The sequence below is a fragment of the Tursiops truncatus genome, chromosome 19, assembly GCF_011762595.2.
Source record: "Tursiops truncatus isolate mTurTru1 chromosome 19, mTurTru1.mat.Y, whole genome shotgun sequence".
NCBI lineage: Eukaryota > Metazoa > Chordata > Mammalia > Artiodactyla > Delphinidae > Tursiops > Tursiops truncatus.
Window position 1 is genome coordinate 352,941 of NC_047052.1, and position 459,698 is coordinate 812,638.

Consider the following 459,698-nt stretch of genomic DNA (forward strand, 5'->3'; position numbering starts at 1 on the left):
GCTGCTGGGGCCTGGGAAGGGCTAGAGGCCGCGTGGCTCGCAGTCAGAAACAGGCTGTGTGACGCTCGCTGACATTCTTAGTCTTGCCTTTGCCACGGTCTGGCAGGATGTGTGATGGGCAGGGACTCCCCGTTTGTTGCCCCCGAGGCCCCATCCTCACTAGGTTTGGTTTGTCTCACTCTCTGGTGTGTCCTCAGCTTCCAGGACAAGCCAGGACCACAGAGTGTGCGGCAAAGCAAAGGCGGGCACAGGGGTGGGGGCAGACTCCAGTGGGCTCCCTCCTCCAGGCTGGCCTCCGGGCTCCTCCCCTCCTGCGCCTGTGGCCACTGGATGAGCTCCTGTGAGGGACACCGGGTCTCCTGTTGGCTGGTGGGCTTCTGTATTTGAGCATGAGACATCCCAGGAACATTTAGACAGTGCCCGAGGGCCCTGCCCGGGGCTGCCAGGCCACCCTCCCTGTGGGCCTCACAGGCAATCCCGAGGCTGGGAGCGCCTTCCGCAAGGGGGGTAGGTCTGGGGGCCCCGCCAGCTGTTCCTTCAGCAGATCCCCGTCCCTGCAGAGGCCCCCGTCCTGGGGTGCCGCCCGTTTACACCCCCTGTCCAGCATGGCAATAGGGAAGCCGTGGCCCGGCCGCCCCGCCCCAGGGCAGGGTAGTCACTGGGCTGAACCAGGGCAGGGCAGGGCAGGCGAGGGCCTCCCGCTGGGGCCGGCGCCTCCCTCCCTGAACTGTAGGATGGGGAGAATGGTGCCCGGCACAGGGACCCTCTAGATTTGAAGGAGACGCTCGTGTGAAAATGCTCAGGGTCTCTTAAGCGCTGTGTGAGGGCCGCCCTGTCCTGTCTGTGAAACAGGCCGGGAGCCCCAAGCTCAGCCTGAGGCTGGTGGACGCTCGGGGGTGAGGCCAGGGGCTCGGGTCCCCCTAGGGCCTCCCGTGGTCCTCAGACCCACACCCCGTGACATGGGCCCCAGGTGGCCCTGGCAGCTGTCCCCACCCCCGCCCCTCCACTGCTGCCCTCTGGTGGCCGGTCGGGCCACGTGGTGTTGCCCGGAGGTCATGCCTGTGGAGCAGCCCCCTGCATACTCTGAGGGTCCGGAGGGCAGCACAGGTGTGGCCCCCCTTTCCCAGCCCTGGAAACTGAGGTGCGGGCGGCACGCACCCAGGCCATATGGCTCGGAGCTGCAGGTTCCTGGACGGCAGTGGGTAGGGCAGACAGCAGGGCAGCCGGGCAAAATTGCAGAACAGGAAGGCTTCCTGGAGGAGGAGACAAGCTAGCTGAATCTCGAAGGGCAGGTGGCCAGGGAGGAAGGCTCTAGGCAGAGGACAGCAGAGATGTGGGAGAGAGAAAGCTGCAGAGGCCGGCAGGGGCCTCAAGGGCCTCAGTGGGTCTGGACCAAACCCTAAGGACAGCAGAGGGCCTACTGACTCAAGCCCGCTTTGTCAGGCGTAGGGGGGATGTGCATAAACATTCAGTGCATAGCAGACAGCACGCGAGCTGCATCGCAACAAAGCGGTCACAACCGTAGCACAGGGGGCAGCTGACACCTCCACCCCTAGGCGAACGGACCCACAGATTACGGCGCGCCCACGCGTGCAGCGTGACACAGAATGAACGGGAACCGTGGACACACATCAACATGGCTGAATGCCATGAAGAAGGACACTCAGCCTTGGTCCCTGGGTGCCGGGTCCTGGGATGGGTGACCCGGGCGGTGGGATGGTCGGGAGGGGCTGTGGGTTGGTGAGGGCGCAAGGGAAGTTTCTGGGGGAGACGTGTCATGTCTCGTCTACGTAATGGTCGCGTCATGTGTGAACAAGTGAAAACTCAGAGAACTGGACTTCTGTCCCTGGAGCTTTGAGGGTCACGGGCTGATTTTCTCTAGGAAAATGTGAAGGACAGCGTTCAGGAGGTAGCAGCCAGGTCAGGATGCACTTTGCAGTCTGGCGGACAAGGAAGACAAAGCCTAGAGCCCTGCGCCTGCCCTGGGCACCGGGAGGCCAAGGGGCCAGCTGCGGGCCACGTCAGCCAGGGGGAGAAAGGGCCCACACGAGGCAGAGCGGCTCTGGACTTGGGCCCCGCCCCAGGGCTGCTTGCAGGTCCAGTCAGAGCCCAAGTCCTCCCCTGCTACCCGCCCCCCGCAGCCCCTCGCAAGGCTGGCCTCCCCCCACCCCACAAACCCAGTCACCCGCCCCCTCCCTCCCCACCAGCCAGGCCCCCAGGGATGCCCGTGCCAGCCTGATTACACCTGCATTTTCCCAAACACAGTCACATTCACAGGCCTGGAGGTCACACCTCTGCAGGTGGGTCTAATTAGTGCCCCATTTCACAGATGGGCTCATGGGTGCCAAATGCCCTGCCGAGGTCACCCAGCTGGCAGGGGAGCTTCAGACCAGGCGGTGCAGAGACCAGTTCAGGGACCCCCCTCGCGGGGACGTGTGCCTCATCCAGGAGGGGCACGAGGGGGCTGTGTGCCCTGAGGTCACCCTGGGACACTGCCCTGCCCTCCACGCAGGAGGGCGTCACACGGAAATGCCAGGCCCAGGAGACCCCTGACACGTCCTTCTCATGGGAGGAAGATGTGACAGGAAAAGGGCAAAGCAGCATGACAGAAGGGAGGGGTGGCAGCCACCGATGGGGGACAGAACTTGCTGAGACCCCGGGAAGCCTTGGAGGCCGGCCTGCACTGGCACCGCCATCGCAGAGCTGGGCTGTCCGAGGCGCCGCATGGACCAGCCCGGGCTCGGTGTCAGGGATCTGGGGGTGGGGGCCGGCAATCGGGGGGCTTCTCTCCAGGAGCCAAGAGCTAGGCTGCCGCCCACACCTCCCGAGGGAAGCCCTGCAGCCAGGCCAGAGAGCCGGGCAACCCTGTCCCCCTGCTTGCTCTGGGGACTTTCTGTTTCTTTTCCTTTTGTCCCGGAAAGTTGCCATCAGATTCCACCTTTTATCTCAGATAATTCTTCCCGAGCACTTCGGCTCCCCAGGACACCTGAGGACGGGGGTGCTGGACGCGCCTGTGGCCACTCTGTCTGTGAAGATGAGGGTGGGCGGGGGAGGGCGGCACTGTCCCCGCTGGGGGCCCGGAGGGGACAAACCCCCACCCGCTGCTCGCAGGGCCCAGCTGGTGGGACTGTCCAGGCCCAGGAGTGACTTATCCGAGCCACACTGCGAGCTAGTGATCCAGGCGGGGCCAGGGGCTGGCTCTCTGGGGTCACTACAGGAGGGTCGGTTCAGGAAAAATAAGGCTGGAATGGAATTCGGCCTCCAGGCCCTTTAAATGGAAACAGCTGGACTGAATCCGAGTCAGCGGGGCACCAACCGACTGTGGAGGCCAGATTTCAATCAGTGATAACTATTGCGAAAGGGCAAGGATACCACGTTGCAGTTACTGCATTTGTGCCGAGCAAGGGGGCTGGGGGGTGAGCCGGGCTCAGCCACTGGGGGTGCAGGAATCTACAAAAGCGGGAAGGGGCCCCCAGGCACTGGCCTTGGGAGCGGGCAAGGGGCAGGGTGTTTGGGGTGCAAGAATGAGGTACTGCTCCCCAGCCGGACCTCTCCACATCAAAGCAATTCTTGTCTGCTTTGCTCTCCAGACAGTAGAGCATAGCAAACGCCACCGCTCAACAGGGATCTTGACCTCTGACTCCACAGACCCGAGGTTCCCTCAAACTCCTTGGTGAGCGTCTGCTACTGTGGCCTGACCCCCCTTCGCTGGCGAGCACCCCAAAGTCACGGGCAGTATTTGGTCACAACTGTATCTCTAAACCGGGCACACAGTATACATCCCAGAAGCATCAGTGGACAGACTGCCAACAGTTTTGGTCACCACTTCATCAGGTGGAAGAGTAGCTGTGGGAAAATTTGTGCTATTCTTTATCCACCAAACGTCCAACAGTGAGGGAAGGGGTTGGGGGATGGACCCAGCGTTTTCTTTTCTTTTCTTTTTTTATAAATTTATTTATTTGTTTTATTTCTGGCTGCATTGGGTCTTCGTTGCTACGCGCGGGCTTTCTCTAGTTGCGGCGAGCAGGGGCTACGCTTCGTTGCGGTGCGCGGGCTTCTCATTGTGGTGGCTTCTCTTGTTGAGGAGCATGGGCTCTGGGCGCGCGGTCTTCAGTAGTTGTGGCACGTGGGCTCAGTAGTTGTGGCTCGCAGGCTCTAGAGCACAGGTTCAGTAGTTGTGGCGCACAGGCTTAGTTGCCCCGCAGCATGTGGGATCTTCCCGGACCAGGGCTTGAACCCGTGTCCCCTGTGTTGGCAGGCGGATTCTCAACCACTGCGCCACCAGGGAACCCCAGACCCATCGCTTGCCTCTTTAACGAGCGCCGTGCTGCGTGAGAGAGCTGGGTGGGTGCTGGCTGGGCAGCGGCAGCTCACGACTCACTGCCCTGCTTAGAACACGCGAGAAGGGTCAGCCCATGGAGACAGCAGCCCATCAATCCCGTGGGATTTTAGTAAATTGTATTCAGACAAGGATAGAACCATCCGAAAAACAGGTCAGGTTGGACTCCCCGCCTCATATTCTACAAATCAGAAAGCACTGGAAGGGAGCAGATAGACGGCATTAGAGAAAAATACAGACGCACGGCCAGCACACCCCAGGGGAGCATCAAAGACCAGTGACAAACTAGGAAAACACATTTCTAATAATGCTTACAGCACAAAAGGCCTTAATAAGTCATTTTTTAAAAAGAAGCAATCCAACAGAAAAACGGGCGAAGGGCATGAACGAAGAGATGACCAAACAGACAAAAAAAAAAGCTGAATGAGAAAAAGGCAGCTTAAACCATGGCAAGATTCTTGTACCAATCTGACTGGCAAACTCCAAACGTCAGCTAAAATCAAACTGCATTTGCCCTGTGAACGAGGAGCCCCACTTTGGGAAACTGACCCCACGGACACACGGCACACACACACACAAGATAGTGTCTCTGCCACACGGTTCATTGCCCCATGTCCACCTGGACCAGAATGATTTAAAAACTGAGGTATTCTCTGCAGCTGTTGACACTGTAGACTGATGAGCAGAAGTCAGCAGGACGTCCGGAGGGAGGGGTGGACGCACCTGTAATCAGTTACTGCAGATGATGGTACCTGGCTGGATGCCCAAAGTGGCAGGAAGGCCACCAGTAGGACGTCCAGACACACCTCGCCAGGACTCGGATTTCTTTGTACCACGTGAGGGTGTTACTGTGCTCACTGCTTACAACAAATATGTCTTTTAATTAGCTGACAGCCATGGTTTTAGTTGGTAAAGACGTGTCTGTCCTCTCCTGTTCTGGAGACCAACAGGGCAGCTGGCTCTGTGCCCATCCCCCCCACACAGCACTTCGTGACGGGAAAGCGAAGCCACGGTTCCCTTCTCAATCATCCTCAAGAAGGGGCTGCAGGCTCTTTTGGTCCTGGTGGGGTCGGGGTTGGCCCTTTCCCACCTCCCCTGCAGAGCAGAGTCCACACCCAGGGGGCCGGAGGTGGGCTGTTGGGTGACCCGCCTCTGTCATCTGACCCCAAATACAGCTCAGTCCCAGGCCCCTGGCTGCAAGCCCAGAATTTTCCAGTTTGGTGCCTTTCTGGGCAAACCTGAGTGGGTAAGCCGTCCTCCAAGGCTGGCAGACAGGCAGAGCCAGGAGAGTTGCCTGGTGGGTGGGGTCTCGGACAGTTTGGGGGTGCCCGGGGCTTCCATCTTCCCCCTGGAGCTACAGAGGGTGTGCGGGCCTCCCAGGGACCCCAGACCCAGGGAGCGCCCTTCATGCTCCCAGACTTCTGTCTTTATGGTGGGCTACTCATGCTGGGGGTCGTGAGACAGGACGAAAAAGACTCATCTTAGCCCCTTCAGCGGGATCTCAGGCCCCACCACTCCCCTGCTGAGCCGTGTACAGAAACTCTTGTTATAAATGTTCCTTAAAGACTTCTGACGGGCACAATTATATTGTCCTGTGTTTCGAGCGTGGTCAACGTTGAGCATAAACATTAAAGCCCCTGCTTCTCCTCCTTGGCCGGCCTGGGAAGTGTAGGCTCTTGCCCTCTGAGGGCACCTCGTGGCTGTAACGGGACTGGTCCTGGCCCCGGAACCACCCCCTCACCAGCCTGTCTCAGGGCCTTGAGCAGACGCCCTGCCCTGCGAGCTCCTCTGCCTGGTCCAGAGTTCACTTCCACCCTTCCCTTAGGGCTCCCCAGACCTCACCCTGGGCTGGGAGCTGCCCCTGAGCCACACTCACCCTCCGCAGGTGGAGAAGCTCACGCACACGCACACACACGTGCGCTAATACACGTGCTCGCAAACAAACGCAGGCGGGTTGGGCCGGGTGGTCAGGCCCCGCGGCCTCGAGGGCGACCTGGCTGCTGGAGGAGACCGAGGGGGTGGTACAGGCTGGCTGGAGGGCTCTGCCCGGTCAGTGGGGCCTCTGGGCAAAACGTCCCAGAGCTGCTACCCCCATGCCCACTGCCGCCACCGCTTCGGGGTAACCACCGGAGTTCAGTGCCAGCGTGGGTCCTACCGGCGGCCACGGGAGGGAGACTCCAGGAGGACTCTGCTGGGAGGGGCCCACGGCTCAGAGCACCAGCGCCCCCTCCTCCGCAGGGCTTCCCCTTTTAATTTTGGCTTTTGCGTTTGGCTCTTTTGTTTCGAACGGGCAATACATTCACAGGATTCCAAAAAATCAAGATGATTTTAAACGGTACCTGCAGGCGTCTTCTATTGCCGCCGAAAAACCACCACAAACGCTGAGGCTGCCAGAACCTGGTTCTGTGGGTCAGAGTCCGGGGGGGACTGGCCGGCTCTCCCGCCCGCCCTGGGTCTCACAGGCCAAACCAAGGCGGCCCAGACCCGGAGGCCCTGGGGAAGAGCAGCGAGTTCGGTCCCGCTCCGCGGCTGGGCGGGAGTCGACTCCCGATTTCCAGCTGGAGGAAGTGCTCGGTTAACGATGTGCGATTCCATCCGGCCCACCTGGGGCTCCTGCGCCAGGTTCTGCGAATCAGGGGTGGCAGCTCTGGGGGCCGTTCTGTCCCCACGGACACCCCGGGAAGTCGCGCCCCCGTCCCTGGTGCCACAGCGCCCTCACTCCCCGCCTGGCACGTGCACTTCATCCGTACACGCGCTTCGCGTGTGCTCTCTTCCTGTGTTTCTTCAGCCAGGCGCACGTGCGTGTGTGTGCGCGTGCGGGTGCGCCCTCACGCACCCTGCTGTCAGGACGGTGGGTGCTGGGTGTTTGCAGCATACGGAGTGGCTTGGAGCCCCAAGTCGGGCTCCGTCTCACCGGCGCCCGAGGGCGGCTCACAGCGTTTTCTACGTGTGCCCTTACCTGCCTGGTCAGCTCCCAGCGCTACTCTGTGGGTCACACGTGACTGCCGGGACCCTCCAGGAGGCTGCCCCCGAGCGGCGACATCCACGGAGCGTTTTCCCATACCTCCTGCGCGTTTGCCAGGCACGCTGAACTTGGACGTCTCCCCCTTCACACGGGGCACCGCCGCCCTGCCCCCACGCACCTGAAGACAGAGGGTCCCCAGGCAGCGTCCACATTTCCTTGGCCTCGATCGAGGCCCCTCAGGGGGTGGGGTGAGGTTTCCGGGTAGCCCGCGAGGTGCGGGCAGGACTCAGGAGTCCGCCAGGAGGGCGGAAGCCGCCGCCAGCCGGCCCGGAGCTGCCCTTGGCCTGTCTCCCAGTCGGCAGCCAGCCCCACGGGCGAAGAAGGCCCCAGGCGGAGCAGCGATAGGACCCCGGGGCCTGCCCAGCATGCACGGCCCCAGTCCTCACCCCCACCCCCCCACCCCGCCGCTGCTGGACCCTCCTGACATCGCCTGCTCACTACCCACCTCCAGAAGGGCCCTGGCCCTGCTCTGAAGGAGTCCAAGGCTGGGGAAGGGGCCGGCCTCCGAGCGGCCCAATCAGAGCTGAGTCTGGGGGTTCTGGGGTCTCACTTCATCCACAAGTCCCAGAAGACAGGGGCTTGGGGGGCGAACATGCAGAAACCTGACCTCAGAGGCAGGGTCCATGCCGGAGCCCCTGCTTTGGCTGCCAGTGCATTGGGTGGGGGGGTAAAGGCCTGAGTCACTTGTCCTGGGAAAGGGATGGTTCCAGTTCCCAAAACTGATGTCAGCTGTGAGATTTGGTGGCTTTCATGTGGTTCCCTGTGCCTTTTACCATTTAATAAAATCCAGTTTATTAATGATATAAACTTTCAATCCCAGTTTCTTACACATTCAGTCTACGAAGTTTAATATTCTATTTATTCATCACTTTTAAAGTCTTTGATTCACGTTTGATTCCATTTATAAACCTAGTCAAGCTCCTATAAACATGTTTAATTGTATTAATACATTCACTCCATTTGACTTTCTTTTTAGCTCCTACAGTTGTCTCACAGAACAAACAGAAACTTGTACATCTAGCAAATTACACTTGTGAAGCTGGAGCCCCCAAAGTTCTCTGAGCTGGTCCAATATTGTATGTACCCAGTAAGATTTCAACTTTAAATCACACGTTGAAATCAATTTCTCAATCACATGTTTTAAATTGGTTTTACAAGGCTGACCTCTCAGATGTCCACAATCCCTCATCCCAAGCTCTTGGAAACAACTGTGTTTAGGAATTGGGAGTTTACCCATTTCCACAGCTACTGAAATGCCCAGTGGGGAATGAGCAGCAGCTACCACCAGACAACACACATGACTGTTTCTGCCTTGAGATGCTGGAATACTCACTCTGAGACAAAAATTATTATAAATTTTCCCTATATGAAAAAGAAAAAAAATCCCATTTGTAATAGCATCAAAAACAATAAAAACACCCAGGAATAAATTTAATCAAGAAGGTGAAAGACCTGTACACTGAAAACTATGAGGCACTGATGAAAGAAATTGAAGACACAAATAAATGGAAAGGTATCCCATGTTCATAAATCATAAGAATTCATATTGTTAAAATGTCTATACTACCCAAAGCCATCTACAGATTCAATGCAATCCCCATCAAAATTCCAATGGCATTTTTCACAGAAATATATATATAAAAAAATCCTAAAACTTGTATGGAACTACAAAAGACCTTGAATAGCCAAAACAATCCTAAGAAAGGAGATCAAAGCTGGAGGCATCACACGGCCTGATTTCAAACTATATTACAAAGCTACAGTAATCAAAACAGTATGGTATTGGCCTAAAAACAGATACATAGACCAACGAACAGAATACAGAGCCCAGAAATAAACCCCTGCATATCTGGTCAACTAACATTTGACAAGGGAGCCAAGAATACTCAATGGAGAAAAGATGGTCTCTTCAATAAATGGTGTTGGGAAAACTGGACAGCTACATGCAAAACAGTGAAACTGGACTGCTATCTTACACCACTCACAAAAGTTAACTCAAAATGAATTAAAGCCTTAAATGTAAGACCTGAAGCCACAAAACCCTGAAAAGAAAACAGAGAAAAAGCTCCTTGACATTGGTCTCAGCAACGATTTTTTGGATATGAAACCAAAAGCACAAACAACAAAAGCAAAAAGAAATGAGTGGGACTGCATACAACTATAAAGCTTCTGCACAACAAAAGAAACCATTAACAAAATGAAAATGAAACCTACAGAAGGGAGAAAATATTTGCAAACCATTCATCTGATAAGGAGTTAATATCCAAAATATATAAGGAACTCATACAACTCAATAGCAAAAAAAGAGCAAATAACCCAATTAAAAAGTGGGCAGAGGACCTGACTAGACATTTTCCCAAAGAAGACATACAGATGGTAACCAGGGACATGAAAAGGTGCTCAACGTCACTAATCATCAGGGAAATGCACATCAAAACCACAGTGAGATATTCCCTCACACCCGTCAGAATAGCTGTTATCAAAAAGACAAGAAAAAACAAGTGGTGGTGAGGATGTGGAGAAAAAGGAACCCTCCTGCACTGTTGTTGGGAATGTAAATTGGTGCAGCCACTATGGAAACAGTATGGAGTTTCCTCAAGAAATTAAAAATAGGACTACCATATGATCCAGCAATTCCACTCCTGGGTGGAATTTCATTTCCTTTTCCAAAGGAAATGAAAAAAAGCAGCACTATTCACAATAGCCAAGACATGGAAGCAACCTAAGTGTCCATCAGTGCATGATGGATAAAGAGGATTGTCTCTCCCTCCTCGCCCACCCCCACCCTCTCTCTCTCTCTCTCTCTCTCTCTCACACACACACACACACACACACACACACACACACGGAGGAATAGCATTCAGCATAGAAAAGAAGGAAATCCTGCCATTTCTGGAACAAGGATGAACCTAGAGGGCATTATGCTCAGCGAAATAAGCCACACAGAAAAGGACTCTGTTCTCACTGTATGATCTCAGTTACACGTGGAATCTAAAAGCCAAACTCATAAAAACAGGCAGTAGAGGGTGGTGGCCAGGGACTGTGGGGGAGGGGAAACGGGGAGGTGTTGGTCAAATGGCAGAAATTTCCAGTCGTGAGTAAGCTCTGGGATCTGATGTACAGCATGGTGACTGCGGCTCACAATACTGTGTGTATAGCTGCAAGCTGCTCAGAGTCATCTTACGTCTCATCACCACACACAAAGAACAGGTGATTACGGGAGGTGATGCTGGTGGTCTAGCCTTGTTGTGGGAATTGTCCCAAAATGTGTAAGTGTATCAAATCATCACATCGCACGCCTTAAACTCACACATATTACCTGCCAGTTGCGTCTCAGTAAAGCTGGGGAAGAAGCTGCCGATTTGCTGTCAGCGCGGAACGGGGTCCCGTGAGCGCCTGGTTTGGGGTGCCCCCTAGTGGAAGCCAGCGTCCTGACACCTCGCGCTCTGTGCAGCGTTGAGGGCAGGGGTGGACGGAGCTCCTGAGGGACCCCAGGCCCTGGACTCCAGGAGGTGGCCGCCCCCCAGGGCCGGCAGGGCTGGGAGGGAGAGTCGGTCATAACTGGTCCCCATCACAGCTCCGCATGCCTGGTATGAGAAAACAGTGTATCAAAACAAAGTGTGGTTATGGGGTCCTTCTGTTTAAACAATAAACTATTTTAGAAAATTTGAAAAATAAGACAAAATGCAGATGTCCCTCGACGCCTCTGACGCACCAAAGCCCAGGCGGCCCCTGGGTCCCCAGCCTCCCCACTTCCTGGGAGCTGCTGCACAAAACCACAAGCAACAGGAGTTCACTCTTTCCCGGTCCTGGAGCCGGAAGTCCAAAACCAAAGTGTCAGGGCACGCTCCCTGTGCAGCCTGCCATGGCCGGGGCGGGGGGGGGGGGGGACAGCACCTGTCCCATCATTGGCACTTTCCTCCTCTTATGGCGACACCAATCCCTGGACTCGGGCCATCCTATCACCTCATTTGACCTTGATCACACCTGCAAAGATCTATTTCCCAAGAAGGCCCCATCCGCGGGACCGGGGTTAGGACTTGATCGTGTCCCCTAAGGACGGGGGAGACGGTTGCTGGCCTTCCCCCCGAGGAGCCCAGGGGCCCCCAGGACCACGTGAGCTTTCTCCTCCATCTGCTCTCCCTCCTGCCTCTGTGGGGACTGAACACATTACTCCAGCACAAGTTCGAAACTCAGTGCTGTCTAAAGGCCAAGATGGACGACCCAGCCTCCACCTCCCCTGGACGTTAGACTGACCCCCTCCCTGACCCTCAACCTGCTTCTTCCTGGCCTGCCCTTGGCCACCCAGCCAGGGCCTTCAGTGCTGGCCTGCACCTGGGCCTGACAGTAAGAGGGGGGGCCTGCTCTGAGGACCCCACCCTCTCCACTGTCACCCATGGGAAGCTCACCCCTCATGGAACCAAGGCCCAACCTCTTTTCTGCAGGACAGGACACTGTGGTGATGTCACCTTCAAGATCTGGGGCCACCAGTACAGCTGCGTCAGCCTGGAGGCGTGTAAGAGGGAAGAGCCTTTACTCTATTATGAGTTAATCACTCTGAGGGATATTGCCAGACTTCCCTGGTGGCACAGTGGATAAGAATCCGCCTACCAATGCAGGCGACACGGGTTCGAGCCCTGGTCTGGGAAGATCCCACATGCCGCGGAGCAGCTAAGCCCATGTGCCACAACTACTGAGCCTGCGCTCTAGAGCCCGTGAGCCACGACTACTGAGCCCACGTGCCACAACTACTGAAGCCCGCGTGCCTAGAGCCTGTGGTCCATGACAAGAGAAGCCACCAGGGTGAGAACCCCATGCACTGCAACGAAGAGTAGAGTAGCCCCTGCTCGCCGCAACTAGTGAAAGCCCGTGCAGAGCAACGAAGACCCAATGCAGCCAAAAACTATACATATAAATAAATAAATAAATTTATTTTAAAAAATAAAAGAGGGACATTGCCTATAGCTTAAATTATACACGATGGCCCATCCCAGGGAACCCTGCCTCCCAGGTAATGAGCGTTAAGGTAAAATACCTTTGTTTAGCTCCCAGGAAACCTCCTGACCAGCCCACCTGTGAGGAAAGAAATTCACATCCCTCCCGAGCCTGGCCTGCCAGGGTGGGATGGGAGCTGGGATCCTCGCTGGGACCACCTGAGCCTGCATCTGGCCAGCTGCCCCCTCTCGGGGTCCCAGGCTTCTAGGAGCCTCCACGGAGCATCAGACACGAGGGCCCCTGGAAGTTAAATCCCCGGAGAGAGGCTGCCTAGGGCGCCACAGCGCGGTGTCTCCTCTGATTTTCCTGGGTGAGAATCCAGATATAGGTTCCTGTCCAGCTCTGCTGGTCCAGCTGAAGGGTCAGAATGACCAGAATGGCCATGTCCGGGGATAGGGCCTGGGAGGGGGCTGGCCAGCACCCAGGGCCGGGCCGTGGCTGGCAGGGAGGGACTTCTGTTCCTTAAGACGTAACTTGCAATTCCCTGGCTTGGTTCGACCTGGCATTGGGCTCTGTCCAATGTCCGAAGCCAAATTCCTGGGTCTCACCTCAGCCACATGGCAAGGGAGGGAGGGAGGCCGGGTCTGGCCATCCTGCCCCCTGGGACACGGAGCCTGGGGCACTGTTCCGGAGCCCCTCCCAGGACTGGAAAAAGTTATCACATCTCATGTTCTCAGGGACATCCTGGTCAACGCTGAGTGACAAGTGTCCATGCTGGGCAGGGCACAGAGCTCCAAAGACACGCTCACGGCCACCAGCCCACACCCTGGACTGAATGACTCCCAGCTCGGCGACCAGACAGAGACAGGGCCCACAGAGCGAGGCTGACACACACACACACACAGACACACAGACACACAGACACACAGCTGAGGCCTATTGGCTGTGGGCTTCGGGTCCTGAGAACCAGGCTGGGTGGCCCAACTCAGGACCCTGCTCCAGTGCACCCCAGGCCCAATGACTTCACATCTCTGAGCTCAGTCCCCTTCTGCGAGATGCCAGCCACCGCGGTCTGGCCCGGGGCTGCTGCTAGGGTCTGAGCCACGCTCGGCAGGCGGCCAAGACCAAGCCCTCACGGCCGGGGCTCAGCAGCTGCTGCAGATCTGCGAGGGTCCAGGGTGCCCTTGCCCTGGGGCAGACGCCAAAGCAGGGGAAGCTTTCGCCCAGAGCCCCCTGGGCCCAAGGCCGCATGCCTGGCATCTGACAGCCCTGCCGTCCACGTCAGTTACGGCACTCACAGCTGCCTGCTGCCGCTTCCCCTCCACAGCAGAGGAGAGAGCAGCCTGGCTGCCAAGCGGCCCCTGTCCCGCTGCCTCAGCCCACAGCTGCCTCTGAGGACACTGGAGGGGAGGGGCCCAGGGCGAGGCAGACGACCAGCAGGCTGGGGCACCTCCACAATCAGGGTCGCACAGAATGAGGAAGAGGCACCCCGCTCCCCCAGGAGACCGATATTTATTGACCAACAGGTGTTTTGTGCCAGGCCCTGTGCACACCCTCCCATGCCGTCCTTACGAGAGGGTGCAGAGTTATACCAAAACGCGGTGGCTTAGAACAGGGGCAAACAAGGAGGAACTCACCCCGTTTCTGTGGGCCGGCCGGCTCCCTCCTGAAAGTGCAGGAAGGTGTCGTGGGAGCTGGGGAGCCCCTACCCAGGCAGCAAGGGACCAGGGCAGTCCTGTGATGTGTTCATGTCAGAGCCTTGGAGACACACAGGACCAAGGCCGCTTGGACTCCAGGAGAAGCGGCAGCCACCCCACCTCTCGAGGGGAGGGGCGGCCAAGAACTCTAGGGCCGTGATTTAAAGCTGCCGCGTCCCCAGGTGACAGCAGGGGCTCACGTGCAGGCTGAGGAGACTGTCCAATGAGCACTGGGCCAGGCGTTCGCCTGACTCTGGACCAGTGCTTAAGTCAGTGACCATTGCAGGCTTTTGCAAATCCCAAACCCACCCTCCGAGAATGGGGGCTGCTCCGAGCAGTGTGCTGCAGGCGACTTCGAAAGACAATGAGGCCCACGTGCCTCCGTGGGGGCCCCAGGCCACGGCGCACCTTCTGGGTCCGCCTGCTGAGAACCCCACGTGCAGTGCTGAAGAGCTGGGGGCTGGCCGGCCGCCGGGGTTTCAGCCCAGCCCTTCCTGGGCTTCCCTCCCTGGGATCCCATCTGGATTCCAGAGCCCTTGATGGAGAACCTTGTACTGAAAGGTACAAGGACTTGTACCTCCAGGAATTGCAAGAGGCTGGCGGGTCCTGCTTCTGCCACTGGCCAGCTGTATGACCCTGGGCAAGTCACTTAACTGTTCTGAGCCCTGCTTTTCTTGTGAACTGGGTGTATTTGCCATCCTTCTGGGCCAGAATCTTCGGGTGGCAAGGGACAGAAGCCCCACCCCCAGCCCCAGCTGGCCTGCGCAGAAAGGGAAGAGCAGATCCACGTGCCCCCAGCATCATTTCTCTGTCCACCTCCTCTATGCCGGCTTCCTCCTCAGGCAGGCCTTGTCCATGTGGCGGCAGTGGTCACCAGCTGCTCCTGGGTCCCATCCCATCAGCTTAGCAACCTGCAGGAAAGTCTCAGGACCCAGTCTCATTGGCCAGCCAGGTGGCGCGCCCACCCAGAGCCAATCACAGTGGCCAGGGAACAGCACGCTCGCTGATTGGCCAGGCCTGGGTCGTGTCCACCCTGGGATTTGGACAGTGGTCCAGGCCCATGAAATACATGGACTGAGAGACGGCCCCCAAAGGAAGGAGGTGGGAACGGATGCCGGGGTGCCCGCCTGAACCGCCCCTGGGGCAGTAATCACTTTATTATTCTACTGCCTGTGGGCAGAGCTGGCCACCTTCTCAGGCTGGGCACCGGCTGGTACAATCACCACATCTGTGCAGCTGAGCCAGCTGATACCTTCCTGCCCCCACCTCCCTCGGCGGCCCCCCTACACCTGCACGTGCCCGGCCGAACCACCCACTGGCCGGGCCCCACGACTGCCCCCGTCGTCCTCGCGTCCACACCTGTTCTGGCCCCAGGAGGGCATCCTCTGAGGGCTGCCCCCCACCCCCCTTGACGCCCGACTGCTCTCTGCTTCTTGTTGGCCAGAGGTGAGAGGCTGGGGCCTCACACCTCGGCCCCCTCCCTGCTCCACGTGCTCTGGGAGGGGCTACAACCCACCAAGGCGACAGCTCCCGGGGCCATCACGGCTGCCCCCGTGCTGTGCATGGACCCCTCCCATTCCTCTTGGCTTCTGCCTCCCCAGGGAGCTCAGCTGACCAGCCTCTGCTGGCTTCGCCCCTGAGCCGGGCCCAGGAACTGTCCACGGCTTTCTGCCGCTGAAATGGCAACCCACTCCCACAGGACTCAGCGGCTGGGCTGCTGCTGGCTCACCCTTGCTGCTCAGGACCACGTCACCGCCGCTCTGCAGCCCTGCTGCCTCCCAGATGTGGATGGAAGGGCTGCTGCTTGGGTGTCCTCGCATCCCCGAAAAGACCAGTATCGGCCCTTCTGGAATTCAGCAGTAGCCAGGTTACCATGGCGATGCCCACTATCCCCGCTGAACGGGAGATGAATCAGGAGCTAAAAATAGGCCCCCAGAGTGGATGGACGGAAGGGTGGGTAGGCCTGGATTCAGGGTCGGAACAGTTTGTTTCTCCCCGACAAGATAATTTAGGGGAAATCTCAATTGGAAATCCACCCCCAGAGGGCTGGGAGGCGCTGGCAGGTGGTGACCCTCCCCTGACAGAGCCCATAGCACGCAGCCCCCAGTGGGTCCTCGTAGAGCCCAGTGTAGGCAGCCGCTCCCCACCCGAGCCTGGCCAAGAGGAGGCTGCTCGGGGCGGGGCGGCTATCGCACCGTCTGGCCCTTCCCACGGTCAAGCAATGGTCCCCCGCACCCTTTCATTCCTGGGAGGGCCCTTGGTTCAGTCCAGGAAGGAGCTGGTGAGCCTGACGAGAAGCTCCCGGCTCCAGTGTGGGAGCTGCAGGGCACACGTGCACCGCTCCATCCCTCCAGGGGTTGCAGGCCTCTGCTGGGGGGACAGTAAAGGCACAGAGCCGCTGCAAGGACAAGATGACACTTCATTCTGCCTCAGCCTCCTGCCCCCACCCCCAGAGACCCCACAGACACAGAGAGACATGGGGATGCAGCTGGGACAAAGAGGGATCTGGCTATAGGGATGGGTGTCCGGGGGGGTCTGGGTTTTCTCAGAGACAGGACGCTGCCTGCTGCCCCCTCCCCCATGAAGATCAGATGCAAAAGCAGGAATCCCCCAGACCCCCCCACCCACCCACCCGGCTCAGGCAGGGTCAGGCGTGCCCAGGGGGACCTGTCCCTCCTTCAGCCCTGGGGCCCGGAGGGAGGCTGGCCCACCGGGCAGCAGGGTCACAGGAGCCAATGGTGGGTGTGGGCTGGGGGAAGGAAGGCCCCTGGGCAGTCGGGGTGGAGGGTGCTAGAAACAGATGGTGGACACAGTCCTGGCCGGCCCCCTACCGTGTGTCCTCACGGAGTGGAGCCCGGGCTGGTCTCGCCGAGGTCTCTCAGAGGCATTCCTCGTGTCTGTAATACTCAACCAGCTGCCTGGGCACCTCGGCAAGCACACTCTTGGCCAGCGCCACGGGGGACGCCTGGGGGTGGGGACAGCGTGCCTCCAGCCGGCTGCCCAGCCCCCAGCCCCTCCCCTAGAGCCGCCATTCACACCGTGACCTCCACCCCCTACGGCTTGTGCACCAGCTCCTGGGACCACGACCAGGAATTCACCCAGTGGGCGGCCGGGTGAGCTTGCGCTAACGATGAGAACGCACTCGCTGGGCAGTCCGTCTGCGCTGGCACTGCGGGTGGCACAGGGGGGCCCCTCTGGATCGGTGTGACCCTGCTCTGGGTACAGGGCAAAGTGGCTGAGGCAGGAGGGAGGCCCAGGTCCCCAGTGAAGCTGTGAGTGTGTGTCCACGGGACAGGCAGTTCTTTCCACGTCACAAAGGGAGCGGGGAGCTGCCTGAGAGGAGCCCTGCCCTCCGGGGCACCCATGTGACACTTCTCTCTTGCAAAAGTTTCTAGGGGCCGAAAGCTGCTCAGAACGGCGAGGGGCCTGGGGCCCCAGTGCGCTGCCCGAGGGGCCCGCCCGACCACCCGCCCAGCACTCACGCTCTTGAGCTCCCAGAAGGGCACAAACTTCAAGATGTGAGAGGGCAGGCTCGCCCCGTGGGGAGCACAGGACACCGCTGTCGCCATCGAGGACCTGCATGTCGGTGAAGTCGGTGTTGCCCACCCCCACGATGATAGACACGGGCAGGTGGGAGGCGCGCATGATGGCCTCGCGTGTGTCCGCCATGTTGGTCGCCACGCCGTTTGTCAGGATCAGCAGCATGTAGTATTGCTGGGGCCACAGGGACCCTTCAGGGCAGCTGCGTCTCCCCCTACTCAAACTCCAAGTCCACCAACCAGATGGCCTGGGGGTGACCATGGTTTCCAAGCTTTTCTAAAAGCGTATTTGCTGAAGCGTAACCCACACACGCACGCGCGCGCGCACACACACACACACACACACACACACACACACACACACGTAATCACAATGAACTGTGAACACATGCTCTCTTTGACCCTGAAGCAGATACTGGAACGGCCACACCTTATAGATGGGGAGACCGCAGCTGGGGGAGCCGGGGTTGACCCAGGTCTGAGGCCAGAGGAGGAGAGGTCTGTGGGCCTTGGGTAGGAAGGGGCTCCCACACCCTGAAGAGTCACTGAGATTCAAGGAACAGAGTTTGGAAAGGACACAGTCTGGTCCAGCCTGGCCCGGTGCCCAGTGCATCTGCAGAAGACAGACTGGGACTTGTTTCAAATAAACGTCCATTTCCAGTGTGAAGAAAACAAAACCACTCAGAAATCGTTACTAAAAATCTGGATGAGAGAAAACATACAAAAGAAGAAAGAATCACCCTGGAGGTGCAGCCCCTGGAAGGCCGGCCGGGCTGTCCACCAGTTGGCCCAGTCCCTGGCCCAGTGGGCACCCAGCACCGTGATGTCTCCAGAGAAAAGGAGCCAACCGACAGCGCAACAGGGGCACCTTCTCCCAGAGGGCTCCTCTCTGAGCCTGCAGACCAGGGGGATGGGCAGTCTCCTGTCCATGGCTGGAGCACCCCTGCAGTGCCCAGCCCAGCCCTCAGCCCCACATGCCCTCCTCCTGCCCCCCAGAGTAGGGCCAGTTCTCCATTAACATCTCACAGCCCTGCGTTTGCCAGTAGTGCAAACTCCACACCCTCACCGCCTGGAACAGAAGCTTCACCTGAGCCCGGGGACCACTGCAGTCAGGGTCCCCGGAAGCGTCAGCAAGGAAGGACAGGGCTTCTCCGTGGGACAGAAAGACGGGTGGGGGCAAACTTCAGGTGGAGGCGCAGGGAAGTGGGTCCCGCGACACGTGCCCAGCATCCACCCGCATCCACCTTGCTCGGCTAAGATGAGGGGTCCGAGCCCCAGCAAGGACAGAGGCAGGCCTGAGTGCCCCCAGAGCCTGGCAGCTCCCCCCAGGGGAATGAGAGGGGATATGGAGGCCACCACAAGGGCAAGGTCAGCAGACTCCAGCCAGGGGCCCGGATCACTCTCTGCAGAACTGAGGCAGGAGCACCCCTTCCACCCACTGCGGGGGGAGGGGCTGCAGGCTGGGCCGAGGCGCACCTTCAGGTCTGCCAGGATGACCACCCCAGAGTTCTTGGGACTGCGCTTCTCCTGCATGTACTTGAGGTTTACACAGTCCCACTGGGCCTGGGGGACAGGGACAAGCAGAGACCCCCACCCCAGAGTGCCAGCACCCAACACCCACCCCAAGGGGCAGGGGAGGACTGAAAGCCCTGCCCCACCGGTATTTGTCACTTCAACTTTAACACAGGCTGGTGGTCCCTACTCCAGCCACCTGGTGGGTGTGGGTGTCCTGCTCTGTCACCATCTTTAGCCTCTCTAAAACCATCACAACAATTTCTGGGGCAACCCAGCGCAGGGCCAGCGCCCCAGCGCATTCTGGGGGACAGGCGGGCCCTTCCTGCTCTCACCTGGTCCTCCCAGAAGGCATTCTGCATCTCCACTAAGGTGGTAGAGAATTCTGCGATGAAGTCGTGCTTCCCGCGGGAGTCATAACCCCAGACGAGGCCCTGGGGACCCCGGGACCCCTCAGCCCGCCTGCCCCTCTGAGGCCCCCAGCCTGGGTGTCTCCATGCCCCTGCAGCAAGGCCGCCCCCTTCCCACCATCCTCCCCCACGTACCTCAACTCCAGGAAGGTGTGGTCTGGGGGGACTCGCCCCACCCCAGCCCCGCCCCCAGCCGCCCCATCCCCTCCCCAGCACCCACCCTCCGCCAGCCGGCCCCGCCCCGCCCACCTTCAGAGGCGGAGCCTCCTCACAGCTGCACAGGCTGCTCAGGCTGCTCAGAGACACCTTGAAAGGCTGCCAGGTGGGGCTCAGGTCGTTCTTCACCACCTGCGGACCGGGAGGGGCGGCACAGGCGGCCCTGCCTCAGGCTCTGGGCAGGACCCTGCGAGCCCAGAGCTGCATCTCCGAAGCTCGTTCCTTCCAGAGCCACCTTCCTAACCCCCCACATTCCTGGACCACCTGAACTTCTTTTTCCTTAAATAGCCTTTTTTGTACTCAAATTAATTTATCTCAAAAAGAAACGCCTTCCGGGGTTTCCCTGGTGGCGCAGTGGTCGAGAGTCTGCCTGCCGATGCAGGGGACGCGGGTTCGTGCCCCGGTCCGGGAAGATCCCACATGCCGCGGAGCGGCTGGGCCCGTGAGCCATGGCTGCTGAGCCTGCACGTCCGGAGCCTGTGCTCCGCAACGGGACAGGCCGCAACAGTGAGAGGCCCGCGTACCGCAAAAAAAAAAAAAAAAAAAAAAAAAAAAGAAATGCCTTTCCACTGGTGTAACTGAAATCTTGTTTTACGGGCAGGTAGCGATAACAAATCCGGATTCTTGATTCCAGGACGGAAGCTCCATGCCCACCTGGCCGCTCTCTGTTCAAAGGGGTACGGCGGTTTTGGAGGTCAAGATGCTACAGCCGTGGGGGGCCAGGGAGGTGCAGGGAGGGCCGGGGTGACTCCTTCCCCTGTCCTTTCACGCTCTCCCTGGGTGCTGGCCAGGGACCCCTCACCTCCGTCCTGTACACCAGCTGCTTGCTCTGATCATCGTTGATCCGGTGCAGCTCCAGGAGGGGGTCCGGCTTGCTGAAGAGGCCCTGCAGGAGGAGCAGAGGGTGTGCTTGGCAAGCGGTGGGGTCCAGGCTCTGCCACCTCCTGGCTGTGAGGGCAACGGCCTCCCCTCTGGAGCGTCCCTGGCTCCCCAGCGCCCAGCGCCCAACGCCCAGTTCCCATCCTGCCCCCCACCTGTGCCACCCCCGCTTCAGTCTCCGTCCAGGGGAGGCAGCAGGCAATGCCAGGTCAGACCCCTGCTCTGTGCCCCTACCCCACGTGAGAAGCCAGCAGGACCAGAACCGAGTTCAGATCCAGTTCCTCCACTGTCTGGACGGGGACCTCCCTGAGTGCCCGTCACAGGGAGCTGAGGATGAGCTGACGGCAGCGACACATACAGGACCCTGACAGCAGCACAACCGCCTGGACGGGCAGCCCCACCCACGGCTCTGAGTGCGTCCCACTCCTCAGCCACCTGTCTCCCTGTGGACACAGTGTAGCTCTGTCTACACCTCCTGACAGGAGGGAAAGCTGGGCCCCAGGGGGGTGCCCCTCACCTTGTCATCCAGCTTCATGGCACGGAGGGAGAACTCCGCATGGCCTTTATTCCCAGAGATGTCTCTGGCTATCACCTGGGCGAAGGGAGAGCGCCAAGGCTCCCGGCTGGGCAGGAGGGGTCTGACCCCACCCTTCCCTGCCCAGCTGCAGCCCAGCCTCGGGAGGTGTCCAGAGGCCCCGGCCTCGGCGAGGAATGGGTGGGGGTCTGCAGGGGGCAGGGCTGGTGGAAGGCGGGGCCTCACCGTGCTGGGGGACTTGCCGGCGTTCCTGCTGACCTTCAGCAACAGTGCTGGGGTCACCTTCTTCTGGGCCACGATCTGGAAGTCAAAGGCTCAGGGAGGGGTACGCACCTGCTCCCCTGAGGACCCTAACCCCGTCCTGGGTCTCCCTGTCTCCTCCCCAACGCCCCCACTCACCCTCGGTGGCCAGCTTCCCCAAACCTACCCCCCAGGGCACCACGCCCTCGGGGCCTGGCAGCGGCCAGCCCGTGACCCTCTCTCGCTCCACCAGGCCCTCAGCTCGGCACACCTCACGGCCTCCTAGGCCCTCCCACCGCCCACGCATCAGGTGAGGAAAGGGAGGCTCGGGAGGAGAGAGTCACGCTGATGAGCGTGTGTGTGCAACCTGCAGCAGAAGCCGCGCCCTGGGAACCCATCACCCTCTACGGACCAGGCCGAGGACAGCGCAGCCCCTACCACAGCCCAAGGCCAGCGAGCGAGCGGCCATGGGGCTTCCCAGCCCCATCCAGCACCCCCAGGCTGCTCCCCCCCTGGGGTCTCAGCCCCCTGCCCAACCCTCCCCCTCCTCTCAACAATCTCCCCGGGGGCTGCATTCCTCATTGGCCTATAAGCCCCTGACTGGGCTAAGAGTTGACCCGGGAATGCCGTCTGCAGCCAGCAACACCGGCTCACCAGGGGCAGCTCTCAGACTGGTCTGCAAACAAGATAGAGGACGACCACCCTCATGGCTGCTGGACGACCAGGTACTTTGTATGTGTGGGGACTGCCCCCTTCCACTGGCCAGCGAGTCCTCAGCTGTGGCCGTGGTGGGTGAGGGCAGTGCTGACCCCCTTCGCCCTGCCCCACACAGGATCCTGTCTAACAAGCTAAGACAGAGAGACAGAGGACACCCCCCCCCCCCCAACAGGAGGTGCCTGGCTAACAGCTCAGAGCACACAGGAACATTCTGTGCAGAAGAGAAACCCATCCCAGGTGGGGGAAGTGGAGGCCAAAAAGGGCCACGTGCCAGGCCCCCCAGATTCTCCCATTTGCAGACTCACTTCTGGGCTCTCCTGTTCTGAGTAACGGGATAGTTGCTTTAGCTGGTTTGACAAGTGACCATGCTTCCTGAGAGCCCCGCAGTTCCCACGGAGGTGGCCTTGTCACGGTCCCAGTTTCCCATATGAGGAAGCAGAGGTCAGGGACTCGCTCAAGGGCGCACCACTGGAATCTGAAGACAAGGTCCTAGCCTTTGGCCACTGATGGTAGCGCCCCTGACGGCCCCACAGATCTGGCAGTCCTGGGGGGGCCCTTCCCTAAAGTTTACGTGTATGTCCAGATGTGTGTCCATACATGTATCTGTGTATCCATGGATCTGCACCCACATGTGCATGCATGCCGATACACGTGTGTCCGTGCATGTGTGTCCCTGTGTGTTGTCCTCTTCCACGCTCATGAGAGCAGGTAAGAGGCCAACACTGGGTAGAAGCCTTCCCTGTTGCTTTCACGTGGGGCTCTGCCCTGCCTAAATCTTGATCCTCTTAACTGATGGAAGGCTCTACCCTGCCGGCTCCAACCCAGGCAGTGATGGGGATGTCACACACAGGCTTCACGCTGGGTGAAAGGAGTCGGACACAAATGAGAACACACTGTGTGATTCATGGACGTGAAATTCGAGAACAGGCAAAACTACTGGGGGAGGGGATTGAGAGGAACAGGGGACCTGCTGGATGACAAAAATGTCCTGTGTGACCTGGGTGATGGTCAGGTGTATACAACTGTCTAAGCCCATCGATCCCAACCCTCGAGGTCTACACATCTTACTGTACGTAAATTACACCTCAATAAAAAACAGGCACCCCAGAGCACTCACGAGAATCTAACGTGACCCATCGAGTGTTCGGCTCAGAACCTGCGCTAAGCTGTCCGGCTGGTGGCTGGTGGCAAGAGCTCCCGTTACACTGACCACGGTAGAGCTAATTGGGAACGACCTCACCAGAGCATGCAGTGTCCCTCGGGTGGCAGCTGGACCTCAGACCGGTCACTGCCATGGGGAGAGATGAGGGAAGGGCTCCCTTATGTCATGGAAGTGAAAAAAAGCAAACTGCAGAACAGTATATGCCGTTTGTGTTTTTATAAGTGTATCTACAGAGAAAAAACTATGTTCCTTTGCTCAGTGAAGAATAAATCTCTCCAGAAGGATGTAACGAACCTGGGGACGGGGCACGAGGGAGATATGTGGTCCAGGGTGTACCTGCTATACTTTCTGAATTTAGACCCATATGAACGTATTACCCAGTTCAAAATTACATTTTTTTAAGTGAAAAATGTTTTACGAGAAGGAGCTATGGAGTCAGAGCAGCTGCTACACGGTCTGTGTGTAATCACGCTGTCCCCAGGCCACCACTGCCATCGCACCGGCCCTCAGGACCAGCTGAGGTCTCCATGCTGCCCTCCTCCCTCTCCCTCCCAAGGGGACGGGTGCCCACCTGCCCCGAGGTGCACTCCATGCCCCCCAGAAGTCGTCATCCTGGCAGCTGAGGCTGCTGGGCCCGTGGGTGTCGTGGACCTCAAAGCACAGCTTCTGCACCTCCTCAAAGTAGTCCAGTGTGAAGACCTTGGAGAAGGCCGGATGCAGGCCGCTCCGGACCACCTCGGTTCTGTCCACCTGCAAGCAGCCCTGGGTGAGCAGACCCCCGGGGTGGGGGTGGGATCTGTCCAGCTGAGCACTCCCCGAGGCCCTGTTCCCCGGCTCTATACCTCAGGGTCCCCCTTCTCCCACCCATCTGCCCTCGGGTGGTCTTGAAGGACTTGCTTCCAGGACCTGCTGCGGGAAGACAACCCCTCCCCCTCGCCCCGCCCGCCACCTGCTGCTGCGATGCCCCAGGGGGGCATTGCCCAGACCCCTGGGCACCTCCCTCCCTGAGACAAAGGCAGTGCTCTGGCCCCCAGAGGGCCTGCTCCATCCCCACACCACGGATGGGCAGGCAGGCTTAGAGGCGAGGGCGTGTCCAAGGGCCTTTGTGAGGTCACTCACTCAGCAGGGGGATTCCACCTGGACCCCAGTCTCCACCCAGAAACCAGTACTCTCACCTCCCTTGACCCTCCAGGCCCCAGGTGTCTCTGCAGCTTTGCTGCACCAACCCCTCCCCTCCCAAGTTGGCAGGGCCACCCGAGCCCCTGTGAAGTCATAGTCAGGACACCTGCCCAGGGCCAGATGGAACAAGAGACACTGTCCAAGTCTGGCTGTCCCCCTCCTGGGTTCCCCTGACCAGGAGCCACTCTGCACAGGGCTGGCCCTGGGCACCCAATACTGCTGCTCCCAGGATGGTGGCCTGCTTCCCTGGGGGAGTGAAATCTTTCATAACCCAACCTCAGCCCCTGATCCTTCACTTCTGTTCCACTCAGGCAGAAACAAGCTGCTGGGTCCAGCCCACACTTCACGGACCGCACAGACAAGGACACAAAGGTGGGACCTCGGGCCAGGGCAGGAGGGGGAGACCACGAGGACAGCTGCCCAAAGTCCCCAAAGGGGTGATGGCAGTGCAGCCAGGGAGCCAGGCGGCAGCAGTGTCCACCGGGTGGGCGGTCCAGCTGAGGGAGGCCTGGTTTTACTCGTGCCTGGCTCATCTGGGGGCTCTGAGGATACCCTTGGCAGGAGCCGCCTGGATGGTGCGCCCAGCCACTGCACGCTCAGTCCCTTTCAACAGTGACCCAGCTTTACCTCCTCTGCCGGAGGCACCATCCTTCCTCGGGAAATTTTCAAAAGGGCAGGAACTTACCACGCAGCACCGTTTCATCAGTTCGTCCCCCAGCACTGTGCAACTGGGGCTTACAAAGGAGGGGAGCCCAGCTGAGGCACCACAGTTGGAGGGTGGGGACCAAGGCCTAACACACACCTTCCCACTGCCCCTCAGGTCCTCAGGCTCCCCAGATGTAACCCCCGAGAAAGCTCTGAGCCGTTCCCAGGAGGGTGGGCCCAGAGGTGAATCTGGAAGGCCAGCCCTCTCTTCCTGGGCTGCAGGCCTTCACCAGGCCCTGGACCATGGTCCTCCTGTTGAGCAGTCCTCACCGCTACCCAAGGCTGACACGCACCCAACATGCTGCAGTGAGAGCCAGAGATCTTTCAGAAAGAAATCTCCACAAAGGTAAGATAGTTTCTTTTGGTTACTGCCATGTCCCTGCAACCTGGGACTGTGCCTGGCCCACAGCAGATGCTCAATAAATACTTGAACAAGTGCCCGTTCTCTCTTCATCGATTTGTTCTGAGACAATTCCCCGCACATCGCTTTCTACCTTCCCTGGCCCACCCACACCTGCTCCATCATCAGCTTCCACCGTCCAGGTCCTCAGGATGGTCATGCCAGGCAGGCCCTGGGCCAGAAGTGGGTCAGCTCATTCAGTTTCCTCTGGTCTGGTTCTAAGCAACTGAGAACTGAGTCTAGGTGAGGGAACAAAAAAGAACAAGGACACTGGGAAATTCCTGGAATTGGGCATGAACTGCCCTGGACAGAGGCTGCCGTTAGGAAAGGGAGGTCGTTGCCTCTCCTTTCCTCTGGACCTTTTGTGACGCAAAGACTGTGTTTTCCTCCTGTAACGCCCAGAAGACATACAAGGAGAAAAAAGGCAAGTGCAACCACCTACGCGAGACATCAAGGAAAGAGGACTGTTCGCCCTTTGCGCAGCTGCCCCTTAGTCTACTCTTTGGCTTGACCTAAGTTGAGTAAAGTGGGAAAAAAAACCGAAATAACCTAAAATGACTACAGTTTCCCTGTAAACTACAACAGTTTGAATCAACTGGGAGTTAGAATTTCAATTTTTTAGAAAAATATCACAATTATCTACATTTTAACAAAGCAACTACAGGATACAAAATCAAATTAAAATTCCCTCTGGAGGGGTGACGCTCCCATGGGTTAAAATGCAGTGATGCATACCTTCCCTCGCAAATAAAAAATACCGTGTAACTTGAACATTAAACAAAAATGATTTGCAACTACCCAGACCTACACTAGTCTCCTACAAATGCCCCAGCACTCCCTGGTGGCCACTGCAGGCACTGCGGGTGACACCAGCACACGTACTTTGGTATCTGTCCAGGAGATGCACCTACAACCCACAAACAGTTCTGCCCAGATGGACACTGGCACAGTAGACCCCGGCCCCGCACACCCAGCCAGAGGCCTCTCTGCCCCCCCAGCCTGTGAGCACCTCAGCCGGGGCTCCAGCAGACGGGCAGCTACCCTGCCCTCGGGTAGCTTAACTCCTTGCCAGGTCTCTGAGCACAAAGCAAATGAACCAGTGTCTCCAGGCTGTCCAGAGGCAGCCCCCCATGTGCCCTCTCTCACAGATGGTCCATCAGGCTCCAACCCCCAGGCCTCCACACCAGCTGACCTTTCTATGGCTCATGACTGCCAATACACAAAGTGAGCATGGACGTCAAATCAGTACCTCATAAACTGTTAGCTTTAGAGATGAGAACAGTGGTTTAATAGTCCTCCGAATTGCCTGAGGTAGTTGGTACCGAACGCACAGCACCTGCAAGGGTGGAGGGTTCCGACAAGGAAACTCACTGAGCACCTGCCTCCCAGGCCCCGAACCTGCTCCCCTCACAGCAGGCCTGCTGCGACGAGGGACGAGGACGTGCTCCAGGTTCCCCTCAAGGAGGAGGCTCTCCAGGCCCCAGTTCCTTACACAACGAAGGTCACATGGACACTGCAGGTTTATCACAAGTTACCAACAGCACTTTATTTTTTCTTTTCAACATCCTGTTCTGCAGCTTCCTTGGCCCTTTTTGCCCGGATGCCAAAAAGCCGGGCGTTGGCACGGGCCATGCGGAGACTGGCGAACGCCTTGAAGTTCTTCTCTTCCTCTGTGATGACTCTGGCTTTCTCCTTCTTGTAGACCTGGAAGGGAGCACAGGCCCAGGAGCAGCTGTCAGCAAACTGAGAGGCCTTGGAGGGGCATCTGCCCACCCAAGAAAGGCTACAGGGGAGGCCACCAAAAGATTGTAACAATCCCCCGTGGATTTAAAACAACCCCAAGTCATGTGAAGGGTGGGCGGGGCACTGTGCTTGGACAGGACCTGGAGAAGGGGAGGCTCAGGCCCACGCCCCACTCGCAGGAGCCTCAAGGGCCTGGTCAATTGCCACTCAGGTTACAGGATCACCAAACACCCAGGGTTGCCTACAGCCTGGCCTTTCCAAATAGGAGAGAAAAAGAGCCCAACAGAGGGAGTGGTGACAAGTAAGGGTCCACAAAGCTTCCCTCAAGGAGTCCATCTGTTAAGATGCAGGAGGCTCTCTCCAGGGTGGAAGGAAGGTCCTTTCCACAAACTTGTAAATCTCAACATGGGCCCCAGATGCCAGGCTGACTCCCTCCGACCCAACCCCCGCCCTGTCATTCAGTTGCTCCCTCCAAACATGCCCACTTACGTTCCGTATGGGCATGACTGGTCCGGTCAGCTGGGTGGCCAATTTGAGCTCTTCAGCCTGTGTGCAGTGAGAAGGGAGTTAGGTGGGTTCAGCTCATCTGCCCAAGCCTGTAACCCCTGGCTGGGTGTCTGCCAACGGATCCCTGTCCGTCTAGCCGATGGCAGGCACAGGCAGATGAAAAAGCGCCAACCACGTGTGCAACAGAGACACAGGTAGAACAACTCTCAGAAACCCATACCGATGGACTGTTAATTTGACACAAAGGTCAGTAACAGGAAAAACACTTTCCCAATTCTACAACAGCTGGCTCCGAGTCCCACAGCTCTTGCCCACGGTGAATCTCGGCAGTCCTAGTAATTAGCTTGTGGACTCTCAGAGGCTTTCTTCTAGTTATCTACCAATTCTCTACTACCCTGCATGAAGACCCAGCTTTGGATGATAAAAAGCTACAAATACGTGCTCTTCTCAAGGCAGCTAAACCAACAGTGAGACCTCCACGCCCTCACCCGGCTGGGCACAGAGGGACCCCGGTACTCACAGAGCTGTCTCCCTTCTTGGGGGCCGAGGGCTTCCTGGGGAAGAGAATGAGCTTGGAGCGGTACTCCTTGAGCCGCTGCACGTTAGCCTGCAGGGACTCCGTGCACTTGTTCCGCCGCCTCGGGTCCACCGAGATCCCAATGGTCCGGGCCACCTTTTTGTGGATGCCGGCCACCTGCCCCGAGACAGACACAGATGAAGACCCGAGGGCTCCCCGGTCCCCACCCCCTGCCGGGAAAGCCCAGCCGTCAGATGGAAAAGGGTTCAAGCACACTTTCATCACAGCGGTGCAGCGATTCCGGAGAATGTCATCACTTGGCTGTGGGCCACGAGGGACAACCCGTGGGACTCAGGACGCGGGCTGGCGACACTCACCCTCAGCTCCTCCAGGCTGAAGCCCCTGCCGGCGCGCACCTTGGTGTGGTACCTGACCGTGGGGCATCTCACCACCGGCCGGAGCGGGCCGGACGCGGGGCGCGGGGCAATGCGGCGCGCCTTGGCCTGCCGGGCCTTGCGTCTGCGCAGACAGAAGCCGAGCGGCGGTCACCGGCCGCCCCTCCCGCAGCGGGCCGGGAGCGCGAGTCCCGGCCGCCCTCCGCGCGCGGGGAGAGAAGGGGGCGCGCTCGCCTCGGGGCGGCTCACCTGCGTATCTTGCGCGCCGGCTGGTTGAACCATGTCGCCACGCGCCGCTGCCAGTCCTTGTGGAAGTGGGGCTTCAGGATCATGCCATTCCGGCTGGGCGCCATGGCTGAGGCCGACTGGCCTGGGGAGCAGGGAGGACGCGGAGCGAATTAGGGCCCGGGCACGGTGGCCCGCCGGCGCGCGCACAGAGCCCGGGCCACGGCCCGACGCCGACGGCGGCGGACGGACCCCAGGGACGATAGATGGGGCCGGATGGTGTCGGATAGCAATGATAGCGCCACGCTCGGGTATACTTACCTCCTCCGCGGGTTCACGGACGCGGAAAAGAAAGGGGACCGCAGAGCACCCTGGGATGGTACTGGGCCCGGCCAATCAGAAGCGACGGAGCGTTCTGACCAATCAGAGCCAGGGCCTCCGAGTGACGTACAGGCCCCACCCCCACCCCGGCGGCCCTAGCTGCACGGACAGACATGGCGCCGCGTTTCCCGTGTTACGGGAGTCCCGCGCCCCCGCCCCCGGCAACGCCCGCGCCCCCGGCCCGCGGACGGTCTGGGTCTCGCAAAGCCTGGGCCGGCTGGCCGGCCTGCTTGTGCATCACGGTAGGCCTCGCCCTCCGCGTCCTGGTCTGCGGCCCCGGCCACCACGTGGAGCCTGCTTGCCCTCCCTGTGGGCGGAGCACACACTTAGGAGCGGGCCTTCCAGAGCGCCCTGCGCGTGTCGTACGGAGGTCTGCGGTCGGGCCGTTGGTGGCGAGTACCCGGCAGTGAGTGTGGAACTAAGAACCGCGTGGCGGGTCGCGGCTGTCCCGCGCTCCGCTGTGCACACTGCCACCCACGCAGCTGAGCGTCGTGAAAACACCAAGTAGCCAGGCCACCTGGGCTGTGGCGCCTCCAGTTCCCGGGACAGCCTGGGACGACGCCAACACATCCTGCCATCTTAAGCCTTGACACCCAGCAACCCCTTTACGTTCCCAGCCTCGCCCCAGTCACCAGGCTTCCTCCCCTGAAACCTAATCAACGTTTTATGAATTTCATGACAAAATAAGAAATTTGGAGGCCTGTGTCCTACACTGAGTAAACAGGTAGCTGATACTAATGCTGATAGCTTTCTGCCCTACTGAGACACCCCCGGGTATTAGAAAAATCAGGGACTCATTGAGGAATTACAGGGTTATGGTTGGGGAGACCAGAACATGTGAAAGGGCAGAGGAGGACTTTTAACACGTAAGTGCCAAGGCTGTGTGGAAGGTTGGAGCCCTGCCACCTAATAGGTACCCGCTCAGCTCTGACGCAAGGGCTGTATCAGTCCTGCTTGGCCGACAGTTGCTAGCAAATGCAAGAAAGCACTTTTCGGTAAACTCGGAAGTGGTGTTTATCTGTGAAGTTAGGGTCATAAACTTTTATTTTGGAATACTTTTAGATACACAGCAAAGTTGCAAAAGTAGTAGAGAGTTCCATTATATTATCTACCCAGGTCCTTTTAATATTAACATCCTACGTAGCAATGGTAAGGTTGGCAAAGCTAAGAAATTAGCATTGAGACTTCCCTGGTGGCTCAGTGGCTAAGAATCTGCCTCCCAATGCAGGGGACACGGGTTCGAGCCCTGGCCCGGGAGGATCCCACATGCCACGGAGCACCTAAGCCCGTGCACCACAACTACTAAAGCCCATGCACCTATAGCCCGTGCTCCGCAACAAGAGAAGCCACCGCAATGAGAAGCCCCCGCACTGCAATGAAGATGGCCCCTGCTTGCCACAACTAGAGGAAAACCCACGCACAGCAATGAAGACCCAATGCAGCCAAAAATTAAAATTAAAAAAAAAAAATCTGTGCATCCTTTCACAGACACAGACGGCTAAACTGGAAGGTCAGTGACCCACAGTTAAGTGGCTGTGGAATTAGCTAGTATAAAATCTTTGTACTAGTTTTGAGATTTTGGGCAAGTTATTGGTGTGAAATGGGAGGAGCTGCTGTTAGGACACAGAACACAGCGCAGTGCCCGGTGCATGGTAAGTCAAGGTCACACAGCTCTGCTTCCAGGTGACAGGGAAGGGAAGGCAGTGCAGGCGAGAAGGGAGCGGGGGAGAGCGAGGGGTCATCATCTGCCTTGCAAGTCACTTTGTCCATTGGAACTGAACCCACGCTCACCCCACCTGGCAGCCTAACTGCAGCAGAGAGGCCCTGGAGGAGATGTCTGTTGAATACACGGTTGCCTTGGCCTGGGACGTATTTCTTCGGACACAGACGTTAGCCCACACCTCCCATGTCTATCTCAGACGCCTTTCAGTAATCCCGCTATGGACCAGGATACCTTGCTATTTTCTAATCTCAAACACATTCAGCGGTATCCCGCTATGGACCAGGATACCTTGCTATTTTCTAATCTCAAACACATTCCTGTCCCCATCCCCCCTTTCAGACCCACAGACTCACACAGCTCAGTCTGCTCATAGGGTGCTGCCCGGGGTACCGGGGGAGGGTTTGAAGTCTGGAGTTAGTGGTAAGAAGCTGAAGCTGCAGTTCGAGGACCTCGGTCTGCTGCATACAACCCGGCAACCCGGCCACACAGTTTTTCGACACCTGAATGGTCCATACTTACATCCTTGAGGAATATGCAGAATTAGCAAGGCCCAAAGTTCCCATGTGATGTTCTGCTGAGAGCTGTTTCCCAGCTGGGAAGATGAAAGAAGTGAACTGTTATGTAGGCATCCTTCTTGACACACAGACTTGTTGGCTCAGGGTTTTAAAAGTCTTCAGCTAGGGACTTCTATGGTGGTGCAGTGGTTAAGAATCCGCCTGCCAATGCAGGGGACACGGGTTCGAGCCCTGGTCTGGGAAGATCCCCTGTGCGCCACAACTACTGAGCCTGTGCTCTACAGCCCACGAGCCACAACTACTGAGCCCGCATGCCTAGAGCCCATGCTCCGCAACAAGAGAAGCCACTGCAATGAGAAGCCTGTGCACCGCAATGAAGAGTAGCCCCTGCTCACCACAACTAGAGAAAGCCCACGCGCAGCAACGAGGACCCAACGACAAAGAGCCAACGGAGCCAAAAATAAATTAAAAATAAAAAAGTCTTCAGCTAGAGGGACAGCCCCTGCCTCCTTGCCACAGAACTCCACGGCACAACTCTGCAGAGGGGCTTTTGTCCCGGGCTTGGGCCTGCAAGGGCCACTGAAAGGACTGGCTAATGCCGCTGGACTTAGCACTCACTGGGGTCAGGGTTCCTGGAGGAGCGCCCTGGAGGGGTGGGGTATGCACAGCCTCCCAGAATTTCCTTTTAATTGTGCCCCAATTGCTTGCCCCACACCTACACCTGACTGGCCCCCTCCAAAGATAGTCAACGCTAGCTCCTGGAGCCCTCTGACACACAGTCTTTATTTATTTATTTATTTGACAGCACCAGGTCTTAGCTGTGGCACATGGCATCTTTAGTTGTGGCATGTGTATTCTTAGTTGCAGCATGTGGGATCTAGTTCCCTGACTGGGGATTGAACCTAGGCCCCCTGCATTGGGAGCACCGAGTCTTAGCCATTGGACCACCAGGAAAGTCCCTGACACACAGTCTTGATTTTTAAAATTAATCTTAGGGAATTCCCTGGCGGTCCAGTGGTTAGGACTGTGTGCTTTCACTGCCGAAGGCCCAGGTTCAATCCCTGGTGGGGGAACTAAGATCCCACAAGCCGCTGGGCACAGCCAAAAAAAATTAGTTGATAAAAATAATTAATCTCACAGCGGCAACGTGTTTTTATTGTGTTTTGACACACACAAAAGTCAGGTTCCTAGAGCACTTTGCAAAAATTAGCATGCTGTCATAAATATGGGCTGCTGGTTGAATTAGGAAAAGCAGGAGCCGAACAACTCAGCAAGGACAGGATAATTTTACGGTGTTTCATCACAGAACTCAACCACCCGGCCTCTCAACTTACCAAAGTCGCAGCCAGCACGTAAACCTGATAGAGGCTGAGAGAGTCCTGTAATATGAGGGACACCTAATGTAAGTGAGCACCTGGAAGTACGTTATTATAATCACAAGTATCTTATCTGAAAGTTGCTAAGAGTGGATCTTTTTAAATTAATTATCTATTTATCTTTGGCTGTGTTGGGTCCTCGCTGCTGCGCACGGGCCCTCTCCAACTGAGGTGAGCAGTGGCCCCTCCTCGCCACGGTACAAGGCCCTTTCATTGCAGTGGCCTCTCCTGCTGCAGAGCACGGGCTGCAGGCGCACAGGCCTCAGTAATTGCAGCACTTGGGCTCAGCAGTTGTGGCTCGTGGGCTCCGGAGCGCTGGCCCAGCAGTTGTGGCACATGGGCCCAGCTGCTCCGTGGCATGTGGGATCTTCCCGGACCAGGGACCGAATCCGTGTCCCCTGCTTTGGCAGGTGGACCCTCAACCACTGCACCACCAGGGAAGTCCCAAGAGAGTGGATCTTTAAAGTTCTCATCACAAAAAAAAAGCTTCCGTAACTATGTGTGGTGACCAGTGTTAACTGACTAACCGTGGTGATCACGGCACAATACAAACAAATAGGAATCACTGTGTTGTACGCCTGAAACAAATACGAAGTACCTCAACAAAAAAATAAAAACCCATGTTTATATGAGCATAAACGAGAGTGGAAAACAACTTGTATGATGATGTAAGAACTCTAAGTTACTTCATCTAACAGTCTTCACTGGTCTTCTGGGGCTCTGATTGTATTAAATGTACATTTACCGTCAGGCCACGATGTACCCGCTCTGCTGGGCAGGGGCAGGTTGCCCAGCGCAGTCTGGCTGCTCCAGGGGACCACGAGCTGCTATTGGGAGAATCCCCTTCACCTCCGGGAGCCCTGTAAGGGAGGCGTGAGAGGCAGCAGAGGTGCACAGGCCCTGTGCCCAGTGCGCCCTGCGGGTGCCATGCCTGAGGACTGGGAGGTCACGTCACCTAGGACAACTCCCTTCTGTCCATTAGAGCACCGTCCCCGCAGCCCTCCCTGCTGGGCGGCCGTGAGCCCACTCGCTGGCCAGCCCTGGGAAGCCAGGCTGCACCTTCCTCCACTATAGCAAGGCAGCCCGCTTCACGCCACTTCCATCCTATTCCTGGCTAAGCGTCACCAGACGTGGGCCATTTTAATGGTAAACCATGAGGGGCTGAGCACAGCCACATCCGTGTGAGATTACAGAGGATGCCCCATGGCGAAGACGCCAGCCTCACCCTCTGAACCCTCGGCCGATCTTTGGGAAGGAACCTGGGGAACTGGGGCAGATGGTGAAGCATCTCTTGGGCCGCTCGCCCCCATGAGCTTCCTCGGGGCGCCGATGCACAGGGGAGGTGGAAGCAACGAGGAGCAGGTGGGAGCCCCCAAGTGGGTCACACCGCCGGGGACTCGGGGGCCGACTGCAACCCGTCCATCTGTCCCACACCCTCCCTCCCAGAGTCCTACAAGAGGGAGGGGTCCCAACTGGTCACCTCGCAGCTGACATCACACCATGTGAATATAGTATCCGTGACCCAGGACGGCCCTCGGGGCAGAGCTGACCACGCAGGAAACAGAGGCCTCCATCCACAGCATTTATTAGTGGTCACAGTTCCCAGGTGTCCCCCCAGGGCCCCTTGTGTGCACCCGTCCACGCGGCAGCAGGTGACGGTGCTTCACTCCTCCAGGCCCAGTGCCTGTCCCTGTGACCCACTGATGAGCGAGCCCAGGACAGGGCCCCGTGGAGGACAAGCAATGAGGGGCTTGGAGGCCCTGTCACGGCGGAGCCCTGAGCATCCTGACCAAGTCTCAGGAGCCGGGAGGAGCCCGGCCCAGGCCCCGCACCACGAGGCTGTTCAGGGCCCCCACAAGATGGGGCGCTCCGTGCGCACCGGTGACCCTCCCACAGGCGAGAACGACCCACAAACACGAATGAAACCGTGCGTCTCTGCAGAGACATTTACTTATCCCGGGCAGGGAAGTCAACAAATAGATCTCAGGGGCCTTGAGCTGAGACCTGCGAGGGCTGAGAGGAGGGACCGTCTCGGGCGGCCAGCAAGGTGGTCCAGCTATCGGGGCCAGGACTGCTCCTCCCCCTGCAGGAGCTGCTGCCGGCCGCCTCCGCCTCCCCCGCCTCCCGCTTCTCCCTCTGGGCGTCGCTCCACCTCTGCGGCGCAATCCTCTTCTTGGGCCCATGGGGGGGCGGGCCGATGAGGGCCTCGATGTCCTCGTAGTTGATCACTTCCTTTTCCAGCAGGGCGTTCGACAGCTGCAAGAACAAGAGGCCAGTGTGAGCAGCTGACGAGCGCCCGGACAAGAGCCCTTTGAGAGCAGGGCACGGTGGAGGGAGGGCCCAGCCCCCGGACCCGCCAGCCGGGCGGGCGGCTGAGAGCGCAGAACCGCTCCCTGACTCCGCCTTGGAGAAAAGGCCAGCTGCCAGCCTCATTAAGCTTTCTGCTTCCCTTCCCAACCTGTTTATTTGGGGCAACTTCAACTTCTTTCACAAACACGCGTGAGCGTCAGCATGAGGGCAGTGGAGCTGGCGGGCAGGACCGCCTCGATGGGACCAGGGGAGGGGCCCACGAAGAGCCGCCACACCCGCTGCTGAGGGGTTCCCATCGCCCCCACGCCGGCCGCTCCGACAGCTGGCCCTGGGCAACACGGGCTTGAAGTGTGCGGGTCCGCTCCTACGCGGATTTCTTCAGTGAACATGACTGCAGGACTATGAGACCCACGACCCGCAGATGCAGAATCGCGGGCAGGGAGGGCCGGCTGTGAAGGTGGCGCTCGGGGGCCAGCTCTATGGTGCTCAGCCCAGGCACGCCCGGACGGCGCAAGCAGGTCCCAGCGCACACGGGAGCCCCACACGGCAGCGGGCCGGTCCTGGTGGGTTCCGCACGGCTCCCGGCGGGCAGGCGCTGCTGCTCTCGGGGCCCCACAACACGACGCCCACAACATCACGCTGAAGAAACAGTGTCCTTCACAGGACGGCCCGTCCACAGAGAGCTGCACCCCCTCCGGGTCCACGGAAGCTTCACCTCTGTGGTCGCCTCCAAACCCAACAGCTCAGGCTGGCGATGAGGACACCAGACAGAGCCCAACTGGGGGACGTTCCACACACACCAGCCCAGCCCTCCTGCACTGCCATCAGCAACAGGAGGGAGCCGTGCCAGCCAGGAGGGCCTGACGGACGTGACGACCAACCGGAAGGCGGGGTAAGCGCTGGGCGAGGCGGCTGAAGCGTGGACTGCGGTTAACGCCGCCGTGTCCGCGTCGGCTGGTCACTGTGTTGTGGGGAACGCGCCCCACTGATGGGAGATGTTAACACAAGGGGATCAGCTGGGGGCAGAGGGCTCTGTGCTGTATCTGGCGCTTCCATGGGCACCTAAAACTATGCTAAGCTTTACAATTTAGTTTAAAAGTTCCAGGAGAAGGGTAAGAGCTGGCAAAGGACTACACAGCGTCGACCAGACCCCACTACTGGCTGAAACTGGGTAACGGCCCAGGAGGGTTGGCGATGTCCCTCCGTCTCCTCTGAAGGAACTGGCCTGAGAGGTTCAATGATACAAAGCTAAACGAGGTACAAAAGGTGCTACGTTCAGTTGAGGTGGGTGGGCCTCGCTGGTTATGTCGTTTTCTGGAGTGCTGTGCACGGGAGGGGTGAGCGGCTGCGTCAGCAGGGCAGTGACGGCAGGCCCAGCTCCTGGCGGGACAGGCAGGCACAGGGCCCCGGGGAGTGGTGGGGGCTCACCGCCTGCAGCTTGTCCAGGTTGTCCCGAAGCACCTTCTCAGTGTGCCTGTAGGCCGCGGCCACCAGCAGCCTCGCTTCCTGCAAAGGGAAGAGAAGGGTCTGTGATGGGCCAGGGCGGCTGGCCACCACACGCGGGGTCCCCTGCGGCCCGGCCCTGGCGCTAAGGTACACAGAAGAAACACAGGTTCAGGAACACGGCCTTTCGTGTCTTACAACGAACAGGAGAGCAAGGCTGTCAAGGGCCTCCTGCCCGCACCCCAGCCCCGGGAATGCCCCGTTCAAGGGGCCTGCCCAGCAGACAGCCCGCCAGCTCCTGGAGCCCCGAACCCACGTCTGTCCTCCACGCCCACGGCTGCCTACGTGCCAGCGACACTGCGGTCATCTCCTGTGGGCAGCTGCAGGGCTCACAGGTGCTGGCTCCATCACTGGAGACATATACTTATTTGACGTCCCTCACAGTCCTGTGTTGTCTACGGTCCCACTGGGCGCCAGCAGGCCCTTGCACAACTTCTCTGGGCACACAGCCAGCACACACGAGGCCTGTCTCCCACCCGCATGCAGCTCAGGACCAGGGAGGACTCACATGGTCCATCATCTGCTGGAGGCCCTGGCTGAAGGGACGCCGTCCGATGCCTGGGATGCCGTCCTGGGCCTCAGGGAAGGAGATAGGCCCGATGCTGGGCGCCATCCCGAACTGCTTCACCATGGAGTAGGCGATGCGCGTGACCTTCCTCAGGTCGTCCTGTGCCGCTGGAGTGAGGGGTCAGAAAAGGGGGTTCTTTCCTGGAGGTGTAGGTCGAGGCACCCGGGGCCCTGCCGACCCCTGAGAGCAGAGCAGGGTACCCGGGGACAACTGTATCCTGTCACTGGTCCTTAAAAGTTAAAAAAATGCTCTTTTATTTAAAAAACAACTCCTCAGGGGCTTCCGCAAAAAAAGCAAAAACAACAAAAACAACTCCTCGGGGTGCATCTCTGGATTCATGGCGCCGGCAGTGACCTGGCAACATCCAGGTCCGTGGGGTCCCGAGTCTCCCAGAACCTCCTCCACCTCCTGACGGCCCAGCGAGACCACCTAGCTCCGCTTACAGTCTGCACGTGGGGAAAAGCTTTTTCTTTTTTTTCCGTTGTGTGGGCCTCTCACTGTTGTGGCCTCTCCCGTTGCAGAGCACAGGCTCCGGACGCGCAGGCCCAGCGGCCATGGCTCACGGGCCCAGCCGCTCCGCGGCATGTGGGATCTTCCCGGACCGGGGCACGAACCCGTGTCCCCTGCATCGGCAGGCGGACTCTCAACCACTGCGTCACCAGGGAAGCCCGGGAAAAGCTTTTGTAACAACTAAATCATCTAGAAAGTTTTGCTTAGTTCCAAACCTCCTTTGACCACAGCTCATCTTTTAGAAACACTTAATGGAATTCAAAACTGCATTTGCACCTGCTACTCAGACCCCTCCATCGGATTCACCACCCCTCACGCAGAATGGCTGCAGGGTGCGGAAGTCGTGTGGGCGCCAGCCCCTCACCGGAAGTGACCCTGTTGAAGGAGATGGACTCGGACGCACGGCCGCCGAGGGCCATGCACATCCGCTCAAACAGCTGCTCCCTGGTGAAGAGGTGCTGGTCTCTTGGGAGAATCTGAGTGAAGCCCAGGGCTGCGTTGGTCCGCGGCGTGATGGACACCTGCAGAACAGAGGTGGCCCCAGTTAGTGGGCAGGATGTAGGCCTCAGAGATTGGGGGGTGCAGTAAGACACTCTTCAATCAGAGGGTTCAAAGCAGGGAGCAAATGTGACTGTCCCCATGTTTATAACAGCATCACGGAGAAGGGCTCCCACACTGTTGGGGCGTGAAGCAGCTGCACCCAACCACGCGTCCGCGAGGGAAGGAAAGGTGACGAGGACGGGACAGCCCGCCAAGGGCCCTGCGCTGCCCATGCTCCCACCCACAGCCCGCGCCTGGTGAGCCCATGGGGCAGGGTTCTGGCAGCAGGAGGCCACCCTGAGGCTCCGAGGAGGACACGTCCCCACCTCGCCTGGCGGAGTGCCGAGCATGGGCAAGGGGCTTTCTCGGCACGACTAGTCTGCCTGACTCTCTGTCGTCGAATGGAAAACCCTAAGAACGGGCAATTTTAAATTAGGGTATTTACTTCACCATGGACTTTCCCATGTTAATTTTTTGAGATACTGCATGAAAACATTTATCTTGATCCCTGGGTCTTCTCGGCGGGCAGCTCCTGCACACACAGGCCTTCGCCACAGCACTCTGCCCAGGACACAGCGGGGACCGGCCTGAGCAGCAGGACACCGGCCGACGAAGCCTGACTGGCAACGTGCCGCTGCAGCCGTCACCCCCGGGGAAACACCACACGCGGGCTGCAGCTGCCGCACAGCCCCGTCTTCGGGGGTCACGGAACAAGGAGCAAGGCAGCTCCTCCTCAGCTGGGGGGACCAAGCCCCCGGCTCAGGCCCCTGTGGAGGGCACAGTTACAACCCTCCACACGGGGCACCCACGCCCCAAACACGGGCCCCGTCCGCAGGGGCCACTCAGGGACCCCTGGTCACGAAAGCACACAGCTGAGGGGGCGTTACGACGGTACGCCTGCCAAATACACGATGTGTGCTCACCTCACTGCTTTCTAAACTCAGGAGTCACGAAATCAGCACGTCCCGGAGCTGACGGCAACCCTGGCAATCCTCAGCTCCATGGGCGACCGCGGCCACCCCGCCCCGTGCCTGGGCCGCCGACCCTGCACCCCCTCCACGCACAAGCGTGTGGGCCTTCCACAGCAGGCTCGGCCAGGCCCAGGCGCCGCACCCACCTTTCCCACGGCCTCCGTGTGCTCCAGCAGCCAGCCCACCAGGGCGTGGCCTGACTCGTGCAGCGCAACCACCTTCTGCTCTTCCTTGGAAAGCACCTGGCTCTTCTTGGCGGCCCCTGAAAGAACACCCAGGAAGGTGAGCTCAGGCGCGCGGCCACCCCGGATACGCGGCCAGGCGCGTGCTCGTGGCACCAAAGCGAGGCCTCGCTCGCCCCACTTGTGTATATGCTGCCAACAGCAGCCCCTCAGGCAAGGCCCTCACAGGGCTGCGGGGCCGACGGCACGAGCTCGGGTCTCCTGCCGGCCCCCAGACCTGGCAGGGCAGCCGCAGCCCCCGCTCTCCGGTCCTGCCCGAGTAACTGACCCCTTACCTCGCAACCTTACAGGCATCCCCCTCAAGTCACTGCTGAGGTCCTGTCCGCTGTCCCCAACCGTCCACACAGCCGCATGTTTCCACCTCTGCACCCTGAACAAGCTCTAGGCTCAGGGTACTTGGTAAATCACGCGACCGGGACTACCCCCAGCACCCGCTGTGAGGGGACACGTCCTGAGACGCACTGGCTGTGGCAGTCGGATCGCCCCACCCAGAGCCGGGCCCAGGAGCAGCCGCTGCAGCTCGGGAGTACCCCGCTCGAGGCACCACACACCCAGGCAGGACTCTGGACGGGTTTTCTCTAGTCTTTCCCGTTCGGATACTCTCGCTGTAAGCGCGTCACTTTCCACGTAAAAGAAATGGCTTACACAAAACGTAATTTACAGCGAGAAACTGTGACGCTGGCTTGTGCCCAGGCTGCAGAGGCACCTGTCCTAGGTCTGAACTCAAACTGCGGGTGGCGGGCCCACCTGTGGGAGGGGCCTGCTCCTTGGTGCCACCCTCAATGACTTGCTCTAAACCCTGCGGGAGGACGAGGCGCACTGATGGCCTCTGGTGTTGCCCCCGGGCTGTGGGAGCTCGTCCTGCTCTCCTCACAGAAGGCCAAGGACCCCTCGTACGGCAGCAGGTGAGCACAGCTGCAGGCGCCGGCCCCGCCCAACACAGAGCACGGGGCCTCCTGCAGAGCAGGCCTCCTCCTCGCCCGGGGCGCAGCTGCCAACCCCTGGCGATGTGGGCAGGGGCCTGTCCGGCGCTCAGGCCCCGCACGTTGGCCGATGGGCTGAGGACACTCACATTTGAGCTTGTGACACCCTATGATATTTCTGTTTGCACAGTATCTTAAACTAACGAGAGTAAGTCACACTGTTAAGGCCTGACGTAAAAACAGGAACTCTTGACCTGTCTTCCCTCTTGGGCAATAATTCTGTCGCGCGGCGTCTAGGTCTGCCCCCCACCCGTGGGCGGGTCCATGTACCGGCAAAGACACGTTCCACCGCGTAGTCCAGGTTGGACGTGTGCACGGCCGTGTGCCCCTCCCGCGCAGCGTGCAGTGCGGCCTCGTTACAGATGTTGGCGATGTCAGCGCCTGTGGGCACGGGGGTGGCACTCAAGCAGACGCAGAGAGATGGGGGTCGGGAGGAGGGGGCTGCCCCATTCCCCTCGAGCGGCCGCAGGGCTGAGGTCAGCCGCCTCTCTGGACCCCTGCTGGTTCCTTCCACCTAGTGTTCCACACAGACGTCGAGGGATGAGAAAGGCTCTCTGACACCCATGAGGTTCTAGTTCAGGACGTTAAACAAAGTCCAAAGGGAAGAAATTTATACCACGATAAAAGGGGTTTCTACTTATAGTACCCTGCAAAACGAGAGCCATACAGAAAAGAAACCTGATTTGTGACACACGGAGACCGTGGGGGAGGGCAGGGGGGCCGGGAGGAGACGTGGCCTTGCAGGTCAGCCCCCAGTGGGGAGGAGCGGAACAAAGGCAGGACCACCAGGACTGCTGGGGGTGGGGGGGCGTGCACAGGCGACAGAACCTCGGGGAGGAGAGTCCTCTTACCTCTGCCTGCTGCGTGTACACCGCACTCCCACCCCGGCTGTGCTGGCCCCCTCCGCCCTCTCCAGCCCCAGACAGAGACCCGTGCCCCTACCGCTGAAGCCCGGCGTCAGCTCCGCCAGCCGCTGGGAGTAAAAGCTGCTGGCCCGCGTCAGCTTCAGGCTCCTCAGGTGCTGCTCAAAGATCTCCCTCCTTTCCTGCGGGACACGGGACAGGGGACACGGGTCAAAGGACACGGGTGCAGGCTCCCGCCAGCTGACACTCGGGAGCCACCGGCCGAGAGGTCAGCTTTTGCTCCGAGAAACCAACTCAGGGCTGCAGGCAGCGTTTCAAAACCGGAAGGAAAAAAGGAGACAAGAGAAGATAAAGCACGTCACACATCACAGGTAGCAAAGGTTATTTTGTACCCTGTGTGACACGTCAGGAAGACGGGAATCCAGGCCTTCGGAAGCAGTGGCAGGCCACAACCTACGACAGGACAAGGCTGGGTGTTCCCGGGCCCGGCCCTGACCCCCACGTCGGTCTTTGCAGGAACGTTAACCCACCAGCCACCTGCCACGCTCACCTTCCAAACCCTCCCCTGCTCCTGCTGTGTCCTCAGCCACGCTAGGCTCCTGCTCCCTGGGCGGCCACCACAAAGGCCCAACCCCCTGGAGGTGGACGTCCGAGCAGAGGCCTGAGGAAGTGTGGTCAGAGGGGCCGAGAGGTCCCTGGGGCTCACACCCTCCACCCCGTCAGGGCAGCCGTGCAGCTCGTGCTCCAAAGCCATGCAGCACACGGCTCTGAGGCTCTGCGAAGACTGTGCCGCAGGACTCGGCCCAGACGTTTCAGGATAAAGAGGAAAACAACAAGGATCAAAACCAGGAGAAGAGGGGCTTCCCCAGTGGCGCAGCGGTTAGGAATCTGCCTACCAGTGCAGGGGACACGGGTTCCAGCCCTGATCCAGAAAGATCCCACACGCCGCGGAGCAGCTAAGCCCGTGCGCCACGACTACTGAGCCTGCACTCTAGAGCCCGCGAGCCGCAACTACTGAGGCCATGTGCCACAACTACTGAAGCCCGCGCGTCACAACTACTGAAGCCCATGCACCTAGAGCCCGTGCTCCTCAACAAGAGAAGCCACTGCAATGAGAAGCCTGCGCACTGCACGAAGAGTAGCCCCTGCTCGCCGCAACTAGAGAAAGCCCGCGCGCAGCAACGAGGAACCAACACGGCCAAAAAATATAAATAAATAAATAAAATTTAAAACAAAAAAACCCAGAAGAGCAGGGAGCCGAGGCCCGGAAAGGCCAGCCAGGCCGCACTGACCTGCAGTGTGGGAAGGTCGATGAACACGTGTCGGTCCAGTCGGCCTGGCCTCAGCAGAGCGTTGTCCAAAATGTCAGCTCGGTTGGTGGCCGCAAGGACGATGACATGGTCGGTGGTGCCCATTCCTGAAGGAACAGACAGCAGCTGTTAGGGTGGGGCCCCCAGCCCGGAAGCTTCCCCACAGGCCCCCTTGAGGGACATGGGGCGGGAGAGGCGGGGCACCTGAACGCAGAGCTGTGGACCCACCCGGGCCCGTCCCTCCTGAGCGCTTCCACCAAAACCACAAGAGCAGGACCCACCACTTCCTCCCCAGGCCGCGGCCCAGAGGCAGAATCGCAGGTCAGAACTCGGGTCTGCCCTCCAAGGCCATCCTCCACATCCAGACAGCAGCCCTGCAGGAAGAGCGTTCCCGGGGCGCAAGGGGCACCTCCCCACACCACTGCCAGGGACATCGGGGACATGTCTCCTCCGACACTGGGACTGAGGGCCCCAGGTCTCTCATGAGAATTTAAAAGCAAGTCCAGAAACCATCACTAACGGCCCACACCTATGTGTGAACCTGGGCTGGACGCTAATTTGAATAAAGCAATTGCAAAAACGCCCCACGAAGCAGCCGGGGGGATCTGACCCCGACTGGATGTTAGATGCTAGTAAGAACAAGTGTCACAATGATAGGGAGTTATTTCTCCTAGTGAAGGTGCAGAACTCTGGGTCTGCTTTAACCCACGGGGGAAGAGGCAGGGGTGTTGGCAGACAGAACTGGCCGTAGTTACGACAGGCACCGAGGCTGGGCTGGGGCACGGCACTCAAAGCAGGCTCTCCCCAGCTTCGGAAAAGTTCCATGACACAAAGTTTAAAAAATAAAGATGCCAGGATCCATCTTTTGCTAACTTAACCTGTAATAAACTGACATTGACAAATACAATTTCAAATCACCTGTACAAAGTCTTTCAACGGAAGTGAAATCAGAGTCCTTCACTCTACTGCACGATCCCAGGACAGCGGCCAGGGGCCCAGGTAGCCCCGACCCAGGGAGGGCACCCACCTCGCCCAGGGGTTGACACCACCAGGACAGCCCAAACCACACCCAGCCCCAAGGAAATCACTCCAGAACTTCAAAGAAATGTCTCCCAGAGACCAGGCTCCCAGCCTGGGCTCTGCATTTTGGGATGTGGTGAGCCCAGACACCTCATGGAGCCTGGGCCCACTCACGTCTCGAGAGTGGACAGTGCAGAAAAGCGTCTGCTTCCCAACACAAAGGCAGCATCTTAAAATAACTCAGACTTTTGAAATAAACTCGGACAAAAGCAAGCACCACCCAGCATACGTGATGCACCAGCCCCTCTGCCCCGATTGCCTATGCTCAATTTTAGGAAAAGCGAAACTCTGAAATGGAAATGAGACGCCTGCTGGAGGGAGGGGCCCTGGGCAGAGCTGGCCGGGTCCACTTCCCGGGACACCTGGGGATGGAGGAGCCCCTCCGCCTCGAGTCCCAGAGCGCTACCTGGGACACCTGCCGGGGCTCCCCACTCAGATTCCCCAAACGCCTGCCTGCCATAGGCCGGGGCTGTGAACACAGAATCCTGAGATTATACAACAGTGAAATGTTGAAAAACAGTAGGAATGACGGGTGCAGAAGGAAGCAGCAGCCGGGCCAGGGTGAGCGTGAGCCCGGAGCTCCAGGCGGGGACTCCCGCAGGACGGCCATGGCCTCTGCGTCAGCAAGCAGGGACTGGCATAGCTCTGGGCACACCGCAAGTGGCAGAAACTGTACAGATGTCCCCGTGGCTGCGTGTCAGGTTTGCTCACACGTGGAGCTGAAGCTGCCGCAACCCCGTCTGATGGGCACGCATCTCTCTGCGCGGTGCCCGGCCTCCACCCCGGACGGAGGCAGATCCCACCGCCACAAAGATCTCCCTGCACAGCCTCGTCCCCTCCTCGCCACTCGCGTGTTCTCCTTCCCAGAACTGTCATTTACACGGTCTCATATAAATTGAAGCAGACGGCCTGTAACCTTTTGAGGCTGGCCTTTTCACTCAGCATAAACCCCGAGACCCAGCCAGGCAGTCGGGCATAACAACAGCGAGCGTCTCTTCACTGCTGCCTGGTACCCCCATGAGAACACATCAGGGCGTAGGCACGCACCCACCGCAGAACACACGGCCTCTTTCCAGGTTTCAGCTGTTACAAGCGAGTGAACACTGGTGCACGCGTGTTTTGCGGACACCGGGTCAACGTGCCGTGTGTGTCCAGCGTGTTCAGAGCCGGCCGAGCTGTCTCCCGGGAGGCTGCACGTTCTCCCTCTCCCGCCGCAGGGGGTCAGGTTCGCTTCCCCTGCTGCTTCACAGATGCGTCATCACAGCTGCTTCACTCAAATCAGAGTCCAGGTTCACGCACAGACCTGGGATCCAGTCTCTTCACATCCTCCCCACGTCTGCTCTTGCCACTATCTTGAATGAAGTGAGAGGAATGACTCTACCTTCAGGAATGAGTGCTCAGCTAAGTAACAGGGACGTGTGCGTGAGGAGGACAGAGTCGTGGACCAGCAGCCGGGGGCCGAGAACATGCTCTCCAGAGGCGCCCGGCTGGGCTCACGCAACGCTGAAGGCTCAGCGCAGGAAGGACAGCACTTCAACAAGAGGTGCTGGAGCGGCTGGACGTCCACACACAAAGTGAGCTGTGACCAAGCCTCACACCTCACACAGAAATTCACTTAACACGGGTCACAGACTAACACGGAAAAGGCCGTGTGAGCGCTGCCTGCAGTTTCCTCTTTTTCCTTAATTAATTTTCGCTTTCTTAATGAAGTAGAGCTTATTTATAGTGCTTCAGCTGTAGCACCGAATCACAGCGCAGTGATTCAACTATTCTTTCGTATATACGTATACATATTCTTTTTCAGATTCTTTCCCATCAGAAGTTGTTACAAGATGCTGACTACAGCTCCCTGTGCTGTACAGGAGGTCCTTGGGGGTTAGGTACCCGGGCCTTTCTACAGACTCCAGGCGGAATCGAGGCCACGGGGGTGTGGACGGAGACGCCCATGGTGGGGGGCGAGGAGCGAAGGCCTCCTTGCGCCCACTGGGCTGTGAGAGGGAGCGCAGGCGCCCCGCCCCTGCCGGCTTCCCACTGCGGCACCAGGTCCACTGCACGCTCTGCACTTGCTGCACGCGCTGCACTTGGATGAGCAGACACTGCTCCTCCCTGAGGGGTGACAACGGCTCCTCAATGCTCAGCTGTGTCTGTGCACAAAGGCCCGCGGGCGGCGGTCCAGCCCTGCCAGGGCCTCTGAGGGGTGCTCCACGGCCTGGGGGGCGGGTCCTGGGGGGCCCACGGCTGCAGCAAAGCCGGTGGAAGCTGTTCCTCTCCTGGCGGCACAGAGGGGCCCGTCAGAGAAGGCGCCAGCTGGGAACGCTTCCTGGGGGTGCACATCACCCGGAAGGGTGGTCTCTGGCTTCAAGCGCAAAAAGCAGCAGGAGCAGAGAGAGGGGGGTACTGCTCCCGGGGCCCAGGTGCTCGGCCACAGCGGGCCACGAGGGAGCCCCACCGTCACGCACACACGGTCACAACTATGGGTGAGGTCGCGCATCAGCCTTACTCGACACGTCAGGAAACCCCGGCTCGGAGGACGGGAGGGGAGGAGGGGCGCGCACCCCGCCGCGTCCCCCCATGGCCCACAAGCCCCCCGGGGCCAGCACTCGGGCGGGCAGCCGCAGGACAATATGAGTCTGGCATGGCCGCCAGGGCCGTGGAGCTTGACGGTGGCTTCCAGACACGCTCTGCCGTGTCCCGCGGCATCACCAAGGTTCCCCACGGCTGAGATGCAGCACTTCCGACAGCACGCTCATCAAACCCTGCCACGGGGTTTCTGGAGACTCGGAGTCCAACTTGCAGACGACCAGACGGGGCGCTCAGGGTCCAGCTGCTCACAGCCCAGCACATGGGGAGGGGCTGCTCAGAGCGGGGAGCAGCGGGGGTGGGTGAGGGGCCCCAGGAGGGCCCATCTCCAGGGAGCGACCCCCAGAGCTTCATCTCAGCTGCACAGACACCGAGTTCCCAGGCATGTCCTCCCCAGGAAGCTTGCTCCTCAGACCCTGACCACGGGGCAGAGTCCCTGAGCCATCCTGACGGACACCCGGACGAGAGGGAGACGCAAGTCGCCAGGGGCAGCTCCAGACGCAAACCATCCTCAGGACCTAACGAGGCAGCCCTTTCCTCTGCCGTGAGAAACCACACTTTGATTTCTCACACATCTGAAAAGATGACGAAATGCCTCCCCTGCATCAGCGCCCGACCTGCCCAGCGCTGCAGGCCCGCGTCCCAGCACCAGAGTCGGGGCACGGGGGCACCGCCGTGCACAGTGATGCCACCAAGGCTGTTGAGCGGCTCCTGCCACACACGCGGGGCTCAACCTCACTCGGAGGACACAGCAGCCTCACAGGGGGCGTCCCTTCCAGGGCCTGGCCTGGAAGAAGTGCCACAGTCACGAGGACAAGGACATAAAGACAGGCCCAGGCTGGAGACCAAGGAGACAGGACAAGTAAGCAACGCGAGGCTGGGCTGGACCCTGGGCCAGAAAGGGCATATCTGCAGGCCAGAGGCAGCTGCTGGACACCTGTGTCAGGCCTCATCCACGTCGGCCTCTGGGCTGCGTGGGGTAAGGGAATAGTCATAGGAACTCTGACTGCTTTTCCATTGTTTTTGTAAGTCTGAAACTCTTTGAAAATGAGAGGCTAAATAAAAAAGTTTCACCCTTAGCCACACACAATCAGATTCCACTGCCCACACGCTGGCCACCAGATCCACCATCCCAAACGCTGAGAATACTTTAAAGAGGAACATAAATACACGAATAGGGACTTCCTGGTGGTCCAGTGGGTAAGACTGCGCTCCCAATGCAGGGGGCCTGGGTTCGATCCCTGGTCAGAGAACTAGATCCCTCACGCACGCCACAACTAAGAGCCCACATGCCGCACCGAAGACTGGCGCAGCCAAAATAAAAGATAAATATTTTTTAAAAAATACAAATAAATGGTTCTCTTAGACCAAAACTACTTTGAGAAAAAAGTGTTTTCCTTACCTACAATACCTAAAACAGCACTGGAATTATGATGAAAGAAAAATTAAAACTGGGTCCTACGCGGCTGGGACTTGAAAAGAGATCTGTGTGCCCATGTTCACAGCAGCATCATTCACAACAGCCAACAGAGTCCATCGAGAGACGAGCGGATAAGCCAACCGTGGTCCATCCGCACCTGGGAACATTACTCAACCTTAAAAAGGAAGGGAATTCTGAGACTTCCTGGCGGTCCACTGGTTAAGGCACTGTGCTTCCAATGCAGGGGGTGTGGGTTCGATCCCTGGTCAGGGAACTAAGACCCTGTGAACCCTGAGGACATGATGCTGAGTGAAATAAGCCAGTCACAACAGGACAAACCCTGTACGTTCCCACTAAAATCAGACACCGATGGGAGGATGGTGGGGCCAGCGGCTGGGGGAGGGGAGAATGCCGAGTCGGTACTTAATGGGGACAATTTGTGTTTGGGAAGATGAGAAAGGTCTGGAGACGGATGGTGGTGATGGTCATACAACAATGGGAATGTACTTACTGCCACTGAACACTGCATTTAAAAATGGTTAAAACGGTAAAATTTATGTTTCATATATTTTACCACAATGAAAACAAACACAATATCTACACACACACACACACACACACACACACACACACACACACACACACACACACACACACACTCTCACACACACTCCAAAGAGGATCTTACAGGAGTAGCTCAAAAAAACCAATTCCGTTAAAAAGAAAAAGAAATTGTGTGGAAGCCAGTCCACAGGTCATCTCAAGGGCAGCAGACACAGCACCCCCGGCCGTGCATCTGAGGCACCGGCCACACCCACGCCGGGCACAGAGACTCTCACAGCAGCAAGACTCCCTGGGCTCCTCTGAGACTGACCACCACCGTCGTGACCCAGCCCGACACGGCATCCCCACCTTTCTTCCTTTTTCTTTCTGAACTGCTGCCCTGACTTTGGGAAAGTGAAAGCTGTGTTTCTGGTGATCACCTGCCGTAGGAAGAGTTCCCAGTGCTGACAAACCCTCAGGGCGCACGAGCAGCCCTGCGACCCGGCCCGAGCAGCGCTCACCGTCCATCTCCACCAGCAGCTGGTTGAGCGTCTGCTCCTCCTCCGTGTTGGAGAAGCCGGACACGGTGGTGGAGCGCCTCTTGCCCACGGCGTCGATCTCGTCGATGTACACGATGCAGGGGGCCCGGGCACGGGCTTCCTTGAAGAGGCTCCGCACACGGGCCGCGCCGAGGCCTGAGGACACAGGGGATGGGGAAGCGGGCAGGTCAGGGGCATGGACCCTGCTCTCGGGGAAGCCCCAGCAGGCAGACCCTGCTGCACGTGTGCCGGCCCACTCCCTCCTGGACCCCCCAGACCACGGCTCCCCAGAACGTCAGCGCCCCGTTCCCTCCATGCCCACGACCCCCTAAGGCAACCAGCCACTGCAGAAGGAGCGCGCCCTGGACACGTGGTCAGGGGGCCCACCTCCAATGACCTCTACGAACTCCGGGCCAGCCATCGCGAGGAAGGGCACCTGGGCCTCCGTGGCCACCGCCTTGGCCAGCAGCGTCTTCCCACAGCCGGGGGGGCCGAGCAGCAGTGCGCCCTTCGGGACCTTGGCTCCGAGCTGAAGGAAGCGCTCTGGGCTCTAGAAAAGCAGCAGGGGACACGCACTGACCCCCGGCGCTCCAGAGAACCTTCAGGACATGACTGTCGGGGGCCTCGGGTGATGTCCACGTGGCTCTGGGAAAGCAGAGTGCTCTGCGGTGACAGGTGACAGGCAGCGCAGGGCACCGTGGTCACGGAAGCCAGCACTTAGGTGCCGGCCAAGCAGGGGGCTCACTGTGTAGCGCGGCACCGGCCAGGCAGTCCGCCCCGCCCCCTGCGCCGCAGCCGCCACCCACTCACCTTCAGATAATCCACAAACTCCTTAACCTCCAGCTTGGCCTCATGCATTCCCGCCACATCTTTGAAGCTGACTCCTTTCCCCGTCTTGCCATCCACAATCGTGAAGCGAGCCATTTTAAGCTGATTCTGGGCAGAAAGACAAAGGGCGGAGCCCTGTGCAGCCCAGTAGGACATGGCGGAGGAGCCCTGGGCACCAGCTCACCTGCACGTCCTGCCCCACCGTCCCCACTCACTCAGACGGCAGCTAAGGGCACGGTCCAGACACACGAGGGCGCTGACAGCTAGAAAGCCCCCGGCGTCCAGCAATCTGCCTTAAAGGAAAACACTCCCCGCGTCAACTAGGTGACTCAACGTCTCTGCATGAGCCATCTTACTTCTCCGTGTGACCTTCCCCACTACCGTGTGACTTCTTTTTCTGATTATAAAAGTTATGTAACGACACGCAGTTCCGGGGAGTGGTGGTAAAAAAGTTGCTTGGTCAATTGCTGGAGCGCAATCTGGCTGGACAGACAAGCTCTTGGCGAGGAGCTCAACCTCGGCCACGATCTCCTTCAGGACAGGCTCAAAAGATGCAGCTGCGTGGGATTCGCCCCAGCACTATCTAAATACAACGATAAACAGCCCACAGTGTGCAAGAACTACCAAACTGGCTGAGCCAGGTCCGGCGCACCCCACGAGACACCATGCTGCCGCTGACAGTGTGCGTGCACGGCCTGAGCTACCGAGGGCCCCAGTCCAGGGGGAAACTGGGGCGCTCTGTCCCCCCGGCCGGTTCCCAGGAGGGGCTCCTCCGCGGCCCTCTGCTGATGCAGCTGACAGGCCAGGTACGACTTGAGGGGGAGGGAAAGTGCACGTTACAGTGAATGCCATGACAACAGAAGAATACTTCTGAAGTCCATAAAGATCGCCCTTTTCCAGACAACCTTTAAAGCTGTCTCGGCTAGCAGGGGAAACCCCCCAGAGAGCCAGGTCCAGCTGAGAGTGCAGAACGCAGGACACAGTGCAGCGGAAACCCCTGGGCTCGGCCACCCACGTGCCGGGAGCGAGGCCTCAGCTGGAGCCAGTGCGACGCCCCCCAGGTCAGCCAAGCGGAAGGAAAGAGGAGCTGCCGGACGACGTCCAGGCGGACGTCCACTGTGCACTCATCCTGCAGGTGACGGGAAAGGGTCAGCACAAACAGACGAACCCCAGGACCACAAGCTCGGGGAGACGGTAAGCACAACTTACAAAAGCACTGAATCCGCCTTCCCGTCCTGTCATTCCAGCCAGACGGAAAACATACCACAGGATGGCCAGGCCCACGGCAGTCATCCCCAGGGCGTAGAGGGCGCTAGCATGAGAGAGAAAGTGGGGCACAGCCTCAGGCCCGGCCGCCGGGCAGCCGACACACACGCCTCACACAGGCTGGGGCCCGCAGACGCTCCCAAGATGAGAAGGGCTCCCTCACTCTGAGATCAACCTGTGGAACCAGCACTGAAAACGGGTTTCCTTGTCCCATTCTCACCAACCACTCCTCCTGCGTCAAGTGCTCCCGAAGTCTCAGATCCGGAGCACAGCAGCGCTGGGCACGCAGAACCTGACCGTGGCATGAAGCCAGAGTGCCCCCCGCCATCCAGAGCCCCGGGTAACTCATGCCTGCCGAGAGCAGCTCTTCACCTTCCACGTATTTTGTTTTCAAAAGTAGGCCATCAATTTTGGTCACTAAGGCAAAATCGGTGGAACAGTGAAGAGAGAAAACCGTAGGGCATCACCCCCCAGATGAAGAGGGGGCCCCATCCAGGTGTGCCCCCCCATTCCCTACAACAAGCAGAGGTGCAGCCTAGGGGCCCTGCACCCTCAGGAGCCAGAGGCTGTGGGACAGACACACAGCACTTCACAGTCGCCGCTGGTCACCACGAGGGGACGCAGACCTCTGCACACAGTAGCGTCCAGATACATGGCCTGCGACCCGCTGATGAATGTGCTCCCACCAAGGAGTCTGCAGGCCCTGCCACCCACAGGCCCTGCATGGTCTCTATGTCTCTCTTCAGCACGGAACCAAGAAGTTCCACTGGACACCCTGCTTCTCCCTTTCCTGCCTCATCTTCCTGTTTGCAGGCAACAGCAAACCCAACCTGGGCTGAATTCGGAAACACCACACACAGCGGAAGTGGTGCCTAAAAGTGACTCCAAGCTGTCCCACCTCACGCCACCCCTCACGCGCTCGCCTCCCACGAGGGGCTCCAGCTCACTGCAGGCACAGCCAGTGTGAGATTTTTATTGGGGTTTCTCACATTACAAAGTCAAGCCTGGTTTAGTTTAGAGGCATACAGAAATGACCAACCTACTTTCCAAAGAATCCCGTCCGCTTATAGGAAACCGGAATCCTGTCCTTGCCTTCGATATTCAGCTCATCCTCAGCTGCTCGAAGCTTCTCCTCAAATTTGTCGATATTTGCCACCTGCATTCGGTACATCAAGGCCAGCCGCTGGGGGCAGAAAGCAGAGGGACCGCGAGAATGATGTACAGGTCAGACCGCTGACCCTGAGGACAGAGAACAGTGCCCCAGCCACAGTGTGTGGACAACTGCAGGACTTCAGAAGCAGAGGCCTGCCACTCAGAGACCCTCTCCACGTCTAGGGAGTTTTCGTTCTCTCAAACACAATTACAGTGACACGTTCACGAAAAAACATTTTAAGCAAACGAAGGGCAGCACGTGCATCTTAAACTCAGCACCTGGGTCGCACTCCGCTGTGAGGGCACAGCAGAGCCTCGGCAAGGAACCCGCAGTGCTGGACCAAACCCACAGTCGCCCTGAGAAGGGTCCCTGTTTAACCATCGGCTGGATCTGACAGTCAACCGAGTGCGCTCCTCCGTCCTCAGGCAGACGAGAGACTAAGGAATAGGGAGCAGGCGGCGTCTCCCGGAAGCTGGTGGGACAGTCTCATCACCTCCACCCCAGTCCCACGTCAGTCATGGTTGTGGCAGCTGGGCCCATGCTTTCCAGAGTTAAACTGTTCCAGGCTCAGATTCTAAGCACACTCTCGGAATCTAAATGGAGCAACCAGATTTCCCCCGCTCTGAAGTCTCTTGAAAGTCTTGCGGGTCAGGCTCCACTTTGTGGGCTGAGAAGGCCAGATGGAGGGCACACAGGGGACCCACCAGTCACAACCAAGCTTTGCACTGGAACGCCTCTTGGCCTTAGTGGCTGGATTAACCTAACGCACCCCAAACCCTTGGTCTGAACTTCATCGATCCTTGATCACTCAAACACCTGCCCTGGCCAATTTGGATGCAAGGGAAAAACGTAGAAAGGACCCTCTTTCTATTTCAACATCCAAAGGCAAAAGGCGTGACCCCAGAAGCCCCTTCAACCCCGCGCCTTGTGAAGCCTTCTCTGAGCCCCTGGGCCCCTATCAGCCGCTGCAGCAGCAGCCACCAGGCCCCTCACCCTGGGGCCGGCAGCGGCTACCATTGCCCCTGGCCTGTCAAGCGCACTGGAATTTCACTTCTACCATCTGCCCAGCTGTGCAGACGGAGAGGCTCGCAGGGCTGGGCTGCGCCCATGGGCGCGCTTGCTCGGGCAGGATGAGCCCCCTCACCCCAGCACCCGCCCAGCCCAGAAGCACAGCGGCGCCTGGGGCGCCCGCAGGGCACGCTCTGGGGCACCGTGTGAGTGAGCCATCAGGGAGCAGGCGCTCCGCCCACAGGAGCAAACCTGGGCTCCCGCGAGCAGAGCGAGTGCAACCAGAAAGCCCTGTCTCCTGGCGTGGAGAAAGGTGCCTGCTTTTCCCACTGCCTAAACTGTTAACAGAAGACGGGAAGGATGCTAAAGTCAGAATCCTTGATTGGATCCTGGATTAAAAGCATGAGCACAAAAGGCTCTCAGGCCAGTATAGAGGCACCTGGGAAGCACAAACAGGATAAGTGTGTTAGAAAATATTCTGGGGGACTTCTCTGGTGGTGCAGTGGATAAGACTCCACACTCCCAATGCAGGGGGCCCGGGTTCGATCCCTGGTCGGGGAACTAGATACCACATGCATGCTGTAAATAAGAGTTCACATGCCACAACTAAGGAGCCCGCCTGCCACAACTAAGACCTGGTACAACCAGATAAATAAATAAATAAAATACTAAAGAAAAAAGAAAATATTCTGGTATGGATGTCACCTTTCCAGGGCCTCAGGCTGGCATCGTGTTCCTGGGGGTAAATGAGAGGGGTCGGAGATGGGAAGGCAGGCGGGACAGTGACTCCTCCTCACAGCAGCTCTCCTTGCGCCCACCCACCTGCTTTGCTGGGCGTGTCTCCCCCTCCCTGACGCCCAACCCTCTACCTGGCACAAGCCTGCAGCCTCCCCTCCCCCTCGCAGGGCCCCTCTCCTCCGCCCCCTTTCTTTCCTGCTCCTGCCCAGGGCCGGCCCTTGCCCACCGGTCTCTCAGCCACCTACTCCGGCCCCAAGGGCTTTCCACCAGCACAGCCCCAGCCCCTCCCTCCCCCGCCTGCTGGGCTCCAGCCAGCCACACGCCGGCCAGAGCCTGGACGCCCGCTGCCCCCTCTCCCTCAGCCCAGAGCCCCTGGCGCCCTCCCACCTCCTCTTTGCACAGACCCCGCTGGGACCACACTGCCTCGCCCCCTTCTGAAAGCCTCCAGGCCTCCTCCTTAAATCAAGACACTCACAGCTTGCTCTAAGCAACCCCGCCAGGCCCGGTACTCACAGGCCGCCCGAATACCACGGCGCCGGGGTGCAGGTACACCTCCACCACGTCGCTCTCGGGCACCACCTGCACCCGCTGCACCTCGCCCTTGGCCAGCATCTCGTGCACGAAGTCGCTCCAGGAGATGCTGCCGCCGCTGGAGCCAAGCGCGTTGAGCAGGCTCATGACCACGGCGATGACAAAGAGCGTGCGCAGCCGCTCGCGGTACATCTGGTCCTCGCGCTCCCGGCGCCGCCGCGCCTCTGTGGGGTGGGGGGAGCGGGTGTAAGACCAGGGTGGAGCCCCCGCCCCTGCCCCGCCCCCCACGTCAGGGGGCTCGACGTCCCCGCGCCCGTGTAGCCGATGCTTCAACACAGTGACTCCTTACACGCCGTTCAAGGTCACCAACATCCCATTCCTGGGGTCCCACCTGCTGGGATAACATGAAACCATTTTTAAAGTCAAAAGCCTCCCAGGACCAGCGCAGCTCCACAGTGGCGCCACATCTCACTGACAGCACATCTGCCCCACTACGACCCTCGCTGGCCTTCCAGGCTCGACCAGATACCGACCCAGACCCTCGCTGGCCTTCCAGGCTCGACCAGATACCGACCCAGCCCCGGTGCTTGTGGCTCACGCCCAGGTCCCTGTTAACAACAACCTCTCCACCACCACCTGCCCTCCCCCCACACAACCACCTGGGACTGACACTCAAGCGAGCTGCACAGCATTCATCACAGAACACTGGACAAACAGCACACTTCGAAGTGTAAAACAGTCTGGAGACCCGCTCTTTATCAGAACCATGAGATAAATTCCCCGGATTCACACCTGACATAGGAGCTCCTGGGGGCGGCACCTCCCTCCAGAGCACAGCACAGATGGGAAAGAGTCCCAGCAAAGGCAAGGCCACAGTGCTCCTCCCACCAATCACACGGGGGCAGGGGCTGCGTCTTACTGACACGGTGCTGTCCCAGCACTTCACATGGTCTCGCTAGCCCACCGCCCCCAGGAGCCCACCTCCCCAGTCCTTGCACCCACCGGACACCTCATCCACACCCCAGGAGGCCCTGGAACAACCCGGCCTCGCTCACCTGTGCAGGGTGGGCCCATCCTTCCTAACACTCCACGCAGCTTTTGCAAGACCTGCAGTTAACAACGCCTTTTGAGAAATGCGTGTACAATTCTTCACCAGCTCTGCCCAAGACAGACCTGTCTCAGCAACCAAAGCTTCCACCGTTCACTCACCCTCCCCAGAGGCCATGCCGGCACACACAGCAGAGCTGGCCATGGTCACCTCTCCAAGGACAGACTGTGGAGGGACTCAGGGCCCCCTGCCCTCTGCACAGCCTGGAGGTGCAGCCACCCACACATACCACCTGCTTCTCCAACGGGCGGCCTGGAAGAATTCGAAAGCATTTTAAATCGGTTTAGAAACCTGAAGCCTGAGGGACTTCCCTGGTGGTCCAATGGCTAAGACTCCGCGCTCCCAACGCAGGGGACCCAGATTCCATCCTGGTCAGGGAACTAGATCCCACATGCTGCAACTGAAGATCCCGCGTGTCGCAACTGAGACCCGAAGGAGCCAAATAAATATTTAAAAAATAAAAAATAAATAAAAGGAAAAAGCTGACGAAGGTCCATTTTAGGTATCACCCCATCTTACGATAGCTTACAACAGTGTATCCGGTATTTCAAGCTCATAAAGGTGACCACTTGTGATTGTGGACAGCAGATTCATGTTCTCAGGTGAGAAGCCGTCTCTCTCCAATATTTAACCTTCAGCCTTGCTAACAACCCAGTGGGGGGCAACCAACCCTGGCAGCCGCACTGCCCCACAGCCCTGCCGCGCCAGCCTGAACTGGTTGAACTAGTTCTGTTTCTGAAACTTTAACATAAGGAAACCAAATGTAACAAAACATGTATCCGTAGTACTGACCAGGTATGAGATCATGAGGGCCGCTCCAAGAAAGACAACGGGAAAGCAGTAAGGGAAGATACGAAAGTGAGACGTAGGATCGGCTAAGCAGATGGAAGCTTCCTGAGCTCTAGGAGATGAAACAAGATCTGACCCTGAGACTCTACAGAGAAAAGGCATGTGAACACCCTGGGCAGAAAGGACATTCCCTCCACTCCGAAGGCCCCGTCTCCTGCCCACCAAGTCCATCATCCCCACAGACTCGGGGACACGAGGCTGCCGACTGGTGCCTCTGCCTGTGCCCTGTCTGCGGGGGGTGAACCCGCCTTCGTGAGCACAGCTCCTCCCGCCGGCTGCTCCTCGTATATCCAGCTCACGGAGAGCTGAGGGTCACCCCAAAATCTCTACTGCCTGGGGCACCCAGGAAAGGCTGCTGCCTCCTAAGCCGTTAGACTGTCTACCCGCTGGGCAGCAGCCTGCGGGACCGCTGGAAAACTATGGTCCCATGAGTCCTTCTTGGGGGTCGGAGGATGTCAGCTGCTGCGGTGAGTCACCTGAACCAGCCACCTGAAGACAAATGAACGAGTGACGACGCTGCTGAACGTGCAGGAGACCACGGCAGGAGCCCTCCAGGTGTTCACCCCAGCCGTGAGCACTGTGCCGTGAACACTGGGAGGATGCGGCGATACCCCGGCTCTCGTTAATACCACCACGGGGCTGGTCCTGACCCTCAGCCCGGAGAGAAACCTGAAGATGGAGACGAGGTGCACCTCACAGAGGATAAAGGGGCACCATCCACAAAACGTGTTCTGGAAATGCCAGCCATCGCTGTTTGTTAACCTTTCACGATGAGGTAACTGTAGGCGCCACGTACTCGTGAGAAGTAACAGAGGCCCCTCTTCCGTGTCTACTGGGCTCAGGGCCTTCCAACAGTCAATCTGACAAAACCGGGAACAACATCACAACCCAAACGTGGACAACACTGACACAGCCACCCCTTGCGACCCGCGCTCCTGTGTGGCTCCAGTTCTGTGCAATTTCACCACAAGTCAACGTCTGCGTATCCATCACCAGTCAAGCCACGACAACTCCATCACTCCAACCGCTAATCTGTGCTCCAGCTCTGTAATCTTGGGTTTGGAGAAGCGAACGTATATAATCTCTCAGGACTGGCCTTTCTCATTCAAGGCTCTCAGAGGGCAGGTCTGAGCGGGACGCTGGGCTGCGCTGCCTGCATGCAGTCCACAGAGCTGAGAGCTCACGGGCCAGTCAATTCCCTCACAGTCCAGAAGACGCCCTCATGGAAAAAAACCTTTGGTTTAGCAAGCAATTATCGTCTAATGCAAATATAACGGACATGAACTTTATCCCGCTTTCTCGAGGCAAGCTACAGTTCACCCCAAAATGAACAAATACACAACCAGCACGTGAAGGAGGCGGGGAGGCGCAGACCCGGCCCAGGGCCGCCACCTCATCAGGTGTGCGCCAGGCGTGCAGGTGTGTGGCACGGGCGGAGGGAAGGAGCCGGCGCGATCCTTTCTCCAGACTGACTCTGCCTCTGGTCCCCGGCGCTACAGTGCCCGATGGTAACTTGCGATGGGATTCAGCGGGGGGAGCACGTGTCCGCAGCCACGGCAGGTTAGAAGCTGCAGAAAGAAAGTGGCCATGGCCACTCCTCCCAGAATCAGTATCCGCAGGACCATGCACCAGCTTGAGCAATGGGACACGGGCCAGGCAGACGCAGAAGCTGCTCCAGCCCACCTACCTTCTCCTTCTAAGAAAAGGCTTTACCCGTTTCAAGTTAAGGAACGGTCCTCTCTGTTTTCTCCTAATTCTTTTCCAATTCTGTTTTTTAAATTTAATGATTCAATCCACTCAGAATTTATGTTGGTATATGAAATGAGAGTCTAATTTAATCTCCTTCCAAACAACTAAGCAACGGTTCCAAACCATTTCTCATACAATCCACCCTTTCTGCCACCGTGTGAAATGCCACTTTAGTTACTTGCTAATTCTTAGACAAACTAGACTCTGCTTCTGGATTTCCTACTTTTTTCCATTAAACTACATGTTACTGGACCCAGCATTGACTTGTTGGGAGGAAACAACGTTCACATCTGCCAGTATCCACCTCCTCAGGGTTTCTTTTCCGTATTTTCTCAGGAAGCAAAAGCCCTCACCTTCCTCCTCCAGCTCAGAATGTCTCTGAAATGAATGACACACTTGAAGACACATCACATATCTCAGAACATGAAGACACATGTGTTCAAACAATCAGCTTTAAAGGAAAACTATGATCTCGGTGATAAACTACAAGTTATTATTACTAAAGTGCTACTTGCCAAACGCCGAGCAGAGGGCACCTGACTGGGACCTCCTTCAACAGTCAGGTGCCTACAAACCTCAGGGAAAGCTGGGACTGCCAGCACTACACCCCAGGAAGGTAGAAGAAGGAAAATCTACAAAGTAAATTCACATGGAAACGTGTGGAGTAAGAGACCTGGAACTGCTGACAAAACCAATGAAACTGTAGGAAAAATATAAAAACATAGTATCAAAAAAAATTGTAGGAGGGAATTCCCTGGCCCTCCCAGTGCAGGGGCCACTGGTTCGATTCCTGGTCTGGGAACTAAGATCTCACATGCCGCACGGTGCGGCCGGGGGGAAAAAAAAAGTAGGCAAAATAAAGAAAAATATCTATGGTCAAAGGTCACGCAGTGAAATGCTTAAAAATGCATGGGGGGGGACTTCCCTGGTGGCACAATGGTTAAGAATCCGCCTGCCATCGCAGGGTACATGGGTTCGATCCGTGGTCCGGGAAGATCCCACATGTCGTGGAGCAACTAAGCCCGTGTGCCACAACTACTTAGCCTGTGCTCTAGAGCCCGCGAGCCACAACTACTGAGCCCATGAGCCACAACTACTGAAGCCTGCACGCCTAGAGCTCGTGCTCCACAACTAGAGAAGCCACCGCAATGAGAAGCCCACGCGCTGCCATGAAGAGTAGCCCCTGCTCGGCTTCCCTGGTGGCGCAGTGGTTGGGAGTCCGCCTGCCGATGCAGGGGACACGGGGTCGTGCCCCGGTCCGGGAAGATCCTACATGCTGCGGAGCGGCTGGGCCTGTGAGCCATGGCTGCTGGGCCTGCGCGTCCGGAGCCTGTGCTCTGCAACAGGAGAGGCCACAACAGTGAGAGGCCCGCGTACCGCAAAAAAAAAAAAACGAGTAGCCCCTGCTCGCCGCAACTAGTGAAAAGCCCATGCACAGCAATAAAGACCCAATGCAGCCAAAAATAAACAAATAAATAAAATAAAAAAGAAAAATACCCATGGTCAAAGGTCATGCAGTGAAATGCTTAGGAATGCATGGGGGTGGGGTGGGGAACTTTCCTGGTGGTCCAGTGGTTACGACTTTGCATTCCCAATGCAGGGGACTCAGGTTCGATCCCTGGTCAGGGAGCTAAATCCCGCATGCCGCAACTAAAAGATCCCACATGCCGCAACTAAGACCCAGCACAGCCAAAGAAACAAATAAATTAAAAGAAAAAAAAAAAAGAATGCATGGGGGTACTTCCCTGGTGGCGCAGTGGTTAAGAATCCGCCTGCCAATGCAGGGAACATGGGTTCGATCTCTGGTCTGGCAAGATCCCAGATGCCACGGAGCAACTAAGCCCACGTGCCACAACTACTGAGCCTGCACTCTAGAGCCCGCGAGCCACAGCTGCTGAGCCCACATGACACAACTCCTGAAACCCGTGGGCCTAGAGCCCGTGCTCCGCAGCAGGAGAGGCCACCTCAATGAGAAGCCCGCTCGCCGCAACTAGAGAAAGCCTGCGCGCGGCAATGAAGACCCAACACAGCCAAAAATAAATAAATAAATTTATAAAAAGAAAAAAACAAGAAGAGCCAAGTCCCCTGGGGGCTTTCCCCCGGGGTGATGATGAAGGAGGCCTGCAGCACACACACTGCCTGAGCCTGCAGCCAGGAGGTCGACAGCCAGAAACGTCTAATCTGAACCCAGTCAAGGGCACTATGGGAGTCGAGACCAATGGAAAGTTACAGCTCCTCTCAAGGTAAATGAAGGGGCCGCCAGCGAAGGATGGACATGAGCATCAGGAAAACGCAGCCCCTCCTAGAAAGTCGAGCACAAGGGGCTTCACCCCATAACCAGGGGGCTCTGGGGCCGAACCTCCAGACCCCCAGCTCCTTAAGACGTTTCTGGACCAGACTAGGGAGGAAGGTCCTCCCCACGGTTACCAAAACCTGGTCGGGAAGCCGTCTTGTTCCAACTAAGCTGCCAGGGTGGCTGCGCCCTTCTGGAAAGATGAGGCCTGGGGAACGGGACCAGTCTGTGTGCAGCTCTGGTGACAGGCCCAGGGTCCGATAAAGAAAGCGTTTCTCAGGCTGCCGTCCCCCCTGAGGCGTCTGGGGCTCACAGGAGCCTGGTTCTGAGCATGGCTGGCCTTTGGGTAAAGTACCTGCTCCAGGGCCCCCGGGCCTCGGGTCCCGCACCACAACCCTCTGCAGCCACGTCAAAATCAGCACCACTTCCCCACGCATGTGTCCCTCCCTGGACCAGGCAAAGAGCAGGCATCCAGAGTCCTCGTATGTAGAAAGGGCCAGTGACAGGGTCACTCTGAAGAGAGAGTGCACAAATCACTGAGCACAGTGCTGGGCACGCTCCAACCATTCCTAAGGCCTAGCGAGTTCCATGTGTATCAGCTGCCTGCAGCCAGCTGTCATCTTAGAGGTCAATTCAGTCCAAAGTTCCCTTTTCATTTCCCTCCCCTTCACACAATCATCGAGTCCTAATTCCAGAGTCCAGAGGAGACTTGCAAGTGAGTTCGCTGTGCCCCGGGGCTTGGGGCCCCACTCCTTCCCCAAGGTCATGCCCCGTACCATCCTGTCCTCTGGGGCTGCTCCTCAGGCCTGGAGGCAGTGCCAACACCAGTCAAGTGTGCACGAGAGCAGGGCTTCGGCCGGGGAGTCCTGGAGCCTTCCTCCCCCAGAGCTCTGAGTCCAGGGCGGATCCGAGGTCCACCCTCTCCACACAGAGCACAGCAGCCCCACCCGCCTTCAGGTACCCTGAACAAGGGACACAGGTGCTGATGATGCCGTCCCTAAAAGGATGGGCAGGAAGAATCCAGCAACCGCATTAGGGACGGGGGGCAGGTGTGATCCTAGGATGGGCTTCCTATTCCTTAGACTAGAGCACACATGTGCAGGCAGCGCTTAAGATCTCATGGATATACCTTCGTCATCTTCAGGGCTCCTCCCCTTGGCTTTATCGCTGCCTTTAGTCTTCTGCTTCCACCCTGAGGTGTTAAAGTAGTGCGTGCCTCCTACGAGGAAGAGGGAAAGTGTTTACCGACAAGCAGGCTTGCAACCACAGGGGAACCCTCAGGAGAAGGGGTATTCCCAGACAACCAAAACAAAACAGAAGCTATCTGAAAGCTACGTGCACAGGATCTAGAAGCTGGGGTAATCATTCTTACTCTAATAGCTACTCATTGTAAACAATGAACTACTTCAACTGAAGTAAGTGTTTCTGTAATTTAAATTAGCCAACGTGAGGGAACAAAAATGAGGAACACAGGGCTTCCCTGGTGGCGCAGTGGTTGGGAGTCCGCCTGCCGATGCAGGGGACGCGGGTTCGTGCCCCGGTCCGGGAAGATCCCACGTGCCGCGGAGCGGCTGGGCCCGTGAGCCACAACAATGTCCCCTGCGTTGGCAGGCAGATTCTCAACCACAGCGCCACCAGGGAAGCCCTTGACATGCAGTCACTTTAAATGAATTTAAATAAATGAACAGCGGGAAGCGGCTTCCGCACCATGCAGCAGCAGCGGCCCCGGGCCACCACCTTCACCCAGACGCGCGCCGGACCGCTCCTCACACCAAAGGCTCTGACTTGTCCAAGGTCTGAACCAACCACTGCTTAAAACGGGGGAAAGCGTCTCACAACGTGACTGGCTGCACCCTTCTTCACACACATTAAGAGAATCACAAATAAAACTGCCTCGATGTCCACCTGACACGGGGGTGTCTGGAGGTGGCGGCTGCGCCACTGGGGGCACGTGTAGGCTGCCACGACCGGGGGTGGGTGCGTATGTAGCAGTGGGAGATTTCACCTTTTCCCTGTTCCAACTGAATAAAGGGGGGAGTAAAAGTACAGGTGTCAACCCTTATGGTCCTTTGACCTAAGATCAAAAGAGACAGCCGGATGTCACAAGATCTCAATAAACGGTGCGACTCCAGTGTAAAAAGCACATTATCTGTAGGCTGTGTTTGCTTGCCTTCTGTACGCAAGACATACACAGCCAGTTTGCAGCTCCTTACTAAACGTTCCTGGAGTTGGCTACAGCACATGGAAAACCTTTGTCAAGCAGCCCAATTATTACCAGAATTAAAGAGAAAAAAGAGAGAGACAACTCAAAAGAAGCAAAAATGGCTTGTTCAGACCTCAGGCAAATTTCCTCCTCATAAACTTCATCTCAGAGCATCTGAGGGCTCACAGCGAGTAGCAGCCGAAGGTCCTCTTCGCGATTTCGTTTTTCTGATGACGTCAAACAAGCAACATTCTCTGCATTTACTCACAAATGCCATAGGCTCTGCCTGTCACCTCTGTCTTCAAAAGATACACACCTAGGAGTTTCCAGAGTCCGACTGGATTCTGGACGAGATGCTGTTTCACCAACAATCTGCTGATCCCTTCAAATGTAGGGGTTAGCAGTCGCAACTGGAAACTCTGCAAAGAGCGATAGAGAGAATCAGTCCCACCAACACCACAGCACCCCAGGCAAGGCAGACTAATTCCCTGCTGCACAGTCTTTCCTAAAAGCTCTGATATTTATTCACTTGTAATATTAACACCGTCCTGAAATGTGAAGCAATAGTCTGAGCATTACTGCAAAGTTTTAACATAACATCAAAAGAAAAAACAAACAACATCAAAACCTTAAAAGCAGTGCTTGCTTCGGCAGCACGTACACTAAAGTTGGAACAATACAGAGAAGATTAGCATGGCCCCTGCGCGAGGATGACACGCAAATTCGTGGAGTGTTCCATATTTTTTGGACTTGAGGACACGGGGAGGGGGAAGGGTTAGGTGGGACGAAGTGAGAGAGTGGCATGGACATATATACACTACCAAATGTAAAATAGATAGTGGGAAGCAGCCGCATAGCACAGGGAGATCAGCTCCGTGCTTTGTGGCCACCTAGAGGGGTGGGAGGGAGACGCAAGAGGGAGGGGATATGGCGATATATGTATACATATAGCTGATTCACTTTGTTATACAGCAGCAGCTAACACAACAATGTGAAGCATTATACTCCGATAAAGATGTTAAAAAATAGTTCAAAAAAACTAACTAAAATAAAATGGGGATGTTGATTAAAAAACAAAACAAAACAAAAAGCTTAAAAGCAAGCGAGCAAGTCAAAGAAATGCTGAACTCAAGGTGCGGAACACTGGCTGCCATTCTGTGAGCCGAGGCTCACAACTGTCCTGCAGGACCCAAGGAGCAAAGGCCACAGTGGCTGCCTAAACCCTTTGCTCCCCACAACTGCAGACGACTATTCCTTGTAGAACGTTCCCAGGTAGTCCACCAGTTTCCCGCCTGGATGTGTTTTATGTTATGGTCAACGGTGCATCTTAATTTCTTCTATCTCTGTGGCGGCAATTTCTTCATTTCTGTTTTATTTACTTATTTATTTTTAATTTTTTTTCCCTTAGTTCATCCTTGGTCTGCTGTTATTACGGAGAAAAGTAACTCCTTACTAAAGGAGTACGTTACATGTAATTTCCTGTTAGCAGCAGGTTAAAAATTCCTCGTCCATACAATTACTGTCCCATTTAATTAATACCACTATTCTTGGCTCAGTGATAACCAGGAGGCATATAAGGGAGGACCATAGAGTGTGGACTGGGCCCAGTAACTGAGAAACGTCAGCGTGTTAGATCGAGTGGGGGGAAAAAAGTCATTCTTCAAAGTCAGCTCTAAACACTGCTTGTTTAAACCAGATGACTTTGTTTAATTACTATTATAGCCACTGGTGAGGTTATCTGTTTAGACTTCACAAGTATGTGTGAATTGCCTACTTCAATCCTTATTTATTTTCATAGAATAATCAAAGAATCTGATTAAAAACAATAAATTATGATTTTCCTTCTCAATAGAACTAAACAGCAAAAACAAAAACAAGTGTAATGCAGCTATAGTTGTCCTCAGACTCAGGAAAGGTGGCCAGGAATCTAGAATAGGATTATGATATGAAATTGGTTCTCAAGTTATGGTAAAATACAATAACATTAATACATTATAACCTAAAATGTGAGAGTCGAGGTCCTAAGAGAGGGCTAAAAAGAATCGGCGAAAAAGGCTGATTTTTCAGCTTAGAACTTAGGGTCTTTGTTTTCAGAGTGAAATGTTAACATTAACAGTGCCTGGAACACACCCTTCACACAGAGGGTCTATGAATTTGAATCCATAACATGTCAAGCTACACGACAAAAGTAAAACACAGTTGCAAGGTACTTTGCTCACACGAAAAACTTTCTGACAGCCCACTTCGAGCATCTGGAAGGTGCTGGAATTCATCTGGGTGGGATCTGATCTATATGAGCTAATAGTTCTCTGCCAGAAATTGATGAAACTCTTACTCGATTGAATTTCAAAACGCCAGGAAGACGGGCAGAAAATACCAACACACGAAACAAGGACTAGAAAAGTCCAAGCAGGAACTGTGCGGCCTCGCCCCCCGCCCCTCCGTCGGGCTGCCCGCCCGCCTCGGCCCCCGCTCCTCCCCCGGGCTGCCGGCCGGAGCGGCCTCTCGGACGACGAAGACCCGGCGGCGGGAGGGCATCTTCCCCACACATTACCTGCAGGACTCGGCCTCCAGGCCCGACGACACCCATGAGAGGCCTGTGGACAACATACGGCCACCTCCACCCGGTCTTGGCGGAGCTGCCTGGACTCCAGCCAGAGTAGGGGCCCCGCAGCCGCCCCGGCCCTGGCCCGGGACCCAGGCGGAGGGCCCGCAGCAGCAGACACGCAGCCGCCATGTTGACTCAGAAGCGGCGCCTGCGCGGTTGGGGCCTCTTCGGGGCGCCTGCGCGGTCGGGCGGGGCGGGGTGGTGGTGGAGGGTTTCCTCGGAGCGCCTGCGCTGTCCGGGCCTCGTTGCGGCACCTGCGCGGTCAAGCTTGCCAAGCCTCAGTCCCCTGCTCGCGGATTCCGGCGCCGCACGCGGCGTCAGCGGCACCCGTAATCCGACTGGAGTTCTCTAGCGGTTTGAGGTGCCACCTTGTGCGGAGCGCCTCGAGTAGAGCTGAAGCCAAGGAGGGCATCGCAACGCCGCGCCGAGCCGCCGCTCCCGTAGGGACTTGGCGCAGCGGGTCCCGGGACTTCAGAGCGAGCGAGGGAGCCCGAGGGGCGCGGAGCGTGCGCAGATGGCAGGGCCGCCCGCGGCCCTGACCCCGACTTCGACCCTCAGACCCGGATCCTGACCCCGACTCCGACCCTCAAATCTGGACCCTAACCCCTACTCCGACCCTTGGACCCCGGCGCGGTCTCGGCGCGAAGAGGGTGCTGCCGAGGGGAGGAGGGCTTCGCTGGTCCGGGCTCTGGCCGCAGAGCCTGCCCGGGTGGTGCCCGGAGGGTCCTGCGGACGGAGCGGACGAGGAAGGGGCTTAGGGTAAGAGCAAGGACTCCAGGAGAGGGTATCTGAGCCCCCCGGCGCAGGCGGCTGGCAATCTTGGCCTACAGATGCTTAATTTTGGAGAGGTAACCATCTCGTCCACTGTTATTTTCTCCTGGAGGCAGGCTGACTCCCTCTGGAAGTCGTGCCCAGCTCTGGAGACCAGGATCACAGCCCGGGGGACTTAGTCCGCTCTATCCCTGGGAGGTGGGGTGGGGGTGGGGGGCTGTGGTTTTATCCCTGGGATTCCGGACCCCAGGGTCCCCGCCTCTTTCCCAGACCCCCGGAGGTCTGGTGCTTGAACCCTTAGCCTTGAGACTGCTGATTGTGTTATGGTGACTTAAGTTTGTTTGTGTGTTTTTCCGTAATCCCCAAATTCCTAAGGTCATTAGACGGTAACCAGTCTTACTGAGGGCCAGCTAGTGCCTGACTGTGTATCAAACATTCTTTTAATCTTCACAAGTGTGCAAAGTAAATGCTTTTACATCTATTTTACAGATAAGGAAACAGACTCAGAACACTTTAAAGTAACCTTTCCAAGGTCACAGCTAAGAATTAATGGCACAGAGTTTCAGAGATGGTCTGACTGGTTTCAGGGCCTGTGCTCTTCGTCCTATGGCTGTAAAGGTCATATGTGTGCCCCCCCCCCGCCGTCGGTCCTGAAGCTGCAAAGGTTTAGGGACTTTTTTTTAATGCAGCGTCCTGATTATAGGTCCCCACTCTGGCAGCCAGGTTCTCGAGTGTGGTTGATTGTGGAGAGGGGGCTGCCCCTGTCCTGCACAGCTGGACTGCCTGCCTTCTCACTTTCTCTCTCAACAATCCATCCATCCTCCCCGGTGTCCTCCTTCACTGTTTCACTGTTTTTCTTTCACTGGTTAAACTGTCCCACCCACATTCTCCCGTCCACTCTCCCCAGACCAGTCCCGTACCCGTGACCAGGCTTCCCAGTAGTTTCTGGCCCCCTTACACCCTATCAGAGCTTGTGCAACGCCGCCCTAACAGGAAGTGGCTGAGCCCCACCCTCACCCGGTTCCCTTCTCACCCAGCACAGAGAATTTGTGACTCACAGCCTCTAACAAATTTGAACGTGTTTCGGGAGAGTGTAAGATGCAGTCCTGTTAACACTGTTTGAAGTAAAAAGTCGTATTGGAATCTAAGCTCTTTGCAGGAGGTTCCTTTGGAAGCAGTGCAGGGTGATAGCAGGAGCTGGGCTTTGGGAAAGTAGTGCGGGCTTCTGTCCTTCTGAGCCTGTGGCCTTGAGCAAGTGATTACCTTCTCCAAGCCTCAGTTTTCTCATCAGTAAAATGGGGATAAAGTTATCTGCAGAGTGAGGCTGATACTGGGTGTCCCACGGGGTTGTTGTAAAGATAAAATGCAATGAAAATACAAGAAAGCGGCTCATCAGCTGGGAAGCCGTCCACATCCAGGATGTCGTGGGAAGTGAGGTTCTGGGAAACATGAATTCACTCATCCAAACACATTTACTGAAAACTGTGCTTTGAGAGCTGGCTGCAACCCAGGCCTCAGGTGAGAGGTGGACCTTGACTCTGAACCCCGCCCTGCTCAGTCCCACCACTGCAGTGGCCTCGGGCGATGGGGGTTCAGTTAGAGAATTCAGATGCCCAGTGGCCTCAACCCTGGCAGAGAAGGACCTGGGTGGGGGGAGACCGGCTCCTCCCGGGCCCCACTCCTGAGGCACCGCCTTCACTTTCCTGAGCCACTCCTGTCCGTCACCTGCTCTCTGTTCTTTCTGTACCTTGTGACTTGTGTTTACTCAGTTCTGCTTCCTCAGCTCTCGGAACCCTGTGCACATCAGGACCTTTGGGCTTGGCTTCCCTTAACTGTGTCAGAGGCCATCGTGGTGAACTGACTGTGGCCCAGGCTTGTCTAGGCCTCTGTATCACCTCCCTGTCACCAGGCGGGAAGGGCAGGGGAGCAAGGCGCCTCGTCCTGCTGCCGTCCCTGTGACCCTTGCTGGGCTCCTGTGCCGCCAGCTGTCAGCCGAGGGGCTTCAGGCAAGCTGCTCTGAGGACATCTGTCCGTCCCCTTGTCTGTAAAATAGGAATAACACTTTAGCAGTCTGGGACAGAGGTTGATCTTTTGGGCCATCTTTGGTTTTAAGATATAAGCTCTGTTATTAATATCAGAGCAAATACTTTTTTGCTTCTTCACAAATTAGGCAGCTTGGCTGCAACTAAAGTGCTAAACTTTTTTTTTAAATCACAGTTCCAATAAGGAGCTACTGTATAGCACAGGGAACTATATTCAGTAACTCGTAATAGCCTATAATGGAAAAGAATCTAAAAAAAGAATAGATAGGGACTTCCCTGGTGGTCTAGTGGTTTAGAATCCACCTTCCAATGCAGGGGATGGGGGTTCAATCCCTGGTTGGGGAACTAGATCCCACATGCCTCGGGGCAACTAAGCCCGCGGGCTCTGGAGCCTGAGTGCCACCACGAACACTAAGACCCGACGCAGCCAAATAAATAAATATGAAAACAATAAAAATAGAAAAGAATGTATATATATATACATATATATTTCTATATACATGCGTATGTATAACTGAATCACTTTGCTGTGCACCTGAAACTAACACAACATTGTAAATCAACTATATTTCAATAAAAATTTTTAAAAAAGCACAGTGACTCCACACTCGGGCCTGGTCTTTGGAACCCTTTGGCTGTTGCATAAGGTAATGACTAACTGTACCCATAATGGTGAGCTGCTGGGCTGAGGCTGTCTTGCAGCTTTGAATGACCTGGCCTATACCTAGATCTTTGCAAAATGTTAGGTTGTCATCTATAAAATACACTCCCCTGTGGAATGTTTGAATAAAGTCATCTGCATTTTGGTAAATTTTGTTTCTGGACGGCACATCTTTCTTAGGAAACGACTTCTTCTCGTATGGCTCACTAATTGGGTTTTACTCACACGTACAACAAGATTTCATAATATCAGATTTGTTCTTGAAAGGAGAAAAGTCCATTATTATTAGCAAAAAACCTGTCCAGGAACTCGCACATGACTAAGTAGCTATGTATTCCTCAATAGTTCTCCAGACGTGGGCGTGGGATTCTGGACAGACATTTAGGAAGGGCCTGGAAAGGGCAGGTCTGTGCTAACACCCAGAGTTCTGGACAGCACATGCCAAATTCATTAATTTAACCACTTGCTCTGTTGATTACATCAGTTATCCATTGCTGTGTAACAAATTACCCTAAACTCAGCAAGTTAGAACAACCAGTGTTTATTGCCACATGGTTCCTGAGTGCTTGGCCTCTCACCAGGCTGCAGCGCAGGTGACGCCTGGGGTTGTGGTCACCTGAAACTTGCCAAGTGTCCAAGGTAACGCCCTTGCCTGGCTCCTGGCCCGTGGCAGCAGCTCCTCACCGTGTGACTCCATGGGCTTCTCACGTAATGAGGTGCCACGTGGCAGGGACAACCCAAGGGTATGAATCCCAGGGGGCAGGGGTCATCGAGGGCCAGCTTGGAGGCCGCTGCCCGCAGTGATGGTTGGAGAAGATGTCTGCTGTTCATACCTCTCAGTAAAGCCCATCCGCTGGGTTCCTCACTACCCATCGTGTGGCCCTAGCCCTTTGCAGCGTCACGCTAGTCACCACATTGGGTAGTTCAGGGAGAGGACAGTCATCCCCCAAGTCCTTCCTTAGGACTCATAGGTTTTTTTTTCGCCGAGCCACATGGCTTGCGGGATCTTAGTTCCCCAACCGGGGATTGAACCTGGGCCCCGGCAGTGAGAGTGCCACATCGTAACCGCTGGACCGTGAGGGAGTTCCTAGGACTCGTGTTTGCAAACGGGGAGAGCACTTTGCCTTTGGGGTCACGGAGTAGAGGCGTGAGTTGACAGTGCTGCCAGCACCCTCCGAGCTGTGGTTGGAGTGGGCGTGGCCACAGCAAAGGGGGAGACTGCAAGGGAGCCTCCAGATCCATTCGCAGTGAGTGGGCACCCCCGTCGTTCCCTTGTCAGGGGCCAACCCCTTTCCTACAGTGTGAGTTTGCAGTGGCTTTTCTGTCTGTTCACATTGGGGTTTGCCTGTCCAGGTCCTTTAGCCACTTGGGAGCCACAACCAGACACCCAATGTTCACCTCCACGCCCTGGCACCTGTTCAGAAGCCTTGTCTGGGTCCCGCTGGCAGGAAAGAGGGATCGTGTCTGGATGTCCACGTTATAGCCAGTATCTGAAAGTCACAGGCTTGATATGTCTCTGGTCCCTCGGGTTACCTGTTAGGGGGATGACAGGATAAGGAAAGAAGGAAGGCCTTACTGTTCTGTGTTTTGTCTCCTGGGAGCTCCCCATTGGAGGTGCCCTGCAGCCAACAGGATGCTCTGGGATCCTGTAGCCACTAGTCAGATTGTGTGCCCACAACACACAGCTAGCAGCTGTCACGGAGAGGCTCCGTTTCACCCACCGGACAGAGCATGCCGTCTCCCGGAAGGAGGACGGTCCTAGGCCTTTGTGCTTTTCCATATTAAGACACAGAGTGGCCACCGGCTGGCTGCTTCTGGACCCCAGAGGTCTGTGGCTGTTAACGGTTTATCAGCACATCAGTGGTGGGCCTGCCTCTGCAGATGTTCCACAAACCGCATTGAAGTTGGACAGTCACAGCAAAACGGGGAAAAGACAGTGACGAGCGAGTGCTTGCAGAGGTCCTGGCCTTTCCTGCCAGCCCACTGAGGAAAACCCACCTTCCTCCGAACTCCTGTCCCGTTCCCTCAAACTCAGAGGTGGCTGGCCCATTCTCGATATTCTGTAGGGCAGAACAGAAAGACAAAGGGCAAAAATAGCTCAAAAGAAAGGATGAAAGAGGCAGAGGATGGGGAAAACACACCAGTGCTGTTACTGGTCCAAAGCAAAGCTGATGGGGAGATGGGGTAGGAGGCTGGAGTTTCTGGGGGCGAGTTTTGGGGAGATTGGTGACAGGCCTCCAAAGAAGTTGCAGAGAAGGAAGGAACTGGAGAGAAAGGGAGATTTTTGTGGTATAAACTGAAGTTGCCTTTGACAGATGTTGCATGGCTGTGTCCTGGGTGCTGAGGACACAGCCGTGAACAAAGTGATGGCTGGTCTCAGTGGCCTCCCGTTCCAGTGACAAACCCTGAGGCGGGGTGATCAGGCTCCACAGAGAAGGGAACCTCTGAAAAATTGTGTTGAAATATGCATAACATAAATTCTGCTCTCGTGGAAGGGGAAGGGAAGGCGGAAGCTGGGAATGCGCAGGCGGGAGATGCTCTGTGGCCAGGTTGGGTGGAGGGAGGTGGAGGGAGGCAGGGCTGGGCTCAGGCCAGGGTCGGAATGCCCAGTGGTCAGGACCCTTCCTCTGTGCTGGAGGGGCTGGAGGGCTTTGAGCCCAGGACCAATTGCTCTGTTTTATAAGCATGATTTGGACTGCTTCGTGGACAGCAGACTCTAGACAGATGGGAGGTGGGGAAGGGGAGGGCAGGAAGACCCTGCGTGGGCGGACGGGAGGTGCGGTGACAGGGGCTGGTCTCCAGGAGGCCCTGGAAACCTGGGGAGCTTCCAGTTTCCCCCAGTGGCTGGCCGCTTGGCTTGCCTCGCAGTCCCAGGGAGGCCAGGCTGGCCGAGCACAGCGTCAGCACACAGGACAGACTCAGCGCAGATGCGGTGCAAGGCGAGGGCTGAGCGCTCAGACAGGCCTCCTTCCAGGACAAGCTGCTGCGGCAGTGGCCACGAGGCTCAGGGGTGCAGGCACGGCTGCCTTTTCTCTGTGATTGACGGGGTTGATTTGACAGAGGAAGAGGTGGCCGCTTCTACATAGAATTTCAACCATGGCTCACATATTCCCCCCTCTCCCGTGGATCGTTGAAAAGATAGACCAGCACAGGCGGCTGGGCACCAGGATCTCCCAGCAGCTTCCCCCAAGGGGTCCTGTGTTTCTGGAATTCCTCCTGGGGCCCCTCCAGCCAGCCCTGGTTGGAGAGGGCACAAGAGTCGGTCAGGTCAAGTTGGAGATTATTCGGAGACAGGAGGATACTTGGCTTCACAGATGGCTCCGGTCACAGCGTGCAATTTGGGTTTTGCCGTCGCCACCCCTGCTGCTTTATGTTTTATTTCGTTTGACAGTTTGTTACTTGGGCCCTAAGGCAATCCTATATGAGGTTACAGTTTAATAAACAGAATAAACAAAACAAATCCCGTAGACTGTGTTTACAATCCGTCTCTACTGGCAGAAGGGAAGAACCGAAGCACCCTGAGGATGGACGGGGAGAAAGCTGGCCTGGCTGGAACTCGCGGTTGCCACAGGGGTCACAGCCCCGAACACAGGAGCCCAGGGGCAGCTAGAGCACTTCTACGTGCACGTCGGTCCTTTTAGAGCCCCTTTAAAGTTGTGACGTAAATCTGGGTTTCAGTGACAAACTGTATTAATTCCTGTAACACCGAATGCCCACGCTGTCCCCAGATTACCATATCGTGGGAGTTAGGTGCACGAGCACAGCACCCGCCCAGGACCCCGAGAAGCAGGCAGGGGCTGGTTCTTAGGCTGAGGTCAGTGCAGGAGCTGGGCGGCTGGCGTCCAGGCCCTGCAGCCCGGGCCTGGGCAGGGCACGTCCTCCACAGCAAACCCATCGGCAGGTGCCTGAGTGACGTGCGGGACAGCTGCAGGGCCATGTGCGAGCCCACGAGCCCCTGAGGCTGGGCTGAGCTCCATCTGTATGCGCTGCTTCACCTTTTCCCATCTCCCCGTGATCTCCAGGGCCGAGCCTCCTCTCTCCCTCCTTGCTGTGTTCCCGCCCGCCCATGTGGTGGCACACAGCTCCGTCTTCTGGACCGCGGCACTCTGGGAACAGCAGTCCCCACAGCCCAGCCGCGGCCCCCAGGCTGCCGAGCGTCCGTGCACCCTGCTCGCTCCCGTGGGCATTCAAGAACTGGAGCTCGATGCAGGGCAACTCTAGAAATCAAATACGGGAAGGACGATCCCAGCACTAATGTGAGCATTTCCTTAGGTTTGTGGTCACGGTTAACAGGTGTCGGCTGCGTTGTGCAAACCGTGCTGGGTGGGTTATTCTTCGTGAGAATCCGGCCAGGTAGGTTCTCTCATCCCCCATTGCAGGTGGGGAAACCGAGGCCCTGAGTGAACGCGCTGCCCTGGGTCACAGTTAATAGGGGTAGAGCTGGGGTCTGAACCCAAGCAGTCTGGTGCCAGAGTGTGTGCTCTTAACGACTACTGTCGTGGGAGAGGGATCCGTGGGATCTTGTCTACAAAAGATGGAGCACACGCCCGCTCCGGAGTCCGTAGTCATGGTCATCTTGCTGTTCATGTATTAAATACACATTATGCATTATTTTATTTAATTAATTAATTAATTTATTTTTGGCTGCGTTGGGTCTTCGTTGCTGCGCGCGGGCTTTCTCTAGTTGTGGCAAGCGGGGGCTACTCTTCGTTGAGGTGCGTGGGCTTCTCACTGCGGTGGCTTCTCTCGTGGAGCAGAGGCTCTAGGCACGCGGACTTCAGCAGTTGTGGCTCGCGGGCTCTAGAGCACAGGCTCAGTAGTTGTGGCGCACGGGCTTAGTTGCTCCCTGGCATGTGGGATCATCCCGGACCAGGGCTCGAACGCATGTCCCCTGCATTGGCAGGCGGATTCTTAACCACTGTGCCACCAGGGAAGTCCCTATGCATTATTTTAAAATGTTTTGATATTCTTTGGGACTTGACCTTGGCATGACTGGTGCTTGGTCAGTGCAGGCCTGGCGCGTTCACAGCTGCACCACCCTCTCCTCCAGCCAAGCCTCTAAATATGTAGATTCTGCTACGTAAGAGCCCAAGACTTTTTGATTATGTGGGTTGTATCTATTGATGTTTACCATGTTCATATCAAAACCGAGAAATGTTTAAGACACAGGAAGGCATGTTCCTCAGCTGTCAGAGGGACGTCGTTGTCTCACGTCACGTGTGTGCACTCAGGAGCAGAGGGAAACAGACACCTCCTAGTATTGTCAGGAAGAGAGTTTTACCTTGCTGACACCCACAAAGAGTCTTGGGGACCTCCCCCGAACCTCTCGTTGCAAGCTGTGGTCTAAGGCAAACATGGCATTTCTTTATTTTTTTTTGGCGGTACGCAGGCCTCTCACTGCTGTGGCGTCTCCCGTTGCGGAGCACAGGCTCCGGACGCGCAGACTCAGTGGCCATGGCTCAGGGGCCCAGCCGCTCCGCGGCATGTGGGATCTTCCCGGACCGGGGCACGAACCCGTGTCCCCTGCATCGGCAGGCGGACTCTCAACCACTGCACCACCAGGGAAGCCCAAACATGGCAATTCTTATGTAACTAGAATTTTTTTTTTACCAAAGATATCTATGAGTGTCATACTTTTTTTTTTTTTTTTTTTTTTTAGCCACACCGTGTGGCTTGCAGAGTCTTAGTTTCCTGATCAAGGATTGAACCCGGGCCTTGGGCAGTGAGAGCGCGGAGTCCTAACCACTGGACCACCTGGGAATTCCCCATGAGCATCATACATTTAACAAGGGAACTTAGATTCAAGATTATTCTTTGGATGGACCTAGAGATTATCATATTAAGTGAAGGAAGTCAAACAGAGAAAGACGAACATCATGTGATATCACTTGTATGTGAAGTCTAAAAAATGATACAAATAAACTTATTTACAAAATGAAAACAAGACTCCTAGACATAGAAGACAAACTTACTGTTACCAAAGGGGCTGGGGGGGGGGAGGGAGAGATAAATTAGGAGTTTGGGATTAACACATACACACTACTGTATATAAAATATCTTGTAATAACCTTTAATGGAAGAGAATCTGAAAAAGAATATGTATATGTATATATATGTATACCGAATTACTCTGCTGTACACTTGAAACTAACACAACATTGTAAATTAACCATACTTCAATTAAAAAAAAAAGAAGACCATTAAAAAAAAAAGATTATTCCTTTTGGGCCCTTCTCCAGCTAAGACAACTTCAAGTACCAAGGGACAATTTGGGGAGCTTGTTTTTAATATAAAGTCTTTACTGAATTCAGCATTACTAAAAGTTTCTGAATTTACCATCCTGGAAAATAAGCACTGTAGTTAGTTGCAGAACTGGTACCAGCCAGCGGGCTGCTGTCCTATCCACCATCACCAGCAGAGCTCAGCTGCATCTCCAAGGGCTGCTTTCCAGGGATGGCGAGGAACACGGCCTCCCTGAAGGGACATCCGTGGCTCTTTCACAAATCCAAGGAGAGGGGCTGCAGGCGGTGTCATGTCACTTACTTGAACGTGTCTGCCTAGCAAAGCTTCTGGCATATTCTACTCCAGTTACGTTATCACCAAACGGTGCTTCAAGTCCTGACTGACTGTGAAAGTGTTAAGAGATCTTCGTGTTTTGTTGTGGCTGTGACACTGTCCAGCACACAGCAGGCACCTAGTTGTTTGCTGAATGAGTTCACGTTCACCTCCCAGCTGAGCAAGGCCCCAGCCTTCTGCAGGCTGAAATTCATCACATAAAACATTGTGCAAGTGTGGGACAGCCTTACTAGGAACAAAGTCTTAGGAAGACATTTTTACTCTCAAGCTTCCTACTTGGATTTGTGATGAATTCACGAAAGAAAAGAATACATCATGACATTTCGACTCTAACATGACATCAAAACAGGTAGGACTGCAGGAAAAGTACTGGGCACAGAGTTTTACAAATTGGCGGGTGGTTCCGGTGGTCCCAAGGTCGGGGACCCCAGGAATACCTGAGTGCTGCTTTTTGCCACAGTTCCTCTTCCTCCTGAGGTTTTGGGGAAAACACACCACAGAGCTATGGCAACTGGAAATCAAAACGCATAATAATTTACTGTGAAATGAGCTTGGGCTCCAAATTCTAGTGCTGAGAATGCTGGCAAGCTGGGGTCGAGCACAGGGCTGAGGCTGGGCCAGCTGGGCCCAAACCCAGATGTCAGTTCTTATCACATGGCCGCAGGGAAGAGAAAGAAGGGAGGTGCCAGACTGTGGGCCTGCTCTGGCCACTCGGCAAGGGAGAGAGGAGCCCAGCAGGTGCAGCAGCCCTGTGGCTCTCCCAGGCCACGGCACAGGGGTGTGGGTGGGCAGGGGAGCGTGGAGAGGTGATCTGTGCCATCGCCCAGGGGGGGACCAGGTAGGACGCATCATTTCTCATGCGGAAGGGCATCCAGCATCACCGGGCCTTTCTGGAGCCATGAATGGCTTGTGTCTGGTCAACAATTAGCTCCTTTTGGTTCCAGGGACACGGACATGCTGGAGCGTGAGTGCCTTTGGCAGGAACCTGGTTTTGTTCATGGCTAAATCCACAGCTCCCAGGTCAGTGCCTAGCAAACAGTAGGCCCTGTACGAGTGTTTGCAGGATGAATCCAGGTGCTCTGTGTGGGGTGCGGATGGGCCGTGATGAATCCAGTCGAGGAGCGGTATCAGAGGAGATGTCCAAGCGCAGGCACTGTCGGGGCCAGGCCTTCCTCACTGGGCTGGGGGACGCTCTGGGGACGGAGGATGGCCCCTGGACTACGTGGGTGCACGCTCTGGATTTCGCTCCAGAGCTTCCGAGTCAGAACCTCGGGGTATGCGCAGGTAACTGCACTAAGGAAAGCAGGCTTCCCAGGCAAGGGCTGGAGAACTACCCTTTAGGGATCAAAATCAGGAATTTGTAGATCTAATGTTTTGCTTGGCCACACGATGTTTGGCAAATTAAGTCCTTTTGTTGAAATGTCCAATAAAAATTTAATTTCCAATAAAAAACTGGAAGATGTGGCAATGCTGGCTCTGGCAGCCCCCTTCCGTCCCCCTGGCCCAGCAGGCGGTTGGCCCCTGACCCCTGTCCCACCACCCTGCCATCGTCCGCCTTCACTAGGTCCCTGTTATTCTTCCTATGTCTCTTTTCTCTGGAACTGCTGTGACAGCTCCCCTGTTGGCCTCCTGTCCTGTTCACACTGTTTCAGCAGGGCTGCTGCTGAGCCGTTCACTGCAGGGGCTGCTTGCAGGCTAAGACACACCCCTGTGCCCGGACGCCTTGCAGGTCCTGGTCACCTCTGCTGCTATCCCCCTAGAGCCCCACAAGGAGGCCCAAGCATCTCAGACTTAACTGTACAAAACTAAGCTCTCCCCCGCCACGTCTTTCCTGCCAATGTCGATTCCATCCCAGACATTTCTCTTTCTCTTACAGCCCACAAAATCTTGCCTACTCTATCTTCAAAACACATGCCAGATCACACTGTCTCACCAGTCCAGACGTCACTGCCACCTCTTGCCAGCTCCTCTGGGCTCCCATCATCTCCAGAGAGACTCTTTCTTTCTCTTTCTTTGGCTGAGCCAGGTCTTAGCTGTGGCCCGCAGGATCTTCGTTGCAGCACGTGGGAGTCTTAGTTGCGGCATGTGGGATAGAGTTCCCTGACCAGAGATGGAACCCGGACATCTGCATTGGGAGCGCGGAGCCTTACCCACTGGACCACAGGGAAGTCTGGCAACCCTTTCAACAGTAGGTCCCTTCACCTCCCTGGGACCTGCTGTGGCTTACTTTTCATTCAGAGTGAAATCCTAACTCTGAACTGGGACCCTCACCAGCCACTTCCCTCTTCTCATTTGCTCCAACTTTGCTCTGTGCTTGTCGGGGCTCCTTCCTGCCCCCTCCTGGGGTGCTCTTCCTCAATTCACTTGCCTTCTCCCTCACTCTGTGACTCAGCTCAAAGGTCATCTTATCTGAGTCCTTCCCCAGCCCCCATTACTCCACATTTAATACAGGCCTTAGAATGGTGCCAGGCACACAGTAGGCACTTAAAAGCCCTCAATGTGTTCTGAACCAATGAGTGCTATCCCTCCAGACACCACGAGAGGAGAGGTGCTGTCCCTCTCTCCACCTTCAGGACATGGGTTAGTCTGCCCCTTTGCCCAGGGCTGTCCAACAGAAACAGAATGCAGCCAGGGTATGATTTAAAATTTCCCAGTGGCCACAATTAAAAAGAAAAAAGAAACAGGTAAAATTAATTTCAACACTATATTTTATTTAATGCAACTGTCTCAGATACTATCATTTCCACATGTTGTAAATACAAAAAATTTACTTTTTTTTTTGCGGTACGCGGGCCTCTCACCGCTGTGGCCTCTCCCGTTGCGGAGCACAGGCTCCAGATGCGCAGGCCCAGCAGCCATGGCCCACGGGCCCAGCCGCTCCCCGACATGTGGGATCTTCCCGGACTGGGGCATGAACCCATGTCCCCTGCATCGGCAGGCGGACTCTCAACCACTGTGCCACCAGGGAAGCCCTTCTTTTTCTTTTTTTAAAATTTATTTATTTTATTTACTTTTGGCTGCGTTGGGTCTTCGTTGCTGTATGTGGGCTTTCTCTAGTTGCGGCGAGCGGGGGCTACTCTTCATTGCAGTACGCGGGCTTCTCATTGCAGTGGCTCCTCTTGTTGTGATGCGTGGGCTCTAGAGAGCAGGCTCAGTAGTTGTGGCGCATGGGCTTAGTTGCTCCGCAGCATGTGGGATCTTCCCGGACCAGGGGTTGAACCCGTGTTCCCTGCACTGGCAGACGGATTCTTAACCACTGCGCCACCAGGGAAGTCCCCAAAATTTACTTTTTTACATTTTACATTCTTTTCTTCTTAGTACTAAGTCTTCCAAATCCAGTATTTTATATTCACAGCCCATGTCAACCTGGACTTGTCACATGTGACTGGGGCGGCCTCACTGGATGTTCTGCACCACATCTTACTTGGTAGTTCTTCTTTAACCTTCTGTCAGCACTTTGAGTGTCACTACTTAAGTAGGGAAACCTGCAAGCCACTCCCCAGACAAGACCTGATTTTCACTCAGTATTTTTAACTCCCTACACTGCTCTTTCAAAGCACTTATCATAGCCTGTAATTAGATACCTGTATGGCTATTTGATGAACTACCTTCTGTTCCTGGTCGTTCTCAGTGCCTGATTTAGTGCCTGGCCCATAGCAGACACTCAGTAAACATTTGTGCATTAATGTATTCAGTGGCTTAATTCTTTCCTTTTCTCTACTGTATATTTTTACCACATAGGTTCTGCTTCTGTGGAACTTCGCTTTGCTTTTGCCTTAGTATGTTTTCAGATTATTTCAAAGCAAATTGCCTCCGTATTCGTATTTCCTACTTTCAATTCTCTATTTGGTTGAGGTCAGTGTTTTTCTTTTTGTTTTTTAGGCCGCGCCGCGCGGCTTGCGGATCTTAGTTTCCTGTAAGGAAGCAGGTCTGAGAGCTGACTAGGTTGGCGGACGGTTGGTCCAGCACCCCTTGGACAGCGGCAGGTGCAGCCAACGCAGGACGGACTCGTTGTGAGCGGACAGAGGACCGATGGCCCCAGCCCCGGGCCCTCTCTTCGCGGGCGCGCCTCCGGACCAGCTGGCGCCGCGGCTGCACCGCAACACCGCGCTTTCAGGCGCCTTCCGCCCAGACCCGCTCCCGACCATTCCCTTCGCCGCTTCCGGCACTTGGGAAGGCCAATCGTCACGTCCGAGAACAAAAGACCCGCCTCCTCCGCCAGGCATGTAGCCAATCCGGCTGCTCGCTACCCCAGCGACCCGTGCGCCAGGACGCAAGACCTTGCCCAATCCGTCCGCGGACGTGCTTCTGGTCCCGCCCCTGCCTGTGGTAGAAGCTGTCAATCTCGGCGTCCCCCGTGGCCCCGCGCGCACTTCCTTCCCGACGCCGTGACGTGCGCAGCCCTGTGCCCGACGGCGGCGGGCCAATGGCGGTGGTGGATACGGCGGGCCAATGGGAGGTAACGTCTCATGCGGCCCGCGCCGCCGCAGCCGCCGCCGGGTCCCGGAGCCAGAGGCCGCCCGAGCCGGAGCGCGATGGAGCGAGGGCCCCAGGCGGGGAGGCGCGGCCGAGCGCGCGGCCCGACGCCCCCTCAGTGAGCGCCCGACCGCCGCGGCGCAGCCCGAGGGCGGGCTCGCGTCTGCCCGCCTCGCCGCCGCGCCGGCGCTTGGAGCCCGCGCCGCCTTCCCGCTCGGGCCGCGGGCCGGGGACGGCCCGGGGCTGCATGGCCTCGCCCGCGCGCCGCCGCTGAGCCCCGGGCCGGAGACGGAGCCGGAGCCGGTGAGAGCCGCGGTCGCGCCGGGGTTGGGGCGGGCGCGGGGCGTGGGGCGGCCTTGCGGCCTGCAGGCCTTCCGCGCCGGGCGGAGCAGCGCAGCGGGCTTCGGCGGGCCTGGGGGCCGGGGGCCGGGGCAGCCGTGACGGGCCTCCAGGGCCTCCGGGCGGGCTTGTGGGGGGGGATCCGGGTGGGCCTGAGGGCCTGGGGGGTAACCGGGAGGAACGACGGCGAGTTTCGGACGGGCTTGGGGGCCGGGGGCAGACGAGGGTTTCAGGCTGGACTGGGGGGCAGACAGGGGCTGAGGGTGGGCTCTGGGTGGGCCTGGGAGGCCCAGAGGGCCGACGGGGGACTCCGGGTGGGCCTCGGGCCCTGGGGGCCCTACCGGGGTCCTGGGACAGCCTTGAGGGGCAGAGGGAGGGCTCTGGACGGGCGGGGGCCGACGGGGGTCTTCGAGGGGCCTGAGGAGCCGACGGGGGCTCTGGGCAGGCCTGGGGGGCCGACACGGGGCTGAGGGTGAGTTCTGGGTGAGCCTGGGGAGCCGGAGGGGCCGACGGGGCGCTCCGGGTGGGCGTGGGGACCTTGGGGTCCCGGGGCAGCAGTGAGGGGCAGACGGGGGGCTGCTGGGGGCTCCGGGCGGGCCTGGGGGGCCCGGGAAGCCTTGAGAGGCCGGCCGTGGGCTGTGCAGGGCCCCGGGCACCTGGGGAGCGGGGCGCCGACCTCTGACCCGCGGGAGGGGCGCCTTCGCGGTGTAGGCTGTAGTTGTTATTCCCAGCGTCCTATTATTATCGCTGTTTTGAAATGGGAGCAGGCGGCTTAGGGCTTTAAGCCGGAGGGGGAGGGCGAGCCGGGGCCCTGGAGGGAGAGGGGGCGTTGGGGCCGCAGGAGGCGCGTGGGCCCGCGGAGGGGCAGGAATGCGGGGCAGCGGTGCGGGGGTGTTTCGGGGGGAGGGTAGGCGGGACTGGGGGGCGGGTGGGAGGGAAGCGGCGGCGGCGGCTGCAACAGCAGCCCTTGGCCTCAAGGAACAATGTGAGACGTTGCCTGAAATGTTAATTTCCGTTCCTCATTTCATCATCCCCTGGCAGGGCGGTAGCTGTGAGAGCGCGCGCGCGCGCGCGTGTGTGTGCGTGTGTGTGTGTGTGTGTGTGGTGTGTGTGTGTGTGTGTGTGTGTGTGTGTGTGTGTGTAGGGTTGGCCCTGCCACATGGATTCAGTCCCCTTTCAAAGAGGGATCGTGTTGTTGAATCTTGTGTCTCTGCCGTTTTGGGGGGAGTCTTAATTTTTCTTGAGGGCTGCTCTTTTCCTGGTGTCCCATCAAGGTTTTCTGCTTCTGTTGTGTTGTGAAAGCTAGTCTCGTATCCCAACTTCCGAAGAGTTTTGGAAGAGGCTTTGGGAGATTAAGCTGTCCTAAGAGGGCCCCGTGCTTCCAAAACCATTTTCTTTCTAACAGTTAAGATGCAGCAGGCTTAGGTTTCATGGTTTCTGTAGGTTATGAGAAGTTTTATGTTCGTTTGCAAGAACAGGATTTCTCAGCAGAGAAGTCAAATTTCAGGCTTTCTTATATGGTGAGAGAGTATTCTGAAGTGATTTTGCACAATGTCCTTAACATTCCTTTTCCACTGAGCAGTGAGAGTGCACGCAGTTGTTGAATTGGGGGGTGATGAAATGCTCTCAGCCAAAAGATGTAAGATGATACTGCTTGTAGAAGAAGTGCCATTGAAACAGTTACTATTTTTGGTTTGTGCAAACCCAGTCAATGGCATAACTTGGATAGTTCTAAATCAGAGACCCTGAGACTGTGTTTGATGCCTTTAGGACCTTGATTGCGCTTACTCAGTGTTGCTGTCCTGGAAGACCTGGAGTTCTGTTTGTGTTTTTTAGGACGATTGCACAAGTACTCTGGTATTACTTTGAAACTGTAGTTAGAAAGGAAAAAGGGAACACATCTTGCTCAACTTAGATTGTGACCCTTCATCCCCCGCCCTCCATTCAGCTGTTGTCCTCCCTCTGCGGTGTCACGCTCAGGAGCGGGCTCGCCTTTGATAGGCTAGCTCTCTGAACGGAGGAAACAAAGACCAAGTTGCTGTGACATTTTCCTCTGTTCTTTGTGTGTGCCTCTTGAGTTAGTTAAAAAGCTACCCACAGATAGTGCCAAATTTGACCCAGCTTTGAAACTTTGAAAAGATCTTTTTCTTCTAAATGTTTTTTTTTATCGTGGGAAAATATACATAACAAAATTTACCAGAAGTTTGTTTTTAAAGGTGTCACATAGTCTTGAATTCCTCCTTTGCAGTTGTACCTTTGTGCTGCCACTGTTGGATGTTTTCCTTTGGGCGTGCTGTGGGCCAGCCATGATAATCACACTGCACAGCAGGCCTTTCATCTCTCCAAACCAGATGGGCTGCTTGTGACTAGTGGCTGTCATCTTAGCTCTAATTACAGTGTTGATACAGTGACAAGTAGAACTTTCTACAAATAGAGTTAAAGAAGCTGTGCTATTTGTACTGGAGAATATTTTTCAAGAGGCGTTGCGTTGCGTGCCTTGAGTTTTTAAGTACATTTGACACAGTAAGGTTACGTTTCATCCAATATGAGAGGAGAGTTACTTTGCATAGGATGGCAATGAGCCCATCATCAACTAAATAACATAATTAGAGAGCGTCAGTAAATGCTGGTTCAGAGCATGGTCTGCATTTGTTGCCAAAATAAGTGTTTTGATCTGTCCATTAGTCCATGTAAGTCCCTTCATCTCTCATATGTAAGTATAATGGATGAGCTTCCTTGAAGAGCAAGATACTTGCTAGTTAATAGGTGCGAATGACGCTGCACTGCTTGCCTGGCTGTGTGCTGGGTCAGTTCACTATTGCTGTTCAGTCAGTGCTCTGTGGGGACTGAGTTTGGCCTGTTTGATAAACTTTGTACAAAAAATCGAATGAACGCAAATAAAAGTTACTGTCTTGAAATGTTTTCATGTGTGTTCTGTTAATTTGAATTTCAAATGGAATTTCTGTGCAATTCAACTTTTTCAGTTTTATCTTAAACTCTGTGAAAGATGGCGTCAATCCCCAGCACCTGGAACGCAGGCAGTTAGAGATAATTGGTATAGAAAGCCTTTTTAAAAAGGCTTAGGAAATGATCCACTTCAACAACTCTCTGTTAATTCTTTTTTGTTGTTGTTGTTAATTCTTATAGAGATGTTTCTGTTTCTAAGCGGTTCTTTTTTTTGTTGTTTGATGCATCTTATTCTTGATATCTTTTAAGCCAGAGTCAGACTCAGCTGTGTACGTAAGTTTATGTTTTTGTTAGTATTCCTCTGTGCTTTTCTTAACTCCCGCTCCTTTCTCCCCATGTTAAAAATTTTCTTTAAATTCACCTTTCAACCAAATAGTGTTTTATATATATGCTAGAACTACAAGTATTATTATTATTATTGTTTTTGCGGTACGTGGGCCTCTCACTGCTGTGGCCTCTCCCGTTGCGGAGCACAGGCTCCGGATGCGCAGGCTCAGCGACCATGGCTCATGGGCCCAGCCGCTTCGCGGCATGTGGAATCTTCCCTGACCGGGGCACAAACCCGTGTCCCCTGCATCGGCAGGCAGACTCTCAACCACTGCTCCGCCAGGGAAGCTCTACAAGTAGTATTTTTATGAAAGTGTCCCAAAGGATTATTAACTGGCCTAACCCTGATTGTGTGACCCCCTGCCCCCACCCATGTCCTTCACTCAAGTCCTCTCAACTCTTCATGCTCCGGTTCCATTGGCCTTTCATTTCTTAGGTGACCCTCTGCCTGGACCAGGGTCTTGCTGAATGTCCATCATTGTCTCCCTTGCAAATCCTCACCGCCCCCCCCCCCCCGCCATCAACACAGTTGATCAAATGTGTGATCACAGGGCTCAAAGCTGAATGAAGAGAGGCATGGTCTCTTTGTCACCCAGGGCCCAGCCTAGGCATGACCCTGGGCTTAGAATTGGCTCAGGAAGTATTTGTTGAATTGTTTAAAGGCAGTGTATGGAAGTGTTTGAGAAATTTTGAAAGGACATACTTAGTATCATGAACATTTACTTGATTGACTAGGAATTACACTATGTACGTTTTAGCCATTTTCCTATTTGTTGTTATTACAGGTTTACTTGCGAAAGGTGTGGGGCATGGCTTTTAAAATTGGCACAGAATGAGAGATAAAGGAAATAAAGTAACTGTTGTCTTTGTGGAAGAAACAGAATGCTTTCTGTGAAAGCAGCTTTAGTAGGACTGCGGTGCGGGGGCCACAGTCAGAGGCTCGCCAAGTGTGGTTTGCTGCTGCTGCTCATGGTGATGAGTACTTCGGGCACCTTCTGGCCGCGTGTCATGTGAGCAGTGTGGAGTCCTGTGAAAGGTTTAGAATTTTTTGATTTATGTTTTTTATTTCCTAAACGGTTGTAATAAAGAAGGCCAAAGCAATATAAATTCTCCAGAATGGAGGCGGGCCCCTTAACATTATTTATTTATTTTTGGCTGCATTGGGTCTTCGTTGCTGTGCGTGGGCTTTACGTTGGGGAGAGCGGGGGCTACTCTTCGTTGCGGTGTGCGGGCTTCTCTTTATGGTTGTTTCTCTTGTTGTGGAGAACGGGCTCTAGGCACACAAGCTTCCGTAGTTGTGGTGCATGGGCTCAGTAGTTGTGGCTCGCGGGCTCTAGAGCACAGGCTCAGTAGTTGTGGCACACGGGCTTAGTTGCTCCCCGGCATGTGGGATCTTCCCGAACCAGGGCTCAAACCCGGGTCCCCTGTGTTGGCAGGCGGATTCTTAACCAGTGCGCCACCAGGGAAGTCCCTAGTTTTGGCATTTTAATGAAGAAAAAAAAATCTCTTTGGAGGGAATACACCAAAATGGAGTTGTGTTTTATTTTTTTCCCCCTTATGTTTCTGTTTTCTAAAATTTTAAAAATGAAACTTATGTATTTGGGAAAAGGTTGTTATTGAAAAGCCTAATCGTGGGCATAATTTGGGTGATAAAGACTTGAGTTCTTGGTTTAGATAATAGTAGATTTGTGTGGTTTTTTAACATTTTAGGTGGTAAGGGGTGAGGGGAATTGGTGGTTGTCGAAAACGTTTAAAGACATCATTCTAGAACTTGAGAAATCCTGCAGTTCACACTCTGGTCCTTTGAATAAAGAGTTAAGTGGGTTTTCAATGTGAAAATAGAAGAAGTCTGGCCTATTAATATAGCTCAGATTTTTCCAAGGCTGAAAGGACTGAAAATCCTTCTGTGATGCCCCCTCCGCAGCCAGGATGGAGGTAGGTGGCCGTTGGGAGCGGTGCTGAGTTAGAGCGTCCTTGCTGCTGGCTGAGGGCGAGACCCACGTGTCCAGTCTTGCCTTTGGCATCTGTGCAGTGAATTATTTATTATCCTGAAAATCTGTGGGTGCTCTTTTTCCACTTGCAAAGAAACCAATGTGCACCTCTTCACAAAATAAGAATGTTGGTCTTTGCTCAACTTAAAACTTTTTTTTTTTTGCAGTACGCGGGCCTCTCACTGTTGTGACCTCTCCCGTTGCGGAGCACAGGCTCTGGACGCACAGGCTCAGCGGCCATGGCTCACGGGCCCAGCCGCTCCGCGGCATGTGGGATCTTCCCAGACCGGGGCACGAACCCGTGTCCCCTGCATCGGCAGGCGGACTCTCAACCACTGCACCACCAGGGAAGCCCTCAACTTAAAACATTTTTGATCACTTAGGTCAAAGAAAAGTATTTTGTCAAGGTTAAATAAAATTCATAAAATCCCCCCTTTTTCAGTTACTTGTTTAAAAAAAAACGTGACCTTTAAGAATGGCTGGGGTTGAAATTTAACTTGTAAATGCTTAATAACTTTGTGATATCAGAGATTACTTTTCATCTAAAATGTAGCAAATAGACTTCTTTTCTCAGCTCATTAGTAGTTAAGTGTCCCTTCCTCTCCCCCTTCCAGTGGCAGTCTTCAGACCCAGAATGCGAATGTCCTGGAATAAAGAACATTTCTAAATAGTGAGAACATTTTGGGAAGGTGCTTTGTTCATAAGGTTTGGGCTAAAGTTATGAATAGTGGGTTTTTTTTCTTTTAACTGCATTCATATCCAGTAAAATAAAAAAGACTTTCATTTAATTCTCGGTGATAATGTAGACTTGAGAATATTATGGCTGTACTGTGTAAACTTATCTAAAATAGAGAGCATGAGAAAAGCAGAGAAGAACCTTATTACTCTTAAGAAATTAAGCCTTGCTGGTATGTACCATGTTTCTAAATGCGGTTGTACATCCTGTAAAACAGGAAGTAAGAATAAAAAACAGCAAAACCCCAAAGCAGCACTCTTGAAGGAATTAACTTTAAAAAAAGTTACTAAAACACTGGACTAATTAAAGGATGTGCAGAACACTGTAAGAAATCTTGGCCTTTTTGGATGCTTACAGAGGAGAAAAGCCAGTCTTTTTTTAAAAAAATAACTTTATTTATTTTTGGCTGCGTTGGGTCTTCGTTGCTGCGCGCGGGCTTTCTCTAGTTGCAGCGAGCGGGGGCTACTCTTCATTGAGGTGCACGGGCTTCTCATTGCGATGGCTTCTCCTTGCGGAGCACGGGCTCTAGGCGCGTGGGCTTCAGTAGTTGTGGCTCGTGGGCTCTAGAGCGCAGGCTCAGTACTCAGTAGTTGTGGCGCACGGGCTTAGTTGCTTCGCAGCATGTGGGATCTTTCCAGACCAGGGCTCAAACCCATGTCCCCTGCATTGGCAGGCAGATTCTTTACTGTGCCACCAGGGAAGTCCCGAAAAGCCAGTCTTTAGGGGTCTGAAACTGTAGCCCTCGGGTGATTCTGATTTCAAAGAATTTATAGACTTTGTGAATTCTTTCTTTGCTGAGGTGTATGATTTGTTCCGTTTAGCTTTAGCTTACCTACATAGGTATTTCCATTACTTTGAGAAGAGTCCATCTGGAATTTGAAGTGTTTTAGTCTAGAGGTTAATATATTAAATATGCTAAAGCTCAGAATGTTTTCTTATGGGAAAAAATTCCCCCAAATACTTGGGAAAGGTGATCTTTGAATTGTGTCTCTTATCTTTTAGTATGAAGTTTAGGAAAGGGGTCTGTGCTTTCACTCACAGCTGAAGTAATTTTCGGCAGATATAACCTTAATGAGATTTACATGTGAACTTTGTTTTTCTTTGGTGAAGTGATTAGATCTGATTCTGCTGAACCTGGGTTCTCATCAGATGACTAACTTTTTAAAGAAGACAGTTTAAGCAATAACTCTAATCTTTAAAAAAAAAGATAATTAAAGACTAAGGGCACAATGAAGTTTTAGAACACTGGGGAGGGAATCTCTTAGAATTTAACCCACAGCATCTCGTTTTCCTCGCCTTGACAGTTTTCTTCTAGGCTCCAAATATGTTGTCTAGAGGGAGATGGGAAACAGGGGAGATGGAGGATTTGAAGAGGTACCACAGGAGGGTGTGAAGGTTGGAAGGAAGGCATGCTCCCACAATCTGGAGAAACCCTTGTGGTTTTTATATTTCAGTGCTGTTACTATTTTCTATGGCTGCTGTAACAAATGACCAGAAATTTAAAGGCTTACAACAATACAGATTTTTTCTTATTTACAGTCCTGCAGTTTAGAAGCCTGGCATGGATCGTGCTGGGCTGAAGGCAAGGTGTCAGCAGGGCTGGTTCCTTCTGAAGGCTCCATGGAGACTTCATTTCCTTGCATCTTCCATCTTTTGGAGGCTCTTCACATGGCCCCTTCCTCCATGTTTGAAGCCAGCAACCTTGTGTCTCTCTGACCTTCCAAGGTGGATTTGTTTTGTTTTGTTTTTTTTAAAACACAGGACGTTTATTTAAACTGTTACTTTTCATAATTCATTGAGACTTATCACAGGTCAATATCTTCATTCTGTTACCTTATTGGGTACATTCATTAGTGTTATATAAACCTCCATATAAAATGAAAGAACTAAAAGTACAGCTAAGAACGTAGCTCTTCTGACTGTCTTCGGCCTCCATCTTCCACTGTTAAACACACTTGTGATTACGTGGGGTTCACCTGGATGATGCAGACTCGTCCCCCGTCTGCTGATGAGTAGCCTGAGATATCTAGAGGCTGCAGGGATGAGGTCGTGGAGCCCTTGGGGACGTTATTCTGCCAGCCACCCCGGGAGTGCATGGCGCTGTCGTAACACGTGAGGTTGGGCCGGGTCCGTGTGCAGCGGGCTCTGGTGCTTGGCCTTGGTTCCCCAGAACTGCCTTGGCTCTCGGAGAGACTCAGTGCCGTCCGTCAGCCAGCAGAACTTGGCATTGATAGGGGATTAGTGGATATGCTGGAAACACATGTCCTGGACAAGGTTTTGTTTTATTTTTTATTTTATTCTTTTAAATTTTTATTTAATTTTTTTTGGCTGCACCACATGGCATGAGGGATCTTAGTTCCCTGACCAAGGATTGAATCCGCACCCCCTGAAGTGGAACTGTGGAGTCTTTACCTTTGAACTGCTGGGGAGGTCCCAAGGTCTTGTTTTAAATAAATTTTTATTTTGGAATAATTTTAGATATACAGCAAAGTTGCAAAAGTAGTACAGAGAGTTCCGTTATATTCTTTACCCAGGTCCTCTAAGGTTAACATCTTACATAGCAGTGGTAATTTTGGCAAAACTAAGAAATTAGCATTGGGACTTCCCAGGTGGCGCAGTGGTTAAGAATCCGCCTGTCAATGCAGGGGACACAGGTTTGAGCCCTGGTCCAGGAGGATCCCACATGCCGTGGAGCAACTAAGCCCTGCGCTACAACTAGTGAGCCTGAGCTCTAGAGCCCTCGAGCCACAACTACTGAGACTGCGAGCTGCAACTACTGAAGCCCATGCACCTAGAGCCCATGCTCTGCAACAAGAGAAGCCACCGCAGTGAGAAAGCCCGCACGCAGCAACAATGACCCAGCAACGATGACCCAACATGGCTGAAAATAAAAAAAAAAATTAGCATTGATGCGTTATACTGTTAATTGAATCCCAGATTCGTTTAGATTTCATTCCCACTAATGTCCTTTCACTGCTCCAGGATCACACGTGGCATTTAGTTGCCTGTCTCTTTGGTTTCCTATCTGTAACAGGTTTTCGGTCTTTTCCTTGTTTTTCATGACCTTGGCATTTGTGAAGAGCACAGTCTTTGTTTTTTCTGTCTTTGTAACCATTCACCCATTTGGCACAGTTGTAAAGCAACTGTGTATAGGCAGTTGTGTAGCTGACTTCTGGTTTCTTTGACTGTTTTCCTGAATGTGGCCTGCTGTATACGGGGAGAACAGTTTGGTGTCTTTTTGTAACTGGAATGCATAACATGCTCTAGGGAGGGGCTTCTAAGACTACACAGCTTTCCCCACGTTCCACTGATTTAGTCAGATGTTTGTTGGTTGCTCACTGTGTGCAGGACTGTGTGGGGGAAGCACAGAGATGAAAGCAAGGTGTGGGGCAGGAGCTGCACGCAGGGGCGAGGGCATTTCTGGCTCCGGGTCTGGGGGTTGATGCAGGAAGTGCTCTGGAAGCATGGTGGGCGTCGGTGGGTGTGCAGAGAGCAGGGTCAGGCCGGCAGACTGCCGGAAGGCTCTGGACAAGGGCCACGAGGGCGGGTTGTAACGTGAGAATGTCAGCTTGGCTTGTTTGAACACGGAGCCCATGAAAGAAGGTGGTAGCAGATGAAGCCAGGGAAACGGAGTACAGCCCGAGTGTGTGGGACCTAGGATGAGGGCCCTGGCCATGGCCTGCTGAGGGACGGCAGAGGCCGTGCGTGGGCTCTGCTGGTGCCAGCGGAAGGCCAGTGCCTGGTGATGCGTGAATCTGGGCTGCCAGGAGAGGGGTGGCGTTTAGGGCTTGGGTGGAGGGAGTGAGTGCCAGCCAGGGTGGCCACTGCTCATGAGGGCCCCCTGCCTTGTCTTCTAGCCTGTTCTTTCAGCCCCGCCATCCTCTGCTTTTGGATGATGTCTGGTTTAGAAAGGTCTCAGTGGAAACTGTTACAGGAAGTGGGAACACCATTTTCTAGGGAAATGTACGGTGAGTGGTAGAAATGGATGATGGGATTGAGATTTTGTTGTCGGAATGATGCCTGAGTTTAAATGACTGGCAGAGGTGCTGTCCCAGGGAAGTGGCTGAGGAGCGAAGTGTGTCTGCTGGAGCCTGGCCTGAGGCGAGGCTGGGAGGGCCTCCCATCGAGGCCGCCCTCAGAGCACCTGGGGATCTTGAGAGTGGGCTGCCTGGACAAGATGCGAAGACTATTCATTTGGTTGCACCGGGTCTTAGTTGTGGCAGGCGGGTTCCTCAGTTGTGGCTCCAGGGCTTCTTAGTTGCGGCAGGTGGGCTCCTCAGCTCTGGCATGCGGACTCTTAGTTGCGGCCTGCATGTGGGATCTAGTTCCCTGACCAGGGATTGAACCCGGGCCCCCTGCATTGGGAGCGTGGAGTCCTATCCACTGTGCCACCTGGGAAGTCCCTGCTGACAAGTGTTGATGTAAATACTTGAGGGTCAGCTGAGAGGGATGGCCAGTTATATAAAAGGTCCCCTGCCTTGTGGAGCTGTGACAGACCCAGCCCCAGTCTCTGGTGCTTGCCCCCGGCAGGGAGGAGTGGGCACCTCCCCAGGAGCCTGTGATTGGCTCCTACACGTCTTATTCCCAGACAGTTAAACTGCAGGCCAAGGAGAGTAGCTCTGAGTCTGGGTAGGAGGGGCTAGAGAACTTGAAGCTGGAGAAGCAGCCTGCGATGAAGGCGGGTGGGTGGAGAGGAGAAAGGCCACGATATCTCAGGCTTCTTTTGCACGCCGTCTGTTTTGTATTTCCCATAGTTCTATGCACATGTTGTGCACGTATGATCAGATACCTAGTCAGTATTTGCCTGAAAGACGGATCTTAAAAGTTAGGCTTGGGCTTCTCTGGTGGCACAGTGGTTGAGAGTCCGCCTGCCGATGCAGGGGACACGGGTTCGTGCCTCGGTCCGGGAGGATCCCACATGCCGCGGAGCGGCTGGGCCCGTGAGCCATGGGTGCTGGGCCTCTGCGTCTGGAGCCTGTGCTCCGCAACGGGAGAGGCCACAACAGTGAGAGGCCCGCATACCGCAAAAGAAAAAAAAAAAAAGTTAGGCTCTGGGCTGAGGAAGGAGTGGCACCTGGCAGGAGATACACAGCCCTGTGTGCCTGGAGCTCGTCGTCCAGTGAAGCTGCGCCGGTGTCTGCTCGCGTGAGAGTCGGTGCGGTTTGCTTCAGGCCGTCAGAATGGAGCCTCTGACCTGCTCTGTCACTGCATGCTTGTCATGTGCTGTGTCACGAGGACTTTGTCCTTTGGTCGGCAGCAGTTACGCTCAGGGCGTCTGGCCCTGGACGCCTTCAGCGGGGGATGGCTTTACTGGGCCAGCAGTACAGTCAGGGCCCCGAATTGCATGCAGTCTAATTGCAGATGGAGAGATAAACGGAGAGCAGAAGTGGATGTTTTGGGCCGCTTGGCTGTGTGGTGCTTGGCTTTGAACGTTCACTCTCACTTAAACGCTCGTAGCTCTGCCAAGTCCCTTTGTTACCATCCCTCCATAACATTAAAGCGTTTCACCATTTTACTGGCTGACAACCGCCCTGCACCTGAGGGAGAGAACAAGTTGCTATAGTTGTTTCTGTGACCCTGACTGCAGTGTTTGATGGCTGCACCATTACCACGGGGGTGGGGGATCCAGGATGGGGCAGGGACTCAAGTGGCTGTGCTAGTCTCTGGCCTTTTCTCACCCTCCCCGAGGCTGGCCTGGTACTGTTTCTTTGTCCAGGGATGCTTTTTTTTTTTTTTAAAAGTATTTATTTATTTATGGCTGTGTTGGGTCTTCGTTTCTGTGCGAGGGCTTTCTCTAGTTGTGGCAAGCGGGGGCCACTCTTCATCGCTGTGCGCGGGCCTCTCACTATCACGGTCTCCCTTGTTGCGGAGCACAGGCTCTAGACACGCATGCTCAGTAATTGTGGCTCACGGGCCCAGCTGCTCCGCGGCACGTGGGATCTTCCCAGACCAGGGCTCGAACCCGTGTCCCCTGCATTGGCAGGCAGATTCTCAACCACTGCACCACCAGGGAAGCCCCAGGGATGCTTTTGAGAGCTAAGAGGGTTCTGTAAAAATAACTTAAGATTAACGGGCGAAGGCTACTTCGTTTCCAGGTGTTTGCAAGTGGGCTGTTGGTTTAAGAAGAGAAACAGTCTGTGCTCCCCTCATTCTCAGACTCTGCTCTTTCTGAGTTGCTTGCAGGTTGCAGTCCTGAGAGCAGTAAATAACAGCTGCAGGGGTGCCAGGTATCTACTACTGGGGGACCAAGCTTCGCTGCATCCCTCTTAGGGGAGGCTGGAAGTGGGTTGTGGGCCTCTAAAAGGAGGCGGAGAGATTTGTAGCAAACAGACTAATGTTGATGAGTTTATTTCCTGCGTGGCCTGGTGTCTGCGTGTTTAACTCCAACCCACACCTCTGTTTACAAGGCAGCCGCTTGAGAGTTGGAACGGGGACCTGTGTCCTCATCAAAATCTAGGGTACTTTCTAAACTTCCCACACAAATAATATCTTTCGTTAGTGGCTACATTTCCTAAGCTGTAGCTTTACGGCTGAAAATATAACTAACTTGTCACCTAATAAGATTTAGAGGTGATAGTCACATAGATGAGACTCGGCGCACATGCTTTTTTTCCCTTGAAATAAATTCACAATTGGACTTGGAAGCCTAGCATGTCATTCAGAGAAGTAAGCCCTCATTGTAAATTGTTGATATTGTCTGCTGAATAGATTCTCCTGGTATTGTCACTGCATCAAGGGGAGAAAAGGTTCTCCTGGCCCCCCTCACAGGGGAGAGCACGCCAGTTTCCTCGTCCAGAGGCCCCTGTGCGCTGGGGGCCCAGGTAGGTAGAACGTGGTGTGGGTGAGGCGGTGCTGGTAGGTTTCATGCCCATGGGCCTCTCTTGCAAATGTTACAAACTGATTACATAACGACAACTACTCTTTGGGATGTAAAATGTAAAAGTCACGTTCATTCTAGATGATAGTGAATTTATATTAATAATTCGATTAACAAAAGAAAACCATTACCAAAGTGAACGGAAAACCTCTGGAGTTGGGAGACAATACTTGTAAACCATGTATCTGATAAGGAGTTAATATCCAAAATACAAAAAAGAGCTCATACAACTCAATAGCAAAAAGCCAAGTAACCCAAATAAAAAAATGGGAAGGGACCTGAGTGGACATTTTCCCAAAGAATATAATGAATGACGAACAGATAACATGAAAAGGTGCTCGTCATCACTAATCGTCAGGGAAATGCCAATCACAACCACAGTGAGATCATCTCACACCTGTCAGAGTGGCTGTTATCAAAACGACAGCAAATAAGAAGTATTGGTGAGGATGTGGAGAAAAAGCAACCCTCGTACAATGTTGGTGGGAATGTAAATTGGTGCAGCCACTATGGAAACAATATGGAGGTTCCTCAAAAAATTAAAAATAGAACTACCATATGGGGACTTGCCTGGTGGTCCACTGGGTTAGAATCTGCACTCCCAATTCGGGTGGCCCGGGTTCGATCCCTGGTTGGGGAACTGGATCCCATATGCATGCCGCAACTAAGAAGTCTGTGTGCTGCAAGTAAAAGATCCTGCGTGCTGCAACTAAGACCTAAATCAATCAATCAGTCAGTCAGTCACATAACTGCCGTATGATCCAGCAGTTTCACTCCTGGGTACTTATCCTAAGGAAATGAAAACTCTAGTTTGAAAAGATCTGTAACCTCCATGTTCATTGAAGCATTATTTACAACAGCCAAGGTATAGAAACAACTTAAATGTCTGTTGATAGATGAATGGGTAAGGGAAATGTGGTACATATATACAATGGAATATTATTCAACCCATAAAAAGGAGGAAGTCTTGCTGTTTGCAACCACATGGATGAACCTTGAGGGTATTATATACGGGAAGTAAGTCAGAGAAAGACAAACATTGTATGATCTTACTTATATGTGGCATCTAAAACAAAACAAAACACTAAAGTCATAGAAAAAGAGATGAGACCAGAGGCAGAGAGTGAGGAGAGGAGAATTAGAGGAAGGTGGTCAAAAGGCACAGACTTGCAGCTACAAGACAAATAGGCCCTGGGGGTGGGGTGCACCACTTGGTAGCTATAGCTGCCACTGCTGAACAGTGTGCAGAAGAGTTGTTAGGAGACTAAATCCTCAGGGTCCTTCTGAAAAGGAGAAAGGTGGTTTTCCTTTTCTCTCCTTTTGTTTTTATTGTGTCTCTGAGAAGAGGGATGTCAGCCGAACCTGTGGCGATCATTTCACAACGTATGTTAATCCACCCATCTGGCTATACACCTTAAATTTATACAGTGATGGAAGTCAATTATTTTTCAGTAAAACGGGAAGAGAATACAGAAGTTCACTACAAGATGTAGTCTGGGAGTGCCGTTGAAACCTCCTGCACAGGGTGAGGCCCTTCAGCGCTCTGCTGCCCCCCACTGTCCCTGTGGTGCCCCACGACCACTCTGCCCCTGCCCAGTCCTTGTTGCTGGCATGTTAGTATATCTGTACATGCATTCACTTAAAAAAGTAAAAGGTAAACACAAATAGTTCATAAACTGAGTTTATACAAAAGCAAATATCAAGTGCTGATTAATGTAGGGAAGTAGGCTGCTTTAAATAGCCTTCAGGTTCATTAAAGTCACTTCTGAGTAGTGAGATATTTTTGTATCAGGTTATATTTGTTTCTGGCAGGAGCAAACCTGCCTTCTAGTGACCCTACACTTTTCCGAGGTTGGTTATCTGACACCAAAACCCTTAAGGACTGATCCTCCAGGGACTGAGTGTTGGGTGGGGGACACACGGGGAGCAGGGGACGCGGTATCCATGCAGTTACCAGTGGTGGGATGTTTATCTGCTTGGAGTCACTGAATGCGAGGGCTCAAGTGTGTCACTGTGGGATGTCTCAGTTCAGGCACGTTGAGCTTTCCAGGCTACCTCATCCTGGAAAACTTCAGAATAACCAAGGTTTCGTTCTGTTGAGGTGTGGTCCTTTGAGGTTAGAGTTACAGTTACAATAAGGGGTTTTCACTAAGCATCCAGGATTGTCGATAACAAAGGTAGGAAGCAGCTGCTGCTTGTTGGCAGACTTCCCCAGGAGTGGGTGCGCGTGAGCGCCGCTCTCCACCAGCCGCGGAAGGGGAGTGGGCCAGGGTGCAGCTCCCCGAGGTGTGACTGTCCTGTCAGCAAGGATGCTGCTCGTGGGGGCAGGACACCCAGGTTGCTTCCAGGGGGCAGCCAGGTTGTGAGTTCCCATGTGGGATGCAGGCAGCAGGTTGGTTAAGGGTGTAGGGTCTGTCTTTTCTACTGAGATTTGGGATAGGATGTCTTATTTTTAGACAGATTTGAAGGATTTCAAAAGAAAAACCAACTCTAGAACTTTGGTTTTACTTATCTTCCAGTTTTTGTCTATCCCTCTCTTTCATTTTTGCAGTCAGAGTGTGCGTTAGGGTGATTGTTCATAGGTGCCCGCCGGTTTGTCAGACTTGGCCGTAAAAATAAGGCCCTCAAGTCATGGGGACCTGCCGGCCCTGAGGGCCCCGCATGTGCTGCTCCCCAGAGTCCACATCCAGGCTGGCCAAGCAGGCCACCGCTGCTGCTGTGCTGTGTCCTTGGTGTCTTAATAAAGACTGAAGTTAGGTTAGGAACTCTTCCTGAAAGAGGAAGATGCAGAACCAGTTTATCAAGCACTCCCCGTAATGAGCCATTTCCGCCCCCTTTCCTTGGATTCTTTTGAAGCCATGATAAATTTGAAATAGAAGAATACATACCAAGAAACGAATATGAGGTCTAATTTTTTTTTTAAATTAATTTTTGGCTGCATTGGGTCTTCGCTGTACGAGGGCTTCTCATTGCGGTGGCTTCTCTTGTTGCAGAGCACGGGCTCCAGGTGCGCGGCCTTCAGTAGTTGTGGCACACGGGCCCAGTTACTCCGCGGCATGTGGGATCTTCCTAGACCAGGTTTCGAACCCGTGTCCCCTACGTTGGCAGGTGGATTCCTAACTATTGTGCCACCAGGGAAGTCCCGAGGTCTAATTTTTAACATTTAAAATATATCAGCCATATTTAATATTTCCAAAACTATTTTACTGTGACCTGTTTTCCCATGGAGCCCAATTAATCACATTCAAAGATGTACAGTCACCAGTGTTCTGAAAACTTGGTGAAGGAAAAAGAAAAGAAATGAAAGTTGGAGAGAGAAAGGAGTTCTGGCTCTGCCCACAGTTCCGCTACATCCAGGGAGGTCAGGGTACAGTGACTGTAGGCAGTCATTCCTGGTCCTCCGTATCAAGGATGTTTTCATGTTTCCTACTCGTGGGTGAGCACTTTGTATCTGGCGTGCGGATTCAGTGAAGAAGTATCTTCAGCTGCAGTGGAAAGAAGCTTGTTAGGAAAGGGGCGGCCCTCGTCTTGGGTACTGTAGCACTGAACCGTGTTTTCTGGGAGTGGCTTCGGAAGCTCTTGCATACTGTGTTGAGTTTGCCTTTTATGTGTTCATATCTAGCTGCAGTCCTCTCTAGGCACTCTTTGGTGTAGAGTTGGGGGTGTTACCTTGATCTATATGTTCTTAAACTTTTCTCATCCTTCTTTTATTGTGATAAAATGTAAATAACATAAAATTGACCATTTTAACCACGTTTAAGTGTCCAATTCAGTGGCGTTAAGTACATGCACACTGTTCTCATGACCATTACTACTGTCCGTCTCAGACCCTTGCGCCTTCCCTCACGGAAGCGGTCTGTCCACAGAGACCCCTGGACGTGGACTCTGCACACTTACCCGCTTGTGCCTGGCCTCCTGCGCGTAGCGGGATGTTTTCATGGTTCGTCCATATCGTAGCATTATGTCCTTCCTTGTTAAGGCTGAACTGTATGTATATCACAAGTTTTGTTTATCCATTTCTCCGTTGATGCATGGTTAGGTTTCCATGTTTTGGCTGTTGTAATGCTGCTGTGAACATGGGTGTGCGAATATCTGTTCAAGTTCCTGCTTTCAGTTCTTTTGGGCGCACACCCACAAGTGGGATTGGTGGATCATATGGTGATTCTATGTTTAACTTCGTGAGGAACTGCCGGAGTGTTTTCCACAGCAGCTGTACCAGTAACACTTTTTTTTTTTTTTAAAAGGAACACTCGTTTTTGACTTTTTGCTATAAAGTGCAGAAAAGAGGACAGAATGGTAAAATGAACATCCTGTGTATCAGATTTAATAGGTAACATTTTGCCATGTTTGCTTTATTATTATTTTGTTGACGTATTTTACCCTTTTTAAAAAAATCTTTTTGGGCGCGCCGTGGCATGTGGGATCTTAGTTCCCTGACCAGGAATTGAACCTGTGCCCCATGCGTTAGAAGCGCAGAGCCTTTTTTTTAAAAAAATACATATGTATTTATTTATTTGGCTGTGTCGGGTCTTAGTTGCGGTACGTGGGATCTTCGTCGTGGCATGCGAGATCTTTTGTTGCAGCATGCAGGCTCTTCTCTGTGGCGCACGGGCTTCTCTAGTTGCGGCGAGCTTCTCTAATTGCGACATGCGGGCTTCTCTCTAGTTGTGGTGTGTGGGTTTTCTCTCTGTAGTTGTGGCTCGTGGGCTCCAGGGCACGTGGGCTCTGTAGTTCGCGGCATGAGGGCTTTCTGGTTGAGGCACACGGGCTTAGTTGCCCCGTGGCATGTGGGATCCCCAACCAGGGATCGAACCCGGGTGCCCTGCACTGGGAGCATGGATTCTTACCCACTGGACCACCAGGGAAGTCCCTAATACCTAGCGTAAAGAGTATTTTTAGTTGATTTTGTAAGTACCTCTTATTAGTCCTGCAAACTTGAGCACAAAAAACGAAGGTTTTAGTTGTTCTCCAGTTTTTTAACATGACAATTTTCAGAACTATAGAGAGGCAGGAAGAGCACCGTGATCACCCACGTGCTACCATCTGGGTTCAGCGCTTGCTAAGTTTGCCCTGTTTGCTTCGTCTGGGGGTGTGCGCGCTACCCGACAATTTGGAAGCAAGATGTAGCCTCCTGACATGTCCCCCTCAGGAGCGCCTTCAAGAAATGACAGTCTCCTGTGAGCAGCAGCATTGTGCGCCGTGGGGCAGGCTGCGGGGCCGCGCTCAGGACCTGACAGACTCCATGCTGTGTTTGCCCCTTTCCTTTGGGTCTTTAGCGTCAGCCTCCCCCTTTGTTTCTTCTTCCTGAATTGAGACCAGTCACCCGTAGATGGAAGGGCATTCTTTTTTGTTTGTTTGTTTTGCGGGCCTCTCCCGTTGCGGAGCACAGGCTCCGGACGCGCAGGCTCAGCGGCCATGGCTCACAGGCCCAGCCGCTCTGCGGCATGTGGGATCTTCCCGGACCGGGGCACCAACCCCTGTCCCCTGCATCGGCAGGCAGACTCTCAACCACTGTGCCGCCAGGGAAGCCCCTGGAAGGGCATTCTTGAGTTGTCTGGCTTTGTCCGGGTTCTGGGGTCTTAACTGGTTCCTCCTCTGTCCTGTGTTTCCTGTTAACTGGAAGTTAGGTTGAAAGGCTGGATTAGAGTTGGATTAAACCTTTTTACCTTCGTGGGTAAAATTTTTGGTTCAAAGTATTCATGTACTGACAAAGGGTCACCCCATCGATGACTTCTTGGTTGTAGAAGGACTCATGTGTCGGTATAGTAGGAAGACCTGCTGGTCCCACCTTAGCCAGGTGATCTAACTCAGCATCACTAATGCCAACTCACGGCTTTGTCTGTGAGCTGTTCTAACTGATGTTTATCCTGCATCTGTGTTAGTGACCACAGGCACTGAGGAAACCTTGCTTGGATCCTGGTTTGGAGGGAGCGGGCAAAAGGGCTTTAAAAAAAAATGTTTTGAGCTATGTGTCAGATCTCAATTTAAAAAAGTGTTTTGGGGGCTTCCCTGGTGGCGCAGTGGTTGAGAGTCCGCCTGCCGATGCAGGGGACACGGGTTCGTGCCCTGGTCCGGGAAGATCCCACATGCTGCAGAGCGGCTGGGCCCGTGAGCCATGGCCGCTGAGCCTGCGCTCCGCAACGGGAGAGGCCTGCGTACCGCAAAAAAAAAAAAAAGAAGTGTTTTGGGGACACTTGGACATATAAATATGAACCAGATGTCAGGTGGTAATGGGAATTGCTAATCTGCTTAGGTGTGAGAATGATTTCGTGGTTTGTAGATTACTCTTTGCCCCCATGATTTGTAGGCGGGGGAGTCTGGCAGGGGACTGTGCAGTGTGTGTGGGGGCCTTGCTGGCCTCTCGTGTTGGAAAAACCCTTTGTAGGTGATGCTTGTCCACGTCATGTTGCATCCACATCCTGCGACATCCTTTGTGCTGACCTGCTGCCCCCTCTGTGGTGGAGGAGGCCAGGGAAGACACTTAGGGGGCAGACTTGCACCTGTTTGACTGGCTTTGTGTGGTGCAGGTTGCCAGCCTGTGCACCCATGTGCGTGTGTGTTGTGTCTGCCCAAAGAGGCTCTGGGGACTTCCCTGGTGGCGCAGTGGTTAAGAATCCGCCCACCAATGCAGGGGACATGGCTTTGATCCCTGGTCTGGGAAGATCCCACATGCCGCGGAGCAACGGAGCCCGTGCGCCACAACTACTGAGCCTGCGCTCTAGAGCCTGCGAGCCACAACTACTGAGCCCACGTGCCACAACTACTGAAGCCCACGTGCCTAGAGCCCCGTGCTCCACAACAAGAGAAGCCACCGTAATGAGAAGCCCATGCACCGCAACAAAGAGTAGCCCCTGCTCGCCGCAACTAGAGAAAGCCCGCACGCAGCAACGAAGACCCAGCGCAGCCATAAATGAATGAATGAATGAATGAATGACTCTGAAGTGCATACCCACATTTGGTCTCCACCCAGCTCTGCTAATGCCCTGAGAGACTCCGGTTCACTGGGACTTGAGGCCCGCTCTGCTGTGAGCACAGTGAGTGAGGAGCTGGGGACACTTCCAGGGTGTGTGTCAGGTGTGTCATTAGAGGGAACATGTAAGTAACTCCAGCAGTTGGACAGATAGAGGTGGCTAGGGTTTTCAGATCGAATAGGAGAAAACAAAAATTTCTCTGCTTCGGACTGTTAAGATCCATGGTGATGGAGTAGATTGATCCTGCTGTGATGACTTAAAACTGTACATTCTTTTATCCTCCCACAGTTTGTTTTGCTTTTGTCTTTATGCTTGGTTTTCCACTGAAAACAGTGGTTTTGTCTGTAGGCTGGCATGGGAAGCCTTGGCTCCTGGCCCCCAGTGCCGAGCTCCAGGCCACTTCCTTCCCATCCCTTGGGTGTCCTTACAGGGGTGGCTCTGCGTATACAAGCGTATGAGTCTGTGCAGAGTGGTTTACATGAGTGGCAGATATATGTTCTGTACTTTGCTTTTTTCCACTTATTCTTTGAGTTTGTTCTGTGTTAATACTTGTGGAGCTGCTTCAAGTTTTTCCATCATCATAACACATATGTGCCACAACTTAGCTAACCTGCCTGTTCCTGACGGACATTTTCTTGTTTCCAGCATATCACTGTGACAGAATGACATCCTTGTGCATCCATCTGGTGTAAGTGTCATCTGTTGGTTCCGTCCCTAGGATTCCATGGTCAGGGTTATGGGCATTTGATGTTTTGGTTGCCCTCTGCTGAGCCTGTGCTGGCTCACGCTCACCAGTGAGGTCTGAGTGCTTTTGATTTGTTTTAAAGCAGCACAGTTCTGACCTTTTGAGAGGAGCGTCGGGGTGGCCAGCCTTTCTGAATAGGTGGAAAGCTTTCATACATTGAGGGGCTGCTGTTTGGTGGGTGTTGGTATCTTACAGAGATTTCTCTTTCTGTCTAGAAAAGGCTGAAAAAGTTACTGGTTAGACAGTTAATCTTATTAAAAGTCGTCATGGTTTTAGTTTGTAGTTACTCCTGGCAGCATCTGCACATGTGTCAGATCGTGAAAGTCCTTTTGGACCACAAAGAGCATGTAACCATGGTGAGTGGTGTGCGGTTTATCCCCTCCCAGATTTGGTCACCTTTAAACCAGCATGTCGGTCAGGAGGAAGGGGAAGGCATCTCGCAGGTACCTTGTTCTCTTTGGGTCAGGGAGTTTGCAGAGGCACAGGTGGGTCTGGGGGAGGAACACCAGTCAAGGAGGGATGGTGAGCCTTGTGTTTGGTAAGGGGGTTGTGGGTGGCCCTGGCCTCTTCTCTGGCCTGTGTGAGGACTGGCAGTGGTCACGGTGCTGTTGGCAGGCGAGATGCTAGAACCTCTTTCCGGAAGGATTGATCACCCCCAGTCAGGTGGGGATTGGGGAGAAGAGTCTTTCTGGGCAGCCCAGTCCCCCGTCAGCCGCCACGGTGGGGAGGGCTGCTTGGAGGCAGGCGTGGCCCAGCAGGGCCTGGACCCCTTTCCTGGTGTGCCTGGGTGTTGTTTTGTATTTCTTCCTCATGTTAATATGTAAATAATCATTTTATCGTTACAAAACAAATCACTTTCTGTTCTGTGAACAACCTAAGAACAGAGGATACTATGAAATACTAGCGTTCTGATCTCTTTCCAGGGCGGCGTGACTGTCCCCACTGTGCTGAGTTCCTCAGATTGTGACACGTTAGCAGTAGCTTTAGGGATGGCGAAGACAGGGGCTTTTGAATTTGATTCCAGTTTTTGAAAATGGGTTGATGCGCCTCAATTGGATTTGGAACTTGGTGGTTTTGATGTGAGAAGGCCTTGGCTAAGGGGGTTTTGTTCTCAGAATTTACTTGTTTCTATCTTTTCATCTTTGTGTTGCTCAGCTGTTTTTATGTTCCTGATCTTTCTTCAGACTTCTGAGGGTATTTCTTGCTTGGTGTAGATATTAGAGCAAAGATCAGAACTTTGATTTGATTGTATTTTTGTACTTGTTGACTTGCTCTTGTGCTATCTTCTGCCACTTTTTCCTGATTTAAAGATGGAAGACCCAGCGTGCTTTAGTTAATTTATTTATTTATTTGCGGTGCGCGGGCTTCTCACTGCTGCGGCCCCTCCCGTTGCGGAGCACAGGCTCCAGACGCGCAGGCTCAGCGGCCATGGCTCTCAGGCCCAGCCGCTCCGCGGCATGTGGGATCTTCCCGGACCGGGGCACGAACCCGCGTCCCCCGCATCGGCAGGCGGACTCCCAACCACTGCGCCACCAGGGAAGCCCCCAGCGTGCTTTATTGATGGTAATATTTAGGGCTCATAAAATAGCTTTCAAATTTCTGGTGTGAATAATATAAAGTAATTTTAGAATTTAAGGAAAAGTTGTACGGATGGTGAATAAATAATTAGCATTAATGTTATTGATGTTGCCTACCTAGTTTGTCAAAATGCTTTTCCTGACTGCAGTATTTTATTGTAATGGAGAATAATTTCCATGCAAAACCGGTTGACTTAGAGGTCCTCTCTGGTTGCTTTGGAAACAGTCCAGCTTGGTAGTGAGTACTAGTCGAGTGCCGAGTTGCCAGGCCTTCATTACGGGCTCTCCGCAGCCATGGCGCAGCTCCGTGGGGAGGGCCCTGGATTGTCTGCTGTTCTCGTTTGGTCATGAGAGCATCAGGTTCTGGAGGTTAGAACGGCGTGACTTTCTTTCCCTCCAGCTTAAGTGCCAGAGGCTTTTGTTATTCAGCTGAGTGGTCATGGATTTCCTCCCTACCTGAATTGATCTGTGCGACCCCACCTGCTGCCCAAGACCCCTCCAGCCTCTCGGCCTGGCCTGGAAGATTGACTCCCAGGGAGCATTCAGTGATTTCTTGAACAAGAAGTGTTCACATCTGTCCTGAATTGTGCAGGTTCCCCTGCTGAGCCCTCACTGAGGCCCTTGTGCCACTGCAGCAGCGGGCAGGAGGTGAGGGCAGGGATGGCCTCCCGCACTGCTGGGGTGGCAGTGGGGGAGACCGCCTGACAGCGCCAGCGCGGCTACACTGGAGACGTAAGCTGGGTTCACTGGGGTTTCTGTGGACTACGGGTGTGTATATTTCGGCCCGTCACGCGTCACTCTGTGGTTGGAGGTGGTGGCCCGCTTCCCCCTGGAGAGCAGTGTTCTGTTCTGTTACACACAGCTTGAAGTGTGGTCGCCATTGGAAGCTGTGAGGTCAGTTGTAAAGACCTTGGTCTCCCTTTGAATGACAGCCTGTCGAGAATACTTTTGGTTCTGACGTTCTGGTCTTGAACTTAGCGTCCGAGAAGCCCGCACGCTTCTGGCAGCACCTGCCTGGTCATTTGCGTGTGTGAGGAGGTGGCAGCTGCAGATACTGGCTTGCTTGCTGCACGGCGTCTGGGGTCCTCTGCTTGGGCCTCACCTGGTCCCGGGCCGGGCAGCGTGGGGAGCGGTCCCCTCCCTGTGTCTGAGAAGTCCCTGCTTCTGTGCCGCCTCTCCCTGTAGGCTCCTGGCCCTGGAGCCCCCCTCCCGAGCCCGTAGCTCGAGCCTCAGGCCAGCCGCCTTGCCCCAGGAGGAGTCCACACCAGTCCCGGCCATGTGCTGGGCTGTCTGCCCCTGGTGGCCCCTGGGATGGGGGCCTTCGAGAGCCCATCCCAGGGGCATCCTGGGATCTGACTGTGGCCTTGGTGCCTGTTCTCACTGCCCTCTTGGGCCTGCTGACACACGTGGGATTGGGCGGCTCGAGTGTGCACCTCGCAGGGCCGGTGGAGACGGGTGGGTGATGGGGTGTGTCAGGGAACCCCGGGCAGGGCTCTGGACTGAACCCTCCTCTGTTCTCCTGGCTGCGGTTGGTCCTTTTCCGGAGTCAGTGGAGGGTGATTGCCCGGCCGTGGCTCTCAGACCTCCCGCTCCTCCAGCTGGGGTCGGCGCAGGGCGTTCTCTGAAGCCTCTCTCTGTTCTCCCTCGTAAACACCTTCCTTCCCGTCTGTCCACCTAGGTCTGTCCCCATCGTCCCTCTGTTACTGTTGGTCCTTTTTTCCCTTTTGTCACCAGTCACTGGCACTTCCACACAATTTGCACAGTGATTTTCTAAAATGAAGATCTGACTCTGTTACTCCCTTCCTTAAGGAAACTGCCCTCTTCCAGGTCTTAAAAGGGCTGCTTCCTGCCCGGGAGTCCCTTCTCCCCAGTTTCCCTGGTGCCTGACGCTGCCCGCTCACCCTCAGGCCTCTCACGGCTGCCCCTTTGTTGGGTGTGCCCTTGGCCCCTGTTGGCTAGATTCTCATCCTCCGTCTCCAGGGGGATGTCTCTGGTCATAGTTTATTGTCCTATGTTGTAATTGTCCTCTACTTAGCTGTCTTCCCACCCGATGAAGCTGTCTTGGCGAGCGCGGTGGGTTCCTGCTGGAGCAGGTGCCTGCAGCTCCTGGCCATGCCAGCTGCAGCTCCTGGCCATGCCAGCTGCTGTGCCTGTCGACTCTGGCTCTCTGGACCCGCCGTGCCTCTCACTCGCTTCGTGTGTCAGTTAGGCTCCTTGTTTCATTGCTGGGTTTGTTGTGTGAGTCCAAAATGATTTCTTCTTTTAGATATTGTCCGCATCTTCTAAATATTGCACCCAACTTAGAGATGTTGGTACCCTCTTCCCACCTCTGTGCAAAAATAAGAACGTGTTTTGTGCTCAGACTTGGCACGTGGAGAAGGGAGCTCATGGCCTTCGGGCTTCCTGCTGAGCTGTCGCTTCTGTGCCCTGGGTGTGTTCACGTGGCAGCTTCAGCCTCAGAAAGAAGGTGGGAAACCTGCCGTTGGATCTGGAGCAGGTGCCTTTTTCCATCTCTGTCCCCATCCCCGTGCTCACTCCTGCTTGGGCAGGTGGCACAGCTGGAGGAGGCCTCAGCCTGGGTCCTCCGGCCTCTTGTTTTACAGAGATTTGTCTCTCTTTCTGTGAGTGATGACGTACGCCTGGTAAGTGGGAAACAGTGCTAATTATTTTCAGTTTACCACTCAGCCATGTTTTGGCAGAGAGTTTAAAAAATCAAGATAGGGCTTCTTTGGTGGCGCAGTGGTTAGGAATCTGCCTGCCAATGCAGGGGACGTGGATTCAAGCCCTGGTCTGGGAAGATCCCACATGCTGCGGAGCAGCTAAGCCCGTGCGCCATAACTACTGAGCCTGTGCTCTAGAGCCCACGAGCCACAGCTGCTGAAGCCCATACGCCTAGAACCCGTGCTCTACAACAAGAGAAGCCACCGTAGTGAGAAGCCCCGCACATTGCAACGAAGAGTAGACCCCGCTCCCCGCAACTAGAGAAAGCTCGTGCGCAGCAACGAAAACTCAGTGCAGCAAAAAATAAATAAAAAAATTAATTAAGAAAAATTATTATAAAAATCAAGATAAAGTGAGATGTCCTAGCGCTTGGCAGGGACCTGTGTACACCGCCAGCTGCCCCATGCGTGGTGGACAGGGACCGGCAGTTAGGGTGCCAAGTCCTTAAAATACACGGTGAGAGGAGTGTTTCCTTTTTCCCTCTTCTGTGTGGTGCTGCATGGGAGTTGAGTGTGTGGCTTGGATGGTGAGTTGTACCTTTAACACCTCCCCGGTGGCTTCATCGTGACTGCACGCTTTGCTCAGAGCAGCCTCTGGCAGAGTCCCTTCCCGCAGGGCTCCTTCAGGCCTCTGGGGCAGTTCGCTGCCTTCTTGCTGTCTTGTGAGCTTTCCCTGACTTGCTGTAATCACCTGTCTCAGATTTGTGTTTCTGAGGGTATGAAATATGGATACTCAGGGACTCAGGTTACCAGTCCTTTCAGTTTTGTGTTCAGCTGCTCGAAGGCTATGACGTGGACATTGTTAGCATTTCCATCGAGTCTCTGGTTTGGAGTTTAGTAGTGCTTTTAAGTTTAGGATGTAGAGGAGAGACGATTGGTCCTCAGAGGCTGCTGTTCTGCCTTTGCTTTTCCAGCTCGTAGACTAACCAGTTTCCCTCACCTACGTTTAGTCTGGACACACAAAGCCCATGGCTGCCTGGCCACAGCCTGGCCACTCGGTGCCCTCGCCTAAGACTGCCGTGCGCCAGCTGTGGCTGGAATCACGGCGCGTGTTTGCCCTGTGCCGCGTGCCGTGGCATCTTGGCCTTCTTGTGAAGGAGTTAGAGGCAGGGTCAGAGCCACGACTGAGAGCAAGTCACTGCATCTCTCTTGTTGTTGTTATGAGAATTGAGATTACATCTGCCTCTCAGGGCTTTTTTATTTTTCTTTCTCTGATTCAGTGAGCTGATGACTGTTAAAGCAACCAGCACAGTGACTAGCACATAAGCCCTAAACAATAATTTTACTTATTTTCCCCCCATTTTGCTTGGCCAAGGGTGACATTTGATGCCTGGTAACTGCTGTTTTTTTTTTCTCCAGCTTTAGTTTGGTGTTACTGACGTACAATAAACTGTACTTATTAAAGTGTACAATTTGATAAATTTTGGCACACTCAAGATAACGGATGTATCTACCACCCTCCCGAAGTTTAGGACCCCTTCATAATCCCCCCTGCCGCAGCCCTCCCTTGCTCCTGATTTTCTGTAGCGTACTTTGCATATTCTAGAATTTTATATAAATGTAATCTTTTTTCTTCACTGACTCGGTATCTTTGTAGAGAATCGGTTGTCTGTGTGTGGGTGGGTCTGTTTTTGGACTCTGTTCTGTCACATTGATCTCTTCGTCTGTCCCCGCACCACAGCACCCGTCACGACGGTTCCTGTAGGTGTACAGTGAGGCCTGCCGTCCTGGGGTGTCAGTACTGCAGACTCGTTTTTCTTTTTTCAGACTTGTTTTGGTTATTTTCTGTCTTATGTCACATTGCACAGAGAAGCCTGCTGTTTTTTTTTTTTTCTTTTTCTTTTAAAATTCATTTTATTTACTTATTTTTGGCTGCATTGGGTCTTCATAGCTGTGCGCGGGCTTCCTCTAGTTGCATCGCGAGGGCTTCTCGTTGCGGTGGCTTCTCTTGTTGGGGAGCTTGGGCTCTAGGTGTGCGGCCTTCAGTAGTTGTGGCACGAGGGCTCAGTAGTTGTGGCACGTGGGCTTAGCTGCTCCGTGGCATGTGGGATTTTCTTGGACCAGGGCTCGAACCCATGTCCCCTGCATTGGCAGGCGCATTCATAACCACTGCGCCACCAGGGAAGCCTGCCTGCTGGGGTTTTGGTTGGGGTCGCATTGGCTCTCGGGTGAGCAGACCAGAGTCTCCCGGCCTTGGACACTGGATCTCTCTCTGCTGGCTTTGTCCTGCAGTCTCCCTCAGCAGGGCTTCACTTGTCAGGGTTAGAATACTGTACATCTTTTGTCCGATTTTCCCCTAAAGTAGTTCGTATTTTGATGCTGTTGTAAATGTTTTTTTTTGTTTGTTTCTTTTTTGCTGTGGGGGCTGTCTTGTGTGTTGTAGGACTTTTTTTTTATATGTATATAAATTTATTTATTTATTTTTGGCTGCGTTGGGTCTTCGTTGCTGCGCAAGGCTTTCTCTAGTTGCGGCGAGCGGGGGCTACTCTTCATTGCCGTACGCGGGCTTCTCATTGCGGTGGCTTCTCTTGTTGTGGAGCATGGGCTCTAGGAGCGTGGGCTTCAGCAGTTGTGGCTCGTGGGCTCAGTAGTTGAGGCTCGCGGGCTCTAGAGCGCGGGCTCAGTAGTTGTGGTGCACAGGCTTCGTTGCTCCGCGGCATGTGGGATCTTCCTGGACCAGGGCTCGAACCCGTGTCCCCTGCATTGGCAGGTGGATTCTCGACCACTGCGCCACCAGGGAAGTCCATAAATGTTGTTTTTAAAAAATTTTTCTTTTTTTTTTTTTTTTTTAATTCGCTGCTCCACACGGTTTGTAGGATCTTAGTTCCCTGACCAAAGATCGAACCTGGGCCCTCGGCAGTGAAAGCGTGGAGTCCTTACCACTAGACCACCAGGGAATTCCCAAAATTTCTATATTTTGTAATAGTAGAGATGTCAAAATTTTTTTATTAACCTTGTATCCTACAGCCATGCTAAACCTCACTTGCTAGTTCTGATGTCTCTTTGCTAGGTTTGGTTGGCTTGTCTGTGTACATAGATGATGATGCTGTCAACATGTGAAGTCAGCTTTACTCCTTCCTCTCTACTCTGATACCTTTTCTTTCTTTTCTCTTGGTCTGACTACCCTGAACAGACCCTCCAGTGCAGTGATGAAAAGAAGGGGGAGAGTAGCTTCCCGTCTGAGGCTTGTTTCTTTTTTTCTTTTTTTTTTTTTTTTTTGCGGTACGCGGCCTCTCACTGTTGTGGCCTCTCCCGTTGCGGAGCACAGGCTCCGGACGCGCAGGCTCAGCGGCCATGGCTCACGGGCCCAGCCGCTCCGTGGCATGTGGGATCTTCCCGGACCGGGGCACGAACCCGTGTCCCCTGCATCGGCAGGTGGACTCTCAACCACTGCGCCACCAGGGAATCCCTGAGGCTTGTTTCTGACTGGGGAAGCCGTCAGTTTTCACCGTTAACGGGGTTTTCATAGGTTGAGGAAGTTCCCTTTTATTCCAGATTTGCTGAGTTTTTATCGGGAATGAATGGTGGATTTTAGCAAAAACTTTCTGCACCAGTCGAGCTGGTCCTACGGTTTTGCTGCTTTAGTTTGTAAATTCTGTGGATTACACGGATTGTTTCTCGAGCGTGAAACCAGTCTTGTATTCTAGGGTTAAAGCCTTGGTTCCGTGTGCTGCTAGGCCATCTTGGTGGCTGGCTGACAGGTGACTGGGCTGCGCCTCTCATCACCCTGCCCAGGACAGTGGACTAGAGGGCAGGCACGGCGTGACCCCTGAGGCCCAGAGCTGCACGATGTCACTTGTGCCCCGTCCTGCTGGGCCCAGCTCATCGTGAGGCCAGCCCAGGTTTATGGGGTGTGAAATAGCTGTGGCCACGCAGCCTCTTGACGGGAGGAGCTGGGAGTCACCCTGCAGGTGTGGATGGCGAGGCAGGGAAGGTGCACTGTGCACAGTCCGCTGTGGGGCACAGTCGTTTGGACGGCCCACACCCAGATCCTCTCATTTTTGCTGTAGTTTTCCTAACAGCTGTCTAGTTCTCTGCTTTGGTTTTCCTTTTCAGGTTAACACTAATGGTTCCTTCTTGCCAGGTTTCGTGACTACAGAGTCAGGGGTGTTAAAGAACATGAGTTAGCGGGACTTCCCCGGCGGTCCAGCGGTTAGGACTCGGCGCTCTCACTGCCAGAGACCGGGTTCAGTCCCTGGTTGGGGAACTAAGATCCCACAGGCTGTGCGGCATGGCCAAAAGAACATGGGTAGTAAGTAACTCAGTTGTTGGGTGTGACTCTTATAAACATACAGTATTATCCTGCATTGTGTATCCATGTGTGGATATGTGTATATCTGCACATGTGTGTGTGTGCAGGTGGGCTGGTGGGGACAGGCGCTGTTCATGGCCCTGTGCAAGGCTCACTGTTACTTCTAATCTGATAGCTGCTTTGATGCTGAATTTATCGAGGTCAGAATGTTCATAGAGGGCCTTGGTCTGGCTGTCCAAAGCTTAGGGAGCAGTTAAGCTTTGTTTTTTTCCCTTTGATGTCAGTGTGATTTTCTTCCAAAATTTACTTAGCCTTTAGCCAACACATAATGCTAGCGTTTGTCAGGTGCTTTGTTGTTTGTGTGCCGGGCATCATCCAGGTACTCTGTATCCCGCGATGATCTTGTGTGGTTGGCAGGATGATTTCTGCTTGACTGACGACCAAACCGAGGCTTAGTGAAGAGGTTAAGGAGTAAGGCTTTCAGGTTTTAGATAAATCAGAGAATCATTTCTTCTTCAGACAATTGAACTGTCAGCAAAGTTGGGCTCGTTACAGAAAGAGCATGAGGGTGTCCTTTGTGTAGCGACATGATGTGGCTGCCCCACGGCCAGCGGGAGGCTCTGCCGGCATCTTGCCAGGCTCAGGTACAGGCTCATTCTCCTGGTCCCTGCTGTCGTTGGCATCCTGACATTTCTGAGAGTGTGGCTGGTGACTGGAGCTGTCACCAGGAGCCACGTGGTTGTTGCTGGATCTGGGCATCCTGGAGGAGCGTGGAGCGGGAGCGCGGCTGCCCGCCCGCCTGCTGGGGCGGCTGTTCTCCGGGCCAGCACGAGGCTGTGTGGCCCCAAGTGGCTGAGCACCGGTACCCTGAACGTCAGAGCTTTCCAGACCCCTGTTCTGTGTCATGTGGCATCTGACACCAGTCTGATTCATGATCCTCTGTAGGTAACCTTTTAGGATTTTATGGTAACTTGTAGGGTTTTCTGCCTTTTTGTGGGAGTCTGAAATTTCACTTATTTGTTAGGGTTTGGATTGGACTTTTTCATCTTGTCAGTATTTAGTAGCTCTTTGAATATGCAAACTTGTCTTAATTTATTTATCTCTCCAAGGTTTTCTATAAGGGGCCTGATAGTAACTTGCAGACTTTGGGGCTGCATGGTCTCCACTGCACCTGCTCAGCTCTGCCATGAAGGAACCACAGACCATATGTAACAAAGGAGCCTGGCTGTGTTCCAGTAAGACTTTATTTATTGACACGGAAATTTGAATTTCATGTCATTTTCTGTTGCCACAAAATATTCTCTTCTATTTCAATCAGATACAAATATAAAACCATTCTAAGATTGTGGACTGTGTCAAAAGCAGCAGTGGGACAGATTTGGCCTTCTGGCGCCAGTGTGCAGAGAGCCCTGTCACACCAGATGAATTTGGAAGTGCATAAATTCACTGAGTTTTGTCCTTGCAGCTTTCTTTTAACTGCAGCAGTGTCTTGACTTTGGTCTTTCTATATAGTTTGATCTGTGGTTTCCCTAGATGTGGGTTATTTGTCCGTCTGATCTGGTCAGCTACTGATACATCATTGTTTTTCAGTGCTGTTTTAGATTTATTTTTTCTAAGATGTTTGTCACTTTTAAGAAATTTTAGGCTAAGGGGATACATTCCACCATCGTGATCTACTGGTATTGATCTTTTTGTAAACACAATTGCGCTCTGAACAGGAAGCACTTTCCCCAAGTGTGTTTTGACTTGTACAGAAGAAATGAATTTTTTCCTTAAGTAGAAAGCTGGGGGAATATTAAACTTAACAGTCATCATGCATGTATGCCAGCCTAAGGAATTAATTTTGAATTAAATGTGAACTGAACACTTTGCTGTGGAGTAACACATTGGGATGAAGTATTTATGGTGATTGAGTTGGTACTAACGAGGCTGCTTGTGAAGTGAAGCTGTGATGAGTGGAGTATCCCACTGATGACAGAGATGCTGAGGGGCCTTTGCACATCCTGGGTGGCGCCTCACGACTGGACGGCGGTGGGGGAGGGGCTGGGACTTGGTCCCTCTGGCATCCAGGAGCTGCACTGCTGGTCAGTGACCATGGCGTAGAGGAGACCCTAGTGTTCACAGCTTTATAGTGTAGTAGAAATGACCATGGTAATTAGTTAGAGGAGGCATTTGTCCTTATTTTCCTAGATTAGGGGAAAAAGTTTGGAGAATTTAGGCAACTAAAATAGGATGGTACTGTTCATGGTTCTGTGAATTTTTCTTTATTTAGTAAAACTGCATTAAAGTTGGATTATTGCCAACTTGAGTTTTCTTTTTATTGTGGTACAGTACACGTAACATAACCCATTTTAGCCATTTTTAAAAAAAATTTATTTTTGGCTGCATTGGGTCTCCGCTGCTGCACTTGGCCTTTCCCTAGTTGTGGCCAGCGGGGGCCACTCCTCGTTGCGGTACTTGGGCCTCTCATTGAGGTGGCCTCTCCTGTTGTGGCTCTCGGGCTCTAGGCTTGCAGGCCTCAGTAGTTGTGGTGCACGGGCTTAGTTGCTCTGCGGCTTGTGGGCTCCTCCCGGACCAGGGCTTGAACCCGTGTCCCCTGCATTGGCAGGTGGATTCCTAACCACTGCGCCACCAGGGAAGCCCCATTTTAGCCATTTGTAAGTGTACAGTCTTGTGTCCTCATATTGTTATGCAGCTCTCGTCACCACCCTCCATTTCCAGAACTTTTTCATCTTCCCTGACTGAAGCTCTGTCCCCAGGACACTGTCAACTTGCCCCCCGCCCCGGCCCCCACGCTGCTTTGCGTCTGTGAACGTGACTCCTCCAGGGACCTTGTGTGAGTGGGGTCACATGGCATTGTCCTTCTGTGTCTGGCTCGCCTCACCAAGTGTACTGTCGTTAAGGCTCGTCCAGGCTGTAGCATACCGTTCCCTTGCGCGGATGGACCGCGTGGAGTGTGTGTGTCGTCCATCTGTGGGCCGTCGGTGTTGTGAGCAGTGCTTCTACTGCTCTTGTGTGCTGTACTTCATTCTTCCCCTCTAGGTCTCTGTGTTATTGCTGTGACACATCTTCTACATGTTATAGAATACATGCTACATTATTTTTACTTTAATGGTTAATTTTCTTCTAAGTAGATTTAAATAATAAGTTGAAAAAACTTTAAAACCTAGACTTGAAGAGTTTTTTAGACAACCTAAATCATATGGCATAGTTTGCAGATTTGTAAGTTTAAGGAGTAAAACTGCTTAGAAACTGGGTGGTTTCTGTTTTTTGGTGTTCTTCATTCCTCTGTGTGGTATTCTCACAGTGGACTCAGGCATGAGCTCTTCCAGCTTCTGTCTGCCTCACCGTGTGTTTCTCCTGCCATTGTTTTGAGAGGTGTTTTGCAGGCTGACCCTGTGTTCCGAGTGCTTTAGTCCTGTCACTTCACTGATTGTGACTTGTACTGTTTACAGCCAGAAATCTGCTGTCCCCCTGGTACTCAGACCTCTGTGTGGAATGTGGCTGTTTCCTCTGAAGCTGTTGAGAGTTCAAGTCACTTGGTTTCTGATGCAGCGTAGAGCAAGTTTTATTCATGTTTCTTGTGCTTGGGGTTTGTTGAGCTTTATGGGTCTGTGGGTTTATAGTGTCCATCAATTCTTGGCCGTTATTTGTTCAGATAACTTTCTTTCCCTCCCTCTCTTTTGGAGACTCCATTTTCCTTCCTATGGGATTGCCTAAAATGTCACCCAGCACGGTGTGCCCCGTGCCCCCTCTCTCGTTCGGGGCGCTTGCTGTTGCTGTGTCTCTCAGCTCACTGCTTTCCTTCTGTGATGTCTACTGTGACACACATTCTCGTCTCAGGAAAGTTTACCTCATACATTGTAGTTTTATTTTGTCAAGAAGTTGGATTCGTTTTAGATCTTCATCTGTCTGATCAGCACATGGGTCTTCAGCATCCGGGTCCGTGTCCATCCGGCGTGGCTGTCCTCTGTTGTTGCCCACACTCTCCTGCTCCTCTGCGTGGTCATTTTTGATTGTGTGCCAGGCATTGTTAATGGTACCTTGTCGTTGCTGGATATTTTCGTGTTACTGTAAACATCCTTGGGCTTTGTTCTTGGGGGTAGTTAAGCTCCTTTGAAGCAGTTACTTCTTTCAGTTCTTTACTTGCAGCTTTGCTAGGTGGGACCAGAGCAGCGTTCAGTCCAGGGCTGGTTTTTCTGCTCCTTGGAGCTCTGTCCCTGTACAGGTCCCCCATGTGCCCACCCGGACCCAGCTCCGTCCTCTTCAGGCTCTCCTGCCCCTGCCGCGCCCTCTCCCTCTCCCCACTTCTCATCTCTTGGGGGGTCACTCCTCACCACCTGGTGTCCAGAGTCTGGAAACTGTACTTTTGTCCAGGGCTGAGGGGATGGTGAATGTGTTCCTTTTATGCCATCTTGGTCAGAGTGGAAGCTGGCATAGAAATTTTCCAGAATTTTAATATTTTTTGCTTAAAAGCTTAGATTTTATCATTGACAACAGATACTGACAACAGTTGTTTACTTGAAAAACTAGAGTTTGTCAGTTGTTTGTTGGAGTCAGATTGGGCTCCCCACAAGTAGTTGCAGCTCAGACAGCAGCACGAGGGCCTGGTTCAGGGAACCCTTGTCCTGTGTCTTCAGTAGGTGTGCTTCATGCCCTCTTTAGTTCTGTCACAGTATTAAGACAGTGTGTAGCTCAGTGTCGAAGTTTAACAAAGTGAAGGTTTACTGATTGATCCAGAAGAGGAAGTGTTGTTACTGTAAAGTGACACTGCTCGTAGAGTTGCGACTGCAGAGCAGCAGTGCTGCACCCGCCTTGCAGGTGTCGGCTCCGGGAAGACGACTAGTCCTTTCTGCTCTGACCTAGTTCTGATCTCAGAGCTCCTGCCTGCTGCACATGGGTGAGACCGTGTCTAGAGGCAGTAATGGTGGAACTGGACCATGGAGGGCTGGTGGTACAGCCGAGGGACTGGATGGATTTGAGATATTTTTAAGATGGAGAAGATACACTGTAGGTTTATTTCCCTTTGTGGGAATTTTAATCAAGTTTTGCTACCTTAGGTAAGACAAGTCTGGATTTTGTGGAAAGAAGTGTTGTTGAATGCAGCGGCTTCTGTGTGGCGGCAGCTTTGGAGATGAGTGGGAGACGTCTGAACCCAGCAGGGCGATGGTGTGTCTTCTAGGGGAATTGTGACATCAATGAAAGCCCTGCCGCAGACCTGAATTACACAACATGAGTGCTAAATTCATGCAGGAGCGGGGGATATACTTTGAAGAACGAGGTTGACTGGAATTTATTTTGAATAAACTTTAAAAAATACATCATTTCAGGACTTCCCTGGTGGTCCAGTGGTTAAGAATTTGCGCTTCCAATGCAGGGGGCCCGGGTTTGATCCCTGGTCAGGGAACTAAGATCCCACATGCTGCAACCAAGCCCACGCGCCGCCACTAGAGAAGCCTGCGCGCTACAACGAAGATCCAGCAGAGCCCCAAAACCCCAAAACAGCAACTTTTCAGAAAACTCTTTTCTGTTAGCATCACTGTCTTCCCTTGGTTGCCTTGCAGCAGTGGTGTCCCTCTCAGGACAGACAGCAGCTGTGCTGGTGGGCTGTCTTCCAGGGAGGAGAGTCTCCAAGGCTCTGGCGGGGGGCATTCTGTGGGAGCAGCCGTTCTTAGGTGGGGCCTCTGGCCCTTCACTTGATCCGACGTTAACCAGAGTGTGTCATTTCTCATGTCCATCCGGCACGTGTTTGTGTTGCTCAGGGTAATCACTAGTGTGCCTGTGATGGTTTTAGTGACATTTCCATGGGTATAGTCTCGACAGTAACAGTGCTGGTTCTAAAATCTATATAGGTGTGTTTTTTTTTTAAATAAATAAATTTATTTATCTTTGGTTGCGTTGGGTCTTCATTGCTGTACGCGGGCTTTCTCTGGTTGCTGTGAGCGGGGGCTACTCTTCATTGCGGTGTGCGGGCTTCTCATTGTGGTGGCTTCTCTTGTTGCGGAGCATGGGCTCTAGGCATGTGGGCTTCATTAGTTGTGGCACGCAGGCTCAGTAGTTGTGGCGCACGGGCTTAGTTGCTCTGTGGCATGTGGGATCGTCCGGAACCAGGGCTCGAACCCGTGTCCACTGCGTTGGCAGGCGGATTCTTAACCACTGTGCCACCAGGGAAGCCCGGCTAGGTGCATTTTGACAGTTGTATTACCCCATGTGGCCAACAGTCAAAATTGATGTAGAACATGTCTGTCACCCCCAAAAGTTCCTTGTCACACTTAATGCCCCAGGCCCCGCTCAAGCCACCACCTATTCTGCTTTTGGCATAGATTAGTTTTGCCCGTTTTCGGGTTTCCCATAAACAGTCACTCTTCATGCTCCCCTCCCCCAGCCCCTCACAACCACTCACGTCCTTTGGTTCTCTGTGGATTTGCCTGTTCTAGACATTCCATGTCAAGGGAATCTTACAAGGTTGGTCTTTTGCATCTGGGTGTTTTCAGGGCTCATCCTTGTTGTAGCAGGTAGTGGAACTCCATTCTTTTATATGTTTGGAAAGTATTTCATTGTACTGATATGCACATTTTGTTTACATTTATCTGTGGATGGACATGTGGGCTCTTTCCACCTTCTGGCTATAATGAATAGTGCTGATGTGAGCAAATGTGTATAAGGTTTTGTTTGAACACCTCGTAGGTGTGTGACTGGGAGTGGAATTGTCGGGTGATGTGACAGTTCTGTGATTGATTTTTTTAACTTAATTTTTATTTATTTATTTATTGGCTGTGCCGAGTGGCATATGGGATCTTAGCTCCCCGACCAGGGATTGAACCCGCAACCCCTGCAGTGGAAGCGTGGAGTCTTAACCACTGGACCACCAGGGAAGTCCCTAGTGATTTAAAAAAATTTTTTTTTAATTTTTTATAGATCTGTTATTAACTTTTTGAGGAATCACCAAACTCTTTTGCACAACAGGTGCACCGTTTTACATTCCTACCATACAGGTCAGAAGCACAACCACAGTCCTTTGGGGATCGGGTGTGCGGTGCCCTGTCTGGCGTCAGCCGCCTGCACGAAGAGTGCGGTGAGTGGGTCCGTCCCACCACTGTCAGTGCTCTGCCACAGAAATCAGGAGCTTTCTCGGTATGTGTCCCCGTGGATGGAAGCTTTTGATTGGATCCCATGGTTACATAGTTGTGAAGAAGTTGATTCTGATGGTTTTTGCCACCTTGTCCACTGCTTTCTTTTGAGGGAGGGACTTGTTGGGTTCCCTGTTCTGCCTTTGTGGTGACATCTTCACCTGGCCTGTGTTCTGAGATGCGTCTGTGTTGGTACTTTGTGACTTTTTCTTGTTGAGGAGACACACATAGCTGTGTGGCTCACGTGGAGCCGATTTGAGGACCCTGTGATCCTGGTCATTGCTGAGGAGTCTTGCCTGGAGCGTTTTTCTGTAGAGGCTGGTTTAAGCAGGTTGGGTTTGGTGTGTGAAGAGTGCTCATGGAAGGATCGGGCTCTGGTCTGGGTGAAGTGCGGCTCTCAGGTGCTGCCGGTGCCGGGCCAGGTGCAGGCCCACTCCCCACACAGTGCCGCCTGCTCCATCTGCCCCCGGTGGCACTGCGCTACATCCTGACCTCTGGCCCCTGGGCGTGGGTGGCTGAGAGCAGCTCTCCACGTGTCCGCGTGGCAGCCTGCGTCCAGGCCTTTGTGAAGCGGCGTACCTTGTGCATTTAGTGAGCACATCATTTCTATTCGTTATCGAAGGAACAGTTATAAAACATGCGCTCCTTGCCGGGGGCTGTTCTGCGTGCTTCGCAAGACCAACTCATTTACTCCTGGTAACTCCTGAGGCACAGGCAGACCTACTCATCTCTCTGTTGTTGAGGTGAGTAAACTGAGGCACAGAGAGGCTGGACCACATGCCTGGGGTTACACAGGTCATGAGTAGCAAGGCCGGCATTGGGCCCTGGGCAGCCTGGCTCCAGAGCCCCACCTCTGGCCACGTTCTGTAATAAGCCACCCCACTCCCCGCACTGTTTTGGACGGGTAGATAGCGTATGTTGTGTTGGCAGCTGTATCTCCAGCAGGTAGTAGAGCGCCGAGTGAACGTCTTCTCACAACATTGTGGTCTCGTGCTTTCCCACTTACACTCTTGCTGGCGGAAGGACGACTTGTGCTCTTACAGAAGTAACATAACATCTCTTTTGGCTCCTGGGTTGGCTATGCTTGTGGACGTAGCCATGCTGCTGCCCTGAGCTGCTGGGGACACTGGCTCAGGGGGTCCTCAGCAGCCGGTTCCTGCTCAGGGGAAGGCAGCTTGGCTTGTAGAAGGGTCTTTTTGTAGAGGGAGAGAACTTGTTGGGCTGATTAGGACTTTAACTCAGCTATAAGTTCTTTTTAGAAATGTTAGCAGGGATGTAGGTGCTGTTTGAGGGATTCCTGCCTCAGTTTGTTTGTTTATTTGAACTGTAGTTGATTTACAATAGTGTGTGAGTTTCAGGTGTGCAGCAAAGTGTTGCAGATATGTATATATATATCAGATTCTTTTCCATTATAGGGTGTTACAAGATACTGAATATAGTGCCCTGTGCTATGCAGTAGGTTCTTGTTGATTATCTATTTTATATATAGTAGTGTGTATCTGTTAATACCAAACTCCTAATTTATCCCTCCCCCCTTCTCTTTTGGTAATAATAAATTTGCTGTCTATGAGTCTGTTTTTGTTTTGTAAACAAGTTCAGTTGTATTAATTAATTAATTAATCAATTAATTTTGGCCATGCTGCACAGCATGCTGGATCTTAGTTCCCTGACCCGGGATGAAACCCATGCCCCCTGCAGTGGAAGCTCGGAGTCTTTAACCACTGGTCTGCCAGGGAAGTCCCTGTATTAATTTTTAGATTGCACATATAAGTGATATCATATGGTATTTGTCTTTCTCTGACTTAGTATGATAATCTCTAGGTCCATCCATGTTGCTGCAAACGGCATTATTTCATTCTTTTTTATGGCTGAGTAATATTCCATCGTGTGTATAAATACCACATCTTCTTTATCCGTTCATCTGTTGATGGACCCTTAGGTTGCTTCCATGTCTTGGGTATTGTAAATAGTGCTGCTATGGACATTGGGGTACATGTATCTTTTCAAATTAGAATTTTCATTTTTTCCAGATATATGCCCAGGAGTGGGATTGCTGGATCACATGGTAACTCTGTTTTTAGTTTTTTAAGGAACCTCCATACTGTTCTCCACAGTGGCTACACCAATTTACATTCCCACCAACAGTGTAGAAGGGTTCCCTTTTCTCCACACCCTCTCCAGCATTTGCTGTTTTTAGACTTTTTGATAATGGCCATTTTGACCTTTGTGAGGTGATACCTCATTGTAGTTTTTCTACATTTCTCTCATAATTAGCATTGTTGATCATCTTTTCATGTGCCTCTTGGCCATCTGTATGTCTTCTTTGGAGAAATGTCTATTTAGGTCTTCTGCCCTTTTTTTTTTGCAGTACGCAGGCCTCTCACTGTTGTGGCCTCTCCCGTTGTGGAGCACAGGCTCCGGACGCGCAGGCTCAGCGGACATGGCTCACGGGCCCAGCCGCTCCGCGGCATGTGGGATCTTCCCAGACCGGGGCACGAACCCGTGTCCCCTGCATCGGCAGGCGGACTCTCAACCACTGCGCCACCAGGGAAGCCCTTCTGCACATTTTTTGATTTTTTGGTTTGTTTGTTATTGAGTTGTATGAGCTGCTTGAATCTTTTGGAAATTAAGCCCTTGTCGGTCGCATCGTTTGCAAATATTTTCTTCCATTCTGTAGGTTGTCTTTTCGTTTTATTTACAGTTTCCTTTGCTGTGCAAAAGCTTGTAAGTTTGATTAGGTCAAGTTAGTTTATTTTTGCTTTTATTTCTTTTGCCTTGGGACACTGATCTAAGAAAACATTGGGACAGATTTTAAAAAAAAATTTTATTTGTTTATTTGGCTGCGCCGGGTCTTAGTTGCCGCACTTGGGATCTTGAGTCGTGGCATGCGAACTCTTAGTTGTGGCATGCATGTGGGATCTAGTTCCCTGACCAGGGATTGAACCCCGGCCCCCTGTATTGGCAGCACGGAGCCTTAGGCACTGGACCACCAGGGAAGTCCCAATATTGGTACCATTTGTGTCAGAGAATGTTTGACCTGTGTTATTTTCCAGGAGTTTTATGGTGTCATGTCTTATGCTTTAAGTCTTTAAGCCATTTGAGTTTATTTTTGTGCATGGTGTGAGGGAGTGTTCTAACTTCATTGATTTACATGTGGTTGTCCACCTTTCCCAGCACCGCTTGCTGAAGAGACTCTCTTTTCTCCATTGTATTTTCTTGCCTCCTTTGTCATAGGTTAATTGACCGTAGAGGTGTGGGCCTGCTTCAGTTTTAAGTTAGAATTTTTTTGATATAAAAGTGGAGTATTGGGGGACTTCCCTGGTGGTCCAGTGGTTAAGACTTTGCCTTCCAATGCAGAGGGCGTGGGTTCAGTCCCTGGTGGGGGAGCTAAGATCACACATGCCTTGCGGACAAAAAAACCAAAACATAAAACAGAAGCAATATTGTAACAAATTCAATAAAGACTTAAAAAAAAAATGGCGTTTTGGGACTTCCCTGACTGTCCAGTGATTAAGACTCCGCATTTCCACCGCAAGGGGCGTGGGTTCAATCCCTGGTTGATGAACTAAGATCCCATATCCCACATGCCAAGCAACGTGACCAAAAAGAAAAAAAAAAAAAGTGTAGTATTTACCTTTAATGATAATCATCTTATTTCCTGGATTTGAAACATCGATGTCAGCAAAGTAAAACAAAATTTGATGACAAAGGATGATTTTTTAACTACTAACATAGTAGAGGATATTTAAAATGTGCTGAAGATGTGTTTCTCCTGACGAAGTATTCTTGACTTGTGACAGCTAAACGGCTGTGTTTACCTCTGTGGTTACTAAGAGCGAGGCGTTATTTGGTTAAGCCAGGTCCAGAACGTGGACACCCTAGCCCTCGAGCACTCGGGTGGGTGGAGGGTGGAGAACTGGGGGTTCACGGCGGCACTGGACACTGGGGTGGACCATGCGCAGGCTGCCTGGCCGGGATGAGGGCGCACGTGTGCTCCTGTCCCTCCAGCCACAGTGAGCTGCGTGCTGTCACAGGGTTAAGTTTTAGGACACATGTTTGGGAGGAACCTGTAGAGAATTACTGTGAATTGCACCCTGAGCTTCAGTCTTAGATGACAAAAAGCACGGTTATACAGATAACTAACTTAAAATTTTTCTTTAATTTATTGAGTTGTAATTTTCATAGCATAAATTGACTCACATTAAGTGTATAATTTAGTGATTTTTCCTGAGTTTACTGAGTAAGATCCCTCTTACCTATTTCCAGTTAGTTCCTGTTTCTGCCCCCACCCCAGGCAGTTGCTAGCCTACTTCCCATCTCCATAGATTTGTCTTTACAGATAATTAACTTTGAAAATGAAAACCCTTAAACACCCTTAAAAGCAGCAGTAGCACCCTCCTCAGTTGTCTGTATGAAGACACACTTTATCTTTGGTTGAGTAAAACCTTGGGATCTGACATAGAGGACCAGATGCTCAGTATTTTGGACTCTGTGGGCCACAGGTGTCTGTCAAAGGTACCCAGCTTTGCCGTTGAACCACGAGGATAGCCGTGGGTAACGGGGGAGGGAAAGAGTGTGGCCGTGTTCCAGGAAAACCCTTTACAGAGCCAGGCCCTGGCTCCCCCTGATCGTGGTCACACGTCCGAGATGGAATGGGCCAGCAGGACTTCCCGCAGAAGCTGAGCTTGGACCTTTCTCCAGTCATGTGACATGCTGGTGGCTGATGGAGAGCGTACTTGGTTTCTGGGGGATATATGAAATTGTGTAACATGTGAGGCTATCTGGGAAGATAAAGCAAGCATTTAGATGGTCCTGATGATTCAGAGAAATGAGGAATTTAGGAGTGCATGTATAGTAGTAAGTTTTAGAAAGAGAATTTGTAAATGATAATCAAGAGAAAGGATTTGGGTTTTGTGGGATCATAAGCAAGCATTCATCAGCAGTAAATGTGAAAATGACTGGGTTTGGAACTTAAAACCTGTTAATTTTATTATTAATTAATTAATTAATTTGGCTGCGCCATGTGGCATATGGGGTCTTAATTTCCTGACCAGGGATCGAACCCCGCGCTCCGTGCAGTGGAAGCGCAGAATCTTAATCACTGGACCGCCGGGGACGTCCCCCAAACTTGTTAATTTTGAATATTGCTTAGTCACATTTAATTGGGAGAACAAGCCCTTCTGTGCTGTCAAGTGTGGGTTTGGGCCTGCAGCCCCTCTTCCCGGGGGAGTGTGGTTGCTGTGGGAGTTGCCCCACCAGCCGGGTGTGCTCTTGGTCTGTCTCAGAGTCTTCAGTTTATATTTACTTTTTTATAAAGTGGAAAAATTCCCTTCTCCAATTTGTGAAAGTGCTGTGTTCTGAGCAACAGTGAGGCGTATATCGCACATACCGGATCTGCACACGTGGTCCCACCACAGAGGGCGCAGAGGGGGGTTGGTTGTGTCTTCCTGTGGAGGCTGCAGTGCCCATCCCGGGCCTGTGAGAATAGGTGTGTGTATATGTTAAAATGTAAGTTTAAAAATGTGAACGAAAGTCACAGGCCTTTGTATGCTAAGACACCCTGTTTTCTCTTTTTTCCAATCTTACTATATTGTGCACATCTCTTCACCACATATTGAATTGCTAGACATTCAGTTGGGATCTGAGGAAAGAATGCAGAAGTTTCCCAGGATAGCATTAAAAACAGGATGATTTTTTTAAAGTCAGGGAGGGCAGCGTGCCCCTCCTCACCTCACAGGTGTCTCCCGTTGCAGGTTGCTGGGGCAGCGACCCCGCTTGCAGGGAGCTGGGTCCTTGAGGAGGTCTCCCCAACTCTGTGATCCTCCCACCCCTGCCTGGTGGCTCCCGGGACACACAGGCCATGGGACATGACTTAGGCTTTAATGCACACGCTTACGCTTTCCCAGGTGCTGGGGCTCTTTGCAGCCGCTTCCTGCAGGAGTGCTTTGCTGAGCTGTGTTTATAGAGAGGTTTTTGATGAAGGTGGAAGTGAAGTGAGAGTGTAGACCTCCGAGTTCGTCACCCCCCCCCCATCATTTCAGGGTGTTAGGTTTCTGGCCTTTGTTTTTCTTAATGTGGCGTTTGGAGGACGTTGGGAGTATCACTAACAGCGAGGACGCTGTGTAAGTCGGCTTCCACTTTGTGACTAGAGACCTGGGTGGTTTCCTGACTGACTTTGATTTGTTTCTGCTCTTTAATGCATAATGCAGCATCGGGTGGGACTTAGGGCAGTTGGCTGTGTGCTGTAGAATTGAGACTTGCTTTGGGATTTTCTGGGTCTTCTTTGGGGGCAGAATTTAATTATATTCGGATGCAATTCAAATATTTTAACTTTTCCCTTCTGATAAGTTCTTGTGTCTAAGGAACTGCGCGAAGAAGATGAAGTGATCTTCATCCGTTTTTATCTATACCTGAATTTCTATACAAACACATAAGTAGTCACCTTGGGCACCTGCAGTGATTCCACTTCTCACCAAAGTAGAGCTTTCTGTGATGTGTGCACCACTCGTAGGTCCTCTGGCATCGACCAGCGCCCTCTCGTAGAATTGGTGCTGACTGTCCCTGGAAGACAGCACAAGTGAGGAAGGTTTGTGATTCTGTCAGCACAATAAGATGGGATTATCTTACTGTTAATCAGTGAATTAGAGGTAAGTTGTGTAGAACCCATAATGCAAGGAAACAGGAAAGTGATGCATGGAACTGAAAAATGGCTTTGACAGATACTGAGAGGCCTGATCCCGGCCCCACAGTGTTTGTAATAAGTTTAAGTTTGATATGTAACAGTGTAACTTTTGGGTGAATTTTTTAAGTATTGGAATTTCAGATGTTTAAAAATAATTTACTTCATGTCCTTCAGGTAAAAATTTTCGTGATAGCTCAGTGACTGAGATGTGTGGGGCTGGGTCACGGTGAGGGATCTGCCGTGATTGTGTGATGCAAGATTTGGGCGTGGAGCGGGAGAGGAAAGGGATCAAGTTAGAATCGCCCGCTGTTTTATCAGCCGTCTGCTTTCCCTGTAACAAGGAGGGAATAAATGCACGAGTGTGGACCAAGCCTGCAGTCAGGTGCTTCCCACCCCCATGGCAGGGGTCACCCTGTGGGTCAGCAGGTGGAGGGAGCCAGGAGGGCTCCTCACGCAGCCTGGTCAGCCCGTCCCTGGGACTGAACCCGCCACCTGCTCCGTCTGCTTCACTTCATGCCTGACCTTGTGCAGGAGATGTGCTGTGCCTTAAAAGATGCTCACTTCCTTTCCAACATGTAACACGTGTGTGGGTGTACATGCAACACATGTGAGTGTTTATGTAACACCTGTGGGTGTATATATGACATACATGTGTGGGGTTTATATGCAATGTGAGTGTATACGCAACGTGTGGATGTACGTGTAACACATCTGTGCAAGTAAATGATGTAACGTGTTGGCACACGTAATGTGTGCAGGTGTATATGGAACACGTGTATGTAACACGTGTAGCACATGTGTGGGTGTATATGGAACACACGTGGGGTATGTAACATGTGAGTGTATATGTACCGTGTGTGCAGTACAGTTTTATTATTTATTTACTTATTTTTAAAAGAATCAGTTTCATTCATTTATTTATTTATCATCATGAGTCAGTTTTATTTATTTATTTTTGGTTGCACTGGGTCTTCGTTACTGTGTGTGGGCTTTCTCTAGTTGCGTTGAGCAGGGGCTACCCTTCACTGTGGTGTGCAGGCCTGTCGCTGCAGTGGCTTCTCGTTGCGGAGCATGGGCTCTAGCCATGTGGGCTTCAGTAGTTGTGACATGCGGGCTCAGTAGTTGTGGCTCGCGGGCTCTAGAGCGCAGGCTCAGTAGTTGTGGCTCACGGGCTTAGTTGCTCCATGGCATGTGGGATCTTCCCGGACCAGGGCTCGAACCCGTGTCTCCTGCATTGGCAGGTGGATTCTTAGCCACTGCACCACCAGGGAAGTCCCATATCTAGTATTTTCTAGATATTATTATATATATTTTTAATTTCAATTTTTGGTTTGAGAGGACTGTGTATGTTAGTTTTGTGGTTGAGAAGGTCTTAAGGAGACTGTCTTGGTTTGTGTTTTCTGTGCAGTGTATGCACGTATTTGCTACCTAAGTCCAAAGGTAACCCGGCGTGAGTCCCTGGGCACCTGTAGGGTGGATGTTCTGTCGGTGGGCCCGCCTGGACTCGCGCAGTGGGGCATCAGGCCCATGTGGCTGTGCCATGCTTCAGCGTGGGGACCTCTGAGAGGGGAGGCCCAGTTTTCCACCTGCAGGAGTTGGCTGCCTGTCTGTGGAGACGCACTTGATACCAGACAGCTGGAAGGTTTGGGAAGGATGAGGAGAGACGTGCACAGGGCTGTGGGGACCCCTGGGCCGGGTGGGTGAGTCTTGGAGGCCCACATGCCTTTGCCACCTGGGCACTGTGTGTGGTGGTGATGGGGGCCTGGGGCTCAGCAGCCCTGCACTCCTTCCTGCAGCTCTGGAGCGTGCTGAGGCCGTGCCGGGGCGTGGAGGTTCTGGGGCCTGGGGCCAAGGGGCTCACCTGAAGGGAACGGGAGGGCTCTCAGGGCTGCTGCCAAGTAGGGGGCGCGGCTGTGAAGGTGAGGTGCACGGCACAGTGTAGAGTTCCATCTCTGTACAGAGTGGTGCTCGTTTCCCATTCATCATGGCACGCTTATGAAAGGAAAGTTACTTTCGTTAAAATAAGAAATTTATTCTATTTAAAGAAAATACTAGATATGGGATTTCCCTGGTGACACAGTGGTTAAGAATCCGCCTGCCAGTGCAGGGGGTCATGGGTTCGAGCCCTGGTCCGGGAGGATCCCACATGCTGCGGAGCAACTAAGCCCATGCGCCACAACTACTGAGCCTGCCCTCTGGAGCCCACAAGCCACAACTACTGAGCCCACGAGCCACAACTACTGAAGCCCTAGAGCCTGTGCTCCACAACGAGAGAAGCCCGCGCACCACAATGAAGAGTAGCCCCGCTCGCTGCAACTAGGGAAAGCCCGTGCACAGCAACAAAGACCCAATGCAGCAAAAAACCCCACAAAAAACCACAACTAGATAAATGGTGGCATGGGTAATGAATGCATGATTATGGCAAAAACTTAGGGATACGGTACCTAGATGAGTGAGTTTGCAAACATTGACTGCGTAGGGCAGAGGATAGCACAGCTGAGTGGGTCTTGCCAGTTTTTAAAAATTTAAGGTAATAGACTAGAAAACATCAGAGTGTCACACATGCTGTATGGAAATAATGTCTCTATTTTTGTTTTGCTTGGGCGTGGTATATCCTGGGTCAGGGTGTCAGTTGTGTTTCTCACCATTGATTGTGTGTGGAAAAGTATGAGAGCTCCTGGTCTGAGTGACCTTGAAGGGACTTTCCACCTCTTGAGATTCTGCTTTGCTTAGCTTCTCATCAAGTATGTATTCAAAGCCCACTAGGTGCTCAGGTGCTGCCCTTAAGGAGCTCTTTGCCTGTTATCAGAAAACAGTTTTTATAAATCCATCACTGCTGTCTTTTCATGTTGATTCCAAGATGTGTGATTTTTTTACAACTCTGGAAGGGGATGTCCTGGACATCAGCAGCGGTCCTAACTAGTTGTAATTCCCTGCACTTGGCTGGACCTCGTCATTGCTGTTTAAACAGCTTAAATTTAGTTGTTATGTATATTTTGGTAGTAAAAGTCTTGGTACAGTTGATGTTGGAATGTCTTCTGAAAGATGACACGAATATTGGGCCTGGAGGCGGGAAGTTCCTGCGCGTGCAGAAAGGCGCCGGTTCCTGCCAGCAAGGCACCGGGCAGCGCTGGCCTGATGGCGGCAGTCCTCTGTGTCTTACAAAGCAGCGATCGAGCGCTTTATGGAGCCCGTTAACCAGTGTTTGCTGAACTTTGTAACTGAAGAGTGCCCGTGACACCCCAGGACCACCACCATGGACAGGAGGAGACAGCCGCTTCCCTCGGGGCGGGTGAGGGGAGCAGAGGCTCGACGGGACTGTCCTGAGGGCACAGTTGCGCGTGTTTGGCAGCCACATCCTCCCTGGAATCTTCAGACAGAGGCATGTGGTGTGTGACGTTAGAAACGTCCTAGAAATGAGCATAAGGCAGAGTAGTGGCCCAAGGCAGGGGCGATCACCTCAGCTTAGGGGCTGTCCACATGTGTCCTGAGGAAAGGGGCTCCTGACCTGGGCTCTGTGGGATGAGTAAGGAGGTGACCGGTGGACAGAATGGCCGAGGGGCCTAAGCATGCAGAGGGACCAGGGTTGGTCAGCGTGGAAAAGAGGACAGTGTGGTGAGCGCTAAGGGGGGCGGGGGAGGCGTACAAGGCAAAGCAGCGGGCTCTGAGGACTGTGGGGAGGATGGAGTTAGTTACAGAGGCCCTGGTGCCACGCGTTAGGGTGGTGTATGTGTAGCACGAGGTACAGAAGGCGAAGCTTGGCAGAGGAGGCTGCTGGGGAGGCTTGGCCTCAGGCAGGAAGGGTCCCTGTCCTTCCTGGAAGAGCACAGGGCGAGCCATCATGGAAGCGGGGGGCCTGCATGCCGCTTGCTTAGGAAGAAGGAGAGGAGGCGGCGCCTGGGCTGAGTAGGGCGACGCCCCTGGGACTTCCTGGGGTGTGACAGGGGCCCTGGGGCCAGCAGGAGTCCTGCTGTGTGGGTGCCCGCACGGTGTGGACGCTGCAGTCTGCACTTGTGTGACGTTCCTGCAGCCCTTTGCCAGGCCCTGTTGTTGACATTCGTGCCAGTTCAGTGACAGGCAGAGGAGACCTCGGGGTGTTTGCTGGTAAGGGTCCCCCGGGGTAAAGGGCATGGGTGATGCTGGGTGGGAGGGCGGGAGCGTGGACTGGAGGTGGGCGGGTCACCGGAGTTGAGCACGGAGCATGCGGTGGCCAGCTGGACGTGCCTTTCCTGTGGGGACAGCTCAGGCCAGGCTGGGGCCAGGCCCAGTCGGGTGCTGTCGTCGGTGGCAGCTGGCCTGTGGGCCGGGCCTCACGTTGTGTTCTTCCCAAACTCTGCTCCCCGGAGGCCTTAACCAGGATGAGGGCCAGGAGGAGGGGCCACTGGCGGCGCACACGTGCGCACACAGGCGCAGAGCATGGGTGTGGGCAAAGGCCGCGTGCAGGGCCCGGTGTGGGGGGCTCTGCCTGGGCAGAGCTTCGGGGGTGCCCTCAGTGTACCTCCAGGTTCCTGCTAGAGGATTTCATGAGCTCATTTGAAGCCCTTAGTGACCTGGTTGCTGGATTGACTTTGTCTTAAAAGTTCCTTTTAGGCGCGAGTGCCAAGGAAAACCTCACCTCTTTTTCCTTATTCTCACCACTCGTGATTCTGGCCCAAGCTTTAGGGGACTGTTCAGAGCTCATGTGTTAGACCTTTTCTACATCTCAGCTGTTGTTGTACCTGGAAACCTCAGGTCTGGCTTCTGGTGCCCCCTCCAGGGTCAGTGCAGCCTGGGGGGCCTCTGCCTGCTTCCCCTTGGCTCTCCGTCCTGGCTGTGCATTCTTTAAGATCATGTCTGACTAGGAGCTGAGCACGCGCTTCTTACATCCTCCACAAATGCGGTTAGGAGGCCCTTTGAAAATTACTGTAAAGCTGTAAGGGCATCATTGTTCCTCAGGACAGAGGTTTTAGGTAGACTCTTCTCAAAAACAAAACGTCATATTCTCTTTGCTGTTCACTTGTTGCAGAACATATGCTAGGTTAGGCTAGTCCTTCCTTTTTAAAAATATTTTAAAAAATCTTTCTTTTTTTAAAAAAATGGGGACTTCCCTGGTGGCGCAGTGGTTGGGAATCTGCCTGCCAATGCAGGGGACACGGGTTCGAGCCCTGGTCTGGGAAGATCCCACATGCCACAGAGCACCTAAGCCCGTGTGCCACAACTACTGAGCCTGTGCTCTAGAGCCCACGGGCCACAACTACTGAGCCTGTGAGCCACAACTACTGAGCCCGTGTGCCACAACTACTGAAGCCCATGCGCCTAGAGCCTCTGCTCCGCAACAAGAGAAGCTACCGCAATGAGAAGCCCGCGTACCGCAACTAGAGTAGCCCCTGCTCGCTGCAACCAGAGAAAGCCCACGTGCAGCAACGAAGACTCGACACAGCCAGAATACATACATACATACATACATACATACATACATACATACGTACATACATACACACACACACCTGTTTACTGATTTTAGTCAAGAGGCTGTCAGGATATCAGCCTAAGAGTGGGGATGGGATGTGAGGCGACATGTCGTCACTGTGCCTATGATGACTTCTCTTTTGTTTCTGGCAGTTGGAGGAGGTGGGGGTGATCACTGGGGGCTCGGGCAGTGGTCTTAGGGAGGCTTGGGGGGTTAGGGCTGCCTGTGCGTGGTAGGCCATGGCTCCAGGGGCAGCATCTTGGGCTTCACAGAGCTGGCCGGTTCTTCCCTGGGCTTGCGGAGTCAGCGTGGGACTTGCGTGGCGGCCCTGGAGCCGTCTTATGCTGGGGCCTCCCTCCGTGACTCCCATTGTTGTTCCCCGTGTTGTGTCCTGGCGTTGGCCCCACATCCTGTCCACCCGGGTCCCTGCCTGTCCCCGTGTTTGACCGAAGAGGCTGTGTTGTCGCTGCTTGGGGTGTGGGGAGATGCGTCCCCAGCTGGCAGGTGCGGGGGGCAGCGGCCTGGCCGTGTGGGCGCAGGCGCGTATGGGGTGTGTGCTCCCTGTGCATGTGGGCCTGCGAGGCTGGCGCTCCGGGCGTGGGGTTGTGCGGCTGGAGCGCTCGAGCCAAAGCAGGCGCTGGGTGTCCGGTGGAATCGTGGTGCTCCTTGCCCTGTCCAAGCAGCCGGGTTTCCTTTGGCGAGCAAGCCACACAGATAGGGTCTCAGCTTACCAGGGAGGAGTCAGTTGTTTGCATTCTCCTTCGCTGGGCCCAGCCCACTGTGCAGAGATACTGGTTCGAGAAGCTAGAGCCTGGGCGCCCCGTGCCGCGTCCCGGCCTCGGCGCTCGGCCGGTGCCGTGCGGGTGCCTGCGTGGTCCGGGGCCTGTCTTCCCATGGACGCCCTGAGGACCCCCTCGGCCAGCCCGATGCATGCCTTGCAGGGACAAGTCTAGCCGGGGTCTCCGGTCGGTGCTCCGTGGTTGATTTCTGTTTGTTAGAGTTCGGGAAAGAGGGCTTGCGTGCTGGTGAGTCCCCTGGCGGCCCACACCAACCGGCCTCCTCTTTTACCGCGTTTGGGAGAAGAGGCAGTGGACAGAGGGTGGTTGCTTGGCTCCTTTGGTGCTCTCGGTCTGGTCGGATTTCAGGTGCAGTCCAGAGACGGACGGGGTTCTGGGCCGAGGTCCAGGCTTTCGTAGTGGGTAAAGCTGCTGATGCTGGCAGCTGGCCCCCCTGCACCCCGCCTCCCAGAAGTAGGCTGTCTGAAGAAAGCATGTTTTCACGCTCAGCTGCCCTTTCCAGCAGAAAGCCTTTTATGCACAACAAATGTCGGGCAGGCAGCCACTTGCAGTTTTCCGTCTGTTCAGAGTTACATTTCAGGGGGAGTTATAACTAGAGTATCTCTAGGCATGAAAACCTTTTTTACTGATATTCTTGTGCTCACTGCTTTTTGACGTGGAGGCTTGCAGTACAGTGTGTTGTTTATTTTGTTTGTAATTTAAAAAGTTGCACAGTCCTATTGCTCTTTTTCGAGTCTTGTTACTATTTGATGCAGGAGTATAAAGCTTATTAAACTACTTTCCTTGGTAAAATAAGCGAGTTATTACTGATTTCAGATTTAAACTTTCCATCAACTTTTGACCCAGCCTTGGTGCCCTTGAATGTCCCCGTAAGGCCGTGTACCTGACCCTGAGACTGGATCACCTGTCCAGCCCGGCAGGTGCTGTGTCCTTGCTTACTCCCTGCACAGCAGTTACACGTTAGCACAGTTTTGTTTCATACTGTCCTCCAGGGACAGACCTCTGTTCTCAAAGTGCGTTCACTCTGCACCCATGTGGTTCAAGGTCCATCCCTCACCAGCTTCTGAACTTGTCTAGGTAATAGGTCATTGTTTTGTGCCCCCATTTAATTCGTCCCATTTGTATATCTTTACATGTAAAAAAAGGGTGTTTCTCACTCATCCCTACAGTGTCCTTAATTCATTTCTCTTGGTTGCAAAACTTGTTGAAAGGTCTTAACAGGTCTCGTTGGCCCTGGGTGGGGAGGGTGTTGCTTACAGAGTTTCCCTGCGCAGTGGGCAGGTAGGGAGGGTGTGTGGCTGCGTCCTCACACACGTGCGGGGTGGTGCTGGGGAAGGGTGTATGCCTTGGGGACCCACCTGCTCCTTGTGTGTCATCCCCCCACTGACTGGAGGGCACCTGATGCCCTGGCGTGCCAGGTACCTGTTTGTTTTTGCTGACTAAGAACAAGCCTAGTATCAAATGCTTCACATTTGACACATTTCCTGGCTAGAGTAAAATTCCTATTTATCTTTCTAGTGAAAGAGGGAGAGAGACTGGCTCTTGTGGTGAAGTGCTGCTAACAGTGGCCAAGAGCCAGCGGGGAGGAGTGGTGGTGACAGCTTGGAGGCTGCTGGGAGCCCAGGCCTTCGTGCTGCTAGGGGTGGGGTGGCGCGGGCACACGCCAGCACCGCAGAGCGGTCTCCTGTGAGAATCTGGAATCCACCAGCAATCCTGGTAGATGGGGTGGGGGGAGGGGCTGAAGCAGCCCCAGTGTGCCCTTTTTAAGATGCAGGCTTCTCTCCGCGAGCTGCTTACAAACGTCTTTTGGAAGCAAGTCTTAGGGTGTGTAAAACCGCTGCTGAATGACACGCTCCAGCTCAGTAAAAATGGATTTGTTTTGGCCAAAAACCTAGAGGAATTGAGAGAGAGAGATGAAGACAGGCTTGCAGGATCTTAGTTCCCCGACCAGGGATTGAACCCTGGCCATGGCAGTGAAAGCGCTGAGTCCTAACCACTGGACCACGAGGGAATTCCCTAGAATTTTCTATATTCAGCATCAGTTTTGAGCAAAACTCTAGGGAAAGGAAAAGGAAGAGTCCTAGAAGTCTTGGTCTCTTGTTAACAGGCAGCTTTCTGAGATAGTTTACAAAGTGTTGTCTAGATAAGATCTATCATGTCCAAAAACATAGTTTTAAAGAGTTAGAGGAGAATGTAGACTGTTGAGATTCAGCCCCGGTGAGAAGGACGGAGGCAGGGCTGGGCACCTTCCCCCGGCACCACTGTCTGTAGGTGTCACTTGGGCCCTGCGTCTGCCCAGCCACCTCCCTCCCTGCTCTGTCCTTTACGGTCCCTGCACCCCTTGTCCTGTGCTGTGCCCTCGTGGTGTCCACCAAGGACATTCAGGCCTATCTAACCCTTCACAGATCGGTGAATTAATGCTTTATCACCTTAAAAAAAATGTATTTCTAGGCTCTTAGTCACAACTCATCTTGATTTTGCTTCCAGTGCAAGGATTTGTAACTGACAGACTTTCAATTTGGAGTTATTTAAACTAGAATAAATTGTTTTGAAATCTTCCAACAAATGCACTGTCAGACTGAGATCTCGGCTGATTTTAGGAAAGCATGTTGCAGGGAGGATGTGGGAAAGGCAGCTTTCCGTGAGTGGCTGTAACTGGCCAGCGCCAAGGGCTCACTATGGCAACGCTGGGTTACATAGATTGCTGCGTGCGGCTTCTGTTTAATTATGCAGGGTAGGTTTAATTTTTTAGAATCAGATTTGCACATCTTTGAAATAATTCTTCGTTTGAAGATTGATTTTTTTTATGACTTTGCATTTGTTATTGGGTGGCAGAATGTATTCTGACATTGGATTTGCAAGATATTAAAAAAAAATCTGTAATAGACTCTGTTTTGAGAATTTCTTTAGTCTCTTCAGAATGAAAACTCATTTAAATATTTTAGGACTTGCCTCCCAGGGAGTTTTAGCACATGCACAGTGCTCTGGCGAGACTACAGGAAGTGCTGGCGGGACTCGCAGCCCCCAGAATGGGCAGCCCTCTCCAGGGCTTTGCCCCTGTGGCTATTTGGGTCCGACTTTTATGGGCCCTTAGTTTGGCTTGCTGTTGTCTGGTGGTTGTCTTTTCTCAGTTCTCTGTTCCCATTTGCCCCTCCCCTGGGACCATTGACATTTATTATTGATTGATTGATTGATTGATTGCGGTATGCGGGCCTCTCACTGTTGTGGCCTCTCCCGTTGCGGAGCACAGGCTCCGGACGCGCAGGCTCAGCGGCCATGGCTCACGGGCCCAGCCGCTCTGCGGCATGTGGGATCTTCCCGGACCGGGGCACGAACCCGTGTCCCCTGCATCGGCAGGCGGACTCTCAACCACTGCGCCACCAGGGAAGCCCCTAATATTAATTGTTATTATTATTTTTTTAACATCTTTATTGGAGTATTAGTTTCTGCTTTATAACAAAGTGAATCAGCTATACATATACATATGTTCCCACATTTTATATTAACGTATTTGTTAGCTGCCCGTTGTTCAACAGGGGCACGCTGGATTCTTTGGGGGAGGCCTGTGGTGTGAATCATTCCATTGTCCCCTTGAGGACCAGAGAGTAGAAGGAGGCTGGGAGAATGACGTAGGAGAAAGAACGCAGGGCTGGAAGCGAGGGTACTTTTACGTTGCGGACCTTGGTCCTGGTTTGCAGTGAATCCCTCTGCGGCTCTTTTTCTGAGAGTAAAGTCACAGATCACAGAGTTGAAATGGTGGACTTGACGCAGCTCCCAAACCAAGGACAAGCAGAGGGCGTGGGCCATGGTGCCGTGTCAGAAAGCCGTGTGCGGTGCCGCACAGCCTGCCTCCTTAGGCTGGCTGTGGGTCCAGACCCAGCTGACCTCTGCCGTGGTTACTGCTCAGCTTGCCTGGGGTCCGTGTGTATCAACGTGGCGTGGACGTTGCACAGGGCTGGCTTTGCCTTTGGTGCTGCGTGTGGCCGATGTGGGTGCCGAGTAGGACAGGTACTCCTTCGTGGACGGTGTGGTCATTTTCACAGTCCTGCGTACTGACGCTCTCTCCTGTAGGTTTCAACTTCATGTTGCTCTGCATTTCAGATGAGTTTTCTCATCTCCACCCCCACCCCACCCCGCTTTTTAAAATTTTATTACTAACAGTTTAATAACCATGTCAACCCAAACTTGGGCCAGCAGCGAAACCCCGCCCTCCCACCGTGGCACTGCGTAGCTTATGGGATCTTAGTTCCCCCAGCAGGGATTGAACCTGGGCCCCTGGCAGTGAGAGTGCCAAGTCCTAACCACTGGACCTCCAGGAAATTCCCCTCACTTATATCTGTAAATCACTGTTTTACATGGAGACCATCATCACTTGTTTTTCCCTTTGGTGCAGTTTTTAGCACTAAAAGGGCATATGTATTTGATTCTGTCTTCTTAGAAATAAATCCATTCACTTAGTGTTATGTATTCAGAGGTCATGTATAACTGTGCTCCTGACTCATTCATAGAGGTGCTTACACCTAAATACTGCCCATTTTTTCAAAAATCTTTTCTGTTTACCAAAAACAATGGGACTTACTTGAACCTTCAGTGCTGAGTAGGAAAGATCAGAGTTTTGTTGTTGTTGTGCCTATACGTGCATTTTGAACAACACCTGTCATGCATTAAGGTGATGTTCTGTCGTGATATTTACCCCTGAGATAAACAGAAAAATGTACTTAGATCTGTTGCCTAAGATATTGGCAACAATACTGAATCCTTTTATTTAGAAGGATCTGTGCCACATCCTCTAGGACAGTGTCTTCAAACTGTGGATCGTGAACCATCACTCCTATTTAAGAAATGTTTTCCTGTGCCAAGGACATAGAGGTAGCTTCCTGCACCTTCTGAAAACTTTGAACTTCTGCTCTTTACACCGAAGCCTTTAATCTGTCCCGGACTGAGGTCTGCGTACGAGCCGGCTGCTCGCAGTCCTCCCTGCGGAAGCCAGCTGGCCCAGCCTTGTCCTCGACTGGGCTGTTCTTTGCTCGCTGACCTGCATTGCTTACTGTCACGAGTCAGGTCTCCCCATGTGTGCCCACGTGGTGTTGGAGCTTTTGTGTGTCCCATTGGTCAGCTTGTCTATCCTGGTGACACTGTCCCCTGTCTTCATCATAAGTTTTGATTGTTGCTGGTGTCTAGAAATGCAGTTGGCTTGTGTATATTCATTTTATATGTTGTATCCAGGAACTTCTCTTTCTACAGATGAGAAAACTTAAGAATGACAGAGGCTGTTAGAATGTACCCAAGGTCACTGCCAAAACAGTGGCAGGGTCAGAATTTTAACGACAGCCATCACACTCCACTGTCCCTGGTCTGAGCTTGGCCCACGTTGATCTTCAGGAAATTAAGCTGGCTGCAGCATGAAGGGGCATCGGAAGGCGACTTGTAGGAAGGGTACAAACTGGCGCCCGCAGAGGTGTCAGGGGCAGTAGAGGCAGCAGAGCCATGGAAGTGAAGCCCACAGGCCGGGAGGCCTGGGTACGAGCTCTGTGTCCGCAGAGCCAGTGGAGGTGTGTAGCCGGACTGGGAGGGACTGGGACCTCCCAGGAGGGGCTGCTTGCTCAGAGGTGCCAGTGGGGACTTGGTTGGGGGGGTGCGGGGACTGGTGGAGGAGAGAGCAGTTGCTGGGAGGAGGCCCTGGGGGAAGCGCTTCACTTCCGGGCCTGGTGCCTGCTGCTGGGGAGGAAGGTAGGCACCAAGGCAAACAGTGCTCCGGTTTCGGTGTATAATGGAAGACTTCGGGCGGACTTTCTCTTGGATTCTCGCTCACAGGATCCATAAGTGTCATTTTTGGTTTTTTTTAGTTAATTTATTTTATTTATTTTTGGCTGTGTTGGGTTTTCGTTGCTGTGCGCAGGCTTCCTCTTGTTGCGGTGAGCGGGGGCTACTCTTCACTGAAGTGCGCGGACATCTCATTGTGGTGGCTTCTCCTGTTGCGGTGCATGGGCTCTAGGCACACGGGCTTCAGTAGTTGTGGCTCGTGGGCTCCAGAGCACAGGCTCAGTAGTTGTGGCGCACGGGCTTAGCTGCTCCGTGGCATGTGGGATCTTCCCGGACCAGGGCTTGAACCCGTGTCTCCTGCATTGGCAGGTGGATTCTTAACCACTGTGCCACCAGGGAAGCCCTTGTAGGTTTATTCTTGCTCGATGATCATCCTGAGGTCTGAGTAATACTTCTTGTTAGGAAACAGTGTGTGTTTTCTACTGGAGTTTCTCTTGTCGATGAGGGTCATCTACCAGGAAAGAAACTTGGATTTTTATGTTTTAACGGAAGAAAATTTGACTCCACTTTTCAGAATGGAGACTCTTTGCTTGAGGGGTTTCCTGGGAGACTGGGGTGGTGGGCGAGGGCCAGCGTCTCCCTGCTTGGTAGCAGGCCCTGCTGGCTGGTGAGCATATCACTGTAACAGTTCAGCACTGTCACTGGAACAGAGCTGTTCTTCTGGAAATTAGAGGTGGTTTAGAGATGAAGAACATCGCCAGCACACTGAATTAAACGTAGAAAATGAAGTAAGGAAGACGCCTCACTCCTTGACTTGACAAGTGGAAAGCACGTTTGTGCAGGGATGGTGACCAGGGGCTGGCGGGAGGGTGTTGGGCTCCCGGGGGCGGGTCAGCCTGCTCACGCACACACCCGCTGATTAGACCGCACCCGTACCCTGCAGGCCTGTGCAGAGGCGTTTCAGGGTGCTCTTGCTGTGCTTGTGTGTCTGTGCAGTCATCAGGGTGGGGACACCCTCTCGTGCCCGGGATCACAGCGTAGATCACTCATCACACATTGAATCACTGGAAACCCAAAGTTGATCTCGATTCAAGTCCTAACTTCACAGGAGTGGTTTGGCCATAAGGAGTCTTATTTAGCCCGTCCACATTCTACCCTTTAATAAGGAAGGATTGGATCTTGCCCCTCAAAGCAGATTTTGGGCCCAGGAGATGTCTGTCGTGGCATGTATAGTGTTAGGCTGTTGGATACGCCTTTGTTTGGCCAAGCAGCATGGTCGGTGGACCAGCAACTAGCAGCCCTGTGTCCTTGTGTTGACAAACGGGGCTGTGGGTTACCTCTGAGCTCGGGGCAGCCTGGGCTCTGTGGGTGTGTGGATTCTCACAGCCCTGCTACTCCTGCTTCAATGACTTCTGTGGAACCTTCTCATTTCTGTGGTCTTCCTTCTTAAACTAGTCCTCTCCAACTTACTTTAGAGGGTGAGGGTGGTAAGAATTCTCAAGGCTAAGAAACACCGCTTTCTGGTGGCCGTCTCCACAGTTTTGTAATTGGGGGTTTGGATGGGCAAATGAGACTAGATCAGTGATTATTTATTAGGTTTGCTTGGAAAGCATTAAAAACAAAACAGTACAGTTTGGCAACGCTTACCCCAGACACACAAAATCTGAAGCATCTTTCGGGGGTGGGAATGTGTAGGAGACAAGTCACGGGTGATTTAAGTCTTTGAAATACAAGGGCGTATCTTCCGAGCAGCCCTGTTCTTTCTTCTGGGCCATGTGTTTACACTTGGAGTGTGGAAGAGGTCAGGTGGTGGTAGGATCTTAAATTCCTGGTGGGTGAGATGCAGTATAAGTGGTGGGAGCGGAGACTCCTGCCTTTAGAGGCCAGTGTCCTGTTTGTGTCATTCGCCCCAGGTGCTATGGTTAAAGAAGAGAACAGGTATATATTAAGTAGCTGTTTTCTTACCCAGTCCTTGCAGGCCGAGCCGGAGGTGGTGTCCCCTTGCCTCACACCACCCCTCACTGCTCCCTGAGGGACAGCTGTCAATCTGAGCGTTTAATCTTGCTTGAATTGGGGCTAGTGAACAAAACTTGTTTTGCATTAGAGAATAATCTAGTTTGGAAGGCTCATGGCAGTAGTGAGGTGGAGGAGGGATGTAGTGTGTGGGGTGGCATACAGGGAGGGCTGTGCAGTGCGGTCAGGGATTGGTGAGTGTGCGAAGGAGAACGTGGACGCTTCATCCTGGAAGCGCACTGATGTGGAGGAGAGGCAGCACTGAGCCAGCGACCTCGAGCGGCTGCTCGGGAGCCCACCAGGCATGGCCGCTCGGCTGGGGCTCGCAGGGACACACGCTGGCCGGGGAGGGCTTCTTATTGTCCGTATTTTTACCTCTGATTAATTTTGTCCGTAAACCACATGGATTTGAGGTGAATTTTTATCTGTGTCAAAGGGTGACTGTGAGCTGGGTGGATTGAGAGGGCACAGATGCTTGGAGGTGCGGGGCCGAGCACTTGACCGTGCCTCTGGGAAGCGGCCTCCTTTCCACACCTGCTTGCCCACTGATCAGCTGTGCTCTTCCGGTGCCCCTGAGGCCCGCGGTCTCCTCCACACGGGGCCTCCCGTTGCGTGCCTGCCGGTGACCAGGGTGCAGCGTGGGGCCTGCAGCATGATCGTGACATGACGTAAAGACAGAAAGCCGGCCTGGACAGTAGCGACAGGTTAAGGAAGAAAGTGAGGGCCTGAGTATGCTGTTGGAGGGTGGAGAGGAACCTGCCCAGATGGGCAGCGGGGGAGAGGCAGCCTCCTGTGAGTGACACGGGATGTTTCCAAGAAACTTGGAGAGATTTGGAGTTGCCAGGGTGGCAGCTGGGGACAGCATCCTTTAGCACCTGGGTCCCTGGGGCTGTCCACCAGGGTGGTGGCACTGATGGGCTGTGAGGTCATCTTTAGTGGGTGCACCTGCAGCAAGAGCTGACCCCCACCAGCTCCGGGAGCGCGGCAGGAAACGCTGGGGTGCCTGCCGTGCAGGACGGAGCTTCTGCCCCATGAGGCCTTTTCCTCAGCTGTGTGTGTGCATGTACGTGTGTGCTCTGCCATGATGGTCTGAAGTTTGAACACGAATCTGTTCCTCGTGAGCTCAGTGACTCCCGTGGGCAGAGTGAGGTGTGCATAGGGATGAATCTAATGTGCCACGTTCACTTCTCAGCAGTGCGGTGGGAAGTGGAGAGAATCAGGTTGTTGTGATGACACAGGTGGAGAAATACTGCACCTGAGTCAGGAGTTGGGCCAGTGCGGAGGGAGGGGGAGAGAGTGATGACTTGGAGCTGGAATGGACTGGGTTTCGATTGTGAGGGGGGCATGCCAGGTTGCTGGCTTGGAGGATCGATCGTCTAGAAAGTGGTACCCTGAACCAGGGCAGGAAATATAGTCATAATTCCCTTGGGGCTCCATCTGTGCACTTGTGTGTGCTGTGGATGTGTCTGTGGTGTGGCTGGACTTTGTGAGTTCCGTGGGGAGCTCTGAGCTGGAGAATGGGGATTGAGATCTACCCATATGGTTGTTAGAGCCTCAGAGGCAGGTTGGATGGCCCCGGGAGAGCCGGGAAGACCCACACCGCAGGAGCGGGTGGATCCAGCAGAGAGGCTGGGTGGGGTGGATCCAGCAGAGAGGCTGGGTGGGTAGCTGCCTGACGGGATGGGTGCTGCCCAGAGGCCAAGGCAGGACAGCATCAGTTATGATCCTGGCTTGGAGGGAGGAGGAGCTCAGCGTGCCCTGGGTTTCTGAGCTGGGAACTCTCTTGTGAATACCAGCCTTGTGTCTGTATTTTGGGTCAGAAGGGCTTGGTCACTTTTAGACTTCAGCTGCGTCCCAGAAGCTGTGAGTGCACAGTGGGGTTGGGGGTGGTAGTGTGAGTGACCTTCGTGGATACAGGCTCTGCAGCCTGACTTTGATCCTGACTTTGAGGCAAATGATTCAACATCTCAGAATCTGGTTTCTCAACAGAAAAAAGGAGCCGATCCTGTTACTGTCAGGGTTGTCATGAGGGTTAAATGAGCCAGTGTAGGGAGAGCAGGTGCAGGGCAGGGGTGGGCAGCTGTGGGGTGGCAGGGCTACCCTTCTGTGCAGGACGCGTGCCAGAGTGTGTGCGGACGGCACAGAGACATGCTAGGCGCGTGGCCAGCTGGCCCCTCCGCCCACTGTTGCTGCTCGAGAGCTCTGTGACCACTGCGGGTTCCTGGGAGGACAGGGTTGGGTGTCAGTCCGCCGTCGGGAAAGCTCTCCTGAGAGGCTGGGCTGGGGCTGGGTTCCTGCCTACGCCTCCCTGCCCAGCGGCTGCAGGTCCCCTGCTTGTGATGCCCGCGAACATGGGAAGGTGTGGTGGGCACCGGCTCCCGTCCTGATCTCCAGAGAGACGCTGGAGAGCTTCCAGACAGTGTGCACTGCCTTCTGTCTGTCTGAAGAGAGCTGTTCATTTGGGTGCTGTCCCTTTCTTTCCTGTCTGGGCAGCTGGTGCATTGGTGGAACTGGCAGAGGGTGGGCCTTCCAGCAGGACTGGGGTGGGGCCTGCAATGTGGGACACCTGGTACTAAGTCATCCATTCAGCAGTTCCTAGACTTGGTCCTTGTTCTGTGCTGGGCCGCCTGCCCCCGCTGCATCTTGGTTCTACAGTGTTAGGGCTGCTCACCCCTGCCAGCTCCATACCGCCCCCCTAATCAGATTCGTTGCATTTTAGATGTTAACCTGTGCAGATTATTGGTGTGAGCTCACATTCTCCATGAAAAGAGTAGCACACATTTAGGGAAAATGATGTATTTTTAAAGGAAACAATTTTACATTGGATATCGAAGAACCTTAAAGTTTTCAAATGAAAGGTGTGTTAGGGATTATCAAACCTAATCCCCTTGTTTTATGGATTAATAATCTCAGGGTTGTTTCCTGGTATTTTTTTTTTTTGAATTTTATTTTGTTTTGTTTTGTTTTATTTTATTTATTTTATTTATTTTGCGGTATGCGGGCCTCTCACTGCTGTGGCCTCTCCCGTTGCGGAGCACAGGTTCCGGACGCTCAGGCTCAGTGGCTGTGGCTCATGGGCCCAGCCGCTCTGCGGCACGTGGGATCCTCCTGGACCGGGGCACGAACCCATGTCCCCTGCATAGGCAGGCGGACTCTCAACCACTGCGCCACCGGGAAAGCCCTCGAATTTTATTTAATTTATTTTTTATACAGCTGGTTCTTATTAGTCATCAGTTTTATACACTTAAGTGTATACATGTCAGTCCCAATCGCCCAATTCAGCACACCACCATCCCCACCCCCCCGCGGCTTCCCCCCTTGGTGTCCATACGTTTGTTCTCTACATCTGTGTCTCAACTTCTGCCCTGCAAACCGGTTCATTTGTACCATTTTTCTAGGTTCCACATACATGCGTTAATATACGATATTTGTTTTTCTCTTTCTGACTTACTTCACTCTGTATGACAGCCTCTAGATCCATCTGCGTCTCAACAAATGACCCAATTTCGATCCTTTTTATGGCTGAGTAATATTCCATTGTACATATGTACCACATCTTCTTTATCCATTCGTCTGCCGACAGGCATTTAGGTTGCTTCCATGACCTGGCTATTGTAAATAGTGCTGCGGTGAACATTGGAGTGCATATGTCTTTTTGAATTATGGTTTTCTCTGGGTATATGCCCAGTAGTGGGATTGCTGGATCATATGGTAGTTCTATTTTTAGTTTTTTAAGGAACCTCCATAATGTTCTCCCTAGTGGCTGTATCAATTTACATTCCTACCAACAGTGCAAGAGGGTTCCCTTTTCTCCACACCCTCTCCAGCATTTGTTGTTTGTAGATTTTTTGATGATGCCCATTCTAACTGGTGTGAGGTGATATCTCATTGTAGTTTTGACTTGCATTTCTCTAATAATTAGTGATGTTGAGCAGCTTTTCATGTGCTTCTTGGCCATCTGTATGTCATCTTTGGAGAAATGTCTGTTTAGGTCTTCTGCCCATTTTTGGATTGGGTTGTTTGTTTTTTTAGTATTGAGCTGCATGAGCTGTTTATATATTTTGGAGATTAATCCTTTGTCCGTTGATTCGTTTGCAAATATTTTCTCCCATTCTGAGGGTTGTCTTTTCGTCTTGTTTATGGTTTCCTTTGCTTTGTAACAGCTTTTAATTAGGTCCCATTTGTTTATTTTTGTTTTTATTTCCATTACTCTAGGAGGTGGATCAAAAAAGATCTTTCTGTGATTTATGTCATAGAGTGTTCTTACTATGTTTTCCTTACTATGTTTATAGTGTCCATCTTACATTTAGGTCTCTAATCCATTTTGAGTTTATTTTTGTGTATGGTGTTAGGGAGTGTTCTAATTTCATTCTTATACATGGAGCTGTCCAGTTTTCCCAGCACCACTTATTGAAGAGACTGTCTTTTCTCCACTGTATATCCTTGCCTTCTTTGTCATAGATTAGTTGACCATAGGTGCTTGGGTTTATCTCTGGGCTTTCTATCTTGTTCCATTGATCTATGTTTCTATTTTTGTGCCAGTACCATATTGTCTTGATTACTGTAGCTTTGTAGTATAGTCTGAAGTCAGGGAGTCTGATTCCTCCAGCTCCGTTTTTTTCCCTCAAGACTGCTTTGGCTATTTGGGGTCTTTTGTGTCTCCATACAAATTTTAAGATTTTTTGTTCTACTTCTGTAAAAAATGCCATTGGTAATTTGATAGGGATTGCATTGAATCTGTAGATTGCTTTGGGTAGTATAGTCATTTTCACAATATTGATTCTTCCAATCCAAGAACATGGTATATCTCTCCATCTGCTGGTATCATCTTTAATTTCTTTCATCAGGGTCTTATAGTTTTCTGCATACAGGTCTTTTGTCTCCCTAGGTAGCTTTATTCCTAGGTATTTTATTATTTTTGTTGCAATGGTAAATGGGAGTGTTGCCTTAATTTCTCTTTCAGATTTTTATCATTAGTGTATAGGAATGCCAGAGATTTCTGTGCATTAATTTTGTATCCTGCTACTTCACCAAACTCATTGATTAGCTCTAGTAGTTTTCTGGTGGCATTTTTAGGATTCTCTGTGTATAGTATCATGTCATCTGCAAACAGTGACAGTTTTACTTCTCTTTTCCGATTTGTATTCCTCTTATTTCTTTTTCTTCTCTGATTGTCATGGCTGGGACTTCCAAAACTATGTTGAATAATAGTGGTGAGAGTGGACATCCTTGTCTCGTTCCTGATCTTAGTGGAAATGCTTTCAGTTTTTCACCATTGAGCATGATGTTTGCTGTGGGTTTGTCATATATGGCCTTTATTATGTTGAGGTAGGTTCCCTCTATGCCCACTTTCTGGAGAGTTTGTATCATAAATGGGTGTTGAATTTTGTCAAAAGCTTTTTCTGCATCTATTGAGAGGATCATATGGTTTTTCTTCTTCAGTTTGTTAATATGGTGTATCACATTGACTGATTTGCGTATATTGAAGAATCCTTGCATCCCTGGGATAAATCCCACTTGATCATGGTGTATGATCCTTTTAATGTGTTGTTGGATCCTGTTTGCTAGTATTTTGTTGACGATTTTTGCATCTATATTCATCAATGATACTGGTCTGTAATTTTCTTTTTTTGTAGTATCTTTGTCTGGTTTTGGTATCAGGGTGATGGTGGCCTCATAGAATGAGTTTGGGAGTGTTCCTTCCTCTGCAATTTTTTGGAAGAGTTTGAGAAGGATGGGTGTTGGCTCTTCTGTAAATGTTTGATAGAATTCACCTGTGAAGCCATCTGGTCCTGGACTTTTGTTTGTTGGAAGATTTTTAATCACAGTTTCAATTTCACTACTTGTGATTGGTCTGTTCATATTTTCTATTTCTTCCTGGTTCAGTCTTGGAAGGTTATACCTTTCTAAGAATTTGTCAATTTTTGTTTTTTTAAATCACCCTTTTAGGGAGAAAAACTGGCAACTCAGGAGTACTAGACGTTTCAGCTGTGTCTTCCTTGCCTGCTCTCAAAAATCCTTTCACAGAACTTTTGTACATCTGTAAGCTGCAAGCGTCTGAGATATTTAAAGGAAAGAAAGCATTGATGACACTTGGGTGTGGCTGTGAGGACCTGGGCCAGCTTTGGGAGAGGCCGTGTGGGCTCCTCCTTGGCGAGGGCTGCCCTTGTAACTGTCTTGTCTCCCAGCCCAGACACAGGGCTTTCCCACTTGTTCAGGTCGTCTGTAATTTCTTTCACGAGTATTTTGTGGGTTTTCATTCAGTGTACAAGTGTTGCATCGCTTTGGTTAAATCCATTCCTACATATTTTATTTTTTTTTTGATGCTGTTGTAAATGCTGTTGTTTTCTTAATTTCTCTTTCAGAGTGCTCCCTGCTGGCATGTTAGAAGTGCCTCTGATTTTGCACATTGATCTTGTGTCCTGCAGCTTTGCTCTGCTGCACTCTATTGTTAGCTCTCATGGTTTCTTGTAGATTCTCTAGGGTTTTATATTCTTTTTTTTAAACAAATATTTATTTATTTATTTTTTGGCTGCGTCGGGTCTTAGCTGCTACACGCAGGATCTTTCTTTGAGGTGCGTGGGCTTCTCTGGTTGTGGTGCGCAGGCTTAGTTGCCCCACGGCATGTGGGATCTTAGTTTTCTAACCAGGGATGGAACCGGCATCCCCTGCATTTCAAGACGGATTCTTAACCACTGGACCACCAGGGAAGTCTCTGTGTTCCTTTTTAAGGTCAGTTTTCTAGCTGGACAACCTGGTTGAGTTCAGGCTTTAGTTGTGTCCTGTTGTGGTAGGTTGTGATTTCTGTCTGCGTTCCTGAGTGGTCGGTGGACCGCTTCTGTTAAGCACTGTCATGTGGATGCTTGCGGTGAGACTCGTGGGGCACGGGGATGGCGACTTCATGGAGCTGGACTGATGCTGCGCTCCCGTTAACAGAAGACAGGGTGGTGCCCAGTGTCCTGTGGTCTGTCCTCCTTGGACTGTTCCTTTTGGAGAAGTAAAGCAGATGGGAGTGGTGAGAGCCTGAGATCGATCAGTCGTGATTGTTGACACGAGTGAAGTGGGGAAGCCACAGCCCTGATTCCTGTGACCTTGCGTGTATCCATTGCTGGGGTCCCAGTGCACCCCGACCACGGTGGGTGACAGCATCCTGTTGTCTCTGGAGAGCATGATGCTGACTGGGAAGTCTGAGTTTGCTGAGAGCTAGAGACATCGGTCATCTGTTTCCTGACTTAGACCCTCAGGAAAGGAGTCTTCGTCTTGTGCGTCTGGATTTCAAGTGCGTCTGTGATGTCCGAAGGACTGCTCTCCATGTGGATTGTTGTGTGGACGGTGCGTAGGGAGCGAGGAGCCTGTGAACTTGAGTGTGGACTTGCTGACCCAGAGGCAGGCTGGTGAAGGTTCGGTGGTGTCCATGTCACTCCTGCCGCGAATGGACAGCTTGTTTTGTCAGGCGCAGCACTGTCCCCTGCTCCAGTCGTTAGGGGCCTGCTTTCCCAGTCTGCTCCCACTTCCCCTAGTTTGATTCTGTGCTCTTATCCCAGCTTTCAGGAGTTGCCCAGGCCCTGGTTTACAGTTTCCCTGGGGTTTCTCTTCATAGCTGTGTGGCTTGATATCTGAGAAACCCCTTTCTATCCTCCCCTAGGTTTGGCGGCTCAGTGGGCACTGGTCCCTGGACAGCAGCTCAGGCTCTCCCGCCTCCCCGTGTGCCCGTGTCTGTTCATTCTGCGCTTTCTTCTGTTCAGGGGCAAAAAGCGAATTGTCTGGAAACATTAATTTTCTGTTTCCTGCTTGCTTTGTCCTCTGGTGAAAAGAAGCATCTGAGTTGAAGAGAGAAGTTGTACATGGGGCGTTCGTTTTCCCTCCAGCTCCTTCCCCACCTGCCTCAGCTATGCCCCGCGCCCCCCCCCCCGCCCCCCTTGTTCCCTTGAGCCTTCTCTCCAATCTAGCCAAGGAAGCAGTGACAGATAGCACCCATCCTAAAACAACACCAAAAATCAGCCCTCCCTCCCGCCCCCCGGCAGAGTGAGGCTTTCTTTGAGCTCTGGGCTCTGGGCACTGTGGCGGGCCGGGGTGGGGAGGCTTTGTAACTCTGCAGATAGAGCTCAGTCTGTCCTGTCCTTCTGTGACTGAGGCCCGGCTGCCTCTGCGTTCTTCAAACAGTGCCCTCAGTCCTCTTGGTTACATTTTAAGGTTTATTTCTGTTTTGTTTTTAATTAACGTTTTTTTGTTTTTGGCTGTGTTGGGTCTTCATTGCTGTGCGCGGGCTTTCTCTAGTTGCGGCGAGCGGGGGCTGCTCTTCGTTGCGGTGTGCGGGCTTCTCATTGCGGTGGCTTCTCTTGTTGCAGAGCACGGGCTCTAGGCGCCAGGGCTTCAGTAGTTGTGGCACGCGGGCTTCAGTAGTTGTGGCTCGCGGGCTCTGGAGCGCAGGCTCAGCGGCCATGGCTCACGGGCTTAGTTGCTCCATGGCATGTGGGATCTTCCCGGACCAGGGCTCGAACCCGTGTCCCCTGCATTGGTAGGTGGATTCGTAACCACTGCACCACTAGGGAAGTCCTTAAGGGGGTTTTTAAAGCTTCAGTGAGAACAGCAGGGACACGTGTTCTCCGTTTCCAGTTTCAGGGAGGTGGTGGTTGAGTGTGGGCTCTGGAGTCAGCCTGGGTCTGAGACCTGGCCCCCCATTCGGGGTGACCTTGGTGAGGCTGTGCACCTTCACAGGGCCTCAGAGATGAGGTTAGGCCAAACAATATGAAATTGTTAATATGAGACTTTTTTAAAATCGAGATCATTGTAGATTCACATGCAATTGTAAGAAATAATACAGAGAGACCCCTTGGCTACTTTGCCTAGTTTCTTGCGATGGGAACATTTTGTCAAATTGTAGTATAATATCACAACCAGAGTACTGACATGGATACAGCCGATGAATCTTAATCTTATTCAGGTGGGCCTTCCTTGTACCGTGTGTGCGCACAGTTCTGTGCATCTCCATCACATCTAGGTCCCTGTATCCACTGTCCCCACCAGAGACTCTCCTGTTTGCTTTTTCATAATCACACCCACTTCCCTTCTGCTTCATTGCCTCACCCTTGTCCTTAACCCTGACAACCACCAATCTGTCCTCGATTTCTAAAATTTTGTCTCTGAGAACGTCATGGGAATGGAATCATGAATGTAACCTTTTGGGGTTGGCTCAGTACAAGCCCCTTGAGATCCATCAGAGTTGTTGCCACACTGGTAACAACTTTCTTTCCTTTGTGTTTCTGAGTGTTGTTCCCCGCAGACCACAGTTTGTTTACCATTCACCTGTTGCAGGACATCTGTGCTAATTCCAGTCTTGGGGAATTATGAATAAAACTGCTATGAACATTCTGTGGAGGCTACTGGACCATTTCTGACGTACCAAAATGGCGGTCTCTGACAACGCAGTCCAGTACCCAGAGGCGCCCTGCGCTCTGCTGGGTGTGTGGATGTGTGGACCTAGCTGGTCTGTGCACAGACCTCAAGACACATCCTGCCTCCTCCGTGCCATTGTCTGAACTACGGAAGAAGTTCCTGCTCTGGAAGGCTGAGCTCTGTGCTGGCCGCCCGCACCCAGCCCCGTGCCCCTTGACCTGGAGCGTTACCACAGGAGCCCGCGGCTGCTGTCTCTGGGGAGCAGGGAAGGGAAGGCAGACATGCACTCAGCCCCATCGCCCTGTGGGTATGACCACCCTCCAGCACCTTGGTGTCCTGGCGCTGGTTCTGTCCACGGTGTGTGTGGAGCATCTGCCCACACGGGGCTCCACTGTCACTCGCATCCACACTCCAGCTTCTGCCAGGGAGCGTTGTGGTCCCTGGGAGCTTGGGCTTGGAGAACTGGTCTGTGTCTTCAGACCTCCGGCTGAGGCCAGTGCAGCAAGACCAGGCTTTGGCTACTTGGGGCTCCTGGGATCTGGGGCCTCTGGAAAGGCCGCACAGGAGGGCGGTCAAGGAGGCCAGGGCGGTGCTCGGTGCTTTAAAACCCAGAGTGTGGGCCAGCCGAGGGGACCGTGCTTTCCGTGGGACTGATTACAACTGTCTAGTGCTCATCTCATGCTGAACGGAAACTGCGATTAGCAGTCACAGGCCTTTGAAAAATTAATTAATTAATTAATTGGGCGGCATTGGGTCTTTTTAAAAATAAATTTATTTATTTAATTAATTTATTTTTGGCTGCGTTGGGTCTTCATTGCTGCACCGGGGCTAATCTTCATTGCGGTGTGTGGGCTTCTCATTGCAGTGGCTTCTCTTGTTGCGGAGCACGGGCTCTAGGCGCACGGGCTTCAGTAGTTGTGGCACGTGGGCTCAGTAGTTGTGGCTCGCGGGCTCTGGAGCGCAGGCTCAGTAGTTGTGGCGCACGGGCTTAGCTGTGGTTGACACTGGCTTCATGTTGCCAGGGTCTGCGTCTGCACTCTGTCCCCACTGGTCTCTACTTCTGGGCTGGGAACGTGCTCTTTGAATGCTGTCGTTCTGACAGTAAAGTGTAGTCTGCTGTGTTTCCTTGTGAATATGTGGCTTGATTATAGTTGTGTGTTGGTTCTGATGTGAACGTGTGTGCAACACGAAGCGTTTTTCATATTTTTAGGGTATTTCTTCAATGTGCATTCCCCAGAAATGGGATTACTCTGTCACAAGGTATAAATATTTTAGAGGCTCTTAATTTGTGTTGTCTTCTAGGAGTAATTGAGTCAATTACTAAGTATTTTCTCTTAAAATGAAAAGACCTTTAGACTAGAATTTAGAAGCCCTGGATTTTGTTTCCAACTGGCTTTTAATTCCCTGCATGACCTCAGACAACTTGAAAATATATTATTTTTTAACGTCACTTAACTTGGGCCCAGTAGAGCACTGGTTCTCTACCCATGTGATTTTGCCCTTCAGGGGACTTGGGACAGTGTCTGGAGATGTTCTAGCTGTCACAGCTTGGGGAGGTGCTCCCGGCATGCATGGGTAGAGGCCGGGATACTCAGCACCCTGCGGTGCCCAGGACAGCACAGGATGATGTGGCTCCAGGTGGTAAGTTGTGCTGGGTTTGAGAAACTCAAGTTTCCTTCAAAACTGAATAGTAGTTGTATAATTTGTTGCATTCCGAGTGTAGACATTCATCATAAACTCTGCGTTGTTCCGTCACTGCCTTTATAGGAAAATTGAAAAGCTTAGTGAGTTGTTGCTTTTCAGTAAAACCAAGGTGTGGTGATTGGAAGCTGCTTTTCTAGTCCTTGAGGTTAATAATGTCAGCTTCAAAAAGTCCTGTACCAGCAACATAAGGACAGAAAAATCTAAAACCATCTTTGCAAAACACACATACACATCTGTAAGCACAGGTCAGGAAACCACTTAGATCTTTTGGAAACCGAGTGCAGACCTTGGAAATCTGCTCTCCATAAGCACTGTGTCCTGGCAGCTGTGCTTGTCTCCTGTGTGCCTGTGCGTGTCCGGTCCTGATGCTGCACGGCTGGTGCGTTCGGAGGTGGGAGCGAGCTTGATGGGATTGTGGAACAATAGGTGTGAATGGAATAATGCTGGTTGTTTTGTTCTTGGGATCTCAGTTCTCTTCAGGACCCTGCAGCGTCACTGTGTTCACATGGCCAGGCCGCAGGCTTGCTTGATTGGTTGATTGATTTCGGACATGGAGGTCTTTGGAGACGCTTTGCAATAAAAGCTCTTCTTTTTATAATGATTTTGGAAGATTGTATATTGTGCCATTTGCTTTTCTTTTGATACTGTACTTTGGGCTTACTTTCAAAGAGTTGAAATTGCTACATTTTGATGTAAAAATATTTGATGGATGAAAAGATGTTTTTAGTTGTCTCTGTACCTTTAAACTCCTAGTTTTGAATGATGGAAATAAATTATTTCAATTAATGACAAAATGGAAGGGCGCCCAGTTACACAGTCCCAGGAGCGGGCATGGTCCTCTCATCTTCCTCTCCGGTCCTTGTCAGGGCAGCAGAGGGGGCGAGGTCGCTGCTGGACCCGGGGAAGACTCACGGTGTAAACGTGAGAACCAGCTCTCCAGGCCCTGGGCCCTGGCCTGCCTAGCTTGAGCAGTACTGCTTAGACATCGGGTGTGCTTCCTGGTTGCTATCCACCCCACCCCGACTTCCAAGAGGAACTGTTATTTTGAAATTTATAGTTTATGATTATTTGCTTTTCATTGATTTTTTTTTTTTTTAAGATTTAGTTTTATTTATTTTTGGCTGCATTATGTCTTCGTTGCTGTGCGCGGGCTTCCTCTGGTTGCAGCGAGCGGGGACTGCTCTTCGTTGTGGTGCACAGGCTTCTCATTGCGGTGGCTTCTCACTGCAGAGCATGGGCTTTAGCTCGCGGGCTTCAGTCGTTGTGGCTCGCGGGCTCAGTAGTTGTGGCTCGCGGGCTCTAGAGCACAGGCTCAGTAGCTGTGACACATGGGCTTAGTTGCTCTGCGGCATGTGGGATCTTCCCGGACCAGGGCTCGAACCCGTGTCCCCTGCGTTGGCAGGCGGATTCTGAACCACTGCGCCACCAGGGAAGTCCCTTTTCATTGATTTTTACTGTATACATAGTAAATCGAATATATTAAGTTTCATGTACTTTTGAAAGACACATACATTCAATATATTCCTCTGAGACCTTTTCTCACTCACTGTTACGGTTTTTGAGATTTGCTGATGTTGATACGTGTAGCTGCAGCTTACTCATGAGTAACGGGGTTGTTTGCCCATGGCGGGCCTGCCCACGAGGCCCCTCTGTGCTGCCACCCCCAGACGATATCTCTTAGTCATGTTGACGAAGTGTGCCAGCCCTTGTGGGGCCGCCCCAAACCTCTGGTTTCTCCTGCCGTGGACGCTGGAGGCATGTCTCCGACCTGGGATCCCGGGAAGCTTATGTGGTCTGAGTTATGGTCCTTTGCCTTTGAGGATGGATCCCTAGGTGGATAGAGAGAGGAGTGGAGAGGATACAGGGTGGCCGGGACCAAGCCCATCTGGGCGCCGCAGGAGCACAGCTTGAGGCTGGGAGAGGGCCTCCAGGCGGAGCGAGGCGGACGGGCCAGCCGTCGGGGCTTTGTGAGCCAAAAGGAGAGTTCACATTTTACTCTGAGTGTGACGGGGGTCCGTAGAAGACGCAAATGCATAACTTCGACAAAGGTTTACTGTCAAACTCCAAGTAAGGTGAAAGTCTGTGGACGGCCCTTCCAGGGCCCCAGTCCTCAAGCCCCTTCTCTGGGGAGAATGACCGGCCCATCGGAGTGTTCTTTCCTTAACTGGGCCTTTCTGGGCACTGCCGTCCAGGAACCATGATCAAGAACAGAGACTTCCACCTGGGTAGCGTCCTCCCACAAACCACCAGGTGTGAGTGCCTCTCCTGGTGTCCTCTCCCTTTATAGCCCAAACCAGCCAGCCAGACATCCTAAAAACCTCTTGCTTGTCTGGAGTTCCGTGAAGTAAAGGAAGGTTGTAGTGTGGTCCAAATGGAGAGAGACTGACATTATAAAATGAACTGAGTAGAAATTATTATTTACATGAGCTAACTTTACTCTCTTCTTTCAGAATACCCTCAGTGCTGCTCTGGGACACGCCTCTGTTGGATTTAATTTACAGTCATCAACCTCGGCTTTTAGCGATGGACTCGGTAAATATTTTATTGTATTGCCTCTCTCATCAGTTTGTGTTATTTTCATTGGTTTGTAAAAAGAAGTATCAAAATATTTCTTAAGTCTTCACATTGGTTTTCTTGAGCTTGATAGAGCTTTGGCTAAGTGTTCTGGGTTTTGTCCTGGATTTCACTTAACTGAGGGTGCTTCAGGGCGGTGGTGAGCTGCGTGGTGTCCCAGCGAGAGGCGTTCTGTGGACAAATTAAGACAGGTTGGCAGCCTGGTCTGTGAAAGAAGTTGGTTTCTTGTCAACTTCTGTTGTCTTACTGGCTCTGTCCCCAAGTGGTCTGGAGCCTGTAGGACCTGCTTGCGGTGCCTGTTTTGTGCTCTGGGCGTGTTGCACACACACCATCTGAGAACTGCCCCTCCTCCTCTGGGGAGGCAGGCTGCCTGGCTGTGCTCTGCTCTGTGTCCCGTGTGTGGGCCAGCTGGTAGCCACACGTGGTTTTCTTGAAGTCCGAGGCCAGCGTGTGTGGGTGTGGAGTGGGCTCCTGGCTCGTTTGCCCTGAGCCTTGCGTCCCACTGGGAATTCCTAGCACGGCTGTGCCCGGAGGGGCAGCTGCCCTCCTGCAGCCTGGGGCCCGACTGGCACTCGTTGCTCTAGGACAGAGCCCTCCTCCCCTGGGACACGTTGGAAAGAAAACTCTTGGCTCCTTTGCATGTTTCCTACCGTGGCCAGGTATTAGTGTTTTAAAGCGAACAGTGCCAAAGTGTATTTTCTATTTTGTGTTGTTTCTAGCAGACAGGAAAGAAACCTTTCCTGCTACTTAATCTCACAGACCCCGTCCTCTATCTCAGCCGTCATTGTATCCGGCCACTTTGAAATGCACCTGGCTGGACTCTTTGACTTGAGGAAGTGTTTCCTTGGAAATGGGGGTGAGGTATGATGGAAAGATCTTAGTCTGCAGGGTGGTCTGGGATTAGAAAGAAGCCAGCCTGGCCAGTGGGGTGTGGTGGTGAGGGGCCGTGGTGGGCCCTGTAGCATGCTGGGAGCGCTCCCACGGCCGTCTTCCAGGATGAGCCCATGCATTCAGCTTGGCTGTCACGGGCTGTGGGGCAGCCATTGAGAGACTCAGCCCAGCAGGGGGTGAGCTGGGCGTGGAGGGGCAGCCAGGCCCACCCACACTGCAGGCTTGAGCCTGGCCTTTGTTTGGAAATGATAACATTGGCCTTAATTTATAACGAGGAAAAAAAATGCTGCTTAAATTAGGTTATTAACAAGCATTTGGTGATTGCTGCTTAAAAGGAAAGAAGTTATCAGCAGCTCTGCTGAGAGATCTGGGGCTGGCCCAGTTGTTCTGGTGGATTGTGAGCAGTAGGTGTGTTAACGTTGGCAAAGTTTCCTGACACGTGAAGGGCTGGCTGTTTGACGGTAAGTCCCATGGCAGTAATCCACGGTCTCTAATGCCGTTTATCACTTTTGTGAACCATAAATATTCAGTTAATATTGACTGTAATTGTCTTTAAAAAATCCACAGTGTATGGAAGGAATAGAGATAAAGGTGCTACTTTGACTGATCACCAGGGGGGCCCCTCCCGGGTCCGGGGCCTGCGTGTGTGGGCACAGGTGCCGGGGTCTACGATCCATGACCTTTCCTGGCATCAGAAGGCACAAATATAAAAACAGAATAATTTTGCAGGCTCTCTAATAATTGTTCATTGTTATTTATATCATTCATTATTTTATTTTATTTTTTTTGCGGTACGCGGGCCTCTCACTGTTGTGGCCTCTCCCGTTGCGGAGCACAGGCTCCGGACGCGCAGGCTCAGCGGCCATGGCTCACGGGCCCAGCCGCTCTGCGGCATGTGGGATCTTCCCGGACTGGGGCATGAACCCGTGTCCCCTGCATAGGCAGGCGGGCTCTCAACCACTGCGCCACCAGGGAAGCCCCATTCATTATTTTTAATTTTCATTTTGACCACGTAAGGTAGAAGATGAAGCATTTAGATCACATCTGAGATCACTGTTTCTGACAGAGGTGGGCTTGTTAAATATCCTTCAGTGCACACTGCTGTGCTCTCGGCCCTGCCCTAAGGTGATCCAGGTGTGGTTGTGGCTCCAGGGTCCGGGAGGGGGCGGGCCGATGCCAGCTCTGGACGTGGGCCCAGGTCCTGCTGGGCCTCGGCTCCCCTGCCCTGTGAGGCGGTGATGGCCATACTCATCCGAAAGATTTCCCGAGAGCTTAAGTGACCCTGTTTATGGAGGTAAAGCTCAATGAAAATAGAAGCTTTAAAATAGTTAGATTTATTCTTTGCTTTCCTTTCTCGAGCATAAAACACTAGTTTCACCTGATGGCTGGTGTAATTCTCGCTGTGTTAACATCTTTCTTGGTAAAGCGCAAGGGTCGGGGCAGAGGTGAGCCTTAAATGGCTCTCGATGGCACGCGTTCCGCCAGGGTTCGGTGCGGGTGTGGCTGCTTCCGCCGACGGTTGTCAGCAGCAGGGACCCCAGGGCAGCGCAGGGTGGTACCGTCGCTTCCTATGGACAGGAGTTCTGAGTGATGTTTCCAAAAACAGAGTGGCTTCTGGAAGTGGCTGTTAGAGTAATAAAGGCAGTGTGTCTGTTTGAATGGAGGCTTGGATCTAATGGTTTATGTTTCTAATTGAACACCTCCATAAAAAATAGAAAAGTGATCACTTTCTAAAATTGAAGTACAGTTGATGTGTAGTATATAAAACTTACGTAGTACGTTACAGTATAGCGATGCGCAGATTTAACTGTTACATTACAGTCACTGCAGAGTGATCACTTTTGACTTGCTGGGGTGTGCAGAGCAGTGACACGCCCTGTCTGTGACATCCTGGCGCCCGGAGCACGCTGTGCTCACTGTGGAGCTGTGAGCGCGAGAACTGCAGGTCTTGTTAGCGGCAGAACCAAGTCCCCCTCCACCTGCTGTCCGGATGCGGGCTGGGGGCGTGGGGGAGGGCGTCCTGTGCCTGGGGCCCCTCGTGATGGGGAATGTGTTGCCGTTTGGTGATGCAGCTCTTCTGGGTAGGTCTCTCTGTGCCCCTCACGTGGCAGGAGTGGCGATTTGCTGACCCTGCCACCACCCAGCTAGTGGTGGCCACTAGTGACTGTGGCACTTCACAGTCACAGCACACGTGGCTGGGGGGGCTACCATCTTGTGCCTTGGCTGCAGGGCGGAAGGCTGGGTTGGATTTGCAGATGGTAAGAAGCTTGTAGATACTAATGCTAATGATACGTTTGCCTTTTTAACAAGGATATTTGTCAGGATTTAAAAATAGGTAACAAAGCACACTTTTGCTTCTTTCTCTAAGAAATATGTCTAGCTAATTACACCAATAAAACTTATGTATTCCGGATTTTTGAGTATAGTAAATTTTTATTGTAATTTTAGAGTTCTGGGGAATATTCATTGTCTAGGCTTCCTTAAAATACATACAAAGTATGGAATATTAGATGTCATTTAAATTAGATTTCATTAAATGCATGCTTTTTGTTCATATAAAAATTGGCAGTTGTGTTCACACACCTCCCCAGAAGGCTCTCGCTCTCCCCACCACAGCCCTTGTTGGTCAGTAGGACTTGGGTCCTTTTATTCCAGGACATGGGAGTTGCCTGGAGAGTGCACATGCCCAAGAACAGGGTTTGGAAAATAGGCAGGGCAGAGCAGAAGGGACGGTCTGAGCCCAGGCTGTGCCCCAGCTCCTTTCCCTCTGGACGTTTCTAGCTGAACTGGCCTCTGGGCTCTGGTGCCTCAGCTGTGCTGGGCAGGAAGGCATGTGGAGATTCTGCTTGCGACTGGAAGGGTTTGTCAAGGCTGTTCGTAGCACCTCATTTGTTGCCTATAATATTGCCATTGTTTTCCCTCCATCGTTAGCTACAGGGATTCTCATGAGCCAGTGTTCATTTTATTTTTTTAACTTATTTTTTATGTTTTTATTTTTCTGCTTGTACCGCGAAGGCTTGCAGAATCTCAGTTCCTGGACCAGGGCTTGAACCTGGGCCACGGCAGTGAAAGTGCCGAATCCTAACCACTAGACCACCAGGGAACCCCCCATTTTATTTTTTTAAATATTTGTTTATTCATTTTTGGCTGCGTTGGGTCTTCATTGCTGCACAAGGGCTTTTCTGTAGTTGCGGCGAGCGGGGACTACTCTTCGTTGCAGTGCGTGGGCTTCTCATTGCGGTGGCTTCTCTTGTTGCAGAGCACAGGCTCTAGGCACACGGGCTTCAGTAGTTGTGGCTCACGGGCTCTAGAGCGCAGGCTCAGTAGGTGTGGCGCATGGGCTTAGTTGCTCCGCGGCATGTGGGATCTTCCCGGACCAGGGCTCGAACCCATGTCCCCTCTATTGGCAGGCGGATTCTTAACGACTGTGCCACCAGGGAAGCCCATCCCCATTTTACTTTTAATACCTTCAAATTTTAAAAGCTGGCTAAAGGGATTTCCTCCAAGTTTTATATTTGAGGGTGAAGAGATTTGCCTGTATCTGGCTCAGAGTAGAGCTCCACAGGTTGTTAAAACTGAGCTGAACTTGACTGCTGGACCAACCTGAAATCCCACCTTCCCTCCTGCTGCTCCTTGCTGGGCCTCACGGGACGAGGGCTCTGTGCAGTTACGGATGTTTGCTGCGGGGGGGGTTCCTGTGCAGCCCACTTGGATCTTGGTGGGGGGAAGAAGAAGGCAGGGGAAAGGCGATGCAGGGCTGTGGGCCGGTGGGCTGTTCTGTGGGGTCGACCAGGACAGAATTGGGGAGGCGCCTTCGTGGCTTGGCCTTGTGCACTCTAGGTTAGGTACCTTTTTTTTAAATTAATTTGTATTGGAGTATAGTTGATTTACAATGTTGTGTTAGTTTCTGCTGTACAGCAGAGTGAATCAGTTATACATATACATATCCATTCTTTTTTAGATTCTATTTCCGTATAGGTCATTACAGAGTACTGAGTAGAGCTCCTGGTGCTACACGGTAGGTCCTTATTAGTTATCTCTTTTATATATAGTACTGTGTGTATATCATAGAATATGTACCTTGATCATTATTTGTGTTGCCCGTTGGGAATAGGGATTTGGGTATTCTTAGTGCCAAAAAAAGAAGGGTGATAGTGAGGTTTCCGGTGAGGTTTGCAGTGTACTGTGTTCTGAGAGTGAGGATGCGGTGTTTGGTCCGGCAGGGTCGTCTGCACCATCTCGTGGTTGCCACTGAGGCTCTTCCAAGCTGTGTGGGGAACCCTGCAGATGGAGCTGAGGGCTGGCCAGGGTAGTGAGTTTGAAAGGGGAGCAGAGCAGCAGTCTGGTCCCTGCCCAGGGCGGGGCAGAGTCTGCTCCCATGGCCCTGGATGTGTACACAGCCGTGGCCCGGGGCAGCGTGGGCCCCAGGGCTTGCCGGCAGGAAGGCAGGGAAGGCAGTGCACACGCACCTCCCATCTCAGCCCTGTGCCCACTCCCTGCTTCTGTCCACGCAGAGGCCCTGGGGCGGGAGCCCGGAGCACAGGGGAGGAAGGGAGGGAACAAGAATGGGGTCTTGGGGAATCGCATGACACTTACCGTTTCTGACTTTGTGGACCTTTTGTGGATGGGTAGTTTGCTTATTGGAAGAAAGAAGCCCCGGGGCCCTCATCCACCTCAGAGGGCATTGTCACACGTGAAGACCAGGGCCTCCAGGGCCGCTGTCTGGATCCTGGGTGTTTGTGGGGGTGGGGCCCTGAAGGGGGTGGGGCCCGGAACTGCGTGGGCAGCGCATCTGCATCTGGCTTGTGGCCCCACCTTCTGATCCTAGCACACCCTTCACACGTCTTCTTTTTCTCCATCTCCTGGTTGTGGTCGACCTCTGTTGAAAATTTGTTCTTGTGGTTTTTTAAAAAATTAATTTATTTGGCTGCGTTGGGTCTTCGTTGCTGCGCATGGGCTTTCTCTAGTTGCGGCGAGCAGGGGCTACTCTTCGTTGCGGTTCGCGGGCTTCTCATTGTGGTGGCTTCTCTTGTTGCGGCAGAGCACGGGCTCTAGAGCGCACGAGCTCAGTAGTTGTGACTCGCGGGCTGTAGAGCGCAGGCTCAGCGGCCATGGCTCACGGGCTTAGTTGTTCTGCGGCATGTGGGATCTTCCTGGAGCAGGGCTCGAACCCGTGTCCCCTGCTTTTGCCAGGTGGATTCTTAACCGCTGCACCACCAGGGAAGTCCCTGTGCTTGTTAATTTTTTGAACAAGGATTTTTTTTAGATTTTGAATTTTCCTGTTCTTTTGAAAAGTTTACCATCTAGCTCACCCGCCCCCGCCCCCGTGCCCTGCACCCCCGTGTATTTTCATCTTGGGCAGAGTGGTGACTTATGGAGGAGCCGCACGGGCTGCAGAAGTCGGATGGTGAGGCCCCGCCCCCGTGTTTGGGGGAGGGGGTCTCTGGCAGAGTGTGTGTGAGTTGGGTGCTGGAGCCTGTGGAGCTGGGCTTTATTGCAGCCCAGTCTCACACTAGCATCCCAGATACAGTCTTTGGGCTTGAGGCCCATGGAGATAGATGGGTCGGGGGTAGGACAAAGGTTTGCAGCCAAACCTGGGGTGGTACAGCTGGGAATGCTCAACCCTCTTTTGAGCATTTTTTATGGGAAAAGCTATAATCAGGTGTGTAAGCTCATCTAACCTCCTTAAGCTAACACCTCACTTTTCTTTAAAAATCCCTTTTCTTTGTGTTTGAGCCTCTTCTTTTTACCCTGCCTCACAGGACGTCTCTCAGGCATTCTTCATCTAGTGACGGCTGCTCTTCTAGGTCTCTGTGCAGAGGGTCTCTGGGGGGCCCCTGTCTTCACGTGTGACAACGCCCTCTGAGGTGGATGAGGGCCCCGGGGCTTCTTTCTTCCAATAAGCAAACTACCCATTCACAAAAGGTCCACAAAATCAGAAACGGTAAGTGTCATGCGATTCCCCAAGACCCCATTCTTGTTCCCTTCCTTCCTCCCCTGTGCTCCGGGCTCCCGCTCCAGGGCCTCTGCGTGGACAGAAGCAGGGAGTGGGCACGGGGCTGAGACGGGAGGTGCGTGTGCACTGCCTTCCCTGCCTTCCTGCCGGCAAGCCCTGGGGCCCACGCTGCCCTGGGCCACGAGGAAGGGATCCCACTCGGGAACTGGCTGCTGGGTTGCATCTTCCAGGAACGCTGAAGGTCTGTGAGAGGCACGAGAGGCACGGGCTCTCCACATGCTTTCACATTTTACATTCTTTTTCTTCCCCTACGAAACGCAAGAAAGTAAGTGGCATTTCCCACATTTTTATTAAAAGATTCTAGGCGTCGAAGATGTTGAATAGTAGGGTTTTCCAGGTTCCATAGCTGATCAGCGGCAGACTGAGTACGTCCTGGGGTCCTTCTTACACTAAGGCAGGAGATCCCTGTGCTGGCGTCTGACTTGAGGAACGGGGCAGGAAGTGAATGAAGTAGCGTGCTGGTGTATCACCTCCGGGCGATGGCACTCCCCGGGCCCCACTTTACACTCGTACCATGATGGTGCTGCAGGGAGTATGGGGGTGTGTGGGGGGTGGGTGAGTGAGTGTGGGTTTATGGTGGACTGTGTGCGGCGGGGTGTATGTGTGGCACTGGCGTGTGTGGGGGGGGGGGGGCGCCTCTGGCCATCACCCAGTGCTTGGCTCCGGGGCAGAGGTCATGTGCTTGAACTGTGCCGGGTGCAGGGCGAGGCCTGGGCACAGTACAGACAGGACTGGGTCCACTGCTCTGGGTCGACAGCAGAGCCTGTTTTCTAGATTCCTCGCACCTGCCATCCTTGTCCTTTTCTTGTCCAAGGAAGAAGTTGCTGTTCTGTTCACTCTCGACCCTTTCACACTTTTTCCTGAGACTTAAGTGAACTGTGGTCTGTGTCCCGAGGGTAGTGGCCTCAGAGGGGTCGTGGGGCCTGCATCCCCCGGAGAAGGTGGCCAGTAGAGGCTTGCCAGCTGGTGACCACTCGGGGCTGCTTGGCCACCAGTGTGTGAGGCCCGGCGCCTTGGCAGTGGGGCAGTGCCAGGGAACCCTGCTGGGGTGGCCGGGAAAGGGCAGCCACAACTCCCAGGCCGCTGTTGGTGCCCTCGTTTGTGACCTGATAAGTCGTCAGCTCGGCGGAAGATGGAGTTGTGTAGTATGCACAAAGGATATGGGCTTGGTACTCTCGTGCTGCCCGGTGGCCCAGACGCTGGCGAGGTGGACACTGCCGCCCTTGGGGTTGGGGCAGGAGTGGGGCTGTGGCTGGCGGGCGGGCTTGCTGGTCTCCCGGGGAGCTCCGAGAGACGTGGAGGCCTGTCTTCAAGGAAGGCTCTGTCCTTCTTCTCCATCCAGGCAGACTCTCCGCCTGGGGACTCCGCGCCTGCTCTCCTTGTCTGTTCTGTCCCCCAGGCCCCCCGCGCCGGAGCGCATCTGTCTCCGTCTCTGCAGCTGTCCTCTTACCGTGGCTCATGTGGCACCTTAGCCCCTCGGCTTCTTCTGGGCACTGCGAACCTTCACTTCTCCAGGACCACCTGCAAGTGCCTACGGCCTGGGCCTTCTGGACTGGGGCCCCTCCCCGCAAGGAGTACCAGTGTGACGTGTGTGTCGCCTGGGGACAGTGCTGCTTGGTGCTTAGAGTGGGCATGAACGTGTGTGCCTGGAGCCCATCACGCGGGAGCTGCAGTCCAGAGCACCTGGTCTTGAAGGGTGTCCTGCTCACAGCGCTCACCCGTCCTGTGCTTTAGAGTCAGGAAACGGGAAGCGAAGTGCATGACTGGGGTCAGGACCTTGGTGATTGTCTGGCTGAAGTTTTGCTGGAGATCCGTTGAGGTTCACTGTGGTGCATCGTGTGCGTCGAGCAGTCCTGGGAGATCATGTGAGGAATTTGAGCCCTGGGTGCGGGCTCTGTGTGGGTCCTGAGGACTCTCTGGAATTCCAGTAGTGCATTTCCTGATAAGGAACTCAGGGCAGCCTGGCCTTGGACGTAATCAAGTCTGTACTCGGGAAGCTGCTTGGAAAGTCACTGTGTGAGGACAGGCTCCTGCCAAGGGCTGTTTTGCAAGTGTGTGCTACAAAATATTTTCTCTTCCCCTTATTACTTAAGTAGGGCACCTGTCATAAGCTAGTGAAAGTTATTTGAGAGCACAGATTCTGGCGGGAAGAACTTCTCTGAAACTCATTTAGAAATAGCCATAGAGAAGTATTAAATGAGAGCGTTTTTCCCAGCAGCCTCACCAGGCCTACCTGTGGGTGGTCGTGCCCGAGAGCCTGTGACAGTGGCCTCGGGCTGTGGTCTTAACTGTGACCCTGGGCTGGTGTGTGGAGAGGAGAGACCGTGAGATGTTTCTTTTTGGAAGTTCGATTTCGGTTTTATTTAAAACAACAAACTGTGTTTATGGTGTGTGGTTTCCACTCGGTGGCTCACGACTTCGGTTCCCCCTCCCAGTGGGCCCGTGGGCAGGCGTTGGCGGTGCGAGCACAGGGCGGCTGTTGGTGGGCTGCGCTTTGAGGAGTGCATCTGCACAGGGCTGCACAGAGTCTTGGGTCCTAGGACAGCCCCGCGAGGTTGGGAGAGGGGCGCTGGCTTGGCTTTCGTTCTCTGGAAGCGCTCCCCAGGGAAGGGTGTGGTGACCACCCCGGACTGAGGCTCAGCGGCTCAGGGCTGCTGCCATTCGCTTCCCTGTCACCCAGACCCTTCGAGCTGAGGCTGCGGTTTCTGCAGGACACTAGGAGGACAGCGTAGTGTTTTATGACTATTAACGTTTACATGGAAGGCTGCGGGGAGGGACCACACCCGTGGGCACGGGGTCAGCCTGGCAGAGCGCATGCTCGGTCCCGGAGGCCATGCGCCGTTAGATATGGCAGGATGGACAGCTCTGAGACCGGCCAGGTGGGGGGCTGAGCTGACCCGGCAGACATTTTTCCTGTCTGCGGTCTGATGCGGAAGGGGTGAGGGCTCCGCCTCTCAGCGTGGGGCTGCCTCGAGGTGCTTGACCTGGGAGGATGACGGCGCTTGAGCATGTGCCGCGCAGGGATCCGCGTGGCCTGAGGGGCAGGTCCCCCCCTTCAGGTGCCCGTTCACGGCCGTTGGGGGTCTTCTCGGCCGGTGCCCAGTCACAGAGGCTCAGCTGAGAGTTGCTGGGGGTTTAGTGGGGAGCGAGCAGGACCCTCAGTGGGCCTCCCCCTTCCCTGACGCCGCTCCCATCCCTCTCCAGGGGCGCCGTTTGGGCCGCCCTTGGCCTCATCTCAGCTCTCGAGGCTCCTTTCTCACGTGCTGGGGCCTGGGGCCTTTGGAGTTTGCTCAGGCTGTTCCCAGTTGTTACGCGTTTAAAACAACAAATAAGTTTTTGGCTACTGTTGGGAGGTTGGGGGTGAGTGGAGTCCGGGGCAGAAGGAGGACTTGGGGTTCGCGGGAGCAGAACTGCTCCCAGTAATGAGCTCTGTCTTTTCACCAAACAGCTGACACACTCCCCTGCACACACCTGCCTGTCAGTTGACAGCAGCCTCGCTCTCGGGCTGTGTTGCACTCTGAGGTTGCAGGGAAACTACTGTCAACAAGAGAACCCCTACCTTTTCTACAAAGAGCGGATTAAAGTAAAGTGTAGGTCACCGAACATAACTGTACACGATATTGCTTTCTTTTGTTGAAAGGGTAGTTTCTTAGTGCAGTGAAGTGTAGAAATCTTTTCTTTATTCTAAGAGTTACGCTATTCGGTGTCTTAGAGAAAAGTTAGGGCTCCCATGATTCAAGTAGTTCGTGCACATTATCCAAAACTCAGTGTATCAGTTTGCTGGGGCGGCCGTAACAAACCCACAGAGCGGGGGCCTCAGACCACAGAGACAGACTCCTCCACAGCCCCGGAGGCCAGAAGTCCGAGACCGAGGTGCCGGCCGGGCTCGTCCCTGCCGGGGCCGAGGGAGAATCTGCCCCAGGCCTCTCCCAGCTGCCGCATCTGCTGGCGCCTCTGATGTTCTGTGGCTCGCGGAAGCGTCACCCCCTTCTCTGCTTCCATCTTCACGTGTGCGTGTCTGTGTCCGTGTCCAAATTTCCCCTTTTTATAAGGGCACCAGTCGTACTGGGTGAGGACCCACCCTGATGATCCCGACAACATCCGCAAAGACCCTGTTTCCAGATAAGGCCGCATTCTGAGGTACTTGGGGGTTACGATCCCAAAATAACGTTTTCTGGGGGGGACACAATTTAGATAATAACACTTACCAGTAAATAAAGTTAAATATAAAGAATAAAATAAAAATCATGTGTAATCCTATCCCTCAAAGATAAACATACAAATTAAAAATTGTGAATATGTTACATTTCACAAAACAGGGATCAGATTGTATATAAACTTTCGTGTTCTGCACTTTAAAACCTAGCATTAACTTCCGATGACGTGAAACTTCAAACTGTGACTTTTAGTGACTACATAGTCTAGAGAGCAGTGTATATAATGTGCCTGATGAAGTTATGATTTTCACGTTTTCTGGAAAAGGGGCCTTGTCCCCTTGCACACTGTCCGCCCTCACACAGCAGGGGGTCCTGCTGAGCGGAGCCTGGGGACTGGGTGGGGAGCAGGTGAGGTGGGAGGGGCCTCAGGAGGTGCGAGACTGGGCTGGAGGTTGGCGGCCCAGCCTGATGTGGCCGCCTTTGTTTCATGAACCAGGCGCTCTGTTCCTGGGAGCCTCCCGGCCCAGCATGGTGAGCTTGTGGCAGTTCAGTCACCTTTTTTATTAAGCAGACTTTATTTTTTAGATCAGGTTTAGGCTCACAGCAGAATCAAGCAGCAGGGTACAGAGATTTCCCATATACACTCCACCCCCACCCACCCAACCCGGCGGAGTGGTTGATCTATTGAAAGCAGTGAAGCTGCACAGACACGGTGTCACCCAGAGTCCACGGTCTGCATTCTGCTTCCCTCTCGGTGCTGTCGGTCCTGTGGGTTTGGACGAGTGTGTGATGATGCGTCTCTGCCATCACAGCCTCACACAGACTCGTCTCACTGCCCTGAAACCCTCTCCCTCCACCTGGTCACCCTTCCATCTCTTCACTGTCTCCACAGTTGTGCCTTTTCCAGAGTGTCCTGTGGTTGGGCTCGTGCCGCCTGTTCAGATGGGCTCCTTTCACGCAGGGATGTGCATTTAAGGCGCCTCCGTGTCTTGTCGTGGCTTCATAGCTCATTTCTCTTTTTTTTTAGCGCTGAATAATAGTCCATCGTCTGGATGTCCCACAGTTTATTTATCCATTCACCTACTGAAGGGCATCTTGGATCACTTTTAATTGTCTCTCTGGTCTTCTCTGATGGGAAGTAGACAGTAAACAAAGCCAGCTGCTGACCTCTGACCTCTCTGTGAATTGCCTGGAAGAGGGGGTGTTGCCGCCCGGATGCTTGTGCCGTGTTGTCCCCCAGTTCCGAGAGCCCTGGACTGTGCAGGACGTTGCTCCAGAACGATGCAGCCTTCTGTTCAGGGAGCACCTGAAACACTTCGCGTGGAAACCATCCCCACAGCGGTGACACTGCGGAGTTGGTGATGGGCGGCAGGGAGAAGGATGGCCTCGGGCTGTGGTCTCCTGGGGTCCGAGGGTGCGCACCCCAGTCCAGAGGCGGTGCAAGGCCCTCGCTGGGCTCCTTGGGAAGTCTGTGTGCCCATCCAGCCAATGCGCCTTTGCCCACACCACTTAATTTTCCTTTCAGAGACAAGACCAGTAATTCTTAACCTGGGCTTAGAACACATAGAGTGTCATGGGGTCTGTAGCTATTTCAGAATGCCGCCAAATTCTCCACACGCAACCCACACCCTGCATTTTTGAGAGTGAGCTCTGCCCCTGGACTCAGCAGTAGGATTGACGCTCAGGGCCCTGAGCCACGTTCTGAAGCAGAGCCCCGCCCGGAGGTTCTGGTAGCCAGCTTGGGGGCTGCTTGGGCCTGGACCCGGTCTGTTCACCCCTGTGCTGCGGCCTCACCGCTAGTCCTTCATTTCCCCATCTGTAAATGGCATGATTTTGGATCCTTTTCATCTTGACATTCAGAGGATAGTACTGGGTCAGGGTCTACAAAAGATTGCTGTAAAATCTGGAATAGTGCATCTTACTCTTGCCGAGCAAAAAGGACCAAGTCCCAGTCATGCCCCAGCCCGGGGCGCATGGGCCCCGCGTGTCGGTGTCCGCGTCCCGCAGCCGGCGGGCACTCTCTGCTGGCCTCCACGAGTCTCCGGTGGAGCTGAATGGACAGACAGGCCCACCAGGCGGGCCAGGCCCTCCACCCTGCTCCAGTCTCCTCTGTGCTCCTGAGGTGGGACCACACGGCCCTGGGCGTCGGCTGCCACCAGGGAGACAGACAGAAAGCCAGTGCCTCTTTGAGAGAAACGCTCAGACTTTTATATGTTCATCTTTTCTCTCTTCTCATGTAGTTGACGGTGATCATGCTGGGATCCAGGGAGTGGGGCACACGGATTAAAGGGCCTTGTGGGTGAGGTCTTGGCGGGGTCTGTGATAGAGCAGGGGCCTGGAGTAGCTGTCTCTCCTGCACGCCCATGTTCCTGGGCCCTGTCATGTCAGGAACTCCTCATGTTGTAAACACGGGGGGGCTCAGAAAACTTGTCTGTATAGGGGCATCTGTCAATAAAATGCTTATTTACTAATTTCATTTAAAAGTAGGAGGAATAAACCCATTGCATGTTACTCTAAATCACTGTACTTTCCAAAATGAAAAACTGTCATGTGTTGCTTTGGTTAAAGTATACCGCCCCCCCTCCCAAAAAAAATGTAGTTGGAATAGGGAAGAATATTTGAAATAGCTTTTTTTTTTTTGGGCCTCACCGCGCAGCTTGCGGGACCTTAGTTCCCTGACCAGGGGTTGAACCCAGGTACCGGCAGTGAAAGCGCCGAGTCCTAACCACTGGATGGCCAGGGAAGTCCCTTCAATAGCTTTTTGATAAAATTTTGGAGGTTTTATTTGATATGACACTGAAACCCAACAAATGGTCATGTGGTGATGGTCACTGGCAGTGTGCGTCCTCCATTGGGTCACACGTGTTTCTTCTCAGCTGTATTCGACCCACTGGTCTTTCTTGCACTGTAACTGGACCTTTTACCTGTGTTGGATTTTGCAGCATTGTGCATTGGCAGTTGGTCAACTGTGGTTTGCTCAGTTATTTCCGTCTTCCAGATGCTGATGTATTTTATTTTGCTACTTTTGTTTCTGTTACCACCAGTCTCATCAGAAGAGCCTTTAAGCCATCAAAAGCTATCTGCTCATGGCGTTTTCCAAAATTCTAATATTTGACCAAATGCTTGAATTTTAGCGTTGGCAATAAAATAGGTCAGGTGCTGGGACTTCCCTGGCGGTCCAGTGGTTAGGACTCTGAGCTTCCGGTGCTGAGGGCCTGGGTTCGATCCCTCGTTGGGGAACTAAGGTTCCGCATGCTGCACGTCGTGGCCAAAGATCAATAAATTAGGTCAGGTGTTTTCCTTGAAGTGGCAGTCTCATTTTGTTCATTTGCTAGAAACACTCTGCCACATCCCCTCGTTTGTAGAGCTTGTATATCAGTCACTCTTCCATATAAAAATGCCTTTGCTGGGGACAGCTGTTGTTCGGTACACAGCAGAAATGCTTCGTGTACGTTTCACATTTTGTTACGTAGAATATGAAAAAGACAAGTACGGAAAGGCTTGGTATTTAATGAAATTAATAATTCATTAATTAGTGGTTCATCATGAAGGTTCTTAAGCAAATTGGGCCATCACCTTTGCATCATGAGTGCAAATACCACCCCAGCTAAAAAGGCAGTGTTGCTATGAAAAAAGTTTCAAAAGGGCTGCAGGAATTCCTAAGGGTCCTTGGACCACATTTTGTAAACAGCTGTACTAACAAGCACTTCAGCATGTATGAGAAATCGTAGTTGAACAAATCAAGTCAGCCTACATGCTTATCGGTCTCTCAAAATTCCACAGCCTTAGGAGAATCCGATGGTGTCCATGACCTCTCCCTAGTGCGTAAGCTCACGAGTTCGTGTGCATTTTCAGAGGGCTCCTGATTTGGTGGACCCTGGGTAGTAAGCACCCCTCCTGTAGTTCTCACAGAAATGTGAACATTGCCCCCCCCCCCCCCCCCCCCCCCACTTAAAGTAGGTCTGTCTGTGCATGTCTTCTGGCGCATGCTCACAGACTCAGCACACATCCTCAGCTGTGTGTCGGTGCCCTAAGCTGCTTCCCCTTCCTCTGATTTCCTCTTCCGGAGCAGACCAGCAGCAGAAGGCAGTGCTGTGCGGCCAGGCTTCCTGTGTGCCAGCTGCTCTTGGGGGTGTGGACTCTGCTCCCAGGACAGGTTGCTGGGCGAGGTCCAGCCCACTCCTCTGGCAGCACACAGCCCTTCCCTGGGCCTCATCTAGTTTCCTTGCGTAATTCTTCCTGCTGAGACGCTGCCTCCAAACTGATGGTGCATCTCGTAGTTTTAGACCCTGATTCTCTTGGATCATTTGAGCCATGTAGCTTCCTCTGGGGTCACTTTGGTTTTGTCTTCTGTAGTTCAGCCTGGTCACTTGATCTAAAAATCTGTCTTTGTTTTTCCAAATTTTGCAGACCTTTTAAGATGATCTGGATTGCAATGACTCGAAATATATCGATTGGTACACATTTGCTGGTTTGGAGAACTTTTTAAAGTTATGGAGTTCTGTATACTCAACTTTTATTAGTCTTCTAAAAATTGCTGTCTCTGAATTGACTGTGAAGGGACCTTGAGACTGACGTTCTAATAATGCTGGGGCCGATCTGCTTTAATTGGAAGTGAGGACGCTGGGCCTTTTCCCAATAACTCAGTAACCTCCTGGATGTAACTCTGCAGGCCGTTTACTATGAAACTCTGATGTACAACCCGGTAAGCATCTTTAATGAAGTTCTTTATCATAAAACATGACTTCCGTATGTGAAAGTGATCTTTTTCAGGTTTTATTGAGATGAGGAGGGGAAAATACTCTTAATTGTCTGTCCGAGAGATTTTTGTATCGGGAGGCGTCTCCTGATTATTGAGAGGAGTACAGCAAGCTTGGTGGAGTCGAGGCCCTTTGTGTCCAGGGACGCGGAGGCCGGTTGGACTGTAGTCTGAGAGCGCGCCTGCGCTGGGGACAGCCGGGCTGGGAGCACCTCACTGCGCGCGGGCCCTGCCCGGCGCTTTCTGCTCTGGACTGGCTCCTGCTCTGTGGGCTGTGGCTTTGCTGGATCTGTGTGACCACAGCTGTGTGTCAGGACCCACTGCCACTTTTGACACATTGTGGTTGGAGCTTCCCTTATTTTTGGCCCTCAGAATTAAATCGGTCTGTGCCATAACTTTCTTGGTGATTCTTTTTTGGCATAAACTTCAAACTTATGCAAATCAGAATGGTACTTCTCACTGTCTGACGTATTTCCTTTTATTTAGTAAATATTTAGCGTTTGTATGTGCAAGATGCCATGTTAACACTCAGCTGGATTTCCAGCATGAAGAGTAATGGCCTAGCTGGACTGCTTACTGCCCATCAGCACTGGGCCAGCTGCTCCCGCTTTTAATCCGGAAAGGCCCCCTGTGGTGGGCGTTCTCGCTTTGCCTGCAGAAGGAAGGTGGAGTCTCGTGTGTGCGTGGGGCTCTAGCGGCTCCGGCGGGTGCTCTTCCATGAGGCTGTGTCGTCACCAGTGAGCACGAGTGAATCTCAAGGCATTTGAGGCTCGCAGAAAGATGTCAGACGCACAGAGAGACCCCCTAGAGGCACGTGTGGGAAGGGGGAGACTGTTTCTCTTGTGGCTCGAGCTTGCCCAAAGCTCCGCTGAGGAGGTAGCTTTGGGTGGGCTTTGAGTAATAAGTATAATTAGAACAAATGGCCGTGGTGTTTAAAACAGGGCTTTCGGGTGAAGGAATCAGAGTGAGTCTGGAGCTGCGAGTCCAGTGTGTCTCAAGGTTGGGGTGCAGGTGAGGTTGGGCTACCAGACCAAGGGGTGTCTTGGAAGGGGGGCGGGGAGGAAGCCCAGCGAGCGGGCGTGGACCCATCCCTGTGGCTGCTCTGGGGCTTGGGAAGTGGGGAACCAGATCCTCAACTCGGTAACTGGAGGGATGGCAGCGTCGCTGCAGAGACAGGGGACGCAGAGAGAAGGGGCTGATGGGAGGAGCTATGTTTGGGCACGAGGGACTCAAGGTGCTGGGAGGAGAGTGACTGGGATACCCAGCAGGCAGCTGAGGCCGGGGGTCCCCCTGGGTGCGGGTGTGTGCGCACCGGGAGAAGGGCGGGCAGGAAGAAGGAAGCTACACGGAGCAGAGCAGCAGAAGCCCCCGAGCGCAGCGCAGTAGTCTTCAGCGGGCAGGCTTGCTCTGTATAAGACAGGAAATGGAGAGAACATCTATAGAAGTGACTTCTCCACTGGAAGCCGTAGGTCCTTTGAATGGATGACGTGTGGTTGTCTAGGTCACGTTCCTGTTTTGGGAAATAAGGTGCCTTATGTTCTAATCTGTACATTATTATGTATTTAAACCTCATAGTAAGCATAGCTCACATGGACTGCGTGTTACTTTTTTTACTAGCAATTTTTGGGATTTTAAATGGTCTGAAGGACCAATAACAATGAGGTGCTTTAGACTGAAGCCTTCACAGAAGAATCCAACAAGTGTGGTTTAATTTCTAGATATTTGTGGTGAGGCTTAAGCAGTTTGGAACCCCCATGTACTGGTTGCTGTTCGCTTCAACTTGAAATGGGTTTGTACTCTTTATCAAGCACCTCCCTGCCTCCTGTAAAGCTCCTGTAAAGCTGACCTCCTTCAGTTTGGGGGGGTGTGAAGGGTGAGACGAAGTGAGCCAGAAAACAGCAAAACTAGTGAACGCGAGCACTCGCAGGCAGGTAGGACCAGAGGCCTGAGAGCGCTGCCCCGAAACCTGGAGCCTGCAGGTTTATCGGGCTCTCCCCTGGGCCGCCGTGCCAGGTGGAGCGGGTGGCCGCAGAGCAGAGCGCACTCGGCCTCCAGTCCCCACGGCTCTGCCGGGGCTGCTTTAGACCTTAGGGGACGTCCCTTTTCTAATTCAGTTGGCACATTTATGTGTCACCAAGAACAGATGTTAGTTTTTTTTACAGAGCCGTGTAGATTAAGGTACACTTTCACTCTCCTCTCCGTGATGCCGGCTCGAGCAGAGTGGGCACCGGAAGGGCTGGACAGGGCTGTGCAGCGGGGTGGGCATCCGGAATCGGGTGCCTCTGCCTGACTGGGGCTTGGGCACCACTGCCTCTCGGGTCTTCACAGTTGATGTGGCAGCATTTTGTGGATTTCTTGGCTTTAAACTTTGTGAGCTGGGGACAAGGGAAGGACTCCGTGGACAGGAAGGTGCCCAGGTCAACTGGGTGAGGGTGATGGGGAGGGTCACCGGTGGGGATTCGACACAGGCTCACTCAAAGAGGTTTCCTTTCTTCTGCAGTGGAATTGCTTAGAATCTGTTTCCGGTGTTCCTCGTCTCTGACATGATATTCAGAAGAAAGCAGCCCCGGGCAGTTTACTGCTCCAGGAGTTTGATGGTTCAGAGGCGCAGGCTCTGGGCTCCTTGGCAGCCCTGCACACGGGGCTGTCGACGGGCCTGTTTGCATCGTCGGGTCGGCGCTGCCAGTCTGTCCTCCCGGAACTGGCCCTGGTGCGTTGTATTAACTCGCACTCCGACTGTTCAGCCTCACTCCTTGCCCAACGCCCCCTCTGTCCCAGGGCCCTGCCCAGCACACCCCATCGCATTCAGTGGTCCTGTCACCTCAGTCTCTTCTGTTCTTCTGTGACCTGGGCAGTTTCGAGGACCACCAGTGAGGTGTTTCTTAGAGAATGTCCTCCATGTGGGTTTCTCTGACGTTTTCTCCTTAGACGGGATTGTGGTTTGGGAGGCATATGGCCGCAGAGGAGAAGTGCCTGCTCATGATGTCCAGTCGGGGTGCTGGCTGGCCCCGCGGCCGCGTGGCTGAGGAACGCCTGCAGTCCCGTCGGAGTGGAAGCGTCTCCAGGCTTCCATTTTACGAAGCGTTCATTGCATCATGTGAGAACGTCTGAAGCGTTTGTTTTGCTCGATGTCATCCATGCTGTCAAGATTATTATTTTCTTAAATGAACGTTTTATCACTTGGGAAACGATCTGCTTTCTCCACTCACCAGAGGTAAGAGGTAAACTGTTTCAGGTCATGACTTGCAGTTTTATCACTATTATTTGTGTCCTGAAGTTCTTTCAGATATACTGTTCCCTGGCAGGTACCTTTTGGGATAACAGTGTCAGCAGCTCTGAGCCCCCCTCCCCGAATTGCAGCCCTCCTTCTGCGGGGGCCATCTAGACTAGACCGTGGTCTCAGAAAGCCTCGCCCTGCCCGGGAGCTGTGCTGTGCTGTCACAGCCCAGAAGAGAGGCCGGGCTGCGAGCGTCCAGAGTGGCTGTGTGTGGCTGTGACCTCCTGGCCAGGCCTTCCTGGGGTGGAGGGTGGAGTGGCTGCCTTGCACGCTGCGTCTGGGGAACTGGCTGTGCGGCTGTGACGAGGCGGACAGGCTCCATGGACCGTCCTGCTCGTCACACTGTTAACAGTGCGACGCCCTGCTTTGCTGTACAGCAGACATTAACACAACGTTGTGAATCAACTATAAAAGTTTTAAAAAATGTGACTTTCTAGGGCTTCCCTGGTGGTGCAGTGGTTAAGAATCCGCCTGCCAATGCAGGGGACATGGGTTCGAGCCCTGGTCCGGAAAGATCCCACATGCCGCGGAGCAGCTAAGCCTGTGCGCCACAACTACTGAGCCTGTGCTCTGGAGCCCACGTGCCACAACTACTGAAGCCTGCTCTCCTAGAGCCCGTGCTCCACAAGAGAAGCCACCACAATGAGAAGCCTGCACACCGCAACAAAGACCCAACGCAGCCAAAACTAAATAAATAAATTTATTAAAAAAAAATAAAGTCCCACATTATGTTTTCCAATCAGTAAGGGCTTTACTTCAATAATTATAATCCGAGAAATAGGAGAGACCCCGGCAGCCTCTTTGCTTCTTTTGCTGACAAATACGACTGTGTTCCTTAAGTTTTTAAAGTCGATTGAGAGCTTAGAGTGACTTCTCTCCTTAAATAAGATGGGTTAAGTATTTTTTATAATTTTTTTATTATCTAATTTATACATGTGAGTGTCTCTATGTCAATCCCAGTTTCCCAAGGATTAGTTATTAAAATTTACCGTCCATGGTTTGTCGATGCAGGTTTGGGGCCCAGGCGGTAGCTCGGGGGATACGACAGCTGCCTATTAAGTGGACCGGTGTCCCCATGCGTGATGGCCTGGAGGAGGGCTTCCTGTGACACGGACGGACAGCGCCGCCGCCACAGGGGGTGGTCTTCTTTCCAGGCTGTGGTTGGTAGGCTGTACCTAAAGTGAATGTAATTGCTGAGGAGTGAAGACCCGGTCCTTTGGTTTTGTTTTCTTGTCGGGACTGGTCGCTCTGCCTCCTTTCTCACCACAGAGGGCGGCCCTCAGCCAGCCCAGGACACGCGGGCCCTTCCGAGCTTCCCCGCTGTGGGTGGGGACTTCTCCATCTCCGGGCCGGCGGGGAGGGCTCTGCTGGGCTCCGAAGGCCGAGACCTTGCGAGACCTTGCAGTGCGAGTGCCACCTGCGTTGCCGTAGCGGCCGTGGTCACTGGGAAAGTTCTTGGTCCTTGTGTCTGTAATGGTGCCGTCTACTCAGGCCTTCTGAGTCTCGGCCATGGAGAATTGGAATTTCTTAGAAGCTTCTCTTGGAACCTGTTTTCATAAAAGCTACAGCAGAAGAATGATAGAAAGGTTTTGTTTATAAGGTTTTAGCTTCAGGGCTGCCTACAAAGCATTTAGTTGGAGTTTTCTCAGTTCAGTGGTCCGATTAAAAAATAATGAAGAGAGAGCATAAGACATCTGTTTTGTTTGTTGCTTAATCGCTGGGAGTTAACTGCATTTCTGCAGGCAGAATTGGGGGTGGCTCTGGGTGCTGTCGCCTTCCCTTACTTGGTTCATCTCTTGCTGGAAACCAGCCCGACTTCCTGGGAAGGCGGGTCCTCACCATGGGGAGGGCTCTGGCCACGCTAATTCCCACGTCACACGCTTCCCTGGTGCTGGAGGACGTGAACACGGGACTGTGCTCGTTTTGTGAAGACTGATGAGCAGACAAGTCCCGAGTTTCCTTTTTAGGGCCTGGAAGCTCTCTTCTCTCTTACAGACTCTGCCGTGAAAAGCTGCCTCTTGCTGTGCACTCATGTGTATGTGCTCACCTGTGTGCTCACACACAGGCACTCACATATATGCCAACAAACTCCTCACTGACCCTCCCTGATTCTGCCACCACGGGGCTGTCGTTAGGATTGAATTCTGTTGATATTAAGTGTGGGTTACCGTAAAATGTTGTAAGATCAAAAGGCCACCTGATTGAGGTAAAAGGAAGGAAAAAAATCATTCCCTGTCCCTTTCTAATTTTAAAAATTTTTATGTTTTATTTCCCCCCCAGTGTGATTGAGACATAATTGACGCGCGCGCACGCGTGTGTGTATAGATAGACGTTGTGTTCTGGATCTCAGCTCGATTTCGATACAGAGCTGAGCCTCACTGGCTCAGAACAGCTTCAGAGCAGGTGGCCTCCTGCACGTGAGGGGAAGATGTTGCAGGCAGGATTCGCCTGCTTCCTGAGGTGTGCTTGGCCTTCTGTCCTGCGTGAACCGGCAGCCCTGCAGCCTGCAAGCCTGTGCCTGGTGACTCCCTGACCCTTACAGGCAGGCTTTGTGTTTGGCTCAGGGCTAGATTTGCAAACGGGTCCAGCCGTGGGCCTGGTCCCTCTGTAAGCCCCCTGTCCCAGGGTCTGAGGGTGTGGGACAGGCCTCAGCTTAGAGAATACTCTCTTTCCGGAGGGGGGAGTTCAGGACTCAGGACAGAGGAGGGTGTTTTAGATTCTTTACGGTGGAGCACCTCCCTCCACGGGAGCGGAGCTCCTGCAGGGCGCTGGCGGGTATGACCACAGCCCCCTTTCCCCGTGGCCGCCGAGCGCGGAGGACGGAGGAGGGTGGAGGCAGCTCTCCAGGGTCAGTGCGGTCCACGCACGTGCCCACTTCGTGTCAGGTCCTTGACTCTCGTCCATGGGGCTGTGCACCCGCTGCCTCTGGCCCGTGCTGCTTCTCATGCACCTTGTTCCATGGCGACTCTGTCACTGCAGACACACAGTAATCAGCAGGTGTCCACGGAGCGGGACGCGAAGGTTTGGAATCCGGCAGAAAGCAGCTCTCAGGGCCGATGCAGTGCCGTCTTGTCCCCGCTGTTCCAGCAGAGGTGGCGACGTCCGTGGTCCCTCAGGAAGCAGTAAGGGGAGGACTCACTGCTGGCACCTTTCTGTTCTGTTGAACCTTTCGTCCACAGACTAATCCTTTCCTCTGTGGCTCCTCCCCACTCCCATTCCCGGAGACCTTGGTCCTCAGCCTGTCTCGGACCTTAGCACCATGGTGTCTTTTTTGCCTTAGGTCATAGGTATGCATTTCCAGGGGGCAGAGGCTGCTGGCCCGTCTCATTTAGCAGCTGCCCACAGAGAAGAGAATCAGAACGGGTCGGGGGTGGTGGTCCCAGGAGGGAGGGCTGGGCTTGTGCAGCCCGCGTGCCCCCTTCCCTGGGAGGAAGTGTTCCCTGAGGTGGTCATTCTGGATTGACTGTTGCGCCCTCTGCTCTGCAAGGCAGGAGGTGAGCGCCGTCTGTGACTTGCCGCTTTTCTGCTCCTAAACAGAGCAGTAGGGGAAGATGGGCTCTGATTACAGGTCCTGCAGTTTTATAAGTTATTGTGGGACCATGCACAGCAGGTTTGGGGAATCAATCGTGGGTTTCTGTGTTAAGTTAGGGAAAGTTTGCTCATGGGTAACACTTGTAATCTTAAACGGAGGCGGGGGAGTATTGATTCAGTGTTTGGCTGGAGACCCGATGGTAGGGGCTTGTCTTTAGTTTTCTTTTGTCTTTAGTTACTTTTAAACTTTCTTTTAGGGTATCAGTATTATCTAAACTTTCGCAAGAAAAACATGCTGCTCACATTATGGTTGTTTAAAAAAAGACAGACCCTGCCTCACCCCTCGTCCTGTCCCCAACCCCTAAGCCCGGAACCTGGACTGTGGTGCAGGGGGAAGGGGTCCAGAGTCATGCCTGGGTTAGTGTGTCCATCGAATGTATTTTAGTAACTTTTATTAACTGTTTTAAAATAACTGACAGTGGTATGAAAGTTGAAAATCTGGACAAGAAACAGTTATTTGACAGGGCATAGTTGAATAAATACATGGCCTTGTGTGTGTGTGTGTGTTTTAATAAATTTATTTTTATTTTTTTAATTTTTGGCTGCGTTGGGTCTTTGTTGCTGCGTGCGGGCTTTCTCTAGTTGTGGCGAGCGGGGGCTACTCTTCGTTGTGGAGCGCGGACTTCTCCTTGCAGTGGCTTCTCTTGTTGGGAACACGGGCTCTAGGCGCATGGGGTTCAGTAGTTGTGGCTCGCGGGCTCTAGAGCGCAGGCTCAGTAGTTGTGGCGCACGGGCTTAGTTGCTCCGTGGCATGTGGGATCTTCCCGGACCAGGGCTCGAACCCGTGTCCCCTGCATTGGCAGGTGGATTCTTAACCACTGTGGTACCAGGGAAGCCCTGGACTTGTGTTTTAAAGACTGTACTTTTTATTTCTTTGTTAGGCTGTAAGGCAGGGACAAACTGTTGATTTCTAGCCTTTGAGAGCCCTGGTGTGCAGAGGCGGAAGTAACAGATTGCTTTCAGCTTTGCCTGGGCCTCCCCTGCACTGGGCACTGTCTGAAGCTTTTGGGCTAGCTTGCTGGGTTCCAGGGGCCGGAGGAGGTGGGTCAGAGCAGGGGGCCTCTGCCTACCGCTGCCTTCCTGGTCCTCCACAGTACTGCTGCACGGCACTTGGACTTGAAAGGTCTCGAGTTGTCTGGGGGAAGAGAACAGACACGGTGTGAGCACTGCTGGGAGGCCACGGCCCAGAGAGCTTGCGTGGCTGCATTGTGGTCACCAAGTGAAGGACCCAGGCCGGCCAACAGTATGCCCTGAGCCCAGTCTTCTCCCCCCGCCCTGTCACATCCATTTGTGGGGCTGAAAAATGTTCACTAAACTCTGGATGATAAAGTGAGTAAATATGGGGTGTGTGTGTACGTACATACATGTATACTGACAGATATCCTCCAGGCTGAATTTGACTAGCTGAAGGCCATTCGTTTCTTGCCATGAGAGTTCTGAAGGTCTGGTTCTGTGGACCGTGTGTCCTGACGAGCCTGTGGGCAGGGTTCCGTCTGGTTGGGACAGGGGCCGAGGTTGTCCGGAGGGCCCCTCGGACTCTCGTGTGCAACCAGACCGTGGGGGCCGTGCTTCGGGCCCTTCGCTATGTGCAGTTTCAAACCCGAGTCCTGCTGGCCACATTGGAGCGAGTCCCTGGTTTGGGCGCTCGGCAGTCGAGGGCAGCGGATCTGGGTTCAGGTGCGGTTTCCCCTTTGCGCGAAAGGCTTCTTCTGGACACATCCTGAGGCTGCTTCACATGGAACCAGCTGCCAATGCAGGGGAGCTGTGGAGATTAGACGGACAGGACCGAGGGCAGAGGGGCTGTGGGCGGGCGTCCGCCATCTCTTGGAAGCCGGGGCTCTGTGCTGACTGTCCCCCATGGGCCTCGGCGCAGGATTAAGTCCATCTTTTTCTTAGAGTTGGCAGCGGGTCACCCCATGGAGTCCTCTCACCTGGTTTATAGGCAGAACGCTTGTCACATGTGGCTTCTTGTTGATGGCTTAGGGTTTGGGGTCGTGCAGCGTGGGAGACGCTGCCCCTTCGGGCCGCACGCCCAGGCGTGTTGGCAGTTTCTCGGTGGCTTTCCTCCTGCAGTCCCTGCTGTTTAGGTTGATGGCTTGCCCTCTGTTCGGGGCTGGGCCCTGGGAGCCGTCAGTGCCGGGCTTGGCGTGTCTGTGCCGAGCTCTCCTCTGGAGCCCGCGCAGGGGAGCTGCGGGCATTTGTCACTAGGGGGACGTTTGGGGCCAGAACCTCACAGCCTCTCTCCTCCTTTAGACACCAGGCCTCGTGCTGGTCACTTGGCATGGAGACTGGTGGGCGTGTTTCCCGGGTTCTGTGCTCCTCCCTGGAAAGCACGCTGGGCGGCACCTGCAGCGTCAGTTCAGTGCCCTGTTCACGGCTGCGGTCATCTTCTCTAGATTGCCTGCTAGTGAGCCCGTGTGCACCGGGTCGTTGCCTTTCAGCAAAGACGGCTTTGGCTTCCAGCACCCACGCTGACTCTCCACCACCCAGAGCGCCTCCCTCCGGGGCCCCCGAGGACGCAGGTGTGGCCATGAGGGCCCTGGAATAGCCCGTGGCCCGGCCCTGGAGGTCGTGGCACTCGAGCAACCTGGGAGCAGAGGAGCTAAAACCGCATTGGCATTCTGCACCTGGGGTGCCAGAAATAACATCTCTTCAGAGTGAATTTCTTGGTAGAAAGGAGGAGTTTTTTATACACCCATTTATATTTGGACTTGAATTGAGTAGTTTCGAGATGCAGTGTTTGGTGAATAAAGATGAAAGTGTATGTTTTTGAGCCATGAGGAAACTGTGAAATGGCAAGCGTCTGTAGCAGGTTTCTTTCTAAATTTTTTGTTTTTCTGTATTTACAAAAAGTTTTGATGAATACTTCTTGGGCAGTTACTGAAAACAGTTACAATGTGAGTGGAACAAACAAATGACACCTCGTTTGCCCTCCACCTTGGTTCCCGCTTCCTGAAGCGTGAGTGCGCACACCGCACATACACCCGGGCCAGCAGCGATGCAGCGGCCTGCCCTGCTCAGAGGCCGAGCGTCTGGAGTGCTTGGTCAGCGCGTCCAGGCTGTGCCTGTCCGGTCTGGCGGCCTCCTAACCCCACGTTCAGTGTTCAGGTCATATTGGGAGCCCCGCTCACTGTTGACATTTGATCTGTTTTTTTTTTTTTTTCCACTTCACTTAGAAACTGCTAGTCCCCCTATGTGCCCCGCCGACTGCAGACACTCCTTGAACTGCCTCATGGCTAGTGTGGGGCAGGTGTGGGAGCTGCCCCACCTTCCTGTACCCAGTCGGAAAGCCTTTCCAGACATGTCCTGCCTTTGCACGTTTTGGGGCCAGCTGTTTTAAGGACACTGGTGGGCACGGATGAGCCCCCGCGTTGAGTCTGTCTCTGTGTGTTGGTCATTGTCAAGGAGCACCAGGGTTCTCAGTGATGCTGTTCAGTGAGCGCCGCCACCCCACCCGGGTCTGGGCTTGGCTGTTGGCTGTGGCTACACGGGCGCCTCGACACTCCTGGGTGCCGTCCACGCCCTTCACGATGATCTGGTTCTGAACAGACTTTAAACTTTACACAATCCTTCCCCACCCACTACCCCTCCCAAAAAAACATGTGCCAAAGGAAAAAAACCAAAACAGCGCCTAAGAATGCCTCCTCCGTCCTCCTGTGTCTCCCGACTGCACCTCCTCTCCCGTGCTCTGCTTTCCCACGTTGTGCTTGTCGCACAAGTGATTCCTAACCACAGCGGGGTGGCCACAGATCAGAGGCTGTGGCATGCGTGGTCCCTGCCCTGTGCGTGACGGGGAGCCCCGGGGGTGCTGTGCACACGGAGGCTCAGCGGGGCGTAGTCCTCATAAAAGTGATTCAGCGGTGGGTTGGTTGAGCCTCTCTGAGCTTCTAGCCACTTCTGAGCTCCGACTGTTTCTGCATATTTTTAGGCTTATAGCTCAGGCTTATGAATAAATTTAGATGCATTTTGCTTGGCCTGTTAATATTCAGGATCTTTGTGTACACCAGTGTCTTAAAGAAAGCCTGAGAAAATATGCTAGTTAACCAGGCTTTATAATCCTGTTACTGTTATTTTCAACGTGCTTTATCTGTGGCCTAATAACACATAAACTTAGTTTGATATCTTCTTAAGCTCTACATTTTTGTGATTTTCTATGGAGGTCATTATGGTGGTCAAGCTTAAGTGTCGTGATTTGAAATTGGTATCAAGAATTGGGGCTAAATCACTGTGATCAAGATGGTAGGCTTACTTTTCCAGTAAAATCATTATACACATGCATGTATACATGTTAATCATGTGGTTGTAAACGTGAAAGGATAGGTGTTTGCCCGTGCCTTATCCGGACGAAGCTCCTGAAGGGCTCTTCTCATCTAAGCCGAATGACCTGAGTGATGGTTTTCTTGGTTAGGGTGCTGCCTGGATGGCATGGTCTGGAAGCATACGGAGAAGTTAGCTCATTACACACGGTGGTGTCTGATTCTCTCACGGAACTGCGTTGAGGAAGGCAGCCCTGAGCAGGCCCGGCAGGCTCTTCCGTCTGGGCCAGTTGGCTTTGCTGGCCGAAGAGCCTCTGTTGGTGCAGAACAAAAGTGGCCACGGCGATGTGTGTGCTAGTGAGCACTGTCACTTGGAGCCGTGCTCACAGATGGGTACGGCGGCCAGGGTTGCGGGCCCTGCTCTCGAGGGGCCTTACTTGGTGAAGAGAATGTCTAGGATCAGAAGCACAAGATCTGGAGGATTTCTGTTAAAATCCTCTTACGTTTGCAAAATCTGATATTAGTGTTTTACAGAGTTTTTATGTTTAAAGGATGTCACGGGGAGGAGAGAAGGTGAAGGCAGTTACCAGTAAAATAATTATTTACAAGTTTTGTCTTTCTTGCACCCCCTGCCCCCATCATTCACTTGTAAGCAAATGAGTCTCTCGCTGCAGCTTTGTAGAAGTGTAGGTAGAAAAACGACCATGTATCAGTCTAAGTTTGTTGCAAAGCCCAAAGAAGTAAGAGGGTCCAAGAGGACCGGCACCCAGGACTTGTGTTGTGTAGCCTTCAGTCATCAAGTGTGTTCTTTTCTTGAGTACTTGCTGAGTGTTAAGTGCCGTGTTAAGTACTTTTTGAGGCCCCGGATTCTCATGCTTCAACAGATTAGTTCATGAAATGAGACATAAAATACCAGCACTACAGGTATCTAAATAAGTACACTAATAGTAAACACGGTTAATAGAAGAAGTTCAGAGGAAAGGGATTTCCAGAGAGCTCCTGAGGGCTTGGGGAGGGAACGGAAGGGGTGAGAGAGCACGTTGGGGAACTTCGGACCCTGAAGCCCTAGCCACCAGAGGCGCGCATCTTGCCCGGCAGAGAGCCGACTCCACCCCCGTGGGTGAGGCCGGGAGAGCGCAGGCTGGAAGTAGGCAGGGGTTTGGGGGATGGCTCGCACAGCCCTCCTTTTTAGATGGGAACGCGTAGAGCCCTGCCGGGAAGCAGGAGTGGTCACCTTTGGTGTGCCCCCTGGGTCTGGATGGACAGGTGTGAGGGCCTTGGTGGCAGCAGAGCTCACCCTGAGCCCCCTTAGTTTCAAGACCCTGAACTTGGGTGCCCCATGTCCTGGTTCAGCCTTTCTGGCACGGGATGGAGAAAAGGTGTCTGTGGCTGAAAGGTGGGAGGTTGGTCGGGGAGCACTGCGCCCTCGGGGACGTGTCCTAGGTCAGCAGGTGCTTGCTTGCCGCGAAGGCGTCTGTCCAGGGCGGGGAAGAGGCCCTGACGCTCTCCTCCAGAGGCTGATGGGCCTGCATGGGCAGTCAGGCCGCTTGGGCCGGGACTCAGGCCTCCTGCCCAGCTGGTACCACCTCCCGAGACTTGAGCCCCACCTCTGTTTCTGTGAAACGCATGGAATCAACAGACTTCATCACAAGTAACTGTACTGACCGTGTCGATCTGGTCACTGTAAGAGGTGTGCAGACAGCTGGACACGTGTGTGCTCCGAGCTGCCTGTGGCTCTTGGGTGAACGTGAGAGTTACTCAGTGTTTTGATTTTTGCTAAGTGAAGCACCTCATGGGAACACAAATGTCAGGTGCTGGTATGGTCTCGCACCAGTTTCTTTCTTTCCGGAGTGGCTGGTTTCTGGCAAGGCCATGTCTCCTGTCGGTGGCCGCGGTGTTGCCCCGTGACCAGGAGGGCAGTTCAGCATCCCTCCCCCCCGCCCCCAGTTACGCGCCTGGACTTGGCAACTGAGGTTCCCGTATCTGCAGATTACCCTCCTCCTGCTCTCCAGGAAGCCCCTGGGGGGAGCATGGCCGTGGTCGTGGTGCCCATGGCAGGTACAGGTGCCACTTGTCCACGCATGTGTTATAGGGACCAGAACACACTCCTGCGGCCGCTGCTGTCAGTGCCACTGCGGCGCGCAGGGCTGGCCCGTGAGGGTTCCGGCGGCCCAGACCCAGGGTTGACGTGATGTGGGTGTTGTCGTTTACCTCACAGCCACATGACTTATTTTGGTGTGATTTTGGAAGTACGGTTTTTCTGTTCAGGCTAACCATTAGCTTGCTTTAGGATCGTGGGAAAGTAACTGAACTGTTTTGGGTTAGACCGAATGACCTTTGAAGGCCTTCTCCACCCACACTGTGTGACAGTGCCTTGTCCCCTGCCCGTGATCTGGTGGCGGGGCAGGAGAGCCCTTTAGGGTTGTGATGTTGAGGGAGGGCATGGCTGGGACCTCAGAGTTCATTTCCTGTAGTGAGAACATCGACTGGTTTCTCTGGTCCTCCAGAGGCGTGCACACGTGTGTGTGCATGCGTGTGCACGTGCGTGGAGGAGCGTGCATGCGGCCATTCTGTGAATGACTCTGAAGGTGACTGGGTCGTTCAGGAAAAGTCTAGGGATGGACAGACAGCTCTCGCCGCCTGAGGGTGGACGGCGCATTGTCAGGAGCCCCGGCATGTGCGGTCTCACGGCACACGTAAAGGTAACATTTTTATTTCACCTTCCGTTTCCCAACACTCCCAGAACCTGAGACAGTCATACACAGTCTGTGTACAGTTTCAGCAATTACCAGCATTTGGTTCTCTTTCTTCCCCTGCTTGTGTACGTCTTTGTTTTCCTTCTTTTTAAAAAATTTTTAAATTTTAGTATTTTAAAGTAAATCTGTGATGTCATATCACTTTACCTGCACATACTTCAGTAGTAAGTCTCATAATTAAAGACTTAAAACCTTTCCCTTGGATCTTCTAGCGATGGCTGGTGAGAGTGGCTGGTGTCGGTGATTCCGTCCTTGCAGACTGCTGGCGCTGTGCTGCGGGCCCACAGACGGCGTGCAGGGCTTTTTCCTTAGACTTCGAGTGTTATGGTCTGTCTTGCAATGCATGTAGTTGCTTTTTCCTCATAAGGGTGTGAACTCTAGTGGTAATTTTTCTCAGAACTGAATTTAAAATCTTTTATTTACGTGAGAGTCAGGTGCCATCATTGGTGGTCTTCGTGTTCCTTCAGTTTGCGGCAGGAGTCGGTGGGAGGGGCCCTGGGCTCCGTGCAGACCCTCACTCCTGCCTTTGCGTTCGTGAGTCCATCATCCCTCTGGTTTCACCTTTAGAGCTTTAATAGGATTTTTGAAAAAGTGGTTTTCGGTGACCCACCTTTGGCGTTGCGTATGGCCCGGTTTGTAGGGCGTGGGAATGCCGATGAGACCCCACAGCGGCTGTTGAGGGGCTCCAGGGTGATGGCTGGACCACCTGGAGACTCGGCATCGCTCCCTGGGCTGGGGGCAGGAGCTGCTGTCCCACGAGCACCCTTAGGCCAGGGAGCGGATCGGACTGCCGGATGTGGCAACAGGCCCTTCGGGAAACGTCTCCACGTGGGCCCCCACGGCTGTACGCATGTCCTCAGAGCTGCTGTGGGGATGCACGCTGGCCACCCTGGGATGCAGGTCCTTTCATTTGAGTGTGCTGAGCCCTGAGAAGAAAGCCTGTGATGGAGCACACGGATTCTTTTTTTTTTTTAATCGTTTTATTCTGCTTTTCTTTCTTTCTTTTTTAATTGTTGGGTCTTCGTTGCTGTGCGTGGGCTTTCTCTAGTTGCGGCTAGTGGGGCCTGCTCTTAGTTGCAGTGCGTGGACTACTCATTGCGGTGGCTTCTCGTTGCGGAGCATGGGCTCTAGGCATGTGGGCTCAGTAGTTGTGGCACGTGGGCTCAGTAGTTGTGGCTCACAGGCTCTAGAGCGCAGGCTCAGTAGGTGTGGCGCACGGGCTTAGTTGCTCCGTGGCATGTGGGATCTTCCTGGACCAGGGCTTGAACCCATGTCCCTATTGGCAGGCAGGTTGGCAGGCAGGTTCTTAACCATGTCCCTGTTGGCAGGCAGGTTCTTAACCACTGTGCCACCAGGGAAGCCCAAGCACACGGATTCTTGCAAAGCGAGAGAAACTGGTTTTACTGATTATAGCACTTTGACCACCGGTCCCTTCTCACCACACCTGATTGAAACGGCCCCTCCCTTTCCCTGCTCTTCCTGATGCTTGAATCTAAACAAGGTTTGCTTTCTGCTCACGAGAGCCTCTCAGAGCTCCAGACCCCACCTGGGACCTATCGGTGGGGCTGGGGGTTGTGCGCTCGTGGTGCCTGGGTGTTGAGATGGGCTGGCTCCTTGTGGCTTGTGTGTGTGTGTGTGTGTGTGTGTGTGTGTGTGTGTGTGTGTGTGTTGATTTTCTTGAGATCTTTGTAGAGTCACATGCAGGTGTAGGAAATAACACAGAGAGCCTTGTACAGTTGGCCTGGTTTCTCTCACGGTAACATTTTGCAAAACTGGACAGCATCACAGCCAGGGTAGCATACCGGCTTCGGTCAAATCCCCTGATTACACTCAGACTGCCTTGTTTACCTAGATGTGTGTGTGTCCTGGGCTCCCTGCATGCAGCACCGCAGCCGGGACACGAGAACAGCGGCCGCACCATGAGGGCCTCCTGATGTTGTTCGTCACCTGTAACCGCTGGCGCGCTTCCCGTCTCTGTGCGTTTGCCCATAAACGTCCTCTGTGTCTGGGAGCCTCCACGAGCATCGTGTTTGTCGTTCACCCGCATCTCGTGTAGCGGCCGCCGTTCCTTTTTGTGGCCGACTCATAGTTCACCGTGTGGCAGTACCCACATCTTGGTGATCCATTCGTGAGTCGACAGACCCCTGAATCGTCTCCTCCCCTTGGCGACTGTGAACCGTGCAGCTGCAGACGCGAGCACTTAGGTTTGTGTGTGCGTGTGTTTGTCTCAGGCTACGCCAGGAGTGGACATGTTGCTCTTCTCTTTGCTGTGACTGGAGCCTTTGGCGGTGAGAGAGTCACATTCTCTTTGGGGAAGCCCGTGGAGGTTGGGGTGCCTGCTCACGTTGCCGAGTCCGGCGTGGGCTGCCAGGGCCGAGGGGGCTGAGGGAGGCCTTCAGGGGATCTCCCGCCAGTGCTCGCGTCCTCCTGGAAGACGCTAGGGCGCTCTGCTGCCATCCTGCTCTGAAGCATTGTACAGTACATCCGTTGCTCTGAATTCTCCTGTTGAGCAAGAAATTAATTTGAGAGCAAGAGAAAGTGCTGAAGAGAGACGCCTGGACAAGATGTGTGCTGAAAGGGATGTTGGAAGCTGGTTTGAGGGCCTGTTGGCGACACCGCTGAACGTAGGCCTTGTGAACAGAGCTGGGAGCCAGGGAAGGGCAGCCCCTTGGTAGACAGAGACATTTGCTGCAGGTGCAGCATCTTCCAGAGAGATCTCTCCATGTGGGGCTCACTTTTGGGCCCCAGGGGGGTGCCCAGTAGCAGATGAGGAACATCTAACACACGGCAAGTCTGTCTGCTTCCATATGAATGAAACAGGGAATTTACAAGTGCTCTCTAGCTTTGGACTGCTGTTTTAATGTTACTTCCCTCAAAGAGAACTGGTTTTAGTCCAAAATAAGGAGTGAGTAGTAGCATACAATGTGTGTCTAGGAGGTGTTTTCTAAGCTCTGGACTGGGGTCTGAGGGAGGTGGCATGGGGGCGTGGCATGTGCGTGGCCACCGGACATCATCAGGACGTTGGTGGGCGGGGAGGCACGACTGAAGGCAGCGTGCAGGGACCGTGGGTTGCCTCAGGCAGCCACGCTTCTGGGGGGTATGTTTTGAAAGCCGGAGCCCGCTCTGGTTTCCTTGGGTTGCCGTGCAGGGCGGTCTCAGGTTTGGCCCCCAAGGAAGCTCGCTCTGCAGAGCAGGGACCCTGGACTCACCCTCGGCCCGTGAGTCTGGGGAGCCCGCACACTCTGGGACCCCAGGGTCATGTTGGATGTTGGGCCGGGCTGAGTGCTCTCAGTGTCCCTGCGCACGGTGCCGGGAGTGAGGTGCCCCTGGTCATCGGGAGGCCCACGGTGGCAGTGGGCTCTGTTGGGTCTCCTGGTGGAGGGCCCCGGTGGGGTCGGGGGGGCGAGGGATTTGGGCTGCACGCTAGTTGGCCACAGACCAGCGTTTGTATTTGTGGCCTGAGTTTGTACAGCCAGATTGATAAGGGTGGTTTCCACGTTTGTAACGAGTTCTTCACAACAGCGCAGCTTGCAGAGGCCAAAGGCCCTCCATCTGGCCCTCCCCAGGGTCAGCCTCCTGGGACCAGGCTTGGCATGTGGGGTGCCCGGAGCTGGGGGGCCAGCTCCGGGGGCTTGCTCTGTTAAACTGACGTCGTGGGTTCTGTCCCGTTAAGTGCCCCTGGCCTACCTGTGAGCACGTGGCCCAGCTGGGAAGGGGCTGGGTTGGGGGCTGCAAGTAGCAGCCGATTTGTCATGAAGACAGGGTTGTGCTGTGTTGGGCTCCCCTGAGCACAGTCCCCTGTGTCCGCGGACGCAGAGCGGGAGGAGTTGGGGGCAAGCACAATGCGCACGAGCTTGGGGTGTTTGGGAAGGCAAGTTCCAGAAGGTCTGGTAGCCACCGTGCATTGCAGGGTCTCTTGGCCGGCAGACACCCCGCCCTCCCGAAAGGTCACCCCACCTGGGTGGTCTTTCCGCTGGTCCTGCCACAGGTCACTGCAGCGACAGAAAGCTGGTGGGTTGCCCGGAGTGTCGCCCGAGACCTCTGGGGCCCAGGCGCTGGGGAAGAGGCTCCCTTCCCTCCGTGATGGGCAGGGGTGGGAACCTGGTGGCCCGTTACCCAGACTATGCTGGGGTGTGTGACGGAAGTAAGTGTAGGCTGTTTGGTGTGTAGAAGTATTGAGCCAGGCTTGGCACAGAGATTGCATGTGAATTTAATAGAATGCAAAGAAATTTTGGGTTGATTTCCCTAAATTCTGGACATAGAATTGTAGACAACGTAAGCGTGGTTTTCCTTTCTTTCTTTCTCTTTCTTTCTTTTTTTTTTTTTAAAGAGATTTCAAAACTTAATAAGACTGTCTTAACCCTTGCCTGGCATTTAAGCATATTAACAAATTTGTACGCATTGTCAAATTACAAGGTAAATTTAGAGATTTTTTCATTCACTGTACAATGCTTCAGATTGTAGAGTGAGTGAAAAACGTTGGAATGAAAATCTACCTTTTTTTTTTTAAGCTTTTGAAAAGTTATTTATTTTTGGCTGCGTTGGGTCTTTGTTGCTGCAGGCGGGCTTTCTCTAGTTGCGGCAAGTGGGGGGCTACTGTTCGTTGTGGTGTTGCGGGCTTCTCATTGCGCTGGCTTCTCTTGTTGCAGAGCATGGGCTCTAGAGTGCAGCCTCAGTAGTTGTGGCATGTGGGCTCAGTAGTTGTGGCTCACGGGCTCTAGAGTGCAGGCTTAGTAGCTGTGGCACGCAGGCTCAGTAGTTGTGGCTTGCGGGTTCTAGAGCGCAGGCTCAGTAGTTGTGGTGCACGGGCTTAGTTGCTCCGCGGCATGTGGGATCTTCCTGGACCAGGGCTCGAACCCGTGTCCCCTGCATTGGCAGGTGGATTCTTAACCACTGCGCCCCCATGGAAATCCCGACAATCTACCTATTTCTGACCAGAATTCTTTAGCCTGGAAATATTGTATGTCTTAAAGAAATATCGATAGATATATTTTCCCAGCTTGGATTTGAGTCACGCTTGGTGAATATTTATTGTGTTTCATTTCCTTCAGGGCTCAGCGTTGTGCTTCATTTTGCAACTGTTATCTCTTTGATTTGGTTCTAAATAGACACGGGACACTGCCCTGGTGCTGCTGGGTGGAGCCTTCCGGTGGGATTTGACCTGTGTATAACCAAAGAAGATAACACCTTCAGTGTTTTCAGCTGTAACTATGGGGGTGTGCCCTGGGGCCTGGGTGGGCCTCAGGCGGGGCTCCCCACCTGTGCGGCGAGGGCCTCAGACTTGGAGGAAGAAGGCAAGGCCCAAGGGGGTCTTCAGGGAAGAGGTGGGTGGCTGGTGCTGAGCAGCACAGGCAGGGCGCCCAGCTTTGGAATAACTCAGTCTGTGCCGTAGTGGGCTGCATGGCCCTGGGAGGCCTAGCCCAGGGCGCCCCAGGCCGGCCACGGGCCTTGCCATGTGGGTCAGGCTCTAGGCCAGCTGAGCAGCATGCTTCACTACCTGGGCCTCTCCTGTGGGAGTTCTTGGTGTATGTGACTCTGTTCCTCTTCTCTCCATAGCCCCTCAGCGCACACACGCACGTGCGCGCGCGTGCGCATGCAAAGGGGGCCCTTGTCCATTAGATGAGGCAGCTGAATGTTGGTGACATGCATACTCTAGGCTGTGTGCAGTTCATTTTGCCCAAGGGTGGCTGTCCCTGGAAGCCTTTTCACTGCCATTCATGCTGTGTTGCTGTTGTACCCAGAGGGGTGGGAATTCTTGGAGCGCCAGCGCTGGCAGGAGGCGGGCCCAGGCCTGTGGGCCTTTGGTTTAAGACACGCAGCTCTAGAGTCTCGTTGCACAGCACAAGTGCCGCTCACGCCAGGCTTGTTGGTCAGGTGACGAAAGTCCGTGATGCTGTTTTGGCATCTGTGACACGCACTTCGGGATTTTGTAGCTTTTACGCAAAACCGTGCTGAATGCCGTCCCATCTTCCTCTCTGCACCACTGAGGGTGTGCCGTGCCTTTCATTGTGGGTGTGAAGGTGGATGCAGGTGGCGCTTGCGAAATTACCTTCCAGCTACACTTTCAGGATGAGGGGCGGAGGGGCGGACGGTGGCCTTTGTGGCATAGAAGGCACTGAAACACAAAGACGGGTTCTGGCGGCCTGGCCTCGGGGTGTGGGCTTAGCGGACTGTCCAGACGCTGGACCCGAGGGAGGAGGTGGGAGGCCCTTGTCAGGGAAGGTCTGGTGCGGTGTCCGCAGCAGCGGGCTCCTGGGTGATCTTATTTGGTCTTTGCTGAAAATAAGAAAGAATCCTGAGCCCTCGGCGCCTGGCACTCGCTTCCTGGCGGCACGGTGGTATGTGTGGGCTGCGCCCGTGGTCTGCTTTCTAGGCTGTGTTTTCCGGAGGCGTCCTCAAGGGAGGACGCGGGCAGTGGCGCTGTGGGGACCTCGGGGCGCGTGGAGCAGAGGACGCGCGGAGAAGGGCTCGTGTGCGGGACACGGGACTCCTGCCTGTGGACGGACAGCTGGGCGGGTGTTGTGTTGCAGGTGGAGGGGGTGCCGTGTGCTGCCTGTGAGGGTCGCGTAATCCGGTCGCTGTTGTCCCCGTGTGTGCCGTGTCTGGTCGTCTGCGGTATTCCGGAGAAGCAGAGTCGATGGCACCTACATCCTCATTCAGCTGCCCGTCCTCTTGTGTTTTACTAGCAGAGGTTTAAAAGGCTGTGAACAATGTTCCAGAATCTTAGTCTAAAAAAAGGAGGGGGGCGCAGATACTAACCCTAAAAGTAAAACTCTCAGAGAGACGTGGAGTTTGGTGGGTCAAGGAGGCTGGCATCCAGGCCTGCCGCGTGCTCTCCAGTGTCGGCCGCGAGCGCCCGTCTCGGGCAGAGCGCTCCTGGCACCTTTGATGGCTGTGAAGTTGGCTGCAGGCGGCACCCTGTGTCCAGGTAGTTAAGCTGGCGATTGCCCCGGGAAAGTGCCTTGGTGTCAGGCCGTCTGGTTGTCCATTGTCCGAGGCTGCCTTTCTTCTTCACCCTCTGGGGCTTTCAGAGCATCCCCTTCTGAGACCTGCAGGGAGCGAGCGTTGGTGTCAGCGGGGGCGGGGGCGCGGCGCCCTCCTAGCACGGAAGCCTCTGGGCCTGGCTGCTCTTGCTTAAGAGATGAAGTTTAGAGAATGTCCACGCAGGTACCCCTGCTGGTAAAGCCGAGGCGGCTCCAGGTGCTGCGTGTTCTGACCTTTCTGAACACCCGCTTCAGCTGAAACAGAACCTCTGAGCGAGGCCCACGGGAACAGTCGTTACGGGGAGGTCTTACCCAGGTCGCTCCCAGGTGTCGGTGACGAACCCAGCGTGGAAGCCCGGTACCCGTGGCCGAGGCATGCCTGCACTGCCGCCTGTGCTGTTGCTGCGCTACACACGCGTAGAAGCAGGAAGTGGGTGTGGGTGACGTGAAACCCGCGCTGACGTGGGCAAGAGCTCGGCCCTTCATAGTGACCCGTGATAAGGGGTTAAAAGTTGCATCTGGGGCTTCCCTGGTGGCGCAGTGGTTGAGAGTCCGCCTGCCGATGCAGGGGACACGGGTTCGTGCCCCGGTGCGGGAAGATCCCACACGCTGCGGAGTGGCTGGGCCCGTGAGCCATGGCCGCTGAGCCTGCGCGACTGAAGCCTGTGCTCTGCAACAGGAGAGGCCACAACAGTGAGAGACCCGCGTACCGCAAAAAAAAAGAAAGAAAAAAAAAAGTTGTATCTGATCCCTCAGTTTCTTCGTCGCTAAAACCAGCGGTGGACAGGGGTGGGGGTGGCGGTCTTTGGGACCCAAGGCTGTGGATGTGCTTGTCCCTGGTGGTGTTCGAGGAGGGCACATAGCTCCGGGCGCCCTGCCTGGGGAAGCCCCCGGGGGCCTGTGATTGTGGGAGTGGGCCTGGTCTCACAGGAGGAAAAGGACTAGCCACAGGACCGGTTTTTGCTTGGGTTTTTGTTTTAATGTTTATTTATTTACTTGGTTGCTTGGGCTCTTAGTCACAGGCGTGCAGGATCTAGTTCCCTGACCAGGGCTTGAACCGGGGCCTGCTGCATTAGGAGTGTGGAGTCTTACCCACTGGACCACCAGGGAAGTCCACAGGACCATTTTTAAAGATAGATGTCAGAAGTTGAGCATAGTAATGATGCCTGACTTGTGTTATAAAGACTTCCTGCTTCTCGTTACTTTCACTGCAGTGTTGTTCTTTTTTTTTAGATTCATTTTATTTATTTATTTATTTTGGGTGCATTGGGTCTTCATTGCTACGTGCAGGCTTTCTCTAGTTGCGGTGTGCGGGCTTTTTCTTGTTGCGGAGCACGGGCTCTAGGCATGCGGGCTTCAGTCGTTGTGGCGTGTGGGCTCAGTAGTTGTGGCACATAGGCTCTAGAGCGTAGGCTCAGTAGTTGTGGCGCACGGGCTTAGTTGCTCCCTGGCATATGGGATCTTCCCGGACCAGGGATCGAACCTGTGTTCCCTGCATTGGCAGGCGGACTCGTAACCACTGCGCCACCAGGGAAGTCCCATCACCCCAGTGTTCTTTACAAAAATAATAGAAAGGAAGGTTTCCCTGAATGGAGCCTCCAGCTTGGCGAGCAGGAGAGGGCTGCTGGGGGAGGGCTGCTGGGGGAGGGTGGGGGTGTCGTCGGCCCCACCCCAGGGCCCCCCTCCCCTGGAGTGCCGGCAAGGCGTGCTCTCCGCTCTGCCCTCCCAGATGCCGCCACAAGCAGGAACAGCCGTGGGCCCTCCCCAAAGAGGGGTCCAGGGGGCTGGCTGCGGTGACCCCCTGGTTTACTCTGTCACGGGCATGGCCCCTTCCTGCCTCCCTTGCAGGGGTCACCCTGGTGAGGACCTGGGGCCGGAGGACCTGGGCTTGGGTACAGCGGGCCTTTGCCTGGCGTTTGTGCGTCCCCTCTGAGGAGGAGAGGGCCATCTGTTTGGGGGGGGGGGAGGAGGCGGGCCGGGATCGGCTGTGATGCCAGCGGTTACAGACGGCCCCTTGTCATCCCCTCTACTGTGTGTCTCTGTGGGTTTGACACTTCCAAGGACCTCATATCCGTGGAATCTTACAGTATTTGTCTCTCTGTGACTGGCGTATTTCACTGAGCATAATGTCCTCAGTGTTCTGAAGTCTGTGTGGTAGCATATTGCAGAATTTCCTTCCTTTTTAAGGCCGAATAATGAATATTCCATTGTAGAGATAAACCACGTTTTTTTCCATCCATTCATTTGTCGACGGACACTTGGGTTGCTTCCATGTTGTGTTTGACTCTTGCGAGTGATGCTGCTGTGAACATGGCGGAGCAAATATCGCTTTGAAACCCTGCTCTCGTTTGGGGGAGGGTGTATGCGCAGAAGTGGAGTTGCTGGGTCACATGGTGACTCTCAGTTGCACTCTTGGAGGCCTTGCCATATTGTTTTGCACAGCAGCTGTACTGTTGTACGTTCTCACCAGCAGTGTACCAGGGGTCCAGGAGTTGACCCCTTGGAGATGATGGCTGAAGGGCCTCGGAGCAGCCCTGGGAGGTGACACCCTGGCTTCTCTTGACGTTTATTATGTGCAAAATGTCCTTTTGGGGAGGTCCCCAAAACTGCACTGTGCCTTTCTCACAGAGCTGGCCCTTGACTCAGCAGTGTCGTTCCGGGAACGTGCTCCTGACTCCTGACTGCGTCCTGGCTGTAAGGCCTGTTCTGCTCCTTCCAGCTTCCTGAGGTTGCTTCCTCTTCTGACCAAGGTCAGCTGACAGCCAGTGTCCCCGGGGCCAGTCGATGGCGGCCTGGGGAGCCTGTGCTCATCACTGGAAGTTTCCATTTCACTCCCTTCACAGGAGACGTCTCATGTGGAGTTGTTGAGAATCAATAATGAATACTTCTAAAAAATTCACAACAGACTGGTATTTGCAATCTATAATGTCATATTTTTTAAAAGGTAAGGATCAGAAACTTGAGAATAAAAAAAATACTGTGCTTTGTTAGTGAAAAGCAGCCCCAGCTCGTGGTAAGGTTTTCCAAATGCTTTTGCAGTCATCTGTTTGCTCTCTGCAGTAGTAACATGAGGGGCCTTGAATTATTTATTAAAAGCTCACCACACAGGCTCACACTGGCTGTGTCCCTCTGGTGGGTGGGGCCGTCCCTCCAGTGGGCGGGGTCAGTCTGGCTGTCGTCTTTGCCCTGGGCCTGCCCAGGCCAGGGCACACCAGCTCCGGGTGCGGAGGGATTAGGTAGGAGAGGCCTCGCAGCTTCTCTGGGTTCCGTTTCTTGTGATCTTGGGCAAGTCACGGATCTCCCTGCTGTGGATGAGAATGATGTGTTTGTTCCCTGTCTCCTTACTGCTCGGGGTTATTTAATGGCTCCATGAGGCAGCTCCACAAGGGACCTTGCCTCCCATTGAGTGGAGCACGAGTGCTCATGGTGAATCGGTCCTTAAGAAACCACCCACCCTCAGTGTGTCTCTGCGTATTCCAAGACTAAGTAAAAATAAGCATCTTTGCGTTTTCTTTTGTTCATTATGGAACAAAACAAAAACAAACCTTTGCTTTTAAAATCCCAGAAGTGGGACCATCAGCTCTTCCCTGCTGTGGCTGCTCCTGTGTGTGTCATCCTTGCAGGCTTGTCGAGGGTGGCAGCAAGGCCCACTTGGGCTGGGAGGAAGCTGGGAGCGAGTGAAAGGGTTGGGGGGGGGGGGTCCCAGACCCCCTGCCGTGTGGTCCGGACAGGTGGGGCAGAGGTGGCCTCGGCCACAGATTTGGTGCTGGCCTTGGGGTCACAGGCAGCTACACACACAGCCAGTGTCCCTCTGCCTGGGAAGACTTGGTAACCTTTAGATTTTTCTAATGTCGTTAGATGGAAACAAACTGCGACCCCGAGCTTTCCTTCATGTATTCTAGTGAATCTGCAGCGCGTTGCTCTCTGAACCCCTTGGAACTCTGAGGGTCCATCCCCCACTGCCCCCTCCTGCCACCAGGGCTTTTCATTCTTAAAGGAAGTAGAACGGACCTTGCCATGTCACCCCGCCACAGCTAGATGACAGAACAGCTGCAGATTGATCAACCACCTGGTTCCTGCAGCCCCGCGGTGGGCTGCCCGGGCCCACCCGGCCCTCTGTCCGAGCTTGTGGTGGCCCCGGCACCTTCCCTGATGCTGGGGCTGCTGGTGCAGGAGACCGGCTGCCTCACAGGGTCGGTGCTGCTCGGCCAGGCTCCGCCTGCTGAAATACTGACCGTCTTCAGCCTCTTAAGCATTTGGTGACTTGTCTAATATTCATGAAGTCATGAAGTCATTTCTCAGAGTTTCCTTTCACTGAAATTCAGAGGGAGCAGGCAGCAGGACGCTGTCAAATCTTAGGGTGAGCTACTGTGCTTCAACAAGAGCATTTTTTTGTTTGCTGCACGTAAGGTTAATTCTTCAAGATGCATATGCCTCGCAAGACGTGCGGGAGGGGAGCTGTGTGTTTCAGCCACTGTGCCACGTGTTACTGAAAAGCAGTGAAATGACGCGGCGGGTGCACCGTGAGGGCGGGGCGGGCTGTCCCCCGGCGGGGGCGGCGCGGGGCCCTGCCTGTCCTTACAGGGGGGGCGCCCAGCTGAGGAGGCTACGCCCGGCCCCCCGCACATCCTGCCGGCCTGGCAGCGCGCTCAGGGCCTTGTTGTGGCGTCGCAGTGCCGCCGGGTGTGCCGTTCTGTTGGCCGTGTGTCTGTCATTAGAAGCGCTATCTGTACCCTGCTCCGTCCAGCTGCCCGGGACTGGTGTTCGTTTGTGAGGAGTCTTCCTGCTAATGCTTATGACCCTTCGAGATGCTCTTCAGAGACAGGTAGAAGCTTCCTGTTTACTTTCTCTTGTTTTATAACTTTACGTGTGTGTTCACGTGAAGTAAATAAGCCCTGTAACAGTAGTATTTCCATACTGAAGGTTTAATCATTCCACCTCCTTCCTCCAAACTCGGGATTAAAAGTAAGCTGGTTCCGATGGTCCCCTTTGCTGAGCAGCCGCAGGGCGTGAAAGAGGCTTGGGGTCCAGGGGTGGGGTGGGGGTAGCCACCCAGTGTGCTCCTCTGAGCGCCTGGCACCCCGTGCGGCCCGGCGGGGCTCGGCGTGCAGGCTGGGTCATTCGGTGGACGGGCCACCACGGGAGGCATCCGTGCTGAGGAGTGGCGTGGCCGGAGTTGGGCTTTCCTTGGGCTTTCCGAAGATAGTAAGCTGCCGTGTGGTCCCGACAGGTGGGGCAGAGGTGGCCACGGCCCCGGGGCGGGGCGGCCCTGATGGCAGGGGCTGCGGGCGCCGGGGCTCTGCTGAGGTGCGCGGTGGCCCACCTGTCGCAAGGCCCTGTCTCTTTGACCCATCCATCTCTAGGGACCCTCGTCTCATGGTTAGTTTTGAAGAAGGTAACAGCTTTGCTGAGATACAGTGGGCGCACCACACAGCCCCGCCTAGCCTCTGTGTCCCCACGGCTGCCTGCGCACATTCTCACCACCTCAGCAAGAAGCCACGCCCCTTGGTCATGGCCCCCCCACCCCCCACCCCGGGCAAGCCACCCACCTGCTCTCCGTCTCCGAGGATTTGCCTCTTCTGGACCGTGTGTGTGCTGGAATCATACACTCTGCTCCCACGGAGAAACACGCACGTGTGCACCTGGGCACGTGTCAGGAACGCGTTGTCTGTGACGGCAGAAACATGGAAAGAACCCAGATGTGCTGAATGTAACTTGCAGACGTGTTAAAGAGATTATATCTGATGTTTCATCTAAGAGCTGTGGTCTGATCCTGTTTAAGTGAGACTGCATGTGTGCTCGTAGCACCAGCCATTCACTTGCTGAGCTGAGAGGGGCGGCCTCCTTCCCAGCCCCCCAGGCCTCGGCCGGGCCTCTGCTGTGCCCCGGGCCCCGGCTCCCGCTCCTGTGGGGCTTCCAGGAGACCCCCTCCCCGAGCCCCCTGCTTGTCGCTGGAGGGCTGAGCCTGGAGTGCGCATGGGCACGCAAGCTGCTGTCCTTTCCCCTTCTTTACCGAACCCTCCAAACCCACTGTACTGCCAGCTTATACCCTGTTTCTTTGCTCCCCTCCACAGCAAAAGTCCTCTTAAAGAAGTGGTTGGACCTTTGTCTTCAGAGCCTCTCCTGCCCCAGCTCTTTGAGCGCTTTGTGGAGACAGAGTTTAAATACAACGAAATGCACCAGTTTTAAGTATACAGTGCGCAGAGTTTAACAAATCATCGGAGCCACGTTCCTACCACCACAATCCTGACGCAGAAATCGCTGTCATCCCAAAGTGCCTCTTCAAAGCCAACACCTTCGTCCCATCCCCTGGGCCCAGGAGACGACTGGTGTGCTTTGGTCACTATAGGTTTTCTTTCTCTAGACTTTGCTGTGAACGGAGCCACACCGCTCCATTCATCCTTCCACTCAGCGCCCATCCCATGGGTTCCATGCAGCACCTGTCAATGTCTACAGACATTGCACTGTTTCCAGTTCTTACCTCTTATGATCAGAGCTGCTATGAACAGCTGTGTACAGACACTGTGCCTGTGTTTTCCTTTCATTTTGGTTAGTGCCCAGAGCTGGGATTTCCGGTAGGGGAATGGTTAACTTTTAAAGAACCTGTGAGACTGTTTTTCAAAGTGACTGTACAATTTTGTGTTCCCACTGGCAGTGAATGAGAGTCCATCCAGTTGCTCGTAGCCTCACCGTCACTGGGTATGGTCGTTCTTTCTAATTTTGGCCATTCTAGTGGTATACTGTTGTGGGTTTAATTTCTGTTTCTGTAATGACAAATGATGTTGACTGTCTTTCCTTGTGTGTGTGTGTGTGTTCCTTGTATGCTGTTTTGGTGAAGTATCTATTCCTTCATATCAATTTTATTTGGTCCATTTAAGAACTGGGTTGTCTTACTGAGAATCCTCTCTAATTCTATACTTTAGAGAGTTCTTTATATATTTTAGACACAAGTCCATTACCAGATTTATGTCATGCAAATATTTTCTCCCAGTTTGTGTCTTGTCTTTTCATTCTCAAGTATCTTTTGAAGAGCCAAAGTTTTTATTTTAGTCCAAGCTAACAGTTTTTTTCCGATACTTCATGCTTTTGGGGTCTTAAATTTTTGTCTAACCCGGTGTCACAAGATTTTCTTTTATGTTTTCTTTTAGAAGTTAGGTAGTTTTGGCTCTTATATTCAGTTCTACAATCCATTTTGAGATCCTTTTTGTATAAGGTTAAAGGTTTTTTGTTTTTGTTCTTTTTCTTTTTTTTTTGCACGTGAGGATATCCAGTTATTCCAGCACCACCTGCCGACCAGCTGACTGTTTGCCACGCGGTGGCTGTACCTTTACTGAAGATTAGCTGCATGTATATGTGGGTCCATTTCTGGGCTCCCCGTTGTGTCCCACTGATCTGCATGTCAGCCCTTAGGTCAGTGTTACACCGTCCTCATGACTGTAGCTTTGTAGTAAGTCTTGAAATGAGGTAGTGTACGTCTTTCCACATTGCTCTTTTTCAACACTGCTGAGGCTACGCTGTGTGCTTTTCTTTTCCATGTTCATTTCAGAATCAGGTCATCAGTTTCTACCAAAAAAAAGTCAGCTGGGATTTTGATTGAGGCTGTGTTAAGTCTGTAGATGAATTTGGAGAGAATCAGTATCTTAACAACATGGAATGTTACGTGTATTTAGAGAGGACTTGCACATATTTTATCCCTAAGTAATTTCGGGGTGCTATTGTAATCGTCTTTTATCTATCTATCTATTTATTTATTTATTTTTCATTATTATTTTTTCTTTTGCGGTACGCGGGCCTCTCACTGTTGTGGCCTCTCCCGTTGCAGAGCACAGGCTCCGGACGTGCAGGCTCAGCGGCCATGGCTCACGGGCCCAGCCGCTCCGCGGCATGTGGCATCTTCCCGGACCGGGGCATGAACCCGTGTCCCCTGCATCGGCAGGCGGACTCTCAACCACTGTGCCACCAGTGAAGCCCCCATCTTGCTTTTGTAAAATTTCAGTTTTCTAATGTTGGTTGGTACTGCATATACATATAATTGATTTTTTTTTTTTTTTACAGTAGCGACCTGTTTTACATATTTGCTAAATTCAGTTATTGTGATAGGTTTAAAAAAAAAAAAATACGTTCGGGCTTCCCTTGTGGCGCAGTGGTTGCGAGTCCACCTGCTGATGCAGGGGACATGGGTTCGTGCCCCGGTCCGGGAAGATCCCACATGCTGTGGAGCGGCTGGGCCCGTGAGCCATGGCCTCTGAGCCTGCGCGTCCGGAGCCTGTGCTCCACGATGGGAGAGGCCACAACAGTGAGAGGCCCGCGTACTGCGCAAAAAAAAAAAACGCATTCTATAGAATTTTCTGTGTGGTTATGTTTATCACATGTGAGTGGAGACGGTTTTACGTTTTCCTTTCCATTCTGTGTACCTTGTATTTCTTGTCTTACTGCACTGTCTAGTACTGAAGCCCAGTACTGAAGGGAAGTCTTGAGAGTGGGCACTCTTGGTGTGTGCAGTCTTTCACAGTTCAGTGGGTTACTGTTGAGTTTTAGTAGGTTCCCTTTATCAGGTTGATGAAGTTTTCTTCTTTTCTTAGTTTGCTCAGAGTGTTTAAGGCAAACAGGAGTAGAGTTTTGTCCTATGCTCTTTTTACCTATCAAGATGATAATTTTTGAAAACGCAATAGAGAAAATTCAGTGAAACCAAAAGTTGGTTCTTTGAAAAGAAAGAAAATGGATAGACTTCTAGTGAAACTGATCAGGGAAAAAAGAAGACACAAATTTTCAATATGAAGCATGAGAGAGGGGACATCACTATGATCCTGTAGCTGTTAAAAGGATGAGGGAATGTTATGAACAACTTTATCCCAATAAATTTGACAACTTAGATGAAATGCACAAATTCCTTAAAAGACAGAAACTACCTAAGCTCACTCAAGAAGAAATGGATCACCTTAGTAGCCCTGTATCTATTAAAGAAATTGAATTTTTAATTAAAATCTTGACACAAAGAGACCTTCAATCCCCGGTGACCTCACTGGTGATTTCTACCACCCCTCAGGGAACAGGAAATGTCTGTCATACACAGGCTTCTCCACCTGTCCGTGAGGCAGGATAACCTTGATACCAGAATCAGAGGAGGATGTGATGAGAAAACTACAAGCCAGTTCCCACGTCAATATGGCTGTAAAAATCCTTGCTTTGGAGCAAAATTGATTTAGCAATTTAAAAGGATAATAATGCAGGTAGGGTTTATCTCAGAAACTCACATTTGGATTAACATTCAAAAATCAATTGCTGTAAGGTGCCATATTGACGCAATAAAAAAGAAAAACCGTAAGATCTTCTCGAAAGCTGCAAAAAAAAAAAAGAAAAGAAAGTGACAAAATTCCATACCCCTTCACAGTAAAAAACAGTACAAAGTGAGAACGGAAGGCGCTCCCTCAGCCTGATGAGCAGGTGTTAGGGGTCCCCGCAGTGGCTGCAGGTACTGCAGTGTGAACAGCTGAGTCCTCTCCTAATGCCAAGTGCAAGTAGGTTGCTGCTGGCATCTCTTTTGTTCTCTTTTTAGAAATAACCTTTACTGCTGAAGCAATACTCTGCATTGTGGAAAGTTAGGAAATACTGATAAGAAAAAATAAAGCATACAACACCACGTTTTCACTGCCGAGAAAAGACATCTTCTGTGTGTGTGTGTGCTTACACGTGTGCATGCATGCACTGTGTGTGGCAGGCTCTGGGGCCCAGGTAGCCCACGTGGTCCAGGTGCTGCTGTGGGGCACTTGCCCCGTGGCCAGTGGTCAGTGGCTGGAGTAAAGGTGGCTTGATCCCACGGAGGGGCCGTGTTTGCCGGCCTGCGAGCTGATTGCTTGCAGTAAGTCTCTTAGTATGTGTGTCTGTGTCTCTGGCTGACCCTGACTGACCTGATACGAGTGTGTAATGTATACTTATTAATTTTATAGAATCCCCTCTTTACAGTCAGTGACTGCCGCCTTCCGTGTCAGTGAGCCCTGTCTTATCCACTGCGTGGACCACAGAGAGACCTCCTGCCCCTGCTCCTGCCCACGGAGCCGCCCTTTCTGGTCCTGCCTTCATGCTCTCCTGTTGCACGAGTACCTCGTCCTGTGCCGTTCAGTTTGCCTTTTTTATGGGTCATTAAAATGAAAATCCAGGGGCTTCCCTGGTGGCGCAGTGGTTGAGAGTCCGCCTGCCGATGCAGGGGACGCGGGTTCGTGCCCCGGTCCGGGAAGATCCCACATGCCGCGGAGCGGCTGGGCCCGTGAGCCATGGCCGCTGAGCCTGCGCGTCCGGAGCCTGTGCTCCGCAACGGGAGAGGCCACAACACTGAGAGGCCCGCGTACCACAAAAAAAGAAGAAAATCCTCCTTTGACTTTGTCTGGGCTCTGTTACACGTTTGCTTTCTATTGGTTTTGTGTAATTACCTTTATCACATGTTCCTTCTGTGCTTTGAGGTATATTCTGATTTGAAAGCCTCTTTATCGAGATACCTTTTGAAAATAAATACATTTTCCTTTAAGAACCACTATGCTGCTGTTTCCCAGTTTACTGTGTAGCGTTTTGTCATCCCCAGTTTTGAAGGCTTTTAGTTCCCACTCTGATTTCCTTTCTGACCCTCATCCTTAGAAGTGCATTTCTTAATTCTCAGATTTAAGGTGTCCGTGGTCTCTCCGCCCCCCATCTAAACTGTATTGTGGTATAAGAAGTTGGTCCTTTCATATGTTAGACTGCTCTCTGGGCTGTGTGTGGCCATTTTTCATGACCAGTTGTCCTGTGTCCTTGAAAAGAATGGGCACTGAGCGATTACTGACCGGGATGTTTTGTATGTGCTCATTGGATCAAGCTGGCTATTGTGTTCCAGTCTCTTGTGTTCTAGTGTTTGCTGGGCTTGTCTCCTTGGCCCGTTAGCTACTGAAAGGTGCTCTAAAGCCTGTTCCTGTGATTGTGGCTCTCTCTGCCCTCTGGTGTCAGTTTTTGCTCTTTACTCTGAGGCTGTCTTCTGTGTTTCGTGAAAGGAGCCTCTGCTGTGAGGTAGTGACATACCTCATCACCTCCTGGGTTGGGTCGTGTAGCAGCCTCAGTTCCTCTGCTCACCATTTAAGCAATGTATCTTTTCTCTCCTTCTCTCGAAATCCTTCTAGGTTGTTATGTTCTTGATATCCCTTGCTCATTCTGAGCTAGGTGGATTGCTTTTTCCTTTCCAGTCTGACAGACTTCGTCTTTTAGCTGTATTTCTTAGTCCTCTTACTTTTGTACTTAATAAACATTTAGTTCTTTCACATTGTACTTGTTTATTCTGACTTTTCTGTCTCTTTTTCTCTCTTATTTTGCCTTTTTAGATCTTCTTCGGTTCCCTTTCTATTGCCTCTACAGGTTTGGGAATTACACACTTTTTGCGGTCACCTTGGACGTGAGAGTGGTGTGTAGCAAGCCAGCCTTTTCAGACCACCTGGGACACCCCCCAGGTTGCCTTTCCTCGTGCTTCGTGTCCATTCTTGTTTCGATTGCGTTGTGCGTGTGTTTATATATTTTCACCTATAACTGCCACTTCTTCCGAATGATCTTCTTTACTGGTTTCTTTCATGAGGACCTTCGTAATGAAACCAGAGAAATGGACTTCGGTGTTTCCTTGCAGGTGAAGACAGGGCCGAGGGTCGGGGCCTCTGTTGTGTGCAGGCCTTGGCCGAGCCTCCGCCGGCCCACGACCCTCGCTCCCCGCTGTGGTTCTCGATGTCTCCCAGACACCTTCTCCGGACTGCGGAGAAGTGCCCGCCTTTGTCCTCAAGACGCTGAGGCAGCTTAGACAAGGGAAGGACACCACTCCTTTTATTCAGGGGCAGTTTGGGAAGATGGAATTCTTTTATCGCTGAGAGGATAAAATCTGTGTCGGCTGGTTCACTTGGAGCTGCTGACCCTGTGGCCGTGGCCCTGAGCGACGGTCCTCCGAGGCCCTGCCGGGGCACCCCCGTGATTATCTGAGCCCCTGCCTGCCTTTGTAAAGCGGAAACAATACCATCTGTTCAACTGAGGCTAGTTAGGGGCTCTAAATAAAACGACATATGAGAGTAAAGCACCATGCAAATGTAATTGGAAATGGATCATTAAACCCAGTCCCTTACTGAAGGGGGTGGGGCGTTGTCGTTAATTACAGTTGCTGTGTGTACCGGGCACTTGCCTGGGTTCCACGTGGCCCTGCAGGACAGTGGTTCTTTTCCTGATTTATACACAGGGAGACCGAGATTGCTCACGATTTCAGCCAGTGCGCACGGGTTGTTTGCCGCGTGGTCCACGGCCACACCACGCCACAGGTTGTGAGGGTCTGACTTGCAGATGCCCTGGCTGGAAACAGCCCTGTCATTGTAGTTTCCCGGAGGCCTGCCTTCCCTCTACTACATCAGCTTTGGGGCAAGAACGGGGGGAGGGGGAGCCTTCCATGGCCCTGGGGTCCCTTTCTCAGGGCCCAGGGCGCTTCCTTGAACACCAGGAGCAGTGAGCTTTGGGAATGACGCTGGTGCAGGGCTTATCGACGCTTCTCGTCAGGCAGCACCTATGGACACGTCTTCACTCACGTGAGTTTACTCCCTGGAGTGGATTCGGGGCCAGGTCCTCTCTCTGTAGCAGGCTGTCGAGAGGAGACACGGGGCTTGCCTGCACCCCGCCCCCTTTCCCCAGCCCTGTGCAGAAGAATACCTGCGTACTGTGGCTTTTAAGGAAGTTCACAAAAAAGACAAATCTGAGTTGGTATTTACTTTGAAAGAATTTGCCACAGATGCAGGATCTTTAAAACAGAGCACTGGAGTTTATAAATGTTGTTGTGTATATCTGTTCAGGAACTTAGATTTGCAAACGGATGTGACTGCAGTTTCTCCTGGTTTTGCATCCTGAGTCCAGGATTCTAAACATGTGATGGCCCAGGCCTCCTCGCCTCGCACCTGCTCCCTTTCTTCCACCCCTTTGCCATGTGGGTGGAATCAGTGCGGGGGACGCTCCGAGTAAACGAAAGTTTGCTTATTCTGTAAAAACAATTTCTCGGAACATTTTTAACATCTCTGTTTTAACTTGCAATTGTTTTTTTCCTTGGAATATTTAGTATTTAATTTTAATAATGACTGTCCTGAGAAGTGTATCTGTAGGGCCCATAAATAGATTTTTGTAACACAAAATATCAAGTTTGTTTTTTCTCTTAAAAATGTCAGCTCATGATTGGGGATTTAGTTGCCTAGTTTTCTGTACGATGGTTTAAAAATATGGTAGGAAGAAAAAGGGGAAAAGCGTGTTCTTCTCACCGCGTCCCGTGCTGGAAGAAGACCAGAGGTGGTGGGGTGAATGCTGACAGTCCCAGAGATGGCGCTGCAGCCCTGCCAAGTCACGCCCTCACACCTTCGGCTGGGTTCACGTCAGCCGTCTCTCTGCAAGCCTGTCAAGCGCACGCCTCCTTATACTGCTGCTTTACCCTGGACTGCATGATTTGCTTCCAGAGTCTCAAACTCGCCAAAGATGAAATGGACTGTGTTTTTCAAACCAAGTTGGAACTGGGTTCTGAGGCCGGAAATCTTGGACTGTCTGGCCTGGACCCTCCCTCGGGTCTCCTCCGGCTGCGGGCCTGCCCCCACTTCCACCTCTTCCTTTGAAGCCAGGTCTGAGTCAGTCCTAGGAACCTTGGCCCCGAGGGCCCCGGGGAGGCTCAGGTGACGGTGTGGGGAGGACCCAGAGATCCCTGAGGTGACTGCAGCCACTGTGGGCTCACGCCCTCTGCTGTAGACGCTGCCGTCTCGTGGCCACTTCATGTCCGTACACGAGTTTGCACAAAGCTGATTGATCTGGGGGCCTTATATTTTGCTTCTCTAGGTACATAATTTTGCAGTGTTTGGTATATCCGGAGATTAAAAGCACGTTTGCATACATGGAATTGCTCTGAGAGGTACCAGTGGGATTTAAGCCGTGGGCAGGGTAGTGAGGGGAGGGGGTGGGTGGTCCTTGCTTTAATCTGGAATTTTTATGCCATTATCCTCTATTTACAGCTTTCAGGAATCATCTGGTATCACTGCACATATGTTTAGAGCTGTTGCCAAGGTGACGAGCCTCGTCTCGCTGCCCACACAGTCCTTCCGGGCGGGGGGACGCCTGGCGGGATCTGTTCACACAAGGGTCCCCAGGCTGTCCCATTGCAGTCACGTTGTCTGCCCCCTTGTAGCTTGATTGCCTGGTTGCTTTCCCTGCAGTGTGTTTCCCATGGAGAGAAGGGGACCCGCTTTGTTTCTGTGGTTGTTTTCAGCCGACCTCCTTAGAGATACAATGACCAACTCGGGCTTCATATGTTTTTCAGTGGAAATATCCATTTAAACATTTTTACAGTAGTGCATATAAACAACTGTAGTCGTATGACCTGGGTTATGATTTATGGGTTTTTCCGCTGGGTTAAAGAAGTCTGAAGTCACGTATATTATAGTGGTGCTCCTCCGGGTGTGTTGGTAACTTCTCCGTCTCTCTGAAGGTTGAATTTGTACAGTGAAGCGTCCTCGTGTTTCATTCGGGGCCGCCTTCTATTCACCTGCCATGTCACTGTGCACTTTCAGGAAGAGAAAACTGTCAACCTTCTTTGGGTCATGGACTCCCTGGGGATCGGTTAAAAGCTGTGGATCCTCTCACTTTTCCTGCACGGTTTCTGGAGCCTCAGGGCTCTCCAGACCCTTGTCCCTTCACCTCAGCTGTCCCTGAACTTCGTCTCAGAGGTTTGGCCCAGGAAGAGTCTCATATCATCACTCGAATTTACAGTTTCTATTTAGATGAAAGTTCCTGGTTATTGACTTTTGGGGTAGAACCTAGTCACGTTCCACAAATGATTCTGTCACATGCAGGATACCTTTCCCCCTTTCTCTGTCAAGATCTCTTGATAATTTTACAACTGAAGACGTATGCCACCATCAGAAGTGACAGGGCATGGTGTGAATGACTGTGCAGTGTGAAGCTGCATCAGGTTTTTAAAAAGAAATTAGTTAGTTTCTTGCAGTTCCATTTCTAGTTGTGAACCCTAAAAGAAACTCTTAGGTATACATGTACAGAAGCGTGAAGACAAATGTTCATTGTAGGACTGTTTGTACTGCCAAAGAGCTGGAACAAAATAAATGCCAGTCAATAAGAGAATTTTTTTTTTCCTTTCAGACAATGAATACCACACTGCAGTTATAATAAAGTAGAACTACATTGAACAGAAGCATAGATAAATCCCCAAAGCATAATCTGGAGGGGAAACGGTTTATGAAGATCCGTGCAACGTGTTTCTTGTAAAAATATCCCGTATCATGTTTATAGGTTTACAGTGTAGCATGTAGCACGAGTGTGAAAACATGTATGGTGATGATTAGCATCAAAATCCAAAATCTGGGCTTCCCTGGTGGCGCAGTGGTTGAGAGTCCGCCTGCCGATGCAGGGAACACGGGTTCGTGCCCGGGTCTGGGAAGATCCCACATGCCGCGGAGCGGCTGGGCCCGTGGGCCATGGCCGCTCAGCCTGCGCGTCCAGAGCCTGTGCTCTGCAACGGGAAAGGCCACAACAGTGAGAGGCCCGCGTACCGCCAAAAAAAAAAAAAAAAAAAAAAAAATCCACAATCTTCGGAGAGGAGGAGGAGGAGGGATGATAGCAGGATTCATAGGGGCTCCAACTATGTATGTAATATTTTTATATAAAAAAATTCCAAACCAAATATGGCAAAATGAACAGGCGATGGGATACATGAATGTTTCTTACATTATTTCTCATACTTTTCTGTATGTTTCTACATTTTAATGAAACTTTTAGCCATTGTTACTTTGTTATAAAATGCCAAGGATAGAAAATATTTGCTGTGAGGAGATCATAAAATGTAATAACCCCTTTTTAAACATATTTAGGGGCCTCCGGATTCCTGGAATGGTTTGAAAAGGAACTGCTTTTCCCCTCGACACTGTGAAAACATGACTCAAACAACGTGTGCCATGCGTGGGCTTTGGGGATTTAGAACTTGACCTCAGTTGGCTGCTGTTGACTGGCCTGCCCAGTCTGTAATGTTTTCATTACAGTTTCATTGGTGAGGTTTTTTGTTTGTGATTGTTTTTTGTGTTTAATTGGCAGATGGTAGGGTTCGAACTGAGCTGGCCACTTGTCATGCCTTTGGTTGTGTCCAGGGGAAGCCCACTGGGTCCTTTCATGATCCAGTCCAGGCTTTCACCACAGTGGTCAGATGTCACCTTCTGTTCTGATCCTTAGTGGACGGGACTTGTGACAGTGGCCCTGGAGGGAGTTTCTAGGTGGGACGTGGGTTCTACTCCGGACTCTCCAAGCATCCTGCTTGCTAGTTCTGGGCGTGTCATTCCCACCATGGGGATTTTGGTTTTCACCCTGTAAAATATCTGTCCTAGGACAAAACTCGTAGGGTTTTTCCAGATCATATAGGTAAAATGATTAGTAGAACATGAAGTGTTGAATAAGGTTTGTGGATGCAGTTTGCAATTCCCTATGTCTGATTCTGTAATCAGATGATAGAGGCAGTGTATGTGCCTGGTGGAAAATCATAAAATACAAAGAAGACTGAGAGCACATTCCCGCGGGCGTCCCTGTGTTACTAGCTTCTGGAGTCTCGTTTCGTGGATTAATTGTATTTTATTATCACATGGTATATTTTAGCAAAAATTAGAGCCTCCTATCTTGTAACTGGTTTTACCTTTCCTTTCAGATCTCAGAGCTGTTGTGTGGAAAAAGGCTTTTTCTCCGTGACTGCTGATATGACCTGCTCTTTACTGTGTCTGCCAGTGCCTTGGTTTAGCACAGGGTTGGCTGTCTTTTTCTTAAAGGGCCAGAGAGTAAATACTTCAGGCATCGCAACCTTAAGGGGCAGTGTTGAGGGTGTCACGTGGGTACTTGTATCGCTGTTCACAGGTGTCAGCACTGTCGGTGGCTCCGGGGTGGGCCCAGCAGGGAGGAAAGCCTGCGCTGGCAGTGCGAGGACTGTTAGGAGGGCCCCTCTGGGTCCCCTCCCAGCCATCCTCCTCTCCAGGGAGGGGCAGCAAGTGCCCACCAGCTTTTTGCCTTGGGCTCAACTGAGCCTTGCTGAGTTTACTGTGAACAAATCCCGGTTTCTGTGATGAGCATTCCCTGGCGTGGAGCCACCACGCTCAGAGTCCATTTCCCTGGGTGAGGGGAGCAGCCAGCGACCCAGGCCTGGGGCCCTTCCTCGGGGTGGAGGTGACCCCTGAAGCTGGTGTGCCGCCTTCCCTTAGGGGTCCGAGGGGCCACACCACGCAGGGTGGAGAGCGGGGTGCAGCCTCTGTTGGTCTGGAGGACACAGCAGGAGGTCGTTTATCTTGGCTTTGGGGAGCAAGTGGCCAGTCGTAGGACACTCCACGAGTTTATCTTGCGTAGGTGTTGTGTTAGTTCCTAGGGCTGCTGTAAGTCACCACGCACTGGCTGGTGTAGGCAGCAGAGGTGCGTCCTCACAGTTCTGGAGGCCAGAATTTTAGGCTGCGGTGCTGGCAGGACACTCCCTCCCAGACCCCTGGGCAGCACCCCCGGTCTCCTCCAGCTCCTGGCGGCCCACGCCTTCGTCGGCTCGGGGCCGCGGCACTGTCTCCCTTCTGTCACGGGGACGCTTGCCGTTGGGGTGAGGGTCTGCCCCGAGTATCCAGGAAGGTCTCCTCTTGAGGTCCTTCACTTAGTTACCTTATCCCAAATAAGGTCACACGCACAAGTGCTGCGTGGCAAGATCTTCGGGAGTGGGCCTGCCGTTCAGCCCACTGCTGCTGCTTCCTTGAGGTAACCGTGTAGCTTTTCTCTTTCCTCTTTCAGATGTAATGTAGCCGTGAACAAATGCACAGGTCTTAGGTGTACAGTGTAAGTGTGCCCACCCCTGGGACTCTCAGCGCCCCTGAGAGGGCACTTCTGTGACGTGGCGGGGACCCCACTGTGGGGGGCCTGCCTCTGAGCAGCGCTGCCCTGTGGGCACGGTGCACCCGGCGCCGCTCGCTCGTGGACACGTGCTTTGCAGTTCGCGGCTGTCGTGCACAAGGCTCCCTCCCACAGGAAGTAGGGTGTCTGGGTAAATGCATTTTCAATATATTCTCTCAGTGCCCTCTTGCTGAGGAAAAGCCGCTCAGTTTCTCCAGGAGCCCTGCTGCTCCACCCAGGAGAGGATTTTTGTTGGGTTTTGCCAAAGTGAGCAGTACAGGGAGGAGGTGGGTCCAGGGCGAGTGTCAGTGTGTGTTGCGCTCCGAGTGGGCGGTGCCAGTGCCCAGGAAGGGCTGGGAGACCTGGGAGTGGTGCCCTGTGCTCCCGGGACCCTGGAGGCGGCAGGCCATGACCTCCACCTGCCCGCCGTGGGGCCCACGCCCCCCGTTGTCACAAAGGCACCCAGCAACAGCGCGTGAAATGTGGCCGACCGTCACTACAAACAGGACTTGCGACTGGGGTGTGTGTTTAGAGTTACTTGTTTCTGGTGCGTGGAAGCCTGTTTAGAAGAAGGTCGCAGTGAGTGTAGTTGCCCCGAGCAGTTACCGGAACGTCCCTCTGCTCAGGTTCCAAGGTGAAGCGTCGGGAACCGTGGACACGCGTGCCTCCCTGGTTTTTCATTCCCAAGTCTGATGAGACTTCGGGCACAGGCCAGGTGATGGTGACTTCTGAGGCAAAGGAGGTGGCTTCATGATGGGTTTATTTCTGGATGACTTTGTTACTAATTTAGACTTGTTTTGCTCCAAACATCCCCTTGGCAAACTTGCCATTCAAAGAGGGAAATTACCAGCTGATTATTTAAATGTAAGGGAAGTGGAGAGGATCGTTCTTTTGGTAGCCTTTTTCTGCAAAAGACTTTCTGTTTCAGGAACCAGAGAGTATGGTGGCCACAGTGTCGCCAGCACAGACAGGTCTTTTCCAGGCTGCTGTGTGAGTTTAGCCGCTGTGTCCCCTGTGACAGATGACCGGGCTGGGGTGGGCTGTGTCCCCGGGAACCTCAGCAGCACACGATGGGGTGAGCGGCCTCGGCGGTGCCCGGCCCGGGCAGGTGGACGTGCAGGGCTACAGGGGACAGTGTGCCATGGGGAGCAGCGGAGGACGCGTCTGGGGACGTCGCCCACCCTGAGGCGGGTGCTGGTGGTTGTCCTGTGTCACTGTGGGGCCATGTTTTGACGCTGCTGCACTGAGCATGTCCGGCGGCAGGTGCGCCTCAGAGGCTGCGGTCTCTGGGCCCGGGCTTGTGCTGTGGGCTGAGAACAGAGGGAAGGGGAGGAGGCCTTCTCTGGCTCTGGTGGCCGGCCAGGGCGCCCTCCTGGGCTGGCTCAGAGGCTGAGCTGCAGTCCTTCCTAAGACGCTGCGAGTGCGCGCACACACCCGCGCCTGCGCATGCGGAGCCGATAACCAGCTGCCGGGCCGCCAGCCACACGGGCCACGTGCGCCCGTAAGAGCGTGTGGCCCAGCAGGCTGATGTGAACAAGCTTTTTTAAAAAGCAGTTTTGGAGGAGCAGGGCCTGGGCGCCTCACGTCCTCGGTGAGGATGTGCTGTGGGACACACTGCGGGGCGTGGGCTGCAGGACAGGACATGTGGCGCCCCGGTCTCCTGAAACGAGCCCCTGCTCAGAGTTGCCCGTGTGTGGGCACCAGGCCGAGACCGGAGGAGGAAGGAGACAGCCGGGGTCCCTCTCCTGGATGCATCTGCGCAGCAGGAGGTGTGCGAGCACCTCGACTTTGACCTTGATGCTCTGCTTGGTGTCTCCATCCATCTGTCCGGTGTCCTGATGGGAAGATGTCCCTTTATATGCAAAACGTTACACTTGTACGAAATCCTTTTGTCACCTGTCCTTTGGTTTTTCTGGCCACATAGACCATCCTGGGGGGACACAGAGGTGCTGAGGGTTGTGCAGAGTGGGAGGGCTCCCAGGGCCACGTCAGCCACGGCCCCCTCCCTTTCCTGGGGAGGCACCTTTGTAGGCAGGGTGCCCCCAGCCTCATGGAAGTTTGGGTTCCCACGGTGGGGGTGGCTGTTATTTGAGCTCTGTGTGACGGTGCCGGGAAGTGGGGAGGGGGTAGCATTTTCACACGGGGCCTGGCTCTCCAGCCTTCAGGGGTGAGTGTGCTGTGTGCTCCTGCGTGTGTGTGTGTTCAGCCAGGCTGCTTCAGGCTCTGGTGGAGGCAGTGTCCTTGGCCTGGGCCTTCACCGCCCTGAGAATGGTGGTTCTGTGTCTTCAAGCCTCCTGGCTGCATGGTCACGTGGCCAGAAACCCATTATCGAAGTAACAATTAAGGCCTTTTCGAACCAACTGGCAGGAAAAGTGTCGAGTTTCCTGTGATGTTGCCATCACTTCTTAATTTAGAAACTGATAAAAGATCTACCCACGGGTGTCATCAGGCAGAGGGGGACGTGTCCATGGTTGCATTCACAGAGATGCACGGCAGAGGCAGCGTCCAGCCACCGGCTGCTGCGTGTCTGCTCCCCACCATCTGTACGTGCAGGCCTGGGGCAGACACGGGCAATAAACCACCGTGAGGGCAGTGGGCGGAGCCTGTGCCTGCCCGCCCCTTGTCACTGCCGCGGCTGTGGCTCTTCGAGGAAGTGACGGGACCTCACCCTTTGGGGGCAGGGAGGTGATGGCAGGAGGAGACTGGTTCCTCAGAGAGGGGGGCACACCTTGGCTCTCAGGCAGAAGCCTATAACCGGGTGTTCCTTCAGGAGAAGCATCTGAAGTGCCCTGGAGGAACACTGGCTTCGAGGGCTCCATCCTCAGCCCCCACCTCCCCAGCCTGAGAGACTCAACGGCCACTGATAAGAGCCCTGGGCAGGTGTCAGGTATCATCCTGAGCTCTTAACATGAGGAAGGTTTACTTCCATATTTTACAGATAGAGAAACAGATATATCCAACCACAAACCCAGGGCTCTTCTTTTTCTTCATTGAAGTATTATCGTTGATTTGCTGTGCTATATATATTTCAGGTGATTCAGTATTTTTGCAGATTACACTCCAGTTAAAGTATTATAAGATACTGGCTCTAATTTCCTGTGCCGTCCAATATATCTTCGTAGCTTATTTATTTTATACATAGTAGTTTGTGTTTCTTAATCCCCTCTCCCTGTCTTTCCCCTCTCCCTTCCCGCTCCCAACTGGTAATCACTGGTTCGTTCTCTGTATCTGTGAGTTTGCTTCTTTTTTGTTATAGTCACTAGTTTGTTGTATTTTTTAGATTCCACATATAAGTGATCTCATACAGTGTGTGATTTTGTCTGTCTGACTTATTTCACTTAGCATAGTGCCCTCCAAATCCATCCATGTTGCTGCACATGGCAAAACTGCATTCTTCTTTATGGCTGAGTAATAGTCCATTGTGTGTATAAACACCACATCTTCTTTATCCATTCATCTATTGATGGACACTTAGGTTGCTTCCATGTCTTGGGTATTGTAAATAGTGCTGCTATGAACATTGGGGTGCATGTATCTTTTCAAATTAGAGTTTTCATTTTTTCCAGATATATACCCAGGAGTGGAATTGCTGGATCATATGGTAGCTCTATTCTTGTTTGTTTTTTGTTTTTCTTTGCGGTACGCGGGCCTCTCACTGTTGTGGCCTCTCCCGTTGCGGAGCACAGGCTCCAGACGCACAGGCTCAGCGGCCATGGCTCACGGGCCTAGCCGCTCCGTGGCATGTGGGGTCCTCCCGGACCGGGGCACGAACCCGTGTCCCCTGCATCGGCAGGCGGACTCTCAACCACTGCGCCACCAGGGAAGCCCTATTCTCAGTTTTTTAAGGAACCTCCATACTGTTCTCCATAGTGGCTGCACCAATTTACATTCCCACCAACGCTGTAAAGAGGGTTCCCTTTTCTCCACCCCGCCAGCGTTTGTAATTTGTAGGCTTTGGTGACGGCCATTCTGACCGGTGTGAGGAGATACCTCATTGTGGTTTTGATTTGCATTTCTCTAATAATTAGAGATGTTGAGCATCTTTTCATGTGCCTGTTGGCTATCTATGTGTCTTCTTTGGAAAAATGTCTGTTCAGGTCTTTTGCTCATTTTTTGATTGGGTTGGTTTGTTTTTTTGATATTTAAGCGTGTGAGCTGTATCTACATGGTGTGTGTGTGTGTGTGTGTGTGTGTGTGTGTGTGTGTGTGCATGCATGCATACACACACACACACACACACATGTATTTTTTTGCCGCGTCATGAGGCTTGTGGGATCTTAGTTTCCCGACCAGGGATTGAACCCACGCTCTCAGCAGTGAAAGCGCAGAGTCCTAACCACTGGACTGCAAGGGAGTTCATGTTTATATATTTTGGATATTAACCTCTTTTCAGTTGTATCATTTGCAAGTTTTCTCCCACTCAGTAGGTTGTCTTTTTAATGGTTTCTTTTGTTACACAAAAGCTTTTAAGTTTAGTTAGATCCCCTTTGTTTATTTTTGCTTTTATTTCTTTTGCCTTTAGAGACAGATCCAAAAAAAATATTGCTATGATTTATGTCAAAGAAAGTTCTGTCTATGTTTTCTTCCAGGAGTTTTATGGTTTGTGGTCTTAGGCTTAGATCTTTTAATCCATATTTAGTTTATTTTTATATATGGTGTGGGGAAATGTTCTAATCTTTCATCTTTTATGTGTAGCTGTCCAGCTTTTCTAGCGCCATTTATTGAAGAGGCTGTCCTTTCTCCATTTATATTCTTGTCCCCTTTGTGGTAGATTGATTGGCCATAGGTGCATGGGTCTCTATCCTGTTCCATTGATCTAAGTGTCTATTTTTTAAAAATCAATTAATTTATTTTTGTCTGTGTTGGGTCTTTGTTGCTGCGCACGGGCTTTCTCTAGTTGTGGCGAGCGGGGGCTACTCTTCATTGTTGTGCGTGGGCTTCTCATTGCAGTGGCTTCTGTTGTTGTGGAGCACTCACTCTAGGTGCGCAGGCTTCAGTAGTTGTGGCACGCAGGCTCAGTAGTTGTGGCTCGTGGGCTCTAGAGCACAGGCTCAGTAGTTGTGGTGCACGTGCTTAGTTGCTCTGCAGTATGTGGCATCTTCCCAGACCAGGACTCAAACTTGTGTCCCCTGCATTGGTCGGCAGATTCTTAACCACTGCCCCACCAGGGAAGTCCCTAAGTGTCTGTTTTTGTGTCAGCACCGTACTGTTTTGATTACTGGAGCTTTATAGTATGGTCTCAAGTCAGGGAGCATGATACCTCCCACTTTGTTCTTTTTTCCCTCAAGATTGCTTTGGCAATTAGGCAAGACTTGTGGTTCCATGTAATTTTTAGGATTGAATTATTTTAGTTCTGTGGAAAATGTCGTACATATTTTGACAGGGATTGCATTGAATCTGTAGATTGCTTTGGGTAATATGGCCATTTTAACAGTATTAATTCTTCCAACCCAAGAGCATGGGATATCCTTCCATTTCTTTGCATCATCTTCAAATTTCCTTTATCAGTGTTCTGTAGTTTTCAGAGTATAGATCTTTCACCTACACAGTTAAGTTTATGCCTAGGTATTGGATTGGCCAAAAAGTTCGTTCGGATTTTTCTGTAAGATGTTATGGAAAAACCTGAATGAACTTCTTGGTCAACCCAGTATTTTATTCTCTTTGATGCAATTCAAAATGGGATTTTTGTTTTCTTTCTCTTTCTGATAGTTCATTATTAGTGTATAGAAAAGCAACAGATTTGTGTCCTTAACTACTTAGGCCAGTGTTTCTGAAGTGTCCTGACAGCTTCTCATAATTTAGGAAAACAGTCTATTTCTGTCTTTGCCCTTAACACACACCCTGGAAACATGTTCACAAAATAACTCTTCATGAGATGGTGTGTGTGATGCCTCCTGATATTATCTGTTCTGTGTTATTTCACTTTCTAACAAGTGGCTATTGAACATGCTAAAACAATTGTGGGACTGAGTGTGGTTTTGGAAACCCCCAGTAGGTGAGCTGTGTCTGCAGGGCACGTTCCCAGAGTTGCTCTCACTCTCCTGTTTCTCCTTTGATGAAATGTCTCTGCACGTCTTTTGTCCATTTTCTAATTGGATGTTTGTTGTTTACAGTTGTTTTGATTGTTGTTTATTTTTTATTCTTACGAGTCCTTTGACTTGTGATTTGCAGTTTGCCTTTTCATCCTGTGAACTAGGTCTTTCATTGAGCAGAAGGTTTTAATTTTGCTGAGATACAGTTGACCAGTTTTTCCCTTTGTGAATGGACGGTACTTCTGGTGTTATGTCTTAAGAACTGTTTGCCTAGCTTGAGGTCTTAAAGATTTTCTTCTTCTTTTTTTTTTTTTTCTACAATTTGTACAGGTTTTCATACTTTTTTTAAATTTAGATTTATACCTGAGCATTTCAGTTTTATTTGACGCACTTGTAAATGGTATTGTGTTTTAATTCTATTTCCACATGTTCTTGCTATTCGTAGACATGTGGTGGGTTTTCGTGTGTCAATCTGGTATTCTGCAACCTTGTTGAGCTCACTGTTTCCAGGAGTTTGGTAGATTCCTTGCAGTTTTTTAGATAGACAGTCACATCATTATCACATAGAAAGTTTTATTTCTTCCCTTCCAGTCTGTTTGCCTTTTATTTCCTTTCTTCCTCATTCACTGGATAGTGCTTCCAGTAAGATGTCCAGAAGCAGTGGTGGGAGGGCAGCCGTGTCCCGTGTCTCACTGGTAGGGGTGATGTTGGCCGACGATGCTGTCCACCCACCTGCTCACTCTGAGGGGTTCCCTGGACCCCTCTTGTGCCGAGAGTCTTGATATGTGTTAAATACTTTTTCTGCACCAGTTGTTAGGATTGTGTGATTCTTCTTCTTTGGCCTGTTAATGTGGTGGATTGCGTGGATCGGTTTTCAGACACAGAGCCAGGTTTGCATGTTTCTGACACAAGCATAGCTGCACCGGCCTCTCTAGTCGCTTTCTCCATGTGGTGACCCTGTGGGGTCCCCGCTGGTCCCAGTGCTGGATCTTCCCCCCTTTTGTCCTGCAGCCGCCTGGTGGGTGGGTGTAGTGCCCGCCCAGGGCCACTTTTCCCATCCTGTCCCTCCCCAGGGCTGTCCTCCTCTGGGTTCTCAGTCTGCTCTTTCTCTGGCTTGTGCTTTTGTCTCCGTGGAGCAGCCATGGAGGCGTGTGGACTCGTCCCGTGCTGTGCTCTTGGTCACCACGTCGTGGGGCTCTCGGGGTGCCGGCCTGTCCCTGTCTTCTCCTCTCATTTATTCTGCAGCTTGGTCCCTTCTCTGTAAGACATCTTTTTCCTCCTCTGTTTTAACCACCCCCTCCTCGAACCTTCCTAGTTCACCGTTAATTGATAAGGTTTTCATTTCCATTCTGGCCGCGCAGTTCCAGTGGCTTGTGTGCTCTGTGCAAGGGAGGGTGGGTCTCGCCACAGGCTGGCAGCCTTGAGCTGCTGCCCCATTGTGTCCAGGGAGCTGCACTTCTGCACAGGGCATGGGGCGCCGTGAAGGGAGACTGTCCTGGGACAGGGTCTGGTAATTAGCCCTCCACTTTCTAAGCGCCTGCCAGGGTGTAGCAGGTACATACCCCGTGGTGGTTTTTTTTTTTTTTTTTCGGTATGCGGGCCTCTCACTGTTGTGGCCTCTCCTGGTGCGGTGCACAGGCTCCGGACGCGCAGGCCCAGCGACCATGGCTCACGTGCCCAGCCGCTCCGCGGCATGCGGGATCTTCCCGGACCGGGGCACGAACCCGCGTCCCCTGCATCGGCAGGCGGACTCCCAACCACTGCGCCACCAGGGAAGCCCTACCCAGTGTTTTAAACTTTACTATTGTGATATGTAACATAATATCCAAAAGTCTGCAAAATAAAAATGTACAATTTCATTCTCACAAAGAACACACGCATGTGACTTTTGTGTAGAAAACTCCAGGTCACACTCCCAGGCATGACTGCCCATCCCACCCTCCTCCAGACTTTTACTTACAATAGTCACCGCTTGATGTTTTTAATAGTCTTGTCAGCTGAGCAGTGCATCCCTCAGCACTGTGTTCAGAAACTTAGGGAAACATACAATGTAACTTTTTTTTGCCTTGACTTGTGAGATGGTTGGGTTGTTGCAGGCTCCCACAGGGGCTGCTGGCGCGTGCGGTACAGGCCTGCGTCCTGCGCTGGCGTGGCCTCTGGGTGTCGCCCCAGGAGCTGTGGGCTGTTGGGCGCGCGTGCGCTGTGGGTCCGTGGCTCCGCTCGCGCTCCCATCAGGATGCGTCGTTTGCTCTGTTCTGCATCTTCGCTGATGTTCTATAGCTTATTTTGGTTTTTGTTTGCATTGTCCTGTTGGTTAAAGAAGCTGATCAGTTTTTCATCTGGATTTCCTCTTTTGTGAAAGGCCTGAGTCTCACTTCCATCTTTTGTAGTGGACGTTTTCTCTTTTCCTTATTGATTTGTGGGAGCTCTTTATAGATGCTGGATAAGAGATTTTTGTCAGTTATGTGTGTAGAAAATTCTTCTCTTTTGTGGGAAGGTGACCTTTAATGAACAAAACTTGTTGTTTTTAAAGTGTTAGAATCTGGGCTTCCCTGGTGGCGCAGTGGTTAAGAATCCGCCTGCCAACGCAGGGGACATGGGTTCGAGCCCTGGTCCGGGAAGATCCCACATGCCACAGAGCAATGAAGCCCGTGAGCTACAGCTACTGAGCCTGTGCTCTAGAGCCCACGAGCCACAACTACTGAGCCCACATGCCACAACTACTGAAGCCCGCATGCCTAGAACCCGTGCTCTGCAACACGGGTTCTAGGCATGAGAAGCCCGCGCACCACAACGAAGAGTAGCCCCCGCTCGCCGCCACTAGAGAAAGCCCGCGCGCAGCAACGAAGACTCAACGCGGCCAAAAATAAATAAATAAAATTTAAAAATAAAGTGTCAGAATTTTCAGACTTTGCCGTTATGGTTAGTGTTTCCGGTTTTGCGGGCTCTTTCTTTACCTTGAGGTTGTGAAGGTGTTCTCTACCCTGTTGTCCAGCAGCCTGTTCTCCTCTGGTCTGCAGTGTCTGGACTTGGGTTCTGTGTGGGGGTGAGTGGGAATCACCTTCATGTCTCTGCATGGACTCTGCCGGGGGGCTCAGGTCGGGGGCTCCTTGGTCGGAACGTGGGTCACCGTGCACATGCGCTTGGCCTGCCGGTTGGCCCTTGTCAGCATCAGGCGGTGTCAGTACTGTTCTTCAGCTTTTTGACTTTGACTTTAATTTTTTAAATTAATATTTATTTATGCAATTTGAAGTCCTTTCCTTTTCATTTTAAGTTTATTAGCATGAGTTCTTTTTTTCTTTCTGTTTTTTTGGAAGGAAGATTTATTTATTTATTTGTTTTTGGCTGCGTTGGGTCTTTGTTGCAGTGCGCGGGCTTCTCATTGGGGTGGCTTCTTGTTGCGGATCACAGGCTCTAGGTTCGTGGACTTGAGTAGTTTGTGGCACGTGGGCAGTAGAGCATAGGCTCAGTAGTTGTGGCACATGGGCTCAGTGGTTGTGGCTCCCGGGCTCAGTGGTTGTGGCTCACGGGCTCTAGCGCACAGGCTCAGTAGTTGTGGCACACGGGCTTAGTTGCTCTGCGGCATGTGGGATCTTCCCAGACCAGGGCTCGAACCCGTGTCCCCTGCGTTGGCAGGCGGATTCTTAACCACTGCACCACCAGGGAATTTCCAAGTGCTTTCTTTTTTAAAGACCTTTTCCTTTTTTTTCTTATGCCAATTTGGGCTTCTGTACAGGAGTCATTTTATGGTTCCCAGCCCCTGCTCCTGGTTTGCACTCATTGTTTCCTGACAGCAAGTACTTCCATCTGGGTTCCCTCTGCCCAGGAGCCTCTGTACTGGTGTTCGGCTGCTGGGCCCTGAGTCCCTTACACACCTGGGGGTTTGCAGTGAGGACCGCACAGTAAACTTTACTGAACTTTTACTGAAACGTAACTATTTTATAAAAGAAAACAGAAGTTTAGTGAGAAGAGTGGCATTGTTTCATATAGCTGCAGCTCTTTCTAATACCTGGCACCTTTACTCCATCTGTTGCATTCTGCGGTTTTGCTTAAAGTGTGTGAAAACGATCCAGCCTCTCACAGACATGTATAGGGAACAGGGAGTCGCCTGGGAGCCTCCACGTGAGGGTGGGTTCTCCTCCGACTGGACTCGGGGGATCTGAAGACCCTGGGGGCTCCCTTGTGAAGCATTGGTCCCCTGAGGTGTGTGGGTCTCCCAAATGTGGACGGTCCATGATCACCACCAACCTCATTTGACCCGTCTTCAGGCTGGGTGCTAGGAAGCTAATGGAAGGGATACAAGTTTCCCAGAATTCATGTGAAAGCTCAAATTTTATTGCTGGCCACAACTACTGTTAGTTTTCCTTGAAGCGATGGCCTCATTTAGTTCATTTTTGAGAAAACACGTACCAGTCCTTAATAATCATAGCTTGTCTGAGAGAGTCTTTCAAGTAGCCGTTGTGCCCCGTGAAAACGCAGCCGGCGTGGCCACAGCCCCGCCGCAGGGGCTTTTCCAGAGCCCAGCGCAGTCCCGCCAGCCCCACCGTCCGTCTGCTCAGAGTGTCGGGAGGGCAGGGAGTAGGGTTTGCAGAGCGACAGAGTGGACGACGTTTGCTGCTTTATCGAGGCAGCGCTAGGGACGCCGGCTGGCACACCGCGGCCACGTGCCAGCGGGTGCATGGCCACGCCGGCCGGAGAGGGCTTGGGGCGTCTTGGGGCCCTCAGGTGACACTGATAGGCCACAGTGTCCCTTGTGGAGCCCACGATAGTGCTCTGGGTGTGGTCTCTGTCCAGGGAGACCTTACTTATGGACACAGAAATTCTAATTCCATGCAGTTTTCCTGGTTTACAAAATATTAGTCTTGACTTTCTTTGTCCCCCAAGGATTTAAATTCAGACCATTCTTGGAGCTCAGCTCTGACCCCACAGGAGAGGCCGGGCTGTGCCGCCTGCGGCTGCCCTTGGCCCCCCCCCCCCGCCAAGGCCCGCAGGAGGGGGAGGGCCGGGGGACTTTGCTGCAGGCTCGCAGGTGCCTTTCTTTTGCCGTTACCCTGGTCGCCAGTGTGGCTACATTTGGTGTTTGAGTCTGGAAATCGTTTTTTGGGACCGTTGCTGCGCTGTGTCCGCGTCCCCTGCACAGAGGCCCCCGTGCGGGAGAGGCGGGGCTCAGTGGGCTCCTGCCCTTTGGCTGGGGTCCTGTCCTGGGCCGTTGTCTCTGGTTCCTCCTCGGGCAGCGTCTTTGCCTTGCTGTGACAGCGGGCTTTCTGGATTGCTTCTCTAGGACTTAGCGTATCCTCCCGTTTTAAAATTTGTGAGTCTTTTCTTCTGTCTCTGAATTTTTCTAGACTCTCCTGAAGCCCAGGTTGCTGCTGACCCGGTCTCTCTCTAGCCCCTGCTCACCCTGCTCCTGTGTGTGTGGTCCCTCCGGGCCCTGCTCTGAGCCTCCCTCTCAGCTGCCTTCTCTGCCCCTGTGGTTGCAGCTTGCGGGGATGAGGCCGCTGGGGCGGGGGTGGCTGGCACAGGTTGGCAGGCGGTGGGCCCTCGTCCCGCCCCATTGCGCCTTCCCTCCTGGAGCTGCGGGGCCGGGCTCTCCCTGTCCGTGGATTTGGGGCCCATGGTGCTGTGGCCTTTTCCACTCAGGTTCCAGCTTTGATCCCCACGAGGCCAGTAAAGTTGCCTTCAGGTTCCCCCTCGTGTCTTGCTTTTAGCTTGTCACTCGCAAAGGCAGGAGTTTGCTGAACGGCGGGTGTGGCAGGGGTGCAGCCACCCACCTTCCTCAGGGTTAGTTTGGAGGGAGCCTCTCCTCCGAGAGTTGCGCCTCTTGCCCACGGAGAGGGACTCGCAGGGCCGAGTTGTGTCAGGAAGGAGGAGGGTGCCGTGGTCGGGGCAGTTGCTTGCTGCGGTGCCCGCGGGGCTAGGTCTGCCCATGGTGCTCAGAGCGCCTTTGGGGAAGGACACGCCTCGTTGTGACACGAGGTCTCTTGACAAGGATGTCTGTCCCGCCAGCCCCTGTGAATGGACGTCTCCCTGGGCCCAGGACAGGCAGGCGGGAAGGAGAGGCTGCCCAGCGGAGGGGTGCAGGGTGGTGTGGAGCCCGAGGGACTGGGCAGCCTCAGGGAGGGTCCTGCTGGGCACGTAGGGGAGAGGACAGAAGTGTGCCTGTGAGACCGGGACACAGCTGGGGCGGACCTGGACCCATCGAGCCCTGTCCCTCCTCAGGAATGAGTGGAGACCTGGCACTCGGGGCCAGCTGCCAACACAGACATCCTGGTGAGGCGCGGGCCTCCTCCGTCAGCTAGTGGATTGCGCCCAAAATGACGGCAGTGGCGAGTGTCTCCTGGTGGCAGGGATGTGCCAGAGCCCGGGTCGGAGACGTGCACGCGGGTGTAGTGTTGAAATTTCACGCCGACGACAGCAGCGGAGCAGGAGGCGCTAGAGGAGCCGCAGGGTCTGCCGGTGTTTCCAGAAGCTGGGGGTGCGCCTTGGGGGGCCGCCGTGGGCACCGAGGCCCTGGAGGAGCGGGCCCCCCTCTTGCCCCCAGCCTCTGGGCAGCTCGTGCAGGGCTTCCCAGGAAAGGCCAGAGCCGCCGTGGGGCACTTGGTGACATCAGCTTTTGCGGCCTGGGCTGGCCGTCCACGCGCCCTCCTGGTTTGGATGCGGCAAGGTCGGGGTCCGGGACTCGTGGGTCCACCCGGCGTGCGCTGCCTGGCTCCACACACTCGGGGATTCGCGTCTGGGGGTGCGAGCGTCGCGCGTCCACGGCTCCGTGGCCTGAGTTTCCATCTTGGGAGCAGGCAGTCAGGAGGTTTTCAAAACATTAACTTAGGATAATCTTTAAATTTCTGTGGAAACATTGCTGATGAGTTCCCAGGTAGCCCTGAGATTCAGCAGCTGTCCTGAGTCAGGCTCTGACATGCCATTCCTCAGGCTGAGACAGCCCAGTTTGGTCTTGGAAAACTGGAAGAGAGCTTGGCGTTCACAGTTTCAAGCGCAGATAGGAACCATCATTTACGGCCGCAGCCACGGGGAACGTGTGGAGGCAGAGCCCGGCCCACCTGCGTGGTGTGCTGCGGAGGCGGTGTCAGGAGGTGGTGTGGTCCCTCCACTGACTACAGTTAGATGTGTGTTGGCCAGTGAATAAGCAAGGGGACACTCGGGGAACCTTTGATCCGTTAACGTGGAAAAGGAGACAGGTTCTCCAGAGGCTGGTGAAGAGCAGGTCGGAGCTGCCACTCCAGAACGCTTCTGAACAGCGTGTTTCCAAAACCATACAGAGTAGAGGCTGTTTAATTCCGGGTGAGCTATTTACAAAACCCCTCGTCCAACACGGCAAGGCGCCAGAGGTGTGATTCGGTTTGTGTGAACTGTTCTCTGACCCTGTGAGGAGGATGTCTGCGAGGAAGGCTTTCAGGAGGACGGAGCAGACGTGCTTTTCCCTGTTCCCTCTGCTGAGCGCAGCACGCACCCTGGATGTGATTCGTGGAGCAAGCACAGGAGGACCGGGGCGGTGGGGGGAGAGCTGTCTACATCGGGCAGGGGCGGGGCGGGTCAGTGTGGCCACAGGCAGAGACGACTCCACGCACAGGTGCAGAGCGCCTGGCTGTGCCGGCACGGCCGCCAGGGAAGCACCGGGCTTGTTGGGAGCAGCAGACAGGATTGAGAGGCGAGTCGGCCAGCATCTCCCCTGGGGTCTCCATGGGGAAGGCGGTGGGTGGAGTGGACAGTTCCGCGGGCTGCGGGGTGGTCTCTGGTTATGTGGTACCTGGGATGCGTTATGTTCGGGGGAGTCGGCGGCTTGTGTGTGAGAGGTAGGTGGGGTGGTGGGTGGTTTTGTGGGGGGTTCTTGGCCATTGCCAAGAAAGGGCTGGCCCTGGTGGGAGGGCGGTCTGTCCCCAGAAAGCAAACTGAAGATGCCAAAACATAAAATACAGAAAACACGATAACCACAGCATGTGTCCTGGGAAATGCAGGGGCGCAGGCCTCAGGCCCACGTGCAGGAGTGGGCGCCGCAGCTACCTGACATCCTCCGGGCGTTCCCCAGCGGCGTCACTTGCCTACCTTCTGGACATTTGACTTGCGGGAGTTGGGGAGTTCGGGGTGCTGGGTGCTTTCTGAGTGGCAGAGTAGCCCTCATCCTGACCTTCTGTGGGGGGTGGGGGCAGGGGGCCGAGAGGGTGGTGGGCGTGATCCCCTGGACCTCGAGGTGTGACCCTGCCCGTGGGCAGAGGGTGCTGCCACCAAGCGTGTGTGGCGCCTGACCCCCGGAGCAGGGCCCCGCGTGCACCCCGGGGTTCTGCTGTTCTCCCTCGTGGAGGGGGACGTGCCGCTGCCGGGGCTGCCTGCCGGGCCGGTGCCTCAGGAGCGGCCCCCTCAGAAGGCTGCTGCGTCCATGCGTCGTGCATCACCGACTGCAGGCGGCACCTGGGTTTCATGTGGGGTCACTGGATCTTAACCCCTGTCCTCTGTTTTTAAGCAGACGGTTGACGATGAAGCGATGGCGGCGTGAATGAAGGCCTGGTGAGGAGGAAACGATGCCCAAGGGTGGGTGTTCTAGAACCCCACAGCAGGAGGAGCGTTCCCTGAGCAGCGACATGGTGGAGAAGCAGCCCGGGAAAAAGGTGAGCTCGTCCTCCCCCACCACTCCGCGTGGGCCTCGTCCGGGCCCGGGGGAGGGCTGGGGGTGTCACTGTCGCTTGTCCCTCTGCAGTGGGCGACGTCTGTGCCGCGAGACCCTCTTCGGGCGGCAGTGGAGGAACTGCTGTGCTGGGTGGCTGTGGAGGACACGTCTGGCTTTTTTTAAGGATGTTTGTTATTTGGGGGCCAAAGTGGAGCTTTAACCACTAGGTCCGTGGACAGAAATTGCTGTCTGAGAGAACCCCAGTTCGGCCCCACCGCCTGTCCCTCAGGACCATGGGTTCCTGCCATATGGTTGCTGGCAGACCAAATCTGACGGTAGCCGTGCGAGTGGTCCTGACTTGAAACGCTGCTGGGTAATTGTACTCCCCGTTTGCTTGTTGCCAATGTGAATAGGAAAATGGGTTGTAAATCTGCATCATTGCGTCCTGTTAATGTGCTGGCGCCCTGGGCTCAGGGGTGTGTGCTGTGTGCTCCACAAGCTGTGACACCCAGTGTTCCCTCCAGACTGTTCTTAGCGGGACCCCCAGGCTGGTCTGTAGGAGTTACAGACTCACAGGCTTCCTGACGGAGGGCCCACCTGCAAAGGTGGCCTCGCCCGTGCTCTGCGTGGGGTGCTGTGGCCTGTGCCCGGCCCCCCTTGATCCAGGAGGAGGACGTTCAGAGAAGCCCTCCGTGTGGAAGCTGGGTGTGGCTCGTTGCTGCTTTGCCCCGTGGTTTTACGAGCAGGTCTGGGAAGAGGCCTCGGGCTCCATGCTCCTCCCAGCGCTGGGAAACTCTGGGAGCGCTGGTTCCCGGAATCCCAGAGGAATCCACCGAGGAGAGAGTAGGAGGCCGCGTCCAGATGCTGAATTCCCAGGAAGGGTGGCAGGGGTCCATGGATCCAAAGCCCCTGGGAGCCCCCGCTCCTCTCGGGGCTCCAGACAGGCCTTCTGGTGGCAGTGAAGGGGTCGGGGTATTGCCGTCCCAGGTGGACTCCTGCGGTCCCAGTGACACTGGGGATTGCAGAGAGGGAGGTAGAGAAAAAGGCCCGAGGAACAAGCTGTGCCTGGCCGAGGAGCCAGCCCCGCGCCCTGCCCCGCTCTCTGCGGGACGCCGGCTGAAGCACACGCCACCCGCTGTGACCCCCTCCCCTCCACAGGACGCTCCCCGGGCATGGCTGTGTGACACCACAGGTGTCCACGCAGGTTTCGCAGGGGAGGGACAGGTCAGGCCTTGAGAGAGAGGAGCACCCTGACTGGAGCAGGGAGGGCAGCTGCGTTCGCCCAGACGACAGGGCCGTCTGTAGAGGAGGCCCAGGAGGTGTGCGCAGAAGCGGCGGGGTGCAAGGCCTGCGGAGCGAGGCTGTGGCCGGAGCAGCGTGCAGAGTGCCTTTTCTGAGCGCTGTTAGCCAGCGGTCGGGTGTGTAAGTTTAAAAACACATGTGTGGGGCTTCCCTGGTGGCGCAGTGGTTGAGAGTCCGCCTGCCGATGCAGGGGACACGGGTTTGTGCCCTGGTCCGGGAGGATCCCACATGCCGCGGAGCGGCTGGGCCCGTGAGCCGTGGCCGCTGGGCCTGCGCATCCGGAGCCTGTGCTCCGCAACGGGAGAGGCCACAGCAGTGAGAGGCCCGCGTACCGCAAAAAAAAAAAGGCTACAGACTGTTTAGGGATTAATTTGATGAAAGATGTGCACCCTGAAACCTGCAGAACTTTGCTGTGGGAAACTCAGGCAGTTCTGAGCCGCTGGAGAGGAGCAGGGCCTACGGGCCGAGGGTGTCTCCATAGTGTTCAGATACCAGCGCCCCCCAAGCCAGTCTCATAGAGCCGTCTCGATGCAGGTCCAAGCCCCTGAGGGCTCTTGGGGAGAAACCGATAAGCTGCTTCCAAAGTGTGTTTGGAAATTCAAAGGACCTGGCGCAGCAACAGCCACCTTGAAAAGGCAGGAGGGAGTCGGAGGCCCTCGGCCTTGGCTGTGAAGCTGCGGGGCAGTGGAGACAGGCGCACACCTGTCCTGGGGAGCAGGGTCCCCACAGGCACCCACGTGTGTGCTCAGCTGCTTGTCTACAAGATGCTGAGGCTGCTCCGTTGCGAAAGGATCATCTTTTCAGCAGACGAAGGTGGGACAGTCAGATCAACCTATTTGTGCTGTTTTTGGTGGCTGATAGAGTCCTCATTCCTACTGGCTTCTGTCGTTGTTGGTCATTCACAGATAAGACTCAGTTAGTCATAGTCGAGGGGGTTCCAGGGCAGGTGTGTGGGGTGCGGGTTAAGAGCCAGCCCTCCTGTCTCTGTACGTGGTGTGTGGGAGCTGGCTGAGCGTCCGTGGGGGACGCTGGTTGCTGGGCCACAGCAGTTTTCAGGGTGTGCCACGGTCTGACACGGAGGTTGAACTGATAGAGGTTGAACCCGATAGAGGTTGAACTTGACGTCTAGACATCCTGTTAGCATTGAGGAAGTAAACACACTGTGGAGTGTGTAAGGTTGGTCCCTGTGACGGTGCCTGGGTACTAGTGCGGGAGGCTCAGCGAGGTCTGCCCTGCTCTGCTCTGGCTGAGGGTTAAAAGCTTTCTGTGAGCACTTTTAGTGAAGTAGAAATGCACATTTCCTTTCTAGAACCTGGGATCACGACGAGCCAGACCAGGCTCTCGGGACACCCCCCTCCCCCGCGAGCAGTCCCCACGGTAACACCCCGCCCCCCCCCCACAGGGGATGCGGACTCATGGTGGGGATCTCTGCTTCCTTTCGATGGACAGGCCCTTGCTGTTGGAAGGAGGCTCTTCCTCTGTGGCTGTGTGGTGTCCATCGGATGGACGTTCAAGCAGCTTCTCTGCCGATTCCTGTGCTGATACACATCTGGGTTCTTTCCAGTCCAGGTGTGACGTGAACATACATACATTGGGGTTTTTCTATGGAGGCAGCAGATAGGGTTTAACGGTTCGTCAAAGTGACTGCACAGTTCTGCACCCCCAAAGCCTAGGTCAGGCGGACCCATCCGTGCTAACACTTGGGGATGTCAGTTTAATTTGCCTTTTTCTGTCGTCTACTGGTCTCCTGTACCGTCCTCTGCAAGCTGTCCGTCTGTGATCCATCTGGACTCATTTTGTGTTTCGTGCTGTAAGGGAGGGTCAAGGTTTATTTTCTTCCCTGTGGATGTCCACATGGTCATTGTCACTGGGAAGACTGTCCTTTCCTGCTGGGTTGTAGCGGAGCCCTTGTCACCAGTCAGTTGGGGCTCAGCTTCTGCTCTTTGCTCTGAACCTTTGGCCCTTGGGTCCAGGACTACCTGTTGTGACTATAATTGTACAGTCTTGATACCTGGCAGTTTAATTTGCCCATCTTCGTTGTTCTTCAGAATTGTCCTTGCTACTTGTGACCCTCTGCGTTTCCATGTACATTTTGGAAAAAGCTGGTTGATCTCCACGCAAAGCCTGCTGGGTTTTGATTGGATTGCTTTGAATGTAGAGATGAGTTGGGAGAGATATGCTGTGCTAACAGTATTGAACAGTGTCCCATAAGTGGGCCTGCATATTTATCAGTCTAATTTCTGTTCTCTCAGTAATGTTTGTAATTGTCTATGTAGAGGGCTTGAACACCTTCTGTTAGATTCATTCCTATGTATTTAATGTCTTTGGATATGAATATGTAATATTTCAGCATGATTTCCTAATGGTTTATAGTATATAGAAACCAGTCACTTTCCGTGTGATTGAGCTTCTCATTCACTTACTAATTTGAAGAGTTTAATTGTAAATTCCTCTGGATTTTCTCCTGTGTAAAAACACAGCGTCGTAAGATAAATACTCCTTGTTATCCCTCAGGAAGAAGAGGGGGGCGGGGCTGGCCTGGTCTGACCGTGGAGGAGACCGCCCCCCTGAGGCGTGTTGTCACGGTGGGGCGCAGCCCGCCGGCATCTTCCCGCAGCTGTGGAATGTTCCGTCTACGGCTGCACTGGAGTGGATGCACCCATTTGCCTTTTGATGGGCGGTTGCTCTTTCTTTTACTGTTATGAACAAAACTGTGAGTTCGTGTGGCATGTCACTCACTCCCCGGACTTTGTTAGAAACTCTGAGTGGCCCCAAGCAGCGTCCGAGGCCCACTGCTCTGCCGGTCCAGTCAGCGATTCTTGTGAGAGTACTGGTGTTGCCTCCTGGTTTTAATTTGCATTTTCCCAACGCCGAACACCTTTCCAAACGTTAACTGGCTGTGTGGATATTTTTTTCTGACAAGTGCGTGTTCAGATCTTTTGCTCATTAAAAAATAGATTTAGTTTTTCAGTAGATGTGGTGAGTATAGGCATTCCTGCCTTGAACCCCCTCTCGGGGGTGGCACCCAATCTTCTGCACCAAACCTGTGTCAGGTGGGGGACGTCCCTCCCCACAGTGTGCTGGGAGTTGGCCTCAGGACCTCAGGGCTTTTCTGCAGCTGTGGAGATGATCATAATTTTCCATCCTTTTTTTTTTTTAAAAAAAGCATTTTTAAAATACTTATTCATTTGGCTGCGCTGACTCTTAGTTGCAGCATGCGGGATCTTTAGTTGCAGCATGCGAACTCTTAGTTGCGGCATGTGGGATCTAGTTCCCTGACCAAGGATCGAAGCTGGGCCCACTGCATTGGGAGTGTGGAGTCTTAGCCACTGGACCACCAGGAAAGTCCCCGTCCTTTATTTTCTTAGTGTGGTGAATTACATTGATTTTTTAATTTCTTGCATTTCTGAATACGTTGTTAGTGTGATTTGTGTTATCTTTTTTTGTGTCTGTCGATCAGATTAACGAACTGGACCAGGAGTTTTTTTGGTGGCAGGTTGCTTATTACAGTTTGGGGCTTTCACTGGTGGGTGCTGTTCTCCTGGCAGGGGCGGCGGGGGGCGGGGCGGAGGTGCGTGCAGGTGGTGACAAGCGGGCCTGTGTCCTGGTGCCTCTGGCACCGGCTCGGCCGAGGCTCGGGCTCTGCCTGCTGGTCCCTCTTCGCGCTCCGGGTGCCCTCGGAGCTGGCAGTGTGTTGTGGCGGGGTCTCCCTGGTCACCCAAGGGTGTCTCGTTGCCTGCTGAGACTGGAGGGCACGGCGTGGCAGTCAAGTGGAGGACTCTCAGGGCCCCGGGAGACAGGACTTGCGCCGCTCAGGGTTGGGCGTCCCCTCCCAGGAGCACCCGACGCCCCAGTGCCGTGAGGGCTGCTGTGAGGGCCGTGTGTTTGCCTCCGCCTCCCCGGAGTGGATTCCAGAAAGGAAGCCTGCTGCTGGAGAAGGGGCCGCCTGGTGGTAGCAGTGCCGTCCTCCATGTCAGCAACGCAAATTGGCTGGCCCGTGTGGTGCGGTGCGCTGCGGGCAGACGAGCCGGGGCGCTGGTTAGCCTGAGGCTCTGCTGAGCGCCCGCACCCCACCCTCAGGGCTCTGTGTGCTGCCCTTTCTGTGAGGGGCGTGTCACATCCCGATCCCCCCGCGCCCCCCACCCCCAAGGTGGCGCTTCCCCCGGTTCTGCAGACGGTGGCAGGCCAGGCAGACGCCCGGCTGGACCTCCCAGTTTGAGGCTGGAGTTCGGGCTCCCGGGTCCTTACAGGTCAGCAGGGCTGGGAGCGATGGCCACACCCGGCCGCCCTCTAGCCAGCTCCTGCTCTGGGCTGGGTCGCCCGCACTGGGCTCTGCTCCGGGGCTGCTGCGGCGGCAAGATCCGTCCCAAAGACGGCCCTGCAGTGTCACAGGCCTGTGGTGACCAGAGGTGGTTCAGGCCCCGGGCAGGCGAGGGACGACACGCTGGAGGGGAGCCAGCGTCTCAGGGCAGACATTCTCTCCCGTTCGGTGCGAGGCCGGGCCCCTTCGTTCACGGTCACGGGGAGAGTTTCCAGTAGAGGGCAGGTTCCGTCTGTCAGCAGGCCCCTCTGAAGGTGCGTTTTCCCCGTTACTGAGTCCATCTCTGGGAACACGAGGCAGGAGGCAGCGAGGTGGTAGGGCCGTGGGTGCCTCTGAGCCTGGTGGGCAGGAGGGGTGTCCATTGCCCAGATAAGAGACTTGCTTTCCGGGCACGTGAAGTCCTGCTAGACCTAAGGACTTTGAGAGTCTAACTTGGGGCCAGCGTCTGAAAGCGTCACTCTCTTTTCCAGGATAAAGATAAAGTTTCTCTAACCAAGACCCCAAAGCTGGACCGCACTGATGGTGGGAAGGAGGTGAGAGAGCGAACGACCAAGCGGAAGCTGCCCTTCACTGTGGGCGCCAATGGAGAGCAGAAGGACTCGGACACAGGTACCCACCCGACCCCGGCACCCCAGTTCTGCTGCATGGACCCGGGAGGGGGTGACTCACAGCTGACAGGGCAGATTCCCAGGCAGAGGATTCCCGCAAGTGTGCACAGAAGCCACGTTCCCCCAGCCCCAGCCTGCCCAGGGGCCTCCCGTGCGTGTGAGCACGGGCTCCTCTCTCTCAAGGAGAGCCTCTGGAGAACTTCACATGGGAGGATAAACGTGTTTCCCCTCAGGGCTGCAGAAGCACATAAATTAAACCCAGTTGTTTGAAATGGAGGCCAGAGGGAGCTGTGAGAATGAGCAGGAGGCACGCAGTCCCCCTGCGCGTGCGCTGCGGGTGTGCCACTCACCACCACGTGGCGCGTGTGCGTTCAGGTTGGTTCCATCCGAGCTGCCTGCAGGGACATGTGCTGGGTCCAGGCAAGAACCCGGCCCCTTTCAGCCGGCTCACACTCCTCCTCTTGGTCCTGGTGTGCTGGGCCTTCCCCGCCTGCCGGTCATCTGACTGCAGACCCCCTAAGCCAGGGGCAGGTGTGGGGTGGATCCACAGAGCCACGAGGGGGCCTGGGTCCCCCAGGATGCAGCCACGGGGGAAGGAGCAGAGGTCCTGCCAGGATCGGGCGGAGGGCAGGGGGCTTTGCTGCACGTGAGGGTTTGTGTCAGGTCTCAGGAAAATGGCAGGTACGGGAATGACATAAATGTGAGAGAATTGGGAGAAATGGCAGGGGGAACAGCCTGAAATGAACGTCTTCACTCACAGCGCCTCCTGCACGGGGCGACCCCCAGGCGGGTGTGCCCCGGGCTCGCAGCCACTGAGCATGACCTGGGGTAGTTGCAGGCTGGTGAAGCAGGTTGGCGGGGTTGGTGGTGCCGGCTGGGGTATGGCTGGGGTCCGGGGCAGGCGGCTCGACCTCCGCGGGGTCCTCCGCAAGGGGAGGGGTTGGGCCGGGGAGGAGGGCAGAGGAGGTGGGAGTCCTCGCAGGGACCCTGTGCCTCAGGCTCTGGGTGCAGAAGAGACAGGCCCAGCTCAAGCTTGGGTGCCCGAGCCAGCTCTGGTACTGGAGGGCGTGGCGTCGCTGTTGGGTGCGGCTTCCTGGGTGCTGGGGGCCTGCAGGTCGGTGTCGTCCTCTGGGATGTCCCTGTCCGAGCACAGGCGGGCGCGGCGTCCTCGGGGGTGTCTGCGGGGTGCTGGCCGTGAAGGGGACGGTTGGCATCTCAGCACGGGGCGCCAGGCAGGTGGGAAACTGAAGAACGTTTTGCAAGTGGGATTTTCCAGGCAGGGACAAAGTCTAAATACATGGAAAGGCCAGCATTTGTCCTCTTACTGTTGAGTGGCTATCCCTTTGGGGGCCAGTTTTGCTGTACCATTGACCCTTGAACAGCACGACTGTGAGCTGCATGGCTCCGCTTATGTGCCAGCTTTTTCAGTAGTACACAGTGTGGGAGGAGGGGGGCCTTCGACTGGGTGACTGTGTCCTGCCCATCCCCCCCGCCCCCGGGGTTCAGGGGCTGACCCTGCAGCTTTCTTGTACACCTGCTTTGGTCATGTGGCAGAACTCGTCTCCAGTAACTGGGAGCGTCTCATCCTTCGGGCCAGGACTGGGCACCTCGCCTGCAGCCCTGGTCACTGACCCCTCCCTGCCCTTCCTGGTGAGCGGCCGCCTGGCCAGGCAGAGTGAAGCTCTTCCTCTGAGAGGCCTCACTTCCACCAGGTGCCGCCTGCCCGCCCGCCCCAGGGCAGATGGGGAGGCTCTTGTACAGAAGTGCCAACTCTGGTGAGCACCGAGCTAGGGAGGCTGAAGGTCCCCGTGTTCCCACGTCCCCTCCCTGCCTGCTGGCTCCTGCCGTGTCCCTCCAGCGCCCCCTGCTGGGAAGATGCAGCCTGGCACTCACAGGACGGTTGCAAGTGGCCAGTAGTTTCTCCGGCTGTGCTCCCTGAGCGGGGGAGGCTGGTGAGCATCCCCCAGAGACCCTCGGGCTCCCTGGGAGCACCCTCCTGTTTCCCGGTCCCCAGGAGGCCCGCAGCGCTTAGTCAGGGCTGGGGCGTCCTCCCTGGAGCTCAGGCCACCAGCGGGCGGGTGCCTGCAGGCAGGGAGAGGGGGCCCTCCTGCCCGGTGCCAGTCTTGGTGGGACCAGGACCTGCTTCAAATTATACTCTGCTGTCTGCTTCTTATGTGTTTAATTTCCCCGCAACGTAAGTGTACGCACACCTCCTGCTGAGGTCCGTGTGGATGAAGCCCTGCAGGCTTCTTGCTCAGTCTGACAGCAGCCTTCCCGCCTCCCACCTGGAGCCCCCAGGGCCCTTCAGAGAGGGGCCTGTTCTCAGCTCCCAACGTTTCTTTGCTTCTACTTTGTGCTGGCTCTGCAGTGAGGATGTGTGAGCAGCTCACCCGTCTAGGGCTGGGATTTGGGGACGGAGGCGGCGGGCACGCAGCTTCCCTGGTGGGCAGGGCCTGTCGGGACTCCTGCTCAAGGCTGCCCTGTGTGCGGGGATTCACTGGCGCTGGGCTCTGAGCATGCCCCCTGCCAAATGCTGGAGGTCACGTGGGTGACCATGCAGGGGCTTGGCCGCCTGCCAGGCGTGACACGCTGTGAGTCGCTGGTTGGGAGGGCACATGCCACCCACACTGTGACCCTGGAGCTCTTGGGACCCCAGAGCGGGCAGGACTGGTGTAGGACGCTGGCCACCTCCATCCCAGGCCAAGTCGAGAGGGCGTGGCTGGGCCCGCTTCTCTCTGGTCTGGGTCAGGGTGGCCGCTCCACCCGGTGAACTCCCGGGTCTGGGTGTGGGGAGCTCGAGGGGTGGTCGGAGGCCCCCAGGCAGGCTGGGGCCGGCGGGATGGATGCTGCTGTTCGTGCGCTGCTGGCGGTCTGGATTATGATTCACTGCTGTCGTGAAAGTTGGGGTCAGTGGTTGGGAACCCCTGTTGTCCAGGCCCTTTATGCCCACCTCACCTCCATGGATTCTGGCCTCCTGATCACGGTCACCTGGGGGACGGCTCTGTGGTCGCCCTTACCTGGAGCTGGAGCAGCCTCTGCCGGGGGAGTGAGACGTGGGGGGTCCAGCCTGTCCCTCTCAGGCCGGGGACTTGCTGAAGGCCACACAGACCGCTCTTTCTTTAAACGATCAATGCTGGAAATTTTTTTTAAAAAGGAAAAGGAGGAGACACAGAGCAGGAAACCGGAAGGGAAGCCGTTTGTCACCACAGCCTGAATGATGGTGCCCGTGTGGGTCCAGTGGCGCTTGGAGGGTCGGAGTGTAATGCGGGGAGGACCCCGTGCAGCACGTCACCTGACGGGGTATCTGTCACATGTGGACTGTGCCTGGGCCGGCTCCTTGGTCAGAAGCCTGTGTTTGTGACTGATCGTGGAGGTCAGACCCTGTGTGGTGTGGGAGGTGTGCTCTGAGGCCAAGGGACGGGCCGCTCTTGGGACAGCAGGTCCCAGTGCCGACCACCCACCTCCCATCAGCCTGCCGTGGGCCGAGCCCTGCAACTTCATGGGAGACCGAGGACCTCCTCCGCCCCCTCCCCACCACAGGGCGGAGCCCTGACGATGGTGACATCTGAGGAGAGTCTTAGATTTCCCACTTTCGGCAACGTGGTACGCCCTGGTTGTCAGCCACGGGGCGTCTGGTGGCAGTGGACGGGCTGAGGGCAGCCGTGCCTGCCGACACCTCCGGCTGGAAGATGCCATCCTCCCGCCTGGGGGCCGAGAGGGCTCCCCAGGCTCACGCCGTCCTGCCCCCATGGGGCTGGCCCTCCCTGGGCCTCTGTGCGCCTTCCTAGCCCCAGAGCGGAGACGAGGATTGGACCCAGAGATGGCCGCCACAGGAGGAAGACACCCGAGCAGACACAGAACAGCGTCTAGAAGATCAGGCAGGGTTTTCACAGTGTAAAACAGAGCATGAGGCAGCAGAAACGATTGCTGAAACGAAGCATTCGGGCGGGGGACGGGTTCTAGCGCTTACCGGGTCCACCATGAGCAGAGTGAGTGAGCTGGAAGCTGCTGAACCTGAAGACGCCGCCTCGGCTGACGCACAGAAGGAAGCAGGGGAGTTGCCGACCGGGGTCCAGGAGGAGCACACGGGGCCGCCGGTGTCTGCGCAGGGTGCAGGCTCCACGCAGAGCGTCGTGTGGAACCACGGGACCGCCCGAGGGGACACAGAAGGCGGCCGGGAGAGTGTCTGCAGACCACGTCCCGGAAGCCAGAGGAGACCTTCTCCCAGAAGCTCACTCTGTGTCTCTGCTGCCAGGATTCGCCGTGACTCGGGGAAGTTCTCCACTGGACTGCCGTCAGTTTTGCTGGGGAGTGAAACTCCCCAGGAGGAGTGGACCCTGGGTGCTGGGTCCTGAAACAGAAGCCCTCAGGGCTGCGCCCTCCGCAGGCCCAGCCCCAGCAGAGGCCACGGGGGCTGTGGGAGGAGAGCAGAGGCGTGTTCCGGGGGAGACAGGAACGCATTTAGGGGGAAACGCAGGGATGGCCTGGGGGGCTGGGGATCCTTGCATCTGCTATCTGGGTGACCGTGTCCCAGGAAGAGATGATAAACGTGGCCCCGATTTCACAGAGGACCAGCGAGGTGATTGAGCGTGAGAATCAGGGCGCCATGGACATACAGGCCGAGTCACACGGCTGTGCTTCGCTTTCCTCACGGTGAGGGGACTGTCCAGGCTCGTGAGACTGCCTTCCCCCCATTACCCTGGGAAGATGGCACGGCTGGCGTCCCCGGAGAACGAGGGGGCAGGGTGTGCTCCAGCCCCTGCGCCTCCACAGCGCCCTCTGGCCTTGCTCGCCACTCACACGGACCTGCCGGTTTTCCGGTCTACAGCTTGACACACGCCGCCTGGGCTTCGTGTAACTTCTGTTCTGCTTCCGGTTGGATGTGAGAAACAAAATGCTGGCAGAGCGCTGAGGGAGCTGGGCCGTTGCCCGGGCATCTCCTCTGCCGTGCCCCCATCCCAGCGCTGGCAGGTGGGGCCGTTGCCCACCTCAGGGCAGGGCAGGAAGGACTTTCTGCAGGTCTCACCTGGGTTGACCCCCGGCTTGGCCCCTGCCGACAGGACGCAGTGGCTGGGCAGGAAGGCCCTTCTGCAGCACCAGCGCCCCGGCCTCCGCTCCTCTGTGGCCCGGGTTCCGTGGGCAGCCGCTCCACCTGCGACGCCCAGCCCGGCCAGACGTGGGCTCTCCAGATCCCGGCAGCCGCGGCACCTGTGGAGAAGTACACTCCACCACCGAGAAGTTGGCGTCTCGGGAGATGGGATTACATTTGGGGTTTTTCCCTGTGTTAAGCCTGGGGAGACCAGAGGGTTGGGTTAGTCTGTTCTCCTCCACGTGTGGGGTGAGCAGGGCCCCTGGGCACGTGTGGACTCGTGCTGGGGTTGCCTGAGCCTTACAGCTCTCCCAGCCCCTTCCTGAGACCACAGGCCGGTGCCACAGGGCCCAGCTCTGCCGCCGCCATCAGAGTCTCTGGGTAGAAGTTGCTTCTTCGCTGCCACTCAACAGCAGCGCAGGCGAGCCCCTCGAGGCACCTCCCTGGTCCTGGGCGTCCACTGGCTGCACGGTCACTTGAAGACAGAGGTGGCTGTGGCCCTTCTGCCGGGCTCCTCTGGCATCTTAAATCACGGGCGCGTCTGTCCTGGAGACCCGTGCGCCGCGGAGAGGGGGCTGCGCTGCTTGCTTCCACCCCCGAGGTGACCCAGTGTACTCGGCAGGTGCCGCCCACAGCCCGCGGGAGGCCGCGGGGTCACGCGCTTCGCTGAGGTTCTGCTTCCGTCCTCTCCTCTGGGGGCTTCGTGTCTCCACCGCCCCTGAGAGGCCAGACACCCCAATTGTCTGAGGCCAGGCTGTGCTTCCCAGGAGGTTGGGCAGAGCAGGGCCCCACGGCCTCCCCCTGCCCCGACCCCCAGACCCATCCGCGTGGCGCTCAGCTGTGGGAGAGCTTCTGAGCCAGGCTCCTGCCCAGGTCCGGCCACTGCCCCAGCGTGGCTTCGTTTCTCGGGGCTCCTTGAAGCTGCTGGGTGCCAGCTGTGCCCTGTGCAGAGGCCTCCTCGAAGAGCCGGGGCCATGTGCCGCCCTTTCCTCACTGCTTTTGCCGGGTCGTGGGGGAATTGGGGGTGGGGGAGAAGGCGAGCGGGGTCCTTGGTCACCCCTGAGGAGCGTCCTTTCTGAGTTTCCTCCTTGCTTGGGCCTATGCCTCGTGCGTTGGTTAGAAACCAGTTGTTGCTGGCGGGGTGGCGTGTGGTGCTCGGGGGTCATCACCTAAGATGCACAGATCACCGTTGTCAGCAGATCACAACTTCAGTTTTTAAAAAGGCAGTTTAAGGTACTTTTTAAGGAAATAACTGTTTACAGAAAACGCTTTGTAAGAAAATGGAAAGCGTGACACGCTTGTGGGGCCTGAGGTGGAGAGCAGCCCAGGGTTGTAGTTGTGGGAGTGGAGAGGTCGCCCCAGCCCGGGGACGCGGAGGGCAGGGAGAGCCCCTCAGACACCCGGGCCCCGTGGCGACCCAGCTTCCCTCCCCGTGGTCCGCACCCGTGACCTAGGCCCCCCCATCCCCGGGCTCCCCAGAGCACACAGGGCAGCAGGGGAGGGGTCTGAGACTCGACGGAGCCCCAGTTCCTGTGAGTAGGAGGGTGAGTGTGGAGCAAGGTGAGCTTTTGGCTCCTGGTCCGCGGAGTGGGGGGTGTCTCTTCTCTCCGCCCCCCCTGCCCCTGTGAAAGACACGGCGCAGTGTTTCTGCCTGAGGCCGGCAGGGTGTTAGGTGAGGGGCCAGAGGAGCACAGTATGCTTGTCGTGAGGAGGCTGAGGGGCGCCGGGCCGGCGCCGTATCTCGTTAGTGCTCTGTGTTGATGCCTTTAGATGCCTCCAGCTCAGTCCACGCCGTGGTACTGCAAGGCTGGTTCGCTCCTCGAAGCGCCATGGCATGAGATGGAGGCTCCTAGAAGCAAGAAGAAAGGTACAGTACCGCCCAGCCAGCCTTGACCTCTCCGCGGGTCTCCAAGCTGTGTTTGCATTTACATCTGAACTCTCTGGAGGCGGGGTGGGGAGGAGGACCTGGACCACAGACACTAGGAGTTGCTAGACCGAGGCCCGTCCTGAGTGAGCCGGGACTCGGGGTCGTCCGTCCCGCCGCCTGGCGCGCAGGGCACGGTCTGGGGAGGCACCTGGAGCGGTGGACGGTCGGTGGGGGCCAGGCTTGGCTTCAGTGGCTGGTGACGAGGTGTCGGAATCGTGTCCCCAGCACAGCTACTGCCGGAAGAGGTGATGACGGGCAGCGTGCGTGCTGCCAGCTGTCCCTCCCCTCCCCCGCAGGCTGTGCGGCCCCGGAGTCAGAGGGCTCCGTGGCATGAAGTCTCCCCTCTCTCCTCCACGCCTCACAGAGAAGCAGGGTCCCGAGCGGAAGAGGATCAAGAAGGAGCCTGTCGCCCGCAAGGCCGGGCTGCTGTTCGGCATGGGGCTGTCCGGGATCCGCGCCGGCTACCCGCTCTCGGAGCGCCAGCAGGTGGCTCTCCTCATGCAGATGACGGCCGAGGAGTCTGCCAACAGCCCAGGTGAGCCCTGGGGGCAGGTGGTCCTGGGGCCTGGGAGGCCCTCCTTTGGGACGGTGGCCCAGCCCTGCAGGTCCCTCCCGGTAACCTCCGCCCATCCTCTCCTCGGCCTGCAGTGGACACGACACCAAAGCACCCCTCCCAGTCGACAGTGTGTCAGAAGGGGACGCCCAATTCTGCCTCAAAAACCAAAGATAAAGTGAACAAGAGAAATGAGCGTGGAGAGACCCGCCTACACCGGGCGGCCATCCGGGGGGACGCCCGGCGTATCAAGGAGCTCATCAGCGAGGGGGCGGACGTCAACGTCAAGGACTTCGCAGGTGAGAGCCCGGAGGGAGGGCCGTGGGGCAGACCCCCTTTTACGTAGGATGATTTGCTCTTTTTTGTGTGTCCAGAGCTGTGCACTGAGAGAGGAGTGTTTGTGAGACCAGGAGGCCTTCCTGTGTGGAATCCTAGGTTTTCCCACGGCCCTGGGTGTTGGACCCAAACCTAGTTTAGCACCTTTTTTTTTTTTTAAAAGGAAAAAAAAAAGCGATTTTCCTAAGTTGCATTTTTCCAAATCCCTGGGATCTGTCCACGGGGCAGCTCTGTGTGCGTGCCGACGTGAGCAGCTGCTCCCCGAGAGGCCTCAGCGCATGCTCACGGAGGCCCTTCCAGACCTGCGGCCGTGGCCACGCCCTGCCTGCTTCCCTGTCTGCAGACAGGGCACATCCTCCCTGTGTGTTGACAGGTGACTTGGGCTGAGGCTGCCCCTTGTGACCCTGTGTTCATTGATCCTGTACCCTTGTCAGCTCGGTGGGCCACGTCACCCTCTCAGATTCTTAGTCTGTAAGGTTAACCGCTAGAGGTCACGAGCAACCCAGAGGCGCCCAAGTAAAGACCACTCGGCATTTCTAGTCTGGGTGCCCACCAGGCCTCTGTCCTGTCCTTAGCGCTTCCTGAGTGCCACCCAGCAGCGGGAGTGACCTTCCTGAGGGTTAAATCACGTACGTGCTGAGTGTCTGTTTCCAGGCTGGACTGCGCTGCACGAGGCCTGTAACCGGGGCTACTACGATGTCGCGAAGCAGCTGCTGGCCGCCGGCGCAGAGGTGAACACCAAGGGCCTGGATGATGACACCCCCTTGCACGACGCCGCCAACAATGGGCACTACAAGGTGGGCGCCTCCCCGCAGACCCCACGGCAGGCCTGCCATTAGACTGTGCACTGGTCCGCAGCCACCTGTTTCTCTGTCCTTCCTGTGTGCGGGGTGACCAGGAAGTGAATCTTTGACAGGTCCCGCCTCCCCCCCAGCCCAGCTTTCTCACCCTGGGTCAGCACCTGGGTGGCCTCTCGCGCCGTCTGTGGCTTGTGTGTCAGGGCCCTGCTCTGGCCACTCAGGTGTGGTCAGCCATTAGGAGGTGAGTGGTCATACCCAGAGGCAGGGGGGCTCTGCCTGTCCTCGGCCCTGTGCTGCCGCCAGACCCGGCAACCTGGACGGGGGTAGACAACACGGGGTGAGCAGCCCAGGAGCCGCGAGCACCTGGGGCACGGCCCCTCAGGTCCAATGCAGGAGCCGCACGTGTAGGTGAGGGCCTGGCTGCGGTCACCACCACACTGTCCAAGAGGCCCCTGGCCAGAGCTGGGGTGGTGCGTGATGAGGACACGTGGCAGCTGTTTGAGTGCATCTGGTCTGTCGTGGCGGCCCCGCTGGTCACTGTAGGAAGGTGTCAGGGAACCGGCAGTGTGGCCAGTGTGAAAATGACGCGTTGGCGCAGGGAGAGATTGGGAGGTGCTCTGAGCTCAGGATACCGAGACACCTGGGACACCCGAGTGCTGATTACAGAGCTGACGTCAGGAATTAGTTAACGTTTTAGGGAAGACGATGGCATTATGGGGTTTTCGTTGTTACTGCTTTTTAAGAGCCGTTTTAGAGAAGAAGTATGCTGAAAAACTTTATGAAATATCTGGGATTTGCTAAAAAAAACCAGGGCAGGCAGGGACTTCCCTGGTGGTCAGTGCTTAAGAATCCGCCTTCCAACGCAGGGGATGCAGGTTTGATCCCTGGTCAAGGAACTAAGATCCCACATGCCATGGGGCAACTAAGCCCGCGCGCCGCAACTAGAGAGAAGCCCACGCACCGCAACGAAGAGCCCACACACCGCAACGAAAGGTCCCGCCTGCCACAGCTAAGACACGACACAGCCAAAAATTAAAAAACAAAAAGATACCCGGGGCAGTGGGCAGGTATGGGGTATGGGTGAAATGAGGCTGGCTGGCTGGTAGGTGATGGAGCTGGGAGGGAGAGGACCGCCGCCTGAATCTCCGCTTGTGTAATTGTCTTTAAACTTGTTATTAGGGAGCAGTGAGAGACAATGGACACGTGGCCTCAGGTGTGGGCTCTGCAGAGGGGAGAAGGCTGAGGGCCAGGAGATGGGAGGTGACCCAGGACTGTCCGGGTGGGCTGGTGGCCTTCGGGGCTGCATACGGCAGAGACCGTTTCTCGGCCGGAGGGAGGACGGCATTGAGGGGACTTAACCTGCGTTGCTGGTCTCAGAGGGAGGGGCCGTAGCCAGGGAACGTGGTGGCCTGAAGCAGTTGGGGTGTTCGTCGGCTGGCAGACAGCAAGGACACGGGACCAGAGCCCTGACTCTGGCCCCAGGATTGTCCAGCACCGTGGTGATTTGCCAGAGGGCAGGGGAGCGCCTGCCCAGGAAGCAGTGTCCTGCTCCCGCCATGCAGACCCAGGTACACCTGCGTGCAGCCCGGGCTGAAGTGGAGGCCGCCGTCCCGTTTGCCAGGCACCTGGGGGAGGCTGTCGGTTCCGCCCCGGCCACCCGAGTGAAGCGAGGATCGAGATGGAGTGAGTCACACAGAATTCTTTGGTTTCCTGGTGCATCTGAACGTTGTCTGCACTGGACAGTTGCCGTTAGGTGTGCAATAGCAGTATCTATAAACAAGTTGCACTCCTTCGTTAAGAAATACATTATTGCGGGACTTCCCTGGCGGTCCAGTGGTTAAGACTGCACGCTTCCGCTGCAGGGGACACGGGTTCAATCCCTGGTTAGAGAACTAAGATCCTGCATGCTGTGCCATGCGGCCTTAAAAAAAAAAAGAAACACATTATTGCTAAAAAATGTAACTGTCACCTGAAGCTCCAGGAGTCGTGATCTTTTTGCTGGTGGAGGGTCTGAAATACCGCGAGAACTACCAAAATGTGACACACAGACACCAAGTGAGCAAATGCTGTCGGGGAAATGGCGCCAGTAGACTTGCTGGGTGCAGGGTAGGGTCGCCGCAGACCCTCCGTCTGTAGACAACACGGCATCTGAAGCGCAGTAAAGTGAGGTCTGCTGTCCCTGCGTTCAGTGGGTCCTGGGCACGGATTAGCGACAGGTGATCTTACTTTCCTGCAATAAACAAACATGCAATAAACCTGCTTGCACAAGCTTGGTCTTTGTTTTCTGTACTGTGTAACACGCCCCCGCCCCCACCCCCCACCCCCCCCATAAAAGCCTTCCCCGCAAGTTGCAGGAACCCGGCGGCTCGAGAGGAGCAGCCTGTTTTGAGTGGTGGGTCTTTGGTGGGAGAGGCCTCGCGGGCAGCGTGAACAGCCTCCACCCCTTGGCCTGGTCGTGCTCAGGCCCTGTGAAGGGGCCGCAGTTGCGCATCAGCGTGGCGGCCGCTCTGTGTTTCTCAGGGTCCCTGACGGGCCTCTCACTGCTCCGCAGGTGGTGAAGCTGCTGCTCCGGTATGGAGGGAACCCTCAGCAGAGCAACAGGAAGGGCGAGACGCCGCTCAAGGTGGCCAGCTCCCCAACCATGGTGAACCTGCTGCTGGGCAAGGGCACCTACACGTCCAGCGAGGAGAGCTCGGCCGGTCAGTGCTGCGGGGGCGCGGGCTGGGCAGGTGGCGTCACCGCGGTCAGGAGGGCTCTCCCGGCAGCCTCCTTGGATGCCTGCTGCTGACGGGAGCTTCTGGCCCGTGAGGAGTCCCCCCACGAGCCGGGATGGGGGGCTTCCGTGCAGGGTCTCCAGCCCCGTGTCTGTGCAGACCTCTCTGTAGCCCCTCTGCCCGGGGCCAGCCTCAACCTGAACTAAGCCAGGTGACGCGCTTGTTGGACGGGCGCCTTCCCCTCCCCTCCCCAGGTGCCCGCAGCCCCTGCCTGAAGCACCTCTGACCTCCTCTCCCCTGTCCCCGCAGAGAGCTCCGAGGAGGAGGACGACGCCCCATCGTTCGCACCTTCCAGCTCAGTCGACGGCAATAACACGGACTCCGAGTTTGAGAAAGGTCTGAAGCACAAGACTAAGAATCCGGAGCCCCAGAAAACTGTGACCCCCGTCAAGGATGAGTATGAGTTTGACGAGGACGACGAGCAGGACAGAATCCCTCCCGTGGACGACAAACACTTGCTGAAAAAGGATTACAGGAAGGAAACTAAGTCAAATAGTTTTATTTCTATACCCAAAATGGAAGTGAAAAGTTACACTAAAAACAGCACGATTGCACCAAAGAAGGCGTCTCACCGCATCTTGTCGGACACGTCAGACGAGGAGGACGTCGGTGTCGCCGTGGGGACCGGGGAGAAGCTGAGACTCTCGGCTCACACGATGCTGCCTGGTAACAAGACACGGGAGCCTTCCAACTGCAAGCAGCAGAAGGAGAAAAATAAAGTGAAAAAGAAGCGAAAGAAAGAAATCAAGGGCAAAGAAGTGCGGTTTGGGAAGAGGAGCGACAAGTTCTGCTCCTCCGAGTCCGAGAGCGAGTCTTCAGAGAGCGGCGAGGACGGTGGGGGCTCGGCGGGGAGCCCCGGCTGCCTCAAGGAGTCCCCGCTGGTGCTGAAGGACCCTGCCCTGTTCAGCTCCCTGTCCGCCTCCTCCACCTCGTCCCACGGCAGCTCCGCCCCCCAGAAGCATAACCCCAGCCACGCGGACCCGCACGCCAAGCACTGGCGGACAGACAACTGGAAAACCATCTCCTCTCCAGCCTGGTCCGAGGTCAGCTCCTTATCAGACTCCACGAGGACGAGACTGAGCAGCGAGTCTGATGGCTCCTCCGAGGGCTCCAGCGTGGAGTCACTGAAGCCGGTCAGGAAGAGGCAGGAGCACAGGAAGAGGGCCGGCCTGCAGGGCGCGCTGCCCGATAGGAAGAACTCCTTCCATCCTGGTGGGGACGGCGCCATCCCCAAGCTGGACAAGGAGGGCAAAGTCGTCAAGAAACACAAGACGAAACATAAACACAAAAGCAAGGAGAAGGGGCTGTGCTCCGTCAGCCAGGAGCTGAAGCTGAAGAGCTTCACCTACGAGTACGAGGACTCCAAGCAGAGGGCAGACAAGGCGATCCTCCTGGACGACGTGCCGGCTGAGGGCAAGCTGAAAGGCCTGAAGCACGAGAGAGACCCCTGTAAGAAGGAGGAGAAGCTCAGCAAAATGAAGGCGGAGGAGAAGGAGTGGCTCTTCAAGGACGAGATGATCAAGGTCTCCAGAGAGGAGAAGTCGCTCAAGAGAATCAGGGAGCTGAACAAGGACGGGGGCAGGGCCTTCCGGGAGGAGAAGGACCGGTGCAGCAAAGCCGACAAGGAGAAGCTGCTGAAGGAAAAATCTCCAAAAGAGGAAAAGCTGAGGCTCTACAAGGAGGAAAGAAAGAAGAAGTCCAAAGACAGGCCCTCCAAGTTAGAGAAAAAGAATGACTTTAAAGAGGATAAAATTTCAAAAGAGAGGGAGAAGACCTTCAAAGAGGATAAAGATAAAGAAAAACTCAAAAAAGTGTATAGGGAGGAGTCTGCTTTTGATGAATATTGTAACAAAAGTCAGTTTCTGGAGAACGAAGACACCAAGTTTAGTCTTTCTGATGACCAGGATCGGTGGTTCTCTGACTTGTCAGATTCATCCTTCGATTTCAAAGGGGAAGACAGCTGGGACTCTGCAGTGACAGACTACAGGGACATGAAGAGCGAGTCTGTGGCCAGGCTGATCCTGGAGACGGTGAAAGAGGACAGTAGGGAGAAGAGGCGGGAGAACAAGGCCCGGGAGAAGCGCACGGACAGGGACATCTTCTCTCGGAAGAAGGACAGGGACTGCCTGGAACGGGGCTTGGAGCGGAGGAGAGAGCACGCTGCCGACAGGCACAGGGCCGTGCCCGGCTACCTCTGCGAGAAGGACAGGAGGAGGCGGGAGTGTGCGGAAGGCGGCCGGGACAGGAAGGAGCCCCCCGAGGCCGCCAAGGAGCGGAGAGATGGCCGTGCAAAGCCCGAGGAGGCGCACAGGGAGGACCTGAAGGAGTGCGGCTGCGAGGGAGTCTTCAAGGACAGGCCCGACTGCGACTTCGGGAAGAGCCTGGAGCCCTGGGAGAGGCACCACCCGGCGAGAGAGAAGGAGAGGAAGGAGAGGCTAAAGCTGGAGAAGCACAAAGAGAAGCCCAGTGACAAGGACAGAAACGAAAGACTGACGCTCGAGAAGTGTCAGAAGGACAAAGACCTTGATAAGTGTTTCAAAGAGAAAAAGGACACCAAGGAGAAGCATAGCAAAGACAAAGACAGAAAAGCATCTCTCGACCAAGGTAAAGACAAACGGGAGAAGGCTTTCCCCGGAATTCTCTCCGAGGACTTCTCTGAAAAAAAAGATGAAAAGAAGGGTAAAGAGAAAAGCTGGTACATTGCAGACATATTCACTGATGAAAGCGAAGATGAAAAAGATGATTATGTGGCGAGCGGATTCAAAGTCGGGGAGGCCGGCGAGGGGCGGGGGGATGGCCCCCCCGAGAGGGAGGACGGGCGGGAGCCTCACCCCCCCGACAGGCACCGGAAGCACTCGGCCGACAGGCAGCATGCGGAGAAGCAGAAAGACAAAGAAATCAGAGAGAAGAAGAAGGAGAAGGGCGCCACAGACGGGGGGAAGGACAAGAAAGAAAAAACCTTGGAAAAGCACAAAGAGAAGAAGGACAGAGAGTCCACGGAAAAATACAAGGACAGGAAGGACCGAGCGTCGGTGGACTCCACTCAGGACAAGAGGAACAAGCAGAGGCTCCCCGAGAAGGGGGAGAAGAGGCCCCCTGCGGAGGACAAGGCCAAGAGCAGGCACCGGGAGAGGCCGGACCGGGAGCAGGGCCGCGAGAGAAAGGCGAGCAAGGGCGCCGACGCGGAGAAGAGCCTGCTGGAGCGGCTGGAGGAGGCGGCGCTGCAGGACTTGCGCGAGGACTCCAACGACAAGGCCAGCGACGCGTCGTCGGACGGCTTCCCCGACCGCGGCCACGACCCGGGCCTCGGCGCCCTCCTGGAGGCGCCCTTCCCGGAGCCCCCGGAGGAGCGGGCGCGGGAGAGGGAGCGGCACCGGCACGCCTCATCCTCCTCCAAGAAGAGCCATGACCGAGAGCGGGTCAGGAAGGACAAGCCCGAGAAGAAGGAGAAGAGCGACGACTGCAAGGACATGGGCGGCCGGAAGGACAGCGGCCAGTACGAGAAGGAGGTCCTGGAGGCCGATGCTTACGGCCTCTCCTACGGCATCAAGGCCGACGCAGAGGACGAGTTAGAGAAAACCATCGAGTTGTTTTCTACCGAAAAGAAGGAGAAAAATGATCCTGAAAGAGAACCTCCCAAGAAGGTAGAGAAGGAACTGAGGCCTTACGGCTCTAGCACCGTGAGCCTCCTGAAGGAGAAGAGGCGGCGGGAGAAGCACCGGGAGCGGTGGCGGGACGAGAAGGAGCGGCACCGGGACCGGCACGGGGACGGGCCCCCGCGGCACCACCGGGAGGAGCTTAAGCCCGCGGCCAGGGACAAGGACAACCCTCCCGGCTCCTTCCGAGACAAGCCCAAGGACGAGGGCGGGAAGCTTGGCGAGGCCAAGCTGAAGGAGAAGGTCAAGGAGAATCTGGAGAAGGACAAGGGCGACCCCGTAAAGCTGAGCAATGGGAACGACAAGCTCCTCCCGGTTAGAGACCCCGGTAAGAAAGACATCCGGCCGCGGGAGAAGCTCCTGGGCGACGGGGACCTGATGATGACGAGCTTCGAGCGGATGCTCTCCCAGAAGGACCTGGAGATCGAGGAGCGCCACAAACGGCACAAGGAGAGGATGAAGCAGATGGAGAAGCTGCGCCACCGGTCTGGTGACCCCAAGCTCAAGGACAAGGCCAGGCCCGCCGAGGACGGGCGGAAGAAGGGCCTGGACGGCCCGCCGAAGAAGCCGCTGGGGCTGGACCCTGCCCCGAAGGACAAGAAGCTCAAGGAGTCAGCCCCTGCCGCCCCTGCTGCCGAGAACAAGCCCCACCCGGGACCCGCGGTGGACCCCCGAGACTGGCTGGCAGGCCCCCACATGAAAGAGGTCTTGCCCGCTTCCCCCAGGCCGGACCACGGCCGGCCCACCGGGGTCCCCACCCCCGCCTCGGTGGTGTCCTGCCCCAGCTACGAGGAGGCCATGCACACGCCCCGGACCCCGTCCTGCAGCGCCGATGACTACCCCGACCTCATGTTCGACTGCACAGACCCCCAGCCCGTGTCCAGCACGTCCGCCAGCGCCTGCTCGCCCTCCTTCTTTGACAGGTTCTCCGTGGCCGCCAGCGGGACTTCAGAAACACCGGGCCAGACACCTACGAGGCCGCTGTGCGCGAACCTTTACCGCTCGGTGTCTGTGGACATCAGGAGGACCCCTGAGGAAGAGTTCGGACTTGGGGACAAGCTGTTCAGACAGCAGAGCGTCCCTGCGGCGCCCAGCTACAGCTCGCCGGGGCAGCACCCGGAGGACAAGGCCCCGGGGCCCCCAGCACCCACTGAGAAGTTCGCCTGCCTGTCTCCGGGGTATTACTCCCCGGACTATGGCATCCCCTCCCCCAAAGCGGACGCCTTGCACTGCCCGCCTGCGGCCGCAGCCAACATCACCCCCTCCCCAGAGGGCGCCTTCTCCGGCTTACCAACAAAGTCCCCCCCTTCACACAGAGACGAGCTCTTGGCCCCGTCCATGGAGGGGGCCCTTCCCCCTGACCTTGGCATTCCCCTGGATGCCACGGAGGACCAGCAGGCCACCGCGGCCATCATCCCCCCGGAGCCCAGCTTCCTGGAGCCCCTGGACGAGGGCCCTTTCAGCACCGTCATCACAGAGGAGCCGGTCGAGTGGGCACACCCCGCCACCGTGGAGCAGGGCCTCCCCTCTGGCCTCATCGGGGGCACCCCCGAAAACCCGGCCAGCTGGCCTGTGGGGTCGGACCTCCTGCTGAAGTCCCCACAGAGATTCCCGGAGTCCCCGAAACATTTCTGCCCTGCCGAGTCTCTCCACTCGGAGCCCCCTTACCCGGTGTCGCCCGTCTCATACCCTCTGTCGGTCCCCGAGCCGGGACTGGAAGTCAAGGACGAGGCCGGGGAAGCAGTCCCGGCCGCGGTCTCTGCTTCAGAAGAGCCAGCCGCGTTCGCCCCTCCCTCCAGGCTGGAGTCCTTCTTCAGTAACTGCAAGTCCCTTCCGGAAGCGCCCCCCGACGCACCCCCCGAGTCTGCGTGTGTGACGGCCGTGGCTCAGGTGGAGGCCCTGGGTCCCCTGGAGAATAACTTCCTGGAAAGTGGTCACAACCTGTCTGCCCTCGGCCAGGTGGAGCCGGTGCCCTGGCCCGGTGCCTTCCCCGCCACCGAGGATGACCTCGACCTGGGGCCTTTCTCGCTGCCGGAGCTTCCTCTCCAGACGAAGGATGTTTCCGATGCCGAAGCAGAGCCTGTGGAAGAGAGTCCTCTCGTTCCTCTGGACAACACCCCCGCGCTCCCGAGCGGCGGGGACGTCCCTGTGGGAGCTGCTGACGAACAGCGGGTGCTGCCTCCTGACCAGGTGGCCGCCCGGCTCACAGCCGAGCCTGCGCCCGAGCGCCCAGAGGAGCCGAAGCCAGTCGCGCTGCCCGAGGCCACAGTGGAGGCCGGGGCCGGGCCGGAGGGGAGGGCCCCCGAGGACTCCGACCCTGGCTCTGGGCCCACGCCAGCCCCCTCAGAGCAGCATCCACCGGGGAGTGGGGACGAGCAGGCCGAGGGCCCAGACCCCTTGGCCACGCCCCACAGTGCTCCTGACGCCCCCGGGGACGGCTCGGCCCAGGCCTGCGCAGCGGATGGGGCCGGCCCCCAGGACAGTGCCGGGCTCGAGGGGCCTCCGGACGGCGTCCAGGCTGAAGCCCCCGAACCGGAACCCAAACCGACAGCCGAAGCCCCAAAGGCGCCCAAGGTGGAGGAGATCCCCCAGCGCATGACCAGGACCCGGGCCCAGATGCTGGCCAACCAGCAGAAGCAGAGCTCGCCGCCCACCGAGAAGGAGGCTGCGGCCGTGCCCACCCCCAGGGCCAAGGGCCGCGGCTCTGAGGACGACGACCCCCAGGCCCAGCACCCGCGCAAGCGCCGCTTCCAGCGCTCCAGCCAGCAGCTGGCCCAGCAGATGCACACGTCCACGCGTCAGACGCGGGAGGTGATCCAGCAGACGCTGGCTGCCATCGTGGACGCCATCAAGCTGGACGACATCGAGCCTTACCACAGCGACAGGTCCAACCCGTACTTCGAGTACCTGCAGATCAGGAAGAAGATTGAGGAGAAGCGCAAGATCCTCTGCTACATCAGCCCGCAGGCGCCCCAGTGCTACGCCGAGTACGTCACCTACACCGGCTCCTACCTCTTGGACGGCAAGCCCCTCAGCAAGCTGCACATCCCCGTGGTGAGTGCCTGCCCGGGGCGGGGCCACCCCCCAGGCCCAGGACCCGCTGCGCCGTCCTCCCCGTCATTCCCCGTCTGCCCCATGGCGGCTCCCACCCAGTCCGCGCGCTTGGACCTCGGCTGACCCAGGCTCCACCCACGTGGGGCGCGCCTGGCTCCCTCTCTGGTTCAGTGTCCCCTCCATCCCCTTAAACAGCCCGAGGGCTCCCCAGACTCCAACCCTGGCCCCCAGCGGCCCCACGGTGCCAACCCAAGGCCAGAGCCCAGACCTTTTCCCCTAGAGGCCTGAGGGCCCCTCTCCTGCCTCCTCAGAGCAGGTCCTTCCTTGGGTTTCTGGGCTTCCCCACCTGCCCAGTCAGGCCCACGCCCCGCCTCTCGGCCGTCTGTTCGCGTGCCCCGTCCCCTGGTGGTTCGCCCCACGTCTGTGCAGACGTGACCTGTCCGAGCCCCGCCGCACACACCCCACCCCCTCTTCACGCCCAGACGCGGGCCGTTGGCAGGTCCTGCCACATGAAGGAAGCCACGCGGGGAGCGCGCATCCTCCACATGCTGCTGCCCCGCCCGCCCCCCCCCAGGCAGCAGGCATAGGCGTCGTGGCCAGTAAAGCTGATCTCGGCCACCTGTGCTCAGTGGTAGCCAGAGCCGCCCCGGCCCCCAGGCTTCGCGGTGCTGCCCAGGTGCTGCCCATCCACACCTGTGTGGCGGACTTGCCTCATTTTTTGACCAGCCCACCCCACCCCCACCCCCGTGAGGAAAAAAGCCCAGCTTTCGGCTTGTTCTGTCTCTCGGGCCTGGGAGAAGCCCCCGTAACGGTCGTCGGTGCTGCACGGGATGCGTCCTACGCTCAGACCTTGGCCTGCGCCGCCTGTTCCCAGGCAGGAAGTGGAGCCGAGAGGGGGAGCCCGAGGCACTGGATGCAGGGGAACCTGGCCTGGGATCCCTGGTCAGTGAGACTTTGCTGCTGTTTGGTTTCAGTAACTAAAATTTAGACAAACAGCACCGTGGCCACCTAGAACATTTGGAAACTAGAGAGAAAGCCGCGCTCCTGCCTCCCCCTGGACCCCCGCCACCCGAGTTCACCCCGCAGCAACCTGTGTGTCTCTTGGAGCTCAGCCCTTTCTAGCGGTGGGCTCCGGTTCACAGCCTGTCGCCCCGCAGCCAGACCCAGGCCGTTGGGGGTGAGGGCAGGCCAAGGCCTCATTCCCACACCCTCTGGAGCCGGGGAGGGTGAAATGGAGGTGACCTCACACCCACAACAGCCCCAAACAAGACCCCTATACAGAGACCACCGCAGGCGCCCAAGAGGCAAGGGGAGGCCGGCGCCCTGGGCCCCCGGGGCGTGATGGGCAGGACGTGCAGCCAGAGACCCGGCTGGGTGGCTTCATCTCGGGCTTTGAGAATTTTGGACCGAAAAGTTGGAAGAGAGCATGTACCTTGAGCTTGGGCCTCGAGTCCAGCCCCTCCGAGGGTCTTGTCTGTGGCGGCCACTGTACCGTGGGCATTATTCCTCCCCTCCAGCCCGAGGTCGTGGCCACATGAGCCACTGCACCCTACTTGGCCTCGGCCACCAGGGAGGGGCTCCTCGGCAGTCCCGTGCTTCCTGAACACGCTCTTGCTTCCTGGCCCCACGAGAGGCTCCAGCCCGTATCTGGTGTTGTGACACGCTTCCTGTGTGTTTCGGAAGCACCGGCTTCTTCTCCTGGGAGAAGCGCCCTTCTGGGTTCAGGGGGGGCCTCCGGCACCTGGGGGTAGTGCCCCGGCGAGCCCTCTCCCTCACTGACGCCCTGGGAAGAGGGGCGGGCCCAGTTGTCCTGTTCGTGTGGCTTCTGGGCAGCTGTGTCCCAGTGGGTCTCAGGGTGCGTGAAGCCTGCGGTAAACAGAGGACACCCTGCCCCTCCTCCATCCCCTCTTGGCTGCGCAAGGGCCGAGGTGCAGATGCCCTCCGTTCTTCGCTTCCCTCGCCTCCCCCACCTCTGCCGCTCCCTCCCCGGCCGCCCTCCTCCCAGCCACACGCAGGGGACGGGTGCTCGCTCACCTACTCTTGGGGACAGGCATCCCCCAGCGCGTCCGCGTCTTCATGGGACCGTGGTCTCTGGGGTGACTCCTGCAAGTGGGGCGGCTGGCGTGATTCACGGCCCCCGCTGACCCCCGTCTCCCCCTGTGACCGCAGATCGCGCCCCCTCCCTCCCTGGCGGAGCCCCTGAAGGAGCTGTTCAAGCAGCAGGAGGCCGTGCGTGGGAAGCTGCGCCTGCAGCACAGCATCGAGCGGGTAAGCGGGCAGCCGCGGGCCCAGGGCGCCCGGCCCGGGTGGCGCTCAGCTCACCAGCCCCTCTCTTCCAGGAGAAGCTGATCGTCTCCTGCGAACAGGAGATCCTGCGGGTTCACTGCCGGGCGGCGAGGACCATCGCGAACCAGGCGGTGCCGTTCAGCGCCTGCACCATGCTGCTGGACTCGGAGGTGTACAACATGCCGCTCGAGAGCCAGGTGGGCGTCCGGGTGAGAGGGCCTGCGGGGGGCTGGGGCGGCGCTGGGGTCACGGGCCCCTGGAGACTCACGTGCGGTCTGCCCGCGCAGCGGCTGGAGCTGCTGCACCAGGGCTTCCTCACCGAAGGCCCCAGAGAGGCTGTCACGCTGGGGACCACAGGGCTGCTGCCCGCCATGGGCACGCAGGCCCAGGGCGCGCCCAGCAATTGGACACACGGTGTGCCTCGTCTGTCCACCAGAGTCCAGCCCGCCTCCTTCTGCCCCCAGGGCTGTGTTTGTCCCATGAGGTCACACCCTTCCCCAGCTGAGCGCCGTCCCTGTGGCACCTGTGCTCCTGAGGGCCCCACCCGTCGGCTGACACCCGGGAGATCTAAAATGTGCAGAAAGCAAGTCGATTCCCGTCCTCCCCGCAGCCACTGCGACTCTCAGCCCAGAGCGCGCCATTCTGGGCCAGGCCTCGGTGCCGAGTTCCCTCCTGACGGAGGCCCCTAGTGACCCCAGGCCCACAGGTGGGTCACATGACCCCTGGGTGTCTGAGCAGCATTCCCAAGTTGGCCGCATGGTGACGTACGGTGGTTCAGTTAAACCTGATTTCTTTCTAGTGCGTTAAAGAGTCCTCACACGTAACCTTTAAGGATACCTCTTTAAGTTTCTACTTGAACGTACTACGCACAGCAACGAATTTTCCCTGAAGTAAAAACATTTGTCCACAAAGTATTTTAGGGATTGGGTGGAAGCTTTGCTTTTTTTGATTTTTGCATCTGAAAGAAAAAAGAATCTGCTCACCTTCAAGGGATTGCTGGGTTTCCTCTGAATGTCACGGAGACAGACAGGACTCTCAGGCTGCAGCCTCCTCCCCTCAAGCCCCTTTGTAGTGGGGGCCTGGGCTTTCCCCAGGCAGGTGGTTGCGTGTGGCTGGGCGAGAGGGAGACTTTCCTGCCCCGAGACCCGGGAGGCCCTGCAAACCCAGCCGGCAAGAGCCTGTGGGGACCTACTGCTCCCGAGGCTGCCCTGCCTGTAAACCACAGTCCACCGTGGGCGGCCTGCAGCCACCCCAGGCCTCGCAGACGTTCTGTCAAAGGAAAAGTCACTGCCGCTTTTTACCCTCGCCGGCTCGCCCTGGGGCCTCCCCAGGAGACGGAGGGGAGCCTGAAGGCGCCGCCGGGGTCCCGAGTCACCACAGGGCAGCTCCCCCCACGGACGGCGTGGAGAGCTGGTGGGGGAGGGAGCCCTTGACTGGGGGACCCGGGGCTTGGCGTGCCAGGCCCACCCCTCCCGGACGCCCACACGTGCTTCACTCTCCCGCCAGGGTGATGAGAACAAGTCAGTGCGGGACCGGTTCAACGCCCGCCAGTTCATCTCCTGGCTGCAGGACGTGGACGACAAGTATGACCGCATGAAGGTGAGCCCCTGCGGCGGCGGCGGCGGCGGCGGGGCCAGGGCTCTTCTGGGCGGGGGCGGCAGGGCCGTGTTCGGAAGAGGCAGCTTCAGACTCGCTCTGAGCCCAGCTGGCAGTGAGGGAGCTGAGGCCTCCCCGCCCCCATGTTGCCTCTTAGAGTGTCTTCCCTCCTGTCCAGGTGTGCGGGGAGCAGCTCCTGTCACCAGCTGGCGGTCAGACCTCTGTGGGACCCCACCTTGAGCCCTCCTCAAAGGTCACAGCATCCACCCATCACCCCTGCCCCTGGCTGTGCTGACCAGTGCAGCGGGCAGAGGATGGGGGGGAGATAGAGAGAGATTAGCAAGTAAGAAGCAAGTCCTTGTCTGCAGGTGCGAGGGTTGCACCCGGGGTCCCCCGTGAACACTGACCGGCAGTGACGTGCCCGTTACAGAATTAACACCTAGAAGCCGGCACCACCGGGAAGCCCCAGGAGGCAGGGCCTGCTGCGTGGAGCTGATGGAGGCGTGACCCAGGCTCCCACGCTGGGCTGCCAGCCTCACCCCTTGCCTCAGTGACCCTGCCTCCGGCACTGCGGCAGCGCACCCAGAGGGGCGGCCAGGAGGCCAGAGGCCAGAGCAGAGAGGAACCAGCCTACAGGGCGTTCAGGCCCAGCTGAGGCCGGGTCCAGGCCGTGTTTCTAACAAGCTGCAAAGGTGACCGTTCGGGGGTCCCACGGTCACTCCTCCCACCACCAGCCAGCCTGAAGGGAGCTGCACGGGAAACTTACAAGAGAGAAAAAATTTCTGACCGAAGTAAAGTTAGATTTGGTACATTACAAAGACAACGTTAAGTCTCATTTCCTTAATGTGCCAAGAACTTACAAACCAATAAGAAAAATAGAAAAAGGAATTGGTGAAGCACGGAGAGCGCAGGGGCACGAAGTCTCAGAGCACAGGGTGGACGAGGTCCTATTCAGGAGACAGGCTGCCCACCCTCAGTTCCTGCAGCCCTGGGACAACTCTCCGGACATGCTGGTCATGTTTCAGGGGTTTAGCCCAACAAACAATTTCATTTTAGTAACTGAAAACTCAGGGGTACGTACAATTCTAGTCAAGAACGCTCTAAATTAGATGAAAGCAGCTGGACTCCTGAGGGTGTCTGAGCTGCCACGCCTTTGTTCAAGCCTCCCTGAGGATGACAAGCGGCCCAGGCGTGCCGAGGAGGACACGGCTGGCCGCTGGGGCCTGTGGGGCTTGTTTCCAGAACACTTTTTTTAACTGAACTATTTTAAGCAAATCGGAAATTGTGATACCTGGCCCTACATGCTTGTGTGCACGTCGAAGAAAATAAGATGATCTTCCTGCACACTGTCACGCCGTTAACTCTGTCCACATGAAGGCCGGTCTTTTCGCCCGCTGTGCTCTGTGTCACCTGCCTTGTACCCCAAACGCCGCCCCCCCCCACGTGCTGTTGGTAACCCAGGTACCGTCATTATTTCAGTTTCAACATTCTCCCTTCTCAGCATGAAATACAGAGCACGCCTGTAGTAGTATAACTGTTTACCTTACTTAGTACCCGCTTAAGAGTAAACACGTGAACATTAATTTTTAAAAACTAAGTGCATTTCTAAAAGGCGTAATTTCCACTGTGAGTGCAAATGAAGCCAATGTCACCAACCATAAATAAGATAAATGGAAAATGAAAACAGAAGAGCAAAGCTATTATGAGTTCTGACTAGAGGCTGTGCTGAAACCCCCAGGGTGGGGGCACAGAGCAGGGATGATGGACAGACCCCCGTGTGGTCAGCAAGGCCACTCACCGCGCAGGACGAGACCCAGACGCAAGAGGTCGTCCTGAGGCCAGAGCGCGAAAGGGTCCCCCGCCCCGACCTCCCGGGAGGCGCTGCGGCAGGGGGAATGGGTGCGGGGGGCGGCCGGGGTCTTGCCTCCCCTCCCCTCACCTGCTGCGTTTCCCGCGTAGACGTGTCTCCTGATGCGGCAGCAGCACGAGGCCGCGGCCCTCAACGCTGTGCAGAGGATGGAGTGGCAGCTGAAGGTGCAGGAGCTGGACCCCGCCGGGCACAAGTCCCTGTGTGTGAACGAGGTGCCGTCCTTCTACGTGCCCATGGTCGACGTCAACGACGACTTCGTGCTCCTTCCGGCCTGACGCGGTGGGACAGCTGCCCGGGTCACAGGCGAGCCCCCCAGTCCGCCGCCGAGTCCGGGCGGTGGAAGGAGACCACGTCCCCGGTGGGGACATCCAGGGAGAAGCCCGCGCTGGGCCTCTGGCGCGCGGCTCTCTCACACCCGCCGCCGCGGGAGGACGCAGAGCCGGGGACGCGGGCACGGACACGGCAGCCTCAGGCTCTTTTCCGGCGGCTGCACAGGCATCTCAGGAGCTGCAGGATGGAGAGCGTTTTTTTAAATTCCTTGTTTCATTTCTGATCGACTAAAGAGAATAAAAGTTAAGGCGTCCACCCCTCACCAACAGCGGCCTCCGGGTCAGAGGGTGGGGAGAGCTTCGGGCCGGCAGCCGTCCTGTCGCCACGAAGCTGCCGACGGTGCCAGCCCGAGATCTGGGCTGGGACGCTGGGCCGGGTGAGGGCCTGGCTGCGCCGCCCGCCCGCCTCACAGGGACACGCAGGCAGGACTCCGGGTTGTGTTTTTAATGGAGTCAAATCCACGTGGTTTGTATATTTTTTCCTTTAATCTTGGGCATTTTGTTTCTCTTTCTGAGAACATAACTTGAAACACTACAGAGCCAATAATCATATAAAAAGTGTACCCGTAAACGCTGTACAGTTTTATACACGTTCACAATGTACTTTTGCTGCCTTCTAGATAATTTATTTTGCAACACATTACTGCACAGTTGTAAATAACTTATGTACTGTAACATCACTTCAGTTATGTGTAAAGAAATAAATAAATTAATTAAATGCTCTTTGTACACGACAGCCCCCTCAGGAGGGTGGACGTGGCTGTGAGGGGAGGGTTCCCGCCCTGGAAATCCCACTGTCTTCCACTTTTTTTCCTACCAAATGAGTAGCTTATAATTTTGAAACAAATATACTCACCCCCGGCTTTCCTGCCCTCCACTCAACGGACGACTGGGGCTGCTGGCCGGGACAGCACGGGTTACCCAGAGGCTCTTTCCCAGGGCCCATCAGAGCGGGCAGGAGACGGGCGGGGCATGTGCTGGGGCAGCAGGTCCCCTGGGTGGCACGGCTACGGAGGGACCACTGTCTCCCGACTCCCCGTGGGGCTGCCACGTGGGAGTCCCCACCCGGAATGTGTGTTCCGCCTGAAAACCGGCTCGCGGGGCAGGAGTCGGAGATCTGAGCCCAGCGTGACCTGGGGTCTGTGCTCTTCTCTGAGGGGGGTGCGCACAGGGCCAGGCCAGGGGCCCCTTCTGAGCAGAGGCATCCGTCCTGCCTGCTCCATCCACAATTCCCGTCCAACGGCTGGCTCGAGCTGGAGGGCAAGGGGTGGAGGCTGCAGGGCCAGGCAGGGGGTCAGGGGTGGCCCTAGCCCTTGCTGGAGTCCTCGGGCACCTCGCTCCCTCCCCCGTGCTTCCTGTACCTGGCACAGGCGGGAGCTGCAGACGTGACCCCACTTGGGAGTGAGAACCCAGCCCTGTGCCAGCAGCATGCCTCACAGAGCAGCCTTGACGGTGCCCCAGACCAGCTGGAGGTGGTTTCCTCTTTCTGGGCTGCCTGGCCCGACCCAAGCTCTCGGTTTCTGCCTCAGAGACGCCCCGACTCTGCATTCCCCTTTGTGCGAATCCCTGCCCCCCACCGCCCCGGCCGGTCCCACCTCGAGTGACCCTGGGGCGGGGCCAGAGCCTGCACTGCCCAGCGTCTTTCTAAACAGCATGAATTCGGTCGCACCTGTTCATCGGGCACATCCTGGCGTCAGCAACTTCAGGCCACCCCGCAGAGACCCTGCACTCAGAGAGGTCCCGCCCGTTGTAGGTGCTGGTCCTGCTGCAGCAAGCGCGTCTGGAGGTGTACCCCATGCTCTGGCACGTCTACACCACAATGACATTGTGACATCATGACGTCCCTTTCCTGGCTCTGCGTGGGACTTCCTGCCATGAGAGACAACGGCACAGATGTTCTCGTCACATGGCTGTGCAGTGGTGGGCCCCAGAGAACAAAAAGGGATTAGTATCCAGGATATAAAGAGAGAACCCGTAAAACTCAACTGCAAAAAAAAAAAAAAAATTTCAAAAATGGGCAAAGGACTTGAATAGTCCTTTCCCCACGGAAGATACACAAGTGGTCAATAAGCTCATGAACAAATGCTCAACATCACTAATCACTAGGGAAATGCAGATGAGAACCACAATGAGATACCCCGACACTCATTAGGATGGCTACTAACAACACCACCAACAGAAAACAACAAGCACCTGGGGAGGGTGTGGAGAATTTGGAACCCCCGTGCACTGCTGGTGGGAACGTACAATGGTACAGCCACTATGGAGAACAGTATGGAGGTTCATCAAGTATACTTACCATGGGATCTGGCAATCCCCCTTCTGGGTACATACCCAAAGGAACTGAAACCAGGGTCTCAGAGACATACTTGTACGGCCCACGTTCATCACAGCACTATTCACAACGGCTACAACATGGAACAAACCCAGCTATCCACTGACAGATGAATGGATAAAGAAAAGGTGGCGTATATACCTGATACATACTGACAGATGCTAGAGCATGGATGAGCCGTAAGGACGTTATGCTAAATGAAATAAGACAAATACTGTACAATTCCACTTATAGGAGGTACTGTGAGTAGTCAAAATCAGAGAGACAGAAAATACAACGGTGGTCACCTGGGCGGGGGGTGGAATGGGTGCTGAAATTCAGGCCTCGGAGGTCAGACCTGGGGAGAAAACTTGGGGTGATTGTGTGGAGACAGCCTGGGTGGTAGGGCTGCAATCTGGTGCAACTGCAACTGAGGGTGTACACAGAGGAAGCCTGGGTTGCCTTGGAGGCCGGGCACCATTGTTTGGGGGGTGCCTGAGAGGGGAAGCGGGACCTGCAATCATAGCCTTTTCCCCTGCGTGTGTGATCGCCAACTGCACGGGCTCCAGGAGGCGTCGTGAGCCACCTCCACTCCCGTCGCATACTCCCGGGGTGTGCCTAGGCTGCCACCACTGTCGAGAAACCCAGGACTGGCCACCAGCCGCCACATCTGCACACCCCTAGCAAGGGGATTAACCACCAGCACACACTGAGGAAAGAGCCGACAGGCGTCCATACCAAGAGCAGCCCTGGTACCAAATATATTAAACCCACGAGAGCTACACAGGGATGCCCCCACGTGTCAACAGCCCTCCAAAACCACAGCTGACAATTGTTTCTCCTAAACGCACAGAGTAAGAGAAATAAGAAGAGGAACCACTCCAGTTAAAAGACCAAGAGAATTCTGCTGCAAGAAACAACACAGACCGCCTCGCTCCAACAGACACTGAGTTCAAAAAGGAAAGTAAGGAATTAAGAAAGGCTATCGGGGACTTCCCTGGTGGCGCAGTGGTTAAGAATCCGCCTGCCAATGCAGGGGACACAGGTTCAAGCCCTGGTCCGGGAAGATCCCACATGCCACGGAGCACCCAAGCCCGTGGGCCACAGCTACTGAGCCTGCGCTCTAGAGCCCGCAAGCCACAACTGCTGAAGCCCATGCACCACAACTACTGAAGCCCACGTGCCTAGAGCCCATGCTCTGCAACAAGAGAAGCCACCGCAATGAGGAGCCTGCACACCGCAATGAACAGTAGCCCTCGCTCGCCGCAACTAGAGAAAGCCCGCGCGCAGCAACAAAGACCCAATGTAGCCATAAATAAATAAATACATTTTTTTAAAAAAAAGAAAGGCTATCGACAGAAATGCAGAATACTATAAAAAAGAAACAAACTCTGAAGGGTACCCAAAAAAATTAGAAAACTCATTAGCAGAGACAAAAGCTGAGCTAAAGGCAATGAACAGCAGAATTAATAATGCAGAAGAATGAATAAGTGAAGGTAGACCAATGGAAATGAGGAAATGACCCAATCAGAAAAGCAGAAAGCCAAATGAAAAAAAAAAGCAATATAAGAGGCCTATGGGAGAATATAAAGTGTGCCAATCGACACATAATAGGGATTCCAGAATGGAAAGAAAGAGAAAAGGGCACCACAAATGTATCTGAAGAAATGACGGCTGAAAACTTTCCAAATGTAAAGAAGGAGACATATCCAGGTAGAGGAAGCACAGGGGGTCCCAAAGCAGGGAAAGCCACACAGACCTACAGCAAGACACACTGCAGTAAAAATGGCAGAAGGTGGGCTGCCCTGGTGGCGCAGTGGTTGAGAATCCGCCTGCCAATGCAGCGGACATGGGTTCGAGCCCTGGTCTGGGAGGATTCCACATGCCGCGGAGCAGCTGGGCCCATGAGCCACAACTCAGCCTGCGCGTCTGGAGCCTGTGCTTCGCAACAAGAGGCCGCGATAGTGAGCCCATGCACCGCGATGAAGAGTGGCCCCTGCTTACCACAACTAGAGAGAAAGCCCTCGCACAGAAACGAAGACCCAACAGCAAAAATAAATTAATTAATAAACTCCTACCCCCAACATCTTCAAAAAAAAATGGCAAAAGTTAAAGATTAAGAGAGGATTCTAAAGGCAGCAAGAGAAAAACAAAGAGTTAGTGACAAGGGAACCCCCAGGAGGCTATCAGCTGATTTCTCTACGGAAACGCTGCGGGCCAGAAGGGAGTGGCAAGACAGTCAAAGTCCTGGAAGGGAAAAATCGGCAACCTAGGACATTCTACCCAGCAAGATTATCATTTAGAATAAAGGAGAGAGAAAGAATTTCTCAGACAAGCAAAAACTAAAAGAATACAGCAATACTAAACCTATCCTAAAGGAAATACTGAAAGGTCTTCTCTAAATAGAACAGAACTAAGAATCTACAGGAAAGAGAAAAATCACAATTGGAAAATAAATCACTTAAATAAGCCAGTACACACATTTTTTAAAAATCAAAAAATTTCTGTGAAACTGAATGATAACCAGAATGAACAGCAAAAGGATGAACATGAAGATGTAAAAAGGGACGTCAAAATCATAAAATGTGGGGGGAGGAGAGTAAGAAAATGTAGACTTTTTTTCATTTCCTAGAATGTGTTTGAGCCTATATGACTACCAGTCTAGGGCAAGCAGATATAGGAAGGGGTTAACATACTTGAAAACCAGGGCAACCACAAATCAAAAACATACAATAGACTCACAAAAACCAAAAAGAAGAGGACGTAAGTATAATTCAAGAGAAAATCATCGGGGAATTCCCTGGCAGTCCAGTGCCTTAGGACTCCGAGCTCTCACTGCCAAGGGCCCGGGTTCAGTCCCTGGTAGGGGAACTAACATCCCTCAAGCCACATGGCACGGCCAAAAAAACCCATCAAACCACAAAAGGAGAAACAAAAACTTGTCAATAATTACCTTAAAATGTCAATGGACTAAAAGCTCCAATCAAAAGACACAGAGTGGCAGATTGGATTAAAAAAAAAAAAAGAGCCTACAATATGCTGCCTACAGGAGACCCACTTTAGGGCAAAGGACACACACAGATTGAAAGTAAGGGGATGGAAAAAGATATTTCATGAAAACAAATGACAAGAAAGTGGGGGTCGCAATACTCATATCAGACAAAATAGACTTCAAAACAAAAGCCATGAAGAAAGATAAAGAAGGATGCTATATACTAGTAAAGGATGAACACAAGGAGAGGATATTACACTCGTCAACATATATGCTCCTTATATAGGAGCACTCAAACACGCAAAACAAATTTCAGACATAAGGACAGAAACTGACAGGGATACAATAATAGTATTGAGGCCCCACTCAGGGCCTCTAGACAGAGAATCAGTGAGGCAAGAGAGATCCCCAATGATACAACAGAACAGTAAGACTTAACTGACATTACACCCAAAACAACCAGAATACACATTCCTTTCAGGGCACATGGAACGTTATACAGGACCGACCACATACGAGGGCACAAGATAAGCTTCAACAAATTTCAGAGTATAGAAATTCTATCAAGCATCTTCTCTGACCACAATGGCATGCAACTAGCGATTAACCACAGAAGAAGAAATGAGCTCTTTCACGTGGTGCCTTGGGTGCAGCCGGCCACTTAAGGATGAAGCTGAAGATTTCCTTCCTGGCCACTGGCTGCCAGAAACTCACTGAAGTGGATGATGAATGAAAACTTCGTACCTTTTATGAGAATCCTATGGCCAGAGAAGTGGCTGCTGACACTCTGGGTGAAGAATGGAAGGGTTATGTGGTCCGAATCAGTGGTGGGAATGACAAACAGGGTTTCCCCATAAAGCAGGGTGTCTTAACCCATGGCTGCGTACACCTGCTACTGAATAAGGGACATTCCTGTTACAGACCAAGGAGAACTGGAGAACTGGAGAAAGAATTCACAAATCTGGGGTTGCACTGTGGATGCCAATCTGAGTGGTCTCAATTTGGTCTTCATAAGAAAAAGGGAGAAAAATATTACCAGACTCACCGATACTACTGTGCCTCATCGCCTGGGACCCCAAAGAGCAAGCAGAGGGACTTCCCTGGTGGCTCAGTGGTTAAGAATCCGCCTGCCTGGGGCTTCCCTGGTGGCGCAGTGGTTGGGAATCTGCCTGCCGATGCAGGGGATGCGGGTTCATGCCCCAGTCTGGGAGGATCCCACATGCCGCAGAGCGGCTGGGCCCATGAGCCATGGCCGCTGAGCCTGCACATCCGGAGCCTGTGCTCCACAATGGAAGAGGCCACAACAGTGAGAGGCCCGCGTACCACAAAAAAAAAAAGAAGCCGCCTGCCAACACTTGGGACACAGGTTCGAGCCCTGGGCCAGGAAGATCCCACATGCCTCGGAGCAACTAAGCCCCCGAGCCACAACTACTGAGCCCACGTGCCGCAACTACTGAAGCCCACGTGCCTAGAGCCCATGAGCCACAACTACTGAGCCCACGTGCTGCAACTACTGAAGCCCACACACCTAGACCCCGTGCTCCACAACAAGAGAAGCCACCTCAATGAGAAGCCCACGCACCACAACAAAGAGTAGCCCCCACTCGCCACAACTAGAGAAAGCCGACGTGCAGCAACGAAGACCCAAGACAGCCAAAAAATAAAAAATCAATCAATAAATTAAAAAAGCTAGCAGAATCCACAAACTTTTCAGTCTCTCCAAAGATGATGTCCACCAGTATGTTGTGAGAAACCCCTAAACAAAGGTAAGAAATCTAGGACCAAAGCACACAAGATTCAGTGTCTTTTTACTCCATGTGTTCTGCAACACAAATGTCGGTGTATTGCTCTGAAGAAACAGCATTCTAGGAAAACTAAGGCAGAGAGTGCAGAATATGCTAAACTCTTTGCCAAGAGAATGAAGAAGGCCAAAGAAAAATGCCGGGAACAGATTGTCAAGAGATGGAGGCTGTCCTCTCTCAGAGCTTCTACCTCTGAGTCCAGTCAAAAATGAGATGTTCGGGCTTCCCTGCTGGTGCAGTGGTTAAGAATCTGCCTGCCAATGCAAGGGACATGGGTTTGAGCCCTGGTCCAGGAACATCCCACATGCCGCGGAGCAACTAAGCCCGTGTGCCACAACTACTGAGCCTGTGCTCTAGAGCCCACGAGCCACAACTACTGAGCCCACGTGCCATAACTACTGAAGCCCGCATGCCTAGAGCCTGTGCTCTGCAACAAGAGAAGCCCCTGCAATGAGAAGCTTGCGCACTGCAACAAAGAGTAGCCCCTGCTTGTCACAACTAGAGAAAGCCTGTGCACAGCAATGAAGACCCAACACAGCCAAAAATAAAGTAAATAAATAAATTTTTTAAAAAAATGATTTGTTCTAGGAGTTCACTGGTGGCACAGTGGTAAAGAATCCGCCTTCCAATGCAGGGGATGTGGGTTCAATCTCTGGTCGGGGAACTAAGATCCCACATGCCACAGAGCAACTAAGCCTACACGCCACAACTATTAAGCCCACGTGCTCTGGAGCCCGTGCACCACAACTAGAGAGCGCACACACCACAGCTACTGAGCCTGCGCGTTCTGGAGCCCATGCGCCACGACTAGAGAGCCCACGTGCCACGACTAGAGAGCCCACGTGCCACTAGAGAGAAGCCCGTGCGCTGCAACAAGGATCTCGCATGCCACAACCAAGACCCGATGCAGCCAAATAAATAAAATAAAAATTGAAAGCAAGAAATAAAGCTGAGAAAATATTCATCATCTAACATGAAACTAACCAAATAAATAAAATAAAAATTGAAAGCAAGAAATAAAGCTGAGAAAATATTCATTATCTAACATGAAACTAACCAAAGTTTTAAAAAAATGAGATGTTCTAACAAATAAGATCAGACATTAGAAAGAAAAAGAAATGGGAAAAAAACGATAACATGCTACTCAAAAACCAATGGGTTAATTAATGATGAAATCAAAGAGGAAATTTAAAAATACCTTGAAAAAATGAAAATACAACCATACAAAAATAAAAAAAAAAAAAGGAAAAGAAAACAGAACAGTCCAAAGCTATGGGATGCAGCAAAAGCAGCTGTTACAGGGAAGTTCATAACAGTACAGGCCTTCCTCTAACAACAAGAAAAACCTCAAACAACCTAACCTACCACTTAAAAGAATTAGGAAAAGAAGAACAAGCAAAATTCAGCAGAAGGAAGGAAACAGTAAAGATCAGAGAAGAAAGAAATAAAACAGATTAAAAAAATAGAAATAAATCAATAAAACTAAGAGTTGGTTCTTTGGAAGGATAAACACGATGGACAAACCTCTGGCCAGGCTCCCCAAAAAGAAAAGAGAGAGAACCCAAATAAAATAAGAAATGAAAAAGGAAACATAACAACTGATGCCACAGAAAGATAAAAAACCTTAAGGGAAACTACTATGAACAAGGGTATGCCAACAAATTCAACAGCCTAGAAGAAACTGACAAGTTCCTAGAAACATACAGCCCACCAAAACTGTAGCAGGAAGAAATAGATAATTTGAACAGACTGATCACTAGAAGTGAAATAGAATCTGTATTTTAAAAAAACTCCCTACAAACACGAGTCCAGGACCAGATGGCCTCACAGGTGAATTCTACCAAACATACAGAAAAGAACTTATACCGATCCTTCCAAAACTCTTGCCAAAAAAATGGAAGAGGAGGGAACACTCCCAAAGACATGCTATGAAGCCACCATCACCCTGATAACAAAACCAGACAAAGACACCACCAAAAAGGAAAGTTACAGGCCAGTATCTCTGAAGAATATAGATGCAAAAATTCTCAAAATATTAGCAAACCGAATCCAACAACACATAAAAAAGATCACACACCACGACCAAGTGGGATTCATCGCAAGTTCACAAGGATGGTTCAACGCATGGAAATCACTGCGATACACCACATAAGCAAAAACCACATGATCATCTCGACAGACGCCGATAAAAGCATTTAACAAGATTCAGGGAAGGAGGGGAAGATGGCGGAAGAGTAAGACGTGGAGATCACCTTCCTCCTCACAGATACACCAGAAATACATCTACACGTGGAACAACTCCTACGGAACACCTACTGAACGCTGGCAGAAGACCTCAGACCGCCCAAAAGGCAAGAAACTCCCCACGTACCTGGGTAGGGCAAAAGAAAAAAGAAAACACAGAGACAGAAGAATAGGAATGGGACCTGCACCAGTGGGAGGGAGCCGTGAAGGAGGAAAGGTTTCCACACACTAGGAGCTCCTTCGCGGGTGGAGACTGCGGGAGGCGGAGGGGGGGAGCTTCGGAGCCGCGGAGGAGAGCACAGCAACGGGTGCGGAGGGCAAAGCGGGGAGATTCCCGCACAGAGGATCGGTGCCGACCGGCACTCACCAGCCCGAGAGGCTTGTCTGCTCACCCGCCGGGGCGGGCGGGGCTGGGAGCTGAGGCTCGGGTTTCCGTTGGGGCGCAGGGAGAGGACTGGGGTTGGCGGTGTGAACACAGCCTGAAGGGGTTAGTGCACCACAGCTAGCCGGGAGGGAGTCCGGGGAAAAGTCTGGAGCTGCCGAAGAGGCAAGAGACTTTTTCTTCCCTCTTTCTTCCCTCTTTATTTCCTGGTGCACGAGGAGAAGGGATTCAGAGCGCTGCTTAAAGGAGCTCCAGAGACGGGCACGAGCCGCGGCTATCAGCGCGGACCCCAGAGACGGTTGGGAGACGCTAAGGCTGCTGCTGCCGCCACCAAGAAGCCTGTGTGCGAGCACAGGTCACTCTCCACACCCCCCTTCTGGGGAGCCTGTGCAGCCCGCCACTGCCAGGGTCCCGGGATCCAGGGACAACTTCCCCGGGAGAACGCATGGCGCGCCTCAGGCTGGTGCAATGTCACGCCGGCCTCTGGCACCGCAGGCCCGCCCCGCACGCAGTGCCCCTCCCTCCCCCCGGCCTGAGTGAGCCAGAGCCCCGGAAACAGCGGCTCCTTTAACCCCGTCCTGTCTGAGCGAAGAACAGACGCCATCCGGCGACCTACACGCAGAGGCGGGGCCCCATCCAAAGCTGAGCCCCTGGGAGCTGTGAGAACAAAGAAGAGAAAGGGAAATCCCTCCCAGCAGCCTCAGGAGCAGCGGATTAAAGCTCCACAATCAACTTCATGTACCTGCATCTGTGGAATACATGAACAGACAGCGAGTCATCCCAAATCGAGGAGGTGGACTTCGAGAGCAAGATTTATGATTTTTTCCCCTTTTCCTCTTTTTGTGAGTGTGTATGTGTATGCTTCTGTGTGAGATCTTGTCTGTATAGCTTTGCTTCCACCATTTGTCCTAGGGTTCTAGCCGTCCGTTTTTTTTTTTTAATTTTTTTTCTTAATAATTATTTTTTAATTTAATAACTTTATATTTTACTTTATTTTATTGTACTCTACCTTCTTTCTTTCTTTCTTTTTTCCTTCCTTTCCTCCTTCCTTCCTTCCTCCCACCATCCGTCCCTCCCTCCTTTCTTTCTTTCCTTCTTTCCTTCTTTTCTTTCCTTCCTTCCTTCCTTCCTTTCTTTCTACTTCTACTAATTCTTTCTCTCTACTTTTCCTCCCTTTTATTCTGAGCTGTGTGGATGAAAGGCTCTTGGTGCTGCACAGGAGTCAGTGCTGTGCCTCTGAGGTGGGAGAGCCAACTTCAGGACACTGGTCCACAAGAGACCTCCCAGCTCCACATAATATCAAACGGCGAAAATCTCCCAGAGATCTCCATCTCAACGCCAGCACCCAACTTCACTCAACGACCAGCAAGCTACAGTGCTGGACACCCTATGCCAAACAACTAGCAAGACAGGAACACAACCTCACCCATTAGCAGAGAGGCTGCCTAAAATCATAATAAGGCCACAGACACCCCAAAACACACCACCAGACGTGAACCTGCCCACCAGAGAGACAAGATCCAGCCTCATCCACCAGAACACAGGCACTAGTCCCCTCCACCAGGAAGCCTACACAACCCACTGAACCAACCTTAGCCCCTAGGGGCAGACACCAAAAACAACAGGAACTACGAACCTGCAGGCTGCAAAATGGAGACCCCAAACACAGTAAGATAAGCAAAATGAGAAGACAGAAAAACACACAGCAGATGAAGGAGCAAGATAAAACCCACCAAACCAAACAAATGAAGAGGAAATAGGCAGACTACCTGAAAAAGAATTCAGAATAATGGTAGTAAAGATGATCCAAAATCTTGGAAATAGAACAGACAAAATGCAAGAAACATTTAACAAGGACCTAGAAGAACTAAAGATGAAACAAGCAACGATGAACAACACAATAAATGAAATGAAAAATACTCTAGATGGGATCAATAGCAGAATAACTGAGGCAGAAGAACGGATAAGTGACCTGGAAGATAAAATAGTGGAAATAACTACTGCAGAGCAGAATAAAGAAAAAAGAATGAAAAGAACTGAGGACAGTCTCAGAGACCTCTGGGACAACATTAAACGCACCAACATTCGAATTGTAGGGGTTCCAGAAGAAGAAGAGAAAAAGAAAGGGACTGACAAAATATTTGAAGAGATTACAGTTGAAAACTTCCCTAATATGGGAAAGGAAATAGTTAATCAAGTCCAGGAAGCAGAGAGTGTCCCATACAGGATAAATCCAAGGAGAAATACGCCAAGACACATATTAATCAAACTGTCAAAAATTAAATACAAAGAAAACATATTAAAAGCAGCAAGGGAAAAACAACAGATAACACACAAGGGAATCCCCATAAGGTTAACAGCTGATCTCTCAGCAGAAACCCTACAAGCCAGAAGGGAGTGGCAAGACATACTGAAAGTGATGAAGGAGAAAAACCTGCAACCAAGATTACTCTACCCAGCAAGGATCTCACTCAGATTTGATGGAGAAATTAAAACCTTTACAGACAAACAAAAGCTGAGAGAGTTCAGCACCACCAAACCAGCTTTACAGCAAATGCTAAAGGAACTTCTCTAGGCAAGAAACACAAGAGAAGGAAAAGACCTACAATAACGAACCCAAAACAATTAAGAAAATGGGAATAGGAACATACATATCGATAATTACCTTAAATGTAAATGGACTAAATGCTCCAACCAAAAGACACAGATTGGCTGAATGGATACAAAAACAAGACCCATATATATGCTGTCTACAAGAGACCCACTTCAGACCTAGAGACACATACAGACTGAAAGTAAGGGGATGGAAAAAGATATTCCATGCAAATGGAAACCAAAAGAAAGCTGGAGTAGCAACTCTCATATCAGACAAAATAGACTTTAAAATAAGGACTATTAAAAGAGACAAAGAAGGACACTACATAATGATCAAGGGATCGATCCAAGAAGAGGATATAACAATTGTAAATATTTATGCACCCAACCTAGGAGCACCTCAATACATAAGGCAAATACTAACAGCCATAAAAGGGGAAATCGACAGTAGCACAATCATAGTAGGGGACTTTAACACCCCACTTTCACCAATGGACAGATCATCCAAAATGAAAATAAATAAGGAAACACAAGCTTTAAATGATACATTAAACAAGATGGACTTAATTGATATTTATAGGACACTCCATCCAAAAACAACAGAATACACATTTTTCTCAAATGCTCATGGAACATTTTCCAGGATAGACCATATCTTGGGTCACAAATCAAGCCTTGGTAAATTTAAGAAAATTGAAATTGTATCAAGTATCTTTTCCGACCACAATGCTATGAGACTAGATATCAATTACAGGAAAAGATCTGTAAAAAATACAAACACATGGAGGCTACACAATACACTACTTAATAACGAAGTGATCACTGAAGAAATCAAAGAGGAAATTAAAAAATACCTAGAAACAAATGACAATGGAGACACGACAACCCAAAATCTATGGGATGCAGCAAAAGCAGTTCTAAGAGGGAAGTTTATAGCAATACAAGCCCACCTTAAGAAACAGGAAACATCTTGAATAAACAACCTAACCTTGCACCTAAAGCAACTAGAGAAAGAAGAACAAAAAAACCCCAAAGTTAGCAGAAGGAAAGAAATCATAAAAATCAGATCAGAAATAAATGAAAAAGAAATGAAGGAAACAATAGCAAAGATCAATAAAACTAAAAGCTGGTTCTTTGAGAAGATAAACAAAATTGATAAACCATTAGCCAGACTCATCAAGAAAAAAAGGGAGAAGACTCAAATCAATAGAATTAGAAATGAAAAAGGAGAAGTAACAACTGACACTGCAGAAATACAAAAGATCATGAGAGATTACTACAAGCAACTCTATGCCAACAAAATAGACAACCTGGAAGAAATGGACAAATTCTTAGAAATGCACAACCTGCCAAGACTGAATCAGGAAGAAATAGAAAATATGAACAGACCAATCACAAGCACTGAAATTGAAACTGTGATTAAAAATCTTCCAACAAACAAAAGCCCAGGACCAGATGCCTACACAGGCGAATTCTATCAAACATTTAGAGAAGAGCTAACACCTATCCTTCTCAAACTCTTCCAAAATATAGCAGAGGGAGGAACACTCTAAAATTCATTCTACGAGGCCACCATCACCTTGATACCAAAACCAGACAAGATGTCACAAAGAAAGAAAACTACAGGCCAATATCATTGATGAACATAGATGCAAAAATCCTCAACAAAATACTAGCAAACAGAATCCAACAGCACATTAAAAGGATCATACACCATGATCAAGTGGGGTTTATTCCAGGAATGCAAGGATTCTTCAATATATGCAAATCAATGTGATAAACCATATTAACAAACTGAAGGAGAAAAACCATACGATCATCTCAATAGATGCAGAGAAAGCTTTTGACAAAATTCAACACCCATTTACGATAAAAACCTTGCAGAAAGTAGGCATCGAGGGAACTTTCCTCAACATAATAAAGGCCATATATGACAAACCCACAGCCAACATCGTCCTCAATGGTGAAAAACTGAAAGCATTTCCACTAAGATCAGGAGGAAGACAAGGTTGCCCACTCTCACCACTCTTATTCAACATAGTTTTGGAAGTTTTAGCCACAGCAATCAGAGAAGAAAAGGAAATAAAAGGAATCCAAATCGGAAAAGAAGAAGTAACGCTGTCACTGTTTGCAGATGACATGATACTATACATACAGAATCCTAAAGATGCTACCAGAAAACTACTAGAGCTGATCAATGAATTTGGTAAAGTTGCAGGATAAAAAATTAATGCACAGAAATCTCTGGCATTCCTATATACTAATGATGAAAAATCTGAAAGTGAAATCAAGAAAACACTCCCATTGGGCTTCCCTTGTGGCGCAGTGGTTGAGAGTCCACCTGCTAACGCAGGGGACACGGGTTCATGCCCCAGTCTGGGAAGATCCCACATGCCGCGGAGTGGCTGGGCCCGTGAGCCATGGCAGCTGAGCCTGCGTGTCTGGAGCCTGTGCTCCACAATGGGAGAGGCCCCAGCAGTGAGGGGCCCGTGTACCGCAAAAAACAAAAACAAAAACAAAAACTCCCATTTACCTTTGCAACAAAAAGAATAAAATATCTAGGAATAAACCCACCTAAGGAGACAAAAGACCTGTATGCAGAAAATTATAAGACACTGATGAAAGAAATTAAAGATGATACAAATAGATGGAGAGATATACCATGTTCTTGGATTGGAAGAATCAACATTGTGAAAATGACTCTACTACCCAAAGCAATCTACAGATTCAATGCAACCCCTATCAAACTACCACTGGCATTTTTCACAGAACTAGAACAAAAAATTTCACAATTTGTATGGAAACACAAAAGACCCCGAATAGCCAAAGCAATCTTGAGAACGAAAAATGGAGCTGGAGGAATCAGGCTTCCTGACTTCAGACTATACTACAAAGCTACAGTAATCAAGACAGTATGGTACTGGCACAAAAACAAAAGATAGATCAGATAGATCTATCTTTAGATGGAACAGGATAGAAAGCCCAGAGATAAACCCATGCACATATGGTCACCTTATCTTTGATAAAGGAGGCAGGAATGTACAGTGGAGAAAGGACAGCCTCTTCAATAAGTGGTGCTGGGAAAACTGGACAGGTAAATGTAAAAGTATGAGATTAGATCACTCCCTAACACCATACAGAAAAATAAGCTCAAAATGGATTAAAGACCTAAATGTAAGGCCAGAAACTATCAAACTCTTAGAGGAAAACAAAGGCAGAACACTCTATGACATAAATCACAGCAAGATCCTTTTTGACCCATCTCCTAGAGAAATGGAAATAAAAACAAAAATAAACAAATGGGACCTAATGAAACTTCAAAGCTTTTGCACAGCAAAGGAAACCATAAACAAGACCAAAAGACAACCCTCAGAATGGGAGAAAATATTTGCAAATGAAGCAACTGACAAAGGATTAATTTCCAAAATTTACAAGCAGCTCATGCAGCTCAGTAACAGAAAAACAAACAACCCAATCCAAAAATGGGCAGAAGACCTAAATAGACATTTCTCCAAAGAAGATATACAGATTGCCAACAAACACATGAAAGAATGCTCAACATCATTAATCATTAGAGAAATGCAAATCAAAACTACAATGAGATATCATCTCACACCAGTCAGAATGGCCATCATCAAAAAATCTAGAAACAATAAATGCTGGAGAGGGTGTGGAGAAAAGGGAACCCTCTTGCACTGCTGGTGGGAATGTGAATTGGTACAGCCACTATGGAGAACAGTATGGAGGTTCCTTAAAAAACTACAAATAGAACTACCATATGACCCAGCAATCCCACTACTGGGCATATACCCTGAGAAAACCATAATTCAAAAAGAGTCATGTACCAAAATGTTCGTTGCAGTTCTATTTACAATAGTCCGGAGATGGAAACAACCTAAGTGCCCATCATCGGATGAATGGATAAAGAAGATGTGGCACATATATACAATGGAATATTACTCAGCCATAAAAAGAAACGAAATTGAGCTATTTGTAATGAGGTGGATAGACTTAGAGTCTGTCATACAGAGTGAAGTTAGTCAGAAAGAGAAAGACAAATATGGTATGCTAACACATATATATGGAATTTAAGGGGGAAAATGTCATGAAGAACCTAGGGGTAAGACAGGAATAAAGACACAGACCTACTAGAGAACGGACTTGAGGATATGGGGAGGGGGAGGGGGAAGGGTAAGCTGTGACAAAGCGCGAGAGAGGCATGGACATATATACACTACCAAGCGTAAGGTAGATAGCTAGTGGGAAGCAGCTGCATAGCAGAGGGAGATCAGCTCGGTGCTCTGTGACCGCCTGGAGGGATGGGATAGGGAGGGTGGGAGGGAGGGAGACGCAAGAGGGAAGAGATATGGGAACATATGTATATGTATAACTGATTCACTTTGTTATAAAGCAGAAACTAACACACCATTATAAAGCAATTATACCCCAATAAAGATGTTAAAAAAACAAAAAACAAAAAAAACCAAGATTCAAATCCATTCATGATAAAAATTCTTACCAAAGTGGGTATAGAGGGATCATATCTCAATATAATCAAAACTATTTATGACAAACCCATAGCCAACATAATACTCAATGGTGAAAAGCTGAAAGCCCTCCCGCTAAAAATCTGGAACAAAACCAGGATGCCCAGTCTCACCTCTTCTATTTAACATAGGATTGGAGTCCTAGCCACAGCCATAAGACAAGAAAAGAAATAATTGTAAACAAATTTGAAGGGAAGAGGTAAAATTGCCATTATATGCAGATATGACACTATATATAGAAAACCCTAAAGACTCCACACAAAAGCTACTAGAACTGATAAACGAATTCAGCAAGGGAGCAAGATGCAACATTAACACACAGAAATGGGTCACATTTCTGTACACCAGCAATGAAATATCAGAAAGGGAATGAAATATCAAAGGGAATTTAAATAAACGACACCTTTTCTTTTATTTTGGCTGCACCACCTGGCATGCAGGATCTTAGTTCCCCAACAAGGGATTGAACCCGTGCCCCCTTCAGTGGAAGCATGGAGTCATAACCACTGGGCTGCCAGGGAAGTCCAACAATACCTTTTAAAACTGCACCCCCAAAAATAAAATACTTAGGAATAGACCTGACCAAGGAGGTGAAAGACTTATACACTGAAAACTATAAAACATTAATAAAGGAAATTGAAGCTGATTCAAAAAATGTAAAGATATCCCATGCTCTTGGATTGGAAGAATTATATTGTTAAAATGGCCATTCTATCCAAAGCAACCTACAGATTTAATGTGATCCCTATCAAATTACCCATAACATTTTTCACAGAACTAGAATGAGTAATTCTAAAATTCACATGGAACCATGAAAGACCCAGAATTGCCAAAGCAATCCTGAAGAAAAGGAACAAAGCAAGAGCCATATCCCTCACAGACTTCAGACAATATTACAAAGCTACAGTAATCAAAACAGCATGGTACTGGCACAAAAACAGACGTATGGATCAATGGAACAGAATAGAGACCCGAGAAATAAACCCACACATCTACAGTCAATTAATCTTCGACAAAGAAGGCAAGAATATACAATGGGAAAAAGGCTCTTCAGCACGTGGTGCAGGGAAAGTTGGACAGCCGCACGTAAATCAGTGAAATCAGAACACATCCTCACACCATGCACAAATATAAACTCAAAATGGCTTAAAGACTTAAACATAAGACATGACACCATAAAACTCCTAGAAGAGATCACAGGCAAAACATTCTCTGACATAAATCGTACTATTGTTTTCTTAGGTCAATCTCCCAAGGCAATAGAAATAAAAATAAACAAATGAGACCTAATCAAACTTAAAAGTTTTGCACAGCAAAGAAAATGATAAACAAAGTGAAAACACAACCTACAGAGTGGGAGAAAATATGTGCACGTGATGCAATCGACAAGGGCTTAATTTCTAAAAGTTACAAACAGTTCATACAACTCAACAACAGCAACAACAAACAAACCACCCAATTGCAAAAATGCGCAGAAGACCTAAACAGACATTTCTCCGAAGAAGAAATACAGATGGCCAGTAGGCACGTGAAGAGCTGCTCAACATTGCTAATGATTAGAGAAACGCAAATCAAAACTACAGTGAGGCACCACCTCACACCGGTCAGAACGGCCATCATTAAAAAGTCTACAATAACACATGCTGGAGAGGGTGTGAGGCAAGGGGACCCCCCTGCACTGTTGGTGGGAATGTAAATTGGTGCAGCCACTATGGAAAACAGTATGGAGGTTCCTCACAAAACTAAAAGTAGAGTTGCCGCAGGATGCAGCAATCCCACTCCTGGGCATATGTCCAGAGAAAACTATAATTTGAAAATATACATGCACCCCAACGTTCACTGCAGCACTAGTTACAAGAGCCAAGACACAGAAACAACCAAAAGGTCCACCGGCAGATGAACAGAAGATGTGGTACATGTATACAATGGAATACTACTCAGCCATGAAGAGGATGAAATGATGCCATCTGCATCAACGCGGACGCAACTAGAGATTATCACATGAAGTGAGTAGGTCAGAAAGACAAATACCATCTGTTATCACTTAGATGTGGAATCTAAAATATGACACAAATGAACCTTTCTACGAAACAGAAACAGACTCACGGACATAGAGAACAGACTGGTGGTTGCCAAGGGGACGGGGGCTGGGGGAGGGATGGAGTGGGAGGTTGGGGTGAGATGTGAGCTTCTATATACAGAATGGATAAACAACGTGGTCCTACCGTACAGCACAGAGAACTACATTCAATACCCTACGGTAAAGCATAATGGAAAAGAATATATAAAAACAGAATATGTATGTGTATGTATAACTGAAACACTTTGCTGTACAGCAGTTATTAACACAACATTGTAAATCAACTAGACTTCAATTAAGACACATACACACATAAAGTGGAAAAAAAAAAGGAAGATCTGGGGAATAAAATGCCCACAAATACTCTTAAATGCGCTGACATACTCCTGGGGACACAGAAGTCCATGCACACGTGCAGCTCTGTGTGCGTGCGTAGGAAATAACTGAGAACATCCTATTTTCTCATTTTTGGTTAACCGTGAGGCCTTGTGGAAGCAGGAAGTAAAGGCCAAGGCAGAGCTGTAACCTGCTGGGACACTGAAGAGCCTCTGGGTAAAGGGCAGCTGACTTACTGGATCATGGGCTTTAAGGAAATCATTAGCTGAGTACCAAGCTAGGAGCACAGAGACTTCACAACCCACACACCACAGGGAGCTCAGACTTTACAGAATTAGTTCAGGAAAGTCACTAAGCACGGCAGCAAGAGCAACCAGCAACAGCAACGGCAGCAAGTCTGGGGAGTAGGAAACTGGTTTCTCGAGTCACCACATTATATTATGTACAGTGTCTACTTTGGGGACTTGCCTGGTGGCACAGTGGTTAAGAATCCGCCTGCCAATGCAGGGGATATGGGTTCGAGGCCTGGTCCGGGAAGATCCCACACGCCGCAGAGCAACTAAGCCTGTGTGCCACAACTACTGAGCCTGCGCTCTAGAGCCTGTGAGCCACAACTACTGAGCCCACGTGCCACAACTACTGAAGCCCGCGCGCCTAGAGCCCGTGCTCCGCAACAAGAGAAGCCACCGCAATAAGCCCGCACGCGGCAACGAACAGTAGCCCCCACTTGCTGCAACTAGAGAAAGCCCGCACACAGCAACGAAGACCCAACGCAGCCAACAATAAATAAACAAACAAACAAACAAATAATAAATGTGTGTGTGTGTATGTATGTAAATTTATTATTTTTTTAAATCAACTAATAGGTATTATCTCTGAGTAGGCCCAGATGTTAAACATACTAGATGAGTCAGTTTTCATAAATCATGTTCAAAGAACTAAATGAAATTATGTCTGAGGAATTAATATGACAGAATGGTTCTCACCAAATAGAGAATACCAGTAAAGAAAAAAATTATTTCAAAAAGAAAATGGAAATTCCGTGGTTGAAAAGTACATTAAATGAATTTGAGTGGGCAGAAGAACCAGCAAACTTGAAGATACGTCAATTGAGATTATCACATGTGAGGAACAGGGGGAAAAAAACGCATGAAGGAAAATGAACAGTTTCGGAGACCAGCAGGGTACGATCAAGGGCACCAATGACGCTTAAACGGAGTCGTAGAAGGAAAGAGAGAAACGGGAAGAAAGATGGTTAATTTCATGTCAGTTTGGCTAGGCTACAGTACACAGAATTTCAGTCAAATATTACTCTAGATGTTTCTGTGACGGTATTTTTTAGATGTGGTTAACATCTACATCACTAGAAGTTGAGTAAAGCAGACCCTCCTCCATGTTATGGAGGTCACGGGAAGGCCTCATCCAATCATTTGAAGGCCTTAACAAAAATGACTGATGTCCCCCAGTGAGGAGGGAATTCTGCCCACCAGCCTGCTTGAAGACTCAAACTGCAGCATCCGCTGGCCCTGGGTTCAGCCTGCAGCCTCCACAATCAGAGAGACTAAAAAATGAAGGAGAAAGTAGGACATTTCCAGATAAACAAAAACAGAGAACTTATTGCTGGCTTATCTGCCCTTCAAGAAATACTAAAAAGAGCCCCTCAGGCTCAAAGGAAAATCACTAAATAAAAACTTGAATTCACATAAATAAAAAGCACTGCTAAAGACAACTATACAGGGAAACAAAAGACAGTGTAAATGCATTTTTGTTTTCAACTCTTCTGTTTTATTTAAAAGACAACCACATAAAGCAGTCATTATAAAACTGCTGATGCAGCTACAATGTATACAGATGTCATTTGTATGTAATCCGCGGCACAAAGGCAGGAAGGAGATAGCTATGTTGGAACAAAGTTTTTGGGTACTACTGAAATTCCCTTACTGTTCAATTAAACTAGGTTATTTTAGTTAAGATGTGAATTGCAAGCCCCACACCAATTTTTTTTAACATACAGTAAAAGAAATGGGAATTTACATGGAATACTAGAAAACATCTAACAAAACAAGGCAGTGGTGGAGGAACTGACAAAGAAAACAGACAACACACAGAAAGAGCAAAATGTCAGAAGTCTTATCAGTAATTACTTTAAATGTACATGAATTAAACTCTCCAATTAAAAGGTAGAGATTGACAGAAGTGATTTAAAAAACAATATGACTTAACTATATGCTACCTACAAGACTCAGCAAAAATTGGCCGTCTAGAAAGGAGAACTAGACAGACAACAGTCATAGCTGGAGACTTCATTCCTCTCGTTTTTCATAATGGCTGGAGTAAGTAGGCAGAAGATGAACAAGGAAACAGACGACTTAACACCATAAACCAACTAGACATCTATAGAACACCCCACCCACAACAGCAAGTATACAGTCTTCTCAAGTGCACGTGGAATGTGTTCCAGGAAGGACCATATGCTAGGCCATAAATCAAGGCTGTATAAATTTAAAAGGACTGAGATAATATAAAGTATGTTCTCCAACCACAATGGAATAAAATCAGGAGTCAATAACAGGAGGGAATTTGGAAAATTCAAAACACATGTGGGAATTAGACATCTCACTCATAAATATTCGTAGAAGAAGTTACAAGGGAAATTAGAAAATACTTTGAGGTAATTTGACAGAAAAGAAATTGAGCTAATTCACCACATAATTAGCAAAAGAAGTATGTGGGTGGGGTGCCCACTGAGACCCCTGAGCTAACAAGGCAGCCAGAGCAGGACCTGGGCTGGGGGACATCCTTGGGGCCAGCACCGCGAACAGAGGCTTCGAGTTCCAGGTGAGATGGGGCAGACACACTTTGCCCTTCTCTGCAGCTGAATACGGCGCTGGGCCAGAGCAGAATGTCAGCACAGCTAGTTAAGGACGGAGAAGTGAACAGCAGCGGATGCAGCTGGGAGATACCGAAATCTGAAGTACTGCTGGCCCAGCACTGAGTTCACAACTGTCTTTTCTTCCAGCGTCATCCAGCCTCAACTTAATACAGTCTGAAACCCAGAAGGCAGTAAGTGGCGCAGAGAGATCCAGGAGAAAACTTTCACTTCCGGCTGGAGGAGTGAACAGGGGGATTCCCAATGCTCCAAGTGAGCATGGAATCCCTCCATCCTCTCACGTGGCAGGTCCAGGCCATTCTGTGGCAGGACTGGCGGCAGCTGGCGCAGGGGTGCTGGCGGGGGTAGGGTCAGTATTCTGAGGAAGGAAAACTTCTTCCGCTCAGAGTAGCTCTGAGACCAAGAGGGTGGGGTCAACTCCCACTGCGCTTTTCCCTCTCCCTCCTCCCACTACGTGGGCCTGGATGTGGACCCAAACATAGTTCAGGCAGAGCAGGGTAACTAGAGGCCCAAGTTTCTGCCCAGAGGATCAAAAAAGGGCTGGTGCAGAAGGCACCAGGAGACCGTGGATAGCAAGCAGCTCAGGAGTGATGCATAAAACGTCTCCTCTCACGCCAGGGCTCAGCCCACTCACACATGCATGGATTTGTGTCTAATCAGCACACTACAAACTCTGGGAACACAGAGTCCACGCACACCCAGATCACAGACTGCCATTACGCGATGCACACCTGGGACAGTTCAGAAGAAAACCACAAAGGCTCTGAACTGAGTTGACAGTGAACTACCGCTCACGGAAGCAGGTTGAAACTTACTGCTTGAATCTATCCAGGTGGGCTGCCTGATAAAACATAAGTACCTGTCTCCATCGTTTTAAAATAAGACCCAGGGTCTCACACACCTGGGATACAGTTAAAAAATTCTTCAGCATATGAAAACCACAAAAATTCAATTCACATAGGAAAACACAATCAACAGACACCAGTGCCAAAATGGCAAAGATGTTGGAATTATCTGACAAATATGATGTTTATTATGCAAATACTCTCAAGAAGCAATCATGAACGTTCTTCAAACAAATGCTAAAAACAGAACATCTCATAAGAGAAATAAAAGATACCAAGAAAACCCAAGTTGAAATTTCAGAACTGAAAAATAAAGTAAGCACAATAAACTCACTGTATAGACTCAACAGCAGGACGGAAAGATTCAGCGAACGTGAAGAGAGATCAATAGACATTATTCAATTTGAACTACAAAGAGAAAAATTAAATGTTAAAAACGAACAGATCCTCAAATACCTGGGGGACATAAACAAAAAGTCTAACATTCATGTGACCAGAGCCCCAGAAGGAGAAGAGAAAGAAGATGGTGCTGGGGCTTCCCTGGTGGCACAGTGGTTGAGAGTCCACCTGCCGATGCAGGGGACACGGGTTCGTGCCCCGGTCCGGGAAGATCCCACATGCCGCGGAGTGGCGGGGCCCGTGAGCCATGGCCGCTGAGCCTGCACGTCTGGAGCCTGTGCTCCGCAACGGGAGAGGCCACAACAGTGAGAGGCCCGCGTACCGAAAAAAAAAAAAAAAAAAAAAAAAAAAATCCTCAAGTGAAATAAAGACATTTATGTAATACAAAAGTAAAAATAATTAGTCTCAAACAGACCCACACTACAAGAAGTCTTAAAAGAAGTCCTACAGACGAAAGGAAAATAATATGAGAGAATTCTGCATCTACGTAAAGAAACAAAGATCTTTCGAATTGTTAACAACATGGCTAAACAGATAAGATACAGCTCGTGTACTCCTTTAAAACATAACTGCCTGTTTACAAAGTAACAGCAATGCACTTATTGATTACAGCACAAGAAACACAAAATGTTAACAACAACAGATCAAGAAAAGTGTGGGAGAAATGCAAGTGTGTTACTGTAAGGTACTTAAAGGTAGAATTGGGACAGGCTGGGACCTGGGGCCTCTGCTGCAGGGCCTGCACCTGGACACCCGTCTCCTCCAGCAACAAATACAAAGAGATTACAAGGGACTAAAAATAACGGCGTGCATGCACAGTTGGGGCAAATTACGAACTAGATACAAAAAGACCAAAACCCCCAACTGCCACGTCTGCAGAGCCCAGAGCAAGAGCAGAGGTCGGGCGCAAGAGCGGGGCACTGCGCGTGCCCCCTGCACTCGGCACCACAAAGGGGTGGGCAGACCACCTAAGGCACCCCTCCGGCCCTCCCCCCGGCACGCCCCTGCCCTCACCCCACAGAAGGAACCAGCTCGCCCCTCCCCGGGGAGGCAGCAAGGCAACCTGTTAGTACTGCTTCTCCCTACCCGCTCCTGTGGCAGGGATCCCGTTAGAGCCTTGCCTGAAGTTCTTCTCTGGCCCCTGATGAGTTTCTACTGATTGAGGAGGCCAAGAACCCTGGCCGGTATCAGACTTAGCGGCGCCCATCGTGGGGCAGTTGTCCCCTTCTGGGAAGAGGATCTGGGCACCTCGGGGACCACCGAATGCAGCCTCCCTGTGGCTGACAGATGGCCACCTGAATCTCCTGTTTCAGCATCACGTTTGCTAAGTCTGCCTTCCTGGCCTCTGGGGGCCTCCGGCCCCTCATTCAGGCACCGCTTTCCCCTCCCCCTTTTCTTCTTCCCTCTCCTGCTCTCTGTCCTCTCCTTCCGGGAGAGGGGATGGCAGGCAGCTACGGCATCACTCGTCTCAGCTTGTGAGACCTGCTCCCTCTGGCCGGCCACGGCTCACTTTGACGGGTGACAAGCAGAGGCTCGCCTTCACCGTGCAGACCCTGGTCCAGCGGGCTCCCCTTGACCGGACAGCCGTGGCTGGAAGTCCAATCATCCCAGCGTTCTCACCTTTATTTTCCTGCTGTCTCTCCTTTGCAGTCTTTTCTGTCCCTCCTCCCTGTACCTCTCCTTTGACCCTTATGCCTGCACTCCTGTCCCCTTTACCCTGATAACTTCTTGTTTGTGTCTTTAAGTTTTTGTCATTGGTGTTTCTGTTTTATGTAGTTTTGTCTGTCCAACTGCTCCTACAAGCCTCTGCTGACGCTGTGGGCACGATGGAGCATTTAAGCCTTGAAATGCAAACACAGCCCACGTGGCCTGAGACTCCAGCCTTGGGTTACTTAGTGGGATTTTAAAGAGAAAAAAAAAAAAAAAAGGGAGAGGGGCTTGCATCTCTCTCCTCTGCCTTTGCAATGTAAGTGTCCTGCCTGGACTCTCAGGAACTACGTGATCCGTCTGTAGTCCCCCAGACTGAGGGAAAAAAGGGGCCTTTCTAAATCCAAGTGGGAAAACTGAGATCTCTGATTCTGTCTTTATGTAAAAATTAACTTATAAATGAGCTGTATTTAATTGGCTTAAAGGAAAGTGAGCACTTATAAACATTCTCAGAAATACAAAAGAAAACTCAGCAGAATACATTTCAGGTTCATGTGATCTGGGAAATATTTGATATTAAATTAATATCTGGTATTAGAGCTAGCTTAAGCTTGTGGGTTTAATTAATACAGACCTGTTTTGGTTTTTGTTTTGGCCGTGCCGCGTGGCTTGCAGGATCTCAGTTCCCCGACCAGGGATTGAACCCGGGCCCCCGGCAGTGAGAGCGCCATGTCCTCATTTGGGAATTCCCAATACAGACCTGTTTTTAGAGGCATCAACATTAAGTATAATGCGTTTATTGTACCTACGGTTACTGGAAGTCAACAAGAGCGTATTGTTTGTTATAAAATCTGTCAAGAGGGAAAATAACTTGATACAATTAAATTTTTAACTAAATGTAACTGAGATGAGTGCTTTTTGGTAAACACTATAGGAATACTTATGTTTTGGAAGTGTCCATCTAGATAATCCCTCCAGGGACTTCCCTGGTGGTCCACTGGGCAAGACTCCACGCTCCCAGTGCAGGCGGCCTGGGTTCCATCCCTGGTCGGGGCACTAGATCCCACGTGCATGCCTCAACTAAGAGTGCGCGTGCCGCAACTAAGGAGTCTGCATGCCACGACTAAAAAAACATCCTGCATGACGAAACGGAGACCCAGCACAGCCTCAACGAATAAATAAATAATCGAACAGTCCCTCCAAATGCTGGTAACTTGAAACTAAATTAAGTTAGGTGACAGGAATTCCCTGACTATTCAGGCTGTTTCAAATAAGATGAAGTATTGGAACATGAATTGCTAAACGGGTCTAAAGTTACCCACTTTCGTCTTCTCGTGGGCGAGAAACCGAAGATGTTTGGTGCCACCTTGAGATGTTCTCTACCAACCTGTAGAATGCCAGTGCAGAAGACAGTCCACAGTTGCCTAAGGGAAGTAGCACATGTGTTTCCAGAAAAGGTATGAGGAATGGAAATATATTTTGTTGAAAGGAAAAAGGGATGATTTTTGTCCTAAAACTGGTTATTTCTGAATGGAAAAAAATAAGGGACAAACTATGGTTACAGAAAGTTGCAGGAGGTTTGCAGAAAAGGACCACTGGGAAAAGACTTTTGTATGTGGTCGGGATTTTCTAAGGTTGGATTAAGTTTCTTTAGGTAAACGGATTTTATGAGTAGGCTGATGTAAGACTGGATTTGGTTCCCCTCCCTCAGAACAAAATTCTCCTGGAATGCTGCTTTTGATGACAGATCGTGCGAGTTTCTGTGCCTTTAAGGGATCTGTACTAACGTCTGGAATCTCTTTTGCACCTTACTTGGCGCAAGGAACAATTGTTTCACAGCGACCCGTGATTCTGTCTGACCAGGTGTTTTAAAACTTTTGACAGACTTCCCAAATATCAAATTCTAACTAAAGTTCTTTTGATCTCCAGCTAACATTGGGGTGCTTCCAAGGGCCCCTGGAGCACCCCAAAGAAAGACCCTAAACTAACTGGGTTCGTATGTTAAATTACATGGGAGACACTGTCCAAACTCGCTGTTGCCTGCGTCAGATGGAACCACCAGGCTCTCCCCAATTTTATCACAGACACCAAAGAGGTACGGAAAAGGGTTTGGGGTTCTTCCGCTGTCTAGTCTCTCACCTTACTCTATATCCAAAAAATCCCCAGTGGGAATACGCCCACTCCTAGGCCCTCAGGTCCTGACCCCTGTGGCATCTTCCATTGCTCCCAACTCCAATTCCTCCAGGAGTTCCTCTCTGTACCTCTAGGACCCCCTTCACTCCAGGCCTTGGCAGCCCCATACACTGTTACAGACTACCTACTGGACTGGCCACTTCCAAGCAGCCCACATCCTAGGCTTTATAGATGCTCAGTCTCGAGGAATACACCCCAGCACAGGGAAACTTTACAGACCGCACACTCTCCTCAAGGAGAGTCCTGGCAACGCCCTGACACTGGTTCAAACGTCCCCTATTGGGGACACCTTGAGCGAGGGACGGGGTTGACCAGAGACGTCTAGTTAGGCAATGGGAGAGTACAGGATACTCAACATCCCATTAAGTCAGGAGGGAATTCGGAGGACACTCCGACCCCCTTCCGACAAAAGCCTCCTAGTAAATGTCTCTGAGACGGTGGACTTTATTTCTAGGAGCGCTCTTTCTAAGTTGCAGGTTCCTCAACATGGGAGGATCCTCTAAGCCAGAAGAAACACCTCTGGAATGTATCCTTAAAAACTGGAAATTTTTTAAAATAAATGGGCTGAAAAGGGAAAAACTTGAACTTTCCTGTAACACTGCCTGGCCTTTACACAGGTTGGGGGACCGAGCAAAATGGCCTGCAAACGGGTCTCTAAATTACAGTACCTTCTTGCAACCAAGATGGGAAAATGGACTGGGGTTCCCTATCTTCAAGCCTTCATGGTCCTTTACCAAAACCCCACTCTACGCTGCTCCTGTAATCAAAAGCCAGGGGAACCAGAAAACACCTCCGACATTTCAGATGACCCCCTTTTAACCTTCCCCAGTTCTCAGGGGGGAAACCAGGTCTCCAGAGGCACCTCCTTCTTCAGATACCTCTGACCAACCTACATTCCCTACGTTTCTTTATACCCTCCGTTACCCCAGGAGGGAGAGACTCGTCCCTCCGGGGTAACTCGCAGTGGAGCCTCCTATCACCCAGGATAGGGGAATTATGCCCTCTTAGGGACGTGGCAAATGGCGAAGGGACAATCAGGGTGCGTGTGCCCTTCTCTTTAACCAACTTAGCCCAATGCAAACAGAGACTGGGTCCGTTTCCGGAAGACCCTAGGAAGTCTGCTGAAGGGTTTCAGGCCCTAACTCTGGCCTTTGATTCAACTTGGAAGGATGTCCAAAGAGTCCTGTCTATTTGCTGTACCCCTGAGGAGAAACAGAGAATTGGGGGGCAGCCCAGGGGCACGCTGACCAGCTTGCCAGGGACCAACCCGAACATTCTGGTATGGGTGGAGACGCAGTCCCAGATCAGGAGCCCTGCTGAAACGGTAATTCCCGCGAGGGAGCAGAAGCCAGGAAGCACATGATCCAGTGTACAGTAGAAGGGATGAGCAAGTGTACCACAAAGCCAGTTAGCTACGAAAAGCTTAAAGGAGTGACTCAGGAAGAAAAGGAACACCCAGCCCTCTCTCAGGGACGGTTTGTGGAGGCTTTTAGAAAATGTACTAACACTGACCCCTCCACTCCCGAGGGTAAGCCCCTTCTGGGACAACATTTTATCAGCGAATCCGCCCCTGATAGCAGGCGGAAACCCCCAAATTACGATTAGGCCCACCAACACCTACGTCCTAACCCCTAGAGGTGGCCTTTGGGGTATTTAATAATCGAGGTCAAGCTGAGGAGGAAGAGAGAACACGACGTGAAGACAGGCCAGCGTTCAAGCTCAACTGATGACCACAGCTGTCAGCCGCGCCTTGCGACCTCGGGACGACCCAAGGGGGCCAAGGAAGCTTCCCACCCGCCCAGAGGTATAAAGCAGCAAGGGGGAATGCGTCAGATGCAAGTCAGCCAGCCACTGGGCCCAAAAGGGCCAAAAAGAACCCCCTGGTCCATGCCCGGTCTGCAAACGAACACGCATTGGAAGTGGGACTCTCCCCAGTCCCGAAGGGGAAGGGGGGCTCCCGCCCCCGAGACGGCCATGCTGGACGACTGAGGAGGCCTGGGGATTCCGGCGGCTCCCCGCAACAAGATGTCTATCTCCATCAAGGAGCCAGGTAAGAAAATCCATTTTTTAATTAATACGGGAGCCACTTACTCTGTCCTGATCTCCCGCACTGGACCTCCTTCCTCCAAAAGCTGCGCAGTGACTGGTGTCAATGGAAGGCCTCACACCCGCTTCTTCACTGGGCCTCTCGCTTCTCAACTTGAACAGGGTTTGATCTCACGTGGCTGTTCAGTTGTGCCTGAGTGTCTTACCCCACTACTGGAGAGAGACCTTCCGGGCTCCCTCAGAGCCATATTACAGTTAGGGGGCCCCAAGCAGCCCCTTTTCTTGACTCTAAAACAAATCAGCCGGAAGAACAAGGGCCTCTTCCCAACCGTATTCTACACGCAGTAAACCCTGCAGTTTGGGACAAAGGAATCCCTGGGAAGGCTGCACTGCCCAACCTGTGAAAATTAGCCTTAAGCCTAACAAGAGACGGCACGCCACAAAGCCGGGAGCAAGGAAACGTTTGCAGCCCCTCATAAATGCTTCAAACGCGGCCTCTTAGTGCCCCGTCAGCCTTCACGCGGTTGTTAAACCAAACGGGGAATATCGAACGGTACGGACCTTATATCAGTAACCGAGGCAGTCCCTACACATCTCCTCATGGCCAGTCCTCATACTAGTCCAGGTTCCTGGAGATGCCAAATGGTCTACTGGGCTTGACCTCAAGGATGCCTTCTTTTGTATCCCAGTTCATCCCTCATCTCAGTACCTGTCAGCCTTGAAGTGGACTAACTCCCACTCAGGCCAAATGCAACAATATACCTGGAGAGTACTGCCTCGGGCGTTTCGGGACAGCCCACACTTGTCCTCCCAGGCCCTAGGAAAAGAACTAAGGGAAATACACCTAAAAAGGGGGGCCCTTCTACAGTATGTGGATGATATAGTAATACGTAGCCCCACCATGGAGCCCTCAGGTCAAAATACCATTGAAGCCCTTAATCTGCTTGGGGCCCGGGGCTACAGGGACTCCCGGAAAGAGGCACTAACCTCAAAGGACCAGGTTAAATATCTGGGGTATATTACAAATGCCGGAAGTAGACAGTTATCTCCAGATAGAAAACAAGCTACCTTAGGCCTAAGCACCCCAAAGACAAAAAAAAAAAAAAAAAAACAATCTTCACACTTTCTTAGTCACGGCCGGATTTTGCAGAATTCGGATTCCAGGATTCAGGCTAATGGCTAAGCCCCTATAGGAAGCCACTGAAGGCCCAGATACAGAAACATTACTCTGGACAGGGGAACAAGAAAGGGCTTTTAATAATATCAGACAGGCCCTCACCAGAGATCCTGCTCTGGTCTCCCCAGCTGAAAATAAAACCATTTATCTTGTACGTAGCTGAAAAGCAGGGGACGACTCTGGGGGTCCTTGGACAAAGCTAAGAGAAGTTCCTCCGCCTATAGGCTATTTTTCCAAACCACCAGACTCTGTGGCCCGAGGCTGGCCTGGCTGCCTCTGGGGGAGGGTAGCTGCCCCTGCTTTATTAGTGGAAGAAGTTGACAAGCTCACCTTCGGACAGCCACTGAAGTCCAGAGCCCTTAACACGTGCAAGGGATTCTGCAGATAAAAGGCCACCACTGGCTAATTGGAGGCCGCCTTACTAAGAACCAGGCTGTACTCCTTGACTCCGCAGAGGTAACCCTCAAAACCTGCTACACCCGCAACCCGGCTACACGGATGCCTGCTGAAGGCCCAGAACTACCACGATCCTGCTGTGAAACCCTCGACCAGGTTCATGCCTGTAGGCCTGACCTGACAGACCAGGCTACAGAAAGCCCCGAGGAAGAAGGGTTTACTGACAGCAGTAGTGTCGTTAAAGATGGAGACAGGAGGGCGGTACGCCATCGTGAGCACTCATGGTGCCACAGAAGCGAACCTCTGCCACCTAACACTTCACCCCAGAGACCTCAACTGACAGCCCTAGCCTGAGCCTTGAGCTTGGGGGAAGGAAAAAGTATAAACATATACAGACGTGAAACACGCCTTCCTGATTTCACACGCCCACGCGGCCATCTGGGAAGAAAGAGGACTTTCGAATGCAGTGAATTCCCCTGTAAAACGTGGGGCTGAGGCTTCACATGTCACAGAAGTGGTTCAGGGACCAAAACTAGTAGCACTCATCCACTGCCATGGGGCCAAAAGGAAGATTCTCAACTTACCTGAGGGGACAACAGGGCAGACCGGGAGGCAAAGACAGCGGCCCTGACGCCCACCCCAGAAACGGCATTAGTCCCATACCCACCTCTTCTAACGTTACACCCAGGTACTCCACTTCCAAAGAGAACTGGGCACGAAACAGAGGGGGAACTAAGGGAACGGATGGCTGGTGGCACACAGACCCGAAATTGCTCGTAAGTCTCTCTGACCAATGGAAAATTATTAAAGGGCTACATGATTCTCTCTATCTGGGGAGGGATGCAATGTCTACAATCGTTTTCCGGCTTTTTACAGGAAAACGGCTCCCAGAGACAATTAAAAGAGTTCCTCAAGCCTGTGCCCTTTGTGACACCCAAAATGCAGGGGGCAACCTCAGCCTCCCCTTCTTGCTAGCCCAGTCCAGTGACGGGGGACTTCCCGGGAGAGGACTGGCAAGTGGATTTCACTCAGATGCCCTCTTCCCAGGGCTTCAAATCCTTACTGGCCTTCATAAATACTTTCACTGGATGGATAGAGGGCTCTCCCACTAGGACAGAAAAGGCAACCGAAGTGGCTAAGGTGCTTTTAAAAGAAATTATTCGAAGGTTCAGGTTGCCCCGCCATCTCCAGAGCGACGATGGACCTTCACTTGTAGCAAAGGTCACTCAACAGTTTCTGCAGGCTTTAGGAATTCGTCCTGGAGACCTCAGTCCTCAGGAAAAACGGACCAGGCCAGTCACATTCTAAAGAAAACCTTGAGCAAACTGTCAGGAAACGTGAGTAGTGGTATCGCCTGCTGCCAATAGACCTCTTAAGCGTCAGGGCAGCCCCTGAAACAACTACTAAGTTGAGTCCCTTCGAAATGACATACGGGAGGCCACTTCTCACTCTGGACATGCTGACTGACCCGGAAACCTAAGCCCATCGTGAATACATTACGAACCTACGCCAACTCCTGAGGGCTATCCAGGAACATGGCAAGAGTCCAGGTAACAACCCCAGTCACTCCACCGTAAACCTGGGGACTGGGTGCGCTCAGAGACCTGGAAAGACGAGTCCCCGGCGACCTGCTGCTCCCGAAACGGAGGGGCCCTTACCAAGCCTGCTGAGCGCCCCAGAGCACCAAGCCTGCTGAGCACCCCAGAGCACCAAACTCCAGGGACTCACGAGCTGCGCACACGTGTCCAGGCCTAAGCCTGTCCCCACCAGTATGTCCCAGGAACCCGAAGGCACACGTCCCAGCTGTCCCCACCAACCTGCCCCACTCTGCGTCCTCACAAGACACAGAGGACCCTGGGTAACTCGAAAAACCCAGGTGGACACGCGCAGCTCTTCAAGGCCTGAAGCTCTTCGTCCGGAAAAAGGACAAAGAAACTTCACAAACCCAAGGCTGGGTGCCCATAAGCACTACTTTCTTTTCTGCCTGCCAATACTCCAGCCCACTCACAAAATAATTACCAGGCTCTGGCGGGTTTGGGTAATTACTGTCCCCCTCGCTCTCGGAATCTTCCACGAGTGTCGCTACCGTCCGGCACCCATACCCCAGAGGCAACTTCTTTGCCCATGCTGGGTGGTTTAATGTGAGTCACCTTAAAACCTCAGGACCCCACACTCACCCCCGGGTTTTAAGTCACTATAGCATTTCTCTTAACACTAGTTTGCTACCTGCTCTCTGGTTATCTCTCAAGATCAAACCTCTGATTGGTGCAACTGTGAAGCTATGAGCTACGCTCCCCTTCCCTGCTTCCTTCCCTCATCTGCAGGATGGATGCATAATTCCCCGGTCCGCACTGCTCAGACTCGCGCTTCTTCCACGCGGCGGACTGAACGCTGGGTTTGCTTGCCTCGAGCTAAGTCTGTCACTGACCACAGAGACCCCTCTGTCCATCCTGAGGGAAAATGGTTTTCCACTGAAAACCCAAGAGTCAGTGCGGTGATGTACACAGTCAGAATTGTTCTCTTCCCTGCTGAAGAAAATTCTACTCTCTTGCTTAACTCTTCCCTTAGCAAGAGAAGCAAAGTATGAAACCACAATGTGGGGATAAAGAACTGGCATTACAGCTCCCCAACATGTTACTGTGGCCCCCTCCCAAGCCGGAGCTCCAGCTGCCCACCTGCGCTCAAACCCCAGCGCGCTCCCTGACGGAGGGAGGGGACACGGCCACAGCGGACATGGATGGACCGTGTTGGGTGTATGCGGGAACGTATTACCACAATAGGATTAGATGGCTAGGACTTAAAACCTTGGGCCCGCTGGTCTACTGTGCCCCGCCAGGACACATTTTTGTGTGCCAGGTAGATAAACAACTGTGGGTACTAAGTGCCTAACACAATTATTCCACACCCATGCAACGTATGCTGGGAACTTTAATTACCCCTTCCCTTTCTTGATTCTTTCCTTAAAGGAGCCCAAGCATTGGGCCAGTTCATTAAAACCGTGCACCCAATTAACTCGACATTTTCACCCGGAAACATCCCAGATGGAGGTACTTATTTCTTCGGGTACCTGTTGCTACCATGGTGGGGGGTAGCTGCCCACCAACATGTCCTTTGAAACTTGTCTCACACCTCACCCTCCTAGCCAACGAGACTGCTGAACCTCTTGCTACTTCACAACAAGCGTCTCCAGACTCCTTGGCCAAGGGGTACTTGACGACCGACTGGCCCTGCGTTATCTATTAGCAGAACAAGGAGGGGCTTGCGCCACTCCCAGTACTTCTTTTATTTATTTTTAATTAATTAATTGTTGGCTGCTCTGGGTCTTTGTTGTTGCACACGGGCTTTCTCTAGCTGTGTCGAGCAGAGGCTACTCTCCGTTGCGGTGCACAGGCTTCTCATTGCGGTGGCTTCCATTGTGGAACACGGGCTCTAGACGCGCGGGCTCAGTAGTTGTGGCGCGCGGGCTTCAGTAGTTGCGGCTTGTGGGCTCTAGAGCGCAGGCTCAGGAGTTGTGGCGCACGGGCTTAGCTGCTCCACAGCATGTGGGATCTTCCCAGACCAGGCATCAAACCCACGTCCCCTGCATTGGCAGGTGGATTTTTAACCGCTGCGCCACCAGGGCAGGCCCCATTCCCAATACTGCTTGTGGCACGTATGTCAACACCTCTTCCCAACGCTGAGAAAATTCGACAACGAGCCACGTGTCTTCAGCAGACAGTTAACCGACGATCCTCACTGTTTAATACGGGCGGGGAAACGGAAAGCTGGTTCTCTGGATTGCTCTCCTGGATCCCACGAGGCATAAAAAGCTTTCCAGGAGGAGGTTTCCATTTTCTCATAACCCCTTTCAGTCATGCTGATTTACGCTGTATTTCACCTAGTGCTCTACTGTCTTCCCTACTGTTGTAAAACTGTGACTAAGCCTTTGCGGCCCAGGAAGGAGACCTGGGACCAGCGGGTCCAGACCTTCCATTCTGTAAATCGAGAAACATGTTAAACTTTAACCCCGAGATTAACAAGTACACATGCCCAAGCAGGATGGCCTCCTGGCAGGGCACCATCACCGCCGTCTGGTCGGCACTTCAGGAAGCCCTCCCGAAGCTAACCTGGGTCCTGCTCTTTCCAGGCCCTTTAATGGCTACTGTTGTTCTTCTCCTTTTAAGCCCTTGTTTGTTTAACCTTCTGGTTAAGTTTGTGTCTTCTAGGCTCCAACAGTTTCAAGTGAGGCTCACGACGGCTCAAGGTATTCAGCCCATTCCAGCGGAGGGTGGCCTAGGTCCCTACAGGTCCTTGGGACAGTCAGCGAGGGACTTCGACACCTCTAGGGTAGGCTACGCTCTGTGGCCCCTGTCCAGCCGGAAGAAGTTTAGAAGAAGAGACCTTCAGGCCCTTACTCCTTAAGAATAGGGTGTACGGGCTTCCCTGGTGGCGCAGTGGTTGGGAGTCCGCCTGCCGATGCAGGGGACACGGGTTCGTGCCCCGGTGCGGGAAGATCCCACACGCTGCGGAGCGGCTGGGCCCGTGAGCCATGGCCGCTGAGCCTGTGTGTCCGGAGCCTGTGCTCTGCAACGGGAGAGGCCACAACACTGAGAGGCCCGTGTACCGCGAAAAAAAAAAAAAAAGAATACGGGTGTAGAGTCTCTTGGGAGGAATGAGACGGGCTGGGGCCTGGGGCGCTTTGCTGCAGTGCTCGCACCTAGACACACCTCTCCTCAAGCTACGGAAGACAAAGAAACTATGTGGGACTAAAAGTGACTGCGGGCACGTGCAGTCGGGGCAAATCCTGGACCCAAGGGATACAAAAGACAAAAATACCCAACGCAACGGCCATTTCTGAAGAGCCGGGAGCAAAAGCCCGGTACTGTGCATGCCCCCCTGCGCTCAACACCACGAAGAAGTGGGCACATCACCTAAGCCACCCCTCCAGGCCGACCCCTGGACACACCCCTGCCCTCACCCCATGTAAGGAACCGGCTCGCACCCCCCTCAGGGAGTGAGAAAGGGAACGTGTTACTTGTTCTCACTCTCCCCTGCAGCCGGTGCAGGGCCCCAGTAAAGCCTTGCTGGCTTTCTTGTCTAGCCTCACGTCAACTTCTATTGCTTAAGCAGGCTAAGGACCCTGGTCAGAATCATGACTACCCGTCTAAGGCAAGTAGATATAGGAAGGGGTTACCATACTTGAAAAACAAGGTAACCACAAATCAAAAACATACGATAGATTCAGAAAAACCAAAAAGAAGAGAGCACAAGTATAATACAAAAGAAAATCACAAAAAGAAAAAGAAAGAGACAAAGACGAAATATAAAATCAATGGGAAAACAAAGTTTAAAATGGCAATAAATACATATCTGTCAATAATTTCCTTAAATGTCAATGGACTACATGACAAATCAAAAGACACAGAGTGGCAGATTGGATAAAAACAAAACAAAACAAGAGCCTACAATGTATTGCCTACAAGAGACCCACTTTAGGGCAAAGGACACACACAGAGTGAAAGTGAGGGGATGGAAAAAGATATTTCATGCAAACAGAAATGACAAGAAAGCAGGGGTCACAATACTCATATCAAACAAAGTAGACTTTAAAACAAAGGCCATAAAGAAAGATAAAGAAGGACGCTATATACTAATAAAGGATGAACACAAGGAGAGGATATTACACTCGTCAACATATATGCTCCTTATATAGGAGCACTCACATACATAAAACAAATATCAGACATAAGGACAGGAATTGACAGGAATAAAGTAATAGTAGTAGTAGGAGACTTTAACACCCCACTCAGGGCCTCTAGACAGAGAATCAATAAGGCAACAGAGATCCCCAATGATACAAGAGGGCAGTTACACTTAACTGACATTACATCCAAAAAAAACAGAATACACATTTTTTTCAAACGCACATAGAACATTACCACACACTAGGGTACAAATCAAGCCTCAACAAATTTCAGACTATGGAAATTCTCACAATCATTTTTTCTGACCACAACATCATGAAACTAGAAATTAACTGCAGAAAAAGAAATGAGAAAATAATGATTACATGGAGGCTAAAAAACATGTAACTAAAAAACCAACAGGTCAATGATGAAATCAAAGAGGAAATTAAAAAATACCTTGAGACAAATGACAATGAAAACACAACCATACAAAATCTATAGGATGCAGCAAACGCAGTTCTTAGAGGGAAGTTCATAACAATACAAGCCTTCCTCAAAAAACAAGAAAACTCAACCTAATCTACCACTTAAAAGAATTAGAAACAGAAGAACAAACATACCTAAATTTAGCAGAAGAAAGGAAATAATAAAGATCAGAGAGGAAATAAATAAAATAGAGATTTAAAAAACAATAGAAAAAAAATCAAAAAAACCAAGAGCTGGTTCTTTGTAAGGATAAACAAGATTGACAAACCTCTGGCCAGGCTCACCAAAAAGAAAAGAGAGAGAACCCAAATAAACAAAATAAGAAATGAAAAAGGAAACATAACTGATACTGCAGAAACACAAAACACCATAAGGGAATACTATGAACAATTATATGCCAACAAATTCGACAACCTAGAAAAAATGGACGAGTTTCTAGAAACATACAGCCCACCAAAATTGCATCAAGAAGAAACAGAGAATGTGAACAGACTGATCACTAAAAGAGAAACAGAATCTGTAATTTTCTTCCCTTTCTTTCTTTCTTTCTTTCTTTCTTGGCCTCACCATGCAGCATACAGGATCTTAGTTCCCCAACCAGGGACGGAACCCATGCCCCCTGCAGTGGATGCATGGACTCCTAACCACTGGACCACTAGGGAATTCCCTAGAATCTGTAATTTTAAAAAACTCCCTACAGGGACTTTCCTGGTGGTGCAGTGGTTAAGACTCCACACTCCCAGTGCAGGGGGTCTGGGTTCAATTCCTGGTCCAGGAACTAGAGCTCACATGCATGCTGCAACTAAGAGTTCACATGCCACAACTAGAGAGCCCGTGTGCTGCAACTAAGGAGCTGAAGAGCTGCAACTAAGGAGCCCTTGAGCTACAACTAAGGAGCCTGCCTGCCACAACTAAGGAGCCCACGTGCTGCAACCAAGGAGCCCACGTGCCACAACTTAGACCCGGTGCAACCAAATAAACAAAATAAATAAAAATCAAAATTAAAAACTCCCTACAAACACAAGTCCAGGACCAGATGGCTCCCCAGGTGAATTCTATTAAATATATAAAAAAGAACTTCTACTGATCCTTCTCCAGGTCTTCCAAAAGAAATGGAAGAGAAGGGAACACTATGAAAGACATAGTATGAAGCCACCATCTCCCTGATACCAAAACCAGACAAAGACACCACCAAAAAAGAAAATTACAGGGCAATATCTCTGATGAATATAGATGCAAAAATTCTCAACAAAATATTAGCAAACCAAATCCAGCAACACATAAAAAAAGATACACCTAGAACAAGTGGGATTCATCGCAAGTTCACAAGGATGGTTCAGCACGTGCAAATCAATGTGATACACCGCATAAATAAAAGACAAGACAAACACCACACGATCATCTCAATAGATGCAGAAAAAGCATTTGACAAAATTCAGCATCTATTCATGATTAAAACTCTCACTAAAGTGGGTAAAAAAGGAACATAACATAATAAAAGCTCTTCACGACAAACCCACAACCGATATACCATGACTTTCTTTTTTTTTTGGCTGCGCCAGGCATGTGGGATCTTAGTTCCCCGGCCAGGGATCGAGCCTATGCCCCCTGCCTTGGAAGCGCAGAGTCTTAACCACTGGACCGCCAGGGAAGTCCCACCCACAGCCAATATAATACTCAATGGTGAAAAGCTGAAAACCTTCCTGCAAAAATCTGGAACAAGACAAGGATGCCCACTCTCACCTCTTCTATTCAACATAGTATTGGAAATCCTAGCCACAGTTATGAGATAAGAAAAGAAACAGAAGATATTCAAATTGGAAAGGAAGAGGTAAAATTGTCATTATATGCAGGTGATATGATACTATATATAGAAAACCCTTCAGACTCCACACAAAAACTACCAGAACTGATAAATGAATTCAGCAAGGTACCAGGATACAAGATTGCATACAGAAATTGGTTGCATTTCTTTACACCAACAATAAAATATCAGAAAGGGAATGTAAAAAAAAAAAAACATTTAAAATCTCACCCCAGGGACTTCCCCGGTGGTGCAGTGGTTAAGAATCCGCCTGCCAATGCAGGGTACACTGGTTTGATCCCTGGCCTGGGAAGATCCCACATGCCACAGAGCAACTAAGCCTGTGAGCCACAACTACTGAGCCCTCGTGCCACAACTACTGAAGCCCATGCACCTAGAGCCCATGCTCCGGAACAGGAGAAACCACCACAATGAGAAGCACTTGCAACACAATGAAGAGTAGCCCCCGCTCGCCGCAACTAGAGAAAACCCGCACGCAGCAACAAAGACCCAGGGCAGCCAAAAATAAATAAACAAAATAAATTTATTTAAAAAATAGCACCTCCAAAAATAAAATACTTAGGAATAAACCTGACCAAGGAGGTGAAAAACTTATATACTGAGAACTATGAAACATTAATAAAAGAAATTGAAGATGATTCAAAGAAATGGAAAGATATCCCATGCTCTTGGACTGGAAGAATTAATATTCTTAAAGTGGCCATACTACCCAAAGCAATCTACAGATTTAATGTGATCCCTATCAAATTACCCATGACATGTTTCACAGAACTAGAACAGGTAATCCTAAAATTCACATGCAACTATAAAAGTCCCAGAATTGCCAAAGCAATCCTGAAGGAAAAGAACAAAGCAGGAGGTATAACCCTCCCAGACTTCAGGCAATACTACAAAGCTACAGTAATCAAAACAGCATGGTATTGGCACAAAAACAGATATATGGGTCAAGGGAACAGAACAGAGAGCCCAGAAATAAACCTACACACCTACAGTCAATTAATCTTTGACAAAAGAGGCAAGAATATACAATGGGAAAAAGACAGGTTCTTCGGCAAGTGGTGCTGGGAAAGTTGGAGAGCTGCGTGTAAATCAATGAAGTTAGAACACACCCTCACACCATGCACAAAAATGAACTCAAAATGGCTTAAAGACTTCAACATAAGACCTAACACCACAAAGCTCCTAGAAGAGATCACAGGCAAAACATTCTCTGACATACCAATGTTTTCTTAAGTCAGTCTCCCGAGGCAACAGAAATAAAAACAAAAATAAACAAATGAGACCCAATCAAACTTACAAGCTTTTGTACAGCAAAGGAAACCATAAATAAAACAAAAAAAACCACCTACAGAATGTGTGAAAATATTTACAAATGCTGTGACCGCCAAGGGCTTCATTTACAAAAGATACAAAGAGCTCATACAACCCAACAACAACAACAAAACAGCCCAATTGAAAAATGGGCAGAAGACCTAAATAGACATTTCTCCAAAGAAGACATACAGATGGCCAATAGGCACGTGAAGAGATGCTCAACATTGCTAATGATTACAGAAATGCAAATCGAAACTACGAGGTACCACCTCACACCAGTCAGAATGGCCATCATTAAAAAGTCTACAAACAACAAATGCTGGAGACGGTGTGGAGGAAAGTGAATCCTCCTACACTGTTGGTGGGAATGTTAAGTTGGTGCAGCCACTGTGGAAAACAGTATGAAGGTTCCTCACAAAACTAAAAATAGAATTACCATGTGATCTAGCAATCCCACTCCTGGCCATATATCCAGAGAAAACTATAATTTGAAAATATACATGCACCCCAACGTTCACTGCAGCACTAGTTACAATAGCCAAGACACAGAAACAACCAGAAGGTCCACCGGCAGATGAACAGAAGATGTGGTACATGTATACAATGGAGTACTACTCAGCCATGAAGAGGATGAAATGATGCCATCTGCATCAATGCGGATGCAACTAGAGATTATCATACTAAGTGAAATAAGTCAGAAAGAGAAAGACAACTACCATATGATATCACTTATATATGGAATCTAAAACATCACACAAATGAACCTATCTATGAAACAGAAACAGAATCACGGACACAGAGAACAGACTTGTGGTTGCCAAAGGGGAGGGATTTAGGGGAGGGATGGAGTGGGAGGTTGGGGTGAGCAGATGTAAGCTTTTCTATATGGAATAGATAAGCAACATGTTCCTACTGTATAGCACAGAGAACTATACTCAATATCCTGTGATAAATCACAGGGCAAAAGAATATTAAAAAATGTGTGTATGTATATATGTGTGTATATATATATATATAACTGAATCACTTTGCCGTACAGCAGAAATTAACACAACACTGTCAGTCAACTATACTTCAACAAAAAATATATCGATAGACCAAAAAAAAAGAATGAAAGAGAAATTAAGACACTTCCAGATAAACAAAAGCTGGAATAGTTCACTGCCACGAGACCTGCTCTACGGAAACGTTAAAGGAGTCCTTAACGGTGAAATGAAACGATGCTAGACTGCGATTCAAAGCCATAAGTAAGGTAAGGAACACCAGTGTCTTAGTCAACTCGGATGCCGCAACATTTTATCACAGGCTGAGGGGCTTAAACAACATTTACTCCTCAGTCTGGAGGCTGGGAAGCCTGAGATCAAAGTGCCGGCAGATTGGTGAGGGTCCTCGTCCAGGCTTGCAAAAGGCCAATTTCTTGTTGTGTCCTCACATGGTGGAGCGAGAGAAAGAGATCTCTCTTGTGTCTCTTCTTATTAAGAGCATTAATCACATCCTGAGAGCTCTACCCTCAATACCTAATCACCCCCAAAGGCTCCGTCTCCAAATACCATCCCATTGCGGGTTGGGGCTTCAACACATGAATTTGGGGGGACACAATTCAGTCAATAGCAAATAGTAAAGGTAAATACATAGGTAAGCATAAAAGCCACTATTATTGAACTTAGGTTTATGACTCCACTTTTTCTAATATTATTTAATAGACAAATGCACACAATAATCATTATAAATCTTTGAACACAATATATAAAGATGTAATCTGTGAAAATAACAATCTAAAGGAGGGACAGAGGGGCTTCCCTGGTGGTGCAGTGGTTAAGAATCCGTCTGCCAATGCAGGGTACACGGGTTCAATCCCTGGCCCAGGAAGATCCCACACACCGTGGAGCAACTAAGCCCGTGCACCACAACTACTAAGCCTGCGCTCTAGAGCCCGCGAGCCACAACTACTGAGCCTGCATGCCACAACTACTGAAGCCCACGCACCTAGAGCCCGTGTTCTGCAACAAGAGAAGCCACGAAAATGAGAAGCCCAGGCACCGCAAAGAACAGTAGCCCCTGCTCGCTGAAACTAGAGAAAGCCCGCCCACAGCAACAAAGACCCAACACAGCCAAAAATAAACAAATAAATTAATTAATTAAAAAATAATTTAAAAAATAAAGGAGGGACAGAGATATACAGGAGCAGGGTATTTGTATATTATTGAAACTAATTGGTATTATTTATATAATACAAAAATGGTATTTTTAAATGGTATTATTTAAATAAGTTTAACCTAGGTTGTCATAAGATGTTAACTGTAATCCCCAAGGTAACCACAAACAAATAAGTAAAAAGCATATGGGAAAAGAAAATGGAATCAAGATGGTATACTTAAAAAAATTAACTAAATACAAAAGCAGACAGTAATGGAAGAACTAAGGAACAACGACAACAAAGAATCATACACACAGAAGACACACATAAAACAAATAAATCCAAGAGAGCTGGGGTGGCTATGCTATTATCAGACAAAACAGAATGTAACTTAAAAATTGTTACAAGAGTCAATGAAAGACATTATATATTGAAATTTTTTTTTTTTTTTTTTTTTTTTTTGCGGTACACGGGCCTCTCACTGTTGCAGCCTCTCCCGTTGTGGAGCACAGGCTCCAGACGCGCAGGCTTAGCGGCCATGGCTCACGGGCCCAACCGCTCTGCGGCATGTGGGATCTTCCCGGACCGGGGCACGAACCCGTGTCCCCTGCATCGGCAGGCGGACTCTCAACCACTGCGCCACCAGGGAAGCCCTATATATTGATTTTTAAAAAGACATTATATATTGATGATTTAAAAATTGTTACAAGAATCAGTGAAAGACATTATATATTGATTTGTTACAAGAATCAATGAAAAACATTATATATTGATTTTTTAAGATTATATATATATATATATATCTCCATCAAGGAGAGATAAAAATCATAAACATATACACACCAAATTACAGAGCCCCAAAACGTATGGTCTAAAACCTGACAGAACTGAAGGGAGAAATAGATAGTTCTGTAACAATAGTTGGAAACATCAATTCCCTACTTTCATAATGGATGGGACAACTGGACAGAAATTCAGTAAGGAAATGGAGGACTTGAACACTATAAACTAGTTAGATCTAACAGACATACACAGAACATTTCACCCAACAACAGCAGAATAAACATTCTTCTCATGTGTACATGGAACATTCTCAAGAACAGATAACTCACTAGGCCATGAAACAAGTCCCAGTAAATTTGAAAAGACTGAAATAACACAAATGATCTTCTCTGACCACATCGGAATGCAGTTAGAAATCAGTAACAGAAAGGAAAGTGGAAAATTCCAAGCACGTGGAAGTTAAAGAACACACTCTTAAATAACCAATGAGTCAAAGAAGAAATCACGAAGGAAATTTTGGAAATTCTTGGAAACTATAGAAAATGAAAAACGTATAGGATGCAGTGAATACAGTACTCCAGGGGAATCTTACAGATGTAAATGCCTGCTACACAAAAAACAATGAAATCAATAACCCAACTTCACACCGTAAGGAACAAGAAAAAGAAGAGAAAACTAAACCCAAAGGCAGTAGAAGTGAGGCTTTGGGTTTAGCTTAAAGGATAAAGACTGGAGTGGAGATACATGAAATAAGAGAATCAGCAAAACAAGCGGGTTCTTTGAAAGGATCAATTAAGTGGACAATTCTTTATGGAGGCTAAGAAAAAAGAGAAGACTCAAATCACTATAATCAGTAGTGAACAAGGGGACATTACTATGGGTTTGGCAGAAATAAGGAAAGGTTCTACAATAAACAACGGCAGTATATTAGAAAACCTATATGAAATGGACAAATACCTAGAAACACACAAATTACCCAAACTGACCCACGAAGAAATAAGAATAGATCTGTAAGAAATAAAGAGACCGAGTCAGTAATCAAAAACATCCCAAGAAAGCAAGCCCAGGAACAGACGGCTTCACAGGTGAATCCCACCAAACATTAAGGAATTAACACTAATCCACTCCAAACTCTTGCAAAAAAGCAGAAGAGGAAGGAACACCTCCGAAGTTATTGGACGTGTGCCCTATTGGATGTGTCCTAAGTTATGAGGATAGCATAATCCTGATTCCAAAGTCAGACAAAGACACCAAAGAAAAAAACTACAGACCAGTATCTTATGAATAGATGCAAATGTCCTCAAGAAAATACTAGCAAATATCACTCATATGCGGAATCTAATTTTTAAAAATGATACAAATGAACTTATTTACAAAACAGAAATGGACTTACAGATATCGGAAACAAATTTATGGTTACCAAAGGGGACATGGGGTGGGGGGATAAATCAGGAGCTTAGGATTAACATACACACACTACTGTATATTAAATAACCAACAAGAACCTACTGTATAGCACAGGGACCACTATTCAATATTCTGTGATAATCTCTATGAGCAAAGAATTTGAAAAAGAGTGTATATGTGTATATGTATAACTGAATCACTCTGCTGTACACCCAAAACTAACACAACATTGTAAATCAGCTATAAATCAATAAAATATTTTTTAAAAAAGAAAGGAAATACTAGCATGCTGAATCCAGCAGCACATTAAAATGATTATACACCATGATCATGCCGGATTTATCTGAGGAATGAGAAGGGTGGTTCCACACACAAAAATCAGTCAATGTAATACACCACATGAATAGAAGGAAGGGAAAAAATACCACATGATCATCTCAATTAATGCAGAAAAAGCATTCGATAAAATTCAGCATCATTTCATGATAAAACATGTTAAAACCAGGAGTAGGGACTTCCCTGGTGGTCCAGTGGTAAAGAATCCGGCTTCCAATGCAGGGGACGCAGGTTCGATCCTTAGTCACGGAACTAATATCCCACATGCTGCGGGTCAGCTAAGCCCGCGCGCCACAACTACTGAGCTCGAGCGCCTCAACTAGAGAGCCTGCGTGCCACAAACTGTAGAGCCCACGCACCCTGGTGCCCAGGCGCCACAACTAGAGAGAAGCCTGCGCACCGCAATGAAGAGCCCACGCACCACAATGAAAGATCCCGCATGCCTCAACGAATATCCCACGTGCCGCAACTAAGAACAGACGCAACCAAAAATTAATAAAAATAAATAAATAATAAATCTTAAAAAAAAAAAGGAATAGAAGGAGAATACCTCAGCAGGCCCCAAGCTAATATCCCAAATACCCAAAGCTAATATAATAATCAGTGATGAAAGACTGAAAATTCTTCCTCTAAAATCTGGAACAAGACAAGGATGTCCATTTTCACCACTTCTATTCAATATTATAGTAAAAGTTCTAGTCAGAGAAAGAAAGAAAAGGCATTCAAATTAGACAGGAAGAAGTAAAACTATCTCTATTTGCAAATGACTTGATGTCATGTGTAGAAAGTCCTAATAAAGAAATCCAGCAAAATTGTCGGACACCAGATCAGTAGTTTTTAACGACTTGTACGTCTATACACTAGCAATGAACAATCTGAGAAGGAAATTTATAAGGTAACCTCACTTACAATAGCATCAAAAATAATAAAATACTTGGGAATAAATTCCATCAAGTCCAAGATCTGTATACCCCAAACCACAAAACCCTCCTGAAAGACGTTAAAGGTGACTTAAATAAATGGAAAGACATCTTGTGAAACTTAATATTGTTAAGATGGCGATATTCCCCAAGCATTCTGTAGATTCAACACAATCCCTACTAAAATCCCAACATTCTTTTTTTGCAGAAATAGAAAAAGTGATCCTAAAATTCATATGGAGTTGCTAGTGAAAAATAAACAGCCGAAACAATCTTAAAAAGAACAGAGTTGGAGGACCCACACCTCTCAATTCCAAAACACACTACACAGCTCCAGTTCTCAAGACATTATGCTTCTGTCATGAGGTCAGACACAGGGATCCTTGGAATAAAATTGAGAGTCCAGATATTAGCCATACAACTGGCTTCATCAAGGGTGCCAACACAATTCAATGCGGAAAGGACAGGCCTTTCAACAAATGGTGCTGGGAAATCTGGATACCCACATGCAAAACAATGGAGTTGAACCCTTATCACATACCATATAAAAATTAACTCAAGGGGCTTCCCTGGTGGCGCAGCGGTTGAGAGTCCGTCTGCCGATGTGGGGGACGCAGGTTTGTGCCCTGGTCCGGGAGGATCCCGCGTGCCGCGGAGCGGCTGGGCCCGTGAGCCATGGCCGCTGAGCCTGCGCGTCCGGAGCCTGTGCTCTGCAACGGGAGAGGCCACAACACTGAGAGGCCCGCGTACCGCAAAAAAAAAAAAAAAAAAATTAACTCAAATTGGATCAAAGCCTTAAATCTAAGAGCTGAAACTATAAAACGATTAGAAGGAAACACAGGTGTAAATCTTCATGATCTTGAATTTGGTAATGGCTTCTTACATATGACACTGCAAGCATGAGCATAAAGAAAAAATTAACTGAAACTCATCAGCGTTAAAAACTTTTGTGCATCAAAGGACACAATCAAGAAAGTGAAAAGACAACCTACAGAACGGGAGAAAATATTTGCACATCATGTATCTAATGCTGTCTAGTATCCAGCATACGTAAAGAATTCTTACAACTGAACAACGAAAAGGCATGCAACCCAAGTAAAAAATGGGCAAGGGATTTGAACAGTGACTTCTCCAAAGACAAACGCACATCCAACAAGCACATGGAAAGATGCTCAACATCACTAGCCACTAGGAAAACGCAAATCAAAACCTAAGTAAACTTTCAACTGCTAGGGCCCGGGTTCGATCCGTTAGGGGAACTGTAATCCCACAAGCCTTCCCACCTGGCAAAAAACAAACAAACACCTCAGTGAGATATTTCACACCAACCAGGATGGGGCTAGTTCTGTGTTTTTTTTGGCTTTTGTTTTTTTAAGAGAAAACAGGTGTTGGCGAGGAGGTGGAGAAACTGGAACCCTCATATATTGCTAGTGGGAATGCAAAATAGGCAACCACTGTGGAAAACGGCTTGGCGAGTCCTCAAAAAATTAAACACAGACTCACCACATGACCCAGCAATTCCACTCCTAGGTATACACCCAAAAGAACTGAAAACAGGGAGTCAAACACTTGTACAGAAGTCACAATAGGCAAGAAGTGGAAGCAACCTAAACGTCCCTCAACAGATGAATGGATAAGCAAAATGTGACATATAATGGAACATTATTCAGCCGTAAAAGAGAATGAAGTCCTGACACCTGCTACAATGTGCGTGAACCTTGAAAACATTATTCTAAGTGAAAGAAGCCAGATCTCAAAGGCCACGTGTTGTATGGCGGGCGGTTGCCAGGTGGCTGAAGAAGGAGGGCTAGGGAGTGATCACTTAATCACTACTTAATGGGTACCAGGTTTTCCTCCGTGGTGGTGATAATATACTGGAACTTGATAAAGGTGGTGGTGGTACCTTAAATGGTTAGTTTCATGTTCTGTGAATTCTTCTTCAATTAAAAACAATTAAGCATAATCTATAGGACCTGTTTTAACTTTCCTCCCTGCGAAAACGAAAAGTGAAAAACAAACGCGACTTACCTTGTTCCTGGGATGGAGACCCTCCAGGGTGACGGTGTCGGCTAAGCCGAAGTGCAGCGTATTCCGAGCCAAGCTCACAGGAGGACCAGCGCGGGATAAAGTAACTTGGAAGCTCGTTTTGCCGAATAACCCTACGATAACCCTCAAACTTCTGAGGACGCGCAGCACCGAGTGGGGCCTCTCCTTTTCGGCCACCACGCTCCGCCGGGGCTGCAGACCGGTGGCCACGCAGGACGGTCCCCGGAGGACGAAGGGAGCTGGACGAGTTAGGGTTCGAGCTGGACGGTCCGAGCTGGACGGCCGGAGGCGCTCCCTCCCTGGCTGCAGCGCCGCGGCCGGCCGCCGGGGAGCAGTGGTGGCCCGCGCTACGCAGGCCTGGCCGGACCTCCTTCCTGCTCCGACGCCGGTCGGACCTCGAGCGCTCCAAAGCGCCCCGAAGGCCGCGGCCCCACGCCACGCTCCGTGCTAGTACGTCTCGCTGACCACGCCCCCGCGTCCACGGCCAGGCCCCTCACCTGCCCGGCCCTCGATGGCCCCGCCCCCAGCCCGCTCCAGGCCACACCCCATCCGTCCCGCCCCTCGGCCCAGGCCCCGCCCGGCGGCCTGCTTCGCCTTCCAGGGCTCCACCCAGCCGATACCGCCGCTCTCCGGCCCCGCCTCTCTCCGGGCCCCGCCCAGGCCCCGATCCGCCGGCCTCCAGAGCGCTCTCTCTCTCTCTCTCTCTCTCTCTCTCTCTCTCTCTCTCTCTCTCTCTCTCTCTCTCTCTCTCTCAGGCCCCGCCCCGCCGGCAGCCGGAGTGCAGAGCCCTGGGACGGAGCTGGAGGCGCGGGTGCTGCGCGCGGCGGGCGGCTTCGGCCGGTCCCGGTGCCTGCTGGCCGCCGCCTCGTGGCTGCCGTGCGTGGCGCTGGGGTTGGCGCTGGGCTCGGAGCTGCTGCTCACCGCGCTGCCCGCAAACCACTGCGGTCCGGACCCCGCGCTCGCCCCCGGCCCCTGCCTGCCGCTGAGCTACCCCGAGCCCGCGCCCCGCGTCCGCCCCAACGGCACGCGGTCCTGCACGCGCGGCTGGCGCTACGCGCTGCCCGCCGCCGGCCTGCTGCGCAGCCCGGTCACCCAGGTCTTCTGCACCTGCCCCTCCGTCCCCCGCCCCGTCCTCTGCTTCCCTGCTCTGTCTCCCCCTCCTTCCGTCCCCCTGCCCTCAGCGCCCTTCCTCTGTTCCCCCTCCTCCAGTCCCGCCTCGGTCTTCGGCCCTTGATCGACCGGGGCTGTGGTACTGGGGCTTTCGACTGCGCGGGGCTCAGCCCCCTCCTGTCTGACGGTGCAGCAGGTGTCCATAGGCAGGGTGCCGGGCCTAAAGGCAGAGTCCGAGGCTGGGTGCTGCCAAGGTGGGCAGGCAGTCCGGGAGGGGGGCGGGAAGCTGAAGGTTTGAGCAGGTAGGTGCCCAGCGGTCAGCAGGGCCTGGAGTTCCCTTCGGTGCCATGAACATTCTAGCAACCTGTGGCTTTGGGCTATGCAGGTGTTCAGGCTGGGCTCCCAAGACTTTGAATCAAGAGAGTGATTGGGTCACTTCCGTTTTTGAAGAGCAGACCTCCCACCTGTAAGGTGTGTGCAGGCTGGCCTAGGAGCAGGGACGCCAAGGACGCGGAGCGGGTAACGGGGCCTCCCTCCCCCTCCTCTGGCTAGGCCAGCCCACCCTGCCTTCCTCTTGGCAGCCTCTGCCCGCAGCCCCACCCCCTGCCCCTGGGAGGAAGGGCCCCGGGTGGAAGCTTGGACAGGGTTGCCACATCCCTGCCGGGCCCACCTGGGGCCCTGAACCGGCTGGGCTTCCTCCTTCTGGCCACCTGTTTGGTGTAGTGATGGATCCTCGCCCACCAGCTTTCACAAGCAGTCGGATTTTAAAATAAAAACTCTGACGTAGTGTGACCCAAAAGGGTGTGTCAAGCTTGAGGAGAAGACACAGAGTAGCCCGGGAAAAGGGCCCTTGGCCGGGAAAAGCCGGTGGGCGTGGCCCTGCAGCCTGTTCCAGGAGTGGCTCTCGAGGTGCACAGGCCAGGGGAAGGGCAGGAGAGGCCCTGGGGCCAGCCTGGCAGCAGAGTGATGGCCGGAGAAAGGCAGGTGCAACCCCGTGCAGAGCAAAGGAGAAACCAGACTTGGGGCTCCATGCGGGTGTCCTGGGGACCCCAGGCCTCTACCACCTGGGGGCTCAGACCAGGAATTGTCCAGTTCCATGTGAAGACCACCAGGGTCAGGAGGCCATGCCGTGTGATCCTGAGTCCTGAGCAAGTAAGTCCCTGGTCTCTCTACCTGTTTCCCCTTGTCTCCAGGGAGGAATCGGAACAGGATACCTAGGGTCCCTTCCAGCGTGATATTCTGGGAACTCCAGCGGGGGTAGGGGTCCTGGCTAGCTGACAGGTGACTGGTATCCCCTACAGTGGAACCTCGTGTGTGAGGACGGCTGCAAGGTGCCCCTGGAGCAGGTGGACTACCTCCTGGGCTGGTTGCTGGGCTGTGTCCCCCTGGGCCCAGGCTGTGACCGGTGAGGCGCTGCCCCTGCCCTTCTGCCCTGGCAGCCCTCCCCTGAGCCCTCCTGACCCAAATCCACGTGTGTCCCCTGCTGCCCACTAGGTTTGGCCGCCGGGCTGTGTTTGTGGGCTCCGGTGCTGGCCATGGGCCTGGGGGCCAGCAAGGCCCTGGCCACTGGCTTTGCCGCCCTACTGGTTTTGCAGCTGCTTCGTGGGGGGGCCTCAGCAGGAGCCTCCCTAGCCTTCTATGTGGCCCACGAGTACCGTGGGGGGCTCTGGGGGCCGCCCGCTCAGGCGAGGCCTCTGGCCCGCTGGAGGGCGCCTTTCTGGCACCCCGGTCGAGGGCCCTTCTCCAGAAGGTGGGCGGGGAGCTGTTTGCTCTGTGGGCTCTGCTCTTTGTGGGCAGGCCCGGGTGCCTCAGGTGTCCAGGTCCTGGGCAGGCCAGCGACTGATCACCACAGCCCTGGACAGGGCAGCCCTCCCGAGAGGCCTGGGCCCCAGGCCGTCTGTGTCTGCCCAGGCCTGGAGCTGGGTGACGCCCCGCGCTGCCTGGCATTCTCCACGGGGGCGGCCTCTTCTCTGTGGCGGGCATGCTGCCGCTGCCTGGCCGGGCCCTGCTCCTGGAAGACTGGCGCCTGCTGCAGGGGCCGAGCTCCCTGGCCACGGGACTCCTGCTGCTGTTTTGGGGGTGAGTGAGAGGGGTTCACATCCACTGTGGAGGCCACGTGCGTTGCTTCCCTCTGACCTCCATGCAGCAGCAGGAAGATGGGCACGGGCCAGGGACCCAGGGACCCAGAGCCATGCACCGTGCTTCGCCACTGGGTCCTTCTCTACCGGGAGGTCCCCTGGCATCCTCACCCCAAACCCGCAGGTCTCCAGCCCTGTTCCCCGAGTCTCCCTGCTGGCTGCTGGCCACAGGGCAGCCGGCCCGAGCCAGGAAGATCTTGCGGCGCTTTGCGGAAGCCAGTGGTGTGGACCCCAAAGACAGCTCAGAGGAGGAGAGCTCCCTGGCTACGGGTAATGGACCAGCCAGGGAGAAGGGAGGCCTGGGTGCTGGAGGAGGGAGGAGAGGTGTCATCCCCTCCTTCATGCCCCATTATGTCCCCGGGGCCGCAGAGCCGGACGTGCTGTGTGCAGGGAGCCCCAGCCCCGACACCACTCGGTCCTGGAACTCTGGCATACCCGCGTCGCCTGGAGAAACGGACTCATCCTGGGCTTCAGTTCGTGAGGAGGGGAGGGTGTGGGTGGGAAGGGGAGGGAGGGATCTTGGCCTTCCCCACGGGGTGCGAGTCCGCGGCTCTGGCTGGGCCTGCAGCTTTGCCATGCCTCCCAGGCTGATCGGCGGGGTATCAGAGCCAGCTTCCTGCGCAACCTGGCCACGCGTGACCCCGCCTTCTGTTGGCCCTACTTCCTGGAGGCCAGCCTGGAGGCAGCGGCCGTGGTCTTCCAGCTCCTGACAGCAGATCTCTGGGGGCGCCGCCCAGTCCTGCTGCTGGGCACCTTGGTCCTGGGCCTGGCACCCCTGCTGCTCCTTGCAGGGGCCCAGTGTGAGTGTGGGGCCCTGCAGGCTGGCAGGGTTGTCATGTGTGGCTGGGGGTTTGCCCAGTGGTGGTGGGGATCCCGGAGAGGCAGGCACAGGGCATGAGGCATTCGCACGAGGTTGCTGTTCTCTCCCCACCCACCTCCCCACTGTGCACCCGGGGAAACTGAGGCCCAAAGAGGTGAGGGCCAAAAAGATTCTACGTGAAGGGGCTTAATATAAGGGCTTGGTGTGGCCGGGGGCAGCCTGCAACCCCTGACCCCAAGTGCAGGAGCAGAGGTAGAAGGCTGGGGAGGCCCGGATCCCTGAGACACGGGTGAGGGGAGGGAGGGAGTGTGGGCAGCGTGGGGCCTCTCCTCCTCCCCAGACCTGCCTGGCTGGACGCTGCTGCCTGTCTCTGTCCTGGGGCTCCTGGCCTCCCAGGCAGTGTCCGCCCTCAGCAGCCTCTCTTCAGCCAAGGTCTTCCCCATGGTGAGCAGGTGAGAAGAGTGCAGGGTTGGAGGGCAGGGCCCTGCCTGTGCGCCCCGCGCTCCCCACACCCCAGGTCCATGCCATCGGGACCAGAGTTCAGGTGTCTCTTCCTGGGTGGCGAGGGGGACACTGGCCGCAGAAGGGTCTGCACATCAGCTCATGAGTGGAGCGGTGGGTGGTCGGAAGTGAGAGCCCCCAGGCAGGGTCGGATTCCAGGGCAAAAATGGACTTTCAGTTTCCTAATGGAAAGGACAGCGCTCGATCCAGGGCAGCTTCCCCCCCCCGACTCTGCAGGTGTCTTCCTGGGGCCTGCTAAGGGCCATCCACCCCAGGAGCGCTGGCTGCCCCGCTGGGCCGTGTCCCACCGCCCCCTCTTGCAGGGGTGCCGGGCTGGGCCTGGTGCTGGGAGCTGGGTTCCGGGGCCAGGTGGCCGCCCCGCTCACCGACACGCGTGGCAGCACGGCTTCCTTCTGCAACACGTGGCCTTCCCGTCCTTGGCCGTCCTCGCCCTGCTGCGCGTCCTGCTGCTGCCCGAGAGCCGTGGCCACGCACTGCCCCCGTCGCTGCAGGACGCCGACCGCCTGCGCCGCTCCCCGCTCCTCTGGGGCCACCCCCGCCAGGACCACCTGCCCCTGCTGCCAGCCTCCCTCCCCAGGGCCGGGACACAGCTGGTCTGGGAGGGGTGACCAGGCTGCAGAGACACGCCACCCGCCAGTACGGGCAGACGGGTCTCGGGAAGGAACGGGAGGGTGGTGGGAAGTGGGCCTCTTTGCCGGGGGCCCTGGTTCCCCCTCCACGTGGGGAGCATAAAGGCGTCCGTGGAACTTGGCACCCTCGCTGGTTCTTCCCTCAGGCCGCACCAGTGGCTGAAGGGGGCTTCTGGTGTCCACCTCCCCCTCACAACCAGGCATCCGCAACCTCTCCAACTGCCCCCACCCCCTCGGGGGCCAGCCCACTGCTGCGGCTCTGGTGAGACTGAGGTGCAGAAAGGCCCTGCAAGTCGCCGTGCCAACCGTGCGTTGGAGAGATGAGCACGTTTTTAATTCATGTTTGCCCGAGAGCTGCTTCCTTTCATACAGAGATGAGATCAGCGTGGGTGGGAAGCAGAGCTGGGAATGGGGCCTCTGACCCCATTGGAGGCAACTGACGGGGCAGGAGGGGCGCCTCCTTCTGGCCACTCCACTCTAGGCTTTGGGCCCTGACTTCCCCTGGCTGAGACGGGGCAGGGTGGGGCGCAGGGCCCTCTGTCCATCTCGACACACAGCCGAGTCCGGCGTGTCCGCTCAAGCGCCTGTGGTCTGCCCTGTGTCCGGGAGGCCGTGCCCTCAGCAGGGTGGGTGCAGGTCCCCATCAGAAAGCCTCTTCCCTGGTGCCCTCACGGGGCCCGTACAAGTCGGCCAGCCGGGCAAAGCGGGGCCCCCAGTCCCAGAGGCAGCTGTAGTCTGCGTCCTCATCACCCAGGCTGGACAGGATGGAGCTCAGCGTGCCTGCCACGGACCCGTCCCCCTCGTAGTCATAGATGAGAGCCGTGTCGTAGGGAGGGACGGCGGGGTCGCTGTCCACGGCCTCTAAGCCCTGTGGAGAGGCCTGGGGCTCAGGACCAGCACGCGCCGGCCAAGCGCCCTCCGCCACCAGCTCGGCCAAGGCCTGGCCCCAGGAGCCGGGTTGGGGGCAAGGTTCTCTCTGGGCGATTCTCCTCCCTCGGCAAGAACCACCACCCCTGTCCAGCCCCAGAGCGATGCCTCAGGCTCGTGGGGTGGGGGAACGGGGTGCAGGGCGCCCCTGGGGCACCCACCTCGTTGATGAAGTCAGCGATGTCAGAGGGGCTGGTGGGCAGCACGCGGGGGGCCTGGGGGTGCGATCGGCCGAACGGGGCGTCTCTGCGCAGAGAAGGCCGTCCCAGCGGGGCGCCCAGGGCCGCCAGCTCTGCCGGGTGGCGCAGCTGGTCCATGTCATAGGCATCCTGAGAAGGGACGGACAGAGCGCGTGGGGGTGAGGGTCGGGAGACGGCTGGCCAGCTGGGGCCCCTGGGGAGACCCCCCAGCACTTGTAAGCCACCCCGGCCCCCTCACCTGGTCCTCCTCCCCGCCCCCCTGCTCGTCGTAGTTGAGGATGTTGTCCCGAAGGTCGTCCTGCAGCCCGTGCAAAAGCCTCTTGTCACACGACTGCTGCCGGCACCGCACCAGGAGGGCCACCAGCAGGGCGAGCACTGGGGGTGGGGGGGGCAGCGGAGGTCGGTGTGGGGTGGGGGCGGGGCAAGGCGGGCAGGGCGGGGCTGCCAGGCGGCGCGGGGCGGGGCAGGGATCTGCGGGCGCGGGCACTCACAGAGCAGCAGGATGACACTGGCCAGCACGATGGCCAGGGCGCCCAGGCTGATGCCCGCGCCACCCGCCCGCAGCGCGGCGGCCCCCGGCAGGCAGGCGCCGTCCAGGCCGCAGCGGCACACGGTCACGTTCAGGGGCTGCTCGCGCTGCTGGGGCGGCTGTCCCGAGTCCCGGAGCAGCAGGCTCAGGCGGTGCAGCCCCTCCTGGACCTGGAGCCTGGGCCGCAGGCGCGCGTGGCTCACTGCAGGGGGTGCCGGCGGTCAGCAGGGGCAGGGGGCGGCAGCCGGCCTGGGTTCCCCACCTGTCCCGTGTGTGTGATAACTGATCCCTGCGGGCCTGAGGATGCAGCGCACTGAGGTGGGAACCAGTGGGGACCTGCCCCAGGCTCTGGACCCCCAGGGGCGTGGGGCGAGCTCACCGTTAACCTGGCTGAGGCTCCAGTTCCGGGCCAGCTCTGGGAGCCTGGGGCTCAGCTGGAAGTGGAAGGGGGCCCCGTGGGGGGGCAGGTCCTCATCCGTGGCCCCCAAGAGAAGACCGGAGCCCTGCTCTGGTGTGCTGCACAGGCTGCCCCACGGCGGGGACAGTTCAGGGGCGTGGTCGTTGACCTCCAGGATCTCAACAGACAGGGTCCCTGTGGCCGTGCTGGGTGGGGAGGCTGCAAGCAGGAGAGGCCTGGTGGGCCCTTGCCCCTGCAGAGCCCCCACCCACCCCTTAAGTCTGCTCGGTGGAGCGCCCGCTCTCAGCCCTTGGGCAGCAGCAGGGGCCCCAGCCAGGGTCAGGGAGCCCTGGAACCCAGGCCGAGCTCCACGCTCACCATCATCTCGGGCCAGGATGATGGCCCTGTACCAGCCGTCCTTGAGGAAGGGGGATGCGGGGCTGAGCACGCGCTGGGTCTGGACCCGGCCAGTGGCCCCGTCCACTTGCAGCCAGTCTTCAGGGTCATAGTCCTTGGAGTAGCTGTTGGCGAGGAGGGGAGGAGGGGCCCTGAGCCTGAGCCGGACCCCCGGAGGTGTGGTCACGTGTAGACGTGCACACACGCACACATACGCAGGCCTTTAAGGATAGTCCTTCCACAGCCCTAAGCTGGTATTTTCCATCCCAATCAACAGATGAAAAAACTGAGGCTCGGGGAGGGCAGGTGAGCTGCCCAGGGCCCCGTGGCCACTGAGTGACAGCTAGGATTCAACGGTGGGCACCATGTTGACAGACAAGGGTACATAGGGCCAGGGCAGGAGATGAAATCCAAGACAGCAACAGCCAGTCCTGGTGGAGTAACGGCTCCCTGGAACGGACAGGGCCGGACACTCAGAGGCCAGCCAACACAGACGGGCCGTGTCAGCGTGCGCCAGATGCAGCCCAGTCCTGCCTACAGGACGAGGTCACGTGAACACGCACGCGCACGCACGCACGCACGCACGCACGGCACTTGAGAGCCCCTGGGCTCTCGGTGACGCACACAGATGAGCCCATGAGTTCCTAATGGGAACCCTCAGGGCATAGGGCTCAGTACCCTTAGCTGTGCTGCTACCCTGGCTGGGAGGTGGACTGGGGCTGTGAGTTCCCCCTGCTCACCCCGGGGCCCCCACCTGAGCCTCTGCGGCTGCTGTGTGTCAGGGTCTCGGGCAGAGAAGGTGGCCACGGGGGTTCCTGGGGCCGCCCCCTCAGCCAGGCTGGTCCGCAGTGGGTTCTGCTGGAACACGGGCGCCTCGTTGACATCCCGCACCTGCACGCTGACCCTGGCCTGGCCCCGCTCGGCCCTGGGGGCCGCCGCCTGCAGGGGAGCCTCGTTCTGCGCCGCCACTTTGAGGTCGTAGTGCTCCCGACTCTCGTAGTCCAGCGGCTGCAGGGGAAGCGGGGCGGCCGCCCGTCAGGACTCCGGCCCCCTCCCCCCATTCAGGGAAGCCTGAGGCAGCTGCGGCCGGAGAGGCCTCTTCTGCTCTGTCCTCAGAGCCCCTTCTTTCCTTCTGCTTTTTAGCCTCGGAAAAACAAAAATCATGCAGGACAAAAAGGCACAAAAAATAATGCCAAAATGACGGCTACTCATCACGCAAATGTATTTGCTGGGTGTTGTGAGGCCAGTTTCCCGTCCCCTGGCCGGGCGTCCTCCTCGGTGCCCCAAGCAGACACTCGCCTGGGTCTTGCTAAGAGGGTATTTGGTGGACATGGTTGAACTGACCTGTCCAATCAGCTGACTTTAAATAAAGAAGATGGTCCTGGAGAACCTGGGTGGGTCTCATCTGTGGGTGAGAGTCTCTGAGAGCAGACCTGAGGCCGCCCTGGGGAAGAAGGGCTCCCACCTCCAGATGCAGCCTCAGCTCCTGACTCTGCAGCCTGTCGCAGCCCCGCAGACTCCGGACTTGCCAGCCGCCTGCACGACGGCCGGCGTGAGCCAGTCTCTGGCAATAAGGCTCTTCCTGCGTTGACGGCTCATCTGCATCTCTATGCACGTGTGTGCACGTGTGTGTATGCTCAGGTGCGTGCGTGCACCTGTGTGCGTGCACACGTGTGTGTGCACACGTATGTCCTGCTGGCTTTGTCTCTGGTCTCAGTTTGGCCAACATGTGAGGTCTGTATTTGTGCGTGTTGATCATGTACTTCAAGTGGCAAGACACTGGGAGTAACGTGGGCTTGCCCCCTCCTTCCAGCCCTGTCCCCCTGTGGTCAGCGTGGCCCGAGCCCACAGTCCTAGCGTTCTTGGTCCCCTTCGCTCCCTTCCTAAGGATGCACAGAGGGTCCAAACGGGGTCCCAGGGTGTGAGGAGAGGCACCCTCCTCAGCTCACCTTCACCACAGACAGCACACCCTCGTTGGTCCTGGGGTCGGTGCGGATGGCGAACTGCCCGTCAGGGTCGCCCTCCAGGATGGTGAACCTGGCCACCCAGTTGGGGGAGCCGGGCAGGTCCCGGTCCTCTACCTCCAGCCGCCCCACGTCCACTCCGCTGACGGCCTCTGTGGCCTCCAGGAAGAACTGTGGGAACTCGGCCCCGTTACCCACGGGTGGGCCGGGGACGGTCCCCTGCGGGGTCACCCTCCCACTGCCCACCCACGAGGAGTCCAGGGCACCAGGAGCCCCTTCCCAGTCTCGGCCATGTGCTGGGCACATCCTCCCCAGAGAGCAGGGCTGCCGCTCGCTCCCACCCAGGAAGGCTTGGGGACAGGTCCCACCCCAGGGTCTTCGTGGCTTCCCCCCACGGCCCTCTAGCTCCTGACATGCTCACAGCGCCCCCCCCCCCCCCCCCCGATGCTGGCCTCTGGCAGGGTATCCTGCACGGTCCACACAGGATGCCTCCTCTGTGGAGCACCGAGCCTCCCACCCACCAGAAGCCCCAGGATCGGGGGGAGGTCAGCCCTGAGCAGCGGTCGGTGGAGGTGAGGACGGTGGCAGCACCTGAGCCCTGGTGAACTCGGGGGCGTTGTCGTTGACATCCTCCAGGGTGATGACGGCCAAGGCAGTGGCGGTGAGGCCGTCTCCAGACATGTCCGCCACCTGCAGGGTCAGGTTGTACACGGCGACCGCCTAGGAGCACAGTGACATGGGGTCAGGAGACCCAGGTGGCGCGCAGGGCGGGGCTGGTCAGCCACCTTAGGGCCTGGGGGCAGGGCCGGCAGACCCCAGGAGGCTCCGGCATCTGCCCTGCTCCCAAGCTCTGGGGCAACAGGCTGCCGAGCCTCTCCGGGTCCGACGGCACCACTGTCGACCCCAGACTCTGCCCCAGCCTGTGAGTGGGCAAGAGGACGGTTGCCGAGCCGGGTGAGCACTCACGGGGCACCTGCTGCACTGGGGTGTGGGGTCCCTGCCCTGGGGAGCCAGGTGCGGCTGCCGAGAGAGGGGACAGAGATCAACTAACGCAGTGAGTGGCCCTGGGGAAACCAAGGAGGGCTTCCTGGAGGTGAGGTGCCAATGCCACACAGAAGCCCGGCAGCCAGGGGCCGCAGGGGCCCCACAGGGGAAGAGTGGGCACGGCCGGCTGGAGGGCGACTGTTTCTCTGCAGCATGCGTGGTCGCTGTGGGCCCATCCCAGGCCGAGGAGCCCTACTGCTCTGCAGGCAACAGGGTGGGGGAGGTCTCCGGCAGAAAAACACGCTAAGGGCCCCTCACACCATCTCTGGACCGAACCACACAACTACCCGCGGGGCAGGTCTGCCGGAGCCCAGGGCCACGGACAGTGTCCGCGGCACTTGGACCGCTCGTCTGGGGGGCTGCCCTGCCTCAGCTGTCAGGGTGCAGCTGCATGGCCTCACCTCGCGGTCCAGGCCCACTTGAACCGTGCGGATCTCCCCCGTGTGCGGGTCAATGCTGAAGAGCTGAGGGCCGCCCTGCTCCAGAATGGAGTATCGCAGGGCCGCGTTGTCCGTCTCCGGGTCGTCCGCATCCGTGGCCTCAGCCCTGGTCACGTAGGTTCCTGGGAAGGGAGGGGACATGTGGGGGTGACACCCATGGTTGCCAGGGCGCGCTGCCCACTCCCCCGCGGCCCGCCGCACCGGGTCCAGGCCCCCGACCAGCCTTGAACGTGCAAGCATCCCGGCGTCCTGGCTTGCGTCGCTTGTGGGGATGAGGTCGGGTGTCCGATACACACTGCTGACACCTGTCTCCTACGGAACCCTGAGACAGACCAGGCGAGCCCGCTGGGGAACCAGCCCCAGGCGGGGCGAGGCAGCGCCCAGGGCCGCACCTGCGCTCTGGGGCAAACCAGGCCCTGGATCTCAGGAGAGAAGGGCCTCTGCAGGGGTCCTGGAGGTGCCCCAGCACCTGTGCCCACCTGTTCTCTGGAGCAATTCAGGTCTGACCACCCCTCCCCACACCGGCCCAGATCAGGTGTACTCAAAGTTATCCCGGTGAGGTGGACCAGCCTCGGGCCACCCGAGGAGCTAGCCCCCCCTCACCTGTGACTGGGCTCATCCCAGCCCCTCCTGGGCCCTGACGGGTCAGCTGAGTGTCATGCTGGTGTCTGATGAACGGTAGTGACCCGGCCACTGACCCAGCCTTAGAAGGTGGGAAGCTACCTTAGCAGGTAACTCCTGGCATGATGCTGGACCCCAGGCTAAAGCCAAAAACAATGTTTAGAATAGGCACCCTGCCACCGGGATGCAGACACGCGCTTCCAAAGGCACCGGTCGGGCTCTCTGTGACTGAGCAAGTGCGCAAACTCCTGGGGTGACTGGAGCCCAGCTTCTCGCCAACAGAGAAGAGGACCCAAAAGGAACCCTGCAGAGCTGGATCAGAAGTGGAGGTGCCAGAGAGGACTCGCGACTTGTGATGAAGGCACAGAGCCGTGTTAACACAGCTGTGACAGTGCGTGCACACACGCACGTCTGTAAGTATGTGAGCTTACTTCCCGGCCCCGGCTGCTGAGGGGGCCTGGGCCGGTTTGATGAGCTTCTGATCAGCCAGGATTTGAGCTTCAAAACAACGGTGCAAAGCAGCACAAGCCACTGAGTGAAGCAAGAATCCACAAATCCAGACACATCCGTGTGAACAAAACACATACGAGACAGGCTGGGACCCGGGACCCTTTGCTGCAGGGCTTGCGCCTGGACACAGGTCTCCTCGAGCCACAGAATACAGAGAAACTACAAGGGACTAAAAATAACTATGTACGTGGCAGTTCGAGCAAATGCTGGACGACATACAAAGAGACTAAAAAGCCCAACGGCCACTCCTGAAGAGCAAACACCGGGCGGGAGCAGAAGCAGGGTACCTGTGCGCGCCCCGCGCACACACCACCACCTAAGGTGGTGTCTTTCCCGGCACCGTTTGCTGAGGAGACCGCCCTCTCCCCGTTGAATGGTCCTGGCGTCCTGTGTAAAGTCACCTGCCCGTGATGTGAGGTTTATTCCTGGGCTCTCTATTCAGTTCCATCGGTCTATGGTCTGTGTGTCTGTCTTGAAGGCAGGTGCACACTGATTACTGTACCTTTGCAGAAAGTTTTGAAATCAGGAAGTGTGTCCCCCAGCTTTGTTCTTTTCCAGGATGGTTTTGGCTATTCAGGGTTCCTTGAGATCTTATAGGAATTTTAGAATGAGTTTTCTGTTTACGGCAAACCCCCTAAGCCACCCCTCCGCGGCCTGACCCCCCGGACACACCCCTGACCCCTGGACACACCCCATATAAGGAACAAGCTCGCCCCCCCTCAGGGAGCAAGCTAGCAAGGGAACCACTCCCCACCGCTGCAGCGGGGGCCCGCATAAAGCCTTGCCTGAATTTCTTGTCTGGCCTTTGATCAATTTCTATTGATTAAAGAGGCCAAGAACCCTGGTGGGTAACACATACACACATATTCATATACAGGGGTACTGAAGTCCTATCATACAATAGAGAGCCAAGTGATGACCAAGAAGAAACAATGAAGAAACAACAGCTGACGCAGGCAAGAGCCGCCAGAGATGCTAACGGCTGGGCGGCAGCTGGAGGGGCAGCAGGACACCTGCACAGTCTCAAAGGGTCTCCCACAAGACATCTATTAATTACAAAGGGGAAAGGAGAAAAGCCAGAGCAAAGAAGCTTGGCGGACACCCCCTGAACTACACACCCAAATCGGCATCTCCAGGAACGGGATGTGCACGCCTCCTGAGGGGCTCCAGCCACGCAGACTCACGCAGAGACAATCATCACAACAACCGCCTAAATGCCTCAGGATGTCAGTGTCGTGGGCAAGGAGGTGAAAGCTTTCGCAATGAAAACTACAAAAGATCAGTGAAAGAAACTGAGAAAACACAAATAAACGGACAGACAGAAGACTTGTTGCTAAGACGTCACTACCACCCAGAGCGACCTACAGATGCAGAGCGATCCCTACCAAAATCTTAAGGACAGTTTCTTTACATAAATACAAAACTCATTCTAAAATTCCTATAAGATCTCAAGGGACCCTGAATAGCCTAAACCATCCTGGAAAAGAACAAAGCCGGGGGACACACTTCCTGTTTTCAAAACTTTCTGCAAAAGTAATGAGTGTGCACCTGCCCTCAAGACAGACTCAGAGACCGATGGAACCGAATAGAGAGCCCAGGATAAACCTCACATCCACGGGCAGGTGATTTCACACAGGACGCCAGGACCACTCAGCGTGGAGAGGGCGGTCTCCTCAGCAAATGGTGCCGGGAAAGACATCCACAGGCGGAAGGATGGAGCTGGACCCGTAATTACTTAACAGCATATGCAAAAGTCAACTCAAAATGGATCAGACCTAAGTGTACAACGTAAAACTAAAACTCTCAGAAGAAAACATAGGACACTGGTAATGTCACGAAGGCAATGATTTCTTGGATATGACACCAAAGGCACAGGCAACAACAACAAAAATAGACAAACCGGACTTCACGAACATTTAAAAATGCATCAAAAGACACTATCGACACAGTAAAAAGACAACCCACGAAATAGGAGAAAATATTTGCAAATCATATATCTGATAAGAGATTAATATCCAGGATATACAGAGAACCCGTAAAACTCAACCAGAAAAAAAAACCAACAAGCAACTCAATTCAAAAATGGGCAAAGGGACTTGAACAGGCCTTTCTCCAAAGAAGATACACAAATGGTCAATATGCACGTGAACAAACGCTCAACATGACTAATCATTAGGGAAATGCAGATGAGAAGCACGAGACAGCCCCTCACACCCATTAGGATGGCTGCTAACAGCAACAGAACAAAACAAAACAAAAAGCAACAGGCGCTGGTGACGATGTGGAGAAACTGGGACCCTCCTACACTGTTGGTGGGGATGGAAAATGGTGCGGCCACTGTGGAAAACACCATGGAGGATCCTCAAAAAATTAAAAATACGGCTTCCCTGGTGGCGCAGTGGTTGGGAGTCTGCCTGCCGATGCAGGGGACACAGGTTCGTGCCCCGGTCCGGGAAGATCCCACATGCCACAGAGCAACTAAACCTGTGCGCCACAACTACTGAGCCCACGAGCCACAACTACTGAAGCCCGCACACCTAGAGTCCACACTCCACAACAAGAGAAGCCACCGCAATGAGAAGCCCACGCAACGCAACGCAGAGTAGCCCCCGCTCACCACAACTAGAGAAAGCCCGCTCGCAGCAACGAAGACCCAACACAGCCAAAAATAAATAAATTTATTTAAAACAATTAAAAATAGAACTACCATTTGATCTACCAGCCCCACTTCTGGGTACATACCCAAAGGAACTGAAAGCAGGGTCTCAAAGACATATTTGGACACCCACGTTCACTGCGGCACTATTCACAACAGCGAAAAAGCAATCCAAGGGTCCACTGAAGAATAAACAGATAAACAAAATGTGGTATAAACATCCAGTAGAGTATTATTCAGCCTTGAAAAGGAAGGTGATTCTGACACGGGCTACCACACTGACGAGCCCTGAGGACAGGATGGCCAGTGAAATCAGCCAGACACAGGAGGACAAGTACCGTACGATTCCACTCACGCGCAGACAAATCATAGAGACGAAAAGCAGACAGGCACTGGAGGGGGAAATGGGGAGTTAGCGTTTAATGGGGACAGAGTTCCAGTCTGGGAAAATGAGAAAATTCTACGGACGCCCGTGGTGGTTGCACAGCGATGTGAACGGGCCTAAAACCACCGACCCGTACACTTAAAAATGGTTAAGATGCTAAACCTTGTTGTATGTATTTTGCCACAATAAAATTTGGCAGAACAGAAGTCAGTGTCGTGAGCTCCTGGCGGCTGAGGACCCGTCCCCAGTGAGGGGGCGTGAGCAGGCGGGGGCCTCAGTCCTGCCACCACGACGAGAACGGAGGGGAAGATCACACCTGTGTGAGCCCGTCAGATGGTGACGCACAGGCGACGTGACACCCCCGAGTCCAGGCTGTGACCCCCCCAGGAGGTGCACACGCTGGGGCTCCCCTGGTGAGGCAGGTGCAGCGACCCCACAGAAGCAGGAAGAGGGGCCGAGATTGGCACAGCTGCTGGCGGTCCCTGGGTGCCCACATGGGGGCCTGTGCCCTCTCCCACGCGCCCACTGACTGCTCCCAGGGAAGGCGGGGTGGGAGGAGACCCGGGAGGGCCGCTCGGCTCAGGCCACAGGGCGGCCCAGGTGTGGGGAAGGCCATCGGTGGTCCACAGTCACAGGGTGAGTGTGGGGCTGCTGGGCTGGAGGGACGGCGCTCTGCCTTTGGGGGAGGAGCAGGGACCCTGAAGCAGCCCCACCCCTGGGGCTCAGGGGCTGTCACCCCGCTAGGGGCCCCTCTGCATGCAGGGCTGCGCTGCCGTGGCGGGAACGCAGAGAGGCCCCCGGGATCTGAGCTCAAGCAGCGGCAGAGGCCAGGCCCGTCTCCTCTCCCCACCGTGGGCTGGCCCCCACCTCTGCTGTGCTCTTACACACAGGGAAAGAGGGGAAAATTCCACCCTAGTGATTAAACAGCCAATAGAACCAGATGTATGGCCAACCAGACACTTGGGCTTTTATCTGACAGAACTGAAGCAGCCACCCTCCGCGTGCAAAAGGCCCTAAAGGAAAAGGTGGACGGCATGCAGGAGCAGACAAGGCTCAGACAGGCGGCAGGGACTGTGGACAGAGGCAGGACCGCCTTAAAGGAAAAGGTGGACGGCATGCAGGAGCAGACAAGGCTCAGACAGGCGGCAGGGACTGTGGACAGAGGCAGGACCGCCTTAAAGGAAAAGGTGGACGGCATGCAGGAGCAGACAAGGCTCAGACAGACGGCAGGGACTGTGGACAGAGGCAGGACCGCCTTTGCTCTAAAAGGCTTCCCTGGGCCGCTGAAGCGGAACAGGTATGCAGGTGAGATGTTACACTGTGTTAGTGCTAACCCCTGACTTTGAAGTTACACTGAGTCCCTGGTGTGCTCTGAAGGCCTCCGGTCTGCAACCAGCCTGGGATCTGACCAGAGCCCCGGGGACCCGGTGGGGAGGGAAGGAGCAGATCACTGTCTGGAATGTCTATTCTGCCTGGAACAGAATCAGGCCAGCGAGTCTGCCCTGTGAGGACGCAGAAGGGACAGAGGGTCAGCGGTTTCTGCACTCAGTGTAGAATTAGTAAGCGGAGAGAGGCATCGACTGATAACGGGCAGGGGGGTCGCCTCTCGGGGGATGAAGGAGACAGAGGTGTTGGTTGCACGACACTGTGAATGTGCTAACTGCCACTGAAAAGCTCGTTCCAAAATGGTTAATTTTATGTTATGTGAACGTCACCTCTATTTAGCAGGAGGAGGGGGGAGGAGGGGGAGGGGAGAGCAACGGAAACCACCGGAGCTCTGCCATCCAGGAATCCTCTCTGAACTCTGGAGGATTTGGGGGTTGACACTTATATCGCAATGGGAAGAGGCTTGAGTCGACTTGTGGAAATTCCCTCCGTCCTGGAGACTGTTTACGTGTTTTTAGACTCTCTGAAGGACCTCTGAAGTTCTTGCTGAAGGGAAATCCTGGACTTCTGACCTACCCAGCGCCCTTCGCGAAGCTCCCTCCCCCACCGGGAACCCACTCGGCTCACCTGGGACGGCGCCCTCCAGCACCCGGCCAGTGAACACCTCCTGCCGGAAGACAGGCCGGTTGTCATTCTGGTCCACAACCACGATCTCCAGGTCCGTGGGCTCCTCCAGGGTGGACCCCCCCAGGTCCAGAGCAAAGGCCCTGAGCTAGTCAAGCAGAGAGCAGGGGCTGGCACTGCGGCCCCCACGAGGGCAAGAGCAGCAGCGAGGGCACTCTGTGTCCTGCTGGAAACAGGTGAGAAGCGCCACGGGGACGGGGCAGTGCCGGGCAGGTGGGACTGCCCTCGAGGGGAGCCTGGGTTCTCCCAGCAGGCGGGGTGGCCACCACGCGCCCCCTCTTGCCTGGGCCACCAGGAAGCCCACAGCTGTGCTTCGAGCGTGGCTGCAGCGACGCTCCCCCTGGCGCCCCTGGTCTCTCTTCCCCTGGCGCCCCTGGTCTCTCTCCCTTTTTCTGTGAACAGTCATGGCTGCTTTTGAAGTTTCCGCTCCACACGTGAAATTGTAACTTCAACCATCTCCTGTCCCTTTGGAGAACAGACTTGGTACAACTTCCAGGGGAAACACACCCTCTAACTCTCTGTGTAAGGGAACCAAGAGCTGGTTCTCAAAGTCTGAGGGAGACTCCGGGCACAGGAAAGGCAAAGGCTGCAGCCCCCTGCCTGGGGCAAGTCTGAACATCACCTTAGGGTGGCCAGGATGGGGGGCGGATCATCTGTCTGTAGGGGACTCAGGCGAGTTCCAAGCTCCCCTCCTTGGCCCCTCGCTCACCCCCTCCCCACGGCCCTTTCTCTCAGACCTGACAATCCCAACGCCTCCATTGGGCAGATCCCGTCCCACCTCCCCCGACGTCCCACCCTGACAGTCACGGGGCAGCTGCCGCTAGGGGCGGCCAGTTCCGTGGGATTCCTCATGGCACCCCTTCTTCAACTCACATAGCAGGCTCAGGGGAGAACCGGCCACACCAGTGTCTGGTGTTGCTTTCCTGGTAAGGCTGCTGCCCACCCTGAGGCCAGCTGCCCAGTCCTCCTGGGCAGGACCCAGTGTTCAGTCCGCTTACGCACCTGCCGAATGAGCCTGTGACCCTGAACACCTGCTTCCTGGGGCAGCCGGTCCCAAATCCCACCCCTGCCCCCCAGTTAAGGATGCTGGGTTTTGCGGGTGGAGGTGTGGCCATGACCCCCATGGGGCGGGGCGGGGCGGGGCCCACCCTGAAGCGGTCTGTCTTCTCTCGGTCCAGCACGGCATTCAGGGACACCTTCCCTGTGAACTTGTCTATGGAGAAGATCCCCCGGGGCTCCTCGTCCACGCCGGGCCCCTGGATGCTGTAGATGATGCTGCCCAGCTGCTGCCTGTCCGACTTGATCTGTGGGACAGGTGATGGGCTGGGGAGGTGCCCCAGGGGAGGGGTGTCCCCTCTCTGCAGCCCTCGGTCCCTCCCCCAGCTGGGATGGGGTTGCTCAGCCTGCGGCCCCAGGGGAGTGCCCGCCCTAAAGCAGGCGGCCCCTCACCTGCACCAGGGGGAAGGGCAGGCGCTTGTGGTTCTCGGACACGCTGATGGGAGGGATGACCCAGGCTCTCCGCACGCGGCCCGGTGCCGGCATCCGGTGCCAGGGGTACAGGGTATGCGGCCTCCTCAGCCCGGGGACCCCCACTGACAGGCACAGGCTCTGCAACAAAGAAAAACCTCCGTCACCACCACAGCAGCGCCCAGAGCTCCCCCACCAGGGCCGGGACGTCCCCTCCCCGACTGCCAAGCCCTCTGTCGTGTGGCCCGGGGAGGTTCGGGTGCCAGGACTTGGGGGGCATGGGGTGCTCAGGGGGACAGGAGGCAGCCTGGCTCCCGGGAGCCCGGGGATGGGTGGCAAGGCCCGGGAGGGAGGTGGGTTGAAGAGGAAGGGCGGCTGGGCTGGGGGCAGTGGGGGGACACGCGGCCACCCCAGGCCTCCTGGTGACGTGAACTCTTGAGGGCTGGTCGAGGTTGACCAGGCAGCGCTTTTGTCCTCAGAGGCCCAGAGAGGGGGCCACCTGGGGGCCAGAGCGCCCACCCCTCCCACACAGGGCAGCTGTTCACACGGCAGGTCTCCTCTGCCAGGCTGGGGAGGGGGACACTCCACACGCCTCTGGGAAGCAGGCGGTGGGGCTGTCTGTCCCAGGGCTGCTTTGTGGAAATGAAACGGAGCTGAGCTCCCAGCTCCCCGCCCCCTGCGGCAGCTGCCTCTGCCTCTAGGGACCGGCGGGGTGGGGTGTGTGCAGCTGTGAGGCTGAGGGGCCGGCGGGAGGACGGGGCAGCTGGAGTGTTTTGGACCCTGATCCCCCAGAGCCCAACCCCAGCCCGTGCTGTTTCCCCCCCAGAACCGTGGAACCAGGTGTGACCGTGTAACCAACACTTTAGTACCTGGAACCCGGGACGCTGTCTCCGGCTCCGCACGCCCAGGGGACGGGGGGCCGTGTGTGCAACGTCCCCGAAGCCCAGCGCTCGGGGCCCGTGGGGCTGCAGAGGCAGGACACAGTGCGGGGCAGCCGTGTCCCCCGACGCTACCCCACAGGCGGGGCCGGGGATATGCACCCACCGCCCTGCCACCACCCGCTGAGCTCTGGGCTCAGCACTAAGGCTAGTCAGGAATGCCGCCCGCGGTGCCGAAACCCTCCCCAGACCCACTGTCAGCTCATCCCCCCCCACCTCTCAGACGGGGAAACTGAGGCCCAGAGAAGAAAGCCACCTGGCGGGGTGAGGGCAGAGCTGGCGGCAGCCCCAACAAACACCCAGAGTCTTCTGGAACAGCCCTGGTTTAAACACGTGGTCTTCGCATCCCACGCCTCGATCGGCCAGTGGCTGGTCTGAGCGTGGGCTCAGGCACTGTGGCCGGCTGGGCGTGGAGGCACTGGGGGCGCTCTGTGCTCCCCGAGTCATGAGTGGGGCCGACGCTGGGGCACCCTTGGAGGGCACAGAGCCTGGCTGGACTTGGATAAGGGCTGTCAGGGCCCAGGGCGGGGGCAGGGATGCTACTGGGACCCAGCTTGGCTTGGCTATAGGAGAACGTGAGCAACGCGTCTTCCATGGCCCTTATGACCCCCCAAATCCCCCTGCGTTTGCAGCTGCCCCCTGCCCAGCCCCCCTCCAAATCCAAGGCAGGGCAGTGCGGGAGATGCAGTGGAGCTGCTCCTGCCAGGCGCCTCCCCAGATCTCTGTGCTGCGGGCTTCCTCTGCCTCCCATGGCCCTTCCCCTCCTCGACCCCTCGACCCCGCCCCTGGCCAGTCGGTCCACCGACTTCTGCTGAGGTTTCCATCCCTTTCCCCATCGCAGTCGGTAGAAGGACCAGGCCTGGGCTGGTGGCCTCAGGGAAGGCGGGCTTGGTGACTGGTGAGTGGGGGGACTTAGGGGGCAAGGGAGGGAGGAGAGGCCCCTCAGCCAGGAGGCCGCTCTTCCGGGCAACCTCTGGCCTGTGCCCCCCTGCACGGCCTCCCTGTTCTGCCCGCCTGGGTCCTTGTACACTTTGCTGACAGAACTGCACTGACATCCAAACTAAAGTCAGTCTCCCTGGGGGGCCCCGGGCCACCTCCCCAGTGCCCAGACCTCGTCCTGCCACTGCACTTGAAATGCCAGGGGCCTGGGGTCCAGGCAGCGGCACGCCCAGCTTGGAGAAAGGGCCGGGCGGTTCCCCAGGCCCCCGAGCTCCCCGTGGCCCGACAGATGGCAGCACTGCCTCCAAGCCTCCCGGGCAGCTGGCTTCTCACCAAGACGGCCCAGCACAGGCCAGCGTGGTGTTCCCGCCAAGCGGAGACCTGCCAGCCTTTGTCACAGGCTCGGGGGGGCGGGGGGGGATAGCGTCTGTTTCCTGGGCATCTTGGGGCAGCAGCTCCCTTGCCCCCAACCTCGCCGTTCCCCGCCCCTCCCTCCGCCCCTCCCCAGCCCCTCTCAGCCCTCAGGGAGCAGCAGAGGCGGGAGCCACAGGTCCACCAGCGCTGAACCTCCATCGCAAGGAGCATTTCTGTGATGCCCAGGGACACAGAGGCACCGCCCTGACCTCAGCAGGGAGTGAGGGACAGCCTGCAGATGCTCCCGGGCCTCAGGCTCTTGGAGAGGCACTGGGGGCCTCTCCGGCCCCTCCGGCCCTGCAGCCCCCCACCGAGCCTACGGCCCCTCCGGCCCTGCAGCCCCCCACCGAGCCTACGGCTGCCCCCGCCCTGCCAGCAGCCTTGCTGACACTCCAGGACGCCCACCGGCTTGGCACAGGGCATGTGGCCGGGGCGGAGCCTGGGAGTCCTGGACCCCAGACTCTCCACGGCCCAAGGTCACGAGGTCAGCAGGAGCCGCAGAGCCTTGGCAGGGGCCCTCGCCCAGATCGGAGGCTGCAGTAGGTGGCGTGGCCAGAGTGGGCTGCAGCCAACCTCCGGCTCTCGGGACGCTTCTCAGTTTGTCCCTTGTCCTCCCGCCAGCCCCTTCCCAGAAGATGCAGGTGGCCGGGGAAGGCCTGGGAGCCGCCTGGGAATCCCAGGACATTGGAGCCGGGACGAAGCCACGTGCACAGAGCCGTGGACGTCGAGTGCACATCGCTCACAAACGCTGTCACCCTCACCACCCCCGCACCACACAGAACCAATGGGCATCAGGGACCCACTTCTCCCAGCGGGTGCCCGGTGGCATCCCCATGCTCACCCTCCGCCGCTCCCTTAGCCAAGAGCCTGAGAGAACAGCCTGGAAGCCCTAGAGACGCCGGGCCGCTGCCCCCTCGCTGTGGTCCCAGCCCCGGCCCCCAGCCCCACGGCTGCCGAGTGAGAGAGCTCCCCGTCTGGTTCGGAGCTCGTGGGGCCCAGCAGCGCGGTGAGCACCCTACAAACCCACTGCAGGGGCAGGAGTGGCCTCACCCCCCCCAGACCCAGGCAAGGGCCCGGGTGGGTGATACTGTGTCGCTGCAGGCCACGGTGGGCAAGGCCCTGAGCCCGAGAGCAGCTGGCCAGCTCCTCCCGATGCCCCTCTGGCCTCTGGGCGGCTCCCGTCCCCTGGGATCTGAGATGGCGCCCGCTGCCCTCAGGCCCCCGCAGGGGGCCTGGGCTACTTCACCACCGCTGGGGCTTCCAGACTTGACTCACCATCACAACCAACCAAGGTCAGGAAAAATACAGATTCCACCAGTTTACCCCCGGCCTACTGAGTCAGACCTCCCAGGGGGTCCCGGAGCCCCCAGGTGAGCCTTGGGAACATCTGGGAATCAAGGCAGGCGCAGGGCCGAGCGGCGGGACTCGAGGGTCACACAGCCCTGCCCTGGCTCCCACCCCACCCCTCTGAGGCCCTACGCGTGGACGCACCCCACCATCAACTGTTCAGAAGCGAACAAGTGCCTGAGCCCTGGAGGGAATGCCTGCCGCCCTTGCCCGCTGCAGGGGTCTGTCCTGCCTGGGCGCCTGGGGGCAGCCCGCAGAGCTCTCTGCTTCTCTCCACCAGCCCTCGGTGGGATCGGAACAAAGAATTACGAGGCACGGCCCGTCTCCTGGGAAGAAAGCTGATGGCTCACCTGCCCTGGACAGAGAGGCTGGTGACCAGGGCGGCCAGGGGCACAGCAAGGAGAGCCTCCTTCAGCTCCTGGCGCTACGGCCTCTGGTGGCCCCTGCGAGTGGCAGGCAGGAGGCCCGGGTGCATCCTGGTTGACTGAAGGGTAGCATCTTCCATCTCCCTGCAATCGGGCAACCCTTACGCAAGGAGGCTGCCACGGCTGGGGAAGGGGCTCTGGGGCTCTCCTGAGCACGTGGCCTCTGGGAGGAGGCCGCAGCCACACTCCTGGGGGCTTTGCAAGCCGTGAAGACCCCCTGAGGCAACGGGAAAGTCCTGGAACAGGACGGGCCCCACGGCAGACACGCATGGTCCTCTCCAGAACACACTGTCGGTGTGACAGTAACCGGGGCCGCGGAGGGAAGCCAGGTCGGGGCGCTGTCCTCTCAAGGTGGGCAGGACAGTCGGGAGCATGGTGCCTGCCCCAGTCAGCGGGGGTGGGGTGGGGGGGAGGCTGGAGAAAACAGCTGTCCCTTCGCCTCGCCATCTTGCCCCTCCTCTGAAGCCCGCAACAGCTGGAGGGGGCTCAGGGGAGAGCCGCAGGGGCCTCTCTGGGCCAGGCGGACAGCTGGGTCCATTCCTGGCGCGCCTGATGCCTGCCAGGCCGTCCAGGAACAGGGCGGCCTGGATTCCAGCCGGGGGTGGGGAAGGGGCTCAGGCCTGGGGAGCTTGTGGGGCCTCTCCCTTAGCCCAAGCAAACCCCACCCACGTTCCCCCGGGCTCCAGGCCTCGCACCTGCTTCCTGGAATCTGAGGGACCCAGGCCCGGAAGTGATGCTGGAGGGGTGTCCCCGCACGTGAGTGCACGGGCAGCGACATGGCTCAGCGGAGCCGGACGCAGGCTTGGGGCCCCTTCCAGCAGCACGTGGGTCTGCCATCTGGGCTCCCCACCCCCAGGCAGGGGGGGTCCCAGTGAAGGCCCAGCTACTGGGGACACCACGGGCACAGGTGAGGGGCCGATAGAGGCCAGTTCCGAAAAGACACACGCTAAGCCCCCTGGCCGACATTTCAGGCAACACAAGGGAAGGGTGAGCCTCATCCAAGGCCACCAAGCAGATGACGGGCCTGTGCGGAGTCTGGTCAACAGGCCCCCACCCCAGGGGCCCACCCGAGACAGCCCTGCCGGGGGGCTCCCGGAGGTGGACGAAGGTGTGTCTGGGAAGCGGCCGCAGGACCCGTGTGGCTGGACAGGAGAGGACAAAAGTCTGAAAGCTGAGCTGGATGGGGGAGGGCCGTGCGAGGTCCTGACGCAGACACATGTCGGCCAATCCCGAAGTCGCTCCCCTCACACCGGAGCTAATTTGAGCCGCGGGGAGTGCGGGAACATGAGTGGCCAGGCCCGTTGGCTGGCCTCCCAGCGCCACCAGAATTCCCGCAGTCCCCAGCTGTCTGGGAGCGGGTGCATTGGGCATGACCCTGGGGGAGGGGAGAGGCATCTGAGAGGGATCTACTCCCCTCCCCCGCAGCAGAGTCCCCCTGGGGCCCGGTCAAAGGATGACACCCCCAGACCCAGGAGTGGGCCTCCGAGGACATGCCGCCTGATGCGGGGCAGGGGCAGGAATCGTGGGAGGGGGCGTTGCAGCCTGGAGCCTTCTGGAGCGCATGGGGGCATCCAGGCCCTGGGGTGGGGGCAGAGAGCCCGCTGCCCCGGGTGGGCTCCCAGCAGCGGGCCGAGGGGCACAGGCCGTGGGCAGCCACGCTGTGCCGGGCAAGGGTGGCTGTGGCCTCCCTCTGGGTCAGGTGGCCATGGCAGTGGGGGGCGGCCAGCACCGCCTCCATGGGGTCAGTGAGGGCCCGGAGGCAGGGGTGTGGGTAGCTGGGGTGGGGGCTGGCGGCACCTAGTCAGCTGCCAAGGGCTGAAACCCGAGCCGGAGCCGGGGGCGCCGCGGGAGTGAGGGGCGACGCTCGCCAGCGGCCGGCGCTGCGTGATGGCTCTGGAAGTGTAACAGTGAGTGATGATTCGTGGGCGCAGGGCCAGGCCCTGTGCTCATCACCTGTCAGGTGTAAGAGGCCTGAGGCCGTCCTCCTGGCCCCCGGCCCTCACCAGTGACCACCGCTCAGCCCAGTCCCCCGAAGCCCGGAGACCACTGAGGCCACACGCTGCACTCCTGGCCCCAGCCTAGCACCTGCCCAGAAGCCAGGGGCCGAAAGGATGCGGTCCCAGCCACCCAGGGGTGCCCGTGTGGCGAGTGGGGCGGCCTGTGTTTCCTGCCGCCCGTCCTGCTCCCACCAGGGAGACCAGGGCTCCCCAGGGAGAGGGGGCTTCTGGAGGGCAGAGCCCACAGCTGCCCCTGCCGGCCGGACACATGGGGGCTCGGACTCCACCCAACTAGACTACGGAGAATCACCTACCAGCTCACAGGGGTCCCTAGGGACCAGGCCTCCAGGCTTTCCCAGCTGGGGGTGCTCCTGCCGCCCCCTCTCCCTCGCCTCCCGCGAGACTGAACACTCCCAGACCCCAGCAGGGCTGAGGGGCGCCCCTCCGGAGTGAGGGCCCGCCTTCTGGGTGCTCTCCTGGCCGTCCCCGAACTTGGCTCCCCGTCCGGTCCAGCGGAGGCGGTTACACTCCCCCCTGGACAGGGCTGCCCCGCACAGAACCCTCGGCTCTCGGTCCCCGAGGCCGGGACGCCCCACTCTAAGACGCCGGCGCTCAGTGCAGGGGCCAGAGACCCCCGCGCAGCGCCCGTGCCTTACCTGGGCCAGCAGCCCGAGGGCGAGGAGGAGCGCGGCGTCCATGGGCCGGCGGCGGACAGCGGGCCGAGCGTCCGGCGGCGGGAGCGACGCCTTCTGCTGGGACAGGACCCGGCTGAGTGACAGCACAAGTGTGCGGGGCGAGCCTGGCGAGTGAGTGATAATGTGTGCGGGGGCGAAGCTGGGCGGGGCGTGGGGGCTGAGTTACAGCACGTGGGCGGGACGGCGCCTGGGGCTGAGTGACAGCACGTGTGTGGGGCGGGGCGTGGGGGGGCCGAGTTACAGCATATGGGCGGGGCGTGGGGGCGGCTGAGTTACAGCAAGTGTGTAGGGCGGGGCGTGGGGGCTGAGTGACAGCACATGGGCGGGGCGGGGGGGGCGGGGGGGCGGCTGAGTGACAGCACATGTGACTGACAGCATGTGTCGGGGGCGGAGCAGGGGTCGGGCACCGTCCCAGGCTGGATGCGGGGCTCCAGGAAGGAGGCTGTCAGAAAGGCAGCGGCGGGTGGGGGCTGGGGACTAGGGTGGATTCCCTCATTCATTCTGAGCACCAGGCACTCTCCTGCCTCAGTGCCTTTGCACTGGCCGGCCATGCCCTCGCCAGGACTGCCTGTCCGGCTCTCCCCAAGGCCAGCCGCTCGCTGCCTTGAGGGCTTGGATCACATTTGCTGTGTCCCTTTACTGTCTCCCGCTCAGGGGTGGAGCCCCCCAGGGCAGGTTGTCCACTGCTGACCCCCAGGGCTAGCACACAGGAAGGACAGGCACAGACCTGGCCCGGTGCCCAGCTCTACCCGCCCCTTCCTTCCTCCTCGGTTGGCAGTTACTTGGTTGGTAACTACCTGGTGGAAGGGGGAGGCTATCTCTCCCCTCCAAGCCCCTGCGCTCCTGGGCAGCCTGCGGCTCAGAACCAGGGGAGGGTGGGGAGGGCGGGGGCGGCCCTGCGGACCTCGAGCCGTCTTCTGGGCAGGGAAGTGGGGAGTGTCCTCTCCGAGAGCCGGTCTTCTCTGCAGCAGGAGCAGGCACGGGAGCCTCTGCTCTCCTCTCCAGATTGCGGGGCAGCTGAGCAGGTGCGGCACCATCTGTGCCCTAGGCCTGCTTGGAAGGAGGCCAGGCTGCCGGGGATAGGGGTGAGGGCAGGGGCTCCAGCAGAGACTGTGTCCCTGGCACTCACCGCTCCAAGGTGGGGGTGGAGGGCGGGAGACCCTTCCAGCTGCAGGCTCGGAGGCCCTGGGGCTGAGCAGCTCCTGGAGGCCACGTCCTGCCTCTGAGGTCAGACCCCAAACCCGGGTGGAGGAGCCCTCTGAATGTTTTTGGGTTTCTGCCCCCTGAACGGGTAGAGGGTGAAGTAGACGGGGGCAGGGGCTCAGCTAGGCCATCCCTCCTCTCGGCCATCTGTGTCCCCCTCAACAACCTCCCGGGTGCGGGGGTGCTCCAAGGGGGAGTGTAAGCTGGGTCTGGTCATGGGAGAGCCCGGAAAGCAGGAGGAGTCCCTGGGGGAGGGGCGTGGTCCCCAGGCTGGTTAGGACCGCCCCCCCACGGCCTCGCCCCCCAGTCTCGTTCCCGGGCAGCCGGGGCTGGGGACGCGGAAGCCTGGGGTCCAGTCTGGCTCTGGGCCCTGTGCAGGAAGTTGTCTCCGCTGACCTCTTGTGTCTGAGCCCCGAGGTCCCGTCCGGCGCTGGTCCACCCCAGGCTGCAAGGGCCAGTTGGCCTTCCTTGCCCGTGGACCGGCTCCTCCAGAAGAGCCCTTATTCCTGGTGGACTCAAGGCGACGGACCCTCCAGGCGCCCCCTCCGCTTACCAGGCCGCCAACCCCAGGGTTCAACCCTTCACCACCAGCGGACCCTCCCTCGGGTCCTGTGCGAGTGGGAGGGGCTTGAGGTGCGGGTCCCGCCACCCAGCCCAGTGGGGCCATGACCTCCCCTCCCTGGGTGGCCTCCTCTGTCTCTGGTGGGACACGGTTGGGCACCTGTGAGCTGGGAGGAGGGCAGCGGCTCCACCGGACTGGGGTAGGATTGTGAGGGAGCGTTGGGTGAGGGGGTGTGGGGTGTGGGAGGGGGCGTTCCAGCCCTGGAGGTTCATCCACCCATCTAGGGATTTTCAACTTTCTCTTGATAAAAGGGGGGCACCGAGACTTTCAGCAGAGAAGTGAAGCTGTTATAACTTTAGAAATAAAGTGCAGTGACATTAGAACAATACCGTAATTGTAGTGTAATAAGAATCATTATGGGGACTTCCCTGGCGGGCCAGTGGTTAAGAATCTGCCTTCCAATGCAGAGGACGTGGGTTCGATCCCTGGTCGGGGAACTAAGATCCCACATGCCGCGGGGTAACTAAGCCTGCGCACCACAACGAGAGAGAAGCCCGCATGCCACAACTAAGACCTGACACAGCCAAAAATAAACAAATATTAAAAAGAGAATTGTGTGTAAAAGTGTGCAGGCTTAGATAAAATTGCCCACAAGTACACCCCCAGTAAGGCCCAGTGTTTAGTCCCCATAGTCCTATGAAGCAGGGGCCTCAGTCCACGTGCAGATGAGGACACTGTGGCCTAGCAGGCATGGCAGGGATGGCCTCCCTGAACCTGTGAAGACGTCACGTTCCTTGACAGAGGGACCCTGAGGTGGGGAGGGGGTCCTGGATTGCCTGGACCAGCCTCACCTATTCACAGAAGCCCTTAAGAGCAGAGAACGTGCTGCCCCTTAAACGGTCAGCTGGAGCCAGAGAAATGCAGCAAGAGAGGAAACCAGAGAGATTTCAGGTGCCAGGCGGACAGACACGTGGGTGCAGGAGCGGGAGACCCACAGTCAGCGGAAATGGGGCCCTCAGTCCTACAACCCTGAGGAGCCTGAGTCTGCCAAGGACCTGGATGAGTTTGAAGAAAGCCGTCCCCTGAGCTCCAGGTAAGAGCCAGCCCGGCCGACACAGAGCCTTCACCCCATGTGACCGGGAACAGACGACTCGGTAGAGCCCACTCAGACGACGGACCTAAAGAAACAGTGAGGGGCTTCCCTGGTGGCGCAGCGGTTAAGAATCCGCCTGCCAATGCAGGGGACACGGGTTCAAGCCGTGGTCTGGGAAGATCCCACGTGCCGCGGAGCAACTAAGCCCGTGCGCCACAGCTACTGAGCCTGCGCTCTAGAGCCCACGTGCCACAACTACTGAAGCCCGCGTGCCTAGAGCCCGTGCTCTGCAACGAGAAGCCACTGCAAGGAGAAGTCCGCGCACCGCAATAAAGACCCAACGCAGCCAAAAAAAAAAAAAGAAACAGTGAGATAAAGCTGTGGTGTTTCAGCCGCTAAGTCTGCAATAACTGTTCTGGCGGTGTGGCCGGGTGAGCACCTGGGCCACTCAGCTGGGATTCAGCAGGCGTTTGCTCGCTGGGCTCACTGGGATAATCGCATGACCCCGCGCCCCAGCACAGCCCACCCGGGGCTCCCATGCACACACCCATTGTGCAGGCGAGGGTCAGCTAGCGCCGTGTGGCCAGGGGACGGCCAGGTGAACGCAACTTCTCGGGCTGCCCGCCCGGGGTTCAGGCTCCCGTGTCCAGGATGGGACACAGAAGGGAGGGAGCAGAATGCCTGGGGGTTCAGGAGGACCGAACAGGAAGGACGTGACCCAGACACGAGGCATTGGCCTGGGCGGAGCACAGGGTCCTCGTAGATATGAACTGGTGCCTGTGCTCTTCGGGTGGAGGTGCCCAGTGGGCAGCCGCAGGTAACCACAGTCAAGGGCAGCAGTGTGCTCCGGGAGGCCCAGGCACTGATCTCACCCCACACGTGGCCTGTGCCTCTGGGGCCTCATTTTACCAGGCAAGGACCCAGAGGCCAAGGTGACACGGCCAATACAGGTGAGGCCTGGCCAGGAGCCTGGGCAACCGGCTTCAGGGCCCACGCCCTTTCCAAGTTCAAGCCTGGTCTGGAGGTCATGAGAGAGGCTGGGTGGCGGCAGACACTCCCCCACAACCTCTCCCTCCCCTCCTCCCCACTCCCATCCCTCCCTCCTTCCGAAGTTCCCCTGTGCCAGGCCCCTTCCAGGCCCTGGGGCATCAGCCCTCATAAGTCTGCCCTCCCAGGGGAGTCAGGCACCGACAGACCCTAATGTGATGAAGCGGCACGAACGGGGGTCCTCAGTGGAGGCAGGCAAACGTGGGGCGGATCTGGAGGGGCCCTGAATCCCCGCCTGGCCTCCATGGCTTGGATGGAGCAGTGGGGCCCTGCAGAGGGTTTCCTGTCCCTTAAATGGGTCCCAGGGTCAGAGGGGATGGTGGGGTGGGCTGGAGCGTGGGGAGTGCAGAGTGTCACTGCCTGGGTCCTCTGGTGGCCAGGGCACAGCCGGGCGGGGCCTCCCAGGACAGCAGAGGTCTGGGCTGCCGGCAGGTTTGGGGGCCTTGCCTGTTCAGCAGCCCGGTGATGGCCCCCCCCCCCACCACCACGGAACAGTCATTCTCAAACTACGCTTCTAAAGTCTTGGGTGCTCAAAAATATGGACGGACAGACAGACAGACAGATGGACAGAGACAGAAGAGAAGCTGGGTGTACCGGCGGCCGTGAGAACCGGAAGCCGGGCTGGAGGCCCTGGGGCGGCAGACTGTCCCAGCCTGCCCCAGGGCTGTCCCTGAGCTCCAAGCCCCCACGTGCTGGGGCCGGGGTCCCTTCCTGCCCAGCAGCCCTGACTCGGGGGATGGAGGGTCCCGCCAGGCACCGGAGCAGCAGGAGACCAGGGGTCCTAGCAGCTCCCACCATGCCCGGAGGCACCAGCAGAGGGCAGTGTGGCTCCAGGGAAGGCCAGGCGGAGGCAGTGGTCTGGTCCTCCCACGTGCTGGCCCTGAGGTCTGGGGGCATGGCCTCGGCCAGGTGGCACCTTCGTTGGCCGAGCCAGGCTGCCCCGCCGGAATCCCGAGTTCCTGAGGGCCGTCCAGGCCCCGGGCCACGGCAAGGACCCGTGAGGTTCAGGGGCGCAGGCCTGGCCACACTGACGGGGGTTCAGGCAGGGCAGAAAACAGAGGTCTCTGGGCTCGGGTGGTCAAGCTTGAAGGCAATTTGTAAGCATAACTGTCACCCCCAGAGGGTGGCTTTCATGGAAAAACCCACTGCAGTAAAAACCTTCACCAACGTGGGCCGGGGCCAGGGCACCCAGGCACGCATGCACCCCAAGACTCCGGGGCAGGGATGTAGGCCCCCGTCCTGCTCATCCCAGGGTCTCAGGGCGCTGAGGACCAGTAGAGGAGGCTGTGCCGGCTGTGCCTGAGCTGGGATCAGGGAGGGCAGGCGCAGGCCCTGCGGCGGGTGCGAGAGCCCCACAGGGCGTGCACACCAGCCTGGGCCTCCATCATCACCCACTCACCAGCGTCTTCACTCCCAGCTGGCCTGGGGGGCAGCCTGTGCCCGTGGGCCCCAGCAGTCACTGGTGGAGCAGGGCATGCGGGAATGTCGTCGGGGAGACCCGCGGAGCTGCCTGGGACCTGGCAGCTCTCGGTTTGGATTTGGGGCTCCTGGGGCCGTAGGAGAGGCCTCAGTGAGCCTGTGTCCTGCACACACATCACGTCACAGCCCTCACGCGCCAAGTCACATCTGCACCCTGGTGCATGGCCCGGGCTGCGGAGGGTCCTTGTCTGGAAGAAGCTGGGGTGATGGGCTCCGGGCAAATGAGGCCGCCCAGGGGCTGGTCTTTCCTGGTCTGGGGGCAGGGGAGGGGAGGCGGGGGGCTGTCTCCCAGCACTGCTGGCTCCTGGGGGCTGCAGGACAACCGCTCCCCTCATCTGCCTCATGGCTCTTCCCATGCGGCCCAGAGATTCCACCAACACAGCTGCTCCTTGGCACCTCCCCAGTCAGAGTGGGTGAGAGCTGGGAGGGGTGGAGGGGTGCTGGCAGGGGAGGGGGACATGTGGGGCCCCAGGGGGGCTCCAGAAGGAACGTGTCCCCAAGCCCGCCCAGGCAGCGCAGCCCCCGCGCATTCCCCAGCCCGCCCCACTGGGCACCAGCACCACTGTCTCTCAATCAACATCAAGGGAGCTGGTGACAAATTTGGGAGCAAAGAACCCCGAGCAGCCGCATAAATCACGTTAATGGCCGTTCAGATTAGGTCGGGCGCTGTAACAGACACGCTGCTGCCTCTCCGGTCCCCTCCACCCCTGTGCGCGGGGGAGGCGCACTCAGCAGGCACCGCCCACGCGCAGGCTCTCCTGGGCCCGCCGTGCGTCCCTCTCCAGGGGCGGGCTGAGGAGGAAGATGCGGGCTGGGGGGCTCAGGAGCCTGGGCCCTTTCTGCCGGCCTTTCTCCTCCAGACAGAGGGCCTGGGCAGGACGGCCAGGGAGAGGCCTGCACAGGCCGGGGGCTGAAGCGCCGGCCTCGCCCAGCCTGCGGCCTCCTCGCTTCTCTGGGGAGAATCGCACGTTTCAGCCACTCTCCTTGGTCCTAATGCCCGGATCTCTCCTGAATGCTGGGAGCTTGTGCGCACCTTGCAGGTGCCCCCGAGCCCCCGCTCCTCCCCCCACGCTCTCCATCCAGGCTGCTGAGCTGGAACCCCGACCTTCCAGACTCGAGTGCGCTCTGGCTCCCCCTCTGGCCAGTCCTCTCCCCGGTCCCGCGACCTTTCCAGAAGTGCTCTGGCCCTGCCCCTGCCCCAGGCCCTAGGGGCTCTGTCCTGGGGGCGTGGGAGTGAGGCAGACACTTACTGGCCTTGAGGACAAAGAAAACCTCTCCGGCACGGAGGAGCAGCGCCGCGTCTTCTGCCCAGACAGCCTGTCATTCGAGAGTGAGAAAAAGTAGAGACTCACCTACACCTTCCGCGGCGGTTACTGAAACAGCTACTGCAGAGAATTATTCATTAAAATGAAATCCGGTGAGCCAAGAAGTTGATCAAATGTCAGTAAATTTAATGATTGACCGTGAAAACAAAGCCTATTAATTTTTGTGTCCAAAACAAAACAAAACTGAAATGCTACAGAAATATCAAGACCGCGGAGGAGGAACTTCCCTGGCGGTCCACTGGTTAAGACTCCAAGCTCTCACTGCAGGGGGCGCCGGGTCGATACCTGGTCGGGGAACGAAGATCCGACATGCTGCACGGCATGACCAAAAAATAAATAAATAAAGATTAAAAAAAAAAAAAAAAAAAGATGGCAGAGGAGCAGGTATTGGGAGCCTCATCCCAGCCGTAGGGGAGCCCCGTGCTGCATTACTGCGAACAACTTAGACTTTGTAGCAAGTATCTAAACGTTTTAAGGCGCTCAAAGAACAGAAATTTAGTTTATAATTTCCAAATAAGCAAAAAGAAAAGAGTACAGAATTTTCTTAAATCTTTACGGAATTTGTTACAATATTGCTTCTGTTTTATATTTTGGCTTTTTGGCCATGAGGCATGTGGGATCTTAGCTCCCCGACCAGGGCTCGAACCCGCACCCCCTGCATTGGATGGCGAAGTCTTAACCACTGGACCGCTAGGAAAGTCCCAAGAAGTTTATCAATACAATGAAAGAGAAGGTAAAACAACAAATGCCATATCCCTAAGGTGGTGGCAGAAAATGCAAATGGGAATTGTAGAAATAAGTCTAAAGACATCAATAATCATAATAAATGGACTACATTTGCTCACTGAAGGAGAGACAGAGGGACTTCTGTCGCAGTGGTTAAGAATCCGCCTGCCAATGCAGGGGACAGGGTTCGAGCCCTGGTCCAGGAAGATCCCACATGCCGCGGAGCAACTAAGCCCGTGTGCCACAACTACTGAGCCTGCGCTCTAGAGCCCACAAGCCACAACCACTGAGGTTGTGTGCTACAACTACTGAAGCCCACGCACCTAGAGCCCGTGCTCCACAACAAGAGAAGCCACCACAATGAGAAGCCCGCACACTGCAACGAAGAGTAGCCCCCACTCGCCGCAACTAGAGAAAGCCCGCGTGCAGCAACAAAGACCCAACGCAGCCAGAAATAATAAATAAATAAATTTTTTTTTTTAAAAAAGAGAGACAGGAGTTTAAAACACCAGATCCAGCTGTGCTGCTCACAAGAGAGAGCAAAGCCACATGGGGGTGGGTGGGAGGGGGATGAAGGAACCCAGGGATGGACCATTTAAATACCAACCCCAGGGACTTCCCTGGTGGTGCAGTGGTTGGGAATCCGCCTGTCAATGCAGGGGACACGGGTTTGAGCCCTGGTCTGGGAAGATCCCACATACCATGGAGCAACTAAAGCCCATGCGCCACAACTACTGAGCCTGCACTCTAGAGCCCACAAGCCACAACTACTGAGCCCACGCACCACAACTACTGAAGCCCGCACGCCTACAGCAAGTGCGCCACAACAAGAGAAGCCACCGCAATGAGAAGCCTGCGCACCGCAACGAAGAGTAGCCCCCGCTCGCTGCGACTAGAGAAAGCCCGCGCGCAGCAACGAAGACCCAACGCAGCCAGAGATAAATAAATAAAATAATTAATTATAAATAAATAAATAAATACCAACCCCAGAAGCCGGATAGCGGTACTGATCTCAGAGAACGTGTGATTTAACAGGAAAACGCAAGTCACAATCCATCAGAATAGATAATAATAAGGTATGAGCGGGGCCTGGGCACCTAGAACTGGAATATCAAAGGAAGAGCTGCCTCCTGAGGAAAGAAAAGCCGCTGTGTAGGGGCACAGGAGGGCCCCAAGTTCCAAAGCTCAGGAACCCCTTGGCCAGTGGGGAAACAGGGAGCAGACAACGTGCTCCAGTCACCCCCGGTTTAAGAAATTAAGTCAAAGAAGAAAGGACCCAGAGTTTGGAGCCGGGTGAGGACGGGGGTGCCCAGGTGGGCGTTAGGAGAACAGCTAGGTGGAGGCCCGTGAGGGCGGGTCCAGCCAGCCACCAGGAAAGGAGAAGCTAAACAAAAGGGTACTTTAACCAGATGCACAGGCAAGATTGATAAGGGACTGTGCAAATAAACCTGGAACCTGGATGAAGTGCACGGTTTTACAGAAGATCCCAGGTCATCAAATGGAGGTAACGAGTTTGAATAAACCAGTAACCACTGAAGAGCCCAAATTGGTCACCAAAGACAGCCCGGCCCGAGGAGGCTGCCGGCCCTGAGGGTCCCAGGGCCCACCTCCACCTCCTTCCGAGCCCTAAGTAAGATGGGCCCAGTCTCACATCCAAACGCCCCCGTGAGAAGCGTGTCGGGATTCAGAGTTTTTCAGATGTTTGGCACACGGAAAGCAGCCCTTTCCCCCCTTTCCTGTTTGCCCACTTCTGTCCCCTCTACACTTAAAAGAACCTAATTATAGGAATGAGATCACCAGGCAACTGAAAGTAACTCCTGACTTGTGCTCTCCTGAACGCACACCTCGCCTTGTCTACTGCGCTGATTCTTTTCCTAGATGAAAAGAAGTAAGAATGAAGAAGTAAGCAGTGAAAGAATGACCAGCTCTCTACCCCAGCAGCCCCCTTAGCAATCCTGCTGGAGACCACGCGGGCAAGAGAACGTGTGAAGAGTCAGCCAGCCTGCTCGCAATGAAGGAGGCAGAGCCAACCCCCCCCCGGAGAGGTTCACGGCCGCCTCAAGGCCTCCGCCCCGCCAGTGGGCGGCCTTGGCGAGGGCTGCGGAGCCCTGCAGGGCATACCCCCAGCCTGTGCCCAGGCCCGCAGCTCACCCGCCAGCCGCCAGCCCGAGGCCGGAGGGTCTGGAGAGCCCCGGAGAGAAGGCCGCCATCCGCCTCTTACCTCGCTCTGCACCGGAGGCCCGCCGCCCCGCCGACCGCCGGCCTAGCGGGACCACTAACCACCGCTCTGAACAGCCCGCGTCAGCGGTCTCGCGGTGACCGTTGCCTAGTAACTAGGCGCGCAGCAATGGCCGCGTGCTAAGGGCTGCGCGTTACTGCACTCCTGCCCCTCTCCACGGGGGTGACACTGGGCCTGCGTAGGGGGCCAGGACGTGGACAACTCTGGGGGCCTCACGGGTGGTCCCAGCATCCGAGGGCGTCTGGGGGACCTCAGGCACCGGCAGAGGCAGGCCCGGCTCCCTTGGGACAGCCCTGCTGTTGTGGCGTCCACGCTCCCGACCAGCCCTGGGGTGGGCTCTCTGTCCGGGGACACTGGTCCAGGCCTCCCCGAGATGGGCTGTCGTCGCTCGTGGGGCCTGGGCTCCCCCTTCCTCCTCGCCACGCCCTCCCTGGGCTCCGCCCCCTCACAGCACAGGGTCCAGCGGGCAGCTGCCCACCTTGGCTCCCACGGGGAGCTCAGGCCTCCGTCCTCGGGCGGAGCCCTGAGGGGGCAGCAGCCTCATGTCACAGAACAGGGGGGCGGGGCGGGGGGTGGCGCAGGGGGCGCGTGGGCCCTGAGGTGTCGCGGTGTCAGCCCTGACATTTCTGCGGCCGTTTCAAGCCCGCCCGACCCCCGGGGTCTCCTCAGCGGGCCCTCTGCGCATCTCACGCGGATGCTGAGCTCTGGGGAATAAATGCAGGCAGACGGCAGCAGAGCCTTGAACACCCGGCAGGTTTATGTCCGGAGGGAGGGACGTGGCAGGTGCGGACCCTCCACCGCGGGCCTTCCCCCTGCCCCCGAGGGAGCGGCGTCCGAGGAGCAGCCCCTGCCAGGCGCCCTTATCTTCCCACTGCCTCTCAACATGTCCATTCCCGCTGTGCCCAGGAGGCCAGCCAAGCGAGATCCAAGCACTACGGGTTTGACAGAGCCCAGGGTGCCCGCCCCTGGCTTTGGTTTGGGAGTCGAGCGCAGGGCAACACGGAGCCGCCAGGCTGAGGCATTTCCAGCCCCGGGAACTTTCCCAAAGCCTCGGGACCTTCAGCCATGCTGGCTTAGCAAGTGGGTCTCTGTCTGTCTCCAGGGCCAGGCCAGGGCCCCCGCCAGGCTGGGCTGGACCCACGTGAGGAGCGGCAGAGGATGGACCTGGCCCGAGGGCGCCGAGGAGGCAGGTTGGGCAGGGGCCAGGCCACGTTCTGCATCCTGAGGGACGTGGTCTAAGAGCCTGTCAGCGTCCCAGGCCGGTCTTGTTCTCGGTCAAAGATGACCATTATTCTTCGGAAAGTATTTTGTACAGACGATAGCAGAAGGCAGATGATGGCGTGAACGTTTTCAGGAATCACATTTTCAGTATCAAGACAGACAGAGTCAAACCAGTGGGATGAGGTAAAGATCTGGGGACGTGGGAACTGATTCTTCCCAGGAGCTCGTGGTCCCCAGGTCCCAGGACACGAGGACAGCAGGAGCCACAGTGTTCGGTGCTGCCCTGAGAGTACTGGGCTGCGGGCCAGCGCCAAGCCCGGAAGTCTGGCTTGCTGCACAGGCGGGTGACCAGTGCGTGTCCAGGGCTCGGGCAGGAGGGCGCTGGGGTGGACGTTCCTCCGAGCAAACGCCGTGCCCAGGGCCGGCCTCGCGGAGTCACAGGCCGTGCGCACAGGGTGGGGGAGCAGCCCTGGCCCCCACGTGCTGCCCACCAGGTCCCCGGCTCTGTCCTGGCTTCCGCCCATCCTCCCCACGACACCTGGGCCTCCAAGGGCGCCTCTGCCCTTGGCTGGGGAGGGCAGGGAGCCTGGGGGCCGGGCAGCAGGGGCAGGTGTGGGGGGGTCTGGGAAGGAGAGGGAGACATCCAAAGACCAACGGGGGCAGGGGGTGTCGTGGAGGGAGCAGTACAGGGGAGGGGAGGGGGGTCTGTGGGGCCCGGGCTGCGGCCTCGACAAGAACACTGGCCCCAGAGCCCAATACTGGCCCCCTGGCCCATCCCAGAGTGTGCCGACCCCTGGTCTAGGAAGCCCCCTCTGGGGGCCGAGGGTCCTCTGGTCACATGAGCTGCGTCCCTGGCCCTGAAGGCCTAGAGAGCCTCTGCCAGGGCTACAGGTGCCGGACACCCCAGCAAGGTGCTCGTGTGGTGGGAAACGCCCTCCCCTGGACGCCCAGGACCATCGTCCGTGTCCACCAGAAAGACCCCCGCCCTGTGCACCGTGCACACGCGTGCAGACCGGGCCCTCCCTGTGCCGTGGGCGGGGACCACGCAGGCCCTGGGAAGGAGCGCAGGACAGGTGTCTGCTTCTCTGTGGAGCCTTTATTGAGTCTCCAGGGAGACCTGCTTCCCCGGTGACACCTCCAGACCCGCGGGGACCTGGGAGGCGGGGACTGCAGAGCACATGGAGCTGTGCGGTGTGCCGTGGCCACGAGGCCGGGACAGAGGGCACGAGGCGGTTTCCTTCCGGTCAGGCGTGGCCAGGTGGGAAGCCGGCTCACTGGCGCCCAGTCTCGGGGGCAGCCCAGTCGCGCGGGTAGAGCTGCCGGACAAGGTCTTGCTTGTTGACCTTCCCCATCTGGTTCCGCGGGATCTCCTCCACCAGCAGGAGTTCCGAGGGCACCGCGTACGGGGCCAGGACACCACTGCAGAGACAGGCCAGGCCTGAGGGCAGGAGCCACGGGCACGGGTGGCGCCTCCGCAGCAGGTCGGGGCCTGGTCCTGGGCATGGAGACGCCCCTCTGCCCACTGGGGGAGAGGGTGAGCCTCACCCAGGGCCAGGCCTCCCGAGACCCCGCCCCGGAGCCCCTGAGCTGGAAAGAACTGGTCCTACCTCGCGGTCCATTCACTGCAGCCCTGGCCGGACAGCTGGGGGAGGTGGGTGGGCACCTCACAGACCCCTGGGTGCTATGACCACACACGCCGGCTGGAGCCACCCTCCCACCCCAGAGCCATCTGGGTCCAGCAGCTGGCCTGCAGCCGCACCCCAAGAGGAGCACCGTTAGACAATGCTCCCTCCTGTGAACGACCACGTGGCGGGCCCAGCCCCAGGCAGCTCTGCACACCACGCCCAGGCTTCTCCTGAGCAGAGCTGCCTGCTCCTTGCTCGAGGGCCGCACGTGGGGCCCTTCAATACGGAACCAGCAGGTGCACAGGATGCTGCCTGGGGTGGTGGGGAGAGGGGCCACCCATCGTGGCCTCCTGGCGCACAAAGGCTCCTGTGGCTGCTGCCAGTGACGCAGACAGCGGGGCATCGGGCAGTGGGGCTCTGGACAGCAGCACCGCGAAGTCTGCTCGGAGCCCGCAGGAGTAGGGACAGCCTTGGCCACTCGGGACGTGTGCAGCAAGGGGCCGGCGAGGGCGGGCAGAGGAACCCCATCCCTTGGCCTCAGTAGCTGGTGCCTACATCCACCTGCCCACAGATGGAGAGAAACGCTGTTACCTCGGGGCAGCTCTGGCGCAAATCACCTGCCCCGGGCCAAAGGTCACGGAGGTTCCCCCAGGGACACCCGCTCCCCGCCCCCCGCGGCACAGCACCGCCTCCCAGGCGGCACCCACCTCCTCTCCGCCCACCAGCGTGGAGCGGGTCAAGGGGCAGCCGCAAGGATGCAGGCCCTGCGTGAAGAGTAGGTGAGGCGGGAGTGGAGCACGAAGGAAAAGGAAACCCCGTCTGTCTAGAAGCCCAAACCCGGAGAAGGTCTCCTTCAAGGATGAAGATGAAGTTAAAGGCTTCAGACACAGGAGCTTGGGGTCCCCAGCAGCTGACCCACTCCCCACACTTGAGGGTCTGTGGTGGAAGGGGCCGCCATGGGGGGAGAGTGCCAGACAGGATACGTGTCATCTTCCTTATTCGTGAATCCTCCTTAAGAGATAACCGTTTGAACAAAAAGTGGGGCTTGTAACGACATAAAAGTAAAAGGTAGGACGACAGCGCACAGGCGGGGTGGGGTCACAGCAAAGGCAGGACACACAGCCGGAAGCCTAACTCACAGCCACCACGAAGAAGCAGAAGCTGAGGACGTAGAGGGACGCACCCTAAAGCCTGCAGACCCGCGGATTCTGAGAACAAACCCTGTTCTCCTACAAGGGGCGTCAGCTTAGCAACTGGTCTCATAGGAAACTGTCAGAGCAGCTCCCAGGCCAACTGAAGCCCTGGGCAGGAGCACAGCAGGGCTGAGTGGTTTGTTACAGAGCCAGCTTCCCTGTGGGAAAAGCCCCGTGGGCAGTGGCGGCCTCAGCTCCACCGCTCAGCCCCGTGGGGAAGGGAGGTGGCCCGGGGGCCCAGCAGCATCTCCCCTCCACGGTCTGATCGGACAGCAGCACCTGCGCCATCTGGACACCGGATTTCTGAATTATCCCCGGGGTGTAAGCCCCACGTGGGCCACTGCAACTGGACAGTTTGGTGGGCGGGCCACGTCCCAGACCGGGAACGTGGTGCTGCCACCGAGCCCAGAGGCCACGCCGGCCCCTCCAAGTGTCGCGGTGCCTGAGCTGGGGCGGGGGTGCCAGCCTCCCCCACCTCGGCTAGGAGCACAGCGCAGGGTCTGCAGCAGGACGTAGGACAGACCTTTGCTTGGCGGTCTTGTAAGATTCAAGAATCTTCAGAAATGAAAAAAATGGCAGCAAAAGGGAAGACATTATTAAAAAAAACAACACCCTTTAAAAAAGACCCCCCAAATGGCAACGAACAGGACACAGAAAGAAAAAGCAGCTTCGCTGAGCCAACGTCTGAAAGCTTGGAGGCCCCTCCCCCACTCCCCCCATGAGGGGGCGGAGCCGGCCCTGCGCTCTGAAAGGAAGGTCCCTGCCCTCCCTCCAGGGCGTGGGCAGCCGCGGGGTCACTGTCCAGTGACCGCCCCGTGGGAGGACACAAAGCCCAGGGAACCGGCCGCGTGGAGACTGCAGGCTGACCACCCGCCCCAGGCCCGCCCTGCTGGGAGCATCTCCCCAGGGACCCAAAGCCTCAGCACACAGCGCAGCGCTGCCCCAGCCGGGCCCCTGCGGTGAGGGGACGACGGGAGCCCCGGGCGTGGCCCAGGAGACCTGCTCTCAGCACAGGATGGCAGGTTCTTTCTTTAACAAAGCAACTGCTTAACCAAAGCGGCAAAGCCGACTAGAATCTTCTTCGTGCCTTTGTGAAACTGCAAAGTTCCCACTGTGATTTTGCAAATCCAGGGGAATCTAATCGCCCAGCTGTGCTGCCCTGATAAACAAGGATTCCTCCTGTTTGTGAAATCACGGTGGCTGAGCCACAAATATCTTCAGTGCAGAGGAGGAGGCAAGTCGGGTAGGGGGTGTGGGGAGAGAGGACCAGAAGGAGGGACCTCTTGGATCTAAAATAAAGGCCTTGGGGATGTAACTCACAGCTCCTTTCTGAGCTCTGGCCTGGGGCCAGCAGCGGCGCCCAGGGGCCCGTGTGATGCCCTGCGCTCTGCACGTGCTTCGGGCCCAGCAGCGCCCCGAGCCTGCTCAGCCCACGCCCTGGGGTCCCATCGGGATGGCTCTGAGCTCAGCTCCTGGGAACGGACCTTCCCTGACAAGGCTCCTCCTACACCCAGGAGGGGACGCACTCACTCACCATGGGACCCCGTCCACCTCTGACCCGGCCTCGGAAGCTTACACCTGAGTCAGGGGTCGGGGTCCTGCATCTGCTCCCATCGTCACGACACAGCTTCCCTGGGGCCCTTTGCACGCGCGTATGAGTGTGTATGTGTGCATGTATGTGTGTGCGTGTGCGCGTATGCGTGTGTGTGCGTGTGTGCGTGGTGCGGGGAGCGCAGCTCCTACAGGACCACGTCACCTGGCCCTCAGCCCCCAGCCCGAGACCCCGCCCACCCGCCCGGCCCTCACCTGGCCCACTCTTTGAGCTCCCTGTGAGACAGCGAGTGTCCCTCTTGAAGGGTCACCACTGCGGTGACCCGCTGGCCCCACGTCACATCTGGAACTCCGATCACAGCCACGTCTGTGGAGAAAGAAGAGGGTGGGGGACCTCAGAAGCACAAGAGGGCGAGCACCGCAGGCTGCAGGGCAGCGGGCACCTGCGGGAAACACCTGGGACCCGCCGCCCCAGGGAAGCCCGCCTAGTGGCCAGAGACAGGGGATACGGAGCCTCTGAGGGGCCAGGACGTCCCAGGACGCCACCACTCCTGAGCACGGGGCCCCGGCCTGCACCTGGCCAGCCTGGACCCAGGCGGGGGGCGGGGGAGCAGGCCGACTGTGGGGAGGGGTGGGGAGGGGATGGGAGGCAGGCCCTGGTGCTGTGCCCCCTCATGGGTACCTGGTCCCCGTTTTGTCAACAACACACACACAGGAAGACACATCTGGACTGGTCCCGAGACAGCCCGGGTGGCCGAGTGCAGCTGTGTCATCCAGAGGTCAGGGTCCGGGCACCTGGCCGCTCACCCGTGATGCTGGGATGGGCCAGCAGGAGCCGCTCCACCTCCAGGGCGCTGACCTTGTAGCCGCCACTCTTGATAATGTCCACGGACGTGCGGCCGCGGATCCAGTAGTTGCCGTCCTTGAACACGGCCGTGTCTCCTGGGGAGAGGCTCGGGTCGGTGGGAGGCACCTGGCTCGGCCGCAGTGGGCGCTGCACACACATGTGAGTGCCACCCTCCCCGGCACGTGTGGGCCCCGCATCTGGGAGCGTCAACGCCTTTCTGGGACGAGGCAGCAAGCAGCAGGCGGACGGCTGGGACCTCGCATGACGCCACGCCAGACGCCTCCGTGGCCCTGCCCCAAGGCAGGTGGCGGCGTCCCACAGGGCCAGGCAGGACCCCCGTGAAACAGCCCAGGGCCACGGAGGTAGGAAAGAAGAGCTTCAGGGCCTCCCTGGGGTCCTGGCCACAGCAGGCCCTTTCCCAACAAGGCTCTGGGCCATACGCCGTGTCACACGGGGGTCTGGCAGGAGGGAGGCACCCCGCCCCCCCCCACCCGCCATGCTCAGCGCCGGGGCTTCCCCTCCCACTTCTCCTGGACGTGGTCCTGGCGGGAGCCCTGCCCAGCTAAGGACCCACGCGGTCCCACCTCAGGAGGCGCTAGAGACCTGAGCGGGGCGGGGGGGGGGGGGGGGGGGGGGGCGACGAGCTCAGTGAGGGCGGGGCCGCACGCCAGACAGGGCATTGCGGTCGGGGGGGTGGGGCTGAGTGTGAGGGTGCACACACACGTGTGCACGGACGTGTGAGCCTGTGCACGTGGGGACGCCCACCGTGCACTCTGCGAGCGGCGCTGATGCTTCACCGTCTGCTGTCACACACCCCAGGCTGCACACGGGTGAGTAGCTGGAATAAATCATCAATACTTCATGATACATCACACCGTCCAGCGCAGGAGGCCCCTCCGTCAGCTCGCACTCCTGGCGACCTGCCACGCGGGGCGTCCCAGCCTAGGAAATGATGGATGGCACTGCCTGGCTGGCTGCGGTGGGCTGTGATGCAGCAGGAGCCGGGCTCCTGCAGGTGTTCCGGACAGAGGGATGGAGCAGGTGGCCGGCTGGCGGGCAAGGATGCAGGCGTGGAGTAAAAGGCGGGCCACAGGGACAGGACGCAGTCTGCCCCCATCCCATGAGGCCCACCGGGGCCCCTCTCCCATTCCTGCTGTGCGGCCCCGGCTCCAGCCATGTCCCCTCCACACTGGACAGCCACTGGGTCTCCTGAGGGCTTCCCAACCACTGGACACCAGCCCCTTAAATGCACCCAATGGCCCAGCCAGGCCTCCGCCGGCCAGAGACCCAGCAGTGTTGGGGGTGGGGGTCACTGCCCTGCCCTGGTCCTGCCAGGGATGCCCCCATTGCCCATACCAAGGCCGACATGGCTTCAGGGCCTCTGGCCATGTCGCCTGCACCCTCTTTGCTCTGTGTGACGCCAACTTAAGTCAGGGTGAGAGTTCCCCACGGCTGCACCCACACGCCCTACGGCAGGGCCCCCAGCCACGGTCTTCACCCCAGGGGTGCTCACACCCGCTACCCCATCTGTGGCATCTGGTTCTCCATCTGCCCGATCCCCTTCACTGTCCCTCTGCTCAGACATCACTTCTGTGGCATCTCCAGGTGCCCCTCCCCATGCACCAGCTCACAGTTCCAGCGGCTTCCTTGCACTGTCTCCTGTCACCAGCTCTTACACTGACCCTCACCCAGCCTGATGAAGAGCAGTGAGAATTAGGATCTTCTCTGAGAAAAGCCAGGCACCGCAGTGGTAGGGATGGCGCTGAGGACACACGGACACTGTCCCGGGGGAGGTCTGGGGGTCTGTGTGCTGAGTGAGGAAAAGCCCCGCGGGAGAGCCCTGCTGCTTCCCGGGACCACCGTCAGGCAGGGTCGCCGACAGATGTCAACACCACCCTGGACTACCCGGTGGCCTCAGTGTGATCACACACGTCCTCGTGAGGGGGCAGGGCAGAGGGATATTCGAGACACAGAAGACCCAGGAGGGGTCCCGTGGAGACGGAGGGAGGAGGCCCCAGCGGCTCTGTGCCCCTCACACGTGGCTGTGCAGGAGGCCAAGGAAAACGCTAGAAGGAAGACGAAGACACGACAACCTCCCAGAGCAGAGCCTCGCCTGAGCACACAGCTTGGTTCTCTCCCTCTTGGAGTAAAATCAACAGCAACTGTCGTTTTCAAGGCACAAAGCCATGCACAGGAGACAGGAGAGGGCGTGATGGTGAGGGAACTGGCGGCTGGAAAGCAAGCGGACAGACCCCGCGGGCTGGAGGGAGGCTGTGTGAGGCGGGTTACGGCCAGGGTGGCAGGCGCCCTGCAGGAGGTGGCGAGGATGGGCCGAGCGAGGAACAGCGGCACCGGCCCCCAGCGCACGGCCGCCGGTCCTTCTCTGCGGACGGAGGAGGGTGGACGGCGACACGGGAGCCCATGGGCCCTGAGCAGCGGTGGCTGGGCCTCCCCACCCCCTCTTCTTGCTCTCAGCCCCCGGACCCTTGCTGGGCATCAGAGGGGAGAAAATCAGCCATCAACACCCGGAATTACAAGACGTGGTCTCCAGAGCCCCCGGGGTGCGTGCCTGTCGACTTCAGGGCTCCCAGTGCAAAGGGAAGATTCTCTAGGACCTCAAGAGGGGAAAGGTCACGACGCGCCAGGAATAACGCAGCTGCAGCCGGCAGCACACGTGGAGGCCTGACAGCAGTAAAGACAATTTCTAGCCCAGACTCCTGTACCCGGCCCAGCCAGGACGAAGACGCTGGCAGACACGAGCTCTCCAGAGCTCACCTCCCACCCGCCCAGCCTCAGGAGGCTCCTGGGGAACGTGGCCGACAAGGAGAAAGGAGGCCGGTGGGAGCTGTGCACTGGAGTGGGTGGCAAGCACGGGGGGGTCTCCCAGGAGGACTGGAGGCCAGAACAGATGGGCCCTCCCGCCTCGGGAAACACTGCGGCTCCACGTGGCTCAACCCTGAACGGTGTGTCCACAGGCGTCTGGCAGCCTCCAGGTGGCCAAGATGGGCACGGCTGGGGTACGAGGGCCACGCGTCCTTCTTCCCAAACCAGACAGACCGCTGGAGCCTTCCAGCTGCGCACATGGGACCTTGATAAAAACAAAGATCTTCTGCCCAGAGGTCTGAGGCCGACCAGGGTAGACACAGCGGCCAAAAGGCAGCGTAGGGACTTTCCTGGCAGTCCGGTAGTTACGACTCTGCGCTCCCAATGCAGGGGGCCCAGGTTCGATCCCTGGTTGGGGAACTAGATCCCACATGCCGCAACTAAAGATCCTGCACACCACAGCTAAGACCTGGTGCAGCCAAACAAACAAACAAACAAACCCAGAAAAACAAACAACAACAAAAAACAAAGGGCAGCGCAGAGGCCCAGCAGGAGCGCGCAGGATGGGGACACGCCGTCCGCACAGAAGCCACTCCAGGTGGCTCGGAGACTTAACTCCAACAAAGCCCGGCGTTTCAGAAGAACATGGAGGAAAAGCTCTTGACGACCGCTGGGGAACAAAGGGATGAGCAGCAGACAGGCCCGCGACACAGCCCCAGCCTCCTGTTCACAGGGCGCCTCCACACAGAGCCCAAGCCCCGCGGGGCGGCGGGGGCCGGCGGGATCGGCAGCCTGACCACACCACACGGCCTGGGGGGCCTGGGGGGCCTGGGGGCCCTGCCCAGGGCTCTGGTCGTACGCGGTCAGCAGACGTGAAGGGGTCGACCACCTCCAGCTACACGTGCTGTCACACCCCTAACACGAAGCCCTGGGCGCCCTCCTTTCAACACGCTGCCTGATTCCTAACTATTGTTGGTCAAAATAAAAGCACTGCTTTCTGGAGAACCACATCAGAGCTCAGCATGGCTCTGAGTGAGCGGCTGGGCAAGAGGACGGAGCTCACGCCTGGGTCCACCCTGGGGCCTTCGTCACATGACAACTGGGAAGATTTTATACTTCTCGTCCGTGTTTGTAAGGGAACGAAGCTTACTGAGGAAACACTGGCAGAGAGAAAACAAAGGGACAGACAATCACAGAGACAGCAGCTAGCGTCTGTGCCTGGCGGTGCAAACCCGCATGACGGCCACACACACACACACACACACACACGCGTGTGGTGCACGCCAGCAGGGGCTCCCTCACGCCAGGATCACTCGAGTCGTGGCTGCAAAAGGCTCACGATCCTCCTGGTCTGGATGCACCACGAGGCACCCACAAGCCCAGTGCAGAACAACGGACTCCAATTTCCCACTTTATAAACATCGTACGCGTCGCCCCGCACCCGGTTTCCTTTGAACGGATTCCCAGGAGCCCTCCTGACACACAACCCGCCCGCGGGTGCCAAGCACCTGCCTCACAGCACCAAGTGTCAACTTCGGGAGAATCTCTGCCAGTTTGGTGAAAGGAGACTGTTTCCATACTTGCTCTTTCACCACCAGGAAGTAAAACGTTTTCCGTATTTTTATGTCCAATTGCACTTCCTCTCGATCTGCCCGTGGCCGTGGCTCGTTTTTCCTACTGGGGCTACTGGGCTCAAGGGACCCACTCCCTCGGCCCCAGTTGGCCCTCACCGACTTCTCGGTGGACTCCACGTTCCACCGAGGCTGCAGATCTCGGCCACGTGTGCACCCAGGGCTCTCTTGTTTCCTGCTATATAAATAGCCTTTTATGTTTTCCCCTGATAACATCATGTGCTCATTAGAGAAGGAAAAAAAGGGAGTAAACTCAGCACCAAGATAGCCCCGTTAACGTTCTGCAGGGTTTCCTTACAGACCTTTTCCCCAGTTACCTAAATTTCTTCTACGACTGTGTTGACGTGTCGTTAGGTGTGTGCAGTTTACTACGTCACTTCCTAACAGTAAACGGTGCAAGGAAATCTTCTTTAGAATAAGGCAGAGCTACCATTTCTGTTTCCTCGTGTTCAGTCACAGTCTTTCTACCATGTCCAGAGGGTAGGAGCTGTAGCCCAGCTCAGCCCAGTCCCTGCATCCCTGTGTCCTCAGCTCCGTCCGCAGGGTCAAGGTAAAGCCCTGAGCAGAGGGGGGCTCCCGGCACTGCCATCTCCCTGCCCCAGCCGGCACTGGGCCCGTGTGCGTGTGGAAGGTTCTCCCCAGCCTGGCGTGTGCAGGTGGAACACGATCAGGGTCGCTATCGGAGGTGCTTCTGGATAGAGAGCTTTGGTTTCCGGCCTGAGCTGCAGCCAGGACCCCTGGGGCTGGCAAGGAGCTCCCTGGCGATGGAAACCAGGCTTCACGCAGGGCAGGGAGGGTGGCCATGGCTGGCACGGCCGAGGGAGGCCTCTTTCCTCTCGTCCAGACACGGAGGAGGCCTCTGAGGAGAAGCCGGCCGGGTGCGGCCCCTCTCCAGCCCGGGCCACAATCTGTGTGGCAGGAAGGGCTGGCCAGGGAAAGGGTTAAGTTTAATTCATCCTGATTTCTATTTAATATCACGCTCTCCCCCGGAGGAGCAGCAGCTGTGAGCTGATTGCCGCGCTCATTATGCAGCCTGTATTGCTAATGGCCTGTGACAAAGGCACGCGGCTTCCAGGCCTCACCCCCGAGAGCCAATTAAACACACAGACTCCCTTCCTGTTTGCTGCGCATTACAATGAAATTAAACTGAATTTCAAAATCATTTTCTCCTAAAGACATCTCATTACGATAATTAATGCATGCTATTCCTTTCAACTGAAATATTCATCGCGACCAGGGACTAAAATGTTTTACCGCTGACTGCCCTGCACTTCGCAGCGCTGCCGGCCCGGCGTTCAGCGAGCCCTACCATCTGCAGAATCCACAGGGCTTTGGTTCCTGTGCTTCAAAGAAAAGTTGCAGCTCTTTAGCTGCATTTAAAAATGAAACAGGATGGCCACCAGGAAGTCAGATTTCCAAGTCAGGACACTCGGAGGGCTACAGGAGGGACCCACAAAAAAGCAAGATTAGCTCAAAAGTAGTATTGCTTAAATACTGCATTTAAAGGACAATGATAGTGGTTGGCTGCCACCAGGCTGGCCCGTATGAACGCGAAGTTTACAAAGGGAAGCCAGGGCGTGTGTGAATGTGCCGCACGGACAGGTGGCCCGGGCTCCTGGGCCCCAACCACAGAGCCCTCTGCTGGCGCTGGCCAGGGCTCCTGGCACAGGCCTCTGCTCTGGGGGGCCCGAAATGGAGCCCCGAGGTCCCCCAGAAGAACCCCTCATGTGCCCCTTCCCCCTCAAGCCCCACCCAGCGGAGCCCCAGCACCCCGAGACCTCGGGGGGTCTGCACGTGGCCGCCGGCTCTGTCACCTGGTGACCTCAGGCCCACGACGGCGGCAGATTGGAGGTGATTTCTGCCCTTCCTAACCCGTGCGGCCTGAGCCCGTGGAGAAGACACGTGTGTGCTATCGGCCGGCCGCGGTTCCCCAAGGCGTTCCCAGGCCAAGGACACACCCACTGCGCGCCTCCTGCGCAGCCCGGCACGGCCGCCCCCCTCACGCGGACACACCCACTGCGCGCCTCCTGCGCACCCCGGCACGGCCGCCCCCCTCGCGCAGCGCCTCTCCTCAGCTCTGTGGTCCGCAGGGGACCTGGCGAGGGGTGCGTTTCTAACTATGAGGCCAGCACGTGACGGACGGGGGAACAGGCCTTCCTTTTCGGAAAATACTGCTTTAAGATTATTATTATGAAATAATGCATTTTCAGTACAAAACTTTTAGAAATACAGACAGGCAATAAGAAAAAGAGAAAGCCCAGAACCCCACCTTCTGGCTGTCACGAGCTGCTGTGCCGGTGTGTCGTGTGAACACAAACGCAGTGAATCAATGCAGCTGCAACCGTGAGTACACCCAGTACCTGCCGAATCGTCCACATGGATGGGACCGCTGGGACCAAGGAGGGGGGCGGGGTGGACGGAAGGGGTGGGGCTCCTCAGAGCGGGCCCCGGGTGCGCCTGCGGTGAGAGGGCTCCGAGGTTGGGGGGTGGGTGCCTGCCTGCCCACGCACAGACCCTGGGCTCTGGCTCCACGGGCTGCTCTAGCAGGCGAGAGAGTGCAGGGCAGGGAGTAACGTAACGAGGGACCCAAACCAAAGTGCAAACCAACCTCCTTCTATGAAAACGGGGGCGGGGTTACAAAGCAGGGGGTGGCGGCGGTGGGGAGGGCGGGGCGCCCAGGAGGGTCTCGGAGGCGGAGTGCAGTGGTCACTCGGGAAGGAGAGTCTTGACCCACGAGGGGCAGAGAGACCACCTCGTGCAGGGCTGCTGGGCCAAGGGACAGGACGGGAGCCTGGCCACAGGGCTGGGGGCTGCTAGCCCCCCTGCGGGTCATGGCCTCGGGACCTTCCTTCTAGAGGCCTCAGGGGGGCTGGGGTGCAGTGTGGGAGGTGCAGCCTTTAAGACGGGAGCACAAAGTGTACCCCACCCCATCTCTGCCCGCCAGGGAGGATTGTGGGGACGTCCCGGTGCGGTGGTACCCGGGTGACCCTCCCGTCCCCTCTGGACCCTCCTTCCTACCTGTTTTGAACCAGCCGTCCGAGGTGAAGGCGGTTTTTGTTTCCTCCGGCTTGTCCCAGTATTCCCGGAACACAGAGGGCCCCCTGACCAGGAGCTCCCCCTCCTTCTCTTCAAACCCTGGGGTCACCTGCAACAGGAGAGAGAGGTGGGCGTCAGAGCTCGCCCCTCCAGGGCACGTCTCCACCTGCCCCCGCCCCTCCCGAGGCCCACACGCTCTCCTGAAATTAGACACTTGGGTGGGAAAGACGGCAAACGCAGCTTTCCGTGCCCACCTCGGTCACGCCGGCCGCCACCTCCGCGCCTGCCCCGCCCGGGGGGCTGTCCACCTCGCTTCCACAGAGCTCGCTGCTGGGCCCCATTTGCCTGACTGTCCACCTCCAAAGGCCACGCTCCCGTGAAACTCTGTCTTCAGGGTGACTCTTGGACCGACTGCGGACACGGGAGGAGAGGGCAAGCTGCCCACACCTGCCATGGCTGCTGGAGAAGCTCGGGGTCGGCAGCTTCGGGGTAGGAAGGGAGCCCACAGGGCAGCCCGTTAAGGAGGGAGAGCCGGGCGCCTAGGACAGCGAGGTGGTCAAGAAGCAGGGATCTCAGCGTTTCCCCTGCTGGGAGCACAGCGAGGGCGGGAAGGGGGCTGCGTGTTAGAGGACATGGAGTCGATGTCTGTGATGCCAGGAAAGGATACAGCGAGGCGGCACCACACGCCGCGGGGCCCAGCGAGCCCCTCGGGTGCACCGTCGCTGGCTCCGTGCTCACAGAGTTGGCTGACAGTTAACTGTGACCCATGAGATCAAGTGCCGTACAGGCCTGTTCAGCTCATCAGCTCCCACCTGGGATGAACTTTCCTGGGGAAAGAATATCCCCCTCTTTTAAAAAAAATCAGAGCCCCTTTGAAACGTGCTGTAAAATCGTCTGAGTTGTTTGTCTGAGGCCTGGACGGCAAGCTGGACGCCCCCGGGGCCAACCCTGCAGGCAGAGGGTGAGGAGAGTCTGCCCCACAGCAGCTCTGTTCCCAAGCCTTGCTGTCGACTCATCACCCTGGTTCTCACACAGGAGTGATGTCACCGAGGGGACCGGGCTGCATGTTCTGGGCCCAGCCGAGCTCCTGCCATCAGCCTGCTCAGAGGAGGTGTTTGTTCAACTAAACTGCAGGCTTTATTTGTATTTCACCATTTTTTCCACTGCCATCCTTTATCTCCTCCACTGCCAAGGTCAGCCTGGCCATGGGGTGGCACACCTGCCGGGCAGGTATACACGGCAAGGCAAAGGCTGTGAAAATAATCTGACGCGGAAACCAGCCCCAGAGATGGCAGGTTGGAACTGGCAGGCTTAAGTCAACTAGATAATAGTAAAACAAGAATACCAACACCCTCCACTGGAACTGAACAAGGTCCAGAGTCTCATTACACGATGTCCAAAATGTCTAGGACACAACACGAAATTGCTCAGCACATGGAAAGCCAAGCAAGTGTCCACCCTTATGGAAAAAGGCCATCAGTGCAGGACAACACCAGACGGCACAGATGCTGGGAGTGCCTGAGAAAGACGTGAAAGCGCATGTCATCAATGTGCTCCAACAAGTAAGGGAGAAAACACTGCAAATAAGCGGGAATATAAAGTCTCAGCAGAGAAATAAAAGACACAGAGCAGAACCAAATGGAAATGTTAGAACTGAAAAACACAACAACAGAAATAAGAAAAATTTGCTGGATGGGCTCAAGAGCAAAACGGAGATTACAAAGCAAAGAATCTGAGAATTTGAAGACAGAACAATAGAAGTTACCCAATCTGAACAACAGAGAAAAAACTATTGGAAAAATTGAACAGAGTCTCAGAAGCCTACACCAACACCACAAGGGCTAACAGTCACACTGTTGGATTCCCAGAAGAGAAGCTAGGGGCAGAAAGATAGTTGATAAAATTTGGCTTAAAACTCTTCAAGTTTGGTGAAATACATTAATGTGCAGATTCAAGAAGCCCCATGAACCCCAAGCAGGACAAGCCCAGACACATCACAATCCAATCACTGAAAACTAAAAAGAAAGACAAAAATCTTGACAGCAGAGCATAACTTAGAGGCATTCCAACGACTACTGACTTCTCAGCAGAAACAATGGAGGCCAGAAAAAAGTGGAATAACATATTTTTTAAGTGTTGAAATAACTGTCAACCCAGAATTCCAAATCCAGTGAAAATAACCTTCAGGAATGAAGATAAAGTGAGGACATTCTTAGATGAAGAAAGAAGAGAATTTGTCGTCAGCAGATCTGACCTAAAACAAATGACTACAGAGTTTTCAGTCAGAACAGAAATGACACCCGAATGAACCTGGAAGATCAGAAGTAAAGGAAAAGCAACAGAACTGGTAAATATCTGGTTGAATAAAACTGACTATTCTTTTCCTCATGAGTACTTTAAAAATATTTTGACCATTGAAAGCAAAAATTGTAACATTGTTTAATGGAGCTTACCGTATACATAGACGTTACGTATGACAACAACAACCTAAAAGGGAGAGGGCAAAGTGACCCACAGAGTGGTGACAAAGATTGGAACATATGTATATGTATAACTGATTCACTTTGTTATAAAGCTGAAACTAACACACCATTGTAAAACAATTATACCCCAATAAAGATGTTAAAAAAAAAAAAACTAACCTCATTTCCATAAAGACAAGCAAAAGGAAAAAAAAACCTTTAAAAAAAAATCCAGTTTTAGCAAGAACTTGGCTAAGTCAGTGTAGTAAGAGGCCCCCTCCACCCTGATATCTGCTCACCCTCATATCTGACCAGGTTCCTCATCCCCCACCATCTCGCAGTTGATGTCTGACCACCAGGCTTTCAGAGATCCTGTTAGGTCGGTTTAGCCAGAATCCCCCTGACCCTTGATGTTTCCTCTTTGCAAATTTCCATCCAATGACTCCACCTGCTCCTTGGCTGTGAACCCACACTTGCCGATGCTGTATCTGAAGTTGAGCTCAATCTCTCTCCCCTCCTGCAAATCCCACTGCAGTGGCTCCTACACCCATCGTGACGGTCCTGAGTCGGCCTCATCATCTTTTTTTTTTTTTGCAGTACGCAGGCCTCTCACCACTGTGGCCCCTCCCGTTGCGGAGCACAGGCTCCAGACGCGCAGGCTCAGCGGCCATGGCTCACGGGCCCAGCCGCTCCGCGGCATGCGGGATCCTCCCTGACCGGGGCACGAACCCGCGTCCCCTGCATTGGCAGGCAGACTCTCAACCAATGCGCCACCGGGGAAGCCCACCTCATCATCTTTAACATGAGTGATGATTAATTTTTCTTTGACAGTACATGTAGTAGGAGTTCTGTGTTCTTCTGGAAGTGTCAAAATGTTGAGTCTAAGTAGATTTCAAAAAGTGAAGTATGTATTTTGTAGTCCCTAGAACAACTACTAAAAAACTAGAAGACATGTGTTCAAAAAGTCAACAGATAAATTAAAAGGGAATACTAAAAAATTGACCCCAAAGAGGGCAGTTAGAGGGAAGTCAAGCAATGAGAAACCAAGGGACAGAACAGTAAGCAAATAACAAATGAGAGGCTTAAATTCAAACATATCAATAGTCACATTAAATGCACATGGTCTAAACTGGCCAATTAGAAGACAAACTTCAGATTAGATTAAAAAACATACATCATGCAACTGTGTGCTGTCTATGAGAAACTCATTTCAAATACAGTTACGTGGTAGGTTAGAAGCAAAGGGATGGAACCATATATACCATACAGACATCGATGAAAGGAATGGAAGTGGGTATATTAGTACCAAACTAAATAAACTTAACAGCAGAATGTTAGCAGCAGCAGTACATGATGATAAAAGTCAATTCACCAAGAAGGCATAGTAATTATAAGTGTGTGTTCACCAAGCAACAGATTTTCAAAATTCATGAAACAAAAAACTGATAGGAGGGGGCCTCCCTGGTGGTGCAGTGGTTAAGAATCCACCTGGCAATGCAGGGGACACGGGTTGGAGCTGGGGTCCAGGAGGATCCCACATGCCGCAGAGCAACTAAGCCCGTGCGCCACAACTACTGAGCCTGCGCTCTAGAGCCTGTGATCCGCAACTACTGAAGACCGTGCGCCTAGAGCCCGTGCTCCGCAACAAGAGAAGCCACCGCAATGAGAAGCCCGCGCACCGCAATGAAGAGTAGCCCCTGCTCGCCACAGCTAGAGACAAGCCTGCACGCAGCAACAGAGGCCCAACGCAGCCAAAATTAAATAAATAAATGTATAAAAAAAAACTGATAGAAGAAATAGACAGATAATTATAACTGGAGAATTCAACACTCCTCACTTGGTGCTTGAACTAGTAGTCAGAAAACCAGTATGGCTTTGAGAGACCTGAACACTACCATCAACCTTCTTCATCTAACTGACACTTACACCCCAACCAAAACCAGCAGAATACACACTCTGTTCAAGTGCACTAGAACAGTCACCAGGAAAGACCACATTCTGGGCCATAAAACACAGCTTAACAAATTTTTAAAAATTGAAATAATATCAAGTATGTTTTCTGACTGTAGTGGAATTAAACTGGAAATCAATAACAGAAAAATTGAACAACACACTTCTAAATTATCCATGAGTCAAGAAGAAGTCTTAAGGAAAATTAGAAAATTAGAAAATATTTTGAACTGAATGAAATTAAAACACAACATATCAAAATTTCAGGGGTAGGGGCTTCCCTGGTGGTGCAGTGGTTGAGAGTCCGCCTGCCTATGCAGGGGACATGGGTTCGTGCCCCGGTCCAGGAAGATCCCACATGCCGTGGAGCAGCTATGCCCGTGAGCCATGGCTGCTGAGCCTGTGCGTCCAGAGCCTGTGCTCCGCAACGGGAGAGGCCACAACAGTGAGAGTCCCGCGTACTGAAAAAAAAAAAAAAAAAAAAAAAAAAAAAAAAATTTCAGGGGTAAAGCTCAAGCAATGTTTAGAGGGAAGTTCATATCATTAAATGCACATATTAGAAAAAAAGAAAAAAATCTCAAATCAATAACCTAAAGTTTTACCTTAAGAAACTAGAAAAAGAGAAAAAGAAGCCAAAAGCAAGCAGAAGAGAAGAAACAATTAAGATAAAAACTGAAACCAATAAAAATTGAAAAGAGGGACATCCCCGGAAGTCCAGTGGTTAAGGCTCCGCCTTCCAATGCAGGGGTGCAGGTTTGGTCCCTGGCCAGGGAGCTAAGATCCCACATGCTGCCGGTTGTGGCCAAAAATTAAAAAAAGAAAAAAAATTGAAAAGAGAAAAATAATGGAGAAAATTCAATGAATCCTCAAGTGAATTCTTTGAAAAAAGATTTTAAAAATGGATAATCTTCTAGCAAGAATAACAAAGGAAAAATAAATAGAAGACATAATTTATCAACATGAGTTGTGGGAAGTGTATCACTTCAGACTATGCAGACATTAAAAGGTCAATAAGGGAATAATACTGTGAAAAACTCTATGCTCATCAAGTATTCAATTTCTCAAAAACCACAATCTACCAAAACTCACCCAAGATGCAATAGATGACCTGAATAGTTCTTTAACTATTAAAGAAACTGAATTCATAGTTAAAACCTTCCAAAAGAAGAAACCTCTAGGCTCAGACGGTTTCAGTGGAAATTCTATAAAATATATAACACCAATTATATGCAATCTCTTCCAGAAAGTAAAAGAGGAGGGAATACCTCCCAACTAATTTTATGATGCTTACATTACCTTGATACCCAAATCAGAAAGAATTTGCAAGAAAACTACAGAGCAAAATCCCTCATGAACAGAGATGCAAAGATCCTCAACAAAACGTTAGTAAAGCAAATCCAGTACTGAATAAAAAGAATGACCCCCCCCACGGCCAAGTGGGGTCTGTCCTGGAATCACCAGGGAAATCATCCGTGCCGTCCACCATACCAGCAGCCTAATGAACAAAACCCAATCAATGCAAAAAAGACATGTGAAAATATCCAAAATCCATTCATGATAAAAAACACTCTCGGACTTCCCTGGTGGCGCAGCGGTTAAGAATCCGCCTGCCAATGCAGGGGACACAGGCTCGAGCCCTGGTCCGGGAAGATCCCACATGCCGCAGATGGAGCAACTAAGCCAGTGTGCCACAACCACTGAGCCTGTGCTCTTTGCCCGTGAGCCACAACTACTGAGCCCATGCACCACAACTACTGAAGCCCGCATGCCTAGAGCCTGCGCTCCGCAAAAAGAGAAGCCACCGCAATGAGAAGCCCGTGCACTGCAACAAAGAGTAGCCCCCGCTCGCCACAACTGGAGAGAGCCCGCGCACAGCTACAGACCCAACTCAGCCAAAAATAAAATATAAATAAATTTATATATTAAAAAAAAACTCTCGGCATATCAAAAATAGAATGGAATCTACAAAAAGCCTATAGCTACTGTCATGCTTAATAGTAAAAGACATTTGGTCTTTGCCCATAAATTGGAAATAGGACAAGGACATCCACTCTCACTATTCCTATTTGGAATCATACTGGAAATCCTACTCAGGACAATTAGGCAAGAAAAAGAAATAAAAGGCATACAGATTGGAAAAGAATAAATAAATCTGTTCTATTTGCAGAAAATAATTGTGTATATAGAAAATCTCAAGGAATTAAAAAAAAAATCCTCCTAAAACTGAAAAACAAATTTACCAGGATTACTACAGGATACAAAGTCAATACACTCGAATCAACTGTATTCCTATACGCTAGTGATAAACAATTAGAAACAAAAAATTCTATATTTACAATCATTGAAAAAGAAGAGGAAGAGGAGAAAGAGACGGAGAAAAGAAGAAATACTTAGGTATAAACCTAGCAGAACATGTTCAGGAGCAGCATGCTAAAAACCTCACACATCCACTCCCCCACACCCCCCCAAAGCAGACCTAAGTAAATGGAGAGGGGCACCATGTTCATGGATTGAAAAGAGTCATCGAGGTAAAGATGTTAATTCTTCCCAAATTGATCTATAGGTTTAATGCAACTGTGACCAAGATCCCAAAAGGATTTTTTGTAGATACAGACAAGCTATTTCTAAAATTGGTATGAGCAAGCAAAAGAACTAGAATAACCAAAACAAAAAACAAAAAACCCTGAACAAGAATAAAGTTGGTAGAATAACAGTCCTGAGGCTCACGATAAAGCCACAGGAGTCAAGGCTGTGGTGTCGCAAAGGAACAGACACACACACCAGTGGAGGAGAATATACAATCTATACATGAACCTGCTGAAACATGTAAAGTTGATTTTTGACAAAATTGCAAAGAAGAAAGGGTAGTCTTTTCAGCAAACAGTATTTGAACAACTGGATATGGAAAAAAATAAGCTCCAACTAAATTTCATATGTAATGCAAAAATTCACCAAAATGCACAATAGATATAAATGTAAGCCGTAAGACTATAAAACTTCCGAGAGAAAACCTTTGTAACCTGGAGTTAGAGATAACACCAAAAGCGCGATCCATAAAAGTAAGAGAAAGAGAGAAATTAGACCTCATGAAAATTAAAAACTTCTGCTTTATGAAATACAAGATAATGTAAAGACAAGCCACAAACTAGGAGGAAATATTGGCAAATCAGATATCCGACAAAGAACTCTTGAAACCCAACAGTAAGAAAGTAACCAGAGGGGAAGTGGGCAGAGCAAGAAACACCAGGAATCCAGCTCCCACCTGGACAGCAACTGCACAGGCAGGATCTGTCTGATGTAACTATTTTTGAAACCTGGAGTCTGTTGAAGGCTTGCAACTTCCAGGGGAAGGCTTGGAGGGTAAACTGTGGTTAATTTTGGTCATTTTCAGCTCTTAGCTCTGTAGCAGCTACCGCCCCCCCGCCCCCGCAGGCAGCTGTGCACGTATTCCTAGAGCAGCTTGCAGACAGACTGTGGAAGCCGGGGTGGGCAAAACGGACGCAGATCTTCAATAAGATTACGTCAGCAGATTTCTCAGCAGAACTTTGGAAGCCAGAAGCAGTGCACCCATATATTCAAAGTGCTAAAAGAAAAAAAAGTTGACAAAGAATCCGATATCCACTAAAAATGTTCTTCAAAAGTGAGGGAGAAATTAAGACATTTCCAGATAAACAAAAGCTGAGGAAGTCTGTGACCACTAGACCTGCCCTGCAAGAAATGCTCAACTGAGTCCTGCAGGTTAAAAGAAAGCACCTAGTCAGTACACCGAAGTTGTATGGAGAAAGAAAGATCGCAACAGAAGTAAATACACTTACTATGACACATTGTTTTCTACATGATTTAGGAGACTAACACATTAAAAAAATTATGTGTAAAAACTAGTATTACAAACTCTGGTTTGTAACTCCAAATCTTGTTTTCTACGTAATTTAGGAGACTAATACATTGAAAAGAATTAACTTATGTTTTAGGGCACAGAACGTATAAAGATGTAATCTTGTGACATCAACAGCTGAAAGGGGTAAGGACACAACTGTAAAGGAGCAGAGTTTTTGCATGTTATTAAAGTTAAGCTGGTATAAATCCAAATTAGTGTTAAAATTTTTAGAAAGATAAATGTAATCCTTGTGGCAACCACAAAGAAATTAGCTGGAGAAAATACACAAAAGGAAATGAGAAAGGAATTTAAACATTTCACTACAAAAAATCAACTAAGGGCTTCCCTGGTGGCGCAGTGGTTGAGAGTCCGCCTGCCGATGCAGGGGACGCGGGTTCGTGCCCCGGTCCGGGAAGATCCCACGTGCCGCGGAGCGGCTGGGTCCGTGCGCCATGGCCGCTGGGCCTGCACGTCCGGAGCCTGTGCTCTGCAACGGGAGAGGCCACAACAGTGAGAGACCCGCATACCGAAAAAAAAAAAATCAACTAAACACGAAAGAAGACAGAAATGCAGGAAATTAGGGAGCAAAAAAAGCTATATGGCACATAGAACACAAATAGCAGAAGTAAGTCCATCCTTATCAGTAATTACTTTAAACGTAAATGGATTAAATTCTCCAGTCTAAAGACAGATTGGTGGAATGGATAAAAATCCATGATCCAACGACAGTAGACCCTTGAGCAATGTGGGAGTTATGGGCAGAGACGCACCACACAGTTGAAAATCTGCATATAACTTTACAGTCAGCCCTCTGTATCTGTGGTTCCACATTCATGGATTCAACCAACCGTGGATCGTGTAATACTGTAGTGCATGTTTACTGGAAAAAAAAAACCCCACATATAAGTGGACCCGTGCAAACCCATGTTGCTCAAGGGTCAGTTGTATAGCCTTCCTACAAGAAACTCACTTGAGATCCAGAGACACAGGTGGATGGAAAGTAAAAGGATGGATCAAGATATTCCTGCAAATAGCAACTGACCAAAACAGACCAGGGTGGCTGTACTAATGTCAGAGAAAAGAGACTTTATTCACACACCTAAGGACAAACCGTCAAAACATATGAAGCAAAAACCCTGACAGAACTGAAGGGAGAAATGGGCAGTTCTAACTGAGTTCCATTCTACCTTAGAAATCCACATCCCTGTGTCCTCTTCCTCAGCACTCCCCAGCACTGGGTGCCCTACAGGGACCTCTTATCACAGTCACTCTTCTGTCTCAGGGCAGGCATTCTGGGTATTGCACATCACCTGTTCAAGTCACTGTGTGCTTGTGTCCTGACAATACCTACTGTGTGTTAATTTACAGACACGCTCACCCAACCCTGTGCTGCATTCACTCCAGCTCCTGTCGTCTGTGGACCCTCCCTTTATTCCTCCATCATGCTGGACCCACAGCCAGGTGCATGCTGACCGCAGGCGAGCAGGCCTGTATGGTGGGCAAGAAGCGGACCAGAGCTCATCCAGTCAGAGCGGACTTCCTGCCCACCCCCAGCACTGAGTCCTAGATTCCTGATTTCATATGGTAAGAAAAGATATTCACAAGCTTCTTCCAGGCAAGTTGCATGAAATGCAAGATACTAACTTTTGAACTCCACAGAACACTTTTTCACGTTTAGGATCTCTGAAATTGGGCTGTGCCTCGCCACGGATGGGACATGGATTTGGCGAACAAGGATGACCACTGTCCACGGACACTGCTCTGCCCCTTCCCGTGACACGCAGACCAGCCCCCGAGCTCGGGAGCTGCTGGCATGCAGGCTCTGTGGCCACAGACACGCGGAGCATAGAGTCAGGGTCTTCTGGAACCGGAACCAACTCTCTGAACGGAATCCCCTCAAGACCCCTCACCTACCCAGCGCCACCCACTCAACACTCCATCTGAGCGTGTTCCTACGTTCACCTAATACGCCCATCCTGGGTTCAATGCCACAAAGACACACCTACCCACCAATTCTAATTTTTGTACAGATCTGCCAGGGAGTCTCTGGTCTACAGAAAGCAAGTATCAAGAAACTAAGACATGGGACTTCCCTGGCGGTCCAGAGGTTAGGACTTCACCTTCCAATACAGGGGGTGCGGCTTCCCTGGTCTGGGAGCTAAGATCCCACATGCCTCACAGCCAAAAAACCAAAACAGAAGCAATACTGTAACAAATGCAATAAAGACTTAAAAAAATGGTCCACTTCAAAAAAAAAATCTTTAAAATAAAGAAACTAAGACACGTCACCATTTTCTTTATGCCAGAGAAAAACAAGGCATTTTTTCATTTCTTCAGGGAGGGGGAAAGTGAACCACCAATTCGAAGTTCTAATAACAAACAACCTAAAATAATGCGTAACCATAAACGCTGCCTTCGACTCAAATCCGTCCTGCGTATCACCAGGTCACAGGCAGAGCCAGGGCGCTGCAGGTTTCTGCCGCCATGCCTCAGAACCACGTGGAGTTACACTACCCGTCCATGGCACTGGGCGGGCAGTCCCCGTACTCTGGGGACCCAGCTTGGGTGCAGGGGGCAAGGCACGCATCCAAAACCCGGACTCCCGGCGACTGCGTGGCTTCAGACCACACCTGCCATCCACCCTGCAGTGAAAAGTCTGGGTGCCCTCACAGGGGACCCCGTTCGGGTGCACAGGAACGTCTTGACCCAGGGCACCCACACCTGACACATGTACTCCTCGTTCGAGGGCCACTCTGTCATTGGGCGGCCAGGGCCGTGCCCAAGAGCTGCCGGTGTGAGAACACGTGCTTCCTCATCTGAAAGCATCTCAGAGGCGGGAGTTGCTGTAAAGTCCCCGGTGGAACCATGACCCAAGCTCCAAGGAGGGGGAGTTGAGCTGGCGGAAGGTGTGGGAGCCCAGGTGAGGGGGCAGGACCGGGGCAGGGGCAGAACCGGACACACGGCAGAGCCTGTCCCCAAAGGCCTGGCGCCTCTTGGGCCGCGGGCCCCGCTCCCAATGCATCCTGATGGGAGGGCTGTGTAGCTCACTGCCCACTGCCCAGCCCCAGGACAGGAGCCGGTCCTCACAACACGGAGGATGAAGCCAACAGAGGGGGCGGGGTGGCTCCAGGGGGACATTAAAAGCACAGTTGGGGGCAGGCAAGCGGCTCAGGGTGCTAAGTGCTCCAGATGCTCACCTGGCACGTCAGGGGGCCTACTGGACCCGCTTTCCTGTGTGAAAGTCCTCACTTAGGGTCCTGCCACCTCCTACCAGGCCCTTGGAAAAGAGGTAGTGGACCCACCTCACCCTAAGAGGCAGAAGCACACGGCTGACGACGCTCAGCTGCTTGTCTGAAGCGAGTGCCTTTGTGGGGACAGCGCCCCACCACTCATCGCAGGGCAGCGCGTGCCCAGGCCCCACGGGGCCCCTGTCCCCGTCCCCACCTCCACGGTCCGTGCAGCAATCCATGGTCCATGGCAGCGACAGGGGAAGTGGCGAGAGGGAGCACGGGAGAGGCGGGTGGGGGGCGAGCACAGGCACCCACACATCAGCCCACTGTCCAGGGCGGCAGCTTGCACGTCAGCCACACGAAGTAACTGATTTTTTTTTTTTTTTTTTTGCAGTACGCGGCCTCTCACTGCTGTGGCCCCTCCCGTTGCGGAGCACAGGCTCCGGACACGCAGGCTCAGCGGCCATGGCTCACGGGCCCAGCCGCTCCGCGGCACGTGGGATCTTCCCGGACCGGGGCACGAACCCGTGTCCCCTGCATCGGCAGGCGGACTCTCAACCACTGCGCCACCAGGGAAGCCCAAGTAACTGATTTTAAGGGGATAAAAGAAAGCGGCGCTCGCTGCCGCTGTCCTCCTGCCCCAGCTTGTCCCACACCCCACGTGGGTGTCTGCATCCTCTGCAAGACAAGAGGATTCCACGTGAGGCCTGGTCACCTCTGCGTTACACGGCAGTGTGGCCCGTATCTGTCAATAGACCCGTCTCTGCTGGCTGGCATTTGGGTCTTACGTTAAGTGAGCAAATTGAAACAATAAATAGACAACTACACCTCAATAACTAAATTTAAAAAAAAGAGAAAGACCACACCACGTGCTTGCAGAGTTTGCCAGCTGGGAAGAGGGACAAAGCAGCATCGCAGCAAACAAAGCCCCCTACCCCATCCCCAGGGCCTCACGGGAGACGGCAGAGGACACCGTGAAGCTGGAACCACCTCACCGGGGCCAGGGGACCCTCACGCTGGGGGGAGGCTGCCCGCTTTTCCAGCCCCTGATGTCCCGCCGGACGAAGCGCAAGACTCAGGAAGCGATGGCTGCAGAGCCGTGGAGGCTGCGGCCAGGGCACCCGCACGCTGGGAGACACAGACGGGGATCCACGGCAGGAGCCCAGCCATGCTCTGCAGGGTGCGCAGGGGACCCTGACCGTACCCAGGACAAGGGAGCATCCCCTGAGCGTCGGGCATCCGGCCTCCACAGCCTCCCTCTGCCCTTGCTCTGGGCTGGCAGGAGTGGACCGGATTCTCCCTGCTGCCTGGGAGCACCCCTTTTTGCAGGGCTCCTGTCCTCCCCTGGGCCTCCGCTTTGCGGGACAGACACAGGCCCGAGAGCCCCCTGCTCACCACTCCTGATTCTCGGTGGTCGGTGCTTGCCAGAGAAGCAAGAGCTCTCAGGCTTCAGAGGCGGGGGACCCTGACCGCAGCGCTGCACCGCCTGGTGGGCGCCGTCACCGCTGCTGCGCTTCCTTCCCCAGGCTCCAGCCCGGGGGGGCTCCCCACGTGCGGGCTGGAGGAGAGAAGTAAGGAAGGGAGGATGGAGAGGCCCCAGCCACAGACCCCACAGAGAGCTCAGCCCCAGAGAGGCTTTGGCCCACCACCAGCCCCGCTGCCCCGCCGCGGGCTCAGCGCGCACGCCTGCCACGCTGCACACGTCTCCTTGGTCAATGCGCCTGCGCTGACCTTGCGCCTGCCATTTGGGTCAAAGGGCCTGTGACCATCAGGCTTAGGGGGTACTTCCAAGTTCAAGATGTGCCCTTATGACAAGCAAAGAGGACCCTGACCCCAGAGAGCCTGCAGTGGAGGGAGTCGCCACGCGGCATCATGGGGGGGGGGGCGGGGATAGCGGCAGGCAGGCAGTGAGAGGAGGACGGACGCTGCAGGAGCCCATGCTGGCCCGCATGGCGCCCTGACAGAGGGGAAGGGCAAGTGCACCGGGAAAGGGCGCGCGGGCTTTCTGCACACTGGTATTTTTGCAACTTCCCTGTAAGTTTGAAGTGATTTCCAATTAAATGTTAACAAAAACCTTGAAGCACACCGCCTGCAGCTCCCCAGATTTCAGAACATGAAAGAGTCCCTGCCGTCAGGACCTGCCGAGCGTGGGGGCGATCAGAAGCGAGCGGGTGGGTTTTCGCTGCGAGTCCCGTCAGGGACAGAGCCAGCACCTTCCAGGCCAGGCGAGCAGCCGGCGTCCTCCTCACCGCCACCGTCAGCAACGGGGAGTGCCTGTGACGTCACAGAAGCCGAGCGCAGGCGCTTCCTCAGCAAGGCCTGAGCCTGGTTCTCCTGCCTTCGGGGCGCACCCCGTCCCGGCCCGTCCTGCGCAGCGCGGGGACCCAGGCGGGGGCTCCACGGAGGTCTCGCCCGCCTGAGTGTGGAGTCTGGCCTTGTTCCCCTCTAAGGGTCCCGGGGGCGGGGCGGTGAGCAATACCCCCAGCTGGGAGGCGGCTCCTGGGGAAAGCCACGGGAGCGGGGGAGTGCCCCTGTCGTGCTCCCAGCAGCGGGGAGGGGGGGACGGCGGTGGCCTCTGACCAGCCGGGGAGCGAGCCCAGGCCCAGGCCCACCCCAGCCCCCGGGGGCAACCGGCCTGTGATTGCGCTCTCCGCCCCGGGCCGTCATCGGCCATGGAGACGGCTCCATTCTGGACCGTGTGTCTCACTGACCCCTCGACTGAGTTGGAAACGTTCTAGAGCACGCCGCCGCGAGCTCCAGGTCTCCTTACCTTCACGTTTATGAGGCCTCGCTTGTGGCCAGCAGATCGTCATCCCTGCCCTGTCTCCACCGCCCCCGAGCCCCCACACCGTGGACCACGCGCTTCCTTCTCAGACCGTCAAGATGCTCAGGGCCAGGCTGCCACCTATTCTGAGCGCGTTTCACTGAGGAAACCCCTACAGCCCCCAGCAGGAGCCGGGTGAGGGGGCGGCTGCTTGCCCCAAGTTGCTAAACTTCAGTGCGACTGAGGAGGGAGACGCTGTCCAGCCGCACCTCCTGTCTGGTAGCATCCCTGCCGCACCCAGCATTACAGGTGCTCAGGCAGGGCAGTGCAGGAGCCCCCGCCGTCTGTGCTGCTACTGTCTGATGGGCCCACATGCCCCCGACGCTGCTCTGCTGGGGACCTCCTCCCAAGCGGGGTCCCCGGAACGACACCCAGAACCGACGGACCGAGCATCCAGCAAGGGGAGGCAGCCTCGTTACTGCAGGAGGGCTGGGCGCTGGGACAGGTGACTCGGGTGTGAGCACGAGTCCCCGAGGGGCAGAGAGGACCGCAGGGCACAGGCCAAGAGCCAGAAAAGGACCCTAAGCCATGGGCATGGCTGACGGCCCTGGACCGGCTGGGCTGACACAAGAGCCCAGGCAGCAGGCAGCCAGGGAGCGAGAGCCACGGCTGGGGACCTTGAGGCCACCCTGAAAGCTGCCCACACAGCGTGGGCGGGAGCAAGGCTGGTCTGGAGGGCCATCACGTGTGGGAGGAGAGGCCGAGGGGGCACGAGCCCAGCAAGGGGGTCCAGGTGAGAGGTTCTTGCGTAGACGGACACATACTTCTTGGTGTCATTTTTCATAAAATTACAGTAAAAACCACCCAAGTTGCGCCTACGTTCTCGAGCTAAGACATTCAACAACCATCTCTTGAATGCTGCCGTTTCCCACTGCAGACCGAGGCCCACAAGGGCAGGGCCTGTCCGCCGCCCCTCCCGGCACAAGTGAGAGGCAGGATCGCTGCTACTTTCAGCTTTTAAAACTTCTCAGGGTGACAGAGGTCAAGAGTATGTACATCCTCTGTGGAGAAAACAATCTCTCAAATCAAAATTCCACCTCCAGCAAAACCCGAACCTCTGCTGTGACCCTGATCACCCGTGACCAGCAGACCTGTGGCTGTGAAGCCCTCACTCTGCTATGACCCTGACCACTCGTGACCAGCAGACCTGTGGCTGCGAAGTCCTCACTAAAACGAGACAACAGTCCTCTCTTCCCGTTGCCCCCCGGAGCTTAGAACAGCACAGAAAGCAGGGAACAGTGACTTCCCAAGCGGGGAACCTCAATTTACAGCTTCCGTGAATCTGTCCAAATGGGCGACTGCAAGGCTGGGGGCCGCTGACACTGTCGGCGTCCACTCCGAGCGGGTGCCAGCATCCCGCCAGCGCAGAACTTTTAACAAGATCCTGCCGACAATGATCTCTGCTTGAACTCGGGCTCTCCTAGCTGAGGCTATCAGGACCCATCTCAACGTGGCCCAGAGGACAGAGCCCAGGAGGAGCCTGGCTGAGCGCGGGGAGCCCTGCTGGGCCTCACTCTGCACTGCACCGTCCACACGGCAGGCAACGCCCCAAACACCAGCACTGCCCTGAGTCGAGGCCCGCCAGCGGCGCCGCAGTTCAGGCCCGTCCCCGAGCGGTGGGGACTCAACCTCTGCCATCGGCCTCCTGGGTGGTCGTGGCCGTGTGATGCCCACGTGCCGCCAGAGAGAACACAGGGGCTCACCTTGGTGTCCTCCTCATTTCCCTCCGCGTGGACAACGTAGGGGTAGCCGTCCTTCTGCAGGTTTTCTGACACAATGCGCACCTCGACGCCGGGCAGCGGGGTCCCCACAGAGCCTGCAAGGGGCGGGGAGGCGCGAGGGAAAGAGGCGGTCAGCAGGATTCTGAAGGACAGAGCTGCACGCTGAGGTGCTCGGGTCTGCCTGACGTCACGTGCACACACGGAGGTGGGGGGATCCCGCGTGGATGTCACGTGCACACACGTGGGAATCCCGCCTGGACATGACGTGCGCACACAGGGGTCCTGCCCCTTCTCACGTGCACACAGCGGGGCGAAGCCCCAGGAGCCAGGAGCACAGCCTTAGGCGGGACACGCAGAGCGGCAGCCAGGGCCCCGAACACCCTACAGGGCCTCCAGGTCACTTCGGGAGGGCCGCCCGGCGCCCAGGGCAAGATGCAAGGGCACTTCTATCTCACTGGAGCGCCTGGCTGAGCGGTCAGGGCACTGATGACCGCAGTTTGTCGCTGGCGAGGGACTGCAGTGGGCCAGATGCCAGAGGGCGAGCGGGTCCTCCCGGCAGGGGTGACACAGCCAGCGTCCCGGCTCGCTAGTTAGGCGCCTGTGCGTGGCTCAGCGTCTTCACCCCCGTGTGGCTATAATCAGCTTTTGAAGCTGCAAAGGTTAGGGCAGGTGGTGCCCTGGCCGCAGTGGAGTCCCCGTGGCCACTGGAATGAAGAGCTGAGGCGGGGCAGAGGTTCCAGGGCCAAATGCTTCACTTCAAGGTCTCAGGCCCTTTTTTTTTTTTTTTTTTTGTGGCACGCGGGCCTCTCACTGTTGTGGCCTCTCCCGCTGCGGAGCACAGGCTCCGGACACGCAGGCCCAGTGGCCATGGCTCACGGGCCCAGCCGCTCCGCGGCATGTGCGATCTTCCCGGACCGGGGCACGAACCCGTGTCCCCTGCATCGGCAGGCGGACTCTCAACCACTGCGCCACCGGGGAAGCCCCTCAGGCCCTGTATTTTAACTGTTATCAATGAGGACTTGTCACAGGAGCAAAGTCCCGGGAAGCCCACTTGGCAAACTCCACGAGCTGCTTAGTGCTCTGGGATCCACACGCCTGGAAAGGTCTGCGACACAGGGCTCCGCTTGCTAGATGGCGCTGCCCTGTCCTCCTCAGCCCGTCTTCTGTCTGAGGTCCTGGGGGCCGCCCCCGCCGCATCTTCCTCCTCCTTCCTCCCCTTCTTCTCTTTTGCTTCCAAAGATTTAAAAACTACAGTGAAATCCATATATGATGCAGCTATTCACTATAAAGCCTAGGATTCAGGGGCATTCAGCACATTCACAACATCGTTCCATTAGCACCTCCATCTAGCTCCAGAACTTTCCATCAGCCCAGAAAGAAACCTGTCCCCGTCAGCTGTCGGATCTTCCCCCGACCCCAGCAACCACTAACCCATTCTCTGTGGACTTGCCCCCCGGATGTTGTGTATGAAAGGAGCCGCCAGGCATGTATCCTCCTCTCTTCCTGCTGGGGCCAGTGGCTGCACGAGTGCCAGGATGCTCAAGACGGGAGACAGCCTGGAACAGGAGGTGTTCCACCTCAGCTGCAGACAAGACACGAGGACCAGAGACAAGACCTAGGCTGTGAACGTGAGCTGGGGCCAAGCCCTGCCGTCCTGCAGGCTCTGCAGGACCCGGGGCCAAGGCGGCCACAGTCCCGACACTCGGGATGTGTTTCCCAGCAGACCTCAGCGTCGTAGCTTCCCTCTGGATCTGTCTCCAGTGAAGCGTCTGGCTCAGCCCTGTCGTCTGCGTTGCTCCTCCTTGGACCTCACGTCTGATAAGGACCGGCGGGGCCACAGCTCTCACTGCTTGGTTACAGACCAGGCCCAGGCATCTTGGAGATTTTCCCAGGTCTTCACATCACTCCCAATTGCTCATATTCCATGGCCAAATGTCAGCAGGCTGACCTAGGATTTAGCCCTCGGTGTGTGTGTAAAAGCCACAGAACAGAAGGTCTAAGGGAAGAAATGGGTTGATAAAGTGCAGGAGAGAAAGGCCGTGTGTAAGAGGACATCGGTCGGGCCCACTAGGCTGATGGTCCTTCTTCCTGGGCTCCCAGGCAGTAAGAGGATTTCTTGCTGTGTGAATTGATTTATCACTTTCTGAGACTGGTCAGGGTGATTCCTTTAGTATGTGGCACAAGTAAAGCGTCCCATGGACACACCTAGAGCCGTCAGGCGGAACGTGATGATTTCATCAGAAGTAAAGCGTCCCATGGACACACCTAGAGCCGTCAGGCGGAACGTGATGATTTCATCAGAAGTAAAGCGTCCCATGGACACACCTAGAGCCGTCAGGCGGAACGTGATGATTTCATCAGAAGTAAAGCGTCCCATGGACACACCTAGAGCCGTCAGGCGGAACGTGATGACTTCATCACAAGGCACTTCATTAAACCAAGTACAGAACCTTAAGCACGAGCAGCCGCCTCGCTCAGGAGTGAAATCTGCTCCGCCTCCCGTGTCCTCTGAGCTCTCGTCCCCGCAGTGGTGTGACGCCTGCTCAGGGCCAAGCCCTCCAGACGGCGACGCCTCCTGAAGTGTGAGCCCTGGGGACTCTCGGAGTACGAAAGCCCCTCCACGTCCCTCGTTTCGTGTTTGTAAAAAGACACTTTAGCCTCCTAAACCTTCCCTGAGATCCGGAGAGCAGACGGAGGCAGTTACTAATTAGAGAAACAGAGGAACACAGACACAAAGAAAAAGCAGTTACCTCCGAGCTCAAACAATAAATCGGTAATAAGACAGAGTCGTACCTCCTCCTCAAGGGACGTACACACTAATCTGACGCACATCTTGGAGTTGCTCCGCGTGAACTAAGTCCCCCACCCAGGTGGAGGATGGTGGCTACATGCTGAGACCCCCAGACTCGTTGGAACCAGAAGGCTGATGACTGATATTCCTGGGACACCACCCTGTCACCTCACCACCAACCAGTCAGAAGAATGTCACACATCCTGCAGCCCTCCCCGAAAATGTCGCCTTTAATAGCCCTTCCCTGAAAGCCATAAGGAGTCTGGGTCCTTTGAACACCAGCCAGTTGCTCTCCTTGCCTGGATCCTGCACTTTCCTTCACCACAACCCAGTGTCAGTAAATTGGCTCAGTTCAGTAACACTTACAGCAAGGAGGAAGCAGAGGCTCCATCCAGGCGCTGGGAACACAGGGAGATGTGGGGAGATGCTGTGGAGAAGGGAACCCTATGGGATCTGCTGTGGCCTCCAGGGAGGTGAGTAGCTGCCCTCAGTCCCACAGGACTGACAGTCACAGGGGCATGTCCCCACTTACCCACAACTTCTGTACAACTTGGCTGCAAACTGGGGGTTCCCTGGGCCCCTCCTGGGATTAAACGGTTTGCTAGAGCGGCTCGCAGAACCCAAGAAAACAGGTCACTTCCTAGAATATCACTTCATTACAAAGAATACAAGGTGGGAACAGCCAGATGGAAGACACACCTGTATCAAGTATGTGGGTGGGTGGGAGTCTCTAAACTTGCACACTCTCCAGGCACATCACACTCCAACACCAACCTGTGTTCACCAGCCTCGTTTTGGGTTTTTATGAAAGTTCTATTATGCAGGTACAGTTGATTAAATCATTGGCCACTGGTACTTGATTCAACCTCCAGCCCCTCTCCCATCCTAAGGAAGTCAGGACTGTCCCCCCTATTCAATGAAACCTGAACTGCTAAGAATGTCTATAAAGAAAACACTGACAGGGCTTCCCTGGTGGCGCAGTGGTTAAGAATCCACCTGCCAATGCAGGGGACACAGGTTCCAGCCCTGGTCCGGGAAGATCCCACATGCAGCGAAGCAACTAAGCCCGTGCACCACAACTACTGAACCCACAAGCCACAACTACTGAAGCCCGCACGCCTAGAGCCGATGCTCTGCAACAAGAGAAGCCACCGCAATGAGAAGCCTGCGCACCACAGCGAAGAGCAGTCCCTACTCGCGGCAACTATAGAAAGGCTGCGCACAGCAACTAAGACCCAACACAGCCAAAAATAAATAAAATAAATTTATATATAAAAAAAAGAAAACGCTGACAGAATTACAGCACCACTACCACAACAGTGGCATTAAAATCGCCACAAAAACACCTATGATTTGTTAAAGTTAGGTCTACAAACGGCAGAAACTGCTGTTTGGGCAGGGCAGCTGCTCAGACCCCAGAAGCCCCCGCCCCTACCCCAGTGGGTGGAACAGAGCAGGGCCAGCCTCCTACACCCAACTAGATGGAGCCCCGCCCACGCCAAGTGCACGCTGCCTGTCCCATGCACGTGATGCTACACCGCCCACGCCACGTGCACGCTGCCCCTCCAACACCGGGAGAAGCGGCCCCGCCCACACAACGTGCACGCTACCCCGCCCACACCGCGTGGACGCTGTCCTTCCCACGCCGCGTGACGCTGCCCCTCCCAGGCTGCCTGAGGCTGCCCCTCCCACGCAGCGGGACGCGGACCCTCCCAGACCGCGGGTCGTGGCCCCCCCAACGCGTGACGCGGCCCGGCCCACAACGCGTGATGTTGCTCCGCCCATACCACATACACGCTGCCCCTCCCACGCCACGTACACGCGGCCCCGCTCACACAACGGGCACGCTATCCCGCCCACACCGCGTGACGCGGCCCCTCCCACACCGCGTGGACGCTGTCCCTCCCACGCCGGACGCTGTCCCTCCCAGACTGCGAGACGCGGCGCCCCCACACCACGAGACGCTGCCACGCCCACATCACGTACACGCAGCCCCGCCCACACCGCGTGACGCGGCACCGCCAACATCACGTACACGCTGCCCCGCCCACACCACGTGCGTGCTGCCCTCCCCACACTGCGTGCACGCTGCCCCCCCAGACCGCATGACACGGCCATTCCCACAAGGCATAGACGCGGCCCCTCCGACACCGCGTGATGCAGTCCCTCCCAGACCATGGGATGGGGGCCTTCCCATCCCCCGTGACGCTGCCCCTCCCACGCCTAGCGCACACTGCCCCGCCCACGCCGCGTGACGCGGCCCCGCCCACACAACGTGCATGCTGCCCCTCCCACATCGCGTGCAGCTGTCCCTTCCACACCGCGTGATGCTGCTCCTCCCACACCGTGTGCACGCTGCCCCGCCCACACCGCGTGACGCAGTACCTCCCAGACCGCGGGATGGGGGCCTTCCCATGCTGCGTGACGCTGCCCCACCCACACCACGTGCACGCTGCCACGCTCAACCGCGTAATGCAGCCCCTCCCACACCGCGTGATGCTGCCCCGCCCACACCGCCTGACGCAGTACCTCCCAGACCGTGGGATGGGGGCCTTCCCACGCTGCGTGACGCTGCCCCACCCACACCACGTGCACGCTGCCACGCTCAACCGCATAATGCCGCCCCTCCCACACCGCGTGACGCTGCCCCACCCACGCCAGGTGCACGCTGCCCCTCTCACACCGCATGCACGCTGCCCCTCCCACGCCTCGTGCACACTGCCACGCTCACACCGCGGTGACCCGGCCCCTCCCACACCGCCTGACGCGGCCCCCACCCACACAACGTGCACACTTTCCCGCCCACACCGCGTGACGCGGCCCCTCCCCCACCGTATGGACGCTGTCCCTCCCACGCCGCGTGACACTGCCCCTCCCAGGCCACGTGAGGCGGCCCCTCCCAGACCGCCTGACACTGCCCCGCCCACACCGCGTGGATGCTGTTCCTCCTACGCCTGACGCTGTCCCTCCCAAATTGCGGGACGTGGCGCCCCCACACCACGAGACGCGGCCCCGCCCACACCGTGTGAGGCGGCCCCGCCCACACCGCGTGACGTGGCCCCGCCCACACAACGTGCACGCTGCCCCTCCCACATCTGACGCTGCCCCTCCCAGACTGCGGGACGCTTCCCCGCCCACGCCACGTACACGCGGCCCCGCCCACACAACGGGCACGCTGCCCCCCCCACACCACGTGACGCGGCCCCTCCCACACCACGTGGACGCTGTCCCTCCCACGCCTGATGCGGCGCCCCCACACCACGAGACACTGCCACGCCCACATCGCATGACGCTGCCACGCCCACACCACGTACACACAGCCCCGCCCACACCACGTGCGTGCTGCCCTCCCCACACCGCGTGCTCGCTGCCCCTCCCAGACCGCATGACACGGCCATCGCTGCCCCTCCCAGACCGCATGACACGGCCATTCCCACACCGCATAGATGCGGCCCCTCCCACACCGCGTGATGCAGTCCCTCCCAGACCATGGGATGGGGGCCTTCCCACCTCCCGTGACACTGCCCCTCCCACGCCTAGCGCACATTGCCCCGCCCACACCGCGTGACGCGGCCCCTCCCACGCCTCGTGCACACTGCCCCACCCACACCGGGTGACGCGGCCCCGCCCACACGACATGCATGCTGCCCCGCCCACACGACGTGCATGCTGCCCCTCCCACACTGCGTGACGCAGCCCCTCCCACATCGCGTGCACGCTATCCCTTCCACATCGCGTGCACTTTGTCCCTTCCACACCGCGTGATGCTGCCCCTCCCACGCCTCGTGCACGCTGCCCCTCCCACACCGCCTGACGCGGCCCCCACCCACACAACGTGCACACTGCCCCGCCCACACCGTGTGATGCGGCCCCTCCCCCACCGTGTGGACGCTGTCCCTCCCACGCCGCGTGACGCTGCCCCCCCAGGCCACGTGAGGCTGCCCCTCCCAGGCCGCCTGACACTGCCCCTCCCACACCGCGTGATGCAGCCCCGCCAAGACCGCGTGGACGCGGCCCCTCCCACACCCGCAGGGACTGAATGTCCTCCTGGTGTCCACTGGGCAACAGGCTGGCTGCAGTCAGAAGGGCAGGCTGTCCTTCCGCCTCCCTTTAGAACGGTGTCATCTGTGGCCAGGTGACTTTAATTGTCCTGTGGCTCTGTCCGGCCTCCTGTGACTGTGCCTCACTGGGTCCTGGAGCGCCTGTCTGGCAAGCCCTGTATCTGATAGCAACCTCCGATCAGCGGATGTCAGGCCCAGCAGTTCAGGTCACCACCCCGGGCCTCAGCCGAGCAAACAGTATCCTTCAGGCCACGCGCCCCTCCGGGCCGCCAGGGAACCTGTGATGGGCCAGGCTGGCAGGATGTGTCCCCGGAGCAGTCCAGAGTCCCGGCTGGAAGGAGCCCGGCCCAGGAGTCAGGGGCACAGAGGACACAGCCTGATTGCTCCGGAAGCGGCGCTCAGGGACTCACTCCCGGATTCAAGGTTGACGGCTACTTCCTTCCTTGTTTCTAAACCAAAGAGCCGGCCGTATACCCACTGTGAGCCGCCTGCTTCACGGGCGAGAAAAGACCCCGGGCGCTTGGTTCCGGTGTCGAGAAGAGGCCACGCACAGCCACGGCAGAACCCTGAGCCTGAAGAGCTGCAGCCTATTAAGATTCGAGAATTTCTGCCCAGAAGCCTCGGGTTTAGGGCCCGGGCGCAGGTCCCTCTGTCCCGGGGCCTTTGCCCCCGCCCGACAGAGGGTGTCCTGGTCCAACAGTGCGAGCACCTGCTCCGTCTGTGTGACTTCTCCAAGGCCATCAGAGGGGTAAGACCAGCCCAGTATCGGGGCTGTCATGTGGACAGTTTGCAGCTTCTTAGAAAATCAAGTTCACGCCCCCTTCTGACCCAGCAGTTGTACTTTGAGGCATCTGCCCACGAGATGTAAAGACGCATTCGCACAAAACCCTGCACACAGACCTTCACGACGGCCCGACTGGGAGCTGTCCGAGGCTAGACACGACCCAGCGTCCTTCGGTGGCGGACAGGTTAACGCCGCAGATGCTGCTCGGCACAGGATGTGTCTTACACTTGTCCTGCCAAGTGAGGGAAGCCAGACCCAAAGGCAGGTCCTGGAGGCTGTGCCTCTGTGTCGTTCCAGGAAACGCACAGCTACAGGGAGAGGAACCAGGGACGTGCTCGCCGGCCTGGGGCAGGAGGCGCTGACCACGAAAGGGGGAAGGTCTGGAGGTGATTCAACTTCGTCTACCTGAGTATGACGGCAGACACACTGAAAACTCACAGACCTGCCCACGAGAAGGGTGCCTTTTACTGTCGTGCAAGACAAGTGGATGCACAGAGGCAAGTACAGGCACACGATGACTTAACGTTTATTTCCAGACGCCTACTGTGTTTTGGACAAGCTGGAGGGTACTGACCGGGAGGGCTAGAAAAGGGCCCAATACAGAACAGACTCACGTCTCAGGCCTCAGGCTCCGCCTGCAGGTGCCCTGTCAGGGACCCGGGACGTGAAGGCTGTTTATGTGGAATGGCCTAGAGAAGGCGGGACAGGAAGATCAAAGGGCAGGAACCCGTCTAGAGCAGCAGGCCCTCCAGATGCGTGCAGGTCCCCGAGCACAGGCGGGGTGTCCCTCCTCCCTTGCCCCCGACACCTGCCGTCTCTCCCGCTGCCACCGGCCTGTGTGGCTCAGGGCACCTGCATGGGAAACTCTGGGCCGCGGGCGACCTGGTCTGGACGGAAGCAGCCCCCAGCCCGGGAGGTGGGGGGGGGGGGCGCCCTGCCAAGCACACGGCGTCTGGGTCACCTGGGAAGGACACTGCCACCCTGAGAACGTGACCGTAGCCCAGCAGGGGAGCATCCTCCACAGAATGGCCTACCCGAGGACCCAGAGCAGAGGGAGCACACGGCTGGCGGGCGCCACTCATACCTGGCAGGCGAGCTGCGGTCAGGGGGTTGGACAGGGCCATGCCGATCTCCGTCATCCCGTACCTCTCCAGCAGAGTGTGGCCGGTGATGCCCTTCCACTTCTCCAGCACAGGCAGGGGCAGGGCGGCCGAGCCCGAGACCATCAACCTGCCCGGCACAACCACAGGCTCCTGAGCTCTCGGGAGCACATGGCTTCTTCAGCCCGGTGAGAGCCACACGCGCCCAGCACGCACCCCAGTCACCGTCACCCTTTAACTTACGGCGAAAAGTGCAGTTCGGGCTGAAATTTAACTCTGTCCTTTGGAAAGAATCTTGGGTATATTTTAGAATGCAAATAGGTCAAGGGGTAATCACAGTAAAAGGAAAAGTGATTTGAGGGTCCCTAGTGACACGCTCTGCAAACAGTCAACGTGCTGTCCACAAACAGCCCCGAAAAGAGCAGTGATAAGAGTAACGTGATGATAGCTTGTCTGCTTTGGGGACAAAGCACCACCGGGTCTGAGGCGGAGGAGGGGGAGACGGAAGCAGGCAGTCTCCAGTGAGGGGCGCACGGGGGCTCCTCCACGAACACTGCCTGGTGCTGACGGCTCACTGACAATGACATCGATCTGATATGAGAGCCTCGGCGTGCGCCATGTCCCGAAAGCACTGTGTGCCGGAAGGAAGGTGCTTCTGCTTGTACTGGGGGCCGGAGCAACGACCACCCCTGTGCTCCCCCCCGGAGGTGCAGGCACAAGGAGCCCCCCCACCAGGAGCCTGGCTGCTGAGGTCTGAGGGCCTGTCACCCAGAGTCACCCTCATCCCCCCTCTCTGATCTCATTCTTGCCCTTGGCTCCTGAGATCCGGGTACATCGTGCTACCAGTCCCACTCTTGTCCTGGCGGTTGGGCTTTGGATCCCAGCCCCACCATGGCGCCTCGTGGGAGGCCAGGCCAGGGAGGTGCTGGCGTGGCACCCTCAGAAAAGGGCTCTAGTTCCATCAAAACGTCTTTACAGAAAAGGCGCAAAGAGTGGCTGAATGGGAGCAGAAAAACAAGATGAAATGCTCGTCTTGGGTAACTGGAAATTCTCTCCAGGAGACGAAGGGCTTTCCTGAGCTTCTCTCAAGGACTAGGAATCAGATGCACAGAGGCCATGAAGCTCGTGGCTGTCCAGCGCCAACTCACTGCCCTGTTAAAGGCTGTGTCTGCCACAGACACACGTGTCACACCTCTTGGGCGCACGTGTCATCATGCCTGCAAAGACCTGCCAAACCGCTCACTTCCGTGTGCTCTGCAGATGAACCGCTTGACCACGAGCAGAGAGGAGCTGCAGTCGGCAGGCTCGTGGGAACACGCAGAGCAAACCCCATGCCACCGAAGGGGCCAGACAGCCACACGTCTGTCAGGGAGTGTGTCTGCATGGGGTCAGGGAGGGGGCAGGGCTGAGAGCCAGCAGGTGTGGGGTCAGAAAGGACTTCCCCATCCTCGTCCTTCAGACTCTACCGGAAGACAGGTGGACAGAGACAGAGGGACAGAGAGACCCAGAGATAGAACAGAGACACGGATACAGAACACAGGCAGCTGCGCTGGGAGCACGGATACGTAGAGAGAGATGTAGACACACATTTTAAAGCAAAGAAAAAATACTGCTTCCCAAAACTTAGTAGAACTGACTCACTAAAAAGACGTTATACTTGGCTTTCTGGATGGGAAGGTGGACTATTTTCATTTACCTGATTTTTTCTTCACAAACCGCACGCACGAAATCCTGGACATGAGGGTGGGTAAAATGTTTGTCGTAATAGTCCATCAACTTGCTGTATATGGTAGGCACTGCCATAAACACATTAATCCGTGGAGTGTCAGAGCTTAAGAACTTTTCCCAAACCTGAAAAGAAAAAAGGAAGCACACAGCAAAAAGATTAGAAGACACGCATGCACAGACACGTACGGACCCTCGGTTCCATGACGAGTGCTCCCAGCAGAGGACCCCCCTTTTCTTAAGCATCAGAGAGTCTGTAAGCGGCTCCCGTCTCAAAGGGGGTCTCACTTTGACAGGGTGACACAAGCTCCCGGACCTTCCGTGGAGTCACTGTGCAGGGGACACTGGCGTCTGGCCTCAGGGGTGGCCCGTGAGGAGGAAGAGGACCGGGGGGAGGAGTGGCCCTGGGCCTGGGCACCGGCCTCGGATCTGCCGTCAGGGGAGACGTGGCGCCTCAGACTTTTCCAGCCACGCGGACGAGGGTGGACAGAGCTGCAGGAGGGGCCAGGTGGGCCTGAGCACAGCGTCTGGCAGACGTCTGGCACGCACGCACGGGGAGCCGATGGCGTCTGCAGTTTTCTCCGAAGAAGTCATGTGAAGTTTGTATCTTACTCTGTAACGAATGCTTCTCGTTTTAATATAAAGATGCTTCAAGTTTCTCAGCTTATGCTGAGAACGTGCTCGTGTGTTAGCCCTCATCTTCAGGAGAAGGGGCTCTCTCCGTTCAGCCACCGCATGAGCCCATGGTCAGGGCGGGACGGGGAGCGCGGGGTGCTGCGTGCTCAGCACACCCCACACAGACAGCCTTCCCCCTCAAGGCAGCCAAAACGCTGCAGCCAGCCCGGCCTGCCCCAGTCCCTGATCGCACACTTGCAATTACCTCCTCACCACAGCTGCTTGACAGAGCAAAGGCACTCCTCTTTGGGGGGAAAATTACATCGTTCTTTTAAAGACAACCCCGCCCCCATTATAAAGCATGTATGGGGCTTCCCTGGTGGCGCAGTGGTTGGGAGTCCGCCTGCCGATGCAGGGGGCGCGGGTTTGTGCCCCGGTCCGGGAGGATCCCACGTGCCGCGGAGCGGCTGGGCCCGCGCGTCTGGAACCTGTGCTCCGCAGCGGGAGAGGCCACAGCAGTGAGAGGCCCGCGAACCGCAGGAAATAAAAAAAAATCATGTATGAAAAGAGAAAAATGTGACCCATAACTAAGAAAAAAGTCAATAGAAGCAGCCCCTCAATACGGATGTTGGAATCATACAAGGAATTTAAATTAATAAGTAGGTTAAGATATTCAGAAAAGGTGAATGAAATGGGGGATGATCAAGGATTTCATCAGAGAAGTGGAACTGCAAGAGAACCATTACAAGCTGGAAAGTACATTATGTGAAACTAGGAATTCACTGGATACACTGAACAGACTAGACGCAGCAAAGACAGCAGTCAATGGAAATGATCTAAACCGAAGTACAGACAGGAAAGAGGAGAAAGAGAAGAGTGTCACCACGTGTGGGACAAGATGACACACTCTGACCCGTCAGGAAAGACAGACGTGCTCGGTCAGTGGAGACACATCCACGTCCACACATGGGAAGACTCAGTGTTGCTAAGGTGGCAGCTCTCCCCAAACCCCAGCAGCTGTGTTTTCCGGAAATTGACAAGCTGACCCTGCAGTTTACAGGGAAAGGCAGAGGCCTCGGAAGAGTCACAACAAATGTGAGAAGGAGGGAGGAAGGCGGAGGACGCACGCTTCCTGACCCAAAACTTACTCCAAAGCACCAGCATTCAAACGCCGTGTGAGGCTGGCGTAAGATCAGACACACAGACGAACGGAGCAGATGCCCAGAAACAAATCAATATGATGATGGCCAATTGAGTTTGACAGAGGAGCCAAGTCACTTGCATAGGATAATCTTTTCAACAAACAGCGCTGGGACAACTGAATATGCACATCCGAAAGGATGAACTTTCGACCCTTATCGCACCGTACCTAAGAATTAATCCAAAGTGGATCAGAGACCTAAACGTATCAGCTAAAACTATAAAACTTTCAGGAAAAAACATAGGTGAAAATCTTCATGACCTTTGGTTAGGCAAAGATTTCTTAGATACGACAGCAAAAACATGATCTATGAAATTAAAAAACTGATAAAATAGATCTCATCAAAAGTTAAAGCATGCGTGCTTCACAAGATATCATTAAGAAAATGAAAAGACAAGCCCAAATGGGAGAAATTATCTGCAAACCATCTATGTGATAAAAGACAGGATCCAGAATATATAAACTCAATACTAAGAAGACAAATAACCCAAATTACAAATGGGCAAACATCCCAACAGATAGTTCAGCAAAGAAGATACATGGACGCAAATAAGACCATGAAAAAACACTCACCGTCCTCAGTGACTAGGGAAATGCAAATTTAAACCACAATGAGATACCACGTCATATCCACTACAATGACCATAACAATGGTTTTAAAAACCAACAAGACAAACGTTGGTGAGGATGTGGGGAAACGAGCCCTCACGCACTGCTGATGAGAACGGGGACGAACAGCCACTGTGGGAAAGTGGGGCAGTTTCTTACAATGTTAACAATCAACATCGCACACCCCAGCAATTCTCATCCTACTTATCCACACAAGGTAAATGAAGAATGTCCACACCAGGATTTGTACGTAAATGCCCAGAGCAAGAACTGGAACTGACCCAAAGGCCCAATAAATGATAAATGGGTGAACCAAACGTGGCCCGGCCACATGCTGAAGCACTAGCCAGGGGCCAAAGGGACAAACTACTAATACACATGCTACAGCGTGGACAGAACTCAGACGTTCTACAGAGTGAAAGAAGCCAGACCCAGAAGGCCACACGTTCTATGATTCCGTTTACACACAAAGCCCAGAAAAGGAAACGCTGTGGAGACGGAGGACAGACAGTGGTTCCCAGGGGCTGGGTGTGGGAATAGGGACTGAGATAATAGTTGAACAAATCCTATAAATTCATGTAAAATCCCTACATCGTTCACGATAGGTGAATTTTATGGTATGTGAATTACATCTCAATAGAGCTATTTTTTAAAAAGGACAATGCAATGAAAACATTTTCAGTGAAACAAAGCTGAGAGAATTTGTCTTCAGCAGAGCTGCACTACAGGGCTTCCCTGGTGACGCAGTGGTTAAGAATCCACCTGCCAGTGCAGGTTCAAGCCCTGGTCCAGGAAGATCCCACATGCCGCAGAGCAACTAAGCCCGTGCACCACAACTACTGAGCCCACGAGCCACAAGTACTGAGACCGCGTGCCTAGAGCCTGTGCTCCTCAACAAGAGAAGCCACCGCAATGAGAAGCCCGCACACCACAATGAAGAGTAGTGCCCGCTCGCAGCAACGAGGACCCAATGCAGCCAAAAATAAATAAAATAAAATAAATATATATATTTTTAAGCTGCACTATAAGAACTATCAAAAGAATTCTTCAGGATTAAGGGAAACGACCCAAGAGGGAGACACAGATCTGAAGGAAGAAATGAAGAGCGCCAGAAAAAGAAATATATGGGTAATTTAAAAAAATTTTAAGGACCCCTGACTGTTTAAAACAACAATAGTAGCAGTGTGTCATGAAGATGAAGGAAGGGAATAATAAGAAACAGAAGGAACAGGAATATAAAGCACAGGTGCATTAGAGGAAAATCAACACAGTTGGTTCTTAGAAAAGATAATAAAGTTGACAGGCCTCTAAGACAAGAGTGATCAAGAAAAAAGAAAGAAAACATAAACTACCAATATCAGACACCTAAAGGAGACATCACTACGGATCCTAAAGATATTAAAAGGATAATGAGGAGAAATTATAAACTACCCTATGCCAATGAATTTGACAATTTTGATGAAATGCACAATTATTTTTTTAAAGTACCAAAACTGACACAAGAAACAAAATAGAAAATATTCGAAGTCCTACATCTATTAAAGAAACTGAATCCTTAATTAAAAACCTTCCCAGAAAGGTTGGCCCAGATGGCTTCAATGGAATTGTGTCAAACGCTGAAGGAAAGAGTACTTCCAGCCACACAGAAACTTCCGAAGAACGGATAAGGGGGGGAGGGGTGGCTGCCACGCTCCTTTCACAGACGAGCAAAGCTCCCATACAGAAGCCAACAAGGATGTCACAAGGAAACCACAGACCTGTGCTCCTTGTAAACACAGAAGCAAACACCTTAACCGAGTATTAGCAAACCAAAGCCAGCAGTATGTGAAAAGGGCAATGCCTCACGGCCGAGAAAGTCTGCTAAAGGAAATTAGAAACATTCAAAACTTTAATCAGTATAACTAACCACATTAACAGAATAAAGAGGGAGACAAATAAAGGGGGTAACTTTATACAATCAATTCAAGAGGTAAAGAAACCCATTTGATAATATTCAACCCACCCTGTAATTCAGCTCTCAGAAAACAAGGGAGAGGAATGTCCTCAAGCTAATATACGGTATCTGCAAAACACTATAAGTAACATCATACTTAACAGTGAAATATTAATGTTTCTCCAAGATTGAGAATAAGTCAATGATGTCCACCATTACCACTTCCAAATTAGACTCACCAAAATTTAAAATTCTCTTTATCAAAAGACTATTAAAAAAATGAAATGAGAAACCAGAGACGGGGGAGAGATTCACAACACGTATTTCTGACAAAGGCCTTTTATCCATAATATATACGGAACACCTACTGATTAGTTATAAAAAGACAACCCAATTTAAAAATGGACAAAAGCCTTGAAGAGGCGTTTCATAAAAAGAAAATCTCTGAATGACCAGTAAGCGTATGCAAAGTGCTCAACACGATCACTCATCAGAGAAATGCAAATCTTATGAGGCCAGTGAGGTAGCAGCATTACACACCCACTAGGATGGATGAAATCTAGAAAGCCCGACCCAGTTGCTAAATGGCGGGGCACGTTGCAGACAGGAGCATAGAACGGATAAGCCCTTGGGAAAGGGTTGGGAGTTTCTTAAAACATTTCACATACGTGATCCTGTGACCCACTAATTCTAACCCTGGGTATTTACCCAGAAGAAATGGAAATGTCCATCTGCGAAAAGACATATGAGAATGTTCCCAGCAGCTTCATTCATAAAGCCAAAACTGGGAAAAGCCAGATGCCCGTGAACAGGAGAAGGGATGACAACTGTGGGTCCTCGGTGATGGAAGGAACCCGCCGCTTCCACACGCAGCACAGATAAACCTCAAAGGATGCCCAGTGGAAGAAGGGAACCACAAAGCCTACAGACGCGGATCCCATTACATGCGAATTTCAAGAACAGGTCGGCTAACTTATAGTAACAAAGACCAGAAGACGTGGTTGCCTGCAGGGGGGTGACTGGGGGTTGGCACGAAAGAACTTCTGGGGCAATGGGAATGTTTTCTTTCCCAGCCTGGGTGTGGGTTATACAAGTGTAGTCATCAAAACATACGAAACTGTACACTTAGATCTGTGCATTTCACTTCATGGAAACGAAAACTCAATACAAGGAAACAAAAGCACCCTCACTGAGATGGCTAGAATTAACAAGACTGACCACAGTAAGTGTGGGCAATGACCTGGAGTAACTAGGACTCACACATTGCTGCTGGGAGGATAAAACATGCACCCACTCTGCAGAACTCTTTGGCACTTCCAACCAGAATTAAATATACATCCAGCACCAGCAGGTACAGATCCAAGAGAAATGTCCACGGAAAGATCCTTATGCAAATGTTTATAGCAGCTTTATTCAAAATATCCCCAAACTTGAAACAACCCAACGTCCTTCAACAGAAGAATGGATAAATTGTGGCGCTTTCATACAAAGGAAGGCAACACAGCAACACAAAAAGAACAAATTACAATTGATGGAACTCAAGAGTAAATCTTAAAATAGTAGGATTAACTAACATGCACAAAAGGACACATACTATCGGGTCCACATATATGAAGAGCATGTGAAACTCAGCTATGGTGCAGCCCCGACTGGGAGAGAACACTGTGGGCCATGTAAACGTGCTCTGTCTTTATCTGCGTGGTGACTGTCACACAGACACATACTCAGTTTACATACATTTTACTGTATGTAATTTATGCCTCAATTAAATAAAAGAAGGTGACAACATTCCCCACTTTACAAACCCCGGTGAGTTGACAGCTCTAGGCTATGAGCATCAGCAATGCTGATGTCAGAAGGAGAGGGACAACTGGGCGTTATGTGCCCTGCTGGACAGATACACACACTGCCTGTGAAGTCTCCTCCTTGCCAAAGCAAAACAAAACCCTGAACCTCATCACGCCTCTAGACCTAACTACCAACTTTCAAGAAGTATAAGGGTTAGCAAAACATGTTAAACGACACCACAGGGACGTAATCCACAAGAGCAGACTGGGGGAAAGTGTACAGGACACACAATTTCATAAACAAAAACTGCGAGGAAAAGACTGAGGAGAAACTGAGGAAGTAAAACCATGAGCACGAGCAGTGGTCCAGCCGCCGAGAGCAAAGTGCCTGTGAGAATCCCCGGGGCACAGAGACCTCCTGATAGGCCTTCCTGCCCAGCTGTGGCTGTGACCTTGACCAGGCCCTGCAGCTTTCTTGCTATCTTCTCACACCACTGTGTTAATCTGGACAGAATCCCTCAGCTCCCTTCCAAGCTCTGACGTGCAGATTTGCTGGAAATCCTGTGGGGCATCCTACTTCCCACTGGCTTGTTAAAGAAACTCTGTCCGCCAAGTCCGCGCTGGCCTGGCCAGGCCGCTCCCCGAGGTGGAGGGCAGTGCCCTCGCTGCCACCTGGCACCAGGGAAGGCATGGGTCCTTGGAGGACACACCGGACAGCACTTGGGCATCTCCGGGAGCGTGGGTATCCCGATCTGGCTAACCAGGAACAGCCTCGAGCCCGTTCCTTCTCACTCATGGCGGCAGCGTCTGCAGGTTAGCACCTGCAGTGTGCAGACCCCGCCACTACCCAGCCTGGCAAGTCCCGACAACCGCCTCACGGGGCCCCTCACAGGGGGTGCTTATCCTGCTCACCAGGGCTCGCCCGTCGCCACGAGCACTAGGACAAGGAGACACAAAGCAGCGCAGACCGTACCACGTCCAAGGTGAGGTGCAGGGCCCTGGCCCGAGAGGAAAGGGGGCAGGCTGGGTGAGGTGGCCGTCACTCTGGGAACCTATGGTCCTGGCCAGGCCTCTGGTGGACGCACATGTGGTCCTCACCCAGGCTTCCCACCGGAGGCTGAAGGAAGGACAGAGCTCACACTCAGCAGAATGAAGGGGGAGGACCGGCCCTAAGGTCATCAACTCAGACACTTGACCCCTGGCACAGAAACGACATGTGCCCCGGGGGCAGTTCCCGAGAACTGTCTGCAGCCGGGAAGGCGTGGCCATTGTGAGAACTCACCCCCACTGGCAAAGAGAACGGCAGCACCGCCAGCGGGCCGCGTCCCCGCTGCTTCAACACGTCCATACACTTCAAAGTTGAAGGTCGGGCGATCCCTTCAAAAGCCTCTCTAGGGCCTGCGTCTTACCAGTGAAAACACTGCTGCGGCAGCCAGACCGCACAGCCCAGACGGATGTGAGCAGCTCCCAAGCGGGCTGCACACAGGAGCCCACACCGGATGCAGCAGAGCAAGGGTCCGGGGCCTTTTCACGCACCAGCTCCCCGACGTGACCCTGCAGAGCATCCGGGACTGGAACCTGGGGCTAGACCCCCAGCAGGACTGCCCTGCCCAGCAAAAGCCAGAACAGGGTTGGAGCACAGCTGCCGCGGACGCCTCCTCGGCTTGAAGCAATGGCCGGGGGTTAGGCCATCACCCGTTTCTGGCAATCGTAACAACACACGGGAGGGCTCTCATTCTGTTTTTAAGGTGCTCTGGCCAAAGTCTGGCAATGACAGAGGACGCTCCACAATGAAAGGCTGGAGACAGGAGAACAGATGCCTGTTTACCCCATTCCAGGGGCCTGTGTGCGCGGCCCCGCCCAAGTGGCCCCAGGCTGTGGGGCAGATCTGAGACGCCCTTGAGCTTAAGAGCTCTGCTTCCCTCCCCCAACTCCGCCTGCAAACACCTCCACCCACTTCAACAAGACGCAGATTTCTCAAAGCCCAGAATGAACGACCTCTGCAGCCACAGGTGTGCCAGGCAGCAGGCTTCACATGGGCACCGGAGTCCCGAGCAGGGCACTGGTCTCTACAGAGTGCCCTGGCAGTGGCCCCAGCGGCCTGCACTGCCGAGCCGAAAGCAGCGCCACGCGCCGGGGTCTGCGCCCTCCTGCCTCACCGGCCGGGCCCCACCCTGACTCAGTGCCTCTCCGAGAAGCACCGTGATCCCGAGAAGTCACCGGAGCACGTATCTGCGACAAGGAATCGATCGCAGCCAGGCAGCCTAATCAACAACCAGACTGCCTTCCGCGGGGCTGACGGCGGACAGCCCGCCATCAGTCTTCCTGTCCCCGAGTCACCGCCACCGCATCAGTCAGCCTCGCGGGACGCAGACAGCCCCTCACCCCACTGTCCACGGAAGGGCTTGAAGCCGCCAGGAGCTGAGACCGTGTCAACACCAGTGCAGGTTTCTGGGCCCCGCACCTCTTTACACTCATTTCTTTGTTTTTTGTTTTCAATGAATGGTCATACTCTTTTTTTTTTTTCTTTTTAAATATATTTACGTATTTGGCTGCGCTGGGTCTTAGTTGCGGCGGACGGGATCTTCGTTGCCCCATGTGGGATCTTTACTTGTGGCATGTGGGATCTAGTTTCCCGACCAGGGATCGAACCCAGGCCCCCTGCACTGGGAGCGAGGAGTCTTAGCCGCTGGACCGCCAGGGAAGTCCCCACGCGCATTTCTCAAACACAAGCGTAGACAAGCCCCGATATTTAATAATGCTGAAGGTGGGGTTTTCCTATCAATAGTGTAAGCAGATTCACAAAGCTCTGAAGCTCAGGGCTGCGTCTTCTATCAACCACAGCAAATGTGTTTGACTCTTCAGCCCTGCTGCATGGTTCTGAGAAACCCCAAGTCAGTGCCTAGGATCGGGAAGGTCTGAGCTGACTGTCCCGGCAAGCTGCCCTGCAGCCTCTGGTCTCCAGCCCCCAGGCGGGAGACAGGCAGCATCCCAGGGTCTCGCTCTCAGAGGTGCAGGCTGAGTAGTGACAGCGAGGGGCCACTGCAGTGACGGGAGACAGCTGGAGGCCAAAGAAAATAAATGGGACCTGGTGGCCTGGGAGCAGGTGGGAATCCCTGAGGTTTGTTTCCCTGTTGAGTGCTTCCTGGTCCAAAATCCGCTCTCGTTTTCACAGTATCTAAGCTACACAGGTACATGTTGAACAGAGCCAATCCCGTTAGGCTTTACACCAGCAAGACCTCTCGGGGGGGTGAACACCAAGGCCGTCAGCTGGAGCTGCCCACACCCCAAGGATGATATTCCACATGGAACCCCCAGCTCAGGGACACTGACAAGCCCGCCCGTGTAACCCGCCACCTGCGGCCATGGGCAGTGGCAGATGGAGCTGAGCTGTGAGCACAAGAAGTCCCATCCGCCGTCCTGGTCTTTTTTTTTTTTTTTTAATTTAATTTTTGGCCACATTGGGTCTTCGTTGCTGCACGCGAGCTTCTCTAGTTGCGGCAAGCACGGGCTACTCTTTGTTGCAGTGTGTGGGCTTCTCACTGCAGTGGCTTCTCTTGTTGTGGAGCACGGGCTTTAGGCGCATGGCGTTCAGTAGTTGCAGCGCACGGGCTCAGTAGTTGTGGCTCACAGGCTCTAGAGCACAGGCTCAGTAGTTGTGGCGCATTGGCTTAGTTGCTCCACAGCATGTGGGATCTTCCTGGATCGGGGCTCGAACCTGTGGTCCCCTGCATTGGCAGGCGGATTCTTAACCACTGCGCCATCAGGGAAGTCCCCGCCCTGGTCTTTATACACGTCTACAAACCCAAAGTGTGCAGAGAACTGTATCCCTTTAAGGGAACCTTGTGGTGGGTTTTTCAGTGGAATGTTGTTATGTTTATCTGCTTATGCTCTGATTCCTGAGGAGCTGATACAGTAAAGTTTTCATTTAACAAATAACCACTCCCCTAAGTGACTTTCAGGGACGCTCCCCCCAGAGGCCTGTTCACAAGTCCAGATGATCACAATGACAAAAGCCAAGGGGGAGCCTGTGGAGAGGGTTCAAGGAGCCAGCGCTCCCTCATGGCCCATGGGGCCCGTAAGTGATAACCGTCCATTCATCTACAACAGCTCTGAGCCACCTGCTCTAGGCCCTGGGGACAGGCCCTAAAGAGAAGGAAAACCATGCCCTCGGAAGTGACATTTTAGGGGGAGAGAATGAGGACCCACAGCAGAGTCTACGTGGCTTCGAGGTGGTAAGTGCTACACTGAACAGTAGCGCAGATCAGGCCAGGACGGGGGCCAAGATGCACAGAGACTGAGCCTGCAGGCCCAGGGTGGTGGAGGTAGGTGGGGAGGAGAAGGTGGCGGTGGAAGAGGCCAGCAGGGGCCGGGGCTCCCCTCCTGGACGAGGCAGCCACACTTCCTGCTCTTTCTTTACCTTCCTGGGTCTGTGCTTTGGGGAAGGAAAGGCCTGCTCAGTCTGCAGGCCAGCAGCCTGCCTGCACCCCTGCCTCGCCCACCAGGCACTCACATGGATCAGGACCGAGGAAATGAGGAAGCTGGGACTGTAGCCGGCTGGTCAGCCACTGCCGCTCAGCCTGTCTGGGTCCCTGATCTAAGCTCAGGGTGGGGCACCCCTCCGTCCTCCTGTCTTTGTGGTGCCCTGCAGGGAGGCCCTCCGAGTGAATGAAGCATTGGGGGGAGGGCAACTTGCATTCTGTGGAGACCCCAGGGCGCTCCTGCACTCCTGCTGCACAAGACCAGACAGTCACAAAACCTCCCTGGGACTAGGGGACGAGCTGGCTGTCCCTACTTGCCCTTAGCAGTCACTCCCGATAGCCTCAGGGCCCCCCTTTCTCCCCCTCCCCGCTGCCCAGTCAGTTCAGTCAGAGCCCCCTCAGGAAGCCATGTGTGCCGGGCCGGACCGACCCCTTTGGAGAGTCACTGGGACTTGTGTTAAGAGGCAGACAGCCCTCTGTAGACCCCGCTGTCTAAATCCTGAGGCCCTGCAGCTGAAAAACAAACAGCGGGATGGGGGCGGAGGAGGGGGCTGGCTGGCTGGGCAGGGTCTGAACGGGCTGCCCTGGCCCTCCGACTGCCACTCTGTTCGGCTCGCCGGTCTGTCCACAGCGCTCACGCCGGATTTTAAGCTACGTTCTCTAAACCCAACAGCATCACCTGTCAGCACACAGGGTCCCCAGCTTCCCTGACGCTGGTCTGCACGCAGCACCCTTGCAAACAGGAGGAGAAAGGGTCCCTGCTTCTCCCTGCTTTGCGTTGCTGGGATTGGGCTCAGTGCCCACCCTGCGCCAGGCTCATCGCTCCTCTGTTAGAGGACGAGACGGAAGGTCAGGGAGGTGCGGGGCTCGCCCAGGACCAGCTTGTCTGTAGCACCTCGTCCTCTCACTCTGACCTGGCACCAGCACCGATGTGAATTAAGGCTCCAGGCGTGATGTGAGGACGGGCCGGAGACGATCTATCTAGAGCTGCCTCTTTCTGGTGGAGACAGAGGAGGCCGACTTCAGTGAACGATGGATTCTGCAGACCAGGGACTCCAGGCCTCAGGGACCCCTCGTGAGGAAATTCACCCTGGAATAAAGTGACTAAACAACAAGCTCTGTGCTGCGGGCCGAGCCTGGGCACCTCTCCAGAGACCTCACTCGGCAGCCCTGCTGCGCAGAGGTCTCCAAGCCACTCCTCTCCTGGGGCTGCAGACCTGCAGGACAGCAGCCAGCACAGGAGCCCCGCCCCCACAGGAGCCCTGCCCCACCTGGAGCCCATCCCCCAACCGGAGCCCCGCCCCCCCACAGGAGCCCACCCCCACCCGGAGCCCCGCCCCCCACAGGAGCCCAGCCCCCAACCGGAGCCCAGCCCCCATCTGAAGTCCAGCGCCCACAGAAGCCCAGCCCAGGGGCTTCCTGGGCTCTCCCCCTTCGCATTCCCATGCTGTATAGGTTACAGCGTGAGTCAGTGACAGAGTAGGGTCTCGTTCAAGCCCTGTGCTTCCTGGCGGCCCCACGGGGATGTGTCACTTCGGCAGCCTCTCCGTGCAGTCAGCCCATCACCACCTCAGAGCCCTGCCTTCACCTGCCCCAGGCACCTGTCCCCACCAGTACACGGGACACGGAGGCTGGGATGGGACTGCTGCACAGCAGCTCACCACGTGCCCCGGGGGCAGGGGCAGCGTCTGGCCAGGTCGCTCCCCTCCTTCTGCACTCTGCTCTGCAGTGCCCGCTCTGCCCCACCTCGTATCCACTCGGCCTCCCTCCCCTGCTGACCGCACGGCAGTGCTGGGAAAGAATCCCCTGCTGAAAAGAGGGACCGGTGGGGAGGCTGACACGGAGCCCCCAGCTGGGCCATCCGCTTGGGGCCTTGAAAGCCAGCAGTCAGCTGCATAACAGCCCCAAGACATCCACGTGCTCATCCCCGTGGATGCGCCCCCTCACGCGGCAAAGGGGACTCTGCAGGGGTCTGGAGAGGGTGCGGTTGCCCTGGACACTGGGTGGGTCCTCATGTAGAGGGAGATCTGGCCACAGAAGAGGCAGCGGTCACGAGAATACGGAAGCAGAGGTGGGGGTGATGCAGCCACAAGGCAGGGCACACGGGCACCTGCAGCAGCTGGAAGAGGCGGGAGCAGATTCTGCCCCGCAGCCTCCAGACAGAATCAGGCCTGCGGCGCCTGGCCCTTAGCCCCGCGAGCCTCACTTGGACCTGGCCTTCCGGAACCGAGAGTACACACTTGTGCTGTGTGAAGCCCCAGTGGGGACCCTCTGCTCCAGCAGTAACGGGAAGCTCGCCGCTGGGACTCTGCACCCCAGAGAAGGGCCCTAGCCCGGGGAGGCCCAGAGCCCGCGACGCCGAGAGCCCGGCCCCGACTCACCAGCTGAGCGCTGAACTCGGGGAGCATCACGCAGGTGGCACCCACCCAGAGCGGACAGAGCAGCTTGTTGACCACGCCGTGGACATGGTGCAGCGGGAGGACGTGGAGGATCACGTCGTCCTTTGTCCAGGCCCATTTGCGGACCAGCCCCGTCACCTGGAGAACGGCAGCACAGCCTCAGAATAGGACGGCGCACACAGCCGGCCGCGCCAGCCAAAAAGGCGGGAGGAGACGGCCGCTGCCCCGCCCTTGACGGCCTGGGAGGACATGGTAACAGAATGACCTGGGGTCTGACCGCGGGGCCGTCTGTTCACCACTTACCCTCCTGCTAGAGAACAGGGCCGCATGTAGTCAGGGGCTTCAGCCAGTTTGAAAGGGCCTTTGATTTGGGGTCAAAGGCCTCTGCAGACGCTGGGAAGCTCTCCCCTCAGGCGGCTCCAACAGGCCAGGCTGGAACCCGGCTGTCTGTCTGAGCCACGTCTGTTCTGGCACCATCCTCGCCCCGGCTGAGCCAAAAAGTCCCCGATCACCGCCAAGCCTGCCTGGTGCGTGCCGCGGTGACGGCCATGTGCGAACACAAGTGAGATGCCCACCCCGCAGAGATACTGGTCCAGAGATGGCCTCTCCAGACAAAAAGCACGTCTCCTCCGCGGAGACAGAGACGACGTGTAATCACGCCTTGCCTGCAGCCGGCCCGACTCAGTTCATGCTGACTTATGGACTGAATTAGCCTGAGTCGATGGCGTTGACCTCTGACCTCCCTCTTTGTGGGTTTGAACTTCTCTCTTATTTTCCCACTCCTGCTGTGTAAGAGTCTTCACTGTACGTGCAAATGCTTTTTGGAAGCAAGAAGAGTATAAACTGCAGATAGACACAGCGGCTGGGGAGTTTCACAAAAATGGTAACTGAGGCCACGGAACACAAGCTAACACCTACGATGTGGCGCACACGAGTTCCTGCTTCTCGTTTCCCGAATCAGCCGCAGTTAGGGGCTGATGGCACATCTGGATAATCGCTTTGGGGCTGGTTTCCTTTAAAACCTCAGCGTCACATAGAGTGGCCCATTCCATGCTCCACACGCCACGGCTCTGGAGGAGCCCGAGGGGGCCTGTTACCCCCCGGCACCTGGGCACTGCACCCCCTACACCGCCAGTGGGGCTGCCGGTCACACGGCCCCAGGGGTGGGACGATGAGAGCTGTGGCTGGCCCTGCAGAATGAACAGAAGGCCGCCTGCCGTGACTGCTGCTGGGACTGGCCTGCGGGGACACAGCTTGCACCTCCCAACCGTGGCGGCCCCAGAAGCACTCACCACGGCCCTGATGTTCTGATGCGTGCTCAGGACGCCCTTGGGTCTCCCCGTGGTCCCGCTGGTGTAGATGATCATGGCGCCCCGGTCTCTCCAGTCCCACTCTGGCAGCCGGCCTTCCCCGGGGTCCTCGGCTGCCCCGTGGTAGACTGCGGGCGGGAGAGGCAGGAGCGGTACCCCCAGCTTCTGGACCACCGGGCTCAGGAGCTCCACGTGCTCCGGGCCGGCGAGGACCACGGAGCTGCGCGAGTCCCGGATGAAGTACTCCAGCTGGGCCTGGGGGTGCTTCCTGCAGAGGGGGACGGCAATGCCGCCGCTCATCCACGTGGCCCACTGCGCCACCACGAAGGAGACGTCATTGCTGCACAAGAGGGACACCCTCTCCTCCCGGAGGTCCCTGTCGGCACAGCCACGGAGCCGGCAGATCTCCCGGGACAGGCAGAGGCTGCGGGAGTAGAGGTCCTTGTACGTGTGGCTGCCGTGCTGGTCGACGAGGGCGATCCTGTCCCCGAAGCCCAGGGCGCGGCGGAAGCCCAGCGTGCTGCTGTCGGAGCGCGCGGCTGGGGCCGTGTGCAGGGCGCCGCGTCCTCTGCACCTCCGGAGGTCTGGCCACCAACACGGCCCAGGCCAGGCCCAGGCCAGGCGCCGGAGGGACATCACCACGCGGGGCAGCGTCGCAGCAGCAGACGCCAAGTGCCGGTACCTGGCGGGAAGAGAGGGCGCTGCGGTCACTGCCCTGTCCTGCCGGACCCCCACGGCGGCCAGGAGAGGGGGCGTCGCTGCCAATCACGGGCGGACATCCCGAGACCGGAAATGCTAACGATCTCACAACACACACCTTTGGAACTTAACTGACCAAAGTTTCAGCTTTTTATTCAATCTCATTGCTTTAAAGGTTTTAAAAACATGCAAGATTCTAAAACAATGAACTAAACTAGGTGAAGCCAAGGAGAAACAAACAGAACTCGATGCACTTCAGGTAAATTCTGAATAACGGTTTTCAAACACCTGAACCCGGAGAAGTACGAGCCGGGAGAATAAGTGCCAAGGGCCCTTGGACAGCACGGTGTGCACGACGCGGGTCCACGTACACGTGGCCTGTTTTCACTAATCTGCACTGCGGCACTTACACGAGTGTGAATACGGAGGGCGGGGGTGTGCAGGAAGGGCCGGCTGTGAAGTTACTCGGATTTTCGGCTGTGGGGTCGCCCCTAACGCCCACCCGACCCCCGCCCGGTTCAAGGGCTGTCTGTGTTCCCTCCCCGCCAGCAGCGGAGCCTGGAGATTCCGGCGAGCGGAGCACAGACACTGGGCTCGCTTCTGCTCTGGAACACGTGCCGAGCCTTGGACTCCTAGGAACCTGTCTAAAATAGAGCAGAGACGCAAACAGGGCAGGTTCACATGTCTGCAAAGCGTCACTCTGTTTTTTAAGCCAAAACATAACTCTTCCCTCTCTTCCCCACAGCCTAACTACTAAACAATGACCAAAACAGTCCGTCCGCCAGGAGGAGGGCTCCCCAGGAAGGCTGTGAGCCACGACCCGCACCTGGAATTCTCCAGTGTGCTCTAGAGGAGGCCTGGGAAAGGGTGGCCGGGCGCACCCCCTCCACGCTGCCACCCCCCCACTTGAGAGGTCAGGAGCCCTCCTGACCCCCGGGACCACGGAAGACGGTTCCCTCCCAGCGCCAGGGCGGCCAGCAAGGTCCACGGGCCACCATCTGCCCCGGCTCGGCGTCCCCACTGCCGTGCCCTCCCCACTGTAGCCTCTGCCACCTCTGCTCCGCCTGGGCGCTCTCAGCCAGAGCAGCGTCCCTGACAGGGAGCTCCCCCGGTTGTTGCTGAAGGATTTTTAATGAGTATTATTTGGTAACACACTTAATATATTACGTGTGTTTTCACCTTCGACCACCCTGTTCAATCAGCAAGGCAAGCACTGTTAACCCTATCTCACCCACGAGAAAATTCAAAGTCCCCCCTCCTAAATCACAGCCAGGAGCCCAGCCGGAGCCTTCCCACCCCCAGCCATCGTTCCCCACCAGAGTCACCACGCCAGACGCCCACAGCCACCCTGGCCCACGACAGCACAAGGAAATGGCCTGATGCTGGCTATGCCATGGCGGGGGGGGGGGGGGGGGGGGGGGCGTGTCTCTCCCTGTTACTGGGGCGGGGGCCGGGGGGGTGGGCAGACTTCACAGGGACCCTAGAGAGCACTTCTGAGTGTCAGAGGCTGATGAGGACGCCTCCAAGGCACTGTCCAACAACATCATAAAATAAAACTTGTAACGTAACTCTCGTTCCCGTTCCAACGGGCCCAGCAAAGCAGGGAAGGTGGGGACCGGTGGGCGGGCAGCCCCACACCTGCTGCCAGGAGGCTGCTTCTCCCGGGCTCAGCACATCCTCTCCCCGACAAGCCTCACTCTTCCGTCTCCTTCATTAACTTGCTACAGGGGAAAACAAATGTGCTATGTTTGTTACATGTACCAAACAGTTTTGTTCTCTGTTGTTAATTTAAAAAACAGACTACACACAACACTTTATAATTACCTAACAAAACAAACAGCCCACAGCAGTAAAGGTCGGGACTGAGCTCTCCTCTGTCCTGAGATCCTCCGCGTGCTGGCTGCCCCGGGTGGCAAGGGCTCTGACACAAGGTCTCCCAGCCTCCCGGCCCAGCAGGCGGAAACCTGGCACCAGGGAGATGCCCGCCTGCCTGACCCTCCTGCCTGCAGGGGCCTCGGCGGCCCCATCTCCTCCCCAGCGGCTGCTCCGAGGTCCTATGGAAACACTCCCAAAAGCTCCAGGCCTCCCCCACCGGTGGGCTCTCCAGTACACGTGGCCCACACCCCTTCCAGATGAAGGAGGCCAGAGTGTCTTGTGACGTCCTGGGCTCTGTCCTCTACGCAAGGTTCAGAGGCGGGCTCGCAGTTGGTTTCACACCTCTGGATTTCTGTTACTATAAAGAAACCTGACAAATTGTAAGAAAACAACTGGGCTTGACCAGAGAAAATAAGAAATGTGATAAACATATGAGATGTGCCAGTTTCAGAAAGAAAATGAGCTAGTGTGGGCTTCCCTGGTGGAGCAGTGGTTGAGAGCCCGCCTGCGGATGCAGGGGACGCGGGTTCGTGCCCCGGTCCGGGAGGATCCCACATGCTGCGGAGCGGCTGGGCCCGTGAGCCATGGTCGCTGAGCCTGTGCGTCCGGAGCCTGTGCTCCGCAACGGGAGAGGCCACAACAGTGAGAGGCCCGCATACCGCAAAAAAAAAAAAAAAAAAAGAAAAGAAAAGAAAAGAAAATGAGCTAGTGAGAAGCAAACCAGGGGCTTTAAGCGCTTCCTCTTCTCACTTCTAGCAAATTCTTCTCTATTTGCTTTACAGGCAGGAGAAACTAAAACAAAGAGAATCTATAAACAGAAAACCTACCGCACAACGTTTCTGGGTTACGGCCCGAGGCCTGAGTCTTGTTGGTGACCACGCAAGACAGATGTTCGGGGGTGCCCGCTGAAGTGACAGCATTTTCTGGGGTGTTGAGGAGCACAGCACTCAGGCACTGGGTGCCGTGGAGGACAGACAGATGGACAGCCAGGAGTGGCTGCTGCTCCCACCCCTCTGCCTGGCAGGCCTCACAGGGCTTCACAGGCAATGTCACAGCTGCTGCCAGCGAGACCCACCGGCTCAGCCTTCCTCTGCCCAGACACCCCATGAGGGGCCTAGGAAGGGCAAGCTTTCTGCCTGCTCCCCCTGGGGCCCCAGGGACTGGACCACACTGAGGGGGGCCAGTCAGAGAGAAGCTGGGGTCTGAGAACTTGAAATGAAAACTGGAAGACAGGCTGACCGCCACTTCCCCTCCCTCCCTGGCCAGGGGTGGGAGGGCTAGCTGACTTCTGACTCCACAGCAGCGAATCCACAGTGGGCTGGGGACAGATACCGGGGGCAGACAGTCAGAGCAGCACCTCCAAGAAAAACAGAGAGGTGAAGCCACCTGCCCAAGGCCACAGAGCAACTGGAGAAACAGCATCGAGACCCAGGCCCGGCTGGCTGCAGCACACCAGCCCACTCTGAGACACCACAGGTGGTGAGGAAGGCCCTGGGCAGGGAAGGCCAAGTCCGTGCCGGGAGCTGCCCCAAGACACACCACACATTAACTGGGCGGCACCCCCAGCCTAGTGACGGCTCAGCCGTCCAAAGAGGGCACTCAGCAGCCCCTTCTAGATGCGACATGAAAACAGGAAATGCAAGCCCTCTGTTCCCACGGTTTTGTTTTTTAAATGTATCCTAAGGAAATAATCAGCCGTGTACACAAAGGTTCACTGTGGGGTGTTCACTGCAGGGTTATTTCTGCTATTGAAAAACTGGGGCTAAGCCAGGTGGTCCGGAAGGTCTGAGGAGGCCAGGGCACACACACGCGTGTGGGGCTGGGCCACGGCCCGACTGCACCCGCCCCCGCAGCGCTGCTCAGGGGAGGGACGTCCCTCCAGAGACAGGAAGGTGAGCCTCCAGGTGGACACGAGGCAGCAGGGCCACAGGTGGCTTTCGTGTTCTTCTTAGCGCTGCTCAATTTGCTCCAGATTTTCTGCAATGAGCACGTACGACTTTTGTAATCAGATTTTAAAAGTCTAATAAATGACATTTATGTTTTCAAATGGAGGTATTTCAACCTCAGCATTAACATTTTCTTTGGTACAAAAAAGGAAAAGGAAAAAAAATAGAAAAAAAGAGGAAAATATTAAAATTATTTGTTCTGGATGGTGGACCTACAGGGTGTCTGTAATTTTCTGTAGCTCTTTAGTGTCTCAAAACGACAGAGGCAAATAAAAATGAGATAGCCTTCTTCTCGCAATTAAACCTAGTGGTTCACGGAAGGCTCATGGGGACAATGATGAAGCAGCTGGAACGCCCGCTGCGCTGGCCCTCAGAGCACCGCAGGGCTGGCGTCCGGCAGCAGTGACCTGGCCCCAGTGTCCCAGTGCTGGGAGGTGGCAAGACCGCCTGGCTCCGCGTGGGGACGGGTGTCCCGAGGCAGGGTGGGGCAGGTGGCTCGAGCTCGGGGGACGGGGAGCCTGCCAGGTGACCTGCAGGGAGGGAGGCTCAGGGACACGGAGCTGTGCTCACACGGGGGTGTCTGTGGAACAGACGCTGAGAAGGGGCCCTGCCTGCTCACCACGGAGCGTACAACCCAAATGACTTTTAACTGGGTAAACGCTGCCAGAGCGGCCTCCAGAGAAGCTGCACTAATTTTCTCTCCCACTGAACACGTGGGAACATGGGGCCACCCCTTCAAAACAGCTTTTAGGTGCTCCCGAAACCACCCATCATCGAGCCGTTCAATGCAGAGCTAAAATCTCCAAGGTCAAGGGGAGCAAGGCCCTGCCTTGAACAAGCAGAAAGAACGAGGTCAGGCCAGATGACTGTGTCCTGAGCAGGTCCAGGTGCAGAAAGACCAACAGCTACCTCAGGAAAAGAGGCCACGCCTTCCAACCACCAGCCCCCTTGGCCACGGGGCCCCCCATCACTGCCGGTGGCACAGCCTGGAGTGATGTTGCCGCCCAGTAAATGCAGTTCGGCCACGGATTTCTCCCTATCTCGATTAACCAACGTCATGAGGTCAGCACCACCGTGCAGCAATGTGAAAAAATCCCGGCCAAGAACACGGAAACCTGAATTCTGGAGAACCGGACGCCTTCTCCCGGGCACGCCACGCCACGCTCAGCTCCCTCCGGGAGGCCGGAGCCCAGGCAGAGACCCAGCAGAAGCCACTCAGTGCTCTGACCGTCAGGTTCCCAGGCCAGACCACTTAGGTTACTTAGGGTAACCACGGCCCTCTCAGGACACACACCCAACACCAGGAAGATGACATCTGTCACGTCCTAACCGGGCTGCTGGTTGACAGCACAGATTCTAGAGTCAAAACAGGCCCAGCCTGGAACGTTCACTGGTTTTTCCGAGTTTTCCTCAGCCGTCTAAGCCTTCGGCTCCTGTGAGAACCGCCCAGCACACACAGTGGGAAGCACACGGCCCAGCCATGCTCAGCCCCATGCTCACCACGGAGCCATGTGACAAAAATTACGCGATAAGAACGATACTTGCATTCAAATGAAGGCGGCTGGTTTCGAAATGAATCAAATGGCACCTGACGGCTCACCACCACCTGCCGCCAAGCCCGCCCGCTGTCTGCGGACTCGGGGAAGGTGCGCGGCTGGGGAGGGGCCCGCACGCTCCCTCTGCGCCGGACACTTGTCTCAGCACGCTGCCTGTGGTCTGGGGAGCCGCTTTCAAAGTTACATTTTTAAGTAACACTCACACTGCATTCAAATCAAAAACACCAAAAGGGAAAAGCAAACGCTTAAACCCATCTCCATATTAGGACGTAAAATACTATTTTAAAGATGCCATCTGGAGGGATGAAGCTTACAATCTTGGGCCGTGGCTTAATCCACAGATGCCGTCTGCCTTGAAGAGTGGCTCTGGGACATGGGGTGGGGGGCACAATAGGGACTGAGGAAAGCTCGCTAGACTCGCTGGGCTTTCACGTCTCACATCAGAACCTCCGGGGGCCCCCTGAAGCCTGCTTGGGGATGTCTGTGCTCCTGGGCCCAGCACCGGTGCCCCCTACCCCCACCTGTCCTTGCCTAGGTCTCCAAACATGCCCCTCCTCGGGATGGAAGCCTACCAACTCCCCAAACACGGGATTCCTGTTCCCACCTCCAATTGTCATCCTTCCCCCTTTTGGCAAACTCCTAATCATCCTTCAAAGCCCCGCTGAGTATCACCTCCTCTTTAGTGCACAAAGCAAACAAAGAAAGTGCGGGGGGAGGGGCGTGGTGCTTCAAGGAGGATTCCTGCGGCCCAATGAGGCCGAAAATGGATTTGTTTCCGACAAGGCAGATCAACTTCCCTCCAACTATGGCTGAACGTGGACCTGACTCACTCCTACACCCCCGGGGGCCTGGACGTCGCCGCCAGCGCCGCGCAGGTAAGGCAGGGTCCCCACTTGACGCAGCCCCTGCGAGGGAGGGGGCGGGGCGGGACGCGGGGTGGAGGAGCGGGGGTGAGGGGTGACGGGGCGGCCTCTACCTCCGCAGGCCGGACTCGCGCTCCTCCTCCTTGCCGGGTCGGAACCGGAACCGGAACCGCAGCTGCGCGCGCACCCCGCGTCCGGCGCCCAAGCACGTCCCCCGGCGCGGCACCGCGCCGCGGGTTCCGGGCGCGAACGTTCCCCGCGACCGGTCGTCGCGGCCCCGGGGCCCGGGCGGCTGCGTGTTCACCGCTCCCATCCCGAAGCGGGTTGGGAACCGGGCGCCTCAGGTGTTCTAACTCCCTGTTGGGCGGAGCCGGGCACAAGTCCGCTCGGCCGAAACGTGAGATTTCTCTGAAGTAACAAATCAACCACGGACACACGGTTCGGGCCAGCGCGTTTCCCGCCCGCCTCCCGGGGCGCCGCGAGCCGGGCCGAACCCGGGCTGGGCCGCCGCCCCACCGCCCTCGGTGTCGGCCGTGAACCTCCGGGGGGGCTGAGGACGCGGAGCCCGAGGGAAGAGGGGCCGGAAATCTCCGAGGAGCAGCAGAACGGCTGAGATGGAAAAAAGATGAGAAGATCCCTGGGCCCGCCGTTCGGTCCAGTAAGAAAAGTATAATAGTTTCAGGAAGGGACCGCAGACGAGACAGAGGGGGGGAAATCATCGAAGAAATTCAAGAAAATCAGAACTTCCCTGTTGCAGTGACTGGCAGGGGCCCACAGCACTTGGCAAACAGCGGGGTTGTTCCCGAGCGTGGGTGTGGGGACGCTCCTAAGCGCCCGCCTGACCAGACATCCACCTGAACGTGGGCTCTTCTCTGCTATGGTCTGAATATCTGTGTCCTCCAAAAATCCGTTGTTGAAGCCCTGACTCCGCCAATGTGATGGTGTTAGAAGGGGGGCCTTCTAACCTCATGAGGTCATGAGGGCAGAGATTCCATGAATGGGATTAGTGTTCTTAGAAGAGAGACCCCACAAGGCTCCCCACCTCCCCTTCTCCAGGTGAGGACACAGCGAGAAGACGCGGCCCATGAACCAGAACGGGGGCCCTCACCAGACACAGACTCTCTTGATCTTGGATTTCCAGCCTCCAGAACTGTGAGAACTCAAGCCCCCCAGTCTGTGGCATCTGTTACAGCAGCCCAGATGGACTCCGACTCACCCCCGAGGTTGTCCGTCAGCGTTCCCATCCCATCCATCATTCCTGGGCTCAGTCGTGCAGACTCCCCTCCTTGCTTCCTGCCTTACCTCACATCCAGTCCTGCTGGTTTCTCCTTCAGCATCTTTCAGAAACCAGCCACTTCCCACCATCACCCCTGCAACCAGGGGGCGGTGGGGAGGGTGCTGGGAAACCATGGTGTCACACCCTGATTACTAAAATAGCCTCCTCCTGGCTTCCCTGCTTAAACCTCCCTGCCCCGTCAGTCTGTCCCCACCACAGCAGCTGGGTGGCCCAGCGACCACTCTTGTCACATCCTAGCATCCTGGACTCTGGGGTCCCCCACCTGGCAGACGGGAGCAGTCATCCTGAGGAAGATGGAACTGGGGGAATAACTGTTGTGTTTGCTCTATTGAGAGGAGATTTGAACCACTGAGGGAGAGTTTGGGGCTAGAAGAAGGATAAATACCTAGAAAACTGATCAAGAGGAAAATAGGTGAGGGACTTCCCTGGTGGTCCAGTGGGTAAGACTCCGCGTTCCTAACGCAGGGGGCCCAGGTTCCATCCTTGGTTGGGGAACTAGATCCCACATGCCGCAACTAAGGGTTTGTATGCCGTGACTAAAGATCCCATGTGCTGCAACTAAGACCCTGCGCAGCCTAAATAAATACATAAATATTTTTAAAAAGAGAGAAAAATAGGCGATAGTTAAATACTGGGAGAACAGCAGCAAAGGCAAAGTATCGCGTGGCTCTAGGACGCTCGGCTCAGACAAGCATTTACAGAATTGCAATAATGTAAACACTTATAATGCAGACATTGACGTTGGTCTAATGAATTTAGGCAGTCTCCCTCTCCCCCTCCCCCGTCCCCCTCTACCTCCCTCTCTCCCCATCCTTCTCTCTCCCCCCCTCTCCTCTCTCCCTCCCTCTCCCCTTCTCTCCCTCTCCCCTGCTCTCCCTCTCCCCCTCCCTCCCTCTCCCTCTCTCCTTCTCTCTCCCTCCCTCCTTCTCTCTCCCTCCCTGCCTCTCTCTCCCTCTCCCCCTCTCTCCTTCTCTCTCCCCCTCTCCCCACCCCTCCCTCCCTCTCTCTCTCTCTCCATCTCTCCCCCTTTCTCCCTCTCTTGGGCAGAGATGGGGGCACAGGAAGGGTGTGGCGTGGAGAGAGACGCTGAGGCTGGGTGTCCATCACAGGAGCAAAGAGCGCCGGGGTGGACACGTGGAGGTAAATATCAAAGGAATTGAAAGCCGTCTCTGGTGATTGGGAAGGGAAGGGGGGTTCCTTAAACTGTGTGGCTGGATAACTGTGTACCTGTGATAAAGATAAAAGTTAAACTAGACTATAAAGTAAGTTTTAAAGGGGGAGGAGACAGGAAACACCTCAAGGATGTCCACGTGGATGTGGCTCCTCTCCACCTGCAGGCGGCCCCTGCCCATCACTGAGTCTCCTTGGCTGCTCTCTCGCCTCTGGTCCCAAACAGTCCAAGGATTCCCAGGGGTTTGCTTTCCACCAGGCACACCATGGGAACAGGAGCCTGATCAGCAGCTGTGGCAAATCCTTACCATGGCGCCACCACCTCTGCTGAATAACCCAGGACCCCACGGCCTCCCGCAGCTCACGACAGGCAGCTGGGTGTTTGTGCAGGTGCCGATGTGTCCCCAGGTGTGTTCCAGGCACCGGAGATATAAACACAGCCCCTGCCCTCCGGTCACTTATGTGCTCGTGGGGGAGAAGGAAAGGGAATAGTTAGACAAGTCATATGCCATTGATGACATTATAGACTGAAGTTTTTGTCCCGCCCCCCCCGCCCCCACCAAATTCACATGTTGAAACCCTGCCCCTAATGTGATGGTGTTAAGAAGTGGGGTCTAGTGAGACAATCAGGGTTATATGAGGTGATGAGGGTGGAGCCCCCAGGATGGGATTAGTGCCCTTACGAGAGTCACGAGAGAGCCTGCTCCCCTCTCTGCTCTCCGGCCAGTGAGGACACAGTGAGAGGACGGCTGTCTAAAGGCCAGGCAGTGGGCTCTCATCAGACACATCCAGCCCCCAGACGTGTGAGAAAGAGGCACGTGTCGTTCAAGCTGTCCAAGCCGAGACAGACAAGTGGTCTGGAGGAAGATCAAGCCAGGCCAGGTGATGGGGGCCCTCAGAGGGCTGCGCGGAGCCGGTGTCCGAGGCTGGCTCTGACCACAGGAAGTGAGGAGACTGAGGCTCCGAGTGCCTGTCGCTCTGACAAAGTGACAGAGCAGGGTTTGAACCCGGAGCTCTGCTCCCTGCTCCCCGCCTCGTGCCCCTCACCTTTTCATGGCTCTGAGATTCTTGAGCGAACAAGCAGACATGTGTGTCCTCGTGCTTAAGACCAAAACTCTTCCCCACACAAAGCCAGATAGCTCCTTCCGACAAGAATAAATGGTCTCCACGGCGACATCCTCAGAGGTGTTCCCAGCAGTGTTGCTGTTGTAGCCAGGAAACAACCTAAGTGCTGCTCGGTGGGGGCTGAGTTAGGACAGAGGAAATAGCGAGATCACAGGGCCCCACGAAGTACAGTAGTGAAGCTGTATAGAAACAGTAGAGGGCTTCCCTGGTGACGCAGTGGTTGAGAGTCCGCCTGCCGATGCAGGGGACGCGGGTTCGTGCCCCGGTCCGGGAAGATCCCACATGCCGCAGAGCGGCTGGGCCCGTGAGCCATGGCCGCTGAGCCTGTGCGTCCGGAGGCTGTGCTCTGCAACGGGAGAGGCCACAACAGTGAGAGGCCCGCGTACTGCCAAAAAAAAAAAAAAAAAAAGAAAAGAAACACTGGACTTGCTCATAGCAGTCTACGGTTGAATAAAAACAGCATAAATAATTTCCTAGATCCTCCCACTGGAAAACTGGAACACAAAGGCACGTGCACTAGGATTTCCCGCTGTGCACTCAGACAAGCTCTGAAGGATGGGACAGCACCCAGGAGGGAGGCACCTGTCCTCTGAAGAGACGGGCTCCTGGGATCACCGCCGCTTTGGTCTCCCATGGCCACGGGTACGGTCAGGAGGGAGCGGCCCTGCGTGCAAAGTGCTGGGGCCGCCTGGCACGGCAGGCCCTAGAGCCGGGAGGCCACAGGAGGCGAGTGCCTCCCTGCTCCTGGGGCATCCGGGGGAGCCCTGCTGTTCCGGACCTCAGCTGCCCTTGGATCTGACCCTGGGAGGAGAGCCGTCCCCGGGAGGGGGTCTGGGGGCGGGGATGGCCTCAGCAGGGCTGTGGGACGCTGGGGTCCACGTGCTCCTGTCTATGAAATGGGCAATGACAGCTCCCACCGCGGTTCCCAGCTTAATCCCACTGGGAAGGTCAAAGAGCCGGGACACTTAAAGCTGTTCATAAATATTAGCTGCGGTCACTACTGTCATCATCAGCATCTTTATCGCCCGCCCCTCAACAGAGACCCTGAGCAGGCGCTCGGTCAGTGGAAGTGGAATGAATGGGCGGCTTCTCCCGAAGGCAGATAAGAGCCTCCCCACCTGACAACTTGCCCTGAGGCCCCCTGTCCACTCCCAACCCCCAGCCTTTCCCAGGGGAAACCCTTCCAGCTGGAGCACCCAGGAGCCGCAGGAGACCAGGTAGGAATCTTTCCCCCCACTGATTCTGTTCACACCTCTAGCTTAATGAGCCCAAGCTGCTGGGGGCGTCTGGGTCACACCTTTTCACTTGATTAAAGCAAAACACAGATACGCTGGCAGCAGCGTCCTCGCGAGCACGGAGCTTCCCGCCTCACAGGGACGGCTGCTACACGAAGAAGGGGCTCAAGGGCACCGAGGCAGCCCCGGGAGCGCTTATGGAGGACGTGCCAGTCAGAGCTGGGGTTAGGGTCAGGCAGCACTTGGGTTCCGCCCTGCCTTTGGCCACCAGCCTCCACGACGGAGGTCCAGCCCCACTGTGCCCGCCTCCTGTGTCCGTGCCCACGTACAGTCCCATCCCAGCTGAAGAGGCTGACCTGGGCAGGAATGTGAGTGACTCTGGGCAAGGTCGTGACCAGCACTGAGCTTCCTCCTGCCTCTCTGATCGCTCACCCCGGGGGGAGCCACGTTGTGAGGGCACTCAGGCAGCCCCGGGGAGAGGCCACACGGGAGGAGCTGAGGCCTCCTGCCCACAGCCAGGGGAGGAGCCTCCTTGGAGGCGGGTGGAGCCTTCAGGTGAGACGGGAGCCCTGCCGACACTCCAGCTGCAGCCTCACTCGAGTCCGAGCCAGGGCCGCCAGGCCGAGCCACTTCTGGGTTCGGGACCCACAGAAACTGACACCATAAGTGTGTTGTTGTAGCTGCTAAGTTTGGAGTGATTTGAACATAGAAACAGAGAGCCAATACCCTGCTTCTGCTAGCTACAGTTGTGTGATAGCAGGCAGATTAATCTCTCCGAGTGTCAGGTTCTCACCCGAGAATACGAATGCCTACCTCCAATGGATGTTATAAAAATTAAATAAGCTCTTGGCATTGGGCCTGGGATACAGCAAATGCTGAAAAACTAGCTGTCATCATTATTATGAAATATTTACATAAATATATCACAAGATGCGAAGGGCTCAGGAAGACCTCACTTCAAACAGGTGGGTTCAAGGAAGGCTTTGTGTAAAAGTAATGTTTGACTTGGTCCTTGAAGGAGAAGCAGGATCTGGACCCGAGGAGATGGCGGGAAGGGCAGGAGGGTCCCTGTGGGCAGTTCACGCTCAGCGTAAACTCGGGCAACAGGAGGTGAGACTGTGAAGGCTGGCTGGGGTCAGATTGGGCTGCTGGCATTAAGGGGTCTGGAATTTACATGCTGGGAAGTGAAGCCACCGGTTCTGAGTCAGTGGAAGTGGAATGAATGGGACAGCTTCTCCCGAAGGCAGATAAGAGCCTCCCCACCTGACAACTTGCCCTGAGGCCCCCTGTCCACAGGAGCGAGAACCTCAGGCACGGCCCCCCAGCACACAGGAGCCCTTCGGAAGAGGTGCTGAATGAATTCAATTCTCCCCGACGCCCAAAGCCTCCCCTCTTGGATTCCGGCAGGAGCAAATATTAAAGAGGGTGCCTGGGGCTGGAAGGAACGGTTGTCAGGCTGCTGCTGCAACCGATCCGTTTTCTCCCAAGCCCAGGATCCAGCTCTGTCTGCTGTCTGACAAACGTTTCCACTCGACCTCCCTTCTTCCCTCTGAACCCTGAGTTTGTTCATGTTCCCAACTTCCCCGCGAGCCATGTGGGGAAGAGAGGTGGGTCCCAGACCTCCAGCCCCAGAGGGCAGATCACGATTGGCCTAAACCAGCCACAGGGGTCTCATCCCCTTGCCAGAGATTCTGGCCCAAGGATGTGAGGGCAAGTCTGGGCAGGTTCTCCTCACGCAGGAAACAAGATGCGTTGGAAGAAGCAGCCCCTCTTTTTTCCTGGTGGACGCTGTGTCTGTGTGTGATGTCTGGAATTGCCACTGCCATCTTGTAACCGTGAGGAGTGCCGTCCTGAGAGTGAGCCAGTGGGAAGCCAGGCGGACAGAGCCTGAGTCCAGGGCGATATCCAGAGCCACTGCGCTGACATGTGGAGCCCTCCTGCCTCCAGACTTCTGCTTGGGTGAGCCTAGGATTCTCCTTCCTCTCTGATCATGTGGAGTTTGGGTTTTCACACTGCAGGTGCCAGAGGAAGGTGGGAGTGGGAGGAGGGACAGACTCATGACGAAGCAGTCAGCTAATCAGAGTCTTTGTTGAGCACTGGTTAGGGAGGAAAAGGTGAAGAGGGAGAGCTAGGTCACCACACTCCCGGGGCTTCGCCACACAGCTGGAGTTCAAAACCGGCACCCGAGACCAGAGCAAGTGAGCGAGGAAGGGAGAGTCCTCAGAAAGCCAGGGCTTGGAAGTGGGGAGGCCCCTGGCTGGGGCAGGTGGACACTGCATTACACGAGGAGGCAGTGGGGTAAGGGGGCGGGCGTGAGTGTTCCCCCTGGGAGCTTGAACTGGGTCCCCTGCGCCAGCCCACAGTCTACCCCCCAGGGCCCCAGCCCTTCCGGGGTCTGTGAGGTCAGACCCGCTGCATAACGACACTGCTGCCATCTGCCTTTGTCACAAGGTGACCTTTGCACTATGGCCTCAGCCCGGACTCGTGGTCAGAGCAACACGGCTTCCCCGCGGCAGTCCTCAACGAGGCAGCAACGAATACCAGTGGTGTTAAATCCCAACCCCAGAGTAATCATCTTTCTAACGTCTTCTGTGGCAAAGTGGGAAGTACACATAAGCCACTTGTCTTGCTCTGGGGTTTGATTTTATGTGTCAACCTGACTGGGTTCAGGGAGGCCCAGGTGGCTGGTAGCACATTATTTCCGGGTGTGTCTGTGAAGGTGTTTCTGGAAGAGATTAGCGTTGGAGTCGAGTGAAGATCACCGTCACCAAGGTGGGCGGCCGTCGTCCAATATGCTGGGGGCCCAAATGGACAAAAAGGGGAGGAAGGTCAAATTCTCTCTCTTCTTCAGCTGGACATCCATCTTCTGCTGCCCTTGGACATTGGGGCTTCCGGTTCTCAGATGCTGCTTTGGACTGAATCACCCTTGCAGACGGCGTATGGTGGGACTCCTCGGCCTCCGTGACCACGTTGCTACTTCCCATAACAAATCTCTTCTCACATGTATCTATATGTACCCTACTGGTCTGTCTCTCTGGAGAACCCTGACCGAGCACAGGGTGGTCTCAGGGAAGCTTCTCTCGGGACACCTTTTTAATGGGAAAGAATGACACAGATGGCCCGTCGTCACCCAGACTTGGGCATCTGCAGACAGTTCCTTGAAAATGAATGAAGTAAACCTGCCAGTTCAAGAAAAACACCTGACGGTATTTGTGTAAATGGTAGCAATTTGTCCTGCAATCCCACTCCTGTGCATGTATCTGGAGAAAACCATAATTCAAAAAGATACACGCACCCCAGTGTTCACTGCAGCACTGTTGACAAGACATGGACACAACCTAAGCGTCCATTAACAGAGGAATGGATAAAGAATATGTGGTATTTATACACACGATGGAACACTACTCAGCCATAAAAAAGGATGAAATAATACTATGTGCAGCAACATGGATGGACCTACAGATTATCATACTGAGTGAAGTTAAGTCAGAAAGAGAAAAACAAATATCATATGATAGCACTTATATGTAGAATATAAAAAAATGACACAAATGAACTTACTTACAAAACAGAAATAGACTCATAAACATAGAAAACAAACATGGTTACCAAAGGGAAAAGGGGGGAGGGCTAAATTAGGAGGTTCGGTTTAACACACACACAATACTATGTATGAAACAGATAACCAACGAGTACCTACTGTATAGCACAGGGCACTGTGTTCACTATCTTGTAACATAATGGAAAAGAATTTGAAAAAATATCTATACAGAGATAGATAGAGGTGTGTGTGTATATATATATATATGTGTGTGTGTGGAACTGAGCCACTGTGCTGCACACCTGGCACTAACACGACATTGTAAATCAACTCTACTCCAATTAAAGAAAAATAATTATTACTGGAAAAAATGAGATATTTACCAGGAAGAAAAAAGGGAACATTTGAACTCACAAGAGAAAATTCTAATTTTGGAAAAATTGTGCTACTTCTTTAATCTTAACAGCTTTCCAACACTTAAGGACATTTCTGAGAGCAGGGATAATATTAATAAATGTGAACTTTTACATAAAAAAGTGTCAATATTTGGATGCATAACTCAATGAACCAATATTTTCCAATGACCCACGTGGGATGTTATGAAATCATTCCTCGGGGAATGATCCACTCAGAGTGCAAAACACACCAGTAGATTTTCATGGAACAGAGTAGAAAAGGGTCACTGATTTGGTGTCAGACTCCACATTACAGCTAACCTTTAAGAAAACACTACTTGTTGAGTTTTGGTGTAGCATCAAAGGAAAAAACATCCCACATTCTCTGTTAATAAAATACTCCACACCACATACCTGTGTGAGGCCGAATCTTCTCCACATATTTCAACCAGGACAGTGTATCACAGAGACTGAATGCAGAAGCAGATGTGAGAATCCAGCTGTCTCCTGTTAAGCCAGGCATTACAGAAATGTGCAGAAATGTAAGATAACGCCAACAATGTACAATAGTGAAAAATACATAATAATAAATACAAATATAAAAATATATAACAATAATTTAAAATAAATGTAAAAGTGTCTAGAATTGTTTTTTTAATAATAGTAAAGATGATGTTTATTAAGGGCTAGATACTATGTTAAGTGGGTTTTTTTTTAAGTTATTACTATATTTTATTAATGAAGCAAAGTGACTAATTTTTCTACAGTTACACATCTAGTAAATGACAGTTAGATTTTTTTTGGTTAGTTTCTGCTTTATAACAAAGTGAATCAGTTATACATATACACCTATCACCATATCTCCTCCCTCTTGCGTCTCCCTCCCTCCCACCCTCCCTATCCCACCCCTCTAGGTGGTCACAAAGCACTGAGCTGATCTCCCTGTGCTATGCGGCTGCTTCCCACTAGCTATCTACCTTACGTTTGGTAGTGTATATATGTGTTCTTGAAAATATAGTTATTTTCATTAAAATGTAATTTATATTACATTTATTTATGGTGATTTTTAGTAAATTGATAAGTAAAGACTTAACTTTTTCATTTTAATTTTTAATATGGTATGTATGTATCGATAGCTAGTGCTACATAAAGTAAAGCTTTTTGGGGCCCCTGATGATTTTTAAGGCTGTCAAGGAGCCCAAGACCCCTCAGGAGCCAGCTGGACTTGAGCAGCTCAGTGCAGGCCCTGATCCCAAGCCCAGGTGCAAGGGGCAGGCTGTGCAGAGCCTCGCTGGCCCCCTGCCCTCTGCCTTCTCTCACCTGTGATCCATCAGACGTCTCCCGAAGGCCTCAGCACAGAAAGGCGTGAGCCAGGAGTCCTGGGAAGCCGAAGGACTCTGCTAGCCGGAACGTGGGTGTCCGGGAGCCTGCGAGGTAGGCTTCCAGCCAGTCGGCTCCATCCTCAGTTGTCCTGGAGCCTTTCCTCCCGCTGCGTTGGGCCCCTGCGGACAGGGCACCAAGGCCACAAGCCAGGCCCACAGGTGGGATCACCTTAGGTCCTGTCTTTTAACAGGAGATGTCCTATTTCCCCTATTTTGTAGGAAAAATCACCCTGAGCTCAGATCAGAGAGGGTATGCGAGCCGTCAGGGTGCACAGCGCCCAGCCCTTTCTCCAGCAGGGTGTGGAGCCCGGGAACCTGCAGGGACGGAGGTGGCAGGTGAGTGGTGCTGGGAGCCTATGGAGGACGGAGCGGGGAGGAAGTGAGGCAGGTGACCCAGACAGCGCAGGTGGACGCCTGCGGGGGCCTTTCTCCCGCCGTCAATCACGAGCTGAGAGTTCGTGCCTGAGGCTGGCAGCCGAGGGATTCGTCCACGAGGCCACGGTGCCCCCAGGTCCAGCAAGATCTTGGGTTGCCCAGGGCAGAGCCAGGGGGCTGGGGGGCTGGTGTATCGCTTGGGCTCCAGGCTCGCCCCAGCTCCTCAGAGCAGCTTACTGTCGGGAAAACCAGAGGCCTGGCAAGGTTCTGGTCCTGTCCAGGGCCCAGCTCTGCCATAGTCTGAACCCAGCAGCTGGCCCTGGAGGGGGTCCTGCTCGGCTCACGTCCGCATCGGCCTGGAGCAGGAGGTCCGCTGAGCCCAGCCTCGGCGGCAGGCCCGGCCCCTCCCACCCAGGCCCCGCCCCTCCCACCCAGGCCCCGCCCCTCCCACCCAGGCCCCGCCCCTCCCACCCAGGCCCCGCCCCTCCCACCCAGGCCCCGCCCCCAGGCCTGGCCCCGCCCCGCCCCTCAGGGAGCGCAGGCCCTGAGAAAAACAGGTGCGCTCGCCGCGTAGTCCATCCGGCCGTTCGGCCGCTCCTGCTGGGGCCAGGTCTCCCGTCCCCATCCTGGGGCCTGGACTCGGCCTCCGCTCCTGGGCTCCTCTGCTGTTCTCTGTCGGAATGATATTCGAATTCAGGTCACTTTGGGCTCAACGCCCCACTTCCAGACCCAGGGCAGAGTCCTCAGAAGACAGGGGTCGGCCTCCACCCAGGCATCACCCAGGCAGCCTGGGGCAGGGCAAGGTGGCCTGGGCCCATTCCCAGCAGGCAGAGGCTGGAGGGCCCTCGCTGCACGGGGGCCACTGGCCATGGGCGAGCAGCGGGGCGCTCCACAGCCTGCTCTCCCCTTCCCCCTCTCCCCACGAAGCAGGTTTCCAGGAACTCTTCTCCGATCCTTGCGCTTTTCATTTAAATGCTCCCAGGGCACATATGCACCGGTAGGAGGGCCGTCTGGGTTTAATCAGAATGACAGCTGAGCCGCCTGGGCCCCCCACCCCGGGCGTTCCTGAGTGGGCTCGGTGCCAGCCAGTCTGCAGCACAGCCGTCCTGTCCTCATGCCCCTTCCCGCCGCCCTACCGGCCCCTCGGTGCCTGTGTCTCCCGGTGCAGAGCAGGAGGTGGGCCCAGGTTCCTCTCCAGGACCCTGACCTGTCCCCTCAGACGGGAGCTGCCCCCCGGGGCACCTGCGCTTGGGAGAGGCCACAGAGTCAGGCTGATTCTTGGCCCAGGAGGCCGTCATATGGACTGGGCCCTCGGGGGCCTGCAGAAGCAAGGCGAGGCAAGGTGACAACGATGTGAGAGTAACGGTGGTGACAACAGTAACTCACTGAGCTCTGTCTCGGGGTCAGCAAGGGCCAAGCAATGCCACGAAACTGCCCAGTGCAGATCTCTCAAGCCCCCGGAAGGAGCTCTTACAGTGGAGGAAGCGGAGCGGGGGTGGGGCCACACGTGGTGAGTGACGGGCAGTGGACGCTCTTCGTAAGGGAAGCATGGGGCGACAGGCCCTGTGGGTGGGGGAAGGGAGGGAGGGAGCCCTGCTGGACAGGAGCAGCCGCAGCCGGGGCCCCAGACTCCCTTGGGGTCCAGAGACGGGAAAGCAGCCCCAGGAACTGGGAGGGGCAGCAGAGGAGAAACACAAGTGCTGGGGTCCCGGCTCCATCACTCACCGCTGATGCCTTACGGAGCCTCAGTCTGCTCAGCTGTGAAATGGGTCCGGTGACGGCACCAGCCTCACAGCGGTGGGAGGATCGAATGAGAACATCTGAAGAGGCAGGCGTGGCTGACAAACGTCGTTTCTGTCTCTCAAGCAGAGACACACTGGAGAAGAGCTCCGGGAAGAAGCCAGCAGGGCCCAGCCTCCCAGAGCAGATGGCGGAGGTGCCCCACGCCTGTCCCAGCTGGTCCTCAGGACAAGAAAGTGATGGCGTGAGTGACCACGGGTGCAAGCAGCTGAACGCCTGACTCACTGGTCTAAGAGGCAAGAGCCGGGAGACTGTCCCGCCCTCCAGCCGGGGCAGCTGGTCTCCCCGGACTGTTCCCTGCAGAAGCAGAGAGACAGAAGCCCCCGGTGGACACCCCAGGCCTTGCCGCCCCCCAGTCCTGCCAGCAGCCAGGTGGGCCGGCGGCCACACTGCCACCTGAGCCAGGGCAGGTCACTCCAGGGGTCAGGTCTGGGTCCCGTTGGTGAGGGACAGAGGGATCGCCAGTGGTGTCTGCCGCATGCAGGGGCACATCCAGGAAAGGAGCCACGGCAGGGTTGGTGAGCAGCCTGCCTGAGTCTGGGCCTTCCCAAGTCTGGACTTTCCTGGCCACGTCCTGCGGCGCGGCCGGGGGAGCAGTGGGGATGCGGGGTGGAGGCGGCAAGCGAGGGCTTTGGCGAGGCAGGGGCTCCAGGCCCTGCCCCTGCTGCCGACCGAGGGCCCCTCTCCCATCAGCCGGCCATGTCCCCTCAGGAGGCCCAGCTTTCCGCCCCGAGTCCTAGAGCATCTGGCGCATCCGGCACCAGGTGTAGCCCTGCTCAGTCCTGAAGACAAGACTCTTGGTAGATGGGAGGGTTGAGGCAGAGAGGCCCTAAGGCCCAAACCCAGGAGGGAACCTCATGGGTCAGCGGGACATGTCGCGGAGGAGGCGCTGCAGCTCCCTGGAGCAGGACTCTGTCCGTGACAGTCGGTCAGAGATCCCCCGCCCCGCCCCGTACCAGTCAGACCCTCCCACCTGGCCCCTATACGCGTCCTTCAAGACACAGCTCAAACCTTGCCTCCTGCACAACCGCAGGCCCTCCACGGGGGTCTCACTCTCTCCTCCGGGCTCAGCCCTGTGCCCATCTCACCAGGTACCTTTGTGGGAGGCAGGATGGCTTCACGGGGCAGCTAGGGGCACAGACTCCCACCAACTCTGTCACTCTGAATCCCTGCTCTGCCACTGCCTGGCTGTGGAGCTTTAAGGAAGTTACTTACTCCCCTCTTCATGCCTGCCTATCCTCATCTGTAAACTGGAAATGATCACTGGCCAATTGTGAGAATTAAAAGAGTTAGTATGTATAAACTGCTAGAACAGTGCCTGGCGTGCAGTACGTGCTATCTCAGTGTTAGATATCATCACCACCACCACCACCACCACCCCCACCAGCATCACCACCACCACCGCCACCACCATCACTATCACCACCATCACCACCCCCACCACCACCAGCACCACCATAATCACCCCCCACCATCACCACTACCACCATCACCACCGCCACCACCAGCATCACCACTACTACCACCACCACCGTCACCATCACCCCCACCACCGTCACCCCCACCACCACCTCCACCATGACCATCACCACCCCCACCATCACCACTACCAACATCACCACCACCACCACCACCGCCATCACCATCACCACTACCATCATTGCCACCACCACCACCACCACCATCACTACCACCCCCACCATCACCACCACCATCACTACCACACCCACCATCACCACCACCATCACCACACCCACCATCACCACCACCATCATCACCACCATTATCACCACCACTGTCACCATTACCGTCTCCACCCTAGTTGAATCTCCAGCTCCCTTTTCTACTAGCTGCATGGCCTCAGGTGAACTGCTAAACCTCTGTGCTGTCCTCTCTCCCATAAGTGGCAGTAACAACACCTCCATTCCCAGGTGCCTCTGAGGATCAAAGCTCCTGGCCTCTGCCGGTGACACCATAGCACATATTGGGTGGCCGTCTTCTCACCTGATCTTCTCAAGGACCTAGGGCGGTGGAAGTACTCCTATCCCTATTTTACAGATGGGGAAACTGAGGACTGGGGAAGGCAGAGATCTGCCAAAGCCTTGGAGCTGGTGGGTGGTGCAGCCGGGAGACCACCCTGGGGCTGGCCAGGGCGGGGCTTGCTTGTGCCCCTTCCTGTCTTCCTGTCGGTGATTCTCAGCTCTGAGTGCACGTCAGTGAGCCTGAGCGCTTGGTGACAAAGGTTCTCATGGGGCTGCTCTGGCTGGGCTGGGCATCGGGACTTCTCGAGTGCACCAGCTGTGCTGAGAGCCCTGCACGAGCTCAGTTTTGGAACTGGGCCACCCGGACCCCTCCCTGGGTCGCCCACGTACCTGGAACTCGGTGACCGCCCCTCACTGGCCAGCACGTTGGGCTGTGTGAGCAGCTGGCGATTCCCGGGTGGGAGGTGGCCCGGCAGCCCTAGTAGAGGACAGGGCGGGTAAGGGCTGAGCTGCCCGTTAACGCTCAGCCTCCAGCCCAGGGCGATCGGGAGCAGGGCTGCCACAGTGAGCCCCAGCCGCTCCGGGCAACACACTCTGCAAACAAGAGCCACAGCTGTGGGTCCGTGCTGGGCGGCTGCCGTCCACGTGTGCCTGCAGGGCGCCGCAGCAGCGTGGCCAGGCCCCCTGGCGCTGGGGATGCACACCAGGTGACAGCCTCCACGGCAGCTGCAGTTCCAGGGCCTGGGCACTGCTTTGCCCTCGTTAGCATGGCCTGGTCAGCCCCCAGGGCTCCCCCGGAGGCCGTCCCCTGACCAGCTCCTCACCTTGCTTTAGCCACAAGGGTCATGGAGAGACACTTCCTCCCGAAAAACAAAACAAAACGCCCCTTGAATGAGACTCCCCTGGGCCAGCCTTTCACACGGGTGACCCACTTGCCTCCACTGAGCACGCTGCCCCCATTTTACAGGTGCGGACACGGAGGCTCAGAGGGGTCCAGCAGCTTGCCCAGGGGCGCACAGCAAGCCCATGGCAGAGCGGGATCCAAGCTTAGACCCTCAGGGCAGGTGCCACAGCTGCCCAGCAGATATTTGCTGACGGCAGCGAAGAGGTGGGTGGGGTATGCCCATGTCCCCGTGCAGTGGAGGGAGGGCCTCCAAGGCGGGGGCAGTCCTGAGCTGCAGATCGGGCCACACCCGCTACGTGGCCAGCACACGATGACATCTGTAAAGTTTGATCTCTTTGGTAGGGTGTGCCCTCCTTTTGCCCCCGCCTCCACTTACCTCCCGGTCTGCACCTGGCCAGGCCCCTCCACTGTCACTGCTGCTGGTTCTGGGCTGGCAGGTACGGAGTCAGAGGCCAGGTGTGAGGGACGAGCTGGACTCCTGTCACCTGCCCCTCCCCGACCCGGGCGATTCCACACACGGGTCCTGCTCCCCTAAATGTGACAAGCACCTGGAGACACAGTGACAGTCCCCTCCCAGTGGAGGGGACCTTGATCAGCAGTCCCACGTGCAGACGCAGAAGTGCTACAAAGGACGACCGGTGTCAGGGGCTGCAGCTGTGAGCTGGAGGGTGAGTCCTGAAGAGCCTCCGGCCTGCAGGGAGCCCCCCGAACCCAACTCCGGGACCAGCTCAAGCCTGTCCAGCCAGGCTCTGAGTGACATGCGGGGGACGTGGACTCCCGGTAGGCCCTGCAGGAGCTCCCACTTGCCCTTGGGGCCTGTTTCCCTTATGTTGAAATATGGGGTTGGATGAAACCCATGGTTTGCATTTTCAACACATATAACTCTTTGAACCTTCTTTCCTCCAGACAAAAATTTTTTAAGCATGGAACCTCAATATTCACTTATTCCAAACGATACTGACCACGAGTATGTAAACCAGAATTGCAGTTTCTGGGGGTCGGGTGGGGGAGCCTGGGGGTTTTGCTTGGGCACCCCCCAGGGCAGCCTCTGCGAGGCCCACGGAACCTGCTTCTCTAGGGAACCCAGTCTGACAATGTCTGGACTGGGCCACTTCAGACCTTTCCAGTTTGGCCTGGGAGTCCCTGGCAGTGGGTCTCGCCCCTGGGCGCTGAGGGCTCCGCAGGGCTCAGTGGCGCCCGCCCTTGGTTAATGCTCGCCTATCAACGTCCTGAAATGCTTCATACTTTTTAAGTAAGTGCCCGAATGATCATTTTCTATGGGCCGCACAGCGAGGTAGCTGGCCCCAGCTCTGAGCCTCTGTTTCCTCATCTGCAGAAGAGGTGGGGGAATGACGCCGCTGCAGGGCTGTGATGAGTGACACGTGCTGGGCGCTGCTACTGAGGTTGGCGTCTGGCCAGGTGGACCCTCTCCCTTAGACCCACCACGCAAGATGCCCGACCGGCAGGGGACGCTCGTGCACGGGCGCCACCGATCCGGCTGCAGAGTCACCTCTTCCTCCTGGCCGGCGAGCAGGCGGTCTGTGGCATGGGGGTCTCTTGGCAGGTCTGAGCCTCCAGATCCCGTGCCGAGGACACCAGCGTCCACCCCGGTGCCTGGGCAGAAGACCAGCCCCCACGCTGCCCTTGACAGCCTCGCCCGTGGACCCTCCCACCCCTCGCCCATCCGCCCAGCAATTTCACTTCCCAGTCCCGGTGGGCGGGGCGCGGCGGGCGGAACATCGCTGCGCCCACGCAGAGTCCGCATCCGCTCAGGTGCAGCTGGGCCGCAGGCCTCGGAGCCCACCGCGCCTGATGGAGCGGCTGCCAGCACGTGGGCCGGGGGACCGCTCTCCGGTCTCACAGGCCTGGGCTGCGGTCACACACGTGGTCACTCACCAGGGCCCGGACGAGCTGCAGAACGGCCGTACTGGGGGAGGGGCGGCCGGGGCCTCCAAACCAGGCCCTGGGCCTGGGACACCCTCCTCGGACCACTGGGCAGGCTCAGTGTGTGATCAGAAAGGCAAATGGCTCATCTGAACAGGCCGTCAAGTTCATGGAAATTTCCAGAAGCAGTGGCCGAGCAACCTGGCCTGAAGTGAGCCCTCTCACCGGTCTCGGCCTTGGCCACCTCCGGGCTCTTCAGGGTAACTCCTGCAAACTCCTGCATCCTCTAGGCCCTCCTGGCCCCTGGAAGGAGGGCCTCACCAGCCCGAGGGAAACCCTTGTGTGAGAGGGAAGCTGGGTCCTAGTCAGGTGTGGCCAGAGATCTGCAGGGGACGAGGACAAGCTTTCACCCTCTCTCGGTCACCAGGGAGGGGCAGCAGCGGCCAGGCTCCCTGTAGGCTGGCTGCCTTGGTCCTGCACTCGCCGGGGGCAGTGGTGGGGCCCCTGGGCCAGGCTGTGACTTTGCTGTTCCCACAGGATCAGGGACGCCCAGAGCTGAGCGTCCACCCAGAGGTCAACTCGCCCAGGCCTTGGGACCCCAACCCTGCAGAGGCCAGCGGGATCTCGGCAAAGGGGGCCACTAAAAGGGCTCTGAGTGGGTGTCTTAGGAATAACACTGGTGACACTGCATGGCACTGACACTCGAAGGTCTGTAAAGCTCAGAGGGTCAGATGTAATGGGCACAGAGGGGATGCTTGCTTAATAAATGTTTTCTCCTCGAATCACCATGTGGCCTCCCCAAGAGGCTCTTCACTCTTGCGCGGAGAGAAGGGACAGCTTCCCATGCCCCTGAAATGAAGCCTGTTCAGGGCAGTGAAGGAAAAGGAACTAGCACAGGGGCATCTCAGATGGACCAGCTGTGTTAGGGACCTCCATTCCCAGCCCACAGATGAAGAGACTGAGGTTCAGAGAGGAACACATGCAGCCAGCAGGCGGCAGGTCTTGGACTCCAGTGATCACCTGCCCAGCTGAGCCCCACCCTGCCCAGGGCCCACTTAGGGGCCTGGTGGGAAGAGCTGGACTCCTTGGTCGCCCAGGGGCCGTGCCTTCCTGCAGAGCCCTCCGGACCCTCCCTCTCTCTAGCTTCCAGCAGGCTCACTCCTTCCCTGGACTTCCTGGGGCCACTCGGTCATCATGGGCCCAACAACCACACACAGGGGCCACTTTTGTCCTGCTCGTCCCACCTGGCTGTGTCCACGGCACCCCCCGTGGTGCCCATCTCTGGGGATGGACTCCCGGGACCCTGGACTCTGCGCCCTGGACTCCCGGGACTCTCTCCTCGTCCCCTCCACAGCCTCCTCTCCCCCCGCCCCGGAGGTGGGGGGAGGGGCCCCAAAGGTGCACAGGAAGCTTGGTGGGTGACGGACATGTTTGGTATCTTGGTTGTGGTGATGGTTTCATGACTGAATGCAAACGTCAAAACTTAAATCGCACATTTGAAATATGTGAAGTCTATCCTGTGTCACATATGTCTCAGTAAAGCTGTTAAGAAATGGACAGCAAAGGGGGGGCAACTGGGATACCAGGAGAACGGTGAGGGAGGGGACGGAGGAGCTCGGATTGGGGGCAGGTCTGGGGCAGGGGGGTGGGGAGGCTGCCATCCCGGAAAGGGTCAAGAGCAGGGGCAGAAGCAAGTCTGTCACATGACAGGGGAAACTTCCCATCAAGGTGAAACCCCTCATGTTGCAGCTGCTGAAATTAACGAAAGGAAAAAAAACCTTAGATGATTCTCAGAGGAAAAAAATATTTTCAATCTGGAGACTAAAGAAATAATTCTATTAACTTCCAGGAAGAAAAAATTTACATTAAATTCATCACTTCCTTAAAATAATAAATTCTGAGAATAGGCAGTACACTCTGAGAGCTGAGAGACAATGATTCTGGTCCAAGATTTTATGTAAAACCAAGGTGTTATCCTGTGTGGCAGCAGCAGGAAGACTTTCCCACTTACGCAAAAGCTCTGAGATTACACCCCAGGTGACCACAGTCCAACGAGAGGTTGTACCCATAGGAGTAAGGAAGCGGGATAGCTGAAGACAGACAAAATCTACACTTAGAGGCAAATCCAAACAACCATTAAGATGTGGTTAAGAAAACAGGATACATGGGTTGCCCTGGTGGCGCAGTGGCTGAGAGTCCACCTGCCGATGCAGGGAACGCGGGTTCGTGCCCCGGTCCGGGAAGATCCCACATGCCGCGGAGCGGCTGGGCCCGTGGTCCACGGCCGCTGAGCCTGCGCGTCCGGAGCCTGTGCTCCGCAACGGGAGAGGCCACAACAGTGAGAGGATACAACTTCCATAAGTAAATTAAAAAGAAAATGTAATATGCTAAAACAAATAATGCCAACCAACGGGGCCTGCCTTTGCCTAGTGTGCCAATAAAAACAAGGAAGGGTGGGGCTGCAGGAGCAGGCGGCAACGTGGGTGAATCTCCTCACATCACCGGGAGAGGATTCACAACCGACGCAGACTCAGAGACCCAGGAGGGCAGAGACGTTTTTAAAATGCTGTAACCACAAGAACATGAAGAACAGGAAGAATCTCTCTCCAGCAACTAGTGAAACTGAATAAAAGATGGTCAATCCGCCAATAGTTAGAAAACAAAGAAAATAAGCAAACACACACACTCATACACACAGGGCAAAACCAAAAGCAGAACAACTACCCCGAGATGAGATGAAGGGGAAATGACAAACATCACTGGTTTGTATATCAATAACTAGAAATAGATCTGATCCTTTTCGAAAAAGACAAAGGCTCTTAGATTTGGTAAAAAAAAAACAAAAAACAAAAAAACACATCAAAATCTAACTGAAATCTATAAGAAAACACCTAAAAGAAAGGAAATGAAGGACTTCTCTGGTGGTCCAGTGGGTAAGATTCCATGTTCCCAATGCAAGGGGCCTGGGTTCGATCCCTGGTCCAGGAACTAGATCCCGCATGCCACAACTAAGAAGCCCACATGCCACAACTAAAAAACAAACAGGGCTTCCCTGGTGGCGCAGTGGTTGAGAGTCCGCCTGCCGATGCAGGGGACGCGGGCTCGTGCCCCGGTCCGGGAAGATCCCACGTGCCGCGGAGTGGCTGGGCCCGTGAGCCACGGCCGCTGAGCCTGTGCGTCCGGAGCCTGTGCTCCGCAACGGGAGAGGCCACAACAGTGAGAGGCCCGCCTACCGCAAAAAAAAAAACAACAACAAAAAAAACCCAAACGATCCTGCATGCTGCAACTAAAGACCCTGTGTGCCGCAACTAAGACCTGGCGCAGCCTAAATAAATAAATATTTAGAGGAAAAAAACAGAAAGGAAATCAGAAAGGTTAAAATTTAAGTGAGACAAGACAGGCCAGGAAGTGCAGAGCACAGGAGATAAAAGTTCCAGTGTTAAGAGTGGAATTCCACGCATAGGATAAGAGAGACCGCTTCTTATTGGTGAAGCGTATTATCTGCAACAGTAACCCTTTCAAAGGTGCTCACCGATATCTATCGAATGGACAAACGAGCTGCATGGACCACACATCTGTGTTTGACAGTCCTGACGGCAGAGTCCCCAAACCACCGCAAATGGACTGTTCTCGAGGTTCTCTAGTCCTTAAGGCCATTTTTAACCTAAATGAACATTTTTGTTCTTGAGATCATTGTAGATTCACGTGCGGCTGTAAGAAATGACACAGAGACCCTGTGTGGCCTTTATCCCAACGTGCAAAACTACGGTACAACGTCACAACTGGGATGCGGGCATCAATGCACTCAGGACCCAGAACATCCCCACCCCAGCGGGGGCTCCTCCTGTTGCCCTTTGTAGGCTCCCTCCCGCCCCCACGTTCTCCATGACCCCTGGCAACCATGAGTCTGCTCTCCACTGTCACTTCAGTGATGAGGCACCAACGGACCCTGCAGTACGTAACCTTTGGGGACGCCCTCACCATCCGTCCGCGGTGCTGCGAGCACCCGTAGTTGGTTACTTTCCTTGCCAGGTGGCGTTCCTTGGTGCGGACGTCCCGCGGTTGGTTTAACCATGCACCTGCGGGTGGACATCTGGACTGTTCTGTTTTTGGCTGTTGCAAATAGAGGTGCTGTGAATATTCACGTACAGGTTTTAGTGTGAATGTAAGTCTTCATTTCTCTGGTATAAACGCTGGAGAGTGCAGTTGCTGGTCGTGTGGAAGCCGCGTGTTTCAGTTCATTGTTTCACAGCGGACTGTCCAACTGCCCTCCTGAGAGGCTGCAGTGTGTCTGCTCCCAGCAGCAACACCTGAGAGAGGAAGGTTTTCTGCATCCTCACCAGCGTTCGGTGTGGCCGCTATTTATTTTAACCATTCTGATATATACATGATATATACACGTGCAGTGGTTCTAATTTTCATTTCCCTAAGACTAACGATTTGAACATCTTCTCATGTGCTTATCTGCCATCTTCTCTTCGGCAAAATGTCTGTTCACGTCTTTTTCCCATTTTCTAATTGGACTGTGTTTGTAGTGTTGAGTTTTCAACGTTGTCTGTATATCCTACATACTAGTGCTTTGTCAGAGCTGTGGTTTGCAAATATCTTGTCCAGTGTGAAGCTTGTCCTTCCATCCTCTTAACAAGGTATTTCATAGAGGGAAAACTTTTAATTTTGATGAGGTTCAACTTATCAATTTTTTCCGTTTATAGACTGTGCTTTTGGTGGCAACTCTAAGAGCAAAAACTCTCATGTAGGCCCTAAGAGATTTTCTCCCATGTTTTCTTCTACAAGTTTTATAATTTTACATTGAAGTCTGTGATCCATTTTGGGTATTTTTTTTTATTCTGGAAAAGTGCACATAATATAAAATTTACCATATTCAAGCACACAAGTCAGTGGCATTAAATCCGTTCACAATGTTCTGCAGCCGTCACCACCAACTAGTTCTTTTTCCTCGCCCCGAACGTAAACTCCGTACCCATTAAGCAGTCACTCCCCGTTCCCTCCTCCCCCCGCCCCCCCCCAGACCCTGGCAGCCACAAACCCACTTTCTGTCTCTATTCTGGATAGATTTGGAGTTAGTTTTTATATAAAGTGTGAAGCTTTTATATCTATATGGTATATATAATTAATTTTTGTATGTTGGTCTTGCATCCTGCTGAACTCACTTATTAGTTTTAATTGTATTTTGTAGAATATTTTTTACATAGACAATCATGTCATTTGTAAATATGGACAGTTCTCATTCTTCCTTTCTAATCGATATGCCCTTTCTTTCTTTTTCTTGTCTTATCTCACTGGCTAGAACTTCCAGTACTATGTTGAACAAGATTGGTAAGAGTGGAATCCTTGCCTTGTCCTTGGTCTCAGAGAAAAAGATTCATTCTTCACCGTTAGGTATGTAGGGTTTTTACAGATGCCCTTTATCACATTGAGGTAGTTCCCCCATTAATCCTGTTTTGCTGAGAGGTTTTTTGTTGTTTTATTTTATCATGAATGAGTGTTAGATAGTGTCAAATGCTTTTTCTGCATCTACTGATATAATCACACAACCTTTTCTTCAGCATGTTGATGGATTTTTTTTTTTTTTTTTCGGTATGCGGGCCTCTCACTGTTGTGGCCTCTCCTGCCGCGGAGCACAGGCTCTGGACGCACAGGCTCAGCGGCCATGGCTCACTGGCCCAGCCGCTCCGCGGCATGTGGGATCCTCCCGTACCGGGGCACGAACCCATGTCCCCCGCATCGGCAGGCGGACTCTCAACCACTGCGCCACCAGAGAAGCCCTGTTGATTGATTTTTTTAATGTTGAACCAGCCTTGCTTATGGAATAAGTTCTATTTGGTTATGATGCTTAATTATTTTTATACATTGTTGGATTTGATTTGCTAATATTTCTTTGAGGATTTCTGGATCTAAGTTCATGAGACATATTGGTCTGTAGAGTTTTTTTGTTTGTTTGCTTTTGTTTTTGTACTGTCTTTGGTTTTGGTAACCAGGTAATTCTGGCCTTATAATATATGAGGGAGAGTATTCCTTCTTCTTCTATTTGCTGAAAGAGTTTGAGAAGGATTGATGTTAATTCTTCATTAAATACTTGATACAATTCTCCAGTGAAACATCTAGACTTGGAAATTGATTGTTGGGGACTTTTTACGTTATGATTTTGATTTCTTGAATGGTTACAGGGCTATTCAGATTACCTGCTTCACCCTGGGTGAGTTCTGGTGGTGTCCATTTCTTCCAAGTTGGCAAACGTATGCATGTAAAGTTCTTGCTAGTATTCTTGGATTACCTTTTTTTTTAATTTTAATATTATTTGCCTTTGCACTTTATTTTTTTTTAAGATTTACTTATTTATTTATTTAATTTATTTTTGGCTGTGTCGGCTCTTAGTTGCGGCATGTGGGATCTTCGTTAAGGCATGCGGGCTCTTCGCTGTGGCGCGTGGGCTTCTCTCTAGTTGTGACACTCAGGCTCCAGGGCACATGGGCTCTGTAGTTTGTGGCATGCAGGCTCTAGTTGAGGCACAGGAGCTCAGTAGTTGTGGCGTGTGGGATCTTAGTTCCCTGAGCAGGGATCGAACCTGCGTCCCCCGCATTGTAAGGTGGATTCTTTACCACTGGACCACCAGGGAAGTCCCTGGATTATCTTTTTAATGGCTACAGCATCTGTGGTGGTATCCGATTCATTCCTGATATTGGTGATTTGAGTTTTCTTTCACTTTAGTTTCATCAGTCTTGCTTGGGGTTTATCAATTTTACAATGCTAACCCTTTTTTTTTTTTTTTTGCCGTACGCGGGCCTCTCACTGTTGTGGCCTCTCCCACTGCAGAGCACAGGCTCCAGACGCGCAGGCTCAGAGGCCATGGCTCACGGGCGCAGCCGCTCCGCGGCATGTGGGATCTTCCCGGACCGGGGCACGAACCTGTGTCCCCTGCATCGGCAGGCGGACTCCCAACCACTGCGCCACCAAGGCAGCCCAACAATGATAAAGTTTTATGTGAAAAATAACAGCAATGAAATACGTAAGGCAAAATCTGTTTGAAAAACTTGACAGACAAAACAGTGGTGACATACTTTAATGTACTTCTCACAGTTTTTGACGAATCAAATTAGCAAATGGATAGATATTGAGGAACTGAGAAATAATATTAACTTAATTAAGTAAATCTAAATTTAAATTCTGCACCCGGAAACAAATCCTTTTTCGAGTTCCTTTGTAGCAAGTGCTAAAACAAGTCACACTTTAGGGGACAAAGAAAGCCTCGGGGACTGGGGTTACCAACTTGTGCCGGTTTGCCCGGCATCAAAGGACTTGAGTCCTGAGAAGTCCCTCAGTGCCAGAAAAACCAGGACGGCTGGACACCCAGACACTATCCAGGCAGAATCCAGAAACCACAGCACATTAAAATTAATAATTTAAAGTTTGTTACAATTCCCAACTGGAATTTAAAACATAACCTAATTGACTACTTTAACAAAAAGAAAACCAAAACTGTAATTACAAGGTATCTAGAAAATAACATCATGGAATTCCTGGATTTTTATACCTATGGCATACAATTCAAGCTGAACTAAAAGGTATATGCATGGCCTGAAATATTTTCATTGTTAAACGTGGGGTATCAGGCATTCAAATCAAGAGTTGGAATAGAGAAAAAAAACCCAAAGAAAGTACAAGAATGAAAGATAAAGCAGAAAAAAATAAATTAGGAGACAGAAAAATGCATATTGGTAGATTCAGCTGAGAGATACTTTTTTTTTTTTTGCGGTACGCGGGCCTCTCACTGCTGTGGCCTCTCCTGTTGCGGAGCACAGGCTCCAGACGCGCAGGCTCAGCGGCCATGGCTCATGGGCCCAGCTGCTCCGCGGCCTGTGGGATCTTCCCGGACCGGGGCACAAACCCGTGTCCCCTGCATCGGCAGACAGACTCCCAACCACTGCGCCACCAGTGAAGCCCCAAGAGATACTTTTTTAAAAAAATCTTATTATTTTTTAAATTTTTATTTATTTATTTATTCATTTATTTATGGCTGCATTGGGTCTTCATTGCTGCGCGCAGTTTTCTCTAGTTGCGGTGAGCAGGGTTTACTCTTCGTTGAGGTGTGCTGACTTCTCCTTGCGGTGGCTTCTTTTGTTGTGGAGCGCGGGCTCTAGTTGCACAGGCTTCAGTAGTTGCGGCATGTGGGCTCAGTAGTTGTGGCTCACGGGCTCTAGAGTGCAGGCTCAGTAGTTGTGGCGCACGGGCTTAGTTGCTCCGCGGCATGTGGGATCTTCCTGGACCAGGGATCGAACCTGTGTCCCCTGCACTGGCAGGCAGATTCTTAACCACTGGACCACCAGGGAAGTCCTGAGAAATACTTCTTGATTAAACAAGCAAACAATAAAATATCTTAACTTCTAGTTAATCTAATCCAGAAAATAAGAAACTGGGACATAGAGCGAAGCATAAGAAAGGGGGTATAATGACCAATGAGAAGACTTTCAAAATTACAAGACAACAGGCATAATCCTATACTAATATATTCTAAATATTATTGAAATACATAATTTTCTAGAAATATATGTGATCAAAATTGACCTAAAGAAGTAGAAAATCCAGGACTTCCCTGGTGGCACAGTGGTTAAGAATCTGCCTGCCAATGCAGGGGACACGGGTTCGAGCCCTGATCTGGGAAGATCCCACATGCTGCGGAGCAGCTAAGCCCATGCACCACAACTACTGAAGCCCGGGTGCCTAGAGTCGGTGCTCTGCAACAAGAGAAGCCACCACAATGAGAAGCCCACGCACCACAGCTAAGAGTAGCCCCCACTCGCGGCAACGAGAGAGAAGCCCTGCGCAGCAATGGAGACCCAACGCAGCCTAAATAAATAAATAAATAAAAATAAAAAACAAGTAGAAAATCCAAACAAACCAATAAAAACAACCAAAGAAGAAACTGCAAAAATAATTTGAAAGTTACTCCAAGGTGGGCCTTAGGCTCAGAAGGTTTCATAGTCAAGTTCTTCCAAACACTCAAGGAAACTCGATTCCCAATTTATTTTACAAGGATAGCTTAACCATGATAGCAAAACCAAAGATAACACAAAAAAGAAGAGGAAATACAGACGCCTCTTACTCTGGCTTTGAAAGCAACCCACTGGCAACAAATACTAGAGATTGAATCTCACAGTATAAGAAAGAACACTGCACGCTGACCAAGTATGGTTCATTCAGAAATCCAAGGACAGTTCCATTTTGGAATTCCTCACATCAACACACCAAAAGAGAAAAACCCACTCAATAGCACTGTCATCCATTACTTCTTCTAGGGGCAGAGTGTGTTTGTGTGTTATTTTGCAACTTTTTATTTTGAAATAATTTCAAACTGACAGAAAATTTGGGGGAATCGTAGGAAGAACGTCCACACACCTTTTTCCCGGTTCCCTCAATTGTTAATATTCGATGACATTTGCTTATCATTCTCTTCTACATTACGTTGCAGACATGATGCCTCCTTACCCCTAAATAATTCTACGGCATCTCCTTTCTTAATGAAAATCAACAACTTAAACTCCCAGCACCGGCATGACTGCAGAACCAGCCCAGGGTAAAGTCACAAAACGTTCCCGACGGGCATAAAATAAGGTCGAGAGACTCACAGCCAGATTCCAGAAGAGGCGATCCCACCTTTGCGTGCACGGTGACAACCACACGTCGAGCCGCTCCGGAAAGGGTGGCGCTCATTCTCCCCTCCCCGAGTTCGGTGACCTCACGTGCGGCCGGACACCTGCCAGGTGGGGGGGCTGAGGCCTCGGAACCTGGCAGGCACCGCCAAGCAGCACCTGGTGGTCCTCGGAGGCCGGCTAACCTGCGTGCTCTCCAACACAGCGCACCTGACCTGGAAGCTTGTGCAAATGCCCACCCAACCCAGCCGGGGGCACATGGCCCCACCCACCACAGAGGCAGGGTGTGGGGCGTGTCGTAATCAGGCCCCCGGGGTTAGAGTTGCGGGCACCTTGTGTCCGCAGCTCGGTTTCCTCGTCTGTTTAAGTGGAGACGGCAGTACGGGCATCGCCGGGCTGTTGGGGAAGTGACTGCAGGCAACGACCACCTGAGGGGCCTGGCGCACAGAGAGCACCCCAGGTGGTAACTGCCACCCAGGAGCTGGCGCTGGAGGCCCACCCTATGCCTCTGGTCAGTGCCGGGGCTCGCCAAGCAGGCCTCAGAGCAGGCCCCGAAGGCTAATCTGTGGGCCTCACCCCAGCCAGTGCCAAGGCAGCCCCAGTGGGCACCAGAGGCCTCCACCATCAGAGGGCAGCTGATGGATGGATGGGCAGGGAGGGGTGGGGAGCTCCCTTCCCACCACTGCTTCCTTCAACCACCACCTGCGGCTCCTTCTCCGACCGTGGACCTGCCCTCACCAAGCTGCTGGTCTCTTGGGGGTCAGTAACACAGCACTCCGTTAGCTACAGCACTTCAGAGAAAAGGCAAGTGGGGGTGGGCCTGCGAGAAGTGCTCGAAGGCTCCCCCTGGGAAGCGGTTGCTGCAGAGCTGGCGTATGAACAGAGACCTGCAGGAAGCGTCTTCCAGGCTGATGGAGTAGCAAGTGCAAAGGTCCTGGGGCAGGAGCCAGCGCAGCTTCCCGGAAGAGCATGGAGGCCGGAGGGGCCGGAGGGAGAAGGCAGGAAAGGAGAGGGAACACATTGCATTCATCTCCAGGACTTACTGTGCTAGACGTTTCCTCAAGTCGAGGGCAAATCGGGACAGGAATGGACACAAGACCACAGTCAGGCCGACTGGAACTGTCTGGGGTGGGAGAGACCGGGACGCACCAAAGCGGTCACCATGGACGGAGCCACCGGCGCGGAGGAGGAGGCAGGGCCATTGAAGAAGGAGCCAAATCAGCCCCCAGAGTCGGGCAGCCTCGCCGTGGGCCACAGCCTGGAGCAGCCTCAAAGCACGTCACAGAGAGGAGCCGCGTGCGGGCGGAGCCACATGCGACAGCCAGAGCAGGGGCCCCAGGTGGAAGGCGGAGGTGGTGGCCGCACAGCCTGGGGACGTGCTGGATGCCACTGACCTCTGCTCTCCCACGTGGTTCCAATGGTGACCTTTACGTGTATTTGAACACACTTTAAAAAGGCATGGTCGGGGGCTTCCCTGGTGGCGCAGTGGTTGAGAGTCCGCCTGCCAATGCAGGGAACACGGGTTCGTGCCCCGGTCCAGGAAGATCCCACATGCCGCGGAGCGGCCGGGCCCGTGAGCCATGGCCGCTGAGCCTGCGCGTCCGGAGCCTGTGCTCTGCGGCAGGAGAGGCCACAACAGTGAGAAGCCTGCGTACCACACACACAAAAAAAAGGCATGGTCGGGGGCTTGCCTGGTGGCGCAGTGGTTGAGAATCTGCCTGCCAATGCAGGGGACATGGGTTTGAGCCCTGATCCGGGAAGATCCCACATGCCGCCGAGCAACTAAGCCCGTGGGCCACAACTGCTGAGCCTGCGCTCTAGAGCCCGTGAGCCACAACTACTGAGCCTGCGTGCCACAACTTCTGAAGCCCATGTGCCTAGAGCCCGTGCTCCGCAACAAGAGAAACCACCACAGTGAGAAGCCTGCACAACGCAACAAACAGTAGCCCCCGATCACCGCAACTAGAGAAAACCCACGCACAGCAACTAAGAGCCAACAACGAAGACCCAATGCAGCCCAAAATAAATAAATCAATAAATAAATTTATTAAAAAAAAAAAGTCATGGTCATGGGACTTCCCTCGCAGTCCAGTGGTTAAGACTCTGTGCTCCCAATGCAGGGGGCACAGGTTCGATCCCTGGTCAGGGAACTAGATCCCGCACGACGCAACTAAATATTCCGCACACCACAACAAAGATCCCACGTGCTGCAACTGAGACCGGGCAGAGCGAAATAAATATTAAAAAAAAAAAGGCATGGCCAGGGAAGACCCCCTAAGGAGGGGGCACGTTGGCCTCTCAGGAAGGGAGGGGATAGCAGTACCTCTGCAGGAGCTTCCGGAATGTTCCAGAGCAGTGAGAAGGATATGGAGGAGTGCGGTCCTGGCTCACCGTCCAGAGAGGGACACGCAGTGGCCTCGAGGTCAGAGCTTGCCCTGGAGGTCACCTCGGAGCCACCTGCATGGGGTGTAGGGCCAGGCCCAGGTGGCGCACGGGGGCCGCTGGGCCCCAGCCCCGCAGAGCAGGACTGTCCAGTGGCAACTTTTCCTGCTTGTCCACCTGGGGCACTTCAAGGAGTTTTCAAGCCAATTACGGTTGTCAGGCGCTTAGAATAATTGGTAGGAAAAGAATTCACACAGAGAAGAGCAAAGCAAGGCCTAGAGACGTAAGGTCAGAGAGGTTCCTGCCGAGGCCGGCCGCTCAGGGGAGGGCAGGTGGTTGGCTTGGGTGACCTTTGACCCAAACGGACACCCAGCCAGACGGCCAGACCAGGTCCCCCAGAGGGGCAGGGAGAGTCCCGAGAGCTGCTGGCCTCCCACCTGCGTCCGCGGGGGCCGTGGGCTCTGTGGGCTCGAGGAAGCCGCCCCGCACTCGCCCAGCTGGCTGCCCAGCACGAGGCCCGCGCTCAGCCCTCCGCGAGTGAGCAACCCTCAGGGAAGGACGGGGAGTGGCTGCAGTCACCGCGGCAGCGCGCCAGCGGGATGGACGCCGTGGCCAGGCCAGGCTGGGGACAACGTGGACCCATCTGGAGGCTCTGAGCATGTGTGACTCTGAGTCCGTCTCCTTCCCCAAGGTTGACGTAAGAGAGAGGCGATGGCAGAGGCAGCCGTGCAGAGGCTGGGTCTCCACCGCCCACCACCGGGCTGCCTCGGCTGGAAGTGCTCCCGACAGACGGGCTGCGTGTCGTCAGGAGCGGGGGGCCTGGCGTGTGCGCGTGCGTGTGTGCCAGAGCACGTGTGTGCGTTCAGAACATGGAAAAGGGAAGCGTGGCTGCACTCAGCTGTGAGAGGCTGGCCGGCTCCGTGTGAGCTGGTGCCGCGGGGACAGGAGGAGAGCGAGGCTAGTGGATGCTGCAGAGGGGAAGATGGACGCCTGCCATGGCCAAGCGGTAGGGCTGGCGCCTCCCGGGTGCCAACGGGCGCACGGGGCCAAAATTCACAAACAAAACCCATGGCAAATTGCTGGCAGCCCGTCCTGAAGGCGCCAGCCGCTCGTTAGAGAAGCCACGGAGGACCGGCTGGAAGCGGGCAGCCAGCGCAGCACAGGTAACGGCCGCGTGGGGCTCGCCGGGCAGGCGGCTGGGTCTTAGCCTGGGCGCGGGCGACATGGCATGCAGCTTGAGGGGACAGCTGCATCCAGTGTGGGTCTGGACCCTCCCATGTCCAGGCCAGCGCAGTTGGCCCTCTCACTCGCCAGTTCCCCGAGCACTGCCCTGGGTGCGGGCGAGGGTCCGCCACCCCAGGGCCTGTCTGTCCAGGTGGCACAGGAATCGTTCCTGCACCGGAGAACAGAGATGCCAGCAGCCACGCCCAGGGTCCCTGGCTCTGCACGGCGGCGCCTCTGGCTCTGGTGCTCGAGCCCTCCCTCCGGGGTCTCGTGGCTGTGGCATCTCCACCCTGCGAAGCCCTGCTGGCTCTCAGGGCTGGGTCCTGTTGTCCCCCGTTTTGGAATGTGTCCCCCAACCGTTCTTGAATGTCTGTTTCTTCTCGCAGACCAACCTGGGGACTGGGTTGGGAAGAGGGATTAGAGGGCAACACCTGCAGGGGCTGGGAGATCCCAAGATCTTCCCTCCCTCCCATCTGCACGGAGCCCCACAGCCGGCCTGGCCCGGCAGTGCCGTGTGCAGACCCGCGGGAGCACAGCCAAGCGTGCCCGTCAGAGGAGCTCGGGCGGTGTTGCCAGCTGTCGAGGGCACGGGCTGGGGCGAGCAGCCTGGATGGGGAGGGCCCGTGCCAGGGGCTCACTGGACAAAGCCCTCCTGGGCAGAAGGGGCCAGGCCAGCCGGCAGGCGCCTAGCCACCCCTCCCTGGGTGAGAACCATGCTTTCGGGGGAGGGAAGCCTCTGAGCACCTCGGCCGGGGGCACAGGAGCAGACGGGATGCCACTGCCGCCCCAGGGGCCCGAGGCTGGACACTGTCCACTTTGACGCTTGGAGCTCCCAGTATAGACCCAGAAAGAAAGCACATGGGGCGCGTGGCCCAGTAGGGTGTGCGGTTCTCCAGCAGCGCCTGCGCCCCAGGCAGTGGCCGGTCCCAGTGTTGCCGAGTCGGTAGGAGCTTGAAAAGCCAAGTGCAGGGTCTGGCTGGGCTGGGGGTGCCTGGCCCTGGGAGGCAGAGAGGGGTCTGGGCTCTGGGCAGTCACTCGGGCAGGGGGAAGGGGCTCCCAGCGGCGGGCCACCCACCTCACCAGGCAGGTAATGGGGGCTCTGAAGAGGGCGCCCAGCCCAATCCCCATCTCCGGGAACCGGGCCAGCAGTGCGCAGCCTCGAGCACTGGGTAGACAGCACCTGGGGCCCCGAGAAGCAGCAGGAGAGCAAGGTCTCCCGGCCTCAGTGGGCGGCCCCTCGGTGTGCGGCCAGTGGGACCAGGGGGTCCTGTGTAGAGCCTTCCCCACTCTGCCAGGGCCACGCCCTAGCCCTGGGGTGGGTTTGCCCTGGTCTTTGAGGCCGGAGGTGTCACTCCGTCCCAGCCCCCAGGCCTCTCCATCTCTGGCCCTGACACTCTCACCAGCAGGGCAGGTGCTGGCCTGGCCCAGGTGAGCCCCGGTCTGAGCTCTCAGCAGATTTCGGAACCCCAGGGGCTTTGGGAAACCGTGCCTGTCCACTGTGCCCCCAGTGAAGGGTGCAGGGACCCCCGCCCCACCACAGCTCCCCTCCCCCTCAAGCTCCAGGTGGGCACTCTCTGCCTCCCTGGGCGCCCCTGGTCCCATGCTGCCCCAGCTCTGTGGCTTCATCTAGAGGTTCCGACCCCAGGTCTAGCTCCACTCTGGGGTCCCCTGCCCCTTTAGAAGCTCTGACCTGGCCACGGGCCCGAGTGGAGCAGCACGGGCCATGGGAGCTGTGCTGGGGGAAACGAGGAAGCTGGCCCAGGACGTCCACCCCCATGCCAGCAGGTGTTTGTCCACAGAAATGGGGTGGTGGCCCACGCCAGCGTGGTGACAGACAGAGCACGAGAGACCCCGGGCGGCTGGACGCGAGAGCCACCCTTGGTGGCAGAGGCTGGCGTCCCACCCGCTGCCTCCGAGCCCCCCGCCCCGTCACCCCCATTTCACTCTCCTGCTTCCTGCACCGGCTCCCAGCGCCCTGGAGACCCTGCCAGACGTTCCTCGCGGTCGGCACAGCGCTCCCCTAATGAAATGTTTACGGAGTCTTTCTGCTTCTTCACAGAAGCCTCTGCAGCTTCCCACACCTCGGAAAGCGAGCCTCGGCACCCAGCCTCCCGGAGAAGTCCCGGGAATGAACAGGTGACTGCCAGGGTGCCCCCTCCCCGCATCAAGCCTTGGCCACCTTTCGTGGGCACCAGCTGCCCCATGGGGACAAGCTGTGCTGCTCTGCAGCCCCAGCTGGAAAGGGATCTACAGCTTCCTTTGAAGACTTGCTCTGGTGTCTGATGGCCCACCTACCCCACGCCAACAAGACCAATCCACAGCCCACAGAGTCTCACCCGCTGTGCGCTGGCCACACTGTGGTCACCTGCCAGCCAGCCATCCACTTGCTCACTCCGTATCAGCTGAAAACCTATGTGTGGTTTCTAGGCGTGGAGATGGGGCTTCATAATGGAGCAAAACAGACCCAACCCCTGCTCTGGGCCACACACACTGACATCACCCACGCTGGTCACGCTGGGCACCCCCAGACCCTTGCAAAGTCCGTAGAGAACCCCAACTACGGTCTGCAGCCTGCAAGGGGCCCCAGGTCTCCCCATCGGGTGCCTGAGACGCAATGGAGAACGTCACAGTCGCTGTGCCCCCTTCCCAGCCGTGCCCTGTGGGAGTAAGTACAGGACGGCGGGGGGGGGGGGGGTCCCAGCCCGGGGCCTGGCCCTGAGCGGCCTCAGCCACTGCTCACACAGGTGGGCCAGGCGCTCCACGCACATGGATCCTGGCCCCCGGCCCCACTGTAGCGTTCCACGAAATGGGAGAACCAACCAACCCGGCCAAGCCCCTTGGGATGGCTGCGGACCGCCCTGCTGTCAGTGCCAGTGGGCGGCCCCCGAAAGCCGCCTGCCGGCTGAGCCCTGGGCAGACGCTCTGCGACGGTGCCAGGCGCACCCACGACAGCTCTGAGGTCGGCTGCCTGTGCCGCCATCCCACCTGCCCGGCCCCTCAGCCTGCACCTGTGCAGCTCCGCATAGGCAGGGACTACCCCTGCGGCGTCCCTCCTCTGCTCCCCGATCTCACTCGCGCTCCCAGGTGGTACAGCACTCCTCCTGACCCCTGGATACACGGGGTATGTGTCTGCGCTTGAAGCCAAGGCTCCGTTGGTCCTCGAGGCTGGGTCGCTGGGTGAGAGGCAGGGGCTGGATAGAGAGGAGAGGAGGGGGAGGTGGGTGGGGCTCAGGCAGCGTGGCTGGTGCCTGTGTAGCCTGGCGCTCTGCTCATCAGGAGCGGGGGATGGAGTGGGGGGTACAGGTGGCGGTGCCACATGCTGAGCCCAGCTCCGACCTCGCTGTGTGACCTTTGTCCTCTCTGAGCCTCCACTTCCTCATCTGTAAAATGGGATGATGGTCCCAGCCACATGCGAGTTCACGGAAGGGTGGTGCTTGGCCCCAGCGGCCCCCAGGAAAAGCCAGCTGGCAGTGACCAGGATCCAGTCGGCCAAGGCCAGCCGCTGCCATTGGCCACCCTGGGTCTACGCAACCCCTCTGCCACCTCTTCCCCCAGGGACCATCCTCATGGTGGGCCAGGGGAGCCCTATGGAACCTTCTGGTCCAGCGGCCTCCATGAAGGAAGGTGCTACTGGCAGGCAAAGGAGCTCAGAACCTCCGGAACTCTGGACTCAACGTTCCTTCCCTGAGGAGACATCAATGGCGTTTCCCCTAATCGGGGGGCTGGTCTGGGGGACCAGCAGCTTCTCCACGCAGCGTGAGCTCCCCAGGCGCACCTCCCTGGGACTCCAGCCCCCGAGGGACAGAGCAGGCGACTGGAAAAGCTCGCGGGGGGGAGAGGAGAGTCCAGGACGTGTGTCCCACGGGAGGGGGGCCCGTGGCCCCAGGTCTAAGCTGGGAAGCCGGCGCATGGCAGGTCTTTAATGAAATCCTCCCGGTGCTGGGTTCCTCTGCTTGGCTGGGTCTCCCAGGTCTGGAGGGAGGGCTGGTGGGGCAAGTGGCTGCCCCTGAGACCCCATGGAGGCGGAGAATCATGATAAGAGTAGCCCTGTGAGGGGTCTGTGTGACCCCAGGCTCCGGTGGCAGGCTGTGGCCACAGGGTGGCTGTGCCCCGCCGGGCCTGAGTCCTACCCCCCAGGCTTTCCCTGGGCATCACACACTCACCACCCCCCACCCTTCCCCCCCGTGCTCTCAGCATCCAGTCCTGGAGACGCCACCCTGGATCAGAGCCAGGCGGCCCACCCCTGGGCTCACTCTGCCACACGCAGGGGCTCCAGGGCCGCCCAGCTCCCCCTGAATCTGCACGAGGCCTCGCCCGCCTGTCCTGGCCTCTGGGTGGAGACTGTGTCTTAAATGCCTGCTCTGACCTTGACAACCGTCACCTACAGTAACAAAATAGACTCGGTGCCTTTTACTGAGAGGTGAGCTCCAGCTTCACCAACTGGTTTGTCTGATTGTCTGGGAGGCCGGTACGGGGACTCAGAGAGGTCAAATCACCTCCCCAAGGCCACACAGCTGGGCGGTGCAGGAATGAAGTTGCCAGGAGTGTCAGGCCGGAGCCCTGAGCGTTGTCACCCGACCCTCCCTCAGAAACGATTCCCAGAGCCCACGAGCCTTCCAAGTTCACGGTCCAAGGGTCCGGCACCAGCGCCCTCCCTGGTCCAGGCAGTGCACTGGGGATGGAGGAGCTGGAGGGGCCAGCGGCCCTCCTGGAGCTGCCGCGAGGTAATGAGCTGTGTGGAGCGTAGAAATAAAGCATGTTCTGCAGAACAAACGGTGTTAATTTGCACCGCAGCCTGGCCGTGCCGATCGCTTGGGGGTGGGGGGCAACAGCTGCGCCAGAACACACAGCCGCGCGCACACAGCGAATTACTGGGGCCATGCATCACCGTCAGAGGGACAAAGCCCCAGCCCCGACGGGGCAGCCCTCACCTCCGGGAGAGGCCGGCTTGGGAAGCGAGAGGATCGGCTTTTCAGGCTCTCCCGGACATCCCTGCTCAGAGCGGCCAGCGCCCACCACTGGGTCAGGAGTGGGGTCCAGGGGGCGCTCAGGCGTGGCTGGCCACCTGGACCCCCTCCTGGCGTCCCACCCGCTCGCGGTCGGCACAGCGCTCCCCTAATGAAATATTCATGGAGTCTTGGTGGGGCAGGCGGCCAGTCCTGCCTTGGACCCTGTGCTCTTGGGCCCCTCTCCCTGGCGGCCTCGAGGACACCGGGGGTCCCCTCCACCCCGGCCTAATCAGCCCCTGTCCATTTGCTCTATCACCGCTGAGGCTGCTCAGAGCTGCAGCTTCCTATTGACATAGCGACACTGGAGGCTCCGAGACGTGCTGCCTCCCCCGGGGGATCTGTCTTCCTCAGCCGCCACGGCCCTCTGATTGGCGAGTGCCCACCTCCAGGGTCAGGGAAAGCTGGACCACACTCCACACCCCTTGTCGCATCCGAGCAGTGTCTGACGTCACCCGCGCACCCACCCATCCATCCCTCGCCCCCTCCCTGCCGCCTGTGCTCCTGCCTCCCTGACTCTAACTCTGGACACCTGGGCTGCCCCCGGGCTGGGCAGGGAGAGGGCAGGTGCGCAGGGCGGGGGCGTCGGCCTGCCTGCTGGTCCTCTCTGCCCTCCCGACTTGTGTTCTCTCCTCTGTGGGGAAGAGGGTCGCCCTGGAACTGTGCATCCACTGCTGAGGTAGGCGCTGGGCACCCAGAGGCCTTCAGTGGGTACTTAAGGGGCGATGGATGGACGGACAGATGGACAGGTGGCATGACAAGGCCCTGGACTCGGAACTGTACACGGGGAAGGATCTTGGGAGGGCATCTAAGCCAATGGTCCATGTGGGGAAACTGAGGCCAGCGCAGCGGGTGTAACCTGACCCACGGCACAGCCCCAGGACTACGACCCACGGGCTCTGTCCACTGCCCACTGCTGTGCCCTTCAGAGCCCGGCACACACATCTGCTTCCAGGTGGGGGAGAGCGGGGGTCTGCACCCCTCTCCAAGCCAGGACAGCCCCGGGCCCTGGGGTATCCCTGTCCTGCCTGCCTGGCAAGGGTGCCAGTGCCCACCCACCCATCTGCCCACTCTAGCCTCCCAACCTCCTGCAGTCGCTAAACCCCCACATGGCTGCTCCCTGCCCTGTGCTTCCAGTGTGTCCGGCGGAGCAGGGCACCCGCTCAGCCCGTTCACCGCTTCCCCCGGGGCAGAGCTTCAAGTCCTGAGCCGAGGGCCAGGTGCCAGGAGAGCCACAGAGCCCAGCACAAGGTGTTGTCCTGCAGGGGCCTGGAGGCGAGCTGGGAGCGCCTCTCAGACTTTGCGAGGCTTCTCAGGAGAAGTGGCCCAGGGAGTGGGGGGCTCGGGCACTCGACCTGAGCTGGGCCCGGCGGGGGTAACCGAGGTGGAGGCCGGGAGGAGGGGTCTCGTGTGAGCACCCAAGAGGGAGGGGCAGTGTGTGGAGGAGGCTGCAGCGGTGGGTGGGGAGGGATGGGGCTGACGGGCAGAGCGCTGGGCCCCGAGAGTACAGGAAGGACCAGGAGGGGGGCCAGGGTCTGGCCCATCTGCAGCTCCTGGGCCTGTCTGCTTCCTGCTGACACTGTCAGATGACAGGGAACCGCTGGCGCCTGTCCCCTGTTCTCCCCTGTTGTCCAGACACCCACTTTGCAGAGAAACACCTTTGGGGATGAAGCTGAACCTATAGCCACAGTATACGAGGCAGCTTGCGAGAGCTCCGTAGAGGGGGGGCTGGAGGTGAGGCTCTCGCTCAGCTACCCCTGCTCGCCCCGCTCGGAGACCTCGTCCACCAGCGGAACTGACCGCCCTGCCCACTCCGCCGTCATGGGGCAGCCAGCACTGCAGCCCCCCAGCCCACGGGCCTGACCCCGGGCACCTGCCCCACGGGGGTCTCGGGGGGATGCTGCCTACAGGTGGGAACGTGGGGTTTGGCTCGGGACAGTGCATGGGGTCTCCCCTCGGCCCCTCCCCTCGCTGGGGGCGAGTGCGTGGAGGACGCTAGTCCTGAGGCCCTGCCTGCGCCTGGGGGCCGTGGCCGCTGCCGGGTCGCATCTGGCGGCACAGGAGAGCGGCTCCAGATGCAGCAGGGGGGCAGGCTCGAATGTCATCCCATCTTCTCACAATCATTTCAGCATCCTCTTAGCGCCCGGCGCAGCCCTCGCTTGAATGCATAATTAGCCTGCACATCCTACCTCGCTCATTTCAAGGCTGGGGAAGGCAGTGGAGGGGGGTTAGGAATTTGCATATTAATTTAGCCCAGGGAGAGAAAAATTGTTTACCACTTCTTTCTCCCAGCCGCTCACAGAGGACTTAACTCTTTCCTGCTTGCTGCCTGGAGCCTCACCCGCAGGGCATGCCTGGGGTGAAGCCAGCATCCCAAACCCCCACCCCCACCCCCACCCCCGCCCCAGGCCTCCTGCTGTGTCCCACCCTGGCAGCCCCTGCACATGCCAGGCTGCAGCTTCCTCTCTTTGCAGGGCCCACATGGGGCTCCTCGGGGGCCAGACAACACAGAAACTGGTGTTTCTGGGAGTCTGCTGATGACCGCGAGTTCCCCTTCTCACTGACCCTCACCTGTGGTTTTCCGGGACTACAGATCCCCGGGTCCCCGGAGCCACCTCGCCACCCTCACCTATTTACTCCATAACCTCCACGGCACCCCGCGTCCAGTCTCCGCCCAGTGCCGGGCCGGTGGCCCCGCCCCGCACTGGAGCCAGAAGCTGGTACTCACAGAGGGTGGGACTCTGCGGGGAGCCCTCCGACTTCAGAGGGGAGAACGGGCTTCCGGGTGGAGGTGGCGTTTGCCCTGGGCCCTGCAGGAGGGAGCTGGTGGGAGGAAGGGCTTTGGGGCAGGGGGCACCTGGGAGGGAGACGTCTGGGGAGCTGGGTTGTGAGGGCTTGGAAGCTGGAAGGGATCATGCAGGGCCGCCGGTGAGGGGCCTGGTCTGTAGGGGATGATGATTCCAAGGCTTGTTGCGGGGTGGAATGAGATGCTGTGGGCAATCAGCACAGGTGGCGCGGCTGGCGTCCTCAGGCGACACTGCCCTGAGCTGTGGCCACGCTTCCCACTCAGATGGACAGCAGCGCATCCGCTGGGAAGGGCGTCATGCTTCAGAGCCGTGCGGGCAGCTCCAGTTCCCCAGAGACGATGCTTACTGGGGGGCTGGGGGCGTACATCTCGCAGAAGGCCTGCTCTTTGCCTCGTCAGAGGCCCGAGGACACATCCCCGGGCCTAGTGTGCACCGCAGACGCCGGTCGGCCCACCACGCACAGTGAGCGGGACAAGAGCGGCCCCCGTCACGTGCCTGATGGCAACCAGGAGCTCAGGCCGCGTGTGCGGCGACACGAAGCAACCCGTAAAGTGTGTAGACACCACCCAAGCCACAGCTGGCCATGCAGGATTTCATCATCTTCAGAACTGGGACAGGGTGCCCATGTCAGGCAGTGGGCAGGTGGGGGACTTGAGGGCAGCTGCCAGGGCCCCTGTGAGCCACAAGACCTGGGAGACCCGGGTGGAGGGCTGACCCCAGAGATACAAACTGGTGCCCGCAGGGAGAGCTCGGGCCAGGGCAGCTACGTCCCCGCTGGAGACCCAGTTTCTCCGTCTGTACCGAGAGGCCTGGCCCCATCCTGAGCCAGGGCAGACGTCACTAATCAATCACAGAGCCTCTCCCACAACCCACGGGAATTCCAGGGAGCCGCTGTCCACCAGCTGTCTGCCACCTGGATTGCATGAGCTCCAAGATGACCATTCAGGGTAAATCTCTGCCCCATGTGGCAGCCAGCACAGTGGAGACCTGGCACAGACCCGTGAACATCCTGCTCCCACCAAGCTCCCTGGAAGCCGCCAGACCCACCAGCAGCTGGTGAATGGTGCGTGGATGCGCGGTCTGCCCAGCACTCTACCCGGGAATCTCCGCAGCTAAGTTTGCTGCCTCCGTCCCTGCTGAGCTGCGCACTGTGACCAAGAACACAGACCCTGGGGCCACAGATGATATGCCTCCACGGGGCACACTGCACGTGCTCGGTAAAGCATCGACACACGCCCACATGTGAAGCTGACAGTGCCAAGAGCTGCAGGGCATCGGCCACGACGACGGACACAGGGCTGCGCACCTCCCAGTTCCGGAGGCCCGAGGACACAGGACATGGCCGAGGTCAGGGAGGGAGGGTGGTGGGTGTGCACCAACAGGCTAGAGGTCGCCCTGCTCCTGGAGCTGCTGGCTAAGAGGAGGGGGTGGCCACATGCAGTAACGAGGCACCCAGAGCCAGCGCAGGGGATCCGGGCCCCTGACAAGTCCTCGGACCCCTCACCGCGGGCCCCCACGGAGCCTCCCCGCTCAGACGAGCTGCCGAGCCCAGCGTCTGCGGGAGATGCCGGCGCCGCAGGTCTGTGCGTGGGAGACGCAGGCGCCGCAGGTCTGTGCGTGGGAGACGCAGGCGCCGCGGGTGCAGGAGCCTCCCAAGCACAGCCAGCACCGCGCGGCGGCTGCCTGCCCCCAGCCCCTCTGGGTCACCCTGCGGAGACTCTGGCGGACTCAGAGAAACTAGCTGACCCCCATAACGTGGGGCCCGGAGACAGCTGCTCCAGATAATTCGGGAGGACGGAATTCAGTGCTGCGTCTGGTAGCCGGGAGGGAAGAAGCCCCAAGGCTGAACCCCCTTTCCCTCTCCCTCTGCCTCCAACAAAAGGTGGCCACGAGGCCCAGGGGCTGAGGGCTGGTGCAGGGCTCGCCCGGGGACCCCAGGCCAGTGGCCCATCATCCTTCTCAGGGTGGTCCCGGCGAGCCTCACCTGTTCCCAAGGCACCTGCTGAGAATGCAGATTCCCTGGCTCGCCCTGGCCCAGTGAATCCAACCCACCCTCCAGGGTCCCACTGCCTGACTGTTGGGGTCCTCCCAGGGTCACTGGCCACCCAGGGTCCGAGACCCCAGTGCCCTCGAGCCTCACACGGGGGCGACAGCCTCCCCCTCCTGCTCTCTTCCTTCAGGGAACCTGTGAGGTGAAACAGCAAGGGACCCAAGAGGCAGAGGCACGGCAGAGGCGAGGGGCTGTCACCCGGGGAGCACAGACACGCGCGTGTGCGGACACCGAGCGGCAGGGCAGGAGGGGCTGCAGCCAGGCTGCGGTCGTCCGGACACCCTAGGAGGGTGGGAACAGCCTGCTCGGCCCTGCCGTCCCCGCGCGTCCACGTGAGCCACGACGGCGCTTTTGTTTGCACCTGTAGGCGTCGTGGGCTGGGTCTGGAGGTGCTGTGCGCCTCCCGCAGCTGCTGTCAGCGCGCATCTGTGAACCGGCCTCATTCTCACTGTCATGAAAAATCCCAGGTCTGACAGGTAGGGAAAATCCAATGTAAAAACACCCCAGGGACCAACCGCAGCTCCGGCGGGAGCCCAGCTCCCGGGCCAGAGGCCAGGGCCCTCTGGGAACCGGGGTGGGGAGTCCACCCTGCCCCCACTGTTCTGGGGTGGGTTAGGGTAGGACAAGAGGGGACAGAGAGGCAGAAGGAGGGAATGGAGAAGGAAGGCACGCCACTGGGGGCAAAGAGACCGGCCCAGGGCCACACGTACACGCCTTGTGGGGCGCTGGACACCGCAGTGAGTGACCCGACACCGCCCCATCTACAAATGAGGCGCCACAGGCCACAGACACACAGGTGGAACCCGACGCCCACCTCTGACCTCCACTGGGCCTCCTGGGAGAGGCCCTCTGGCCAGAGACCGTCCTTGAGACTTGAGGCCTCCCTGCCCTTCTGGGTGGGAGATGTGCGCCTGTTGGCGGTCCCCAGGGCCCTGGGAAGGAGCCGACACCCCTCTCCCAGGGCACTACAGGCAGCCCCAGTACCCCAACCGGGAGACACAGCCCCGTGGGCACTCGGCAGGCCCCGAGGATGGACATCAGCCCTGTTCTTGGAGATTTCTTCATCACTCGGACAAGCCACTCGCCCCTTCTGAACCCCTGAAGCCACAACCATAAATGGCGGTAGGTGGGTGGGTGCATCCCATCTGGGCACAGGGAAGGGCCCGTGTTGGGGGACTGGCCTTCGGCCTGTCTGACCACGCCCTGGGCTGCAGTGAAGCACCAGCTCTTGGGGTCTCAGCTCACAGGGTTGGAGCACGTGCTGGACACCAGCCCCAGGTCACAGATCTGGGGAGTCCGAGATCTCCCACCACCCTGGGGCCCTCCTGCAGTGGGATGGGGTGTTGGGCCTCGGGGATTCTCTGCCGCTGCACTCACCCTGGTTTGGGGGCCTCTGGGAGCCTGGGTGAGGCTGGCCCCCCAGAGAGCCCGGGGTCTCCCCCAGGGCGCTGGCACTCACACGGCTGTTACATCTGGGAGAAGTTCACAGAGGGCTCAGGAGGGATGCACACCCCTCCCACCTGGCGTTGGGGAGACCTCGGAAGGGCGGGGACCACCCCGGCATTGAGCTGAGGAGCCCGGCGCGCAGAGGGTTAAGTGCTGATCCTCCCTCTTCTGCTTGGGGCGCCTAATGCGCTCATCTGCACAGTGCAGTGTGCGCTCAATTAAAATGAACTTTTAATGTCTTCTAAGTAAATTACTTCTTGCCAGTACGTGACGCGCACAAATGTCAGAATAATGGGAGAGCCCTAATGAGCTGGGGGTAGAGAGGGGGGTGGCGCTATTGGGAGTAACCCAGAACAGGCATGTCCCCACGCTGCACAGACGCACGGGACGGGCGCGCACGCGTGCCCTCCGCACGCAGAGCCCCCTCCACACGTTACAGGATCTCTCCCGCTCCTGATGGACACAGACATTTCTCGCCAAGCCTCAGCCTTGCTGCTGCTTCTTACTCACCTTATGAATAAGGATGTGAGTTTAGAGGTTGAAACAAAGGAACATAATCAGAGCAACAAAGAGGCTGGGCCGCCCCCCTGCCCCGTGACTTCGGGGAGCGCTGGGGGGGAGGAGTCACCCCCTCCACCTGGGCCCCAGGAGTCCAACCCCATCATCATCCCTCCTCCTCTCGGCACCTGAGGGGGCCGCGGACAAGGGCGCCACAGTCGGCCCAGGGCACACGGCTCAGTCCTGCGAGGACGGCACGGGGGTTGGTCTGCCTGCCTTTCTCTCCTCACCCTTTGAGGATGTGGACGTGGCATCAGCCTTGCGCTGCCCGGCTGGCCGGGCGGTCATTCAGCACTTGGGAGAGGGCTGCAGACCAGCCTGGCCCCAGGGTTCTGAGCCCTGATCCCTGATCCCGGGCAGGGCTGCAGTCAGCAGCGATCTCAGGAGAGGCTGTGGCCTCTGACCAGAGTCCTGCACAAGGTCTGTCCCCACCCAGAGAGGCGGCAGACACACGGACGCTGGGTCCACACAGATGTGGGGTCAAACATCGGCTCCAGCCTTGATGGCCCCGGACAAACCACAGGGCCCCCTGGCCACCCAGCTGTCTCCTCTACACCCACCTGGGGCTGGGGGCTCCCTGGGGCCACATTTGACCCCTGCCCTGCACTGTGGCAAAGCTGCCACTGGGCAACACCCACGGAACTGGTGAGAGCCACTGCCGGATGCCCCGTGGAAACAGCTTGGATGCCTGCGGGCCAGAGCCCCCACTGATGCCAATGCTTGAGTCTTGGGTAGTCTTGGGCCTCTCACTGCTGCGGCCCCTCCCGTTGCGGAGCACAGGCTCCGGACGCGCAGGCTCAGCGGCCATGGCTCACGGGCCTAGCCGCTCCGTGGCATGTGGGATCTTCCCGGACCGGGGCACGAACCCGCGTCCCCCGCATCGGCAGGCGGACTCTCAACCACTGCGCCACCAGGGAAGCCCATCCTGGAGGTGTTTGAAGAGGCCTGTGGCCCTGAGGGGAGGGGCACAGACATCGCTGACCACGCCTACAGAGGGTGATCAGGGAGGGCTTCCTCGAAGAGGGCTCGCCTGGGGAACACCAGGCCAGTGACCCAGGCCAGTGTACGAGGTGGCAGAGGGGCTGACGGGGGCCCCATGGGGAGGCACGCTGCAGGCAGGAACGGCTCATGAGGGGCACAGGGCACGATGCCCCCGGGACACACACCAGAACACCTGCAAGGGATGTGCCCCAGCCGGGAGGGCAGACGGGAGGGCTCAGTGTCCATGGGGGGTGGGGATGCAGGCGCTGGGGGCCGAGGCTCTGGCTGGAGCCTCCCAGTTGGGCGGGGGGTGGTTCCTCAGCGTGTGGGATGCAGTGAGCAGGCGGCAGGGGCCGCGTTTACAAATCATTTGTCATTACTGGCAGGCTGCGGGAGGTTTGCGGGGAATGGCGGCAGCCAGAGGGAGGGCAGAGTCACCCAGGGCACCGATGGGAGAGCCCCGGCCAGCCTTCACTGGGAAACCGAGGGGGAAACCGAGGCCAGAGGCTCACTCAGCTGGTCTGGCACGGTAGAGGGCTGGAGGGCCAGGCTGCCCGTGCTGGCCGCGGTGCAGTGGGAGATGGGTCTCTGTCACCTTCACCTGCCCCAGGGACATGCCTCTCCCCCAGTCTCCTTGCAAGGGGGTGCCACCCAGTGTCAGAGGTTCCGAGATGAGCTGACAAGTGAGCGGGAACTGGGACGGCGGCAGGCAGAGAGTAAAGGAGAGAGAGAGGCTGGGAGGCTGGGCGGGAGGGGCCCCTCCCCTGCTCAGCAGCTCTCCATGCCTCCCCAGTGCCTCCTCAACACCACTGGAGCTGGCATCCCTGCCTTTGCTCAAGGGGTCCCTGCACCTGCCTGACTGAACCCCCAGAACCAGCTGAACTGCTACACCCCCCAGCAGGGACCATCTCGCTTCTGATCCCCTGATGGTCCCGTGTGACTGTGTCACCCAACCTCGCCTCCCGCGGTGGGAGGATGGGCCGCACATGGGGAGCAGGGACACCCACAGGGCTAGGGCCCGGCACCCTGTGGTGTATCTATCCTCAGCTGAGGGCCGCAGGGTCCTCCTTGGGCTGCTGTGATATCAGAGGGCCTGAGCTCAGAGCCTGACCAGCCGGAAGGTCCCCACCAAGTCCCCGCCTCCTCCTGGGGGGAGGGGCGTTCCCCTCCTGCCCATCGAGCAGGTGAGCGGCTGTGCCTTTAAGAGGACGAAATCCCACCCTCAGCCCCCTCCCTGTTGCTCATGCCCTTCTCTCCCCACCTAGATGGGTTCTGACAATTACCACTTCCCTGGCAGCTGGGGTGCACTGCACACGCGTGTGTGTGTGCGCGCGTGTGTGCGTGTCTATCCGCGCACATGAGGTGACTGGAGCCCAGCTTTCCCCCATCGCTGAAATTTACATTGAACCACAAATTAATTTCATAATTTTTTCCTCTCTAATTATGCCAACATCTGCTGCAAAGCCAAGCTGTGCACATGCATTTTAATATTCTCCCCTCCTCTCCCCCTCACAGCATCGCTCTGTCTACACTGAACTTTTCAATAATTATCGCCAAGAGAAGAGCTGGACTTCCACTGCTCTTGCTTTGCTTTTCAAGAGGAGGAAGATGGGGAGGGGACGAGGGGAGACAGAGACAGAGAGAGAGATGGAGGGAGAGAGAGAGGGGGGAATGAGGGGGAGAAAAGGATAAAGAACGAGGGAGCGCAGAGGAGAGACGATGAAGAGACGTGAGGGGAGGAAGATGGGCAAGTTAATGAGCAGATCTGCGCATCAGCGTCTCCGGGAGCAGGGCGGGAGGGGGGCTGACAGTCCATTTCTTTGTTGCTGCAGGGGGAGAGGGTGGGTCTGGAGAGAGGGAGACAGGAAAGGACAAAAGGCGAGGGAGGAAGAGAAGGAAAGGGAGAGAAGGATCTTGGGGGGGTGAGGAGGGGCGGGGTCTGCAGGGGTACGCAGTCAGGGGCACACCCGGCACCCCAAGAGCGCAGCCACCCTGGGACCGGGGACGTGCCGAGGGAGATGTGTTGGTTCTGCCTGCCCCTCTCTGATGGACAAGCCACGCAGCCCCTGTCCCCAAAGACACAGTCGTAACAGAGCACAGGGCTGGGCGCGGCTGTGGGACCCCCGTCTCATCAGCCTTCACGCGGGGTGGGCCCGATCTCGGCGCTGCTGTCCTGGGGTCCTGGCACCTTCGCCTGCCAGCCATGTGCACGTGGGGCTGCACCTGACGGGCAAGTGCTTCGGGTGAGCCCGCCCCCACCCACCACGCTGCCCTCCCGCGCCGTGCCAGGCAGCCCCCACGACGCCCTGCGCCTGCACGCTCATGTGGGTGTGCGCGTGCGTGGGCATGCGTGCACAGTCTTGGCCGCAAAGCCACCTCCGCTCAGCCCCGCGGCACAGGACGGACACCACCTGTCCGAGAGCCCGTCTGTGCACACGGGGTGCCCGCACACAGCCGGTGGTCCACGCCACGCGGTGAACGGAAAGTTAGGAAGCCCTCCTTGCCTCCGTGCCATCGGGCTGTGGTCTCAGCTTGGGGACCGCCGGCTGGCATTTGGTGAGTGCCTCCCCGTCCACCTCCTGGTCCCCCCAGAGCCCGCCTCCCCGCACGGCTCCTCACTGCCGTCAGATCACGGCCACCCTCCTCATGCTGGCACACAAGGCCCTCGCCCCAAATCCCAGGCGAGCCCACGTGCGCACCCGGGACGCCACCCCCAGGCCCCCCGGCCCCTCCACAAGCTCCTCCCTCTCCCCCTCGACAGCTCCACAGCTGAGCTCTGCTCTTCCCGAAGCCCTTCCGTGGGTGGACATCACTTATCCATCCCTCTACCTCCCCCATGTCACCCCCGCCTCAGCGCTTTTCCAGGGCACAGTGTGTCATCTCTAGGTCCAGCGCCTCACACGTGGCTGACGTTCAACGACTTTTTGTTCAAGGATGAATAAATGAATGACATCATTGAAACACATCCCAAATCTTCCCTGGGCCCACGTCCTCATATAGAAAATGAAGACACGGGTCCCTTGCAGCTGAGGATCGTCGCCCCCTAGTCTTTCCCACGTCCACTGCAGCCCTGCGGAGAGGTCAGCTGTGGAGGGAGGGGAGTCCCTGCTTCAGCACTAATTCAAACCTTGCACATTTACTGAAGCTGCAATGTGCCAGGATCCGTGAATGCTTTCTACAGGGCACAGCTCAGAGCCCCTTCAAGGCGCTCACTGTCCAGAACAAGATGGGCAAACAGCCAACCAAGAGCCCCGTGAGGACGTGACGAGGCTCGGCGCGGGGACCGCTCTGCCTGATGGCTCCCGGAAAGCGTTACTGACGACGCAGCACCCGAGTGGGGTCGGGGGAAAGAGAAGGGCTTGGAAGGGACTGGGTGTGTCCTTGGGAAGGCCAGTACAAATGGGAGGCGACAGGTTGCAAAAGGAGAAAGTGGGCCTCTGCTTCTGGCTGTGATCAATACAAAGGGCACAGGCTTGCCCTCCCGCTATAAACAACTGTTGAACTGCACAAAGTACGTGCACAAACCGTCTTCAGATGTTGCACAACAGACAGCTCCACGTTCCCCCAGCTTCCTGTCTGAAAGCACTTCCCAAACCAACACAGGGAAACAGAGCCCAACGTACTGCCGTGGCCTTAACAAGAAGCGGGTCGGAGGAGACACTGGGGCTGCTGAGGTGTCTGCAGCTTGCACAGCACAGAGAGGAGGAAGCTGTGCACAGAAGGCCCCGGAACGCGCACGGGCTCCCCGAGTCTCCGGACAGTGAGCCCCACACGCGCAGGGCGGGAACGCACAAGAGCCAGCAGAGAAGCCCTACGCCGCGAGCAGACCGGAGAGTCTGGGGTGGGGTGGTGCCGGGAGGCACAGTGCAGCCCAGACGGCTGAGTGCAGGGGCTGCACCAACACCCCAGAACGGCCTGTTTCAGGAGCAGGGCTCTCCTAGCCTGAGGGGGAGGGCTGCTTGAGCTCCTGCCCTCACAAAGCCCCAAACCAAGCTCTGACGGATCAAGCCAATGCTAGCAAACTAACTCCCAGAACAAAACGTAACTCCTTAAAGAACAGTGTGGGGCTTCCCTGGTGACGCAGTGGTTAAGAATCCGCCTGCCTGTGCAGGGGACATGGGTTTCAAACCCTGGTCCGTGAGGGTCCCACACGGCACAGAGCAACTGAGCCCATGCGCCACAACTACTGAGCCTGCTCTAGAGCCCGCGAGCTCTAGAGCCTGCGAGCCACAACTACTGAAGCCCACGCACCCTAGGGCCTGTGCGCTGCAACTATTGAGCCCGCGTGCAACAAAGACCCAACATAGCCAAAAAAACCCCAAACAAACAAAAACCAAAAAACCACAGTGTGATCCAGACCCTCAACAGTATAGGATTCATACTGTCCAGAACACAGTAAGAAATGACTAGATGTACAAAGAAGCAAGGAAATGTAACCAGAAAAGAACGAAGAAAAAACGGTCAATAGAACAGATCCAGAGATGACACAGACGTTGGAATTACAGAACAAAGACATGAGTGAGGAGATGAAGACTCTCAACAGAATGGAAACTCTAGGGGGTAGGAATCTAATGGAAAATGTAGGACTGAAAAATGCAAAATCTGAAATGAAAAATTCACTGGATGACTCCAACAGCAGATTGGACTACAGGAGAAATGACTTGTGAACTTGAAGATAGGTCCTATGAAAACAATCCAAATTTAAGCAGAGAGAGAAAAAAAAAGTCTTTTAAAAAAACAACAAAGACCCCCAGTGACCTGCGGAGCAACATCAAGCAGTCCAGTGTGTAAATAATGGAAGTGCCAGAGGGCGAGGAGAGAGCGTGGAGCAGAAAAAATATTTGAAGAAATAATAAGTGAAAATTTCCCAAATTTGATGAAAAATATCAACCCACAAGTCAATAAAACCAAGAAGCAGAAACTAAAAAACAAAAACAAAAACCAACATCCCATATGTAGGAACACACTAAAACCAAAGACACAGAGATCACCTCAAAAAGCAGCGCGTCACAAGGGGGCAAGGACGAGAAATAGAGCGGACCCCATCAGAAAGGAGGCAGTCCAGAAGACAATAAAATGACCCTTTAAAGACGCAAAACAAAACTGTGAACCTAAACGTCTACATCTTGCAAGAAAAACGTCGTTAAAAATATAAGTGAAATACAGGTATTTTCAATTCATCATAATCATAAACGTGTATGCACTTACAAGCTTCAAAACACGTGTAGCAAAAACTAACAGAATAAAGGGAGACGGATCCACAATTAAAGCTGGAGCTTTTAACATTCCTCTCTCAATAATCGATGCGCCACGTAGACAGAAAATCAGCAAGGGATTTAAAGACTTAAACGACACCATCAACCAAATGACCCAGGTGACATTTCTAGGGCACTCCACCAAGCAAGAGCAGAACACACACTTCTGTTTTTCAAATGCACATGGATTATTCACCATAAAACATGTCTCAATAAATATGAAAAAACTAAAATCACACAAAATATATTCTCTAACCTAGTACAGCTGGAAATCAATTACATCAAGATATTTGTAAAATTCCCTCGAATGTTTGGAAGTTAAACAAAAAACTTCTAAATAACCCTTGAGTAAAACAAATCACAAAGGAAACTGGAAAATATGTTGAACTAAATAACAATGAAAACGTGACATATCAAAAGTTGTGGGTTATAGCCAAAGCAGAGCTTAAAGTGGAAACTACAGCTTTAAATGCTTGTGTTAGAAAAGACTAATGGCTTTTAATAAGTGATCTAAGTTTCCACCTTGAATATCTAGAAAAAGAAGAGCAAATTAACCTCAAAGTGGAAGGAAGGATTAATGAAGAACAGAAATCAATGAAACAGAAATTGAACAAACAATAGAGAAAATATTTTAAAACCATAAAAGTCGTTTTGTTTAAAGATTAATAAAATTGATAAACTTCTAGCTATATTACTCAAGGGAAGAGAGACGGACAGACAGAAGAGAAAAGAGAAACAAATTATGAGTAACAGGAATTAAAGATAGGACAGCATCACAGACCCCACAGACATTAAAAGGAAATAAGGGAATATTATGAACAACTTCGTGCCAATAAATTTGACACACAGAGAAAAGGGACAAACCCCTTGAAAGACACGAATTACTAAAACTGATAGAAGAAGAAACAGAAACTCTGAAGAGATGTATATCTGATTTTTAAAAACGAATTCATAATTGAACCCCTCTCCACAGAGCAGAAACTGGAGGCTGCCTGGTGCCCGGAAGGCGCGTCAACGGGCTTTGCCGAGGAAGGCGTGTGGGAAGCGTGGGTGCACACAGCGAGGGTGTGGGAGCCTAACGCCTCCGCCCTCCCTCCTGTGTCTGCCCTGGGTGACACCTGGGGATTATCCGACCACCTCTCACCCTCATGGCAACCTTGGTTCACAGATGAGAAGATAAAGAGGCTCAGAGAGATTTACTTTCTGGCCAAAGTCACACAGCAGGATTCAGAGCTCTCATGGCAGGGAGGCTACTTGGAGCTGCTGAAGCTGGGCTCCCACATCTTTCCTTCTCACCCCCGAACCTCCCAGACCAAGGACAGAGCCGCCCCCCCAACAGCGACACCCCTTTTTGCTCTCTGGACCTCAAGCCTTGTCAGCTGTTTGGTAGCACAGGCCCCGGAGGTGAGGGGCTCCATTTTATTAGTGCGTTAGTAGTAAGGCAGAAACATAAATACCTACACACACATACGGTCACCCTATCATTTATCCCCCAGGGCAAGACACTTGGAGAGTGAAAGGGGCACTACTGGTAGCCACCTCAGGACGACGGGCACAGAGCAGGACCAGCCTGAGCGGGAGGTGTGACAGGGTCTTTACTGTCCAGGGACCCGACGTGATACAAGAACCGTGGCGGTGACAGCTCTGCAGCCGCGGCACTGCCTGCACCGTGCTTCCGGCCATCGGCCCCACGCCCGCCCACCGCCCGGGGAGCAGGTGGACACTGTCATTCCTGCTCCAGGCAGGTGGGTTGATTTTCTTGAGGTCAGAGAGCGGGGACCCACTCTAGGCCTTACAGAGCCTTCCCTTGAAAGCACCTTCATCTCCTACAATTTCCTGGAAACTCTGAAATACAAACTTGAACCTGTAGCACCTTAGGTGTCAGGAGGCCCGGCTGACCTGGGTGTGACAGGTCGACCTGCCACTTCTGCCTCCACAGTCTCCTGATTTCTCACGTTTCCCCAAAACCCCTTCGGAAGCACATGGGGCGCAGGTCACAAACGCCACTTCTAAAGGAACCAACCGGTGTGCACAGGTGGGCCCCGTGCTCCACCAACCAGTCCTGCCCAACGCCCAGCCTCCTGCACAGTACCTTCCTGGGCGTGTCCACCCCGCAGCCCTCCCCTCTCAGGTCAACTCAGCGCCTGCTTCCAGGAGGAGCCCCGCCCACCATGGGGGCTGGTGAGTGGATCTGGGGCAGCGAACAGTTCCAGCCCTGCAGGCTGGCCCTCAGGACGCTCCGCCGCGCCCCAGCCTCAGAGGCCCTCTGCTGAGCCCGGGCTCCGTCAGCCACAGTGTCCTGGGCGCCCAAGGCTGTGAGCCGTCCAGGGGACCCCGCTGCTCTCCGGCTCCTCCCAGCCCCGACTCTAGGCCCCTTCTGCTGGCACCACCTTTGCCTGATCCCCCCATGGAAAGCCAAGACATCAGGGAGGGAGGCCCCCCACCCCCAGGGCAAACCTACACCCCTTCCAGCCCCTCTGGAAGCACGTGGCAGGCCTCCGTCCTCTCATCCCTAGCTGCTGTGCCCTGAGCGGCACACGGGCCTGGACACCACGGCCCCCTCACCTGTGGAGCAGGGCTGCCGCGGCCTCCCGCACAGTGAGGGACACGGGGGCCCGCAGCCCCCCGGCCGGCCGTGTCATACCTGAGCGGGGCAGTGCAGCCAGGACCTGACGGCTCCCCGCCTCGTCACACCCCCCTTGCTGTTTGCTATTTTGTTATTGTTGTTAATTCCTCGCCAGGTGGACCCCGGTGCTGTGGGGCTTAACTGAGCTCAGCCAGCTGTCCTGGAGCTCAGGGGTTATGATGTGTGGCAGGGCCAGCCTCGGGCGGTGGCGGGGGAGGGCGAGGGCCGAGGAGGGGGCACCTCGGGGCCCCTTGGGGGAAGGGGCCCCAGAATGGAATGGGGTCTGGGTTGGGGGGCAGGAAGCCAGGCTGCCAGAGGGGGCCTCGGCTGGCACCCCAACCCCCACTGATGCAGAAACCCCAGCTCCTAAGTAGTGAGACCCCAGGACAGGGGAGAACCTGTGCTGGGGGGCGGATCACCAGGGGCCAGTGCTCAGGACCTGCTGCCCAGACGCTGGAGGGCAGCCGCCAGGGGGGGCGTGGTGTGCCGTGTGTGTGCACGTGTGTGTGGTGGGTGGTGTGTGCACGAGCCTGTCCGGCTCCAGGCAGGACCAGGCTGGGTCAGCACTTCCCACTCGTTTCTCGGAACACGCCTCACAGCCTCCCCAAGACGGTCACAGATACTCTAAAGCTGGTCAGTGAGTGTGCAGGGCACTGGTGGAGCACGGCTGAGCCGGTCTGTTTCCCCAGGACGTGTCGGAGCCCCTCACGCGGCCACCAGCTCTGTGTGAGCCCCTTCCGCACTGCACACATGGGAGGCGCGGGGCCGGGAGGACTGCAGGCGGGAGGGGCTCGTGCAGAGCGGCCCGCGTCACCTCCTGCCCCGTGGCCACAAGCCGGGCTGTCCTCCTGGATGTATGAAGAACCCCTACACGTCAGTAGGAAGAGGCAATAGACCAAAGAGACCCTTCACAAGGAAGATTTGCAAACGGGCAACACGTGAACAGAAGCCTTGGGGACGCCACCACCGCGCCCACTGAGCTGGCTCCTGCTAACCCCGTGGGGCTCACGCCCCCGCCGCCCCTCAGCAAAACCCTGGCATCACCTGTCGGTGGGGAACACAAACGTGCCCAGGATGGTCTTCACCTCTCTCCTACCCAGCACCCCTGCCCCGTCCCCCGTTTCAGCTGCTACAAAAAAAATACCACAGACTGGGGGGCTTAAACAACTACCATTGAGCTCCCCCAGCTCTGGAGGCTGCAAGTCCAAGATCAGGGTGCCGGAAGACTCGGTGTCCGGTGTACGCTAACTGTGAACTTATCTCAGCTGTTGGAACAAAGCACCCAGGAAATGAATCCAGATTCCAATCTCTGACCAGGAGGAAGAGAAAAAATGGAGACACTCATGTCTGTCTCCTGACACAGTCTGTAGTTTTCTAAACGTTTTTGCCAACAAAACTTCGCTGGGCTCTGACCACCCCTTAGCGAGGTGAGCAGGATTTCAACTACCTGCCCAGGTCACACTGTCAACAGCAGGTAAGACTAAGTGGATGGAGACAGAAGCGGGTCCCCCCAGTGCTCATGGCAGCGGTAACAAGCTGAGACAATAAGTAAACGACCCCTCCCAAACGGAAGTCCACAAAAGGGCTGGGTCCTGCGTGGGCGGATTCAGCAACCCCGCTGTGTCAGCAAAGCCCCCGTTCCCACCTTCGCCGTGTTGCAGTTTCCCGCAGCCCTGCACACTCCTGCACATGTCACAAGCACAGTCACGGGCAGCCTGTGCTCCAGACTGTCTTTTCAAGGATGCCTGTTTAGCAAGCGGCCTTGACAGAGAGAACGCCCCTCCACGTGGAGGGCAAGGGGATCTGTTCTCAGGGTATGATCAGGCAAGTTTGCCTGCAGCCCACATGAAAGGTTCAGGGTCCCTAAGCTCACCATTCCGCGGCACGCACAGCACCTACCTGGACCACGTCCGGGGAAGGGAAACCGGTGCCACGAGGGAACTCCAGCTCCGGCTGCGCTGCGGGTGGCAAAGCTCTTTGGCTCTGATCCAGGACGCTTGTGTCCTGCCGGCATGTTCAACACCAGGGCGGACTAACTTACTAGCGTCAGGCCCTTCACAGTTCCCAACGCAGGCTGGTGGTGAGAAGGCTTAGCGATCGGGGCGTCACGCTGACACGGGGGACTCACATGGAGAGCAAGGTGGTCCATCCTCCCAGGATCTCTCTGAAGTGCGAGAAGAACGTTTCCCAGGAGTCTCCCTCTGTTGGGTCTCATGCCCATTTCTGAACCGATCCGTTGAAGGACAGTGGGGCAAGGACCTTGGGTGGGAGGGCGGGCGAGCCACGCAGGACCCAGGCAGCAGCTCACACCTCGTCCTCGTGAAAGCCCTAGTGCTGGCTCCGCCACGCCACCCTCACGATGCGTGTCCACGGAAGGCCACACCCTCCCTCTAGACGAAGCCTCAAGCAGCCCCGGAAGGTTACAAAGCCGGCCGGGGCCGCACTGGGGCGGGAACCCTCATGCCATCTTCTGCTCGCTGGTGACAGAAGCCGTCTTCTTGGGGGCCGCCATCTCCCTGCGGAATGAGACAGCCGTGACTCAGGCACTCCTCCCTGCACTGAAGAGCCGGTGGGGGGCTGGGGAACCCCCCCACTGCCAGCTCGGCCTGACCTCCCTGTCACCTGTCTTTCCAGCTGTCACCACCCGGTGGCCCTAGAGCCCTCCTCAGTGGCCCCCTTGCCAGGATGCGCCCTGCAGCACCTTGGACGTCCTTGGCAGGTGGGTGACGACAGGCAGCCCAGGCGCTGGCACAGGTTCTGGACCTCAGGTCCCTCCCCATAGTCCATCTGAGTCCCCTCCCCCACTAACTGCCTGCGGGGGAAGGAGTAGGGTGAGGGGAGGGGCGGCTGAGCTGCCAGCCCCTCATGTGACCCAGACCAGGGAAGCCGGTCCCTCTGGGTCCCAGCCTGGCTCCGGCCTGTGGCCTCACCTGCCGCCACACCTGGAGAGCGGGGCTCCGACCTGTCAGCCAATGGCCGCCGGCCCACTTCCGGTTGGAGCAAGCTCCTCCCCCCGTGTGAGATGACTGACAGGTGCTAGACCCAATGAGAATCAGGCCCCGTGCACGCGGAGGCACTGCGCCTGAGCAGCAGTGCCTTCACACCCTGCGCCGGGGGAGTAGGGAGATCTAGAGCAGGCAGTAGTGAGGGCGCAGACCTGGCTCTGGAGGGCCCGCCTCGTCTAGCCGGACGCCTGCGTTGTGGTAGAAGGAAGGCCTGCAGGCGGGGTCGGGAAGGCAGGACGCTGGGGTCCACCTGAGGAGCTAGTGGGACCGCGCACTGCGAGAGAAGGGGACATATGGCCGGGAAGAGGGGCGGGGGACCAAAGGACCCTCGGCACTGATAACCTGGCCGTCTGGAGGCCTGTCCCCAGGCCTCCACCCATCTAACCCCCGGGTGTGAGCTGCCTGCAGGATGGTGGGCAGGGGTCTGGGCAGCCTTCCGACACCTGGCAGCGGTACCGTGGAGGCCAGCTTCCCGTCCATGGCCAGGCCTTCGGCTGGATGAACAGGTGGTGAACCCCAAGCTTCAGTGAGGCGTTCGCAGGGTTATGGCCATCCTGCCCTCGGCCCTGGAGCTCCCTTCTCCAGGTGCTCTGGGGACAGAGGGTGCAAATGACCCCAGCTGGAGCTGTCACCTCCACAGCCTGTCCTGCTGACGGCCCTGAGCAGTTCAGTCTCATGGACCACTGGGCCCCTGGGAGACAGCCTCGTGGACTCTTGGCTTGTGGATTCAGCCCCCAGCTGGCAAACAGCTGTGGCCCTGCCTGGTATGCATGCTGCAGGGGAGGGGTGCGTCGGATTCCTGAGAAAGCCCATCGCAGCAGGCCGCTTCCTAGGTGGGGCGCACAGACGCAGAGGGCGTCCTTGACACCCTCAGCCGCCCCAGCTGGCCAGTGCCTGTGGTCTCTCCACAGTGCGTCCACCCAGGCCCCCTCTCCAGGCCACGGGCTAATCCACTCTGAAGGGAAGGCCCTAGATTAAGGCCACGAGCCAGAACAATCCCTGGGGCTTGGTATAAATTCAGAGGCCCAGGATCCACCAGCCTAGGCGGGGTGGGGCCGGTGAATCTGCATTTCCCAAGCCGGTGGCTCTGAGGGTCACAAACCCAGCGGGCCTGGCGGCAGCGATGCTAAGTGAATGCGCTTCTGACACTTTCTTGGCGGTTGCCTGACTGGGAGGGAGCAGGGCTCGCCAGGCATCCCAGCGGGAGGAGGGGTGGGCGTGGGGGAGCCCGCAAGGCGGGGGAGGACCAGCTAGGTCCTGGCCCCCTGAGGGTGTTGGGAGCACCTGGCTTCTTCCTTCCACCTTAAAAGCCCAGTCCGGTGAGCACCGGGAAGGCTGCCAAGACAGGGTGGAGGCGGCCTGGGCCTTCACTCGGAAAACATCCAACAGCAGTGGCAGGAGTTCCCCCCACGGTTCATTTTTAATTGGATTTAATTATTTTCCATTTAATTGCATTTTTTAAAGCTCTCCCCGGTGGTTTGTGGATCTGAGGATCTCTCCTCTCCTCTCCAGGCTGGATGCTTGGCTCAGGTGGGGGTGAAGAGGCAGAGCCGGGGCTCCCTCAGGACCTGGGAAGGGCCCGTGGAGGCGGGGGTAGTGGGGATTGAAAATGGGGTGGGAGACCAGAGCCGGGGGCTGCCCCGGGTCCCTCCCTTGGCCAGGTAGGCAGATGTCGGCCTTCCCAGAGGCCCCTCGCTCCCCAGCCCCGGGTCCCTCACTCTCCCTCCATGGCTCTCCCCGACCTCACTGTGCCCCCCCATTGCTCCCCTGGTCGGCTCCTAACTGACCACCTCCTCATATCCACCTCTATCCTCAGCTCCACCCCACAGAGCCCCTTCAGGCTGCCTCGACCTGTCCTGGCCCTTTCTCGCCTCTGCACCTCCGCAGGTGTGCGCCCCTCCCCTTTCCCTTCCTGAAGCATCCCACAGCCAGGCACTCAGCAAACACCTGTGAGCACTTGGCAGACACCGTCCTCGGCACTGCGATACTGTTGATGAAATGCAGCCACAAAGGATTTGTGGAAACACCCATGAAGAGGTGCGTCTCCCGCACCCTCAGGCCTGGGCAGGCCTCTGACTTGCTTTAGCCAATAGAATGTAGCAGAATTGATGTCGGGGGAGTTTGGAGCCTGGGCCCTAAGAGGCCATGTGGCCTCCACTTCACCCACTTGGAATGCCATCCCGGGTGGGAGGAAGCTGGGGCAGCTCACGGGGGCCCGAGGCCACGGACAGCCAGCTCCACCTGCCAGCCCGTGAGCGAGGCCGTCTTGGCCTGTCCAGCCCAGAGCTCCTTTGTCTGAAGCGGCTGCAGGCAGAAATGCAGGCAGAAGCCACCAAACCCCAGTCACAAGAAACAAGCTCTGTTGTTTGAAGCCACTGAGACGTGGGGTGCTTTGTTACACGGCAAGAGTCAGCTGATACACACCACAGCGAGCAGCCCCTGACTCTTCATACTTGGCCTGGGTCCCCTGTCTCCCCGAACAGAGCCAGCCTTGCCGTCTTCCTGGTCCCCACAGAGCTTCACGCACACACTGATGCGGGAGATCTGATTCCGGCGTCCTCTCCAGTGGCTCCCGTCACCCACCAGCGTGGAGTTCAAGCTACCTGGCCAACTGGCGTCAAAGGCCGAGCCAACCCTGCCCCTGCCCACGCCTCCTCCTGCCCCCAGCCCCACACTCAGTAGCCTGAGCGGCTGCCCGCTCTGCAGCCCGGCCTCCCCTGCTATGCTGATTCTGCCCGTGGAATGTTCTTCAAGTTCTCCACCTCACAGCCTCATCCTTCAAGACCCACACATCCTCACCTCCTCCAAGGAGACCTCCTAGGTGTCCAGACACCCCTCGCTCTGCAGCCTCACACCCCCGTACGGAGGCCCTTTCAGTCTGAGCTGCTGCGCTGTTCTCGCTTACCGGGCTGAGTCGCTGCTCGCTCCCTTGACTGCAGTCCCCAGAAGAAAAATGTGCCGCGTACCACCCTCCCTGTAAACAGATGCACAGACAGTCGTTTAATGATGGGATGGGGTCAGACGCACACACACAGAGGTGCCAATGTCTCCTTCCCTGCAGCCCCCAGTGGTCACGTATGCAGTCCCCAGGGTGTGTGCTCCCCTGCCTGGAGCCCCAACTTAGATGGAAGCTTGAGTGTTGATACGTGGTATCATTGTTGTGCTTCCCAAAGGCTGGCACAGTGCGTTAAGCACGTGGCCCAGCTCAGTGACTGTCTGTGGGTAGGTGGGTGGGTGGAGGGGTGGGTGGATGGATGCGTGGGTGGGTGAATGCTGCATGTCCATGAGAACAAAGTAGAGGCTTAACTTCCCACATCGGTTAACTTCCTGGGACAAGACGGTAGGACAGCCTCGGACAGGCGGTTTCAGCCACGTGTGCCTTCTAAGAGACAAAGGAGCTGAGCTGAAACCACAGTTCTGCAAATGTTCCGCTCTCCCTAAAGCAGGAAAAACAACTCAGTTCTGAGGTCCTACCTGGGGCATCAGGACATACGCCTGGCTCCTCTGGGCCAAGCCCTCTCCCCAGGGACAGCCTCTGAGCACATTCCTTCCAGCACCTTCTCTGGGCATCCCTGCCATTAAGTGCTTCTGGGAACGGCTGGACCACTCCAAGGAGCGAAGCCTGGGGGTGGGGGTGGGGGGTGGCTACTAGAGGGTCTACTTCAGCCGCTTAGCCTCGGGGTGACGGTTGGCAGTGTTGAAGGCGAGGCCCTGGGGAGAAGCAGGGTGGCCGCAGCAGTCGGGCTGTGTGTCCGCACTTGGTTCCCATCCAGCCGGGCTACCGTGAGGGTCACGGAACCATCACAGGACACAACCCCAGATGTCCCTTGCTCCCCGTGTCTGTCTCACTCTGGAATCCACTGTGATGTCTTGGAAAGAACCCAAATTAGGAGAGAGGAAGGCAGTTTCTGGCCTCAGCCCTGCAGCTTCCTTGTTCCAGAGCCTCAGACCAGCCACCTCACCTTTCTGGACCTCAGGTTCCGCACCCGGGCCTCCCTCACACACACGTCTTCCTGTGCTGTCCCTGCGGCAGACATCACTAATTGATCCCAGTTCTCTTTGTAGATGATCAAGCACCGCCTCAGAACCTTTCTGGACACAGCATTTGGGGCAGGGACTGTGAATAGACTGGCCTGTGAGACCACTCCTCTTAACCATCCCTGAATTTCTAAGGTACCGTCCGGCCGTGACAGTGAATAGTACTGCCCTGTCGACTGTGTCTGTCTTCCTCACGACGTCGGGGGCACCTGGGCTCTGGACTGTCTCTTTGGCCCCAGGAAGCTCTGCTGGACAGAAAGGAATGAGTAACTGCTTATACTTGTAAGTGCTTTCGCCTCTGGGCCTGGGGAGGACATTTGTTGGGACTGATTCCAGTACGCACACCTGCTCCTGACATGAGCAAAGCAGATATGTCCTGTCGGGACCAGCGGCCTCACCCACGTGCTTTAGGCATCTTGGGATGGAACATGTCGCACGAGACCCGGTAACCGTCACTGTGTCACAGCCTCACCTTGGCTAGGGGTGCAGCTTCTGCTCCTTCCCCCACATTACAGCCACCAACCCCCTTCCAGCATCAGACGACAGCCTGCAGACTGTTTAGCTGCATGTGGTCAGCTCGCTGGAACAGTCCCACATACGTGTGCACATGTATTTCTCTATATATCCTGCATGCACACACGCACGCCCGGTGGCTCTGCTGCTCAGGCTGAGCGCCGGCACAGACGCCCCGAGGACGCACAGGTGGAGCACGTGGGAAGGAGAACAGTGGCAGAAAACCGTATGGAAAATATCCTCCTTAGATTCCATGACTGTTGAAATATGAAGCCCAAACAAAAGTTCCTCCTCCTCCTGGTGACGTCAGAGGAGGTGGCCTCCCTCTGTCTGACCCAGAGCCCATGTCTCTGTCCGTCTCTCTGCCACTGTCTCGCATGTCTCTCTTGCTCTCCTCTCTCTCTTTCCTCTGCTCTCCCATCTTTCCTGATGCTTTCTTGCCCCTCACCTGGCACGTACTACCTGGGGGAGGCTGGACAACGTGCCTGGTTCCTAGGGTGGAGGAAGCAGCATTTCCTGCAAGACTGTGGTTCAGAACCACGGACAGAGCAGCAGTTCTAGAAGAACTGGCGCAGGCTCATCTGGTGCGATGGGGCTGTGGCCACAACATACCGACTGCTGTGTCAAACCGGGCCATACGGAACCCCCATTTCATGCATTCTCCTTGCAAGGCTGGAGGAACTGGTGGGATGCTGACCGATCCTAGATACCAGCTCACCACCACCCTCACCTTACACCTGGGAACACTGGGGCCACCTGTTCATCAGAGCCAGAAAGAGGAGGTGGGTCTGTCCCTGAGCCGCCATGGATGGCCCCAACCACTCAGAAGCAGCCCGCAGCCTGGCCTGAGTGCAGCACTCAGAGCCTGCGATGGGGAGCTGGGGAGAGGCAGGTGGATCGGCCAGGGACCCCCGTGGCCCACTGGGTACCCACTCTTGAGAGAGACCTTCCTATTATAATAATTCTCATTTATTTATCGTTCTCATCAATGATTATTAATGATGGTGATATTTGCACAGAGCTTTCCGGCTGACTATGAGCTCTGGATCTGGGTGACTTGGCATTTGCTTATGAATGAAGCCAGATGTGGAAGCAGCCCGGCCTTGAGGGAGGGGAGGTGCCGGCACTGGCATCCCGGAGATGAGGGGCGGCTCTGAGCACAGACGCTGGGGAGGCGGCACTGCGGGCCAGAGGGCAGCTGTCCTCGTGTGCAGGGCTGGCGCTTCCGAGCCTGCGGGGCTTGCACGACTGAAGCATGCGCCTCGGCGATTAGGAGAGTGAGGAGTCCGGCTATACTGATCGAGGAGTCCGGCTATACTGATCAAGGAGTCCGGCTATACTGATCGAGGAGTCCGGCTATACTGATCTCCTCCTTGTGTTCTGTACATTCTCCTTTGAATGTGCGGCTGCTGTCGGCAGCCAGGAGGTGAGGCCTCGTTCCCTCTGGGACCAGAAGGGGCAGGGATAGTGGGGACGAGCTGCGTGAGGTGTGACGGCAGCGGTGCCCATCTCCTGAGGGCTGTGTCCCGTCTGCACCTCACAGCGCCCTTGCCGGGAAGTCCCCAGTGTTACTTATGCCCATTTACAGACGAGGACGCGGACGCACAGAGAGGAGAGGGGACTGATCTGGGGGCATCCCGCCAGGGAGTGTGCGGCCAGTATACGTGCCTCGTCTGTCCACCCTGAGGTCCCAGCTGCCCTTGGACGGGCTAGCCGCCCCACACCTCAGTTCCTCGGCTGTGGAACCGGGCGAACGAGGGCGCTGTGAGCACCGGGCCGGTAGTGCACAAAGCAGGAGGGTGCAGGGTGGACGCGAGCAGCGGCGGCCCTCCCCGCCACACTCAGGCACACGTCCCCAGACCACCTTTCACAGTGTTTACTTCTTCCACGTGCAATGCATCCCAATTGTTTTTAGGATGGTGGTCTTAACCCACAGAGTTAACCTCACAGACCACAGCTCTAAGAAGCCCTGTCGCTGACAAGGGAAGGACCCCTCCTGGAGCGAGAGTGCCCGGGGACAGAGCCTCCCTCCAGGGTGGTGCTTTGTCTTGGAGAAGGGGTGCTCCACCCCTTGTCCCGCCCCCCCCAAAAAACCTGGTTATGACCAGGCTTGATGAAAGAATCCATCCAGAGAAGGGTGGGCAGGGAAGGTGGCTCCAAGGAGGGGCTGCAGCCCCAAACGGGGGCAGCCTCGGGGGAGAGGTACAGCTCTGAGCACAGACGCTGGGCCTTTCCTGAGGTGCCAGATAGAAGGACCGTCCCCCGTGCCTTGCCTTTTCCGTGCCCGGCAGCTGGGCATCCTCCTGACAGTCCTGGCATCTCTCCCTGGCTGCGGGAGCCCACTTGTGAGCGTGCCGCTGGGGGGCCTGCACCAAGAGAGCTGGGCACGAGCTGTGTGCTGGGTGTGTGCTGCATGCTGGGTGCAGGGAGTGCTGGGTGCCCAGGGGAGCTGGACATGCTCTCATGTTGCTCTTGGGAAGAATCCCCCAGAGTCTTCCCCGGCCTGAGGCCACATCTGCCTGGCCCACCTGCATCTGCTGCCTCTTCTCTCTCCCCACCACCCGCCGCAACCGCATCAGACTCCACCTCAGGGCCTTTGCACAGGCCAGTCCCTCTGCCTGGAGGTCTGTCCTCCCAGCTCCATTTGTCCAACCCCCCTCCCTGTCCACATCTCCACGCCCTTCCCACACGCAGCGTCTAAACGAGGTGCCCCATCGGCCTCCCTCCTTCACTCAGTAAATGTCACTGGACACCTGCTATGTGCCAGCTGCTGTTCTGAACTCTGGGCTGTAGCACTGGATAAAACGGGCACAAACACGTGTTCCTGTGGTGCCTGCGTTGTGAGTGTGGTGGGGGAGGGGTGATGCCATTAAGGGGGTTGGGGAGACGCAGGGTGGTCAAGGAGGGCCTCTCTAAGGAGGGGGCCAGGTGGACATCCGGAGGAGGCGGGCCCCCGGGAGGCAGGTGCACGCACAAAGGTCCTGCACAGAGCGAGCCCGGCATGAAAACGAACAAGCGCCAAAGACCAGGAAAGGAGCGGGGGCCTCTGGGATGACGGCAGCCACGGGGGGTGTGAGCAGAAGCCTGGCTGGGTGTCTTCCTGGCCCTTGTCACGCCCCTCACTCCCCTCCCGTCACTGTCTTGTGTGTGGTGTGTGTTCATGTGTTCAGCCTCGGTCCCTGCCGGTGGGCTGACAGCCAGGGAGGAGAGGGCCGCTCACAAAGGAGCAGGAGGATGCGGCCGGCTCGGCCACGGCGCTCCGCGGAGCCCCCTGTGCCGACGGGAGCCATCGCCTTCTGGAATCACTGCAGCCCCTGAAGCCCGGGGGGCTGCCCTCGCCTGTCTCCCGCAGGGGTGCAGGTGTGTGGGCCCCCGCCCCTCCCGGTCCCTCCACCCGCAGCTGAAAACTTAGTGAACTAGAGGCTCAGAGGAGGGGCGGGGGGGAAGGACAAGAAGGATGTCGTCCACTTTCCGCGGGATTTAAATGCCTGCGAGTGGATTAATAGGGGCTCTGCGGCAGCGGTCTCCGCCCCTATCGGAGCGCCCGCGGCCGGCGTGTGAATATTGATGGCCGGCGGGATTGAGGCCAGGCAGCACTGCCGGCTTTATCTCGTGGGCACAGGCGGCCGGGCCCTTATCAGGCCGGCCCGGCTGCTGCAGCTGCATCTTCAAGGGCCCGCGCCTCCCACCGCCTGCTTTGTAATCAGAAAAGAAGAAGTTGCTGCCTTGATATTTCCATTTTTATCTCTTTTATTTACTTCATTTTAATGTCTTTCAGGGAATATTTTCTCTGAAACAAGGCAGGGCTGTCAGTGGCTTACATCCTTCTGCCGCCCCCTGGCCGGGTGGGGAGGGGGGCTGAGGATGGGGTGAGGGGCTCCCGACCCCCTGCCCGCAGCGTCCCTGCCCTCCACTGGTGCGCCCCGTCCTCTCCCTGCCCTTCCTCCTGCCGTGGGGTCCTTCCCAAGCGATTGGCACCCTCCAGATCCAAGGCCTCACCCCTCACCCAGCCCAGCCCGATGAGGGATTCATGACCAGGAGCCTTCACCCACAGCCCCTGGGGGACCCCGGACACTGGTGTGAGGGCGCCATCCAAGAGGAGCCCGTCACAGCCCAGGGACCGGCGGTTCAAGCCTCCTTCCCCTCCGCCGTCCCCACTGATCCAGGGAAGACATTATCTCCCCTTCCCAGGCGAGGAAGCAGAGGTTCCTAGAGGTTATCAGTTGCCGTCACCTGGCTCCATGCTGGTGACTCGTGACAGGGAGAGGAAGTGCAGAGCCCCGGCCAGAGCGTCTGCGCGGGGACTCCCTGCGTCCATGGTGTGTGCTGGTCGCACCCGTTACAATTGACCAAGACAGCGTGTGATGCAGCGCAGGGAAAGGGCTGGCCGTGGGAGGGCAGAGGGGCCGAGCGCCCTCCGGTCCCTGGTTCAGTCTCATCAGTGCCCCTTTCTGGGCTTTTTGAGTCTCCCAAAAAGACACGCCCACATCCTAAGCGCCGGAACCCATAAATGCGACGTGTCTGGATGAAGGGTCTTTGCAGACGTGACCGAGTGAAGGATCTCAGGGTGAGGTCATCCTGGGTTGGGGTGGGCTCTACATACAGAGACTGAAGTCTTCATAAGACAGATGCAGACACACAGGTGGAGGCCACGTGAGGACAGCCAGACTGGAGGGAGGCGGCCACCAGCCAAGGACGCCCAGCGCCCCCAGGAGCCAGAAGAGGCAGGAGGGCCCCTCCCCCAGAGCCTCCAGAGAGAGGTGGACCTGAGTCAGACACGGGCCTTCAGAAGTGGGACGGAGTAGACTGTGTCATCTCAAGCACCGCCCCCACCCGGCCCGTCTGTGCCAGGACGCCCACACTGTCCCCACCTGGCTGAGAGCCCTCAGGGCATGACGGCAGCGGCCCGACTCTCTCCAGATCCTCAGGAGCTGGCGCCTGCTCCTTGGGGGAGAGCTTTGTTGAACAGGCGGTGCACCAAGGGTGGGAACTGGGCCTGAGCACCGAGGACAGTGGTGTCGGATCCCGAGTGAGCACCGAGGACAGTGGTGTCGGACCCCGAGCACACAGGCGCTGGGCTCAGGAAGCCCAGAGGCAGCAGGACGGCTGTGTCGCCCCCAGACCCTCGGGGTAGGAGGGACGCGCCTCTCAGGGCCCAACTCCTCCTGGAGGCACCGAGGCAGCGGCTCTGGCTTCAGGACGTGCGAGCAGCTCGGTCCCGAGCCCCCTGGAGGGCTGCGGCCAGGGGTGGGGCGGGCACCCTGATTGAATCAGCGGCCGCCCCACGGTGACCCAGGGACTCAGCAGGACCCACGTCTGCAGTGGGACGTGGGCTCGGGCCCCAGACACTCTGCCATCTCCTTCACAGCGTGAGAAGCAGAGGCCACCCCAGGAGGGACTGGGACAGAAACGGCTATGGTTGTTCCACAGAGCGGAAATCGGAGAATTTTCCAGAATTCATGCTGAAGAACAGAAGGTGGGAGCGGACGAGAAGTGATGTGGCTTCTGTCACCAAGAAGCAAAAGGTCACAGGTGATGCACTGCTGCCCCACCAGGAACACGGGGCTCTGGGTAAGGCCTTGTCCCGCCAGCGCCCAGGAAGCCCCGCGGCCCTGAGTCACCCCGCCAGGCACATCCCCCGCCAGGTGGCCGAGCACCAAGACCTGGCCCTGCTGGGCCCGAGGGAGGACCACCTCGGCCACTCTCCAGGGGCCTCAGGGCTGTGTCCGAGCGGGCAGTGGGGAACCTGGCCCTGCTGGGCCCGAGGGAGGACCACCTCGGCCACGCTCCAGGGGCCTCAGG

General features: G+C 55.0%; 7 protein-coding genes, 3 long non-coding RNA genes, 2 other non-coding genes and 1 pseudogene across 54 annotated transcripts; 5 read left to right on the forward strand and 8 right to left on the reverse strand.

Annotated features, from left to right (window-relative positions):
- Window positions 1-7,501: 7,501 nt before the first annotated feature.
- CPNE7 (copine 7) lies at window positions 7,502-26,871 on the reverse strand. The gene is given in 12 exon segments (XM_033845327.2): window positions 7,502-16,363; window positions 16,828-16,961; window positions 17,479-17,518; window positions 17,520-17,812; window positions 18,622-19,098; window positions 19,383-19,481; window positions 19,707-19,805; window positions 20,476-20,559; window positions 21,070-21,387; window positions 23,778-23,806; window positions 23,809-23,956; window positions 25,605-26,871. Coding segments are annotated over 11 exon segments (1,686 nt in total). The 5' UTR covers window positions 25,617-26,871; the 3' UTR covers window positions 7,502-16,363; window positions 16,828-16,874.
- A 139-nt stretch (window positions 26,872-27,010) lies between these two features.
- RPL13 (ribosomal protein L13) lies at window positions 27,011-29,294 on the reverse strand. 2 transcript variants are annotated; one of them, XM_033844452.2, is made up of 6 exons: window positions 29,199-29,282; window positions 28,902-29,022; window positions 28,635-28,776; window positions 28,261-28,434; window positions 27,723-27,779; window positions 27,011-27,194 (listed from the first exon to the last, which is right to left on the reverse strand). In XM_033844452.2, exons 2-6 carry the CDS (start codon window positions 29,003-29,005, stop codon window positions 27,036-27,038), a joined length of 636 nt encoding a protein of 211 aa, XP_033700343.1. In that variant the 5' UTR covers window positions 29,006-29,022; window positions 29,199-29,282; the 3' UTR covers window positions 27,011-27,035. The 2 variants fall into 2 exon arrangements, with proteins under 2 accessions (XP_033700343.1, XP_073651748.1); XM_073795647.1 differs by lacking the exon at window positions 28,261-28,434 and having other exon boundaries at window positions 29,199-29,294.
- LOC117309347 (small nucleolar RNA MBII-202) lies at window positions 28,490-28,573 on the reverse strand. Its single transcript, XR_004523632.1, has one exon. It is a non-coding gene; the product is annotated as a small nucleolar RNA MBII-202 (small nucleolar RNA).
- Window positions 29,295-34,804: 5,510 nt separating the features above from the next.
- Window positions 34,805-65,317, reverse strand: SPG7 (SPG7 matrix AAA peptidase subunit, paraplegin). Its single transcript, XM_033846121.2, is given in 18 exon segments — window positions 34,805-34,975; window positions 34,978-35,128; window positions 36,611-36,688; window positions 37,194-37,360; window positions 38,128-38,284; window positions 39,421-39,536; window positions 40,770-40,880; window positions 41,442-41,544; window positions 42,655-42,779; window positions 48,817-48,990; window positions 49,222-49,384; window positions 49,645-49,770; window positions 50,872-50,974; window positions 51,972-52,111; window positions 54,341-54,582; window positions 61,487-61,576; window positions 62,877-62,979; window positions 65,115-65,317. Coding segments are annotated over 18 exon segments (2,379 nt in total). The 5' UTR covers window positions 65,298-65,317; the 3' UTR covers window positions 34,805-34,928.
- On the forward strand, window positions 63,199-63,305 carry LOC117309314 (U6 spliceosomal RNA). Its single transcript, XR_004523601.1, has one exon. It is a non-coding gene; the product is annotated as a U6 spliceosomal RNA (small nuclear RNA).
- Window positions 65,318-79,709: 14,392 nt separating the features above from the next.
- On the forward strand, window positions 79,710-251,198 carry ANKRD11 (ankyrin repeat domain containing 11). 10 transcript variants are annotated; one of them, XM_073795658.1, is made up of 15 exons: window positions 79,710-79,997; window positions 150,581-150,662; window positions 219,821-219,962; window positions 223,778-223,976; window positions 226,055-226,193; window positions 233,052-233,148; window positions 233,573-233,743; window positions 233,857-234,060; window positions 234,752-234,894; window positions 237,449-237,596; window positions 237,921-244,381; window positions 246,551-246,649; window positions 246,721-246,864; window positions 248,174-248,266; window positions 250,223-251,198. In XM_073795658.1, the coding sequence occupies exons 5-15, from the start codon at window positions 226,167-226,169 to the stop codon at window positions 250,406-250,408; spliced, it is 7,773 nt and encodes a 2,590-aa protein (XP_073651759.1). In that variant the 5' UTR covers window positions 79,710-79,997; window positions 150,581-150,662; window positions 219,821-219,962; window positions 223,778-223,976; window positions 226,055-226,166; the 3' UTR covers window positions 250,409-251,198. The 10 variants fall into 10 exon arrangements, with proteins under 10 accessions (XP_073651759.1, XP_073651758.1, XP_073651755.1 ...); XM_073795657.1 differs by lacking the exon at window positions 223,778-223,976; XM_073795654.1 differs by lacking the exons at window positions 223,778-223,976; window positions 233,052-233,148 and adding an exon at window positions 248,442-248,606 and having other exon boundaries at window positions 250,223-250,337.
- On the reverse strand, window positions 235,662-237,219 carry LOC141277124 (uncharacterized). Its single transcript, XR_012327903.1, has 2 exons — window positions 236,867-237,219; window positions 235,662-236,753 (listed from the first exon to the last, which is right to left on the reverse strand). It is a non-coding gene; the product is annotated as an uncharacterized lncRNA (long non-coding RNA).
- On the reverse strand, window positions 239,594-298,669 carry LOC109548049 (uncharacterized). Of its 2 annotated transcripts, none has more exons than XR_004523527.2 (4): window positions 298,250-298,669; window positions 252,132-252,331; window positions 246,704-251,736; window positions 239,594-246,484 (listed from the first exon to the last, which is right to left on the reverse strand). It is a non-coding gene; the product is annotated as an uncharacterized lncRNA (long non-coding RNA). The 2 variants fall into 2 exon arrangements; XR_004523528.2 differs by having other exon boundaries at window positions 246,704-251,715; window positions 298,250-298,668.
- Window positions 252,316-262,503, forward strand: LOC101333347 (small ribosomal subunit protein eS6-like; annotated as a pseudogene).
- Window positions 298,670-299,500: 831 nt separating the features above from the next.
- SLC22A31 (solute carrier family 22 member 31) lies at window positions 299,501-303,595 on the forward strand. Its single transcript, XM_073795663.1, is given in 11 exon segments — window positions 299,501-300,529; window positions 300,679-300,782; window positions 300,872-300,901; window positions 300,903-301,327; window positions 301,330-301,456; window positions 301,640-301,785; window positions 301,887-302,003; window positions 302,112-302,315; window positions 302,676-302,787; window positions 303,160-303,233; window positions 303,236-303,595. Coding segments are annotated over 11 exon segments (1,755 nt in total). The 5' UTR covers window positions 299,501-300,343; the 3' UTR covers window positions 303,466-303,595.
- A 211-nt stretch (window positions 303,596-303,806) lies between these two features.
- On the reverse strand, window positions 303,807-323,919 carry CDH15 (cadherin 15). The gene is made up of 14 exons (XM_033845329.2): window positions 323,809-323,919; window positions 317,075-317,233; window positions 316,774-316,929; window positions 315,569-315,713; window positions 309,345-309,505; window positions 308,491-308,619; window positions 307,885-308,070; window positions 306,690-306,943; window positions 305,918-306,060; window positions 305,522-305,758; window positions 305,105-305,344; window positions 304,852-304,988; window positions 304,575-304,742; window positions 303,807-304,354 (listed from the first exon to the last, which is right to left on the reverse strand). Exons 1-14 carry the CDS (start codon window positions 323,848-323,850, stop codon window positions 304,130-304,132), a joined length of 2,382 nt encoding a protein of 793 aa, XP_033701220.2. The 5' UTR covers window positions 323,851-323,919; the 3' UTR covers window positions 303,807-304,129.
- Window positions 323,920-330,661: 6,742 nt separating this feature from the next.
- On the reverse strand, window positions 330,662-395,691 carry ACSF3 (acyl-CoA synthetase family member 3). 31 transcript variants are annotated; one of them, XM_073795687.1, is made up of 14 exons: window positions 391,710-395,337; window positions 390,646-390,728; window positions 389,418-389,651; window positions 388,291-388,990; window positions 386,981-387,136; window positions 373,945-374,099; window positions 372,233-372,378; window positions 363,495-363,607; window positions 347,431-347,557; window positions 346,682-346,772; window positions 339,919-340,053; window positions 339,367-339,478; window positions 337,075-337,378; window positions 330,879-336,928 (listed from the first exon to the last, which is right to left on the reverse strand). In XM_073795687.1, exons 4-14 carry the CDS (start codon window positions 388,942-388,944, stop codon window positions 335,628-335,630), a joined length of 3,294 nt encoding a protein of 1,097 aa, XP_073651788.1. In that variant the 5' UTR covers window positions 388,945-388,990; window positions 389,418-389,651; window positions 390,646-390,728; window positions 391,710-395,337; the 3' UTR covers window positions 330,879-335,627. The 31 variants fall into 31 exon arrangements, 25 of the variants coding, with proteins under 25 accessions (XP_073651797.1, XP_033702200.1, XP_073651791.1 ...); XM_073795684.1 differs by having other exon boundaries at window positions 390,832-395,337; XR_012327907.1 differs by lacking the exons at window positions 330,879-336,928; window positions 337,075-337,378 and adding exons at window positions 330,662-330,868; window positions 340,724-340,796 and having other exon boundaries at window positions 389,418-390,728; window positions 390,832-395,333.
- Window positions 395,692-396,094: 403 nt separating this feature from the next.
- Window positions 396,095-404,666, forward strand: LOC117309099 (uncharacterized). 2 transcript variants are annotated; one of them, XR_004523365.2, is made up of 5 exons: window positions 396,095-397,684; window positions 399,317-399,481; window positions 399,879-400,056; window positions 401,814-402,033; window positions 402,926-404,664. It is a non-coding gene; the product is annotated as an uncharacterized lncRNA (long non-coding RNA). The 2 variants fall into 2 exon arrangements; XR_004523364.2 differs by having other exon boundaries at window positions 399,879-402,033; window positions 402,926-404,666.
- Window positions 404,667-459,698: the final 55,032 nt, after the last annotated feature.

Coding starts and splice junctions, on each gene's coding strand:
- RPL13 (XM_033844452.2), bottom strand. CDS start 29,005: ATGGCGCCCAGCCGGAATGGCATGATCCTGAAGCCCCACTTCCACAAG. Junction 28,777..28,901: donor CCGGCGCGCAAGATACGCAG/GTGAGCCGCCCC, acceptor CTGTCTGCGCAG/ACGCAAGGCCCGGCAGGCCA. Junction 28,435..28,634: donor TCAGCCTGGAGGAGCTGAGG/GTGAGTGTCGCC, acceptor GTCTCGGGGCAG/GTGGCCGGCATCCACAAAAA.
- ANKRD11 (XM_073795650.1), top strand. CDS start 219,876: ATGCCCAAGGGTGGGTGTTCTAGAACCCCACAGCAGGAGGAGCGTTCC. Junction 226,194..233,572: donor GCAGAAGGACTCGGACACAG/GTACCCACCCGA, acceptor CACGCCTCACAG/AGAAGCAGGGTCCCGAGCGG. Junction 246,650..246,720: donor TGCAGCACAGCATCGAGCGG/GTAAGCGGGCAG, acceptor CCTCTCTTCCAG/GAGAAGCTGATCGTCTCCTG.
- CDH15 (XM_033845329.2), bottom strand. CDS start 323,850: ATGGACGCCGCGCTCCTCCTCGCCCTCGGGCTGCTGGCCCAG. Junction 308,620..309,344: donor AAGTGGGCCTGGACCGCGAG/GTGAGGCCATGC, acceptor CTGTGCTCCTAG/GCGGTCGCCGTGTACAACCT. Junction 304,989..305,104: donor CAGTGTCATCCTGCTGCTCT/GTGAGTGCCCGC, acceptor CCCCACCCCCAG/TGCTCGCCCTGCTGGTGGCC.
- ACSF3 (XM_073795679.1), bottom strand. CDS start 389,728: ATGTTTTGGCTTAAAAAACAGAGTGACGCTTTGCAGACATGTGAACCT. Junction 363,608..372,232: donor GACCGCAGCTCGCCTGCCAG/GTATGAGTGGCG, acceptor CGCCCCTTGCAG/GCTCTGTGGGGACCCCGCTG. Junction 347,558..363,494: donor GAAATGAGGAGGACACCAAG/GTGAGCCCCTGT, acceptor CTCCTGTTGCAG/GTGACCCCAGGGTTTGAAGA.